Below are 486,200 nucleotides of genomic sequence, written 5' to 3'. Positions count from 1 at the left end.
ATCTCGGGACTTCGCACCGCTCGGCTCGTAAATAATTCATTCGGGCTTCTCTCTTTCCCCCGGTTACGATATTCCGTTTCTTTCCGGCCGGTTTCCACGTCCAATGAATCGGCCGGCGTCGAGCGTAACCGATTCTCCGCGACGCCGTTTTTACCGTATCGCCGCGGACTCGGTTAAAAATAATCGTGTCGAGGCGAACGGAACACGACCCTCCTCTGTCTTCTTTCTTCGTGGAACCGACGATCGGCGCACGAAGTGATCCCAGGTGGGCCTGGCCCCTCGAACTCTTCGCTGTCGCCTGTTTGAGCCATCCGAGATGGCGATCGGAGTGCCTCCTTTCGCGGACAGTGCTCCTCGATCGAGATACTTGCCGATTTCTGACGTCTACAGATAAGTTAGTAAGTGGTCCTTTCTTGTTAATTGCGGAAAAGGAGGGTGGTACCGTTCTTGGAAATCGGCTGGACAACTTCGGAGAACGTAGCGGAGCTTCGGGAAGGTGTCGGATACTCCAAAGGGACACCTGTTTCTCTTCGGTCGTGCTGTTTTGTTATTTTATTGAGCATATTCTCGAAAATCTCTTTTCATTTTCTGGCTTCGATGCAACGTCGAGGCTGTGCAATTTGCTTGGACAGAGAGAATGCTATCGATCACGATTAATTTTTTGAGAATATTTATACACTGACGACGTCTGGATTCTGTCCAAAATTTATTTAAAAAGTTTTAAGCTTGTAGTTTGATGATATAGGTGACAAGAGATCAAGATATACAGTAGAACAATGTGAACATCAGAATGATCTGTTTTTTTTAAATAATCAGCTCAATCAAAGGCGAATCATATATACCAAAAGATTTATCGTATAAATCAATAAAAATAAGATCTGACACTTTAACGAAATAATTGTTCTAATTCTCCGAGAAAAATACTTTGGATAGGGGAGAGCGGGGTAATTGCGAACACCTAGGCAAGAATTCAAATCACACAAAAACTGAATAGAAAACTTTATAATTATGGTTGAACTATTCATTTATGAATTACAATAATTAATATTTATAAAGCATTGAAGTAAAATATACTTTTACTATTCATAATGAAAACCAAAAATTAACTATTATAAAACTGATATAATATCGGTCCTGAAGAACCAAAATAATTGATATAAGCCAGAATCGATACACCTTATAATAGTTATCGTATTTGATATACCTTTCCAATCCCTGCAATATTATTCCGATTTTTTGAAACTTATCATGTATAAATAGGAAATAATTTAAAATTATTACGTAAAATCCATCCCGTATAACAAGAATATTAATAATGATGATGATAACGATAAAAAAAATAAAAAATGCAATCATCAACGCAGCGCACCGCAGCGCTGCATCGATAGAGACGGAACGAAGACGGTGCAGCCTCCGATCAACAAAGAGGCAATGGCGTCTCCGGAGGCTTCTCTCTCGCGATTCCTGAAGCCTCTGCTCGAATGTCGCGGCTCTATTCTTAGAAAATGATCGCTGGAAACACCCGTATTTACAATGTAGGTGTACCAGCGCGTAAAATATCGTCCTTAATATATTGTGAGCGCGGCGCGGCGGTTGGCGTCCCCGCGGTTCAAAGATTGCACTGACAGCGGCGCGGAGGGGCCGGAGGTGGAGGACAGAAAGGTATTTAATACGTTTCGGCGCATAAATTGCCGAGTATATGGGGCATTACGGGGTGGGACGAGACCATCGTTGTCCGTTCGGCTGTCTCTCTCTGGCCGAGGCCCGAGCGAAATCGTCGCTGTCACGGCCACCATGTTGCCCGCCGTAACCTGGGACATCGCTTTCTCCCCCTTCTCCCCTCGGGAACCCCCGGTTTTCTTCATGCCCGAGCTCCCCGTTCCCCAGCACCCGACATTCTTCCACCGGCTGCGCGACCGGATCCGACCGGGGAACATTGAATCGGTGAAATCGGTCTCCTTGATCGTCGAACTCTCTTGCCTAAGCTACCTAGTCGTCTCTCTCTCTCTCTCTCTTCGATGGCGACTACTGATCGTTGCTCGCAGGTTAAGCCGTGTCCTCCGTGAAATCGACGTGCAGCCACAAGGAAACAGAAAATACGAGGAAGGAAACGCGATATTTTCGATCGAAGATTTTCAAGCTTTCTAACTCTTCGACGACGAATGATGATATCTTGACGGCGCCAGGACCTGCGCGTCTTCAACCTGTAAGCAAACTGCGTTCACCCGCCATGTTTATCGAGATGCCTGTGCGCGAGTGTGTGTACAGAAGTGTGTACACCTTGACTGGCAAGCCTATCTTGAAGAAATCCGTTCTAGACGCCAACACTTCATTTTTTAATTCTAAATTAATAGATAACAATAAGTAAGAAGTAATAAATAAATCGTTTTTTCTTGTTAGTAACGAAGCTTTCACAGAGACGCGTCGTGATGGGTGTCTACAACGAGGCAACTCGTGGACAATATCGTAAAAAATCAATGTAACAACAGGCACGCAATTTCCTCTACTAAATATTTATTGAGAGTAAAGAACAAACATATTTGCACGATCTTTCACATAGAATGAAACCATGTGTCGAACAAACTGCTTCTTCACACTTATCGCAGCGTGCACTATGAACATTTCCGTTAAGACGTGGGGGTGGTTTCACCCCTCGAATATGAAATCAAGTCAATATGAAAGAAAACGAGAGTCTCTTAATTTTTAGATCTCTCAATATAAAGTATCTAAAAACTCTTCCTCGCAAGTCGTCGGCCGTGAATTTCAGATCCAACAAATACGTCGACTCTCCTTGAAGAACTGTATCGAAAAAATGCGTGCAGAAAAATCCACGGCAAAGAATTCGTATGAAACTTCTGAAGACGGAACGCAGCAAACTCCGGAGAAGTAAAGGAATTCGAGCGACCGGCAATTCCGGCGACAAGAACAATAGCGAGCAATTAGCGGACCAGTTTCCAAGGATCGCTTGCGATAGCAACGAACGGCTGGGAACAAGGAGGGCATGGATTAATTCGCAGAAGCGGCGATTCCGAAGAGTGTCGTGGGATCCATTGATCGCGGGTTCGGTCTTGATTTCGGTGGCGATTTCGGGGGCAGGGCACAGGAAAGATGTCTCACCGGTTCCGGGAAGAGAGAGCGGGTCGCGGGGCTCTCGTTCAATTTATTTACTCGTCCCTTGAAATCCGGCGCTCCGATTGGCCGGGGCCGGGCCCCGCTGGCATAAACTCGGACGGTCGTTCGGGGCCGAGCTCTCTGCGGCTGCAGGGTTCCTCATATTAGACTTTTTCGTATTCGTTCGGCGCATTTAACCGGCTATTTTATGCTCCTCGCGTAGGATACACGCCGCGCCAGGCTCCCTCTCTCTCTCGTTCCCTCTCTCGTTTTCTCTCTCGTTTGCTCTCCCGTTCGCTCTCTCCCTTGACGGCCCCGTGGCGAGCAGAGCGCGTTGCTCTGGGAAAAGCAACCGGATAATAACGCCGAGGGACGCTGCTCGGTGCCGTCGTTTTCAGATTTTATTATATCGTCGTTTATCCAATCCCTCTCGGAGCATGGCGCTCTCTCCCGGGCTCTCTCGCGCGAGAGATCGCGGCAGCGAGCTCGCGAGAGAGGAGGCCGGTCGTCGACGAGGCCGGTATCCCATCCTTAATTGGAATTAATACGGACACCGATCGCGACATGTGTCGCGCGGCTGTGCGAGAGCACACGCGGCGCTAAACTTCCCTCACGTTTTAATTCGAGACGGGGAAGGTTCGGAGACGTTAACACGATAGCCACCGTCGCGGTGCCTTGAGATCCTGCCTGCCGACGTTCTCGCCTGCACAATGTGTTCATCTTCTTGCTTAGTCGTTAGCCCGATACGCGTTTCGTATTTTATTTTTGAGGGAGATCGGGCTTCGGCTTGAATTTCCATGCCGGTGCGATACTGGATGCACTGGGAGGCTGTAATTGTTCCAGCTACTATGAAACGCCAAGGGAGATTGGGTTATCGGTACTTGTATATTGGCATGATTTTATGGAAGATGACAAAGCGTAAGCCAGCGCAGAGTCGGACGTTATTCGGATTGTCTCGAATAAATATCTGTCTAAAATAGTTGCACGAATGAATATCTTTTAGTCGAACGTTTTATTCACATATTTTATTCGATTGCCTCATTCGAGTATTATATTCGAATATTTTATTGGTTCGTATCAACAAAGCTTTATCGTGACGTTTGGTACAAACACAGAACACATGCTTAATTTTTACAAAGTTTTCGATAGAATCTTCGTTCATTTTCTTAAGAATTAAAAATCAATTATAAAGCCTACGATCTGACAATTTAAATAAATGCAGAAGATGTGCTCCGTTTTCACAAAATTATCAAAATTAAAGAATTGATACTATCAACCGATGGAAGTTTCATTCAGTCTCTTAGATTTCCACAACGGATTTACATTCAAAGAGTTGCTAAAAATAGAAGTATTGTCTGAGCAAATATGCTCAAATTCGTTCGCAAGCAACACGAAATATAAATACAAAATTAAATTCAGTACGTTGGAAGAAGTATCTTAGTTTCGAAGATAAAATAGTTTCGCGTGCAAAGGGTTGACAAATAATTAGATTTCGAACGGACCAGAAGCTTCTAAAAGTTCCAATGACTTTCGTATTAGCAGTGTCTTAAATTGCATAATTTATCCGAGTCTATCGCATTCGTCTTCATGACTTTTTCACTGACAAATACGTAAATCCTACATGTTAAAATTCAACGAATGCATTAACTTAAATTTTTAGAAATTGTGACGTGCGGCGTTTTTCCTTACAGCCACCTAGACCCGGCTTGTTTAAGCTCGCGTCAGCATACCGATTCACGCAGAGATACCACGACAACGTTCGCGGACATCTCGCCAATTTAGTCGGCGATGAAATTGCGAAAAATTTCCGCGAACGGCAGCACGTCCTTCTGCGTTTCCCGTCGAATAAAGTCCGCGGCAGCGCATGACCCACTACGATTCCGGGAAAGAAATTAATGTACCGCGACTGCATAGGCATTGTCTGGTTCGATCGCATCGTTTGGTTTCCCTGAACCACGTAATTCCCGGTAATGCTGCTCTCCCATGGAACAACGGACGAGAGAAACGTTATTTTCCCATTCGGTCCGTTCCTCGTTCTCTCTCTCTCTCTCTCTCTCTCTCTCTCTCTCTCATCGAGGTTCCGCGGCGCGCCCTCCGCTGCGTTGTCCACAGGGTCCCTTCGTCTCTTTACGAACGGCTTATATCGCGACGTAAATTTGTCTTCGGGTTTTCGCCCGATGGAAACGAGACGCCATTTAATGCGATCCGCGAGTACGTTTACTGCTTCGTCGTCGGTCCAATTAAAATCGCGCGCCTCGCCCCGTCCGTCGTTGTATCGGGTAACACTTATTAAAGTCACCGAGGAACGCTTAATCGTCGGAGCTTCGTTACCGAACGCGTCGCCGAGAAATTAAAATTCGCATAACGAACCGACCGTATCCCTTCCCTGCCACCACCGCCACCCCTCTCTCCTCTCCCTTTTCGTTTCTTTCCACCGAGAGAACTCGCACACACGACCGGCATGGAATTCCTGGACGGCATTCGCGGCTGGAGCTCATACACCGCCTGCGGAATCGCCGCAGGAATTCCATCGGGACCAGAACATTTCGGCGCTGATCGCTGCCATTTTGCCTGGCGAACGTTCAACGGGTGCTTGAACCGTCCGCGATCGCAGATTTTTTGATAAGAGGACTGCTAACGATATATTAAACTTGCTACCTCGGCTCGATGATGGCCCCCGTCGTCCCTTACGCACCGCGATCATCTTTTCGGATCGTCTCCGACGCGCTGCACGGCGGCTGAAAGATTCTTCGCAAGTTTAAAAGACACTTTACGAAGCAGACATCTTTTTTTTCCTTTAGGATATAAATGGATTCCGGATACCGTTGATATATTCAGCACAGTCTGTGCAGCTCTGCATTAACCCCTTGCGGTATAACAGGGTCGTTAAGATTTTATACGTAATCTATTAAATATAAATGTTATTCGCGTCTTCCAAATCGAAAGAAAAATTGCCTTAATCTATCAGAGAAATTATTGAGGACGAAGCGGCGCTAATCCACGCGGCCGCGAGAGAAATCGTTTTGCAAGTGCTTAAATGTACGAGAAAAATGACCGCAGGGAATGCTCCTTTTGAATTTCTAGACGCTAAATTCATGGAGCGAAACAGCTTTTAAGTGTATGGAAAATGGGCGGCATAATCGTCGGGATTTTAGCTTCCAAGGCCGCTTCGCTTGTCTTTCTCCCGCGATCGCGCGTTTGTTTTATTCCGTCTACGTTTCGCCGGTGATTTCGATCCAACGGATTCCACACGATTTTTACGAAAACGGCGAAACCGCGTCGGCGATTTTCCAAAGAACGTGAAATCCGGAAAATCCTGTTTACCTGAAAACTGCCGCTCGATTACGGTAGGAATTATTTGGTTATTATTTGGTTATTATATATTTGGAATTATTTGGAATTATTATGGTTATTTCATGGTGTAATGGCGACGCAGTGAACTAATGTAACGAGGAAACGCGCGTGGCATCTACTAGAAAATCAATTTCTTACCGTGCGCGCGAGAGGTAAAAGTCCGATAGACCGGACAATCCAGTTCGGTTAATTATTCAAATAAAATCTGGTGCTCGAGGAACGAAACCGTAAGAAACAACCGAGGCTCTCGGACGACTGGGAACCCCGCGGGTTTCACGCGGAACGATCTACGCAGCCGTCAGATTACACGCTGCGCGAAATCAGATGTCAAACGATTTACGGCGGCTAATCGACGGGCGGCTCTATTGTTCGCCCCGAATGCGAAAAGATGCGTGAAAGAGGGAAACAATGGGAGCGCCAGCCATGCTCGGGATGCGTTGAACTCTATGCTCGTTCTCGCGAACGAGCAGCTATATCTACGTACATAGTAAAATGTGCGCGCACACGCGTTGTGATTGAAAGAGTAATTAGACGGTTAATAGCCGCGGAGCTATCATATTCTGCATAATTAAACGCAGCCCGGGCACGAGGCTTCCCGTTTCATTCCGCTTGGACTGGATCGCTGGATCACCTCCGGAATTAAACGATTTTTTGCCAGGCATTAATTAACTATGCTGCTCGGATTTTTAGGCAATACGGAAATATAATGCTTCATTAAAATTCGTTTACTGTTCCGATACCGAGATTCGTTATTACCGAAGATTTATATCTTTGTCCTTCGCGTTTCATCTGCACGGTCGAACATTAATTAACGCGTTCGTTACGAGGCCCTGCGAAGCAAATCCTGCTACACAGTTCAAATAAGTAATGAGCGGTAATTCTGGCTAGAATATGTGGTAATGCATGCGTTCAAGAAATGACAAATTCCGCAGCTCATCGCGGACTAGGAAAAGTGTAAATGCAGTAGCACTTCGGTCAAAGGCGAATCTTATACAAAACGATCTATTGTACAAATCAATGAAAACAATATCCGGCTATTATCTGAACATTTACGTCACTCCGCTTAGCCCGGATAATCGTGGTTCCACTGCATCTTCATACAAATGGTGTCCTACAATCAGATGTTTTATTTTCAGCTCAACAGCAGAGTCCATTTTCAAAGTTACGATACTTTATAGTGGACTAAAGAAGACTACGAATCGTGAATGCGACGTCGTATATATGCGTCGCTGGTAGCGAACGTGTCAGGGCGTGACTAGACGCGCATTTTTCGCAGGCGTTTTGTACGCCGCGTCTTCCTCGCCGAGAATGTCATTTGTCACACGAGATTATCGATTGCAGCGTACAAAACGCCTTTTAAAATACCTTCTCCCCTCTGGTCACGGCCTTGAACACTGTCCGCACTACAGTGCATTCCCACGTCTCAAAGACAGAGATTTGCAAGAAACAATCCCCGTTTCGTATTGCCATTTCTTTTGCCAGGGTTCCAGCAGAATTTGCACGCGCGTCGAATCAATCTCTTCGACGCCTTCCTTACAGGCCCTCGTGAAAGTCGATTCCTGAAATCGGCTATCGATTCACGGAGCTTTATTCCTGCCCGACGAGTGCGAAACTTATCAGAGCACGGAGATACGGTCCAGTAAACTGCCCAGAAAGCGCGTACTGATTCTATTTCAATTTCTTGTGGGTTGAAACACGATACCGGGCTCAGTCTCCCTCTTTCCCTCTTTCTCTCTCCCTATCTCTCTCGATACTCGATTCTCGTAAAATCTCCCTCGTTACGCTGATGGAAGCTTAGTTAGCAGCTAAATACTAGCGAATCCTTTTAGCCAAGGATTAGGCGAATCTATTTAGGGTTTCACTTAACACCGCGCCGTCTGACACGCAGCCAAGCAGAGATCCCTTAGGCTCTAAATAGAAAAATCATTTCCGTCTAATTGGAACAAAACGCAACGGACTCGGCATCATTAGATCCTCTTTGCGGCTCCCAAAATTCTCACAAATCCACAAAAGTCTTTTCATCCCCAGCATCGATCCTCATCATCGTTCAAATCCAAAGCATCGTCGAAAGTTCGCGGAGACAAGTTCCTGCTGTGTGGACCCTGCTTCTGGCCTTTCAAAAAACCATACTCGAGTAGCATCTGGTTCGGAGCAGATCTCGGAGGGCGCCACCTCACAGTGGCAGGAACAGTCACTTCCTCTTTGTCCTCACCCTGCCAGCCACCACCGTGGAACGTTCTTCGAAGCTGCCTCGTCCTGCTCTCTCCTGGAGCCGGTTCTCCCTCGCTCTTCCTGGATCTCCCTCTCCCCAGCACTCTCCTGCGGAGTGCCGCGCCCATGTCGTCGCGGCGACGACGCTCACGAACACCGGCACCCCCCGGGCAACCCTTCAGTCCATCTCGCGAGAGGAGAGCAGCGCGAGCTAGCCGGGGGCCGGTGTTCTTTTGGGGATGAGGGGCCGGAGGACGCATAATTTCGTGACTCTGGTCTTGATTCGGACGGTCGCGTATCGAACGCCGTAGACAACGGTCGGGAACGGCAGAGAACGGCAGAGACGATGGGAGACGACGGTAGACAATGGGAGACAGCGGTAGACAATGGGAGACAACGCGAGACAGGCGTAACAAGCGGGAGACTGTCCTTGTCCGCGTGTCTGTCGCCGATCTCGCGGCGTTCGCGGCGAGGGGAAGACGCGGGACGGAGAGACAGGGAGAGACAGGGAGAGACGAGAGAGCATCATGATTTTCTCGGGTCCCGTCTCGCTTTTGCCAGTGGGCCTCGCCATCTTCCTCCGGCGCGGCGGCAGAGAGGGGGACTCGGGGGAGGGGATTTCCGAAGGGGGCACAGTCTCTGCCGTCTCTCTCTCTCTCTTTCTCTCTCTGGGATCTGTCGCTCGGCCCCGTCTCGCTCCTGCTCGGGGGCGAGCCGTACATTTGTGATCGGCTCGGGTCGGCGGGGTGAGAGAACCGGGGCGCGGCTCCGCGGAGCGAGAGGAGAGGAAACCGAGGGAGAGAGAAGAGAGAACGAGAGAGAGAGAGAGACAGGACGAGAGGGAGAGAGAGCCGAGCGAGGAGAGTGGCCGCAGCGGCGCGCGCGGGAGGGGCGAGAGGGGAGAACGTTCGCAAAGTGTCCCTAAAACTTTTACAATCGCTCGGCTTGGCTCGCTCGCTCTCGCGTTCTCGCTAGGGCTATGCTTGATGGCGTATCTTCCAATGTGAGTTGCCCATAATACTAAGATGTACGGCTGCGCCGGTAGGGGTCCCGCTTGGTCTCTCGCTCACTTACTACCTTATAGTATAGCAAACCCGAAGGCGTATAGCGCGGCGAGCGTCGAACGTACGGGCTGCTGGCATCGCCGTTTGCCAGTATTTCGCCGGTATTTTCGGTTTGCTAGTCGGATCGGCGAACCCGAGCAAACCCCGGGCCCGTTCAAGGCTGACCCTCCGCTTCGCGCGATCCGCTCGCGGCGACACGGGCTTCCTCTCGCGATCGCCGGCCCTTCCATCGCGCCGCTTTCCGCATCCCCGTGCGGGCATCGTTCCGGGCATCATCCCCGTCGTCTTCGTCGACGTTGACAGTTCGGTCGCCGGCGTGCTTCCTTCTGTGCTTCTGTGCCAGCCAAAGTTTCCAAGTTCCTCTGACACGCGGCCACGTGATTGCCCGGTGTTCGCCAGGACTCGCCGGGTCCGTCGCCAGGCTCTCCTCGTCGTGTCCGCCGCAGGGTCCGTCGCGTGCTGGTTCAGTGCCTGAGCGTCCCGACGACCGTCGACGACGTCGTCGCTGCTGCCACCGGGAGATCTCGCTGCCCTACCTCACGGTAAGCGCCTTCCACACGATACGCTCATACTGCGCCAGCTTCCGACCGCTCTGCCCGCTTTTGCGCGCTCGCCGGGCCCTCCGAACGCACGGCATTTTGATAATCGGTGCGCCAGAGGTACCGTAACGATTGCCTCGACGAGACAGTTTCGGTCCTCGACCGGGTTAGGCGAATGGAATGCCGTAGGACGGATTGCTCGACGAGCTGCGCGTCGATCAGAGGGATTAGAAAGAACCTGACGGTCGTGGTTCTAGCTTTCTCGTTTCAGAACGAACAGTTGCTTTTAGGGTAGGTCAGTGATGCTACCAACGTCTTCGAACGGATTTGTTGTTCGCATGGTCTTCAAAACAGCCGGAGAAAGCTGCTCGAATTTGTTTCCCCGTGCACGTCAACCGTGATTGACAGCTACCTATTGAAACTGAAAACATTCTGTCAGATGCTTCTTTTGAGATTCGTGCTCTCGAAGGTAGGTCTACCAACGTCCTCCAACTCTGTCAAAGAATCCAGACCAATCCGTCACCGATGCAATCCTCCATACTACTGAAAACAAACCTAAGAACCTTCACTCTGCATTCTCCCCTCGTTCTCCACCACTGCGACGACCTACCCTTCGAATTCGAAATCGTTCTACCATCTGCTTCGTTCCAAGAGCGCGACTTAACCCCTGAGACTAAATTAGCAACACTCCCAGCCTCTCGAAACCCCGTTAAAGATCAAGATCAACCATAAGGAAGAGCCTCAATCGTCGCAATGTAACGAACGCAAACGTGGCCCGTGAAAAGCCGTTCCACGTCTGTCCACCGTCGTGTTCGCGCCGTCGGATAAACAAACGCAGCCCCGAAATACTCAATTAGCTGGCTTTTTTCGCGTTCCGATGGGACCCGCGGAAAGAGCATCGCCGCGGATGCGCGAGGGGAAACGCGAATTCTTCGGGCTGCGAACGGTGCACCGATCGGCCGGCGGTGGGGATAGACGGTTATCGATTGGCGGAACGGCCGTCGAACGGTTGGCCACGCCCAGCCGGCTTCAGCGGCCGTACGTGTATCGCGACCATGCGCCATGTGACTTGCGTGTGCACTTTCGCGATGCTATGCAGGAAAATACTCGCGCAGGTCGGGATCACCGCGTTATCGACCTCCGGATGCAAAGTAGTCTCCTCGTAAATGTTTGGCAATGCCTTCATCCCCTCCACCCCCGATCCCTCTCCCCCCGAATGATCGTTTTTCGGTCCTCCGTTCCCCGCCGTCGCTGATCAGATTGGATCCGCTGTTCATACGCTGCCCGGATCGCTTCCAATCGTGTAATAATCGCGGCTTCGGGATCCGAAAAATCCGAGAAAGGTATGTGAACGGTCAAGACGATCCAAGTCTCTGGATCATTACCCCGTGCGGGGACACTGGACGCGAGTTTAGGGCCCCGGGCGCGGGTAAGGCGACCATGTTTTGCCAGTGCCTTGCTCTTTCGTTAGATACATACTCATCAGTCGCTAGACTGCGGATTTTTATGCAAAATAAAAATTGTCTGTTACAGGACATAGGATCCAAGCACTAGTTTTTTTATATAATTGATCATTTTAATCAGTTCGAATCAATGCATCGACGTTCTTAGTTTCCTTTGATCTTCACACTGTCTTAAATTGTATCTACTTATTTTTATCATAAATGCATAAAATCCGCGGTCACGAAATCAACTACAAATCACACTGTCTATTGTCCTCAAACTCTGGAAAAAATTGAACTTTTATACACCGGTCAGTAACCTTGGGAGAACATTCATTAAGGCCAACCGATATTGCTACTCTTTCAACTTCTTTTGTTACTTTTATACATTATTTAAACATTTTGCCATCGATATTCTTCGAAATCATCCTTAAGGTTTTGATCTTGTTGTTGTTATTGTTATTACCACACTTTTTTTCTTATTGCTGAGTCTATTACATTATTATTCCTGTTATTAATACTATTACATTACAGTTTTTATTACTGACACATTGATATTCTTATTACTGATACTATGACATTATTACTGTTATTACTGTTATTATCATTAACGACGCTATTACAACATCCTCTGTAACAACAAATAAACATACTATCAGTATTATTATCATCATCATATCAAGGTACTGCGTGATTTCTGCATCCGCAATATCGAACTCTCTGATTCTTCCGTCTTTGTTTTCTCTTTCTCCGGTGCTTCTATCTAGTTATTATCGCGGAAATTGCGTTGCAAGGTGCAGAGTCCTTCGGAAATATTGTTTCTTTAGTGTACGGTTCTCTTTCCTTCTGGTAAAGTCCAATTTTGCTCCATCCGTCTTATAAATATCGATATTTCGGGAGGATATTACAGTATAAAAACACTAGAGTCGTAATTGCAAATGCTTCCGTTTCTGGTGCGAGGACGCAATCATCTCTTGTAGACATCGGCCATTAGATGTTGCTAGACCAAACCGATTCTTCTCTTCTTGCTCATTTTATCAAATTCGAAGGAGTTTCGTCGTTCATAGTTTCATTGTCGCGCACCTGCGTCTCAGCTTCGAATTTCATGTTGTAATCTTCGATCGCTACTCGTTCAGGAACTCCGAACTCAATTTCCCGTTTCATTAATTACAGATTAACGACTGTGTGTGTTCGAATGTTCGGATAAGTCGTCCATCAACGCGCGACACGAAGTAAAACGAAACGCCGAGCCGGTAGCTAAGCATTGCAAATTTATACGAATGAGAATCGCCGTTTAACGACAGAAATACAGGACGAACCTATTTTAAAAGTGTGTCGAGACACCGAAAACCATTCAACACAACACCTACAACAATGGCCGTTCAGAGTCGCCGCCGCCGCTGCGTTAAATTCGATTGCGTAATTCACCGAGCATTATCGTAACTGTCCAATTTGTATGGAAATCAACGTCTCCGTTTCGTACGCGCCGGCGAAAAGAAATCTAGATAAACCGTGAACGAGCCAGGTGCGCAGCGAAAACAATGGCACATCATTTTCCGTTGAATGCTGCGTAAATCTGAGAGGCGTTAAACGGCGGCGACATTTAGTCGCGTTAAATCGCACGGCGATCACGAAACAAACGGCCGCCGTTTGATCCCACGCTTTCGAGTGCCCCGCGAGGCCTATCCAGATTGTGTTTTTCATCGTGCCGCGATCAACTCCTTTCATGACACAATCTTAACGGCATCTTCGGGCTAAATATCGCAGATTATCTTGGCCGAAAGACGACTGAACCGTCTTGTCCATTACATCGACGCGTCGAGTTCGGCGTCGCTCGCATATGGATGACATTAATTTTTGACTAGTTTCCAAATGCAAGTTTTATGGGGATATGTTCCTACAAATTGAATTTTACTAAGATGTTCGGAATGACACAGAGTTAAACGCTATCCACTATCGTAAATTTTAACTTCCTAGTTTCGGTTTCATTGATTAACCAGTTTGTTGTTTTTGACGAGCATACCTGTCATGAAGAAATGATAATAGCCCCGTCGTGCGTTCAAAGTTGCTGTTTAAATCGCGATTTTAGCGAACATTAAAATAGATTCGTGGATTTTATGATGTTTTGAACATTCGGAGACCAAGACAAAATAAAACCAACAAATGAACAGTCTGTATATTGTGGAACTTTTGCAATATATTTTCAAAGGTAGCAACAGCTAACTGGTCGAATCATCTTGATTTTATGGGAATTTTTGGAGTTGACTTTCGTCACTTAACGCGTCGATGTTATCCAAATATCTGACAAAGATCATCGTGTTGAAGATGGCAGAAAAATTGCGGATATTGTTCAGAGAAAATTGTGAAGTCCTCGAAGCGAATTATTCCATTGAAAACTTGATCTTCCGATCCGACATCCGACATTTCCGTTCGCCTAAACACGCATACAGGCATCGTACGCTTTCTCTTTTGTCTCCCTTGTTTGGTCCGCCGCTCGGGGTAGTTTCTCTTTTCTTTTTCTCTAAACATCAAGTCGGTCGGCCGTCAAGAAGTTCGAGGTGAAAGTAGGTTATGTTTTCAATTTCGACCCGAGTTTTTATACGCGGCACAATCCTTCCCTTCGGCACGAATTCCGTCGCCGACAATGCGTACGGCCCTAAACTTTCCCTTTTCCATTTTCTTTGAATTCTTGCCGAGCCTCCGTTATCCGGAATGTGTCAGCGATTACTGGAGCGAAGATGTTCGAGACGTCCGCAGTCTCATTGAAATATTTGGAATTGCATGTCGCCTCGATTTCTTCATTTTGAGCTCCTTCGTAGCTTGATGAACGCGTTGCACTAATAATAACCAACGTAAGAAGAAATTGTAGTTATTAATAATTGAAATCAATTATAACAATGTCTGCAAGCTTATGTTCATTCGTTCGTTTGATAGAATTCACAGTATTTTCAACCCCTGTAGAAATCAGCGAATAACTCCGCACAAATCTAAAATCATTTAGCCAAAGTCTGCGTGCACTTTCTTCAGTAGCAAATAAACATATGCAGAAGCTTTCGAACGAGTACGCCTTATCGTACCCGCTGTCTTCAAGATAAGCTTAGGGTTATCTTCCACGACAACGAAGTTCAGGGAGTCGCACACTGATTAATACAAGCTCCACGCTCTCCTTTGTTTATTGTTCAACTTTCTTCGTTAATCATAGCGTGTATCATGCGCCTCCATGGCGAATAATAACAACAACGAGATCTCTGTCGTAAACTCAAATAGAAATAATTATTTGGACGTTTTCAACTGTTCCGATCACCTTGAGAATTCAGAAGCCCCGAAGAAAAACGGCAATACTTTGTAAAAACGTATCAAGAATGAAATTTATGCAGCAAACATGGCGGCCGAAGCGGAGAAATTCCCAACAGTGAAATAACTCGAAAATAAACGTAAATAACACAATTATCTCGTCGTTTCGATTACTTTCGAAGTCTAAAGACCCAGGAGGATATAATTCTGGCTAAAGAAGAACAAAACTCGCGCGAGGAAAGATGGCGGTCGTAGAGGACGGCGCGTACGATTCGCCTAAGATCTTCGCATCAGCGTTTCGGAAGGTTCGAGTCGCTTTGAAATCGAGTAAGACGAGCGGAAACGATTCTTTATAGGAGAAGTAAAGCGTGCTTGGTTCGCCGAGCTGATTGCACGGCCTCAGAGCAGAGGCTCTCTTATCGCGATCGGGAGTAGCGTGCTTAAATTGCTAGTTTTTAAGACCGCCGTCTGGTTTTCCGTTCGCTAAAACGTTTCGGCCAGCGTTGCTCGCCGAACAAAGTAACAATGGAGGCGTGTACTATCCACGGCCCCGAAGATATCGACGGTAATAACGTGCAACGATTTGCATCGAAGATCGTGCATGACAACAGGTTTATAACGCGTATGAAGCAATCAGGATTTTATGCTCTTATCGTGTAATTTACATCGTATGCAAATCACTGGTTTTACGAGACGACATTCTCTCTTTCCTCTCCCGGTCCCCGCCCCCTCCGGCCACCTCTTTTTCTCCCTCCCGCGATCCCGCTGGATCGGGGAGCACTTTTTTAGCCGTGGGCCGTTTCGATGCCGAGCAGCAGGAAAACTTTCGAGGATTATCCCCCGAAGTCCATCTCGAACGGCTTACAGTTTGCCCGGGCCTCGGGGAGACGTCCGCCGTTGAACTTCCGGTTGATATCACTCTTCTTCGTCCGACGATGACGTTGCATCTTTCTTGAAGACAGCTATTATGATCCAAAGTCGACGATCAAGGGTTTCGAAAACGGTAATGAGTTTTATTTTGTGGATATCGGCGAAGAGAATATTTACGGTTGCATCGTCGACGATTTAGTATTTCTCTGTGGCGTGTCAAGCGTAATAAAAAAGGAGTGGATAGAATGCAAATCATTGAAGGTATTTACAAATGCTACTGTGTTACGTTCGACTCATCAAAATGATTAGTAGTGGAAATAATTGTCTACAAAAGTGGAATTGTCTACAGTGGAAATCTCTTGCAATTGTCTCAGATAATTTATATTCAACATAAAAATCCGCGGTCTAGGAATAACAGTAACTCTGAAATCGGTGCAAAAGGGATGAGAAGGAAAACAAGATTCATTTTTATGCATTAATATTGCGTACGGAGTGCAGTAAATTCTCCCTAATTTTCCTTCAGCTTGTAAACGAAAATAGACAATTTGGAAAGGGGAGATGCGATTATTCGAGGCTTGTAGGAAATTTTTATAGATGCCGATTGTCAACGATTATAAAAACGAGGTGCAAGACTCGAATAATCGTATCATCTCTTCCCAAATTGTCCACTTTTGCTTCCAAGCTAAAGGAGAATTAGGGAGAATTTACTGTAGTTAGCATCGACATGCAGAAACTTTCGACGACAAAATGTCTGGAGACGCTTCATCGGGAATTGGTTTTTAGTGATTTTTAGTCAATGATCGATCGATGACGAAGGTCAAATTCAGTTTGAGGTCGTGTGCAATGGATTTAGCAACTAATCGAAAAGATCAGCTGCAAAATGTTAAGGCAAACCTTTTTTATGTCACTCCTGGTATTTTCGAATGAAACATATGACTTTGGATCGCGGATTGTTATTTTAGAGCATAGATTGCACTTTTGAAGCGCAGAATACAATTGAGAAAGCATTTTTCTGCTTCAGTGAACCACGAAGCGACAGAACATTGTTGCAAGTGACTATTGAAAAGATGTCGAACCGGTTTGGTCTAAATTATCAACATGCATTGGTCACGAGACGAATGAATCACCTTTCTCTCTCATTTTCACGTTCAAATGCGTTTCCTAACGTGGTTGAAGTATTCCAGTTGTATCTCGTGCCTCACGGGAGCAGTATTCAAATTACCCTGAACCGTTGAACGTGTTCGAGACCCTCTCCGATCCAGAATGCAAATGTGCAGCAAATTTGCAATCTAGAATATCATTTCCATTGGAGATCCATTAGACTATTTCTATATTACACGTGTACGCGTGTATTTCTCTATTACTCGTACAATAAATTATGTAACGTAGAAGTACACGTGTACACATGATTAAGAATTAAACGGGTACCAGTGTACGAACAATTATACGGGGGTACAAATCAAATTAACAATCACACGGGTAACCGTGTATTAAGAGAATTAGACGCATTAAAGTACAGATTCGTCAGCTGTACTTAAACGCACGCGAAATAGGGATCTCTGCTAATAATTTCCATGTCCTTCGTAAACATGTCGGACAGTTTTTATCCGCGATAACGAGACGCACGCATACATTTACAGCCCCGCTCCCGGGAGAACATCGAAATAACTTCACCATTCCGTTCAGCTGTTTTTTGTTCGCGTTCAACGTAACGCATTCGCCTTCGCAAACATTATCCGCTCGCAATAAAGTCTCCCGTCACGGAGACCGAGGAAGAATATCCATTCTTCCAGGATAATCGGGGTTACGCAAACAGGCGGAGTGAAATATTCGTCTCTTAACGAATTTAGATCGCCCGTGGCGAGTCAGGAGCTACGGCGAGCCACGGAATCCCGGGCAAATGGATCAGAAGTTCGGTCCACGGGTCTGAGACCGCTTCGAAATATAGTATGTATTTTTAAGCGAGCGCAAATACGCGGGAACACGTTCCAAATACATTCCTTAAAGTCGAATCATCTTTCCGTTCTTCTGAAAAATCCTGGGGTTTGTTAAAGAATTGTTGTCCGACAAAGGCGTCACAGATCTTTATCGGAGGGTTGATAGAAAATTGTGTTCAACGCTAAACGCACCAAGCCGGACAAAACGACCGGTCTCACATTTTCTATTTCAAAATCCTTGAAATTGCAAAGACTCTTCCATAGGAAATGATTGAATAAATTGTGGCAAGTGTAAATAAATTCAGTCTCATCATTCTTACGTCGCATTTAAGGCAAAACGTTTGTTAATACGTAAAGATTGTAGCGAAACATCGTGAGCGACACTATTTAACCGAGTTGTGACATGTTGCGTTTAATATTGCAAGTAAAAGACCAGAATTTGGATTAAGTACAAGAACGCGACGAATTTCGTATTAAAAACTGGTCCACGCGAACAACTACGTTCTAAAAGCTCTCTCAACCAAACTCCATTCCAATACAACGCCTACTACAACTTATCAAAATCATGCAAACAGAATAAAGCATAAAATACAGGCAATTGGATGATCGAACATCAGCGACTTAACCAATTAGATAGATAACTCACCGACGAGCCTAACTCGATCTAGATTTAACGTAAACGCTTCTGATACCAAGCTTAACAGATTCAGTTTATTAAAGGATTATCCGGAGGAGCCCGAAGACTCCTGAAATCCTTCTTTCCAAGCCGACCTTCCACTTCCAAGGCAAATCTAGAGTGGCTCGACGTGCAAAGCGATAAATCTCTATCAAATGCACAGGTATTCGAATCAGAGATGCGGCACACGTGCTCGGGCCATCGCCGGCTCGCGAATAGCTTAATTTGGCCCGAGTCGACAGCTAAACGGAGCATGACCGTCGGTCGTATAGCTCGGCCTCCGCTTGTCAGCATCTAATTGATTACCGGGCCGGCGGTCCCTTGGAAAATCGAGCATCCGGACGATGCTCGAAACGGTCGGAAAAGAGCGGCGTCACGTGTACGCCCATTCGCCGCCATTGGTTCGTAACCTTTCGTGCTTGTGACCGTCGGGTTCGCGTACGAAGCACCGACCGGCAGGCAGGCAGCAAACGTGACGCGAATGTTCGATACACGAATAAGCTTCACCTTCTTCGGCGACGCTGCTGGCTCTTTCGTTTTTCGTGCAGTGCGCATGGGTATACCTGGAAGGAAGTACGCCGGCAGAGAGCCGGAGAGCAAGTGCGTAAAAGGGGGTGCATCGGGTGCACGGGATGCGCCTCGAGCGCAGTGGAAGGGTCGGGAGAAGAAGAAGTCATCCAGTGGCCGTGTTGTCCGCGGCTTCGATCGCGCGCCATCGCTGCCACGAAAACCACCGCGGCAGTTCCGATCAGTAACCGCGATAAGCCACCCCCGATCGGACAGCGCGAACCCCTAACTCGGGACAAGACAACCAGAGACGAGGAAGACAACCAGTGTCCTCGGTTAATCGGCCTTCGCGTGACCGGGGTCCGGGTTCCGAGGGACGGTTAACCCCTAATTGATCGCAGAAGCGAAGGCACGGTTTCCATTGTTTTCTCTACCGCGAGAAAGACGGGGTTTAAACGTTACTGTTACAGTTGGTTTCATTTTTGTTGAGGTGTTCGAGACCAGAAATATCGTCTCATTACGTCATTGGGATTTTTTTCTTTTTTGAAACGTGAACGCGTGTCGGTGACTGCGAGTGGAGGAATCGTCCGAACCTAATCGAATCGCCATTTGTGTCCGCTCTCGATTGGCCGAACGACCGGCTTGACCCAGTCGAAGCGACTCGTTCAGTGGCATAATAATAAGATTGTCTCGAGGGCCACGGCGACCAGAGGGCTAACTCGAAGAGCATCGCTACCGAGACGTCAGTGTTGCGGCGGCAATTAGAGCTGCCAGTGGTCTAGTGATGCTGACCGGAGGAACACAGTTCGGTGGGTAGGCATTAGGTGCATAGTGTGTACTCCCTATCTCGGAGTACCGCATCGACCATCCCCCTGCGCCCGCCCTTCCCGGAACGCCAGGATGGCGGACACGGTAGCTGCAACAGTTCACTTCACCGCATATCCATCTCTCGCGTTAGCCGGCGCAGGGCACAGGACGTGGACGAGGACGAGGATCGGGACCAGGACGAGAAGGAAAGGGGGGAAGCAGCGACGGAAGAGCTCTCGTGTGACGTTCGCAGGGGTCAGACATAGCGAAGGGGCGCAAGCGCAGTTATGTTCGTGAGGCTCGCGGAGCACATGGTCGCCCCGACCACTATTCCGCGCTCCTCCCGGCTTCCGCCTATCCCTCGGCCGGGGTTGGGACTTGTAAATAATTATGGTGGTCGGACCAGGCCGACTTCCACGGGACCAGTGTTTTTTTTTTTTTCGAAACCACCCTCGAGCGGCCTTCGACGGAATTCCTCGGCGCATCCAGCGATCCCGGTGTCTTTTTATTCCACCAAAGTTAAATTGTTTCCACCGAGATCCAATTATTTCCATCGCGATTCGACTATTTCCACGGAAAATCGAGGAAGCAGGATTTCGTTCGCGACTGGAGAACGGCCGGCGAATCGACGAGCGAGCACGAAGATGAGCTTTCGGGGAAGACGATGACAAGATAAACCGCAAGTGAATGTTCAGTGCATCGACGAGATGTTGTGACGCAAACGTGGATCGCTAATGCAGCGACCCTCCGGCTCGGGAATAATAAACCGAGCCGCTTTGAAGAGACTCGGCCAATCGCGGGGAGACTGCGCGCTGGAAATACGCGAGATAAAAGTGAACCACGCAGCGAAACGAAGATTCGGCGAATAACTCGGTGATCTATTTGTATACAAGCCTGCACGCGAAGTTTCAGCGACGAGAGCACGCTCGTTTCGAGAAAACGCGGAGGATGTATCGAGTCACAGAAGTGAATCATCGATGGTATCGAGACGGTTCGATCGCGCTCCGGGAAAAATGGCAGCTGGCGAACGTCCTTGACCTGACCCGCACAAGTCATCGATGGCGGCCGCCGACGATGATTGCCATTATCGGTTGATGCGAGCCATGCACGGGGGCCCTGTGATGTTGGAGATCGTGGTGCGGGAGTGTTCTATTGTTAGACGATCGCGTGCCGACCGTTATTGAGTGCAGTGTCCACCGAGAGATCGGAGTTCATCGATCGTGCGAGGGGTGAGTACACCGCTTTACATACGCTGACCGTTTAATCGCGTAATGCCACGCGATCACGATATAACTTTTTCAGAGGTGCGCGATCTGCTGTGTCTAGTGTCACTGAAAACGTTGCAACTGCAACTTTCATCTTTGCTATAATGTGTAGAAATTACGTGCTCTTGTTTGCATTCGGTATGTTTGCTTACTTGGAGAACGTTGCATTCGATTCGTGGACGTAAAAATATTTCAAGCGATCGGCGTGTAATTATTTACTGCTTCTTGCGCAATTATCGAGCGATTTCCTTTCGCTATTTGTAAACGATCCACAGCAGTTTAGGCTGACTAATTGGCGCCGTAATTTATTGGTTATTCAAATTTATTTAAATATTCCCGATGGTATTTCAATGGATCGTATACGAAATTAGGCTGTTCGAGATTAATTAACATAGCGTTTAAGATGGAATTAGGCCTGTATTTACGCGGAACGCCCTCCGGCAAATTCGCTATTGTTTTCCTCCCGAGTCAATGAAAATAAGCTACTCGTTGATGGCGTATAAAGTCGCTGGCTCGTTATGCGAGCTGCGAAAATTCCCATCAAGCGAACGAACGTGGATTTCTAACGGAACGATGGGACGAGGGATAATTAAGATTGCAGTAATCAATATCTAACATGCACGTTCAGCAATCACACGATTATATCACGGGCAATAAGGTGCGCGCTTGATCTCTGCTAGAAACCATAGAAATTAATTAATGCAAAACGATGTTAAACGGGCGTTTCATTGGGAGCTACGATAAGATTTCCGCAGTTTTTATTTTCCATTTCAAAGAATATTTGTTCAGGCGTGCATTTTACTGCTGCTACGCGAGCCCGTTAATTGAACTTCCTGTTCTTGCGATTCTGATGTCTGGATAGATTGCTGGTCTGTCTCGCTAAAATCGTTTCTATCGAATTTCAAGCGATCGTTGTGATTATACGTTCAATTTCTTTTGTCGGGAAATAGTTTGTTTCGAGTGTTTTTATTTGTTCGAGACATTTCAGTCTGCCTGAATTCTATTATTGCAATAAACATTCCTAAAAAGAAATAGAAAATGAATCGTAACAATGCTTGTTAGTATTTCGGAAATTGATGATTGAAAAATGTAACAGCTAAACTCCATATATAGTAAATTCTCCCTAATTAATATAATGATTGTACACAAAAATGGACAATTTGGGAAGAGGAGGGACGATTATTCGAGTCTTACAGCTCATTTTTTATAGTCAAACAAGGATAAATATGAGTCGTAAGGCTCGAATAATCGTATCTTTCCTTCCCAGATTGTCCAGTTTTGTGCACAATCTGAGCGTCAATTAGGGAGAATTTACTGTAGTCACTAAACAAGCGAGGCAACGAAGAAGTAAATCGTGCGGAGAATTTTCTCGTTAAAATACCGCCACCGTAGCTCGCATGCTTCCTCTCAAAACACTGTCGTTCTTCCACAGATGCATTCTCGAGACGCTTGAACCACCAACGGTGCCTCGAATAAAACAAGACTGAAAATTATTAGACGTATTTCCTAAGGAGCAAAGTGTCAGGTGAAGTAGAACCTAGCTATCTGCGAGGAATTTTCTAATTAAAATATCGGAATCATAGGCCACGTAGAAACCCATTAACTCCGTCATCGAATTCAGAACGCGGGGCTTTATTTGCCGTAGATTATTTCTAAGCGTATGTGCGTTTGAATTCAAATTAAGATAAAATTAATTCCAATTGTTCACGGACTACAAAATTTTCATATTTAGATTTCGAAGGGCGACGCGTTCATTCAAATTCGTATTAAAATAGAGTAAATTCGAATTGTTCAAGGAGACACGTGCGTTTTAGGCGGGAATAGGGAATTTAGACATTGAAATTCGGAGGGGCGTCGCGTTCGCTTAATATTCAAATAGATATACGAGAAATTTGAATTGTTTTAGGAAATGCGCGCACCTCGGATAGGGGGCGGGACTAGCGAATTAAAAAATTCAAATTCGGAAGGGCGGCGCGTTCGTTGAAATTCAAAGGCCACGCGGTCGAAAACGCGGCGGGAGGGTGGAAAAACAGTGAGAAAATGGAGTTCTGGACGACATGAAGCGCTGCGAGTTCATAGGGCGTAGTCCAGGGGGCATTCTGAGTCGTTGGTGGGTTTCCCGTAGTGAACGCGCGGGCTGCGACAGATCTTTTACGATTTTAGGGGAGCGGGGACAGGGCTCGGAGCGAGAGGGGACCGGCGGCGGGGTCTCGAATGCGAGGTGTAACTGTCAGTCATGCAATAAAACTTTTAACGCCTTCGTGTCCAATAAGCGTATCGTCTGCCGGGTTTTACATTGGGCGGTGTCCCGCGGCCATTACGCAGTAACGGGACAAAGCGGCGCGCTGATTGGCCGCCCGGAGCATCATGGCCGCTCTCTATCCTGGACTTCCCCCTCCACCGGATTTCAAACGAGGTTTTCCGTCCCACCGGATAGTCTTTCCATCCTTGTTTATGGTAAACCTCGCAGGGTACAGTAATGGTAGGTTAGGTTGAGGCCAGGTAACGCTCCACGGATTTCCCCTATGTTAGGGGATCCCTGGTGGGGGTATTTTTTGGCGCAACACGCTTTGCATTCTGGTAAGATGCATTTTGCATCGGCATTTTTTCCAATTGTTCGAATCTGTTGTTAATTTCGAGTAGAACAAACAGCGCAATGTTCACTCGGTTGTTTAAATTTTTGAATATTTGAATTGCCGCCATTTATTTTTGAATTACCCGATTGCCGCCAAATATTGAAACTGCGGAACGTGTACTTTAATCTCGATATACTGGTCTTTTCGATTAGGTGTCCTATTCTGGGTTAGCTTCGGAGCTGTTTCACGCTAATTTGTTAATTGATAATCTTTCTGTGGAACTATACAATCGCCTACAGCGCAGTCTCCGACGGTTCGCTCTACTCGGGTCGATAACTTGTCGCGTTCTACTTTACCGATCGTATAAGCGTCTGCTAGGCACGCTTGTGTAGCTGAAACACACAGTGAAAGAGTTCTCACCGATGAAACGTTGTTGATTCTATCCTTCGAGCATAAATTACTGTATTTAAATAATATAGTCGAATTTTTCAATTTTACTAGAATTTCTCCGGAATTAAGGAACTCTTTCCTTTTTCTTTCCCTCGAATCTAAACTTTCATTTAAGGAAATCGTTTAAATATTCGTCTATACTGCTCCCGCGCGTTTCATTTATACCGTTGCATACTTGACGATAAAAAAAAATATAACCCGCGTGATACTATCCCACCTTAAAAATGCCCGGCTCGGTCATCAAGCCACGGATTAAAATTTTAATCTAAAGAAGTTCCCAGCAAAGGGTAAAAATAAAGTTACCAAGATGTGTAAGGGCCGCGGGGGCGGCCGAGAGGAGGGGGGGTAGTAAGCTTCAATTTCGCCCCGCCTCGCCGCTGGCGTATTGGCAGCGCTGGGTACAAGCCGCAGACGAGCTTACTTTGTGAAGGGAGCGTGGGTGGGGGAACTCAATTTTACTAAAATCCTCCGGCAACGGCATACGCGGCATGAAGATGCAATGTTACCTTTTACCGGACCGTCTCGGTTACACGAGCTCTCCCTGGTGTCATCCACCAGCCACAAAAATGAGGGCTACATTACCCTGCAAAAGTTTCGCGGCGCTGTCTCTAACGGGTGAGTCCTGCAAAACCGTAACCTTACCGTTCCTGCTTCAACTGTACAGGCGAACTTCTGGGACAACCCTATGACCTATCGATCTGAGAACACCTGATCAATTCTTTCTACCTGTAAGCGGGTTAGAACCATAGTGGCGTAAGTACATTTTTCTCATTGCGAGAAGTAAGCAGTATTATTGTTTCACCGACCAAATTTATTGCTAAGATAATTTACAGTTAAATTAATTTATAGTAACTTCACAGTTTATTTCACTTGTCTTCTTAATATTTTCGCATAGGTAAATTACATTTTAAGATATAAGTATACATTTTCAAAAATGTCACTTACGCCACTGTGACGTTACTCTACTCGTTTGTACCGTTAAGAAGCGAAAGCTTTTAGGGCTTAGTTAGAAAGTCTCCTATCTTGATCATATATAGTCGTGCCTCCCCCCCCCCCCTCCTAGTTCTTCGTAAGAACAGATTGGGTTCGAAACAATCGAATAAGAAATTGTGTACATTGTGTGCCAGAAACTTTTGGACAACAGTGTATGCCACAGGCAGCATGGGGAACCCCGACACGGCGCGCCGATAATTCTTGCCGCTGAATCCTTCTGTCAGCCGGTTACAGGCGGCAAGAATCATCCGTCGCGCACGTGGATCCATTTATGGATGAGTACGGGCATGCAGATCGTCGCTCACTCGTACATTCGATACAGAAAGTAATGCCTCCGGGGTTATATAGTCGGGTTTTGTCGTGACGCCATAACTAGAGATACGATGGAGTACATAGGATGCAAACCCATAAACCCCCACCTTACCTGGCAGGGTATTCTCGAGGCTGCTTCGGATGTGCTCCACGTTTACCTAGGACCGAAACGACCGTACCACCTACGGCAGCAACACCTTTGCGGACGGAAGTGACGTATAGGGACGGCGGCACGGCCGTGGACGTCGACGCCAGCGCCAATAAAGAGGGCTCGGCCGGCCGGCCGACTTTCGATTATGTCATAGACTACATATTTCATCGGTGCTACTGTTCCGTTTCCGGCGCGTTTCCTACCCGCGAAATCGCGCGCGCCGATCCCCGATAGTCGTCGTCGCCGTATTCGCCCAGTGCTTTGTTTTTCTGTTTAGAGGACAGACGGGAGTTCGGGATCAGTGCGTCTACCTTTGGGACCCTCGGGAGGCTCTCGGCCGGGCTGTGTAATCGTTTCATTTTAGAAGTAAACCACCCCATCTCGATGCGAGCGGTACGGGCCAAACATATCCATGGACTCACGTGGCTTGTGTATGTACAGAACTTCAGTAACTTAACTTGTTTAATTGTTTTTCACGATTTAATAGTATGATCGAAGAGTACTAAAGAACACGGTTGTCCATTGGATAGTTACTACTGCATAATCATTTTGAGATTAGAGTGTAGCCGTTAGGGGTAGTCTGAATGCGCTTGTTCAAGGTCAGATCTCGATTCTATTCCTTTTCTTCGCCGTCAGAGCTCAAGTCTGTAACGATAATTATCAATTAGACAGTTTTCGATTGTGAACCAAAACTTGGAGATTAGCTATTTGATAATTATGCAGTAGGAAATAATTGTTACAGTTACTCAGATGCTATCTGTCGGCCATATTTGTAACAAACAAGACCGAACTGGACCCCAATAATTCAAGTTACCATGACGTCGTGATATAAGTCTAAGAAAATAATAGACAAAGACGTGAAGATTATTCTTCCTAGACCAGACAGTTATTCTTACTTTCGGTCATGACTAGATTGCGGATTTTTATGCAAAATAAAAATTGTCTTCAATAAATGCAAGGGGTAGAAACTACATAGACATTTATTTCTTTTCTTAATCTTTCTAATGAGTTTACAGTAGTACAATAATATTTTCAAATTGCACAAATGTTTTTGGCAATTTGCGCATGATCTATACACTTTTGCCATAAGCGTATAAAATCCGCGGTCTAGTTACGTTCAATTTGTCTCCGTTATCGTTACCATAGCCCAAGACAGCATTAAAAGTATTTTCAAGAGAACGAATCCCTCGAACAAGAGCAAACAGATTTCCGGTAGCTGCATCTGTAATTTCCAAACGCGATTTGAGAAGCAGCTGACACGTCGCGATTACAACTCCCAAACGAGTCCCAAGCTCTATCGGTCCCAAACGGTTCCGGCTAGTTGCGGGAACGTCCGCATAGAGAGGTAGGGCGCGCGCGCCAAAACTAGACGCGCAATCAAACCGTGATTCGCTTCTTCGCGTTATATCGGGGATCCGCGGCAGTTCTTTGGCATTCCTCGCGTTCATGTATGCGGGGGAACGGAGGAGGAGGAGGAGTAACTCCGCGGGGATTAACTGTGACCAGTTGGAGGCACGACACGCGGCCGGGTCGACCGTCAGTTTCACGAAATTTCACCCGACGGAGCCGCGTGTGCGGGTTCTCGACGTGTGCTCGTCCGTCGCCGGGTAGAGAAAAGAGTTCGTCGCGACCGGGCATCTCTATCTCGTGTGTGTCGCAGTCGCATTCGCGAGTGAACGTGCGCGCGTTTGCGCATGCGTGCCCCTGCGACGCCTTCCCCGGTGATTCCCCTTCGACGAGTGCCAGCACGCGTGTTCCACGACCACGTGACCCGGCCTAATCGGCCCCGGCTTGAATGATGTACGACGCTCTCATCGGAACTTTCTGCAAACTCGTTCGCACAGGTCAGTAACCACCAGTATCCTCTGCTTATCATCGATCCGCTTCGCACCCTGGCCAAACCCTTTGTCGCCGGATATCGACGGGACTCGTTTCCCGATGTCTGGCGCGGTTTAACGTTCCTTCTTTCAGCACTTTAGCTACTGGCGAATGCAGGGTGTTGCAGGACCCTCGATAGTTAATGGGAGAACGTCATCGATAAGGCCTAACTTAATAGTCGGAAGTTTGTTATTATATTTACTAATTCATCTATCAGGACCCAGCTCCATGCATTGTTGATTAAAAAGCAATGATTAAAGGCGCAATATTTGTATTTATGAATCAACAAGTAGGGTAATGAAAATTAGTGCTAACTTAACACCTAGCAACTGTATAACTCGTTTACGATATCTATGAACATTTTTAGTCACGAGAACAGAGAATTTTTGTATATTTTTGGATGAACTGCATTCGCCAGTCGCTGCAGGATCTTTCGCTACGCATTTTATAAGTAGATTAAGTCTCGCACTATGGTGGACGGATGCGTCTCGCCCGATAATTCCTGTAAAATAAGGACTACGATGTCGAGCCGATAAACGGTTAATAGCCATTGGGAAATAGTTTATCTCGAACTGGCCAATTAGGCGGGGAAAGGTAAATGATCGGTAACACGTTTCAGTGGTTTCTTTATCGATACAACAAACTATACAGTGTCTCGCGAGCGTATTTCAAGAAATCGTCGCGTTAGCATGCATAATTAACAATCACGGCTGGCTAACCGGGCAATTCGCGCGTTTTATACGGATCCGAACGCAAAAAGCGACCATTAAGCCCGCGCGCAATTAACGCGCAACTGTGCACATTTTATCTCGGATCAAGAGGAAGTCACCAATTAGAGAAATAAATATCTGTTTTCGCCTGGCGCGACATTAAAACGCGAATTAGCATAAACGTGTCCGCGCGGCGACGGCTCGTGATAACATGAATACATATTATGCGAGATGCGTTCGCGCCGCGACCGGTCACGTGGCACCGTATTTTGAGTCACTCTTTTGTCCGGACGGTGGCCATTTTCGCAACAGTGTTGCGAGTCCGCGCCGCGAATAGCCGAACAGGACGCGATCGTTGTCGTTCGTTGGCCTCGATCAACTATCGAGGAGAGAAGGTCCCATCAGTTGTCAGTCGTTTCGTAAACGCAGCCCGGGGATGAGGCTGTGCGTGCGTGCACGCGTGGCGTCTCGCTTCTCATCTCGCCTCCCGTATCGTCTCCTCTCTTCGTCTCTTCTCTCGTCGCGTGGACGGCCGTAGCTTAAACGACCCGACATTCTCCTGAACAGCTGGGAATCGCGTAAGTAGTTAGGATAAACTCCTGCGGATGGCGCGGCGAGATACCCGATCAAGGCCTCCCTTTACGACCCCGCGTAAATCTTTTGTCCCCCCATTGAAATATCGCCCCGTAACCGCGATTAATTCCCGCGACACCATTGTCGATCAATAACGGACGATCGACCGATCGATCGTTCGATCGATCGATCGATGGGTCAACGCAACGATCAATGATCAGCTCCTCGCCGCGGAGCACCCGCTCCGCCGGAATCGCCGGCGATTTTATCGGCGTCGTAAACTTTGATCTAATAACAATCATTTCGCTCTGCTACTATGTCCGCCGACTTTTTACCATGTTATCGCGCCACGCCGCCGCGCAGGTGCACGGTTCAACGCAATTTATTCTTATCCAGTTAGCCTTATTGCGGCTGCTTTTGTTGTTCGCCTTTCCTCTTTGGCATCGCTGTTTATTGCTGCGACGATTCAATCCGGCTGTAACAAATGTATTTCTCGAGTCGTACGATCGTCGATCTGCAAGAGATAAGATCTGGCGAGAAATTCTTCTCCCAGCAATTTTATATCGATTACTTACTGCGAGTTGGACGATGCTCTCTCAGTTTCGTGGGAAACCAGTTTTGTAGGAATTTTGACGTTTGTCTCGATTATTCCGCCGATCTCTTGACTCGATCGCAGCCATTTGTACTCGTTGTGTTCGAACTAAAAGACAAGCGCAATCATGGAATCGACTGAAAACAGAGAAACAAGGGGCAGAATAGCTGATCGCAGCTGAATAAAGGAAGGCGTCCGCACTTTTACCGTAATATTCATAAGCCGCGTGGCTATTACGTTTTACGATTGCCACGTGTTTAAATCTGATTTATCATTGTCCACGCACGGGTAATTACGGTCCCCCGCTGATCGTTTGATTTATCGCGATAGTACAATTAACCGCGTATCCCCCGAGATTTATGCGCGAGAGTGTCATACGCGGCGCGTACAGCCAACGTTGTAGCAGCTGACATTCAGGACCAGTCGTCGCGTAAAATAAAGTCGGACTCTGTGTTCATCTTCTTCCTCCTCGTCCTCCTCCTCCTGCCCGGTCATCTCGACGTTTTTCGCGCGCTGCTTTTCTTTTTCACGAGGCTCGCACGACCGCGAGGCCAAACGAGCTTTCATTTCGCGAGTCTCCGTTTCTTTTTTTTCCCCTTTTTTTATTCTGACGACGGCCGGATTCCTCTAGGAGGCTGTCTCTCGTTATGGAGCCAGCAATTTGTAGAGGAGCGGAAAAAAGGGAATAGAAGCGCGGCACGATGCTGCCGCGATTTCATTATCCAGCCGCGTGGCGCGGGCCGCGTCTATTTCACAATTAAACCGCGGCCTAATTTATCGGCGGATCTCGGTTCGGCGGGCCGCTTTTACTCGGGCAGGTGCAAAGAATAAACCGGCGAGATATCGGCTTTACGACACTTCGGTGATTGCGACCGTATAATTTACAAACGCCACGGTTCGAGCCGCTACCGGCTTCGCGATGAAGTTATCGGATTCGATTTTTCGAGGAAAGAAACCCCCGTTGGCTGGAGATCGTTATCGAACGGAAGCTCGATCGCGCTTCGCCGACGTGAGGGAAATTGGAGATCGCGTCCTTCCTGCTGTCACTTCCATCGCTTTTTCTTCTCCTTGGGATTCTTGCTGCATTGTGGATGCACCTTCGCCGAGCTAAAAATAAACGTGAATGGCGGCTTCAGGCAACTTCGTTCGAACCCGGGAATTAGGTATTAACGGTCGGAGAGCTTCCGATTGGCCTCCGTCGACTTGCAGAACATGCTTTTTGAATCGTAGGATCCTTAAATTAAATTTTCATTCTACGGAAAAATTGTGAAGTTTGCAAAGAGGTGTGTGCAATATATGGATTTTGGAGCGTCAACGTGAAAATATGAGAGACGAAATTATTATATTCTTGATCCTCATTAACGTTTGGAGATTTTGAAAACAATCTTTGAAGCAGACCATGTATACTCTTTGTTACATTATCTAATAATATAGATTTTTATAAAATCTCAAAAGGAAGGCTTGTTCGCTGATGATTACGAGGGTGCAACAACTCGAATCCCATGTTTCAGTCCACTTTTCTCACATCGCGATTAATATTTTGAGCTATCAACATTATCGAATTCGAACTTCATCTAGCTGTTGCAGTCTCTTTGAAAATATACTGCACATGTTTGATTCTCATCGAACTTCGTTTAAATACAACACTTTCATAAAATATATAATTGAATAAAGAACATCAAAGTACATATATATAAACCAGTTAATTATTTTTCGACGCGATGAACTCGTCAAAAACAGCTAACTGATTAAATTCAAACAAGAATGCATCGGATCTCGATGCAAGACAGTGAAACAGTCACACGAAACAGAACCACCAAGACACCATAAATTTCGAAGTCACCAGGCCGGAAAAAAGGGTCGATTGCTCACCGCACACCAAAAATCAGATAAGCTCGTTCTAATCGTGAACATCGTCTCGCGATAAAACAGCTAGAACGAAAGGAGCAGCGTAGGACTGATGCAGGTCTTCTGCCATCTTGTCGTTGCTCGTTTCACCTAACAATCCAGCGTCACGCGAACCTTTCGTTGTCACCCCTTGAAGACGTAGCAGATAGAGATCTACCCGAGGCGTGTCATCTCTAGCGTATTCGCTGAGCCAGCATATCTCCCGTGGTATGCGAGTTTTGATAGCCAAGACGATTTTAGCCGGTACAATATCCCCGACGCATAATCCAGCTAGAACGTTCTGTACGAAATACTGGCTGTCCCATCAACCGGCGCAACGCATTGCTTGCACAAAAGACGATTCCCTGGGAGTGGCCCTGCAAATGATAGTCTTTAGAATAGGAAAGGAAAATAGAATGGCTTGCATTGCTTTGGAACCGATGTAAAATTCATGCTGCTATACACGTTAGTTCGTCGCGAAGGGTTACAAATAGACGAGTTTGACTTTACTAGGCAAAGGGTTTGATAAAACCCTTCTGCGGCAATTGAGGGGATTAAAATCATAGCGCTGCATGTGAAACATATCTTCGAAAACGTTGACTTCGTACGTGTCTGCAATATTTTATTTATTGAAAGCCTACTAAGAGACTTTTCGATGATTGAACTGTCTCAGAAAAGATCAATAATTTTTTTCTAAATAATTAATCCGAAAGAACTTGTTACATAATACTAATTCGAATAATTTCATAAATTTTAGATGAGATTATTGTAGCTTTTTACCAATTTGTTAAACTCTGGATTGTTGACTCTTTATTATAAAAGAATGATTAGAAAGCTGTCAGTAGATGGTATTAAAATATAATCTGTACCTGCCGAAATGTTAAAAAGACGAGTGGAATAAATTGTAAAGTTAGTATAACTTAAATTAACTCCAAATTGTCTTAACAATAAATTCGATCAATAAAGAATACACATGTTAGTGAGTAATAACACTCCTTGTTTCTCAGGATGAGGAAAATGTTACTATGATTCTAATCTACACAATCGTATCGATGCATTAGAAAGATCCTAGAATCTAGGAGGATGAAATGAAGCTAAAAAGTAAATTCAATCTTCAAGGGTGAATTCTTATCGGCAAAGAGTTTGCAATAAGATTGCAGTTTGCACAACTCTGACGTTTCCATGTGGCAAAAATGCTGCAGAAGCTATAAGGATTAAATCAAAAGTCTTCCTTCTTGAACAAACGGCAAATAAAACTTTCGTCTGCAATGCTTGGAACTCGCAAAAGTCCTGCAACATAGTAGAAGCAACTAAGACCAAATTGTATCGGAGGTTCTTCTTCAGGGTGCTTGACCTCTGCGACCTTTTATCATCCAAGGATCGCTAAAATTTCTGTCCGTAACACTTTCACCTGTAAATATTTTCCAATACTGTCGAAGCTGCTGGGATAAAATGAAGCCGAAGCTGGTCGTTCTTCAGCAAACACTCGGCTCATGAATTCTTATCGCGGCAACTGTCTAAGGTGCCTTATCACCGGCCAAGAGTTGCGCAACACGGAGCCTGTCGAAGCTGACAAAGCCAGCCAGTACACGTCGAGAGCATATTACAAGACCGTAGCATTTGGTCGGGCATGAATAAAGTCGAGGGAGCCGCAGCGTTGCCGCAGTGGCCGTCACTTCAGCTCTCCGTTCCGGCATGGTCGGTTGCGGGCTTCTCATCTGGCGCACTTCTACGTATACATACAGCTATATAGCAGCCGGGTCTTCTCATTCGCCGTGGTCCGAACTCGCTCGTCACGCGTCCACCATTTGATCTTTCGGCTGGCGGCGCGGCGTTGGCTGGCTGGCTGGCAGGCAGTCGAGGTCTCTTTTATTGCGAGACCGAGCTGGCCGGAGCGAGAAATTACATCGGCGTGGATGTAACGCGTCGGCCGCCGATATATTAACGTGGCCGCGATAGCGGGGTTACGCGTCCGCGGAAACTTTATCGCGCCGCTAATTAATCCCGCGGGCGGGCCGCCGCACCGGCGACATTATTTATCGGCGGGGTGCAGCGCCCGGAACGATCGAGCCTGGAATAAATCGGCTTGATTGAAGTCGTCGATTCTGCGCCCCGATTCGCCGCATTCCGGTGCTTATGTCGACCCGATTAGTAGATGCGAGATAATAAACTGAAAATGCAGCCGGGCCCGTTTTCCTTAATTACGGAATCGCCGCCGGGCGGGCTTGCTAATTGGGCCACCGAGTTTCCCGGTCAACGCGATAAATCCCGATTAACAAGCGTCCAGGGTTTATAGAGCACCCACTTCCGGTCGACGGTTAATAACTTACCCGGCAGACTCCGCGGCAGACTGTCCCGTGGATATTGATGGATTGACGAGGTTCCGAAGATTAGTTAGCTCCCTGATCGACGTCGTACTTGGTCCTCGATCGTTTAGATGGCTCGCGAGCACCTCGGTCCACGTTCTCACGGAGGTTCTGCTAACTGCACGTTTGTCCGCCCACGCAGGCATCCTGCTCCCCACTTTTTCTTCTGGGCACAGGATGAGCCCGTTTTTTGCCGGCCCTCCCTTAAGGTCACCTTCCTCCAATTGGAAGTCTCACCTCTGGGATCACTGGGACCACGAATTTTTTTGGTAGTGCCAGCCCGGGCTACCTGCAGAGAGGGGTTGGGGGCGGATTTTACAAGATTTCATCGTTCGATAGAAAAATCGTGGCCTTCGATTATACTTACTGGTTAGTTGTTGGCTCGTTGCTTGCCTTTTGGAAATGTTCTGGTTTGTTTTGGAGATTTTCATGATCTTCTGCCTCGTTGTTCTCTTTTTATCATTTCGTACAATTGCTTTTTACTTTAATCTTGTGTGATCTGTGAACAGATTTGTTATGATTGAAATGGATGAAGATTGAGTGTTGCGTTGAGTGTAGATAAGTGTTTTAATACCAATCGAACCTGAAATGTGAATGAATAACAATTACAGTGGGCTATGCTACGACGAACTACTTTATTAAATTGACACATATGTCTATTGTATAAAATTTAAGTATATTTATAATAATTTAAACTTAAATAGATTTAATTATATTTAAATATAATGAATTAAATTTATGGTATAAATAACCTTGACATGCTCTTTTATTTTTCATTCCATATTAATAATATTTTGTGTGAAATCATTGCATTCATTAATAACTATACCGTATATTTGGTAATAATATTCGGTAAAAATCAATATCAGTCAATGTATAACGAATAGATGCTATAACGAACGAGGTTCTAGAACAAATTAGTTCGTTATAGGTGATCTCACAAACGATTATACTACTCAAGAATTAACTTAAAATCATTCTTTGCTCTGCAAAATTCGAAGCAGCGACCTACATTTAATTATTCCTACATAATTTATTATTCATTTATTATTCCTACATAATTTATTATTATTTAATATTCCATAAATAATTCCTACCTACATTTAAAAAAGAAATTATACGCTGCTGCTGAAAAGACCGAGACAGAAGATTTACTCGTTTTCCATAATGGCGTAACCGCCACTGGGACAAGAAAAGAGCAGGGACCACGATGGAAAGCGTATCGACGCGCATTGAAACTGCTTTTTGTTACGCTCACGGTTCAATGAACGAAGGTTATAAACGGACGCGATGCTTTCTGGAGCATCCCAAGGTTTATTAACTGGAAAAGGACATGGAAATTTCTAATCGGCATACTTAATCTTCCTTCTTGCTACGAGATGGCGTGCAAAAAGGCGCACCGGTGCGAAGATCTAGAACACACCGTGCGCGACAAGAAGTTAATCAAGGATGAATAAGGCCTGCGTTTTATGCTCCGTTTAATAAACTCGTCGATAGGCACGGAACTTCTTTTTGATTTTATTAGAGGGGACACTGAAGCAGAGAATCTACATCTCAACTTGCACGGCGACTGTAAAGGTTACAACTCGGTTTCATAAACGTTCTTCGATAAGCTTGCTCGATTCGCAAGAAAGCATAAATAACTCCTCTGGGCATCATGTTTCACCACCTTCGTACTTCTGTTCGCTGCATTTTTCTCTGTTTCAAGTATCATTATGCAACTTCTCTGCTTGTTATGTATCTATTTCTCGAAACAGCGCACTAATTGCACGAGGAAATAAATCCTGCAAGAAAAATGAAAAAGAAGTGACCGAAAATTATTCTGTCTCTGTAATTTCTTGATGCAAGAATCTCACAATAGAACCAAATCAATTTTATTCAGATTAATCAGTTGGCTGTTGCAATCTCTTCGAGAAATGTATAAGTGACTGTAATTGTATTGTATGTGTTTGAATTTCTTCATATTCTGTTTAAATACGACACTTTTATAAAACATATAATTTAAAAAAGAATATCAAAGTGTACATTCCTCTTAATCAGTCAGTTTTTAACATTAGGTTTACAGAACCCATAAAAATCATGTCTAATTTTTTTTTAACATTTATGAGTTATTTATAATAACGCTATTTATAATATTAATAACGCTCGTTCAAAATCAGAGTAAATGTCTCACTGTTACTTTTATAAACTAAAGTAAAACAGCTGCTTTTACTGCTCCATAAATCTAGTGTCAACGAGCAAATACGCCATGAAAAAATGGTAAAATTTTGTGTCACTTGTCAAAATCAGTTAACTGGTTAAATGCCCAAACGAAGAATTTAGAACTTCCTAAATCGCGATTTCCGTTCACTTTACCGTATCCTGACACAGCATCGTGGCTGCAGTCGACTTCGAAGCTAACTGGCAAGGAATTCCTCCAGGAACGGTAGAAAAATGGCTAACAGTAATCTGGGGTAACTAGGTAAAGGCTTAGCCGACGGTCGGCCAAGGGGATACGCGAAAAAGTTGGCACGAAAAAAAATTCCTTAGGTTCTCGACGATCCTTGTGAGAGAAGATCCCGGTCCGTAGTAGAGGGGAAAACGCAACCCCTTTTTTATACCTTGCCAAACCATTTAACGTCGAAGGGTACCGTTGGTCTTCTCGGACGATACCGCTAGATTGCTTTCCTGTTCGAAACGAGATCACGGTCGTCTTTCGTGAAACTAACCTGCCAGAACGATCGGGTTTCACGTTTCCTCGTAAAACACGGCGAATTATTATGAAAAAATCGTGCGCCGCGCAATCGATCCCCCGCTGATCGCGGAATCACCGATCACCGGGGTAGATCGTGCTCTTATCTCTCGGCCGGGCTGCTCGACCGAGTTTTATGGCGATATCGTTGACAAGGATTAAACTTTCCACCAGTTTTCCAGCTTCGTTTAGTTTTCAGTTTCGAATCAATAATTCGAATGACCCTCGCGTGACCGTAATCTGTCGGCGATCCTTCGAGTCCGCCGATCAAACAATTGATTAGCACTTTTTCGTCCTTAATTTCTCGTTTCTTCCTTGCTGGTGCCCCTTCCATTTGTTCCGATCTTATTTTTTGCGACTTTAATGATCTCATACTGTGTTATTCCTTAGTATTTTCTCCATTTTTCACTCTTTAATTGCATTGATCATTCATTTTATCTTTCACTGTTCTGTTTTTTTTTTGGTGTATCGTTTGTTCGACATATTGTCATATCATTGTAACGCAGGGACGTACTTCCGTTGATCAAATAAATAAATTTTATTATAATCGTTGAGATTATACGCGTTCGTTTACCTCGATTACTCCAATTAGAACGCAACTATCGATGACCAGCGACAGCTTATAATTCGTTGCTGGTTCGTGTAAATTGCTTCGAAATTCCTATTGATTTTCCCTATTAAAAGTGCTCAAACTCTTCTACATTCTTCAATAGATTGACGGTACACAGATATTGCGACAAATGAAGCCAGGAATTATTCGTGGCGCAACGAATAAATCTGTCGCTTGGCTAAACAGATGGTTCTCCGAGATTCGTTGCCAGACATCGCGTTAATATTTCATTCGCTCTGCCAGGAACAGTATTTACTGCAGACTTTATACACTCGATGTGAAAATAAGTATGAATGAATTATGAAACAGCAAAGCCTCGGTGGAACTTATCTGCGAGAATCATACAAAACAATTCATTCGAATTATAAAGAGTAGAAATATGTTTCTATCGGACGTCCTGCACGAATGCTTGTTGTATTAGCGCCTGAACCGCGATTTCAAGGGAGGAAGGAAACAGCGTAATCTCGAGAAACGAGATTGCGACTGTAGCGTTCGCATAACGGGGCGCGCCATCGCGCAAGGATAGTTGGTCTATTAATAAGGGAAGTTAGCCGGAGGCTGGCGTTGCTCTCGCGCGATTTGCATTGTATTTTTAATGATTTTGTGATACAGGGCTCTAAGGTCCGTAATAAAGACGCATTATTATAATAGCCAGCCGGTTTCTGGTTGGAGGGGGCGTATCCGCATCCTTTCCGCAAAAAATCGTTCGGCCGCGCCACCGTATTTTTCTGCATTCGCAAATGGCTCTTCCGTTTCTTCGCGGCCTACATATGCATGAGCGATCATTACTGGTGATTATCTACACCTGCCTGGCGAGCAGTTTGCGCTTCTCTAGAATTATTTCGTACGAAGGATAATTGGTTCGTAGAAGGTTGATTCACCGGGCCTCGAACCCGCTCCGGCTTCTTCTTCTTCTTGGGGCAAGGTCACCACCCGGATGAGCGCCATTTCTCTTCGAGAAAGAGAGAGAGAGAGAGAGAGAGAGAGAGAGAGAGAGAGAACAGCAGCACCTTTGTCGCGTTTCAAACGTCGGTCTCACCAGTTTACTGGTTTCTAACGCCTTAGAAAAATTACGAGAGCCCGTTCAGATCCTGCGGCCGACTTTTATTGTTGTCGTGCGTGGCTAAATAAAGTTATTCCGTTCTTTCCGCGATACGGAACTACGATGGCTATCGGTGGCTCGAACGTGTTTATGGGAGTCGGCGGTCTTGTAGATTGTACAATGTTGCGGCTCCGCGAAAATTTATGCAGTTTCTGCGGGCTTTTGTCAAGTGCAGAACGAGGGAAATTCTTGAAATTACGGTGCAATTTTTGCACGGCTCGCGGTCGCTATTTAATTTTCCCTCGAACGTTCTATCGCGAAGATGCTCTGTCGATCAAAGGTGAATACGCAAATTGAAAACTGTGATTGTTCGGCCGTCGGCGAACGAACGCGTCGAAATCACGTATCGATTGTGCTCTGTAAATTAATTAAACCGAACCTTCGAGTTACTAATCTTTCATTCGCTCGATGCAATCAAACGATATCGCGAAGATCATTTGCCAAAGTTTAATCGTCTTTGTCTAACCAAAAAAGAGATGATCGACGAAACATCGATGTACAATTACGGTCCGACTATCCACGTGAAATCAGAAAGGAAGGCATTCTTCTTTCGCCGGAAGAGGGGAGAAAGAATTGAAATTGATCGACTTCCGAAGACGGCTCGAGGTGTTTACCGAAAATTTTATGTCATATTTGCAAGCTATAATTATAGCCGATCAGTGTTTCGTAGACGTGTTTGTCGATGCAATTTCCACGGAACGTATTGCATCGATTCAACGGGCAGACATTTCGTCTCGGTTACGATCGCGCTACCGTCGGCTATCGATCCGTCCCTATATCGATCCTCCATTTATTTTTTTCGTCTTTTGTGTTCGGAGTTTATGGTCCGCGTACAGCCACGAAAAAAAAAATTGTACGCGTTCGCCGGAACAGCCGTATTTACGATGACGAACAGAATGAGATCAGAATTTATCGATCCCTATCGGTTCTTTCTCTCGTCTAGATAGACACGCTATATATACCACCAAAATAAGTCCGACTATCGACAACAGTCTGTTTGATTCTGTTCCTCTCGCAAAATCAAGCTAAAAATACGAGGCGAACCAACAGATTACGAGAATCTTGGCAATCAACTCTACCTTAACCCCTTGACCTACAATGACGGGCATAGCCCGCGTACGATGATCGGGCCAGAAGTAAATATTACGGGCATAGCCCGCGTACGGCGAAATATCTTTTAATTTCGGTAGAGTCTACAGGTAACCAAGTGTCGTCAATTTTTCGTGTTGTATGTGGATTTTCTCGTATTTGATTTGCATACTGATTCGTTTCGGTCACAATATTGTTCCAAAATATATCATCAAATATTAGATTAAATGTATCAAATTCTCCTCTACTTCCTCCTAATTGACATAAGGCTGCCTCTCTTATGCCAGTAGTCATCGTATAGTCCCAGATTTTTGGACTATTTCTTCTTTCTTTTCAAAGCCAGGACTCTGGTAGTTGATCGTCATCGAATGTATCATCAATAATTATTCGCCTATACTTTCTTCGAAAATTACATATTTCGTCACTACTGTCACTTTCATTAGCAAAATTGATAGCACAATTCTCACTATCTTCATCACAAAATCTTTTCCTAGAGAACATCTTGTGGGGTTGCTTTTCTAGAATTTATGAACGTAAATTTCGACGTGCGAATGCGATCAAGAACAACTAGAAACTGATCACGATACGAAGAGATAATAGAAATACATCACGAGCCTTGTCTGTGCTATCTACAAACCGCGACCACTCTACCACGGGCGATGCTCGTCATGTTTACAATTGCCCGGATTGGCGTGTTACACAAGTCGTGCGAACGTCCCGAACGCTGCGCGAGCTTGTATACAATTTCGGCCCAACATCTTCGAATCTAAATCGTAGGTTAAGGGGTTAATTCCACGATCGGCGAAAAGCAAGGCCGCAAGCTGCGTACGCGAGACACGAAAAAAATCAAATTAAGATAATCCACTCGCCAAGAAGCAAAACGAGCATCGACGATCCCCGGGTTTAATTAAAACAGATTATGCTTCTCAAAGGTTCTACGCGCCTTCGTTTCCGAGGCATCGTTTTCCCAGGAATAGAGCAAAAAATAACGTTGATTCTCAACAGGTTTAATTAATCCTTCGATTCTCCTGAACAAACGAAGTCCAGCGGGCCGAGCTGCTGGCTCGCTGGACATTTCTTCTTTCGATGCCACGTCGAAGTGTAGGGACGTCCGTCGATGGAAGAGTTGGCCATCTGCGATCGCCGGGTTATAGAAACAGAGGGGACCGATTCGAACGTAACAGGCAAAGGAGGAGAAATGTCCCGCGGGCCATCGGTTCAGCATGCCTGTGTACAGCATAAAACCAGTCGATGCTAATTAACATTAAACTTACCGAGACCTGAGAGTAACTAACGTCGTTGCTTTATAACGACGGAAAGACTATATTTATTTAGATCTTTCGTCATTTTTATCGCAATGCGTGCCGGGATTGAGAAATTTATTCGATCATTTTCTATGAAAGAATCATTCTAATTCCAGCAACTCCTCGCTTTTTTCCCGTTCCCACCACGGCACGGTGGTGTTAACCCTTCGCACAATAATTTTCGCTGGCGCCTCGGAGTCGCCGCTCGACTGCAAACGGTTAAAAGCCGAGCCACTCATCCTTCTATCATCCGGTCGCCGAACCGATCTTCCATCCTCAAAAATCTCGCGGTTCGCGTTTGAGCGGATTACGGCTGCGTTTCGGATTCTATCGGATCGCGCGAGACACCGGTGCCGAGAGATCCGGGTAGAGCCATTCGAATTATTTAATACCGATATCTCGGAGTGAACTACGCGGGAATAATAACGCGTGTGCTGCGGACATCGGCGGACCGTGGCTCTCCGCGAGCTCTAACTCCGGGGATTATTTAGTGCAGCTTTTATCGGGGCCTGGCAGCAACACTGTTGGCGAAACGGGGAATGGCGGCGCTCGAACAACCTCTCCTCGTCCGCTTCGTATGCGTGCGTGCTTTCGCGTGCGTGTCCCCGGGCTGGTGTGCGTGAGCAGGGGAATTGAAGTCGTCGTTGAACCGCGAGGGCATCATCTAGGACTCCTCCTCAATTAACCGTCTGGCCGACCGGTCGCATAGCGGCCGGCAAAATGCGCCGACGATATCGTAAACAGGATTCTTTACGCTGATTCGCGGCCGATCGCCGCTCCACGCCGGACCCATTTGCGCCCCGAGGATCCGGCCGATCCCCCCTCTCCGCCGTTTCGATCTCTCTGCTGCCCGGTGATCCCTATTTTCGACCGTATTCCCCTCATTATTTTTAGGAATGTCCAACTTGTTGCAATGTCCGTTGGCGACGGAACAACGAGAGCCGACCGATTCACGACCGGGGGAACGCCGTATCTCAGCTCAATCGGGCTTTTCTTTTCCTTCTTTTTTTCATTGTCAACCCTCCGCCACCACCCACTCTTCTCTCCCCGGATTCGCACGCCGACTGTCCCGGAATCAGCGCGAGCACGGAATTTCGCGCGAGGACTTTACGAGGCCCCCGGATTCGCCGGACCGGGCTTCCACAGAATTGAACTTCGCTTCGCGGCGACGAATTGCGAGGACCACGCCGATACCGTGTTTCGGGATTCTTTTTTAAACGCGGACAAGACCTTCCTCAGGTGAGTCAGTCTCTGCTTGTTTCCCCGTTGGCGAGCGTGCGTGGGAGTTGGCGAGCGTTTGTTGGTGTTGCGGCGTGTGCGTGCACGCGGATTTGAGCATTTTCTTTTATCGTTGGGAGGTTTTGTTTGGTTAACACTTTGCGTACCGGCAGTTCTCTGTCCAATTGTTAGAATCGAAATTCAGCGGTTCCGAATTTTTTAAATAATGAATTGTTTGGATTCGAATAATGTAACAACTTCTGAGAGAAAATTGTCGAGTTTCTTTTACACGCAGCTCAGTGATTGAAAAGTCTATTAATAGGATTCTGGTAAGTAAAGTGTGTTAAGTTAGGGGATGAATGTTTATGTAACGTGGTAGAACAGGAATTCGATGCATATTTTCCGATGTGGAGATTTTATTCTTTGGTGGATTGTGTGGGCAATCCTTTGTGATTGTGCATCGATTTGGACTCGATGTTTAATTGTATTAAAATAATTGTTTGTTGAAGGTGGCGAAGTTGTTCTTGTTCTGTTGTGCATTTTGTTGCATTTTCTTATGTTTGCACTGTGAATTCATGTTGGTCTGAAGTTTACACCCGATTACACTGAATATTTTTATCGTCGGTGAGGCATTTTGTTAAGTTAGAGGCAAGATGAAACATTTACTTCCTCGAATATTGTCGAAAATAGAGGATTCACAAAAAAATTCTTCGGAGCTAGACATTCTTTTTAGACACTATTTTTATCAATATCTGGACATCGTTCGATATTTTTCCTGTAATTTTTCTGTGTAGAAAAACTCATTCAATTTCTTAGTTCTCATTTATTCTGAATTTTGATTAATCGGTTTCGTTTAGAACCAGATAAAACATGATTTAATTATGTAAGACATTCAGTGAACATTTTTAACCAACACTGTTCGCATAGTGCTCGCTATATTACGTTCTTCCACGTTGCAAAAGTAAAAATATGTGGGAAATTCATAATTCTGATAATTCCGTTTGAACCGCCGTAATTGTAAGCTTGTTCTCCGAACACATGAAAAAATATTCTGAATACACAAAGAACATTTGATGCAAGCAAAGTACTGTTTGAACCACTAAAAAATCGTCTTCAAACACCGGAATAAAAATCCTGAACTTACAAAAATCATTCGATACAAACAAAATACTGTTTGACCACCAAAAAATTGTCTTCAAACAAACTGCAGAACTTGCAAGACGATCTTCATCGAAGCAAGAATTAATTCGAAGGTGATCGATGTTTCCAAGATAAAGAAAAATCGCGTTGCAAGGGAGGAGAATGCTCCGAGTCCCAATAATATTTACGACCCGCGTCTGTTCGTCCCCGCTCGCCATTCCATCCGCAGAAACAAGGGAAACCGTATTCCGCTCGAACGGCCGGAAAGGCGAAGGGCCTCTTGTAAGTTTTCTCATCAGGAACGGGTTTCGTTTGCGAAATTTTATTCGCCTCCAACGAGACGTAAAGCGTATTACATTGTTGACGCGAAGATTGGCTACGTAAAACCGGAGAGGAGGACGTAGACGTCGCGGAGATGGAGGACGCCTGGACGAGAAACTCTCTCGGAGGGTTGACGGAAACGCGCGCGAGAGAGAACCGGGGGCGGGGAACGCGGGGGCGGAGATCGGCAAGAATGTCGCCGACGAATTTCCAGAGAGAGAACTGCGGTGTACGGGCACGGATGTGTGCGAAACACTTGTCGACCCTGTGTGCCCGGGTGTTTCTATGTACCGGGTTTATGTACCGGAGGCATGTAACCCTTCGGGTTCCTCCAACGACCACATACCGTTGCACATGCGTACGTGTACAGGGTGGTTCACTGATATTTCGAGATCTGTTCGCAATTTTTGCTTCGAATTTTCCGCACCAGAGTAACGGCATAATTGTCTCGTGAAGCAGTGACTTCAATTTCGACAGGAGCAATTCGATTTTCGTAGGAACAGATCGGTTTCGATGCAGCAGTGAATACAGTACGAACGGTTTCTGCGTGATTCCAATTATAGAGAGCAAATATTTGCGCATATCGGATTTGTTGACCTTGTCCCAGGCTGTATGCAGCTGTTGACACTCTTGATGATGCGGATAGCGGCCGCTAGACGTCTCTTTGGCACATAGCAGAGCAAAATCCAATCTGCGACGTTCGGTAAACATGTTGATGACTTGTCACCGGAGATAGAAAAACAGCTTGCGACAGTTTGGTTTCGCTAGTGGTCTGATAAATGTTCGGAACGGATTGCATATGCAAGAGTTGCATCATCAAGCGCGTTCGCCGTACGCGAAAACATACCTAATCGCAGTCTTCTGTAGTTCCTTACGTCGTTGATCGAGTGTAAGTTATTCGACGAAGTAACCGTTTCGCATTTCGCTGCAATTATTAGCGAAGGAATCCGGTTTCGGAGAATTCATCTCGTAGCTTCGGGCGCTGAAAAGCGGTAAATGATCGAAGCTAGCTCCGAGCCTCGAATATCTTCGGATTAATATTGTAACCATCTCTCGGCGAAATTTCAAATAAAAGTCACCGGCATGGAATGAAGAACGTCTCGAAAATCGGCAGCCGCGGTGCACAGCGAACCACCCAGTATGCACCGGGGCACATCGATGCGCGTCTATCTCGATGGCGACGACGCCGGAGAGAAGTCTCATTAGACTGAAGTCCCGCGGAACGAGCGGAGGAAACTCGAAGCGGCGAGGATATTCGGAGGAAGACATGAAAACTTGAGGAGAGAGATTGCGAAAATGCAAGAATTTCACCGGGGCCGTAGAACGGGGGAACCGTATATAGCCTCGGTCCGCGATAGCGTGAACCGTGAACCGCTCCAGGGGAAGCGGTCGAAGAAGAAGAAGAAGAAAGGAGAGAAGCAGGGGAAAGGGAGGGCCGAGATAAAAGGGAAGAGGGTAGATATCCCCGGGACGCGGCGGCGGAGGAGATCGTTGCCGGTGCAGTCTTACCTTAACTCCGGCTCGGACGGTACTTCATGCTATCTTGGAACGCTCATTACCCCCTTACACTGTTGCGAACACGCGTCCCCGGGGACTTCGATCGAAACGACGCCGGACTCGGCCACGACGATTCAATTATTTCTCGCGGACGGCTAAACCGGAGGAAAGCAACGGGAAACCAACAGGAAACGAAAAAAAAACTAAAATGAAACCATGTGGAAACCAAAAGGAAACTGAGAGAGGAAACCAAGACGAAACCAAAAGGAAAGTAAAATAAAACCGAAACGTTACCAAAAAGAAGCCAAAAGGAAACCAAGATGATGCCAAACTGAATTCAAGAGGTAATCGGTAGATAAGGAAACTAAAATAAAATCAAGATGTAATCAAAAAAGCCAAAAGGATCCTAAATCAATCCAAAAGAGAAAACCAAGATGATACTGAACCCAAGAAAAATAGGTAATCAATAGGTAATCAAAAGGAGACTCTAAAATCAAACGAAAATGTAAGCAAAAGAAACCCAAAGAAAACAAACACCCCTGATTTCTGTGATTTCGTATTTCTTCTATGGATAACTGACTTCGTTTAAAATAATTGCATTATTGTTTGCATTTATGTATAAATTGTGGTGTATTTGATAAAAGTTACAACCAAGGAAAATAGAAAAAGTTCTAGGATCTAAAAGAAGATTTCTTACGGTGATAGGGGAAAAGAAAAATTAATTTCGTTTCTGTAGTTTCCAGTAAATACGTTCTAATGGGTTTCTAATTCTTCCTCTCGTGTTCGCCAATTTTGTATCTCTTGAACGCAGTCTTCAAAATATCCGCTCGATAAATTGTCTCGAATCGTGACACCATATTCGTTAAAATTTCGTACGTCGCTTACATTTCCGTAAAATCTTCTTCGAAGCTCATTTTTGATGACCTCGTGCACGAGGCAGAGGATCTAAAGCCAACTGAACCACCAAAGGCGTGTATACCAGACAAGAAAAACCTGCTCGCTTCTAAAATCACCAAAGTAGTACTTAGCAAAACGGGCTATCTAATCTCTACCCAGAAGACGCCGAAGAACCCTACCTCTCGGAATAACGTCTTTCGTCGCAGCTGCGCTGAAATTTTTCCTGCTTTCGTAGCCTCGACGCAGTTCCTTGACCGGAAACGCGACGTCTAAAATCTCGAGAAGCTATCCCGAAGCAGGAGGACCCGAATCGCCGATGCTAATTTCGAGGATCAAATTCATCGGCGTCGATCGCAGCTTCTAAGGCCGCTACATGCTAAAACTCTGAATCCTTCGGATAAGGGGAATGTTCGAGGACTTGGTTGCCTAGACCGTGATCAACGTAGACACACGGGGCTTGTAAAAGCCCGTGATCCCGTATCGACTCGAGGAGAGTCGATCCTCTCGTTGTTCTTCCTCTCGTCTCTCCATACATATGTATTAGTGCGCAGCGCGGTGCGCAGTGCACAGTCGAGAGAGAAGCGAAGCAACGGCGTAATATATTTAACAATGTCTCACGATATGAGACGTTTTTACGGAAAGTCGTTGGCATAGGAATTGCTCCTTGGATCCCGGCGACTGCGGCCGGGGAGCGGGACGCGACGGGGGGAAGGGAGACGAGCCCAAGGCGGACACATCGGAAACGAGTTTGTTCTCCTCTAGGTACCTAAACTTCGGGGTTAGACTTACGCTTACACGGACGCAGAGGACGTGTATGCTCCTCTGCGGTCGACGTAGCTGCATGAAATTCGAACTTTTATAACCGGTCGCCGGAGAAGCAGAGAAAGAGAGAGAGAGAGAGATAGAGAGAGAGAGAGAGAGAGAGAGAGAGAGGAACTGTGGCCATTTCGCTGGATCCTAGCCGCGACATGGCGTCCTCCGCTTTAATCCCGGTTGCCGGGAACCCGAAAACTCGACCGCATTATCCGGATCCACGGATTTCGGGGGTTCGACGAGCGCTGGAAACTCGAATATACTCTCCCGCGGTCGTTTCACCGTCCCTCGAACTCGGACTCTCCGCCCCGGACGAACGTTGTTTATGATTTAGAAGAACGAAACGCCGGGAAATTAGGGCGGAAACTGGCTGGCGACCTGCGTTTTTCCGCGAGCCTCGCGCCGAGTCGTTTCATCGCGGTCGGTTTCACGATGGTGCCGCTTTGGGTGGCGCTGTTACCATCGACGGAAATTCGAAGAATTATTTTATAGTCATGACTCTGTTTAATAGCGAATTAGATCGGGTTAGGAATAAGCCCGAGCGCGGCGTCTCGATAACGGGCTAGAAGTTGCTCGGTAAATGGACGAGAGGAGAAATTAAAGGGGAATAAAATTACTCTAAATGAACTTCGTTTATATTTGTAGAATCTGGGAGGATATCGTAGGCGGGATAAGTTAAATTATACCGGCGAGCAATGGCCAATAAAATTTTATCGTGCCACTCATTCGATTCTAGCGCCTCGTCTTACATCAAATCACGTCGGCGTTGAAGATCTCATTAAAGTATCGTTTGATTGGCTGCCGGGCAGATGAAATGGGCCAGCACTTTTCGATGATCGATTTTCTTTCAAATTCTCCACGATAAATCTTTGTAGCGGGAGTGTCAATTGACTTGTCGGACGAAGCGAAAGACTAGTATTTATCAAGCAGACATTTCGAAGATTGAATTCGAGAGAAACAGAATTGTTCGGTAACTATCTTTTGAAATGAATGTGAAAGAATAAAATAATAAAAGTGGACGTAGAGAGAAGAAGAATTATAAACGTTCCCAAACTCTCTTGCTTTTGTTCACCAATTGTGAACTTCTTAAACAAACGCTAAAATTATTTTTCCTTCCTCATTACTGTAAGAAATCTTCGAGCTTCTAGAATAATGTTTTCCCTCGATGCAACATTTACTAAACAAATCACAAGTTTCATAACATTTTCCCTCCAACAACGATTTGGCCTCCATACAATTTTTGTTGACTTGTAGTCGAAGTGTTCAAGAATCAAGTGTGTAACTTTAAGTACTCGATTACTTGGGATTATTCGATCAATACTTAACTGAATCAAATACTTTAATTCTATGAATTTGTTGCATTTGATGGTAGTCAAACGATTACGGAATCAAGTGTACCACTTCAACTAACATCATTGCAACGTGAAAGAGACCAACCGAAAATCAGCTCCGAAGAAATCCGTCAAAATAGCCCAAGGGTCTAAGATCCACGAGGCTCCCAGCACTCGGTGCTCAATCAGGGTCTTTTGATGACTCCAACCGCGTCCATAGTGATCGCGGAGCCCCGGCAAAGGAAGCGAGGGTTCGCCGTCTTTCCAGCAGAGGGATCCCCGTCCCTGGCTCGCAAATTTCCTGTTCGGGATCGAAAAAACGTCGAGCCCTTTCTTCCCGGTCGCCGAGAGAAAGGGTTTCCGGCAAAAACGGGGCTGCACGTAGGGCTGCCGGTGCTCCGAACAAACGGATTTCGTTAGACCACTCCCTTTTCGGGTCGGCCAGGAGGTCCCCTCCCGCCATGCTCGGCCATGGCGAGCATTCGTCAAACCGTGGAAAGAAAAGAGGGCGTGCGGCGGCCCGTTCGAGGAAAAAGAAGGAAAAAAGGAAAAGCCATTCCGCGAGGGCAAAGACATCGGGAAGGGTGGGAGGACCCGGCGTATATTCCGGGAAGGTTGGGTTAGGTTGCAGCGACCGTTCGGCGTGGGAGGGGGCCGAGGAGCCCGGGGACGAAGAGAAGACGAGAAAGGTTGGGAATGAGGTTGATTCTCGAGCGAGGTCACGTATTTCGAAGCCAATCTAATACACTCCGAGAAAGATGAGAGCCGGAGGGAGGGAGTCTCTCTCTCTCTCTCTCTCTCTCTCTGCTTTTTCACTTCGTCTCTCTCTGTCTTTCTCTCCCTGTCAGCGTCTGTCTCTCTGGAAGCTGGGACGAATGTGTCTGGAACCGAATTGGACGAAACCAGCTCCCAGGGAAATGCAACCCCGAGGAGACGCGCAATTCCATTCCCTGCGCGCCATTAATTATCGTTGCATTTGCGCCGGAATACTACACCTCGAGACGACTACCAGCTTTGATTAACCCTTTGCGAACGGTCTCCTGGATATAGCTCCTGTCACGGATCCAGCAGTCCTGGAACTAGAATTGCTTCGGAAGATGAATTGGATGGAAAGTGCCTTCGCAAGAATTCCCTGTTTTGGGGTTCTCTGGGCCAAATTTTTTGTCAATGAAAGATACACGGTGGGGTAATAATCACCGGATTGCGGATTTTATGCACCTATGACGAAACTGTGCAGATAAAACATCAAATAAACACTGATGCTGTTACATAGATTTAATAATTTTATTGTATTATTTGAGACGCATTAAAATGATTCAAAACGAAGGTAAATGTTTATGCAGTTGCTAAGCTGAAGAAAATACTGAACGAACGAAGATTAATATTCGGTAAAATAAATCGTTCTAGGTAAGATATCACGATATTAGTTGTACTCGTAAAACGTATTAAGATCATGGGGAAATAAAACAATGATTATTTATCCTTAGGTTTAAGGCTAAATTTGTCTGAGATTGATGTCTCATCGTTGCCTTTCATTTGGCGCTTCGCCGCGAAAATTTGAGCACTCGAAAACGGGCAGAAAGCGCAACCATTTTGCGTATGTTCTTTCGGTACTCGAACGTGGCTTGAATCGGTGATCTTTGAACTATGTGGAGGCGATTTGTCGCGGATTCGAGGGCGTTGATCCGATAGTAAGTTGAACGAGTTATGAAGAATTAAGGGCGTGGGCGTTGAATCATGTCGGATTCGAGCTGTAGAATTATTGAAATATTTGACCGCCGATCTAGAGAGAGCTTTCGTAAGTTACCGTTTCCTCTTGGAAGAATGGTGTGTAGGCACACGTATCGCAGGTTCCGTGATATTTTCTGCGATATGCAGGAAGCTGGTCGAGAGATTTCCATATCGTTTCAAACGAGCGTTACCGATGCTTTAATGCGCACCGTCCCTTGTATTATTAACGTAGCTGTGATTATGAAAAGAATCCTGGTTCAAGGGCTCTGGGAAGAATCGACGATTCAAAGTTAATGGGCTCCGAGCAACAGCCGCCCTTAACGAGACTTTTAATTACGAGATCGATCGGCGCGCAGCAACGTGCAGGATCTCGTTGGCACCGAAAGCCCCGTGGAATTGGAGGATCATGCAATTTCGTGGACCGTTGACCTGTAATGATAACCATCGTGGAACCTAGGAGTCTCGTGTAATAGACGAACGTAAGGAAGCCCATAAAACTGCATGTTCTGATAGGGTTCCGTCGCGGACGACCTTAATTCGCTTTTCTTTCTCGCTATCTCTTGCTCCGCCGTCAGAAATACTTCCAAATCCCCAACAATTTTAAAGAAAAATTCTCGAGCATTTTAGGAAGATCATTTACCGCTGTGTCTTCGATATTGGCTTGCAAAGATGTTCTCAATTTAACAACGATTATTGAAGAATCAAGAACATTACAAAAGCGGAAAAAGCAAACAGTTGAGAATAACAGATTGATCAGCAAGGAAGAATACATTATTTGTATCTTCAGATCGATCATCAAGAAGGAATACATTATTCGTATCTTCAGATTGATCATCGAGAAAGAATACATTAATTTGTATATTCAGATTGAACACCAAGAACTATTTTAAGATCGACAGATATTGTTGAACGGCAAGAATGGAAGAAAAATTGAAATAGTTGAAAAGGTTGCAAGATGTTCAAAATGTATCTAGTTATGTCTAGAATCGTCTTCGGTTTGATTCCAGAGAACAAAAGGCAAGGAAGACGCTTCAGTAGCTACGGTAAAAATAAGCAATTGAATTCTTCGAAAATGCAGTGCATAATTATAGACGCAAAGTAACTTTTACATTATTACCGGTATCCAAACGAAAATTTAATAAAATATCATACTCCTATATTTCTATTGCTTGTTACTTCTGATATAGAAATATACGAATATAATACCACTTCTTATTTCCAAAAAAAACGTTCAAAACACTGATCTTGAGGAGTCGCCGTCGCCTGTCGGAAGCCCGGCAAAAATAACTGAAAATATAGTATATTATTCAGACTTTCGAAACGATCGTCCGCGAAGAAGTCTGGAAGCCCGCGGCCGTAAAACCGGGGCGTAGCATTCGCTCGCGAAATTCATCGTGAAAGGCGTAAGAAGCAAATTGAAGAGAATCAGGAATCATCGGCGGCGTATCAGGAACAAGCTGAAATCCAATAACAGCGTTCGGCCACCGATGGAGTCCAAATTACCGTGAGCTGCTCTCTGTGCGCGCAGGACGGGGATAATACTCGGGGATCCATGATTATTAAAACTCGTCCGCCAGTTTCAGGGATGTAAAACGCGTCCGTAAATTTTGTAAAAGCCCTTCGGACTCGCCCTGCGCTTGTCCGCGGTGCATCCGGGCGGAATGGTCGGTGCATGCGCGTACCGCCGGGAGGAATGCGCAGTGGCTGCTGCATCCGCGGCGTCGGCGTCGACGTCGACGTCGATTCCCGTCGACGACGGGGAGGCGAATTTACTCGGTCCACGGTCGTTACACGGTGGGCCGGTTCATGGGGAATATTCTGGGCGCAGAATCCGGCTCGGTTCTCGCGTTTTCCACGGACGAAAAGTGAAGTTAATCGTCCGCCGTATCAAAAGCGGGAAGGGAAATGCACCGCTCGTGCCCGTGGAAAATAGATTCGCCACGGTGTGACGCAACACGCAATGTCCGGCAAGGCTCTTAGACGGCCGGCGTTTCGCGCGATCTTATCGCGGGGCCCTTCTGTTCGGCCAGAACCGTCAGAAATTTATGGCGGGGGCAACGGGAAAATTAATTTCATTGAGATGTATTGGAAGAAGTGATAAAACCGGCCGCTTAAAAAACGGCAAACCGTCCCGGACAGATAACGAATGCATCGTAAATGTAGATTGGAGGGAATGGTCGCGGAATGGAACGCGACTTGGCGATAGCTCGCCGCGTAAAAATGTATTGCTCGAAATTTATTGAATTTTCTAGCCAGCTAGGAAATGAATTTCGCCGTGGCCCCGGACTTCGGCGAGACCGTCGTTCGATTACCGATCCCGGGCATGGTCAGCGAATTGGAGTAGGTATCGTACCGATGGAACCGGCATTACAGTCTTTTACGATGAATTCTTTTAATTAGAGCGGGAGATTCGGGCTATTGGGTTCTGCGGGTGAAATGAACACCAATCGCGATCCAGCAATTTGGGGGTCGAAGGTCTTTCACCCAACTTTCGTGCTTTTAGATCAGCCAAATTACGACCGTCAATTTCGTTATGAAAAATTTCTCTTGTTCAAAGCACGCAGAATTTCACAAAATTTTCTTTCAAGCTTTTCTTCCTGCGCCGATTGGATCGCCGTGACGCTTCTTTTTCAACACGGATATTTATAGAAGTATGAACAATATCGAACGTTTGTTTATCGTGTTGCAACGAGCACACTCTAAGGTTGATTGTACATAACGAATCGTTGCATTTTTATACTCCGTTTAGGGAAATATTACCGTTGCATTGCAGAAATGCGTGGAATATTGCAGCTCATTTGGAGCGTACGATTTCTGACGAAGTTTGCGGAAATCACGGCGGAAATTAATTACTTTCAGTGTAACTGCAGGCTTTGAAATATGCATCGACATTGGTAAAACAATCATTGTTACAGAAAGCAAGACTTTTCGAAGATATAATCGTAAAAATTCAGAAATTCAGAATTTTCTAGATACTTAAAAAGCGATAGAAATTAATTGTTGTTTTTATTAAAAGTTCAGCCGGTGTAATAATATTATTTCCATGAATCAATTCTTCAAAAAATGCAACGATTTTCGAAGCAGAAGATCTGAAATCTATGTGGTCCAGGTACACAAGTGGTCTTGATATCTGTCTTTGACGAAAAAATCCATCAAATCTGTTCATTTTTCTAATCAGACAATTATGGAGGAAACAAAAATACTCTACGAATAATATTTAACGAGAAACATACCTATTTCCGCAGTAAGCTAGCAAAAACATAAGCAACTCAAGCACAAGCAGCCATCTTGACAGTCCTCCGACTCCAAGATCGCTTTAACGATATTTCACCGGTCGCTAAAAGAAACCAAGAACTATCACAACCCTTTCACGAACCAACGCACACTCGGGAAACCTGATAAATTTCACAAGAAAATGTCCGGAACTGAAATTCGGTCGAATGCTGTCGCCATGACAGTCTCATCCAGGCAGAAGTGTCCGAGAGACCGAGTTCCTCTGCAACCAAATGAGCTGGAAACCGACAGAAGCCGTTAGGAAACCAGTGACAAAAAAAGGTGCGGCGGTTTTCGGTGCAGGGAATGAAAATTGTAGAAGGTTCGGCCAGAATCCGCCGCCATGATCGTCTCGGCATCGGCGCGAGCGTGCAGACGTGCGCGCGTCGCGCGACGGGTCGATAAAATGGACAGCCTTCTCTTGGTGTCTTGCCACGAGTGCACTTCGAGTGCTTTCACCTATACACATCCGTGTACGAACGATCATCGAAGAATGCCAGATACCCCGAAAACGCATTACGACAGACAACGCATGAATTTCCTTGCGATTACTCCGTGCAGTTCGAGGCACGCGCGGAAAATATGTACGCCGCCGGAGCACTGGAACCTCGCTTATTCGCAGACGTTTTTCGACGGGGAAGCTTCCCTCTCATCCGTGAAACTAAATTGTCTCCCGAACAGCGTTCTTTCTCAGTTAACAGCGAAGTTCGACACTTTGTTCTGCTCCAATCAGCAAATTTCTTGAGAAGATGTATAACTTAATTTAGCTCCGTAATGCTGGGAACTTTTGTTCCTAATGCGCGCACTTTTAACGTGCTTTTGTTGTCGTCGATATGAGGGTGTTATCAGTCCATGCAGTAAAATTGTAACTATCTAAGGAACGTGGTTCTGCAGGCTCGAAGAAGTTAACAAGGAATGAATAAATAATCTCCTCGCGGAGAATTGTCGCCTGGGGACAAAGCTCGGAAGATGAAACCCTCGAAGAGTGAAGTTTCAGTACTTCCGAGGAGCTTCTCCGATTAATTCCTGTATGCACGCGTAGAGTTCTCGGTGCAAGTCACCTCTAGGAGATGCATACTTGATCAGAATGTTCAGTGCTCACAAAATTGGACGTGGAAAGCGGAACGAAAATAGAGCTTCGTCGTATTCCTCGCTAGTATTAATTTGTTATCCCAGTTAATTGCGGTCCTGGACACAAACTAAATATTTCTGAGTGAAGTATAAACTTCGAACCAACAGTTAAAAATTGTCCGAACAATCTCCCTTCGATTACACGGTTCAATATTAAGCCGCTTTAAATTCTCTGTCGAATTTCTTCAGATTCTATTCTATAATTCTATTCTAATCAAATTGTTGTCGCGCTGGGAACAACCGAAAGATTAACAGATCTACAAGTGGAATCTGTAAAAATATATTTTCAAAAATTAATAAATAAAGCTGAGATTGCTCAATAGTCTGCGGATTTTTGTGTGATAATTTGCTGCATCGCTTGCAAGATGCAGGATTTCCATAGAACTTTCTTCTGTTCATGATATCGATGCTATGTAATTATTTTCATCCCTCCACTGTTTTAAATTTTACATATTCAATTTTCTTATAAATGCATAAAATCAACAGTCGAGAATGATTAGAATCATCGTCAATTGTATAGCTGTAAAAGTGGTTCGTCGTCCGAGTGTTAAATTTCGATGCAAAGTGAAGCGTTCGTAGTCTGGAAAAATCGTACGCGAAGGAACGTTCTGCTGGAGAAAGTTTCCGCGGAGGGGCGTGGAATTCGCTGAGTAAAAATTTCAAAAGGAAATTTGCTGACAGCGGAGAATTTCGGGAGTCTGGCGCCGGCCGGCAATTCCCTCTGTTTTCCGGCTCATTGGCCCGTCGCTTCGGTTCGCGGCCCGATTAACCCTCTCGCGGCATTTACGAGCGTCCTTTACAACGACTGATATATTTTTAAACGATATCGTCGCGACGCCCCCATCGATCGCTGGATGCAACCGTTTCCCCATTAACCTTTCTCGCCGCGATCAAACTGCTTCGCAAAATAACGAGACCCTTGGGAATATTCTCCGAAGAATCTCCGACACGCTTTCCCTGGATGCAGCCGAGGTTTTATGCTTTTTAAAATGCCGATCAAACTTCCCAAAGTTATCACGTGTCCCTCGTTCGCCAATTATTCAAACTATGAATTAGAAGGATCATTCTGACGTCGTTAGTTGAAATGTCTTATCTGCTAATTTGCCAAAATATTTGGAACATCGCGAGCTATCAGTATTTTTAAGCAAAGCTGGAATATTCTATATATTTCACGGAATTCCAAATGTGATTCCATTTATTTGCTTTCACCTATTTAGAAACGATTTTAGTAATTGAAAGCATCATGTTTTATTTCTCATGGTCGAAAGTGTTAGGACAATTTAACTAAGGAGGATAGCGTAGATCGTCTGCACAAATTTATTTGTAACGCAAAGAATTGTCTTAGATTTTGATTTTCTGCTTGATCCTGTTCCTTTAATACTTTAATTGACAATCCAGTACCTTCAGGAATTCCATCGAATTAATAATTTCTACAACGAAGAAACAATTGAAATCCCATTCGTATTTTGCCAATTTTATGGCACAGAAGTTCAATGAATAATGTATTATCGCAAAAATTAGTTTCTGCGTCTGGATAAATTAGTTCGAGAATTTTTAGTCCGATTTTTCGAAGCCTCTTACATTCTTTGATACCGAACAGCCCCTTTCGCGAAAGTCATTGTCGGCGCGCGTTTGTGTCTTCCTTTCAGTTATTTTTGTTCCAGAGTATTTGACATTCGAAACGAGAAATATTGTTACCCGAGCGAATAAATTATTCGCACAGCAACGGGGGTCGAAAAAATTCGTATTTTCGCGAGCCGAGCGTTGCGTCACAATACCCGCACCACCGATCCGCCAACCAGCCATTCCAGCTTGATTTCGTCAGCGAGTTGCGTTCTGTATACATACAATTTTCGGGCAAAGTCATTGTTCTCTGGTTCCAAATGTATTTCGGGAGGGCGAGCGCGTCGGCGGATCGGAAAGATTAACGACGACGATGACGTGCACGCGCGGTTTTCAATTTTAGCAGTGATACGTGCCTGTCTGTCTTCGCGGATCGACAAGAAAATCCGTTTTCGTTGTATAGTGTTTAGGTTGCTTCAACAAATACAACAATTCTCTATTTCAATACCTCTGGGAAGCGGAAATGTTCTGTGGAACATTCCTGTGGAATTTTGTCCCCTACGAACTGTATAAGAATCATTTCTCACAACCCACGTCTAAAAGAATAGGATTTATTTCAGAGGAAATATGAAATTCGATAGATTTTATAGAAAAATTTTGGATAAAAATTGGCCAACTCAGGCTGACGACAACTCCGCGAAAAATCATTCACAAAATTATCGACGAAAATGCAAGGTTTACTTTAAAGTGCTGCAACATCGCGAAAAAAAATCGCAGGCAAGTTTCTTTTTTTTTAAATTAATGAGGAAGGATTATACTTCATTCAACTGGAAACGGTATGTCCAAGACAAATTTTACAAGGCCCGTGTATTTCATCAAACTTGGCAATTTTCAATATGACCTCATATATTTCAATATGGCCTCACATCTGAAGGTTTACAGTGGTGAAAATGCATCGAACTTAAAATCTAAAAACACTGTCTTAAAGTAGAGGTTCCAAGCTTTAATTTAAGAAAAAAGTGATCATTCTACGATAATTTTTCGCGAAATTATCGTCAGTCAAATTTGGCCAATTTTTACTCAATATTTTAGGGATATCATAATTCAGAGAAAATAATTTTCATAATGGTTGGAATTAAATCTGAACTGTGTGGCACTGTGCAAAGGGCCAAATAATTGTCTTACATAACGAACTTATGCAATGCAACATTCATTTTAGAGGCCACAAATTCTAGCTCCGGGAAATAATGTTTGATAGCGGTCGGCGACTGCACCGGCAGCTAGAAATGGGTCGACCGATCGCGAAGTTTCCAAAATTTCGGACGCCGAATCGTGGCGCCGGTTTCGCTGATTTGTCTTGCAGCTTATTGATCGGTGGAAGGCTTGCAGGAGCAAAGATCGCCTCGCGTAGCGAGCCGGAGAGCTGTTCGTGTTGGTAATTCCGGCGAATCAATCTTATCGGGGCCCGCGATCGCCACGCCCTTGGCGATACGCGGTTTCAGAAAAATATTCTGCTAGAAAGTTGCCGGTAGCATGCTGCCGGGGCATCGCATGGCCGAGGCCATTTCACCGGGTAGCTAAACTTCTCCCGGCGAGTCGTAACAGGTCTTGTGGCGTGGTCTGAAACTTCACAGATCCAGGCCAGCGACAATTTCTCGCTCCACCCTGCACTCGCGCAACGGACGTGCGGCTCGAGGGTGCGCGTTTCGACTAATCGCCCCACCGGAAACGAGAAAAATTGACTCCTTATTAAACCGCGAACAAAGAGAAACCTCTCGGAACGCTCTGATCATAAAAAGTTTGCCGGCAAAATATCCAGCTTCGAATATATACAATGTAGTGTGTGTTGGTAAAATTAATTTCAGACGAATTTCAGCAAGAAATCAATGCAATATCGCGTAACAATGTTAATTGAACATTTCTGTTCTTCTCTGTAATTGATTTATACATTTAATCTATATTCGTCAACATTATCACTATTATCTTCACTTTTCAATTCCGTGTAATTCTCTTTCCTCCTATTTTTTGTAAATCTTCCCTAACTATTTGGTACAAAGTTGTTTTCTCAATCAATAAATATTATTATTATTGCTATTATTAAAATGAAGAAACAGAATCGACGTGGTGAGAATAAAAAAAGAATTTGATTTTGCTGAAGAAAATAGTAAAAATTATTTTGAAAATACGGATGCAAAGTAACAGAAGCCAGCAAGAAAAATTTTAAGAGATGATTGCAGAAATGCAGCGTAAAATGCATACGGAAATATGTCTCAAAATCACTTGGACAATGGTTAACAAAGACTAGAATCGATAACAATGCGGAGAAAGAAATGTCACCGGTTGAAGCAGAATTGAATAAATGAATAAAAGAAGATGTTTCCGCACGAGAACTGAATCCTACGGAATTGCAGCAATGTTATGTAATTCATGAATACCGCCGTGGCAAGACGCCTGCAGATGCTGCAGACGACCGTTTCTGCAGCAAAGTGTGAAACAGTTCGAAAGCAAAAACGCGTGGGAAGGATTCGCAGAAGGAATTCGCAGCGCCGGCGAAACCGCGGCATAAATTAGCAGTTTTGCGTCGATAACAGCGATGATCGGGGTTGTCGTGGCTTAGCCGCGGATTAATAAAAATACGGGGAATGGTCGAGCGGAAACGGCCGATAAGATTCGCCAGCGAAAATCTCTTGCAAAAACGGTTTCGGCAAAAGAAAAGATGCGTCGGCCGGGATCTAAAAGTTGCAAATATCGTCGCGGGGAGGTGGAGTTGGAGTAGGAGGAGGAGGAGGAGGTTGTGGTGACGGTCGAAGTGATCGGGGAGCGAGGAGAAATTGGAGAACCACGCCCAAGAAACCGGAATTTCCAGAACCGCGAGAGCCGGCGAGGATCGGCCGACGGCGGCTCTGAAAGATTCAGTTTAGGAAAAATCGAGGAGTCCACGTGCAGGTTATATCACAGGGGTGATGGCGGTTGGACCGGAATTTCAAGAAACCTCTGGAAAAGTTCGGAGCCGCCGGAAAAATCGAAGGCACCACGCCCAGGTTGCACGCGAGTGCGCGAGACCCGCGCTCCGCACCTGTAAAAAGCTCCGGGGTGCTGGAAGCGGCGGACTAAAATTTTCCGAAACGACTAGAATCTCGTTGCGGATAGCGCGCGTAACTCGACTAATTTTGGCAGCCGGGTTTTTACTGGCTTTTTAGCCGGGGCTCGTAATAAACGCTTGCGGCGGCGGCTGCGCGGAATCGAGCGGGAAAAGGGCGGAAAATTTTTCCACGGCAAGTTGCGCGCGCTCTGCTCCGAAACTTTCGAGATGTGTCGGCGGAGTCGGCGACATTCCGCTTCTTTCCGGGAACTTGTAAAGCTTAAAAGCACTTGGGGATTTATGCTCAAGCGCGCGCGTATCAGACGCGGATGCGGCGGCGGTGGATGTGGCGGGCTGACGGGAAAGGAAGAGAGTGAGAGAGTGAGAGAGAGAGAGAGGAAAAGAGTGAGAGCGAAAAAGAGAGAGAGAGAGAAAGAGAGAGAGAGAGTGAGAAAGCAAGAAGGAAGGAAGGACTGCATCCTTCGGGCCGAGGATATCAACCGAGCCCTGGGAAAAGCCTTTAAATTCGTAAAAGTTTAGAGCACGCCGGGAGTGCAAGGAAGTAAATTTAGAAATGAGAACTTTGGATCCGTCGTTAAGGGAGCGAGACAACGCGAGCGCCCAGGAAAAGGGCTCCGCGTGTTTCTGCTCGACGGGGAATTTCATTCCAACCCTTCCGCATTTCTTTCCGCTGCTCGACCGTTCCGCGATAAATTTTTACGCGGAGGACCGACGGCGTTCCTTTCGAGATGCTGGACGTTCAATGGAGTCAGTTATATAGTTTCTAATAGAATCTGGCAATTTCTTTTCCTAGCACTGTCTACAAAAAGATTCGAATGCTTCTTCAGGCATCGAACAATTATTCAGAAATCCGTCAATAAGTTTCCGACCGAGGGGATGTGAAAATACATTTCTCAATTAATTATGTTAATCATCGACGCTTCCAGGCATTTTTAAAATGCTTTCGGTGATAGGTAAATTTATCCTGGTTATAAAATTGTAGTAATAATAATAATAATAATAGTTCATACATAAAAGATACATAATTATTGCTCAAAAATGAAGAGGGTTTGTTCTATCAAATATAAAACGAGAAAGAAATGTCAGAAATACAGACAGTAATTTTTGCCGAGCATTCTGTATGCGGTGTGTATCCACATTGAGATTTTGCGGATCCCCGGCAAGGATGCTATTTTTGGCGAACGGCGGGTGCGTCAGACGTGATAAAATAACATAAATCGATGGTGTTTGTCATCGCTGTCATGTTATCCAACCAAATTCTCATTACAGAATACCGAATCTGCATTTCATTTCGGTTCTCTTATTTCGATTCAAAAATCCATGGCTCTGCACACACGTTCATGAATTATTGCACAAAAACCATGGTGTTTAACGCACTGATATCTTGTTTCGCTTGTGCAATTATGAAAATGATCAACAACGAACGAAATTATTCTAAAATTCGATACTTCCATGCGCCAAGAACGCATGGAAGAAGCTAACAATGCCAATGCAGAAACAACGTTCGGAATTCTGAGCAAGAAAATCACTCGGACTGGTCGACGGTCTCGGGATCACGGATTTATTCAAATTAGGGCGTAAGCAGAAAGACCGAGGTGTCTCGGCGATACGATTCGGGGCCGATCGAACCGGCAAAAAAAATAACGGAGTCGTTAGAGAGCGAGAGAGGGAGGAGGATGTGAAACCGAAGGGTGCCGATGGAGGACAAGATTTCGAAGACGCATCAGCGACCCGGTTGCTCGCCAAGGAGGATTCCACGCGGCGGCGTAGCGAAGACATAAGTTCCGAACTAATTTCAGCTTTTACTCCCTTTTAGGGGAATAGCTTGTAATAACCGGCAGCGAGAGGTGGATCAAGGTAACCCGGTGTGGAAAAGGGATCCCCTTGGAGCCAGAAACCGGCCGCGAGAAAAGGAAGATGAACATGCCGCTGGTAGGGGAATCAAGAGGGGGGGAAGGAGGGGAGAGGACCTCGTGGGATTCGATTGGACAACGATAGTTGCGGACCGAGATCGGGGATACGGTTCTAACGAGTCTCGAGGCAGAGTCTGAAATCGCGGTGTATCGCGACGAGGTAGCAGAACCAGATCCATTAACGAGGGTACGGGGCGCCGCCCTCTTTATCGTCCACCGTCCCGGCCGACAAATGGGCCACCTGTATCTCTTCTTCCTTGTAATATTCGCGTGTAATTGCCGACAAAGTTACACGGGGCCCCTCGGTCGCCGATACCAACCGATCGGGTACCGGTTCGCCGTGTTATCAGCGTTATCGTAATTATTGAATTAACGCGGCGCGGTTGCGTGCGCGCACACACGCGGCCCCGACTTTGTTTCGTTTTAATCGCGCGTAAATTTCGCCTCGTTCCACCATTACCGGCCCTCGGGGACCGTTCGGAGATATCGGGACCCTGGACCGGTGCAACCAACGCGCCACTCGCCAATTAACAGGCCGAATATCAACGAATTCGGAGACATTGCTGCACAATCTTTCATGCGATCGACTCTCCTGGTTCACGGATTCCGTTTACCGATAGAACGTAGACGTGCAGAGACGTCGATTACGCGAAACAATGGTGTTTAGTGCAGTATAAAAAGTAGCCAGAGTAATTCTAAAATTCCTTTGATCTTCCTACTGTTTTCGATTGCACCAACACATTTTTGAGATAAGCGTTCAAAAAAAATCTTAATTCGTGGAGAAATGAAAATATTAAATTTAGGAGAGTCGTCGCTGGCATTATTTTACTTTTGAAAGTTTTGAATGGCATAATAAGCTTCGCTCGGCTTCTTTCTCGTGGAAATTTCTATGCTTCGTCAAGATTAATAAGGTTTACATTTAAACCTTCGGGTACTCTATAAGTCAGGTTTTCTTTATTTGGATCCTCCACCAAGAATTATTCTATCATAACCACCACACTAATAGTCTCTATTATATACTCTAACGATTTTTGCTGTTTATAAATAAATAAATAAAATACAGAGCTATGAAATGAATTACAAGAGAACGACACGAGCGAAGAATGATCGATTCGTGAGGAATCTCGATTGCAGCCTACTTAACATAGAAATCTTGATGTCCAACTATCGCCAAAAAGTACAATCAAATTCTTCTAGCAAATAACGAAAGAATTTCAACTGCAGACTCAGCAGCCTTCGACTAGAGATTCCAAGCTAGCCACCGACAGATGTTGCCCCATCTAGCACTGTCCTAGTTCCGCAGAAATCAAGAGCAAAAAAGCGACGCCAACTGCGAACAAAGAAAAGGAAAAGAACGTCCATCTCGAACCCTGAATTTCTAACTTTAATTTCTATGATCAGCCGCCCAGAGTTCCTCAAAGGCAAAAATATTAGGATGCTGGGCTGGAATACTAAAATTCGAGGATGCCAGAAGTTAGCATAGGAGGCCGACGCGAGACGCATCCGAACGTAAACGTTTGTGAATCCGATATTCTACGGCGGGCTGTGATTCGTTGGTTTCTAGAGCCCGAGTAGTACGATCCTATCGGCGAGGAATCCCATCAATGCAAATGAAGATATTACCGCCGTCCGACCTCCTCCCCGAACCTGCCAACATCGATCTTCTAGCACTGTTCTTGGCCATCCCCTTTCCGAACATAGTCGACGAGGTTCTGTGCTCCGCCATTCTTGTTTGAAATAAGTTGGTCTGCGGCCGAACGGCCGCCGTTTGTCCTCCTCCTCTAGCTAATGATAGAAGATCCTCTGTTTTCTTCGTTAATGTCCCTCGATTCTCTCGTTCGATTCTTTACGATGATTCCGAACCGTTCGAACGACCACGGTTCTTAATTAACCGCGGTTCTTCGGGGATCCACGGAGAATTTCTCAATCAATTTTTCAGCTAGTCGCGCGATCCCAGCCTCGCGCGAACGGGTTACAGGCTACATTTGGAAGATCGTGTTTTCGCACGCAGCAGGAGGATGCTTAATTGACGTGCTATTGGCAGTAGCTATAGAAACAGAGGTTTCGTTGCGTCAATTCGCGGTGTTTTTCCATGCATCAGTCGCCGGAAAGATAATCTCGTTGCAATAATAGACGAGAGGATAATCGATACGGAGACCGTAAAAACGGAGAGGAACGTATTTTTAATTACGAATAGCGTTTGAGACTCTTCGAACGAGTAATTGGTGTGCGACTACGCTCTGCCTGTTGTGCCAGAGCGTTGTTATAATGCTTCTACATGGCGCAACACAGTGCTGAGACGGGTTTTAATAACCGTAGCAGGAATGATTTATAATGTTCGTGCTGGGAACACGCTCGCCTCTGTCGCGCAAAGATCCGCGTAAAATCTAAGATCTGGTTGTTCCAAGAACGAACCCGACGAAGTTTTAATAGTAATCTCTGACACGATTAAGACCTTGTTAAAAAGTTCGGCTGGAGGCGTTCGTACGAAACATCCTCCGATCGATGTTCAGACTTCGTCGGATCGCAAATCTCGATTGACAAGAACTGGACAGAGTTTCAGTGAAAACGGGATTATGGCGTATTTATTACTCGTTCCGAATTTGTTGGTGGAAGAGATCCTAGCTTCGCGGAATCTCTTTTGAGCCTGTTTCGCCACGATTTCCGTGAATCGGGCATGTCGGTCGCGAGTTCTCACAGCCTCGGAACGCGAGGGGAACCCAGAAATAAACGTTCGGCTCTCTCCGCTTCTTCGCGAGAACATCGACAGAAGTTCTTCCTCTGTTCCGGAGAACACGGTAAACAGCGCGGCTTGGCGAACACGTGTACCGGCCCCGATCGACACCGTCGAAAACACGTTTCGGCCTTCGCCGGGAGAATTTATGTAACCTTATACCGTTCTATCGCAGCGACTGCTCACACGATCGGGAACATCTGCGATCAACGTACCTCGCGAACAGCAACCCTCTTGCTCGAACGACTCTCGCCGACGTGAAAAATGTCTCTACTTATTCTAACAAAATCTCTCCTGCCTTTCGTACTTCTTGAGAAATCGAGATCAATCTTAAATCTTTATGGTTGCTAGATATTAATTGAAAGATAATATTAGAATCGCATTTTAAATTTAAATCAAGTATGATTTATATCAATGTAATTTTCAATATAGTTTAGATGATTTTAAAGTTTAGTTCATTTTTGTATTAAATTGACTAGGTATTAATTTCGTTGAAAGATTTATGAAACAAATTAATTTTACTATTGTTAGGTTATTTAACACTTTTGACTGACGCGACACCGAATTCACTATTACGCTGATCTGTCGTGTTTTCCTAATTTTATTGGGATACGCAAAACATAAGAATGTATACAACTTAATATTTCAATCTTAATTTCATTAAACGATATGCTTTATTTTTATAAAATTTTTGAAATTGTCGACGTGGCAGTTAACGTGTTAAATTATTCAGATGCAGATGATCCACTAGCGATCACTTTAAGTAGAAAATTCATTGAGAACTTGAAATGATGCGTTTTTGGAACAGATTTGTAGTCCCCAAGTTACTAAAAAATTGTTCGTTTACTAAAAAAAAAATGCTTGCAACAACAGGCCAATGTTAAAACGAAAGAATCGAACAAGAAAGACGTCTATACCTGCCGGATAAATCGAAATCAACTCAAAAAATGAAAGACTCTACTAAGGACTTTCTTCGATACCAAATCCGACGAGTTAGCTCGGCAAGATCTCCTCCCCGCGAATAGTTCTCCAGAAAATTAGCTCGCCGATTAACGTCCACCTAAGTAGAACAGAAACGGCGCGAAGTCGGCGATAAACCTCGTGCATGTAAATCGCAAACTCAGATCGTCGCCGACGTAGAAATCGGAATAACCCTGCGGAACCTTGCCGGCGCCATTACGCTCGAAGGGGTTGGCCTGCCGGGAAAATGAAGCTGCGGATCCGGAAGTTTAATCTCTCCGGAAGAGTCTCGCTCTCGGATATTACCGGTGTGCTTCGCGTAGAAGCAGTAAAGTTGGAAAATTTACTGCCCGGGCCAATCGGGTAGATTGAGCCCGAACCGCTTGGCGGCGGCGCGGCGGTTCTCGATGACCGTTTCTCCCGATGCGGATGACACCCATGACTAATTACCGTGTGTCTTCTCTCGTGGGACCGGTCGTCTTTTTGTCCCGGGTCGCGAGATCGGCGAGGTTCGTTGGTTTCATGAAAGACTGCCTTTGTCGAGCAATTTCGATAAGAGGCAGGACCAAGATGGCTGCCACACACTCACGCCCACCGTGTTCCTCGGCCAGCTCACTCACTATCATGGCAGCACTCGCGCACCACGCTAACACCGTTGTCGCCGCGTACTTTCTACGGAGTACTCGCGCTTCTCGAGACAGACAATGGGCTGCACGCGATCCGGCAGCGATTTTCGGATTGACAGTGGGCCAACGCAGCCTTCGGAAGCCCGGACTTGAGTGAGCAACAGTCGGAAGACATTTTGCATTCGGGATAATAACGGGAGCCCTCCGAGAAACCTTAGGGACTACGTACGAGGGAGTCTAACCCTTTTTTTGCACCGCTGCTGGCATCGTAAAGCTCCTCAACGACAGAAGGGGAGACGGGAGCCAACAACGGGCCGCCGAGCCGATCTTCTCGTTCCTGTTGCGAGAATTCATAACGGTGCCGACTCTCGTTTTCCTTTCGCCCTCGTCCGTCCACACTCCGCAGCCTGCAGCCTTCTCTTCCTCAGCTTCCTCCTCGTAAAGCACTGTAAACACCCGCGATGGAATTCGGTTCGGACGCGCCGCCGCGTCTTCTCTGTCGGCTTCCTTGATTTTTTTCTACCGCTTCCTTTCTTCTTTTCTTTTTTTAAGAAAATTCCGTGTAGAAAAAAGGGTTGGTAACGGGTTGCGGCCAGCCGTGGACAATGTGGGAAACAGCAACACGTTGGTCAGTTACCGTTTCTTCGCAGCGTCGGAACTCTGTCCCTTTTTTTGTAGTCCTTCGATTGTAGCTTCTGAGAAAAAATCGGTCGAGTCGCGGCAGTTCTTCGGTATATTTCATGGTTAACTAAGAATCTGTCATTTACGCTAGATCGAAGTTCGTGTTTAACCCTAGCGTGCTTAAGGGATGGTCAAAACATGTTCGTATGATTTTAAATATGTATTTTTGCTCCAACAGTGTCCTAAATGTACTATTTAACAGTGTTTTATAAACAAATGTTTCTCGCTTTTTCTTACACGCGTACAAAATAACCCTCACGTGAGCAAACCTTGAACTTTCAAATACCTTAAGCATCCTGGGGTTAATGCGTTGTTAAAAATCAGTATCGTATTCGTGAAATGAAAATGATCGTAGAAGGCAGAAATATTATAATCGAAGGTGGCGTCATTGTTTTGCAGCTAGAATAGCTCATATTTCCGTTTGCCTGGCAATTCAGAGATGCCCAAAGGAAAGACAGAAATAACAGCAGAGCCGATGCAATCTACGTTTCCATTTTATTTTGCGGACAATAATTATTTTATCTCCGTGCCCTTTGAACTTTCTGCTCGTTTCTCCTTCGGCAATATCATTGTCAATTTATTCATGCCTGGATTTTTAACACTGTCCACCAGTTTTCTTCATATTGTTGAAAAACGTTAATCGATCTTGTTCTTTTTTTTCTCTCCTCTTCTCCTTCTTCTTCCTCTTCCTGAGCCAGGGAGCTTAAGGCTTTATTGGCCAATGAAGTTGCACTACACTCTTTAGTTTATAAAAGTTGCCAGCCATTCACGTGGCACTATGTCTTTCATGAGCTGAAGTTGTGAGCCCTTGCTGCAATATTAAATTTTCTCGTAAGCCAGACCCGGAAGTCCTTGACGCACCACCACGTATTCCCTTGCAAATTTTACGCCGCGCCGGGGGTAAACTGTAAACCAACGAATATTCTTCTTGCAAACATATTCTCCTTATCAACTTTCTCATCTGCTCGATTCTGTTTTCCCCATTTACTCTCGGGCCGAACCGAAGTCCAGGAAATAATTTCTCTTGATTCTTTAATGAAAGATGCATTTTTCATACAGCGTTGCAATTATTTGCAAAATCCGCGCTTGAGCTATCTATTTTGACAATTTTTGGAGGGAATATATTGCTCGCAAAAATTCGAAACGAAATGCAAGCTTAAACATTCTCTTCGCTCTTTTGCGCACAAAACTGCGATCGTTTGCTAATTTCTCCTTATTTATTCAACTTCAATAAAATTTTACAATGCAACACCGATATCAGAAACTCGCAGAACAATTCTGAAATAAATTGCGATCTCAAACAGCTTCAAATAAAAGCAATTCTGTCCCTCTTCCTAAAAAATCTGCATTTCTTGTACAAAATCGCAACCCTTCATCAAATTTTACTGTATTAACCAATCTCATAAATATGACACAGTCCGATCGACAGAGACTCGGGTAGCTTCTAAATCCCCAAATACAATTCGAAAGACGTCACCTCGAAGGTCCAAGAAGAGTTATAGAGCCCAATACGCAAGGAGTCGAGGGATTTCGTGAAGTTAGGGGAAAAAATGCGTGTTTTTGCGGAGGATCAGCTGCGGAATAAAGGAGTAGGTGGTCTGTTTGGGGAAAAAATGATGTGAAAAAGCATTCAGGTAACGGCTCCGGAAACCCCGAACCGTTTGAGATGCGCGGCGACTCTGCAGAAAAACTGCGAGGTCCAGGTCTGCTCGCCGCTTCCGCTCGTATTCTCCGGCGGGATAATAAAAGTCCCCGGGAAGATGGAGAATCGAAGTTCGTTAACGTAAAAGTGACAAAGTCGGCCGGCTCCCGGGGAACACTCCCCCGATATAAGGACGCTGCTGGAATCCGAAGCGGCGACTTAATCTTTTCGATTCCCCTTTTATTCCTGCCTTTCCACCTCCGGGAGATAATCAATTTTGTAACACGGGCAAGTCGAGCAAACGACTCGGGAATATTGTAACGAACGTCGGCTTCTGTTTCGTGATCTCAGGGACAGCTGTAAAAAAGTCGGGGAAGGATACGTCGCACGAGAGAATTATTTGCTCGCGTGCAATCGGACCTCTTTAATAATATTTGGCAAATTATTGGAAATGTTTAAGGAAATATACACTTGTTTGTATGAAATAATATTTCAAGATTTATTTGACGTCGTAGAGACAAGTACTTGTATTGGAAATAGTTGCTTGTGTTGTAGTAAAAAAATGATTAATTGCAGTAGTATTTTCTTAAAATGTACCTACTCTATATAAAGTATTTTATATATACTTATGCGTTTAAATTTCTATTAATTATTTGAAATTTTATTTCCTATATAAATTATATATTTTAACTCTTAATATTATATACATTTGTAATTTCAATTAGTATCTCATTTAATACAAAAATAACTTACTACTTTAAATGATGCATAATATAACACGGTTGAGAGAAATAGTACATATATGAAAATATTTGTATTTCTTATTCGAAATATTTTTAAACGAAAATTCTATACGCTTCGCACTAGCCTCGTATACATTTTATCTCGATTGTAAAGCCGCATAAAACTGCGTGCGACGATAACGAAGCTGCAAGTAATTTATTCTTCGTTCGTGTGCGCTCGTTCTGTATTTATTTCAATTACGATTTTCTTCCGTGCCCGACGCCGCAAGAGGAAAAAGAACGAGTTCGTCGAGAGTTAATTTAACGTTGACTTAACGCCGCGGAAATTTCTGCTGCAGGGTTTTCGAAGCGAATTAGAATAAGGAGTTGCACGTTTCGAATATTTTAAGAAGAGGCGAACAAGCCCGTCGAATTCTTTAGTGCTCGCCGCTTCCTCGTAGCGCCGCGCTTCGAAAGAACCCAGCGCGGTTAATTGCGTTTTAATTAATCTAATGAATTGCTACTCGGATGCACGTCGGCAGAAGAAAAGCATTCACGGACCGGTGAGCTTCGCGATTAATTGACAGGGTTTCCAGGGCAACGCGCGAAGTTAAAAACGATGACTGCATCCGACCGATTCCTTAATAAGCGGCCACATTAGAGCGAAACGAAGTCGGCGAAACCGACTATCGCAACGAAAACGGTACTGTCAGCGCATAAATTCGCGGGAACGACGTACGAACACTTTTTTGCTGTCATTGTGCGCACATTGTGGCGCGTTAACGACCCGCGAGGAATGCGTTAACGATTCCCGATGGGCAGAATCTTCGATTTCAGTCCCATGGCGGCCATCCTGGTGGCCCTAAGCAGCCCCGCGGAACCATTCAATCGTCTCCGAGGCGGTGAGCTCTTATCGAAATTCCTCGGAAGCAATTTTTACCGGGAATGCAATGGCGGTGGAGAGGGAGGAGAGGCCGTGGCGTTCATTACGGGCCGGGAGGGCCCGCGGAATACATAATAATGTTTCCAATAATCGCGCAGCATGCGGTCTTCCGATCGTCTTGTGTGGCCTCCGTTTTTATTATTTTTCATGCCGACTCCTTTTTTCCGTCGCGGCTCGGTACGCCTTCGGCCGGCGACAGAACGACCCGGATTAACGAAACTCAATCTCGGTTTCGACCCGTAACGATGATCATTCACGGATTCCCTCCATCCACGTTGACACCTCATCATTTTTATACCGAGTCGACGGGGAAATTATTCTGCTCCGTTCACGTTTAATTGTTTCACATTTCGATGAATTATTCTGCTTCGTTCGAACATCGTTGAAACGAATTTTTCGCTGGTTTCTTTGGTTAAACTATTTCGCTTTTGTAGAAATTTTTGGGGTCGATTTTCGGCACCTATCGTGATCATTTAATATTTGTCAAGTACTTATGTCAGTGAATATTTTAGTAGTAGTAGAAAATCATTACTCGCGGGATTATTATTCGAAAGAAGATGTCGAAGCTTCCTTCTAATGTGGCGGACATATTCACGCGCTTTTTTTTAGTGACTTTTTTTAAAACTAATTTATTGGAGCACCGGATTTGATCAGCGAGATACACGTGAGTTGAAGATTATAACAAATTTTAATCATTTTCTTGTGAATTAATTCCAGGAAGTCGTAGAGACTCTGATAAATCTCGACAATGTAGCTTACAACGAATCAACCCTTTTTACTGAAAACTATTTTAATCGGAAATCTAGAACATATTTGCATTTTATATAATTTATTGCAACTCATAACAGTTTCTTAAACATAAACAAATATCCTCAAAATTATTTTGAAACGTGCTATAGCAATTTTTAGCGATGCCTCAGAGTCACCACTCAACAGCGAAGGGTTAAATAAATGCTTTCTGTTGTCATGCATTTTTGTGATTGTTACTATTGTATTAACACAATTTAAGTGGATTTCTAAAAATCTTCACTCATCTTTTCCCCAATTTAACCCAATATCTCGACCACCTGGGCACGATTCCGCTAATTAGAATGCAATTATAATTTCTTTGAGGTTCTAAGTGATCGATTTTTACTGAAACCGTCCGTAGGATTCTTCCTCGATGTTTCACAGGGTGCGGCAGGGTGGGTAGGTGGGAGGGTAGGGGCCACTTTCGCGAGCATGATCATTTCGATGTCCATATTCGTCGCGGATTACAGCTCGACGAAATCATTGCAACAAAATCTCGGGCCGATTCTCCATGCCGTGACTTAAAATCGTCGGTTCGTAAAATGGTTTTTACCGAGGCGAGTGAATTCCGATCGGCGTGTCCTCTCGGCGTGTCTTCCCGGCGAATCCTCCCGGCAGAATCGTTGCCCGTGTGGACTTTTCACGGTCCCGTTGTTACGCCGTGAATTATCGAGCATCGTAAAGCGAATCGTATCGGTTGGCATCCGTTCAATTCTATCGGGTTGCATATGAAACGCGGCTCAGTTCCGCCGAGGTGATAACGCGACCACTGAGATGTGCGTATAACCTGTATCAAACGGCCAATGTACCCGGATTTTGCGACCTCCGTTCGCCTCCCCACCCCCCTTCTGGGGGTGTTTTCGTCGACCGCTGACAGAGATTTTTTGCGGATTTGCACGACGGGTGGGAGTAAATTATTATTTATGTGACACCGTTGCCTTTCGATTCGCCGCTCATTCATTTCCACGAATCTCCGGAGGTCCGCCTCGTCTGCTAAAAAATTCCGGAACACTATATATGTAGGCACTTCTGGGTGTTCCGTTTTATTTTTCAATGCAGCACGTGTCGACAAAAATATTGCTGGAAGTGCACCAGATGTACTTGTTAGTTGTTAAGATTTTTATTTGCTGCTGCTTTGATCCGGATTTACGTATTTTTTGCTAGTAAATTAAGGAATTATGAACTAGGAAATCGCTGCCAGAGAACCATTTTTGTTAAATCTAATGTTTGTAGTTTGTTCAAGAAACAGAGGCTCTTGAAAATCATTTTCAATTATAGTATAAAAAAATTGTACAATAAACACAACATATAGAGTAGTGGAGTCGATTATTGTAGGGTGACCAATTGCTGTGCCTTTGATTTATTTTCGTGCATAATTAACATTATGCATTGATCGATATTTATTTAATTTCATATTTAGTTTTTTATTTTGTTTATTCATGAGTACAGAAATTTAGTACGTTTTATTCGATAAAAATAAAGTTAATTATACCCGATAACAAACTAACAGCCATAGAAATCGATCACCCCACAGTAACCGGTTCCACTACCTTACGATAAAATGTCTGTATTCGCCCGTCATCTTGTCAGCCACGCACAATAGTTACAAAAATTATCAAAATCCTTGCAATCGTTTAGCATCGACGAAAATCTGTAGAAAATTTCGACGGAGACGTGGAATTTCTTGAAAGTACTATTGCGGGATGATATCAAAGCCCCCAAATCTTTCGCAGACCATAAGACCCGTGCTTCGAGCCTCCCCATCCAGTAAGTTAGCACGAAATTTCGGTAGAAAATAGCCAGCGCGATTCAAATTCGGGCAATTATCTGAGAAGTTCCGAGGCCGAGATGAAGCGTGGAGATCGGTGTCGGAAGTACAAGAAGAGGAACGCGAATCCAGACGATTCGAATCGGCGGAGTGCGTTCACACCGGTCCGCCCCCGTTTCTATTCTAGCCGGAGCCTAATCGCGGCCGATTTACTCGACTTTTCCGCATTTCACCCTCGCGGGTTTCGTCTCGCGGCGGAATCAGAACGCGTCGCCGACACGCCCCCGCGTTTACAGCCGGCGCGGCGTATTTTCAGCGATCGATGTAAACCTCGTCGTACAAACTCTGCTCTTTATAGCCGGCCGCGATGGTGTCGCGATGATGTTCCGAGTTAGAACATAATCGTTGGCTCATAAAGGGGCGCGATGCGTTTTTAAAAGGTGCTTCCCGCGGGCGATAAACTTTTTACGCACTTGCGTGCCACCTCCGGGGACCGGTGCACCTCGCGGGACGATTGTCTTTTGACTCTTGAACGTTTTTCGCGCTGTGGATCCCGTTTCGGTTGTTTCCATCTGTGGAACGTCGCGCCTTGCCGCGAAGTTCCATCGCGGAGCCAATCCTGCGACTTTTCTGTCTTTTGCTGCCATATTTTCTCTCATCGACTGTCTTCGTAACTTTAATGCTTCATTAAATTATAATCGATTGCACAATTAGTTACCGTACTTCGCTCTTCGACTCTTACATCGAACCATTCGTTTAATTTCATTTATTTAAACAAACATACCGGTCAGGAATCCTTCGTTACAGAGACAAAATATCGCGACAATATCACAATCCATTCTCTGGTTAAAAACGATCGAACGCACTTAAAATGTCCGCAAGCTGTCTATGCGCACAATGTCTCGAACGATCGAATGGGATAATATTCGCCTAAATCGAGCGTTTCCTACGATTCGAGGAAACCGCTACGACACCGTATATTCCCGATTCGTCCCGCGGTCTCCGTCCAGACAACCGCGGAGCATTTCGAGGTTGTTGCTCGCCTCCTTTCTGGTTAATCGACCTCGATCTTCTACGGCGCTTCGTAATTCCCGCGGACGTTTACTGCCTTCGAACTGTTTAATGCACTGATGTTGACCGGCCGCAGTCGTTCGACCGGCCGCGCTCGTCGTCGTCGGCGATTCTGATTAATCAACCGCGGGGACGCGGCTTCTGGCGATCCGAGATCAAGTGGGAATAAATGAGCAACAGGATCCGGCTGATTTATATTTACAGTTCCCGCGCGGCCATTTTTCTCCGCGTTTCAAATATAGAATTGTTGGGTGTCAGGCCGCGCTCATTTGTTCGACGAAATAATTGGCTGCTTTGTTGGTCTTCTCGTTGGTTGCTCGAGGGGCCCGCGTTCTTCTGCACTGGGCTCCAGTTCGCTGTTTTCTGGCTGCCTCCTCTTCGTATTTGTCGAAATGGAATTCAAAGATTTTACACTATTAATTCGGGGCTTTTAATCTCCCTTCGATTAGTGTGATCAGAGTTCTAATAGCGATTGGAACACTTTCGCGATGACTGTCTAAAGCCTGTATTATGTATTCTTTTGCCTGTATTCTGGCTGCCTCCTCTTCGTATTTGTCGAAATGGAATTCAAAGATTTTACACTATTAATTGCAGTTTCTAATCTCCCTTCGATTAGTGTGATCAGAGTTCTAATAGCGATTGGAACACTTTCGCGGTGACTGTCTAAAGCCTATCTTATGTATTATTTTGTTTTCTGTAACAAATTACTGCCCGATTCGCGTTATTTTATGATGAATATGCTGCAACGTGTCCTATTATTTCGAAGCTGCGATTCCTGTGTCAATTAATGTGTCTAAACTCATATCCAACTACAATTAACGTTGACGTATTTTATGTTACAACATTTTCGTTTCCACGATTATTGTGTCATCGGTCTGCAAATTCTGCACGTTCTTCTTCCGTGCTGACAGGAATACATTAGGGAAGGTTCTTAATGGACCATGAAGTTTCATCGTAGCGGTATAACGACACACGTTAAATTATCATTTGGATGTTGCAGCTCGATTGATCCCGCGCGTAAAGAAAGAAATGAATCCAGTGAGTAGAACTGGAAATAACACACTCTGTGTGAATAGTGCGATAAAATTTCCAGGCTCTAATGATCTCCGCAATATCCTTTAACTGTCCAAAATGCGAAACGTACTTACGGATCACTTCTTTCGAGTCTCCATAAACATTCGCGGATGAACACTAGATTCAGGAATCACTGCGAGAGCAGCTGTTTTATATTAGTTTATAAAAGCCATAATATTAATTTATCAAAGTTTCCATTCCGTAAGTAATACATATATTGAATAAATAACTCGTAAATGTGACTTTACAATTTGAGCAATCGTTAATTAAAATGTTAGCGAACCGTCATATCGACGGGGTTCGTAAATCTGTTGTTAATTTATAAAAATCAGCGTTGATTTAGATGGACAGATAGATATCTCTTTATTAATGTGTAAGGATTTACACGAGCCTCACCCTGATGCACCACTGGCATTAATTCACAGTTGGCAGAAAAATGGAGCATTTAAAATTCGCGGTGTAATTACGGTCGACAGCTCCGCGCCGGCGGCCAGGATTGTTTCGCCCGATCTAGATCGATAAATCAAGGGCTCGGAGGGGCGTGGCCAGTTCGAGTTTCCCGCGGTTGCGCGCGCGCGCTCGATAACACTCGCGGGAACCGGCGATCCCCTTAAATTCATATTCGCGAATAAGTGTTCCGTGACTGTTGAGATAAGTGATTGGTCGAGGAGCGCCGGGTGTGGGGGACTGGTGTTCGAGCGGATTGGAGAGCGGTTTGCGTGCTTCGCGCGGCGCTATTTTCGCGTATTTCTATGCGCTCGCAACCCTCGTTTTCGCGAGGGGAGGCCGGAACGGGACGGAAGATCGCGATGCGGTTTTACGAGTTATTCCATATCCGAGAGAGAGACGCGTAATCCGCGCGCGGACTCCCCGGGAACTGTCCAACTTGAACGATTACAGTAAAACGCCGCCGCTTCAGGGAGGAGGAACGCGAATCGTCCGCCGAGCAATCGGGGATTTGCAATGCTAACTGGGACTATCCCCCTCGACTCGAGTTACACGCGTTTATACACGCCGTCGAGCCCAAGTTTCGCTACACTTCCAGCGATTTGCATCGCCGGATTAACGGGGAACAGGGCCCCGAACGATCCTTCCTTCTCTTTCGGCTCCGTGCGGATCTATCGTCGGATTACAAGGCGCAGAGAATATCCTGTCCAGAAATAGAAGGTGCGTTTTTCAATAAAACGACGAAATACCATACGCATCCTATGCACCCAACCAGATCTCGAACGACGGTGTCAATCCCTGACACATAAATAGGCTCGACGTGTTCACCGAAATAATTCGAGCGAACTGAACAAGTAGATGTTTGAAAACAGAAATTCCATTCGATAAGATTGTTGTACGATACTGCCATAATTATGTCTCTGGGCGGCGTTTCAGGTGATCGTATACCGGGGGGTTACGTTTCAAAATGCTCGTGAATGCTTGACTTTTTGGACGAGGCGAGACCGATTCGGAAGATCGCCGGCAGACCGAGCATCTTCGTCCAGATTAGATTCCACATTCCAATAATCCCACTAACAACTCCGCGCCAAATTAATACAGAGACAGTCAACAGTCCTGCGTCAATTTCCGAAAATGATACCTCAGTAAGGAGAACCAATTTCGCAGGGAAACAATCGTATATCGGAGATAATCTTCGGGTCAATAACAACGTCCTGTCGACCGGTGTGTTCCATCCGAGAAAGAGATCTGATTCGCCGTCGACACTATACGATACGGCGATAAACGAGCGTGTAGGTTTGACGAGGGGGGAGCCGATAAAGGGGGTCCGGCACACAATGTTTCTCGGATTCATCCGGTCCTCCATAAGTAGCCCGAAAGGCGGGGAATCACGCTCCAATCGAGAGTGGCGGTCGTGCGAGCCGCAGCTGAAATATTGGGCTACAGAACTGGAATCCTGGTCGCTCGATGGGGGACGCCAACTTTGTTTCGATGGGGCCCCATCGAACCCGGGGACGCGTCCGGCCGACAAAAACCGCCGTTGGGTCAGACGGACTGGAGAGAGAAAAAAAAGAAGCGGGGGAACGCTCTCGGCTCGAAACTTCTCGGGGACCGAGATCTGGAAGGGTGCGGCACGAGGGACGAGGGAAGAGGCGGGAGGAAGGCTCGAAGAGCGTGGAACTGTTGTCAGAAATATGTATGTTTAATGCTGGACCGTACGACCAGCGATTCTCAATCGTTCGCGGCGAATGGCCGCCATTAAACGCCGATGTTGCCGCGGGCCCCCGAATTTTTACATTCGCCGCGGAAAGTTCGGGATTCGCCGATGAAAAAATTATATTGCACCTGCTCGATGGTAAAACCGAATGGCGGAATCCGACGCGCGAGCAGTAACGCGTGCTTTTTACACGTCTGTTATCGCGAGGCGTTCGATTCGTTGCGGCCGCAAAATGGCGGACGTGGTTACCGGTTCCACGGCTGTTGCTGATCGCGATTTCCTGTGATCTAGCCGCTGACAGACTGGGGGGAGGGGGGATTTTGATCCCTTAATTGATCGTGGTTAAACGAATTCGGGCGACTTTGAACAGGCCGGTGTCGCAGCCTTGATGTCTTCATTGTCGTCTTCGACGTTTAAAGGACTGTCCTAATGCTTTGTCAAGCTGTTTAAATTTTCGTCTAATTTTTACGAAAGAAACCTGCGAATGTTTTGCTCGCAAAACGTTGGATTCCACGTTGTTTCGACCTACAGGATCATCCAAACCCATCGTGCAAACTTGAACAGGGTCTCTGACCAGCTTTGAAAGAGTTGCAGAAATTTGGAATTATTTCGTTCAGGGGAAAATCCCTTTAGTACAAGAGAGAAGATAAAAAGCAAAGTAAAAATTGTAGAAAAGAAAATATTTATCGCTTATAAAGATTAGTGAAATGATCAGCGACGATCCACTGAAAGTAATCCCCGATCGCAGAATGATTTATGGAGATCAAGCGCGGAATCTCCTGTATATCAGATGATAATCGACTGGCTTTTAGTGAGGACGTTGTAACGCATTACGTTTTCATTACGGGGCTCAGGAAAATCGGTGCTCCGGAATTGTAACAACGCGAGTAATTCGCGATCGAAACGAGCGTACACCGAGGGAGATAGTCCGACACCGGTTCGCGATTAACGCCCGCGTGTGTCCCGCGTTAACGTCTGCCAGTGTCCCGAGCCAGTCAATCCCGCTGAAACTGATTACGTATTGCGTACTGATCCGTTGATAACCGCGGCCGCCGCTCATATAAGCGTTTATTGCCTTAGACGAAGTCTGTAAAAAAGAGTACATGAATTATTAAAACGCGCTTATTACTGACTCCGGAGAAACAGACTTTCGTTTTATGCTTCACCGTAATATCGAGCCGGCGCGGTGCGGCGCGCCGCGTCGCGGAATTTATTCCGCGGTTAATCTTCGTTCGGCCGCGGCGCGATAAATATTCCCACAAATTCGTACATTGTAATCGGAGCCGCGGGGTTTTACCAGCGGTTTTGCACGCGGCAAGGCGCCCCGTGATCGCACGATGCCGGATTCGTCTGTAAAAAGCGCAGTAAACAACCCGGATCAATGTTTAATTCATTCCGCGGAATAAATGTACGAGAGAATTTTGTTACGTTGTACCGTGGACGATTGCGCTTTTCATAAATCTTTTTATCCCCGGTAACTCACCGGCTCGCTCGTTAATTGCGCTGCGTTGGATCGGCGTAACTCGCGGCGTAATTAATATCGGTATCGTTTCTTTCTTGTCGAGTTGAAGCGAATTTATTGTTCCTACTTCTCGAGCGATCAGATTACAACTAACGTGCGTTAAACGGGCTGCGGATCTTCGCGGAAAAATTGATGCATCCGTTGCAAAGGGCAGGAGCCGAACAGATATTTCATTTCCTCTGTAATAATTTCAATAAGCTGTAACTGATACATTGATACTGTTGAATTCATTAAATCTGTCTACTGGTTTAAACTGCACCTACTTAATTTGGTCATAAATGCATGAAAGTCGTTGTCTGGTGATAATTGTTAGTCTTTTCTTGTTGAATGGACGTCGCTTCATTGTTGCAATTTTTCTATTCTGGCCGGATAGAGTGGTTCTGGTTATATTGGTTCAGTTTCTTAAATTGACATGATTCGTTTAATTTTGATGAATGGAAATCAGTATGTGAATGCCTTGCGATATGTTATTGCATAAAATATTAATTGACAACTTCATGTAATATTCAAGTAATAACGATAAAAAGCGAAAGATGGATTTCAAAGAAATTCAACTTATTTATTTGTACGAATTTAAATTGGTGCATAATAGCGTGACAGCAATGCAAAATATTAATGATGCATTCAGTATATGCACAGTGTAATTGTGCAAAACAGATCATCTATAATGGTGAAATTATATTTATACTATATTGTGTGAAAGTGCGTGTGTCCAAAAATATTACACAAGATATATGAATCTGTGTATTCTATTTGAAAAACGGTTACAAAAATCGGTATTGATTTTGCCATATTGAGTATTAGAAAAGTAAATTATTTCGAATAGTATTTAGTATTTTACTAAAAAGTAAATTATTTTGAATTACAACAATGCAACAATAACGTAAATGTGCAGCAAACTCGCTTACCAATTTTCTCCGTAATTTCATCGACCAGATTTCGTTGTATAGTGTTCAGAAAAATTAAAATCGAGAACTGGGGCAGTGGTTTCTCGCAAGCTTGTGTTTTCAACGACAGAATCCACTTAGAAGGACCACCTGACACCCGGTGCACCCGGTTGCAAGCGAACCCGAGATTCCATGTATCGTTATAGTTCCCCGAAACCGGACTTGAAGCAAAGCGTACGCGTTTCCTGGCGCAAACGAATCCGATAGGGAAAAAAAGGCGCGGAGAGTAAAGAGACCGAAAGGTATTTTTAGGAACACTATGTTGCTGGAGTGTCACGCATCTGGCGCGAAAGGCCGGCAATAAAACACCGGGACCGGCTCAGGGGATTAAGATGTTTGCTCGGAATCGTATACTTTGTTGAAAAAATTGGAAAGTTAGCCGGTTCCCGGCGTCTACCATTTTTCGTGCCGGTTGAGCAAGTTTTAACGAAGAGGCCAACCCTAATCTTCAGCCTGTGCTCCACCCTCTTGACCTTCTGTTAGCTTTTCCACTTACACACGCATCTGTGCACATAATCTTCGTCAATCCTTCCCCAATCGGGCCACGTCGGCGCCTCTCGGCTTTCTTCAACCATAAACATTCGTTACACCTTGTAAACAATTTTGTCGGGCAACTTGTATATTTTTGTAATGGCGGATCGAGTGGATGGAGAACGGGCCGGGCCTTCATTAACTTTTTTATCGGAACGCTTTGTTGGTTTTTACTTCAGCAGGCCGCGCGAGTTTGAAATCGAAATAAACAGATCTTCGTGATCACCTTTTTGGGGTGAAAAAGGGGCCGAGATCGAGATGTTGGGGATCCAGAATTTTGTGGGGTGTTTTGGTCGGGATGGGTCGGCCTGGAAATTCGAAATGTTCATCGAGTCAGAGGAGGACTCGACGTAATTAATGAACTGCGATTTTACGCACTTATAACAAAAATTAGTAGATGAAACACAAAACAGGTGGAGCATTAAAAGGTCATTAAAGTAATTAAGAGAAAAAATTATATTCTGTCGAACCCTTGCTACTTGTGCAATTGATTCAAAACACTGTTATTTCGCATAAGGATCCGCAGTTTAGTAATTAATATTCAGTGATTTTGTTCTGCCCTCGGTTTTTGAAAATCCATTTATTTTTTGGAATAAAAAAAGATGAGATCGAGTAGTTCAAAGTTTAGAATTTTTAGGGGATTGGCTGGGAGCTCGAAGAGATCATCTAGAAGCCGAATGAAATTATTTGAACGTTGAATTAATTTACTTGGACATAGACCAACTCGCCTATATCGTAACAAATTAATTTCAATTGTTCGTAGGGCAAGTTGAAACACGATCGCATAGGTCAACGAAATTTGCAAGCACTCTGACCCGGACCTCGAACTGCAATTTCTACCTCCTCGATCCTCGACGACAGCGATCAGACATTTTTCGTGTTTCGCCTGGCGTCCCTTACAACCTTTTATCTATTTACAACATCCTGTATGCCGCGAGAGAGGCTCTCGGCAGAAGGTACACTCAAAATCCTCGGCCAATCGCGAGTGTGCGACTCCCGCCGTTCACCTGCCATTCCAATGTTGCTAAATGCCCGCGGCCAGTCACTTATTGCAACACTGTGAAACTGAAACTGGCGAGCCCGCGACTTAAACTGATCGTAAGTTAGGAGATACAACCGCTCGACGGTCGTCCATTACGTTCCTGTCTACTTACGGGACTTTTTTTCGCCGGTCGGTTTTTTCCCCCGGTTGGTCTTTTTAATTTAAATTTTCCGGACGCACACGGCCGCACACACGCGCATTCCGCGCGCGCGATTTCATGCTGCGTGCGTTCTCCACATAGCCGGGGCCGTAGGGGTTGACTTTCGACCGGTTGATGTAGGATCTGTTCGCACGCGAGCCGATATTATCTTCGCAGGATGCATAATAACGTCGGGACGCAAGAATTACTGCATCCATTCTTTTTTTAACGCCACGCCCTTTTTGTGCAGACCGGCAAAAAATTGCAGGAGCTACGGCGCTGATTATGCCGCGCAAATTAGCCCGTTTGCCCCCAGAAAAGTTTGATAATTACCGAAGCTTCGAAAAATCATGACTTATGCATTCGTCGTATCTAGATTGCAGATCTTCATGCAAAATACAAATTTTTCTGACCAAGTGCATAATGTGGGAAGTTCAACGTACGCTTCATGCAACAATATTGTCAACATTTTCTTGCAGCTTCAGTACTCTTTTATTTAACCAATTTTAGTTAACCATAAAATAATAAAAGTCTAATCATATCCTAAAGATATTCCACATTCACTGTTCCAAGGATCTTTTTGGGTACTTATATTGTAACGAGTATTATTTTCGAAATCCTGGTAATTAAATTCCGACCTAGAGTTTCTAAGTCAGCATTTGGAAAGGCCTGCTTTGTATAACCTTATAGAATATTCAAGCTGCTTTTTATCACGATCCTTCTCTTGTACGAGCAAGGATTACAAATGAAGCTCATGTTTGAATAATGGAGAACTTTCATTCAGAATTTTTACGCATTAGCGCTGCACCAGTTTCTGAAAAGATTTGTCGCGATTTCATCGAATGGGAATCTAAATCTCTGTAATTACATGTAATTAAGTCACGTGAGATAGACACGATAACGATTAGATAGGAAACTCTTCGTTCCTACGACTGAGCTCACTATCCATATTCATAATCTTTTTCTGCAGTAATAATTTACGAGTCGAGTCACGAGATCGATAGACGCGATATCGTACTAGATATCGAATACACATACACACATACAACAAAGTATGTTTCAGAAAAAGCTACAGAAAAAGTTGTTCTGTGTATGCAAATGGGAGTAAAGGAAGTCGGGGTTAGAAGCAAGTTGAGAATACGAATGTTTATGCATATTTTATACTAGATTTCGAATTCTACTTCCATCTGTTTTAGCAAAAAATTCTAACAACCGCTGGCACCGGTTTTATCCTCTCGGTCTATTGTGTGAAAAGTTGCAATGAAACCGGCGATATAGTTATAGTTGGTCGCGCGTATCAAGGTCAGGTGATAGTCTCTTCGCACGCGATCGCCGCTACAGTAACGCCCACTAATAGACACCATTAATATGCTCGTAAAGTCCATTGATCGCCAACAAAGTTGCGCCGATTACGGCCTGTCATTAGGAGTAATAAAGATATCGTTAATACGTTAGACGTAGACGAGTACGCTGAGTGAAAACTGTAAATTCTCGGCCAAGTTTATTCTGCGCCGCCAGGATATTGAATTACAGCTCGCCGTTTCCTTCGCCCTCATCTGTTAGGGTTCCTTATCGAAGAAAGGGTTGGAACAGGGTGGAGCGTCGCTGGTCAACGAACGTTACTCCACCTGACATGCAGATAACAATGTCATGGAGAAAATTGCCACGTGTTTCCTATCACACTACCGGCATAGACAAACAAAACTAGCTGAGCCTATATAGTACAAAATTTATAGCGAAGAACATCGACCTAGTACAAAATAAAACTACTAAGAATATTAAATATCATTTCTATCAAATATCAGTGTGGATGATAAAATGTAATGAAATGGATATTTATAATTATTGTGTGTTGAAAATGTTTCTAAAACTGGGGATGATAAGTCAAACAAAATTCAACGACGTTAATCACGATTTTGTCGTGAATATTTTTTATTCGATGTCAGTAATTATTGCACAAAATTTTATAAGTGTATCGACTATATAATGAATACAGCAAGAATATGAATGACTGCTGAATACTATTTAATTGATTTTATTAAAAAAAAATATTACGTTTTGTAAGAGTGTTAAAAGAGCACTTTATTCAGTATTTTATAAATAAAAAGCAGGATTTTTAGGAGCATAAGATTTCAAAGCTACCAGGAGGATGTCTGAAAATCATAGAACAAATAAATAACAAGATTGTTCTATAAATAATATTTACTGTAAACATTAAAAAATCGTCTCTCACTTTTTCTTGAAAGAAGGAAATTGCTTTTCGAACGTTGCAATAATTTAATCGATTAAAGTGTCTCATAAATTAATTGGAGAATATTGTGCATAAATTGAAGATCTCATTTTTATGGTATTGACTGTACCAAAAATTGCTAGGGTCTCCTGTTTCCCCAGGAATCATGACCCACCCCAGTTTGCCCTTCCAACAACCATTGGTTTCGTGGCCTACATTGGCCATCCTTTTCGGCCATCTTCACCCCCTTTGGCAGTCATCGACCTCCTTCGACAGTCTGGTTATCTTTGTTCATCAAACCTGACTACTGCGGCCATTTTTCTCTTCAGCTGCCCCCACCTCAAGTTTCTTCGGCCATTTCCCACCCTCTGGGTCACGACTGGCTACCCTTCGAAGGTCCATTGTTCATTGCCACACCTAGTGGACCACCTGAGTCATCCTAACCGCTTGTCAAGGACCAATAATAAGCCGTCGATTCTCCTTGAAGGATTATTATCGTCTGACAACGTTTTTATAAATTGATTGCGTCAATTGCAGTAGCAAGAAAATTATGGTCCTGAATTTTATTATCATTGTACACAAAAGGCATCATTACTTTTTCATTTTACTCCATTTTGTCGTAAAAATTTATTAATCAATTCCATCGAACACTATATTTTAGTCCTATATCTACTCCATTTTGTCGTAAAAATTTATTAATCAATTCCATCGAACACTATATTTTAGTCCTATATTATATATATAGTTGTATATTATATATACAAGGCAGGCTATTAACGAACGCAACAATGCAGTTGCTGCTGGGATTTGCTTTATTGTTGTTTTAATTTCCTCGGTGTTCGTCGGATTCAATCTACAGGGTGTTAACGTTCGGGGTATCGGTGTTATTCGAACAATAAACGAGGGTTGGAAGGACCTCCATGATCCCCGGAGATTATTGAAGTTCCTTGTTGATCCTTGGAGGTCATTAAACTGGCTTGTTAATCTTCGAAGGGTCTAAGTGCCTCGTAGACGCCATTAGCAAACATTTCGTAGCTTTTAACGCAAGTCCAAACATTTTCAAGACCATCGAACAACGGTCTCTGGATTTTTTCGCAAGGTACGCTATCACTATAGTAACTTCTGCAAAATTTCGAATCAATTTCGAAACGTTGATCACGCGAAACAGCATTTCCTCTGATCTCCTCGCGTCTCGTCACGCAAAAAGGACATCAAGGAGCCCAGGAGCGCTGCAAATGAGCGGCAGGATCGATCGCCGCGTCGGTAATAAAGCGCACCCAGTGGATCGCCATAAGAGCCGCAGGATGTTACCGGCGGGGTCAAACATGCTTTTCCGACTCTCCTCGGATTTCCTCGCAGCCGTTCGTGCCGAGCGAAAATCTGCAAACGAAAGCGAACTTATTGATCTGCTCTCTCGAAAAATTCGAAAACCGCGATTATCGTAAACGTAATCCAAACATCCAGCCTCGGGTGCCGCGGTTAAAAAAAAAAGACCCGAGGGAAACGGCTCCGTTTTAATAAGAATTTCGCGCAGCCTTTTAGTTTCGTCGCCGGCAGCGGCGTCATAACGTCGGAATAAAAGGAAAGCATCGCCGGTGGAATGAGGCCCGAATGAAACCAGAAAATCTAGAATTCTATTCACGATGCAATTGGTCCCCTCCGCCCCGCGGTTCCTCCTCTCTTTCTCTTCCTCTTCTTCGATCTATCCCGGAATATTTGCGGCGCGGTGTGCGCACGCGCGACTTCTCTGCTGCACCGTGTGTCTACAGAAGTGCACCACGCCGTGCCCCGCGGGGGCGGGAGGGAAAAAATCGAGCGGAATGCACCCGCCATGACGGCTCCTTTGCAGCATGGAAGCTTAGCCGAGACTCGAACCAGCGAGGCGGTCGTTACCGTTAGCGGAATGGGCCCCGGCAAACCGCCTTATGCTCTCCTCTCTACGACCTATTTCAATGATCGCCATACAGATGCCGCTGCGATAATTGTCGCCTCCGAAGGACGCCGTGAAACCTGCTTGCCAGGATGGCTGCCTCTCGCGATACCTGCCCACAGGCATCCGGATGGCGAATCAACGCCGCAAGCAATCGGCTAACGAGATTTTGCGCTGCGAAATATAGCGGAACCGAGATATTCGATTCGGCTGCTTCTGAAAATTGACCAGTTCCCGCTAATCCTCGAGCAGGATTGACAATCCGGCCAGGATCACCGGGATCCAAAGAAATTCGAATGCTCGCCTTGAATTTGTTCGGGGAATTGAACTGGTTTCGTCTGGAGATTTTTATAACTTTTTTTGAGACTGTAGCAATTTTTTCGGATTTTATGGAGTAGCTGTATTAGCTCAGCAATAATAATTTTGCTTTTTTCAATGGTAACAGCTTCGCCTAATTTTGCAATGACCAGTTGTAACTAATCCTGGTGTCGTCAGTCCTTGGAAATCTGGCGAGGATTCATAATATACTAGGATCCAAAGAAATTTGAATTTTCGGCTTGAATTTTTTCGGAGAATTGGACTGGTTTCGTCTGGAGATTTTTGTAACTTTTTCTGAGACTGTAGCAATTTTTCGGATTTTATGGAGTAGCTGTATTAACTCAGTAATAGTTATTTTGCTTTTTTCAATGGTAATAGCTTCGCCTAATTTTGCAATGACCAGTTTTAACTAATCCTGGTTATGTCAGTCCTTGGAAATCTGGCGAGAATTCATAATATACTAGGATCCAAAGAAATTTGAATTTTCGACTTGAATTTGTTGAGAGAATTGAACTGGTTTTATCTGGAAATTTTTATAACTTTTTTTGAGATTATAACAATTTTTTGGATATTATAGAGTAGCTATATTAACTCAGCAATAATAATTTTGATTTTTTCAATGGTAACAGCTTCACCTAATTTTGCAATGACCAATGGTTTCGTCAGTCCTTGAAAATCTGGCGAGGATCCATGATACACCAGGATCCAGAGAAATTGGAATTTTCAGTTTGAATTTGTTGAGAGAATTGAACTAATTTGGCCTGCGAATTTTGACGATTTCTTTAAGATTTTAGCAATTTTATAGGATTATTTAAAATGATTATATTGGTCTGAGTTCAACCACTTTGTTTTCATCGAAAAATCTTCATTCGACTAAGAACGATTTTTCAATTTCCAAATTTTAGCTAACAATCTGATAGACGATGGATATAATCATCAAACTTTTGCATTGATCTGCAACTATGTTTGAAAATGCCATTGAGATTATATTGTACAATGACTTGTGCGCTCATAATTCATGATACATCGATTTGAAACAACTAAACAAAAGATTTAGAATCAGAAGTGTGCATAATTATCAGACTGCGGATTTTATGCAATTCTGTCAAAATTACGCACCTGCAATTTACAATGGCATGGAGCTGAAATGAAATTAGGAATGCCAGGATGTTCTCTTCGGTTCAATTAAAATGATCAAAGACAGGAATAACTTTCTATTTGATTTCCGCAGTATTCTCTTTTATTTTCTCCGTTTTCACATTATTTAAATATCTTGATCATTTACTTTATCTTCTATTGTATCATCTCTTTTATTGCATCACCTCTTTTCTTTCTTCTGCACTTTCTTTCTCCCGTTGATCAGATAAATATTATTATTATTATTAATTCTAAAGTGACACGAACAAATTTTATTTCCCATAAAGATCCGCCGTCTAATAATTACAGATCGTATCGAGAAAAACCTAATAAATAAAACCTGCTTCAGGCATGCACGTGGGTCCAGAAATATTCAAGCAGGTTTAAGCAGAACGAAATTGTTTGCGAACTGGATTCTCAAAATTACATTCTGCTGGCAGCAACTTCGTGCGCTGCATGGAAGTTTAAGTGGAGGAAGTTCGCCAAAGTTCTGTAGCCTATCCGGAGGCCAAGGATATCGATTGAGCCACTGATCGAGACTTTATACCGTGGGCCAAGATGTCGGATCCTGCGAACTAGGGTAGAAACTAGAGTACCAGCTAATAACGCTTGCTGTATTTGAAGTAATTGCCCGCAGTGTTTAATTATTTAAGTAATAGAGAGCCAGCTGCATTGAGGGTCGCTCGAGTTTAGCAAGAGGAAGTTCGTTGTCGATGGAACGTGGACAGGGTAATTGTTCCTGCAGCTAGTGAGAGGGCTGATTCATTCTTCTTCCGTAGAATCAATACGGACGAGATGATTGAGCCGACTAGCTTACTCGTAAATAAACGATTCGCTGCAGAACTGTATAGCTCTTCAAGTTTCAACGGCTTCTTGACTCGGTTACAACGATCGGACCTTTCTTAACCCAATTTACGCCCTTATCTGTGCCGAAACTTTTATCGCGCCCTCGGTTTACCCATTACCGATCTTCGTCAAAGACTTCTTTCAAGTCTGACTTCAAAGAACTCGGTGTCCTCCGATCTCTTCCTGGAATTTTTCAATAGCTAAGCCGACGACTAAGTTTCGTAAACCGCTGCGCCCTTAAACCGCTGTCGAAATTCCAAATTTAAGCATCGATTAAATTAGAAACTTGAGCGGATCTCGCGCCGATCTATCCGATTATTATTTCTCCGGCGTGGCCGCTTTATCCGCTCGATTATTAATCTCATGCGACCCGATAGATCCGGCATTCTGGAACCTAACCCAGACCAGGTCGCTGAAAGTGAAATGGTCCGAGCTGGTCGACAACCGGAGCCTGTAATTATACTATCGACTCGTTTCTTCTATTCCGAGGTGTATGGTCGTATTAAAGTCCCACGGATTATTTATGACGGGATTGTCGCCGGGGACTGGTGTTGCGAGAATTGTGTAATAAGGTAAACGACCCTTTCACCGGTCGAGGGAATGTCGCTATTTCGGAGTCGGTATTGTTCGACCGCTCTCGACGGTTTCTATTGTTCGCTTCCGTACGGATTCCGAGTGCAAAGAATTTTTACGAGCCTGTCAATCACTCTGCCCACTAGAACAATTTTTTTTTCCAAGACGCTGTCCTGTTCGATGCTCTTTAAACATCTGGAATTCACAGCTGTTTTATAACTTGATCTACATTTACACGGTCTAATCAGTTTTCGCAGGATCGTTGCTTAAATGAGGACTCTTGCAGTCGTTGCTGACACAGCACAGTCATTCAAAATCGCGTTAATACGTTCAATATTGCTGGTCTCATTACACAGCACGCAAATTATTCATACTTTAAAACGATCTACAGTGGAATATATTATAATTGACTAATTCGTTCTAGAATTTCGTTCGTTATAGTATCCATTCGTTATAGGGTACATTGATATTGATATTGTATATATTACCGTACATATTGTATATACAATATATGCAAATATATAATATATTGTATATATTCTATAAATATATAATATATTGTATATATTCTATAAATATATAATATATTGTATATATTCTATAAATATATAATATATTGTATATATTGTATGTACAAACATATACAGCACAGTTATTATCCACATTAAAATCCACACTGTGTATTTATGGTAAAATTGGTTTTAGTTACAATTTAAAATACTGCAAAGGTTGAAAGCAATTTGAGCCGTCAATGTATTATTTCTAATCTATTACGATGATTCAAAGAAGAGTGCACTTGCCTCTATTCCTTGCAAATGATGACAGAGAATTTTTATTTTGCACAAAACTCGGCGATCTAGTTATTACCGAATACAATGATTTCACACGAAATAGAATGAATTTAATATGAAACAAAAAGTAATAAAAGAACATGCAAATACCTTATAAATTAACTGCACCATAAATTTCTGTCTTCCTATCTCGGAAAGAACAATAGGCAGCGAACTTTTATGCAAAATAAGAATTGCATGCATGAGTTGAATTGCGTACAAGAGCTACGCTGACATTTATTTCACTTAATAATTTGAATCGGCTGTACGCGATACAACCGGTGCTTTGAAATTCTTCGAGTGATTACACCGTCCTGCATTTGATCTACTTATTTTTGTCACGAGTGCATAAAATTCGCGGCGCTACTTATCCGTTTCCTGTCAGTTGTGGTCCACGTGCCGCTATCGATCGTTCCCTGTCATTTGCAGGACAACCAGCCCCCGTGACAGTGCCGGGGGATGCTGCCGCGTCTCCAACGGATCCTCCGGGTCCGTAACGAGCCACGGCACGGCCATTTGAAATGTTAAATAGGTCGCGGTCGTAGGCAGCGGGGCACGTTTCAAGGGTAGCAGTTATCTACCTTTATGAGGGAAGGTGGTAAATGGGTTAATGTTTCGCGCCAACAGGTGGCCGCTATTGGACCGCGAGCTTATAGCTTTACGACGACCTAAAGCGGTATATTCTAGCGTTTCCATTGATGTATGTATTCGCGCCCGGCGGAGAAGTAGTTGGAGAGCGTCGTTTCACCGCGATGGGAATCGTCGGCTAACCGAGGGACGGTTCCTGTCACACTTTTGTCGAACGCTCGCTTCGAGTAATCGACAGTGAAATAAACCAAACTGCGACGTTGACTAAGCTGCCACGGCATTATTGGACGACGCTGGGCCACTTGTGTCGGGTTCTTAGCACTGTTCTAAACACTGCGCGGTGGGCGGCCATTTGGGAGCTTGAGAAATTGGTGGCGGGACACTAGAGTTTTAGAACGGCAGTTTAAACTTCCCATCGGAGTCGGGGATGTAACGAGAAAAATATATATATATGGCTGGGAACGTTGGACCCACTACGAGCAGATTTTACATAGATCGAAAAGGAGTCCTTGAACTTGAAGATCTCTTGAAAGATTTGTCTTTCGAGGAATTGGGGTAAGGGTTTGATCGTTTGTGTCGACACTCGAACGGCGAACTTCCTTGATAGAAATATCACTGAGAATAATCTCTATTTGAACATTCTGAGTTAAAAGGGGCCTGAATTCCGCCGTTTGAGGGTTAATATGGATAACATAAGCAAGTTTCGAAGAAGTTCTTGCTGTTACACATGTACACGTCTTAAGTAAACTGTAACAATTTGCAAGATTTAATAAAGGAATCGCTTCGACCATATCTTTTATCTCATATTTGAAATAACAGAAGCATGTTTCGAAGAAGGTGCAAAAATGTCAAGCAGTCTCTAAAAATCTGTAAGAATTGATAAAGCAATCCCTTTTTATTATTTATTTCAGTATAGGCAGCATAACAATATTTTGAACAAAGCACCCCATGTTATATCTACGAAAATGTTTGCAGCTCTTTAATATCGTGTACCCTAGGAAAGAGAAAGGATTAGGCAGAAAGACCATATTCTTCTTATATATACTATAAATATTAACTCTTTGCACTCGAAGCTATTTTAACTGTAAACATAAAATTATTTTTCTGACTTATAATGTTTTTATTTTATATGGCAAAATGCATTTTATGCATATCAAATTGACTCTTGGGAGTCACACAACAATTACACTCTTAACAATTTTTTAAATCTTAAAACTTTGTTGGTATAAAAATTATCTTAAAACGTGATGTAACAAATTTTAGTGGTGCCTCAGAGTCACCACTTGAGTGCAAAGGGTTAATCAAGCAAGTGGTCAGGCGAAATATGCGTAATCGAACATTAACAGAATTACGATAAAAATTCCCTGCGAAAGGAACATATATGACAACTTACGCAACATAGGTAAACATAAGTTCTTCACTCGAGTGTATAGCGACAGCACAGATATATCCGAACGTGCATTAATTTTTCTTCGCAGAGAGACGCCGCGCGCATGACGCTCGCTCGATTCGGTGGATCCACCAAAAACGGATAATTTAAAGTCAAGTCAGAAAACGTGCGCGCCGCGACTGCCTAAAGGCAGAAGCTCCAGTATCCCGAGTTATTTGTTCGGTATCAGGCCCGCGGATTTTATTCCCCGCCCCGGGACATTACTCTAAATCATGTTTGCACCCGTATACCGGTGACAGCGTCGCGTCTGCGGGAAGATCGTGGCTTACGCGGGGAGGAACGGGGCTGAAAAACCGGGGTTCGGGGCGCATACCATCCGGGGCTTCGAGAAAAATGAAGAGAGCTGAAGAGAGAAAGACAGACCGGGTCTGGCTGTTGCCTTTTTATTCCCGCTGGCAAAGAGAGAGCAAGAACGAGAGAGAGAGAGAGAGAGAGAGAGAGACGGCTGAAGAGTTTCTGCGAGATCCTCTTCGGGTCGCTGTCTATCAGGCAGCATCCCCTTGAAACGAGTCGCCGCTAGTCCAGCAGCACCATTCGCGATGACGAGGACGAAGACGACTTCATAGCTAAAATGTATTTCTTGGACGACATCGACTCGGTGGCATCGAACTCCGGTTTTGCCGGTGGTAGAGGAGGTTGGTGGGACGGACAGCTGAAGGAGGAAGGGGATCATGGAGGAGCAAGATGGTAGGGAGCATCGTTTTCAGACCGAGAGTGGATTTTCTGTCGGCCGGCTGTTCATTTATTTTTGTCTGAGACCGTTCCGTGATCTTCCTCCTACTCGATCCTCTTCGTCTCTTATTCCTGCATCCTCTTCATTCTCTGTCCTCATCCGCTGTCTTCCTTCGTCGACCTCCTTCCTTGCTCTCTCGCGTTCTCGTTTCTCTCCCTCTTTCTTCAACGCTCGAATCTCTTTCTCTTTTTCTCCCCTTCTCTCATATTCTCTTCCTCTCTTGTTCGCTTTCTCTCACTCTCTCTCTCTTTCTCTCGTTCGCTTCTTCTCTCCTTCTCTCTCTTCATCCCCCGTCTCCGTCCTTCTCCGTGGTTCGAGGCGTGCGCGGAGAGACCAGGTTCGGGCCAACCTAATTTATTGAGCAGATGGCTCGAGGAGGTTCGCGGAGGTGGGGCGAGGGGGTGGCACCCAGTCAGACACTCGAGCCACGTAGCATATAAAATGTAGATGTTCGCTGCCATCAGAGATATTGCTACATCATTGTATATCTCCGGGGCCAGCCGCGCCGCGCCGCGCCGCGGTGGTTCGTCGCGAGCGTTCTCCGCTCGTACCCCAATTAACGATATCTTCTCGGACTACCCCCGCCGCCTCCTCCTCCGCCGCCGCGATCGAGCACTTGTCACCGAGGGATATTTACGAGTTTGCTACCGTGTAATAAAAACGTGTAACTCGCGGCCAGGAGCCGGACGGAGCAGCTAACGGACCCGGCGTTTGCGATTTCGTGCTCGCGTCGATTATTTTCGAGATGGCCGAGCACAACTGTCCGCTGCAGTTCCTTCGTTCGTTTCGTTCGGAATAATAATTTCTTAACCGATTCCTCTCGAGAATCAGCCGTCGTAAACGTCTATCGGAACTTGCAGGACAAGTGAAGTTTCCTCGTGCGTTAATGCGTTCGGTACGTTTGAAATGTACTTCGCACTGTGAGTACTGGGTGACCACTGAATTACTGAACGATACAAAAGAAGTATAACTTTCACAACCGCATGTTCGTTCGACTTGTTTATGTTGTGGCTAAGAGGTACTTTGACAGTAAAATGTTGTCGATGTTTTCTTCGAGCTTTAATCGTTGATTTTTCATCGGGATAGGGAACGTTGCTGGACATCGTACGTAGCCATTTTAATTTCCAAGCGATGCTCTACAACCTACAAAAAAATCAGAAAATGACAACGATTGGAAATGAACAAGTTATGACTTTCTCAAACCCTTTGGATTTTCAGTGACTAGCGTCTAGAAAAAATTGTACCGTATAAATATTTTATCAATTATTGCAGGTATTTCAGAGTTAAACAACTATTGGGTTGGGTAAAATAAATTATTGGACGCTGATTATTTCGGCAGAATGCGAATTAATGCAAGAGAACCGAATCTTGAGGATCGATTGTTTAACGTGGCTAGACAATGAAAACGCCGCGAGGAATTAAATACTGAATCGACGGGATTTTCGAGGCGTCTCGACAGCACACCGTGTCTATAAAACACTCGCCGCTTAATGGGCCATCCGGTGACCAATTAAGAGCCGAGATAGGCCATCGCCGCCGACATAAAACTTGGATTATGCGTTGTAACAGGTGCCGTACACCGTGTCCGTAAGCGGAAAATGTTACGCGTTCGATAAACGCTCGAGGATCGATGAAAGTCAACGACCCTGTCATTAACGAAAAATATTGCGCGCGACCGCTCGCGTTTCTGCGGACAATTAAGCACTCTCCTTTGACAAAGAACCAAAGTATTTCCAATATGTCGTGCTACGATTGTTCTGTGAAAAATATCACAGCACAATCCTGTGGAGCCGATTACTGTTGGGTGACCAATTGCTGTGTCTTTTGTTTGTTTTCGGGCATAATTGACTTTATATTCATCGAATATTAATATTAAACTTATTAAACTTTATTCTTATTAAACTTTCCTATTCTTTTATTATGTTCATTTTTGAGTTAAAAAATTGAATACGTATTATTCAATAAATATAAATTTAATTATGCCCGAAAATAAAGCAAAGGCACAGTAATTGGTCACCGGTTCTATTACTTTAAATATCACGTTCTGTACTCTAAAAAAAAAATCTCACTGATCATAGAAGAAAAAAGAATGAAACTCGTCGTAAATTCGCAAGAACTGCAGACAATGCAACTCAACGGTCGATTAAGCGGCGCGATGATCGTCACATTGTTTGGCATCGATAAACGAGTAACACGGTCCTCGCGGTCCTCCGTCCCGAGAGGGGTGCCTCCGAAGAAATAGACGAGCGCGAGAGCTGCCTATAAATGTGTTCGCACCTAACAATTAGCGGGTACACATCGGGGAGCACGTAATAAAGCAATGATCGTGGTTTACGAGGCAGTATATACCCCCACCAGGAAACCGTCCAACCGCAGAAGCGGTCTCCTCTTTTCGCCCGCGCCGCCTCTACCTATCCCTAACGACGGGCACAGTCTGCCCGTCCATTGCAGCACTTATCACGGAAGAAACACTTTGTCCTCTGGCCCGTAAAACTAACGCCTTGTAAATTGCCGGAGGGTGGCCATCCCCCTCCGCACGGCACAGTCCCCTTTTATTTCAAAAACTGTCCGAATATCCCCGGGCCGCTTCTGATCCCTTTACTTCCGTTTTCCAGCGGATCACAGTTCTGGATCCTCGGGCAAACTTCGTCGGCTAGCGAAGATAAGATCGATTTTTGGGGACCCTCCGTTCGCCGATTCTGTTTTGGAGTTAATTGTTCTAACTAGAAATTGACGAGGAGATGCACGCGCGAGTGGTAAGGATCCATTTTTGATTCTTAATTTCGTTCGCGATTCTTTTTTATATATTATATCCAACGACTCATCGTGGTTTCCGTTCTCTGGAAACTGATATAATTAAGCCGTGGATCTTTCGTGCGAAATATAAACGTTCCGCGTCTGTTGCGAGAAACAGGAGTTAATCGGGAACTCCTATCTTTCTTTAATGATTTCAATAAGTTGAGAATGGCGTATCGGAATCGTTCGGCTGTTCTTTTAATTCGCCGCTGTTCGAAATTGCAGCTGTTCGATTTTTATCGTGAACGCATAAAATCCGCGGTCTACTTGTGTAATGTACCGGCGAACTCTGTTTACCCACGTTTTGTCGTTAATTGGCCCAGATCCTTGCGCGGCCTCGTGATTGCCGAACGTAACGCAACGAATGGGTCGACGGGTTCCGTGCACCCCTGCTTAGAAGTTAGTTGACAGGGCGCAGGCGGAACGTTTTGGGGCGTTTTTAATTAAGATTACGCTGAATTCTGATCGGTGACTCGGCGGACGTCGTTTTAATTAAGAACTCGCAACTCCATAACGAAACGGACATTCCTATAACTTTCCGCGGCGTGCATTAACATACTGCTCCCTCGTGGCTCGCGTTATGGCTCGTCCTCCGCGGCTTACTTAATTAAGGACCGGGCATTTGGAATAATCGGCCGCTAGACTACCGATCTTTATTAACCCGCGGCTTTACCCCCGCCGCGAAACGCTCGTGCGTTTTCTTCCACGGCGAAGAATGCCATAAACGCGTCCGTCGCGGCGTATACGTTATTCCGGCGGACGATCGCGACGTGATCCTCTCTATCGGCGATCCGTGGACGACATCTTTGCCCGCTGAACTCGTCGCGGAATTCCCGGGAAAGTATTCGTTTCTCGTAACGGACTTGTCCCGCCGGGCAATCGATTTCCGACGGAGCCTAATGGCCGGCATTTTTTAGAATTTCGAGAGGACTGTGCGACGCCGGTGACAACGTTTCCGTGAATTCGACCGACGGTTTTGACTCCGTGCACCCTCGATCTGCATGGGAATCGTCTCCCGGGACAAGTGCAAGGCTGATTTACATTTATATCTACTGTCTCCGATGCTCGTCAATGACTCGACGTTTTCGAACTTCTCGCGGGATCGAGGCATTATTTTTAGTAACGCGAAAACGGTTGTTGAAGCTGCGGGATCCCGAAAACCGACGAACATAAATTCCTCGAATATCAAATGCGACGGCATACAAATTATTCCTTGGCCAGTGTTTCAGCGAGAACGCTGCGTTTCGCAAACTACGAACAGCGTCGCCGCGATTCGCAATTATCTGTTCGCAATCTCTGTTTGCGTAGAATTACGAATTTATCGATGCCTTTATTTTTTTAGATTAAAGCTTGAAACCTCTATATCAAGATAATGTTTCTGCGTTTGCAGTTTGATGCACCCTCACCACTGTAACCCTTTAAATATGAGGCCGTATTGAAATGCGATGAGTGGTCGTATTGAAAATTGCCGACTTTGACGAAATACACGGACTATATAAAATTTTTCTCGCGCATGCCGTATTCTGTCGAATGAAGTTTGATCATTCCTCTTTAATTTAAAAAGAAAGAAACTCGGCTGCGATTTTTTCCCGCAAAGTTACAGCGCTTCAAAGTAACCCTTGCATTTTTGGCGTGAAATCAGAGCTTGCATTAACATGAGATTTACGCACGCACACATACACCTACGAAAATTCTTGTGGGTGAATTTCATCGAAAGGAAGAATCGCGAATTAACGAGTCAATCAGTTCGTGTTCTCGTTCAAAAACAAATCGCGGCCACTGCGTTCGTAATTGGCGAGCCCTGTCCCGTTCGCAGAGATAATTTCGCTGCCGGGACAAGACAACATTGTTTCCTCCCGTGTTGTTTTCGAGGCAACAGTCGCTATCACATGCGATCCAGCGATTCCGCGGATATTTACGGCGCGGTGTTTCGGTGCGTTAAACGCGATCACCGCGATTTTCTTCGTTTCCCATCGTTTTACTCGACGTGGTCTGCCGAAAGGCCGCCATAAATATGTATAAACGGGATGCACCGAACTTTGCTCGGCCGACGTCCACATTCTGGAACATCGTGGCGACGTTTAACACGGAATCGCAATGAGCCGGCCGATATAAATAATAAATCTTCCGCGAAACCCGGCCCCATTGTCTCCAGACCGGCTTTTTCGAGCCGAATGCATAATTCATAACGCGCGGACATGGTGACATACGCCCTCTGCGATGTCAGACGACTGCAGCTCTCGTTTTCGACCCTCGTTAAGAAGATCCTTCGATTGAGTAACGAGTCTGCAATTTACGTAAACTCGTGAAGTGGTACGATGATTTAACGATGCATCGTTAACCTTTTTTTAACGGGCGGTACGTTAATTATGGAGACCTCCTGCGATCTTGAACTTTGTCGAATAGGGAACACGTTGATTGTATTTTTGGAACAGTGATCTGGCGATTTTTGACATCGCTGATTGCTTAGGAAATTTATTTGGTGCCGACGGGTCAAATGCCCTTTCAATTTCTCTACAAAAATTCAACATAATAATTCTACTAAATACTACTAATAATAATGTAGTCTAATATATATAATAATAATGGCCTAACTCCCGTTAATACTAGTAATAATTATAATAATAATCGTTATTATGGTAATGATAATGATAGAATGATTATAAAATGCGAACGATAAATTTGCTTATATTATAAAAAATATGTAAATAAATACGCCAACAAATATACTTTTCTTTGGCTGAGAAATAAACTGCGAGTTTTTATAGTCGACTGGGAAGTTTACTTCAACTTTGAATCAATGAGAAGTTACTAAAAATTCATCGGTCTGACAGGCCGATGCAGAAATATTGATTTCTTCGCACAAACAGAAGGCGTGTGTTGCGCAAATCTGTTACCGATTTGGAATAAAGGAAAGACAGTTATTTTACCGTGGAATTGACAATGGAAAAAAATGTGCACCTCTCGACCTGGTTTTATCGATGTTCCCGAGTACAGTGTTCGAAAGTGAGCGCGTACCTCGAAAGATTCGAAGGAGTAAGTTACAGCGATGCAGACCTCGATCCGTACGAACCATAATCCCATAATTTCTGATCCCAGTCGCGCGATCCAACGGCTAACGAACAAAACGAGACACAGCCGGAGCAAGAAATAGTATTTACTGCTTCACGCTGGACGGGTTCTGTCGCTTAAATAATATTCTATCGCGGTTCTTTCGAGGGCACAATCGGCGTTGACGTCACATTCGAGCCAAATACGAATCAAGTTCAAATCGAGAGAGATTTTCGGGCGGTCGATGAACCGTGGGTCGGCGTCCTGAAAAATCAAGGGAAAGGGGTCGCTATAATTTTCTGAACATTTTTGGTGAAACATTCGATCCGGAAGTTGCAAAATTTGCGTCAGTATTGACCACATTTATTCCACGCATGAAATAATCAAAAGTCGCAAATGGTAGATGAGAAATTGCTTGCTAATTCTTCGTTTCATATGTTTCAGAATTGAACAAAAATCATTCTGAAAAGTAATAATCATTTCTGATTCACTACTTCACAGTTTCCTGGTCAGTGTCATAAAATCGGAACGCTGAAAATTTTATGTTTGTACCAAAGCCGCGATTTAAGCTCAAAATGCATACAAATATTTCAATAGAAGCTATGTCATCTGGCAGAGACAGAAAATTTGCAATTAACCCAGCTAAATAATTCTGAATATTTCGTTTCGATTTCTGAGGTTCCATTTTATCCAAGGAATTATTTTGTTTGCGTTTCTTTGCAGCTTAAAACGAGGAAATTATAAATTCAGAGATTTCCTAAAGATTTCTAAGCTCGCTGTCGAACACATCGACTTTCTTCATGCATAAAATTCCGTTCATCTCTGAAACTCCATAATGGATGTCCTCATCGGCATATGCCAGCCCACGATCCCTCGGTAGCCATAGTGTCCCCAGTTTCGCGATATTCAGCCAGATGGCGGTGTTATCGCGATGGATCGACACACCGGAAGATCCCGATATTCTTATCAGATTATTCGATAACTAGATACGAAACTCATCAGAACGAAGATGCTTCTATTTCCTCATTTTACTGACTTCCAAACTTCGATATTCTCAATTACGCAAACTTTGTTAGTGCCTCTCATTGAAACTTTCAAATCGATCAAAGATTTTTCTTGCATTCGAGTATACTTGTTATAACACAAACTGTTGCCATTTCTTGATAACGAGTATGCTCGTGAAAAACAGCTAAATGATTAAGAGGGATACGCACTTTGATATTCTTTATTAAATTATATATTCTATAAAATTATTGCATTCGTACAAAATATGAAGAAAATCGAACTTATACAGTATAATTACCGTAACTTACACGCTTCTCAAAAAGATTGCAAGAGGCAACTGGTTAAGTAAGCGTAGAAACCCTTAAAGTAAACATTTAAAAAACAACATAGTGCATACATAAATATACATTCAATCATTTTTATTCTACTCGTTCGACGGCTATATAAAATCTCTTTCCTTTTACCTCCTTTTCTGCAACGAGGGAATTGTTTTACCCGCGCACATGAATAAATAAACAAACGATAATTCGCGCCCTACTTGTCACACTTCAGGACACAAGGATCCGTCACAAATCGCCCTGACAAAACCCTCGGGACCACTCCGCGAAGTAAAACGAGCCGAGTTCACGTGTCGAAAGCTCTCAGCGAGGTCAAAGCCGAAGATAATCCACAGCGTCGTGTTTCATTCGAGCTGCATCTCGCGATCGGGTCAGGACACGTTTTCGCGTGGAGTCCCGTTAAGAGACGCAAGAATTTCGGCCGGGAATAACAGTTCGTCTTTGTGTAAATTTTTATCGCGTCTCGATAAACCGGGACGAGGAAGGACACGCGGGTCCCGGCCGAAAGAGACGCCGCGGACAGGCAGCGGCAGCGTGGCGTCCGGGGTACACGTATATGAGCAAAATGTAACTCTCTCGAATTCCGAACATGATACCCGGCCGGAGAGAACATGGACACGCCGCGGTGGCCACAGGTACGACAACGCGATAACACGCGATTCGAGGACTCAATACGCCGTTCAATAATTTCCGAGGGGAACACTCGGTGTTCGGTCTCTGGCTTAATTACACGGCGGGACCGCAAAGTGCCGATGGAATTCGAACGTCGCTTTCGTAACGAGCGAGACGGAGAGCAACGGCCAGGTTAAGAGAGAAAGAGAGAGAGAGAGAGAGAGAAAAAGGGAAAGAGCGAGTGCGTGAGACAGAGCGGCGGGGGAAAGGGGCAAAAATATAAAGAGAAATCACGGTGCGTCCCTCCGCTCCCACCCTCTCGATGTCTGTCGCAACGTTCACCGAAGAATTCGTAGCTTATGGTCACCGCGGCGGCGCAAAGGTTTCCAGGAACCCAGGTTCCTCGTTGCAGTTGTCCTTTAATCAAACGATCGCCCGTTCTTCCCCCACCCGTGCGCCCACCGGCAGAAAAAAGGTTTTAGACCAGAAACGCCTAGCGGACGCGCGGACCTCCCGGTAAAATCCTTTAATTAAACTTAATTAAATCCGTACAGTGTATTCTTTTTTACGTGTTGCACCGTCGCGGAAATATTTCGGGAATGGCGAGCAGCCACCGGGGGCGTGGGGTCGAGGGTGGGGGGCGAGACACGGGGGGCTTTTGATGTTTATCGAAGCCGGTTCCCTCGAATCACGATCGTCCTAGGAACGTTAATTCCCTTGCTCCGCGGTTCGATTAAGATTCGAGGGACTCCATTACGCGGCAGAGAGACTGCTCGAAATCGCGGCTAATGCGGATCGTGATTAGACTGCGGATTTTATGCGCGCGCGCTGCGCCGAGATACCAAATAAATACATTAATGAAGATTGGGCGAGCCGGGCTCTTCTGCGGTCCCAGAAAACATTGCGATCGGAAACGACGGGCTCGCAGGCTCCAGAAAGGGATATATTGTCTTTATAACCGGAGGTTTTATGCGCCCGTGACAGAAATTCCATTATTTTCGAGATGTTACCGAGTGATTGAGAAACAAAATGAATTACCAGTGGCACCTGACCGTTGCGATTCAAGCGATCGATTCTGTTCGATGATCTGCTATTACTCTCTGGTCACCAATTAGTCAGTTCTTCTTTTGTGTTCAATCAGTTTTAATATTTATCTCAATTTATTCATGCGCATATAAGAGTGAGGAACTCTTTTTTACAAACAGAGAACAAATATTGCCGGCAATGGCTGACAATACGAGAAATGCTTATATGTAAATATAATGATACAGAATATGCATATGTAATTAGTAGACCGCGGATTTTTATACAAAATTAAAACTGTTTGTATTAATTACAAGATATAGTCTGCTACGTAGACGCGAATTTCTTTCCTAAATAATTTTAATAGGTTAGTAATAATGCAACAGTATTTCGAAACTCTTCGAGATCGTTTTCACAGTTTTGCATTTGGCTTTCTGATTTTTCTCATAAATAATCAAATTCGCGGTCTAGTAATTATTGAACGTGAAAACAGGACGAAGGAATATTAAGCGCTAAGTGTAACCTTTTGTCGACGGACAGCGTGAACGGAAAGCACATCTCGATCCGGAGGAATAAAATCGAGAGTAATCGAGGGTTCTTCGGAGCCATCCTCCCTGAAAGGGTTCTCGGGTGTCATTGGGATCCTGTTGCAGCGTGGTTGATCAAGCAGCGCGAAACAAAGAGGAAAAAGAACGGTGTACAATATATCCGGTGAAATCGGATCGATCGAGCGAGGATCCGGCGAGTTTATCCTCCCTCTTTGCCGGTTAGGCTCCCCTCTGCGGGGAGGTCGAGCTCTCCTGGAGTAACACGGGCGATGAGGGAGGGACGTTATCAGCGTGGGCAGTCGGATACCAGCACTAACTCGTCATATTTCCTACCTGACATCCGCCCACGAGCTGATATCTGGCTTCGCTCGGTCGGTTTCTTCTCAGGAAAATATCGAACGAGCCGCTCGTATACACTGCGGCCACGTACGAATTTTCGTATTTGGCTGAGATCACGTTTGGATAAAATGGCAGCACGGATCCCCTGCTGACGCCGATATACGTGTATGTGTGTACTGTACAGAGACGGCTGCGAACGTGGTCTAGCCGGGCGGCAGCACGGTTACTTGTTCCGAACGAAACCGGCCGTATTTACACACGGAAACGGATACACCGACACGCACGGCTCACCGACCATAAGCGGGATGGACGCTTACTGTCAGTGCACGCCGAAATGACGCCGGATCGATCTCTACGAATTCATTAAACATCGATGCACGGGGGTATTCAGTTATTTCCCGGTCTACGAATTTACTTCAAGACCGCAGATAATTTTAAATAATTTTAAATAATTTTCTCGACATTTCATCTTGCAAATATTCCTGCATGCATTCCTGGATTTCTCGCAAACCTCATTCGATGTGCATCGGCTGAAATAATTAACAAAAGGTAACGCAGAATTGTAGCATATATTTTTTTCGCGAACATCATTCAATGTGCTGAAATAATTGACAGAAAGTGACAGAATATATTCTGTAATTTTTGACCAATTTTTGACTGTTCTCTTCGTCAGCCTCTATCAATGTGTCCGATTTAAAATAATTACCGAAACGTGGCACAATATTTTCTGCACTTCTGCCTAATTTTTGCTTAGACATTTCGCAAACATTAATAAGCCTTAATACTGAAAATAATTGACAAATAGTAACGGAAGATTTGCAATGCTTCTGCCCATCTTCTGCTCTTCTCGCAAGCCTGTTTCAAAATGTCAGAGCTGAAACAATTGACGAAACGTAACGCAATATTTTCTTCGGATTTGCCTGATTTTTTCTCAGATATTTCGCAAGGATTAGCCGAAATAATTCGCGAAGAATAGCGGAATATTTGCGACACTTTAGCCTATACTCGCTCGCAAGCCTCTCAGAAACTGACACGGCTAAAATAATCGGCAAGGAGTAGTAGAATATCTTCCGAGCTTTTATCAAATTTTTCATTGGGGCGAATTTCTCTGAAGGATTCTCGCGAAATAATTTATTAGAGTGGGATTTCTAGGAGATCGGCAGCGGGCCAATGAAAAAGTCGAGCTGCGTGCACACACGCGCGAACCAGTCGTGGAAGACAATATGCGTCGCGCGCAAAATGGGGGTGGGTTCTGCGGGGGTTTATACGTCCGCGATGGCGATACGCTTTTCTTCATTACCCCAGCCGTCACGTATGACGCCGACACGGATGGGAAAGCGACGGTCCCGGGCACCGTGTCGAATAACAACGTGCCCGGCAACACAGGGGAAATTATCTTTCCGGTTCTTAAATTGAAAATATCCGCGATAGATCGACAGCCGGACGTAGCTGGACGGAGACGATGCTTTTGCGGGAACGTGTGATAGGTTCGACCGAATTCGGCGAAGTTTTTATGGGGCCTCGGACGATGGGGAACGACCTTTGTGTTTAGAGGCGTCGAACGTGGCTGCGAATGAGCGTAGTTTCTGCTCTATGGTGCTTGTAGATCCGTCGGGGTTTCTAATGGACAAGAGGCTATTGATTCTTCATCAACAGTTTTCGGTGACCGTAAAACCCGAGACAATAGGAACATTTTAGTTTGAGCTCGTTTTATTTGAAATGGATTCCTGGAAGCTGGAAATACGATTAGTTATTTGTTTTTAAAGGGGAACAAATTTTCAGTTGTTGTACTTTATAAATATTACTTTCACTTGCTTTTTAATTAATATCTATACTCTCGGTATTAACCCTAGGTATAGGAAGGTAATAGAAGGTTTAAGGGTGGGACATTTTGTATGCACGTATATTATCTTTATTTTATGTTAGTTTTCTGTTCGAGATTACCTATTAATGCAAAAATAAAATATACAAAATTTATAAAAGAACAATATTAGATCGTCGAAAACATTTTTTGACCCTTCCTTAAGCACGCTATTGGTTTCCTTCCTAAGCACGATCAATTGGTTTTCACGTTGTTTCTTCTGTTTCTTCAGTTCAATGCACCAGCCGTTTACTTTTGTGTTAAAATTAATTTACAATTGACCGTGCCTAATTTGATATTTATTTTATGACAGGGCAACGTGGAAGTATTACTGTCCGAACGAAATGAACCGCAATTCGTCAGCTGAAAGTGATCAAATCGGTATCGAGACCAACGATATTTACCAGGGAATTTCTATTTTTCATTCATCCGTTAACAGTGTTCGGACGAAAAAAAAATAACTAGCGCGTCGGTGGAGAAGTAAACCGGAAGCGGGGGTGGCTAAAACACAAGTTTGAAGCTTTATGCTCGGAGAAAAAAATAGTATTTCGCGCGGCCTGTATCCGCGCGGAATTGGCCCGTAAACAAGCTTGCTCGTCAAACTCGTGATGCGGATACGGGCGAGAATGGCCAAAAGTCATATTTTCCCTTCGTCCGTTCGACGGAGAAAGAATCTCTGTTCGCCGCTCAAACTGAAACGGAGAATATTTCGAGTTGGATCACGGATTTTTCCCTTAACGCTCGCCCGTTCCCCAAAAATGGTGAAAAAGACGCCGGCGGAGAAAAGATCTTCTTACTTTATTTCGCCAACCTTCGCACGCTCTTTTTTACGGCCAAATAATTATTGACACCTTCGCAGTTCTCGTTAAGAACTTCGCTCAAAAGTAATTAGCCTAAACGAAAATGGCACTTTTGACATGCGTCACAAGAACAGCCATCTTGCGCGACGATATTTTAATTTTTCTATATTATTCGCAACTGTTCGCGCTGTTCGGCGAACGAATTTCTGTGCAATGCGAGTTCATTCGTTGCCTCCGTTACACAAAAATGAGAGATGACTGAAATCATGGCTCCAGGTATGCTCGAATAATCCATTGCCAACATTAAAGCTTCACCGTATAATTTAACGACGCACGATTACATAAATTTCTCGCTCGTGCACAAATTGTTATAACCAGACTGCGGATTTTTATACAAAATAAAAATCGTCGGAGCTGCGTAAACATTTATTCCGTTTCGTGATCATTTTAGTAACTTGCAAACATTTCAACGGTATTTTTAAGTGTATAAAATGTTTTTACCGTTTTGCATTCGATCGCCTCGTTTTCGTTATAAATCCATAAAATCCGCAGTCCAGTTACAACGTAAAATTATAGAATAATCGTCGAGAGCTGCGAGGAATTAACATTCAGATGTGAAAGTCGCGAAGATGGTCGCGTTCAGCGTTCCACCATCGCGATCCGTCGGACACCGTGTCGCATGGAAATTGGTAATCGCGGCTACTGTCTCCGGTGAATGGAAAGGCCGGTTTCCAGGAGGCGGTGGTCGTATAAATAGATATACTCGCATAGACGTGGACGTTACGGGCCGTGGTAAAAGGAACTTTACACGTTTTACGCAGCTACCGCGTTCGCGACGGCCGACGGTAAAAATGGCCCGCTTATGATCGACGAAACGGAAACTTTAAGCCGTCCGCGGCTACATTAATTCGTCTTTGGTGTTTCCACTGTGTCGACAAACTCTAAATCGTTGGACGCTTGTATTTAAGCTTTGTGGATGGCACGGGGTGTGTAAAATAAATCAGTCTTTAAATTTTTCACCGAAATTATGACGGGAGACGTCGAAGAGATATAATCGTCGTTGGGGACATTCTCGGTGGCGTCCGGCTGCAGAAAAATCGGCGGAGGAAATTATGCAGAGTCCTCTATTTTTAGTCCGAGAACGGTAAGGAGCTTTCGATCAATTTTACAACGCGCAATTATCGTATAACAATCGTAATAATTATCGTAAGTAATTAATTATACGACCGAGGATCTATGTTTCGAAAGAATTGAGCTACTTGACGGTCAAGTGATCATAATTATTAAGGAAGATACGAATTAATTATCTAATCGACAGAATACTGCATCAGATGCTTCTCGATGCAAGCAAATTATGAATTCATTTTCTAGTCTTGAATAAAAATCGACGGAAGACCGTTCTACCGTACCAACAAGCGCCCACGTAAGCAAGCTACGAATTCATTTTCTAGCCTTAAACAAAAATCGATGGAGAACTGCTCCATCGTGCACACCAAGCACCTACACGTTTGCAAGCAAGCCATGAATCAATATTTCAGTTTAGAATAAAAATCGACAGTATAAATGGACACTAAAGTGTAAACAAATCTTAGAACCACCGTCCCAGAAGGCTGCAAGTCATTCGAAAAGGCGTTCTTAACCGTTTCAGGGTTAATTGTTTCAGGATTTTAATTGCGCGTGCGTAAGGGAAAATTCCAAAAAGAACATAAATTACGATATAAAACTGGTGCTTATTAAAAATATTAAGAAAACAAGATATTCTCGAGTGTACCTAGCAACGATATATCGTTGCTCGGCACTAAAATGATCGAGGCGACCCCGTCATTGTACGAAAAATTGGCAACAGCAACGATTGAACGGCAGACTAATTTGCCGATCTTGAGAACGACAGACGGTCGTCACGGAGAGATCGCCGTGGGTCTGCGAATAAAACCGGCGTTCCCGAAAACGTGCGGAACGCCGCCGATAAAATCGAGGCCGGGTATAGCGATCGATGTGGAAGAGAGCCGGCTGGTCGCGTCGGTGCGATGCGAACGCGAACGCGAGGCGCAAAACAAAGACACACGTAACGCAGACGCGAGAGGAATGGGAGAGTTGCGCTGCCCTCGGGATAACGCGCGCGAAACGTCTAAGTACGTCCGGGGGACGGAAATATCTCGTTCCGTCGAAACCGTCGGAGCCGTCGGGCTCATCGCCGCGTCCCTTTTTCGTCGGCGAAGGAGACTGCGGCGTGTTTCGCCGGTTGCCATGATTCGCGAGCAGACGTCGGCTCTCTCTCTCTCTCTCTCTCGCATTTCCCAGAGGATAGCCACGAAGCAGAAAGCCCGGCCAGGGTCAATTCCATATCCGCGAGAACAAAAATGACGGAGCGGCGGTGTTCGCGCGCGCAGCCCATTTTCCTCGGGAAGCCACGAAAAGGGCGGGGACTTGTGCCGTTCGAACCAAAGGGGGAGACGCGGGGAAACGGCCATCGTGCATTCCAATCTCCACAAAGTACAAGATCCGAAGGATCCTCTCGAGCAAACGTGACCTATACGGGGCCGTTTCTCGGGAATTCGACGGCTCCGCCAAGAATTTTCGTCGCCTTCCCTCTGCGTTCTTCTGCCTCCCCCTTGTCGACCGACCGCTGCTCTGCCAAGTGAAAATTCTTCGGGGAACCGTTTTCGCGAGCTTAAGACCGAGCAAACCGGACCGAACCTGGCAAACCCGACGGCTCTGCGGTTCTACTCGGCGATATTGCAAGGCGATTTTTATTTTCCTTCGTTTTGCCAGTGGATTTTTTCGGGGATTGCTTCATTCCTTCTTCTTTCCGGAAACTCACCTTTCTTCCTTTCGTTTTTTATCGTATCATATGCATAGAGAGGCGGGATTTTATTTAACACTAAAACTACCAGTCGAAATCACCGGCTCATGTCTTCCATTTTAAAATGATCGAAACTATGAAGAGCTTTTCACAGAAATTGAATTTCAAGATATGAGCACGAATCATGGTGAAAATGGCACAGCGACACACGTCGATCATTTTTAATGATCGGTAAGTTCAGTGTTAATATCTTCAATATATCGTTCGTCGTTTTCATTGTACCTGCTGCTTCGATTTATCTCGGTGAAATTGATGAGCAATTCTTTCATTTATTTAATTTTATCTTTTACATTGTAACGAAGTCACTAAAACGATTCGCAACTTTGATCTTCTTCGCCTCAATCCTTACGTAATTATTTGAAAATTCAAACCTCCATCGACTCGTCGAGTTTACAATATTTCAACATAAATTTGTTTACTAATTTGGAGATACGCAATATTTGACGCAACAATTAACAGTAATTGACAGTTCGGTGAAGGGTTGAATCTACCACGACTTCTTCGATCTTTCGGTAAAGTAAAAATCGTTCGATCCTTCTGCAACATGAATTAATTTAATCTTGTAGCAGATGTTCTGCGGAATTAATTTCGCCTTGATCATATTTTACATTCTACGAAGGAAAACATTAACATTGTAACTCTAGTTTATCTCACAAAAAATGTACGAATTCATTCGATAGCCGCAATTCAATGGGAGTTCAGAATGCCAAGTTCAGAAACACGGTTTTTACAACAGAAGCAACGATAGGGGACGAAGTGAAAAATCGAAGTACATATCTGTAAATATTGAAATTGATTCGCAGTCGAGAAAACAAACGGCGAGGCGTCGTTTCCTTATCTCAGGGTTAGTGGGTCATCATGATCGTAAACGCGGCGGTTTTTAACGGCGACGACGACGGCCGGAACGGGGGCGACAGACGCGACACAGGCTTGATTGAATTCCGCTCGATAAGGAATTATTTTCGCGCGATGGGGAATTAATCACTCGACGGTGATAAGCCGTTTCGCGGTCGCCAGACGACAACGACGACGACGACGACGACGAACGAATCGCGTGGTTGTTGTTCGGCGTCCTGTTGCATATTTAACGTCGAAGAGTAACGGTTCTGGGAACTGTCTCGTATGTAACGATATCTTGTAATTGCATTCGGCTTTTTTTCAATCGCTGAACAGCACAAGAAGATGCAAGTTCCAATAATATCGGTGACCAATTAACCGTTGCCTCTGCGAGCCAGTGCACAAAGTTTCCCCATTGGGGTGGATTTTTATAGAAACCGTCGGGTTAGACAAGCCGCGAGATGCGTTTGCGATTTACGCGAATTCGCCGCAATTTATAGTGATTTACAGCGCCGTAAATATCGCGTTTTACGCGATTGCGAAGATCGGTAGCTGGAAACGTAAAGATATGACCGGTAATGCGATTAGGCCGAGTTAATCCCCGCAATCAGCCAACAAGTTAATTCTCGCCTACCTCCTTGTACGGGTTTATGCAAATCGCATTTTTATGGGGCAATTCACGCACTCGAGCATTGAACAGAAATTTATACGGTATGTTACAGCAGCCGATCGGTTCGTAAAATAAATCGAAAACCACGCCGATCTCGACACCGCTGGTTAATTCGTTGCTCCAATTAATTTCGGAGCGAGAATGGATGGAATAGGATCGCGATCACGATTAGATTATCGAAGATCGAAAAACTACCTTCCAACGCGTTACTGAGGCGTCACTAAAAATTGTTCTAACACGTTGCAAAATAATTTTTACGTTATCAAATTCACTTATACTTAAAAAAAAACGATTAAAAGAGTAATTTTCGCAGCGTATCGTATATCATATTATATTTCTTGTTTCTTCTTTTTTATTTATTTATTTATTTATTTATATATCTTTTCACCGATTCCAATGAAATTTTCAGTACGCGCATAAGTTACCGATATCTACAAAACACATTTTTTACATTTTCGTTCCGGCTGCAGATTTCTCTTCGTCATTCCAAGTAATAGCAAAATAAAACGAATATATTTTAATCGTACAGTAAATTAGTTGCTTTAACATTTAAAAAAAAATTCAAGCCACTTAGTCCAGTTTTAAAAAACTTATTGCGTTTTAAAAGGTGTTCGAATAGATCTGACAGAGAGTCAGCATTGCAGGTAGAAAAATGATAGAGGACACGTAATTTTGAATTAGAGTTTTTTGGGGATAAATGAGAACCGGGCATAGGCTACCTGGTGCAGAAACCGAGTCCAGGTGCGAGAGAAGGAGTCGCCGACTTTTTCTTAAGCGTTCCCCTCACGTTTGCTGGAAATTCTCGTTTTCCCGGCCGCGTGTCGTGCAAGCTGCTGGAATTTTTCAAGTCCCCGCGAGGAAAAGTGCTCGCGTAACTGTTCGATAAGGCGGCATAAAGGTCTCGGACTGGTCCCGCAATAAAGCTCGCGACCGGGATAGCTACCCGGTAGCCGTAGAAGAACTGCTGTTCAGCATGAAACACTGTCGTCGCGCCGGCTGATTTAGAGGACGACGATATATGCGAAATATTCCAGCCGAGAGACTCGGCGATCGTTCGACTCTCGTCGCTCCGTCGACGATTTATTGCTTTCCGCGTTCCTTCGTTGTTCTAGCGATCTAAATTCATCATCGCCGATCGCCGCAGCTTCTCGTGCGAATTTATTTCTCTCTCTCTCTCGAGGAATTTATTTTAAAGAAATTCGACGGACTACTTTCGACTGCTTTCTTTCGTTTGGCAGAACTATGTAATTTCGACAGCATTGTAATTCTATTTTTGTCGCCAAACCTCTTTCGAATTTAAATTTCAAATGACATAAGCAAGGAATTCATTTGAGAAAAGTCCGACTCTACTTGATTTTCGGAATTGATTATTTGAACTCGGTAATTTTGTAATACTGATGGAATATGATCTTTTTATTCTGAGAAAACGGAGCTGCAGATTATTGGATATCGTGAAAATGAAATTGGATCGTAAATTGGACTCCGTATTACTTTTTCCAAAATTGTATCTATTTCAAGAATAAGATATGAACGTACTTTTCTTTTTACTATATTGTATGTATTGCGAGCTTCAGATATGGACGCAATTTTATTTTTATAAGATTGTATTAAATAACGAACGATTTCGAACGAAGCAGATTGAATTCTTATATGAGAAAGATCAGTTTTTATGTTTATGTACTAAATGTGACGTATTAAACGATACAAAGAAAATGAATTCATAAATTATATTCTGCTTAGAAGATTAATCATAATATATAAAGTACATATTAATATACGATAAAATAAAGTAGAAACTATCATGAATGAAACTTTCCCTTCGTGTTGAGTATAAGATAAAAACAATCAGATAAAAACAATGCCGCCACGACAAATGCTTAAAAATTAACCACCTACACTAACAATTGCATAAAATGTTCTCTTGTCCACGTGGTAAAAAATAATTCCATTGAGTCGTTCGAAAAGTTGTTTCGTTATTCAAGAAAAATTCGTTTCGTAAGGGCGTCGTAAAAGCACTCGGTTCAGTATTTTGCCAATAAAAAAACAGGACTTTTGCGAGCATAAGGTTTGAAAACTACCAGAAAAATGTGCAAAATTATTTTCTTTTTACTCTAACCGTCAAAAAATCGTCTTTCAAAAGCAACTTTCCATACGATCCGGAAGCAATCAGTCTACGCAAGTGTCTTTATCTTAAAAAACTTCGGCGATGATTTAACAAAATTGATCTGACAAATAATTTCCGACTGAAACAGTGCGAAAATATTTGGCCGGAGCGAGAGACGAAACGACCTCTGGGAAGAAAGAATCGTCGGATCGACGGAATTGTTTTAATGGAGACAGAAGCGCCGCCACGTTCTCGCGATTCCTCGTAAAACGTCGGACCCACCCCTTCGGAGCCGGTACAAAGAAATAGATTTAAAAACTCGGAAAGTTTTATCGGCGGAATTGCACTTGGGGGCCCGGAGCACCGCTCCCGAGTGGAAACTTCTCGAAACTAGTTTCCCCCGAGAAGTTTCGTGAGAAATTCTTCCGGTAGCGTTGCTGATGGCGATCCGGAGCAAAAAGGAGAGAAGGAGACGAGCGAAGGGTTGGTGACCTAACGGTATCAAGTGGTTCAATGGCTCTCGAGATACCTGACAGGTATTCCTGCTGCTATCTCTCTCTCTCTCCCTCTCTCTCTCTCTCTCTCTCTCTCTGTTCTTTTTACCGAGAAAGGGAGAAGAATTGCATTTTCTCCAGCGATTTGCCTCGATCGATGCTACCGTCCAGGTATCCCTCGCCTCGAAAGGGTTACAGCGTGCTCCTTTTTTCACCGTTGATTTTCTCTGGTTTCCCGTAGACCGCGGCCGATGGTCAACCCCTTGGTCTCGCCTCGGGTGGCGATTTTTTTTGGTCTGCCGGTGGAGAAAAAATATTTTCACTGTCGGTCCCCGGTCGTAAATCCTTCCGCGTTCCTCGGAAGTCGTCGGCTTCCGGTTCTGAAAGCAGTGCAATCCACGGATTAGAAAGGGTTGAGGCAGCCGGGCTAAAAAAAAAGGGTTACGATCGGGAGAAAGTCTGCACGGCTGACAGATAAGTCGAAACAGCCGTGATTATCGTATTGTCCAGTCGATGGAGGGTAGCTGCAACGTGGCTGCCATTTTTTCGGACGGCCTGGCCAGTGTCCCGCTGTCGAAGTCCAGATTTATGCAGCCGGGGCACGACTTGGAAAATTTTCTAGACCCGGCGAACGATGTTTCTTCCCGATTTCGCTTCTCGTGAATTCGTTCGGTAAATTTATGATGTTGAACGCAAGTTAAAAGTGCGCTCGGCGAATATTCATTGAATTTTATTTGTTCTTCGATGATTTACGTGAACCACCCTCTGCGATCTGATACCTTGACCTATAATATCGTGTCGGACTCGACGTTAACAAGGCTTTGGGACATGATCTATTAAGCGTGGATCGTCTTTACATGAAAATATAAAATACAAGGAACATTATTAAACATAAATGATCTGTCTCAATGTACGAATTTATTAGCGACAAATCGGTGTTAATTAACGTACGAAAGAAATCGTAGTGCAAGAGCCTAAAAGCGAGCCTAAAATCTGTGGAAGAAAAATTGAGTCTCGGAAACATTTCTAACTCTCGACTTCTAGCAACATTTATTAACTTTTCGTTCTTAATCATTTATAAACGCGTCGAACGACTACGTGGTAACGTTCTACAGACAACAAATTTCCATAACGTGCCGAGTCCAAGGCGAAAGCTGGCTCCGTAAAGAAAAATCATGAAACAAGAGAGGATTAAACGCGGCGAAACGGCGACAACGTCAGTCACGAACGAAATACAGCCCGTTGTCGGCGTAAATAAAAATCCATAAATATCGACTGGCATCGAGGCGACCGGCAAATAATCCGACAGATCGTGGATCGCCGGAGCGTTTCAAGTTTCAGCAACGCCATGGATCACCGTCGATGATGCCCATATCTCCGAGATTTCTCGCCGAGGCCTCGTGTTATTTTCGCCTGTTGCTAAAGACCGTTCCCGCGGGCCCCTCCGTATTATAATTCACGTGGCATACCTCGCGCCTTGTCATTATGAGTTTTTATAGAAAGCATACGTTCCATGGTTTTACTAACAATCGTACCTGTTCGAGGAGGCTCGTCTCGTATACAATCCGGCGCGTCCGCGTGCGCCGCGCCGGCCATCGTTGCACCTTTATTCCCGTCGTTTATAGGTGTTCTCCGCACCGGTCGCGACAGTCGTTTCCGTTTTTCGACTTTCTCCAGCCTCGCAAATTGTATCTCAATGTAGGGTTACGGGCGGCCAGCAGGGCTTATTTATTCCGCGTGGTATCAGCGACCATAATATTCGATCCTACGCGAAATGATCCCGGTAGGTATCGCGCGCTCTCCGCCTTTCGCCGACGAGCCGGTGTCCGAGAGCGTTCCGTGGCCAGGGCTATCAACCTATCGGAGACCCGATATCATTCCGTTTTATACATTCCTTTTGATCCCTCCAGTAATATGTTTTTCCCTTTTTACCCCTCCCGCCACGAACCCCGGTATCTCGGAATGCTCGTGTACCCATAGATCGGGTCTAATTCGAGGCTCGTGGATCTCGTGTCGCGATCTGCCTTCGCAACTTTGTCCCTCCGCCGGACATTGCTATCCTGGTCGCATAGCTCGCGTGCTTTCCAGCTGGACTCGATCAGGGGGGATCAACCCTTTGCGATTTGCTCGGACCCGGTCTGCTGCAGTCGATTTTTTAATTAGTACGCCCGAGACCGTAGTGTTCTCGCCTCGTTTCAGCTTTCTGTGTAATTTTTGGAACTCTACTTTGATTATTAAAAAATTGTGTTTCAATTTTTTACTGAGGTAAATAGTTGTATTCGTGCTATTTGATTCAGAATTTTTCTTGTCGATGAATCTTGTCGAAGCTAATTTTACTTATTCTTAATTAAGCGATTTTAATGGTTAGGCGGAAACAAAAAGTATTTTATAATTATTGCGAGTCTCGGTGCGTTCTTGAGGCTGTATATTTTTCTTTAAAAAATGGTATTTTAATTTGGATACTGGGAAAAGGTTATATTTATGCTGGTAGCATGTGACCCTCGTTGGAGCTAATTTTGTAATTATTAGTAAAAAAAGAAATTTCAGACTTGCAGGTCATAATATGTTCTGAAGAGTCTGTATTAATTATACGGAAGGTAGTGTTCACATTCTCTTCAAGGAAAATCAAAATGTGCGCAATCGTACATTATCTCTTCTATCGTCATCGAAACTGGCTTATTAATCAGCATCTGGGAAAACAATCAATTTTATAATTACTGTAAGTTTTTATGCGCTCTGTGTACTATATATTAATTTCAAGAAGATGGTATTTTAGTGTTGGACAGGAATCTATTTTAAATTTTCACCGCCGATTTTATCGCAGCGAATTTTCTAAAATTGCATATGAATTTCGCTTCGGAACGAAAAGATAATTCATATTCGCGTTCGATACGTCTGGTTTAATGAAAAGGACGTTCCCGCGGTTTCCTTGAACTGTCTCCGGGATAATAGCTACGCGAATCTAAATTCAAAAGGAGTCTTAAAGCCGATCGAAGAACGCAGGAGAACGATCCCGGCCGAAGTTCCTCCGCGGACCAGAGAATGAAATTGCAGCGATTCCGTGTAATTAAATTATCGGTCGTGACGACGATTAAATTATCCCCCGCGGCAGGGATTGCGCCTCGAATGCTCGAACAGCTAATTGCCTCTTTCCAATCCGTGGATAAAAGTATACGGTTCAAGGATGACGGACTTTTATGCATTCCTATTAAGGACTCGGCCCGATCCAGTTAATTGTGGAACGAGACTTTTGATACAGTCGAGCAATTATCGGGAGGAAAGTGGATGCGCGATGAAAACCTCGGAAAACTCGGATTTCGGGACCAAACAGCCTCTTGATTTTCCAAAGTGCTTCGACGACACGGTCGATCTTTGTCGAAAATGTTTATCAATCTGTTGGTAAGAAAATTTGAAAATGATTTACATCGTAAATTTAGTTAATTATTTTTTATTATATTTATTATTATTATTATTATATATTATTATTTTATATATTATTATATATATTTATTATTATTATTATTATATATTATTATTTTATATATTATTATATATATTTATTATTATTATTATTTTTATTATTATATTTTTAATTATATTAGAAGTTGTTTAACCTAAAAATTTGCAGCATGATAATGCTTAAGATCTTTATTAAAGAAAATTTTTCTATATATTATTATAAGTTAACAATAAAAATCACCGGTTTTACTCGATTATATTATTAAAATCACTCTCAAATATATTAGTAATTAATTTATTGGAGCAGATATAAAATGAACAGTAGTAAAATTACCACTCTTTTTGCACTACAACGGATTCCTTTTTCTCCGTTTACGCTAGTCTTATTTTCGACACGTTAATGGCAAATCCATCTTTTAATATTAATCTATAAATATAAATATGCAACGTTTCCCTGTTATCATCAACAACGGAGTCCACGTTTAATTAGTTAAACTATAATTATTAGTGATTATACCGAAGTAGTTTCACTGTTAAGTGAAACAATTAAAGTGGCAGTTATAGGGACGGTGGCAGTAATTGAGACGTCTACGCCAGACGAGCAGCCTTGCAGATAAAACGCTAGTATAGTTTAGCTTGGCAGATAAAACACTGTATCCTTCAATATTGAATTCATCCTTCGGAAGCGAGAATCGTTTCCTTCTCTTTATGATTTCGCACCTCGGGCTACGATAAATAAAATGAAACTTGGAATAGCCACGATATCGGGCTCGTTGCAGTTTCGAGCGCATCCAAGGAGACGCTCCGGTAAAAATGGTATTAGAAACCGACGCGGAATCGAACTGCATAAACTTTCTATTCAGAAAGTTGTGTTTTGAGTGCGCCGAAACTGCTAATGCAGGAAACGAAATTCCGCGTTCCCGAAAAAACATGAATCTGCATAAAAATCCCGTGTCCGCTAACAACGGCGTAAAATCCGCCCATACCCGCTCGCCCGCCGAATCCCGTGAGCTCGTTCGTCTTCTTTGTATCCTTGGCCGGGGTGCCGCGCACCCTCTCGCCGCACAAAAAAAAATATGGAAGCGAATTATCAAGTTATACAGTGCCGGGGAACGCTCGCGGATCCAGCCGAGTGTCCGGCCAGGGGCGTGTAACACGTTGTTCAACCGTATCGGGGAAGTCGTAAAATCGGCGGGCGCGCGTTGTTGACGTTCAACAAAACAACGAACAAGAAAGGAATGAAAAAAGAGAAAAATAGCGGGAAGGCTGGTGAAAGAGGAGAAAAGCAGAGAATAATACTAAAATACGAGCGCGAAACGCGAGGATACAACGGGCGGACCGTGTAACGAAGCGACGGGCCAGCAGAGAGGTTCCAGGATGATAAACAGCCGCAACAAAGTAGCAACGCGGGGAACAGAGGCGAGCTGCGCACGGGATCAATATGGCAGCCGGTGGATTCTCTTATCGTGGCGTTCGCGTGCGCCCGTCTGCGTCTCTCTCTCTCTCTCTTTCTCTTTTTCTTGTTTGCTCTCTCGCACACTCTTTCTCTTTCTCTTTCCATTTCTCTTTCTCCCCCGGAGTGTGCCGAGTGTTCAGATACGTGTGCAACAGCAAACGGTGGACACGCACGCCGAGCGAATCGCCGGCGAATTTCGAATTTATAAATTTTCCATGCGCAATATTGCGTGAGATTGCCGCGCGTCCTCCGCCCACCGGTTGATTACACCAATTTACTTGCATGCAGTTGTTGCGGACTCCCAACCCCCTGCACGCCGATAGTACCATTTCGTGTTCCTCCATACATGGTGTCTCCGTTCCCCTCTTCGCTGCTCCCGAATCCCCGCGTCCGCGAGATTCTTGCAACTTTGTTCCCCTAACCTCGGTTTTCTTCTCGGATCGTTCCTCGGGAACAGTTGCCTCCTCCGATGGTAAATACGTCGTCGGTTTTTAGATTCTGTATCGACTTTTCATGTACAATGATTTCTTTCAATCGCGACCGCTGAGGTGCATATTAAGTGCATATTAATGGCTTAACTGGCATAATAATGACTTCACTGGTTTCCTTATTGATTACACGTGGTTCCGTTCCGCTGCATCTTCTTGCTTAAACTGTCTCTATGACTGAACTGTAACTCAATTAGGACTACTATTGAGTGTAGTATTATAAATACAAACAGTTGGATATTTTTATATAATAATTTCAGCATTTCGTGTTTGTAGCGAGACTGTCGTTTTGCTGCATGAAACTGCAACAAGGAACGAGGCAAGATTTTTATAATCTATTTAGCACTTACAAGAAAATTGGACGATAATGGATAAATAATCTTTGCGTTGATCTTTGCAAACGTTTTTGGAACTGTGTTTGGAGACTGGTTTCTTCCCTTGATCTTTTGGTTTCCATTTCTTGATGTGTTTTATAGGAACTACAGAATTTATTGAAATAAACGAAGATGGTTGCATAATATTCTTTGTAAGAGTTAGGTTGCATATCTTGAAATTGACGAAGACACACTGAGTACGTGGCTTGGAGTTCGATTTGACTATTCGTACAGACGCTGCGAAGAGACGGGGGGTGGATCGATGCCGGGTATAGTTTGACCATGCCACTGTCTTTTTAGCTTCGTTCAGATGTCAAATAATCCTAAAATACTCTAAAGAACCATATAACGTTTATTTTGTATAATACAATGATGATAGTTATGAATTCGTAAAAATCCGCGGTTTGACACTATTTCCGCCGATATCTTGTATTATACAATTTACCGAATTAATTCTGTGACGACTATAGCAAAAGTCGCGACGTGATTACATAGAAAACATAGAACATACAAAATAATCTTTATTAAAAATGATTAAAAGATGTCTTGAAACGCGTTAAGTCACCGGTGACCGACGATCCAAATTTTTTAAAATTATATTTTCGTATATAAATAAATTTTGAATGATTCGACGATCATAAAAGAATGTCCCTAAATATTATTAGTCACGAAACAAAATTTTAATGAGTATCATTCAAACATTACTCGCAGGTTTCACAGAATTATAACGCGTTAACTCCTTCATCCCTTAACCGCTTAACGTGTTAACTCCTTCGATAAAAATAGTGTTAAATAGAAACGATTAGGTGTCTTGCGACACCTTCGGCGGAGCCAGCGTTAACTCTACGAACGCGGGGCCAGTTTCCCCAGACTCAACCCCCACCCCGAAGCAAAACATGGCGCATCGACCCCTGTGATTCCGTTGACACCCTGTAGACTAGATTCGGTAGCGGGCAGTCGCAAGCATGCGCCGAGGTGCGGTCGTTTCGCGTCGCACTCTCGCGGAAGTGTGTGCCCGTGGCCGGAATAACGGGCTCGTTCTCACGCGCAGAAAATTCGTCGCAGAAAATGCACGGAATGCACGAAGTGCGCCGAACGACCCCGTCCGCGGTTGTTACTTTGATGGCGCGCGAAAAACACGCGAAGAAAGTACGGCCGGCGCGGCGGACGGGGTCCCGAATTATGAAAGTTCCTCGTTCCAGGCGTAATTGCGCGCCCCCGACAATTTAGCCGTAGCCGCCGCGCCCGCGCCGCACCCCCTAGCACCCTAGGCTTTCGGCCAGATTTATGGCGGTGCCGCGTTGTCACCTGGATGGAAACATTCGGATTATTTTTCTTCCCGTGTACACCGGCTTAATCCTTCGAACTGCGGAGCTGGGCCGAATGTAGCTGTGACAGTGATCAGGGTGGTTCTGTGACAAGGTTCTGCATTTTGCATCGTTCAGGATCGTGTTGTTTATGACCGAAAAGAAATTGTCAACTTATTCGTGGTTGCTCACTCGCGTCGCAAAATATATCAACATCTTTTCAAACGGAGTAACTCTTTTCCAAACTCTTTTCCTTGGATCGACGGGTGTTTCTGAAGAATAAATGTACAGAAATTGTATTAAATTGCAAATTGTTTGAAATGATAATGCGATTAAAAGATCCATGGTTCTGCGACTTTTTACCTGACCGAAGTTTTCTGCAAATGGAAAAAAGCAATTCGCAAGGTTTCACATTTAAATTGTGAAAATATCAGTCTTCCACGTATTACAACCGAAAACAGGTAATTTTCGCATCTTTCAGCGCCTATAGCTCGACTGTGTGTCAATCTATTTTACAGAAAAATTATTGTCATTCGAACCAATTCGAAGAAAGTTATTCCGTTTGGGAAGATGGCCGGCTGGCCGATTGCAATTTCTACGAATAAGAAATCGTGGAAATCTGTATTCGCGCCGGCATCCGCAATCGCAGCTATGAGAAATGAATTCGCGATGGTTCTTTTTTTATCGCGTTGCTGGTACATTACCACGAAGATACCATTAATAATCGCGATTTCTAGGCTGTTAGTCGGCTGGGCGACGGATTAGCGCCGTTCTCCGTTCCCGCTCCGGCCGTATGCCGACAGATTCTTGTTGCAGATCGCATATCGGGCCACTTAGCAGCCTCGGCTTAACGAGCAACATTGTCGGCTTCCTCTCAATTAATCGTTCGATAATGAACTCGGGAGCCGCGCGCCCTTTTTCGAACAGCAGAGAGAAACACGCGGGCCGATCGTAGATCGCCGCTACATTGTTCCCCGCTCCATGAAATAACGTGGAAACGAATGCGCGCGCGATATCTGCACGCAGTCGCCGCGATGTACACGCAATTCGCGAATGTGTAGTACATACATGTGTGTGTATACATAGCTATGGGTGTCGATGCTATCTCGCAGAAAGGAAAAATGAAGGAACGCTGCTGACGCGCGGCGCCCGGATTTCATTAAGATTTTTAATCGGCTGACACGAAAGCGAAAACGCGCAAATTGGCGCGCACGCCCCGAGGAAACGGATCGCTCGGAAGCGCACACTGCGACCCATTAAGTCTGTTCTACCGAGATTACACGTTGATTGTTCAACAAAGACTCGGAATCGTAGCCACAGTGATTCCCGATCTACCTGAACACGCAACGCATACGATTATCAAGTGAATTCCCGTTTACCATTTTATCGGTCTTCGTGACTGTTCCCTTTGTCGATCGTTCTGCACACATACACACACGCGCACTGCCAATTTAGAGATATTCTCTCGACTACATTAGACCGATGATTATTTGTTTTATCTATTTATTTATACGGATCGTATGCATTTATTAGAAAAATTGGCAGACGAAGTGCGGAACAGTGAAAACAATAGAAGAATTACGAGATACAGTTGCACTGTTTTCAATTTGCTCAATTTATTAATAGAGAGAATACATTTTTATTGTTTTTCTGTTTCCTGCAATCGAGGTAGAGAATTTTTATTCTGCATACGGAACCGTTGTCTAGTGATAAATATCGCAAATATAATGTAATTCTAAGCTGCAAATGCGAGGACATGAAACGACTAGGAAAACGATCCCAACAAATAGATTGCACTTTGTAGATACCAATAGCTATCGCGACGCAACGTCGGACATGCTCGAAAATGATCGCGATCCACGCGAATAAAATGCGTCGCGATTTAACTCGCGACGCGCACGTTGTTCCCTCGTTCTTCAATTTCCGCTTTGCATAAACATCCGCTATTCACGGGCGGGGAAGAAAACGATCGCACTGTAAGTAAGAATAATTACTATGCGCGGGAATTGGATCGCGCGGAAGTAATAATCGGTCCGCCACTGGATCGTTATTCCACAACGGCGCGAGGTGAAATCATTTCGGATAACTGCATCGCCTCGTGTCACGCGGAGACAACGCTAGGGAGTTCATTAAGGGGTTAATTGCGCCCCTTAACGGCGCCGGGATTATTATCCTTGCCGCGTGTCCACGTTAAAGAGACACGTAAGCATTTTATGGCTCTTTTAGCAAGTCCTGACGGGAAAAAAAAGCCGGCCCCACTGCCGTTGAAATGATGATGCGGTCTAGCCATAACATTAGGTTTTCCGCAAGTTATTGCTCTCAGAGAAATTCGGAGAAAAATCCGGGAAACTTGGACCTTCTGGTCTCGCGGTGGTATACAAAATGTTTTACTTATCACGTCCGGAGCATTCCGTAAGAATTGATTATCGTCGATTGTGCTGCAAGATGGATTTCACGCATTTATGTAAAAATTGGGTAGATGCAATTTAACATGGTAAGAAAATTGAAAGAATTTAAAACTGCCAATGTATTGTTTCGAATTTATTAAAACGATTAAACGAATAACGAACTTGCTGTTTAGTTTTAACAATTGATGCAGACAATTTTTATTTTGCACATATGTAAATCCGTTGTCTATTTATAATCGTTCCTCAAGAAATACAGCTCGGATCAATTGCACAAGAAAACAATCGGGTGGGTTAGAATCATAGCCGCGTAAATCATATTTATTAACATAATTTAGAGTCAAGTCAATTTCTATACATAGCAACCTTATAATTTATTTCACGCGTCCTTTCAACATTTCGACATGCACGGATCACATTTTGATACGCGAGTCCAAATTTTCAAAAATGTGACTTACTTCACCCCCATTCTAACCCACGCGATTACCATCCGCAGGAGCAACAATAAACGAACAATATTGATTTACCATCCTGCAGAGAGCTCGCGATTTCCCCGAAACTGTTCGCCGAAGACGAGACCCGTCACGCCGGTCGACGATGCAGTACGTATTCGGATCTCCTCCGGCGGAGATCGCGTGGCTCGTAAACAGCGTGCATCGATAAAAAATAAAAGGCGAACGAGGCGGGGGGCTGCGAGATCGAGAGTATCGGAGAGGAGCAACAGCTCGATGGGGAAAAAAAGATGGCGGCGCCTGTTGCAGGGGGGAACGATGGCTGCCGGCTCGATTTTCCATGGTATGTCTCGCTGAGCTCGGCCGACTATGCACTCTGCCCATTGATATCCCTCTCCCCACCTCGACCTGCCGTTGCCGGCGGACCATTTCGCTTCCTGAAACCGGCTTAAGGGCGGGTTGCACGCAGGTGGAGCGCAGGAGTGCGCGCCCGTTGGCCGGGATGCAGGCGAGAGATCCAGGCGAGAGATGCAGCCGGCCCGCAATTCCGGATGATGCATCGTCTCCGGGAGCGTTTCTCGGTCGGAGGTATCCCAGGTACGAGGGTCTTGGGTATCGTGGCCCGGCCTGTAAACACTGGAAACCCATCTTCCCACCCACGGCCCGGGCCTGAACGCCGAAAAACCGAGCACCGAGCCGGCCGGCCGGCCCTCGTAAAACGCGCCGGCGATCAGGCGAGACCGAGACGGAAAATTTGCCCCGCGGTCTCGATCCAATTTTGATACTGCCGCTGCTGTTTATTCGACCGGACCGGATCGGAAGATCGCCATTCGGATTTTATTGGGAAATTTTATGCCCGGGAAATCGTTAATTGAGCGATCCGGCGCGAGCCACGCGCCTCGCCGCGCCGCACCGCGCCGCACCGTGTTCGTATACATAGGTATTTACGCGTGGATGGGTATCTGATGACTCGACTTGATGGCCGCAAATGGCTCGTAAACTGTTTATTGCATGAAAGTGTTTGACGTCGGGGTTACGTGATTTTGAGACGCGTCGGCCGATCGCCGCCGGCCTTTGTTTTGCACCTTCCGCGTAATGGCTTTTTAATCTCGCCTCGTTTTCGCCGACGCTTCTTCCCGTCTGCTCCACTGCTACGTTGTTCTACGAAGCCTCCTTCGTTTTTCTTGAATAAATATCGAAATAGCGTTGCTCGAACCTGCGCGGAATTATTGCACTGCACGAACTGCAGATTCGATGCATTTGTTATGCAGTTCCGGTTGACTTCCTGAAACTGCTTACGTGCATACTTGTTGCACACTGTTACTATCATTAATGACAATGATAATAATAATAATGTTTTCCGGTTGACAGGATGAACCCGTTGCTATACAATACAAAGGTATAATAACGATCGGCCAGAGCGTAAACAAAGGAAATAAAAAGGAACAGACAGCTAATTGGTTAAGAAACAATTGAATCAATTCGTTTAGCCAAGCTGATATTACGATAAGAATGGTGAGAAGTTTAAATAAATTCAGTCTTGCCATTCTTATAAACAAGCACGTGTTAATCGCTATCAAAACTCGATAAATTTAGCGTTAATTTAATGATGCAGATACGATTCGATGGAGACCCTTCAGAGTCTCCACTCGAGTGCGAAGGGTCAATAAATAAAAATCAAATAAACAATCAGTCTCTAAACAAAATTGAAGTCATCTTCGAGTGATTTCCACGAAGAGTAGACGAAGGGCATGTTCACGGCAGCAGCCCAGGATTAGCCGAGCAGTGTTGCAGTGCAACATTTTTAATAAGTCGAAGTTCAGGTCGTTCCGTGGTCGTCGACGCCCGCGGATGAACTTAAACTCGGCTCGGCCGGCGCCGGGCGAGAGAGGACCCCGTTTTCTCACCTTATTAAAATCCCCGGAACCCGAGTCCGCGATATTAAAAACTTAAGCGCACGCAACTTTCCCGGGCACCGCCGCCGCCGCGTGCACGCCCTCGAGAAAGGGACGCGTGGCGCATCGAATCGTAAACAAATTCCGTGGAAAGGATTACCCAGAGTTGGAAGGCGTTGCAGGCACCGCGAAGACGCGGCCAGATTAGGGAGCTTTTTATCCGCGTTTAAATATGCAGCTCGCAGTTCATCCCTTCTGGCCGGCCCAGCGCATTTACATCCCCTGTTTTACATTCAAGGTTTCCTACTTCCAGAGCCGCGATTCCCGCCGCGCACGGAAATTTCCTGTTTAGGTATACTGGGTGAATCTACCGGAGGGTTGCAACTCTGCTTTTCGTGCCGACTTCGCAAAATTGCAACCGGCGAGCTTTGTTCGTCGAGCTCCTTCCGCGAGATGTTCGATCTTTTAGCCGGATGCATCGGTGCAGCTGTAAAGCGCGATTGAACTTTCCTCTTTAGAAACTGGTGCATAATGCCGAAAAATTAGTATGTTTTTTTTAACATTTTCTTATAATATTGTCCACTGTTTTATTTTAATTCCTTCATTTAATTTACCTTATTTATTTACACGGGTAAACACTCATTTTTACGATGACAAAGATAAAGCATAATGATGTTGATTGTCGAAGAATTAATGAATCAGGTGTACAGTTTACAATGACTTGTTTTAAACCTAGTAACATTGGCTGCAAATATGTCAATCATATTACTACCACCACTGTTTTATAATGAATAATCGCTATTGTTTGTAATGTACTAGCAACCGAATTTTCGATTATAGAGTTTAATTCTTTAATGTACAAATGAGACAAATTTGTCCAATAGAACTGTCTGTTTCAAATCCGATTTTGAATATTGTAATATTATTTTAAATATAATAATAAATTCGTTAAACAAATTGCCTACACCAACTAATATTAATTATTGGTGAAATTTCTGTTCAATTCCAGGATTATTTCTTTTAGCATCGTGTCCTACATTTTAGTGTGTTCATAATAATAAAATAAAAATAAATCCCACAAAATTGCTGCACCGAAGGGCTTCCACAAAAATGAAAATCCTCGACGATGCAGCTCGATAAACCCTACGAAATAGTCTCTAATCCTTTGGCCAGTTGTTAGATTCACCCAGTATACAGGTCTCCCGCGTTTTCCGGTGCCTCCCAGCCACATTCTCGAACCACCCCCTTCTGACAGGGTTGGTATCCGTCCGCGCGCCTCCGTCGGCGAACTTCTCGAGCAGTAAAGCGGCTCGTGCACTTTCCTCGGGGTGCATAAAGCGAAACGGGTCGGTAAAAGAATTGCCGATATATGTGTTACTCGTACTATGTTTCGCTACGTCTGCGCAGCTAAATACGCCCCGCTGCGGCCCGCCGTGTGTGTGTGTATGTGCATAGCGCAGCCTGATGCACTAGCTCCAGCTAGCTCACGAGGCTGCCTTTTCCACCCCCATCGCCGGTGGTGTAACCGTGGAACGGGAATAAATTCGGTGCCTCGGCTACGATCCGCACGGAGATCGTCGAAACGCTTTCTCGGGAACGTTTCCTCAACTTGTTTCGTTATTAGCGGGGTGGGTCGGGGGTGAGGATGCGGTCCACACCTGGCAGAAAGTATTTATTATAAATAGACCGCGGATCTTTATGCAAAATAAAAATTGCCTGCCTGAATTGCGACATAAAGAGGTTAAATTTATCTTTATTCTTAATCGTTCTAATAGGCTGAAAATAATTATTTTGTACGTTGCTATTCGGGCAGACAATTTTTATTTCGCATTAAGATCCGCTATCTATTTATAATAGGATTGTTAAATTTTATACGTGCGTAAAATTCGGAGTTTAATTATGAAGTTCGAACACGGATGATTTTTATAATTTGCGAATTCAAAATACTATATGAATATTGTACTTTTTAATTATATTTTAACTGGCTTGGAAAAACGTTTGTGGCAATTTCTATTATACCTTTTTAACGTTGAAACTACTTTGCTGATCAAAATGTCTTTTACCATATTTTTTGTTCTAAGATTGTTGAAACGACAATTTTTCGTAGGGAACGATTGAATAAATTTCTGAATTCAAGCACACGTTATAATTAAAACAGCGAAATGTCCAAATAAATTCAGTCATCTAATTCTTTGAAGCAATGCATGTCGAGCATTTTCACTGCTCGATGGATTTAGCGTCAATAAAAATATTATCGTTCTTTCCGAACCGCTTGCGTAATTTTCTAGAATTTTTGGTTCGCGACGAAAGAATTCATCATTGTATGTTATTCGGTGAAAAACTAAAAACACAGTTAATTTTATTGACTTGCCGGGTCTGAGAGGATAAAAGAATTTGAAACTAGTAAATAATAAATATTTACATTGCTAATATACAACGATTTTATAACTTGCCGGGTCTGAGAGGATAAATGAACTTTAAACCAGTACGCAATAACTATCTGCGTTACAAATAATGTACTTATTTGAAAACAAACGTTCCACATTCCAGTTTATTTCTTGGAAATTGGAACTCGATTTCTAGCGCGCGCAGTTATTTTGTCGGAACTGGTGACATTGCGGATCCAAAGAAATCGTCGCTAATTTCTAAACGATCGACAGGAATATACAGTTCCCCGTTCGGATTTCACTGTAGTTTACTTTTCCTGTAGACCGTGGAACAGAAGCCTCGTTTTGTTTCACGCGAGGCAATAAAAGCGGGGGCTAGTCGTTTCCCTCGACTCCGATCGTTCAATAATTGCGCTTCGAGGAAGTCGTTGCACGTTATTGCACGTTATTGCGCGTTATTGCGCGTTATCGAAGGCTTACGCTCAATATTTTTATTTCCGACGATTACACGGTCGTCGATTAACGTTGCTAACCAGTAACAATTCATTGCACCCGTTGATCGCTTGATTGCGTTTATTAAATGTTCTCTTTGTTGTCGCGGCGCGTCCGAGAATCAATTTAATCGTTCAATTAAGTTCGATTTATTATATTTAAAACCGATGGCTACACTTCGACGTTAATCCTTAACAGCCATTGCACAATGAGGTGTAAAAATTGCGTAGCTCTTATTCAGTAACGTGTCGCAGAGTCATACAATGAACGCGATGCAATCAGCAGTCTGCGAGCGACAATTAAACTGCGCTCGCGTCAGCATTAATAATATTCATTATCGATGGACATTCTTTTCTCTAATCTATTTATAAATCATCTAAGAATTTCTCCGGTGTGTCGACCAATCTAAATTAATGAGCTGCATCCCAGAATGCAGTCGATAGATATTGATAAATTTCTTCATTACGTTGACAAATATATATTGTCGCGAATAATTTTTTTGTGAATTATTACCTTATTCCTATCTTATTCTTGTCCGAATAAATCATTTTCGAACATTTTTTGTATATAGTTATTCGTGAATAATGACCAATAATAGCATCCTTGTTCGTCATTTAAAAATAACGAATAAAAATTGTATTCTTATTCGTCATCCGACAATCGAACGAATTTCGCCCAACCGTTTGCATCGGCCGAGTAGTCCAGCTGCAGAACACAATGCGTTCGATTCGTCACTCGACAGCGTTTAGCAGCGAGGCGACAAACATTTTCCAGCAAGATCGTTCTCTTTTCGCCGACTGGAACGGTGATCGATCGTTTCACCTAGGCCCTGTGCCGATCCCCGACAAATTGAAATTCGCAGCCACAGCTCGAAGGACCGTTTCACGTTCCCGCGCGACAGGTAATGGTTTTAGCGTCCGAAATCGATTCGGGCTCGAACTGTTACGAAGTCGACGTACAGTCGAACGAACGGCTTTATCGTAACGCGGGAACGATCGGAGGGCGATCGAGCGGATCGACCGTTCCGATTAGCCGTGTGTGAAAATTAATGGCGCGAGTCAGACCTCGCTTCGCCTCGCCTCGCCTCGCCTCGCCTCTTATCACCGGCGACCGTTCTCGTTCGTTCGCTTTTGAGACGAAAGGCCCGCCGCCTTATTAAAATGCGCGGTCGCTCTCGAAACCGTGCGAGACGTATTAAAGCTTCGAACCGACTTGTTAACGTGTTCCGCGCCGTCTTTGTTGCCGGACCACCGCCCCAATCGGATTTAATTACGGCGATACGCGTGACATGTCCCGCTTATCGACCCCGGCATTTTACAAAACGGGATTTTTACTCGTCGATTGCGACCCCGGTCGCTGTCGTTCGGTTTCTGTGCGCTCGTTTCATTCGTCGCGGGGACAACCACGGTATACATGTACCGCTCGTCGTGAAACCTCGTTACCGATTACAACGCTTCGGAGCGGACTTTTCTTGAGAATTCTACAAACGAAAGTGAACGCGAGCCACTCACGTCACTGGGGGGTCAAGTAGCCATTCGTATGCAAGGTAATGACGCGGTGAAAACGCCGACACCGGACAAGATTTTTTTCCACTCTTGTGTACAATTTATCCCTAGGAATTGTCCACTGTATATAAATACTTGATACGCTTTCGAAAGCTTCGAGAGAAGTTTCTCTGTTTTATTCTAATTTTATCTTTTCATCGCTTATCCGACAATTTATCTTTAACATCAACTTTTATTTTCTTATTTATTATCTTTTTATTAATTTTAGTTGTTGCATCACGAACCGAATGAACATCGAATTATTTTAAACGAATTCATTAGTTATACAAAGTGGAGTAATTATATTTAATTCCGACTTGATCTTAGGGTTTCAAGTAGCGTATATATAAGATAGGACATTAATTAAGAAATAATATTAAAGTGTTGCAACAAATTGAAGATGTGTGAGATATATTTATATTTTTACCTCGCGTCTAGTGCTTAGGCATGTTAAACCGTAAAACAGCAATTACTTCTTATTTATTGGACGGTTTTATTGCGACGATAACGGGCGTATAAATATATTCAACTTTTAGACATTTGACACTGGTTGCGACAGTAATGACAATATTACCGTGCAGATAATTCGCATTGTAAATTACGGAAGATTCATAAAGTTTTCAAGCCAACCGATTATTATTGCGATTTTGTTTCGAACTGAGACAGTAGCAAGATAACTCGATCAGTGCCCCATATTGTTGCAGACTTATTTATTTATTTATTTATGAAATTACCATTAGTCGTGTTCTGATATTTTGGAAAAATCAAACATTCTGCGCACCATCTCGCTCCCTTAAGGCCACACCACACGAATAAAGTTATTATATACCGTGGATTCGGCCCCCAAAAGAATTTCAGCGTTCCACAACCAGTGATTTTGTCGATTTGCATACACCCTGTAAAGCCGGGACAAATGGCGGGTCCCGTCGAATAATTTCCGAGCACGGCTGTTTACCAATGCCGATTCTTTGCATATTAAACGTCTCGCGGAGCGAATCCGGGCACCGTTTCCGAAAAAACGACGTTCTCGAACGGATCGAAATTCCAAGGTTAACGAAAGAGCATGTCGCCCGGCAGTGCACACGCACTAAATATTCATGCCTCGTTTCTGTAGTTCGAACCGGTGGGTGTGAACGCTTTCGTTCGCGCTTCGCCAATAGAGAAGACACACCGAAAAACTCTCTGTTCAAGTCGCCATGCTGAGACCGAGTGACGAACGCATGCGCGGCTACCTCACCTGCCATATCAAGGTGGATCGTATCCGTTGATCGATCCATTGCATTCTCTTCTGCTCTTCGCTCCGAGATCCAAGAAATTGTCCAAGGGTTGCTCAATCCAATGTTATTCATCGTTCTTCTGGATCGATCTTCAGTCGCTTAATTGGCGAGGATTTTTTGGAGATTTTCTGCAAGAACAGAAAGATAAATCAGAAATGCACAAATTCTTACTATACTAATTTTCCTATATTTTTGCAATGTTAATAGAAAATAGCCGTGCATGGATCTCCATCCTTTTTTGATAAGGCAATTGTTAATCAAGCGAACTGTGAAATAAGATCACTTGAAGTTTTTACTTTGTTCAGATTTTATCCATTTAAGAGGCTTAAGCATCATTAAAGTTTTCGATGGAATAATCTCATATTCTGCCATTTTATTTTACCATTTTATTTGCTTTAAATTAGCATCGGCATTATGGCCGTCACGCTGGGTGAAAATGCATTTTTCTTCGAAAAGGTTAAATTAACAATTAATTCAATATACTTGGAAGTGAGATATCAAGTTCTGGCGAAGGAAACGTTGTTCTACAATGTTCGAATTCTATTCTCAAACTTTTTGGTCTCAATAGCATTGCTAGTTTTTTCGTGACAGTTGTTTGAAAATTGTATAACATATCTGCTTCGCGCAGGAAGTGTGACAGCGGAGGGTTGAATCGTCGTTCATCAACGTTAACAATTTTAAAGATTTATTTAACCTTTTTATTTGATTTGCACGTTTTCAGTCATAACATTATTATATATTTTGCGTCATTGTCACAAGGGTTCACAGCCGTCAATGAATAGATAAACTAAATTAAAATCTCAATCGGTTGAAAATCGATTAAACCTTCGTTCAAGTTTGAGATTTCAATTTGATTTATTTATTAATTAACGGGCGCGAGCCCTTGGCTCAAGAAGAATCTTAAGGCTGAGTGCATGGCAGATGATTCTGAGTTTATTCCTGCTACCTGAAACGAATCCCCGAGATCCGAGCTCCTCAAAAAAATGCTTAGACCAGAGATTAGTAGCTCGAGGGTTCAGCGAGGGGAAAGTTCGAGAGGAAACGTTCCTTAATCTAAGTAATCGCGTCGCAGGATCAATTGGCGCATTCCGGGCGCAAGTGCACGCGTGGTTACATCACGGTACAATGTAATTTGCGTGTCGGTTTTTGATGGGCTCGTTCCGATGTCGTATAAAGCCGGAGCTATTTAAGATACTTGGCGCACGGTGCCAGGCGTTCACGAAAAACAACCTTGTCCCAGTGGTGGCCGAAGAATGTCGCTCGTTCCAGGTAATAGGTACGGTAAGCGAGGTTCACGAACGACGGGAGATCCGTGATCACGATTGCAAATACTTTGTTGGCGGGTGGGGATTTCTGATAGCACAGGGAAGGTCCGAAACCCGCGTCCAGTCAAATCTTCTAGAAAACCCGCACCTTCTTCTCTCTGTCGGACTTTCCGCGCTCTGTTGTACTCGCCACGTTGCCCGGGAACTCGTTTCGTCATCCGCGAAACGCCGATCGGTACTCGTCGGAAGGTCGAGGATCAGGTGCGTTTCATACTCTCTCACACCTGTGTTTTCCGTTATTTAACCATTTCTCTCTTCGGAAATTGCAAATACATATATACGATACGCAGAAACTTTATTACGTTGTGAAAGTTTAATAATAAAGTACAGTCGACGCGGAAAGTATTCGTACACCTTTTAAAACGGAATAACTTTTTTGTAATTGGGTCAAGCAATATAAAATTTTTTGGCATGTTGCAGGGATTAGTTTACTAGGCAATGGTTAAGTTGTTTTAAAAAATTGCAGTTCGTTGGGATGATAGAAAAATTAAAAAATGATGTTTTTTCGACTCTTTTGCTATCAGAGTCTAATACGAATATTTAAAAAATGCATTTTGTAGATGCGTTTAATTTATTTATTTCCGAGATGAAGAGATCATTGTGTTCACTCTGTTGAAAAGGATCTTCGTTGAAAAAGTTACTTAGGTTACATACATTTTTGTATTTATATAATACATTTTGTATTATTTTGTTTCATTTTTGTATTATTAATAATACATATATTTTGTATTATTTCTGTATTTAAAAAAAACATAAACGAGTTCTCGCAAAGAACACCAGCAACGCAATTTCACGTTATTTTGTGGATACTTCAGACGATTACTTACATCGACCAATACCTTCTGTAAATGCCTTTTTTAGGCTACCAGTGTCAGATGTAAATTGATCGACATTGCCGTTGGGGGCATTATAAATAAAAACCACGATCGATTAAAATTGCAGACATTCGAATTCGAAGCTCCTAAATATTTAGCAAAATGTAAATTCGTGTACTAAAATCTTTGATGAAGTTAAAACGAGACGGTGTTTAAATAATCGTCTAATTATTCTTTCAAATTGCATTGTTTCAGATGTGGAAACTACCGTCGTCGCTATGGAGAGAGCGAGGTCGGCGGCTCAGCGTCCGATGGGTGAGTCAATGTTCCTTGAAATTAACATTAATGATTCCGTCAATCTACTTGCACAAATTTTCCTGTTGCACCTTGCACATTTTGGCAAAAAATCGTCTGGAAGAATCGTTTAAAGCTAACGATCCTTTCTAGATTTCGTTCAGGTTCATTTCAGAGTGAAATGTTCTATTATTGCATAAAATTTTCGTGTACTACTTTAATCGAATAATTCAAGTTCCCTCGACTAGGAAATTGCTGAAATTTGCAGATAAGCATTTTTAGGTCTCGAACGAACTTTTCTGTATTTTATAAAAATCTTACCGCGGTAGAAAATTCCTCAGATAGAACAAACATATATATTCCAAGGTATAAAATCGCCGAGTTCTGCACGGTACTCGAAAATTTTCCGCGGGATAATTCAAGGTTCTCCTAGGAACGATTCTCTATTTCGGCGAACCGCGGTCGGCACTTCTCGCTGAAGTTTCTGATATGATTGCCAAAGTAATCCGGCGACTTGTGACCGAACTGCTGTCTGACTGGATAAGCATAAAGCGAGACGGCGGCACGGGCTCGGCGATAGCGCCGGAAACATATAACAAAGAAACATTCAGCCGCGACTAAGAAGCAACCAGAAGTTTGGGGGGGACCAACCAGCGGTTCCCGTTTATTCTAACGAAAGCCTTTCGCCCCGTTGTTTCCCTTTCCCTCGTTGCCACCCTCGGCTGCCAAGCGATTTTTACCGAACGCGACCGTCGGGAACTTTCATCGAGAAATTCCGTTGTTGACACGATCCCCTGGATTCCATCTTGCGAACAGCGCCCGCACGACCTGGCAATCTCCCGAGCTTTTCGTCAATTTCAAAATTACATTCGCCGATCCTGGAATTTCCACAAAGTTCGCGAATGTCCCCGTCGCCCGGGAAGTTCTCTCATTTTTTCGAGCTGCTTGCACGTAGAGCTGTTAGATACAGGAATTTTGGCAGATCTCCATTCGACGAGAAGAGAACTGTCCTTTAGTCTGAGTGAATGCTTTCGGAGATTGGCATCTCTTGAACTGCTCCCTTCGTCGAGCTCATAGACGTGTTTCCATTTTTTCTACTTCTTTTCTTTGTTTTCGAGACGTTTTGTAGTTTTACAAAGATACTTTTCGATATTTGTGCAATTACAACGTTGATCCGAATGTGTTCACTTCATTTCTTAATAAAGAGCTGGATAGAGGTACTGTACTAGAATGCAGTACTTTCTAAAACCGCACCAAATGACTCGATTTTTTTCTAAATGTTAAACGAACCGGTTTACTGTGCATTGACTAAAATACTTTGTTTTTAATTTTGCTATTGCTTCAAATAATAAAAAAGAAGATTTCAATGAAATTTTCTGTAGAACGTATATTTTCGCTTCGGGTTCACAAGAAAGAAAATTGAAGAACCCTCTTTTTTACCTCTTTTATTATTCCAAGTAAAAGTAAAATTAAGAAAAAGTATTTCGGTCATTGTACAGTGAACTAGTCTTTTAAACTATTAAACAAAATTTAATATATCTAGTTCGGTGGTTGTATTAGTTCCCGCGAACAAATCTGAGGGTACATTGTAGCAGGAACATCCGCAGTGCACCAATAATTCATAGGAACTGTAACGCCGCCAGGCGAATACGAAATCTTCTCTGCAAGATTGAAGTCCTATCTAACGCATCGTCGCCAGAGATCCGCGTGTTCTCCAGCGTCAACGTCCGACTACTTCTACGGGGTCGAATTGTGATTACCTAAACATGATCAATTATGTCATAAACGCGGCGGTGAACAGCTGGCAGATTGGACCGCCGCGAGAATCAGTCCGGAGACTGACTGACGCTTCTAGGACGGAGAAGCTCGCCCTTGGAACAGCTTTCGGCAGCTCTATTAAAAAAAAGACGAGGAGAGGAGCGTGTAACATCGCGCCGGAGTTAATAGGAGGACCCATCACCGTGAATGAGAGCCAAGATTCAAGGATCTCGGACGACGCTGCAAGATGGTCCAATTTCCGAAAGCTACGGATGCAAATGAGCCCGAGTTCTCGGAGGATGAAAAAGTTACGCAAGAATACGGCCGACGGGGGTGGCTGGATGGAAAGATGAGGCGTGCCATTGATCCCGGGAATTAATGGGGTTGATTATCAGCCGGCGGCACCGAGCGGCGTTCGGCTCCTTTCAGCGCCCTTGCTTCTCATCCGGGAACAATCGAGAGGAAGGAAGCGGACTATCTCTTGCTGGCAGATAGGTCAAGAAACTTGGAAGTGGGAGACGGCTGGTAAATGGCTGGTTTCTATGTAGATCGCTATGCCGTATCTGGGTAGACTATCGCTGAAAAATTCGCCCTTAAAAAACGTCTTGGGCCGCGGGAATCAGTTTTTTTTTGACTCGGGTTAGTCATTGCTGAGAAATATTAGGGGAATTGTTGTTTCAAGAATAGAAAATAATATGCATCGTTTTCTATATCCTTGCGCCATTTTGTCGAATACATTCTAAAAGGAATGGTACCTTTTTGTATATTTTTAATTAAATGCAGTTGAAGTGAACGAAATCATTTGTCACTAGTTATTTGAATATTCGAACAACGCCACTATTTTCTGGAAATATGGAGTCAAATAAAGCTGGAATAAAATAATGCTGGATGAAAACGGAGTTCGTCAATATTCGAATTGTTTCGATAAATATTTAATTGGGATAATTATACGAATGAATTCTTTTTAGTAGAATATTTTATTCGAACACAGATTATTCATTGTTCGTCATAAATTAGACATACAGAATCCTTCGTAAAGAATTCTTCATAAAGAAAAAATATTTTTCGTAAAGAATTATTCCTATTCGAACAAAATCTTATTCCTGTTCGAATAAAATTTGATTCTTATTCGAATAAAATTTTATTCGGATAAATTTCGATCTGGATAAATTTTTATTCGATTGGATATTCGATAATGCCGAATAAAATTTTATTCGTCTCTCCTTATCCCCTATCCGTCTACCGAATACAATTTTGCTCGTCTCTGGATGAAAAGCATTCGATTACTACAATTCGAGTATACGAAACGCAGTCGAAATTCCGCCACATATTCCTCGAAATATATTACCACGATTGAGATGCGGTTCAGTTGAACGCTAAAACGAAGCTGGTTGATAAGCGCATGATTAGCAGAAGCAATACAAAAAAAGTGGCAATTGATCGCGAACGGGGCCCAGAAACGAACTAGTCCACCGAATAAAAGTAGCGGGAAAAGGGTTCGTCAAGTTCGGGAACCAGGTCGGAAATTTCTGCAGCGAGATTATGGCAGCCGACCTCCATTTGGCAACAGTCTCGAGATCGGCATGGCCTCTGGCCGCTTCCGGGACTCGGTTTAATTAAACTGAAAGCTGAAATGGTTATTCCGTTTTAACCTTCGGCGTTATGGATGCGCTTGTTTTGGCCGAGCGAATTGAATTCGCCCCGGGGGCCGCCTCTCCGATTTTCATGCATTCCGTCGCATGCGTCGAGAGAACCACCCGCGCACCCCCGCGCTGACCCCCGATCGCTCCGGCGAATATCCAATTTCGGTGGATACACAGTTGCCGGGAAAGGTCACGTATACTGAACGACGCCGCCGCGCCACCCCCGGGAACCCCATCGAACCCCCACCCCCTTGCGTATTACCGGGAATAAAGTTTGATAGGGGGCACGGAGGAGGACTGCGGAATTTTTCGAATATGACGAATCGACTGATGCGATTGTCCTCCGTGCACGAGCCCCGCCGGTTTTGCTTCTCGGTTTTTACGGAGAACCAGTTATAGGCTGGACATCCTTAGAGGATGGAACGGTTACACGGGAGTTACGAGCTCGTTGGGATTGTTACTTTTGATGGCAGCCGATGTCTGCCGGACCGGCTCGATAATCAAATGTCTTCTCCCGACGGACGTCTTTGGGAGGCGATACGTAACAGATACGTGGCAGACATTTTGAGTCGCTCGTGGCTCGCTACCGTGCTCCTGGATATGCGCACAGTAATTCGCATTAAGGTGGAGGCTCGAGTAAACCGTTCAAATAAACATGATTTTCGGTTATTTTTTTCGTAACGTAAAACATCCTGGGAACTTTTCGTCACTTTTCATTCATATTCTTTGATATTTCAGGATGCATGAAATTTTTTGTCGTTTCATTTTATCGACGTTTACCCAAATGATAAATATTTTTCTTCCCGGTCGACGATGCAGGTTGGCGTGCAAGTCTGGCTGTTTCTTTCCTTCCATCTAAATATAAAACGGAGCTTTTTTCGTAACACAAATACGCGTCGTGTGAACCAGCTTGGTTTATAATATTAATTATTCAGACCATGTTTATTGTATAATTGAAATACAAATTTTACGAAAAAGTCACTCCTTCGCGTTCAGAGTCGAGTATTTGGGAATTTTTTAAAACATGATTTACGTCGCGAAACTGTGCTATGAAAAAATTCCGTTTTATATTTTGTTCAAGATTGGAGGAAAAAAATGTAAACAGCACATCGATTAAATGTTCGTTACAAGCTCGGATGAAAAAGTTAAAAAACGCGAGTTTTTTTATTCCTTTTTCATTTCAATCACTTGCAATGTTAGAAAGAAATTTTGTAGGCACATCGTCTCTCTCTAACATATAAAAAATACAGGTCATTCCGTCCACTTTTAAAAAAGTTATTCTGCTTCCAAAGATATCCGGATAATAGTGCGAGTCACTGTATAATTTTTGAAAGTGGTTTAACACTTTGACTGACACACCAGAAGCTCACAAAATTTCAAAGCATTAAAGTATTTTATGCAGTCAAATAAAAATTGGAAAGCTGTATGGCAACTATTTGATCAACATCGTTACGTTTCACGGAATCCAATAAAATTCGAAAGATATAATATAATACCTCTGTCTCAGCGTAGAATACAAATAAATAACTAAATAATAAATACTTAGAGAACGAAGGAGCTATATTATGTGTCAAAAAATGTCTTCCGAATATATCATATTCCTGACAATGTGCGCGTATTTAATTATTAGTATGAAAGAATATTTGCCGTCGATTGTTTAAAACAGCATTTTGTGGCTTGGCTCGCTTGCCAGGGAGAACTGTATTCGTACTTCTCACAGCGATCGTAATCTCGCGTGCGGTTTTCTGAAAAAATTAATTAAGATAATTATCCAGGAAGGAGGAAATTTTTAAGCCGCGCTTGAATAATATAGGTATGCACTTCGTGCCGTTGATCTCCTAATTGCGCGGTAGAACGAGATCATTATTTAGTAACACACAGAGCTCTCGAGCAGAGGGTCGTATCAGATTGTACATTCATATTGCGGACAGAGAAGTATGGTTGTCTGGCACAATGATGCTATTCAGACTATCGATGAACTCCTCTTTTTTCCTGTAGTCTCATAACCGTAATGGCTGTCGCCCGAACCTCGTTTGTTCGCGACGTGGGATCGACTCTTCTGTTATCGGTGTTGTCGATATCGGGACGCTCTCCTTCTTGGCTAATGATATCGGCTTCTGCATCGAGGAGCCAACCGAAGTGTGCCGACGTTTCGTTAAAACTTATTCGAATTTGTTAGAAATCTGTACGATATTTTGGACTACCTTGATTCACTACATTGGATCATTATTTAGAATTACATCGAAACGTTTACGTCTCAAATATAAATCAATGTAAACTGAACGAATCGAATAAACCGTCGTTTGCTGGCAAGAACGAACACGATATTTTCGAGGAGAATAAAAAGCAGGTCTTTGAAAATCCATTGGATCCGGCGCCGAGGAACCAAGACTCCCGTGAAAGAAGCAACGAATGAAAAGAACGAAAATGTGCAACGAGTAATGAAGACACGCGACCGTCCGATTTTATCACTGACCCAACACGTTTCCGATGACTACGATCCCAGAGCCGAAGATTACAGAGAACGGGCAGAAGAAAAGAGCGCAACAAGGGGGAAAAGGTCGAGGAACGTGACGGGAGGGCCGGTGGCCGATGCAAAGCGGCATGGCGGAGAAATGCATTTGGAATTGCACGGCTGGCTGGCCGCTTCCGCTGCCCAGGAACCGGAGGTTGGGCTGGGTTTCGCAGCCAGCCGACAAAGCCGCGGGATACACCCTGTGCACGTCGGTACAGAGGAGTTTCGCATTGATCGGCGGCCAGGAGAACAGCGTCGCTCTGATTGGCTACCCTCGCCGGGTTATCCTTGTTCCTCGGGAGCGGAGGGAAAAGGATCGCCGTGCGGGAGCACGGTCTAGCTTGGCTTCCGCTGCTGGTTGAAGAGCAACCACGAGCCCCGGCCAACGATACAATCGACGAGGACGGAGACACTCCTTTTCAGCTAGGAGAGAGAAACGCCGGAGAAAGGCGGCAGCATCGAACGCTGCCCCGGATGAAAGAGGACAGGGGATTCGATCGACGTGCCAGGTGGGGGACACCACGGTAAACAAAATGGAAAATCGGTGGACCTGGCTCTCTGGCGTATAGGTCGCGCGCACCGACGCGGGTCAGAAATGGATTCACCTCTGACTAGGGACAGAACGGTGCTGCTCTTCCAGGGCTTATCTATTAGGGTCGCCGGCTGGGCTGGGTCTCGCGAACGCACACAGCCCAGCCATCCTCGAGCCACTGCCAGGTCCTTTTCTTAATCTATGCCACTTTTCGCCGGTTATCTAGTTAGCTACTTTGGTGGACACACTCGGTGCCCATTGTCCGATAACACGTTAATCCTGTGTGAACTTTTCTGAATCATCTTCTAAAACTGTGATACATTATTCTTGTGGATGAGTGTCCTTTCGACAGTTCCTTTTATCTTTTTTTTTTCTTTTTTGGAAGTGTTTACAGTCTAGAGTCTAGAGTCTACAGGTTGTTAAAATTTTGTGACGGACGGATGTCCTTCTGGTCGTTTATTTGGCAAATGAAATGATTGAAGTTGAGTGTTCTGGATCTAACAAAATTCTAGGATCTCGTGGATAGACAACCATTTAAACATCCATGATGTATCGTGATCGTGGACTGAGATTCTTTTGGATTGTTCAGGTAAATTGCTGACTTTGATTTGTATTGAGACTCTTATGTTATATTGAGACTCTAGATTATCACTGTCTTTTCAAGCTTGTTTTTCGATATTGTTCCAACCACCGGTTCAAAGTCTGATAAATGTACAACGTCTACCGACTTTCTGCAATTTTCCTGTCATTAGGAGCTAGATGTATGTGTCTGCACCTTACAATTTGCTAATACTTGTTCTAAAAATCCTAATTCAGAGAGTCTGCGTCAGAGATAGCGATTTAGAGTACTTTGACTGTTCCTATCCCCAAAATCTAGACTAGCAGTCGGCCACAGTTTCACCTAGAGCCGCCTAACCCAAACCGACAGTTGAAAACAAATCTGTCAGTTGCGAAGAGGATGAAATTGAATGGAAGAACACCTGGGGACCAATGAAATCGTGCTTCGCCCCTGGCTTCCATCACTTATCGTCGCTCAATCTGTTGCAGCCGGTTCTCCGTCACTTGCGGCAACTTTCTCGCAGTTTTCCGTATTCATACTCTCCATGATCGCGTTCGCTATCAAAATTAGTGACGTCCACGACCTCTGCGAACTGGGTCACCGGGGTCGACGTTTGTCGAGCTGATATTTGGTTATTTAGATATTCGGATGTTTGATCGGAGAATCGATTAGATGCAAAAGCGAACCGAATACTATTTTACGCGAAGGCCGTCGGTCGGAGGTGTCGCCTATCAGCGAGATCGTTCGCTATCTTCGCGAGAAGATTCTTTTCTAAATACTTTTCTTCGGGCACTGTCTTCGTACGGCTGAATTCACGGCGATGGCTTTCTCCGGCGGTCGACTGGAATTTATTGGTCGGTTCTCCAGGCTCCTTTTTCCCTCATTAGGAGGCTCCACGGCGACGAAGTTTTGCGCGGACGTCGTCCGTCGACGCAATTACTGGTTCGGCTTTGCTCGGCCACAGTCTGCGCAGCCTGGCCTGGCGAGCATTCGAATGCCCGTGGGACTCGGCGAAACGCATTCGCCGAATTCTCGTGCGAATACAAATCCCTCGATTTAAAAGACAACCCGTGCAATGTCGTATTTTCGATCGGGACGCCGGGCGCTGGATCTTGCTTCCTCTTCTGTAATTTATTCGCGGCTCCATCAGCTTTTTATAATTAAACGATCGTTCGTCGACCCTTCGATACCGGGCTGAATTTCTGGCTCGACTGAACCTAATTCAGAAGCAGAAATATCATCGATGCATGCCGATGTCCTCTCGCGATCTAATCGTAAAAGCTGAGGCTAGCTTCGCGTAAACTCGACGGTCCTATGTCGCCTTCGCGTGACAAACAACGTAGCGTAAGCAGATAGACAAACATTCGAGCGTAATGAAAATCCGACATTTCGCATGATAACGACATTCACATAATAAATGAACTCGATTAAAAAAAATTCGAACGGAGTAGCCTAACGATCCGAATTCTTACGCTGTTCGGAAAATAATGCAGATTTCATTGCTTCGAGTGAATATCGCGGAGAGCAGGTCGCGTCCCGAGGAAATAAGTTTTCGAAAGGGGAGGATATCTCGCGCGAGCGACATGGAAATGGAAATAAACTGACAGCGAGTCAGCTATCTATGTCGAATGAAGATGATTCGGCGTTGCAACCTCCCCGCGATGCGGGTTAATCCGAATTTCCCATCGAGTTTATCCTGTTGGAGTATTTTATAGTATCGCCGAGGGAACCGTGCGGAAAAGATGGAGAAAATCAGCATTTCAGTTGACTCCGGCAACCTTCTGCTATCTCCGACCAATGAAACTCTCGCAACAGCAGAACTCAACCCCTACCTTGTCATCGAGCAGCTCTCTTCCCCAGCCATCTCCTCCCCGCCTCCCCAGCACGACGACCCGTTTGATCCCGGGTTTCTTCGTCTCTTTGGCGAGCACGACGAGCTTACACTCTTTTCTTATTACGCCTATTACCGGAATTATGCGTGCTGGCTGCCGTGAACGGCGATCCTCCGTCAATCGGACACCGACGTTCCCTTTAATCGCGGATAAACAGGGTCCACTTACACGGTCCGTTCCCAGAATCCTCCGGATTATTCATCTTGCATTCTTAATGCGATAAATTATAACTTGGTCCAATCTACGATTTAATTTCTCGACCGCGCTGTTAATAAGGGCTCCGGTGGTCTCTACCCTTTTTCACGTCAGCGGTGAACACCGAATTTATTATTCGGTATGCGTCGATGCATTTCTATGCAAATCGGCAAGCTGCGCTTTCTCAATCAAATTTTTTCATCCCGGAATGATTCCGCTGATCCGCCATTGGTCCGCGGGATTCTAAATGTCATGCTCATTGTGCCCCGGCACAATTTGACGTTTCAATTATTCCGCTGGTTCGTCGAGATTCGCGTTACCTACTTCCCGAGTAATTAGCCTGTCGCTGGCCGTTCGTTTTATTATTTTATATAGCCTCTATGGCTGGGTAGAGGAGCTTCTTCTGTCCTATAAATTGGTCCCCGGCATCAACGGATTTGATGCGGTTGACGTTACATTAATTTGAATGTGATTCGATGCACCGGGAGAGCAAACGCTTCTGACGATTTTATGAAAGGAGGATGCTCGTGCTCATCGCATATCCGTTTCTAAAATTCTGCAGCGTTTTTATTAGTCTTCGTTTAAGTGACTGGCAGGACAACGTTTCACAGATGATTCCTGAATCACGAGGATAAAATTTCTTTTGCTGCTGAAAATCAACAAAACCTGAACACGATTAACCCTTAAGGACTTTCGCGGAACATTTTTCTACCCCGCGCGGTAATATTCGCGTTCATTTTGCTGCTTCGTCGTTCGGATAAATGATTAAAATATATAATCGGGTATATAACAAGTTGACCGCAGATTTTCATGCAGAATAAAAATCGTCCACCTGAAAATTGCAACAAATTCAAAGTAAAATCGAAATTTGTTTTCTTTCTTAACAGGTTCGATAGATTGAAACTAACGCTGCGGCATTCTTGAAGACTTTTTAAATCTTTCCACTGTTTTATGTTCCATCTTTTGTCATAAATGCATAGAATCCGTAATCCAACAATAAATACTATATTAAATTTGAAAGTGTTCGAAGATATGCCAGCCTTTTATTTTCACTTCTGGTATTATTTCGGTACGGTGATAGTAAAATTTATCGATGTTACTGTGACACGCACCACTAAGTCTAGCTACTCTAACAGTAGATTTACGGAGCACTAAAAACCAACTGTTTTATATTACTTTACAAAAGCAACAATAAGACGTTTATTCGGATTTTTTGAACGCGTGTTACTGCAGCAAGTAACGCGTATAACGAATAAATAACTCGCAAACGTATCGTTACAATTCGAACAATTGTAAATTAAAAAATCGGTGTCCCGGCACTTTGACGCGTTCCGTAAATCTATTGTTAAAGTCAGACCGCCGAGCGATCGGCAATCAATCCTGTTCCCTCACAATTAACTCGGATCCTACCTAAACTTCGTGATGCTTCGTGAAACAGTGCCCGCTGGCCTGTTTCCATCAATTTCGCCTCCGTTCAATTAAAATTCCGTGGCCCTCCGAGAAAATGGTAGCCGCGTAAGTGGCTCGATAATATCGAGCAGACGGCAGACAGCCGTACCATAAGTTGCGAAAAAATGAAGACAACAGGTTCTGCAGATCGATACCATATATTCCCGTTCGATGGCCAAAAGAATCGTAATTGAACCGGGTTCACCGGTATCGTGGCAACTGGTCCGAATGGATTAACCGGTTAACCGTCGCGGCGACGGTTCGTTGGGGCGCGGAGGCCGGACAAACGGCGGCGGATCGCCGCAGCCCCCCATTATCCGCCATCTTGAGACCGTCCCCTTGTTCTTCTTGTTCCGTTTCTCAAGTTAACGGAGGGCCCTCGTCGACATAGCTCGCGGCGCCATGCGCAGATCAACGTGCACGTTATATTATAACGTCTTCTCCCCGTGTCCCACCCCGTTGATCGCGAAGCTTTATCGGACGGATCGGTCGTCGAGCGGGTAGTTCATAAAAAGACTTGTTCATAACGCGGCCAAGCAGTTCCGTACCTAACGAACTCTTCACGTCAGCTCCATCGCCGGCTGCCAAGGCTTATAAGTATTTATGCGAGGCTCGCGATTAAGATTTTTCGATGCCGGTGATTTTATTAAAGCGATTTATAAAATCGATCGGGGATAAGGACAGAATTCGCGATCCTCAAAAGTCGCCGTGCGACCGACCAATCTGTACAGAACATTCAGGGGGAAATTAAGGATTTTGTACAACGATTCAGGCTTATTTTATTGTCCATTTCTCGTGGACGGTAATTAACCCTTGACTGTGGCCATCCGAATTTGTGACAGCAGCACGGGCACGGATTCTGTCGGGCTCTCGCTAAAATATGTTGGCTGTAAAATGAGTATGACATGAACTTTTACGTAGAAATTAAATATAGCGTGTATTGCACGTGTCGGGGGTGACGAGGAGAGGGAAAGATACTCGATTGCAAGAAATAGAGACTATATAGCAAGTTTACTCATTCTTTAATCGTCTTAGGAGATAACACGTTGAAATTTTCCAATTCTTTTGATCTTTTTACTGTTTTAAATTGCAACTACACAATTTTACCGTAAATGCAGAAAGTACACAGTTTAGTAATAACTTCTAGATCCACTTATTTTGGTTTGTCCAAACATGCTGCAATAGAAATTAATTTTTTTCATTTTCCATCATCGCGTGAGTGTCATTTTAAATTTTGATTCTTGTATGCTGATTGTTTTTGATACTGACAGATGATCTACCGGAGACCATTTACTATTTTTAAAAGAATTTAGGTTTGTAATTTTATCTATGGCAACAGCAATTTTATTCACCGATCAACAGGTACGTATTTCCTAAGTTTGTGTGCATTTCGAAAAGCTTCTATCGCAGTTGAGGTTTCTGAAAAACATTCGTCCGTTTCGAAATCATTCTAAAACAAATTCGAATTCAAATTACTACCATTCTACTCCAGATTTGTCGAAATTACACAGATGCTTTGCAATCATTCTTTGCGATCGGAAACAACAGAATTGTTTCGAGTGGCAGCGACACTCAGATTGCAGACAGCAATAAAAAATCGGCAAAATTCACTAGAACGCTACACGAACGATCATCTCTGGGTATTGAAAAAATTCTACCGAGGAACGAAAGTTTGCCTGAAAGTCCATTAATCACAGCAGTAACCCAACAGCCCAGTACGAGACACTCTTTGTCCAATCCTATTTTCTCAGGGGCCGACCGAAGTACAGCAAACGATTTCCACTTCTCCGAAGTTGCTCGCCGAAGAAGTTCAACTGTCCCCCGTGTCCACAATCTCGGCGAACGAGCCCGATGTAATCACAGATTGTCTCCGCGTCAACCGAAGCGAATATTTCTCCTAAACCTGCGGTCTAATCCCCGCCACGAAACTCGAAGAGCACGGCGGAGCCAAACGAGAGCCTGATTAAATTGTCAAGCTTAGAGAGAACACCGTCGAGCGAACAAGTTGAAAATTCACCGGGCGCCTTGTCCCCCGAAACAGCGCCCGGTTTCCAAAGCATTGAGCCGCGGACAATTAGAAAAGGGAATTTCGCCGGTCCTAAAAACCACCCTGGTCCTGCGTCTTCGACACCCAACCAACCCTCGGGCCGAAGGGCTGCTTATTGATCAGCCGGCAAGAAATGTTCTCGGCCGGTCGGTGCACGTGGCGCCATCTTTGGACGGACACTCTAGTTAGTTTTCAGGGAAGCTGCCCTGGGTGCCGGAGACGAAGCCGGGGGGATGGCGGGGTTCTGCTCGACGTGGGGGCTGATGGGACCGGGGTGAAGTGGGTTGAGACGCAGCGAGACGGGTCAACCAGTCGAGACCGGTCGGTCGCGCCCCGACAACCCCTGCCCGACCCCTAGGATGGCCCAGCTTCGGGGATGGAGGTGTCGGGGAGGCAGCCAGTATCGATCCCTCGTGTCCATGTTACCCGACGCGGAATCCTCCTCCTGGGACTCGCTCCCAGACACTCGGACCTGCCACACCAGTCGAATCCTCTTTTCCCTCGATTTGCTGGCTGATTTTTCATTCGAAAATTGCAACGATCCAAGTTAACAATTATTTCTCATAGCTCTAATTTTACTCCGATTTTAACTTGTTGAAATAACTTCGCGCAGGTTCCCTTTTGATAAACAGCACTTTTATTCTTTGTATATTAGTTATCATGGCTCAAGAGCGACTCGGATAAAACCAAGCACAGAGTTTTATTTTTATGCATTACGCGAAGTTCGGATGCATGTTGTTGTGCTTATGGTTCTTTGATGGTGTCGTTGACTTTACTAACGACTAAGCTAGTGCAGCCGGTTACTGTGGGGTGATTAATTATGTGCCTTTGGTTTGTTTCCGGGCATAATTCATTTTGTGCTTATCGAATAAAACGTATTAAATTTGTTTTACTAAAAAGTAAACAAATTAGAAGAGTAACAAAATTTTGTATGTCTTATCCGATAAATATAGAGTCAATTATGTCCGAATACAAACCAAAAGCTCGTAATAATTTTAACAAGAGCCACCTGATATTTAACGCAGAGACTTGCCATTTTTAGAGCTCGCCTGCACAACTTTTTACTTGGCTCACAAGACGGACATATTCCTCTGTACACATGAAAAACAAAAACTGGTGAAGCATCCGTCCAGAATCTTTACTTTTTACGTCCGGTGATTCGCGATTCACCGAAGCAACTGTACCAATAAGAATTATAATAACGAGAAAAGCGAACACAATAAAATGAAAATCGTTATGTTCTGTGGATCGTCGAACGTCCGAACGTGGAGTTCGTTGCAAAGTGAATTGAAAGATTTGTCTCGGATGAATCTGGACTAGAATGCATCTAGAATTCTAGAGTCTAGATTCTAGACAGTGGTAGGTAAGGAGGTTGCTGGAGCTCGGGTCTTATGAAAATGACTTGCGTCAAAGGAAGTTTGTCGGTAACGGGGGTATATTTGGACGTCGGATTTTGCAGCAGTTTTTGTTCTTGCCATCCGCTGTTTTGACCAGCTGCCAGGTCCCGAATTTTCAGAGAGATATAGTTCGTACAATATGAAGTAGTACTTGGTCCGAGTCACGTTTACGCAATTCCGCGCGATGTTCCTTTCCCAAGGGAGGACGCAGTTTATACGAACCGGAGACATTGCGTATTGAAATATTCATTGAACCAACTATCCATTGCGCCGCGTGCATAATTTATCCTCTATTAGGCGGTTTACAGCGGCGCGACGAGCGTCGACAATGCGGAGGCTCGTTAGAATGCCAGAATTAAACGTAAGCTTCGTTTCGGGGCAGAAATGCGAGCAACGCGTTTAAACGCAACACGTTTAAATACAAGATTAAACACAACAAGTTTAAAATCCACTAAAACTGAAGGCCCGCAATTTCTTGCCGCAGCTTCTCCCTCTCTCTCTCTCTCTCTCTCTCTCTCTCTTTCTCTTTCTCTCCCTCTCTGCATACTCTCTGCGAGCTCTCTCCAGGCTGACTTCTAATCTTCATTCGAGCCGAATATTATCAGCTTCCGGGCACGTTCATCCGAGAAAGAGGAGAGTCCAATTTCCGGAGGAAAAATTTCGTCGATCTTCGAGGACTCATACCTAGACGCACACCTTCAACATCGCGGAACTCGGAACTACGGAAGTAGTTCTCGCCTGCAACTCCTTTCGGCGAACTCGCTTCTAATCTTCATTCGCCGGTGTATTACCCGCTTCCGGGCACGTCCGTGGAAGAAAAATAGGGACCGTCAATTTCCCCGAAAAATTCCATCGACCCTTCCGTCTCTGTAATCGACGCGTTGCGGATTTTATGCATTTATGGGGAAGATTGTCCGAACCTAAAGTGAAACGTTTGTGAAACGAACGGTGGGTGTACGAACTTTCTACCAACCCCAATTTAAAAGGAAACTCCCTCCCTTAATACTGGATTAAAAAAGACATAAATATTTTTACTAATTACAGGAATTTCAGAGTCCTTATTACAAATTTTAGTTTGCTTGGAGCTTAACGAATTTTTCAACCCCCTGTGATAATAAAAATTTCTCTTAGAATACTCCCTCGTACGAATCGTGCAAAAGAAAATTCTTCCCTGCAAATTAGAACTCAAAGAAAAGATAAATATTTTTATTAATTTCTGAATGTACACGTCTTCAATTTATTCATTTTTAATTTTCTTTTCCACTGCGAACGCGCTCTTCAACCCTCGTACGAATAAAAATTCTTTTACATCCCTCCCGTTAATTTTACGTCGATTTGCATAAAAAACATGTGTACTCACAAACAATGCAAATTTCTCTCGACCTTCTCATAAACTAAAATACGGAATTATAGTTCCAACGAGTCTCTAACACAATGATTCCAAAGCGAGAATTCTGATATCAGAAAATAAAGAAAAATACTCAAAACAGAACTTTCTAATTTTTAAATTTCTAATAAGAATAAATGGAATAACGAAATTGTTTGGAGCTTCCGGGGGTTGCAATTTCATCGTGGAAAATTCGTGCCGGCATAAATATCGTCTGACAATTCCGGGAAAGTTTCCACGATACACCGCGGCGAAAGGGTCGAAGGGACACTTGGTCCGAGGGGGTAGCTAACGCGCGGGGGGTTCCCCGAGGGATGTTTCGATCGATCGGGGGTTGGATTTGCCGTGTGCCGAAGCGCCGCCTCGTGTGACAGAGCCTCGGCTAAGAGGTTGGCCTACTTGCTGCTAGATGGCGGCACAAATCAGTACGGTGTTGGAAGCCGAATGGTCCAGCCGGGTGCCGAATCACGTTTTCTCTAGAGAAGAACCATGGCGTCCGCCATGGCGTCCCTTTCGTTCCACCTCGGCCCGGTTCCAACCGGTCCATAGCACTCTTTCGCAATGCCACCTCCGATTTTTCGTCCCTCTCCCCTCTTTCTCTATCTTTCTCCGCCGAATCTACCGGTATTTATAAGCCGCCCGAAATAGGACCGCTTTCGCCGCGTAACTATGCTCTCTGCTAAGGCACTTGGCTTTGATTCTAGACCAGAGTGCACGGTTTTAACAGCCTCGCACCGTCTATGTTGCTCGCTTTTGCGAGAAACGCTCCGAAATTTGCAAGATTTCCTTCCGAAACGACGAAGAGTTCTGAATATTTAGAGACAATTGGCGCTTCGGAGCTATGAACAATTATTTGCAATTTTATGGTTGAGTTTTATTGATCTAGTAGTTTTCGACCAGTTAGCTGTAGCAAAAGTGTATAATTTACTGTAATTATCCTGCATACGTTTGATCTTTTTTATATCTTGTTTAAATGCAATTTCATAAAGAATGTCAAAGTATACATCCTTCTTAAACAGTTAGCTTTTTCTCGTTATGAAGAAATGGTATTATTTTGTGCCACGACGATTATATTCGCCAAATACAGCTAACTGGTTAAAAATAGATTGAGGATTTTTATGCAAAATAAAGAATGTCTGCATCAATCGCAAAGAATACAAACCAAATAGCAACTTCGTTTTTCCTTTAATCATCTGAACAGATTAAAAATAATGCTGTTAAACCTTTTAAAATACTTTCAACTTTTACATTATTCTAAACGTAACTTTTTCATTATCCTGATCTTGCCATAAATTCATAAAAGATACTCGTCGATTTTGTTAACCCTAAAGTGTTTAAGGATTCGAAAGGCTCATGATAAAATTTCGAACCTCGTGGACACCTTTTGACTTTCCTTCAAGCACCCAGCGATTAGACTTAGGCACGTCGCTTGCCTTATTGCAGCCAATAAAACGATCTTCAACGTCGATCAACTATCAAGAATTACAGTACTGCCACAAAATACTGGGTTTAAAAATTCTGCAGCAACCCCTAGCCATAAAAACAGTACCTTCGTACCATCAAAAAATAGCCCGAGCAACACCTGATAGTAACCTGAAACAACTTGTTCCATCCTCGTATTCGACAGCTTGTAAATGTCTGGAATTTATGAAGAGCCGTGATCCTTCATTTCGCCGCCATTATTCCATACTACGGTTGCATAACGGCGGTCAGAATCGAGATAAAGAAGCATGGAATACTTTCGAAGCGTTTACGAGACGCGTATGTTCGCCGACGGGCGTTTCTCTCCGGATTAAAGTGGCGCGTAAGCTACTTCGTCGAGCAGACGTGATTACGTTTCGAACGTTTTCGGATTTTGAGGAACGAGCTAGCTCGGATCGTTACCCTTCGAGTGCGATTCTTGAAATCCGAGCTGGTCGAGCAGCCGGTGATCTATGGGTGCGTCGAGCGATCGATTTATGGTGCCGAGGGAAACGTGTCGGGGGAAATTCTTGGGACCGGAGTGCTCGTAGCTTATCGGCAGTTGATGCTATTTTCGTTCGATAACGCCGGATTTCTCGAGCCTTTTTAGTTATCTGCGAGCCAGTGAATCAGAGCCGGGGATAAGAACGAAAAACAAGTGCGCTTTGTACATTTTCGATAATTTTCTGATCGAACGAACAGCAGCGCTGTTTGTTCCGGCGGCTGAAACAGTCGGCAGCTGAACATTGTATCGTTGTGTCGCCGGGACAGCGTGTAATAAAAATGGCTCGTTTCCGGAAATTGCAGTCTCCTTTCTTCGGTTCCAATGGGGTAGAAACGTTATTGGAGGACCTCGGGAGGCAAACAAAAAAATTAGCCTCATATTTTGCTCGTAGCCTGGCTCAGTCAAAGGGACGACGCGGGTCGGGGCAATCTCCTGTTAAAAAGAAGCCTTGTGCGACCCACGCGGTGAAAAGAATTCCTTTAGCACGGAATACCCGGCATAGCTCAACCCTAATTCAACCCGTTATTAGTTCCGACCTTCTTTATTGCGGTCTTCAGTGTTCCTCGGCTTCCCTCGATACCTCGGACCTTCGCTGCGATTGCTCTAATACTATCCTTTTCAAAATATAATCCATGAGCCGACGCAATAGAAAATAAAAATTCAAGAGAAATTACTTTTAAAACATTCCACGCACATTGCCTTGTAAAAGTACATCTTAGAGATGTCCTTTGATCACTCGCAATCCTTTCCGGGGCAAATTTCGCTGGAAAAAGAGGAAATCGTCGTTCGAAAGAAATTTTTCCTGGTTACAAAGTGTGTGCTCTATTGTAACTCTCCCTTGTTATCTAAATTAGAGAAAAAAAATAGGAAAGAAGGAGAGTATATTCGTAAGCCTAAATAAAATTCTGTTTAGACTCTAGAGCTCGCTCGATATATTTTTTAATGTTCTCGCACTTAATTAACCGTTTTAGTGCCGATCAAAAGAGCAGGCACTTCTCTTCAGAAAGAAACTGTACAAATTTGGTAACAATCTATAATCAGAAAAGTCAAAACGGAACATAAATTAAGAACAGAGACTGATATTTATTAAAAAATGTTAAAGGAACAACAGTCGAGTCGAGTGTAGTCAATATATTATCGTTGCTCCACGCTACAGGGGTTAAGCTTCCGCAATTTCTCATGCTTTTTACACGAACTGCGCTCGTAGAAAGAGCAATTTATTCAGAGCAAGCATAAACTTGTGTAAGAAACGGCCTGAATTTCCAGATCCAGTTAAGCTCCCGTACTTCACATATATTTTTCGACGCAAACTGCGCGTAAAAATGGCGAAATATAGACTCGGGGAAAAGTGGACACACGTTTCTCCGGTTTCTCATTAGGTTTTCCCGATTTTCCATTTGATAATCGATGAGGCCCGGAGGGAAGGAGCGGGTATCGCGATACCTCGGCGCGAAACTCGCTGCTCGTTCAAAAATCAGATTACCGCGGGTTTAATTGACGCGTAAATTCCCGCCTCCGGCGACCCGCGGTTCAGATTCGCTCGGCGCACGCAAACGGCGAGACCATAAAATCCTAAATGGATTATTCATCAGCGAAAGAGATAGGTATAGCGGCACCGCAGACCGGCGAACACGTGAGGGGAAGCCTTTCATTGTTGCATTCGATCGCAGCCTCCGGCGATCTTTATCGCTGAGAACCAGAAGGATCGCTAATTAACGTTCCCTTATTACTTATATTCTGTCAGCGAGATAGCCTGCCCGGTGGTTTATGGGTGCAATACTCCTGGCAGCGGCTATCCGATCCATAAATAGCAGTTCGAGCAGTCGAGATAACACCCGCGAGTTGTTTAGCCGTGTTAACACGAGTCCGTGGAGAATGTTAAACAGCGCGGATCGTTGTTGGACGCGGAACGCGTTGCTGGTAATTTGTTCCACCGGCGTTCCCTCCATGGATAGTATGCCTCCGTGAGCTGAAATATTCATTCGGGAAACGATCGCATGAGAACCGCGTGCGTGCGCGAAACGCAGAGATCGGTCTTCATCTTGCTGCCGAGCACAAGATGGCTGGCCGCTTAGGGTTGCAACGCGTGCTGCGTTCAACGTAATTGGGAAAATCGAAAGTGCACCGAAAGGGACGGCTATCGAATACGGAATGTTCTCCCATTCGACTCGGCGAGATTTTGACTTCGGAAGCGCTCTGTCGCCCTCGGGGATGATCGATGTTCGTGGTATATGACTTTGTCAGCCTCGAGAAGTAACTACCTATTGTTTGGAGTTTGCACTTGTCATCTTCGAACATCCTTCGAAGAACATCCTTCATTGTTCGCTGGATGCATCGTGTGCCGTTGCATTAGTAAATTAACCTCTTGCACTCGAACGGCGACTCCGAGGCGCCACCGGAAATTGTTACCCAATTCTGTTTGTACACGGTACATACGTTCCAGAGGAGCCGTGTAAAATAGACATCGTGTAGTACGTGCATTAAAAAATGGGGGGATCGATTGCATATCCTTGAAACTTGTAAAAAGTGAGATTCAATAATAAAAGAATTCGTACATAAAGCTTTATTTTTTGTCTGTATAAAAAGCCGGTGCAGTCGAGCAGTTTATTTTATAGAAACAGAAGGTAATTTAATTGTTATAATAATATGTAACATATGTAACTAAAAAATGATCATAAATTTAGGAATTAAGAATTGAAAACAATGATCATGATGAAAACGACAGAACTTTATTCGTTGTCATCAAACTGTTAATCAAATAATTTGTTTAACCGTGCAACAAGGAATGATAATCATGTAATAAGGAGACTGAATTTATTTTTCTAGAAAGTAGATGTTAAATCGAAACCGTGTAAAAGAATACCGTGTAAAAATAGAATAATGTGTAACAAATTTGTTTATATCGAAATCACTGTGAAAAGTGCAATTATTCCACTGCTAATCCATCATATAAAATAGAAATACCGTAGATGGTAAAACATGTTATAGATTTCGAGGTAAAATAGCTTCGACTGCAAAGCGTTAAGTTCGAATGTGTATTATAATTTCTCTCGCCGAGTCATTTATCGTCGGATAGACGAATCGCCGAATAAGTAAATCACTCTTCACGTCAACTTTCGTTGCAAAATTTCGTCGCTTCGAATCGACGAGACTTATTTGCCATCGACTACGAGGTGGTCCGATTTCTCAATTCGGGTCGCAAGGATCGTCTACCAGCTCGTTTATTCGTTGACAAATTAAAGCGAAGTCGTTAGAAGAGTCGACGGTGTTACGAGGCCGCGATGGCGGTTAATGAGCATCTGCTGCTAATGAAACTTTCCTAGAGAAGAGAATTCGAATATCTAGAAATATATCTGAAGATGAATTCGTTAGATATTTTCAACGGAGGACAGAATGATCCACGAGGACGTCCCAAAAACAGCGTCTTCGATTATTGACAAACGAATTTCTTATTCTGTCACGCAACAAACAAGAACTCCGTCGATTGAACGAAGCGGTCACTTTCAATATAATCGTGATCACAATACGACCGCGTTCTTCGTCCGTTAACCTTGAATCTGTTTCGAGTTTCTCAGCTGTTCACTTTTGTGCCATAAACGCGTAAAATCCTTAGCCGGGCCATCACGAGCTACTGGGCTAGATTTTTATTCCTCGCACTTGGCTCCTTAGGGGTATGGTTTATGAACTTCTTTAACGTCCAGCGATTTCAGCCGTTTGTTACTGAATAACAGAACGTTAGGGTCCATAAAAGTTTAAGAGTAACCGGCCGGTTGTCTACCGCGCGATAGAGTCGACCTGTTAACAGGGTAGTTTTTTGGTCATAAACGCTGCAAACTCACGGATAAACACAAACGATCAGATGCATCTTAACGAGCAATTAATGTTGATACAATGTGCCCGATGCTGGCGCGGCGATTACCGCCGCGTGTTAATTGCGGGAATAATTAGTCGGATAAATGAAAAAGATGAATGCCGGCGGTCGGACAGACAGACCGTTTGTCAGGTTTCTGAACAATGACGACGACGATGATGATGATGATGATGATGCTGGTATCAAGGTTTCATGCGAAGTTAATTAATTTCTAATAGAGCCGCTTGTTATCTGGATGTACTCGAAATAACTCGTTACAAACTCGAACAAGTATTACCCGTTCTCTTTAGTACTTCTTTTATGGTTTTGACGATTGTGCCTGTGCGTTGTAGCAGCGTAAATTGTTGCATCAAATTTAACGGCTATAGAAATGTTCGTCTGCTCGAGATGCAGACAGCTGAACATTCAGGGCGCGTTAAAGGCGACAATGGCAAACGACGGAGGAGTTAATCGCGTTTTTAAGACGATCCTGCCGCGTCGTCCATTTTACTGTCGTCGACTGTGTTAACTGGCGAACAGATCAACAGTGTCGATCCCGAAAATTGACGTACACTCGGTACGTGTAATTCAAATTTTGGTTACAAGTTTGAACTAGTTAATTAAACTAATTCATTATTTGGATTAATGTTTCAAAAATGAAGGAACGACACAGATGTAAAAAAGAAAATATTTTAAGCTGTATTTCTTGGTCGATTATGGATATTGAAAATGCTATGGAAAACGCAAATTTCTTGAAGAACGAGTAAGACGCTCCGATTTGATGGTTTGTGGTGCCATCTGTTAGTCGTGGAAAATAACGTTCCTGACAAATTATTTTCCTTCCACAGAATGTTCGGTTTATCGCCAGGGCTGTTAGCGTTATCTTTAACAAGATGCACTAACAATAAACATAATAAGAAAAGAATTGTGTCACCATAAGCGGTGCTCTAACACAGGATAATCGGTAGTATAACATAAAACCGTTTAAGCGAGTAGCATTAAAGTTTCAGTTTTATGTACTCTCCTGGAAATAATGGACTTCTCGGTATCGTGGCTTCAAGTTTATCTAATTTAGCAGCCGTTCGTTCGCTCCAAAACTAGCAAAAAACGTTAAACCAAGAGCGTTGATAAAAATGATGAATATCCTGCTTTTACCGTATCATTAACATCAAATCCAACATTTAACCAGATTGTGAGATAATCTCTTTGAAAAGCGTGCATGTTACAGTAATTGTACACTGTATATGTTCAATCTTCTTTCCAATTTGCTTTAAATACGACACTTTTATGAAATGTATAATTTAAGAAAGAAAATATCAAAATACGTATTCTTTTTAAATATGTTTTCGACGAGTATTTATGAAGAAATGACAACAATTGACGAGTATACTCGTCAAAGATAACTAGCTGATCAAACCTTTAAACTGTTCATTACATCTTAAATGGAGAGAATCTTATATCCTGAAGCAATCAACAAGATGAACCAAAAATTTGTAGAAAATTCGTAGAAAATTCATACAAAATTCGTAGAAAATTCGTAGAAAATTCGTAGCAAATTCGTAGCAACTTCGTAGCAAGTTCGCAGGAACTCCGTGGATCCCAGTAGCAATTGACCCCCCCCCCCCCCCCCTACCCTGAAGATTTCAAATTCTCAGCCCTTGGAACTTCAACTTCCCGGGCCAGAAGCAAGCAACATCTTCAGGACCGTCGATTCGCGTGAATACCAAGGCTCGAAGACCACGACCCCTTTATATCCAGGGACGAAATTGGACGCGGAAAGGTCAAGCCCGTCGCAAGCGAATCGCTTTTAATTAATTCCCCGAGGTGGCCAGGAACGGAAGCGAAACAAGGGTACCGAGAAGAAGAAGAAGAAGAAGAAGCAGAACAAGACAGAGACGAGGGCGTCGACGACAAAGTGAAGAAAGAAGAAGAAGAAGAAGAGCAGTAAGAAGAAGGAGTCTCGAGGTCGATGCGAGATGTCGCAGATGTCAGCCTCTAGGGAGGAGGGGGGTTAGTTACATCTCGATTACGCGGCACGCTCGCGAGGAAAAATTGCTCGCCCCGAGAGGAATATAATCCTCGCAGCTGTGCGCCGCGATCCGCTCCGTTCCTCTCCGTTCCTCTTTATTCCTCTTTACGCCTCTCCGTTCCGCGCGCATCGGCTACGCGCCTCGCATATCCTATATCCGGCTCGGGAACCGGATTTCGGGCTCGAGCTCGAAATACAGGAATTCCTCGACCCCACCTTTGGCTTCTTCGCCGTGAAAAAAAGATGGCGGGCTCGCGAGCCTTACGAGCCCGGGGACCGCGCAATTTGCATTCTTAATCCGGCGATGTTTCGAGCCCCTCGAATGCCCGCGGGCACACACCTGCCCGCGCGATCGGTTACTCGCGGCTAGGAGAACGTTTCCGGCGCGTATGGTAAAAGCTCCCATTATGGCGGAAACATATTAGTGTCACGTTACGCGAAGTCGCGCGGAAACATGTGACATTCGAAGACCGCTTGTTTCTATTCATCGAAATCTATCAGAAACAGGTCATTGGAGCGGCGCTGTTGTAACTGGGACACTTTTATTTGGGACGTGATAACAAAAAGATGAAAAACGTGATACCTAATTCTAGTTTGAAACATTCGAAAGATCGATTCTTTGACTCTGAGAACAAACAGTGTCTCAATGAGTTTCTCCCACGTTTACTTTCTTCGTTTTTAATTTCTTTGAAAAGTGCATTTTTTACGATTCAACAATTGAATGGGACTCATTAATGGAACATTGTAACAACATAAACCTAATCCTGGTATTAATCTTACAAGTACTGCTTTTTCCAAGTCGTTGTAAATACATACGACGTTATATGCAATCTAAAAATTACGTAAATCTTCTTTTACTAAAAAAAAAATCAGTAACTGAACAAAATTAAGGAAAATATCTTAAAGCTTATGATACTTATATACTTATAACTTAATGACGTAATAGGCAAAACAAGTTTTTGGGCACATTTTATGTAGTATGTTTCATTTACCCATTTGCTAAAGCATTAAGAATTTAGCTCCTTCAATTGCCATGACGAAAAAGATCTGGTCGAATGCAATAGATTAAAAAGTCGATAAAAAGATAACGGTACTTTATGCAACGTCGCGATAAAAAAAGAATAAATATTACTTTCAAGCATAAAAAATATTAATTGTCCGACATAGTTACGTATTAGCTGGTAGCGAGTTCAAATTACGTGCGATTAGATATGCATTAATGCAGTTGCAAAACAAGCATAATTTTATTACAGAGAGAGATCCATAATTTTTGATGGTAATGCCCCATTCAATATGTGTCCCATTCATGGTAGTTCTCCCCTACCTATTAAGGAACGCTTTTCAGTTGGTATAAGATTATCATCGATTTTATTACAACTGAGAAGTGTTATTAATGAATATTTATACTACTGTCCGATGCACCGACGTTTCTAGATAACGTAATGAACTTTCAAATATCTATACAGCATGAATACGAATTAAGTACGAGCGTGCACCACATTACGCAACGCAATTTTCGTGCCCGTGTTCCCCGTGTTCCATAAATCGGAACAATAAGAACATTAAAGTGCACGATATATAACAGTACGCTATTCCATAGAAACGCCCGTATTCGAATAAATATTTTTGTTTACAGCCGATTGTTGCATAACGATATTTACGCGAGTGAATTCGTAAGGAACAACGTCCGATGGCATTGGTAAAATTTAAGCATCCACTTTCGCGTGCTCTATCCGCTTTTTATCGCGTTGTTTGCGCTACTGTATCGAGAAGCGGTTACAATTGCGGCGGTGTTTCATAATAGGTGCTACCACCTTATATGGAGCGAGGAACATCCTCGGGCCTGTCCAGAAATTCTGGAAACGACGTCGCTCCAGGCGTTAACGAAGCGAAAGGTTTTAATTATCCGGGATTTCCGAGCGAATTGTCGTTCGTTTGGCTTTGGGTAGCCGAGTCGCGGACGTTTATGGAAATCCGAATCTTTATGAACTGACTCGTAGAGCAGCGGATTAAAGGCAGTTCATTTAATTCCACCTGTCAGCCGCGTTGCGTAAAATGTCCTGTTGATGGACTTCCTTACGGTGGCCGTTGACAGCCGTAGACATGCGGTGGATTCATTAAACGTTAAGGTCTCGAATAATGCCGGCGGAATCGGGGATGATGATTTTTCCTGTTGCCCGGAACGGGAACGATGTAATCCGGAATACGCCGTGAGGAATGAAAAATCGGAGCGAGCGAAGGAAATGGGGATGAACATATTTCTATGTTGTAAATAGTAGCTAAACATTTTATACGCTACTCCCGGCTGAATTTTATCGAGATATTTTGAAGTTGATCGTATCGGTCGGTTAATGCAAAGAAAATTGATAGACCCCGGCGCAATCTATTTTTCTCCTTATTTTGTATACTAATCGTTATAAGTAGCTAGAAAATCTGTAAAGTGTTCGTTTCTGACTGCCGAGCCTCTCTTTCCGTCGGACAACGAAGCAACGGGCGCAGAAATGAAAAATCCGCGACGCTTCACAAATCGCCTGCATAAAAGTCTACAATGCAGTTTATTTCGCAACTGCTTGGATTAGCATTTTACGTTCATGGAAACTATTATATTTATTGTAATCGCTGGATCCGATGAAAATTGTCCGATGCTACTGCTGCTGCAATTTTATGCGAGATTAAAATTAAATGAAGTTAATAGAAATTGACTTGTTCAACTAGTATTAACAAGTCACAGTATGCTTAAATTCTCATCGAGCGTTTCGCAATTCCCGCATTAATTGTCGTTGCGGAAGCGTGACTTTCATAGTTCAATATTTCTTTAAAAATTAACACCTTAATCATTTCGAATTAGATGCATCCAAATAATTTGCTCGATTATGGATGACGATATTGTACGTTTTGAACACATTTTTTGGAAAAAATGTTGATTCTAGATTTCAAACAGATTATTAGAATACTGTCGGTAGATAAAATATCAAGATTTAACTTTTCATCGCGAGACTGCAGATTTTTATGCAGATCTTTTTATTTATTAAGTTCTCATATTTCCATGTCATCTTAGAAAAAAACTAGAATCACAGAAAATTTTCTATCGTCAATTAAAAGATTACTTGCTGTAATAAAAAGAATATAAATGCTGCGATAACTTATTAATATTAACGCATCCTTGCATTTGAAGAATCTGCGCGCGCCATAAATGCACGAATATTCGTCAGCCTATCCATCACGATCGTCGCTAGAAGGATTAAATTTAGCAAAAACCCATCGGGAAAACTATCTGCAACGCGCTCGTAAATCCGAGCGTGCTCGGTAGCGCGGTATCACGCCAAATGACCATTCAAAATATCGTTCAATCAAGCCTGCGCAGTCGAATCCGTGGAAATTGGAGTCTCCGGGGCTCCATTCAAAATTCTGAATACGTTTCTTCCCTCTTGCATAAAAAAAAGCGTATGAAAGTAAACGAAGAAACTCGGATCCTCCCTTTATCCGCTAACAAGCTCGCGTTCGCCGGCGTTCTCTATCCTGATTCGCTCTCGCTCCCACCTCCTCTATCTCTCGAAAATAGTTTCAGGCTAAGGTGATCCATTTTCGGAAAAACCTCGCGTTCCACGGCGTATGGAATTTCCTCGGGAGGAGCGCCGCCGGAAAATGGCGCGGCGTCACGAGCCGAAAATCCGAGGACCGTGGAATTCCGTGAGCAGAGAGGCGAGGAGATAACGCGTTGTTTTCCGTCTAAAACGGATAACTGGGGAAAAGCGCCCGGGCGGAGAGCGCGAGAGCAGCTGTCAAATTATTTTCCGAGGCGTTCCCCGTAGGTCGATGGGATATCTCGTAGACGACGACGCCGCCGCGTTTCTACATCGCGTTCCTCGCGATCTCTCTGTACACGCGCCCCCGTCGCACCCCCTTCTTTATGGCCGCGAATGCTAGAGAAATATTGTTCCAGCCGCGCGCACGCAAATAACACCGGCTCCCGACGGATTTAAACGCCCCCGACCCCCGATCACCGCCGTCGCCTTCGCTTAAGTAGCCGACTTTCCCGCCGTTTAGATATTACGCGGACTCTGCCGATCCGGAAACTTTTCCTTTTCGGTAGAACATTACCAACAGGAGTCCACGACCTCTCAAAATTATGTTAACCGCTTGCTGTACTTTCACGAGTCTAACCAACCATGATTTCTATTCCATTATTTTATGTTCGAAGAAGGTCCTGTTCTATTGTCGTCAATATTTTAGCATTCGAGTCAATGTAAGCACGCTACGAATATAAATGTTCGTCTTCTCATTAAAAAAGCTATTATTAGACTACGGATCTTCATGCAATTTCTGATTTTCACAGTTTACTTTCTTAAGATATTCGTTAGTATAATTCGTTGTAACAAATCTAAGTTAAAGATGCTATTCGCTTTTGATGAAATAAATGATTTACAATGTCACATAAATTTGAAAAAAAATCTCACATAAGTGAATTAATAAAACTGAAACTAGACAGTCGAAGTGTGTGTGTGTGTGTGTGTGTGTGTGTGTGTGTGTGTGTGTGTGTGTGTGTGTGTGTATCACAGTTGATAGTATTTTTAACATCTCCTGCTCAGATTCAAGAATTCATTTTACTATCTAAGAATGTTGAAAAACTAATTCAGGTAGTGCAACTTAAATTTTTAATTTTCGTTTGATTAAATAAGATATCTCAATTTCATGAAATTTTTAGAATTCTCAGGGTGGATTAACTTTTCGTCTTCTTAAAGGCACAGTAGCTCGCTCAATAGCTGTTTTGTACATTTTGCTAAATAATTTGCGTTCTTTAAGTATTGAAGAAATTATGAGAAATATCGTACTTATGAAAAAATTCCATATAAAAGACATCAACATAATAATTAAAACGTTTCAACAAGTGCGACACGGATTAAAGAAACTATATAATTTACCAAAAACTTGGAACGTCACTGTAATGGGCACAGTAATTGAAACACTCATCCCACGCAAGTGAAACGAAATTTTGCGACGACGGTTTAAATATTTCTATGAATCTCGAGCCGGCTCGACCGACCGTCATTTCTCCGTAGGAGCGCAGCCTGTTTCCGGTGACAGAAACGGATTACAAAGGCGAGCGCCGGATCCAGAGACGGGGAATGCAATCACGGAAAAGATTTTCCTCCGCCCGTTCCTCGGGATTGAACTTTTGTTGTCTCACCCCATCGGGGAGCTCGGGGGTCGCGCCCGGAAACCAGTTCACCTTTAGTTTCTTTTTCCCGAGGAACCCCCCCTGTAGCCACCCCCTTATCTTATATCAACTCTCCGGCCTCGTCTTCCGAACGTTCTCTAATGCTCTTTCGTTTTTCGACCCCGTTCCGCCCTGTCGCACGTGCCGCCGAATCACCGTCTTTCACCGAGCACACCCTCTCGCCTCTTCGTTACTCCGGATCCGGGATTCCTCGACGGGGAAATTTCGCGCGACTTATGAAAAGTTTGCGGATTAAGGGGAACCGCGTCACTGGAAAACTACACTTGGAAAACTTCGTCGTTATTCCCTTGATGGGAGACTCGTGTTCACCGTTTCCAAAATCCCGGGCTGCAATCGTTGCCGCGACTACGAACTTCTCGACCACAAGATATTTGTTTGGACGATAAACACTCGGGGAATTCACTTTCGTCGTTGAAGACGTTCGAACTCGGAGGATATGTTGATATATTTGTTTTTTTTCGGGGACGCGTTGGGTAGTTCGCGGCACGATTTATGCGCTTCTAAACTGACAAGAGGGGCCGTAGCATGCTTTCCGGACTGGGATAATATTCGTGGTTCAATCAATCCTCGAGACTGGAATTTTTCGACAAGTTTTCAAAGTAAATATTTTCTTGGTCACGTGCTGTAATTACATTTTCGAATCGCAAGTATTTTTCTTCGTGTTCGTACACCGCACACAGGTACACACAGGATTTATAAATATCCTTTACTGTTGCAATCCCTTTGAAAGCTAAGTTACTGTAATTATATTAATTATTTAATAAATTACTGTATAGGTTTGATTTTCTTTATATTTTGTTTAAATATAATTCAGCGAAGAATATCAAATTATATGTTTTTCCCAGGTTAACTGCCGCGACACTGTCTCCAAAAAATACACGAAATCAGAACAACTTGATTAACAATATAATAGTAGAATAGACAATATTTTTTACAGCAATTTCTTTCGTAATTCTGTCGCATCTCATAGATCCTAACAAAATTCAGCGCTTAATAGATTGCAATAGAAATTAAATTTCAATTTCGATAAAAAAGTTCTATTTATTTCTTTTCATTTCTATTTATTTATTTCTCTTTTCTATTTCTTAACCAGTTAACTGTATTTGACAAGTGTGAACAAATGGCGACGTTTCGTGTAATAACGAGCGTGCTCGTTAGAAACAGCTAACTGGTTAAAATAGCCTCGAGTGATCAAATAAATGAACTAAGGGAGCGTCGAAGTTTCTATTTATCTCGACATCGATGATCAGAGGAGTCGTGCTCGGAGAGTTCGATACATGCAGAAATATTTGTCGGATCAAGTTCTAAATTGCAGACGTCTCGTGGTATTATTCGCGGCAGATGGAGGAGAGAAAAACAAGGAGACACAGGGGGCATCGAGCATCCCCGGTCGCGGCCGCAGAAACAATGTAAAATGGGCGGCCGACAGACGGTGCAGAACTTATTGGCCGTCGAACGCCGTAACAAACGAAATTTACAAATTCCCTCCCCCGGGGTTCGCGGCTCCGGGGCCGCCCACGCGTGAAATTGCGATTTACGAGGATCTCCCGCGTGCAACGGCGCAGCTCCGTTATATCCGCCGGCGATAACAAGTTTCGCTAGCCCTGCGCCGGAGGAGATAGGCTGCCGCGGTACGAGTTTCTCGGCGAACGTTATAATAAACTCTGCATTATATTCCAGAGCGGTACAACCCCGTGTGCACCGGCAGCCACTCGCTGCAATTCCGGCGGGTCGCGTTTGAATTCGTCGACCGGCGTCCCGGGGATGCTAATGCCGGTCAGATAACCGGCCAACGATGACTGTATTTTCTAAACTACGGCCCCCGCTCCAATGCCTCCTCCTCCGTACCCTGCACTACGAAAATTAGAATTTTTCTTCTCGCGATTGCATACACGGACAAGCTAGTCGCTGGATGTGGATGAACATTTTAATTCGTTAACCGGCGACAGAATTTTATTTTTCTGGCAATCCGGGCGCATATAATTGGTCATGGATGGACGATGATTTTAAATATTGAACCAACAACAGCGTTTCTCCATTTTAATTCTACGCGTGGATAAATTGGTCGAGGGTGTTTGTAATCTTTAATCGGCGACAGTATTTTTTCCTTCGATGATTGTATATGTGTCTGGACGAATTGTTTTAATATGGTCTAAAATTTAAAAGCTTTGGCCAACGACAGAATTTCTTTTTTCAAGCATTTGTAGACGTGGTTAAATCAGTCGAGGATGAAAAAATTGTCTAGTAATTTTTGACGACTAATTTTGACGACTAATGAACTAATTTTCACGATTTGTATGTTGTACATTTTATGTCTGGTTTTGGTAAAACTAAATCGACGGTGTCATCTGTCGAAACAATTTTTTAAACAATCTTTAAAAACAGACGAACCTAAATACGAACGTCTAACAATCTATCACAATTGAGTCTACATTTTTCCTAGCATTTTTAGACGATGGTCAAAAATTCGTAGAAAGCGTTTTCAAATGAATTTCATGGAACACCAAGGAAGGACATTATTTCGCTGACAAAGTTTAGATCGCGGCGATCGATGAACGATTAAAAAACCACCCCGTGCGCACGGGTGATCATTAACGAGTGAAATAGCGGCGTCGAGACGGGACTTACCGGAGCCGGCACAAACAAAGGGGTGAGCACGTAACCTCGAGGATAATTTTTCACCTTGGGAGCGCCGGAAACCGAAACGATTCGCGTAGTCGCGTCGCAAGACCTTGAAACGAGACTGCCTCGGAACGCTTCACCTGCTAGTCCCGTGGTTTACTCGTCTCCGCCATGATTCGTCAAGCAGATAACAGTAAAACGGTCATTTCTCACCCCTTTCGATGACCGAAACGGCACGTTTCCAATCCTTTTTTTTTCGTGAAACGTCCTTCCTGGTCCGCAGCCTTCGTGTTTTGACCCGACTTAAATCTGTTTATTACCGCTCGCGGGCCGCACAGCCTCGAACCCTTTCGCCTTTTCGTTTTATTGTCAAGGTAAGCACCAGGTAAATGGCCCTAGTTGCGTCGCTTGTCGCCAGCGGCGGAAGGGTTATAAAAGAATGCGCCTCTACCCCTTTTCACGGGACCTTCGAAGCCTTTTTCTTCTTTTTTTCTCCCCCCGTCCCCTTTTTCGAGTCTTTCCTCCTCCACCCACGTTGGAATCGCTCCAGGTCTGTTCGGCCACGTCGGCGTCGCTTGTTTTATACACGGTTTTTTTAACCCTTTGCACTCGGGACACGTGTCGAAGCTCGTTTCTGCCGGAAAAAAGTCGGGAAAGAAGAGCACGGGGGTGGAAACGACCGGCGACATTAATATTTCGGACAGCCGGGAGCCGTTCCAGACGAGATTCCTTCGCTTATGAACCGAGAGATCCGCATAAAAATGGAGGCCGCAATAAACGAACAAGCCCCGCGGAATACCAATACCGCGAGGTGGCCACCCCATCTCGCGAGGATGAGAAACGAGATCCATACACCAGGCCCCTACTCTTAATGTCGATCGATACGCCAGCCTCTGGCCGCACGGCTCGGTCATTAGCTACCTGAATTTTCCGTCACCCTGTGTGCAGTCACCCTTTTTCATCCTCTCAGCCGGCGTCGAGAAGTATCCGTTGAAAAGGACGCAGAATTTGCTTCGGAGTTATTAACAATTTTTGGAGCTTGCTCGAACGATTTATATATTGAACAATAATGTTCGAATTGTTTTCGTGTCAATGATAACGCAATAAGTATATGAGGCCGCTAATAGTAGTTAATTAACTTAAAATTACAGTATAGCAAATTTGATTGGAGCCGCAGAATCGTTATTCGGATGCAAAGAGTTAATATATTTTGCTTCCGTTTAGCAATATGTGATACGGAATTTACATGTGAAGCGCGTGACTTCTTTCTCGGCCGAAACGAGAAAAGTGTCAAAGGTCAGAGATTATTGAAGCAAAACAGGTTGCCGTTTTTATTCAAAACAAACAGTGATTTCGGCAATCGATAGTAGGTCTGAACGACGGAGGTCAGGCAATTTCGAAGACGAACATTCAGCCAGAGAGCACAGTCATTAAGATATTCCCTTGATATTTCCTGCTTCCTAGTCTAATCTTTCCGCGAAGTATAAAAATACACGGTACATCTGACTAAAAACAAACTTCTCAGGAAAACACTCTTATAGTCTCGAAAAGAATAATTAAGATAAAAGTATCCATTATGAAACACCGACTCAGATTGGAACCTCTTCAAGAAACAGTAGCACAAACGATGCAATAAAAAATTAATTACAACGAAAATTCTACTCATATTTTGCAACATCGTACTTTATAAATTCTCTCACATAAATGTTGTTACATAACGGTCGGCTGTAGAAAAATGTTTATTCGAAAACAGGCGTTTTTGATGCGAAAACTGTGTTCCTTAATAGGTACACGATTCGTGCATCGCTATTCTATTCGCATTAATTTTTTCTCATATTTGATAAATATTTCAAACTTCATTACAATTATCTCGAAACATCGATCTACCAAACAAGTATATAAATATTCAACAATAACACTTTTAAGTCGTAGCAAAACCCATGATAATTTTGCACCCCCTAAAAATCGTTCCATAATAGCAACTTTTCTTGCTAACAAAAATTCTCTGGAAGCCCAGCAGAACAAACTACGAAATTAGCAACCCCCGAATGAACTCATCGACGGTCGCAGCCCCAATCGATCGGGACGATTCGAAATAGGAAAAAAAGCTTCCCGGAGTTATCAATTCCACCCCCCCCCTCCCTCCCGGCGCTCTCTTCGGCCCAAGCCGAATGACCTTGACGTAGAATCGAATCTACGAATCGAGAGAACCCGGGGAACGGGGAAGAGAAGGTTGTCTGGCAATGGTGGGCCGTCATCTTGGGGGTTGAAAGGAGGGTTGCGCGCGCAGCGGCTCAATACCAGCTCCTCTGAGCGACCCAGCCTCTTCCTGGTCTATGCTCGACCACGTGTGCACCTTGGGATCCCCTCGAGCCACCGGTCGGCCCACGAAAAATGCATCTCGTCTGTTCTTTTCAGCTGTTGATCCCCTCTCGCCCCGTCGCCCCTCGGACCATCCAGCCTGGGCCCTTCGAAGTTTCCTCACGATCTGCCCCGGGGTAGCGGAACCTGCTGTCGCATTCGCCCCGAAATGGATCGTCCCTCCCTCGGCCCCGGAATAATACGTCCCAACCCCCCCGTGCAACCCCCGGCACCGCTGCACGGAATTTCGAACCGAGTTTCATCGGGAAGAAACTCAACCGCGGACTCCCGGCGGCTCTATCGTCAGGTGTTTCTATCCCGGCTCGCCGAACGAGGCCCGTTCACGGGCAACGAGCTGCACGACCCACCCCCGCGCCGCTGTGCACCCCCGCGGACCCGCGTTTTTCCATGGGACGTTCGACCGACGCGGCGGTTTTGCATCAATCTGAATTTAGATTAGAGAATAAATATTTGAACCGCGGCGAGGGAGCATGGAGTAAGAGGGGCGGGAGGGTGCTCGTGTGCAACCATGAGAGGCCCCCGAGCTGGTAATTACTCTCGGGAGGAGTCCTTGAAGCTGCGTCGCCCTAAATGCCGGTGTCTTTCTTCGGGTTCGCGAGGGAGACCACGTTTTTCGAGATTAAGGAAAGATGAGAAAAGTTTTAATGCCTCCGTGATAGGGTCGCCGTGGGCTGCGGTGGTCTAGGCTCGTGGGGGTACCGGCTCTACACGTGGCACGACATCGAAGCATGGAAGAGTCGGGGAGATTTTTCTGTTTGGGGAAGTATGTCGATTTCTTCGCAATTTTCGGTTGAAGGTGTAGCTTGAAATTTTGTGGCTCGAAACTGGTATTTGCTACACTTCGAGTGAACTGTGTACATTTGTGTAACAAGAAATACAGCTGTTACATGTGACAGACTTGTGAATTACATTTGTATTTACATTGTAAATGAAGGCATTGAGTTTCTATTTATTAACGGTAAATGAGGACATTAGGTTTATATTTATTAATGGTAAATCGAGACATTAGGTTTCTATTTAATTGTGAACAAAGACGTTAGGTTTGTATTTCATTGTAAATAAAGACATTAGATTTGTATTTAATTGCAAATAAATAATTCAATTAGAAGTTAATATACTAATGATCCCCTTGGGGTACCATTTTCTTCACAATTACAAAGTTTAGAACCTGCTCGATAGTAATAACTTTTTGGAAGAAAATAGAAAATTGATGTTTCAACAGGAATTAAATTTAATCTTTAGATTTATCATTATTTTCATTATCATTCATTTATTCACCGGAAAACCCCTCTAGTACAAAAGAAGGTAACACATAGAGAAAAACACAAGACAAATTTATACAAAAACTGATCATTCTACAATATGACAATAATTAATGAACTTCATCTTTTTACCTTAGGAATTTTATTTAACAATATATTATTGCGGTATAACCTAGACACGGCAAGAGGTTAACAAACGAATGTGTTCGTCACGGAAAATCGTAGCAACATTTTGTTCGAACCGTTCGTGTGAACGCGTTCGACATGGCAAAAATCGAGCAAAAAAAAGTCCTCGCCTTTTTTGTTCTGTTCAACAAGCTTCGATGAAAGCGAACGCGTTCGCCTGCGATTCTACGCACACAATCGCCAGCCTCCGGAAAGGTAAAGGGATCGTTTCCAAAGAAGGAGAACGCGTAACGAAGGCGTGGCGATATTTATTTCCGTTGCACCGGAGGAACAAGAGGGTCGGTGCAGTGCAGGTGAGCGGTGTGCAACTGCGCTCGCAGATAAGTCGGTCGTTCTACACACTGATCACACCCGGAGCATCTCGTTACACGAGATAAGGGAGTTCTGCCGGCGCTCGCGGCCACTTAAATACATTAAAGCACTCTTTACGGCACCTCGGGACCGTAAATCTCACCCTTTCCGTCACGTTCCATATTTTCAGGCGACGCGCCACGAATACTGGTCCGACGGGGGCGTGGAGGAGGGAAACGGATCGAACTGGGTGGGACGAAGGGGGTGGGGCGGAGGGGGGCATTGTGATATTCGTCAGCTATTCTTGCCGTCGGCTGCGACGTGACACGGGTCGATACGATCCGAACCGTCGATTTGCCACGGGAAATGATTGGCGACCGATAATCGTGGCGAGAATATATTTAACTCCCAGATCTGCCGAGTCTTCTCGTACTTCATCCCCTCGACCCACCTACCTTGATCAGACGCTGCTGCTACAAATGCCAACCACTCGGTCGTTGTAAAAGCAATTTCAGTTTTTTATTTTTTGTAAGCTATCCGTTTGGAAAGCCGAAAATCCCAAGAGCGACATGCAAGTTTGAAAAATATGGTATTTATATAAAAAATATAAAAATATTAAAATAAGTAAATAGTAAATAGTAAATAATAGTAAATAATAAATAGTAAATATTAAAATATTTACCTGGTATTTTTCGTTGATTACGTTATTCTGATATAAAATAACTGGATTCAAGTAGTAATTTCTTTATTTATAGAAATAACAAAATGATTCGCAAGTACATTTAAGGATCGGAATTAATCGATGAATGTGAAGAGAATCGACGATAATTATAACGGAGTAAAAAGTGAAAAGGATGATAACAAGGGTGCAACCGGTGGTAATAAAGAACCGTGGCCGACCGATATCGTCGACACCTGCTCCAAAACTGGCAGCGCGTCTCCGAACCAACGAGGAAATTTAAAAATAAAATGTGTCTGTCGCATCGACCACGGCTATAAATCGATCATGCGAGTAATCCAGAGGCTGACCACGGCCCGGACGTTCCGGTATCTCGGGCCGTTTTCGTTTCCCGCTATCCTCCCCCGACTGCCATAAATTCGAACGATGGGGATCAGGGCCCGAACTTAACCATTGTAAGTCACCGGCCGGATTACGAGGCCGGTGCGTTATAACTCATACGAGCGAATCCATTAAAAAAACACCGTTTGTTTTATATTGCAGCGTGATCGAACTATTCCTATCGATGATCGTCTCGTGCACGCGGACAGTTTTCCAGCGTTTTGTTCATTTGGTACGAGGGAAGTGATAGATCGCGGCGCGATTTTCGCCTAAGCGTTGGCGGGATTCCCTGGCACTCGGTCAGAAACGAAATTTCATAATCTGACTTCCGGTCTCGGGTCGGTTCCACGGAGATTTTCTATGTCACAATTTCTGGACGCAATCGAAAGTTCTTCTGCGACCAATCTCGTACGAAATCCATTGCGATATTCGGTACAATATTTGAGACGTTGAAGTTGTCAAGAAAGTCGATTTGTGGATAACGAAGGATAATTTAAAAGTTCCGCAAAATGCAACAACGTACAAAATCGTGACAACTTTTTTGCGTGAACCACTTTCAAGCTTTGACTCAAAATTATACGAAGATGTTAGATAAAATGTTAAACTAAATAGAATATTAGATTAAATTAAATCTTAAATTAAATATGATTTAATAATATTAAATCAAGCTAGACTCACGTCACTTTGCTTTGACTGGCTCATTTGGTAGCAAGTTTAGTCGAAGTTTCCTGTGACGAATACAGTGCGGAATTCAGTGTAGAATTTTATACAATATTCGGAACAATATACAGCATATATTTTTATAAAACTTTAATTTGCGATCATTCCATTTGAGACTTTTGTTAAGCATCGTAGTTAAAGAATTTATGTAGATACAGTATAGGATAAGGAAGCAGAATTTATTCGTGTATTATTTCTCGTTTACAAAAACCATAAAAACAATTGACAATAATATAGATTACATTATAATAAAAGTAGGTGAGAAATCTTGAATTTTGCAAACGCTTATTGAATTACGATTTTCTGTAAAGTTTATTATTACAATACTAATTAATATACAGCAGGTTTCCATGCAGAATAAAAATCATCCACATGATCCGTATAAAACAAGGGTTAAATAAAAATCTACTAAATCTTACAACAGTTCTAATAAATCCAAGATAATGAAACGATGTTGGTAAATTCTTTTTACGTAGTCGCTGTTCCGCATTTCTCTTACTCGCTCGCGCCATAAACGCATAAGATCCGCAGTCGACTAATTAGCAATAACAAGTGGGTCAGGAATGGCACGTGACCGTCGGAGGATCGAAATTCCGCAGGCTTTTCGCGCATAAAATCGGAGCAACGGTTAGAACAAAGACGAGCAAAATCCGGAGATCAATCTCGGCGGCGGAATTAAGCGACGCCGCGTCGCCTCGCGTCGCGTCGTGGCCTCGGCTGTCATGAATAAAATTATCGTCCGGTCTTCTCGGCGGTATCGGGCATCGGCCAATAAAACGATCAGCCGCGGTAGGAAAGAAACGCCCCGTGGCCCGGTCAACGGTGAAATATCTCACGAAATAATCCCCCGGGAGCATCCCGGGCCGGGGATGGGGTCCCGCGTTTCCAGCGGCGCGGCGCGCCGTGGAGCGGACAAAGCCGTCGAATTTACGTACAACGGCCGCGGGGAAATTATACAAATTAACCATCGGCCAAATTGCCGACTAAATTATACAATTACACGCGGGCCCGACGGTGTACCGTCGGCGGTTTCTTCGTGATGGGAGGTCACAGCCGAACGAGAACAGGCGGGGAGGGTCGCCATAGCTGCTGCATCCATGGGGAGAAGCACAGCACGCCATGGACCAAGGTGGAACGAGGAAAAATTGGTTCCTTTCGTGGACCAGTGCACACGGTGCCGCGAAACGCCTATTTTCTTGGACATCTCCGGCCAAAATTTATTGCCGAAATCCTGTACTATAGCTTCATTATATTTTTAGCATGTGATCGCAGCCTTAGGAAACACAAAGAAATGAAGTTCGCGTTCACCAAATATATGTGAGTCGGACTGCTATAAGATTCCGGTCGCTTTGTTTTTCCAGTTCCTCCACTTTAAATAATCGTTGTTTTAAGTTCTCGATGTTTTATTTGTTACCGGGTATCTTATTAACAATGACTTTCTGTAAAGAAAACATTCTGATTTAATCGACGATTAATGTAATAAATCTAATATTTATGTGTATATTTGGCTTATAGTATTGTACATATTTTAGATTTGTTTTACTGAGATCGCAGCTAATTTTTCCACTTCTCAATACCTTACCACCAAAGGTGTGAATTTAGGTATTTTAGAGCTTGAGCAGTTATGAGCAAAACTTTAAATCACTGTTTGAATTACGATAGTATCCAGTGCAATCGATTTTTATTGAATAAAGTTGTTAAACGATGGAATTTAAATTAACGTTACAAAATAGCATATACATTATCAAATTTGTTAATATTTAGAAAACTGTTGAAACTGTGGTATAAGTCGCAAGATTAAATTTCATACGTATAAAATGCAGTAAGTCGTATAAAATGGAAATACCGTAAATCGAAAAAACTATTTCGAACTTCGAGTTAAAATGGTTTCGAGCGCAAAACGCGAAGTCGGAATGTTTCGAAAATCGTGTGACACGTTATAACAAATATTTAAACAATTGTTAACGTATAAACCAATAGATTTTTACGCAATAATTATATAAAGCGAGGCCACCAGAAAACAAAAAGACTGGCACGTTCGTAACAGTCAGATTCGCATGCATTTCGATTAAAACTAATGCGAACGTAAAATCCATTTCTTTGTGTTTTCTTCTGCCACGATCACTTATTAAAGATTTCATGAAGCTATAGCACAAAACCTCGGCAATAAATTTTGGCAGACGATTCGCAAGAAAATAGATGTTTCGTTCCACTGTGCGGCGCGGCCTTTCGTTCCCGGACAGAAACGAGGACCGGGGGTGAGCGGCAATCAAGCCTTAATTAGCCGGCGCAGCGGTTCCCGTGGTAACTGGTCTAACCTCTTACAGCCTGTCTTTCGAGTATGCGAGTCCATCGCACGTACGGTTAGCCGGGTGTACGATCCGACGAGACGAAAGTGACGAGCTGGGAAAACGGTCGTTCCGCCCGTGTTTCGCACCAGAAATGCTCCACCGTTTCTGTCCCTGTGGAAGATCGAGCCGTCTGATGGTTTCTGGAAGGTGATGATGCGCCGAGTTTGATCGTTGGATTCGGTGGGCTTGGTATTGTAATTGCCGATGGCGGAAACAGCGTGAAGAAACGTTAACGGCATGCAGATGTTTCTGCGCTCATGAAAGTAAAAGAGAAATTTCCATGGAATTCCATAGAGAAAGATTTAGACGCGAATTTATTTCGGACACGGTGGAATCGACGCTATCGATCTATTTTCCAGAAATCATTGTCTCTTTTATTGGAGACACAGATGGACTGATTCCATATTGTTCAATATAGAATAATCGAATTTTGTAGGAACCGATTTCAACCTAATGATTTCGCACACAATTTATGAAGCCTCTTACAAGAATCAGTTTATTTATTTCTTCGTTCATTAAACGGGAAGAAACCTATGAATACGCAACATACGAGGGCATCTGTTCAGTTCCGATAGAAAATCAAATTTACAGAAAAAGAAAGGAATGGAAATTCATCTATTTATTCATTATACGGGCAGAAACCTATTAGGGTACAATGCAGAAGGACATCTGTTCAGTTTCGATGGAAATGAAATTAACACAGAAAGAAATAGACGTAAATTAATATTTTTTTATTCGTTATACGGGCAAAAATAACATATCGACGGACATCTGTACAGTTTCGATAAATAACAAAGTTTACAGAAAAGACATGAAATGTGATAGAACTAACGCGTCGTACAAGATGAAATGGATACTAAAATACAAAATAATGACGATGCTCCAAAACGAACGATTAAATGAATGCAAAATTCTGACGGCATGTATTGCAACAGAGATTGAAGAGTGATAATTCTAATAAATTTTAACGCATGAATTTATTGGGAAATCGCTTTGCGGTCAAAATGTGGCCATAGATCCATCACGAAACGCTTACCCAGAATGTATCCGTCGTTTGTCTGCGGCCAGCGCACGGATCGATACGAGAAAACAAGTCCATTATCATCGATACTGACTACACAGCATCTTCCCCCGGCGTCCTCCTCTATTTTCTTTCCGGAACGATCTCGTCCGGTGATTTTATTGATCGCTTGATGGCGTTCAAGTATCCCCAACCCTCGACCGAAATCGCTGGCACCATCGACGGCCAATCACCGTCGGCCCGGAATTCTGAAAACAATTCTGGAACGGCATAAAAAATACCTCGATCGGAGGAGAAGTCATAATCGAATCGAATGCACGGTTTTTGAACGGCTGTCGAATTTACTGGCGATCAGAGAAGAATCATGAACGCAAACATTCTTTGAGACCGTTTGTTTGCGGGGAATAAAAGAAGAGAAAAATCTCGGGCGAGCAGGCAGAATCTTGCGAAATAAAATTTGCGCAAACAATCCGGTGTTCCAGGAAAGATCGAATACAGGTAGGAAACATAAAGAAAGATGTTCCAATAGATTCCCATTTATTTTCCTTCGGCGTGCGTCAAACGTCTGGAAAAAGACCTGCAAAACATGAAATCGATTAAGGTTAAAGTACCTAAAATGGAACCCTTTTCAGCGGGTATAAAATTTATCATCGACTTTACTACGACTTGAAAGTGTCGTGGAATATTTATAATACTGTTCGATAGATTGATAGATAACGCAACGAACTTTGAAATATTTATTCAATGTGAATAAAAAATAGTACTGTTTTCGTATCATGTCCCTGTGTTCCATACATCGGGACAATGAGAAAATTGAAGTGCACAGCTGATTGTTACATAATAGTATTTGTGTAAGTGAATTTATAAAGGACAACGTCCAAAAATATGGACAGAATTTTTACATTCACTTTCATGTGCTTCATCTATCTTTTTATTGCGTTATTTGTGCTACTGCTTCAAGAAATGGCTACAAATTGAGTAGGCTAGAATCATGGTGGCGTAAGTTACATTTTCCTCACTGTGAGAAGAAAGGAGTATTATTGTTAACTAACCCGTTTATTGACCAAATTTATTGCTAAGATAATTTACAGTAACTTTATAATTCAGTACGTATATTATATTTTAATATATTACTACTCATAAGTCATAAAATAATAATCAATAATATAATAAAAATATATAATAATAAATAATCAATAATATTAATACTCATAAGTCATAATTTTCGAAAACGTCACTTACGCCACTATGATTCTAACACGCGCAATTGACGCGCGCGACGTTTAATAATGGGTGCTTTTATCTCAAGCCCGATCTGCGTAAAATTTTTCAAGCTGTTGCCGTCGTCGATTGTTCGTCGTCGGTCGACGTGTCTGGGGACCAAGAAAACAATTTGAAGCAAACTCGAAGCGAACGGAATTCCTCCGTTTTCCGAAACTCCTCGGCTTCAAACTTCGCCCGGCGGAAGAAAACTCGCCGGAAAGATTCGTCGATCGGGGATCGCATTTCGCCGGCTCGAACTGGCGAGTGCTCCAACCGAAAACACGGTTTCCCACGGAGGGCGGGGAGAATCGACTTAGCAAATATGTACATTGTATCGCCGGGGGGGAAAAACGGAAACAGGGCAGAAGCGGTCGGAGTCAACATTCCTTTCGAGGACACCATTTTGTCTGGCCGGGTTTCCCCTCGCGTCCCGTCCGCCGCGGCCACGTGTATAATTCATTTCCCATAACTCCCATGGGATTGCGTCACGGGTCGTGCTTTCCACGAGGGTCCGCCGCGGCCATGCTGTTTCGTGTGCTGCTGGAAAAAGAAGGCTGGGCTAGGGGAACGGGCGAAGAGGGCAGGAGAAAAAGGAAGAAAAATATTCGGAGCGAGCCGGAGCTCTCGTCGACGACCGTGGTGTTTATAAATTTTCCATTTTCGAGCGACTCCGGGGTCTGTTCTTGACCGGGACGCACTCGCGTTATGGCCGGGGACGGGCGAGGGATGATGAACGCGAACAAGGTCGCGCAAGGGTTGCGAACGGCGACGGGATCATGGTCGATGGACTGCTCACGAATTCACGCCGCCGCCTCGGAATTCTCGCCACCCGGCGAGCAAACCTTTATTTAGATGCAGGGATCCTCGGAGGAAGCCGGCGGGAAACTTTCTTTACTCCCGAGGATTTTCTCGAATGGCATCCCCTCCGCGATTAAATATGAATTGGCTGATTAATCTGCGCCTGAATATTGCAACCGGCAATCATAACCCGTCTCTTTCCCTGCGAAAAAGAGTACTTTCCAGGAAATTGCAGAAACTCCTCTTCGGCTACGCCAACTTGTATCACCCGCGATTAGAATTAATTCTTTAAACATTATCTGCAAAAGTCAACTGCGAGGAGGGCAATTCTCCGATTCTTCTGTATGCGTTATCTTTTATAGAAATAGAAATACGGTAGACTCCCGACCATGCGGCACCACTTTAACCGGCCATATTTTTGTTGACGTGAAAACTGTCGTTCGCAGGAAAAATGATTGACATATTAATCGATATTGTTAACAAGTGGCCATTACGATCTCTTCAATATTTCTCTGCCGTCTCCTGGGGCTTTATGTATGTTTGCACGGTGCATGTCTGTCTACACTATACTATAAAAAGGCTGATATCAATAATAATAATTCTCCGTAATTATTCGCTTACTTGTGTAATTCTTGTCGCGTATATTATAGCCATCGTTTGAATAATCATCCTCTTGCTAATGTTCGATTACACAATCGGAATCGGTGGAAGATAAAGAATCGAATAATTTAGGAACATCGTCAGCAATTTGAAAATTCAGCAAGAAAATTCATCGGCGATCGATAGATTATTTTTGAGAAAGTGACATCGCGTTAATTTGCGAAACGAACTAAAATGAGCAGAGAAAGATCACCGGCTTCTTTGTGAAAAATGACATTCGATAAGCATTACGTACATATTATATGCCAAGGTTATTACTACTCAGAGGTTACAAGGTCAGGTTTGTACGAGAGGTTATTACACTCGGATGACGTGATTGCGTATATGTATCGTATGTGCATGCGTATGTATAAATAATAAACATTATAAATATACTTAACGCCAATTATTTTTGGTACACACATAACAGCTTAGAAAACACGCTGTCGGAATAACCGACCATTCGTTTATCCGGCCGAGGTAGTCTAATCGTGGCTCTACTGCATTTTGTTTCTTTAATCAATTGTTTCGTTTCGATGGTTGCGGACGATATGAAAAATCTGTTTTCCACGGAGATGCCATCTCGGCTCTAGCAACCATAAAATGAAATTTTTCCACCATTTTTGTCCGCAGTACATAAAATTCGCTGCGCAGGAATCGCTCGCCGAGACCCGCGCCCTAAACAATTACGATTCAAAGTCCGTGTTTCTTTTTAATGAGGACGTTAATTATCTCGAGCCGTCGATCGAAGGATTTTCCCCGTCTCCCTGGTACGCGTTCCTACTGCTACATAAATATACACGCAATTTTCTCGTAAAGTGTTTTTTTTCACTCACCGTTTCGTCTTCAGGAATACCCTCTATTCATGACGTTTATCTATTCGGGATGCGTTTAACATCGTAGCCGAGCACCGTCGACCTTCCAGCCTTCGTTCCCGACTTTATTTATATTTTGCTGCCACGTTATCCGGCTGCCACTTTGTTCCGCCCAGTGGAAAAGGAACAACGTAATTGTTTCCTTTACACTGTCGAGCCACGCAGCCGTCATTCGATCGGGTCCTTGTTTAAGAGAGTGTCGCCGATCGTTCTCGGCGTCGCCATTCCGTAAAAATAGCCGCGGCGATTATGAAAGTAGCGTGTTTGAATACTTCAGCCTCGGTTGCAACCTGCTACACTATATACAGGACCGTAGGAATCTTCGTCGCATCAATGTTTAACTCGCGAACAGTCCGCAAAATCCACGTGAAATATTCCGAAGGTGCGAAATAGGAATAAAAATTGCCAAGGCAGCTCAAGCTTCGCGGAATGACAGACAATGGCTGATCGTTGTTTGGAAGAAAAAGTCGTGCACTAAGTAGTGCATTTTTTATCGTAATCTAGCTCGCAGAGCTATGATTGACGCTGACAGATTGTCCCAAGAATGATCAAAGAAAACGTTGATTGATTGGAGGAACAGGTAAGTGATTATAATATACTGCGGGTTTTATTAATTTATTATTTATTATTTATAGTATTTATAGTATTTTTATTTATAGCAGTTTCATAGTATTTATTTATTATTTAGTATTTATATTAATTAATGGCAAGACTGTGTGACCGCAATTTGAAGTAACAGGAAGAGTTAAAAGAATTCAAAACTTTTTAATCTACGAAAATTCTTTAAAACAGAAGAAACTTGCTATTTACTTTTTATCTCTTGCAATTGATGGAGACGATCTTATTTTTACCGTAACAAAATCCGCGGTCTAGGAATTGATGCTAGGGTCTGGGAGATCGCGATGCGCCCCTGCCCGTCGGGCATGGTGGCTCGTTATAGCAATGTTTTGCGTACAAACGATGGCATGCTTTGGTATTCACGAAAGCGAGTCACCGTCCCCCGGGAACGTGACGGGCTCGACAAAAATCGGACAGACGGAAATTATCGACCGCCATGATGCTCTTTCCAGTTGGACGTTCGAATTAAAATCCTCGGCGACGGACCGGAGATCACGCGACACATAATTTTCCGCCTGCATTGAAATTTATTGGACGCTAATTTTCCGGTATCGGTTTGCCGAGTACCCGCGTTTTCCATAAATCCCAGACCGGATTAACAATTCCTACATATTCATGGGCTATGTTATCGGTGTGCCGATATCCGCCGCGGAGAGGCATCGGTTCGCAACCAGCGCGTCCCATTTTCGCGCGATTTTTCGATTCGCGGACGTGGGAGTCCGGCGACGATAATGTCCGAGGCTGAACAAATTGTCGAGACAGAAATAATCTTGGTTTTGCCATAAGGGTGGCGGAAAGTGAAAATTGTTAGCCCCAGTTTTATTCTGCGTTGATATTTAGTTTAATTTATTTTAGTTGAATTGAATTGAATTGAATTGAATTTATTTATACACTGCTCATACAAATCACGCAAGGGTTACTTCAAGGTGCTATAACTTCACGAAAAGAAATCGCAGTCAAGATTCTTTTATCTTAAATTGAAGGGGAAGAAGCAAGCTTCATTCAGCTGGAAACGACATCTCCGACAAAAATTGTACAGAATCCGTGCATTTCGTCGAACTCGGCAGTTTTCAATATGACCTCGCATTTCAGCATGACCTCGCATTTAATGGGTCACGGTGGCAAGGGTGCAACGAACATAAAATCCAGAAACATTGTCTTAAAGTAGAGGTTTCAAGCTTCAATTTAAAAAAAGAATCATCATACTAGCATGATTTTTCGCGGAGTTATCGCCAGTCAAAGTTGGCCAATTTCTATCCAAATTTTTCTGTACTCTTTTTATAATCTATACATTTTTCTAGCATATCTTATTTCGAATGAATCAGTAAATTATTTGGTTATTGCAACAGTGATCTCGGTTTTTTCCGTAGGCTATCTATTTAGGAAACCGTAATTACTTTTGCAACAACCCGATAGATAATCAGGTTATAAAGTCTTTTTGAAATTATGCATCGTTGGCCACAAATACGTCTATCTTATCGCTGTTGTTGTTGTTGTTGTCAACGAATTGAAATAAAAAGACGCCGGTTCGCGAGACGAAATATCTGCGTGGTTGAAATTTCTTCCTGTTCGAAATTATTCTAGGTTCTCATGAATTGCTATCAACCGGCAGCAACACCCCAATATCTATATTTCTCCCACTTCGATATTTAATTACACCGATCGGGCGTTCCGATACGACTCTCTTAAACAGTATTCGCGAAACCCGTTTCTCGAATTCAAATCTAGAACGCGCACTGAAAGCCATACGTAGCCGGTTTCCGATGAAATTTTCACACGTTCATTTCCTGAATTTCCTACCACCGGCACGTTATCGAAAAAAATCAACTTTAGTTTCGAATAAGTAACATCCACCGTCCCCATAACGTCCACCATGCCCGACAGTCCCCGGTTCCCCATCATAGAAGTTTGCCGGCTGTGAGAGAGCCAACCTCTGTTTCCAGCAATCCGCGGAGTGGTAACCCAAACTTTCTGTCGCCGCGGTGCATTATGCAACTTTGTCCGGCGAAATTCCTATTCCCGACGGATATTCCCGAGGCGGACGAAAGAACGAGTTCCACCGAGCAGCATCATCTTTCTCGGGTTCCGGGGCGAGCGTGTTTTCGGTGCGGTGCGGTGCGATGCGGCGGCGGCGAGCCCGAGTCGTTAGCATGGAGAGGGTTTTCTGAAGCGCGGCGGATGTAAAATCGCGTTGCGGAGGCTGCATTCGCTAAGTGGAGAATCTCGTTACCGCGACGGCCCCGTGTAATCGAAATTCCCATGTTAACAGGACTGCTGACCCCGTGTAATTTTTCTTCCGGGTTAACTCGCCGATCCGACCCGGCGCGCCGCGGCGCCGCGCCGTTCAATTACTCCGCTCATACATTTCATCAGCGGAGCGGAGCCGAGACTCTCTCTGCCTCTCCCTCTCTCTCTCTCTCTCTCTCTCTCTCTCTCTCTCTCTCTCTCTCTCTCTCTGGCCCAAGGAGTCGCGCGAAAAAGGAAAGAGAATAAATCGATCGTCATCGGGTTATCGCGACGCGATCGATGCGATTGTGGAACCTGTTCTCCTGAAGCCGAACGGTGAAAACGCGATTTTTGGAACGAAAGTGGGTCGAACGATCCTCCTCGGGTTTCTTGATTTACGATTGATGAACTTTCGTGCCTCGTCGGGAAAGTGCTACGTAAATTCATAACGAAAGTCTTGTCAATTTTACGAGGGACTGAAATTTGTTTCGCTGATGATTTTACGCGGTTATGGGCAATGCGAAACAGTAGTAACGTCGTAACAGAACAAGAATATAGGCACGTTACTTTTTTTTTTAGGAAAATTACGCCGGTGGACACGATTTTCGTTGCACGGAATATTTACATTCGTGCTTGCGCATTTTTTTTTCTCGCTGAATCCGAACCCGGAATCCGTTTTCACCTATCACGTATAGTTTTTATGTAACGCCGCTTTGAATCATCGATACTCGTTGTTTCGTGCGAAACAGCGACGTTTCAAATGTCTGTTTTTAACATTTGTTTGCAAATGGAGTGTTATTGTGCTAATTACTGTTGCACTCTCAAATGGAACGTTCCGTTAAAATGAAAATAAAATGTTCCAGAGAATTAAGAATCTTTTACAGCTTGTAAATAAATATGATCGTAACAATTATTGAATATTAAACCGCGTGTTACTCGAAAATCTGGCGTGATTGAAGAAAAGAGGATCGGATTGCATATTTAAATTCTACGTAAAAATACTATTAAGATCGCACGTTAAAGCTTCCTTAACGAAAAATTAGTCGATACATTTGCAGACCGGTGTTATTACAAGGAGAATTGTAATTTTGTCGAAAATTGTAATCCTTCTCCTTCGGTAATTACTCTTGTGAACGTCGAACGAGATGCAACAGCTCTCAATGTATTTTATGATCGATCGATCGAGAGAGAGAGAGAGAGAGAGAGAGAGAGAAGGTTTCCTTGCTCTATATCGAGATTATCGCGTGCACAGCGGATGCAAAAGAATGAGCCACGGTAGATCGGAGACTTTAACGAAGTACGAGGCGTAATGTACTTTCCGCTCGAACCGCTTGAGATCGTTAGCGCAGACAGCAAGGTTGCAACCAGTTCCTGCTTCGACAAGCGTATTTATGAAACAATAAATTCGAAGTGAGTGCGCGAGGCGCGGGGAAGTTACTCTTACGCAGCCCGAAGTTTCATAAATGTTGATCCGAGAGCATTTCAGCGAAGCAACTGAAACGAAACCGCGACATTTACACGCTCGGTACAAGTGCATATCCGTGTATATATAATTCATATCCCCTCCCCTTCCCTGAGCTCGCGTTCGCGTCAAACGAACGCGATAAATCTTCATTGAACTTCCTGTCTTTTTTTTTAAGGGGACGCGAGTACACGGTAGGCAAAGAGAGCATCCTATTAAAACTAATTGTAAAATTAGTTATAAAAATAAATGTAAAATTAAGTATAAAATTAATTGCAAAATTAAATTAAGATTAAACGTAAAATTGAATGTAAAAGTCGATTATGCTGCAGTGGATCGACGATGGTAATCGAACGACTTTATTCTAACCGCGTTAATCTTTGTATCGAAGTTAGCCGTCGTTAATAATGCATGCGTCACGATCGGAATCAAGCTGCTGCGAATATTCCTCCCATTTCCTCCGCGTGTCATACTTTCGTGCTTTTTATAAGCAACGATTCCCTTAATACTCTAATTTATAGAAACTTCCCCCATCGGGACTTTAATTAGCTTCTCAAGTGGGCGCGATGTGTAGTAAATTTCATAGAGTTTTTGCTCTGTTTTCTTGCCGTACGTTCATGCAGTTAATTGAGATGCAAACTGCACAATCACGACGTTTCTGCGGCGCAGTTACACGAATTAACGTCTATTACACGCGGATCCTTTATTGAAAGAAAAATCAGATTACAAGATACGCGACTGAATAGAGCATGCATTTTATTTCTAACAGACTATTGTGCGCAGACTATTTAATCCTTCAAAATTATTACATCCCTACTGTCGGGACGTTCGGAGATTGTTTCGTTTCTTTTTTTCCGCGGGTAAACGAAAGACGATTTTTAAATGTCCACAGAAGAAAGAACTTATTACATTTTTCCCGACAGTTTCGAAATCTCATGCACGTAGAAGTCTCGTTTCGTATTTTTTGGCATTTTTAACACCCTGGCAAACCGAAATTTTTCCGAACAACGAAACAACTTTCCGAGCGAAACGAAACGAAGATGCGAATTTAATCGAATTTAACAATAAAATATTCAATTGCAATCACGATCAGCTTAGAATCATCCGGGCAGCCTATTGTTATCACAGTCATGTTCAAAGGCAGACTGTTCGAGCCGAGAGAGCTGCTCAGAGCAGACCAAAAGCGGCGTTAAAACCCGAAACCATAAAAATCCGTCTAACGAGTCCGAGATTAGCTCACAATAGCGAAAGGGATGAGAGAAGACTCATTGGGAACGGGCGCCCGCCAGGTATTTACTCCCACGTGCAGCAGGTGAGTAAATACCTGGCTGCCTAGTGGGAATGCAGTAATTAAAGTGCCATTAATTTTTTGTACGAAAGGAACGGTATGATCCGGAATACCTTAGCTGCATTCTCCGCTGGCGTCGACGTCATCTCGCCGAAGGTTGTCTATAATTAGATCACGGCTCGGCCCGCCATCTTGCGCGGCGTTGTAGCCGTGACGCCATCATCCGGTCCTATTTCCAGGAGAGGGCCGGGTGTCGTCGATCCAATCGAGAGATCCCCGCGGCCTCGATCTATCGGCGCAGCGGCGGGATGTTTCCTCGTCGGCTCCGCCGATAAACATCGTCGTCCTCCTCGGCCCTCGGATAAAGTTACACTCTCGGAACCGAAAAGAACCCGGGAACGAACGATGCAAGAGAAAAATGAAAGATATGATTCGCTCCACTTCCGAACTTCCGCGTCCGTGGCTCGGAAAAACGTGGAAGTTTGCCCGGTCTTCGAAACGACCGGCTCCCTCCCTCCCCCTGCCCCGTCACCCTTTTTCCGCGGAAGAAGCCGTGGAAACTGTACGGCACTGGTATATATCTAGGTTTATATATATATATACATATATACACATGGAACCGTGTACTACATAGAACGATGGAAACGGCCGGATTCGGAAAACGGAGGCCCTCGTTTCGCGATTCTATCGGGGCCTGTGACTGCTTGCTCCTCTATCGAAGTTGCCGGACAACTGACAGAATTTCCTCCACCGTCGAACGATCCACGACTGTAGGCAACATCCTTGAACGGGTTGCAGCAGTTTCAAAAGCAGCCTAGCTGCTCGGAATTAGCGGGGGCGAGACCCATTCTCAACCCTTCCGCCGGCCGGCTACTTTTATAGTTTTATAGCTTTTTCGAACGACCGGCCCCGGGTCTCCGGACTCCAACTCTTTAGCTACCGCAACTCGAAGGACACTCGCCCCTCAATGTCCTAGCCCGCGGAAACCCTTTCTCCCTTATTGGATGACACGCCGGGATTTCGACCCGGCGGAGTGCTCTCGGCAGTTTGCCGCTTTTTCGATGGATATTTTGCTTCGAGACTTCACGCCAGTGCTAATTGCCGATGCGTTTTAGCCGCTGTGTCGAGCCAGCGATACCGTCGTTTGCGCGGAGTTATTGCGTGCAGTGTAATAATCGTTTCGGTCGGTTCTTTGGATTATTTGTGTGTTTATTGTGTGTGATTATTGTGTGTTCATTTTGAAGTGATAGCGTGTCACGTCTGTACAATTTTTAGACTGTAGAATGATAATTGTCCGCGTTAATCGTCGGAGAGTTGTATAAACAACTACTTTCTGTTCTAATGATTCTAAGTTCTTTGAATGCTTTTATTGTTTCGCATTCGATCTACTCGTTTTGACATAAACACGTAACACCCGTAGTCTACTTTTGTCATAAATATGCAGCATGCTCTATTTACCCCTTTTGCATTACGATTTCTTATACGGCTGCGTTAATTGGCACATCTTCGTCCTCGACAATTTCATTTGCGCATAAAACGGGACAATTTTTGTGTGTCTCTTCAATTACTATCATCCCTGGATTTTGATGACGGGAGATTTCGAATAAACGAGTCAAATTCGTGTTTAATAGATTACGCATGAAATCTTCGTCACGAGTCAGACTCGTTGTAATAGTGCAAGGAGTTAGGTTGATTAAGAAATCTTCGTTCTCGATGATTTCTCTAATTGAACGAGACGATTTTTGGTTCTTTTATATCTCTAGATTTTGATAACAAGAGAATCAAATTAATAAGATCAGATTAATAAGACTCGGCTAATAATAAATATGTAATTAATAAATATGTAGAAATTCTATCTTGCAAAACTAATAGCGATAAGATCCGTCGTAATTATTATTTGCTCCGAATAAGCAACGTTTGCGGAGAATTCTCAGACAGTAGGGGGGAGGGGTGAATCGAGGATCTTCGTCGTATTTTTGTTAATATTAAAATGAAACAGGGAACGCGGTAGATCGAGTTTCCGTTCGTTGGTGGCCAGGGTGCGATTCTAAATCCCAAGTGCGCTGTACAGGCCGCAGATAACAACTTGGTCGGATTCCGTGCGATGATGGGGACGGTTTAACATAAGTCCGTCAAAGTTTCAAAGTTTGATGAACACTCGTAGCTTAGCCTGTTGTTGGCTGTTTAGATGATCCGTCGCGGCAAGTTTCTCGAAAATGGCCGCGCATCTTTCGCGGGGAAACTTTCCGCCCCGTGTTGGAAGTTGAAACGTTCTATTTACCCCCTGGCCGTGTATTTACAACGAACATTGTATCTCGTTTCGGTAAAACCGAAATATTAACAAAATTCTGCGGTGAAATCGATCGATGGATTTGTCGGAATATTGCTTCCATCCACAGTATCAACAGTTCTTATAATAAATATTGAAGTTAAATATATTCCGCTGTTTATTTAAGAAGATCGTTTCGGATCACATTTTCATACCCCATGAAAATTAATCGAACTAAATACAGTTTAGCTACTTAATTCGTTTCTCGCAATTAAAAATTGATAGATAAATCCCTCCGACGACTTCTGAGGCTTCCATCCACAGTGTCAACAATTTTCGTAATAGACACTGAAGCTAAATTGGTTGGCTAGATGGTTTCGAACACGTTTCGTCAAAACGGCGTGAAAAGAAGCCGCCGATGCCATTCTCAGCCGACCAACCCCGTGTCCCAAAGGATCATCTGGTAGCAGAAGTTTGTCGAAACCGTATCAGGTAGACACGGAAGCAGCGTGTCACGTGTTTAAGGGCCCGGTGTCCCGCGGCTGAGCGAAACAATGTGTGGTATACACACAAGAACGGGCTGGTTTTGCGGGCCGCTCGTAGCGCGAACCATAAAGCCGCGTTTTACGGCTCGTAAAGTCAATGAAGCTGGTCACGTTTGCTCTCACAGCGTCTTCGAGAATGTTAGGCGGCAGTCGACGCGGTACCACCTAAATAGGTAGCCCGCAGAATTATGCTCCGAATCTTCATGAATATTTATTCGCGGATCCAGGGGCCGTCGTTTGATTTCGAGAGAGAAAGAGAGAAAGATAGATATAGATAGATAGATAGATAGATTGATATATAGATAGATAGATAGATAGATAGATAGAGAGAGAGAGAGAGAGAGAGAGATAGGTACATAGATAGATAGATAGATAGAGAGAGAGAGAGAGAGAGAGAGAGAGAGAGATAGGTACATAGATAGATAGATAGATAGATAGATAGAGAGAGAGAGAGAGAGAGAGACTGATAACCGCCGTAGCTGCATCAATGACACCATTTTCTCTATCACGCGCACGCAGGCACCCTTTCTCGTTCTTAGCAATTCTGATCTCTCGAATCTTGAATCTCTCACCTGGAAAACAAATAACTACTCGGAGACAGCGGATCTGGGTCCCGGATGTTAGAGTACACGATCGTCGCTTTCTAATTTGGAATTTTTGTCGAAGACTGTTATTGGGAAACAGCCACTGTTCACGATGAAGAGGCTGTCTGAATAACTTGACCAGGGCGCAATTAAGCGGCTCGTACTTTGGATATACGAATGTTTGTGAGACTTGCGACAGTTCGATATTATTATCTGATCGAAGATCCTGCTACATTCTAATTAAGATGTTTCGAATGCGTAAGCTTGCCGGTCGCTAGAAGCTGCCCGTCAGATTTATTCCAGTCCTCATGTTTTATACATCATCGAGGAGCGTAAACCATGGACATATTGACATATTGACACTGAACGTAACGAGCATTAAAACCGACTAATAAGAATGACAGAACTGAATTTATGTAGGCTCTGTTGCCGTTTTCATAATAATGTATGCCTGAATGAGCATGTGGATTGAATCATTCCTACGGAAAAAGTCTCGATAACTTCGACAATTTAAGAATCATCGACGCGGTAAGTTCAGGGTCGATTTACGCTCGAGATAAGAGGATTCTTGGTCCTGGATCTTAAATGTCAGAACACGTCGCCTTAATTTCGCGACAGACATTCCATAATTCAAGAAATCGAGCATTCCGCGATGACTAAACTGTTCAAATCCAAAACGCTCGCCAATTACACGGGAACAAATGTCGGGTTTCTTTGGTAATCTCTGCAAGCACCTCCATCCACTCTGAAAAATTACGATCGCCGAGCTGCCTGGGAAGGTAAGCCAGGTCCTCGAGGACAAGCTCCAGTGGGAAGTCCTCGCATCACGGGGCGCGTCAACCTCATAATTAAACTTTCCCGTACTATTTACGCGATTCCATTGCGCGAACCCCGTGACGAGCGGATCCCGCAGTCTATTAATTAAGCGGCCCCGGCAGCGCGCGGGATTATTAAAAGATGGCAGAATTGGAAATGCGGTCAGAAGCCTCGAATCGGACGTCTCCGGGACAGTTAATACCCGGGGGCCGGTCTCTCTCCGGCAGATGTCTGTGGCTGCGATAAGGCGATCGAGGGAAAAGGGTCGCGCCCTGGGACTCATGCGGTTTAATTACAGGCGCCGCGGCGACCGATCGGCTTAATTAAATCTTTCCATTCCTCTCATATTTTCTGAACAGAACGGAACGGAATCGGTGCGTTGCTGCTCGGAGCGGCTCGTAACCAGAGAGCTGCCACCTTATCGTAATGGAAAATCCGTAGTGTCACGATTTGTCATACGGCGAGTTTTTTGTCAAAACTGTACGTTGCAATAGCAAAAAAGCAGAACGCGAACGGGAGATGGAGTCGTGTTAATGAAATTTCACTCGTAGAAACAAACGATCGGTGGAGAACAGATTATTTCGTACAGAAAATTTTTCATTACGAAGGGAAACATCGATGAACGGAGTTCTGATGAAAAAAGAACTTACCGTTTTAATTATGATACGCAAGAAGGCGTTGCCATTTTTATTGTAAGCTAATGAAAATTTAACAAGCTTTTCTTTTTATTAGAAACCGACAAATGCTTGACGTTTATCATAAAGTAATCTTTTCTAGAAGGTATGTCTTGTACTCTACGAATCATTAACGTCGATTTATTCGATAATGTAACTCCGTACAAAAAATGTCATTCCACATTTTCGACTTACTTTCTTATGTCGATTCACTTCCTCTTTGTATCGCCAGTTCGGTAACACTCACTCAATACATTAATTCTCTAAGTAATATTGCTAACGTTCTGCCTCTCCGATGCGATTTTACTATAATAAAATGTATAATGGAGTAAAATTTCACGTAAAGAGCATCAAATTAATTTTCTAAATATGAATATTTAAAATTGCGACGCAGCATCATATTTAATGAATTCATAGCTTCTCTTTCACGACATTTTTATCATATTTTATAAGAGGATACGATAATATAAACTAAATATAACTATGTATTCTATCGAACGTATCAAGGAAAGCCTAAGGAAATAATTAAAAATTAATATCTATACGATGTCTTTTAACCTCTTCGATAAAAATATTGTTTTATTGTAAGATTTGTTTTAAAAACCGGCATCTCCGGATTAAAACCGGAGAGATGGCAACCCCGGTCGTAACGAGAGTGCTAGGCTTGTCAGCTGGATACGCGGTCCCGGGGCTAATTAGTAGACAGAGGGAACCTTTCGAATTGCCCGGGCTTCGATTCCCCCGCCCCCGCATCGGGGAGCACCTTTTTTTTCCGCGCATAGAAGAGATCGAACCCGGTCCGCCATTTCAATATCGATCCACCCAATCTCGCCCATCCCCGCCGGTTCAGGAAATTATTTTCACCCCCTCTGGTTCCTCGGCGCGTCGTTCAATCCCGGAACAGTTTTCCCTCGCTCTCGACGTGTTCCAATTCTGCTAAAAGACTTCTCCCCCGGCCGCTTCGCAGCGTTCCCGAAGACGTTCACGGAGCAGAACGGCCACGTCCTCGAAGTGCAACCCTTTTAATCCTGCCGTGACCAGTCGCATAAACGAGCCGAGGCCTTTTGTCCTTGCTCGGTTATTACCTCAGAGAGTGGTTACCTCCTTCGGTCAGCCAGAGAATTTCTTCTCTCTTCCTCCCTCTTGTTCTTCCCTTTTTCATTCGCTCCTCGTTTTTTCCTTTGTTCGCGTTCCTCTTCCACCGGGCGCGGCGTGGCTTCTCTCGCTTCGTCTTTTTACGCTCGCTTCCGAGCCGAGAAAAAAATCAACCCTTTCGAGCCGCGAGCAAGCGGTTTCTTTATGGGGCTTACTCCGAGGGAATATTTATGAGCGTTCACGGACCGGGTCCGCGCGAACCCGAGATCCCTATGGGAGCCCAAACCGAACCCCCCTTTGCTCTCCTCCCGGTGAACATGGATCCCGACGAAATTGTTGGGTGCGCGGATCGATCGATTTTCGAATTAGTGCTTGCTCGCAGGTTTTCGAAATTGTTGGACCCGCTGAATGTTTTAGGTATTATCGCGGTATTATCTTACGAGAAAGACTCGCCTGAACATTGCTTTGTACTCTGTGGCGAAGATTTCCGATCGAACAATTTGCGACAATAGAATTTGAAGGGAAACTCGATTTTAAAAGCTATTATTTTCTATCGAATGAAAGAAGAAGATCCAATGTGTATAAATTTCTTCCTCTGTATCATTTAAACGCTCTTATTGCAGCATGAAAATTGTCGTAGACGCATCAATGATATTATTACATTACTTCTTTTCATTTTTCTTTCTTTTGCTCTCATCTGTTTCTTTTGTATACTTTTTTAAATCCTATTTTTAACTATGCACTATGCAACAAAGTATTTTTCCCGTTGAGGTAAGCAAGCTATCGCTATTACGATTGCCTATCGTAACGCAAAATCATCCCACAATATCGAGATTCATCTCGTGCAAACAGTGAGAGATCGGAGATTCTGGTAGACATTAAAATCATTCTATAATTAACGGGAATCCTGTTCGTTAATTAAAATGTCGTAAGCCTTGGGGGGAAATGTTACGAAACATTCGGAATTCAGTCTCATTAGAGATTGAACAGTTCATTTAATTCTTTACGCATTGCTACAATACTTACATTAGTCGGCGCAAGTTTCTTTATCAGAACAACGTCGGCACCCGTTGAGCGCGGCCGATGGAATCCGCAGGCGCATGATCTCTTTGAAGATGTGCGCGTTGATTGGCCACGGAACGGGCCGCTGATGGCACCGGATCATTCGTAACCCGAATCTGCAACCGATTCTGACGTGGAAGAATTTTTATGCTCCCGTCCCGATCGCGGGAGTCGCGTCGTCCAGACCCGAGTGCGTAAATTCGATGCAAATTTCGCAGGCGTTTAATTATTTTTCATGGTCGAAGCTGTTCTAAGAGTGTATTCGTCACGGTCGCGGTACCACCACTGTCTATACCAGAGAACCGCGTAATCTTTTATGGATTTTTAGTCGAATCAACGGATTCATTGAATTTATAGAAATACGGCTGTAAGCGAAAAAAACGCTTAATAGAATTCAACTGTTTTTCAAGGTTTACTTCAACTACGTAAAATGAACGATCATCGATGATGAGTATACTACGGATTTTACGCATTGACGACAAAAACGATTGGGTCAAATGCGAACCTGTAAAAACATTCGAGGAATACAAATGCGTTATTTTCAACCGATCGAAACGATTAAGAAACGATATAAATGTTTACGTGGCTCGTGTTTCTTGCAATTCGCGCAGACAATTTTTATTTTGCATACAAGTCCGCAGTCCATGAACGAGTAATGAAGATTCTTCAGTAACCGCAAATTATGTTTCAGCGGAACGTTAAATTTTCCTTGTCATTGTCACAGGATCCCCTTTAAATTCTGACAGTTTTATAGACTTTCTTTGTAAATAGCAGACAGAAATGTTGACGAACGACGTATTTACATTGAGCAGATAAGGAATGGCTAAGACACACGATCCGTGGTTAGAGGGTTAAGCTTAAGCCGAGTCGAGTCATAGACACCGTGGCGCACTGTGGCCGCGTGTACGTAAATACCTGCCGCCCCTATACGTACGTAAATACCTTTCCATTTCACTGGTCTGATAAGAGCGACTAGATTTACCGGTCGTGCGTTCAACCTGGCTATTAGTATACGGTGTTACGCGAATAAGCGTGGGAGACTAGCATTCGACGCTATGCTAGAGCAATACGGAAAAGTGAGTTGCACGGTGTCTGGTTACATTGATACAGACGAGGTGTCAGAGTTTCCACAACCAGATACATGGAATAAATTGTCTGTTCGTTCAGAAAAAACGTTTGGAGAATTGTGTGCGGAGCGGTATCACGATTTGCTGTCTGTGGATCGCGTATTTTGTAGACTATTGCGGTAATAATTGCTTAAAATACGTGGGCCAACGATTTAAACAACTCAAAATCCTCAATTAATTGTTCAGTTTATAACGACTAGTTTGAATAAATTTGATTAAAAGCTATAGAAAGGCTCTTACGTCTAGAAGAAAGACGTTTGAAAAAAGAATTACTAGAAGATCAACGATAATTCCCCTAAGCATCGTTAACTGTACAATTATCAAAAACGTCTCAACGTGCAAGCGCTAAAGAGTTTCCGAAACAGCGTGAACGCGGTCTACAATTATCGAGAACAAAGAAGGTACGTGCACAGAATCCCAGGATCATCCGAAAGCTTCGTTGTCACGTAGATCGCGGATGCGTCGATCGGATTTAGTCGGACGTGATCGCTTGCCGTCGATTGCCACCCCCGTCGATTTCGCCATCGAAAGTGGAAGTCTCTCTAAATCGAGTGGCCGTCGCGTCCCTCCCGGAGTTTCTTTATTTAAAACAACGGCCCTCGGGAAGGAGCTCAGGAATTCCTTGGATCGATTTCTTTATTCGCGCCACCCTCGATCGCGGTGATCGCGGCGTAACGAAAAATCACGGTTGTTTAGAAATTCCGAGACGGATCGGGCTGGCTCGGGTTTTATTCGCCTCTTGCTCTAAAACGGGCAGAGAGCCTCGAGAGGCTCGAAGGCCAGTCGCGTGGACGCTTTTAACTTCCATCGCGACGGAAACGCTCTTCTCGTAGCGCAGCTACGTGGAACGTGGCGAGCATTCGAGCATTCGAGCACTCGACGGGGCAAATCCTCGCGTAAAATTGTTATTCAAGGTCCGGCGTCCTGGCGTCTCGATTCCTGAGGATATCGAGGACTCTGGCCAGCCGATAAACGCGAGATCCGATTCCCAGATTAACTTCTCAGGGGGTTGGAATGCTGACCTGTTCGTTGTCTCCCGGCCACACGATTTTCACCTTGTTCGGTGCAATATGCAGCCACGGTCCTCCGTCGCGGGCCCTCCGTGTGTTAGGAGTTACTGAAAATCATGGCCAATAAGCCGGAACCATAACCGGCCGCGTCTGGTTTGTGTACTGTTGCGTATTTCAAATTTATCTGTCCCAGTTCCAGTCGAACACTGCAACTGAATCGCTTTATTATATGTGATGTACACCTCGGTAACCTCATATTTGGGAGTAGTCGCTAATAATCTGTGATGTTGATGTGACTTTGAACGTACGCACGCAGACGTACACACATCGAAAAGAGAATTCACGAAGTCGAGTCATGAAGTCGCGTCAAACAATTAAATTCGTTAGAATTCTTAGCCAGTGTTCTGCAAAATATTGTTCTATTCTATTAGGATCAGAAGACGTTTCTCTATTGTGATGAAATCATACAGTTCTCAGCTGTGTTAACATTGTAGAACTGTTGTATTAAAGTCTTTCTTCATTGTTTTCATTATCTCATTATCTTTAGAAAAATGTGTGGTAATTTCTTTTTATAGAGTGGCTAAGTTAGATTGTCTAACATTTCTGCTACACAATGAAGGACGATTTTTACGAATTTAAAGAACTCTTGTCATTCTAAGCAGTCAGAGTGCTAGGTTGGCAGTCAGTTTAAAAACTAACAATGTATATAAGTGAAAATTGAGGCAAACGTTGTGCCAAAGAATCTTAACAACAGCCCACAATTTTCTAAGAATACCCTTTGCATTCGATCAATTTGTACTTCTTTGATTTTCTTGCTTTTCTATCTTGAAGTACATCTATTCACAATCTGTGCACACAGTTGTCATAGTCTCGATAAATTGCACTGCCTAGCCTCAGCGTCATTAATTAAATTGCTGTAAAGAAATTTAGGGATCGATTTTCAGCACTCAACGTTTTGAACGGAGTTAACTCGGAGTTAACTCGTAGAGAAAGAACTATCACAGATCTCTCCAGCCGCCGTCGAGTTTAGGCGAATCGCCCTCGTTCCCAAGTTTTGGTTCCAGCACAAACGAAGTTTTTGTTCCCGTGGACCCCACCCGACCCATCCGGGGTCGTTTCAACACATAATATCTTGAAAACCGAGCTAGCAACCCGACACTTTGCGGAAAGTAAGTTCCGAAAGGATAAAAACTGTTCGAAGTTATGGGATAGGGAATGTGTGTCTCCGCGGCAGAGCCACGTCTTTCGTCCCCACCGCTCGTTCACCGCCATCTTTAGACCACACCCTCGACAGTCCTTTCATTCTGTCAGCCTCCGCAGTTTTAACTGATAGAAAGTATCAAGCCTCGGGGAACCCCATCGACGCATGTTTCTCGAGTTTCGACGCGATGGCGGCCCCTCGAAAACACTTCCCCTTTATGCTCCGTTTATCAGGGCAAGGGTCGCGGTCATGGGAAACGTCCGCGTCGTCTGAGACACGTCGCAGACACGCCGATCATCTTTCGGCGTTCGATAAACCGTGGCTTCGACACAAGTATCCCCCGTTCGCAGGACACTCGAAAAACCATGGAATCTCCGTTCAGGACCGTCGGAATTATCATAACAGTCCTGCGACTGGCTGTTGCTAGAACGAGGATCGTGTCGACGACGTTTTAATGGATTTTATTGGCCGCTGATGGTCCGAGGAGTTTTGTCAAATTCAAGCGATGGAAAAACACTAATAGGATCGTGATTTTATCGGTAAATGTTGTCCAAGCAAATTTTCTCTCGATTCGGATTTTTATAAAGCAGCCTGCGACTGACGGAATTTGCATAGAGATCAGCGATCTATTCGTTGAGGACGAAAATCGTATTTATTTATTTGTTTGTCCTTTTACATCGGGTAAATAAGGAATTTTATGTAAAAATGAGAGTGACGTAAAAATTAATTATAAGATTGATTTTACGGACGAAGTCGTTTTACGTCGAATAAATAAGGAATCTTGTATAAAAAGTGATTATAAGATAAATAAAATTTTAATGATTACGTCCAGGTTAGCCTAGTAAAAATTTAAAAGAGCGATTTGTCAGCGATCCATGGAAGAAATTAATGCTTTCGCAGTAAGCATTTCAGGTTGATCGTAATCTATTTCTTCAGTTTCTATCATTTATCAGGGACAGTGGAAAAGAGATTCTTCGCGTTCAGGTGATTCGTGTTAGAATTAAATGCAAAATCGCAGCACACGGAATAAGAATATCGACAACTTTCAATACAAAATCGCAAAAGCCGGTAGGATCGAAGACGTTATTCTCGTGCAAACAATCGGGGGTTTTCTAAGATCGTGACCTCGCCGCGCAACGTTTAAATAATTAATTTCACGAATAAGATAAAGGTATGTTATTTTAACAAACTTAAATAGGGCCGGGGATCGTGCGGAACACGATGCGGGAACACGAATCGACAGAAAGGTCCCGATTAAAAATGAAGCAGCCTCGGCGAACACGGAATTCCCAAGCCGGAGTAAATATCTCGGCCGTGGAATGGCCGCCATTTTTTCCCCGGGGCACGAGGAGATTTCGAAAGTCTCGGAGCCGACGACGTTCCGAAAAAAATAAGACACCCGCATAATCGACGGCGCCGCGCAATCGCAAAAAGTCCGGCGGAACGAAGCCAGCGAGGAGCAAAAGAAGCGCGGCCGTATGCAAATCCGGCGCGCAAACGTTCGGCCCTCGTTGCGAAGGGAGACGAGGCTCGCGAGAGAGCAAAAAGGAGAGAGAGAGAGAGAGAGAGAGAAAGTGAAAGAGAGAAAGAGAGAGGGAAAAAGCGGTTCGATCGGGTATCCCGAACCCGAGGGACATAGTTAAATAAGATTACTATGAGTAGCGCGGCAGCCGCGGTTCAGCCGCGGCGGCGTCGTAAAATGTTCTTTTTACGCTTCCGTTCGATTTTTAGCGTAATCCACGGACCGGTCGACCGGCTGTCCGGTTTGCGGGGACGTCTCGAGTACACGGCGATAAGGCGATATCGATAACGACCGGCGTTAGTCGCGATGTCGCTGAATTTACGAGCCCTGTCCACCGGAGCGAGAGAGACGGCGGCGACGGGGGTGACGGGGGTGAGACGGGGACAGAGGAGATTGGCGAGACAGAAAGTTGGGAGAGGAGTCGGGTGAGACAAGCATGGACAAGATGGCGACCGAGGGGCGGAGGGTGAAGAGAGAGGATGAGGCGGACGAGAGAGCAAAGATTCTCGAAGCGCCTACGTAATTGCGTTGTGTACGGTTCATTAGTCTACTCGAGCCGGGACAGAGAGGCAAAGAGGAAGGCGACTGAAGGAGGAACGGAGAGAGAAAAGGAGAGAAAGATAGGACGAGAAAGAGAGAGAGAGAGAGAGGGAGAGAGAACGAGGGAGAGGCGAGCGTTTATTCGCAGAACCGGTACGCTCGTTATCCGTTCGGTGCCTCGTAATATTTTGCGATTCCCCGGCCCCCCTGATCCCCTATCGCCGCCTCGAGCACCCTTAATTAGAAACTTTACTTTGCGCGTTTAAATGCATTACTCGCCGTAATGTTGCACAATTTATGCCCACGGGGGCTGTAACCGTACAACCTCCGACGGACCATCCCCCGGTGGAAAGGAACGCCGCAGACAAGCGACTCCGCCTCGTTAATCCGACGTTAATCGCCACGGCTTTCGGAGACTCGCGGGACCCAGACCCGCGGATTCAGGCCCACCGGATTCGCGAGACTCCGGTGCGCTTAAGATGGAGCTCTCGTGCCGTCCGGCAGAACGCTTTTAACAATTCGATCGCGTGTTTGGCCGCGATTTTGGCAGAACTTTTTGTCGCATTCGGTTTCGCATGTTTCATTCGATCGGTCCATTGACAGAATTATTTATACAGATAAAATTGGACCGAGGATTTTTTAGGTGATCTACAAGAATCGAGCTTGAATGGCGATTTATTTTAGGCTTCGTTGTTTTATTTTATTAAGGTTATTTTATAAAATTCGCAAGAAGCTTGTGGAAAATACAGTAAGTGCCAGAAATTCGTAGTGCGCGCGGTAAAAATCAGACTAAATATTTGTACGCGCATGGATGCATTTTATAAATTGATTTAAAGAAACTGGGATATATATATAGAAGAATCTGTATATTTAGCGAAAGTTACAGTCATTGGCAAGAGTACAAAATTTTGTGATCCGAACATTGTGAATGAAGAAAAATCAATTGCATACATTGTAAGCTTACAAGTGATAAAGAAACTGTTTGAGAATTCAATGAACTCGTTCGCCGTGTTACGGAACGATAAAATCGTTCGCATTAGCTTAGTAAATTCTATGTATAAACGCGTAAAAGCAGGAATTTGCAAAACAGAAATTACTCGGCCGAATTTTCGAACGTTTAACGAGTGGAGATTGGAAGAGGAATCCGACCATGAGGAACGAAGATTTCGTGTCCCAGAAATCTCATAACTTCCAGAAGCCGACAGACGAGACAACCCTCGCCCCCGGAATTCCAGGCGAGCCTCAAAATCTGATTTTCCCCTAAATCAGCGCGACTTTGTGAACTCATAGTTTCTCTCCAACTAACGACAGTCCCCCGGGCCGCGACAGATCCCGCAAATATTCTGTCGCTGATGTCGGCGTCCGGCGGTCCAGCCTTTGATCTCCGAATCAAGGGCCAATTGGTCGCATGCGCGTGCATAAATAGCGGATCATTCGGATCCCATGGCGACGAGATAAATATCCCGCGTCGGCGACTTTCCCAATCTCTGATTTCTCGTCGACGGGAGAACGCGCCGGGGAAATTGAACGTAACAAAGTGTAACAACGTTTCATCGGGGACGAAGTCTCGGTCGATCAAACCCGTCTTTGATCGGGCACGGTTCTCCGATATTGTACGCCGCTTCGTGGAACGTAAATATTTCAGATTTTGATAAAACTTGACGGAGCAAGGGAAAAATGAAGAGACCGTGGCAACATTTTTAACATGGAAAGCTTGCGTTAAACGTGAAATATTCTAATCACATGTTATACATCATTTCCTGTAGATTTTGAAAGGCTGGTTTCACATCAGCTCGCAAGATTGATCTACCACTTCAGGATTTTGAAAAATAAATCGGCAAGTTATAAAATCATTCCGTCGAAAAAAATCACGATTTCGTTAGTTCTTTCGCCTGACTCGATTTTTTTTCCAAAATCCTGAAATGGTACATAAATTCTGCGGCCGGATTTGAAATCGGCGTGTCAAAATCTACGTGATACGATGCATAGCATGTCACGAAAAAAATCCAACTCTGCATAGTATTGGTTCAATCACAACTTTGCCGAAATATTTCAAGTTTAACATAAATTTTCAACATTAAAAAAAAAAGGTTCGCGCTACGTTCTCTCTATTTTTCGCTCGTGCTGCAGCATTTCGGTTTCAACGTAAAAAACGAGATCATCGGGGTTTACCTCATTTCAATCAAACGTTCCCGGGGTTCGTCTCGTTTAGAAGAATGGCTGGCTGGCGGCCAACCAGCCGTCCCGAACCCTTTTACGTACTCCGCGACATCCAGTCTGCGGATCCGGCACAAGGCTTCGTCCTTCGATCGAGGCTCTTGGTATCTCGATCGAGAATACGGCGTGCATGTCTTTTCCCCCGGGGCCGCCTCTCGACCTAATCGAAGCCTATCTGCAGCCTCTCGCGCCGTGCCATTTATTTTATCAGCGCTCGAACTCGCGGCGCAATGCCTCGTCGATTGTGGCCCCGGCTCGCGAGCAACGAGCCTCGGTTATTTTCGCCATTGCGCTCGCCGTTCGTTCGTTCGTTTCGACAACGATCGGATAAATAGACACCGGCACGACGCGTCGCACCGTCTCCGGTTTTGTCGGGCTCCACCATTTCACACGCTGCGATCGAATCCTTTCGGAATCCGAACCTACCATCCGCTCCAACGCGAATGTCTTTGGTGCAGAGACTATGGCAGAGACTATGCCCAACAGGATCCTGTGAATTCTTCAAAGGTCTACGAATATTCTGACCTTTGTTAATTTTCTGGGATTTGTTCACAGTTGTTTAATTTTCTGTTCGATTTTCCAGAAGACTCTTCAACTTCATTCTTGTTTGTGTTCATTTTATATGCAAAAGGTAAAAATTTATTGCAAACAGAAGGACGTGTTTGTTGATAGACTGACTGTGAAGTATAATTATTTTCTTCTTTATCGAGATAATAGCTTTTTAGAGATTTCGGTTATTGCAGTCTGTCAAATAGAGGGTTAATAAGCTGCTACGAGCATTAGAGAATCAAGGCGAAAGGAATTCATAATGTGAAGAGAATCGAAGACGTATAAAAATAGTACGAAGCAATTTGCTTCACTTGCCTGGAATTATTACAATATCAGTTTAGTGCAGGTAGGGATGAAAACAGTGGGAAAGTATTTATGTAACTCGTTGAGTCACGACCGTCAAACCTAGAAGTAACAAATAGGTACAGCTTATTATCGCGCTCGAGGTACAATTACCGATTAGATAGGGTAATTATTACACTTTCTAATCGCTCATAATTACATTTAATTACATGCGTTTACCTGAAATTAAGTTGTAGAGTGTAAAAGTATATGTACTACAGCAAGCAGCGTTTAAGCACGTCCTTCTGCGTGGAAACGACCGGCTGTCGCAGTAACTCCACTCTTATCTGTCTCTTCTGTGCCAATTTAACATATTTTTTTTGCCGGCTCTGAAAGAATAGTGCCGCATCTTTCTCGTCTCGATCTTGCCCCATCTGTACACAGTTCTTCGGTGTTGAGGAACAAATTCGCGAAATCTAATTGCCCATTTTTATCAGAAATCCAACATCGAGTGTGTTATTTTGTTAAAATGACGAAACCGAATGTATTTCGACTTTTTGCTGTCATTATCATTAATGCGTGCTTGCATTAATCCTTAACCGGACTGTCAATTACCGCCAGTTCTCGATTCGTTAAAAATTGCAAAATTATTATATAATATAATATAATATAATATAATATAATATAATATAATATAATATAATATAATATAATATAATATAATATAATATAATATAATATAATATAATATAATATAATATAATATAATATAATATAATATAATATAATATAATATAATATAATATAATATAATATAATATAATATAATATAATATAATATAATATAATATAATATAATATAATATAATATAATATAATATAATATAATATAATATAATATAATATAATATAATATAATATAATATAATATAATATAATATAATATAATATAATATAATATAATATAATATAATATAATATAATACAATATATATAATATAATATAATATTATAATATATATAATACAATATACATAATATAATATAATATTATAATATATATAATACAATATAATATAATAACGCATATTTCTTGTCCGAAGTTGCGTTTGGCCGCTATAATGCGATTGAGGGTCGACATATTGATCCAATCATTCTCTATAAAATAGCTTCTGAAAAAAGAAAATTTGAAAACGACTAGATTTATTATTAAAGCAAAGGGTTAAGATTTTCAAAGAGATATCAATACCGCGCCAAGGGACAATTAAATGTGGGCGATCGAAGAATAAACGTGCGCCAATGTTCACAAAGAAATATTCATTGGCGTCGGATGCGGATGGAAATCGATATATGAAGGAATGCGGGCGTCGGTTCGAGGGGCAAGTGGAAAATTGAACGTGAGAATTTGATGGGTCGTTGATGACAGGCGACGCGGGTCGCTTGATCGGTGACAGCGAGTCAAGGGTGTCTCATGATCGGGGTCATCGCGTTAGCCCGCGGCACGAGGCTCATCGACGTTCCTGTCTGGCACTCGTCTCGCGGACCCCGGAAAGATACCCATTGCTCGTAAAGCTGGCAGCTTCCGTAATCGCTCGTTTCCTCGGTCGCTCGACTGGCTGCCGTTTCTACAATGTTCTAACGTGCACGTATACTCGCCTTCATTCATGTCCCGGCTGCCATCCGACAGACAATTCCGCTGCGTTCTCTTCTGCGTCGCCCTACTCTTGATGCTCGCCTTCTTTCATGCTCGTCCAACGTTCCCCGTTTAATCGTCTTAGGCTAGTCTTCGCATTGTCAGGTCGTCTGAAATTTATTTTCGTGCTCTCGTCTCGTTGCTAACACTTTTACTTAGAACATTTTTAATTCGATCTTGATGCAGTGCTTTTTTCGCTGGGAAATATCGTCCTTGACAAACTCTAAGCCGTGATACCCAGTGACACAACGAAACGATTTTTATTACGATTACTTTATTAACATTTAGACTGCCGTGGCGACAATTTCAAAAATTCTACAATATTAAAGTATGTTATTTAATTAAATTTAAACTGATAAGATGGGCTGAATGACGTCAATTATTTTTTTAACGTACGTTTTGTTGATCTTAATCAAATTAAATAGAACCTAATAACAATAATAACAATACTAGCTTAGAAATTAATTGTCAAACCTGAGAAAATAATGCAGTCGATCACATACAAGTGAGGTGGCATTTAACACTAAATATCCTTGATATAACACAGTTTGTCTTGCACCATGAGGCGAACAAGTAGAAATGTTTCTCCCCATTTGCACAAATTAGGTTCAACAATCTCCAATCCATGATGCAAGATACGCTGCAAGCTTCAAGAAGGATCTTCCAAATGAAACTGTAAAATACGAACCATCAGGTTCTTCCTTCGAACATCTTCGCTGAGGAAGCACCGAAAGGACCCTTCACCTTTCCGCACCCTTTCACCGGACCCTCCCGGGAGCCGTGTAGCCCAAAAACGTCCATAGAAGAAATTCTAGGGGCCGGAGTTCTCATTTGCCGGGAACTTCGGGCTCGGACCAAAACAAACGGTTACGTGACCGGCGGTTTTTACGAGCAATAACATTTAGACATAGACGCTGGCCAGACGCTGGCCCAGTTAACGACAGCGGAAGGGGGCGGCGAAGCAGAAAAGGATGTGATTCATCGGTGAGATCACCGACGAAATCGGCCGCTACTTGTTCCATCCCGTGGTACCCGGATGAATTCTGAATGGAAATCGCGACAAGAGGGGCCTGATCGGCCGGGATCGGTCATTACTGTCGCCGCGTGACGGCTTTAGAACGCATCGGGACGATTTACCGGCCGATCTTCCGTTTTACGAGGCTCGTAGATCATCCGCAGCCGGCCCGGCAATAATTCACGCCGGTCACTCGATTGCACGGACGGGTCCGTGGGCAAATGGTGTAGGCCTCGGGCTCGATCGGCGCGGGCCTCGAATCGCGACTCGTGCTGCCGAGCGCTTCTGGGAGCGTGCTCTGCCAGCAGTGCCGATATTAGTCGATTATTTACTGATTAAACGCGCCGGTCCGACGTTATGGACTGCTCGGCACGCGTTGCGGGTATGGTACCTCTTGGCTCCGGGGTCCGGTAGTTGGCAGTCGACTTTGCCTTATGGCTTCCTGCGCGACTGGCAGACAGCATGTTAAAAATTGGCGAACGTTGGCCGACCGTGGGCAGTCGATAGGTCATCCGATCGCGACTTTTCCGAAGGCTGTAAACTGCTGATAATTGGCAAAATGGCAGCCGTCTGTAGGAAGTCGAGGGGGACCGTATTGAAGCGATCGGTGCTGAGTCTCTCGATGGTGGTCAGCGTGGGGGGTGGTTCAACGCGAGGAATAGTCGAACGAAGATTGGTGTTGCGCAAAAGGAAATAACGAAAGACACGAAGACAAATGGTGCAATTAGGATATTGTGACGCTCCGTAGGAAAACGCAAATCTTCTCGCAGACAGATACGGCTGTTTTATTGTACATACGTCCGTATTGTTTAAACACGCAATTTCAATGGTGATTTGTAGCTCGGCGAACGGTGCGCGCGGCAGTTACGCCGGGCAGCAATCGATTTATTGAATATCTGTCGGCGGATCCAACGAAATTGTTGACTCTCGAATCGACTGCTAATGGGGCTAACGCCGTGACAAATATTCTTGGACGAACGGTACGCCCGTTTCTCGAATGGCCCGAACGATTTTGCTGAATATCTGGTGCTGTTCCGCGAGACACTCACGCCTCTTCTCGTGTCACATTTCTCAGTGCCGTTTGCACGGTGTACGACCAATAACTGCAGCGAGAAGCAAACATTGTCGCTCGGGACTGGGGCCAGAGGTGGTCAAGCGATTCAGCGAACTGCGGATCTCCGAACGGGGTGATTCCGCGGCGGATCCAACGACGCAACATTGTGGCAAACGATCGATAAACGCAGCAGTATAGATAGCTACTCTGAAATTAAAAAAAAAAACAAAGAGGAAAAGGAAGGACTGGTCTTCGAAGTGGACATCGGCGCCGCTTTACTTCGAAATAAGCGATCCCACGATGGCTGCGAAGATCGCCGTCGACTTCAAACTTCCCTGACAGGCTCCCCGCAAGTTTATTCCATCATCCAGGCGAGAAAGAACTATCAACGAGCCCGAATGGGTCGTATCGCTGCTGTCCCGGCGGTGAATTCAGGCGATTCCTCCGATCCGGGTGAATGGCGGGACCAGTATCCGGTGGCACAGTAAAAACGTGTTACCGGCGCGGCGTGGCCCCTTACAACGAATCGTCGTCCCCCCCTCCTTCTCGGCACCGGGGACCAAATAAAGCTAAACGTTCCCGTTTACGGCCGCCTATAAACTTTTAAGCGTTCGTAAAACGAGCGGTCGCGGGTTCCGCGACGCGAAACACCTGACGGCGAGTCGCGTGAATCACGCGGCCCCGAGAGCTTCGTCTCACCTATGGTTCTGGATCGATGTCAAGGTCGTCGACGGACATGCCGAGCCGGAAACGTTGCGCAACGAATCGTAAAAGACGCTCCCTCGCGTGGCTGCTGCCGTCTTCTCCTCTTCCCGACTTCGAGGGACCTTCGGGGATGTTCTGGCTCGGGTCAATTATGGTCATGTTCGAAATGTACGGAGCGTCTCGGAATTTGGGACTTGCGATACGAAGGAGATTCTCGCGACGTCGTTGATGCAGTTGGATGGATTCCATCGTCCTTGGAACATCCGGGAATCCTAACATCATCTGTCTAGCATATTTTAGATTTTAGACGATGCAGATACTTTAGGGTGCTCTGTGGAATATCGATCGAGATCGTTGATTGCCTAGGATGTTAGAGGTTCGCGATTGCTAATATAGAGCAAGGTAATATTCCTGTGAAAGAGCACCTAGGGTCCTCTATACAATTCTTAAGATCATAATCATTGTCGAGTCTTATTTATGAGACTCTATTGAGCAGGTCTTAAGACGCTATCTAGATTCATAGTCGGTAATTGACTATGGCCATGTTTAAGAGAGTCTTATAAACAAGACTCGACAGTGATTATGGTCGTTACCATCGAATTATTTCCCAACGTTTCGCAAGCACCGCAGCTAGCTTCATCAGGGGGTCGAGAGACACTGATAACGGTGTCTACTTAATAGTCTTCCACTTAATATGATAGCAGATCAATCAAAAGGTCTTGCGACTGGTAAGCAATGAATCAGAATACAAACGGACTCCAGTATACTAAGTGGAACACCACTAGTCTCTGTCATTATCAATACGTCTTCGACCCTTGACGAAGCCAGCAGCAACGCTTGCGAAACGCTACCCGATACCCGAAACAATTCCCCGGAGAATTCGCAGTACAAAAACCCCTCGATCGCCGACAGACATTTTATACAAAAAAACAAGGGCCCGTGGACAAAGGTCGCAAACGAACCGTGCAACCAGAAATTGTAGAAACGCGGGCAAGTCCGGGCGCCAGTGATTCCCGCAGGTGATGCCAGCGAGGACCTTCCGGTGTCGATGAGGATCGTCGCGGTGGCGCGTCGTTCGCCAGGTTTACGATCGGCGCGGCGCGTTTCTTTCATTGAGCGTTGGCAGCGAAAGGTCAAGGTCGGTTGTCGGAAGCTGAACGCGTCGGAAGGGTGGTTGATGTCGCGGGTGAGCGTCGCGCCGTCGGAGGAAAGGGGGTCGGCAGCGGCATGAGCTCTCGAGGCTGTTGGCCGCGTTTATCGCCTGTAAAACGGTTGACGAGGCCCCCTCGCTCTCCTCTGCCTAATACGGGATCGTATAACCGCTCGCGCGGAGAGTCGGCGTGTACAACGCGGCGTGTCTCACGTCTGTCTTAACGTGACGTCACACGGTACACACCGTGGAACGAGGAACGGCCCCGTGACCTATCCCAATCCGGACGGGTGTAAAGGCAGGCCAATATAAACGAACGTTTACAGGCTCGTTACATTTTTATGGGCTCGACGCCACAACTACGCCACTACGGCCATCAACGGAATGTCGTAAACCATCAACCAGCTCCCGTCTCTCTCGATCTCTCTCTCTCTCTCTCTTCCAGTCTCTCCCGCTCTCTCTCTCTCTCTTGCTCCCTGCAGGTCGTTCTCTAACCCCCCTCTCGCGGTCTCAGTCCCTCTCGCGCGGCTCTTCCACCGGCTTGTTCTTCTCTCCACGGTCACCCTTAACGTCTCCCCCCCTGAGAACCCCCTTCCCGTGGAAGCGCGACCTCCACCCACCCCGGTGTCTGCCCCTTCCTCCTGGGGAACCCGGGGGCGCGTGGCATTTACGCGCTCCACTTCCGGTCCCTGACGTCACGCCGCTCGTAGAACACTCCGGTTACGTCACTTTATTGACTGCGATCATAAAAGTTTTTACACGCGCCCTCTTTATCGTCCTCTCTCTTTCTCCAAAGAATGCAACACCCTCCTCCGGCCTCCTCCGGCCTCTTCTGCTGGCCGCCTCGGCCTGTTTCACGCCTGGTCCCGAGGTCGAGCAACATTTACGAGCCGACTCTTCGCGCCATTACGACTCCCTCGTGTCTTTAAACCGCGGTAAGTATTTGTTTTTATATAATCGCGTCGTTTCAGAGCCGAACGAGGCGCGCCGTCGCCTCTGATTCCGTATCGAACCTTTCCGAGCGAGAAACTTCTGTTCCCCGAAGACCGGCGGATATTTTCCAAGGGAATATCTGTCCACGATCCATCCCCCCCAGGGGCGAAAGCAATTTCTTTCCGCGCAGGGAAGTTCTGTGCTCGCCGTACGGCTGGCGAAGTTCGTCAGTTTTCATCGCGCCACGGCCATTTTCCCGTTTTCCCATCATATTTCCCCGAGAGTCTTCGGGTAAACGGTCCTCGGCCGGGGCCGCGTTGCGCGCCGCTGCGCCGCCATTTTTCGGCTAGCCCCACCTCCAGCGGGGATTGGTCGGCCGCGACGGCCATGATGATTCTCATTATGTAATTTATGCCTGGAATTCGTAATGGCCGGCCGGCCGGCAGCCAATCGCAACCCTCCGGCCGGCGGCCATCATGAAAAGGGACGAACCTGCGCTCTGGCGGGCGTACTCGCAACTTTCAGCTTCGTTTTCCCACCGGTAGATGGCTCGACCGCTTTCAACCGAGGGGTTAAACTTCCCCTCGGGGGATAAATCATTTTTTTTCGAAGCGGTTTTACGAGCGTTTGTTAATGCGCCGCTTAATGGGCCCGCGCAAGGAATTCATTACCGCGACGATGAATGAAGTCGCACCGTTGATATTTCTTCGATTATACGGCCCCGTCGCGCCGGCTCCGACGATCCGACGAATCGCATCTTTAAATGAAATTGTTATTTATGCTTTATAAATTACTACCGGCCGTATTTCCTCGCTATTTATCTCGGACCTGCCTCGCGCGGACGTTAATGGACGAAATAGGACGTTACCCGGCGCGCTCCGGGCTCTTTTATGCACTCGCCGGAGAGACGCGATTGAGTAACTGCAATCGCGTCCAAGCGATCGAGACCGTCTCACGCTCACTTTGTTTCCATTTTTCTTTCTTTCGTTCGTTTTTTTATTTTCTTCGTTTTTTTCCTTTTTTTTGTGAAAGCGCTCATCCAGCATCGCGATTAAACCGACCGCGGGAATCACGCGTTTGCGAAACTTTCCGTCCCGTTTCGCGCGAAATTCCCTCGTCGAAAGTGCGAGAGCATTTAGCATTACGAAATCGCCGAGGCTTTATTTATGCACTGCGACGCGGCGGGGCAGATCATAATTCATCTGTCCGATGAAGCACGAATTTCTCTCCGGTTGTGTCGTGACATAAAACTATAAATTCGTGCGAGTCCACGGCTCGTATCGATTTCTGCTCGCACGGTTCATCATTTCTTTTCGCTTTCGAGTTATTATCATTGGGCTACGGATTTTGAGCGTACGTGGCGGAAACGTGTGAGCCAAATTTCAAACTGTAAAACGATTAATTGAGTTTAAGAATGTCGAGGTACCATTTTTATATCGGTTATGATCGTTGAAGGAAGAATTGAAACTTATTTTCGTCGTCTGTTTCGCACAATTCGGACAGACAACTTTTATTTTGCATAAAGATCCATGGTCATTGTGTATTCATAAGCGTATCTTCAAATTTATGCAATTCGTACGTCTACAGATATTACTCGAATTTCACTGGTCGCATACTTTATCACGTCTCAATTTCAGTTGTTTATTCGGAAATCTAGAAATTCTATAATTTATACAAACGGTCGTGATACATTGATTTAAACTGTCCGCTCGAGTTGTCGCGTTTATTTCACGGCGATGATTTTCGGTCGCAGATTATTCCGCGCACCGTGAACTCGTGTTTCCTCGATCTCCGTTGGGCCAGCTGTGAAAACGCGTTTAACCTTAGCTCATCTGACTCGTAAATCTCCGCCGTAAAAGAAAAAGAATAGAATCGGCCGGATTCTCATCCACGGGCTCGCGTTAAGTATCATTAAGAACGATTTACGGCACGCGTAGAATCGTTCGACCGCGGTCTGACGTCGTGCCGAAGAAAAATGTCTCGCTTCCTGTCATCGTGTAATGTTCATCTTCACGCCTCTGAATTCGTTATTGCCTATGCAAGACACATCGTGGCCGCGTATTAATGCAACAACGTTAACGAGTCCCCGTTTCGGATTCAGATTGGAAATTTAATTGCCGGCGTAACTCATCGATAACATCTTAATGAACGAGAGCCAGGCTCGGGGATCGATCTTTTTACAAGTATACGTATACAACCGATTAGCATTCATTCAGCGATGATCGTCTGGTTTCGAATTACCCGTGAAGATTGTAGTCGGTATCGAGACTGAGAGTGAAATACCTGTGCACACACAGGAGGAAATAATGCTCGTGCAACTTTGATGTAAACAGGATGCTCGCTTAAATATGATATTTTTTTACGTTTTCTTATTGAATAATCTGATATGAATCGTGTGCTTAATTTGACGCGATTGATGTTGCCAGGAGGATTGTAGCAATTGAAATAAAATATTCAACGATGTAAACACTTCTGCTGAATGCGCATATCGCTTTGTGCTCGAGAATTTCAGACAAAGGAGTTCTAAGAATATCATCTTTTTTTTTAAAATATACAGTGTAACGCTAGAAAACGATGTCAGCATTGACACAGCATTAATGCAGCATTAACTGTTTTAAACAACTGCATTTTTCAATCAAAGTACAATTGGCAATGATTACAGCAAAGCCCTAAAAAAAGAAGGAAACATCGATCACACCGAAAAGAACGCGCTCTCGCGAAGCATTTTGGAGTTACGAAGGCCTCGGGAGCGAGCCTGTAATTGTAAGGTCATCGATATCGGTCAAGGACAGCAGATTATAGACGTGACGCCATCTAATAGATTCGGCTATCTATTAGATATTACAATAATAGTCGACCTTCGGACATATTTGAACTAAGGACACAGACCAGGGGTAATAAATACCGATTTCATTGACCCAGAGAAAAGGGGGCCCAAAACCAAGTAGGACCCCAACAACAAGAAAACATTTTCGTGCAACGTATTTGATCATTTCTTAACAAGCTACACGCTGAAACGACTCCCATATCGATAGCAATAACAATTTCAATCGCGGACGAACGAGAATATCGGGCGATTTTTAATTTTCACTGCGAAAAAAGCAGAATCGAGCCAAGAAAGCCGACGTAAACGAGCCGCGGTGCCGAAACAACGTCAGATGGCGTCACCAGCATCCTCCGGTTAAAAAGCAGACCCGGTTCCCGGCCGGATGGACTGCCATAGCAACCGAACCGACTCGGTCAACCGAGCATGATCGCCGCTACCGTGGCCAGAACGCGCAATCCTCGACGAAACCTGCGACTTGATCAAACAAAGTAAACAAGAAGCGCAATCGCGTGGCTCGCCCGAAAACTGCCGAAACCACTTCCAATTAAAATAAGCGAGCAAATGCAAACGAGAACGTCTGGATAAAGCCGGAGATCCGAGGTCCGAGATCCGTCGGGACCATTTTTCAGCAGCGTGGCGATTCGAAAGACGTCGCTCGCCTCACACGTTGGCCCAGCTGCGCACGCTGCAACATTGTGCGTGCTTCTTTCAGCGGGAAATAATGAGCAAAACCCGCGATACGTCTCGATAATGAGATTCCGTGGGTCGGACGAGCTCTGTAGAAAGGTGCGAGGGAGGGGTCAGAACGTCCACCAGAGTTTCGCAACGGGGCCCGAGGACCGGCGACAGTTTCGTGGGTCGGGGCGCGAGGGGAGGGGGGAGCGGTGGCCTTATCCGCTCAGGGCCCGGATAATTATGTCGGTGTGTTTATTACAGCCGGTTGGTTATCCGCCTCTGTTCCTGATCAAACCAAAACGAGCAAACCGCCAGAAGGAGGCTGTCGCGCGTGGAATTCTGATGGCCGGCCGGCCTGCCCCCCTCGTTTCGACTCTCGCACGGGGCCCCGTACCTGGAGGAGCCGCAAAATCGAGCAAACCGACCGCCAATCGATTCCTTATTATAATTTCTCCCGGCGCGGCGGCCGCCGGACTTCTCTCCTCTTTTCTCCTTGCCATCGTCATCGTCTTCTTCTTCTTCTTCTGCTCCTTCTTCTGCTTCTTCTTCCACCGACTCTACCTTTTCTTCTTCTTCTTCTTCTTCTTCTTCTTCTTCTTCCACCGACTTTACTTCTTCCTCTGCTTCTAATTCTTCGTCTACTTATTCCTCTGCTTTTACTTCCTCCACCTTTGCATCATTCTCTTCTCCTTCGTCTTTCTCAACCCTTCGTCCAGGCCACCGCGATGCAAATTCGACGGTCTTTGCTGCAATACAAGAGCCGAGCCCGGAATGCCGGCGCGGCGGCTCCTCTCTCGGCCAGCCGCGGCCCACATTGTCGATCGATCGCCGGGGTGCTCTCTCCGCTCTTCCGTCTCGTTTTTTAACCCCTCGGAGCGCGCGCCGGGGTGTGGCTCGCCACTTCTCCGACGGCTGCGCCCGATCTACCGTATAAAGAAGCGATTTTTCCGAGACCCTCGAGATCAACGGGGTCGGACCCGCTTTCTGAGGTGAGCGCACTCGCCGGCGATGCTTCCCGGCTGAGAGGGTTGCCGATCTTGCCTGGGCTTCGAGGGCTGCCACGTCTTCCGGCGATCCGTCTTACCTTCCGCCGGAATTACGGTGCACGGTTAGTCAGGATTTTAAGGAAAAGTAGTTGGCTGGGAATTGCGTTCAGTTGGGAATCGTTCTTTGAGAGCTTGTTTCGAAATTGCTGGTAGCGAGGAGATCCTGAATGAGATCGGGAATGAGTCTGGAAGTGGTCTTCGCTGTGACTACTTGAATGATCTAATTTTGGAACGGTAGTTTAATTACTGATCGTACGCGATAGTCGCAACAATCTTGTTGGAGCTTGTTTAATCGCTAAGCTGAGGATTTTATGCGTTTCTAAAAAAAATGAAAATGCAAAACTGTAAAAACTGTCGGAAGAATCAAAACATTCTGTTATAATACTTTCAGTTCAACAAAATAATCAAGATGAAAAGTAAATGTTTGTTTAACTCCTAGATATTAGTAATATTCAGAATATATTACATTAGAAATAACATATAATAACTATCACTAACATAAATAACTATAATACTCAATAATTAGAAATGTGATAAGACATTTTTATTTTGCTTAAAAAGTCTAATAATCATAGTCAGCGATATTCTTGGGCTACTAAAATTATTCACAAGACTGACAGCTCGTTCTCTTACTGCTTAACTAGTTAATTCAACGAATATTCATTATAATTAATTACAATAAACTAGTTTTTAAGATGATAGTTAACGGAGGCAAGAATAAAAATTGTGGCAGGACCGTGTACGAATGCTTTGGACAGCATTACCTGAAAATGGTAATTAACAGAGCCAAGAATAAAAATAGCCACAGCATCGTGTAAGAATGTTTTGGCCAGCGTCGCCATTCGGAGACAAAGCGACAACAAGTGGACGAAACGTTCTTTCGTGGGAGTGGAAAAAGAGGGTTCCTGTGCGCAGGCGTTCCCCGAGCTGTCTACGACCTTAACCCAGACCTAAGTCAAAGTTAATTCGGTCTTAATCCGGCTTCGACGTCAATGCACCACGCAACAGATCGAAATAAAGCAGGTTTCTTGCCTACGAACTCTTGGCGCGGGCTTTATGGCCTCGGTGTAGGGTCGTTCGAGATCGCGTTGACACTTGTTTCGCTCGGTCTACCAACGAACGACATTACGCGAGCATTCCAGCTCCGCTGAAAATCCATTCTGACGGTTCCAATAATCAAAAATCGACTCGATGGGGTCCGAAAATATTTGGAATACCGTATTTCGTGAAACGGCAATTGCAACCGCTCCGATTTTGCGGATATCGCGACGGAATCATTCGTCAACGTAAGTAAATTTGGACGCATCAAACTCGTGAGAATTAGAAGACAGAGTTGTGAAAATGATGCCAGAAGGAAAGATCCGGGAACCCAATTTAGTTGAAAGCTAAAACAATTGAATGAACCGCGAAGGTTTGTCAACATTGTCCGAAAGTTTCGTCGGAAGAAAAGGCTGCGTAAATCGATTTTAATTCCGCGTTTATGGTCGCTCGGGGGTCTATAAAATTCGTCGTGCCGTGTCCAAATTTCATACACGTCAGTCAGTCAGTCGTTCGTATTAAGTATCTCGCAACTATAAACGGAGAGGTTTTATCATAAATTTTCGGCTCCGAATGGATTATTCAATAAATTCGACACTTGCCGGATATGTATTCGAAAATTCCTACAGCCGACCGTATGATTTCTCTCGCGCCGATATTTTATCTTTTAAAAAGTGAAAGAGAAGTGTCCCTACGTCGCACCCCGTCGAGAGTAGTGACAGGTTGGAATTTATGGCTCGGAAACCGTTCTGGCACCGGGTAAACCTACCCCGGCCGTTTTTCGTCTTCATCCATCGCCTTGAGACAATGACATTTCGTTCCTCGCGTCTCCTGCGTGAATGTCCTTATTCCCGGGATCCTTTTGGGAAAATGTCAGCTGCGTCCACAATCACGCGAATCCACGATCCCCGACGCCAAAATTCCACGTAGCAAGTATATACACCTGTTCATCGAATTCCCACCTTTATGCGATCATTCAATTCTTCCAAAATCGATTTCGCTCTCTCTATTAGGAATATAATATAATATATATAATATAATATATAATATATAATTTAAAATAAATAATATAATATTAATAATATATAAATAATATAATATATAATAATATATATAATATAATATAATATATTAGGAATATTTATATGTTTTTCTTTTCGGTGACAACCGTTCTTAATTTTCGCTCTCCCCTTTCAATCTCGAATTTGATCCCTTGCTAATCCTACATGGAATAACAAAAGATCAAAATAAAAATTGATTGCATCGATTGCGAAAAATTTTTTGTTTCTTCGGTTAATACTTCTAAGAATATGTAATTGCGACCAGCGAATCGTCCTCCTAAATGCACGAAACTGGTAGTTTAACGACGGCGATAAAGTGGCAAATAAGACGCTGGAAAATGTTGGGTAGCTATCTCGCTGCCGCCATTGCAGCAAGGTATTCCGGTCAGGCGCAGGCCACGCGTTCCCCGAGCGTTCGATAGGAACATTGTTTCGGCTCGCCGTGTTTGTCTTTGGAATTTATTCGCGTAAACGTATAAATTAGCGACGTGTCGCGGAGCTGAAAATTTACGGGGCAACCCTCGTCTCGAAGGAGGGAGGGTGGCGCGTTCGATTCGTCGAAGCGTGGGACGTCCCCTTTGACGGAATTGGTAATTTAGGGAGACCCTTATTCTCCCGCAAGGATTGCATGTAAAACGCTTCTCGCGATATAAAGCGCGCCTTCCAAGTGGAAACGGTCGTGTAAGGTCCTTCATTTAACCCTTTACGAGCCGCGTCTATTCGAAATAATCCACCCTCCCCTCGCCGTTCCGCAGACAATTGCTATACTCCTCAGTTTTATCCTCGCGAACTCTCGCCAACTACCGTACGGTCTGTTAAAGCGGCAAAAATTAAGCAACTCGCATCCGAGCAGCAGATAATCGTCTTTGCAACAAACTGCGGCGGATGCCGGTGGCAAATTATTATAATTAGATCACGCTTCTTATCCCCGTTAACTTCTTGGCGCCGAAGACAGTGTAACGAGATAATTAAATGATGATCATGGGTGCCATTTTTTTCATCGCGCATTTGCATACTGCATGAGCGTGCAATAAAATCCGCGATGCAGTCAAACCGATCTCTATGCTTTAATGAAGCGTGAAATTGATCCAGGTATTTAAATTTACGATCGTATAAAAAGCGATCTCTGCTATCCAGAAGTAAAAAATGCGCGACTCGGTGCTACTTCATTCGCCAAAATAAACGCACCACGCGTTACCACGCTATTAGGTATTTTTTATACATTATTTCTCCACAACGAAGAACACGTTTCGCTGTATTTTAATCGTTTCGTATAAGAAGATTCGATCACTTTCAAACGCGCGAAACAGTAGAATTTAATTTATTTATTCTTTCGTGTACGGAATTTAAAACGAAATTCAGCCAGCTGCATGGGGCAAGCAATTAGGCTACATTAAAAAATACACCCTCTCGCCGAGAAACGCGCTGGAAAAATCGGGAGTCCTTTCTCAGAGGAGGATTTACGTGCTCACGCAATCCGACCGAGAATATCCGAGAGAAGGAAAGAAAGAAGGGATTGAGGCGGGGTTGGGTCAGTTGACACGTAACTCAATACGAGCGCGTCTTGTTTACGAGGTTATAAAATTACGGAGCCGATGCTCGAACGTGGAGCGGAACGATCGGGCGAGCAGGCGCGTGCACACGCTCGGAAATTTCGAATTGTCCGTCCGGTCCACGAATATTTAACGCGAGCCTCGGATTTCAGTGTCGAGGGTGGCCGAGAAATCTCGGGGACACGTTCGAACCCTTGTCGTTTGCGGACCGTGTACAGTCGAAGACCTCCGACTCGAATGTATGTTCTCTCGAAATTTATTTAACCCTCGGAAGAACGCAAGAAACCCTTCACCGAATTTTATCATCATTTATTGAAACGTCTGCCCCGCTTTTATTCGACGAAGTGGCTCCAGTTTCAGGTACAATAAAAATTTCGATCATTGTTCAATTTTTTATTATATTCTAGATAAACGTGTGGACGTGTTTCCCATGTACACAGAAAATTATTTATTATTTCTACGATTGAATCACACACCGGAAAATTGCGAAATATACGATAGAATCCTTGTAACATAATCAACCTTAGAACCTAACCCTCGGGGGATCGCCGGTGACCTCGCGAAATTCTTAATTTGTCTGCGAACGTTTAAATAAAATATATTAAATAATATATTTATTATATACATATAATAAATACTAAAACGTTGAGGTTATGTATTATATAACCTCATTTATAACCTAATTCAATATGTATAATATATAACCATTTATAATATATAATTATAATATAATATAATCATTTATAATATATATTTATAATATAATATAATCATTTATAACCTAATTTAATACGTATAATATATAATATACGCAACCGAACAATATTACTTAAACTTAAAAAATAGAAGGGGGTCATTCTAAGATTAAAAGTATACTCTATGGCTTGAAAACTACTCTGAATAACTAAATAAGGCAACGTCCAAAGTACTCATTTTCGCTGCGAAAGCCAACGGAAAAATCTGACATTCTATCAATAGTGCGACTACCTTGCATAAAGGAAGGTTATGAGTTGGAAAGATTGAGAGGCTGATCCACGGGATTGTGTTTCCAAGGATAAAGATTTTTCCTCCGTAGAGAGCTGTCGGCTACCGAGACGAGCGTAAAGTTGTCTGGACGGGAACCTGTCGGTCGATCGAAAAAATGATCGAGCCTCGATCGTTCAACCCGATCCGATTCAAGAATCGCTCGCACGTGCCTGGTATCGGACGGTTTATTGGCAAGCGGCCGGCTGCTCATCCAACATGGCGCATCTACCTGCCAGCTAATTGCCCAGTTTCCAAAGAACGTGTGCCAGCTTTTATTTGCGCCTGCACGGTTCGTGATGGGAATCGGGATGGCCTGGGATCAAAATATATTTAACTATTTTATTCATTCGTTGGCTCGCCTATTAAATAGCTGGTCCCTATCGTTCATACCTGCCAGGTGTAGCGCGGGGTAGCAACGGAACGAGAAAATGATTAAATTGCTCGAGACAGGTGTCACCTGTGAATTAAGCGGCTCGTCGAGTCCTGCAATTTTATTCTGAGTCCTTCTATAAATAATCATTTAAGTCTTTTAAAAAGAATGCTTCTCATGCTGTTGCAATATTGACCCTAGCATGCTTAAGGGTGGGTCAGAAAGTGTCCACAGAATTTTGGACATATATATTTTATTATTGCAGAAGATATTACTTATATATATATTCTATATATATTCTCACTTCTCTCTCTTTCTCTCTCTCTCTCTCTCTCTCTCTCTCTCTCTCTCAATATATATATATATATATATATATATATAGTAAGTAATATCTTCTAATAAAATATATATATCCAAAATTCTGTGGATACTTATTAATACTGTTAAAAGATATTGAAGATATTGAATATATTACTTCAATATCTTTTAACAGTATTATATTGAAATAATATATTACTTCAATATCTTTTAACAGTATTAATAATAATAATAATAATAATAAATATATCTAGAGAAAGAGTAATATAGCAGTTTCTCTTCCATGAATGCAAAACGACCCACCCTTGAGCATACCTTGAACCTTCTGATGCCTTAAGCGTCCCAGGGTTAACACAAACGATTCAATAAAAATTCTATGCTAATTCCAAACAGAATCTATCGCTTTCGGTCCAGAGAGAGAGAGAGCTACAGCTCTGCACATAAAAGTTTCGTTCTCCTCGTCTGGAAAATTCTGTCCTGCTCGTCTAGGAAATTCTATGGAAGCAATTCGAGATTCGCGGCGTTCGATTATGGCGGGGTCTCGGTTCCGATCGCGGGCCGTTTAAAATAATTCAAGGATCGAAATGGGATCGTTATCGGAGGTCCACACGACCGGAGACCACCGTGTTCCCTGTTCTCGTAGCGTCGCGGCGGAATTCCACGGCGAATTCCCTTCATTCGATAGGATAACGTATCACAGCGTCCTGTTGCGAGGACAAGCAAACATAGGCATAACTTCGGCTGTCTTATGGAGACAGGAAATATCGGTCCCCAGGGCGTGAGCAGACAGGTACGTGTCCCCTCGTGCTTCTACGACCTAGACACTCCTCGGGTTCCTTGGGAACGCCGGGGAATGAACTCGATCCTCTAACGTTGCGCCGGAAAGGGTAAATGCCGGGACTGCGAACTTGCTACCCTGAAACAGAGAATCGCCAGCTGAACGTGTTTCGTCAGAGTTACAAAATTTCCCTCGACTTGAACGGCCTTCCTATTCTTGAACTACGCGCTAGAATAAATTATCAATCTAGAAGGCGAGCTACGCTTAATCAGTTAGCTAATCAGCTTAATCAGTTGCTAATCTCAATCAGTTAGCCGTTACAATCGTGATGAAAAATATGCAATTTATTGCAATTAGACTGCACACGTTTGACTTTCCTGATATTTTGTTCAATCCTATTGCACTATTGCCGGTCTGCAAGAGCGCGACTTATTCATCTGAGGTGATAATATAATTACAAAAGAAATTATTAGAAGAGAACGTTTTTAGCACCCCCTCGCTTCTATTCGATCGAGCTTGGACCCCTTCGTTATTGATGCCCAAAAGTAAGAATAACTGATTTTGCTTTTTAATTCAACACTTTTATGTCAACAATAACGCGATAAACGTAAGTTACGTAAGCTCTAATGGGTATAGTGGTTGAGGGTTAAGTACAACACATTTGTAAAATATATAATTTAATGAAGAATATCGATCGACCACTCAGCCGTTTTTGAGAAGTATACCCGTCATAAAGAAATTACAATATTTTGTGCTATGACGAATATACTCGTCAAGAACGGCTAACTAGTAAAAAAAGGTATGTTGTCATTCTTAGCGGAGCTGAATTAATAAGTATTTTGTTCTGGTATTATTTCGTCGGAAAGCATAAATAGGCAGTTCTTGGTAAGTTTATTTTTCATTAGGGAACCTTATGGGTGTCTCTCTTAAAATTGATTTTTTTTTGGTGGAATCTTCGCATCGTTGATTCATTTTCTTCGACGTGATCTATGGCATGGCTTCGTGATCTGCTAAACAGCTGTATTGTAGATCTCCGATGCAACGAGTTGCCACGAAACCCGTGAATTTCATTCTGAAAAATGCAGAAGCTGGAATCGTGGCCGAAGAAGGGTGGCTGCAAGATGACGGAGCCGGGTTCAACGCACCTGTGCAGGCGGTCGGCGATGATTTGGTCGATCGACGACCCAATTTCCTGCCCGGAACGGAAGGACCCGCAAAAAGCCCGTTTTACGATTATTACGTGTTCCATCGTCGTGTATAAATAGAGGCGCTGGCAAACCGGCGCTCCACATACTCGAGGACGCTGTCCTAAATCATGCTCTTCCGCGTCACGCGGCCAAACTTACTCCGGTCTCTCGTTATCGTGATTTAACCGCGGGCCCGAACGAGCCTCGGGTTCCATCCGTCGAGTGTTTACGAATGTCGTGGAGCACTCTGCCCACACCGCCGCGTGCCTCCTTTGTCGGCGGATCGAGGAAATTGTTGATCCATACTGATGGGGCAGATCGGATCCGCGGAAGAAGACATCGCCGCGTCGGTTCCGCTCGATTCGGGTCGCGGAGCTCGCTCCGGAAATCGATTTCGATACCTCGCCTGGAAATTGAACCCCTTCCCACACACACTCTCTCTCTCTCTCTCTCTCTCTCTCTCTCTCTCTCTCTCTCTCTCTCTCTCTCTATCTCTCGCTCGCTCTTTCGCTCTATATTTCTCTCCGAGGAAAGATGAAATTTCGAAGGGAGGACGTGCACCGTGTAAAGAACGAGTCCGTAGGATCAACGAACCATCTCGATCGTGTATGGAAATCCCGATCGCATTTCTGCTCGCTAATTAACCGAATGAAATATATAATACATTCTTTCGTCGATTTTTACGCAATTACGTACGATCGCGGTTTAATTGCTGCCCGAAAGGCTGTCAAGTTCGTTCTGTCGGCGTGCTTGCGAACGGGATTCGAGATTTTCTGAGGAAATGAAGAAATATTTACCGACTAATATTTATAGGCTACCATTAAAATTGCGATATCGTTGGTATGTCCGGGGAATGCGGATGTTTTCGTAGGTGCGTGGCATCGGACGGAGCAGTCGCATAAAATTTGTAAAAGAATGTTGCGTTTGCGGATTCTCTGGGCCAGCGGGCTTGCATTTCCGGTAAGGATTTTCAGAAAAATGAACATCTGAAAGTCGTTGACTGCCGCGTGGAAAGAGTTAACGTATGATCTAAGTCATCGTGTTCGTAGAACATTATTCAATTGGATCGAATCGAACAGATGCAGAAGCTTACAGAAACCGAACGAGATATTTACGTTCTTAAATATCAATTGATAAGCTTGTTATACAATATTGCAGCAATCGCATAAAACAAGTCTCTCAGACATAATTGCATAACTACACTCATAGCTACCTGCTAGTCAGGTGTCTGTAAAAACGAGTCAGACTCGCGATGATTCCGCGATAAGAAAAATTACGCTTTAAAAATTGCAATTGAAACATAAAGAAATTAAATAATATGAAATTATATGAATTTGTCAGCACTCAGCGTTAGGCCACCGATAAAAGGCTTGAGAAAACATTGTTCCTCAATTGTTTTATCATTGGAATCGAGTGCAATCTCCGCAGAATTCTTCTTGCTCGTTATCCGGCAAATTAAGGAAAACATCTCGACGAATTCAAAATCTGCGTCCACCGCGCAACTTCTGCTATCATCGCCGCTCCGCGAGCAGTCCAAGGTTGAATCAAGATAGCGGTAACATACGAGATGGCCCGCTATCAATCCAGATCAGAATTCCCACAATCCGAGCGCATTATCCCGCGGAATCTATCGGCTGGGTTACCCGCGGCTATCTCGAAACGGCCGGAAACGGACGCCCGAGGCGATCTCGGCCTCCGGTTGCCTTCGAGGCGAGCCCGAGCGAGAGGGATGCAAGCTCCGTTTGTCATATCGCGTGGCGCATTAAAACGGCGGAGGTATCGCATCGATAAAACAAGTAGAGAGTGGCGGACGGAGAAAAAGGGCCCGCGTAATACTGGCGCGGCCTAACGCGGGTCCGCGGAGAGGACTCAGGAGGAGTCGCGCGGAGGACCCGCGGCGGGGCGCACCGGTATGTATATGGGACAAGTGGAAACGGCCAAGTATCAATAAAGAGTCGAGAGGGTTCTAAAGTTATCAGGCTCGCGGAGAGTCGAACTTTTCATTCCCCCGTTCTCCCAGTCCTCCTTTTCCCACCGGTCCACCTGGTCGTTTTCTTCGTTTTCCCGTAAGTTTCGCCAACGCTCGGACCCGGTCCCCATAAGGAACCGCGTCGATTCGGTGTTTTTCTCTCGCCTCTTTTTCGGTCGTTTCTCTCTCCTTCGCCTCTCTCTCACTCTCTCTTTTCTCTATCGCTCTCTCCCTCTCTCTCCCTCTTTCTCTATCTATCTCGCGGCCTTTCGGTCTCTCCGTGGCCAGCAGCCGTTCGATAATCCTCCGACTCGCCTCCCTCTCTTTCCAGCCGCCGCGAAGCCACCCCATTGGACGGACAGGTACGCATAACGCGTCGCACGTTTTTATACGCCGCGTGTCCCCTACCCAGCGGCCACGGCCGCTGGGGCCAGGCTTATCGGATTCCTGGCCAATGCCGTCGGATAAAATTCGTTATTTACTTAAAATCATTTATTTACTCCCCCGTGAACGTGATCGCCGCCCACGTACGCCGCGCGCGACCCCCGTTACCGTAACCGTGCGTCGTTTCTGTCTCCGCGAGCGGAAATTGTGGGACCCCGGGCCTCCAGGCCCCGACGCTTTCCTCTTCTGCTCGCCGCTCGGCGAGTCCCGCGGGTCTCATCCGACAGATCTACGCGCCGCATTCCCACCGCTGAATAATCGGCGATTTCTTTTGTTCTTTCGGTTTCTCGGATGCTGGAAGCTTGCCGGGGACCCGGCAGATGCGTTCTGTCCGGTCGAGAATTTTCTTATTCAACCAGTTTGCTGTTTAGAGCACTTTGGAAAGCGTGTACCTAAAATGTGTCGCAAAGGACAGAACGACTGTTTGTTCAGAGTACGATCAGAGTATCGTCGTGATAATTATTTATATCTTTTTATTTGCTCGTTTCGTTCCTTGCTTTATTTCTTGGCAAAAATTTGCGAGTTCGTTTCAGTTGTCGCGGAAATTGCAATTTAAGCAGCGGATTTTTAGCAGTTCTTTGTGACGAGTATACTCGTCAAAAATAGAATTCAGTCGAGCGTCGCAAAGGTCGTAAAAATCTATTTAATTGGATCTTTAATTCGAGTGATCTGGTCGTCGTTGATTTCCTAATCTATCGATCCTGTCGATCATAGAACAATTTGAGGAAGGGAACTACGAGATCCGTCAAATTCTAAACTCTAAAATCTATATGATTCCTGTCTTCTAGTATTCTGCGTGTCATCTATGTCTCTTCTAAAACACGTTGTACTTCGAAAAAAAATCAATAGTCGTGCAATCGGATAAAACGGTTAGCCTCGAAGCATACCCGGAGACGCTGCTCAATTGAAATTACTTTTTACGAGCGGAATACGTGTCAGTGAGTCGCGCTCACGAGACGTTCCAGCCGAAGAATGCAAAGGTATCTTGGTTTTTTTATCATTATCAAATTCACACTCGGAGGTGTGCCGACCTGGACCCCGAATAGCCATCCTATAGAGCATCCCGAGCCGTTCCGAGTATTCGATTAATATCGCGGCAGTGTTCCCCGCGTAATCACCATGAATATGCATAAATGAAAAGCCGGCGGGCCGGCGGGGCCCGCGAAAACGCAATTAAAAACGCCGTTTAATAGCGGATTCCGGGGCTCCCTTCGTTTCAATCCGGCACGATCGGCTCTTCGCCCGTGCAATTTGTCTGCATAAATTCCGTAGCCGGCTTCATTATAAATTCCTGGCCAATTTATTCCCACGTATTCCGCCTAATTTCATTGCGAATATATCGTCGTAAAACCCGTCCAATTCCCGGACAAATTGCCACTCGGCTCGGCCATAAATCCCGCGCCGCTTTGCGCCGATCTGCAATTCTTTCCGCGGCTCCGCCGATTTTATAGCTCGAAAAGTCCCGTCGAACTTCGCCTCTCCCTCCGAATTCCATCCGAATCCGACCGTTCTGTTTCGATCGATCACTTCCGCTTTCGGCGAACGTCGCGAGCACGCGACGCTCCCGCCGCTCGGAATTGTCCCCGGGAACAATAATCTTAATTAGTCTGCGAACTTTTATGATTCGAGCTCGAGAAACGCGGCTCACCGCGTCAACGATTCCCGGGTTGATATTGCGGATTTTGCGCGATCACGACACGGTTCTGCAGCTGGAACGTGCAATTGCGAACAGTCGCTATTGTTACTTCGTTATTGTTAACGTTAAACCCCGTTTCGATCTCAGTTTCGCGCGTGTTACAACATCCATAACAATTTATCGAATTAACACAACAGCGATTATACTTTTTAATTTCGGCCATTTATTTCTGTATTCTGTCGTTCACGTTTTCTTAGCTATAGTTGTCAGTAGACTGTGGATTTTATGCATTAATAATCGAAACGAACGTATGAAACACTAAAATGTAAGAAATTGTTAGAACAATTTCTTCTTCCCAATTCGTTAAAAGGATGAATAACATTTCTTAGATCAAAGATACGCTGTAGCAAAGACGTCGAGAAGTTTAAATAAATTCGGTCTCACCATTCTTACGAAGCAACGCTCTCTTGAGTCATTAAATCGATGCCTACTTTATTTTTATCCCATCCATTTTATGTTCTACACTTTGCAATTGTAACTGGCCTCGACAGAAACGCAATTGCACAAAAATGAACAAACAAGGACTTTCGGAGACATTTTAACTCGAAATTCGAAATAGTTCCTTCGACCTATAGTATTTCCATTTTATATATCTTAATTCACTTTATGCACATGAAATTGCATTTTGTGACTCGTGCAACAGTTACAATTTTAGTAGATTTCATATATAAACCGATTTGATAATGTTAATATTATTTTGTAACGCGATACAATAGTTTTTAATGGCTTCGCAGAGTCTCCACTCGAGTGCAAAGGATTAATAGTACATATTTTCTTAGCTTTTTCTATCGAACGCGAAACGTACACAACTAGATTATGCGCTAAAATCTATCGAAAAAATTCGATTATTACTTCGACTATTATTACTATTATTACATCGACTATTACTCAAAAAATGACGAAACCGAATAGAACTATAGCGGACAACATAGTACGTGGAAGATCGCGTCTCGGCCCGAGATGTACCGTAATCACGCCGGCCAACATTAACAACAATTTGAACAGGAGCTGGCCGAAGCCGACGAAATTCCGCTTAGCATAATTTTCAATAATCGTGCTGTTTAGCATAATCGGTGCCGGCTCGCCACGAGCTGGCGGGACCAGGCGGCATGGCGTAAGGCGGGGGTGTGACAGAAGCGAGATAAATTTTCGCGGGCTGCGTTTGATTCGGCCTCGCGAAAATTTACCACCCTGTTATTATCATTATCGCGGCGAGCGAGACCGTGGGGACGGTCCGCAGCCATTAGCGATCGCTGGCTCGTTAAGACCGAAGATTTCGGCCTGATCATGGCCGCTAATCTACGCCCGGATTAAACCGGCCGATTTCGAGCGATCCTTTTTCTCGGTTCTTTTTTTCGCCGGAGCTCGGTCCTCGCGGTCGTTTTCTGCACGGCCGGTCGTCAGAGTCAATTACACAGGTGCCGTTTGGTTTTCGTGGTGCCTGCCTGATCCACGGGAGAGATCTATGCATATCCAAATCCAGTTATACGGTGCACAGCCGTCGACCGACCGAAATAAGCATCTTTCTTTATTTACTTGCTCGAATCCTGCGAGCTGCGAAGCACGTTCGCCGGGCCGAGGCTCGATAAACGTTAATCGATACCGGCGGGAATCGATTCTGAATTCACTCCGGAGTAAGTCCCCGGCCTCCGGCACAATTTCATTATTGCACCACGGCCGGTTAATTGAATGTTGTCGCGTGGTAAATCAGTTCTGGCCGTTTATGATCAAATTATGCGGCCGAACGAGCCTCCAGACTTGAACCGAGAGTCGTTGCCACGGTTCTTAAACGGCGATCGACTGCCTTCGAAATTTCCTACCTTGCGCAATCGATCCCGGATGTCCACAATTTCTTCGCGTAATATTTAAATGATCGCCTCTAACGCGCGCTCGTTAGGCCGCGATTAAACGGCAAATGCGGCTCTCGCTCGCTTTTCATTCTTGTTTGCCTCGCTCCCGTATGTCAGAGTTACGCAACTGGGCTCCGGTAAATTAATTGGCGCGATGGGGAAATAATGGTCGCAACCTTGTTTCATGGTTGCGATGCTCGGATTGTCCGCGTTCCGCGGCCGAGTGGAAGGGGAAGTTGCTTTTATTTTCTAGAATCTTTTGTTCATCGAAGACACGTCGATGGCAGGAACATCGTTGAACGAAACCAAAGTCATGCTGTTCTTGAAATTGAAACCAGTAGTGGAGAATCAACAATGTTTTACTGGTTCCGGTGACAATTAACTTATTCGATTCTTCATTTTAAAGCGAAAGCGTAGCCAACTTTTTGTGCTAAGGTTGATTTAATATGATTAAAACATATTTAATTTAATATTTTACTCGATTCCTTTTTATTATCCAAGTTTAAGCTTGATAACGGCTTGCATGAAAGAGTTGTAACCATTTTTTATTTCATTGCATTTTACAGAACTTCGAATACACAATAAAATACAGAAATTCACTTTTTTTACTTACACCATTTCTGCTTTCAACGGCTCTTATATCGTAGTGCTATCATTAAAAAACCGATAAATTAACTACTAATATTTCTACTTGAATTTCGATGTATCAGATTACATCAAATCTGCTGGTTGGCCTAAAAAAAAGTCAATTGTAGATGTATTATTAAATTAAAATTTTGAAAAATGCATTATCCAACGAAGACCTTCAAAATCTGAGAATAATTAATCTGTTATTGTAGGAATGACAAACGTAGAAATTATATAGAAAAGTAGATCATTTTCTTTCTGGACGCGAGTGAAACTAATTTTTCGCCCGCGTATCGCTGGGCAGTATTTCCCGAGCACGGGCTTTTGAAGAATAAATTGAATTCGTCTGTCCAGTTTTCTCGCGTCGTTTCAATCTTGAAGCCGAGTCCTCCTCAGGGCATTCTAGCCATTTCTCGGCGAGCACTGAAAACCATCAAACGATCGGGGATGGAAGACGCATTCGACGAAACGATCCGGCGCAAAGCCGACGGGACTGACGAGCCACTCGGTCCCGTGATAAGAAAGCTACGTGCGAAAAATACAAACCGGCCTATATAACTGAAAGTATAATCGCGCACGATTTCTGGGTAACGTATGCAACGAGCCGCGAAAATTAGGCTCGTAAAACACGGCTAATACCCGAGTCGTTTGCAACAAACTTCCACTGCGGATAGGTCCATTTGAATTTTCAGCGGCCCCCGGCCGCATTCGAATTCAGTGCAAAAGGCAACGTTTCCAGATGCCGATCTTCCTTTGCAACCAATGAAATTGTCGCTCTCGCGACATCGGACTTAACCCCGGTTGCGGTCGGTGTAAAAGTTTGCAATTTAAATCTACCTTTCCGCGTATTTTTCGCCGGAACATTTCCTGTTTGAATTTCCTGCGTTCACGATGCGTATACATCGCCGTTAATTGCTTTTAAAATTTACTGCTTGCGTAAAGTTTGTAGATTCAACACTGCACCTTCTTGCGTTTGATAAGAAAACACCCACGAAGTAGACTCCTTTTTGACGTTTGAATAGGAATTACAGTTTCCGGCATTTCCGCTACGTTGCTCCTTCGGAGCGACGCAGATTTGTAAATAAATAAAATTTCTAGAAATTATACAGTATACAAAATGATATGCATTCTTGACTAGCTTGACTTTCTCTTTATGGAAAGACAAATGACATTATGCAGAATAAAAATTGTCTGCTTCAATTACAAGACTCATTTTTCTCTCTTAAATAATTCTAATAATTTGTAAATAATATATCAACATTTTTGGTTTCTCTTCATTTCGTCATCATTCTATATTTCACGTATATGTTTCTTCCATAAGTGCATAAAATCTAATAATTACTAAATAACTTCTTCGGTCTTCCAGTGAAATATTTGCTTAGAAGTACGAAAACCCAAGAATGCAGTTATTATGCGCGAAGACCCGGGAAAATAAAATCCCTTTTCCAGGCTACTCATTCTCCTTGGCGCGCGAGAATGGCTCGGTCCGGATTCGTCGCGCATTTTTCCGAAATTACGTCCCGGAATCGCGGAATTTCTGTCGGAATAAGTACGAAATCCTTCCATGTGGCAAGCAATTAGTAATAAAGAACGGGTGCACGGTGTGCATCATCGCGGGAACTGCCGGGAGAGTAAAGCCAGCCGCGCGTTTTTCGCCCGGTTTCCATTTCCGGGGAACGATCCCGTGCTCGTTCCGGGAGATTTTTGGCGGAGCGCACGGCGGGGACCATGTAATTTGCTTTGCTCCGTGAAAATCGCGGAACAGAGAGACCATTCGGGGCTAATATCCTCCATTAGCGTGTCTCGCCGCCGTAATGAACGGGCTCGCGGAGCGGCCACTAGCGATTCTTTCGTTCTGGACAAGCGACGATCCTTTAAGTTCCAGGCGAGTCTTCTGGCGCGAGCTCCCCGATTCGAATCTGCAATTTAAATGCCGCCGGTGGGTGGAGAACGACGGTCGTTCCCCGTGAAAATGATCGCCGCGATAGAGAGTTTTCGAACAGCTGGAGCCCCTCGATGCGGTTGGAAAAGTGAAAATTACGGCGGCGATCGCGAGATTAAGAAACGCCGAGTTGCCCCGCCGATTCGCGTAATAAGACGGTCCCGCATTTCGATATAGATCGCGACCGACCGGCTCGCAATCGGAAACTTTGTCTCGTATATTCTCGCTGCTCCCCTACTTTTTAGTCGCTGGTGACGATAACCGGCCTTTATTCGTTTAGCTGAACGAGTACGATGCGATCGCCTCGACCGATTTCGTTCGTCAACGCTTATGCCTGTTAAGTATACTATTTGCGGCAAACGAAGGCGGTTTATTATAATCGGAGTTTCATGCTTCGATTATCGTCTTTGGAGTATCATTGCATGATTGACAATGAACCTATCGAGCACCGGATACACTAGCTAATAATACATTGTTGTTCTACAGACAATTTTGGTGCAATTTCGCGATCGACGTTACAATGTATTTTTCACCGCGCTTTAATATTCACAAATCGGAGATATTCAATTTTGCGTTCATTTGAAAACACATACTGGTCGAAATGCACGAAATTCAGTGACTACTGGAGAGAATGAAAATTCACGTAATAATCATTCTTGTCACTCAGTACGTGTTCTCACATACGAACTATAAGATCGAATTTATTTGAATTTCTCACAATTTTTCAAACAGCGTGTGCCCGAGGAAGGAAATATATTCAACAATTTCCAATGGGAGCAGCTTTGTGATTTCGATAATTACGACATGAAAAACTGTGAAACCGTTTAAAGAAACAACGAGGAATATCGGCGAACGTTAGAAGCAAAAGGGTTACGCGAAGCATTCCCAAGCATTAAACGGATAGAAACGTCAGGTGTCCCTTCGGAAGACATTTACCGCCGTGAACCGCGTCAACTGTCGGCGATACTCTATCGCTAATATGAATTATTACGGAAAGCTTTTAGCGGAGTTGTCAAACGGCTAATGTAACGATCGGACGCGTTATGTCGCGCCGCCGCGATTCCGTTGTGTAAACAAAATGCCTTGGCGTGTACGTTTGTTATTTCGCGACGAGTCGTCGAAGTTTCTTCGGCCTCGCCTAGAGGGCTGGCACTGGCTTCCAAAGAGATTATCCGGGAATTTAGCGAAACTTTTCCCCCTGCCCATCGGCGGCTACCCCCTGTCTGTGAAGTTTGTTCATGTCCTTTTAATGGCACCGCGCTAGGACGAATTTTAAAGACCCCCACCTATTGGGACAGTCGTTCGTGTCCCGGAAACGGATGTGGCTCCTTAGGAGGGGACTGGGTAAACTTGAATAGGGGAATTCGACATGAAAGTTAATTCCGTGGCGGAATTGTTAATCGGACCGTTATGCCTGGGGAGGGAATTTTTTGAAAGTCTGTGAACACCATTTTGTGACGAGGTCCTTCGACTTAGAATAATATAGAAGGCGAATTTATCGTAATATTCAGATGAAATTAAATGTGAAGGAATTTGGACTGAGGAATTGGACTGTGATTCATTTATTGTCTAATAATTATGTTCTTATGTATGTGTCTTTGTATGTATGCCCTTGAGGAGGATTAAGTGAAGGTAAATAATTGTACTGTGATTAATTCATTCTCTAATAATTAGGTATTCGGGTACATTTATTAGTCGATGTCTTTAACAAAGATTAATCGAGATTAATTGATCGAACTGCGCGAAATAGCGAGAACGATTGCAATGATATCGACGCGAGCTTTGTGGAACGAAAACGTTTGCAAGAAAGTTTCGAACGGACAGTTTAACAGCAGCTTTATTTCGCTCGGTATTATGCCGTTAGTAGATTTTAACGCGCGCAATCTTTACGAAGCAAAATTACCAGGGAATGCTATGGGTATTACGCACAGGACACCGAGGACGCCAAACTGTGATTTTAACTGGGCAAACGCAGTAAACTGTTGTACCTCGGGTGGAAATAAAATTTATTGAATGTTTAAAAGTCAGCTGTAACTTCGAGGCGACTGTGAACAAGGCGGATCTACATGTATGGGACTCTTCTTTTCTTTTCTTTTCTTTTCATTTTTATTTTCATTCCTTGCTGAATCTGCCTTTGTGGTCGTTCCTGTATTTTATGAAACGTCGCCTGCGTTTGCGTCCGCTTTATGGACGGTGAAGGATGGAACACAGACGCTTTAATCCTCTACACGATCCTCGAATCAACATCCGAGTCTTGTAAAAAAAATTGTCGGTGTAATCTAGAAATTCATTAGTTTCGTTCCATAATTCTAGTTAAAACAAGACAAGCGAACGGAACACTAAATACTCGCGAAATTTCTATTTTCGTTAAACAGTTAATTAAACTGTTAATTGAAGAGAAATCGTTCAAACTATTCGAACGCGATTAAATCAGACTACTTAATTCCTCATTTTCATTTTAAACGACCGATCAGGATGGACAAGCGAGCACAGCGCCAAATATTCGAACAACTTTTAGCTTTACTTCGAAATCGTTAGGCAGCAGTTCAAACGATTCGGATGCAATTAAATCAGATTACGAATTGCTTATTTTCATACTGATTAAGATAGGCGAGCAACGGAATTGTAGACGCTCGAATAACTTTTATTTCTATTTCGATAATCGTTGGCGGTGCAAATGAATTCGAATACGATGAAATTCGTTTGGAATGACCAGAAGAAGCTCAGAAATTACGTGGACAGTTAACTCGAAATAATTTGCAAGTCGCGCAGGATCGAAGCGTAGGAGTAATTGACTAATCCCGGACAAAATCTCGGGCAACTTTTTTCTCCGGGAAAAACTGGAGAGACACGGTTCGCCAGAAACCGGAAACGATCGAAGGAACAGCCGCCAGGGTGGAGGTCCTCGTCTGCTCGATCGCTCATCGCGCTCGGGCGTGTCGTAAAAACGAGAGCGTATCTCGGTAAGCTGCTCACTGAGCTTAACGAAGGCATTTTCGTGGCTACGGTGTACAGATAAGCTCGCGTCGGTTGTCAGCGTGTTCTGAATGGATCACGGTTATCTGCGTTTTCGGCGCTGTGGAATCCTCCGTGGCCCATCGACAGGACATTTTGCTCGGGCAACGGCCGTTCAACAGAAACAGTCATCGATCTGTAACATTACCATAAAACACGAATTAAATCGTCGTCTGCGTTCAAACGGCCTCGCGATCATTCTCAACTAAATAAACGTCCGCGTCGTAAAATGTATCCTCGTTAGATCATTGTAAAGCTATTAAATATTTTTATGGGGCTGTAACTATTTCTTTCGGGGAACTGTACCGTGCTTCTTTGCATAACTGCTGTCTAGACGTGTAATCGTTAGACCGTGGATCTCCGCGGAGATTTCTGTTTCATAAAAATTACGTAAAAATGTGTTCGGTGTAAGCGAAATACTATTTCCGCGACAATGAAACGGAAGAGCTGATAATTGTTGTTACAGAGATCTCTTGTCGTAAACGCGTAAAGAACCGCGATCGTTCAACGTATCGCGTTGTTTTAATGACCACTTTCGGAACATTGTATATATATCTTTACGCAAAAATATATACAAAACGTATAATTCTGCAGTAATATCGTGCAAGCAACGAAATCGTGAACGCGATAGCGAAGCGTAATTATTTTAGCGGCCGCGGCCGGTTTAGTCAATGAACGGGTTGTGGCAAATCCCTTTTCGGCGAACAGTATACAACTCACCTGACCGAATCTCGGTTAATGTACTGCCCGTCCGGCCGTTCTTGAAGATAATGTCCGGGATAAACGCGATTCATTATTCGCGATGAAACCGCGGAAAGAGATACAATGATACCGCGGCCGTCATTGGCATAATTAAATTAGCGTAATTAGCAATTAAGTCGGCGGGCGAAGCAACGACGCGCTCCACGGATAAGTTACGAGCGACACGCGTTTCCTTCTGCGCTCGCCGAGGATACGAGAGTAGGCTTGAATTTCTCGAATCGAGTTTCAGGGAATTCGATTTGAACCTCGGGACGAATGAACCGCTTTCGGACCCGTCCCAATGTCCGGGTGACTCTTTTTTTTTTATTTGCTCCGATGCCGGGGATTCGTGCGATCGGGGAAAGATGGGCGAGAAAGGGAGACAGATCAGAAGGTGGCTTGGGTGGAGAAAACTGGATGAAACAGAATTTTTGCATGATGGTTCTGTCTCAGAAATTCATTGTAATAGATTGAACGAGTCGAATGTTGCCGGGATTTTTAGAACGCGGAAGGGTTAAACTAATATGTTTCCTACGGTAAATCTTCGCTTTATAATTTCGGTTTCCTTAATTAAATTAATTTGATATATCTGTTTTCGTAATAATTATTTGTGTATCTGTATTCGTTCGTTTTACTTCGATCTGGCTTCTAAATATTCAAAATATATAAAAATTAACGAATATATTTCGGTGCTCATTAAAACTACAATCTAAACAGCAAATTACAATTTTAACGAATACTGAAATATATTTGTAAATTTTAAGACGTTGCGAATACACGGAGGCCGAGGCGAAATAACAACGGACAAATAAAGATATATAAATAATAGTTTTTTCGAGGAGATCGGGACAAGGAAACTAATAAATTCGAAAGTACGAGATTATTGTCTGGTATTCTCTGCAAAATCTACGAATTATATCAGATTTAGACCGTCTAGATAGGTCGCGAAAGTGTATGGTTATCGCTGAGCATTACGATTCAGCATTGCTTGCCACGGGAACCAAAAGCACCGAATAAAATAGGATACAAAGTTAGGCAAATCCCTTCTAAGCCCAACATTGAAAGTTCTCAGCCCACGCGCGGGGTTCTCAGCAGCGCCAGACGATATTGCGCGAAATCTTCGCGAAACAGCGTAAGCCTGTCACGAAGTTTTTCGACCAAAATCCACTCCCGTCCAATAAATAACGATTCCACAGAGGAATATATATATATATACATATATATAATCCTACGAAAGGCAAACGAGGAAGAAACGTTCCCGGCGAACGGCGACTAGAAGAACTGCCGCGAAAAATTTCCGGTAATTTTCTAGCGCAGCAGCTGGCCCCTTCGTCTATCCATCGATCCTCCCGATGGGAAAGCTGTACAATTGCACACGGCTCCTTCCAAGTATCCGCCATTTCGCAGAGAAGCCTAATGGAGTGCCCCCTCCCCCCTCGCCCCCCACTCTACATTCTCCTCCTAGATATTTGAATTTAAATCGAAGTCAGCGATCTTAAAATAAAATTAAAATTCGCTTCGATCTCCGGGTTAAATCCGATTTCCAGGCGGGACAGCCATCTTGCTTTCGCATCACTCGATATTCCGCAGCCGGTGTTATTTCGCTTTCCGGTCTCTTGTTTTGCCGCTGCTGCGATTTTCCCGGTGTCGATATTAGACTCCGCGCCACGTTTTTCTTACGTCTCGCGTGTTCTTCGCTCGAAAGAATTTTTTTCTTAAGCTCAAGTTGTCGTTATGTCAACGGTCTTAATCATTTGGGGACGAGTGAGGATGACACAGCGATGACATCAGGACCGTACGTCTCGTTCCAGAAGCCGCGAACGTATAAATTGTTCTGATCGTTGCCCCCGCTATTTAAACCTTTGATAGTTGATCCAGTTTTACCGGAGGAAATATTTCCGATGCTTTAGGAAATGCTCGTCCGCGAAGAATGCAGTCCGAGATCTTTCTCGTAAAACAGCCTGGCATCGGAGAATAAATTCAGGCTGTCGCATGATCACGTATTTATGAACTGGAACGATCAGAAATCTAGAAAAAGACTTCCGCAGCCTTACCAAGAAGACTAATATTGTTTCATCTCTCGAAGAAACGAGAGAACAAAATAATTGAAATATGCGATACACAGTTAGGTACGTAGAACCGACACGTACCACCGTCCCGAATGAAATCTCGTACATTTTCCAGCAGCACGGACCTCCCCGCAAACGGGCGTCGCAGCGCAATGTTCAGCTTCTGCAGAGACACCGGCGAATTCCCAAATTACACAGTGACAAACTAATCAACGAAACCAAAGAACTATTTCCCGGGTATATTCAGCAGCAGCGCGCGGAAGCTTCCAGGCGTTGACGTCCGGAGACCGGGACGCGCAAACATCCCCAATCAACTAGAAAGACATCGGCATCCTCGTTATTCCCACCCCGAGAATATCAGACCGCAAGGAAGTTACATTTCCCTGGATGCAGCGACCCAATAATTCCTGCTGCCGGTCCGCGAGTCGTTGCTCGGAACGGGAAAAGGCGCACGATTGCTGGAATCGTGCGACGAATCCATGACGGGCTGGCTGGTGAGCAAGAGAGAAAGAGGCGGAAAGTGGGAGAGATAGCGATAGATAGTGGCGGAGAGGACAAGAGAGAGAGAAAGAGAGAGAGAGATGGAGGAGGAGAGAGAGAGAGAGAGAGAGAGAGAGAGAGAGAGCGGCCTCACCGGGGCGAGTCTGGAATAGGTGAACCCTGGAGCGGCGTATCGATCTGTGCGTGATGCTGAGCCCGGCCGACAGGGGTAGGGGGTTGGAAACGGCGCACAGCCACCGTCTCCACGGAGATGTGGCGTCACGGACGCGGGGTGCGAGAGTGTGGTGGTCGCAGACGTTGAAAAGCGAGGGCTGCTGAGCTGGATACAGCGCCGAGCCCCGACACAGCATCCGGAACACACCGACACAGTCGAGAGCTCGGTAGTCACACGGACGAGAAGGGAACGGGGATTGTCGGGGCGGGTGCGCGGGGGTGTGCGAGGCTGGCGAGAGATCCCCCACCACAGGGAGTCCCGTTCGAATCGACCCTGGCTAGGTAGCCGAAGCCGAGCTCCGAGAACCTACCCCTGGCCGAGCGACCATCAACGTCTCGAGGGTGGAAAGCTGAGGAGGATGGGGAGGACTGCGGCTGGGGTTGGGGCGAGGGGGCGTGTCATTGCAGTTTCCACACAGCTGCGTCTGCAGCGTCCCGAGGAAAGGCCTAAAAAGCTTTCTCTCGCTCCCGGTCCTCGCTCTCCTCTTCCTGATCCTCGCCCCTCGGACCATCCGCACACCCTCGCGTTTGCCCTCCGACACGTACCGGGCTGGGAACTTTACCATTTCGCCGTCTGGGAAGATAATCTACCCGGCTCCACCTACACCTTCGAATCGAGTGGAATCGGGCATCTCCCTTCGCCTCCTACACCCCACGTCGGCCACCCTTCGTCTGCCACCCCCCGAGGAGTCAAGCGTCGCTGACTCCCACCGTCGCCGATGCCGCGCACACCTTCGACGAACGTTCTCCCGGCGACGATTTCTTCTTTTCGCTGTTATATACGCTAGCTCCGTTCCTTTTTTCCTGGAGAGCTCGTCGCGTCCTCTTCGTTTCCCGCACGCCGGTGGTTCCCGCGCGGCAAGGGTGCAGGTGCGACCGAACGCCGCGCCGGCTCGCTCTCTCTCTCTCTGGAAATAAGGTGGAACCGGAGGGAAAATTAAACTCCCCCGGGGGAAGGGGGAGCACGAGGGAAGTTCGCCTTTTCCAGACTTTTCTCGGTACGCTTCGTCGATAACGTCTTCCATCGTTCCCTGGCGCAAATTGAGACCTTGCATTTCCGCCGACAGCGGGCGAAAGCAGCCTCGAACAGGAATTAATCATCTGCGAGGCTGCGTGACTAGCGCCCCGTCTCCGGCTGCTCCTCTTCGGATTCAACGAGACTTGGAATTCAATTTCAAACTTTCTCGGCGTACATTTTTTTCGGTAGCGTCCTGCACTTCCGAAGCCGTCGCTCTTTCCTTCCACCCTTTGCCGTACCTTGACGAGTCTTTCTTAAGTCGAAACGATATCCCGGCGACTTGCCATCAATATTTAAGCATTCCAGCGAATGTAAGCACGTGGTAAATATAAAATCTTCGCTCCCTTCGAAGATATTATTACAGGAAAGTTCGAATCATTCTCGCCGTGAAGAAAATTGAACGGCGAAAAGTTGTATCAACTTTGCACCATGATGATCTCCGTCACAGCTACGTCGATTAGCACAGCTTCGTGTTTAATAATTTAACGAAATAATTCGAACGAAAATTCAAACGAAACCGTCAGATGGCCCACTCTATGATAAGCAACGCTTCAAAGAAGATATGGAATGACAGATCGTTCGAAATAATTCCTCTGTTCAAAAAGATAAGAAGACTGTATTGATACAAATTTTGTGAAACAAAAATCGTTCATTCTTAAAATACCATCCCCTAAAAGAGAACATCCGAATGCGAAGGGTCGACGAGCAAACTTTGTCGTCCAAGTAGACGATCTACCAAGAATCCAGCTAAAGTCTTCGTATTTCTACGAAGCAACCGTTTATTGTTCAGCGCGGTGAACGCTTCGGTTGAATTTATAACAATAAGTCAATTGATTCGGAGCATCGGAGGACCTAGGCTCGCGCAGCCATTCTTTCCAAGCGTCCAGGACCCACCGGCAGATTTATAGGGGTTGGGGTGACTCTCGACCGACTTTCTCCGAGCGTAATCAAAGCGCCGGTGGAGAACCTAAGGCCGACGGATCTCCTGGAACGTGGAGGCGCCCAGCTCTTATTAGATTCACCGAGCTATTTTCGGGCGTTGCGTGCCCGCCCGGCCAGATGTTTAACGTTCCCGTGGATCGTCACGGGCCTCGAGAGCCTTCGACGGTGCCGTCGGACCTCGTTCTCTGTGAGAACAGCTCGGTTACTTCAGCGATAAACCGCGATCTTCGGCTGGTTCAGGGGTGAGAAGTTCTCCCGGCGTTGATTTATGGGCCCGTGGGCGGTATTGTTAGGTAACCATAACTGCCGGCGTTCGATTCCTGCGTCACACGTGTCTGCGGTTCGCGCGAGGAAAGTCTAATTTTGCGTGCTTTGTTATTTGCAGTCGTAAATCTTGCGAGCGTTCTTGCATAAATAGGAGACGCAGGGAAATATTGTAACCGCGTCGAGAAACAAAAGAATCTTTCCGGCGCGTTGTTTCTGGAATTCGCATCTGTCTCTCGACTGTGTCCGCCGATTCGCTTGATAACGCATCGCGTACGATCGATGCGGCATCGTCGGCTCATTTCGCGTAACATTAATCCTCGTTTAGAGGGAAGGTAAAACGACTCGGAGCGCGCGCACCAGAAAGTTCCGAGAAAATCAGAATCAGCCGGCGCGCGGGTCAACTTCCCTCGCCGGAGAAAAACCGGTGGTCAAGGGGTTAACTGAGTCCATCAGAGTCGTCTAGGCGAGCGATTTACGAGTCTCACGTACTGGAAACGCACGTTGGGTGAGCAGACGTGAAGCAAGACGGCCTTAATGCGCTCGATTCGTAGTCCTTGTCGCTGGCAGAAGCTCCGGCCTGCGGCGGGTGCGGTTAATTCGCGTCGGAGACCGTCAACGGCCCCGTTCATTCTAATTTCCGTGGAACGTGTCTCATTGGAGGCCAACGCCGGCTAATATCGCTGGCGGCGTGGCTGATACGCGAGCCGCGGACGCCTTCACGCCCACGCGTTTCTGAACATCGAAATTATTTTTGTTTTCTTCGAACTTTTAATTTCTGAAGGTAATTACCGTCGAACAGACGAGTCGGTGCAGAATTGGGCGAAAAATATAACTCGTTAGTTATTATAAATTATTATGGATTATAGTTATAAGTCGTTGGTTATTATAAATTTATAAATATATAAATTTATAAATTATTATATATAACTGACGAGTTACAATTGTTACTCATTAATCCGATTACTTTTTTCCCAACTTTGAGTAAGAGTAAGATGACAAAATCATTGTTATTATTTTACGTTGATGAATATAAAAAATATAAAAAGAAGTAGGTAAATTAAATATAAAAAAAGAATGATAGAAGAAATTAACAAAATCACGAAAACGATTAGCCATCAAGAATAATTGCTTGTTAGTGTTACGTATTATTAATAGTGTCGGGTTTAACCTCAAATTATGTTTATAGGGTACGAAAAAGTAGAACCTGTGCCTTGATTTGCATTTTGTTCTCAATTCGTCTTATCTGACATCATTTCTTAGAGATCTGAGAAATTTTAGACCTAAGAAGAGGGAAGCGAGAATTTCTAAAATGTTACTGAAGACTTCACAAAAAATATGGCGAAGTTTTAGAAACAAGGTAAATCTTGAAGAAGCTAGGTAGAATCGTCCAGGGCCTAGGAAGATCACGATGCAGCCCTGGTTACGCCGTCTCGACGTTCGATGAACGAGCAGCAGCCACAGTTCGATGATTATTCGCGGATTCTTATGTCAGTCTGAATAATAAAGCCGTTCCAGTGAGTGCAAATATGCTGTTGCTATTTATGCAGACGTCGGCTGCGCTGTTGCCGTAATACGTTCACGAGAATTTGGAATTTAGCATTCATAAAGCATCGGGCTGCTCTGCGCCGGACTTTTGCGGATAATAAATAGATGCGGCTATGTTTGTCCCCCGACAATTGATATTAAAATATCAAATAATAAATAAGTACACGGTTCGAACCCACGAAAATGTTAAACTAAATTGCTCGAAAGGGTCGGGAAATATTAAGACACACAAGGACGTTGAAAATATTGTAGCTAAACAGTAATTAGAAGATTGCAGATTTAATGCATTTATCATAAAAATGAGTCAATCGAATGCAAAACAGTGAAAACATTAAAAGAATTTAAAAATAGTCCTACATTATTTTTAACTCATTAAAATGATTAAAGAACGAAATCATTGTCACATATGATAGCTCCCGTATCTTGTAATTTTTGCGAACACTTATTATTTTGCACAAAATTTCTCAGTCTAGTAATTAGTAATACCTAAACAGTACTTGCAAATTCAGCACGGTGTAGGAAATCACGATACAGCCATTTTCGAAGCGATCAATGCGTCCGCAATGGCGCCCAAACTGCGCACCCTCTGCAATACCGGAAGACCATTTCAACCCCTCGATCGAAACACGGATTAATGAATGAGGACAGATCCAACAGACCCTTTGTGGCCAAACAAAGAAAGTAACTTCTGTCAAATTGGAAGAAAGAGGGTCGATTTCAGAATATTGCTCGAGGTGGCGACCATTAAGCCTTAACAAAATACGAGGTCTTCGATGCGTTATTATCTATCTCGTTCAGTGCCGCGCCGGCCACGTGTGGGTGACACTAATTTTTTACTTGGTTTTGAAACTCATTTTTATTGTGATAAGATAGTGGAGCCGGTTATGTGGGTGACCAATTCCTACGCCTTTGGTTTGTTATATTTTTCGAAGAAGAAATATTAAATCTTTTTCTCAAAAAATAAATAAACAAGATAAAGTTAATTCATCCTATAGCAATAGTTACTATAAATATAAAATATAATATAAATATAATATAATATAATATAATATAATATAATATAATATAATATAATATAATATAATATAATATAATATAATATAATATAATATAATATAATATAATATAATATAATATAATATAATATAATATAATATAATATAATATAATATAATATAATATAATATAATATAAAAATAGTTACTATATAAATATTAACTCTCTAGTTTCGATGTCATTAACTGAATGACTTTGGCTTCGTCAGAATTTTCGGGGTTGATATTCAACCCTTAAGATGTTAATCACCGTTGGGCCACTTTATCGTCGATCCAACAAGTAGGAAAACTTCAAAATCATCATTCCACATACATTCCTTAGACTGTCTACAGTAATCGCCCAAGTTTCAATCTGCTCAATAGTCTAGGGTTAATTCCAATTCGTTTTTTTAATTAAAGCTCGGTTCGACTAAATCGAGCAGAGTGCTGGCTATCTCGGTCAATCGAGGTAATAGTCTCCGGAGGAATATGAAAATATGGAGGAAGAAAGGGAAAGAAATTGGAGCACGATCAGATTGGCCGGTCCGCTCGCTGCCTCCGTCCCCATTGTCCCCGATGGAACAAACATTTGCGAGTCCCCGGGCGAGCCACATAACCGCCGATGGTCCCTGCTCTAATATCCATGGTAGACAACGTTACCTTGTAAACAACCGACAAAACGCAATTCATCGTGCCGTTCTCCCTGGCCGGTCGTCACGTATCGTGGGTTTACTTTCTAGGAACGCGATGTACCGGTCACGCCTCGGAAACACCTAAATTGCATGTCGGATCTCGCCTAAAGAGATCATCCTCGCAGATTAATCCCCACCATTCGCGCGACCACTCGGCCCGCTCGCGTTTCCGCAGGCTGCGCACCCTCGATTCTCTTATCGGGTTCGATAGCGACATTTCGAAACTGCGGGTACACCGCGCGCCGAAAGCGATTGCTTGCCGTAGTAACAGACCTGCGGAACGAAACGTATGCATTCCTTTCTTTCCTCGTCTTTTATTATCTTATCGCTGAACGGCTTTTTCCTTTCCTCGGAAATATTCCCCTTTCGATATTGCTGCGGGTTCGACCATCGAGATCTGTTTTGACACTAGGTAGAAGTACGAAACCTCTTAGAATGACTGAACTCGAATTCTTTATTTTGGGATTATGGTAAAAATATTTCTGCGAGCTGTTAGTGGATGCTTCGATAAAAAAGAATTATCGTAGCGTTGCAATAAGCGTGCATCACAACTAATATTTATTAGAATCTATAGAGTCAGCAAAATATGCTTAGAATTGCAAGATTTCCAACAACCTTTCTATTAAATCTTGTCTTTTTACTCACGTTTTTTCTACTGTTAAACAAATTGTTCTTATTTCCTATGCCTTGGGATTGTTTTCGGTCATAATTGGCTTCATATTCGTCGATTAAAACGTATTAAATTTTTGTACTATTTCATTTTGTTTATTTTTGAAATAATTCCGGAATATCGACGGCTAGAAGTGCACCCTAAGCAACAATTAACCGCACCCCCATTTCTCCCTGACACCGAATACACCGATTTCACGATGTCCTACGAACAATATTAAATTTGAGTAGCGACAGGAGAATTTTCAAGCCAGCTGACAGGTGCACCAGGTGTCCCGCCAGCCGACTCAAAGGCTCCTAGAGCGATCTTCGATGCTCCCTAGCTCACGTAGCATCGGAACACCGCCAGGAAATCCCCGGTCCCATAAAGTCGCCGCGGTGATCCCCGCGCGCTGAAAAACAGCCGGTTTAAAGCGGCATGACGCGGGTGTCCCCGTGTGGGCAGTAAAGTCGCGCGACAAAAGCTGCCCGGTAAAAATCCGAACAGTGTGGACGCGGCTTTAGGTGCACGCGTCATAGCGATTCCGCTCACGGGGCTCCGCCGCCCGTGATTTCCTACTCGAGATCGTCGCCAGCGATCGCGGGGGCGGAATCGCGGCGGATTACGCTCGTCGCGGCTGAACTCGCGTGCACGCGCGCGATATTATGCGAGCGTTATCGCGCCGGCTCCGCTGTCGAGTTAATTTACCTCTCCCGGAGGTGTAACGAGGCTTCCGTGGAGGGTGGCGCGACCTTTAACGCCTCCGCGCTGCAACGTCCCGTGTATCCTGCACCGACGCCATTTTATACTTATGCCGGCACCATGGAGCAACATCATGGGAACCCCCGTGGACTTGACCTCACCCTGCGACGCGATTTTTCCGCCGGAAGTGGCCGATAATCGCCGAGATTCGGCGACGATTCCGAGACGATGGAGGACGTAAAATATTAGAATGGTTCGAAGGTTTTAATTAGGAGGTTATGTCGCGACACAACATGTTAACGGACAGTTGAGCATGATGCTTGATCCTTGTGTCAATGGTCTGGGTATTTACTTCCGATTCGTTTGATACGGGGGTGAAGCTGATATTAATTTCTCTAATGAGGTAGAATCGTGATCGGTGTCCTTAGGTGAACGTGTTCTGGGAGAAAGGCTGTAGCTATGGGGTTTGTTAAGATTTTCGACGGAAAATATTACTGTAAATTGCGCATTGTATGCATTATTGAACGAGCTAGTCATTTATTTAAAAGGACTAATAATTATCCCCTAAAAAATTCCTGGATATCAAATTCTCTCTGACAGTTGCTTCAGAAAATCAGTTTTTAGGAGATGAGCTGTAGCTCGGCGATGTGTTAAAATCCAGCAGTGAAAAAATTACTACAAGTTCTTCAATGTATGTCCTTTTGAACAAGCTAACCAGTTACGAAGAAGGTTCACTAATTATTCCAGAAAAAATTTCCGAAGACCACATTCTCTCAGACAGCAGTTCCTTCAGAAAATTCCTCCTTCTGGAAGATAAGCTGCACCTCAGCCAGCAATTAAAATATATCAATGAAAAAATTACTACAAGTTCCTCAATATATGTTCTCTCGAACAAGCTAGCTAGTTACGAAAAACGTCCAATAATTTTTCCAGAAAAAATTCCGAACTATCGCAGTCTTTTAAATATGCTAGCGCAAAGCCAACTTTGTCGAGCAGTTGGGACACTTCGGCAAGGTGTTCCATCGCGTTACCTTCGCCGTGTCGCAGGCTCCGACCTCTCCCCGTTCAGTTTCCACGTTCCGCCAACAATCCAATTTATACACGAGATTATTCCGAGCGGCAAGGGCGGCTTCGCGCGCCCCAACTCCTGTCAACCCTCCCTTCTCCGGTGGAGCTCGAATCGAGGCTGCGCCTCTGGCCAAACATGGCCGATTCCCTGGGAAGCCCGACCGAAATTTCCAACCCGGAAACCAGCCGGGCCACGTTCCACCACGGCTCTTCGAAAAAAGCATCCGGGTAAATGAGATCGTTCGCCGAAGATCGGCTCGCATCGCCCCGAAACACGCAGGCGCGTCTTTCGATAGAAGCTCGACCGGTTAAAAAGGGTTCGGAGCTTCGGGGTGAATTGTTCGGCTCTCTGGAAATTGCTCTCGTGGTTCTCGAGCGGGTTTAAGCATTTTTCGTGGGAAAAGAATTTCGCTGCGAGAATCGCGGGTCCTTCGAAACGATGCGAGTTTAAACTTCGTCTTTACATTGTCTAGACAGCTTTCATTCGGAATTCTTAACCCTTTTAAATTTCTTCTAAATACAACCTTATTAAATTTCGTTCATTGCAGCTGATTATGCATAATCGATATACATCCTATAACGCAACACATGTTCACAAATATAATCAATATGTACAGTGATACATGTTCTTACAAATTGTTATATAATGTTGCAAAATAATTTGTACATTATCCTTTATATTTATTTTAACCTTGATATTGTTCTCTAAGTCGCAAGACTTAATTTCATAAAATACAATAACTCGTATAAAATAAAAATACCGTAGGTAAGAGAAATTATTTTGGATTTCGAGTTAAAATGGTTTCAAGCTACTACCAGCCCCGATTACTTTTGCTCGAATAGTTATTAATTTTGCTGCTTTATGGTACGCCTGGTATCCAAGAACAATTATTGTATTTCTGGCTGTTCCAAAACGAAGTTAAAAACAGTAGCGATTGAATTGTAGCACGTTACGGGAATTTCTAAAATAAAAGTGGAACACTTTGGATTGCGAAGGGTTGAAAGATGGATCGCGGCGCAAGAAAGAATCGCATCGTGGACGATACGTTTCGGAAATCGTGCGAGTTTGCGGATCGCCCAAGTTCCTCTGCGAAGTTCGTCGATTCTGTGAAACGAAGCAGAGGGTTTCGCGACGATAAATCGGCGGCGTCTTCGTGCTCGGATCGATAGGATCACGGTGCATAGAGGCTGGGGGGAGAGGGAGGGTAGCCGAGCAGTTTCTAAAACTATCCCGCAGAAAATCCGCAAGTAGTCGGCGGGACTGGTTCTCAATCCCGTTCCGGGGAACAGCGTCGTTCCATGATATTTGCGCGATTTTGTTTAGATATTTATACTGGGCCGGACTCGGCGAATACATTATTTATCGGTAATAGTGCGGAGCACGGGCTTATCGGGCCGTAATCCTATAAAACGCGAATGTTTATGGACTGACCATAAGACTGCTCGGCTCGCATTATGACATATTGTGGAGGCGTACGCGTTCGGCCGACGAGCGGCTCGATTTTCGCAAGGGATGTCGGCCGCGATCCCAATAACCCGCTCACTTTATCGTCTTCCTATCGGAACTTCGAACAACGTTCGAGTGTCGGCGAACCGTCCGAGCCGCTTCCGTTCCCATTCTATCGATAAGTCGATCCATCGATTTGTGTTTTTTACGCGAGCCTCCGTAGCAGACCGTTCCGCGCCGTTTTCGCCGGATAAAAGTATTCATTAAGCGAACAGCAGCGAAACGCGTCGATTAAATCGGCGGCGGACAGTTGTCTGGCTAATTGATACGCTTTATGCTCCGTTAACTATAGTTACGTATGCTCCAACGTGCCGGCGTTCCGTAAGAATCACTCTGCGAGCTGTTAGCGCTTGTTCTTCTAAAGTCCTCCCCGAGATATTCAGCTAATCCAATTAGATTTCCGCCAGCGGTCGTTCGCTGAATTGTACGCGCGATTCAAATCTCTGTGTTCTTAAGTTTCTAACGGGATCGTAAATTTCAAAGTCGTCCGAGTGGCACGGCGTTCTTTTTAAAAAAAAACACTGCTTGTACCTTTTACGTTTAACGCGTTACGTTGCTGTTTGCGCAAACGTTGCCTCGTTAACACGGTTGAAACGTTCGAATAGATTGGTCACGGGTATACGCGCGGCTGTTAATCGGATCTCTGTCAATTTCAATCGCTGTTGTTCCTCAACGTCGAATATTCCTCCGGGCATTCGTCGTAACGAAGCACTGCTCGACGTGTCTACTAAATCGGAGTTCATTCTTGCATATCCACGCGCAAGATATTATAACGAACTGCGAGATACAAGAGTGCCGAGACAAAATATAACAAAATTTAGCGGCGCTGCGAGTCGCTGGAAAGCTCGTAGACGCGGGTAAATAACATTTTTTGGAAAATAAGATATGTCTGCATCGATTGCAATTGAACCACGGTCGAGTAAAAATGTACACTCTCTGCTAATAAATTTCGTAAGAATGTAACAACGTTTTAAAATTCTTCCACCGTTTTTTATTGTTCGATGTTTCACCCGCTGCTCGCGGCGGCGTAAGTGACATTTACGAAATTTTATTTCTTAAATGCACTTCGCACGTAGCAAAACATTGTATAAAAACAAGTGAAATAAATCATGATTTTACTACGAATCAACTAACTATGAATTGTCCGAGGAAATTTGGTCAGTGAACGATACACGCGCGAGTAAACCAGCAGCACGCGTCTTCCGTTTCTCGGAACGAGGAAAATGTGTCTCACGTCACGATTTAGACATCGGAGCCGAGGAGAAGCGACGCGATAGATCCCGTTGATCCGAAATGCGTCGGAACGACCGGTTTAATTGCGGAGTCGATACCGGTCGTAGCCGAGCTGATGGAAGCGTTAAAGCTCGCGCAGAGCAGCCGGTCCTAGCTCGAGCACGGCAGCGAGGAAACAAGAGGCAAGATGAAAAGTCATATTTACAAGAGTGGAACGTCTCTCGTTACACGGGAGGAGCCTCGTAAAATTCCCGCGTCCGGAGGCGAGTGGAATCGCGAATAAAATCCCGGGCGTCGCGCGTGCACCGTCTGCCCGTCCGCTGGAGAAGGAGCCGTGGCTGCGGCCAGACGGAGAGAGGAGGACCGGAGTTGCAACCTTGCGCTTGTTAATCGAGAATCGATGCGTATCCTCGGCCATGCTCCGCGACTAAATTCCTCGCAAACGGGCCCCTTCTCGCTCGTCCCCAGGATTTCAGCTTCGTGAGCGGCTTATTTATACAACGTCGGCGCAGCGTATCGCGAAGGAATCGCCGGTGCAAGCTGCGCGAGTCCTGATTGGAGGATCCCCGCGCGACTGCCTCCATATCGGAACAAGCTGCACAGCTCGCCGCGAAAAAGGAAACAATCGGCTGCAGCAGACTCCGGGGGAGTTGCAGCCGGAATTTGCATAGAGGATACGTTTCGATTACGGATCAAGGTCCGCCTGGATCCCGAACGGTTCCGAGAGGGTTGCCTGTCTCGGACCTTGCGATCCAAAAGATGATCTCTCGGCCATATTGTGCGGGATGTTAGCCTCGCGGTCAGCCGGGTTGCATTTTAACGGAATTCTTATTTAAATGCCGGCCCGATTATGTTGCATGGTTTATCGTGTTGCAAGGCCTGCGCAAGGATTATGTTGATCCCGGACAATTGTTGCGAACGGCTGCAGGCGTTGCTCATTGAGAAACGGGGCGAGGGATTTGGCAGATTGTTGCTTCGAATTATCATCGGAATTGTTGCGCGGCAAAACGCCCGCGATATTTTTCTTTGGCCGTCAATTTGGCCGCGTATGCGCTTCGCTCGATCTTATTTGACTTCATTCTGTCTCATCGCTTTCGTGAAATACTACGGCTGTTTATTGGTCTGTCGGAGAACCAATTAATTGGCTTCCTAAATTGCACCGTTTACCTTATATACCTTCGTAAAGGTAGCAAGCATGTTCAGATTTTCAAACGCGTGCCATCAGAGTGGCGCAAGTCATATTTTCCACATTGCGAGAAACATTTTGTGTTATTATTTGCCAAACGTGTGTTTAGATAATTTGGAGTGAAGTTAATTTTTAATAATTTCGTAATTTATTCATTAAATGAATAGATTACATTTTAAGGCACAATCGAACATGTAACTTGATCCACGACGCTTCTAACAGGCTCATAAATTCAATGAAACCATTTTAATGAATAAATTCCACACAGATTTATTGTTATAATTCCAATAATTGCAGATAAAAATATTTCTATCGCGTGATTTTTACGCTTTTCGTAAAACTAGTGTTAAAAGACGTAAAGTTTCAGACAGTAAATTATTGTTATCATTATTACTGTTATTGTTATTATTTACTCACGGACTACTAGACCCTTTTAAATGGTCAAATGAATGAATGATACAATCGACAAAATTTTACAACGGATAGAGTGGAATCAATAAAATGGCTCGACGCGTTTTCAAAAAATTAATAAAACTCCGACGATCTCCTTCTTCAAGAAAAATTACAGTCACGATTCTCATCTCGAATTTCGTTGGTCCACGGGAAACGAATTGGAGGAACGATATCCCCGTGAAGGTTTACGTTCCCGCAAGGGATGAATTCGCCGGAGGACAAAGGGGAAGCTTCCAGTGGCAAGTTTTTGTACGAAAGTGAGCGCTATCCTGTGAAAGGAGGATAGCGGAGCATGGAATCCGTGGGCGCAGACGGGGCACTTTGGAACGGGAATTTACGTGGCTCGTCTGCGACGTAAACAATGGCTGAGACGCGACGATAAATCCGCGGGGGTGTCCCGTTCCGTGTTATCTAGGTCTAGGCGATGCTCGTTCGGCAGCGCCCCGACGTTACATCCCGGAGATTTACCACCTAAACAGTCGGAAAATATTCTCGTTCCACCGGTGGAAGTGCCGCTCAATGCCACCCGTAAAATTCGGAACGCTCCCTTTCGGGGTTGCGACGGTGACCTCGATTCTTCGCGCATCGAACTTCGTTCAACACCCCCGAACTATCAATTCGGGCGAATTCATCGTCGCTGAAGGATTTTAATCGCCGGAGAAAGATCTGCCGGCCTTGGAGAGAACGTTGGAGGTGGCTCTGAATTTTCTCTCTCTCTCTCTCTCTCTCTCTCTCATTTTGTTTAAACTGTAAATAGATCCGTGCTCGGGAGCCTGTGCGATGCATTATTTTTATACTTCCCATGCAATTTAATTTAATCGCTGTGTAGGAGCCGGTTACTGTGCGGTGAACAATTGCTGTGCCTTCGGTTTGATTTACTAAATATCTATCGAATAAGACACCTTAAAAAATAATCCGAATAAAAGAATACAAAAATGTAATACGTCTTATAATATCTATAATATTTATCCTATAAAATCCTGCAATATATTATGTCTTCGATATCTAACACGCCTAAATTTTCTAATTTAAAAATAAATAAAAGAACAAATACATTTAACATATTTCAGCTGCTCCACTAATCTATGTGTTGCAAAATGTTGCAAAACGCGTTGCAAAACGTGTAGCATTTAGAACGAATGCAATACTGGCAGCCTTGGAATAATTATTTGATACGAAGACATTGTATAGAAATTTCCAACGAGATCGAACATTCAAGAATTTGCGTGCTAATTGCCGCGTCGTCCATGTTCACACGAGTGTACGCATTTATGGGATGTTCTACAGAGTATATCTCCCCTTCGAAAAATCAGAAATAATTACTCTGGTCGGGTTTACACGGTCCAAAACGGAGCCTGAACACCGGCTCTCGGTAAACACGTGGATTTTACGCGGTCTCTCCGTATCGTCGAGCCTGTCTTCATCGTTCCCCCGCAATTACAGGTCGAATACGCGAAACCTCGGGCAGAGGTTCGCAAGTTTCTTGCCGGAACGAGCCTGGTTGCCCATTCGCAGGAATTAAATACGCTTCGGCAACAGTGCGGCGCGCGGCTCGCCCGTAGAATAATTCGCCAATGCGATTTCTCAGTCTGGCTGGTTCGCAAACGGCGTTATAAATTCCGTCGAATTGTAACGTACAGGCTCTTAAAGCGCACGAGATAAGGAGCCGTGTCGCGGGCTAACGAGAGAACGAACTTTCGAGTCCCGTCGGCGAGGTCTCGGGAGCTGAAAAATCCACGGGGAAATCGGCGACGGGGTTGCGCGGTCGTACGGTGATCGCGAGGAATTCCGTGGCTTCGCGGGGACCGCAACGATTATCGACACCGTTGACAAAAAGCCGCCCGTAAACCGAGCGGGAAGAGAACGCGTTGGATAACGCGACGCGGAATTACGGCGACGTCACTTACCGGCGACGTTTACGGCCGCGCTAATTATCGCGTTTTATTGGAAAAGTAACGGCGAGCGGGCAGCTCCGGCCGCGGACATTTTTATTCCGCGCGGAGCGATGCCAGATAAACCGGCGGGCCCGTTCAATAAACGCTTGTTCGAGTTCATTAGCCGTACCGTTAAGACCGTGGCCACTTATAAACGCCGGATGATTTATCGGCCCTGATACGGGAGTTAATTAATTCACCGAGTCGATAGTCACCGCGGAACCGCCGGACAGCTTTATCTTTCTTCGGCGGCGACGATTTCGAGGTCCTCGGCGGCAACCTCAGATGTTGATCCTCGATCCAACGGGAAATCGGCAGGCGGACGGGAGGAAATTTAAATCTCGATTTTTTAATCGGCCGGAAATAGTTGGAGCAATTAAACGGGTTACAGTCAGGGCGGCGTAAGAGTCGGATTTCAGAATATTTTGACCGGTGTGCTAAGATTGTAATCTATGCCAAAATGTTCTAAAGGCGAGTGAAATAAATTATAATGTTATTATAAATTAAGTCAAGCTTTATAAATTAACTTGAGCCTATATAGTTAAGAGAAAAAATTAATTTGAAATGAGATTTTACACAAGAAATTAAATGAAAGGCACTCGAATTAATAACTTCTGGATCCACTTGCGGTCGAAACAATAAGCAATTATTTTAAGTAGAGTCTGGCAGTTAAGGATTACGTTAATTTATAACAACTTTATAACTTATAATAAACAATGCACATGTTGGCGAGCAGCGCTCCTTGTTCGTCGCGACGAGGAAAACGTGACTCGCCGCAATAATTCCAACCCACTCAATTATTTCTGGCACTCGAGAGAATCTTAATTACGCTATTCAAGGTCAAATTTCGTTTTCAAGAAGCGATCGCGACGGAGGAGCAGCTCCGCTTATTCCGATGGGGAAAAATACGCGCTACGGAAGAATCGAATTTAATTAACTGGGGCGTTTTATAATAAAACTGCCAAAGGCAAGCGAGGCCGTAACGAACGGAAGCACGATTTTCACAATTATAATCGAATACTCGTTTCTCCGAATGTGCCTCTTGATTGGAAAAAAAAAGAAAGAAGGAGGGGACTCTCTCTCGAAAACGAATAAGAAGGTTTCTCGCACTTCCGCGCAATAATATTCCGCGTCTCTTCCTTTCCCGCCGTTCGCAAATTCTTTTCCCGCGGGCCACTCTTCCTTTTGCGGCACTTTTAATCCAATTTACACAGGATCCCGGGATAATCGGGAGATAAAGAATTCTTAGCATCGCGTTCGAAAACTTTGTCCCCGGAGCACGCGATCCGAGCGCCACAGGGGCCCCCGGTCCCGCGTTTCGAGATCGGCGTTGCTCCTTTTTCCGCGGCGGGCAAGCGGATCTGGCCCGCAATTAAATTAAATCGGATTTCATTGGACATCCGAGGCTCGGCATCGCCGGGTCCGCGATTTTACGACCGGCGTGCTATCGTTCCGGTTCCCGTAATGCCGCCGCGCAATTATCCGTGGCGAAACAATAACCGGCTTCCACGCGGGAAAATCGCGGTCACGTTCCTGGAAAAGCCGGCGATCGCCGGTCTCGGTGTTCGAGGACGATTATCGATCGACAGGGACTTTCGAAACTGGTCGACGCAGCCCGGCTCTGTCCCCCTGTCGGGGCTTCTACGTGCGACGAAAGAGAAGCGCTCGTCCGAGTTCTGCTCGGAACGATTCCGAAGCTCCGCCGACGTCGCGGACGCATAAATAATACATGAGACGTCCCCACGCTACGAATCCTGCGCTCGGATGGCCACCGGAGAACACATATGACCGAGATCCGGGCTGCCCAGATCATTGTCTCAACTTGGTCGATTATCTATGCCCGGTTCAACGACAATTGGCAAAACGTACGATCGGTTGCACGCGAGCGACCTGATTAGATCAGGGCCGAAACGTAATTCAATGTTGACGTGATATAATGTGATACAATGGGAATTAAATGTTACGAATATTGCTATACGATAATGTAAACAAGGAAGCAAATGGACGTGCAAATTAATGTATGGAAAACTGTACTTCCATATTTTTTCCTGACTGGCCTTTTTTAGGCGTATTTCTTCTTGAGAATCGTCAATATTGAGATTGTATTTACCTAGCAGCTTGATTCTGATTGGCCTCGATTCACCGGTTACAATTTCATTTATCTATTTGTCGCAATATATACATTATTGATACATCAACTGAATCGTTTAGAATTCATTGAAACTCTGACAGTTCAAACACAGAATCGGAATCAATTTTTCCATATTGTCTTCATGTTTTAAGGACAAAATGCACCATTTCTTTGGCCCATCTCTCAGTGCGATCTGTCTACAAATTTCTTCCAGTGTTTACTTTCAAATATGTACCTCGTGCAATGTTCAATCCCTCAGCAAAGCGTTCTAATTTATTCTAATAATAAAATAACTGTATTATAGTGCTGCAATATTGTACAATTGTATGTAATTTTTGGAACCACAACCAACGAATGTACGAATCTTCTGCTCCATAAACAAATTTAACAATCCTCGAAGCACGCAAAAAGAAATATTTCTGCGCGATAAGAAGAGTCAAAGACTCGACTACAAATCATCTGGCGTGAATCTGCAGTCGGTAGACACCGACTTTGTATATTGTAGTTGGAAACTGTTTATAAGGTACTCAAAGCGACCCTAACTAGCAAGATTTCGGGACCCAAGACGATTAGACACTGCCTACCGCGTCGGCTAAGCAGCGTAGGCTCGTAAACTGGTCGACCCTTTTTTTTTATCAGCCTGTAACAACTGGCAATTGTGAGAGCGAGGAAGTCAAAGGCTGCTGGCGCCTGGCAGCGCTTCCATCGCTGAGGACTGAGCGGCCGTTTTGTTTACGTCGGGTCGGAGGCCATCTTGGATGGTTCCGGGCTCGAGTTTGACGATCGTCGAATGCGTTCGGTAGCTCGTCACTGGGCCCTGAATGCTCGCAATAAAGATACTTTATTGGATGCCGTGTGGATATTGAATGGAACACTTAGGCATACTCCGGCGCACCGGTCGCTATCATAATAAAGCTCGGCTGGTCGCATTGTGCCGCCGAATTTCCGGTGGCACGCGCGTTAACTTGTTACACAATGCTACACGGTGCATAGCCGCGGAAATTCGTCGGACACGAGTATTTGTTGCACACAGGAATTCGGTGCACAAAGAAATTCTTTCGGCAAAGAAATACAACTATAAATTGGCAGACCTGAATTCAAACGTATCGACGACATTGTCGCAGGCATCCTCGCATATTTATGCGCGAATGAGTGTTGCGTTGCGCGTGTTCTTTATAGTCTCTGAAAAGATCTCGAACTGTAAACACGCGCGTCCGAGATCGCAATAAAACGACGAAGCAAATCTTAGTGGAAGTATAAAAGCCCGAATCCTAAGTGAAACTTTTAACAAATTCGTTGCACGCAGAAATCGCATCGGTTTCTGCGATTCCGAGCTCGGCACGGTCGCGTGCGTTCCGCAATTAGTCCCGCGGCCGCTAAAAGCGTTTATTATGCTCGTAACAGGCCCGCTGATTTCTGCAATAAATTTATATTTCTGTGCCGTGAACGTTTCGGAAACGTTAAAAATTAGCGAACAATTACCGGCCCATAAACGGACACCATCGGAGCGATGATATCCGAACGATTGCTTCATCGGGACCAAGTCCAGCTCCGACAGCAATTATCGCGTTCTAAAAACTCTCGTAAATTCACGCCGTTTGTCCGTTGTCTCTCGAGCGAGACGATGACGCGCGTTCTGGAGAGAGAAGCTGCCGTTCCGAAATCAATGATTGTATTCTTGGGATTTCCATAAGATCGCACTAAAAATTCCTCCGGGGTCCGCCGTTTTTAGCAGCGCGGATCGGCCTGGCGGATCGCCGATTCCACTTTTCACGCGACAAGGTTGCAGCTCGAAGCGCAACTTCTTCGCGACTGCGATCCGAATTTATGTATTCCGCTTTCGCGCATCGATATTCCTGTTCTGTGCTACCAAAACGATTGCCCCGGCCGATCGCGCGAGACCGAGGATTAAGGCTGCGTTTGCTGCCTTGTTATCGTCCTCGAGAACATGATTTCGTGACTGCTTAAGGAAGCTGATGTCGCTTCCTTTCGTGGACACGACACGTCTGCATTATTGTAAGCGTTGCTTCCGCGCAAATTAACGCGGGCACTCGCATCGAACGCACTCGCGCCCGACCGCTTTCCCCGGAATCGTAATTACTCGGGACTTGTTAACAGCGATCGAAGCAGTAACATTGATGCGAAGTTGCGCGCGAATAGCTTTTATTAACTGAAATGCGAAGAAGAAAATTTCTCGTCGTCGAGAAATTATATTAATATGCCGGGACACGATATTGAATTTACCAGGCACTTTGGCGCGCCGTTCCGCAATTTTGTGAACCGCGAGTTCATAAAATCTGCGGTCGAAAGAAATTCGCCCGATAATTTCGCGCGTAACACGATTTCGTAGACGCGAACTCCGACATCGATAGGCTGCATCGTAAGGCGGAATGGGTGCCGAGGCCGGTAACGAGTTCGACGACTAATTACCGGCACGGTAACGGCCTCGTTCTCGTGCAATTAAGAATCCGTTACGACATTATTTAACCGCCGTCGCGACGATGAACGGCGGCCGTCGCCGGCGAGAGGACACGCGGTCAGTGTGCCTTCTCCGCGGATATAATAGGAAACAGCTTAAATAAATTATAACGGGGGTAACGATAAAACGACTTTAATTTATTTTAACGGCGCCGTATAAACGCGACCGTATAAATTCCGCCGCGGAGGCCCGCCGCTTCCTGTTTCGCAACCCCTAAACTTCTGAACCCCTCCGCGCCGCTGTCACGGCGACGACCGCTTCTCGCCAATTTATTCCCCGTTAATTGCCAGGTAACGAAAGTTTACTCGATCGCTGTGCACCAACGTCCAGATTGATCTCAATTTATTCTCGGCCCCGATGCGACAGCTTCCTGGTCTCAAAAGCGTGCTCCGTCGGCCGTCGTTGCGCCGTTATTTGGAACAACTCCCAATCATTGCTGCGCTTTCGAGCATCCAGCATCTGGTTATGCTGTCTATTTAATCCATTATCGATCGTTTACAAGGATTAGTTTATAATAGACGAGCAACTCCACGAAGGTTACGTCGAACGATGGCCGACGAAGCGTGCGAGTTGACGGTACTGAAAGGACTATAAATTGACGGTTTCGGAGATTCTTTGGAACGATTCCCGCTCGTTAATATTTTGCTTTCGACCATTCAGTTTCTAATTACGATGTCTATTTACCCTATTATCGAGCATTATTACACCATAGCGGATCAAAAGGTGATCTGATTGATAATTAACGATTATAACTTGTTAGTTATCATATATAATTATAGATTAGTTATAGTAACTAACGAGCTATGATCGCTAATCATTAGTCAGATAGTTATTAAATATTATCACGGATTAGTTGTAATAACCAATGCGTTGTAATTGTTGATCATTAATCAGATTCGTTTCTGCCCGATTATTATAGATTAGTTGTAATAATTAAACGAGTTACGATCGTTGATCATTAATCAGATTCGTTTCTGCCCAGTTATTATAAATTAGTTGTAATAACTAAGCGAGTTTTTGGTCGTTTATCATCAATTAGATTAGTACTCTTTGCCCAACTCCTATTTACGATGATTATTTCGGTGGTTCTGTCGAAAGATGACCGACGGAGCCTGTTACGGTGACGAAACTGAAGGGAGGATAAATTTTTCGGCTCTGGGAATTCCTTTGAGACGGAGATTAGAGCATCAATTATGGACGATCACGTTTAGTTGGCACAAGAATCCGCCGTTTCAAACGAATCAAGGATTCATATTTACGACAATTCTCTGTTCCAGCGAGATGACGGTGTTATGGACTCTGTTAATTTCCGCGATTTATGCCCGTAGAAATTTTGCAGCCGAATGTGCTTGCAGATAGTTTCTCTAATTAAAGGTTACGCGCTTTCCACTCGACTATACCTGCGTATATTATATACTGCAGCGGCGGTGTGTTAGAAAAATTGATTCACTCGTCAATAGCAATGCGGAGTTGTTTAAGTGGCTTCATCGACCGATAAACCCGTAACACCTTCGATTTTCCCATTTTCTCTAATCTGTGAACTTGCTTCGCAAGAAACCGGATACTCTTTCATACTAAACCTATCCAGCCGGTCGAAACGACGGGTTTCGCGTGTGTTTCTTTCAAAATTGTAAAGACCCTCGCTCAAGGAAATGAGCGAATGAATTTCTTAAATCAGGCATGCATGCTGATCAAAATATAATACAAAAATTAACGAAATAAATAAAAATAAACAAATCGATATGAATTCGTACTTGTCGACAGGCGTTAGTCACTTTTAGCGCTCGGTTCAGCGTTAATAACACGGCAATTATGTACAATACACTACACTGACACAGCTTCGAGCACTCCACAAGCACAGTAAATCCACGTTAGGCTCGCAGCGAATTAAGACGAAACGATGACGCAACGACCAAGGTAAAATCTTTCAAAAACTGATACTCCTCCGACACTGTCCTCTCGATCTCGTCATCGCGGAAAAACTAAGCTCGCTTCGAAAGAACGACCGTGATCTTCACGCAATAGTGAATTCCGTCGCCCGAGTTTTCTCTGCTGAGGAGAAAGCGGCGATCGAACTATCCCGCTGATCTTCTAGGGATGACCGAACGTGGGCCTGAAGGGGTAACGTCCAGCGTAAAGGATTCGTCGGGAAAAAAGGAACCCTTTATCGCGGCGTTTTTACAGCCCAGTAAATAAGGAACTTTCTCCTAACCCTTTTTAGCGGACGGATTGCGTCGTGCTTTCACTTCTGTCGTGCCGTTTCTGCGTTTCCCTTTTTACCTAACTCCGCTGTGGCTATCAAAAACGCTGGCCCGCCGTTACACCCTTTTGGCAGCGAGAAGAGAGAGAAACAGAAGAAAAGAGAGAGAGAGAGAGAAAGCTACGCGATGAAACACGAAACAGAAATCTTGAAATGTTTCCAGAGGCTCCAACGATTTTACGAGACAGTCTAACAAGAGAATTTGTTGTTCCGCGTGATTCACTGAAGGCGGCCCGCTACCGTTAACAAACCGTCCTCGACCCTAAAATTAAACTTTCCCGCGATATAATCGCCGGTGTCCGGGCCACTTAAATTTAGAAGGACCTCGAGTTCCGCCGTTTTTAATGTCGGCCACCCTTTCGCTGTTACAGATTACTGGTGCGGAGCTGGGCCGACGGATCTCGTCGTCGCACTGGTGAGTACACAGATCTATCGATCGGTTCTTTATCGCGGTCGCGATCTTTTTTGCGCGAGATGAACGCGCACAATACAGCTGCAGTCGTCGCGACAGGTCGTTGACTGTGGTTTTATCGGGCAGAGACGATGATGGCAGGGGCTGCCAGCGGAATTTCATTTCGGCAACTCGGTCGCATTTGTTTTGTAAATGACAGAATCGAGCGGTTCATAATCTAGCCGGACGGACAAGTAAGAGGACGTGCGATCTATTTGCGGACGATTCCTAGTTGACAAGTAGTACCTGAAAACGGTGATCAGAGGACTACGGTAAATGCTTGATTTGCGGGCGCAGCTGACGAACATAGATACGAGCAAAGGCCGACCGAACACGCTAGTAAAATAATTTAGATGTCGCAAGAATGATTGCAGCGAGCTCATCGCTAGCATTTGTCGTGTTTCCTTTCGATAACACAGGTGAAGATTGAGTATAATAAATGTCCGTCATCGTATTTGTCTTTCGGATTCACCGTCGAATTAAGGCTTGCGAATTATTTGGCAATTCTTCGTTAGAATTGGGAAAACTGTGACAAATTTCTCGAAAATATAGGGTGCGGTGAAAATTCCGTGCCTAAATGAGTGTATTTATAGTCGGCTGATTTCGAAATTAGGATTTTCCGATTTAATATTATACGTATTTTGCCAGTTTAACAAACATGTTAATCGCAGAACCGAACAGTAAAATTTGCATTAAGTGCTCAAAATTTGCTCGTTCTGCTTCGATATATTTTAGAACCGTTTTTTGGGAAGTATCAATGTGCGAATAATTTTTTTAAAGATAGTTTCAACTGATTCGTCGATTTGAGTGTTCGATGCGAGATCTTCTACCTTCGATAATTGCAACTCGGTCTTTATTGAACATTAATATGCAGAAAAAAAAATGGAAGCGTTTCTCATAAAAAGCCAGAACTGTTTTTCGCACCCTGTATTTTCTGCTAAAGGAACGTCGAAATTCACCTTCAACCGCGATATCGTCAAAAATGCACGTCTCTCTGAGGAACTATTTAAATATGCACGAGTTTTTGCCATTGTCCCGCCAATTTTAGAGAAGTTGAGAAAAGTATGGGGGAATTATGCATAGCGGATGACGAGGCAACGTTCGCGCGCGTGCGTTTGTTAAACAAAATCGCTGGTTCGCCCCGAGCCGGCCGAAATATTCACGAAAATTTCATGGGAAGATGGAAAGCCCGGGGTCGAAAAATTCGCGGGAAACAAACCGAACCAGCGATACGGGAAATATTCATGGGACCGACGGGTACGTCCGGGAAAATCGTGCTCTATCGACATTGGCCACGCACAGGGCACGAATTATTCCGATGCACCGGCACCGAGGGGGCTCCGAATGGCCGATGCATTCGGAGCACATGCGATTCGACGATTCGACGATTCCATGGCGTTTCGTCGGGAAAACATCTGCCCCCTCCGAAATTGTATCTCCGTGTTCGGAATGGCTGCCCGTTGCTGCGCGAGAAGACTCCGGGAAATGGCACCCTTCTGTGCTCGATTCACCGAAATTTTTCGGATTAAAACGTGAAATGCAAATATCTGTCGTTCAGCTTCGACGTTCAAAAACTTTGAATTATTCTCCGTAGTCGATGGATCTTCGATTTCGTGCTTCCAATGGAAATTCCACGTCGATTTTGGCTTCTAGTTTAAAATATCGAGCTTCTTTTAATATAAAACGGGCCAGATGGCCTTTGAATTTTTCTACAAAAATTCAACATTATATATTAATAATAGCGATGATAATAATGATAATAAAAATGGAAATTAAAATAAAATAAGAGATCCGAATTGCAACATTCTACTGGCGAATAAATATCGATCGTTGATTCTAAGCTGTCGGGAATACCGGGACGAGAACGATGCATCTCGATAAGAAAGGCACGCATAAAATGGCCGCCGCAGAAGGGATCCGCGTGCGAGGAGGGGAGTCCGAAGTCGAGTGCAACATTGCGGCTCCGTGAAAATATGGCAGCGGGTGCTCAGTTTTTGTAGTTCGATCGAAGCGTGGCCCAGAAAAAGCGTCGGGCCGCCGGTAACGAGCTTCTTAGTAGCCGGGTGTCTTAATTCTTAAAATACTCCGGGGCCGTTGTTTGCCATACGAAAGCCCGTGAAACACGTAATATACAACTTCCTTAAAAGGCAGTTCGTAATAGGTATTCCGCGAAGTACAACGTCATTATAAATTCACGTTTACCGAGGCTGAGAGCCGGCCTCTCGCCCGCGGAGAGTTCGGGAACACGCATCGGGAACGCGCCGCTTCGCTCCGCTCCGGCACTTTGCACTTCGCGACACTCCCTGCGCCGTTAATTCGTTACTTTACTTTACCCTTTACGGCGGGTAGTCACGATTTCCCTCCGGTAATTTATAATAACCGATATCGCGAACGACCATTCGTATTCGAAAACGAGCGAACGCGCCTCTTATCTTCCCTCTCCCGTCTATATTTTTCGCGTCGCTCGCAAACCAAATTTTTCCGTCGACTTTTGCACGCACCGATACACCGGCGACGCCGCGCGTCGGACGCACCAACACGCACAGATTATTCGGAGGTTGCTACGATTGGCTTTTCCCTGTCAGAGAAAGTCGAGCTTCTCGAACCCCGTTGCGTTGCTTGCGATCACGGTGAGTCTCTCTCTCTCTCTAATTCTTGGACATTTGGCAGAGTGCTCGCTTTTCGAGGCAAAGTACGTATATCGGAGAATAGAAAAAAACTGAGTTTGAAGATTAACGTTTCACCATAGAATTGGAAATCGTCGCTGTCAGCGTGCGATCCCCCATTTCGTAACACAGTGCAGTGCGTTTTCTTGTCTTGTTCAAACACAACGTTTTTCAATCTACTATATAGAATATCATTTGCACGAAAAGTTCTACCTCGATGCTCAAAGTACATTTTCGTGAGCAGAACATAGAATCCCTTCGCCGGCATAATTTGGCGATTCTGCGCAAGAATTTTATGGAAATTTTCACTTCAGAAGTCCGACATTTTCCGCAAACTTCTCGAAATATCCACAATATCTAAGCGTATCCCCGTGCTACCCTCCTCTTCGCACATTCGACTCTGTGAAACAGCGAGAGTTTCTTCGGAGCAACATCGTGCTATGTTAAAGATACGTGACAGTTCATTTACGATTTTCAGAAACCGAAAAAACAATCGACTCTCCGCCGAGACGCGCGTTCTCGACGTTTCCCGAGGAAATTCGACCGACGCGTCGGGCCGGTACCGTCGAAACAACGGCGCAAATGTCACCATAACCAGTCGCAAGAGAATCCGAAGAAGTTTTACGCTGTTTACAGTGCTCGAGCATCGGAACCCCTTTTATTTCTGACCGCGCCGTTCGCAAAGTTAAAGTAATAAATACGTTCGAAACGGGGAAAACGCGCACCGATTCCGAACATCCAACAACGCGGGAATCGCAACGGCGGCATCCCGTTTTTATTTTGGTCCCCGGCGCAGACGAAACACCGAACATAGTTGCTAGAAGTGGCCCCGATAAATATTTGCGGTGCACTAAATCCGATGCACTCGAACAAGAAGCATTTTATCTATGCCCCCGTGTACCGCTCGTGTACGCCAGTTTCGGAGGATAAACAATGCTCGGAGAGGTTTACGGTGTTATGCGCGCTATCGTCGCCGCCTTCGATCCTCTATTATTTCCACAGTCACCGGTCCGGGGCTTCCGCAGCATTCTTCAAACGCTTGGAAGCCATTTTACGGCGCGATAATGCTTTCGCTGCTAATGAAATTTCGTTCTTCTGCCACGGACTGCGGGCGCGCACTATTTTCATCGCCGCGCTGCGGCCGGTCTTCTCCTTTGTCTATCTCTGCTCCCGTAGGAAACTTCAACGATTAACAATAATAAATTCCGAGATACCGTCACGAGCTTATTAACAGGACATTTTCGGTTTCTAATTTGGTGCGAGGTCTTGGCCTCTTGCGCACGACAAATTATCTAGCCATATTTCGAACGCAGTTTATCGTGCCAACCGGAATCTGGAGTTCCTTTTGCGTTTTTGGATGCACTCCAATGATCTCCGTGTCTCCGTTGGACAACCGGAGGATCACAGCAGATATACTTCCTCTGTTTGAAATTATTATTAACTGCATCGACTGTCCAGCGTTGCTTAATTTAGTTAACTTTAATACCCCGTTGCGTACTGCACGCTCACCTCCATTATTCGCTATAGCTATATTTAACCACGACATTAGGTTCTGTTGCCCCATGATCTGTATTTATGCTAATGCGGTCACCGATAAAATCGCTTTTGTCCGCGGCCTATGCCTACTATTGTCGAACGACATTAAACAACACGCCGAGGGCCGCCTTGTAACCTCGTTTACACGAGGTACGCGCGGCGTACGTGCTACGTTGAACTTCTTTCTTTATCCCGTTACTACGATAAATACAAAGAAAACGGAGAAAATATTGCTTTCGTTTCTCAGAAGATCCCGAGGTATGCGATCGATGCCAATAAAATTCTCTCGACAGAGTGTCGCGCCCCGATCGGAGCGATTTTACATGGTTTGCCGGAGACGCGAGAGACAAAGGCGTGCGAACAACGAAACGAAGAAGCAGCCTCGCGTGCAGCATGATCGAAGCGATTGTTATCCCGAAGGGTAGACGTTCCGCCGGCGGAAATTTAAGAAGCCGTCCCCGCCGTAAACTTCGTCTTCCACCTTGACGCGCAGAAAACCCCGAGAGAGAGAGAGAGAGAGAGAGAGAGAGAGACCGTCACCGAGCTCTTCCGGCGTTAACGAAGCAATCGCGAGTTCTATTTTACAAAATGTAAATATTTCTTCTTCTACTTTCGCGGTGCGCGACCGAATTTACGGCCGTACTTCGCGGGCATCGTCGGAACGTCTGAAACTTCGAGACCTTTTTGACGCCGATTTACGCTCGCGCGATCCAGCACGGGCACTCTCGCGAACGAGGCAGGTGGATGCTAACAAGGACCCGCGGCCACCGTTAATTCCCGAATCAATTTCGCCCGGGACGATGCTCGGCCGTTCCGCAACGCGATCGACGGCGATCCACCGGGCGTTTCTTGTCGCAACGTTTGCCCATTGCGACGCGCGTAACCCGACACTGGCACCGTATCGGTGCCCGAAGTGCACTCGAGGTGTTTCGTCGAGGACACCGGAGATCAATACTCCGCGGTAGACGAGGAATTCGCCGGCGGTTAGGTGTTAAACGCGACGGCCTGGCCGCGGTGACACGGTCTCGCGGCGCGTCGGCCTGTAAATTGTCTGAATGAAAACTAGATTTACGCCGCTGCCACGAGGTCCGCGCAATCAAAATAGTTCCTCCACGTTTTATAGTTTCCAGCCTCGGAAGCCGGCTTTCCGAAGAATTATGCTGCGTTCGCCCGCCGCGGCTGTTCCGTCGCGATATTGTTACCGCGTTGGATTCTCTAATTAGCGGCGCTTGGGCTCCGAATGCTCGCTCCTAGAATATCCGCGTATTACGACACTTTTCTCCGGCTATTTCTTGATCATCTACAACACAGGATAAACTAAAGAACGAGACCAGATTGATTGTTCTGTTGGAATAAGCTGGAGTCCTGAGACTTTTTAGATTTAGTCAAATTTGACGCTGGAATTCAGTATCGCGTTCGGTTGCTCGTTGAAGTAGTACGAAATTAATGATTTATCAATGCTTGTTACGACAGAGAAGTGTGGAAATAGATACTGTACTTTTGTTCGTGGAAGTGTGCTAGCCGCAAGAGTTACTAATTAATAGTAATGTCTTGGTTTCCTAGTGTAGTGTCATTGTTTGTGAGACTGTGAAGATTATGAGTGAAGATGGAACGTGTTCCGATGGATTATTTCCCGTTCGATTCATCCCTGATTGATTCTCCGATATCGTGCGAACCGTGATAAAATTCTCTTAGCTATCTCTTCGACATCATCGTTGAAGCAGCTCGTTAGAAAAGTTATTTGCAATCCTGGGTGAAAATGGCCGCGAGATGGACCATCCAAGAGACAAATCAATACTTAGGTATCGTAAAGTGTCTCTAAACATCGACGATCCTGTGATAAATCCTTAACGCCCCTTCCTCGTCGAAAGCAGATCGACCGTGTATACCGGGACTGTTTACGACTGAAAAATTACTCAAACAAATTGCGAAACCGCAAGAACAGGTACAACGCCATCTTCTATGGCATACTATCCTTCCATACTCAACAGCTGCAAAATGCTACACCTTCGTGATTTGGAGCACGCATCGAGCACAACACCTACATACGCTCTGAACAAAAACAAAATAGCACCCACCTCGACGAACACTACTCGTCGAAATAAGAGGCGACCTGGTCGTTCCTCGGCAGCATCGCGGGGTTACATGATAGCGAGACGAGGCGCGGAGATGATAGAAACGATCGCGAGACGATAACCGATGGCGAAGAGGCGTCGGCGGAGCGATCGGATCGCAGCCGGAGGGGGTGAGTTTTCGAGCGTAATCGAGCGGCCGCGTCTTGTTTCGGCGCGGTGCGTGTCCGGGGGATGCAATTAGCCGCGACACGCGGCCCGCATGTAAACGCGGAGCCGTACGTTTCCATTATTCGCCGCACGGAGAGCGGCTCGAGGGTTCGAGAGAGGTCCAGGCAGCAGCCGCAGCAGCAGCAGCCAGTATCCAGCAGCACATAGCATCATGGCCGACGAGGACGGGGCCACCCCACCCCGAGAGCCGGCAATTCTGGACCAGCGATCCCTCCCCGTGCCTCGACCGGGTCCAGAAGGATCAGTCTGGCCTAGCCTAACCCTTGCTTAAGCTCCCTTTCGCGCGCGGCGGCCATATTGGCCCGAGGGTTGGGCCACCAAAAGAGCCGGCGACTCATTGGCCGGGAAAACGGGATCTCCCCACGGTTTAGCTCGCACCTACTCCTCCGTGAACGTCTCTCGCAGTCTCTCCCAAGACCGTAGCTCCTCTCCTTGTCTCTCCTATCTCGGTCTCTGGAACGTCTTCCTCGGTCTCGATCGGAATTCCACGACGACCTCTCCGTTCCTCTCCGATGGGAGACCGGTCTCGCTCGCTCCGGGGGCTCGTTGAACTTTGCCGACTCGCTTTTCCAGCTCCCTTCCCGAAATTTCAGGGCTGCCGCGAGCTGCGGTTACCTTCTTCGCCCGGGGAAAACTTTTTTCAACCCTTCTGCAGTTTTCTTTTTTTTCGCCGGCTCTCGTCCCTCGAGCCACCCCCGCTGGCCGTTCCGGTGGTTCGTTCCCCTGAGCATTCGCCAGCTTCCAAACTCGTTTCTACTGCCCCCCCCTCTCTCTCTCTCTCTCTCTCACTCGGTTCTTCCCGGTTTTATCGTCCCTCCCTTGGACTCTCGTCATCGACGTTCTCCCGAGGACGGGTGAATTTTTCAAACTTTCCCTCCGAACTTCAACCACCTCGCCGGGCTAAACTACCTTCGTGAGGAAAAGCGGAAGGTGTAGGTTCGTTTTCTCGCACGGGAGAAAAAGATCGGGCTTTTGGGAATGCGTTAGTCGAGGCCGTGTCACCGTGCAGACGGATCGAGAGAGTTCAATGATCCGAGCGTGCATCGTCGTCCATGACGCAAGGTCTGCATACGCGATGACGAACGCAAGACGTAACCGTGTTTACCCGGCTTCCTTATCGCGGCCAGACGACACCGTCGGGAACTATCAGACGCCTCTCCTCGGGGCACAATGACTGCGCTCTGCCTGATTCCTCGGGCTAGTTTGCCGCCATGTTCTGCGGCTACCGCGAAAACTCGCGTTTTAGGGATTCGTGCCGCATTTACATTGAAACTTGCACCGCATTGTCCCCTCTGCGCCAGGATTTCGTACGTTTTGATAAGACCTTCGTGTGCTCGTTCTGATTTGAGGTCAACAGATTTTTGGTGGGGGGAGGGGGCACATTTTTCGTTGATCGTGGCAGAGAAGTTGTTTTATGCTATGATCGTTTAGGAACGTAGTTGTGATGTTAAATGATTTTATAAACAATTACTGAGCCTTAGAAATAACTGAGCCTTTAGAAATTTTCGTTAGAGGAGACGAGAGATTTTCGTTAAAAAATCGTCAACCCTTCTTAATTAAGTGGTTCGTATCCAATGAGTGATGGAAATTAAATTCGAAGTGGAAATATCGTTTAACCTTTAAAGGACCGGGAAGACAATGCATTGGCTACAGCCATGGCAATAAGTTTGTGAAATCAGTAGCTCACATATACATATAATAATCTTTAGAATGAATTTTCAGGAATACTGACTCATATATAAAAATTCGTCGGATTAGGGAATAATTTTTTAATAGCGAAAGAATTCAGAAACGCGAACATTGAAAATGCCTTCGTGTTTTTTCTCTGGAATTTTTTTGTCGCGTCTAGTGATTAACTCTGGACAGCCGACCCCAAATAAAAATCTTCCGACTCTCAATAAAGAAGTACACGAAAGAATAGAATCTCAGGTATACACCTCCCCGAAATAAAGCAATAACGGTGCGCAGTAAAATCGCAACCCCTTCGAAAACAATCGTAAAAATCCATCCCGAGTGGATGGATGCACTTGACCATCTACAGCTTGTTGACGCCAAAAGGATGAAAAAGTCGTAGCTCGGTACATCCGAACAGAGGTACGGTTTATAATCCTCGACTTCCGGCACGATAATTACCAGCAATACTACTTACAAAACCTGACAGCAGGTAAACACTCCGGGTACACGAGGCTCCGATGGAATCCCTTTATGGGACGCCGTAAAATGATTAACTTCCCCGTCAACTTCCTGCACACTGCCGAACGATCCCTCTGCCTCCCGCGGAAGGTGAGAAAAAAAATCGATGGTGACAAGGCAGTTCTCACCGGATCGCGAGTCGAACCAAAACTGACAAGAGCACCGTCCGGCTCGTCTTCCGGAAACGAAAGTGAAATCCTTTCGTCCCTGCTATTATCCCGGCAGCAACCCTTTCCTCGCTTTCGAATTTTTTAGCATTTTTATTGCCGAGAAGGAGCCCGCTTTCACCAACCCTTTAACTCGGCCACGGTAGTCCTTCTGGCAACCCTTTTTACGACTGCCCTAAAAGAGAAAGTTCGGGCTTCCATCGACTCGCCGTGTGGAAAGAGTTGAGCGAGCTCGGCAGGGTGGGGTGCGGTGGGGGGGTTGACTTAGGCCTTGTTTGTCTCGGTCGAGGTTTATTGGCAAACTTGGTACGCGCCGCTCGTAAACGATTTTATTTCGTGTTTCGCATACGACTGCCGACCCGTTTCGCGCGGACCTCTCGACGCGCTCCGAATCTTTCGATTCAGCGGGATCATTGGCCCTCGACCGACTTCTATTCCCTTTGACACCGTCCGCGGCCATTCGCGCCAAATGCCCAAGCCGTCGAGACGAATCACGGCTACTTCTACCGCCGCGATGGGTGTCGAGGTGATGCCGGTTTCTAGGTTAGATCCTGACGAAAGTGACACGTTCGTTCGCTTGGTAGCTTAGTTTCGATTGGGATCGTGGTTACAGGTTGACGATTAGGGATGCTACCCCCGGAAGATGATCGTTCTACCGACAATTATAATTCAGAATGAAAATTTACTCTTTACTACTACTAGTCATGCTATTATGTTATTTATCTGTAACTCTGACAATTTAGAATTAGGGTCTTTTGTATTTTTCACGAAGTGTGGTCTTTAATGACAGTGATTTGAGTCGATAATGTCTTTGAGATTGGTAGGACTATCTGATTTCTGACGGAAGGAGTTATTGATTCGCATGAGACTGTTTGTAGATTGTGCATTTATTTGTAACACGATTGTAATTTATGTACGGTCGCATTGCTTTATCCTGGTAACAATCGACGAACTCGAATTAACAATCAGCCTTGATTCTTCTATGAAATTAGAATCAAGTTTAATAACTGTTACAGTATTTTGATCGCATTGTCTAAGATACAAATGATTTGTTGCTATAAATTCCAGTGGTGTAAGTTCGAAGGTTTGTAAATCCTAAGATGTTTCTACCTGGTACGATAACGCAAAATAAGTTAAAGGCTCGGGGGATCAATGAATACAATAGCAGGTGTCGTTCGAAGACTCGACGAAAATACATTGCACGCTTTAAAAGTTAAATTCGAGCTTCTTTAATTAAAAGGATTGACCTCCGCGATCGTTAAAAATCGAAAAAGTATTTAAAGAATCCTACAGAACTCGCGAGGGGTTGAATCTTAATTGATTGTATCGTTGTAAGTAGATCGAATGACAGTGACAGTGATACGAACGTGTAGAGCTCGTTGCGATTATCGTTTATTTCTGCGTCTAGTTACATGAATCGAGGTACACGATCACTTAATAAACTAAGAATTATCAGGAAAGCTCCGCATGTCGTTAAAAATAACAAACGCTCGGTTTATAGAAACAATTTACGGAAACAATCGCATTTTTGTTATTTGCAGCGAGTCTGATTTGAAAAATGCGAACCTAAATCCAAGAAATTGTTAAAGTTTGCTTTATATTACATCGTTAATGTATAATCTGTGATAAGCCTTGATTGTAATAGCATCGATATCTTCTACAATGACGCGTCTGGTATTTAATTTCAAATTCCAGTTCTAATTTCCAATAACAATTATCAGAAGACCAAGCAGAGAGTTAGATTAACGTTTAATCTTCCAATCATAGATCTACTTTAATCGCTGCCAGTAGCGTGGAATAAATTGAAATAAAATCTACAAACAATTATACAAATGTATGAAATCCATTTTAATTGTTTCCAATTTTCAAATCTCCGACGATTTTTAGTTCAAATATCTGGACGATCTGAATTTCAATACTCAAAACGGTATATAGCAAAGAAATCAAACGAGATCGAAGCAGAAAATTCTTAAAAACTATAGATATACCCCCATAATCGTTGCCTACTTCGTTTAAATAAATATCACGTCTAATAAAAAGGCATCTACCATTTACGAGCGTCACGTCGACTCCCAAAACAAAATTGTAATCGCGCAATCAACGTGTGGCAACCTACCGAAAGACAATCACTATAACTTGGCATTGCATGTTAATCCGTTTATTGACAACAAACACAGTCCAATCGAATGGAATCCGCGCAACAATCTCCAAGTACACACATCGGGTTACAAATCAATCGCCGCACAATTCTATTTCTACTCGCTTCTCTCATCCAAGGATCCTAAACAAGCGACTAGATAGACTCGCTTCGATTCTACGAACAAGTATCAACAATTCCAAAACATCGATCGATCTCATGTTTAACATTATCTCGAAACTCCGCACACTTGTACCATTTGTTCTCGACCCTTAATCTACCTTAAACCCTAATTATCATTCTCCATCGCTTCGACCACACGACATCAACACGTTCCGCGGATACAGCACGCATCAACCGTCTACAATGAACAATCTCATAACGTCGAACAAGTTCCTGAACTGTCTCCGAACACTTGGCTCAAGGCCGTCGAACAATGTGTCGGCGAAACGCGGTCGTAGCTAACGAACGGCGATCCTCTTAATCTAAATCTAGGATTATCGAAGTGAACCGGAAGAGCGTCGGCGATGGCAGCCAGCGTAGATCGGTGCAGCCTCCTGTTACGTATACTGAAGGTATACCGGACAGGAATACACTCAGGATACATTCAGTATACGTACAGGGGGTTTCACATTCCTCGTCGAGACGCAGCATCATCTTGGACGTCAAGGACATCCGGGAAAACGTCGGAACTTCGCACATCCCGGCGTAATCCTTGCAGCTGTCAGCAAGTTCGGATACGTTTATCGAAGAGGAGCAACAAGGTCGCAGTCTTCGGGATCCCTGTTCGTCAACCCCGAAGAAATCGCCTGGACCTGGAACTACGAGAAGCAGAGTCAGAAGATGCCGAGGACACTTGACAACAAAATATTTGTTCGAAAATGTAGAAGAGAGCGTTTCGAAGGCCTTTCGATAATGTACCAGGTGCAGCGACGAAGACAAAAGCTCCGGTCGAAGATCCCGCAGCACTTGAAGGCCCGACGTGTCGGCGCGTCGGTCCGGTTGCCTACTGCTTGGGCACCGGATGGAGACGTCCCAGCGCAGTTTCACGTGTCCTGTCGGTCGATAGTCCTCCCAGGATCCATGTCGTCCTGTACAGTGCAACACAGAGCAGTGAAACCCGGCAAACTCAGCCTGGAGAACGAGATACTGACCTGGAACGAGTGGCCCGACCGCTGGCACGACGGCATCCTGAGGAATCCCGGCGAATCCCAGCGGTGTATGGTCCAAGGTTGGGTCACTGGTAGTATCACACTGTCATTGCGACTGTCACGGCGGCGAGGGTGTCACAATCCTGGTATCAGGAGCCACAATGGTGGTATCTCGGCAGGATGACAGCTCGGCTCGGTCTACGTGCTGCGAGTGACGTTCGAGAGCGTAGACGCAGCCGACTGCAGTCGGCTCGTGGCCGATGCGGAAGAGAGAGAGAGAGAGAGAGAGAGAGAGAGAGAGAGAGAGAAAGAGAGAGAGCGAGCGAGTAAGAGAGATGGCGCACAGGCGGAGCGAGAGAGAGAGAGAGAAAGAGAAAGAGAGGGACACACGCAGAGTGTCGAGAAGAATGCAGAAACAGAGAGGTGTCCGCTCGGTTCCGCTAGGGGTCTAGCCAGGGAAAAGCGGGCCGACGCGGGCCGGAGCGAGTCGAGGCGAGGTGGCAGCGAGTGGCAACGAGTGTCAGCCAGTGGCAGCGAGCGGAGGCGAGTCGGAGTCAATGGCGATGATAGGAGGAACAGGCGGAAGACCGTGGTGTACGCGGATCCTTCGGAGGACGAGCGCGGAGTGCCGGCGGAAAGCTCGTCGTCGGAGAAACCGGTCAGTTTGGAGACAACCGTGGCGCGTCTGACGGACGACTGTCGGGCGTCTGGCGGCGTCGCGACGCTCCGAGGGGAGCGCGTCACTCGCGTCAAGCGCGATAACGAAAGTTCTCTCCCTTGCTCGGCTCGGCTCGGCTCGGCTGGCTCCTGAGCTTGCTCCCCTTTTTCCCACCTCCCCGCTCCTCTCCTCCCTCTCACTCCTCCCTCTCTCCTCCGGGCGTCCTCTCCTCGGTGGCGAAGAGAGAGCTCTTCCTCCGGCGGTTACTCGCGGACACCGCCAAACAAGAACAAGAAGAAGAGGGATCCTTCCGGTGGTGTGTCGCTCACGAAGAGAATGCCGCGACAGAGAAAACCGAGGCTTCGGACCGGACGACCTCGCGACGCCGACGCCATGCGGCGTCGCTCTGCGCCCGGCTGCGCCTAGGGACGCTGCCTCCGCTTCTGCCTCTGTGTACGCCTGCGTCTATGTGCATGGGTCTTCTACCACCGACGCGTGCACCTACTACTCGCCGGGTGCACGAGGGGTATATAAAGTCGGGGTGGATGTAGTGGATGTAGTGGATGTAGTGAATATAGTGGATGTAGGGACCGGGAGGGGCGGCTCCTGATAACGCGCAGGGTCGACCAACCCCTCTCCTCGTCCCTCTCACTCGCTCTCTTTCTCGCTCACTCTCTTCTCTCGCTCCCGGCGTCTCTTCCCCTCTCGAATTTCTCTTTGTCTTTCTTTGCGCTTTTTCTCCTCTTCCTGCCTATCAGGGACAACCAATCTCCTTCTCCGTCTCTCTCTCTCTTTCTCTCTCCCTCTATTCTCTCTTCGCTGTTCCCCCTCTTCCCTCCTGCTCAGGGTCGACCAACCCCTCTCTCCGTGCATCTTCCTCCCACACCCGACCAGTCTCGCTCGCTTATCGCGTCCTCCTCCCTCTCGGCGGACTCGCTTTGTCTTCCCGAACGGAATCGAATAACACCTATCCGCCCGTCCCCCGCGCCGCTTGGCCCTCGCTTGACCCGGCAGGGTCAACCAACCCCTCTCCATTGTTCGTCCTCCTCTACGCACCGCTGTCTTCTCTCTTTCTCCCTTTCTCTCGCCCTCCCTCGCGCCTCTCCGTCCCGCCGCCGCTCGCCTCCTCCGTTTTTCGCTTCCATTCTATTCCGTCTCGCTCGCTCCGGCGTCGATTTGATTTCACCGCGTCCCTGTGTGCGAGATATCGCCTCGATATCTCCCCACCAAGCCGCGGCCGCAGTATAGACCGAGCTTTATGCCACCCCTGGGCAGAGCGTAACGTAGCCTGGCGCCACCAGCCGGCGTCCATAGAGAAACACCTCGGTGTCCCGGATCGTCCGCGATTTTATTGGGCCGAGTCTCACGAAAAACATCCCCGCGAACCACCCTTCTTCCGCTTCCGCCGGCTCGTTCGTCACCGACCCTCTCTCGGCACACGCTCGCTTCCGCCTGCTCGTCCGGCTGTCCTCTGACCGATGCGACACGCGATGTCCGCACCATGCCAATGGCCGCCGCGGCTTTGATCCTCGGTCTTTTCATCTGTGAACAGAAAGAGTTTGTCGATTAGCTGGCAATTGGTGGGCTCGTTGACGCATCTGCGGGACCGTCACGAAAACTGATTGGAATTTGTTCTCGGTTCCGTGGATGCCCTCGGATGTCGACTCTTTGAACAAGGGATTCGAATGGCTTGCCACAGGTGGTGTGCTTTAAGGTTGTTTGGGATTCGAAACTGTCTAGCGATTGATTCTGATCGTTCTTTTATGCAGCTGCGCTTTGGCCCGTTAGATTTGATGGGATTTCAGATCGTTGCGAGTTGGAATGCTGGTAATGGTGCTTTTGGATGGAGTTTGGAAGCTAGTTTTTGATTGATAGAATACTTTAATGTTTCCGAGCATTCTAAACTATTATTGTCGGTTCATTCAGCTGTGGCGATGACACAATTGCAAGAAAAATTACGAAGAAGGAACAGATTTAATACGCCTGCTTTTATCCGATTCATTGATTTCGATTTTTTATTCACTGCTTGCACGTCAATAATAACGATAATAGTTGTTATGTGAGATTTAACAGTTGTAATAATAAAGGGTTTACACTGGAAACTATTGTTAGAGCTGTTTAGGATTGATTCACTCTACACTAAATTGCTTTAGTTTCTTTATTAAATGCTTTACAAATATATGTCAGTCCCTGGAATTTTGAACAACGAATTCACTCTGTACGTAATCTAGTTCATCGATCCATCGATCTTTCTTCCCGAATTTTCAACAATTTACTGGACAAAACTGTTACACTTTTCTCGATCGAATGCTCTGAAACTCTGAAGAATCAGCGCACGCAAGAGTTGATCCTCGCTGATTCATCCATTTCGAAATGGACGAAACGATCGCCTTGGCACCTACTGCGTAACGCGTAACCCAAGAAATTACGCAAACCATGTATGCATTTATCTGCACGATGATGACGACTCGCAGACCATGAATGAACTCTTGGAGCACGCGTTGCTGCATTCCAGGGAGGCTGCTCGAGCCCAGATCCGTCTTGTTTCGAATTCCCGGCGCACCGCAGCGAATCGTAATCGGCTCTGCACGGTTCGAAACAGCCGAAAGTTTGCTAACCGAACAGAATAGCCTAGAATTGGTATCAAAGTCGCCTCGGAGAGCTGTCGGGCATGGAACGTTCCGAACGAAAGCGAATCCGCCGGTTGCGAGAGCCGTCGGTATCCAAACAATTCGCAGCCGCGGCGAAATGGCAGGTATTAAAGCACTCGCCAGGTATATGGCCGGCATCTAGGCAGAGCGAGGGGAAATAATTCGGTGGGTTTTTGAAGAAGAAACGGCGGCCGCCGTCTGGATAGCGTTAGAAATTTATTGGTTACGGTGGAATTTAGATGAAAAAGGGATTCGGCTCGGTGCTGGGAGCCGCGCTGACAAACGAGGGGCCGTTACACCGCGGATAAAATTCCACGAGATTAGAGTGCCTGTTAGCCGCGCGAGTTATCCGGAACATCTCCCGTAATTATAGCAGGCATCCCGTGTTCGAATCGGAAAAGGCCTTCGCCGCGGTAATTCCGTGCTTTCATCCCCGGTTCCGAAGCTGCGAAACAACGCCGCGCATCGGAAGCCGACTGCCGAACTTACGGCAAGCAAATCCGACGGATCCGGCGAGCTTCTAGACAACCCAGAGGAGCGCCGGTTCGATCCTTTGCGGGGGAGGGGGCGGGTGCGGATAGGGAAAGGGAGAGAGGAGAGAGACCATCGCGCCCTATCTACCCCATTAAACTCCGAATTTGTTCGAGTTGGATTATCGAACTTGGTCCAGGTTTCCTTGTTAGCTGCTGCCATCTGTGGCGTGTGCACCACACCATTCGTTCGCCTACTCGCGAGCCTTTCGCGAGTTGCATGTATATTTAGCGACCTGCGGCACCGGAGAAGGCAATCTCGCCGCAAAATCGCGTCCGCGCGCGCTCGCGATCCGCTGTCGAAATGTTCGACGAAAACGCGAACGGGATGCTCCGCGGAACAACCGAATCGTTTCCGGTCCGTGTTCGACCGGTTCGAAAAATTTGGCGACCCTCGGCGTGCTTTATGGGGGGGGGGGGAGGCTAAAAAAGGACGATGCAGCGTCCGCCGGCAATTATTCGCAGGTACGGGGTACCTGGGACGAGCCGCGGGACAAGGGAAAGACGGCAGCCTTGGGTGCTGTTGTCTCGAAAAACCATCCTTTCGTTGGATCACGGCCAGGTAGTTGCGCGGGAAGAATGCTCGTACACGGCGCAAGTTGATTTTCCGAGGGCCGCAAGGTGCTCCTCCGCGACGGGGACACCGTTTTATTGCCGGTTTACTAGCTGCGTCGGAAAACGGCGAATTCCGGAAACGGCTGACTGCGTGTTTCGAAACAGATACACCGCCGGGGACATTCGAATAAATTGGATGGCTCGAAATTTTATCTTGATCTCCGCCCGTTTCGGACCCGTTAGTGTCTAAGGAGCCCGGGACCCGCGCGCGCAAGCCCGTCGTCTACGCTCGGATTAGGGTAATTTCTGTCGCCGTAACTAGACTGCCGATCTTTCCGCGATTTTCCCGGGACGCGGATTAGTACTTTCGCTATCAGCGCGGAAGTCCCCAATTGTTCTCTGCGAAAATCAGGTAAACTGATTCCCGCTGATGCGCATTTTTCTAGACGTTGCTCCGAAATTTATTATGAAGCATTCGTTGTAGCTAGTTCAACGATGCTTCGTGCTTCTTGCAAGCACCGCCTAAGTTCACTCTTTTCGGACGTTACCGCATCGATTTGTATTTTTGCAATATGCACAGAAAAATCCGTAGCCCTTACGCTCTCGAAGCTAGTTTAACTATAAAATCAAGACATTTATTCTATACTACAATATTATGCCGATTTCCTACGATTATTCTCATTTTATACGTATGTGAGAAAATAATTTTATTGCATATATGTTTCAGCAACGTAAAAATTCTTTTGGAAAATGGTGTAATAATTTTTAATGGTGTCTGAAAGTCGCCATTCGTGTACGAAGCGTTAAACTCTACGATCTCGAGGGTTCAAAAATTATTTACACGCTTCAACTACTTGCGCAAGATTTACTTGTACCTTTTTGTGCAGTAAAAGCTTCTTCATTTTATTTTCTACGTAAACAATAACTCCGATCCATAAGTTGGATAAAGCTTTTATCCAAGAAAATATAAAAACTCTGTAAAACTTGGTTTTTGCACTTTTGTTCGTACATTTGCTTCTATGTTGAACGGACAGAACAAATGCAGAAAAATCAGCAGCCATCAATTGGCAAAGAAACAGTGGATGTCTTCAGGTGGCCACGATTCTCTAGAGCAGCAGAAAAATCGTCTAGCATCTTGGATAGCCTGGAATTATTCTAAGCCCATCGAGCCTATTAATTCAGCCAGCAAATCTCCAAGTTACCTTGACTCCCCGGATAGACGAAGGCGCATAAATCTCCATAAAAATTCTGCGAGCGACGTGATGGGAGTGCAGACGAGGTCGAAGCCTCGCGAGTTCGTCCACCCACACCCCAGAGGTCCCGGGCCGCGAATCCATCATCGAATTTACTGTCAGCCGAATAAATCTTCTCGGAAGGAAAGTATCGGACGCGAGTGGTATCCCGTAACGACGGGGAGAGTCGGTGGTTGTCCGTGGGGATAATAAGGGAACGTGTATGCTTTGCGAAGGCAACCGATGCTTCCCAGGGATCGTTGCTCCTCGCACAGCGGTCATTATTATAATTACCGAAAGCCGTTCGGTGCATATCTCGCGTACAAGCCATCGGCCATTACTCGAACGCGGCGTTTAGCCGTGGCGCGGCCGTTTTGCTCCGTTTTCCTTGTTTTTTTTTTATTCCGGTGCTCTCTCTCTCTCTTTCGCTCTCTCTCGCTCGCTCTATCTCTTTGTCTCTCTTTTTCTTTCGTGGGGGTGCGGCCTACTCTCCACTTTTCTTTCCCTTCTCGAGTTTTACGACGGTTTACCGAGCGATGCGTGGCAAGTTATTGCCACCGATTTTAACGTAGCCGGGTCGCTTATGACTACATCGGGTCCCAAGGGGATAGGCAGGCTTCTCTAGCCCGATGGTGCCCCATGGGACCTACATGGGCCAAATGGGGCAGCCACAGGGCTAGCCGAAAGAGCAAGGTGCAGGAACGATTGCAGCCTTTGGCGCCTGATTCGAGATAAACTGATCCAATATGTCGCGTGTTTCGCCATCTTAATTCGTACGGAATACTATCGATTTTTATAGATGCATATTATTTTGACCAAAAAGATACTAATATTTTGGACATGATGCGTGAAATAATTCTGGTTGGCTCCGACATCTTGAAATGCAAGAAAAAGGGACGATATTTTGCATTCTAGGGCGAAGTTGGGCAATAAGTGATCCGATTAATGATCAACGATTATAACTCGATAGTTATTATAAATTATTATAAATTATTTATAGTAACCAACCAGTTACAATCGTTAATTATTAATCAGATCAGTTTTTGCCCAACTATGCCGTAGGGTAACCCCAATTTCAATGGCTTTGGTTTGTTTTCAGGCATAGTTATTTTTATATTTACCGAATAAGACGTATTACATTCTTTTTTATTCTTTTATTTTGTTTAGCTTCGAATCAACAAATTCTCCGCTAACCCAGATACACGATAAACGTACGGCTAGCGTACCACAAAGCACGGTGGTTCACGAATCAGTCGGGCGTTCTACAATAGTCCACAATTTAGATAGCATGTAAACTATGTTGTTTTGATTCGCGATACACGTATTCAATTTTGCCCAAGTTTTATTAGGACACCTCGGGCTGTTTTCCCGAAATTGCCTTGCGTTTTCACGCACTGGCTCGTAAAACCGGAGCCGATCGAATAAATTACCCAGCCTATGTGGATTTCCAGTCAGAGAATCACAGCCGAGGTGTCGCCGTAAAGTCGCCTAATTACGCGACGACGATAAACGTCGTGCCCATCCGATGTCCCATGGATACGTTTTCTATGAATAGTCCTGACTCCGTGTACGGGGGAATCGCGCCGCGTGTTGCACCCGGTGCAATGGGTGCACGTTTTTCCCAGGCTACCCTCGACGGACCCAGAAAATTGTCTCTTGACCCGACAAACCTGATTCGCGGAAAATAATGTCAAAAAACCGCGGAGCCCTCGTAAAAACGAGAGGAAACGGTCCACGCGAAATTTCGCGGAACTCTTCCCGTGAGAACAAGTTTTAATTCGCTGTAGGCTGCCGATGGGTTTATCTCCGACTCGCTGCTCTTTATCTTTATCGCGCTCGGATAATTAACCGGACAAGTGTATCCAGGAAACAGGTGCGCGAGAAAAGCGGCGGATCGGAAATGATTTAGGTCGTCGCGCGGAACGCAGAAGCGCGTCGATTTATTATTTAGCAACCGGGGCGACCGAGAAAATGATTCTTCGGAGTCGGCCGCGGATCGACGCGAGCCGACGTTTTCACGGAGCACGGACGGCTTTTCCGCGCGCGTTATCGATAAATTTATCACGAATATTCGGCGAGCGCGCGCGAGAAAATCGCGGTGAAAAACGGCGGGAACTGGTTTCGCTTACGAGTCACCGGCTGAATTACCGGCGCATCCGGGTGACGCCGGATTTTTACGGTATTACGTTTCCCGCGCTAACTCTTTATGTAAATTAGTTTATAACGAGCCATCGCGGCGATAAGCGTCCACCGAGTCGATTCCCGTGAAACAATAAGGGGAACGCGTGCTACCCCGTGGTCCGCGCTCTTCGCGGATTTATTAACGCCCGTTTATCATTCATTGCGCGATTAGCATTCATAGTGACCGAGTTACGTCGAACGTAAATTCCCCAATCCGTTCCGCGTCGGAGACTAATAGACGTGAAATTCTTCTTCCGGTTGCCGTTCATAGTGATTCGCTCGGCGATTTTTCCCCCGCCTCATTTCTTGCTCTTCCGTGAAACTGTAATCGAGGATTTACGTGTTCGCAGGTTGTGAAAACGTGACTTCAGTCGCCTGGTCAGATCAGCCCCGGAGAATTTAAAACTGTTGTTGTTAATAACGTTGCTATAAAGAATTGAAAAATGTTATTAATAAGTTTGTTATTCTTAGAATACCAACGTAGGTCTGTCATTAAGATAGAAACGATGAAACACCTGTAGATAAATAATGTTCAAGATATATTTCTGCGGCTGCAAGGAAACACCCTACAAGTCAACCCTAAAAATTCTCCAGACATTAAATTAACTATTTTGTATGCTAAAAAATCCTGGTATCATTCAATTCGTCCATTACGATGAAAATGACTTTTCAAAACCAAGTTTAACCCTTTGGTTCGTTGACTATTCCGTTGCGTCGAGAAATAAACACTGTCGAAGTTCTTGTTCATGCAGCCATCGTTCAAACACCTTCGCAGTACATTTCTTTAACGGTACAGGTTTCGAGAATTTTTACTCGAACCCGGCACGTTTTCAACGCTGTCTATTTGCATATAGAAAATTGTACGAATGGCTCGTGTTTTACGTTTCCTAAATGAAGGAAGAAAGCAATCGATGATTGTACTCGCCGAGCGTATGCTGAAGCCAGCCGTATATTCGAATGCGACTGTCAACGGCGTTTATAAAAGTAAATGAAAGTGAATGATCGAGAATGTTGTGCAAAGCGAGCACGGAATAATTTCGAAAGGAAAATGGAGGAGGGTTGATAGAATTTCGGCAGCCCGAAAACACCGTCCCCGACCTTCGGCAACGGCGTCGCTCGGACCGAAACCGCTGTCGCTCCGATTCGGTTTCCGTCGGAATCGATACTCCCTCGCACAATACGTTCGCACTCGTTCCACGAAAACTCGGGGACTCTCTCGATTCCCTCTCGTTTCCCTCGAACAATCTCATCGATTAAGTTTCCACGACTATTCAATTAGACGGAGCGAGCCAGTAAATTTCGAATCGATGGTGAACTCGAGTAGTCCGCCTTTCTCTTTCTATCTCTCCGTTTCTCTCTCTCTCATTCTCTCTCTCTCACTCACTCTGCCTCTCTCTTTATCTCTCTCTCTCTCACTCACTCACTCTGCCTCTCTCTTTATCTCTCTCTCTCTCACTCTGCCTCTCTCTTTATCTCTCTCTTTCTCTCTCTCTCTCTCACTCACTCTGCCTCTCTCTTTATCTCTCTCTCTCTCTCTCACTCTGCCTCTCTCTTTCTCTCTCTCTTTCTCTCTCTCTCTCACTCACTCTGCCTCTCTCTTTATCTCTCTCTCTCTCTCTCTCACTCACTCTGCCTCTCTCTTTATCTCTCTTTCTCTCTCTCTCTCTCATCTCCATGTCTCGCTCTCCCCCTCTCGGCCCCCCTTTCTTGCCCGGTCGACGAGCTTTATTGCGCAATTACCGGCGCAATTTTGGCCGCGATTTGCGCGGCTATGCATCTGTCCACTTTTATGCCCGCCGATTGGCCGGCGACCATTATCGAATGGCGGCGGTCCCGGCTTCAACCCGTTGTTACCGGCAGCCATTGTCTCTCGAACGATACCGGAGCTTTAAGACACCTTTCACGTCCCTGAAGGATGCGGACGTGTTTGTTTTTCTGCTGTTCCGATTATGGGAACGCGCGACGATGTTCCAGCGCGGCTGCTCGCGGCTTATGGGCCTTTTAAATCGAAGACGTCGCTGCGTCTACGGCGAAAGTGGGTTAAATATTAACGCACTGCGGTTAGAAAGTGGACAACGGTCACGGACAATGTTCACTTCCAATGAAGCCTTGAATCGAAGATACATATAGGGACAAGTGGAAAAGTCTGTGCGTCAGTCAGGTTAGGCAGAAACTTGTCTGGAAATAGGGCATTCGTTCAGAGTTGTCGAATTCGATGTTTCTAAAATTCATTTTTATTCCGATATATTCGAAAGGACTGGGACGTTTGCACGAATTCGTTCGGCTGATTTTTCGCACTTGTGTTAAAGAACGCTAGATAACCGGTTCTAGTTCTGCTTACTTAGTTGAGTCGGTTGCAATCATGGTGACGTAAGTCGCATTTTCCTCACCGTGGTAAACAAAGAGCGTTGTCGTGTACTGACACGTGTATTGTTCAAAAGATCCAATTAGATCAATCGATTGATCGTTAAGATAATTTCGAGTTGACTTAATTTATATAAACTTTACAATTTGTAGATTACATTTTACGAAGTACCTAAGTGAAAATTTTCGATAATGACGCCCACGCCATTAGGATTCTAAAGCAGTGAATTAGTTCGAGAAACGATTTCCGACGAAGTCGATTTTATATTTTAATCAAGCGTTTCTCGCCTAGGCTAACGAGCTTTATCTACCCTAAAGGGATTGAATTCTTGTTTCCAGCTGTACGAACGCTTTACTGCCATTCCCTTAGTCTCCTCCCTTTAGAGCTCTCCCTTTAGAGTCCTCGAACGTCGCGTGTTCTTGACCAATTGCGAGGACGGTCCCACCAGAAAGGCTATTCGTGAAGTTCATATCGGGTTACCTCGTTGGTCTACTCCCTTTCACATTGTCCCTGTTCCGCCACTATCTCGTTGATCACTATATTGTCCGATGGTTTTTCCCCTTTCCCCGAGAATCTATTTCCCTCTCTTTCTCCCTCTCTCTCATCCCTCTCTCTCTCTCTTTCTTTCTCTCTCTCCAGCTTCTTGATAGACCGAAACGTCGATCCAACCGCGCCAGGATTTTCTCTGTTTTATCTTTTCGTAGTTCGAACGGAGACTCGTGGGATTCGTGTCAGGTTTCAATCTATCCCCGTGAAAAGTGTCACATTGCGTCACCAGAATACGTGACTCCGCGATCTCGCTGCATGGTCGAGGGAAACTTTAAAAGTAACCTAGAAATACCTACGGATATTATTTCCGGACCAAAAGCTCTCGCTCATCCATTCCCGAAACGACTATTTTATTCTTCAATGAGGGTTTTCGATTTTTCTAACGTTATTTTCCCATTTATTGAGACTCCGTTCTGCGTAGTATGAATTAGAGTGTTTTGGGAATGCGTTAAATCGTTCGGAGAATTTTAGCGGCATCGATCGTTCTACTTTGTCGCAATTGTTATGTTAATGTGAAATTGATATCAGCAGTTACAACCACTACCGACCAGGCTATGAGCTCTATCAAGCTTTTTTGTACTCTATTAATTTATTTTCATTGCGTTAATTTATTATTTCTATGCGCTGTTACTCCATTAACCAAAGCATGTTATCCGACCTGCAAATATTTCCATTTTACAAAATTCATTGAAACTTTTATATATAAAATTGAATCTGTTGGCAGGTATAATATTTACTCTTTTAACAATTTTTTAAAAATACAAACAAGCTTGAATACTGTCAAAATTATTTTGAAACATGGTACAGCAATTTTTAGTGGCACTTCAAATACCAGAAATAGAAACAAACATCGCACGTTCACCGCCAATGCAATAAAATTCTGACGCCTCAGAAGAAGAATTCAAAGAGCAAATCAGACCTGCAGGAGGGCGAATATGATCTACGAAAAGGCAAATTCAGAAAAACAGGGCAAACCCCTAAATTCCAATTTCGAAATCTAAACAAACCGATACCAATTCAAAACTCCACATTTACTACATTTTCTTCAAAGTCCCTAACACGATGCTCTCGCACAATTTCCCCACACGATCCAAAAATTGTCTTTCCAAAAGTGATCCAACCGCCGCCTAATAATCATCCAAGAGTCGGACCAAAGAACTACAGGGAGAAGGGTAGGCTGAGTAGCAATGATCGAAGAAGGATAGAGTATCCATGGGGTTGGCCATGGCCAGTCAGGCAGCAGCATCTAGCAGCAACAGAGCAGAGCAAAGCAAAGCAAAGCAAAGCAGAGCAGAGCAGCAGCAGCAGCAGCAGCAACAGCCGGGTTTCCGTCTGCTCGAAGGGGGCGAGCCTGTCTGAGGCAGGCCAGGCAGACAGGTTTGCACAGATGCGCGGCGGCCATCATGAATGCCTGTAAAATATGTATTCTCGTGCGGCCCGGTTGGTAAGAGTGGCTATGGTAGGGGGCCAGCAGGAGCAGCAAAGCAGCAGCAGCAGCACCAGCAGCGGCAGCACCAGCAGCAGATGAGAAAGAGCTGGCTAGCGAGGAGTGAGGGGTCCCGGCCGTGTCGGAGGGGGAGAAAAACCATAGGAAAAGAGAGCCGGGGGTGGGACGACGAGCGCATCCACCGTCGGATAGGGGCTAGGGACGTGGAGGGAACCGGTGAGTCGCTTTCGTTGGACAAGGACGAGGTTCCAGAGGCGGGTGATCGAGAGAGATAGAGGATGAAAGAGAGAGAGAGAGAGAGAGAGAACAGGGACGAGAAGTGGCCAGCGTGCATTGCAGTTTCATTTCACGGGGAAATAGAGGCAAAAAAGGCGACAGGAGATATCGAGGGTACGCTATGCTGAATAGAGATGACCGGCCACGTTATAACGTTCCCCTATGTGTCGCCACACACGCGACCCCCATACACTGTGTGCAAGAGAGTATGCTTGAGTATGCTCGAGTATAGTCGAGTATGGTTTAGTATGGTTTTCAGCGCGGAACGCTCCGTCGATTCGACACGGTCCGCTAACTGGACGCCGCGGAAAACGGGGTTTTCCACGCGCCGTTTCCTGTACGCCGACGAATAGTCGTGGATTTTCAAGACGAGCATGCAATGCTCGCGTGAAAATTTGATCTGACTGATTCCTTCGGACGACTGCGGAACTGACCCTCGCCTTTTGGTGGCGCCATCTGGGACCCAACTCGCCGCACGAGGCCCCCGTGCTTTGGTTCTCTAGGCCTCGATAATTTTGTTAACGCATCACATACTCCAGTTATTGTTATTAATATTATTTGATTATTATTATTATGATTTGATTATTGTCATTATTTGATTATTTCGTTTAGCATTTACGGGTCAAAACCTTTAGTCAAAAAGATAAAGAAAATACAATAAGTTCGTAGTTGACGGTCAACCCTCTGCTGTCGCATTCCAAATGATCAACATTTTTTTGGAGAAAGTGAAATAAACAATTCGTTGAATACATTTGGTAATGAGATATTGAGTTCTAATACAGCAAACTGTGTTTTAGAACGTTCAAATTATATTCTCAAATTTTTGGGTGTCGATAGTATCGCCAGTGTTTTAGTGACAATTGTTCGAAAAGTGTATAACATCACATTGGAAGTGTGACAATAACAAAAGAGAAGATAGAAGCGGTTGCAACTTATGCGAATGCATAAGCGAGTTACAAAAGAGATCCAAAGAATCACAGTAACGATTAACATTTTCACATATACGCTTTAAACTATTTCATTCGCCAAATACAGCTCCACGGGTCGGAAGAACGAAAACAGAACGGTCAACATGGTTCTACGAATTCGCGTCAAAGTTCAAACTCCACGTCGACCGAACATTTTCGATTCAATCGATCCATACTGCGATCTCTTCAGCATCTCGTCGCATCTTGCTCCGCCGGCGACGTGTTTTCCTCGGGTCTTAGCCTGGATCTAAGTTCGCTCTGACGTTCGCGAAGATGTTAAACTGGTAACTGAACGCAGACTTCTCGGATCGGGGTGTCGGTCCTCTTCAGGGTTTCGCCAAAGTTTGCCGCGACATTTGGAGCAGCGTTAAACCGAACATAGAAGTCCTGGCCCCGATGCCGTGTCGACAGCAAGCACATGTTGTTCTCTTTCAGGACTTCGCCTCGCGCTTTCGGAGACGAGCAAGAGATTTCGTCGCGTCAATTTCCTGGGCAGACGGGTCGGGGGCCGAGAGAAACGATCGTCTCATTGCTCATAATGGCCCCGGGGAACGTATGTAGCCGGAATGGCGAGCTTACGGTCATCGGAACTAGGCGGCGGCGTGGTCGCCATCATCCGATGAACCATAAGGGAACGACACCGGCGACGAGGAGGAGGAGGAGGCGGCTGGGACGGACCGCGGGGCCGGTCGTCTCCGAATCGAAGCGAGACGGCCGCAACTCGGCCCGACAATTTTAACCTTGACTAGCCGCGCGCGAAGGGGGATTATTGAGGTCATAAGAGTGGATCTTCGTCTGGTACAAATTGTTCCACTTCCACAGCCGGCAGACGCCGAGGGTCTTCTCGATACGGCCGAGCGTTGTCAGGCTGAATGGAGCCGGGCGGTGTCTCCTACGCGATGGAATTGCGCCTGTTACGCCGCGCCACGCAGCCCGAGCGGGATTATGCGTTTTCGCCCTGATGTATGTATTTGCATCGAACACGGGAACATCTCGTCGACGGTCTGCTTCGCGGAAGTTCACGCGAACCTTTACGCGTTTGCCAAAATTCGCATGCTCTTGGAAGTCGTTGCAGGATGCCAGTTAGCACGCGACGTCTTAGAGACGTCCACTTTACGTCCATTTCAGTCCTGGACGTTTTAAGATTTAAACTGGATGTATTATTTCAAACTGATTATAAGATCAAGGTGCAGATTAATATTTAACGCTTCGACTGCCGCGCTGATCACCTCAAAAATGTCATAAAACAAAAGCACTTTATTAAATGATATAGAAATTGAAAAGTTATGTTCTGTGACGTAGATTTCGTGTTCGACATTCTTACTTTTCGCAGAGCTTAATCAAATTAGGAAGATCAAGCATGTTGGAGTAAAAATGAATTTTCAAATCTGAGCAAATAATTCCGTCATCTACGTCTAGCTGACGCGGCGGTTAATATACTAAGAATATTCGGATGAAAATGAATTAACTAGAGCAAAGCGGAGTAATTACAATAATAATGAAGCGGTTACAAAGCCTTCTCGCGACGGTCACGACGAAGTTAGAGGAGGAAATACCGAAGAATGCCGAAGGTGAATGAAGTCGAAAAAAGCCGGGCAACGAAATAAAAGAGAAAGGCTAGACCAACGAAGAATAAAATAAATGAAGCCCCGCATCATCCTTTACGGGAGGACGTCCGCAGCGGAATCGCTGACGAACGGCACCCAAGCGCCATTAGGGTGGTAGAGAACTGCTCCGAATCGTTGCTGCCGGAATTGTTGGCAAGGGCACACGGCTGCCTACCCTACGAGAGGAAGATCAGCGCCGGTTCTCGGACTCGAGCCGAAGAAAATATAGTTTCAATTATGCTCGTAAAAGTTTATTATCGGCCATTACCATTTACGGCGTATTAAATCGTGTCGGCGGCGGTGTCCGCTTATGGTGTTGCGGGTCGGTAACAAAACGGGAAGCGATGAGCACATACGGGCCGCGATACATTTTTATTTCCGGACACGCGCTCGCTGGGGAAAGAACGAGAGAGAGAGAGAGAGAGAGAGAGAGAGAGAAACGGGGAGAAGGAGAGAGAGACGGCCCGAGCGCGTAATCGCGCGTTTCCTGATTTACCTCGATCGTAATGGCATTTAGTTGAGCCGATCGAGTCCCGGCGACCCTTTTATTTACGTTCTCCGCGCCACGTTTCCTCGGAATTTACATTTACGAGTCGACCGACGTCCATTGCGCTCAATTGTCTGCCGCGTGCGGCCTGATCTAGCAAAATAGCCCGCCGGGCTTAGGGGAACCTAGCCATCTCCCCCGCCGGCATTTTCTGCTTTTTGCAAATGGGACGCAGGGATAAGCGGTTATGATGGCCCGCAGATAAAAAGGTTCGACGGGTCTCGGCGCTAGATACGCCGTGCTCTACCATTTTGACACTGGAAATAAAAACGGAAATTATTAGCGCCATTGACCTTCCGATGGACTCCATTTTGAGCATGGTTCTCTGCCGAGGTCTAATTTTCTAGTACACGGTCCGAGCTATTCGTAAGGAGATTCATCTTGATCTTTGAGAACATTTAAATATATGTGAGAGGAAATATGCATTCCAATGGACTTTGATGGTGGAAATGAAAACGGAAGTTACAGGGAACATTTTTACCATTTCCAAAAATTTCGAGGTCTAACTTCTTAGCAGACAGTTTGAAATATTCATAGGAGAATTCATCTTGAACTGTATGGATAGTTAAAAATGTGTAGGAGAACATTGATACATATTTCAAGGGATTTGTACGGCGGAAATAAGAACAGAAATTACAGACGGGGCATTCTGATCATCGCGAAGCTTGTAAACTCTAATTTTCTAGCAACCGGTTTGTACTATTGATAAGAGGATTAATCTTGATCTTTAATTACATTGAAAAATATGCAGGAGAAAATTGATACGTGTGCTCCAACATTGGAAATGGAAATAAAAATTATAGGTGACATTTCGATCATCGGAAATCTCGCAAACTCTAATTTTCTAGCGGCCAAACTATCGGCTGTTAATATTCAGTAAGATAAGGGCATTTCTTCTGGCCTAATATCGTCATCCCGCGTCGTCTTTTTCACTTCGTTTGCATGAAATTAAGCGCGTTTACTCGTTTCGCGTTTCATTCTTATTCATTTTTTGCAATTTATTAAATACAGGATTATGGAGTGCGCGGGACTAACTTCCAAGAAATACATTCAAAAATATATAAGAGAAAATTGCAACACGATGATGGTACGAGCGGATTTGTTGACGTCTGCCAAGAATCCATCGAACGCGTCCGAGGGGTTCGAGGAACTAATAATCGCAGCTTTTCCTGGGATTGGAATTGTTATTGCAGTGTAAACAAGCGGCTCAGAAGAAATTAAAGAACGAGTTGTCGTAGCTTTTCCCGAGATTACCGGCTGTCCTCCGCGGGTAACAGCATAAATAAGACGTAATTCCTGTTCAGTTGTAATTATCGTAGCTTTTCCTGAAATTACAGTTGTTACGTATCGCGGTTTAAATAACCAGCAATCGGCTCGCGGGGGCAAACAAAAAATCTAATAAAAGAACTAATTATATCCCCCCCCGGGTCCGGTTTCCGTTGAGGTAGCAATAGCTACTCGCGCCGGTATAAACGAGGCCCCGGTTATCGTTTAACGATCGGAATTGTTAACGCGAAGATTCTCGTTACTCTTACTATTCAATTTGATCCCCGGTATAAAGTGTTGTTAAACTGTGCGCGTTTCGTATCGGCGGAATAAATTTCGTGCTCCCGAGAGCCTGAGAATGCGCCTGGCTTAAGTCTCAAATCAGGTAGCTTAATCTCCCGCAGCATCGTCCAATCTAGCCAATCAAGGATGCTTCTTCTTCGCCCGGGAAGGGTGGAGCGGCCGAGCCCGCCACAATGTAACCGTTTCCACGGATCTAAATAACCATTCACGTCCGAACATTTCTTAATTTTTCTGGCCGATCGAACCGCGACAAAACGAAAACCGCGACCGCACGCCAGCAGCCTAATGACGCGATCAAAAGACACACACTGGACTCGCCCCACACCTTGACGAAGCCGGACCACCCATCGACGCTGCTTAATTCCCTTAATTAATGCATTATTGTCGTCTTCAAAGGGTTCCAACGAAAAATCTCATCGGAACTACAGCTTCGTTCTTTTTTTATCATTTCTCGACGTACCTTCGGCGAAAATATCGGTCGGTCGCACTTCGGAGAGACTGGTTCACCGCTATTTCTCGTTTAAACAAGAATGTTATAATTTCTCCGAGATACCCGAAGCAGTCGACGAGCTGCAACTTCTACGGTTGACACCGGCTGATGATAAAATCACGAATGTTTCAAATTTGTACAATTTTCAAGTGCACGAGACGCTCTGTGGTGTTTGAGAATCAATCCGCGAGGCTGCGAAAATAAAGTCAATGTTTCGAATGTCGCAATTCGATCGACCCGTTGCGTTTAAATGGCGCGGACGAGGCGCGCGCGCGCGCTCGAGAGAGAGAGAGATCGTTAAGGAAAGGTCTCTCGTTGTCAGCAGGCCGGCTCTGCCAAAAAGAGGGTAAGCGGAGCATGAGATGTCGGTGGAGGTGGTAGGATCGCGGCGACATTTAGCGCGGCAACGATAACGGTTATTTCGGTGCATCGATAACGTGGAATACGATATGTAGCAATGTCCCGGCCGTGTCAGCCGAGCGTACAAGCAGTTCCCTTTAATTAGCCGTCGTGCGAGCGCCGCTGGCCGGGGCAGACGATATATTTATGCGCTGCCTTAGACATCGACTAACGGAAAAAGGGGGAAAAAGAAGCTGCAGCCGAGCACGAGGAGAGACAGGCCTCCGTGCCAACGAGAAGAGGACAGAGCAGCTTGCATCCGAGGCGAAGGAGGATGGAAGTAGCCAGCTGAAAGGAGGATAGAACGTGTCCAGAGCCTGCGTCCGCAGAGAAGGAGGAGGAAGGCCGAGACCGAGCGGAGAAGAAGACGAAGAAGAAAATGGAGAAACTTTGGTGCGAGGGGAGAAGAGGATAAAAAGGCTGCGCCCGAAGAAGAGGAAGACGCGCAGAAGCCTCGCTGCGAAAGAGAAGAGGAAGGTCTCTGTTCGCGGGTGAACAAGATAAAGAAACCTGAGGAAGAGGACGCGGAGGCCTCGTTCGGAGACAGAAGAGGATGAAAAAATCTCTGCCCGGAGAAGAACAAGATAAAGAGACCCCGACTGAAAGAGAGAAGATGCAGACGCCTTGACGCGACCGAGAAGAGGATGAAAAAAATCTCAGCCCGGAGAAGAACAAGATAAAGTAGTCTCTGGCTGGAGGGGGGCGAGAAGGGGATGGAGGAACGTTCGAGTGGAAAGAACGAAGCGGGAGGACTCCGTGCAAAGATGAAGAGGATAATGAAGCCTCCAAGCGAAGATAAGAGAAAGCAGTTAACACGGACCAGGTGGAGAAGATCCCGCATAAAGAAGCTCGCGGGTGAAGAAGTAGAGAAAGTATCGATCGAAGAGGCTCCATAATGTATAAGCAATGAAAGAGGCTGTATCTCTCTCTCTCTCTCTCTCTCTCTCTCTCTCTCTCTCTCTCTCTCTGTGTGTGTGTGTGTGTGTGTGTGTGTGTGTGTGTGTGTGACAGAAGGAAGGAGCTAGAGAATCCTTCGCGCGAAGAAGAAGGAAGGGAAGAAGACAGCGCAGGAGACTTCGACCGAGAAAGAAAAGGATGTAGAAACCACCGAGTGAAAAGAGACAGGGTGGAGGTGCTGCCAAGTGTAAAGATAACGATAGGAGAAATCTCTACGAAAAAGAGAAGTGGCTAGAGGAGATCCAAATAAAGAAGAAGAAGAAGAAGAAGAGCAGTTTCCGAAGAAGAGGATAGCTTTTCCGAACGGAGAAAAAAAAGAGGATAAAGAAGCCTCCCTGTGTAGAAGAGGAGGCTGGCTTCACCGAGCGAAGAAGAAGAAGCGGACGAAGATGCCAGTTTCTGCAGAAGAGGAGGAAGGATCGGAGAAACCTCCCGAACAGAAGAAGGGGGCGAAGAAGCGTGCATGTAGAGGAAAAGAGGGGGGCGAAGGGAGCCTCCGCGCAGCGAAGAAGTGGACGAAGAAGGGCGCGGGGAGGGAAGCAAGCAGTCCTGGTAGGAGGGAGCCGAGCAAAAGGAAAGGAGCGTCAGGCAAGCGAGCGGGCGGGTCGAGCGGGTAAGTTCTCGAAGCGGAGTCGGGCCGGGAGAGGCCGAGCGGGCGCACACCACCGACTACTCCCGGCGTGTAACACGTTCCACGAGTTTACAGCTTCTACAGGGTAATGCTGGCGTCACCGCAATAATATTTATGGCCGGCCGCGAGATTATAATATCTTATTTCGCGTGACGCTCCGGACGTATCCGGTTCTACGGGGAGCGCATGCGTGGGCCACGGGCCGAGACGCGCGCGAAATATTCGCGAAATTTACTCTACATTTTATATCCCTCGGCGAACAGCCCCGCCGCTCTCGCGGCCCTGCACGTATTCACACGCGGCGACACGGGGACACACGGACACAGGCGAGCAGCCGAGAGTCGAACGCTCGGACGCTATCTTCCTTATTGCTCGCGATATCGCGGATTCGTCCCTGAAAATCGTAGACTCGCCGAGCAGGACGAGACCGAGAGACCCTCGCTCGCAAGAGGATTTCTGCGCGTACCCGCGCATACCGGCGCAAAGACGCGCGCGTTATTTACGACCGGCGTGAATCACGGCTGCGTTTAGATAAGCGCTAATGCACCACTCTCGCCGGGGATTGTTTTTCCTGTCGATCCTCCTTTTTCCAAGCCGATCTTCCTTTTTCTCGGACGGCTCCTCGCGGCCGGTAGTTCCGGTTCTCCGCTTCGTACCCTCGGGATTCCATTTTTTAACTGTCCCAGACGACTGGTCGAGGCTTTTCGAAGATCGCCGCGCGATAATCGATCCTTCATTTTTTAGAACATCCAGGGTACTACAATCGCGAAGATTGAGACTAACCTTGTACACAGGAGGGTCACACTATTGTTCTATCAGACAGCTATGATGGGATTCAGTTAGTCGATGTCATTGTTAACACCTACACTGTTGTAAACGCTTTGGAAATCGATCCTTCATTTTTTAGAATATCTAGAATATTACAATCGCGAAGATTGAGACTAATCTTGCATACAGCTGGGTCACACTATTGTTCTATCAGACAGTTATGATGGGATTCAGTTCGTCGATGTCATTGTTAACACCGTTGCGAAACGCTTTGGAAATTTATTTCTGACGCATTTAAGTAAATTTTCGATGGCTTTGATCAGAAATTATAATTAACGAACGTACTACCTCGTCCGTAAATCGCTGGACATTCGCTTATTTTGGAGAAAATGATTATTAGAGCACAGCTGCAGCTACATTAATTTTATTGCTGAATTTTGTTGCAAATGATCTATCTGCAGAATTATTTATCTGAAAAGTTATTGTTCTAGATGCGAAATTCGAGAAACAATTTGAAAAAGGATTGTACATACTTTTATGTCACGTGTCGAGCTGGATAGAATAAAGTTCTACCTTTCCTCTTTGGTTCTGCGAATTTAGTATTACCTAAGAAGTAGTATTGCAACGTGTCGATGTTCATTTACAAACGGACGATATGCGATTAATTAAATGTACATTGCTGTACATTTCTTAGATTCTTGCGAAATAATAATTTTAAACACAGATACAACTGTATAAAATAAAATGTATACACGTACGTATCAAAATTAAGCAATAAAATTGCAATGGTTCTAATAATCATTTTTCTCAAAACAAATATGCGTCCGATGACTTATGTGCGGGAGTGTATGTAGTACGGTTCAATGTAATTGCAATGTAAACATAAAAAAAAAACACTCGCGCATCGTTCGCGGTTGCACCATTGCACGCGGTGCGCACGGTATGTGCTGTCGTCTAGCCAAAGGGTGAAAATGTAAAATCCTACAAGAGGATCGTGAAAAGAGGATTGCTGAAAGGTCGACTGGAGCCTCCAAGGACGAGTACTTTAATCTAAACGCGCCGCCTCGGAGAGCCGATGCATATTACAAAGGCGAGCCATAAAGCAGCTTATCGGGGAAAGCACCCTATCAATTAATTATCAAGCCGTCCACCTTCGGCTTGTACACCTTCCGAAGCAATAACGGCGCAAGGTCCGCGCAACCACTTTGCTAATCACTACCTAATTGAGAATCGCACTCCGGCGGCACTCACCGCGGCTCGATAATTTAAACATTCGGCGGATCTCGTAATAAATATTTCCGGTAGCGTGTCTCCTTGCGCCCCATAAAATAAGGTGGCTCGGATCTCCGCCGGCTCCATTTCCCGGATCCCCCAAGAGTCATAACGTTCCAGTCTCTCCGCGGAACGGAATCGCGTTAGAACGGGAAGGATTTACGGCGTAAACGACCGGGGAATTACGCGGTATAACGCATGGCATGCACGTCGCATTATCGCCGGGTCTCCTCACGTTGGTGGGAGTGTGTCGAACGATCCTGTGCTCCATCCGAAGCAACCGGAGAGGTCCTTGCTAGATGTCCTTGACACAACCGAAACCCAGGAGGACCGGAAAATAACAGTTACAGAATCGATATAACGTCGGTGCTGAATTATGAGCGACCCGCGGAATTTTTGCAGCCGTTGCAAAAATGTGTAAGTAGAATGCGAAACAATAACAACTTCGGAAGAACTTGAAAAGCTTTCTTTGCATCGTTTTCACTGTATTCACAGTTCCAACGATATTTAAATAAAATATATGAGAACGTTCTTCTCGACCGTCGTCATGGTGGATTCGCTGTTGAATAAACTATTCGAGCTGTTTGGATTTTTTAAATAACTCTGATTTTTTATCTCGAACAATTCGTCCATCTCGTGTCGAAAAATTCGAACGGTCGGTTGGAAAGATCGCCGGGTACCTGATTCAGAATTCGTGTACTCGAACGAATCGAGTAGCCTAGTCCTGGCGCGGCGACGAAGAGCGTCGCAGAGCGTCGCCCAGCGAGCTTTTCGTTATTTTTATGCGAACGGTCGAGGACATCCTTTAATGCTCGAGCCTATTCCCGCCGTCTATCCTCCGTGTTATTTCCCCCATCGTTGATCCTGAGCGCCGTGGGCTGAAAGGGCACTGCTTCCCTTCGCACGCTCTTCACCGTTTTCGTCCCTCTCGCTCTCCCTTTCTCCCCCTTCCCCCCTTTCTGCCTTCTTTCTCTACGCTCCTCTTTGTCCCGCTCCGTCTCCCTCTCTCTCCGGTGGTTCTACGTTTAACTCGGCCCTTCTCCATCACGGTCCAGTCGCCGCGCGTCTCTCTCCCTCCGCTGCTACGTGGACGGGCTCCTCTCTGTCCAGAGGCCAGCTCTTCCCTCTGGCCATCTCCAATAAAACTTGGCCGTGGTAGGGGATGTCTACTATACCCTGGACTGCACTCGGTTTCATAGGATGGTCACGGGGAATGGTCCATCCCCCGACACCTATACCCTCGTCTTTATTTCCACCGGGTCTCTATGACTTCCACCACCGGCGAATCACCGACCCTACGCGTATAGATAGTAATGTATGTCCGAGGATCCGATCGGGATTATCGCGGGGACATCGAGCTGCCCCCCCCCCCCACCCCGGTCCCCGAAGTCTGCTAATTAGAACTGCCCGGGGCGCCTCTTGCGACGCAGCTTCTTCAACTTCTCGCCGTCTTTTTCTGCGATCTTGACACTTCTTCTGCCTCGAAAATTCCGCATAATCGAAGCTGTTTACGTAATCAAGGGGAGGAGGTGTTCCCCGTTTACATCTAGATCTTTTAAGCAAATCGACCTTTTCGTTCTCGTTTCCGACTTTTCACGGAGGAAGACGCGAAGAACCGCGAACCCACGTTTCAAGAACGTAGAGATAAAAGGGAGTTTCGAAATTCCAAAAGTTAACAGAGATGTTAGGCCTTTAAGTGACAGAACAGCCCTCGAAGATTATCGCCCCATAGTTCCTGGAGCGCCATCTTCGAGGCATCTGGTATAATTCCAAATATTGTGGAAGTTTACGGCAGCGTTACCAAGGCATTCTGATCGTTTTCCTCGATGGTTATTGTTGGAATACATTTGTACCTAGCCTGCCATCTAGCGGTGCTAGGTTATGTTCGAGGAGGAGGGTGCATCCAGTACGATTGAAAGTGTATCCGTTCAATTTAGGCGAGTTTCGTTAGTAAGTCACGCGTAGAAGAGTTATGGCAGTAGTTACACGTTAATTGAAGCATATATTCATACGGAGTGGAATAAATGTTGTTATTCGCACGGCCTTATCGCCAACAGCTATTAATAACTTTGAAAAAGCGAAGAAGTCGTTTAGAATTTCGATGGACCTTGAAACGTTGTTTGACGGCCGGCCAAAATGTCGCCGTCCCGGGACGACTCCGCAGACCCGATGTTATTCAAATTTATTGTAATCAGCGTTCTTAATTTCAGCCAACGAATTCCACGCGGCGTTCCATGCGTTATTCATCGAACAAAGAATATTAATTGCAGAACAGGATAATATTTCCTGCGGGATAATTGATAGCCGATGCGGGGCCGGGGGGATCGTCGCGGCCGAAATAAATGAAGAGATTTTTGCGGGAGCGGAGCCGCGTAATTGGCTGGGCGCAATTTTTCAAGGATAAAGTAATTGTTTGTAACTTTATTAATTTCATGGTGGCAGCCGCGTTACGCGGTCCGCGTAAATTCTGTTTAATGAACCCGAGCGAGATACGCCGGCCTTAGATTTACGGCCGATTAGCGGCGCGACGATTAAAGAAGGGGAAGTTACGGCTACCTGAATTACGGCTAGCAGCGATGCTATTTAATTAACACGTATGATTTGCGCGCAGATTAACTCGGTTGTTCGTTAATTGCCGGCGGTTTTTCCTCCGGTCCGCGGGACACCTCGACGCCGGCTCGATCGTCATCGTCATCATGGCCCAAGCCGGCGCGAACCGGAGCAGGGAAAGAGCCCGGGACTCGTTACCACAGATATTTACGTTTCTCGGCGAAAATTACTGCCGGCAAGGACTCGCGCGTCTCTCGCCACGAGCAATCTCGCGTTTTTCCAGATCACGGCTACCCTCCGGGACTTTATGGACGGGCAAATCGCTTGTTAACTACCATCTGGAGATTCGACAGCAATTAAACAGCCGCCGTTCGGCAGTTTATTTTAATTGATGAAGAACCAGAGCCGTCCGAAACTCGTCGTTCGGAACGCGATTTCCGGATGTTCTTCGTAACGATCCGAATTTTCCTTCCGAAATGAAGGAGTCGGTGACGCAATCCGCAATCCTTGGGTGCATTGTTGTTTGCGTTGCACGTTGCTGAGATTTTTTGAACCGACGAAACTCGCTGATTTGAGAGTCATAGATTATTAAATGCGAACGAGCTTGGATTTATTTCATTTCAGACATTTTTCCTAAGACAAAGAATTCACTTTATGAGATAGTTAGTATCTTCTGTGACAATTAGACGCATCATAGTCACAGGACAATTGCTTGGATTTTTTCCGGAACGTCGGAACTAATTGATTTTTAGAAAGTTGATATACGATCCAAAGAATCTTCGTTTTTAAGAAACTCGATTCTTGACAATTTCTGAAACGCTAAAGAATGCATTGCGCGTTTCACGGAAAGCCGATGGGGTCATTTTAAAGGATCGAAGCAGCCTGATTTTGAAGCCTGATTTAAGAGATGTAATGATTACGGAGCAACTGTTTTTGCAGCGCCAGGGGTGTGTCGCCGAGCAATAAAGGAAGTCGCCGCTATACGCAGTGCGTTTTGCCAAAACGACCAACGAAAAAACGTCCGAGTTAATCGGATAAAGCAGTAGTTAAATAGAATTATTTCATCGCGAACGATGTTCGACGTTGTCCCGATAAAATGAACTGCCTTCATGCCTTTTCAGGCCGTCGATGCAGGAAGAAAACTCGAAAGCCACGATAATTATGCCTAATTAAGCCATGTACGATTGCAAGAAGTTGCGCTATTAGCGAAAATAAGACGTGTTACCGGGTAATTCAGTTCCTCGGAAAATATAAATTCACTCCGGATCGCCGAGCATTTTTGTGACACGGTGCCTCGAGTCGATTACTTAGGATTAAAATATTAATTCTCCCGGGTGCTGATTCACATCTCGAAGGGTTAAACAGTTGCTTGATAACCGTACGTAGAAAAAAAACCGTAAGTGGCTCACCGAAAATCATTAATTTAATATTTTTCAATTTTAATTTCTATTTACATAGGTGCACGGTTAAGGAACCATTTGTTACAAACAGAGAGAGAAAAAAGCGTTGCAACAGTGGTTGACACAGGCGAGCAATACTAATATGTACTTATAAGGGTAATATTGTACTTATGTATATATATAATTAGTTGAAAGTGAAAATAAGACGAAAGAATATTGAGCATTAAAGTATAACCTTATTAGCGGATATTGTGAACGGAAGAAGCGAATTGCAGAAACATCGAGGGGAATCACAATAACGATTTGCAATAGAGCAGAATCGGTTTATACAATTATATTAGCATAAGCGGCTTCTATGTAAGTGTAGAGAATCGTTTACATATTCAGTGTTAAAAATATAATTGATATTCAGTGTTTAAAATATAACTAATATTCGGCGTTAAAAATATATTTAATATTCAGCGTTAGAAATATAATTGATATTCAATGTTAAAAATATAATTACTATTCGACGTTAAAAATATAATTAATATTTAATGTTAAAAATATAACTAATATTCAGTGTTAAAAATATAATCAATATTCAGCGTTAAAAATATAATCAATATTCGCTGTTAAAAATATAACTGATATTCGACGTTAAAAATATAGTGAATATTTCACGTTAAGAATATAATTAATAAATAATAATAATAGTAATAATATAATTAACGAAATGAAAATACGTTGACACAAAATTGCGGAGGTTCGTTGACGCTGTTCGGCCATCTTCGTGCGAAATAATTCGGCACTCGGAGCGCAACGAATGTTCCATTACACACCCCATGAGCGTAGCGTCCCCATTTTTCTCGACAGAGCGCGTGAACTTCATTTTCCATTAGTCGAATGACGATTAATGGCTATCTTATCGTCGCGGACCCTCGCTCGCTGGAGCAACAGACCGCAGCGACAACAGGAGTCATCGGACCTGCCCCATCGGCACTTATCGCAGTGTAAACGTACCTTAAGGCCACCCTTAGGGCTGCCATCTGAGGACAGTTTTATCCCGATAATCCACGGTCTTCCAGAGGACCGGCAATATCGCATAATGCTGGTCTGAGCAACGATTACAGGTCGTGAGCGACAGATTAAGAAGTCAAGACGTTTCTCTTATTATCAGTTGACAGGAGACCTTACCGCAAACATCCTCCGCCAGGAATTATTTGATGAACATCGGAGTAAACGAGCGATCAAAAAAATCTGTCACCATATCTAAAGTAGAGTTCCGATTATCCGGAATGATTTTATGTATTTCATTTTCTATTAATAAATTGCATTGCTACATCGCCCATGGTTGTCTTTAAACGACGCATTCCTCGTTTTGATCATCTCATATTATCTAGACGACGTCGAATTATCCGGCACGTTTGATTTTCCAACTGCCCCAGACCCGAGTTTCCCAGTTAATCGGAATTTTACCGTGCAAAACGAACATGAGAAGAAGGATTTCGAGAAGCCAATTAAAAGCTCGTTTCAATGTTCTTCGATTCTTTTAACCTCTCCTCCGCCCGTATCTCACTGATCCATTTATTTTCCATTAGAATCATCGACGAACATCTAGAAAATAGGAACGCCACGATTTCCCAGCGATCTGGCCACGCCCGACTCGTTTCTTTCCGTGTTCCTCGGTGTCCAGGATGCCGGTAATTAAGTCACGGTACAAAAATAGGTATTAACGCCGCTGATACCGGTTCCGATGGTTCCCAATACTTTACGGAGTTTATCATAGCAACAGCAACCCTCCCACGGTTTCCCCCGTTCGTCCACGGGTTCGAGCGAGCTTTTCCTTCTGGCCACATTTTATCACGATTTTATCTGGAATAACCGGCGGGTCCTTCGCGACCGAGATTACGAACGCGGCCGACCGGCCCGCTCGCGGTTTCTCCTCGCAGAGATTGCGATTCCATTAATTGGACCGACGGAATCTCACCTTAATTGGCGATTCGATTGGTGCCTCAGTCGTCACGGTTGTCACCCGAGGACCCTCCGTGGGAATCGACGATTTCGTGCGATCACGAAACACGCGGTTCTTTTTTTCGACCGGGCAAAATCGAGAACGATTTTCTTAGGGGCTCGGCTTCAACCCCTTGCCATGCGTTAAGTACGGATGTCATTCGGTTCTTTCAAATCGGAAATCAAATTCTGTTCTCTTGTCACCGTTATCGAATGCGATATTACACGATACAGGGTGTCCGGGAAATCGTGACACCGGCGAATATCGAAAATATAAAATGAAATGCTTTCATACGGGACTTCATTTTCGACAAAATCGAGTTTGAAAATTCGTCGTTGCGTTTAGTATTTTTAAATTCTTGAAATATTTCCATCGTTTCGTATTCGATCTACTTATTTTCATCATAAATACATAAAATCCGCAGACTAGTAAAATGAACAATATCAGTTAAAAATTATCGATTGCCGAGGCGTTCGTCGCGTTTCAAAAAACAATTGAGATCTTGCCGAGAATGCCGGAAAGTATTGTGAAGCTTGTAAAGCCGTTCATCGTGCCGTTAATAATTTCAAGAAAATTGGAGATTGACTATCGACGATTCTGAAAGTGATAAAAAAAGAAGATAAATCTTCTGACGTTTTAAAGTCGCGAACAAAATAAGTTGACAAAGCGACCGAGGAAAAAAGAAGAGGTAGTTGACTCGTATTAGGATTCCGCATCGGCGGAATTATGGCAAAGCCGGCAGAGAGCGTCGCGGAACTTCCGACACGAGCCAAAAATTCATTTTCACAGTAGGACGCGGCGAAACGATTCCGATTAGGACGCTCCGCGATGTAACGAATAGCCGATTCAACGTAGCGAATTTCTATGGAAATCCGCGTGGCAATTGTGCACGAAGGTTTACAGACGCTGCAACATTGTACATCTCCGGCGATGTTTATACTGCGAACGTGCCAATAAGCATCCTCGTTTCCCTTTATTAACAGAAGTGAACGCTGCACGCTTCGTCGTGCGTGTTCAGTAAAACCTCCGGTAATCGCGCGCAACTTCTCTATAGTTTGAGAAATAGATAATGGACGTGTGCCGTTCTGCGCCGAGTAACCAATTCCGCGCGATGTCTTGCCTCCGATGCGAACATCCCCGACACATAGAAACACGTGTTTATATTCTTTCTAAACGCGGTGTCGCTGCGCGGCCGCTCGTTACGCCGCGTTCACACTTGAGACGCTTGTTAAAATATTTCGAATATAAAATTCGACGGAGACCAGGTTCTCTATGCACCGCATAAATTTTCATACGACCCGTAACTCCGATATTAATGGAGAAAATAAGCTCTTGAAATTGGCTATACGGACATCGTGAAATCCAGAAACGCGATATCGACGACAAGAAACGCGTCTTCGAGTTTGCGCATGGCACGTAATTCTGTCGATAAGAATATAAATCAATAAAATATAAGAACATCATTTTATGGCTCGGTTATACAGTTTCGCGTAATCGTAAACTCTACAGCAAAGGGGATGATTGAAACAAGTTTTAAAAGTGGTGAAGCGGCTTTATGTTCCCATCGTCGGTGAAATTGTTCATTAATAGATTCATTGAACCGATTTGAATGACAGTCGAAAATAATGTGTTATTAATTATTCGATTATATACTCTATAATTACATTTGAATGTAATAAAACTATATCTCTAAAGTGGCGTGCATCTAGGACAATCAAAAATGGCGTCCGCAGATACAGGGGCGCCATCATTCATGCACAGAGACATTTCCAGATAATTCCTCCACAGAAGTATATTGTATAAATTCAATCAGTCCGCAGCGATTTCTTCAGAGAATAATCAGGGAGACCGTCGAGCGTCGATAACCTCTTTGAACCCGTGGTCCAAAACAAAGATGACGGCCAGTCCCGGGCCGTCAGATAAGGATCGGCGTTGGGCGCGTTCGCCGGTTAGGAAAAGCGTTAGCGGGCTTATCGATCGGGCCCGTGGATCGGGACATAAGGTGTCGTGTTTGCGGACGGGTCGTGCACTAAATTCGCGCGGCTCGGCCTAGAAGCGTGACAAGCGGCCATGGTAAACAAGAGCAGAGAGGGTGGTGGTGCAGGGCGGCGCGGTCCCGCGAGCGGGGACACGCGGATAAAGCGGATTCCGCGCGGCGGAAAACGGTCGCGCGCCGCTCGTCGCTCTTCGCGACGGTGGGACGCGGCGAGTCCGATTTTAATTAAAGCAGGAAGGAGAGAACGAGTGGAACTGGGACGTCGGACTCCCTTTCTGGTTGAATCGGGCACCGATTACAGCCACTCGAGCCTTCTTCCCGCGTCCTTTTTGCTCTTTCCTCTCCTCCCAACGGATCGGCTCTCTCTTTCTCTGCCTTTCCCTCGGTTTCTCGGCTTCTCCTTCTCTCTCTTCGCCTCTCTCTCTCTCTCTCTCTCTCTCTCTCTCTCTCACTCGGGCCACCGGGCCTCCGTCTTCCTTTCCCCGGCGGTTCTCTCCGTCGGCCACTCGCTTAAGTTACCTACGCGGACAGAAATATTCGCGGAGAGCCCCGCCTTGTTCCGCCATCATGCCCGCAGCCGATACGCGATTATTAGGTACCGTAACGCGTATTTTCTTCGCCGAGTTCTTTCTTCCTTTTCCTCTTCGCTTTCTTTCCCGGCCGTCCCTTTGCTCGCCGAGCTTTCTCGTCGCTTCTCTTCGCGAAATTTCGCTCCGGGTTCCAGGTCGGTGCTCAGCCGAGAATTCCGGAACCGGCGGACGCCTTATCTTCATGAACGCGCGCAGTTTGTTCCGCGGACCGACCGCCTTTTGCTCGCTCGAGCGGCGATCTCTTTGTTCGGGTTAATCGGCTGAATAGACGGCCCCGGGGAGCTCGATTCAAGAAAGCGAATTACGCTTTGCTTGCTAGCTCTATTCGGCTGCGGTTCCTGCGGCCTCGCCTCGCTCGGATTCGGAGTGAAATCAATTTCGAGTACTCTCCGGCAATTTTCGTTTGATTTCGCTGTCCCTTAAGCCAAGTTGCTGTCGTTTTTTTTCGTGGGAAGAGGTTCGATTTTAACACAGAATTTCCGAAGCACCGAAAGCTGCTGTTTCATATTAGTTTGTAAAAGTAGCAATGAGACATTTATTCTGATTTTTAACGATTGTTATTGCAGTACACGTCGCAAGTAACATATGCATTGACTAAATAACTCACAGATTTGCAGTCTGAAGAATAGTAAATTAAAAAGATTAGCGACTCGTCGTTTCGACTCGATTGAAAAAGTGCAAGCACTAAAGGAAAGACAGTAGATATCGTATGGGCATTAAATAACATCGTGCTGGTCGTTCAGACGGGCGCTGGATAACAGCTAAATCACTCGAGAAATCACTAGAATCTGAGACTTATGACAATTACAATATTTGATGGAGGGTAACTGGAAAAAACGACATTTTATGAAACCAGTTGATTTTACTTGAGATTCAAGGTGCGAAGCTGTTTGCTTTATAACAAGGACTATAACTCCCGAGGTGAGATTTCATCCGTGCGTTGACGAGCCATAAGTTACGCGCGAATCAACATGGCGTTTGTGGGTCGAAAGTTCAACACCGTCTAAATGCGACGATCTCCGCGGGAACGTTTAAAAGCAGGATTTAAAAGCGGACCTTTTATCGCGTGTTTCGCATGTTCTCGTTCTGCATTTCGCGTCGCCCAGGATTCGCGAGAACCCGCAAGAACTACTTTGGCCCCGCGGTATCGCATGCATAATTACCGATTGCTTCGTATCTAGCCGTTAACGGGTGTAGAACCATCAAAGACCTCCGGTGTAATGGAGAGCTAGACTTAATTGTTGAGTACGCCATCCGCGGTTCTAAAGATAAACCAGTTATCAAAATTGAGTGTACATTTTAATGCATCTGCTCAGTTATAGCTGCTTCGCTGTTAATCTCGATGTTCTTTCGTCTTCTTTGAATTATTGTAAATGTGTACAATCGTATCCGTGGATTTAAAAAAAAACTGCAACACATTTAGGACCTACAATTCTAGCCTGTAAACTCCAAATGATCGAAATATTGCATTCACGATGAAACAGTCGAAATTAATAAACAAATTCGAATGGGCTCGTTATTTAAATATGCAGCTGCCATTTACTGGAACTTTGAGGTCTTAAAGTTTTATAAAAAGTTACGATTCCAATTGTGGAATGACTTTGAACGAGAGTTCGAAGTGCCATGATTTTCAGCTGATGGTAGATCGAAGAATCGCAGTATCAAAAATTACGAAAAATGTGTATCCAGGTGTAGCAAGATTAATTGGAAAGGTGTGCCAATAAACTGGAAGTTCTTCAAGTGGAGTCTCGGCTTAAGGCCGACTTCCGCGCCTAGCTGGCCGCTATCGAAAGCAAATAAACACTTGTTTCTACGTCGGTCCTACGTGTTTTCCTGTTGGAATAATGCTGAAAAGAATCTTCCTCCGCAGCGAGCGGCGCAACCGCATTTCCCAGCAGTTGCATTATTTACAATATAAGTCTACCGGGGCGTACGATGGCCGCCATTATCAGTATCCGTAAATCCTTAAACGCGGATGCACACATTTTAGCGAAATCATTGCACGACCAGAATCTACTGTCCGAACTTACAGACCCGTTCGCGCGGAGGATCGATGTAGGCGGCTAAAAAATTGCTGCTTCGAAATACATTGCCGATAAAATATTCACTATGTTTCCTTTTCGTAGAAATTAACAAATTCTGAACGTCCGAGATCGTTCGAAAGCAACATTGATATTGGAAATTGTTTGGATGCAATTAATTAAATAAATGCAAAATAAATGCAATTAATTTCTGGAGGTATTTAAGGATACTGTTGCATCATTGTTGACTTGCGAAAATTATTAAAAGAAAGCATGAATTTTTACTTGTTCTCACACGGAACATTTTTATTTTGTACAAAGATCCGCAGTCTAAAGATTAATTCTACCGGGTCGGTCAAAATTACTGGTTCTACATCTTTTCCTTTCAAAACTGTTGAAAGTATAAGCAGTTTGTACAAGCATAATCGAATCAATTTCTTAATTGAAACACGCATTATGATAAAAAATAGCAAGACGTCTAAATGAACACGAATTTCAAATTTTTATAAAGCAGCAGACGTCTAACATTTTTTTGCTCGATAGGTTTAGCGTTAAAACGATTTGTTAGTGTTAAAACGAATTTATTACTGTTAAAATCTGTTACGCGATTTTTATACATTAAAAGAGCGCACCAACGGATGTCTGTCTCGATGACTCGATGATTAAAAAATTTGTCTAATCTGCTTTCGACGCAGAAAAGAGAATGCATTATAAAGTGTTGCATCGGAAAGGGTGGTCGAGAGCTCAAAGGCCTCCTCACTCGTCCGGAGACAATGTAAACAGTGTGAGTCACTGTCGGCCATCGAGCGCGATCCTCACCCTTTTAAACTGGCAATGTTGCAATTTTCATGCGCAGCGTGAATTCGCCGAAGCTCGCGACAGGCCGGCGAATAAAAGAAACGAGGGGCGAGTTCATACCGAAACCGGTGTAATAAAGGAACTGGAGCTTCGGCTTTAGCCTGGTTGACGGCGTTTGCGCCATGCCTTGGGGGTCTTTGAACGCGGCGTGGATCCTTGTCCGCGAACGGCCGCGAAATTTCTCATTTTCCTCGAGTTTTCTCGGTCGATATTGATCAGCGCCGATGGGAACACCGTTACGCACGTGTGCCGTGCATTCATGCGAGACGGGATCCTCTCTCGTCTCTCTCTCTCTTTCTCTCTCTTTCTCTCTTTCTCTTTCTCTTTGCCTCCGTTTCTTTCTCTCTATCCAGCGGATTCTGGTCTCCGTCGCTCTAGGTCCCTCCAGGTCCTTTTTGTTCTTTCATTTCGGCCGCCCACAATCTACCATGGGCGAGGATTATGCTCCCCTACCACCACCAGCCGACCGAATCGCCCATTCTCCTCGAGGATTCCTCCGAGCAACTCGCTCTCTCTCTTTCTCTCTTTGTCTCTCTCTCTCTTTCTCCCTCTCTCACTCTCTTACTCTGCCTCTCTCTAGCTGCTCTACGGCTCTCCGCGGCAATTTGCATATTTGGGTAGGTTAAATCTAAAAACGGCGCGGAATGCACGAGCAGCGAGATTGGATAGCGGCTAAATTAGTTCATGGCAATCTGATGGCAAAGAGATCCACAGTTCTACGCGGAGAACGCCCGATGATTCCACCCCATAGGGGTGCGCTCCGACTAGCCTGATTTGATTTTATTTTATTCTTGCTGCCGGATTGTTTGATCTACTTAACACTTTTACCGCCGCCTCACCGACATATGGGTGACGAAATTGTGGGGCTCGGAAGAAACCGGGCACATGCCACATGTGTATCAATTTTGTTTTTTTTGTCGCTTTATTAGTTTGTTTGTGTAGCCGTTAATTCATTACACATCGCCTGTTATTGTCAAATCATTCGCTTGTCATTGGATGGCATTAGGTGCGTCCATAAAAACTCGATGACGTTTGCAAGATTTGACATTCGATAATAAATGTAGTAATAAAAGGAATTTTGCGGGAAACGTTCAATTGCAATCGTCGTATTTTCTATTAATATTTCTCCATATATCCATATTATTTTCATTTAAAATAAATACTGTTCGTGCCGCATTATCTATGAAAATTACAATCTTGTTAATCTGTGGAATCAGATATCGATGCCTAAAATAATTCATACATAATACGATTAGGTATTATTACATACTTCATTGTGATATCCAAATGAAACATATATATATATATTGATTTCTCAAAAATTCTCTATTTAATGATTATTTCACGATAAAATAGCAAATTCTTTGAAATTGTCCAGTCTATTATTTCCGCGCACTGTGTCCACGTCGCGCCCGCCGTGGGCTTAACTTTCTAATTTTAATTTGATTAATCAAAGTACTTCAGTTTCACGGAATTTATGACGATGTTAGCGCGGCAGTCGAAGTGTTAACGTCTGGACAAAATTGGCCCTCGACCCGAAATAGGTGCACCAACACTCCTATGGGCACGCTCTATGATTAGACTGGCCAAGCTTTGCTCCAATCCGACGAAAAGGATTTTCTAATTTGTGGCTTCCAGTATCTAGTTACATTAAGAGGTTTCTTTGTGTAGTAGGAAGCTATCGGAATGGGAAGAAACGCCGCTTGCTATTCGCAGTCTGGTTGGAAACTATAAATTCGTTCAAAGATTCACAGGTTACGGACGATTGTAGACATTCGACAACAATGTAGACTCGCGTTTCTCATCTTGTCTCTGCCGGGCACAATTCATTTTTATTGACAACGAAATATTCAAGTGATGCTTTGAGGAAATCGATAAAATATGATCGGTGGTACGCGGATGTTTATGTTCCCGCATTAAACACAAGCACGCGAAACGTCGTAAATCATGCGCACAGTTAAATTCAATAGTATTTGCGCTCTGGACTGGTAGCGTGCCAAAATCAGGGACAGGAGCAACAAACTCTAAGAAAATTCAATGTTGTAGCATTTTGGTGAAACGACGATCCTGTTTCGCGCAAAGACTTGCTTTGCCGGTCTAATCGTCTGACGGAAGCCAGAGGGTGTCGTAGGAAATTTCGCCGGCTGTGGTCGTACCGAACAATAAATGTCGAAGGATATAATCGCTTGTTGGCAGTCGTGGGAGGAAATAAAATAAAGCGAGAATTTAGTGAACCATTACTTTACCGAACTATAATTTTATGACACGGGGGACACTTCTAAGCGGTTCAATGGTGACAGGGAAAAAAAAAATAACGGTTCATCAAATTCGCGCTTTATTCTATTTCATTCCGCAACAGCCGACTACAGGTTATTGGTCGAGGAAATTAAACAGATTAAGAAGCGAGATATTTTTCTACAAAAATTCAGAACAACTGACCACTTGTTGGGACAAAGAAATGGCAGCAAGTCTCTACATAATTCCTACAAACGATATTTTTTACTGCAACTTCTACAGAATAGCCGCTTCTAAACCTCCTTCGGTCACTTTTAGTTCCCTCGTTAATCAAAATTCTTTGTCGCAGAGAACTATTGCATTTTTAAGGCTGCGGGCCACAAAAGCGCAAGGAAAAGGGACTCTATTTCTAGGTCACAGCAAACCCAGCAGCGGCCACGGTAGGATCGATGAAGTAAGGTCGACGAAAGTGGAGGATGAGGTGATTTGGTTTGCTAATTACCAGCCACCGTTCGGTAGATGGAAGTCAACAGCCTTGTTCAGGAATTCGTGTCGCGCGTAGACCTTCCGCGGCCATTGGTAGCACGTTTGATCGGTCCGTGTCTTCGCGAAGATCGATGACGCGTCGTTCGACCCATCGCAATCGAGAAATCTCTCTTTTTCTTCTTTTCCCTCTTCCTTCCTCTCCGCGACAGTTCCCTCTCTCTCTCTCTCTCTCTCTCTCTCTCTCTCTCTCTCTCTCTCTCTCACTTTCTCTCGGGTTCGCCGTTTCAGCGACGATTCCTTCAGATTTTCCACGATGTCGGGGAGAGTTTTGCGGATTTTTACGAATTCAATCCTCCGGAGGGAGATCGATTCACCGGCGGATACAGCCCTCCATTATCTTCGGAGTGCGATAGGAATTTTTACGGGCACTTTGTATCATCTTCCTCGCGTCGTTCTCTTCTTCCTCGGTACGATTTGCATCAGGACTCGCAGCGCGTGGGACTGATGGAAAACCCGGGATCCCGTGAGAGAAACCATACGTGAATGGGTTCCGATATCGGCGTGCTGCGACGACGGGGATCGCGTTGTAGGCTGCTGTACGCTCGTGACATTCGAAAAGAAACGCTGCCTGCCGGCCAGCTCGGTTCCTCGAAGCGGATTTTACGCGTTTCGAAATTGAATCGATCCGATACCATTCGTTAAACCGCCCCTGCGCATTTCGATGTTCGTTCGCGCGCTACGGCAGCATCTAGATTCTAGATTCTGGATCCTAAATCCTCGATTCTGGATCCTTGATACTGGATCCTCGATTCTGGATCCTTGATACTGGATCCTCGATTCTGGATCCTCGATCCTCCCCGAAAATGGCGGATCGACGCTCCGTGCCTCCATCTGTTGTCTAATGCAGATTTCCTCGGATCGACGATCTTTATTTTAAGACACAGTTTCATTTTGTTTATTGAAATTGAATTATTAGGTTGTGATTGGACTAGATTTAGTCGCAGAATCAATGAAAAATCCAGTATTAATGTTCCGCGATTATTGCAATCGTTGTTGCTGCTCTCAATTTGTGTCCATACTTCAATAATTATTTGATACGTTGCAACAGCTTGTACAAGTGTAAAAACCACATAAAGCATATCCTACTTAGAACAGGTAGACGATATCTTATCCTTAAACGAGGCATTCTATTAATATTCAGTTGTAGCTCAACGAAACCAGTTTCGTTTTTTACTTCGCATCGTTGGGAGAACTTTATTTTAATTTTTTGCCTTTTTATTTTAATAAGGAATTACAAATTAAATTAATATTTCCTTTGCAAACAATAATTCAATTTCTTACCGTTGTTCCCCTATCAAGGGAATCGTTTAAATAATTCCGCGAATAATTTATTCATTATTTCTTATTTCCAAATAATGTAATACTTTTTATTCGGATTTTAGGGAAAGAGGAATGTGCCGAATAAATAATAAATAAGGATCATGTGATTAAAAACGATCGTAATTGTATTTATAAGTACGAAATAAATTGTATTACTAATAATAATTAATAAGTAATTTAATTTTGTCTTTTATTTAAACTTCCACATAACAAGTCATTTTTAATCTGAGTAATTATTTAAATGCATATTTATTTCAGAGGCGCCCAACTCTGCTTCACAGCTTGCACCGAGAGAAAAAAAAACGGTTCTCTGAACGAGGTTCGAACATGCCGATTCAATAATCCCGCGGAAAAGCGCGTTTGGCCGGCGGCCAGTAAATTTTAATCGTATCGGAAGATCGCGATGAGGGCCACGCGGGTGGGAGTTGTAAATTCTCGCGACAATTACAGGCCGTCAAAACTAAATCACGGATCGCGTACGCGCGGCCGTTCGTCAATTTAACGATCGGCCGTGATCCCTCGGCCTCCCCTGGCCTAGCAAGAATTTCCAGCGCGAGAGAGGTGTCCGTCTATAAATGTCATAGACCGATTTACGAGCGGGCTTCCTGACTTTTGACGATCGTTAGCCTCTCCGCTTTCGACGTTCCCGCGTCGTGTATTCCATTTGCTTATCATTAGCGCGATTATATTTTTACGATGACTTTTACTGACCGGAATTCGACGCACCGCGCGCAAACCAGCGCCGCGGTATACGCATTAACCCCGCGCGCCGTTGATTTATTGCCGGCTACCTACTTCTCGTTTACGAAATGCCTCCCCCTTTCCGCGCTGTCCTTTCTCGCGGCGACTATTTTTACGAATTTTCTAATTCCAATTCATGAACCACGGGAAGCCGATCCGTGTTCCTCCGCCGTGGCTTTCGTCAAGGTCGGATTTAGAGGAGCTCGAGATACCAAAATGCTAATAGCGGTTTTCATAAATTAATTCGCCGGGGATTAGGGTCGGGGAAAAATGCCTGTAACACTTCGACTGTCACGCCGGCCATATAACTTTCATAAAATTCGAGTATTTTGTTTGACAAATTAAAGTTGAAAAGTGAATTTATACGTCGATTATTTTTTCCGATTTCTTTGTTACGTTTTGCGGATCTTAATCAAATTAGGAAGATTTAATAGATCAGTGTAACAATCAATTTTCTAATCTGGGCAAATAATTCCGTTTTATTACATTTATTTGCTTTTAGACGTTGTTTATTATTATATTTTCCATCCAAACATTTCATTGCAGAAAATTGTACAGTTCTACCGGAAATCCGTACACGGAAAATTTGAGTATGTTCTTTCATTAGCTTGAATCTCATTTAATAGATTCTTCAAAGACTCGTGACTCGCGTCTAAAAGAAGTTCGACAGCTTCATTCTAAATTAACATCCTCTGCGAAATTTCTAGCTCGCTACGTCGACGAAAAAGTTCAGTAATTTTCTCTTAAATAAAAAACATATTTACTAGCCGCTTTCCTTAGGTAAAGTGTTCCTAAAGCACGCTAAAGAATGCTCGGGCCGTCTCGCAATTCAGAAGCAGCCGAAAGAGGCTAACAGTCCTCGGTCTATTAGACTCGCCGTTTTCCGGCATTCTGCAATCATTTTCCGTAGCGGAACGATCGGCGGAAAGTTATTTATGGAACGGGCCGATAGTTTTCCTCCAGTTTCGCCGGAGTTCGCCGTTCGACGGGCCACTAAAATTTCGGCGTCGCGTCGTTTTTCAGACGGAATTTCCGGGCGAGACGTTCATATAAAATGAACTTTCTCGTCGTAGGTCGTGCTTTTATGCGGAATTAAAGTCGCGCCGGATCGACGCGACGCTGGGGAGGGGTTCGAGGTCTCGTCCGGTGGTGGAAAATTCATTTCGGAAAAAGAGGAGAACGAAGCAGGGCGGAGCCGGGCCGAGCCGAGCCGAGCCGAGCCGGTTAGAAGTTAAGAACATTCCGCCGCAGCTGCGAACAAAAGTTTCCCGTACTGCCGCTGATGTTTCGCCGGCTGTGCGACCGCGCGACACGTGCTTTTCTCCTTTTTTTTCTGTCCATGGTGTTCCCCCCACCGAAAGGACACACGCCATCGCTGCTCTTCGAAGCTCGACTACTCCATACGTGACCTTATTCCCCCCGTCGTAATAACGACCCTCTCAATTAACCGACTCACGCCACTTTTATTCCGCTCTTTCGCCATTCGCTGTTTACCCGACGGGAAAATTTTAGGCCCGCCGGGTTCGGCCTCGGAAAAACACCCTTCTCCCATGCTCTTCGAATACGTTGTTTAATTACAGCTTGACTGCGCTTGTACACCGGACGAAAATTAATTTACGTTCAATAGGAAGACAGTTCTCTTGTCGGATAGCGAAACGAAAATCCATCGATGTGGTCAAATTTTTTAAAAATCTTCCCTCCGATGCTTTTAAAAGATGGACGTACAAAAATTGCCTAACATTATGACATTATAGTGAAACAGTTGCTAAATGGTTCTTATAAAAATTATGTAGCATTTGGCACCCGTTCCATTTTTTTTAAAACCACCCCTCCGATCCTTCTGAAGGGTGAACCTACAAAAATTGTCTGATTTAGTAGCAAAGTAGAGAATAGAAAAATTTCTCAAAAATCCTGCAGCATGTAAATAATGATGCACAGTACAGAAAATTACGGAAATACTTCAATTTCTCACGAAGCACCACGATCAAGCCTTCGAAGCTGCAAATTCGCATAAATTGCCCGAGGATTAATCGAGTCGAGACTAGAAAGTTAAAATTATTAATTAGTGGATGATATTTGGCCTTCCAAATGTCTCAGTAAAATTCAGTTTGCGCAAAAATATTGCAGTAAAAACGAATTTTGCAAACTGGTCAAAGATCGGTATCAACGTGTTAATGAACTTATTAAGAGCGATCGCGACGCGTGGTTGGCGCAGCGGTACGACTTCCGGTGTGTTTCGCCCGTTGGACATTTAATTCCCGAAATCCATGAAACGCGCATCGATGATCGGGCCGGGAATGCGTTCACGGTCGATCCCGTTTGGTGCGCGGGATCTCGTTCGCTGGTAACGGGCCGGCGCGGGATGAAAAGTAGATAGAGAAAACAGTAAACGCGGGCGGAAAGAGCGGGCGGGAGGCTCTCGAGAAACTTTCAAAGTAAATGAGTTCAGCCCCGGCGCGGATGCACACGTAGAACCCGGGCCTGTACACATTCTGTACACACACGCACCCCGCCCCGCCAGGATTCTCCATTTTCCATTCTCGGCTAGGCGATAGCAAAAGTTGAAAATCGTCGGCCATTGCGAGCACCCTGCGCGCTTTTAACCAAGCCTCGACCTTCTCCCTTTCTCTGCGCGGCTCCGCTCCTCTGCCCTCCCTGTCCCCCATGGTCCCGCATAACCCCCCGTTCGCCGTCATCCTGCCCACCTAGCGCGGCTCTTCGCTCCTCGCCCCCTTTCGCGTGCATGTATACTACGGTGTACAGTATACAGGGTGTCCCGGTAACTGTCTTCTTTATTACCGAAGATACGTCGACGACGACGAGATGCTCCGGCGATGAATCGTTTCGTTTCACGCGACGCGTTACTCATTTTCTTCTCAAGGTCATGTTTCTCTAGATCTCGAGGTCATCGGTGTTTTTTTCAACAAAGCTGCGTTTTCATTGCCGTCGCGTGATAGCCCATGTCGTGGCGAGTTCAACGACCCAGAACGTCGCGACCTTTGCCACCAAAAGCTGAAGACGCGTTTCATCCCGAAAGATAGAATTCGAGACGTCTAAAATAGTTTTGGAAAATTTCTGTCGCGACTCGAGCGAACACGGATTTGAAGATTGAAGCTTCCTCTTTACAACGATATCCTAAAATTTGAGGTACGATCTTTTTTAGCTGTTTTATCGAACTTTTAATAAGAAGTGTACCGCCAACTTTATGGCACTGCACCGTAAGATCCTTACACGACCGTACTTGTTTTACATCTACGTGCTATATAAAACGCTTTCAAAAATTCGTGCATCAATTTTTGAGGGTTCGTTGGAAAGAGGAAGCTTCATTCTTTACAACCACGTAAGTTTCAGATACGAAGAAAAATTTGCATAGCTCCCACGAACGTTTCGAATTTCAATTATCGAGAGGAAGCAAGTCCTTAATTTTACGCTCGCTGTATCACGAGAGATGATTTCAGAATCAAATAACGAATGCTATGCAAAAATAGAGAGTTCTAGCTTCGGAACGAGCACAAAAAAATTATCGTACGATGTTTTTCCACGAGACTGCAAATGCCCGAACATTTGGAACGATCGAGAAATCGAAAATACGGTGTGCAGATATTTTTCGAAGGCGGTGTAGTTTCGCAACGGAGTTACTGGGTCACCCAGTATACGCGTGGGCATACGTATACGCGTTCCGCAGCGTATATTCGCGTTTGCACGGCCGCTTGCACGTGGATCCTATGTAAACGAAATGTACAACGAGTAAAAAGGCGAGGCAAACTCCGCTGGAGAGGCGCACCGACACATGCTCCCTTACCTACCGAGCAACGTAACCCGCTTCATTTCGTGTCCACTTTATATGCAGACCATCTCACCCGCTCCTCTCCTCTCTCTCTCTCTCTCTCTCTCTCTCTCTCTCTTTCCCTCTCTCCGTTTCTCTCTCCACCCGTTGGTCTTCGTATTCTCCTATTCCTCTCGGTCCACCGGTTGTCTCCGTTCGCGCGAGAGCGGCTCCTTCGCTCGCCCCGATACGTAAATTCTGCCCCGCTGGATGCTAAAGTGGCCGCGCGAGGTGAGGCCACGGCTTTTCCCTTTCTTTAATCGAACGTCCGATAAGCCCCGGCCGAGCGGATAACGCCGCGCGGACACACACGCTCCGAGCGTTCTCGCCGATTTCGATTTCAGATCGCCGAGACTCAACCTCTCCCGCCGTCTCTCCCCGCGCCCCGCCGCTTCGCCCGCGACAAACACTCGCGCGGCTCTTTCTGCCCCGGGAAAATAGTTGATTTTCGATAAAGGAACGCCGGCGCGGAATAGTTTCCGGCGAGCGTGTGCTGCTATCGGCGACGATGGCGTCACCGTTGCCGCTGCAGATAACGAAAATCGCGTAGAATTTTTCTTCGCCGAGCTTTCTCGCTCGCTCGCTCGCTCGATTGAAAATGGCGAGCGCAGAATGGAGACGCGGCTGCGCCAGGTGAGAGTTTCTGTACCGCCAGAAATGCGCTCTAAATACGAAAGATACAATTATTCGAGTCTTGCCGCTCGCTTTTATAGTCGTTGACTATCGGTGACTATAAAAACGAATCGCAAGGCTCGAATAATCGTATCTCCTGTTTCGAAATTCTCCATTTTTATTTACTAGTTGATAGAAAATTAGGGAGAATTTACTGTACTTGGCAGACAGAAATGTTTTATGCATTCGCGAAACTTGATAAACGTAGGCAGCAACTGCGCTGAGAAGATGCGGAGCAATAATCGTAATAATTCGAGTCGAAATAACCATGTTTAAAGTAACCATTCGTTTATAATTTCTTAACACTTGGCACTCGAAATCATCGCAACTAAATCCAAAATCGTTTGTTTAATCTCCAGTTAAACTTTGTACTCTGTGTCGCCATCTATAGCAACGGGGAAGAGTGAATCTAAGCTCTAAAGGTTCTTTTTATTATACGGACTTCGTTACTGATTTTCTGTTTTATAGTAAATATATTTACATATATTAATCAGTGTACTTGTTTTTTGTCCGATTATTTATATCGACAAGTATTCCCATCTAGTGCAGCTTAGTTCATTTTATACATACAATTTTATTTCATACAACAGTATTTTAATCCTAGATTTATGGGGTCCGTTAAAATGGCGGATCCCAAGTATTTCAAATTACAAATCATTGAGATTGTAACACACATGGAGAATCAATTCAATAAATTAGTTTTTTTAGGCATATATAATCTATCTACATATATCTTTTACATTTTCATCAAATAATATGAAATACAATAGAGCTTTTCTTTTCCAAATATTTATTCTTGTAATATCCCTACACAATCCCTACTTTCACTACTCTGAAAACCCACGCAAAAATGATTTCCTAAGGTGACGTAACAATTTTCAGCGGTGCCTCGGAGTCACCACTCGAGTGCAAAGGGTTGCTACGCTCGGATCTCGGAGGATCGCTCCTCGTTCAATTTGTAACTCGCAGCGAGCGCTACCGCGAAAGTTTCGGAAACCTTTCGCTGAAAGCGTGGACGTTCAGATACAAAAAGTTCGTAATCGAACAATTACGCAATTAAGAAACTTGGAAGCGCCGCGTCCGGACTAACAGCGTTTTAAGAAACGTTTACGCGGATCGCGCCTCGCCGCGATTCCGGCGAGGTAATTGAAAGTAGTAGCGGCGCCGAACGGATTACGAAATCGTAGCGAAATATGATTAAAACTTCGAACCAGCTTATTTCTTATTCAAATTGGCGTCCCCGCCCACCGATCCCTGGGCGACGTGCGTTCGTTATCGCGCTCTGCTCGCAGTGCGTCGTCTAACTCGAATTTGACTGGCAGTTCCCGACGAGGGAAGGAGCGCCGTTTTCGTTCCAGCCAGTTTCTATTCCACCTTCTTCAGCGCCCACTTTTCTCCCCTGTTCTCCCCCCACAGCCTTGTTGGATCCCTTCTTCCGTTTAATTTTGCATCTGGCCCTTCGCGAGCTTCTCGTCATTCTTTCCACTACCCTCTCCCCCTTTAGAATGCACCCCACTGCCAGAAATCTGGGTGCCGAGATGTTTCCTATGGAGGACGGGAAATATTCGATGGTAAATGGCTGCTAACCAGATAGCAATCCCTGTCGAACGTAATTGCATCGATCTGGCGAAAGCTGATTACTGGTGTAAGGGTGTTTGATGTCCAGGAGATGCTAAGTTGATCGTCACGGATTCTGTTTTTACGTGTTGTAATACTGCACAGAACATGGGTCTAAATTTCGAGCCTATTGGATCCGATCTGTTAGGATAAACGAGGTTCTATCGTGCTTTGTGCATAGCATTCAATTTCTTTAATCTTTGCACTTTTTCCAATGGCAGGTGCTCAATTTTGTTACAAGTCCATTAATTATTAGTCTATAGATTGTAATGAATTTATAGGGAACCTAGATTTCTATACTCAATTTTGATACCCGTAATCTTGATGCTCAAAGTTCAATGACTCCTTAATGCCTTTATATCGTAATAATTTCTTCGGAAAAAAAGAAAATATTTCTTCCATGCCTTTATTTACTTCAATGATTATAGATACCCGTAATCTTGATGCTCAAAGTTCAATGACTCATTAATGCCTTTATATCGTAATAATTTCTTCGGAAAAAAAGAAAATATTTCTTCCATGCCTTCATTTACTTGAATGATTAACCCTTAGCGATCGAAAGATTATTCTGATATACCTTAACTCTTCGAAAATTTTTCAAAAATCGCGATGCTGCTACTTTGACATAACCTACTACTACTACCTTGACATAACCTTGACATAGTCGAATCGAAATGATAATCACGACACCGCTGCGAAATTTTACAAGCGTCAATAAATAACAGATCTTGTGTTTTGATTCGTGCATTTTACACGATCGCCTTACGGCACGAAAAAGAGGAGAATAATTAAAACGAAATGCCACCTTGACACGAATACGCAGTGTCGTCGTATCGGCGACGTCCGAGTGCAAAGGGTTAAACATTGATGAGACGAGAACAGGATTTTATTTCGGCCATAAAAAGAACGGAATAACATGCATACTTGGCGAGTCATTACTGGAAATCTCCATCGGAATCACATTCGTCAAGAGGAACAGGCGGGAGAGACAGAAGAGGACAGGCCAGTCGAACAAAGGCTCGCCAAAAGTTCGCTCCGTTACAAATCCAGACAGATCTGCACGGACATAGGTGAAACATCGACGATCCAAGGTAAACGAAGTCCTCGATTCTGAAGCGAGACCTGCCGGAACGCCTATCTGCATCAGCCACCGGAATTTTCGCTGGAAATCCAGGATTCGGCAGAGGTCCTCGAGAATCTCGAGGAGCATAAGGTCGAAGGTGGATCGTCTCGGGAATCAATCGAGACGGTTGTGGGTTCCCGGGACCACGGAGATCCGCGGAGCTGTTTGGACCGTCGTTTCCCGGCACCTCTCGCCATTACCGCAGTTACTCGCAGCGAGGGAGCATTAGCAGAAAGAGGAGGTTGGAAAAAGGAATAGGGGGCGAGCGGAGGCGCAGAATCACGGAGTTGCTAGCCGGCCAATAGGTACGCACACCGGCATCAGCTAGTTGCAAAGGCAGAGGCAAAGGCACCAGCAAAGGCAAAGGCAAAGGCAGCGAGTACCATCGCGACGTCGGCTACGCTCGAGTTTCTTAATGTAATTTTCCTTTTTTGCCTCCATTCGCTTTACGATCGAAAGTTTCGCCCCCTTCTCGCTGTTCCTTAGCCGTGTCTTCGGCATCCTCCGGCACCCGCGTCTCTTTCTCGCCCGAGGCCGCTTCTTTGTCCGCTTGTTCCTCTTCGGCCGTCCTCCCACCTCTTCGCGGTCCACCTTCGCGAGTCCCTTTCGCTCCCTCGCCACCATTTCGTAAGGCCGAACGGCCGTTCGAGCACGAGTTTGCGAACTTTTCTGATTCTACGCGCGGTGCCCCGTCGATCCCGGCCACCCTCCGGCCACCTCTGCCGCTCCGAGCGCAATTATGCGTCGGACTCGCAAGCTCGATTAAACGATATTTCAAGCGGGGAGGAATGCCTTTATCGAGGCGTTTTCTCGGCTTTTTAGCGAACCTTGCAACCATCCCGGCGCAACTCTTTCCACGTTTTTATCCGAATAATCCTGGGAAGATCGTAGATCCCTGCGAGATCGGCCCTCGTACGGATCAGATCCATAGCGATTCAGAAGAAAGTCGTCGAATCTTAGCGGACCCAGGGGTTCAACAGGCGTCAAGGAACGTCCGAACTGGTTTCCGTATTTATGGAATCGATCCGGGGATTTTACGAGCCGGGAACTGTTATAAATACTGCATTAATACGCGGTTCATTAAGTGACGTCACTTAACGGCGCCCGCCGGCTGTTTTAACGAGCTGTAAACGCGGCCGCGCTTCTTCCAGGCCGCCACGCTTTTCTGGCGATCGATGACTCCGATACCGATTGCGTCACGTTTCTACTAGATTCCGAAATTTTTACTTTGCTTTTTAAAACGACGTTTTTTCGGAGCACTTTTCGGACCATTTTCCCGATCAGATTCTTCAACGATTTTTTAATAAAATCGAGTTGTTCCATAGAGTCATTTACAGATGTCTACCTGGGATCTCCTCAAGGGTCAAGGATAATATCGACATCGCATTGTCTCGAAAAACCAAGAGAATATCAAGAGAAGAAATTAAAAGTATTTTCAATGCGTGATAATTACACTGGATATCTTGTAGGAATTCTGATCTTGTTTTCATCAGAATTTGCAATCTGATTAAAACACTGTTAAATACCGTACGTATCTCAATGAATTTAAATAATTTGCAGATTTTGAAAATGATTACTTACTTCAAGAGTATAGTTTCATTTTATAAAAATAAGAATGCGAAAATCGTCGACGACGAGACAATTTTTCCAATGCGAAAAATTAAACGAGAGCAAGAGGAGCTTATAAATTGCCGATTATTTTTCAAGGACGAGAAAATATTTCAGCGAATATCGTTTTACATCGTGGAAGCCCAACCGCGTAAACGCTTCCCGAAAATCGTCTCGCTTCATAAACGGAGCGAACAATCGCGAGCAATAAATACCGCGTGCCGGGACCGTTAACGCACAAACACAAAATCGCGTGCATAAACTAACATTTCTATCAGCCGCGTCTTATCAGAAACAAGTCCGCCACGTTCCACGCTTTACGCGGCCCATGAAACGGTTTTCTTTACCACCTCCTGCCGAATCGACGATACGAAAAACTCAGGGACGCGCGTTCGCCAAACGTAAATCTCGGCGCGATCGGAGCTCTCGCTCTGAGGAAGAGGGATTCGGAGGAGCGGTCGCGCAGGCCCATCGAGCGGATCATCAGAAATTCTTAGTGGTTCGTAAAACCGCTAATGATATCTCGGTTATTAATCCGCAACACGGCCGTAACGCGGGTCCCCTCCGGCGCTGGCAATCTCGAGGACGGTCCCTCGAGTTCCGCCGGCCGACAGTGGCGCAGTGGCAGGGTGCAAGAGGGTTGAAGGAACGCTGCGCACGCTATCGGGGGGTGGGGGCTAACGTACGAGTACATTACACGCACGCTCAATTTTAAGTCAATAAACTCACTTACGGTAACTGCGCCACGATAATAATAACATGGAACATAAATGGGAACTATTCTGCCGGGGCCGGTTCCCGGAGCGCGTGGTCGAGGCCGCGGAGGAGCGGGAGGAGGGGGGAGGAGGAACAGTCCCATGGGCCCCGGTGTTTGCATTGGCCGTGGATCCGGGGTGGTGGACTCTCTCTCGCAGTATCCTTTGATAAAGATTGGAAACCGGCGTGCGTATATTCCCGTTAATACTCCTCGAGGATCCTTCGCTTCGGGTTTTATCCGTCGCCCCCTCACGGGCACCTCCGCGGTCCCAGGATCCTTCGCGCCGTTCCTTATGCGGCGAACGATACCCTGCGACACCCGGCCGGCCGTCCTCTTCCACGGTTTTGTTAGCCGACCACTTTGTTTTCAGGACACGTTCATTTCTTTCTCAGCCTCTCGGGCTCTGCCTACTCCCCGACCGGATTGTTCGAGTCGTTACGGATTATTTGTCGCGTTAGGACGGACAGGTGGAAGGAATGTGATTGGGAATTACAAGGTAATCGCTTGATTCAGGATCAGGTCGGCGGGGGGAAAGGCCCGTTCCGAGGATGCCGAGCGGCTTCGAGAGCTATTGGAGCTCTTTCGGCGTTCGCAGGATGGCTACCGGAACGGCTGCGGATCGCGTTAACGAGCGGTGAAATCGGTCATTGGTCATCCGGAGGCTGCGGTGGTCTTCGGTTGGGGAGCCCGCTGACCGAGGGTGCTCTCGAGATGATCGGGAGAAATGAGAGCGGGCGATGTTGGGGATTTGTGGAGAGCGAAAATGATTTACGTCGGCGGTACGGAAAGGGGTGAGATTCACTCGTGGCGGGGGTAGTCGGAGTTATTGTTAGAAAGGGGTAGATAGAGGTAGCTGAAAGACTAGGGAACTGAGAAAAGTAGCGTCAAAATGGTCCAAGATGAACTATTTTAACAAACGGTGGCAATCGATGATAGAATCGTTCAGGGATGACTAAACGCGACCAAAGGATTTAACACTAAGTTTATGGAACTCGTCGAAATGACAGGTCACTAAATTTTTCACTTATGATTACTCGGATTTCAGAGATATATTTGTTAGTTATTTATTTGATGTGTGTGTTACTTGGGGCAAATATTACAATAATACTCTAATATTTATATTAGTTTATTAAAGTAGCAATAAGAGATTTATTCTGATCCTTAACGAGTGTTATTGTAGTATTATATAAACATTAGTGTATTAAAGTAACAACAAGACACTTATTCTGATTTTTAACGAGTATTATTGTAATATTTGCTAACAGCTGCTTTCAGTACTCCGTAAATCTAATTTTAAAGAAAGCTCGCCTAATATGGCCAGCGGATTTCAGAATAATTGATCGAAGGTGGCTCAAAGATTTACGATTAGGAAGCTAAAAATGACCGAAGATGTCGTATAAGGAGGATTTCTAGGGGCGAAGAACGTCGAAGAAGGGTAGCCAGAAACACACGAGATTTAAAAAGCTGATCAATGATGCTTATATCCCCTATAAGGTCAACAAAAACATGACCAGAGACTAGCAAAGACGAAAGCTTTGTAGAAAGCTAGCTGAAGATAGGTGTGATCCTTTCTCAGAATAAACAACCAGTCGCGTCCTTTAAATTCGATTAGCCAATTAAAAACAAAATGGACAATCCTCGTCGTAAAGGCCAACGTCGAATAAAGAGTGCAAGCACCGTTAAATCAAGTAAATCAATTGTCCCTATCGAGATGACACAAATCTACCGGCCGGGATGATAAAACGATCAATTGCGCGTCCCGTCCGAGCGACCATGCGCCGGGAAAAATGATTCGCATGGAAATTTTATTGTCCTCTCCGAGGCGGCGTCACTCGCTCCACGACGTTGTTACGTCATTTAAAAGTCACCGGAATGACGTTATAGCGGTTGATTCGCGGCGACGAGGCCGCACGAACCGAGAGAACCGATCATTTCCCACGGCGATCGAGATAAATCGAATCGGAACCGTGAATATCGCTCGATTTCGTTCAGTATCGTCTAGGAAGGTGCCCCGTTGATTAGCGGCTCGGCCCGTTTCCAGGGGCCTTGCCGTCACGGACTTTCACGTCCCCGTGCCTTTACGACGGCTAATTGACTTAACGGCCGGCAAATTAATTTTACCGGCCACTAAAGAAAAGAGTGAGTCGCTCTCGGCCCGCGCGGCTAGAGACTAGAGACATAGAATGAAACATTAACCAAATTATTGACAGGAATTCCCGACGTTTAAATGACAACCGGTGACTGGACGAGCGGCGAGTCGACGGCTGATCGGTTCGTAGGAACACCTCTTTAACCTTTGCCCGGCCCGACTTATGTACCTGGAAACGTGTTTGCGGAGCCAATTTTTCTTCCCCGCTCGAATATGCCGAAGTTTCCGCATTCATCTTCCTCGAGTAACTTCGCGGAGAAACTTTATGGACGTCGTCGGACGCTGTTAGCCGACTACGTAAAACACTTCTCACGTTTTCTTAACGCAATGTCGGCGCAAGTTTCTACTCGAAGTATTTTTTTACGCGATCCGAAATATCGGCGATCTAATCACCGCTACTGTCGGCCAAGTTTTCGAGCTTCCACGAGCTGCCAAAGATTTTCCGGAACCGAAGGGACGGTGGTAACGCTGGTCTACAAAATTCGATTAATTTTCTTTTGTTATACATGGTTTAATGTGCGATACATCAGCGTATTAACGCTCCATTTGCAAACAAATATTTTATTCGGAATTGCATGAAAACACTAGGCGATAGAAAAAAAGCGATTTCCGTATTCTGATTCAGCGAGAAAAAATACAGTAAATTCTGCGCAATTCTCCTTCAGTTTGTAAACAAAAATGGACAATTTGGGAAGACGAGATACGATTATTCGAGCCTTGCGGCCCATTTTTATAGTTCCTAATTGTCAAGAATTATAAAAACGAGGTGCAAGGCTCAAATGATCGCATCTCCTCTTCCCAAATAGTCCACCTTTTTCTACAAAAGCTAAAGAAAAATTAGGAAGAATTTACTGTACATCGGGCCCAATGTAAAAGATCTCTATAACAAAAATCGCGTTTGCCAGTGTGATCAGACGAAAGCGGCTGGTATCGCGGACAGATCGATGATCGCGGCGGCGGACGCTGCGAGAGGGGGTTGTAGCTCGAAGTGGACGAAGATGGGCAAGAAAGTTTCGCGGAGGGCGCAGCGCGAAGCGGGGTTTAATCCTTCTTATTACGGGAATCGGATATTCCGGCCACGATCCGAGGGGCGCAGAACCACTCCTCGCCGCTCGGGCTAGACGCCCCTTGTCGCGTGTGCTAATTGTTCGAGCGTTATTTACGGTGGCGGACGGCGTGGCACTCGGCTGACTCACACGTTTCACGAATGGGAATGCGGTTAACCGATAGACCGACGCCGAACACGGTTTTACGAGGTTTCCGCTTCGAATTGCCGCCGCGCAACCCTACCTTGCGCGCGGTCTCGATTCGCGGAATCGTACGCTCGCGCCATCGGGGACACGGTAAATCATCCGTGGAATTGCCATTCGCGTTTACAATACCGCTCAATCCACTCCTGCCCTGTGCACTGACACGCGGGAATGCTGCTCCGCGTTCAACATGGCCGCCGCGTTTAATGAACGATCGGCTTCTAATAATAAACCCCCGCGGCGCGATTTACGCCCGTTCGAGCGGTTCGCGTAGGTCCCTTTGATCTGCCAGCTGGTTAGGGGATGAAAGTGTCAAGTTATTCGTCGGACATGTATTCTTCGCGGACGAGGAAACTGGAAACTTTTTGGCTATTTCGTTAAACTGTAGAACTTGCGCCATTTTTCTAACAGTTAAGCCGTGATGCGAGTCCTTTAATTCAACGCTTTATCAGCCAGCGGTTTTTTAATAGTTCTTTTAAAATCGAAGATTTATAGTTAAGAAATTCTTAAGAAATTGTTCGGAACTAAAATGATCTGACAGATAATCCATCAAATTATGAAAATTAACAGAAGGTAACGAGTACTTTAAAAATTATAGATCTTCCTTTTTCATGTTAAATTTGCAAAATAAAACGAAAATAATTCGTACACCCGTATACTTGGATATTTTTAAATTAGAGTAAACATTTACTGCACTAAAGGAAGGACCTAAAATGCAGAAGCAAAGAGAAACGAATGAGCTACCTCAGAACGAGGGTCAAAAGCGGGCCTGGCAAGTGGCCGGGTATCACAATATTCAAAGCACCTATTGCACCTTTTCTGCCTGCAATCTTCAGGCCCAAATAATTAAGGTCGAACATTATATTATCCTCAATGGGAGCTCCGGCCACTATTGTGAACCATATTCGGTTTATATTGTCGTTGGCAATCCGAACAAGTGGCGGACAAAGGCCAGTCGTCGCATTTCCTTAACAATGGCGGCCGAAAGAGCGACTGCGGACCAACAACCGAGCAAATGATCGCTCGTTACGACCCGTTTATTGGTCCCCTAACGACTCTAATTAGGGCTCGAAATTGAACCAGCCAGCCCAGGTAGGCGAGTTTAAGCTCGCGATCGACGTTTACCCGACATTGTCCCGATCGGTCGATCGAGAAACTACGTCTGCGTTCCACGGTCCGAGTTCAGGCCGATCGCGGCCGTGTTCGTTACCTTCAACTCGGTCGTAATTAATTAACAAGCTGTTTAATGACCGGCCGCGACCGCGTTATTTATTCGGCGCGCCTCGATCCCGAGGTTCGTGGCTAATCAAGCGAACGGTGGTCACACGACGCTCTAAATTCTTATTTATCGCCGCACGGGGCTCCCTTTTCTTTTTCTGTTTCGAGCGGGACAGATTTACGGGCGAGCTGATTGAGCAAACCGCGCCCAATCGCGCTGCCCACTCGCGTGGCCCGGATGCTCGCAGATTATTTTCATCTCCTCGGTGCGACCATTGCCAATTGCCGCAAATTGCGACACGTCTCCGATTCAGCATCGCGCCAGAACATCGCGAAAATTAGACATACTTCGCGAATCGGCGCTGTCCACGAAAGTTTGATCAGCGAACGATCTGCGAGCTTGCAACGGTATTCATCCTCGGTGTTAACGATTTTTATAGAACTATCTTTATTTTTATTTATAACAGTAGCGAGGTCTACGTGCGCATTTTATTACAAGAAGCATTAAAAAGCAATACAAATCGTCGGCAAGGCGAATGATTGCTGTCATAAAAAATAAAGGCGGCTCTACGAAGTATCGAATATTAATCAAAACTGTTAAAATCATGTTGCAAATTCCATGTTATTCGCACTTGTCTTATCACCTTGTCCCGCTAATTGTATTCAATTTTGACAATTTTCCCGATAAAATCGTATCAAATGTTGGCGTTTTAGTTTACCCGACTGAAACTTCCAAACGAAAATAATGCAAAGAAAAGTACATATAATAAACCTCATTGCCGTTATATATTAACTGAATATCGTCAAATTAATAGCGTATCTTATCTTTCCCGTCCCTGACTGTAGACGAAATCGTGTTTACTATCTAAGTACACATTTCTCAGCACGCCGAGAAATTCGTTTCGAATAACGTTTATATTTATTAGACGCAGCTTCGTGGATCGTTGACTCTAGCTGTATCAGAATTCACGAACTGTCGAGGACGTTCGAGCCAGTCGTCATAAGTCCATCCCGGCGGCGTCGTCCTCTTGGCATCACTCATTCGAAAGCTGGCAAAATTTGCATAAGTGGTCGCACCGCCACTAAAAGTCGCATCGCGATGAATAACGTTACATTTCCACGACGAACACGTGAATCGCGCGTAAACAACGCTCGCAAACTCGTGCAAGATTTACGCAGAAAATGACGCGCGCTTCTCCCGAATTAAGGAGGGGTCAATTAATTACGAGCTAGTCCCCTTGGAAACGTAGTTTCTCGTGCTCGTGTGGTGAACAACTTTAGAATAAACTGAAATAATAAATACAAACGCGCTGGAAAAACGAAGACGCCGACCGTTTCGAAGCGCCCGAGCGTTCAGGAACGGAGGAAAATCGGCGTTCCAGCGAAAGTCGATATTCCTCTCCCCTTTCTTCGGCGGCGGGGGGAGGGCAGCTGGTATTCAAAGTATCCGGGCACGATTTACAGCGGTTTGCACATCGAGTTATAACCATTTAAGGGGCCGGCGGCGCGGCGCGATCGGCCATTAAATTACAGGCTATTCGAAAGATGGATACTTAAAGGCAGCGTGCCGCGGCGCGGCGCGGTTTGCAACGCTTTACAGCCGCGGAAAGTGTGATCAAGATCGCCGATTCCATTACCGCGGGACCGATGGGACCGTTCCCGGTTCCCCAGGGCCCCGATACCGAAACGTCACTCGAATGCGAGCATCAATGGCAACAACGTCGGCCGTCGAAAACCGTACCCCGTTCAACGGCTTCATTTCGGCGGGCCGGGGACCATTTTTACGAGTGATCCAGCGGACGTTCTACGATCCTGCCCCTCGAACCGTGTAACAAGCCGAAAACACAACGCCACCCGAAACAGACCTCGCCGAGCTTATTTATCGACACGACGTTTTAGTCGACCGTTCCCGCTAATACGGGACATTGTAGCAAAAGTTGTACCCTCCATAAAAATGCGTCGACTCGAGTTTATAAAGGAAATTTGCGGCCTCGATCGCGCCGCGCGTTTGTCAGCCTTTTTATCATCCGATCCGCAGTTGCGAAGTCGCTTTCGCGGGCTCGAACTCTTCGGCCCCGGGGACGCGTTAACATCGTCGACTTCGTTCGCCACGGCAATTTGACGTAACGTTCGTGGATAGACCATTCTTTTCGGACGTTCGACTTTGTTAACATTTCGAACGACTTCCGGCCCGATTTCTTGCTTTTCATTCATTTCGCTCGTCGATGAGACTTCTCGCACGTTTTACTACCGGCACCTGTACACCCACCCTTGCTGCTCCTCAAATTCGGCATGGAAAAAGGTTCAAAAACGTTCAGCGATCTGTTGTTATTTTTTTTTCGTTTTTATATTATCGAAGTGAATTTGTTACTGAATTTTTTTACTGATTTTCAGAGTTAAATAAGTTTCTCGTTTTTCACTTTACTTTGCCCTGCTATACCACGTTAGACTCGTTATGAGGAGTTAAAACATAACCTACCAAATGCGAATGCTATTCGCGTCTTTTAAATCGAAATCAAATGCAATGCTCTTCTGTTATAAAAATTGTCTGCATTAATTGCAAGATGCAGGAGCTGCATTGACATCTATCTCGTTTCGTAATCATTTTAATGAATTTAAAATAGTGTCTTTAAATTCTTCTGACGTCGCTATAGTTTTGTGTTCGGCCAAGATCATTTTTATCACAAGCACAAATGATCCGCATTAATTTTTACATACCAAAAAAATTTATATTTATTGTATGTCTCCTTTTCTTATCTTGGTAAGCTTGAATACGTAAACGTTGGTAAATAGCCGATCCGATTAAATCTGACCGAGTCAATCTATTTTCTTAAACATGCGCGGTCTATTGATTACAGACAAAGAACTCGTAGTTGTTGATATATAAACGAACCGAGGTCTCCGCGCACTTTGAATATGAAATTGCGTTCCAGAGAAAAGTCGTAGAAACATTATTTATGGAGGATGAACGGTGGGAAAGCGTGTTGGGGCGGCAATCAGCGCGTCCGGCGCGAAAGTCGCCGGATATTTGTGTAAATTAGGCGGCGATACGGCTCGTCGCGTGTGTTCAACAGTTTATTAGTTCATAACAGTTTGCCGGTTAAGCAACCGCTGAATTCCGCGTGCAGTTTACATTTAATAAACCGGCCCGGAGCACGCCACCGGCCCGTTTCTCTCCATTGTTACGCCGGCCGGCTCGGTTTCGCGGAAAAACGCTCCCCCTGCTGCCCCGTATTTTCCGCTCGCTCGACACCGCGAGCTTTTCGGCCGATTTATCGCGACGGTATCCGCGGCAGAATCGGGTCCCGCGTACCGGGGCCCGATACACGACGAAAGTAAATTAGCCCTAGATTCCTAATCTCACGTTATCCGCGCGTCATGTGCGCGACCAACGCCCGGAAAAATCGCGCGAAGGCCGCGGAACGCGGCGCCGGACGGCGACCGGACGCGATAAAAACGGTGACACTGTCAGCGTTTGCTTTATACGCCGTGATCGCGGACGTTATCGTAACGCGACGGCAATTAGGCGAAATGAATGGGCCATCGCGGCGCTGCTTAATGACAACAAGATCCGCGGATTATTTGTTCAAACAGAGTGAACGACCCGTCCCGATAGCGGCGCATGCCATCTCCCGGTTCATAAAGATTTTTCCAAGCTTGCCGCGTTACATTTGCTCGATCGTTGCTCACGGGCACGACGATGACGGTCGGGCTTTCTCCTCGCTTGAGTTTCATGCAATTGATACGTTGGCTCCTCCGAATTTATCGCGCGGACCTTTCGGAAAGGCTTCAGGGACGTTTTGTCGCCTGTTACTTTGTTGGCAACGAAGGTACTTTTGTCCCTGATTTGCGTACACGTGTTGGGCACTTATGCCGCGCACTCTTCTTCGCGCATTCTTGCCGAATACGCTCGATAACGCCTGATTACCGTTCATCTTCGAGACCGCGATCTTAATCAGTTAACGTATGCTCCGGGATTAATACGTTGTTCGGCGTAAAATCAGAAATTCACGCGCCCGACAAAATACTAAATTAAATTTCGTTTTGCGTATATAATTGCAGTGCGAAGGATACCAAATTAAGCTGTTTTTGTTGGATTTGGAAAGGTGCTCTCTCTCTCTCTCTCTCTCTCTCTGTTCATTCGCAGTGCTCGGGTACGTTTTAGCGCTAATGCGGAACGCGCAGAAGCTTCGGGGAACAATCTGCGCGAATGTTTGCTTTCTCGTGTAACGTCAATGTTTCTCGCTGTGTTCGCTAAATAAACGGTCTTTGGAAGAACAGTTCGCCGTTTTACGGGCGGCGCGCGTTAGCGACTCGAAACGAAAACTCCCGCGAAAACGGTCACGGACAGTCCGGGGTCCCGGCAAACATTTTTCGCAATTGGTTTTTAGTGCCGGCCGGTCTGCGCGCGAGCATTCTTTGTAAACACATCGGCGCTGTAAAGTTAATTAAAATACGAAAGAATCTCCGGCGACTCTTATCGGACGCTCGGCCGCCGCGGTAATGTATAAAAACGCGAATCAAATGGAAGCTTACGCTCGCCATTACTGATTGTACAGCGCAAAGCAGATGATAAAAGTTGCATTAAATTCTATTGCAGCTTTCATTTTAGTCCGCTCCTCCTAGAGTGCATAAAAGCCTCGTTAACTTTTCTTGCAAATGGAGCCATTAAACTCGCCGCGTATGATCGTCATCGTGTATTATTTTCCCACAGTTGCAACCCGAACGGAGAAAAAAACAAACACCGCAACCGCGGCAACAATTTATTAAAACCGGCAGTTCTTGTAATTTCTTCGGGATCAGCACATCGTAACTTTCGCCAGCGTATTACTCGTATCCGTATTAGAAAAAGCTTAGGTAAATTGCCTCAGATTATTAAATTATGCACCGAATGCTCCAATGGCAGATCGTGCACGCTTCGAACGGCGAAGTAGCACAGCAATTATCGCGTCTGTCTACTAATAGCAATTCGAAACGCGAACGTTTCTTGTCGAATATCCAGCTCTAATATGCAATCGGAGAAACAACGGTAGTTTTTACAAGCTTTCAATTCTATACAGTAGTTACATAAAATAAAAGCATGCTCGATTAATTCTGTGAAAGATCATAGAAGCAATTAATTCGATAACAGGATTATTAAGTCGCAACTATTAACTTACAAGTATATCGCGGATTTTATGCATTTACGGGAAAATCACAAAACCATTTCGAGCAACAAAGAGATTAAAAATATTTATGGTCACCGACGTATTAATTTTCCGGTGTATTAAAATGGTGAAAGAATTTCTATATTCTTCTTACAATTAAAGCAAAATGGTCCGCTCGTGACAGTAATCCGAGAAACGAGGACTAAAATCGTTATCGATCCGGAATAACCAGCGAGATGGGTTCGGGACCTTTATAATCGACTTGGACAATTTTTATAGGACACTATTTAGGACATATTTTATTAGACTTTTATTAGACGTATTTAGGACACCCGCATAAGTGAAAGCTAGCTATGTCAATGCTTTCACATCCCAAATTAAAGGTAAAAATCATTTTCAGTTCGAAACGAACAGAGTCGCGAGGAGAGGAGGCCGAAGCGTCCGCAACAAAAGGACTTTGTACACTTTGTAGCAGCGAGATTTGCGACTGCTCCAAATCACTTTGGCCGCGTCGAACCGAAAAAATAAAAGATCCGTGGCGCGACAGAGGGTACGGGGAAGATCGGTTTCAGTGGGACTGGGTCGCCACCGGCTCGGATCGTTCCCCTCGAATTGGATTCGGCTGGAGAATGGCCGCCTCTCTCTCTCTTTCTTTCTCTCTCTCTCTCTCTCTCTTTCTCTCTCTCTCCCTTTCTCTCCCTTTCTCTCTCTCTCTCTCGCTCACTCGCTCGTTCTCTTTTTCTCTTTCTCTGTTCCTCTCGGGCTAACCGTTACCCACGAAAGCTACGAGGCTGGAGATTGCGCGGCCGATGGAGCGGAGCAGTGCGTGCGAGGCCATGGTAAAATGGCTGCACCATGCTCGCTCACTTTTCTTCGTGTGTGCGTTCGTGAACACGCAGGCTACAAAGGCGGCCGTGACTCGTCCTTAGGGCCACGCCGACTCCGCCATGGCGTCCAACAAGTGACTGTGGGACACCATAGCTTAGTCCCACCGAGATACTCTGTGAAACACTTTGTTCAAATATTCACGGTTCGTCTGGCCGCACGATTGTCTTTCAGAAAGCAATTTACAGCTCATCTTTTCATAATCAACCCTGTTTCTGAGTCAATTTTTCGTTAGCGGTTTTAATATCAATCTAGACGATTGTGTCTTCTGCAAAATGGCTAAATAGAACAATCTTTTGCAATTGTTGGATGGCAATAGGTTTACGCATTCCTGGGAACATTGAACTGATGAAAGACAAAGGAGAATTTACAATAAAATTGATGTAACAATATTTTTGTCTGATTACTTATCTATTTAGCTTCTGTTTCTCATAATCCCAATTGAGGAGGATCTTGTTTCGAGCTATCCAAAAGTACTATAGAGTATGACAATTTCTTGTGTAGTATGAAATTAACTTCTCTCTTTTATCATTTTTTAATTATACTATATTATTAAATTATACTACATATACTACTATATATACTATATGATTTTTAATTATACTATATAATTATATTAGGATTTATGTCGCATCAACTGCACGGTTATTAGTAGACTGCGGATTTGAAGCGACTGCGAAACAAATGAACGAATCAAGTACGAAGCTGCAAAACATTTGAACAACGTTAAAACACTGTCACATTATTCTCAACTCATTAAAATGATTCAGGAACGAAATAAATATCTTACGCAGCTCCCGTATCTTGCAATTAGTGCAGACATTTTTTCTGCAATTCGTTTCTTCGATAAATTCGAGTAGGTCTTTTATCCTTGTCGAGATCATGTTTCAGTGTGTTGTTCTTATTCCATGTTACAATTTTAAATAATTCACAAAATTAACTCGATGTCCTTTACGTGAAAAATATACAATCGCGGACGTCACGGATGCATGACGCTGGTAGCGAACGCGTTGAATAAACCGTCGCTTCGGACATCGCGAAAGCTATTAAATAATTTTAACCGTTTCGTGAATGCGTTCCAATGCAACCCCGCTGAAATTCGCAGCGCAAGATCGCTCGGTTAGGGAATAGCGTACTTAACGAGAGTAGCAAGAAATTTGCTGGGGCAAAGACAGCGGAGCGGAGCGGAGCCGAGGTCCGAGCCGAGGCCCGAGAAACGTCAATTAAAAATTAAGAAATCGTGCGGTCGCGGCGAAGAGGCCGCACAGTTCGGACGAATCCGTCGACTCCGGTTCAACTCTAAAATCCAGTTTTTACAGTGTTGCATTCCGGCGCGGCCGGCGCGGCGAGCCTTTTTGCATCACCGATCGCCGGCCGATATACACGGCTATGCTCTCCGCCGCGAGAGAAATGGGCATTGCCCTTTTCTGGACGAGCCGCCATTATTCGGCCGATCCGGAGGGACCGAGAAATCACCGTCGAGTACATATTTTACGGTTTAATACAATGTACGCGCGGCAGTTAAGTTAACGTTAATTTATAGCCGGACGGCGGACGGGAAACGAAGCCGGCTACGGGCGGGAAAAAGAGAAAAAGTAAAGGGGGGAGGGGGGAGAAAGAATGGAAGCGAGACGCGAAAGACGCGAAAGAGGGAAAGGAGGAGAGAAAAACGAACGCGAGCCCAGACGATATTAAACGAAAGTGATGGAACGATGCCGCGCGCGCATTACCGATAACCATTACCGGCTAATTACCCGGCGAATCGTTATTTTCCAAAGGGAAAGTTTGATGGCCGGGGGACGCTCGTAAAATCAGCTCGCGACGGTTAGCAAGGCCTCTGAGGTATTGCAAAATTAATTAAGAGCGTCGCGATGCTCGCCGAGAGCTCGATGCGAATCGGCCAGATAATGGCGATAACGGGCAATAAGGTGACGCAAGCTTTATCGTTCGCTTTCGTAACGCCAGCCGGGGACAGGATGAACGGAGAGGAGAGAACAGAGAGACGGGAAAGAGAGCGCGTGTCCCGATCCCGATACCAGCTCGCGTCAACACGTAGTCGATAAAACGTACCGGGAAGTTTGACGTCTCCGACTGCAGCCGGATAGCGCCGACTCTAGCCGTGGATTTTTACTGCCACGGACGAGGATGTCGCGCGACGATGGAAACAGGAATTCGGTACGATCGACGGACTCCAGTCGACGGAAAAACGAACCGACCAAACCAACCGGAAACCCCTCTTCCTCTACTGCGGAGACTTTAACGCGCGTTCTCCTCTTACAACTCAGAAACAATCGATTTTATTCGATTCTATCTCTCCGGCGATTTAACCGCGGATTTAAGAAGCACCGAATACAAACTGTTTCCTGTCAGTTTATAAAGGTAACAATAAGACATTTACGACACGTGTTATTTCGAATAATTTTGCTACGGATCATTTTGCTATTTACCGTCTGGATTGGTTTTTAACATAGTAATTTAAGGAATTGCGGTTATCGTACTACTTTTTACATTAACTTTGTATCTCCGTATTTCTTTAATTTTTTTTTATAACTAATGGGTAACATTCAGTAGAAATTCGATAGATAAATGAATAAATAAAATGTTAATAAAACAGCTATTTGCGCCCTTGCGATGTAACAATGAGTCTAACTCATGATGAAGATTTCGTACGTGATTTAAAAAATAAAAGTGAAACTTATTTTCTTTAGATATCAATTTTATCCGCGTATCTAATGAATGATAATTGCTACAAGAATAGATTATACGGTGAACAAAATCTTTTGCAATGAAAACAGTTTCACAAAAATAAAACACGATACGATCGGTATATTAAAAAATTCTTATGATGCAATCTATGGCGCGCCTATTTGAAAGTCGCTGTATCTTAGCGCATAATCTACTAACTTTGAATATTATTTATTTCTTCTGAAGCGGAACTTCTAAACGAAGATATAAGATAAACGAAAATTGTCTATTATGGGAATTATTAAGGACGAACAGATGCTAATCGACACAACGATAAAAGAAATCGTGGCGCGATAACACATGGCGTAACATCGTATTGGCACAGATTTTCTGAAACACGAGTTCTAAATCTTGAAATAGTGGGGCCAGCTGAGGGCAAAGGGTTAAACGCGTAAGTGGCACGACAGCTTACGCGATAAAGTACACAGCTCCAAAAGGATCTCTACTCCGATCCGCAGAAATATCGTAGTCACAAATGTTTGTAACCAGCATATACATCTCCAAACAATTATTCGGCCATGCCGTTTTCATTATTTTCACACGAAAGGAATATATTCTACTGATTTCTCAAGAGACGTAAAAATAGCACCCCCAATGTATCCGAGTATGTTATTATTGGTGCTGACAACGATATCAATTGCACGCGTGTGCCCACCGACTGCACTTAACGACAACGTTGGTCTTAATCGAATTCAATGCTCGCAGACACGTTTATGGTTGCAGCGTATATGGTCTTGCAGCGGAAAAATGGGGAATGCGTGTGTAAATCGCCGGTCAAAGTTTTCACTCTGCGCAATTATGCGAGTCGAGGACATCCGAGTATCTAGGACTAATGAACGAGATTTTGAAGAATTGATTTCAAATAGAGAATAGATAGAATTGATTTCTGAAACATAGTTGCCTATGGAGCGTCGGATGGAGATCGTAAGAAATAGAAGTTGCAAATGAATTCGTTGATTAGTTCAGCATTAGCTAAATGGTATTTATGAAGGTATTACGTGTCGGTAATTGCACCACGTATGGGTGCGATACGAATATCGAAAGGCTTGGACACAGATTTCTTTTCTCGGTTCGTAATTCTTAACAGAGACTCGTTGTACATAGAATGCCGGGGTCTCGAGGTTAAATGTCAGCCCGTATCAGACCGTTCCCGTGTCTCTCAAGAAAAAACTGCTATCCGACGGTGCACGTTTCAACGCTAGACACCTCAGCAAAATCGTGTTTACTTGATTGCAAAATACCTGCGGGATCTTTCAGGTGATCCCGGTAGCGCGAGGATAATTTCTGCAGCAAGATTTCGAGCTAATTAACGAGGACAAGGTTCGAACAATTTGCTCCAACGAGAAAGGCCAATGTTCCCGGAAGAACAAGATGGCTGCTCCGGCCGAAACGCGAAAGGAGCCATTCCTCCCATCGCGTCCAATTTGAAAATATTTTGGAACTCTATTTGCAACTCCGTCATTTTCCTACGAAATCTTCGATGATTTCTCCGTATCCCAATAGAAGCATTGCTTCGATCGATTCAATATTTTGCCGCGACCATTGTAATCGCTTTTCGCGGGGCAGCGGACGAATTCAGATACTTCTTCATTCGTTTACAATTCGATTAGCGTAAAAAAAGAACGGATCTTTTAAGAGCAGCTCGACCGAGCTTTTCTGCAACTTCCGAAGATGGAAACCACTTACCAAACTGCGTGTCGACGAAGACGAGTTACGGTGCGGGGCGAACGTAGAACAGGTCACAACACTTGAATATCCCCGGTGCTCGAGTCGAGAGACGATATCCTCGAGGCTCGAAGACAAGAGCGAAGGCGGCCATGTTCGGAAGACAAACTTCGGTAGCGGAATGACGGAAGAGCAGGGAACGGAGGCGGTCGCGCGAGCTAGTAGCGTGTTGCACAAGCCGGCGGAGAAGCTGTTCGCACATACACACAGCCTCGGCGAAGAACGAATAAACTAGATAGCAGCGAGAGAGGAGAGCTGCGACCTCGTGTAGCGTGACCCCTCGTCTCTCCGAATGCTACCGAGGCAACGGTGTCACGCGTGTGTTGGACGTGGGACTAGAAATAATTGCGACCCACAGCTGGCTCCCGCGGCTTCTTCATGCCGGCTGCTTTAATTTCCCCGTCCGCTGTGCGGTATTTCATTCGTCGGGTTCCGGCCCCGGCAACCATCGTACGATCATCGTAGCTCGCTCTGGATCCCGAAAATTGGATGCTTGGATCGTCAGAGAAATTTTGACTTCTTAGAAGGACAGCGATCCGATTCTTTCGCTGTTATTTTGAGTCAGCGGAATCTGTTGTACGGTGATCGTCGATCTATTTACAAGCTCGCGACCATAAAGTAGAACCGTAAATCACGCCAATTTGTAGAGGAACGTGTTAGTAAGCGTGCGGAATTCGGTTTGGAACTGTATACGACCTAGCGAGGACGAGGCAAACGTTCAGCGAACGCTCGTCTAGCAGATACTGCAATTTCTCCCGAATTCGCGCTCGAATTGCGCTCAAAAATGGACAATTTGGGAAGAGCAGATACGATTTTTACAGTCACCGATTGTCAACGACTATAAAAACGAGGCGCGAGGCTCGAATAATCGTATCGCCTCCTCCCAAATTGTCCATTCTTGGGCGCGATCTGCGCGCGAATTCGGGAGAAATTACTGTAATCGATATCCTTGGAATTGTTAATAAACAGAACAAAATAAAGTGCCGCTGTCTAAAATTATAATTAACGAAAACTAATCGAATCGCACGTTTTCGAATTCAGTGAGCGTGATGGAAGTTGCCTGCGGATATTACGACACGAGGTAATATTTTAAACTGATCAAGCTACGTAGAAGAGAAACTTGAGACAAATAATAAACATCAATCGACCGTGAAGAATGTTATGGGCCCGGATTATCGGCCGAATTAATTGACTAAATACCGTGAACTTGTTTACGCGATTCTTGAAGAAGCGTTCGACGCAACTGTTCACGTGGTCGCGAGGCGGCGGCCATCTTTGGAAGACAAGGTTCGACTTTAGGAAGACAGTGGTGGCAATAGTTTATATTCACGGTTGACAAATATGTGACGCTTCGAGAGACGGGGCCGGAGGATTTCTAAAAGTTGAATCATTCTCTCGAGAGGATCTACAATTTGCCATGATCGCGTGGCTGGTTCGGGAATAACAGCCGCGTCTGAAAGATCGCAAAAAAACTGGAAACTTACAGATCGAACATTTCACCCGAATCCTTCGAAAATCCATCGCCGTTTTTTTCAAAGAACATTGAATCTTCGCAGGATGAACGTTGAAAGGATGATCTCTTGCAGGATGTCCAAGCGAAATGACACTTACTACACGGTTCACCGGGAAGGTTCTCCCACCTGCGTGCTCCAGAATATCAGCCGATTGCTCGAACACGTGTCACTCACTCACAGCCACGCGGGTCACGTTCACCGACAGCGGGACGAGAGTGTGTTTGCACCGGAAGTACAGGGCACGATGCGATCGAATAACCAGCACAAAATAACGAAGAAACACGACGGCACTCGTTCTAGCCACTGAATTACGTGGTTCGGCAAATGTAGATCGGCGACGAAGAGCGCGACACGGCCGGAGGACGAAGATCTCGGTGAATCGGCGGCGAAATAGATCCGTCGGCGGGCGAATTCGCTGGCAGCCGATGACGTTCCGTGTTTCGTAGACAAACCTCGACGACAGAGTGACAGAAGCGCGGCGTGACGGCACACATAGCGGCCTAAACCCTGTGACAGGGACGCCGGCAGACAGACAGACAAGCGCGGACTAGAGAACGAGCCGAGCTGGAGAAGCTCCGCGGCCAAGGTCCGGCCCGAGGAGGGCTGATTACCCCTTTACGAGTATCCAAGGCCTCGGCTAACTGTCCGGTAGTTACTCAGACCGCGTCACCTTGCGCCCTCGCCTCAAAAAACGCCTAATAACGCGCCCCCCCCCTTCTCCGGCACCGCGATCGCCTACCTGACAAGGGTAAAAAAGCGTAGGATCGTATAATCCTGAATGCCTAGGCCCGGCTGTTAACCCTACGCGGGGCCCGAAGGACACCGGGGTGGCTGCTCGACCGATTCGTTTGCGGAAGCAAGGGTTGTCGTTCGCAACGGTGGTTACTCGAGCGACCTTCCCGCGGCCCGAAGCCGTAAAACGCACAAAACAACCCTTTTTAACCGAATGCGATGGACGCTCCGGGACCGCGACCTTGGACGCTCTACGACGGGATCCCGTCTTTTCTTTCCTTTATTTTCGACTTTTTTGCCGGCCGTACGCCGTTCGAGGTAGGGTTGTTAAAAAATTTAGAGGAACGAGGGACGCTGCGTGACCTTCCGGAAATTGTGCGGCGGCCGTCGTCGATCCTAATCTTGCGGAACGCCGATCGGGCCTGACTTGGAATTTTATCGGTCTCCGATGGTGCGACGCTTCTGATATTCGTGATTAGTCGACTGCGGATATTTTATGCGCTTATGATAAACAAATGATCGGATGAAATTCCAAGCAACAAAGATATTGATATATATTCTCCTTCGTTTATTGAAATCATCGAAAGAAGAAATGGATTTTTATTCGACTCCGGTTTTGTACAATCGACTCAGACAATTTTTATTGTGCATAAAAATTCGCGGTCTAATTATTCGTAGACTGCGAGTCTTATCTGCAGAACGGAAACTGTATAAAACAGGAATGAAATGAAAAATGTATTTTTTAACAGTTTTACTAAACTGAAAATAATGCAATAATATTTGCAAACTCTTCTAACGTGCACTGTTCTGTATCTCTTTCTCGCACTCATTTTTGCCATAAATGCGCGTAGTAATTGTTATTGTTATTAACAACAATAAGATCAGCATTTTTAACTTTGTTTGAACGAAAGATTTCGAATATAGTGATTAGTAAGTGATACGGCGATTACGAGAATGTCACTTAGTATTTGTCGCGTATCGATGTTTCTACGTTTATTTAAAATCGTGTACAAGCAATCGGCGGAATAGGCCGCGATTGTGGGTGCCGAACGGATCGGGGCGATTTAAACCGAGATTTACGCGAGCGCCATTTTCCGATCCCGTCGCCGGCACTTAGAGAGGCGGATCTTAATCCGCGGCGCGATACTTAAATCACGTATCGTATATTATGGATTACAGTTAACGGTACAAGGGTGCGTTGTAGGAGCTTGTTGAAAGCCTGTTAATTGATGCAACTGTTGCCAAGAACGACTGATTTACCGGTTAAACAATCCTCGGGGGGAAACGTTGAAACCGTTCGAACTAATTCTGGGGCGAACCTTGAAGTCGCGGGCACAATAAGTTTTCCCGGAAAACGTAAACGGCCGCGAGGCAGCTTCGGCCAAAATAAACGTGGCCTTTCGCTCGGTACTAAGTCGGAACTTCGGTGAAGTTTGACGTCGCCGCGCGGCTTACCGAACCTTTTTTGAAGATGCATTCGTGGTTACGGAACGGGAGTAAATTTTAACAAGGTGCCCGTAAAAAAGGAGCAGCTGACAAAGTGGCACCTTCGCAGCGGAATTTCTCTGCTTTATTTTTCAACCGGCTAACACCGATCTTTTACCGACTTATCCCGCTGAAAACGTAACGAGCGACGATTAGGCGTTATAAAATTTTGTGTTTATACAATTCGCGGCAAGGAACTGGATGATACATCGATTATTTTATTCCCGATAATCACACCCCCTCGTGCAATTTATTTCACCGACCGCATGCACCGGTATAATAAACACTGGTTATTACTATTACCAATACCACGCTCTGCGGTATCATAATTACTTTATTATCGTTGCACTGCGCGTGCAAGCATAAGATCGCGGCGCGACACGTCCACGGAAACATTGTCCAAGGCAGAAACAATTTTTCAACTACCGAGCAAAAACGCCGAAGACATCGCGGGACTGGAAAATGACTTCATTTGCTGCTTTGCAAAATCCCTGCTGTGCTCTCTTCCTTTCTCTCTCTCTCTCTCTCTCAGTTTGCTTTTTTTTCTTCGAGGATCTACTCAAAACTTATTCGTTCCAATTTGCATGAGCACGGAGGACGATCGTAATTTACCCTTGTTAGCGAGCATCCTCGACGCTACCTCGACTGTATCGCGTAGAAGGGGTAGCAACGCGACAAGGTCACGCAGGGTCTTAGAATTCTTTCCCGAAAAATGCCTTTTTTTTACCTGGCGCACCGAGGGAACGAGTTAGGGTCGTAGAGCGGCGACAAAAAATTCCGCCAGTCGAAAAAACCGAACCCCAGCGAACAGTCGCGACTTCTCTCAGTGGAATACTAAAATCAGGAAAGTGCGCGATAAAATCGGTGAAAGTTTGCTTCTCGATCTGTGATCTTCCAGTTCTGCTACCCCCTTATATTTCAATTCGTCTGTTTTAATTATTTCTCTTTCGATTCGCCCGAGGGATTGCTTTCCATTTGTTAAAATTCATTCAAATATTATTTTCGTGCCGATATTCTTTGTATTTACAGTCTCGTGGCTTTTGCTGTACGTTCTCCCGATTTATAAAATCAAATTCTTCGTGCTAGGGGTTGCCACCCCCACGCATCAATTCTGCCAAGCTAGCGGACACGTTCTAAGAGAGTGCAATGCAAACGACATCTCCAAAAATTGCCAAACAAGGATCTAAACGGACCCGGACTTGGCAAACTGCTCGGAACCACCCTCCAGGTGAAAATGCGTGCCGGACGATGTGACACGGACCCCGCGATCATGCGCGTTCCCTTGGCATGCGTGACGCGTCGATTGGCCGATAAACGGACACTCTGCTTGCAGCTTCATCTGCATAACGACGGGAGTAATTAGTTCGCAAGTAGGGCTGGTACGTCGGGGAACAACGAAACGCGTGCCGGATCGTAAAAAGATGATCGAAGAAGGTGTCTCTTCTCTTCCTTTCTCTTTCGCCGCCTCTCCCCGCGACGGTACAATATTCAATGCAGGGTTTATTCGCACTTCGACCCGTTTCGCTTGCAACTTATTCGCGGCGGTTCGGCTTAGCTGCCTTCTAGGCCTCCGCGAGGACTTTTAACGACTTCGTTAACCGGTAATTGACGAGTGGAAGTCTCTTAGCGAGCGGTCGTACCGGCATCGGCAGTTTTTAGTAAATCACCGCGCGAACTGTGGGCCCCGATGAGTTGTTGCGAAAACGGCCGGTTAGATAGCTACTTGTTAGCAAGATAAACAGGGCGAGAGACCGGGGGGACTTCGACTGATAGGCAAACTTCCGGTGTAACTCGTCGGTCGTCGTCGGCGATTATTTGCGCGCTCCTAACATCGTTTGCTTCATTGTCTGCAGTGTTAATCGACGCCGCAGGTTTACGAGCCGAATAAACGCCTCGGGCACGCTCTCGGGGTCTCTTTCTTCCGCGGAGGGCGGTGTTACCGGCTGTTTATGCGTTTATGCGAACGCTGGAGCGGGCATTTCAACGCGATTTATATTTCCACGGGGAATATTTATTTTTTTATTTATTTCTGTATTTTAAAGCTAGATTTACGGAATCCGTCAAAATGACGGGTCGCTAATTTTTTAATCTACGATTATTCATATTGTAAAGATACATTTATGGGTTATTTATTCAATTTATACGTTAAAAACGTCGTCAATTTACACTGGTTAGAAACGAGAATAAACGTGTTATCGTTGCTTTTATAAACTAATATAAAACAGCTGTTTTTCGAGGTCCGAAAATCTAATATTAACGGAGCGAACCCTTTGTGTTATAAAATAAGAATAGAAAATGATAACTGGGCCGCGCGGATTTTATACATTTACGAGGAAAATTAGTTTGTGTAATTTGAAAACAGTAGGAAGATAAAAAGCATTGAATAACGTCGATGTGCCACATTCGACCTACTGAGATTGTTTAACAAATAATACACTTTCCAAGCTATTCGTATCATTCGTAACAGATGCGAGAAGTTTTTATGTTGCGCAAAGATCCGCAATCTGGCGATAACTGTCGAACAGACAAAACGGGAACGGTGAACAAATGATTACAAATGGAACTCGTTAAAACGGAGAACGATAGAATGCAGAAATAAGTGTCAGGAAAATATAATTGCTGTCATCTTAATTAGATAAAACGTTGTAGGTGACGAAATGCGCGTAAAACTGAGATTTGAAATATGCAAGGGGAGGGGCACAAGAAATCAACAATGTCGCTGAAAAGATTAGGCGTTGCCGATGGTTGTTTAATGGAACTATTCGAGCCGTAGAGCGTCCACAGAAAAATATCCGCGAAATGAAATTCAGTTCTATCAATTGACTATTTTATCGCCCCAGAAATCAGTGTTTCCGCGGGAAATGGAACTGCGTCGCGCGTTTCATCATTGTGTGAAAGGGAAGTTCGGATATCGCCGCTAAAGATACCTCCACTTTGTGCGATACGTTGATGCTGATATAGGAATCATTATGTTATTCGATAAAGTAACCCCGGCTGGTGTTATGCAAATATATTCGGAATTCTCTGCCGGCCGTGAATAAATTCAACATTATCTTTCAATTTCCACATTCTAGCATCTTAATCTCGCGGTTCGCGCGGACGCAGGTTCTACAGTGTAGCGGAAAAATTCTTCAAAAGCCGGGCCATTTCGTTGACGACCCAGAATCGCCGGTGCACGCGACGCGGGAATGAAATATACTTAGCCGGCTCGGAATGACGCAATTACATCGGGTCACGTAAATAAAGTCTCTAACGACGGCCATGTTGGACACTTGCTGGAAAAGATCCTCGCCCGTTGCAACGAAAATTCGCCGGAACGGGTTTACGCGAAGCTTCAAAAATCTTTGCATATTCCTCGGGCGAAATTACTCGCCGAGGCTTTCCACAAATTCGATCACTCGAAGAGCCGAAGTTCCGAGTCGACGGAAGCTCGACAAAATTTTGCCCGACAGTCTCCGACTCTACCGAAACCGTCGCAACAATTTTCTGACCTCGATTAAAGTTCCCAACCGACCGCGAACATTTCCGACGACTATAAAATCATTTTGTTCGGACTCGGCGCTGGTGCTCCAGCTGCTGCGAGAGGATTTTTCGTCGCGAGGACGGCGTTCCGCGCGTTCGGAATTCCTCGGGCGAGAGTTCCGTCGCTCGATAGCTCCGCGAAGTCGAAGTTCGGGCCGAAGAACGCGGCGGTGAAGCGGCCGCGAGAGAGGAAGTTCAGGGCCGTCGGCGGCCAGAAAACCCGGGAAACGATGTTCTGGAATCGCGAATCGAGGCGACTCCCGAACGCGGCTTGATTTACAGCCGGTTGATAGTTTGTGTGTGCAGTCGCCGGGGTTTTACGCGACCGTTTTAAATGGCAGATAAACATAAAGAGGCCTTTTACGGCGCCATCAAATAAACAACTTGACTCCTCCTTCTGGTGCGCCTTCCCCTTTTGCCCGCGGACTACCGGTCCCGACGTTGACCGGCGATTTTCGAACGCGTCGACGATCGTCCTGTCAGCCACCTGGAAATCCGGCCGATCTCGAATGCTTTCCGAGGGCCCCCGGGCCCTTCCGGTTTTCTGTGGCACTCGCGAGCCGACGGGGCAGCTTCGCAGAAGCTCGGCGAGGACTTCGGTTTTATTGGAAAGTCGTCGTCTTGTTAAGTTTGCCAGCGGGACGGCAAGTCGAAGATAGCGATATCGACTGGAAACCAAACGCCGCGCAGTTCCGCGTTGTTTGGCGGGGGTTTCAGAAACGTGTTTTCTTGGGGAAAATGAATTGAAGACGATAACGAAGTGTCGGGAAGTTATCGCGAAAAAGCCGGAGTAAAGTATCCTTTAGCAGACAGCTTCGCTTCTCGGTGGATGTTGTTTCGAATGTTTTTTCAAGATGTTGTATAATTTTTATCGCGTTACCAAGCGGCGATAGGTTAATTACTTTCTGCAAAGGTTATCTGCTCGAAGAAAATAGTTTCTTCACGCAATAGCTATGGGAAATAGCCGTTCCCGGCGTACCTGGCGAATAATATTAGTTGTTCCGCGCGCGAATGTTTCGGTAAGCTCGTTGGGATGCGAACGGCGTTTAATTATTTTCGAGGGCAATTTAATACGGGGAGGAGGTTCCGTCCGCGGGCAACTTCGGGGATTCCAGGGAAATGTTCCGAGATGTTATTCGCGAGTACGGTGTTCTGAATATTTTGATAAAGATTTCCGACGTAGGAGGGTGTTTAAAGGAACGAGGTCGATCGAAGGGCCTGATATCAGACGCGGTATTAAAACTAGCTCCGAAGCGAACGCTGGCACTCTCTCATTCATATTCATAACATCATTTTGCTCCCCTCCCCGGCCGTGGTGTCGTATCTCTTTCGGCGTTGAATAAGGCCGGCCAGATTAAAAACCATGTTAATTTGCTGCCCTCTGGAAACATCCCCGGGTAAATGAAGACGAAGGGACAATGAAACTTCTGTTGCTTATGAAACAATGAATAATTCGTCCCCGTTCGCGGAACTTTCGCGTTTCAGAACCTGATTACAGCGAAACAATTTGCTACGGCGTTCTCTGAATAACTTACAACGTTTTTCGAACTTTCCAAAGGGGCGAATTGTCTTTCTCGAATAGAGCCGTTTCGCAAAGGGATGTTTCAGATTGAATAAATGAATTCGCGATATGTTCAGAAAACGGCGTCCGTTAAATGTTCCCGAGATTTTCCGGCGATTAAGCTCGCATCAATAATTCGTCCCCTTTAACCCGAGAAAGATAACCTACGTCGCAGAGGCGCCTGCGAAGACTGTTGATTTTTGTCAATTTTTCATAGAGGTCTAGTGATTTAAGTTTAAAATTACTTAAAATATAAAAAAATATAATATAAATGCATTTTATTTTTACAATAATGCCAAACCTTTAAAATGACTAGATTAACTTAAATAAATATCCATTGTTAGTATAAAATTGACGCCTTAGAAAAGCATGCGCCTCTGAAGCGTATGGTTATCTTTTACGTACGTTGTCATATGGTTATCTTTCTAGGGTTAAAGACGAGAACAAGACCGTCGCCATGTTTGAATCGCGTCGCACCTGGAGGCCGCCGCAGCCGCTTGTTCGGCCATTCGCCGATTAACCAATTATCGAAAACAACGCCGGAGGTCATCGCAATAACGGCGAGAATGTAAATACCGAACGGTATATCATCTACATCGAGTTAACAAGATAATTACCGCAAGAAACACGCCCTTTACCTTCTATTTGCCGTCCGAGAAACATGATCGCCCGTCTCGATGTTTAAACACCGGCCTGTTTGCATTAATATTTATCCTTCCGTTCGAGTCAGAGCGCAGTCCGTGCACGAACAGCGAATCCCGAAGCGTACGCATTATTCGCGGCGCTCCTTGCGCGCCGCCACGAAAATGCAAAATTGAAGGTAACGAGGAGCGAAATAAGAGCGCGCCGGTTAGTTCATTAGGGTATTAAACGAGCGGATTTTGATTTAAATTGAACACGTGGGAACGATGCTCTCCGAGTTTATTTATGATATCTCAACCGCGAAATTGGCCCATTGTTTTTACGAGAGTCGCACAATTAAGATAAAGTTAACCGAACTTTCGACGAAAGAAAGAAAAGGGAACTGCAGATTGCGATGATAATTAAATTCGCAATTATCATGACAAATTATTCGTCTATCCTCCTTTCTGCAGGATTAATCTGGGAATTTACGTCGCCAGGCTGTAAGTCGCAGTTGTTGTAAAAATGAATCGGAGGGACTTAAGACCGAGAAATTAGCGCAATTGATGCAATCCGCAGCTTACGGTACAGGCTTCGATATCAACAAGCGTAAACCCGAGCTAACAATGTGCTCGTTTCTCATTCTTCGCGCGTAAATGCCTCGATGTGTCAATAAATTCAAACATTACTCTACTACATGGAAGCGAATAGGTTTCTGCCAGATTAACTCGAAATTTACGTCGGTAGACTTGCACGGTCGTTATAAAAACGAATTGGCAGGTTTAAGACCGAGAGATTAGTGCAATCGATGCAATCCGCAGTCCGCGTGCCAGACTTTAATATCTACAAGCATAAACTTCAGCTGACAATGTATAGCCAAAATAACCTTTTATACTTCGCATGTAAATAACACGACGTACCAATAAATTCGACTCTCGCACAGCGGACGTCGGGTCCGGCTTGACCCGCGAGCTCAAAACCGTGATTCAATTACTCGATCTTCGACAAGCAACGAAATCGAACGTCTAGGAAGCGTAGGGTGTCGGTTACTGTAGGGTGACCAATTATGCCTTTGATTTGTTTCCAGGAATAATTAACAATTCAGAAATAAACCAAATAAAAGAACGAAAAACATTGAATGTATCTTATTCCATAAATATAAAGTTAATTGTGACCGGAAACAAACCGAAGGCACAAAAATAGGTCGCCCCGCAGTAATCGGGTCCACTACCGAGGCTTGCAAAGTTCCGTCGAAAAACTGACCAGCCGAACCCATAAATGTATCCGATTATCGTGAAGAGCATGAAAGAGGACTGAGACCACCGAACGACCCGCAGGGTTCGCGGCCGATCCTAAAAACCGGAGAGCCCGACGACGCTGGCGCGTCCTGGCTCGCGCGGAAAAGCGGAAAAGCGTCGCGAGGTTCGTCGAGCGGATCAGTGTGACGGGATCCCGTGATCCCGTGCAGGTCGTTGCGGAGGAAACGCAACCGGAACGCGGCCGTATTCTCGGCTGTACGGTTAAAGACAGTCTGACTCACCTGCAGGTGGTTGGCCGATCGGTCTGCCGGTCGTCTTGCTCGGTGGTTTCGGGTTTCGCCGGGCAGCGAGACGCGGGTGCGTGGGTACTAAGGGCGGCCATGACGAGAACGCGCGGGATTCCAGCGTCGCGACGCTAGTCGGGCACGCGGCCCCAAAGTATCGACCGGCGTGCTGGCACAGCTCCGCTCACTCCGGAGCCGGAGACGCGAGAGAGAGAGGGAGGGAGAGAGGAAGAGAGAGAAAGAGATAGTCAAAGAGAGAGTCAGAGAGAGAGAGAGAGAGAGAGAGAGAGAAAGAGAGGAGGGTGGGGACGGAAGCACGAGGAGCAGCGGAGGAAGGCCAGCAGGGCGGAGGGTGCGCTAGCCACCACGCCCAACCCCCAGCGAGCGATCCCAACCCCTATCTCCTCTCCGCAACCCCCGACCGGAGAGCCACCCCTGCCACATTACCATATATTTCCTTTTATATCCTTTTCCGAACTGTTCTACCCCTCGTGCCACAGCCTCCTCCATCCGGCTCACCCCTCGGCTCGCCCTCCGGCCACCCCTCCGTCTATTTCGTTTCAACTCGCTTTCCCTGCTCGTTCGCCGTGCGACGGGGCCACGGTTTCCAGTTTTTCTTCGCCGCGCTTCTTCCCTCCACGAAGGAATCCACCACCACCACCACCACCACCCCCGCTTTCTCTTTTTATCGGCTGCCGGAGATTAGGCCGATCGGTTCCTCGAGTTCTCGCGCGATCCTCCTTCGTTTCCGATCCCCGGCGGCCAAGGCCGGTTTCCCTGTCGCGTCCGGGTCCGGATCCGCGCAGGAATTGGGGATGATTCTTGATGGAGCCGTTCCGGGGGATTTAGGGTGGACCCGGCTGATATTCGGACTACAGGAATTTCTGGGGACGCGGCCGGCCTTCCCGAGTCTCCGATATTGGAGCGTTTCGAGCGTTCTTTCTCTAATGTGCGTGCTCGGTGTCGTTAGGCATCGTCAGCGTGGTCGAACGGCGAGATTATCGTTTCGTTTTGACCCGAGCTTACGCTTGTTCGGCCTGCTAGGTTGCCGAAACGATTATTCTGGATTCTCGCAGGCGAAACGAACGCTTCTGCGAGCTTCCACCTGTCCTTGGCCGAGCGCGTTTTCACTTATCGAAGACTGTAACATCAGCTGGACATGTCAGTTCGCGGTTGGTTCTTGCGCCATCTTGGCACAGACTTCAATTTTGAATCGATGCGATAATACGGGTGAACCAGGATGCAGCAATTGTGCAACGCCGGATGCATAGCACTTAACATTCTCGCTGACTTGAATCAGCTTTTCCAGTTGTTTAGAAACAAAAGAACATCGTTTAACGTGACGTGCAGAAACGTTGCAGGTAATTTATTAACTCGCTGGTGTTTACGCGAGGAATTCTTTCTTTGATCGATGTCTTGTGAATCATGATCCTCATTTGCTTCTCTAATTGCCCACTCTAATCATCCGTGCTATTACACTCGATCATCGTAAACAACTTCGATCGAATTAAATGGCACAGCGATCGTTAAATTCCAGATCTTTGCGCATAAATCCTGTGCCATCGTATCTCGAGGATCCTGCTATTCTCCTTGCTTGTGCCTCGCGTTCGGATCATAGTGATCCGACGAACGGAAGTTGACATATAAATTCGCATTTCTAGATCTGCTTGATTAACATTATATTCTATACGTAAAAAATATTATATTTACTCACTGTTTATACCAAGTTTTGTGTATATAAATATTATATATAATATAAATATTAAATATAAATATTATAACATTGGCATAACTTTGACATATTATTCGCATTTCTAACTCTGTTTAACATTATATTCTATACGTGAAGAATATTATATTTATTCACTGCATATACCAATTTTTGTGTGTATATAAATATCATATAATATAAATATTTTAAATATATTATATAATAAATATTTTATATAAATATTATAACTTTGACATATATCATTCACATTTCTAGATCTGTTTGTTCAATATTATATCCTGTACGTACAAAATATATTTATTCACTGTGTATACCAATTTTTGAGTATATCAAAATTATATAGAATATACAAATTGACGAAATATATAGAAACATGGTATCTTTAAAAGCGTAAATTTAATATCAGATCATATAGGCCCAAGGAGAACAGCAAAGTTAAATCGTATTCGGGATAACGAACGAGCTGATTCGCAAGATCAGGTTATCGTCGATCTCTGCCATCCTCGAGCATGGTAATCGCGTATCGTTCGATACAGTTTGTTACCAACGACCGACCTAATTTAACGAAGAATAGGATAAACATCGTCGTGCGAAAGCTACCGAGAAGTACTTTAAGGGCCAGTGACTCGGCTGCAATGTACAGCGAAGGTTCAGCTTCGATTCTTTCCGGACACGAGATCCAGATCGCGCGACGGCGCAGAACTCGCAAGGAAACTCTCAGAGTGCGGCACGAGCCGGTACGAAAGACACAGTTGTCCGGATATTTTTATCCCCGGTTTATTGGTACGCGATTCGAGGACTACCGACGAAGAACGACAACGACGTCGTCGACGACGACGACCACGACGACGACGACGACTGCACGACGCGGTGTGGTCAATGAACGCGCTGTTCAAAGCATCGAGCTCGCATTCTTCGGTGACGAACGCCGCGGAAACCGTAAAGCAACGCCGTCGTTTTCATAACGCCGCATTACGTCATGTTTACGCGTTATTATTCCCGTCTGACGATCCGGGACCTCGCGTAATATGACGTAACGTCGCCGCGACGTAAATACATCCGACGTCGCAGATGTCCGCGCGACGATGTCGATTTACGACCAGACGATTCGGATTTCCCGCGCGAAACTACGCGACACGCTGCCTTTCATAGTTAGCGCGTGTCACAAGTGTCTTTAAATTGTGCACAATTATTCGGGAAATTCGATTCGATTCGAATTAGGTTCTTATTCGAGGAACGTGTGCTCTTATTTTCTGGCAGAAGATCTCGTCTTTCAAAGTACGTTTGCATCGCGGTTTCTATTTTACAAGTAGAACATTTATTTGTTCATTTCGATAATCATGGTCAAGGCACTGGAAGATTTAATAAAAATATTTGAGCAAGCTCAATCGCTATTGTAATGCCATAGTGCTAAATAAAACTGTTGTCGTACTATCCACTTCTTCATTTCAAACTTATTCGAAAATTGTTTTAACAATCACGATTTTTGTTATTCTGCCATCAAATTAAACATACTTATAGCTAGACCTTTTTTTACCAATTTTAATTAATTTTTTTTGAATTCAGACTCAGAGAATACTTCCACAATTATCTCAAATAATTGCTCCAAATAATTATTTCAAATAATCCTAAAATAATTATTTCAAATAATTCTAAAATAATTATTCCAAATAATTCTAAAATGAAACAACGTGTCATTTAAAATAATACTTCAACTACTGTCATTTCAAGAGTGATCACAGGCATGAAAATAATTCTGAAATAAAATAACATGTTCGAAATAATGTCACTTAAAATGCGCCGAGGTCCATTTGTAGCGAACGTAAAGTACTCGTTTCGATCCAGAAACGTGTTTTTTTCTTCCCGCGATTAGTGATCGCGGGCGCACGCGAATTAAAGGTGGTGTTCCGATGCAGCGATCGCGGGCCAAAATTTTTAATAACAGAAGGGTTCGCGGCAGGGCGGCGAGTCAACGGCGTAGAAAATTGAATGGCTCGGCCGTTTTTCATTTACAGTGCACGCTGGTTTTTATTCCGCCGCGTTCCCACCCGCAGAATCGGTAATTGGAAAGCGGCGGGGGTGAGATAAGGAATCCACCCCGCGATTATCATTCGAATGCCGTGACGCCGTCGACCGGTCGATTTTCGTTTTCACGATATTACGCTGGCCTCGTATATCGGGCAACCCGTTTAACCGAGACACAAACCGTCATCCCGCGAAGAACTCGCGCTCGACGTTGCGCCGCGCAAAGCCGCACTTCAACGTGTGCAATAATTAAACAAAGTGGCACAAACGAACGGCCAATCGGAATCGAAACGATCGAATCATGAAGATCAAATGGTCATCGATGGCCGGGCACGGGGGTCTTTATGCAAATTAAACGGTTCCGGAGTCTCTCTCTCAGCGAATCAAATTAATTAGTGACGTATATATTTTATATCGGACTCTCTGTCCGGGCCACGAACACGGCCGAACTTTTATCGGGCCTTAAAGAACCTTCGCAGTTTATTGTATTAGGACGGCCGAGAGTCGGTCTCCTCGTTCTCGCTGCTTGCTCGACGATAATGCACGCCGAGATGGCGGCGAGATTCGAACGAAACGAACGCGCGGTACGCGCGGTCCGCAGAAATCGTGTGAAACTTTATAAATTCATGAAATTCGTAATCCAGCAACGGCCGTTCTGTTAAACAAAAAATCAGCGATTCACAATTCACTTAACGAAGAAACTTCTATTATTTCTTAGAGTTACTATCGGTAAAAAATCATTTGGATTTCTATCGAAAGGCGAAAATGGGTTTCGACTGCGACCGAATCGTGCTGTTCTGCATCGAACATCGATACTTGTTCCGCAAGATCGAGCACACGTGGGGACACCCCGGCTTAGCGTAATCGGGGCTGAATTTTTCGTAGCAATCTCCGGCCCGCGGTCGGCCAGGGTCGGTGATTACCGATAAGCATTCAATTTTGCTAACAACGCCCTGCACGATCCTGCGGCCGCGTCTCTTCCTTCCTCCAGAAAAGGATCGCATGATCGCATGATCTCTTTGCCGGAGACGCGTAAATTCTGTCCGGTAATGGCATCGTTAATTTGTCGAGGTGTTTTTTACAGTCGACAGTGCCGCATCCGATAATAAAATATGTCCGGGGGATAAGACGATTTTTATTCCCGGTTACAAGCTCGCCGACGATAACTGAAATTTCGCGAGCGATTCGGGAGCGGAGAGCCTCGGGGAACCCTGGTTTCCGGGTACGTTGATTACGGCCACGCGGTTTCGAGCAATTAGCGAACGACTCCGTCGGACGGAGAAAGTATCGGCGTAAAATTAACCAGTCGTAATTTTCCTAAAGCTTTTCGAGATCGGGCCCTTCGGTTACGCGCCTCCGCTTTCACGCGGGAAAACAAAAAGCCCGGCGAACTGCTCGAAGATAGTGTCGGCTGCCGGGTAATTTATGCGAACGTAAACTCCTATAGATCCGTTCGCCGAAGTTCGAGCGCAAAGTGGACGCCTTTATTGACTCGACGATCGGTATCGCAATAATATAAGAGCCTCGTTACGATTACTCTGTTCGAAACATCGCGCTGCACCGTGCTGCCCGCGATTTTTCCACCTATGCCCGCCGACTGTAATTCGCAGACTTTGCATCTAGATGAATAGCGGAGATTACGGATAAGTAGGTTACAAGTGACACTAACTTTTTGCGAATCACCGAGCCCCGAGTGCAACTCGTTTGCCCTGGCTTGTCTCTTGCTACGGGTCCCTTCATTTTCACTTCATCTCCATGCACCTGTATTTCTTCGATTAAAACGCAAAAGTTACCACGCTAATGAACCACGCTATAATTTCCTCGCGGAGAATAAAAAACGATACCACAAAAGCGCCACGAGGCAACGAAAAGGTGCAACATTTGGAAAATAGGTGTTTGCTCGTTCTCTCTTCTCTTTGTTCTCCGGGTACCTGACTCTCTTTCATTGCCAAGCGAAAGATCATTAAACCCTGAAGCTAATCTTCCTCCTGCGACAGGGTAGAATGAAGTGCAAACCGACAAAACCAGCGCAAGAGAACAAAAGGATCAAATGTTTAAGAAACAGTCCCTTCCTGTCTTCTTTTTGCTCTTCTTTATTTGTACTCTCTTCTTCGAGTAACATTTTAAGAAATGCAACGAGATGAACTGGAAGATGTAACACTAACTCCTCGCACTATAATAAAGACTTCACCCATAATCTATTGGATACGAATGTCGTTCATTTTGTCAAAATCGATACAAAAAATTGATAGAAATAGAAACAGATAAAGACACAGAAGAAACAAAAAATTGTCACGTTGAGTTCGGGAAATTATTAAGGGCCAAGGGTGCTAATCGCGAGAGTATATAGCTGCGAGATGTTCTTCGCATCGTTCCTTATGAATCCCGAAAGCGACCGTCTCGCAGCAACCGGATCGAAGACGAAAGGTGTTAAACATTCGGGAAAGTAGTTCCGCATTAGGACACGTGATCGAGATCGTAGAAAACGATCGCGTGCAGTGGAAACCAGTTGACAATGGCCGAATGTAAGGTGGGAGGGTATGTCAGCAGGGCCTCGGACCATAAATCGGTCGGATTTCCAAGGAGTCGTTATCGCTCGTGCAGGTCCCATATGTCGTGTCAGCGGCGTGCTCGCCGGCACATGCGTGCCCGCGCGTATGTAGAGTGTAGAGCCGCGTGATCGCCGGTTTACGACACAAGGCCGTGCAATCGCGAGCGATCATCCTCCGGCCGACATCGTAAATCCGACCGGGGGTTCTTAACCTTATCGATCGGCCGTAACTCCGCCGCGATAACGGCCGCCGAATGCACGCTTCGGGCCTGGTAACGTCCGCTCCTCGCATTCTTCGTCCGTCAAGGCCCGCGTTCCGCCGTTTTACCGCGCTGATCCGCGCCGACCCGCTCCGAGACCGCGGCCGGCGATTTTCCCGAGCCCCGCTCGTTGGGAATCGGCGCGCGTTCTCATGGCTTTATAATTGGTATGCGCGGAATGAAGACAGTTCGCCTTGATATCGATCGCGCTTGAACTCCGCAACGCGGGTCCTACGCCGCCGGTCGAAATAAACACCGATCCGATTACACGCGATCCAATGCACTCTATCCATTCGATAGCAAGAGACTTAAATTCGTCGTCTCGATTCGGCTCTAGATTGGGTCACGGTCATTGGGACAAGATTCGCCATGGTTTTCCCAGGTTTTGGGATGCGGCGATGATCGGAGGGTTCGGTTAGCGGCTAAACAGCGGTGTCTTAAAGGTCTCCAGATTTTTCCAGGAGCGGCCGCGTGTGGTTGAAACGGTCGAAAAAACCTCTGGCCCGCGTGCACAATGAGCATAACGCAGCCAGGATTCGTGCATTCCTCGAAGGACCCAGCGGCAGCCGCTCTACGCGCGGTCAAGAACAGTGCAAACGACCCTTCAAGGCCAACCACGCAACCCTTGCATGGTTCGAACGGCTGCCTTCCATTCAGCGTCAGCCCCCGAAACGCGGTAAAAATTCTTCCCCGATTCTTCCGAATTCCTCGTTCTGTCGTATAAGCACGATTAACATTAACAAGCTCTTTAGCCCATTATGCATTCGCTTGAACGACTGTAAATCACGGATAACGAACGTGGACAACGAGAGCTCGTAAACTAAAGCAATAAAGCCGCGTAAAAAGGTGGCGCGGTGAACGCGAGAGAAAAATCTGAAGAAAGTAAGATTCGAAAAAATTAATCCAGCTTTTATACGGCCGGGTCCACCTGGCGGAATGTTTGCTGCCGCGGGCTCGTAACCGGGGCCCTTTGTTTCGGGTGCGCGAAAGAGGACCGGCGAAAGTGGCGCGCGCGGATTTTGAACGGCGCCGCCTCGATGCCGCATGAAAGATGGCCAGAGAGCAGCCTCTCGTCGGCGACTCCTCGCGTGAGACAGTGGCTCGTAACATTTTTATTAAGCAGTTAAAATTTTATGAACACTTTGCCCGGAGCCGGGGCTACCGTGCGCGTCCGCCTGCATTGTTGAGCGAGCCGGGCTCCGCTTGGTTCCGGCGTGATTCCCCGTAGATGCGAGAGATGTCACGAGGTACGCGCTCTCTCCTCTCCCCGGATCGTCGACCCCGATATGGCCGCCAGCCGTGTCTCTTCGTGTCGTCCACCTCGAGACTTCGAATAAATTGTACGCGAGACACGCACCTTTCCAGACCTCGGCTCTTGGGCGTGGAACCTTTTCACGGAGAAGCTTCTCGATGTATGCGGCCATACATCGACCTCTTCTACAAGGAATCGAACAATAGCCACCGACGAGCTCCGCGACGGCCCCCTCCCCCTCCCACAGCCTATTTTTAGCCTATTCTTTCTTCAAATTGGGGGAGACGTACTCCGTTGAGGTGGAAGTAATATTTGTACATATATTACGGAGAGAAATCTTTAATACCCTCGTCGTTACCATAATTACATGTTAAAAGGTTACAAAGATAAATAAAGTAAATTATCCCTAATTGACGCTCAGATTGTGCGCAAAAATGGACAATTTGGGAATAGAGGACACGATTCTTCGAGCCTTGTAACTCGTTTTTATAGCGACCGATTGTCAACAATTATAAAAACGAGCCGCGAGACTCGAATAATTGTCCCTTCTTTTCCCAAATTGTTCATTTTTGTGTACAATCTAAGTGACAATTAAGGAGAATTTACTGTAGTTAAAGAGTTGAAGTTACTTTAGCCCCGCAGTTCCCTCGATTTAATAATAAATCCCAAATAGTGACAAATAGATCGCATTGTTTCCGACAAAATTTGCGAAGACCGAATTAGTGAAAAATTTAAAATAGTTCTTCCGACCCACGGTGTTTCCATTTTATATGACCTAGTGCATCTTATGCATATGAAATCGAATATTATGATCCATGCAACAGCTTAAGCTTTCGACAGCTCTTTAAACATAAACAAATTTAGATTACTAAAATTATTTTGAGACGTGACATAACAATTTTTAATGCCGCCTCGGTGTCGAAAGGGTTAAGAGTATACGTTATTACGCTGAAACAATATTTTCAAACAGTACACCTAATTAATCAAATCAATCTACGAACGTCTAAGAACGCTGGAAGCCGCGCCTTCGAAATTCTCTAGAAATCCTTATTTTCTCACGATCTCGTGCAGCGATTCAGGATTCAGCTGATGACCGCGGAAAGGAATTAGATTCCAGTCAGACCAATCCTCTGACACGATGTTCTGGTTGCAGAGCATCGCGTGCAATGATCGTGTCCCCGACCGCTCTGGCGTGAGTTCGAGGAACTATGTATCCCTGACGGTATCCGGGAAACTTCGTGGAAATCCACGGGGAATGGGGGTAAGGGAGGGTTCGCCAATCGGTTTCTGTCTGATCGGTCGGTTCTGCAGAGGGGTTGGCGATGCGCCCGAAACTGGGGAGAGGCCTGTGTTCGGCCACCCCTCGTCAGATGACGCCACTGTATCGCACGAGGCTATTAGATTTTCGCGAGCCGGAGCCACCCTTTGCCTCGGCACACCCTCTTCGTTGCCTCCAGCTCCGCGCTTTCGAGTATTATACACGACCGAACACTATACGCTGCGTACCTCTTTCATCGAAAATGTTCTTTTTCTTAGACGATATTTTCTTTCGAGAGGGTTGAAAATATCACGAGGTGTCAGAGACCGGCGAAACATCGAATCATTTACGTTATTTGCATTGTACAAGAAATACATTATTTAAGCCGATCTGGTTTATTATTTTATGATTATTTTACTTCTTACGCTTCGTTCTAATTAGATGTTGCAGAAAATCGTTGTTGTCGAACCTACCGACGAAAACGACAAGAAATAAGCGAAACGTTTTTCATGCTCGCGTCCAAATTGACAACCATAAATTATCCCGTGTTCTTTTTTTGTCGTGTTGATAGGTCGGTCGATTTATCGCGACTCGACGTGCGATTAGAATGCAGTCTTATATGATCTCTTCTTTCGAAGGTGTTGAAGAGGATCCTGAAGTGTCAGAAACCGGTGAAGCATTGAAACATTTACGTTGTTCACATCGTACGACGGTGGCATGATAAAAGACGATCTGGTTTCATTAACACTAGATTTACGGAGCACAAAAAACAGCTGTTTTGTATTAGTTTATAAAAGTAACAATAAAACGTTTACTCTGATTTTTAACAAGTGTGATTGCAATAACTCGTAAATGTATCTTTACGATATGAATAATCGTAAATTAAAAAATTAGCGACCCGTCATTCCGACGGGTTCCGTAAACCTAATTAATGATATCTAATTTATGATAATTCTTCTCCTTATACGATGTTCTTTCTCGGAAGGTTCGAAGAGGATCGTGACGTGTCAGAGACCGGCGTAGCATCGAATCGTTTACGTTATTCGCGCCGTACGATCCGCGCAGGATCGATAATGGACGATCAGGTTTGCGCATTATGTTGCGATAATTGCAGGAATCGCTGGGTTCGAATGAAGCGCGAATCGGTAAGAATCATTTCAATGGGAGATTCAAATATTCCGCAGCGGAATAAAGTTGCAAAACCCGGGGCCTAATGGGTGGACTCCAAGGGCGTCTTCATTCTTGGCATAACAGGGCTGGAAGTTTGCTGGGGCTGCAGGACCCGGCGAATCCGGGCGCTGAAAAATTCCCGAGCGTTCTCGAGCAGAAGACTCTTTTGACAAAAAAAAAGAAAAAGGAAGAGGAGCCAACACGTAACGTCAATAACCATTCGCGGCGGCGGCGACATCGTGCGTTATCAGGAACGAAGCCGGGGAACACGGGGCGTGGAGACCGCGGCGAGCGTGACCGAGCCGGGAAGGAAAAAAGAGGAGCTCCCGAGGGCGATCGCGCGATTAATGAAATTTGCGACGCGCGCCGGTTCAATTTACGGGCCGCTCGTCCTTGTATGTTTCCCAATGAAGAGCGTTTTCGTTTCCAAACGTCGGGCCGATGCCCGGGCCCAGCGCGGTCCCCTATCGCCACGAAACGCGGGACCGTCCCGGGGCCCCGGAATGCGCCCGCCTTTCTCTTTTTCTCCGCCAGACAAAACGCCGTAATGGCGCGGGACATGCCCGGCCAGCACCGGCGATCGCCATTTTCTGAGATAATATTTCCTCCGACTACTTAGTATCACGGATTCCACCACCAACGGGGTCCCCAGGATTCCGGCGACTTCAGGGAAGTCTCAATTCGAGCGTGGATTCCTTTCGTTCACTCTGGACTGCGTTAGAAGGCGCGCAAGACGGCCTTGGATTAGCGTAGACACGTTCACTGCTGCTTCGCCGGTTCAGAATGTGGATGAACTTGATGGGTTTTAGAATGAAAGTGGAGCACCTTTGGTTACACTGACAGATACACAGTGATTCCTCGCTAATTCGCGCGCAGATTGCGCAGAAAAATGGACAATTTCGGGAGAGGAGATACGATTATTCGAGCCACAAAACGAATACCACTCGGACCACAAAACGAATCGATTTCGTACTGTGAGAGTAGCTACAGTAATGTCTCTCTAATTGACGCCCAGATTGACCACAAAAATGGACAATTTGGAAAGAGGGGATACGATTATTCGAGCCTTGCGGTTTCTTTTTATAGTTATAAATTGTCCACAATTATAAAAACGAGCCGTAAGGCTCGAATAATCGTATCTCCTCTTCCCAAATTAGCCATTTTAGTGGACAATCTGAGCGTCAGTAAGAGAGACATTACTGTACTTGGCAGTGGCCCTAGAGAGACTCTAGCCACGAGACTCCACAGCACAGCTAGGCAAGGCGCAGGCAGAGGTAAAGGGGCAGGGGTTAAATTTCCGCATATATTAAACTATAGAGCAACTGTCAACACTTTTACTCTCAGATGAACACCAGCCTTTAGCCCAATATTTCGAGGTATTAGCAAGTTAGTCCCTATCAAAGCACACCGTGTCGAACCTCGGGAGTCCTCGAAGCAGACTTAGCAGGTGGCTAATATTCAACAAGCTATCGGGCCGCGTTCTGGACCGGTGTCCTATCGAACGAAATCACGTAAACTCGATAGCCATCGATAAAACGATGGAAGGTCCGTTCGAGGAGGCTGAAAGTGTGCTCAGCAGGTGTCAAAGCTTCGGCGAGCCACTCCCCGTCAAAACATCGAGTAGCAAAGAGCAGATAAAGTCGGAAGGGTACTGCGGCCGGATAATAAGGGAGATGAAACTGCCGGCGGCTGGTAGGAGGGTTGCGTGTAGGCAGGCCGTGGCCAAGAAAAAAGGAGATCGGGAGAGCCGAACCGGAACGTTCTCCGGAGCAAGAAATCGGGAAACGTTGGCCGGTTTAACCGGCAGTCGACGGTAAAAGCAAAGTGGGGGTGTACCCACGCGTGTGCGCGCTCCCCGGCCGGGCACATTTTATGTTTTGATGGCGCAATAAACCGTCGTAAAGCAGCAGTAAAACGCATCGAGTCGCAAGTCCGCTCGGTCTGTCTCTACCCCGACCGTTTAGCCCCCCTTTCCGTCTTTCTTTCTCCACGGTCGGCCGATGTCGTCAAGTGGCCCGCCCCGTTCGCGGGACCCCGTCACTGTCTCGCGCACACTTGTTCCGGACCTTCCGCTACCTCCGTTGCGTCACGCGAGTCCGTCAAACTGTCACGTGCCCGGCCAACCCGATCGTGTTTACCGGCGCGTCCCCTTCCACGACCACGAAAGTTTAAAATTCCCGCCTACTTGGCGCTTCTCCTGCGCGCACGCGTCCCTCCGACGGAATTAGCGTCTAATCTCAGCCATCTCCGTTGCGTCACGCGTGCCACGATTCAAAATTGCCGACGATCCGCGCGCGCGCGCGCGCACGTCCTCGCCCCAGCGGATGTCCTATCAGCGTTTAGTCTCAGCGCGGGAATTTTCGAATAAACGATCGCCAGCGAGGCAACGGCACGGCTTTCTTTGGCACGAATCGCAAGAGAAGAAGAATCGCGAGGTATTTTCTAGAGCACTGTCTACTTTTTCAGGGGAAATTTACGAGCTGTTTTCTTTCGAGCGTGTTTGTTTCTAGTCTCCGAGAGTTCCGACGTCTCGGTGGCCTGTTTTTCGTGTCAAGCCGCTCTCTGTTTGTGGACAGACAATTCGCTATGTTGACCGCGTCACGTACTTGGAATTCCCCTGTTTGTAACCTTGGTTAAACCGAGTTCATAACTTTTTTATTTGTTATTACTGCCGAGACGCCGCGAGCATTCGAGTGAATCACGGCTAACTCGGGCTTAAATTGTTCGTCGCGTTAGCTCGTACTTCAGAATAGGTTTACGCGTGCCCACGGGGCGGTTAGCCGGTGCGCCCCGCGCATAAACAACCGCGTAGGAATGCGCGCAATTAGTTTCCGATATTCCCGTTGAACGGTCGAGATCCTTCCCGGCCAAGTGCCGATGAGATACGGATGCGTCGGAGCCATCATTTAGACCGGACTCCTGCGGAATCTTCCCGGGCTACGAAAAACAAAAAAAAAGATGGCGGCGCAGCGGTTGCCGTCGCGGACTTCATTAGCCGGAACAACGATCAGCACGCGGCCGCGGTGTTTGAAGCCGCGGAGGAGTGTTCCGTCGTTTACTTCGCTTCGGGAAAAGAACTGTAGTTTGTAGCAACGTTAACAACGACTTAATAACCCGCTGCGATTCCGGTGGGTCTTCCTCGTAGATAGTCTACGATCGGCTGACAGAATCGCGCAATTTCCTCGTACGTTTCCGCCGGGGGAATTGTGTCAGCCGGGCCACACCAATTAGGATTTTCATGCGTTCGCCGGTCGTCAAGGAAATTGCTAACAGATATAATCGCAGCAACAGAATTTATTGCTCGGTGTACTTCGCTGATCTTAGAATCGAGTGAGTTTCATTTTAGAAATTGTTTCTTCGCCTTGTGGTACCGGGTAATATCACTTCGAATGGACACTTTATTGGATATGGATAATACAGACTTATAGAGAGCTTTGAGCAGTTTTCCGTGTTCGCAGATCATTCCGTGCAAGTTTAAGCGAGATAACATTCTCTTTCGCCCACTGAGAAGATTCATGCGGTAGCATTATTTCTACGCAACCTTCGTGATAACGTACAAGTTCATTAACATATTCGTTATTAGTGTCCCTAGCGTGCATAGTTACATTTATTGTATTTATCGTGTTAAATACATCGTATTCTCTTGTAAAATATTCTCTAAATATCATGCTGTATTCGCGAAATTAGTTCGACGTTCTCCGCGTGAAATACAAAACCGTAGTCGTCGCAATCGTGCGACGCTGTTAACGCCACGAATGCTACCGTATGCCAACACCGAAATAAAAATTGTAATATACGAGAGATTCGCGATTCCTGGAACGTCCGAGGAGCAGCTTATCTTTTTAATCGTTGGCGACGAAACCGCGGTAAGATTTTGGCGACAGATCGCAGCTTCCCGGTGCAGCATGGAAGAAAGGTTCGGGGCCTCGGCCGGGCCCCGCAAGAATTAAACGGGCCGGGTGAAAGTTTCTCTCGTTTTTCTCGACGGTATCTCGCGGTTATTATTCACCGTGCGCCGCCGTTTTTTACATGGCCCAGGAAACCGGCGGGCCCGGCTTGATATTCTTCGATAGAACGTGGAAAATTATTATTACCATCCGGGGCTCTGTTGCCGCGTTCCAAGAATCGACCGACCAATCGCCGAAGTGCACCGTAATCACCGTATTCGTGCATCACGGTTTCACCGTGCTTTCTCGGAACCGCTAATAAAATTGTCCGTAATGACAGGCCATGCATCTCCGGGCTCGGCCTTCGAGCGCGGTCTTCCTGCGGCTTTTACAGCGCGAGGTTTGTTTAACAAATTACGTTACATTTTTCTACGGTCCACGGCCGCTGTATGGAAACGTTTCGCGGAGAGAAAAATACGAGTTCCGGCACGGGTAACGAGCGATTATGGCTACGCGTCGCTTTCTCGGACGGCGATTATTAGACTGCGGATTTTACGCGTTTATGGGAAAAATCGGTGAGCGAGGTATGGTAAAGTCACCGGGAGAACTTAAGAATATTTTTGCGTTATTTTCATATTTATATTTGTTATTTATTTCCGCAGTCTAGCGGTTTTTATTCGCGTTCACTCGAAATGCAACTTCGCTCCGTCGCGACAGTTCCGAAAAAATCGTTGGATCTCAAGTGATCATTTTCAAAGTATCTAGGTATTTACTTAGATCTATTTAGATCGGGAAATTGTTAGACTGTTGCGGATTGTTTCACGGTACAGCCGAGTGCAATTTTAAGTTTCAGAAGCTCGTGGCTGGCTAAAATGTTTGGTCACTCTCTAAACAACTTGGACAAGTTACAAAAAAGTTGAAAAATCTTCACAAAGATGGTCAGAAAACATCGCCGAAGATATTTCCATGTTAAAATTAAACATATCGCGTCGATCAAAATGACCGGTCTCCCACATCGCATTTTCAAATTGTTGAGATTACGAAAGCTCCGTCTCAAGAAACGATTGAATAAATTCCTTTGTTCCGGCTACCATTGCAACAAAAATAGCGAAAAGTCTAAATAAATTCAGTCTTGTCGGATCGATGTTTTGCATACTAAAAGATGCATCAATTCCAGAATTAGAAAACAGGAACTTACTTCCCGTAGACGCGGTTACGCGAAACGATGGACAGGTAAAAAAAAGACAGGGTTGAAATTTCAGAAAGTGATACAAAAATTCTTAGCATTGTGATTCTTCCAAAGCAAGAAAGTTAGTCGCTTTTCGAGCCGGATAAGTTCGGTGTTAGAACGAGAAGATCTGGCTGCTACTCACGGTAGTTGCGTACGGTTGAACCAGCGAGATCCACTTCCGTTCTGGTCGGACGTCGAACGGGAACTTTGCACCTTGACCGAAGCTGGACTCGAGGGAATCGGTAATCTAGGAGAGATACCGTGCGGGAGAAACGTCGCGGGATCGCCTCTTATCTGTGCCTCGTCGGCGTTTTAGGGCCAATCTTTCTCCGGCGGCGTGTCCTTGCGCTTTCTTCGGCCTTCGATCGCGGAGCGCGCGCCACGCTTTATCGTCGAAAAAACGAGAGATTCCTGGCAACAGACGAATTCCGCTCGCGCATCTGCGACCGAGTAAATCGCCCTCGTAAAACGTGTCAACATTGTGCACGCCCCTTCCCTGTTAATTCTTTTTAAGGACGCTCACGCCCGACCGTAACAAGGAAACCATTAATACATTCTCGAAGTAACCGGACGATTGTAAAACGAAAGCGGCGCTGTAAATTGTCGGGGTCGCAAAAGAGGCCGCGTGGCGCGATCCCACAATTAAATAGAACACGTTTTAGTCGGTGAACCTCGCCGGCCGTTGTTTATACTCCACAAATGTCTGCGGGGAAAATTTCGCGCCGGATTTTTATCGGACGGCGGATTTTGCAATCCATGCGAGGCTGCGGAGAAATGTAAATCAGTTTAGTAAGCTGGAGCTTGTTTGTGGACGTTTGTAAATTTGAAAATGGAAACGTCGATGCGGGTAGGTCTGTGTGTCGGTATCGCGATAGCAAAAGTCATTTTACGGCGGATACGAATGACCCGGTCATACTTTATTGTCTTTTTTATCATTTGATTATTCGTTTAGTATTTACGGGTCGAAATTCTTTGTCGACGAGAAATAAAGAAAATACATTAAGTTCGTAATTAAAGATAAAACAATAACTTCAAGAGTAAGATGAGATAAAAGCAGATGCTACAAGATTACAGAGAAGGTATATCGTATACAGAGGACTTAAAATCGAGAATTAAGTTACAAAAGAAATCGAAAGAACCATAATAACAGTTAGCATTATTACATGTACGATTTAGGCAATTATATTTAGCAAATGTAGTTCTATGGCTCGGGAGAGTAAAACGAGAATGATTTCTAATGCGATGCGAAGGAGTATAAATTAACAATCGTAGAACTGTAAAAGTCGTGATCAGCTGATTAATGATTTTATATATAAACAAATGGTTTACTGCTGTTCTACGTTGCTCGAGGATCATTAATCCGAGGTCTGCCAATATTTGGGCGAAGTCCTGGCAGTAAACAGACATTGGCGTATCAGTCCGATAAAAGATACAAATTTCCGGCAATATTATCTTATTTCCCGAACATTCGCCGATTCGCCTCGAATTTCGTACATTTCCAAAAATGGTCCGAAAAAGCCGTTGTAGGTAAAATACCCACCGCGAATTCCCTCGCTAGGTAAACGGGATTCGCATCCGCTAGACAAAGCTGGTCGGTAAGGCAGATCCGGGGAAAACGGACCGTGACCTTGATCCGTAATCAGTCGTTACGCGCATTGCTTTTTAATTGTCTGTATAATTAGCGGTACGTATATACACGACACTTAAACGGCGTGTAAACTGTATATTACGATTAGATATGCCCGGCAAAAAGTGACACGTACCGACTATTTGCATAATGAATACGCGAAGGAAAAAAAAAGGGATCACCGCGTGGACATTATCGTTTAATGGTTTACATTAATGTGCATCGGTTTCGTGCCGCCCCGCTTTCATCCTCGGACAATTTCACCGCGTTTCGTACGGATTGCGTTCGCGATATTCAATCGCGGGTACACATCTGATATAGACAGCTTAATTACCGGTACTTTTGCGTTCGCTGTTAATCAAAGCCTCCGACTCTACGGACGCGCTCCACGTGCTATCTCTGGTTCCTTATCAGCGGACAGGAGTTGTAAACGGTGTAATGGGGATTAGGTGATAACGGGATCGGCGTCGCTGGGATCCGATAATGTTGAAGTGGGTGCTGACTCTGGGAGGTCTCCGATTGGGTGACCGCAGACTGTAAAATTAGTTTCCATTGCTACTAGTTTTTAGTAGATCGAAGTTTGATTAAATGTGCAAGATTACGGTTGCTGAAACAGCTGCTGCAATAAGCCTTGTCTTTTTTAATCTTGTATTAGATTTTAGGGGAGTCGTATGGATACCGATGAGGGTAGTTGTGTTAACCCCTTGCGTTCGAAGCAATTTTAACAGTTCTTGAACATAAACAAATGTAATAAATCATTAAATTAAATATTTAATATTGTACGTAACACTGTATTAATAATATAAATATTTAATGATGTAAATATTATTAATAATGTTAAAATTATTTTGCCACCACTCGAGTGCAGGGGCTCAATTCTCTAAAATAATGATCCCAGATTGTAAAAAGGTATAACGGAGAGAGTTTGTTTAAGGTGTATGTACATTGCAGAGCTAGAAATGCAACTTGTTCCCCGCAGTTTTTGGCCGAGGAAAAATCGAGCACCGGAAGCATTGTTTAAACGAACGTCGCATAAATTTCCTCGGATACCCAATCCACGCTATCGGAACCGCGGCCCTGCGCCGAAATTTCGTTGACCGGGCGTAGAGGATGCCGGTACAGAGCGAGCGACACCGAATTCTCGGGATCATCTCGAAGATGGCGCGCCAGGTGCCTCTGGCCCGATCGTGGCAGGGCGTCACCCCGACTCACCCCTTGGCCGGGGTGATCCTCGCAGGACCACCGCCCAATTTCTCGGTTCCCCCGTGCCGGTCGGCGTCGGATGAGAAAATTTCTCCGTGCGAACGAGGGAACCTTGACTCCCGAGAATTCCAACGACACGTTTTGAGGGCTCCAGAAGAACCAGACCACCTCTTTATCCTCCGCGCATCTCTTCCCGCAGCCAAACGCATACCAACGCGGGCCTCGCCTCCTCTGTCTTTATCCGTCTGGGCCGCGGCCGTCCGTGCCACGGTCGCAATTTACACCCCGTGGTGCTCAAAGAAGACAGGTACACCGGGGACACCTATCTCTGCGCGAGGACACACAAGCACGCGAACGCTCGCGATCGGCTCGCCGACGTCGCCCGTCCGGTTCGTCTTCGCGATCGTTCGTTTAATTGGACCGGTCATGTTGACGAAACTCTTTGTCCGGTCCACCGCTTACGTAATTGTGGGATCGGCGCGGATCGGTGACCGTACATCACCGCGATCCCCCGGTTTATTGGATCCTGGGCCACGGATCAACGTTAAGATAGCATCTGATAGGGGGCGTAGGTGGGTCCAGCTTTCCTAATCGGTGATACCGTACGTCTAAGCTGCCAGTCGTAAAGATGAGGCATTAGGTGCACGAAAAGAATGGGAACAATATTGTATCGTAGGAAAGAACATTGCTCGCGACATTGTTAATTAACCGGTTAGCTGTTTTTTTTTTAGAGTATATTCGTCATTTGGAAATGGCTATGTTTTGTGTCGCGAGGAGTATACTTGTCAAAAATGGCTAACTGATTATGTTAAATAGATATATTAACTCTTTGCAATCGAATGGTGACTCTCGAGAGTCACTAAAAATTGTTACATTATATTTTTAAATAATTGTAACAGTATCAGATTCATTTTTTAACAGTTTTTTAAGTATAAATGAATCTGATGCTGTTACAATTATTTTAAAAAATAGTGTAACAATTTTTAGTGGCGCCCGAGAATCGCCATTCGATTGCAAAGGGTTAATTGCAATTATTATATTTGCCAGACACGATTCCGTATGCGCGAATCGCAACGAATCGTATAAAACGGAAATACCCTCGATCGAGAAACATGTTTCGGATTTCGAATTAAAATAGCTTCGATGGCAAAGGGTTAATGTTAGGAATAAAATTAAAAATAAAACAGTCATTTTGTTACAGATTAATTTTATATTGTAATAGTCACGGATACACATTTCAAAGAGATTGCAACAACTAATTGGTTAATTAGCTGGGCGTTTCACTCGGTTATGTACCTTGCGGAGGAAGCATATTTGCAATGCTAATAGAAGTACAAACTGATCATGCATCCGACCAAGGCGTTGGTTCACGAGCCAGGTTGTACCGGGTACTCGAATAAATCCTTTGAACTACTTACAATGGATCGAAATGGATCCAATGGATCCTGCGTCCACCTCCAAAAGAATCTTCTAGCATTCCTCTAATAAAATTGAACTCCGCGATCTTGATCCCATTCGTTAAGGTTATATTATACGCTGAAATATCAGTGCTTTTTAAGAACATTTTCCTGGACAGCTGTGAGTTAATATAAAAGCTGTAACTTTCTCGAAACTTTATGTAAAAAAGAAACAAAAAATGCTCAGTCCGTAAACCAGATCCCAACCCCAAATTGTCTTGCTAATTGCAGCCAAAAAAAAAGGACGAATCCGACCGCGATATTCGAGACGTTAGAGAGCGTACAGCGACTTTCTTTCTCGTTTCGCGGGATAATAAAGGGGTTCGTGTCCCGTCACAACATCATACACACTTCTCAGCCGCTTATCTTGCCGGTGCGAGCGGATCGGTCTGGCCGTAGATGAAACCTGCTCGCATCCCCCGCGTCTAAAAAAAAAAGAAAAAAAAACGGGTACAACGGTTCGTTGTTGTTTCGGTCGTTTTCTATATCGTTCCATCTATCGAGCCGGGTCCCGGGGCCCGGCAACAAAGGCGGGAGAGGCATTTCTTCGTCTTTTGTGCGCTCGAGTCACTCTGCCATGTTTGGGGATCGTCCGATGAACGGGCGGTGTCTCAGAGAGGATCGAATCGGTCCCGGAGCGTGCCCTTTCTCTCTGGAGTACACAGCCAGGGGTGGGACATTCATCTCCATAGATTAGCTCGCCTAGGCAGTGCATAACGTCGGCGTGCCGACGCGCAGCCCATTTCGAGATACCTGGCCACGCCTGGCATCGGTCCCCCCTTCGGTTTCCTTCCCCAATTTATCCGGCATTCGTTCGGGACAAGGAATTATAGGATCTCGAGGTGATCGTTCCTAATTGTCACGGTAAATCATCCGATCGAATCTACCCGTGCCGCCGTATCCTGTTTCTTCCCCGGGACACGAAATTATCTCTTAATTTATCACCCGGGAGAAAGTTCAATCGATTGGAAGGTGTCCGGCGATGGTTTATGGGCCAGGGAGAAGTAAAATTTCGGTGCACGCGAGAGTGATAGCATCTGCGAGTATGCATATAGGTCGAGTGCAAGCTGCTGCGTTCACTTATTTACGTGCATTGCGATCGCCAAAGTTGAGAGAGCCCGGTTTCATTTCGAAGATGTTAGCGCGAGACTTTTCTGAACGGTACAGAGGGTCGAACCCGACGAGCGAGGTGTCGGTGGATTAACCCTCGCACGACCCTCATTTCTCCAACTTATTCTCCCCCCCTGCTGTCAGGCAGAGATCAATTAAAAGACCGAAGTAACGCCGGATAAATTTCGCGCAAGATTATTTGGAATCGTTCGTAAAACATTAATGCGAGACACTGTGTTGAGTCGGAATTAGTGGTGAACTCGGTAAATCGATACGAAAGTCATCCGAGGGTTAATTACCCCATTGTGTACACGTTTACGGGAGCCCATAAATCACCGTATGAATTTTATTTCTGTTCCAGGTGGAGAGAGAAGCGTCCGAGGTGAGTACGTGACCACGATCCTAACGGAGAGTCGGCTATATACATGTATATATATATATATGTATCCTCGATTTAATTACCTGCACTTGCCGGGGCGCAGACGTATAAATCAGGAAATTAATCAGGCCGAGTCCTCGATTTCCGGTCGTTAAAGGCGCTCGTTGAAATTCGCGGGACGGACAAGCCTAACTTCGACCCGTCGTTTACCCTGGCCGTTAGAACTGGCCACGTTACATCCGATCCCCCAAGCTGTAACCGTGAAGTCACATACCAGTTCCACCAGTTTCGTGACCAATTCCAACAAAAAAAAACAACAAAAAAACACATTTGAAAACTCAAACCATTGTGCCGGGATTGGAAGTTGGGCATTGTCCATTGTTTGCTGTTCTTTATGTTTGGAAATTGTAATTTCGACGGTGCCTGTGCTGTCAAATTGTATCAGTGGCGGGTCAGTGACTCTATCAATCGAAAACAAGTTCCTCTGGTCAGCCATCTCCTCGACTCCGCACAGTGCACGGTTGGATAGAAAGCTGATAATCAATTTAGGAGACGGAGGGGTAGTAAAACCAGCATAGCGGATCATGCTGGCTAAATTGCAGTTATCATTTCAGCTACCGAAAGCCTATCGGTAGCGTTCATGCTACCGAACGTGCCAAAGAGTGCCAAGCACCGACACAAATGTTTCTACGAAGACATCAACTGGCAATTTCTATCAACGATAGATACATCGGTCTTGATACAGCATCCAGACCGATCGGACCGAGTAAATACTCTGTCAATATCGCAGGAAGCACCGAACAGTACCAAGTCTGACACAGATGTTTCCATCGAGCCTTTGAACGGCGTTTTCTATCGGTAATCACAATCTCGATAAACATCCAGACTGATCAAACCGAGCATTCTATCCGTCTATTGGCTAAAAACGGCTCGGAACGTTGCGAAATCGTGAATCGAGGAATCAAAGGCAAGCTAGATATGGACACCCGTGACAGACCTATCATGGAAATGCTGGAGATAGTTCGATTTTAAAGATCCAAAGAGTGACTGGAGGCAGATAAAGCGTTAAGGGTGGTGGGAACCACTTGGAAATCAGCTAGCCGGACAGGAGATAGTCGAGAGCGGGCTGTGCATCGCGCGTAATCCCGCTGGCGAGACTTTTTCCCGCCCCTGCACATTTCCACCCTCGTGCTCGAGCATAGGATGCACCATGCCCCCCCTCGGCCTCGGCGTGGATCCCCGGCTGATCCGTCCCCTTCCCCTGAGCCCGGTGTACCCGCTCGCTTCTTGCCCCATCGCGCGGTGCCACCACTCTGAGAACGCAGGAATGCCGGCGCTATCCGAACCGGGACCGGGTTCAGTGGTATCCAAGAGTCGAGCAGACGACGCTCCTTCGAAACGCTCGCGATTTTCCCGCGAACGAGCAACCACCCAGGCGTCATCGGAGACGAGCCCTTTTCGGTGGTCGCGTCTCGCGTCTACGGAGAAAGGGTTGGCGAGCGTCCTCCGGATCGGGATCGACCGGAAGCGAGTGGGGATAGGTCACGGGGGGCGGCGGTGGTTCCCTGGTTAATTGATTCGATCGGCGGGTCCGAGCCGGTCCCGTGGAACGGTGGCAAGAGGAGAGGCCGGTTTCGGGCGAGGATGCAGTTCTCGAGGGGAACGGGATCGAAGGGCGGAGTTAGATAAAAGAAGCGTTCGGCGCGGAACAAAAGCGTCGAGACAATAAAAGGAGAGGAGATAAGAGAGGAAAACGTAGACGGGTCCGGGGAGGGAGAGAAGCGGAGGGGGCAACGAGGAGAGAACTCGCGAGAGAAACGGAGCGCGCGCGAGGACGAGGTAGAAAGAGAGAGAGAAAGAGCGAGAGGGGGAGGGAGGGAGAGAGAGAGAGGGAGGACGAGAGAGAGGACGCGGCAAAAATTTCGTGGCGAAGCTGACTGGATAGAGGTGAGACCGGAGGCCGTCGCGTCGGGCGGGCGCAATCCCGTCGAGCGGGTAAATCGGAAGTTACGGTGCGATTAGAAAGATCGATACGAAATTGCGAACTGGGGAAATTGCGGGCGGCGCGTTTACGAGCTGGCCGAGGGTGGTCGAGAGAGAGAGAGAGAGAGAGAGAGAGAGAGAGAGAGAGACAAAGGAGGAGAACGCAGAACGGTCGAAGGGAAAAAAAGCGGGCGGAACGCGTGCGATGCGTCGTGGAAAAACCGGCGGCGAAGCGGACCCGAGGAAGACCTAGAGAGGGCCCGCGACGTTCAGGCAGAAGAGAGCGGAAAACTGTAGACACGCACGGTGACGAAGGGAACGGAGACGAGCGCGGAGAGGTATCGTGGTGCGAGAGGCTCGAAGTCTCGAAGGCTCGAAGGCTGAAGAGAGCAGTGTGTGCAGGGAATAAGGCAACGTGGCGAGCAGGACTGCACCGGGCAAGAGAGAACGCGGAGAGTGGATCCGATCGGAGCAGAAGCGAAGAGAGCAACGCGCGTGGTACCGACGGAGAACGCGCGAGAACGGGGGAGAGAGAGAGAGAGAGAGACCGAGAGTGAGGCGCCTGCCAGAGAGGAACGGAGAGAAACGGAGAGAAGAGAGAGCGAGAGGCAGAGTCGGTCTCGGTTGTGGGGACAGAAACGGAGGAAGAGCGAGAGAAAGAGACGGGGAGAGAGACAGAGAGCCATTCATCTTGGCGCGCCTCGGCGGCGCGCGATTGGTCCGACCGGGATAAGGGAGCGACGGGATTGGTCGGCTCTGTTTACCAGCTGGTACCCCGGCGCGGTCGAGGATCGTGGAAGGAGAGGGGGGAACAGAACGGAGAGACAAGCGGCGCCATTATTGTAAGGGGTTACATTTAGCTGGCCGTGGGTTGTAGTACGCGGCGTTCGGGATAGGGGGCTATAGTACCTTCATGCATGGCCCATAAAGGATTCGTCGACTATCCGAGAAGTACGCAAGAAACGGCTTCTAACACCTGACAGGGGCCACGCTCTTCTCTTCTCTTCTCTCTCCGCGTGCCGTCGCGTCGCCTCGCCTCGACTTGCCTCGACTCGTCGTGTCGCAGCCCAATTTTCCGACGCTGGGACTGGGACCGCTGCGGCCGCAGATCAGCTGGGTGGGCCCCAAGACGCACCGAACCGCCGCACCAAATACCCGCTGCTTTATCACCTTTCCCGTGGCCCGGCGCGTCCAAGGAGCATCGTAATTACCATAAAGGAATCGTAACCGACCTCGGAGAACAGGACCATCGGTTGGACCATCCGTTGGCCCGTAGGACCTTGGACCGTCCGCGACCATCGGGGACCAAGGATGATCGGAGCCCAGCGCCGATAGAAACATACCCCGCGACCGTTGGTCCATCAACGGAGGAGGAAGAAGAAGAAGAAGAAGAAACAGAAGAAGGAGATCCGTTTCGCCGGTGTGCCGTCGCGAGTTCGCCGTGGACCCGCGCGACCACGCTCGTGCCAGCTATCGGTTCCCTGTGATAATGTGTACAAGTTGCGTAAGTGGCAATCAAAGTGGGGGTTGAAGCTAAATGACACAGAAGGGACAGTCGAGAGTCAGCTGGAGATCGGAGCGCAACAGCAGCGGCGAGTGAGCGACGGCCGACGTTAGGGAGCCAGGCCGACGGGTTCGTGTGCGCGCGGGATAATAAGTAGGAATAGGTAGAGATCGTCGTCGGGCAGGTGTAACAATCGGGGAAAAAATAGGCCGGGAACGGTTGGCCGAGGAGAGTTAGTGACAGTGGAAGAGATGAGGCAGCAGCCGGCAGGCTCGCCAGCGGCGCGTTGGTGTCGGTGTTGAGACACTGGACCCGGCACCCGTGTCCGGGCGTGTCTTCGGCATCTACGCGGCTCCGCAAGTACCGGCCAGCAGTACAGGTGCAGCCGCTATGAGTTCGAAATTCATAATCGATAGTATGCTACCGAAGTACCATCAGCAGTTCCATCATCAACAGTTGTTCTCGAGCGCGAACCCAAGCACGATCCAGGCGTGCACGAGCAGCCCGGCCACCGCCAGTCTAGAGTCCAGTTTATCCGCGGCTGCGGTTGCGGCCGCGGCGGTAAATTACGCGCAACAGCACAACTCGCCGAGCCCGACCGGCTCGAGTCCCCAGCACTCCGGAAGCTCCGCGTCAACGTCACCGGCGGCACGCACCACCTCGAGCATGTACCCGTACGTATCGGCGGCGGCGGCGCATCATCATCATCAGCAGCAGCAGGCGGTCGCGGCGGCGGCCTTCGGCGCCACGTCCAGCATGGTGCCGGGCTTCGGTTCCACCGCGGCATCGAGCGCCGCGTTGGCCGCGGCCGCGGCCGTCGACGCGGCCACCGCCGGCGACAAGTCCTGCCGCTACACCGCCAGCCTCGCCGGAAATGTAGCGCCCACGTCCGCCGACCCCATGGTCAACTACACCCTCGGACACCACCATCAGAACGGTGCCACACCGGGCAGCCTCGTGTCCTCCGCTTCCGCGTCCTCCGCGGTCTCCGCGGCTTCCGCCTCGATGGCCGCCGCAGCGCAGTTCTACCACCAAGCTGCCGCCGCATCAGCCGTCGTCGATCCGCTGACCTCCTGCCAACAACCCACCACCGGACAGCCCGGCATCTCGGACATACCCCGGTACCCGTGGATGTCGATCACCGGTAAGTCCGCTTTCGTCTATCTATCTACTTTGAAATCTTCCGTCGGAGCTGCGGTAGAATCTGCGCGGCCGTTGCTCTGCTTCGCTCCGTTCCGATGTAAACATCGCCGTTTTAGAACCCCGCCGGCCTATCGCAGCTCCAACGCGAACGTACTCTGCTTGCTTCGCTCCAAAACCAATCTCTCGCACCTTTCTTTCGTTATCGAACAATCGATCGTCCGTCGCAATATCCCCCACTTGCTTCGCTCCGAAATCGCTCTTCCCCTTCGTCGTCCAAGCACCGGTTTGTCCAGAAAGTTCGTTCCACTGAAATTTCACTTTCTTTCGTCCTCGCGACACACCGAGGTTACCTCCAGCAACGTCACAAAGCACGGAGCTAACTTTCTAGACGAATCGCCCGTGTGTCGTCCTATTGCGAGATTGAGAAGAAGAATCGGAGCAGAAGGGGTAAACAAATGCGCGCACGCGGTAGCCATTCAAGTGGGACACAGTTGGAGCCCCGTTTCAGCAGGTAGTTGACAAAAGCGGCGCATACGGTCCACCCGGTATCCTCGCCGTTAACTGCCGTTCGAGGCTGCCGCGAGCAACTCGCGAAGATCCAAGTTCTTTGGAGCAGCTCGCGCGCACAGTCTTCGATCTAGCAATCACGAGTACGCATTATCTCCCGGCTTGTATCTACTCCGATTATCGCACGGTACGATCATCGGAGCATCGCAACGTTGATTCGACAATGGTTGCGCGTTCGTTCGCTTCGATCGGACGTTTGTTTATCGTAACAACCTCATCGCCGCGTATCCCTCGACATGCAAAGGTGAACACCCTTCCTCCGCTCTGCGTTCCGTGCAGAGATTCTTGAACCGGGATACAGAATGATAAAGCTTTATGAAAGCAACGCGGCGTTGATGTAACAACGGTTCTTCGAACTGGAACAGATACATATGCCAGAACCCTCTTCGATGTACGCGGAGTTGTTGCAACATCGTTTCCACGCCCATTATGGAGCATTCGTGTAACGATGCTTAACAGCTGCACACCGTTTAATCGCCGATACTTTCCGGCGGAGGCGGTCGTTTCGGAGCAGAATCGATACTCGCAGTTCAATCAAAATGTTGAACCTAGGCAATTAAAATCAGAATCTTGATCTAGCCGAACGAATCTGCTGGTTGAAAGTCCGGTAAAAACAGCTTGCTCCAAAACCGAGCAACGTTCACTTTAGAAGCTGGCTCTTGTCGTTCCAGATCTCTCGATCCCGTCGGTTTCGGTTTCGGCCTCGCGCCGAAGCTTCTCGCCGATCAAGCGGAGTGGAACTCCGAAGGCGTTAAATCCACCGCGAGTGTCGTTTCGCAGCTAGAGCTCTCCCGCGGTGCGCCGGGGTCAGTCATTAAACCGGCGTGTACTGCGATTACAATGGTTGTTAAACGGTCCGCCAGCGGTTTCCGTTTTCCGCGCGGAAGATGCGGCGCCGCCGATAAGCTCGGCGATGAATCGCGGCGCATTCGAACGCCGGATCCAGCCGGTTCGACGTGCATCAATAACGGAATTAGCGTTATCACGATCCGATGATACCAGCGTAGCGTCGACTTCGTCCCCGTCGACGTCCGTCGGACGGCTGTTCTTAACGGCTTCGGAGTCCGAGCGTTGCTTGGAAGCCGGAGTCGGACGATCGTCGAATAACAATTCGACCGAACAGCGAGAGGAGCTTCGATTTCGACTAACTAATCGATAAGCCGATAAATCACGGTTCGATCGGAGCGCGAATTTATGATTCGCCGGTGTGTTAGAGGCGTTTCGGAGCAGTTTTTTTCCGCGCTCCGATCCTTGTTCCCGCGCAGATTCCTTTCGCGGCATCCTCTTCCGGCAGCAAGTTAATCGCGATTTCATTAATTCACTCATCGTCGGCCGAGAAAAACCTGGAAATATGCTGCTCCAAACAGCTGGGAACGTTTGGGTGGCCTCGGCGGATCGGAACTGACCTACGGCACACGTGTTTATGGTTATTCTTTCGGCCGGGGCCGGCGGGGAGGGAGCAGCACCGCGATCCGAAACTTTTGCGAATACATATCTGCGAAGTCGATTCACCGGGACGCGATTTCTCGCGCGCCGATACATACGCGAACGGTCCGGCCGAGTTAATTATAGCGGCGCGTTAACAATACGTTACCCTTCTCGCGGATGAATCGGCTCGCTCGCCGGATTCATAAAGAATTCCGCCGAGCCCCGTCCAGTCATGTTATCGCAGCGATTTCTAGCCGGCCGTTTAATCGTATCGGTTTAATTAATATCGGCGTGCCGTTGGTCACGGCGCGGAGTCGCGGCCGGAACGGTCCGCGGCCGATAATCCGCTTCAAAGTTAATAAGTCCGGCATTAATTCCGGCCGACGGCGGTCTCGATAGATAACGCGCGTTACTCGTCCATCGGCGATCCGTTCCCGGGACCCGTTTGTTTGCAACGATTCGTTGTAAACATCCGTCGCGCGCGCGCCCGCCATTCGAAAATAAACGCTTCGCGTGGCACAGACGGCACAGTCGCTCGTAAAGCAACCGGCCATCTTAGGCTGCCCGGGGACTCCATCGCTCCGATTGGTATTCGAAGCGGATCGTCAACGGTCGCTCGGGGTTTCCGCGCCGATTTCGCGGCCTTTAATTACGGATACTCCGTGGAATAAGCGAATTCGAATGGAGAACAGAAGAACAGTCCTCAGCGTCGTGTCAGACTTTCGATTTTTTCGCGGTTCGCGAATAAATGTATCGGTGTTCAGATGGATTTGATACTCCGTTTTACTCGGCTCAATTTGTAAACGTTTCGCAGCAGAAAAACTGAACTCGTGCTCGACGTCCATTCGCGAAATTTTTATCTCGTATCAAAATCTGCGGTCTAATCGTATTTTATTAAACGGCACGTTGCTGCGGTGCCCGTCGATCGTCGGCCAAGCCAGCCTGAAAGATCGCATGAAATCAAATCAAATCAATTCACCGAATGGAATGAAATAGTTCCATGACACTCCATCGGTCTTCTTGCATCTAGACAAATTAGTCCGATTGTTGCTGGCGCATGACGACGATGCTAATGAATGAGGGATTTCGGAGCGGCGGAAAATGGTGTTCGAAGACGACGGTGTTAACGTGGCGAGCACAACGGAATCTATTATTAAATGCGTCCAGAAAGCGTGGGAGAGGCATGCGCCGTGTGCGTAAGCTTAAGCGATTCCACGTAGCATGCAAGTTTTTGCGGAACTGAAAAAGAAAAAAAAAGCACTGTTAATAAATGTAATTATTCCGAACGTGCTGATCGACGGAAGATGCTATCGGAGACAGGGCAAGCTGCTAAATATTCATTTGATACCGGCTCCGTATTAACGTTTACTTTCCCGGAATAGAATTCCCCGCGAAATCTGCATAACATTTAAGATGGCCGAATATTTTCATGACTAATTGGACGGGGCGTACTGCGAATCGTGTTGATGCATTCTTGCGGTAAACAATTGCGATAATATAGTTAGGCGTCGACAGACATTTTCTGGATGCACGGTTCGATTGTATCTTTTCATAGCGCAACTTGTTAATTATAGTCAACGGTGTATCTCGACGAGTTGATTAGGACGGTCACAATCCCTTCGTATTTCATCGCGTCGTACGCTGTGGAACTGTGCACACCCGTCCAGCTCCATTATAAAAACGCATTAGAATCACCGTAATCTGCGGTCCGAATATATCACGGATTTTCTCAAATCTTTCACCTAAACGAGCCTCTTTATCGAGAAAATGTCTGCTCAATTTTCATCTTTACGATGTGCTCGATCTAATGCCCAGTTTACATAAACATTCGCTATCTAGTTCTTAGCGATTAAGTCGCCCATAAATTCTCCCACGCCAACAACCTTATTCTCGTTTTCGCTGATCGAGAGCCCAAACACGCGGTCCAGCTGGCTCGATCTGTATCGCGAAAAATAATTGAACGCCCTATTACGAGCGTCCGTTTACAAATTATATCCTCGCCGGCCGATTCGAATTTTTCTCGTCGGTACCATCCGGAACTCCCTCGCTTTGTATCCACGCCCCCCCCCCCAAAAAATTCCAGAGCTCTCAATCTACCCGCGACAAATGCAGCGCTTACAAGCTCCGTTCCCGAAAAATATATTCGAATCCGGATTCCTCGTACAAGTTTATCCGGCCGAAGATCTCGAGGCGAACACTAATTAATCGAAAAGCGGAGGCGCTCTCGAACCGAGGCGAAGAAAGCAATCAAAGGGTTCGGGAAGAACAAGCTACCTCGCAAGACATTGATCCGGCAGAGAGCGTTCCGCTTATCGAGGGATCTGAAAGTGTTCCCGTCAGCGACGACGATAAATTTCCGGCAAGTTGGACTTCCTAGGCCGCCGGGAGGAAGTTGGCCAGCGGTGTTCTTGGACGTTGATCCGGCAGCCGGCGTGTTAATTCGCGCGAGCGTCTGCTCGACAAGCTCTCTTACACAGCCGGGCGATTGGAATGCCAGCCGGCCCTCCATTTTGGATTTACGGGAACAATAGGCGCGTTCGGGAGCGTGCTCGCGGCGCGATAGGCGGCCTGGAAACGTCTCGTCGCCGCGTTTCGCTCGACCAGAGCTATTTCTCCGTGTTCCGCATAATGCATTCCGCGTGCGGGGCCCCGGCTTTGTCCGCGGGCGTATTAGCTCGGACAAAGTGCCGGCGGCGTTCTAACGCGTGTATTTGCGGACCGAGGGAAACCCTCTTTCTTTCCCGGCGAGGCGAGCTGTATTTTTAAAAGCCACGTCTCGGCCGCCATTGTTTCCGCGCGACTCGCGATAAATTCCGCGGCGGACCTTCGTCTCCCGCGCGCACAGAATTTAATGAAAAGCGGCGCGTCCGAGGCGGCTCCGCGCGCGGGCGACGCTCGCGCGAAAATAAACTCTACGAAAATAATTGGCGACAACCGATCGGGGGCACACGAGGGGACGGGTATTTTTATTGCAGCCCCGTGGAATTCCGAGGGTCCCGAAAAACTGGGGACCTCCGCCGGATCTCCCTCCGTAGCGGCTCGTCGACCGTCTTGGTCCTCGTCTAGTTGTCTCGGACGATCTTCTTTCAGTCTAGAATTTTTATCAATTTTTTAATGGACGCGTGGGCGGTGTCGTGGATTCGGAGCAACCGAGGGACAGTTTCCGCGCGATTCTTCCTCCGTAGCGTCTCACAGACGACCAGTTCTCTCGAACGATCTTCCTTCGATCTTCAATTTTTTAATGGATGCGTGGGTGGTGACACGGATTTGGAGTAGCTGAGGGATAGCGTTTTCACGCGATTGTTCCTCTGTTTCGCTTCGATCGACATTGAGCTTTGTTGCGAATTTTAGTGAACTTTTCGATCGTACCGCCGATTTTGCCGATTCGTAACGGAAAGGAATAGTTCCCGAGCGATGCCTTCTCCGCGGCGTCTCGAAATTTTGAAGCGTCGTGTCCGATTCAATGGCGAGTAACTCTCGTTAGCAATTTTCGAAACGTGATTTGGTGCGTGCGAATTTCCCCCCTAACGGGCCATTACGGAATCGTGCAACAGTATTCGGAATCGAGATAAAAGCGACCCAAGAGATAAATCGACGATGATTCACGGTCTCGGCGAGCCGAATGTGGCCGCGAATGCAAATGTCGCGCGCGTTAGATGCTAATTTACAACGCGGTGAACCGTAAACACGTTCTTCCACGTGCCAGACGCTTCCTCGGCTAAAAGGATAATGGAAAATCGGTGATCCACGATCGCGGTGTTCCCGTACGAAAATCGTGGCAGAGTTTTCCCAGTGAACTCGAGCCGGTTAACCGTGAATTTACTTCCGGAGATCGTGGAAATCCGTGGAAGTTTTCCTCGGCCGGGAATCAAGTAGAATGGACGCGCGTCCCGAAAAGAAGAAGAAGAAGAAAAAAAGGAAAATCAGTCGGAAGTGTAAGATGTGGTGGTTGGCCCGTTGCTTAGCTTCCTTCCACGGAGGAAAATGGAACTGGAGGAGAGAATGCGCGCGTTCTACGCGCACACTTGACCGTATCTTAACGCATTTCTTTTCATTTGGCTCGCCGGTGGGCTTTCGCGAATACGGGCACACCGGCGCAACGCGATTTCTATCGGGCCCGGCTATCTTAATTAACTTACAGTCGGTATCGTGTTGTTGCGATATCGCGATAGATTTCTTAATCGTCGCAGTTTTCGATACCGTGAATTACGCGACCGATTATGCGTGCCTCGCGTCGGGTCTCGTGGAGCCCCCCGCGGGCATCATCGATGCTTTCCAACGTGGAAAGTCGATTGACGACACATACACACACACAGAGAGAGAAATTAACCGTTCGAGTCCCAAGTACATAGCTTGATCGTGCTGTTCAGATTTTCTGTCGAATAATCCCAGGATATTTGATCGCCACGGACAACTGACGGCGCACACACAGAACTGTCGAGTCTGCTCAACTTAACTGACGCGCGTACATCGAATAGCTGCTTTTTTTTCGTTTTAATGTAAATAATACAACTAACACATTTTGTGTGTACTTCGTCGCTTATCTTATCTATAATTCTTATTGAACGAAACTTGAAGTACAAGCACGCACATTAAAACAAACGCTATCGCGATATTCGGCAATTTTTCGACCGTGTTTCTCCAATGACCCATGGGACTCGAGCGGCTAAAAATTACATTTTACTTATCGCGCGTTTGCTATTTAGTTCGTAACTGTCGCCGAATGGCGTAATTTGGAGCTAACCTTTCTCGTTCGCGGGCGAATGTTTGTTTCCGTTCGCGCCGGGTTCGCCGGCTTTAGCCGGGACAGTTTATATAACTATCGGCGCGACAATTTCTGCCGTTTTAATCAGCCAATTCCTACACGTACCGAATGCGCTCCGAAATCGTCCGTCGAAGGCAAGGTCGGCGCGCACGGTACATGCCAGGATGCTTCGAGGGTCTCTCGAGAAGCGGAGTTTAGGCTACCTGCAAGTTTTCGGGAGTCGAGCGCGGCACATCCGGTGCAGCGGGCTCCCATTGACTGAAACGTCGGGTCGCAAACAGCCCCGAAGCTGGTGGCAATAAGGCGGCGAAGGTTTCCTGGGACAATGGGAAGAGTCGAGTGGACAGTAACGATAATGGCGCGGCCATGATTTCTCGCGTCCGCCAATAACTCGCTCGAACTATAACGATCTCATCGGCCGGCCGGCTGTAACGAGACCGCCTCGAAATATATATGTACCGTGTATATAGCACACGCGTCGCGAACACTGAAATTTTCGCTCGAATTAACGTCCCCGGATTTCAACCGATTCGAAATCACGCGAGAGAGGATCCCCGTCTTGCGGCGAGCGAGCGAGCTCTCCGCGCCGATCGGATATATTGCGATGAAGCTGTAATCGTCCGGTATGCAAATTATTTTCCGAAGACCATTCCGCTATCAACACCTCGCCGTAATGTACCCGACAATGTATTTATTCTCCGCGCTTTCGCAATCGCCTTTTTTCCTTCTCTCTCTTTCTTTTTTCCCCCCGCGAAGAGCTGCGGAGCTAGAGGATGCGTTCTAGCGATCTAACACTGCCGTAAATCACGAACCAACCGGCTCGTCGTCCGGCGTCTCGATCTCCAGCTTGCGTTTTCATCTTCTGGAAAACGCCTCGGGCTAAAACGGTGAGAGAGAGAGAGAGAGAGAGAGAGAGGACAGAATTTCTTGCGCGTCGTTCCAGAACTTTTTCGCGAACCAGTCCTCAGAGGGGGCTGTTGTTCCGCCGAGTCGTTGATTTATTTTCGCAGCTCGGCCCAAGTTCTGCCAGTCGTTGTTCCACTGTATAGACTAAATAAGCATCTCGTGAACGTAAGATCAGGGACACGAGTCTCGGTATGTGATACAATATCAATACACTGGGTAATAAACTACCAGTTATCAGGTAAAAGGTTCTTTCAGCTTTTAACAGTTTTAGTAACTTGAAAATGATGTAATAACGCCCTTTAATTCTCTTAATCGGTCTACTGCTTTAAAATCGATCTACTCATTTTTGTCATAAAGGCATAAAATCCGCAGTCTGGTAATAACACAAAGTGTTGCCATTTCTTCACGACAGCTAACTAGCTCAGAAGTATATACACTTTTATATTCTTTATTCGATGTCACAAGTATTTAAACAAAATATGAAGAAGCTCAAGCGTGTTTAATTACAAGCTCCAACCAGTAAATTCCGTCCAGTAGCACGTTCTTCGCACAGTGCGTACCTCTCGAACAATTTTACTAAAACAATAATATCGTTATTGATTCTTCTTATCTCTGCGCCGTTCACGTGGCGCTTACCGTCTCCCGGCGCAACCGCGAAAGCTCCTCCGTCTAGTTATGATAAGTAGACGCGTCCCCCGATACGCGGCTGAGATATCGCAGCGTTTGTATAATAGAAAATTGAAACGGCGGTCGCCGTACTCGGGCCGCGATATAATTCGCGGCTAATAGGATTCTTTAATTATCTCCATAAATAGCCGGCGAACGCGTGCTCCCCGGGGTAATTTACTCCCGGAGTCGATGCCGGCGCTGCTCCTTTTTTCCTCCCCGGCGCAACGCGCCGTCTTATCGGGCAACGTTCGCGAGAAGTGTCTATTCGCGATTCAATAAAGTCCTTATCTGGTTTACGAGTGCGTAAGAATAACTTTACGAGCCGCGAACCAAGGGTAGAGAGAGCCGGAGAGCTCTCTCTACGCGTCGCGGTAGTCGCGACACACTGTGTGTTGTAACCGCGGCACGATTTATTCGGATAAACGCCGCGTTCTATAGTCGGATAACGTCCGCGATCGGCCAATATAGTCGGATAACGTCGTTAATTGGAACGGGCCCGGGTGGGAGGAATAAAGAGGCACACAGTGGAACGGCCTTACATATTTACTCGCGGAAGACTTCTCGCAGAACGATCGCCTTGCTGTCGATACATTTCGCTTCAATTTTTCGTTCATATTGTTCGACGTTTTTTTTTAGTTCGTTTCGGAGCTATTGTTGTCAACGTTCACCTCGGAGTGATTAGGGATACATATGTACTTGCCGACACGGTTTCATTCGAGTCTGGCAACGATCACCTTGCAGACATTCGAACAGACATTATTATTGGCAGGGAATGAACTTGGACTCTACTGTATAAACTATACCTTTTAACGGCGATTACATGCTGTTTCGAATGATTTTATTCATTATTGTAACAGTAATATTGTAACTCCAACCGCTTGCCATTTCGATTAGCGTGCGTTTCATTAAACGGCGACGTCGCCGCCGGCTCGCTTTTCCCCGAGCTTCTACCGTCAAAGTACTAAAACAGCGCTCGCAACGCGCCAAAGAACACGCACAAATCAGAGAAATGCAGGGAAGCGAAGATTTGTACGAACATAGCAGCAGAAGCTCGTTACCAGCAAAAAGACCTGGTAGATGCAATCGCGGCAACGTCTTGCCGGCACTTCCGAGCCGAGTTCTGCGTCATGGAAGCAGAACTTGTAAGTGCCGTGGTTCGTCGAGAGGATCGAAAGACGGGGCGAAATACGTTTCTAACCCCCGCGGAGAACTTATGTCGCTCGTGATACAATGTACCGCATTGTTAACGGTTTTGGGTGGACGATTTCTGAACGGGCGCGTGTTCCCTTTGATCGGACAACGTTTGCAGACCGGCCGGTTGGCTGTCCCCGCGGTCCGTGGCCCAGAAAGATCGTCGCCAGGCCGGTCTAATCCAGCGACGTTTCTGTTTAATCGAGGGAAGACGACGTCGCGGGAAGGGATTAAGCCCGTTACGCTCGAACGTTCACGATCCGTTCGTCTAATCCCCGTTTCTAACGGCTGCGGAGAGAAGTTACAGCGGGAGAGCTTTGCGTGTCGAGCTGCCGCGAATTTCCTACTTTCTAATTGCGTACCCGTTGGAATAAGTTTCGCGTTGCACACGCCCGCCTCTGTCTCCCTGTTCCGCGCTTCTCTTTCTCTCCTCTCTCTTTCTTCGCGCTCTAGCCCTCTCCTCTCTTTCTTCCTTCTCTCTCTCCCTCTCATCTCTTTCTTCCTTCTCTCTCTCCCTCTCCTCTCTTTCTTCCTTCTCTCTCTCTCTCTCTCTTTCTTCGCGCTCTCTCCCTCTCCTCTCTTTCTTCTCTCTCTCTTTCTTCGCGCTCTCTCCCTCTCCTCTCTTTCTTCTCTCTCTCTCTCTCTCTCTCTCTCTCTCTCTCTCTCTCTCTCTCCGATCCTGTCTCCGTCATCTATTTTTCTTTCCACCCGCTCGGCCGCCATTGTCCGCGTCCTCGGCGCCCGTTTATCCCGGTGCATGCGTTTCACGGGCGGGGTTAAAGAGCTCGATAATATTCGCATCGGATCGATTCGACGCCGAGACACTCTCTCTAATTACGATTCTTTCTATTTTTGCTTGCAGATTGGATGAGCCCGTTCGACAGAGTCGTGTGCGGTGAGTATTACCTTATTGTTACCTAGAACACCGTTCATCGTTTATCGAGACCCGCGTTTTCGAAGCTTGCTGATGGTTTGCTTTTTTATTAATCGTGTTGCACCGATGTTGGAGACGAGCGAATTTTCAGCGGACAATTGCTGGACAAGTGATTTCACTCGAGCAGAGTCTCGAGTTTTCGGAGTATATTTGACCTCGTGCATCTTGAGGCATCGATAAGATTCAGCGGACTATGATATCGAACAAGTTTTATATTTAATATAATTCAATTCGTTTGTATATTTGTGTAGAAAACCATTCTTCCAGTAACGAAAACAAAGCGTAACTTAACGTCGAATTGCGACTACATAATCGGCGAATTAGACGAACAGTTTATAGAGACTTGTTTTTCTTTTGTCGTATTACTGTTCGCATTCAACAAATTGCTGAAAAATTGCGCGAGTATACGTGGTCGATTCTACGTGCGAAAACAGAACGAAAGGAACGTTCCAGATAAAATAAGATAATTCCAGATAAAAGTTATCGAGTGAAATGCGTCCGGGCATACAAATGATTAGGGTCTATTATGCCGCGCGAGTTAATGGAAAAATAAAGATTTGACGTATTATTCTAAAAGGCCGGCCGCGTTTAAGCCGTATTTTGCGGGAAAACCGGTGGGGAGGCGAATAGATAGCGAGCGGATCGGCTAATCGCCGATAATTGTAGCACTCGGCTGAGAAAGCCATTTGCACAATCAATAACCGGCGCGACGCAATTTAAATGTAAACGAGAGCCGTTGGACCAGCGTCGTATTTCACCGAGCAGTATTTAAATCGGCGAAAGAACAGACACGGCGTCCCGGCGGTCGCAAAATCGGAGAAAGACCCGGAATCGACAGGACAATAGCACGTGGCTTAGACCGGGATTCGATTTACAATTCTAATCCAGTTCCATAATTTATCCGACCGTTCTCGGGCCGAGTCGGCGGGACCGTGGCAGGAGGGGGAGGTTAGCATGCCGAGTGTCCTTGAAAGCGTGAAAAACTCCTCTTATCCGCGACGCATAGCCGGGCTCGCGCGTAAATCTCGGCGGAGGATCGTCGGCTGGAAGTGGTCAGAGAGGTAAAACGAGTCTCGGATGCGCGCGGGGACGAATCTGTTCCCAAGCGTGCTGCCGCCACATATGGCAGCCATATTTCCGAGCGTAAGAGTCGCTTTCATTCACGAGGCGTTATCATGCGAGCCGGTTGCCACTTTTTCCCGGCTCCCATTACAACCGTCGCTCAAATTTCCGCCAGGCAGCAGCGGGACCAACACGAAAACTGGACGGAGGACACGCCGGTTGCCCGCCGGTTCGCCGAATAAAGGACCCGGGCTGCCAAGATGGCGGACCATTGGTCACGGTTCCGACCGAGAACCGGTAGTCCCCGTTCTTTAACCCTTCCGAGGCTTTCGAGAACTTCCTGCCGAAATTTCCTACTGTGCTATTTCGGGATCGGCTACTTTTTCAGATCGATCTTTCCGTTGGCCTTGATTCGAGCGGCCGTCGTTGTATCCCGTTAAAGAGTATTTTATTCGTAAAATACGACGGAACTTAACCGTTGAAAACGCGTTGACAAATACGCTGTACGTTCTATTAAAGTAATTAAAGGCGAGATGATGGGCGTATAGAAGATCTTCAGATGCTTGGATTAGGTGAAGAACAGGAAGCTATCTGTGTATGATGAAACAGCGTGGGTATACAACGCTGTTGATTGAAACTGGTTTTCGAAGTTGCAAGTGAAACGGTAGGCTTACAAGTCTGAGTCCCAGCCAGGCTGGCCCGAAGTCCTGCTATTCCAGAAATATGTGGAGACAGTTTGAATCGTTCTTTTCAATTCACGTTTCATTACATTGATTTATATTTCGCCCGAGCTACCAGACGTAATCCATGAAGTATCTAATTGCCGAGGTAGTACAGTAAAATCTTAGAAAGCTGTAGATCGTTGTAGATCTTTCCGATGATATTTATTCATCGTGTATCATGTAAGTTACCGAGATCTACAAAACGTATTTCTTAAATTTTCGTTATAGGCTCAGACAACAAAGTAGAAAACGACGACTTTAATCTTCTTGTTATTCCAAGTAATAGCAAAATTTAAAAAGAAGTATTACAGCCATTGTCTAATAAGCTAGTCCTTCAGTCATCTAAAAAAGATTTAAACTTATTTAGTCCAGTGTTTGAGAAGTTGTACCTTTTTTTTAAGAGGTTTTAAGTATATGGCCGCCATTTTATACATCCTGTTAGTTGCTGCACAGTTTTCTCTAGCATAACCTGACACCCCGACCACATTAAATATAAAAAGAACGTTAACGTGGTGTTTAGAACTAAACTATACAAATTCGAAGTGTTGCCATACGGTCACGCTATGTTCCAGTGGGTAAGAACGGAGCGTAAATCGTAACCTCGACATATTACACATCTACAAAATGAGGAAGATAATCGTCACGCCCATTGGAGCTGTCTTCGTGGCGTGACGGAATATTTCGGTTAACAGGTTAATACAGTTTCTCTCCGTAGCGTCGCGCGACTCGAGAGACCGAGCAAGTCATCGTCCTCATTGTTTCACCGTCTATGCTCGCTCCCAAACGACGCACTGCGATCGTCCTCGGCAAACGCGACGCCAAGGGGGTAACAACACGGGGAACAGTTCCAGCAATCAGGGTCGCCATTGTATCATTGGACAGGGTCGGAAAAGGAGTTCCAAAGGCACTGTCTGCCCGTAAAACTTGGCGCGAGGAGTTCGACGATAAAAGCATCGCGCTGGCGCATCGTTAAACTCTCCTTAGCGTCGCGTCGGACGGCGTGGCCCGCGAAATAAGTCGCTTTAAGGCTAATTCGTGCGTCAATTCGTGGAGCCGGGCCGCCGATGATCTCGGCCCGGCCTGGCCCGGCCCGGCTCGGGCGTCGGCTCTCGCTTTTATAAGATGGCGTCGTTCGCGGGTTCATTGCGGCGTAAAAAAGATGTCCTTGCGCGGACGTAAGCCCCGGAGACCCGCTTCTGTCGCCGAACTGTGTCAAGAAAAGTCAAGGGCACCGGTCGTTCACTCGATTCCTCGCAGCACGTGCCCGCCGGCGTGTGTTGTATATGCCCCCCTGTTCATTTATGTCAGTTGCGCATGCAAGAGGGACCTGAGCAGTGCACGGGCCGCGGGACCGCACACCTGTCGTCGCCGTGATAGCGTTCGCTGCCCGCAAAACTACGTCCGCGACTATCTTTTATACGGCCTATTAACCGGAGGGGGGGAGGCGAGCGCCGCTGTAAACAGCCGATTAGGCGAAATTAAAACCGCGGGCCCCGGTCACGGGAAGGGGCTTATCGCGATGGTTTGTTTACACCGGAGCGGATCATAATTTTAAATAGAAGCGCCGCCCGATTACGCCGCAGGAAGTCGACGCCGTACGAACGGAACAGTTATGTTGCTCGGTTAGGCCAAACCGTTCCGAACGGACAATCGACCGTTCGCGACGATCGCTACGATCGTTCTCTGGCTGGACAACTTGTTCGGCAAGATGGTTGTTGAATTAATTCAACGGTCTGCGGCTCGCGCGATCCTGGATTCGGATGATTCAGACATTTTAAAACGCCCGGCGTTCGGCTGCGAGATGCTCGGTCCGTTCGATGGCTGATGGCTGAGAGGTTTTCTTCGGTAAGCGCCTTCCAGCTTCGTTGTAACGTTCTGTGGGAAATGACGAATCTTTTGAAATACGTTGAGCATTTATGCGCGCGTTGCCCAGTTCATTTTTGCGATGCAGCGGTTCGAATTCGCCGCTGAAAATTCAGTTCGATTTGGCAAAAGTGAACTTAGATTTTCTGTTGCACAGTGACTCGCATTAATATTCGGACACCTTTTAAAACAGTGTTATATTTTTCACGTTGAACGAAACGATTTGAATTTTTTTTGGAGATGGGCGGACTAGTTTACTGTACATTGACTAAAATACCTCTTTTTAATTTTGCTGTTAGCTGGAATGACGAGAGAAATAAGGAACTCGTGCTCTTTAACTTTTTTATCCGAGTTGAGAACGAAAATTTGAACGATATTATAAGCTATAGTTGTTAAAATCGTCGATGTCAAAATCTCTGGATTTTTCACAGATTTTTTGTCGAAGATCGCGGAAGACCGCGATTTTCGCTGTCTTTAATTGTTCGTAATAATATAACGACGTCAGCCAATTTCGATAAGATTTTCAGTACGTATATAACTCACCGATATCTGCGACATGAATTTTTCAAATACTCGTTATCGACACGGAAAAAGAGTTTAAAAATGCGATATTTTTTCATTCCAACCGATTGCAATTTAACAGAAAAATTTGCAGACACGAAATAAAAATGTCTACGAACAAGGTTTACGAAAAGATATAAATTAAAAATTGAATGTGAGTTGTTTCGGCCACTTTTAAAAAAGTTATTCAGTTTTAAAATGTGTTCGAATACGAGTTACTGTACATTACGAGACTACTCAAATGACGGAACAGGTGTAGAGCGACCTTCTATTATGAAATCGTGGCATCTGTGCAGAAATAAAAACGCAAATATGCGAATTATTGGACTAATTATGAAACAAGTACAATTATAGAACTTTAGGAAGTTACGAAAAATCGAGGCGTCTTCGCTGCAACATCGTTATCCTGATCTAACAAACGACCGCCAATGATCGTCTATCGCGCGTTTAAACATTTTACAATTACCGCATACGCTTTAAGCATACGTAAAGCGTTTTATTTATCGCCGCGATAACTGGAGTGCGCAACGTAGGATTTCGCCGGTTGTTTCGGCAGAGCGTTGTCCGTGTCCTCCGGTCGGTAGCGGGAGCCAGAGCCCCGACCGTTCACAAATTTGAGCAAGTTCTGCAATTCGGGGCAACAAGCCATCCCCAGTTAGCCTTTAATCTCGCCAGCCGAGTCTCTACCGGAACAACCGCTTCAAATTCGAGCCGAGCGGATATCGCGGAGACAAATCCGGATGCTGTTTTCGAAATGGCGCTGGCAGATTCGTGTTGCTTGTATCGAATAGTAGCCCTTCGGTCGTATATACGTATATACATATATATATACGTACATATATACATACACATGTACATATATGTTGTAGAGATCGAGATGCAATTCGGAGTGCGTCAGCCGAAATACCTGTGGGAACGTGTCGCGCGAAGACCTCCAGGATGTTCGACTAATTGTAATTGAAGTTATGTTCGCGAATCGACGCTTAGACCCCGGCCACGCACGATGCATTATGCATCGGTCGTCACGCGGCCGTACTTCTTTTTCCTCGATCGGTTTTGCATCGATAATCCCGGCTAGAGGAGTCGCCACTTTGTCAACAACTATCTGCACATCTTCGACAGCTGGTACACTCTGGCCTGCGTCATTAACATTATCTTATTTCGTTCTTAATCCGTTTAATGGTCAGATCAATTAATTTGTCGGAATTAATCGGAATCGCGATACGTCAAATAAAATCGATTACCGCTTAGATTATAAAGGATTCTCGTCCTCAATCTCGAACCAACAATTTAATAGTTTGTAAACGGAAATAGCGCAGCAAAATATTAGTAACAAATTCTAAGTATTAATCCTTGATGGAAATTTTCATTGCATTTTTCATTGCATTGAATTTAAAGAAATACAAAATTATAAACGAATGAAATGCTTGACCAAGAAGAATTTTCTGATAAATTTTGCAAAAATTCTGCGATATCTTATAGGAATTATCAAATAAAATATGTAAATATAAAAAGTAAAAAATAACAAAATATAAATAACATATGATAGTAATCAAATAATAAAATATATAAATATCAAATAAAATAAAATATATTACCTTATCTTGCAGTACAAAAAAGAAATAATAATTAAACCGAAATTCCACTTTGACACGAATACAACTATAGCGTCGTCGCATCGATGACATCCGAGTGAAAAAAATTAAACATGATCGAGTATAGATTTTCAAGGGTTGGCGATGAAACGAGATGGCAGAATTCCGTTGAATCGTCGAGTGAACGTAGAAATAAAGTAGATATCGAGTATCAGAATGAAAGTTTAAACGTTGAATCGATCGATTTGAATTTAAGGGGGTAGTTTCCTATTTTAATTCCGACGGGGCTCGGGGTGAAACGGAGTGGCATAACGTCGGATGATTCGTTCTATCGGGGGAAGAACCGTCCGGTTGAAATTCCGCGGCACTCCGTCGCGTTCTCTATAAAGTAATGCAAGAATAACACTTTGAATTCAACTCAAGCGCGTCATTCTTTCTCTTCCACTCGCTGCAATATCCGTCGCCGTGTCTATGGCCGTAATCTATCGCCGCTACGTGAACGTACTACACCGTTGAGGTTGGGATCGGGATTGGCGACTGGGTGGCTTTCGGAGACCAACACCGATCCGACGAACCAGCGTATCCCGTATCGCCGTCGGATTCAACACCGAAACAAAATTATATACGCTGCTCCGCGCGAAGATCGCCGTTGCAACCTTAGACGGAAGACTCCTCGTCCTTAGTTATTTAAAAAAGAAAAAACAGAACTTTCGAGCAATGAGCGAAGAAGAGTCGATTGCCTCTCGACGAATATTCATGAGAATTTTAATTACCGACGACGGTAACGAGTCGTTTGGAATGAACAGATACACAATGCTGGCAATTACGCCGGTGCCTGTACAACTGACTAATGTCCATTGTTTCGCGTCCGTGGCAATTTTCCTGAATTTTAAAAACGTTTTACGAAACAACATGCCGCGAATTTTGTTCGCTTCTATCTCTGTTTCCGCGAGCATTCGAACGTACGCGGTTCAAAACGTGTGCATACACGTTGCCTCGCAAAAGTATTCGCCTTTTAATATGCATCGACTTCTTTAAAACTAGACTGAACGACTTGAATTCTTTTTCGGGCGATAGAAGAACCAGTGACTGGAATTTTTAACGCGCATACGAGTTCACCGAGATCTACGAAGCATATTCTTTAAATTTTCGTTGTAGGATAAAAATGTTGAAAACGCGAGTGTTTTTATTTTTTTTATGCTAATCCAAGTAATAGCGAAATTAAAAATAAAAATGGATTTTAGTCATTGTCTCGTAGACTAGTCTTTCTATCACCTAAAAAGAAAAACATTGGAGTCATTTCGTCCAGTTTCAAAGAAGTTATTGCATTTTAAGAGCGTAGATGTTATCACTGTTGGTGCAAAAGTAATCATTGGATCGCAGAAGAATTTTTGCTGTTCCCATTATAAATCTCCGTCGCTTGGAACATCGAGAATGAATCTTTACATGACAATCGTGATAGAAAATTAACGAGATTTTCAGCGTGAAAATAATGCTATATCGAATATAAGTCGCCAGGCGCGCAATGAAAGAGAAACTGGACGCGAAAAAGTGGTTCGCGACCGAAATCCAGCCGGGAATTTCGGGCCACCCCTTGGGTACAAATAAGCGAATAAAAAGGCCACGGGGATGAATTTATATGACGAGTTAACTTGTTCTTCTCGGTCGATATGACGCCGGAATAAACGTCGGGCTGGAGGCGTTACTCGCCGTTTCTATTCGTCAACGGGCACTGCAGCGGAATATACGACGCGACGCCGGTGCGCCCGGCGTAAAATTGGGAAAGAAACGCATCCATTTTATAACACAGAATTAAACCGGGGAGATACGTGTATCTAATCTGTCGCAGTTGGTATGCGAACGTGGCGCATTTTGAGGTCAGGGATCGGCGGCCTGCTGATGGCTCCGTGGATATTACTCCGCGAGAACCGTTTCTCTGCGGTCGGTTGCGTCGCGACTCCGTTTGGACTGCGACCAAATTTCGCAGCAACCGAACTTATATTTTGTATTAAACGCGGGAGGGCGCGCCCTGGCAATTAGGTTACTCCATTAGTCGCCCGACGGCGCCGTTTTCTTTCCCGCGGAACGGCCCCCAGCCAGCGCCCAGCGATTCCCGCCAGGCTCCGATAATTAAAACCTCCTTTCCGCTATTTTGCGGAATTTCGTGAAACGTTTCTCTCGAGAAACTCTATCGAGGACGAAGTCGATCGTTGCGGATTCGTCGAAAGATATGTCAAGGGTGGTAGCACTTTCTAGCTGCGCGTTCGAGCAGCTGTTTGTCTTTGTTTTACGACCGGCGCATTGTTGCTTTTCAATGAACGAACGCCCGGCAATAAACGTATAAATTATTACAACTTAATTCGACATTAGCCGACAACAATGGGCGGTAATTCATTGTAAATTATCGCTCTCACAATTTCACTTGATGAATTGATATTGCGATGCTGACACAATTGCCACGCCTAGTAGCGACGCCGCTCGTTTAGCCCACCGGCCATTCGATCCTCTCCGATTCGAACAACGACGAGTAACATTTCTATAAATTGCCGAGAACGTTCTGCTTCGACTATTTTTATAAATCTGTGATGCGCGTCGCTCGGAAATAACGAGCGTGAATTACGACATTGTCGGATGGGAAACTCGAGACACGCCACCTTCGATAAACGACGAATTGAAATGTCTCTAGAGACGACAGACAATTTTTGTTCCGACCGAGTCCATCACAGGTGGAAAGATCGAAGTTTCTACTTTGCAACGATCTCTTAAAACTCGACGTAACATTTTTTTCCGATCGTTTTATTCGACCTTGAACGAAGAGCTGCTTTTAAACCATAATTGTATCTCCTCTTTCTAAATTGTTCATTTTTGTGTACAAGCTGAGGAACAATTTGGGAGAATTTACCGTACTTTGATATTAAAATGTCCAGCTTTCGGAGTCATAGTGAATTTTGCACCGGGTTCCCGCGAATGGTGGAAAAATCGGTATGCAACGGGTTACATAATTCACTCGTGATTTCGGTGCCACCCTCGGTGCCACGCCGTCGACACCGAATGTTCCCCAGTTTCACGACGAGAGAAAAAGGGAGAAAGAGAGAGAGAGAGACAAAGAGACAGTTCAGTGGCCAGCAATCGTCTAGTCGGGTTTTGTGTGCGCTCGGCTATCACGGAGATAATGTATAATTTATAAACAGTTCGATCTGACGTCGACAGTGCGCCAGCAGAGCGAGCATTCTTGTTGGCTTACTCAGGGACTGTTCCCGGAGCGTGTTCCGTGCTCCTCCACCCTTTGATTAACCCCCGCCGGCGTGCTGTGTCGTTCCTGGAAACGTTTACCTTCTGTGACTGCGCGGAAAGAAACGGTAATGGTCGAATCTTCCAAATTGCAGCCTGAAATTCGTTCTTTTTACCTTATCGTTGAGGCATTGGCCAAGTGCAAACGGCGGAACTTCGCAGTCCTCGGCCACGATCGCGAAAGAAACCAAGGGAGACGGAGAGAAGGAGATTGGTGAAATCGCTGAAACGTGGATTGCGGTTGCGGCCCGCGCAATTATATTTATTTTACGCGACGACTGTTTACCGTTTCGCTGCACAATGGCGTACGAAATGGTGGACGGTCTGGATAGCCACGAATACGTCACCGGTAATTCAACGAAAAGACGGCGCGAGACATTTTGCAAAAGTACGATGTCTACGTAATAATCCTCTTTTCTTGGGTATTGGTCGATCCTTTTTGATTCATTGATTTTGGATAGAAAATATCTGCTGGAGCCGTTTCTGAGATTCGACTTTTTCTGCGTCATTTTGCTGAACGTGTTCTATTTTAACACTTAATTCGCCGAATTAGGTTTTTCAATGACGGAATTGTGTCTAACAGAAGCTCGGTAATTTTTTTTCTAAATAATTAATTATTTAATTAATTCATTTTCTCAAAAGAACCTGCTAAATTATATTAATCTGTACAATTTGATGAATTACGGACGAGATTTCTGCAGCTTTCGTACAATTTTTTTGAGAAATTTTCAACTGTTCGATTTTAAAGAAACTACCTATTATTAAAATGTTAATACTTTGATCTACCGTGCCGATCAAAATAACTGGCATCGCGTTCTTTAGTTTAAAATGATTAAATCTACAAAGATTCTCGTCAAAGACTCTTGAATAAACTTCCGAATTCAAGCGCACACTATCATCAGAATTGAGAAAGATCGCAATAAATTCATTCTTGTCATTCTTTTACAAAATCAGTCATTCGTAGAGCTCGGTTTAGGTATAAAAATCCTGTAATTTAATCGCTCAATTGTCGGCTGTAAAATTAATTTTGTCGCGGTTGCATCGAGACCACCGAAATACCAGTCCGTACAAATAGCTTCGAAGGTATCTTTCAAACAAATCTGCAACTAAATCAGTGAAGGATCGCGTGCAATTACAGGACTGCACGTAAGCGCGCACCGTTCGAGGGTCGACGACACAGCGAAGCTCCACGTGTCCTTCCGCAACAGGATGTCGCCGCGATAAATCCCGCGAAGTTCGTGATCCACGAGCGATCAGCGACACCGACAAACGTCCAATTACAATTCCGGCGGTAAAAAGCTGTCGGCCTGAGCTAGCCGATGCAATAAAATAAAGCATCGAACGCGATCGGGGGTTGTGACTATGGAACGCGATCCTCGCCACCCCGGCCGAGATAATGCCCGGGCCGGGGCCTGTTTAATCTATCTCGTGGGCCGTAAACGTTCTGCATTTTGATGTCGGGGCTGAGTAGCCTGCGGATGTCTAGTTGGATTTCGGTGTGTACACGGGGGCTAGCACGAGATAATGTATAATTTATAATCAGACCGTTCCTCTGGCAACAGTGCGCCGCTGCACGGACTGAATCTTCCGCCCCAAAAGCCCGCCAACCCCTCATTAGCATTCGATGATGGCTGCCGCGTCCTGCAGCGTCCGTATTATCCCATTTCATCGTTCCAGCCTCCCCCACCTGAGCTTCAGCTCGTTTCCACCCGACCGTTCTCCCCCGGCGTCCCTCCAGCCAACCCCTATTTTACACCTATTCCGTCTCCCTACCACGCCGCCGTTCCACGCCGCCAGGTATCCGAGACATCATCTCGGAAAAGAGTGCGACGTCGTTCGATATTTCGACCGGCTAACTGAATTTCCTTTTCCCGATGAGACTGCCTCCTATCCGGCGACTATCTGCCGGAATTTCGCAAGGTCGCGTCTAGATACCCGGAAACTACCTGTCCATGCTACCCTTTCAGACATCTTTCCACGAGTCAGCCCTTTCGGAGGCGATCCTTGATCGCGGAACAGCGCCGCTCCAACGAATTGCTCTAGTTCTAGTTGCTCCGAACTGCCCCCGAGGGCTGCTGTTCGGGGGTGAATGGCGTTAGAGTCGTCGGAGGGGCGGGGCGCTCTAGATCTTTCGAGTTCGACGCCGTTCGCGGGGAGGTTTCTGCTCTTCGACCGGGAAGATTGCTGATTGAGTCATGGCTCATGTGCTCCTACGGCTTTAACACGTTCAACGAATCTTATAAAATCATACTCTCTCGATTCTCTCGGTTCAAGGAAAATCTGTTCCGAATATTTTCTCCCGTTTCCAATGTGCTCGTAAAGTAGCACGGTAGAACTCCATATTATATGAACTCGGTGGCAGATAACCAGATCGCATAACCGGGTAAGCTGATTGTCCCGACTATTTATAAGCTTTCGTTCAAACAACCGGAGTTCGCGTTCAGACAAATGGATTCAACAAAATTAATTCAACCAACTTAATTCACGTCTCAGATGATAACAACAGGCGTTCACAGAATCGGAGTAACGCTCGACGTTAAGATAATAGTTATAGATAATAGTTCAGCAGAAGTTCGCTGCATCTGGCGTTATCTAAAATTTCGTTGCAATAGGGTTCGGTTAAGCGGAGTTTTATTGTACGTGAAAAATGAGAGCTCGAATAAAGAACGACCAGCGTCGAGTAAGATGTTGTAGGGGTTGGAAGACGTTTAGCTACCCACAGACAGCCTGTGACGTTTCCCGACTCTAACACGGTTTCCCTCATCCCTTCGCTTCGGCCAGGGAAAAGTTGATCGAAGGGTCACAGGGAATCGTCGTAGGGGTAGGAGCGAAAGGTGGCGGCGACCTTGGGAAACCACGGACAGAAGAGGCGGCCGGGTAGCAGGCAGGTCAGACCCGGTGTTGTCACCGAGATTATTGAAACTGCAGTTTTATGGGCCTTAAAAGCAGTTTAATTGCTGTTATATAAGTGTGTTTATGCGCTGCCAGGTTTGGCCTCCGCCTGCGCCACCCCGAACGTTTATTTTATGGTCATACGACGAGCGTGGCGCGGCTTGTACCCCGTTCTGTCGCGTGCCGAACCCATCATACCAGTCAAATCCGTCCGGGTCGATTCTAAATGTCGCCGTACGTTCACGCAACCGCCTACTCCGGCCGAAGAAAAAACCAAGAGGACAAAAAAGCGAGGAGCAGAAGAGACGACAGTGTCTCTCTGGCCGAACCCCGGGTGATACAGTCATCGGGCGGCCGCTCCGCAGGAATGTTATTTTCGGTCGGCTCCAAGCGGACGCCCACGCATTCGCGCGGTTTTCCGTTTTCGTCGGCGCTCCAATTAGACCTCGTTAACGACGATACCGCGGCCCCCCCCCCTCCGTCAGCCGTCCGGCGGTTTTATAAATTTCCTAACCGATAACGGAACCGGTATCGCCGACAAGCCCGCGCTATCGACCGGCTTCCAGACTCGAAGCTCGTTGGAAAAGCAGTTTGCGACCGCGACGTGCCTTCGGCGACCGTTTCCCTCCATCGTGTTCGCTTCTCGAACAGAAACGACATGTTTACTCCGGCCGATTTCCTCGAACCGAACCGAATCGAACCGACGACGGATCGGTCACGCCACCGCTCGCCGACACGCTCCGTCGACCGCGGGATGATGATGATGATATGCAAACGGGCCTGTCGCGTGTTGCGTTACACGCCGTTACTGATTTCAGAAACAGCCATCTCTTCTTTTACTCGGCGATTCGGTTTGGGGATCGATTTCGCGGCGATTCGACTCGAAACCGCGAACCCGGACCGCGGATTTACGATTTTCTTAGCGACGCGGTAGGTCGTTTGCGAAGTTCGACGGTCTTTTTGTAAATGCGTTAATCAGAGTCGTGTTCGGAAATGAAATGTGGACAATTTTTTAAGCGGCTGGCATCTTTGCAGAATTTTTGGAACCAATTGGGAAAACATTTTACAGCTAGATGCGTGTTAATAATTTAATCTATGCATAATCTATATATAATTTAATCTATATATTAAAATCTAAACACGCAGACTGTCTCAATTAAGATCAAACATGTATAAAATATTTTCTCGTACACAGGTTTGGCCACTACGATCATTTCTTGGCAGACAAACATTTTTCTGATAAAAGTGAAGAATGAAATGTTTTGATCAATAATAATTCATCTTGCTTAATCTGTTTTAAGACCGTTTCGACACTAGTATAAAGTAAGAACAATGGCATTACGAGAAGATATTAATGTCCGCTTTCGCTTGTTTTAACAATTATTTTTAATATACCGTTCACAATGTGTAATTCGGTTGCGAATGGCGCGAGACCGGCGTAAAAAAGGACGGGCATTATGCTCGGGCCGACTCGGTGCTCAGTTTTATAATTTTATTGGCGGCAGTAAAGTATCGCCGATTCTGTTTCCAATAGTTTCAGTAATTGCCGGCATCAAATTAAACGCGTTATAATTCGCGTGTCCTTTTTCCTTTATGTTTGCTCAACGGGTCTCTGTTTCGCAGACCGCTCGGCCGCCGATATGGGAACGCGCATTTGCATATGGAAATACACTACGGAAATAGACTCGAATATCGCTTTTTTGTGAATGGTAAATAATCCATTAGAGAATTTGCATTTTAGGTGCAAAGAAATTTCACGGCGATCGCCGCGCGAGATTCTTCATGCATTATTTAGACGTTTGCGACGAAAATTCGATTATCGACAATTAGAAAATATATTTTGTAAACCGTCTAACCGGTATATACCTTCCGCCAACGTTTCCTCTCGACGGTGCATATCCTTTTCTTTCCCCCACCGGCCATTTAGTTGCGAGACCGCGGGATAAATAATTAATTTACCGCGCCTCTGCTATTACTATAAAAAGAAGCCACTAAGTAACTAAGTTGAATCAATCGCCTCTCTAAATTGCGACAAAAAGCCTCGTATTTCTTGCACGAATACCGAGCTACGAATTAATGAATTTAATCCATTAACTTTTATGGGCTGATCGGCTAATGGCTACACTAATGCTTCATCAATCAAGCTGGCTGAAACAATCGTTTGAAAGAAAAAGAAGCTCGGTCGCTGCCACCGTGAATTACCTTATTTTTCCAACATCAAACTTCATTTGTTTATTCATAAGCGGATTAATCCTTGCGGTATAGTAAAATACAGGTGAAAGATTTAATACAGGGCTGTCGTAGGAGGGAACACTTTAGATCAGCAAAAACCGCGAATAATGAAAGTTAAATGCCGTTAATGAAAAGGATAAAAAGTGTAATGTTCCAAGATGAGAACCTTGAGAGGAATTCCTGACGTTACACTAATGGCATAAGAAAAAGAGCTATTAAATCGTATACAATCTCTTATATCCCTATTACTAAATTCAGTTTCGTAGTTTCGCAACGTAGAAGCTGGTTTCTTCCGAAAACAAGACAGCTCGAGTCGGTTCGACGTTCCTTTCAGCCGGGCTAAAAATTCCGTTTCGTCTTCCTAACGACTTGCATTTCGCTTATTAGGGGCGCGCAGAATTTCACCGGATCGCACAAGGTCGCACGCTTTCCTTCAGCCCTTTCTACTGTCCCGTCTGTCTCCTGGGCTCGGTTTTTTTCTGCCCGGCGAGCCCGACGCAACTTTCACCGCACCCTTTTGTAGCCGGCTTGTATTTTTTAGCCGGCGCAGCGTCCCTCAAGAAGCAATAAAGTTTCACCCCGTCCGTGGAAAGCCAGCCAAAAAGTCGATGACTCTCTGTCTCTGTCTCTCTCTCTCTCTCTCATTGTCCCCGAGGTTCGTAAATCATCGCGTTTACTCCGGCAGGTGAAAGCGAAGCCGTTGACGTCCGTATCTGTCCTGGGAATCGATCACGTCACCGAATCGTCTGGCTTCTACCTGGAGACCGTCGTAATTCGGATTAGATGAACGTTAATCGGGACTCGCGACGGCTTGCGACCTTGCTAGCTGGAGACTGGATTAGAATACAACATGGTTCATCGATAGGCGCGACATCGAGTCGTTCTTTCGATTCGATTTCCTATTGTTCCGAGAAATTGAAACAGTCGAGTTATTCTCCGATTAACAACGATTTATTCTCTAATAAACTATTTCAACGTTGACTGGGTCGATTTCCCTTGAAATCATTATTCATCGGTTCGAGGTCTGATTCTAATGAGAAGCTCCAATTACTCATCTGATACTCGAAACCATCTGATGTCATTCCTGTTCTTCCGACTATGTACTCCGACGAGGAGATACCTCGAACACTATACGAATGACTGGCCGAAGTCTGAAACAGTCCAAAGATTGAATCGTTTTAATGAAAACTCCACCGTTGATTGCCATCGGCAAGAAATTTGATCTTCGGATTGCTCTTTGCAGTTGCTCCGTGAACCCGATGAATTTTCAAGCCTAATTAATCGAACTACTATCGACTGCTATTGCACAGAAGCAATTTATCCCGTGATCGAAACGTTGCTCCGTTATCCAGTGAATTTTGAAGCTTGATCAACCTTTCGCTAATCGTGCACGATTAAATTGACCCGAGCGGTTTCAAAACAACAGCATTTTGTTACAAAATACGCGCGAACGTGACCCGAGCTTTTGTTATTGGTAATAAATCGTTTATTTCTCGAACATTACTGTTTGTTTCATCGAGGTCTCTTCTTGTTACAAAAAACGACGAAACATTATTCGACGGTGTATCGTTACTGCGATCGTACGTATATTTGTAGATGGATAATGTTCACGGTATAACGAACCTCGCCTGGTTCGCGGAAGGTTAATCGAACGTCGATTACACGCGCCGCTGCATCAGATGCGGGCACCCAGGGCCCAGAAATCCACTGGAATCACGAGAGCGGGGGCCGGTCCATTACCCAACCAAGCGATCGAATAATTCGCAGCGTGCATTATTAAATAATCTGATTCGAGGATCTGGCTAAATGGAGGAGCGGAAAGTTATCGGCAGGCATAATCGTCCGTAGGAACGGCGATTTAACAAGTCCCCTCGGTGTTCCGCTTAAATACGTCCGAGCCCGGTGAATGAAACCAAATAAGGCCGAGGGAATAAATTCTGCTAATCACTGAAACAAAAATCATCCGTTGCCGGTGAAACAAGAGTGCATTATCCGATGGCTCTTGGGCTAGCGTCCCGTGAAAAAAAAATAGTGAAAGAGAGAGAGAGAGAGAGAGAGAGAGAGAGAACAAGGAGGTCTTTGCGCGCAATAGATTGCGTCCCACGGACGAGTAACGCGCGAGGAGGCTCGCGCACGAGCGTTCTAATTTATAAACTTGTTCACCGAACAGATTACCAAGGGGAGTCGGCAGTGCCGCTTGTGTCGCGGCTGATCGTATATTCCGCCGGTGCCATTTGCGCAACCCGAGGGAGGCTCGCCGAATGGAAAAAAGGGCGGGGGAGAGACAGCGGGAGCGAGGAAGAGCGAGAGCGGGAGAAGGCAGAGAGCAAAAGTGACGGAAGGAGTAAAAGTGACGGGAAGAGTAAGAGACAGAAAGAGTAAGTGAGGGAGAGAGAGAGAGAGAGAGGACAGAAAGAGTAAAAGAGAAAATGCGAGAGAGAAAGGACAGAAAAGGGAGAGACCGAGAGAGCGACTCGGAGAGAAGAAAAAAGAAAATCGCGAACTGTAAGTGAGACAAAGAGCAAAAGAAAGAGAGAGAGAGAAAGAGAGGCAGAGAAAGAGCGAACGAGGGAGGCTAGAGAGCAAAAGAGAGAGAACGAGTAAAAGATAAAAGGAAGCAGAGAGAGAGAGAGAGAGAGAGAGGGAGAAAGAGAGAGGAGAGAGCGATCCCGAGAGGAGAAAAAAGAAAATCGCGAACCGTAGGCGAGAGCGCCACGAGGAGAGAAACACGGACTCGGCGGATCCCGTTCCACCGGCACCGATAATTATCGGCGGTGTGGGCAAACGGGGAGGTAGAGAGCCACGATTTATCGTAATTACAACGGTGGCGCTATCTCTGCTCCTCGATAGCCGGTGGCGGCCACCATTTTTCCGACCGGGCCTCCTAGCGCGACCGACAAGCTCGTATTCAACGACAATTTCTATATTCAAGGGCCATCTTTACTATCGGTCGGTTCCAACTGTTGGCCATCACTGGCTACGCTTCAATCTTTGTCCGGGATGTTTCTTAAACTTGTTCTCCTGGATGCCTTCATCCTCTCGTTGCATCCGAACAGTTCAACCCTTTCGCGTCGAGACTTCAATCATGCGATTTTTCTTGTTGCTGACTGCCCTGTTTCCTGTTCAATGATGCGATGTTCATCGTTATTTTAATGGTGAAATCAAGCTGTGATAGGGTCTCTTAACACTAGATTTACGAAGCACAAAAAACAGCTGTTTTATATTAATTTACAAAAGTAACAATGAGACATTTATTCTGATTCTTAGCAAGCGTTATTGTAACATTTATCGTAAGTAACATATAAATTGAATAAATAACTCATAAATGTGTCTTTACGATACGAATAACCGTGAATTAAAAAATCAGTGACCCGTCGTTTTGACGGTTTCCGTAAATTTAGTCTTAAATGAAGGGTGTTCATTTTTTAGGGTTGCTTTTAATTTTCGTGTCATTTAAATTTTTTCTGCTAGATTGTCATTGTATATTATTTGACATTTGACAAGCAGAAGCGTTGCAGTGAACGAAAATGGAGAGATGTTCGATTCAATAACACCTATCTATTATTAAAAATGGTTACAAATTTGGTAAAAGTTATATGTATAGAATTTGGAAGAAAAATTCGTGCAAAATATGTAAGAGAAAATTGCCAATCAAACATGCAAGTCAAAAGAATAATTAAAAAATTCGATGGAAGTATTTCACTTGCAGATAAAGTTAGTAAACAACGTCATCGTAGTGTTTTCTTTAGAACGACCACATAATTAAACAACTTTGGCTCATGCTGAGCACAGAGTATCGATATATATCCTCGAAGTTTTAAGAACAGGCTCCGAACCTCTATGAATGATTTTATGCAATATGCAGCGACCAACATAAGCGGATAGATGTTATGGGGTTTTCTCGCATCCATCTGGTGGCAGGCTCTGGGAATGGTCCACGCGATGCTTGCGAGGAATGCGACGTCAGGAATGAAATTCCTAGAGCACATGCGAAGAAGTCGATTCCAAGGAAAACAAAATCACAGAGACGAAAGAAGGGATGACGAAAAAGAATAATTAGGTCGGACTCCCTGAAATTTGATTAACGTAGAGATTTCCGAACGTCCTATTCGCGCATGCTGGAATAGTCTAATACGCGAAACGGATAAAATGGCGACAGAGTTCTCGCCTCGGGTCCGTATTCCGCGCTGCGATTTCGGCCACGAAAGAGGACCGTTTTCCCCCGGCTGAATTATTCCGTGGGATTCTGCTCTAGCCGCTCGATACAGCGGCCGGGAACGGGCTCGAGTAAATATCCCTGGAGTTGGGAAGCGTTCACGCGCCAGCGAGATTGCAAAAGGCTGAGCCATTGTACAATGGGAGCGCAGTTCGGGTAAAATAGTGCGCTCCATGCGCCCGTTCGGCCGGCTCTCTCCCGGCTGCTAACAGGATTTCGTTGAAATACGATTATGCCCCGGGGCGAACGAGGATTGAGATAGCGGGAACGAGCGTTCTAATGAAAACTTAGGTTTAGAGGTTGGATCCTCGCGGCGACTTGCATACCAATGCCCGCTGGAAATTCACGGGGGCCACGCCGCTCGAATTACCAGAAAAATAATCGGGCCCCGCTGGTTTTAGTTGTTCAACCCCTACCCCCTACCCCTCTCATTCTCCCCGGGTAATTGTGGCTGTTTCGCGTTTCGAGAAAGCTGCAATTAAAAGCCGAACGAACGGTGGCTCGACGAGAGCTCCCAATTTTTCCCGCCCCAACGATCGCCGGATTTATTCGCGAGTAACTTCCGGTGCACCCAGCTTCTGTGCACCGTGTCTCATTGTGGCAACGATCGTGATTACGCTTGTCGACTGGTACGTTGAAAACGTTGAAAATAGTCAATCGTCCAAAGTGAGACTTTTTTTCTCTTCGTTTGAAGTATCAAATTATGAATAGTTTTGTACGTTTTTCTTTAGTTGTTTGCAGCTATTATTTACAAAATATTAGCAAATGACTATAAAAATATTATACAAAGTATATATTATATAAGAATTTTCCAAAACGATTGAAGAAAACAGAAATTAAATAAAAATAAATTGTTTCTTCGAATAATCTTGATAAATTCGAAATACTGTAACAGTATTATTAGATTCTTTGTATGCCTTCATAACTTTATATCTCAGCTATTCATTCTTGCCATAAATGCATAAAATCCGCAGTCTACTTGTAATAATCACGTACATGGTATTATACCTAAAATTAATTTAATAAATGTTGACTGAGAGTGAAAAATTAAATTCAGTCAAAAGAGAGTGTTCGCATTTAGTCTTCTCACTGTATCATTAACGAGTTCAATTAAACTGGAAATTCTGCTGCACTCGAGGAGAGTTTTACACTTACCTTGCGTCATCTGTTACCCTAAAACGGAAAAAAGTGCGCATCGATGAATAGATGGACAGAATCGCGGGTGTCCCAAAAATTTCATCAGGCCCAACGCTTCCTCTTACGATCACAATAATCTCTTAGCCGACAATGCTTCTAATCATCATTTCGAAAGCAACGATCAAAACCGGCGTTCCCGTGCGACGTTGTCGAATGAACGAACGCAGCAGGTAATTCCTCGGGCAAGCCGGTCGCTAATTCGCGAAAACTTGTCTCCATCGAGGCGGATCCATGTACAAAGGGAAATTCTCGCCTCTTCGAGTGTTCGCCCAGAGTCTTATTCCAGTCGTCCTCCGCCCCACCTCGCCCTCGGCGCTTCGCGATTAGCTAAAAGTTCCTCTCTAACAAACATCTCGTTCAGAGTTTTCGAGTCGGATATCCTATTCTTCCGAGTCGCTGCTAGTCGAGTTCGCTGCTAGTCGAACTTGTCTTCATCTCTATGCCGAAAGTTTCAACTTTAGCGCGGTGTTTAAGAGAAAAATTGCTTCTCCCCGGACCGAAACTTGGTAACGTCCCGGCCGTTCTCCGCTCGCGCTCGATGGGAACCGCGCGAGCTCGCGCGCGGCAGGACAAAGTTTCTTGATTCGAAATGTAGACGGACTGAAGGGAGAGAGAGAGAAGGGGGACCTTTTACATTTTATTCCGACCATGGTCGGGAGAGACGAGGGATGACGAGAAGTCCGCTGTTTTTCTCCAGAGTGCTCGAAATCGACGGAACTTCTCGTTTTCGGCGGCGTAATCGTTTCCTCGCGTCCCGCCGCTGTTAGAACAATCGTTTTGGCGAGCCGTAAAAATTTCTGCATAACTTTTTACGTGTCCCGTCGTCGTCGCCGCCGTCGCCGCCGTGGTTTCCTCGTCGACGGTGACGCTCGCTTAGGCGAACTTCGCAAAAATCAAGTCGGGGAAAGAAGGGTTCCGGTCGACAGATATGGAGGCGCGTGACGGTCGTTAAAACTTGGAGAATGTCACTTGACAGATATAACACCCGACAGAGTGTTATTTTCACGGTCGATAAAGTTTTACGAGAAGGATAGAACGATCCGGTGAAATATGTGACGAATAAGGATGCGTGGGGATCGTTAAGTGTGTCCGTGGAATTCCGTGCGTGGAACAGGCGATCATCGGAACCGATCGCGGTCGACGTCGATTCGAATTAAGTGGTTCTTAATTAGACATGGCCGAGCAAACCACCGATCTTTTTCCCCCCACGGACTTTTTAGACCGGACGCTCGCGCTGCCCCCGTCGATATTATTTATGCTTAATCTGTTCGGTGAAAGATTGAAGTCGTAAACGCGTATTGGCCCATAACATGTTGGTATATTAAATAAGATATCGGTTCCCGCGTTATTACCAACCAATTCTAATTAGTGGGAGACATTCCGTATGAATTACCTTTCAAGCGCTGCTCTGCAGTTTCGAATCGTCACGATCAAAACGTATCGATTAGCCGTGAATTTTACGGATTTACGGCAGCTTTCGCCGCCTGAGATTGCCGATGCCGGAAACAATTCAACGAGTAATCAACCCTTTCAGTGCCCTACACTAATATGTCATTGTTCGCTGTACCAGAGAAAACGTCATTATTAATTATTATTATTACTATTATTTTTAATAAACAACAGTTTCATGTCCTATCTCTTCTACCTTTTTGAATCTTCTAATTATCAGGTTTTGCAAAATTGTCATAATTTTTATCATTTCTTTCCGGAACTTCGTCGAACTACAAAAAACTGATTTTCTATATTTCGCTCAGGTACACAAGACTCTTTAGGTCGGCACTAAAGAGGATCAAGTAACAAATTTTACGAAAACGGTAGAAACATTGAACGAACGTGACAAAGATGTCTGTCACACGTCGGAGGTGCCATCCGCAGAGAATCCATCGCGAACATTTCCCATCGCGACCTAGCACAAATAATTGAAGCAATCCGCTTTCCCGCTACGAACCGGCTTCGTTCATTACACAGCAACACCGGGTGCGAACTAATCAGGCTGGAGGCCATCACCAGCCGAGTCCTTTCACCCCGAATTTTCGCGTCGCTCTGCAGAATCATGCGGAAACCCGATCCCCAATTGTCTGGAGGAGCGAAGCAATTAAACATCTCGCCGCACGCGCGTCTCCGCAGCGTATAAACAATCCGTTCAAAGGTTAACGAAGGCTTGCTCGATGAGAGAGCGAGCGAGCGAGCGAGAGAGAGAGAGAGAGAACGGGCTGGTCCTCGGGATGGCAACGTTTGCTGGAAGGAACTCGAGCGAAGGGGAACGCGGCTCTGACACTTGGAACGACGTTGTCCAGGCGAGAAGACGTGCTGGCCGGGCGAGGATCGGGGATCTAGGTGGATCCCGAGGATCTGGATGGCTCTGTTACTCCCGGGCTGTGCGCCACGCCATGCCATGCCACGCCACGCCATGCCACGCTACGCCACGCCGGTGGAGAACGACCCCCCGGCGGGCACTATCGTAACAAATGCGCCCGTTTGCATAACACGACGACGAGCAATTCGGGTAGGTTTGACGGTGCGCGATATAGACCTTTAGCCGTCGAGGAAAGCGAGGAGTGGAGAGCGACAGAGCGAGAGAGAGAGAGAGAGAGAGAGAGAGAGAGAGAGAGAGAGAAAGGGAGACGGTTCTGAAACGACAGAAGGGTGGATCGGGGGAGGGAGAGAGACGCACGAGGGTTGGAAGCTGGAGGAAACCCTCTCCTCCCTATCCCCGGGGACTCTCCTGTATAATCTATGCCTCCGGATGGCCAATACCGAACCGAGAGAAGCCGGCTACGCTCCTCCCCGAGCCCAGGTAGATTTACTACCGATCAGAATTACGATGTTTACGTCCGCGTAACGATCCAGGCTTGATTTACGCTGTGACCGATTCCGATGGCCCTCTAATTGTCGTTAGACGATTACCGACCCCGAGGGTCAAGCGACTATGTACAATACTATAACCGGGAACGATCTTTTTGGGTTCGCGTGCTGGACTCACTTGCCGATTCGGTAGAAAGTAGACAAACTTCTGTGAGCAACCTTCTGATCAGTGATCCTTTCGTTCTAGGGAACCTACGAACCTTCGATTAAATGCAAAATTAAAGGCAAAATAACCTTAGGGTGGGTTCGCTGGAAAATTGTAAACGTGTGGCGATTAGTAATCGGCTTAGGGGATGCTTTGATTATTAATTGTGTAATGTCGAAAGATAATTTCGCTCACACGAGTGCGAAGATCGTGAAGAAATGGTTTCTAAATTGGTACAATAAATTCTCCCTAATTGGCGCTCAGATTGTGCATGAAAATGGACAATTTGGGAAGAGGAGGGGCGATTATTCGAGCCTTGTGGCTCATTTTTATAATTGTCGACAATCGGTAACTATAATCGTACCTCTTCTTCCCAGACTGTCCATTTTTGTGCACAATCTGAGCACAATTGAGGAGAATTTACTGTAATTTTTGCGAGATGCTTGTTCGATGGCCAAGTTTGCTAGAAAATTTCTGATCACGTAGCGACGCGATAGTAATCAACTTAGGGGTCGCTTCGATTTAACATTCATAATTAAACTGCTGAACTAAAAATCGGTGGAATAAAAATTGTCTACATTCGTCGCAAAAATCAGGACCAACTAAGAAGTTTCGTTCTTTCTTTAATAACTTTCATAGGTCGAAAATAGTGCATAAACATCATTAATCTTTCTACACTTCCAAACTACAGATAATCATATTCACGATAAATGCACAAAATCCGCAATTCATTGATAATAATTGCATAACGTCGAAGGGTAATTTCGCTGACGAAAATCTCGCAAGTGTAAAATAGTTTTTAAGTCGATAATTACTGCATGACTCTTCGAGCAAGAGCAATTTGTTGCAATAGTTTCAGAAACCGAGGGGAGAAAAAGCGAACTTGATTCCATTCTAATGGCAGCTCAGCGATTATTGGCTTCTCGATTCGAACAGTAATTTCTGGCGACTCCCGAGTCCAGTTCTACAGCGGGGGAGAGAAAAAGGGAGCATGAAAATGCGAGATTCGTGTCCCCGGGGACACGGTGTAATCTTACGAGACGATTGCCTCGGAATGGGAAGTTGTCGTGCTGTTACGCGACCCTCCTGCTATGGTGTAGTATCCACCCTCCGGTCCATCCCTCCCAGTGTAAACTGACTTCGCGACGTTGATGGGAGAGGACAGCGAACGAAGAGTAATTTTTAATGGCTCGGAGAGAGATTTAGTGGGTAATTAACATCTGTAACAACAGGCTGCTCGCTTTGTCAGGAGCTGTAACGCGGGGGAACGATGTCGGTAGATCGTTGGGAAGGCGGTTTCGAACGAGCAATAGTTGTCCGGATACCGGCTACCGTAACCGTAGACGACTGGTATCTGGGAACTGGATACTGGATGATCACTGTGCACTGTGATGCTGGATTATTTCATCGGTCCGACTTCTTACTGACTTAAACAAATCTCAGTTCTATAACTACAGTAATGTCTCTCTAATTGACGCTCAGATTGTCCACAAAAATAGACAATTTTGAAAGAGGAGATACGATTTTTCGAGCCTTGTGGCTCGTTTTTTATGCTTATCGATTGTCAACAACTATAAAAACGAGTCGCAAGGCTCGAATAATCGTATCTCCTCTTCCAAAATTGTCCATTTTTGTGCAGAATCTGAGCGTCAATTAGGGAGACTGCGACTGTGCATTACTGTATACAGTAATTTCTCCCTAGTTTGCGCACAAATCGCGCACAAAAATTATTATTCGAGCCTTGCGTCTCGTTTTTAGAGCTGTTGACAATCGGTAATTATAAAAACAAGCCGCAAGGCTTGTGTAATCGTATCTTCTCTTCTTAAATTGTCCATTTTAGCGCGCAATCTGAGCGCGAATTAGGGAGAAATTACTGTAGTCCGTCGAACGAGACGAGAAAGAAGAAATGAAGAAATTGTTCGCGCGATTAAGCTGTCGCTGTTCAGGGGCGGATTTGTAGTGGTCCTTTACCGATGACCCTCGCATGCGAGCCGAGGCAGAATTTTAACCGTCGCGATACTTAGCCAGCAATGAACGTACGCTTGGATTCGTTTGGTAATAATTTCAAGCTGAGATGTCCGTTTTTGTCTCCAAGCTGAGGGACAATGTGAGAGAAATTACTGTACTTATTTCCTTATATTTTGGGGTGCCTAAAAGAGAATGCCGGTCTTGTTGCCTTATCCACTCTATCTCTCTCTCTCTCTCTCTATCTCTCTCTCTCTCTCTCTCTCTCTCTCTCTCTCTCGTGTCACTGGACGAGCTCACTGTCAAATCGAGCTTCCAGAAAGCCGTAGCAATTTAGTGAACGAAGCCGAAAATCGAAGGCCAGAATTTAACACGGATTACCGTGCAATCTGTTTCGATAACGGTGCACGATATAAGAAGAACGGTATATACGGTACGCGAATTAATAAAAGGTTGATGGGGAACCGATAATGTTAACCGGAAAGCGAAAAGGTTATTTCCGCGCCGAACTAACATCGGCCATAAAACGACCCGCCGCTATTTCGGAGCGGAACAACCGAGGAAAGAGACATCTCCACGGCTCGGCGGTAAATTAAGACGGATCGGCGACGATCCGTTTGGTAGCCCGTTCCCGTTCCCGTTTCGGTTTCGGGCAATTCGTCGGCGAGGGTGCGTCTCACGTCGGGATCGAGAGGAGCGAACGTCGCGGAACGTCCTCGGGGCAATAAGCCCCGAAATTTCGGGGCGCACGTTCTCGCGCACACACGTACCGGCGCCGATATCCGGACCGGATATCGCGCGAGTACGTCGCCGTGCTCTTTCACGGAACACCCCTGATACAGCTTATCACGACTTTTATCCCTCGATAAAAACTAAAGGCTCCATTCCCAGCTTTTGTACCGTCCCGCGGCTCCGCTGGAGGATATTACGCCTCTTCTCTTTATACTTACGTACGTGAACAACCGGGGATCGGTAGTCGTGCGCGCCGCCGTGTGAGTAGCATACTCGCGTTGATGTCTCTGTGTGTATAGATACCAGAGAAAAAGAGAGAGAGAGAGTGTGTGTGTGAGAGAGAGAGAGAAAGAGAGCTCGATGCACGTAGGTACTGCGCGCATCGTTGTCGTGCGCTTCGCAGACATATTTGGTGCCCCCTGTCGGTCGTGGAAACTGCTTTCGAGCTGCTGGCAGTCGATAGTGATGGGTTCGAGTTCCGAGCAAAACGAGCAATCCGACTGTTACCGTGGCTCGGAATCCCGCGGCCCGGTTAATTGGGACATAATTAAAGGCCGCGGTATCGCTTAACGGACCCTAAAAGTGACAATTCTTTGCTTCCGGCGATTAAACGCGGTACGAACCGACCCGAAATTTACGCGGTACCCCCCTCGTGCCACCCTCTCGACAAGCCATCTCGTCGGTACCGCAGGACCGCAGCTTATTACCTTAATTCCCCCGGTACGTGGGCTTAACGAGTTCTTGATCGAGGGAACGATAGCTTTCGCGCAATTCGATTATATTTAATCCAATTCGGGCCACAGTTTGTGTAATAATGATGGCCACCGAATGGGATCTAATGGCCGATACCGATATATTAGCGTCGCGTTTATTTAATTGCCGGCGATCACGTCCAGAAGTGTCCGCTTGCTACTCCGTCAGCCTCGCTCCGTGCTCTCCCATTGTTCGCGAACATTTTGCTATTCATTTCGGTCGAGGAATCTGGGAAATTTTGCAGTCGCGAATCTGGCTCCGACGAAAGACGAAAGAAACGTATTACTTTTAGGATCGTGCAGCTTTCTCACATGAATTCTCGATTGAAAATTTCATTCCGGTTCGCGACGGTCAAAGACCGCGTTGTCCTACGTTTTTTCCGCGTTCGCCATTTTACAACCTTTTTTCTGCGCTTCGTTTTATTCCGCCCTGCGAACGTTTGACCTTGTAAACTTACTTCCCGTGCCACTACTCGCAAAGGATGTTCTTCCGCTAATTTCGAGTCGCGGAAAGAAAAAACCGTGAACACTAAACCTACCGGGCACTAAAGATGTCCGACATGCGTTGCTTTGTAAGAATCGTTGAGACTGAATGTATTTGCAGGTCTTGCTAGCTTGATTATGTACTCGAATTACGAAATTTATTGAATCATTTCCTTGGGAAGGACTCTTCGTAATTTCAACAATTTTTACACCTTGCGATCTGTACACGAGTCAGATTCGAGATGAAGATTTCGAATATAATCTTATTAAATATGAATGTTCTTCATTTCTTTTGGAATCGAAACAAAATTTGATTCATCTGCTATTAAAATTTAGTGATGAAGATAATGTTAGATATAGTAGAAACAAATACAGTGGTGTGAATAATTATAGACTCAAAATAACTTTTACACATTTAGTGATATCTAGATGAAAACATAACGATATGTATATTACATTTATATAGTTCTATTTGCTATTGTTTCTAATAATGTAAAAATGTAAAAGTTACTTTAGGTTTATAATTATTTACAGCACTCTGCAGGTGGTCTCTTTTAAGTAAGTCATCCTATATATTTAAAAAAAACTTAACGAGACATCATATTTTTATATTTCTGTATTAGAAATAATAGAAAACATAAATGTACAAATACAATAATTTCTTCAGATTTCGGTTCGATATCAGTAACAATGTAAAAGCTATTTCGAGTCTGTAATTACGCACACCACTCTATTATCTTGTCCTATTAGGGAAATTATTTAGAACTGCTGATCAGTATGTAGCTATGAAAGAAATCATAACTCAAGGGATTAAAATAGAAAATGTGTCACCAAGACTCCCATAAGAAAATCGATAAAAAATAAAGAACCAAAATATTCACCTTAAGAGGACGCGTCGGCGGACAATTCGTATCCCCTAAACAACACCCTCGCCCGCAGCTAATTCGGCGGCGTGTTGCGTTTCCCGGTGGTGGGAAACGCATCGTATCGACCAGCGATGCAGCTCGCTCGATTTCTCGAAAAGAGACATATCTCTCTTCGGAAATCCTTCAATCCACGTCGCGTCGATTTCATGGAATCCGAAAAATACGCGATCGGCCGTATCGTCGCGGGGGCGGGCCCGCCTCGGATAGCCGCATGATAATGTAATATCATTCAGTCCATTGTTGCGCGTTTCTTCCGGTCGTCAGCCGTGCCATCGAGCGTGCACTTTCCACCCCCGTGGTGCTCGAGTCTCGAAATCGAAAATCGGTTCGTAGCCATCGTACGTACGAACACAGCGCCAGCCTTCCACCAACACCTTCGAGCTTCCGCTTCGGCAGTACGGTCGTGTGTACCACCTTTCCCGACCCCGTGTACGCGCCGAGAACGTTCCCGTAGCTCGTGTCAGGCTGATGGTGGTCGTCGAACGAGGGGCGAGGGGACACCTGGCGGCATGGGGGCGCATGGGGGCGGCGAGCCGGGGAGGGAAGACGAGTTATAACACGAGGGAGGGTGGAATCGTTACCAGGAGCTCCAAGGAACCGCGCATGCGTTCGCGATTCCCCTTTGTCCGCGTGCACCGACCGAACCCGGAGGGAGAAAGATGGCCGAGAGCACGGGGGGAGAGAGCGCGGTGGGGTCGCGGGGACGGCTACGGCTCCCGGCGGAATTCGCCTATCTTGCGACTTTTATTATACGTATGTTTGCCCGGCTAGGTCTTCTTCGAGCAGTCAGCCAGCCGCGGCGGCACCCCGCGTGCAGATTTCGCAGGCGTTTCGCTCTATCGGCGAATTAGGGATGGCCCGACGACGACGCTTTCTGCGGCCGTTCCGTTGCGCCGAAAATTGCACGGATCCGGCCCGAGATGAATATCTTACGCTCTAGAGCTGCGGGTCAGTCGACAAGTCATTTAATCCGATGATTAGTTATGTCTTTTCGCCGGTACCGTGCGTGGACCTGCAGCCACCCCTCTTCGATGTACCGCATAAGTGTCCTCGGACATGTATGGTAACGTGGAATCGATTTGTAAACTGCATCTGCAAAGAGTTTGGGAACAGTTTCTTGACACCGTTTTAACGCTTTGTCTACCGGTAGTTTTCTAAAAGTTCTTTTGAAATCTCATTCCTTTTACCTCTTTACCGTCACCGTAAGGATCTCGTTTTACGTAATATTTATAATTTATTTGTGCCGGAAACATTCTATTTCCAGTTTATTTAATTAAATAAATTAATTAAAATTAAAATCGTTCGTAAAATAAAAATTGTTCGCGATTTATATAATGTAACAAGTTCTTTTGAAATTATTATGTAGAAGGAAATTGTCGATCTTCGCTTAGTCACGGTTTAGTCATTGAGAAACCTACGGTTTCTGGCGAATAAACTTTTAACGTATTGTAAACTTTCCTCACGACCATTTTCAAGTGCCTAGTTCTTCGTGAATTACCCTCCAACATTAATTCTTAGACTCGACACCTTCCTTTTTCGAGCTCATCGAATACACCGGTAAAAATCGTACATCAAGTTTTAGGAGATCGATGGAAAAGGGAGGTTTCGGTCTTCAAATTCCTGGTAGATTCAGGCAGGACCAAATTTTCCAGTGCCTCCGGAGATTTCAGCAGTTCGGAGGAAGAACGTGTCTCCGGTTTCCCACACGTATCGCAAAGCTTTTCTTCGTTTTCCATCCTCAAGAACGTAGCAGCGTACATTTTCTGGGTCCACCGTAGCGTCCACATTTCCTTTTTTAATGATCATCCGAACAGTTCTACGATCGGCTGCGACGGAACGATCGAATACGTTCCGCCAAGGATGGCACAGTGTGCGAAGTAGGAGGGCCAATTTATCAATCAGCCGGCGAGAAGCGGAGGAAACGTCGGTCGATGTTTAGTCTGTGGCCTAGTTCAGCGGTCGAGAACCTGCCTCCGTTCTATCTGCATATATTTAACCGGCAATTTAAGGTCAACCAAGTTCATTCCGCCTCGTAACCGTCGTTATTGAGTTCAAGGCGAACGGCCGCCATCTTCGGGGCCCGCTAAACGGATAATACCCGGCGGCCTAGGTGTGCTAGAGAAACGATCGACGAAAACTCGCTCGTAAATCCGCTACAAATAATTCCGAGGGTGCGGTTTTATCGCGACCATTTATCTATCCGCTCGTAGCTGCATCGCCAACCGGAATAAGCAGACGAGAGAGAAAGAGGGGGGCAGCTGGGAGAAAGAGAGAAAGATCTCTCTTTTCCTCTCTTTTCTATTTTTCGTTTTACTCTCTCTCTCTCTTTTTCTCTCTTCTATTTTTCGTTTTATTCTCTCTCTCTCTCTCTCGCTCTCTTTCTCTCTTTCTCTCGGACACAACGTTTCCCGAACGACGACGACGACGACGACGACGCCGCTTCGCAACCCGCCTACGCTCGCTTGTATTTTCCGTGTCGGTCGATAATAGAGACTGACAAAATTCCCCGGCGCCCGTAGAGGACGACACTCTGTCTCTCTTCCTCTCTCTCTCTCTCTCCCTGCCTCCCTCCTCTTCTCCTCGGGGTGTCTAAACAATTCTGTTAACATTCCCCTCGGGCGTGAACGACCCGTCTAGCTGCTTTAGAGAAACCGTTTAGACGTCGATTACCGGCGATATACTTCGGGCTCGAATTAGGTGGAAGGTCAACGAGAATTGTTCCCGTATTGGCGCCATCAGAATTATTACATCACCCGTTTACGACTTTCGATTACGCCTAGGGTCGTTCGTCTAGCTAATGTCTCCTAAGGCTGCGGCCTAATTAGACCTCGCGTGGCAACGAGATGTCTCTGTCGAAGCGAAGTCGGAGCTGTTATTCCCTGCTGAAAATAATCACGGGAAAGAGAAAACCTCTTGCAATTTTACTGAGAGCTACACGAACAGCAGGATTACGTCCTTCCGCTGGGCATAGTTCAATAACTGGTACCTCAGTGGACACGAATTCCTGCTTTTCGAAGGATTTCTCGCGATGAGAAAAATCTCTTTCATCGAGAGCTACACGATCGTGAGGATTATCATGCTGCTTCCGTGGACGTAAAAGTGTTCGTACACCTTTCGAAACCGAATAACGGATTATTTTAAGGCTAAAAAATGTCATGGGCACGAGTATCTGCTCTTCGAAGAATCTGTCGCGAAGAGAAAAAAATCCCAGTATCGACCACAGCGAAGCCGTCGAGCGGTCGAACGCACTCAGAGGTGCTTCCCCTAACTCCAGTCAGTCCCAGGACTTTCCGAAGCGTCTGGATAGCCAGCGAAGTTGGCTCGAGGACTTTAGTAAAACCCTGGCGGGGGATCGGACGCTGCGTTTCGGAGCTTAGCGGGGTTCCAGAGAAAAAGCTGGGAACGCAGAAAAATTCTGGGAATCGACCCCTTTCTTGGACCAGCCTTATCATTCGCCCTTATCGTTAACGAAAATATCTTCCGTAGTTTTAACCACGGTGCTAGAAAGGTCGACCTCGTCCCTACTCCCGCGAACTTAAACGTTTATTTCCGATATAGTACAGTGTTGTCAGTTCTATGGACTTTTCACCTTGTCTACGGATCCACGGATCTGAAACCAAAATCTACGGACTTTCGGCGGGAACGCTGCCGTATGATTTAAATGCATGTTTCAAAAATGTTGACTTTTGTCTTCAAATGTAAACTATACAATACAAAATAGTAAAAAGACGAGTGAAATAAATTTAAAATAAAAATGAGATAAAAGTGAAATGAAGTTATTATAAATTATATTATGAATTATCTCTGAATTGCTTTAAGAATAAATTTACTCATGTTAATGTTACTACGTGTTAGTAAACAATAAAACTCCTTGTTTCTCGCTATGAGGCAGATGTGACATACTCGGTTACGATTCTAACCCAATCATACACGGTCCAAGTGCATCCACTTCTGCTTCTTACGGCGTGGTTCTACCGCCTCGAATTTCGCCAGGGGCGCAGCATCGCGAAATCTCGCCCGTCGCCTCCGGAGGCAGAAAAAGGAGGGCACGAGGCGTAGTTTACATCGGGGGCAGGGCAGTTATCTCGGACAAGTATATCCCCGGCCGCGCCATAACGTTTTCCTACGGTGCTCAGACGTTACGATCGACCCACGATCGGCCCGATTCGATGGAGCGATAATGTCCCGGCCAATATGTACATCCTCGCTTGTCGATTCGCAGGGCACGGCCCCCGGCAAACACATATCCGAAGGTTAAACAGCTCGCGGCTGTAAATTCCGAAATATCCGAAGGATTCCGGAAGCGGCAGCCTCTCGGGAGGAAGTAGACCCGGTGGGAAGGGCTGGGGCGGGGGGCGGCGCGGCGGGGTGCCGCGTAACAGGGACTAATGTCGTAAAGCCGCAACGTGCTCTGATTAAACATTATGTGGGTCCTAACGTTTCTCACCGCGGTGATGGCCACTTCTGCTTTCACCGTTGCCCGACCGCCGCCGCCACGATCTTATCCCTTCAATTGCTTCTTTCAATAAGGGACGCCTTCTTCCGTCCCCCTCCCCCCGGCCGACTAGGCCCCGCTGCTTCTAATTAGTATGGATTAGGCGTCGTACGATGGGTGTTCGTCGGCTGGCGCCACGCACCGCGGGGATCTACGGGACTCGGACCCACGTATCGCGCGATCCGACAGTTGCTGGCCGTGAATGCGAACCAAGAGCGATCTTATGCTAAACACTGTCGCTTGGCAGCAGATCATGGCTAGACCGAGCAGGCAGACCGACAGCAGACTAGACGCTGACTGTACTACAACGTGTCCTCTTCTGTTTCACTTTTCTTCGAGTCAGGGGAATGGTAAACGTGGGGAATGGTGAACAGAGTTCGCCAGAAAGGTGTCTCATTAACATTGGATTTACGGAGCACAAAAAACAGCTGTTTTATATTTGCTTATGAAAGTAACGGTAAGACATTTATTCTGATTTTTAACATGTGTTATTGTAACATTTGTCGTAAGTAACATATAAATTGAATAAATAACTTGTAAATTTATCTTTACGATATAAATAATAATAATCTAGTGTTAATGATTAACGATATCGGCTAACGTGTAATCATGTTCACGATTCATGATTACGATTATGACGATAATAATATAAATATAATTAATCATGATTAATGATTAACTTAAGTAATCGTGATTAATGAATAACTTAAATAATCATGTGATTAATGGATAACTCAAGTAATCAAAGAAAATGTAATCGTTGGCCGTGACAAACACAGTAATCCTTAATGATAATGATTTAATCCTTTTTGATTATGACATTATGGTAGCTAATAATAATATTGAATAGCTTTTAGAAAATCTGCACGTAATCTGCATAATTAAATACTAAAATGAATTCTTTTTTTATTTAATTATAATAAACGTGCTTTACATTATTACTGGCATTGTTACTTTTTTAACAGCCAATTTGCGAACTCCTTATTTACCTCATTTTTGAATCTTTAAGGCTTCGGAGCCGTCTATTCAACGTGGAATATTCTTATTCTGCTTAGAGATTCTCGGTTTAGTGATTGGATAAACTAGAGTCTAGGGAATTAAAATTCTCGAGGCATAATCTGAACGCGATTCACTAGTTTTTGATAGCTCTAATGTGTTCCGCGATCCTGCATTTCTCCGCTAAAAAAAACAAAGCATGCAACAAGTCTTCTAACAATGAACCTGCATCATTCCTCACGCTTAATTAATCAAGCTTTCTTTAGCCATCGCGAGTAAGATAACGATCATCGATCGGATCATCCGCAGACGAATCTCCCTAATCGTCGGTCCGCGAGAAACAGTGTCGTTGTCGTTTAAATTCCCAGTAAAAAAGTTTACGGTGGCCAGCAGCTCCAGTTCCCGTGTACTTCCGAGCGTTTTAAATAACAATTGTACCCAGTGGCAGTCAGCGGCTAGCATAAAGCTCTCGCGCTGGCTCCGTTGACGAGCCATAATTTCGTCGGCGCGTCGGAGTGCCTCCTCGGACCTCGTCTCTCTCTCTCTCTCTCTCTCTCTCTCTCTCTCTCTCTCTCCCACTCTCTCCTTCTAGAGTATCTTTTTCGGAAGCGGCGGCGGCTCTACGTCGGATGTTCTAAATTGCTTGGCCACGACTTTTATTAGCGGAAAGAGACAACCGGCGGCATTTGCATGTAATGGTGCGCGGCGAGAGGGAGGCCAGCCCGGGGAAGAATGTCGGAAAATATGAGAAGGGGCGCGGAAAGACGGTCGGCAGGGAATGTAAGGGCGTAATTAGAGTTTTAGGGGCTCCACGGGGTGGTGGCTGCGCCCCCCCCCCCGTCCGCCTCGATGGGGCTGGGTGTTAGTCGGGACCTGGAAGAGGGTAGCACGCCTCCCTTACGACCGCTCGCGACTCTTGCGAGGGGCGCACGCTCGCCAACGGCGTTCTAATACGTCATTCTTTATTGCAAAATTAAAATTTAATCCAGGGCCACCCTCTATCGAGGCCCCACCACCTCCTCTCTCGCGCATCACGTGCACCCTCGGATTGGCGTGTTGCCGACCGGTTTATTTTCGCGAGGCAGCCGCTCCTCCTCGATCCGAGGCCCGAGAATTATGCGAGCACCGTGACACGTAATTAGCGGGCGCACTCCTCCCGCGGTAAAAAACGGCCGGCCGACCGGATAAATACACCGATAGTATTTTCGGGGCGTTATTTGGAACGTCGATCCGGGAGGGCTCGAGTGCTCGCGACTCTTCTCGCGCTCCGCTGCCTTCGATCCGCGTCGTTACGCCGAAATTATGCCTCCGCCCGAATATTTCGGACACCCTTCGTTTTTCCGATTAATGAGCACCGAGCCCGCCGTGTTTGTCGCCGGGCATTCTCTTCGTCTAGAGATCCTCCGGATCCGGCAACTTCGGCCCTCTTTAACCGCGAACCTCGACTACGTTAAAACTTTGACTTTTAATATCACGGAAGCAGCTTCGCGGCGCCAGCTTCGGCGCCGTTATGGAACCGCAAAATATAAATACGTCAGGAACTTCGCCGGCACGGGCCCTTGCTTCGAATAAAAATCCGGATTTGCGGGGGAAATGCTGGAATGGAAACGTGTACCAAGGTCCACTTGGCTTCTTTAATTTTGAGAAGTGAGAGACAAGGGAGAATTGGAACGGTGGCTTCCGAAATAACATGCTCTTTGGAAAATATCTCTTCGCGTGTATGCTTTAAAATGAACTTCCCTCGAGTGCCGTAAACAAATTGCCGGTCTTGAAGCGTTATAAAAATTGCCCGCGTAAGCTACCAAAATTAGAAGCCTGAAGGAAAGCTATTTTTCCTTTGTTACTGATTTTAATCGGTCAAAGCCGTCACATCGATATAAAATTCCATCTGTCCATTTCGAATGAACAACAACAGCAGATCAGTTATAAATGAATAGCGGACAGATTTGTGCAGGATTCCGCACGTCCGCTTTGAAATTAAACTATATTTGAATGCATAAATTGACAACGATACGTCGGCGTTTAAATTCCGCTTATTTATATTCATCGCGTGCACACAAAATCCGCGGTCCAGCGATAAATAAATTCGTACAGGTTTGCCGTGGCCGCTCGAAAATTCGACTCGATTTGAACGAAAACGAATGGACTGCGAATTTTCACAAATTAACGATACATCGATGTTAAACTGCTCTCACTGATTTTCGTCGCAGATGAACCAAATCCGCCGGCCAATAATAAATCGCAGCCGGGTTTCTGCTTGGCAATCCAACACTTTGGATTCGGCACGATAATTCGCCGCGACGATTCTCGTGACAGGTCGGATTTGATTTATTTCACCGAAGAAATATCTCCGTTTAACATTACCGTTTCGTGTTTCCGTTTAATGATCCTCGGAATATTTCTGGATCAACGTACTCGATTCGACCGTACGTCTCACTCGGCCCGAAAGCGGCGCGGGACCGTGATTAAAAATAATCGTTGGGCAACAGCTCAGGTTAATTACAAATTCGTGTAGCGACAGGTCGTGCAGCGGGGCTCGCGCGCACGAGCGATTCCCAGTGACGCAGCAGAGTAACAGCAGCGTTTCGTATTCGGCGAAGATTTATTGGAATGGCTGCGGGACATCGACGATTTGTCGGCTTTATGCTGTTTCCAGCAACGCTCGCAGCTCGGTCGTTACAGTGATGCAATTTACGCGCGCCGCTATTGCATTCGCATTATCGCGCACTGTTTCACCGCGTTTAACGCCTCGCCTCGTCGAGAGGGAGAGAGAGAACGAGAGAGAGAGAGGGAGAGAAAGAGAGAGAGAGAGAACGAGAGAGAAGAATGCCACGAGACATTCTTTCTCACGTACCGTGCGTATGCACGTTACTGCAAAATTCCTGTTGAAAAATGCTAGTCAAATCCTATTCTATTTATTCGATCGATCGCAATCCATCGATTCATCTGGTTTTATGGAGACACAAATTTTCCAAGCGTAACGGTATTGGAGACACGGAGAGGAAAGATACCGGACAGCGTAGTCTTTTTATTCGATGGATCCCAATCTACATCTACTCATCCGGTTTTGTGGAGACGGACATTTTTCTAGCAGAATGGCAATCGAAATGCAAAGAGGAAGGGATACCGGACAGTGCAGTAAAATCATTTTCGGTCGTTTAATATCTTTCTCCAATGTAATGGATAAAATAGCAGAAAGGACGGAAAATTGTATACTCACCCGAGCCAATGCTCGACACCTCAGTTTCGCAATGATTGAGAAATTATTTAATGACGCGGCCGATGGAACTGGAATCGGGAAGATGGAGTTACGATGCCACGCGTGAAAGATTGAAACGAAGGAACGGTAAATCTAGTTCGCGTGCTACACCGAACTTAACCGTCGAGATAATTACTTTGGATGACGCTGGAGCGTGTAAGCTGAAATCGAAGCATCCCTTAAACCAGCCGGAGATGTATTTAAACCCGAACCCGTTCCCGAGAAGGGCTAATTACCAGCCATCGTACATCGTTCGAAAAAAAAAAGAAGAAAAGGAGCGGTTGTTATATAAACAGCGAGTAGCCAGGCCACTTCCCCGAAATGGGCCATTACTCGGGAGTAAATCCGGCCAAGTGGCTGCCAATACAGAAGATTAACTTCTGCTACCACGGCGCGCATCAGCGTATTCGGGCGTCCATAAAATCTGAAGAGTCGGCGGCGCGCGGGAGTGGCATTACCCCTCGATCATTTACATATCGCTTCCCGTTTTGCCGGGCCGAGACTCAATCCAATCTCCCTGGCCTTGAGAGGAAAGAAAAAGATGCAGAGAGAGAGAGAGAGAGAGAGAGAGAGAGAGAGAGAGAGAAAGAGAAAAGGAGAGGAACAATGGAGCTCATCTTTCGTCGTCGTAAACAGCGATAATTTCTGGCTCGTCCAAAACAAAGAATCCTTTTTTCGGGAATCGGTATCGGAGTCGCTCGTGCCCCGGGTCCCCTCTTATAAATTCCGTCGGCCAAGGTGACTCTACAATTTCGTGGGAGATTAGAGCCGCTATTGGCCGGCGGGGGCGGGGGAATAGCTGCAGAGTCGGCCGCCATGTAGATACGATTCCACACACCGTGAAAGGCACCGCCATGTCGCGCGCATCTGGGCAGACCCGATCTCTCCCCCACACACCCACCATTCCTCCGTTATGCGCTCTCTCTTCTATACGTGAGCCTCTCCTATACGCGTGCCTCTTCTATGTATATGTCCTCCACATGTGCGCCGCGTTCCTATCGGACGGAGGATGGTGTGCGTCGGGCAGATACATGCCAGATAATGGGAGGCACCCCTTATGGATGACGTTTCGGCTCCACCGGGAACAATGGAGCGAACTTCCCCCCTCTCACCATCCATCCTTGTCGGAATCCTTTATTACCACCCGGTATATATACGAACGTTGTACCCTCATATATATTTCCACCCTCCCTTCGCCGCGATCCTCGTCCTCCCCGTGTCGCCGTGTGCACAGGGCTCGCTCGTCCGTGTGCACCTCTACGCTCGCGCGCAGCCAACACCAACCCGCGGCGAGCTGTCCAACCAATCGGGATTTAAGCCTATTGGTTAGCCGTGATGGAAGCTATGCGTGCCCACGCACACTCGCGCGTGACGTAGGAGCGCGTGAGCACCTGTGCGCCCGTTTCCACCGACCTGGCCCTTGTTTTTCTCTGCTTTTTACTCGGAGGGGATTAAAGACACCCACGTCGAGAGCCTGCGCCGTCACGGTGCCCCTCGGGAATGTCTTACTGAGGATGGGGCACCGTGCCCCTCCGTGAATCACTGTGTTATCCGCACGATTCTCGATCGTAGATTGCATTCTTCCCGATCGGGTGCGAGCTCTACTTATTTTTAACGCGCTGCTAATTGCGTATTGTTTTATGTAAGATGTTTTGTACGGTTCACACGCTGTACGGTGTTCTTGAGAAATTTGGAGAGCAAACAAGGGATGAAATTATGCGACAGATTCGTTCGATTTGAAAAATTAATTGTCACGCCGATTCGTTGCATCTTCTTAATTCGATTAGGCTTCGCGGTGCTTAAGAAGGGGTAATTCGTGTTGTATAACTTAATTTCCAGTTTTTGGTTGATTGAACAGGATATTGGAATTTTTTGAAATTTTTGAGACTGTTCTCGTGGCGATAAAAGCGTGACATCGGTGAATTAGAAACGAAGTAACGCGCAATAATTCGCAATAACGTTGAAATTATTGAGATAGAGAACGTTTCCATTGTCCAAGGAACATAAACAAGCTGTTCGCATGTGTTTCAAATGATCAATGAAATACTTCATCGCAAAGCTGTCTCACAGAAAAAGAAAGGTTCTGTTCATGACCACTAGTTGCTTTTAAATTCCTCGCGTTTATATCTAAGAAGAATTGTAGCGAATCCATTTGACGCTGTAATTACATCGCCGACTAAATATAAATTACAATGGCTTACCAGGTGGTCCAGATTTAGTGCCACGAGCCAGCCATACTTGTCTCAATATAAATCCTCGATAACTCGTTCAACTACTTTCTCGCGAATGCATAAGGTTGAAAACCCGGTCTCGGCAAAAATCGGAGCCAGTTTGCAGACTTCTGGCAGACTCTTCCGCCAATAAAGGGTGCTTGATAACAACCTACCGAGACAATAATCTTGGAGAGTGACGCCAGTACCTAAATCTGAGCTAGTAAATTATTGTAGAATTTTAGAAAAATTCCAGCTCGATGCTCTCCAGCCAGAAAGATTTATGGGAGATCCAGCGCAATTCGTACCCTAATTCCAGCAACAGCGTAATTCATGTAAAATTCTGGCGCATCGCGGACAAGAGGAACGTTCGGACGAGAGCGTAGCGCCGAGTCAGCGTTTAGGCGAGAGGCAGACGGATGGGTCTACTTTCAGGAGATTGCATTCGCTTCTATCTTTTGTCCCGTTCCCTCCCATAAATAGCTCGGCGAACGGCTGTGCCCAGGACTCCGCGACATTGGAGCAGAGATCTCGCCGGTGTCGATGACGCGAACACTCCTCTGCGACAACCGGGACTCGAAGAAATATCCTTTATCGCTGCCCACGCGCTTTCAAGCGGCTCGCGCTCTCAGATATGTACTACATATATCGCGCCATTATTCATGCTGTCATTCCGGCCCCGTGAACGTAACATGGCCGTACGTCTAGGATCCGGAACAGGAACGACGGGTTCCATGCATAGATAAGGTGATTACGCGACGCCGGTGACGCTGATCCTTGCTACCCGCCACCGGAATTTTTCAGCAATGCTCCGAGCTGCAACGAAATCTTTGCGTTCGTGCAACGCTATCGAGTGACGCACGCCGGTTTTGACGGAGCTTTGCACGAAGTAATTAATGGATTTACTATTTAATAATTGACCCTCGCTACGCGGTGGCTACGTCAATTTTGACAAATTTGTTTACACGATTTTCGGCGATTAAGTTAAATAAATTGCTGCCACATTAGGAACAACGGAAAGGCTAATAAGTCTGCAAGAGATATCTTCAAAAATGTTTTGAAAAATTGCTGAATGAAGTTCAGAATCGTTCCGACCGAGGGTTAATAGATCTACGCAAGAATTTAGATTCGATCGTGCCCGTTTTTCGCTTTAATATAGAACTCAGACCAGTTATCCTGAATCCTCTAAAGGTTCGGAAATTGCAAACGAGAGAGAGAGAGAGAGAGAGAGAGAGAGACAAAAGCTATTCGGAAATAGATCGAATAAAGTTTGTATCATATTTTTGGCCGCATTAATTTCTGTGAAATTTTTTTGAGAGTCACGTTTTCCTCGTTTTCGTGGAAAAATGATTTTCAACAAAATTCGCATAGTTATAAATTGTAATCGTCTAGTTTATTTGCATTGTTTAATGGAAGGATCAACGAGCTCTTAACAGAAGGCTCAGCGAAGCACAAATGGCTTCGTGAAGTAATTCAGTACTCGAATCTGAAAACTTCATTTATTTTTTCCAAAATTGTTAGGGTATGATACAGCGATCGGAAAAGTGAGATTGTTTCCAACAATCCAATTCATACGAAGGAAAAAGCAATCGGTAGCCAATGTTCGACTCGAAATCATCGTTTCGAAGACACGAGCTAGGAACGCTTCCCCCGATTTGGGAACGCACGGAGAGGTCGCTCGAAACGAGACACGAACTACGGACCGGAAACGTTAATAGAGGGCACGGCGAGTGCTTTGAACCGGATGTCCGAAAACTGCGACGTTTCGGCTGACATTGAACCTGAATCAGACGGAGTTAAAAGGTTCAAGGTTGCGCGCCCAAGACGAGTCACCGTATGAAATTGGTTTCATCCAGTCCGCAACGCTCGGAACGAGAACCGTGCTATTTAGCACGGTTTAGCCGTTTCTTGGAAAACCCTTGCTTGGATAACGAAAATTCGATCGTGGAATAATAAAGAAGCTTTTTGGAAATTGTACAAATAGGACAATGTTGAAGGAAGTTTTGACAAAGCTAATTATCCAAACATCCTCAAAGATCGTGTGACTCATGGCAGCTGCTATGTGCTATTCCCACACCTCGAGTAATACAAAGACTAGTTATTTGAACAATTCTTCCTGGAACCATCGAATTAGCTCCATAGCTTGCATCGAAAATAAACGTACCTAGACCTAGATGTATATAAAGCTAGACGAACCTGGATTTAGATTTAAGTGCATAAAGCTAGACGTACCTAGGCCGTACCTAGTCCGTACTTAGGCTGTATCTACGCGTATTTTTAGTCGAGTCTTATTTACGAGACCTTCCTAAGTATGGTCTAAAGACACCATCTAGATGTATCATACTCAAATGAGATCGTCTTCATGGAGGCAGAACTTCAGACTGTTCCCAAGAAAAACTTCAAGAATCGACTGTGAATCTAGGTGGCGTCTTTTAAGACCATGCTGAAGACGGTCTTATAAATGAGACTCGACTATGAATACGGTCCTATAGATGTACCTAGACTTAAAGGTATCTAGATTCGTATCTAGTACTTAGACCTAGGTGTTCTTACTTAGACTCAGACGTACTTAGACCTAGGTGTTCTTACCTAGACTCAGACTTACCTAGGCTCAGACGTACCTAAACTTAGACGTAAATAGACTTAGACGTATCTAGACTTGTACGTACCTAGACTTAGACATACCTAGACTTAGACATACCTAGACTTAGACGTACCTAGACTTAGAGGTACCTAGACATAGAGGTACCTAGACTTAGAGGTACCTAGACTTAGAGGTACCTAGACATAGAGGTACCTAGACTTAGAGGTACCTAGACTTATACGTACCTAGACTTATACGTACCTAGACTTAGACGTACCTAGACTTAGTCGTACCTAGACTTAGTCGTACCTAGGCTCAGACGTACCTAGACTTAGACGTACCTAGACTCAGATGTACCTAATCTTATACGTACCTAGACTTAGATGTACCTAGAATCACACATATATAGATCCAAACGTACCTAGACTTAGACATAACTAGACTTAAACATACCTAGACTTATACGTACCTAAACCTGGAAGTACCTAGACTAGGGCGTACTTAAAGCTCGCGTAGTTAGGCATTGTAAAACAGCCATGCTTATCACAGAAGGGGGCCAAGTCCGAGGCACCCCGAAGCCTCGAACAGTTAATCACGTCCCGAGCTTCTAAAAAAAGCCGTCGGTCATGCGATGGCTAATGTATTCGGCTACGTGACATCATATAGCAGATATGCCAGGCTGTCGGGCGTCGTTCGAGGAATTCCATAGACAATGCCAAGGTGAAGGAGGGAAAGAGAGAGAGAGAGAGAGATTGAGAAAGAGCAAGCGAAACGAAGCAGCAGACCGAGCCAGAGGAACGTCCGACCGGCATGAACGAAAAATCGCCGTGTCTAGTTGTGGTGGACGCTCGCAAATCGCGCGGCGCGATGCGTTCTCGAAGACGCTGGGCGTCCCTCTTTGTTCGGCCGGCGGGTACCCGCCGGATCCATTCATAAATATCTCAAAACGGCTTAATTTCGTGGCGCTGCGGGCGAATAAAATCTCCGGCCGGTGAAAAATGTGGACAGCTCCTCCGCGAGCCGGGGGGACGTCCGATGCCGGGGCCGAGGGGGCCGGACGGGAGAAGATACGGCCCAGCCACGACCCACGAATCGCTTGATCGCCGTCTCGGGTCACTGCCGACGCCGAGAGGGACTCCGGGGCTAGGAACGCGAGAGAACGGCTCCGAACGAGAGTCGCCGGCGAGAGAACGAGACACAGAACACCGGGAAAAATGTTCACGATAACTCCGCCGCCCGCCTTTCTCTCTCTCTCTCTCTCTCTCTCTCTCTCTCTCTCTCTTTCTCTCTTTCGACCCCCTGCTCTCTATCTCCTTATTTTCGGCCAGATCCAGGGGCCACGTCGCGATTTATCCGGCTAATCCCTCGCACTTTTCGTGGCCGACTTGCTGCCTTTCGTTCGGACAGGTAGTCTAGCGGTGGGACTCGGCGCGATTGGACGGACCCGGGCCCCCAAAGGGGCCCGGGATTCTGCGGCCGCCATGGTGGATGTCCGCGTGAGCTATGGAGAGAATGATCGAGGTGTGCTGGACTTACGGAATGATGTTTTCCAGTTTTCAACAGTTGGAATTCTCGGGATTGAGGGTCCCGTTCTGTTGAATGCTTTCTCATCGTTTAAAGCGATGTCAAACTTATCTGTAGTTATATCGTATTTATATTGCGGCGATGACTAGGAAATGCTGCTCTCATCGCCGCAATATAAATACGATGTAACTACAGGTAAGTTTGACATCGCTTTAAAAGATGAGAAAGCATTCGACAAAACGGAATCCTCAATCGTGTGAGTGTACCTGCTGCTGAAAACTGAAAAACAACTTTACGAAAGGTCAGGACACCTCGATCATTCTGTCTCTCTCTTTCTCTCTCTCTCTCTCTCTTTCTTTGTATATAATATTTATACATATATAACATAATATAGAATAATATTCGACGACGTTGAAATTAAGAATGAAGTATAAATGGACGGTCGAGCAGTCAATCAGTGTAAGTCGACTTTTCTTTAAAAATGAGTTACACAGTGCAAACGCATCTTACTAAAAAAAATTAAATAAAATAATGAAACATTAATGTTAAAAGATGACTCTCTCTCTCTCTCTCTCTCTCTCTATTTATTCTGTTCTTCCATAATGGATTAAATCAAATCTATAATCTTCAATAAATACATACATAAATTTTTTTTCTTTTTAATTTCGTTTTTTTTTTAATTATAATCAAAATTATGCTGAACATTACGAATGACGTAGTTATTTCTTTTACAGTTAATTTGCAAAATCCTTATTTAGCTCAATTTGAAGGTTAATGGACTTGGCTTCTGAACCGTTCAAATTGCAATTAACATAACTGAGAAGTGGCATACATGGCTCAGGGCTTTCTAATCGACGATCCCATAAAAATGTTTCATTGCACTGTCATTGTCTCGGGATCAGCACTGAATCGCGAACTCCGCCTCCCAGATATTTTATATTACCGCAAAAACGGCGTTTATCTATCAAGTCCACAAGAATAATTCCCACGAGCGTTATTTGTGCAACTCCCTCAACCATAACGTTTGAAATACGATTTCCCATTAAACGAACCGAAAGATCCGGCATTTTCCGGTCGCAGCACACAACTGGAAAACCGTTAGTCCATCCATACGAACGCAGCGTGGATCATAATTTCCGATCACTGAAATTGCAGGGCGGCGCTTCCGTTGGCAAACAGAGAGGAGTGAGTGAGTGAGTGAGAGAGTGAGTGAGTGAGAGAGAGAGAGAGAGAGAGAGAGAAAGAGAGAGAAAGAGAGAGAGAGAGGAGGAGCACCTGGCAGCCCATAGCGGGAACGAGATTCATTTATGTTAATTTCATGCGGAGCGTTGATCGCTGCCGATAATTGTAATCGGTACACGAAAGGGTTCGCGATTATATCTGCCAGTTAATTTGAGCGTGACAGTGCAGCCCGTGTAACAACAATGAGAGTGCCCGGATCGAGATGCGTCTACGATCGCCGACGATTTATGATCGTGGGCAGTTCGATGCGGTTCTATAGCACCCATTCATATTTCGACACGAAATGGAATCATGAGTAGAGTAACTTGCTCGAAATTGATGCGAAGGATTTGAGATTTTTTAAGTAGTTAATTCACTTTACGATCAGCACAGCAAATGTTGAAAAAGTGCAGTTGATTGGAGTCATTTAAAGTTCTTTTTAATTGTAGTATAATTAGACTGCGGATCTTTACGCGAAAGAAAAATTGTCTGCATTAATTCTAGGAAACAGGGGTTGAATAAAACCATATTTCTTCTATAAATAGTTTTAATGCATTAACAATAACGAAACAATATTTTTAAATTCTCCTAATGTCTTCACAATTTTTCATTTCGTGTAACCGCTTCTGCCATAAATGCGTAAACTTCCGCAGTCTAATTACGTTAGACTGGACTAATATATGCAACGATTCTGACTCTTTACGATGCCTGTTTCCGACTTGGAAAATCTCGAGAACGCGCACAATTCGCACAAATCTGAGAAACCAATTTTTGAATAAAAAAAGATGACAGCAAAACGTCGTCTGGTTTCGCACAATTTAAAGAAGAAAATCGTGAGACCTGCTTCGGATCCAGATATCGGAACTGATCCCGTTCTTCGAACGCGGAACTCCGCGACTAACATGATCGTTTATAGCAATGCCGAAGATTCCTTGGAGGCCCTAATGGCTGGCCGATCTCATTAGTGTGGAGCCTAGACCAGCCGATCGGCGAATTACGCGGGTTTCGCGAGTCACGCGCGTATTTATCCTACGAACACGCGGTTGCTTTTAGCGGCTAGTCGGAAGAGAGATAGAGGAGCTGAGGAAAAAGGGAGCAGAAGAAGAGAGGGATATATGAGAGCGAAGTGGTGCGTCGCGGTCAATGAGACGGCGTTACCGGCCGCGAACACGGGCCGGCCGTGTTTTCGGTGAAATAATAACTCAGGGACGCGTAAATAATGCCGAATAAAACCGACAAGGTAAGTGGCGAGCGTACGACGAATAAAACTCGGCCCTGCGAATTTACCGGGCGATCGAAGCCGTTCCGGCTGTCAGTGGCCGTATCCCGTTTCCATTTGAAACCGTGCGCGCCTCGCCACCGCCGCGCCGTGGCTCCTTTCATCGTGCGTCCGTGGCGTCGTTCTATTTCCAGCCGGTCGACTAAAGTGGACATAAAGTGTACACTATGTATCCCCGTTTATATATTAATCGATTTACGTCACGCCTCTATGGTCCTCGTATAAACACGTCAGAATTGCACTCTGGAAATTGGAAAATCCGCTGATTACCGCCCCTACCCCGGACAGCTACGCGGCCGAACGGATTTTTTAACTCCCTCTGTGCTGCAGGCTCTTGTAACGGTTGAAAATCAAATCCCCCGGACTCTCCATTTGTTTAAGTTAATTCGGAAAATCTCCGTGAAAGTCGATTAACCCTGGAACAACCCCCTGGGGTTGACGGCGACCCCACAAGTTTTTTATCTGCTCGTAAACGTGTAGATACTTATCTACACTAAAACATTAATAAAAAAGTATATGTACATATATTATATGATCCATGATATATAACATGTAGTAATATATTTTATAATATAATAGTAATATATACTAATACTACTAATAATACTAATATATAGTAATATATGTTATATATACTATATAAAATATAGTATATCTTCAACATATTAAGTAATATTTTAATTATTAAGAAATTTTAATTGCACTGAAAGATAGAAGAGGGGTCATTTTAGGGTTAAAACTGTTTAACGATGTTTAAATGTTTCCAACGTCATGAAAAAATATGCTCTTGCATTTGGCAGAATGTGCAGAGCCGTTCTACGTAGGAATCGTGCACACAGGTCTCAGAGCTTCGACAGGAAATATTCTCAAAATTGCAAAGATTCTTCCTTTCGCTGTGCTGGAAGAAAGCATTTCAAATAACGTTCGTCTGTTCCGAATAAACGCCGTTTGAAATCTTCGATGAGCAGCTCGATTCGAGAGCAAGAGGTTAGAGTGAAAATTTCAACCTCGACTCTCATTGGCACGATTTCCGTGGCAGCGTTTTTGCTAGCAGGAAAAAATGGATTTAGTAAGGAGTTTGTCATGCACTGTCCCGCGGGCTGTGTTTGCTGTCATCGTTTTGAAATTATTGTTCTGAATCGGGAGCACGGGATTAACGTGAATATACGAGACGCTGATTTTGCGGCGGAATAAATGTATTATTATTTTTAGGAAATATTCGAGCACCGTGTTAGAACGCGGTGCTTCTCTGCAAGTGTCGCGTGGCTTTGTGACGCCGGTGAACAGGCTTTTAACGAGACTGAAAAATAAATATTTTGGGTTTCCGTGTGAAATAGTGGAGCGTTTTCTCTTTTTTCAACGTTGCTCGCCGAAAAAATTATGATATTTATTTTTGCAATCTTCAAACGACGCTGGAAGAATTACCGATAGATAACGATGCATATATATTTCCGTTAAGTCGAGTTAAACCGAGTATCAAATCATTTCTCCTTGGCGCCGTTTGTGAAATCTGGTATTCTCGAGTGCATTTTACGCGATGAATGCAGTGACAACTCAATTTCGACTCAATCAAGTCGTAGACAACAGTACTCGACAGTCGTCGCAGAAATATATACGTCATAATCTGTTTCCAAAATTGTCAAATATTTCTAGAAAATAATTGCAAGAAATATTCTAGCATAACTTTTCTTAGAACGTGCATTTTCGATAAGAAGTTTGAGCCTCATTTAGCATCTCGAAGGAAATAAAACAATTTTAGAATACGACGTTAAAATTGTCAAAACGACCCCTCGCTTGTTTCAACCCTTGTCGGTATATCGCTTTTCACGTGACATTACAATTTAGATACATTTCTTCAACTTATATTTAAACAAATTCGATCCTCCTGTCGTCGAAGTTTAGTAATGAAAGTTTTTATACCATCAAATGTGTTGCTGCTGAGCAACGTAATTTCTTAATTGAACGAAAAACGAAGGAACGGAACAAATAAAACGGCGTGAAAAATATTTCATTAACCACGATTAAATTTTCGATAAATTCGACCGGCTAATCACTTAAAGGGGCGAATAACGGAATCGACCCTTGTCAGAGCAGGGGCAAGGGGAGGGACGCGTGTAAAGATCGAAAGCTTGTCCAGTGGACAGTGAAAAAGCGTTGACCGATAGCCGGGAATCGCGGTGGCCACGATAACGGGCCGGGTCGAACGGATCGACTTAAAATGGCCGTTAAAATCGCGGTTATTGTTTTCGGGCCGCGTTTGGTGGCTCGTTCGGAGGAACGAAAATCGCGCGGAGGCTCGCACGGGCGCGCGGTTGACGTTTAATCGCTCGCCTAGATTTACGACAAGCTGCCCTATTGCCGTTGCCATTGTGCCGGCAACAGCACCCTGTGTCCCTCTTTCTCCCTTTCCCTCCCTCGTTCTCGCACGGTTTCGTTCCGAAGCGAACGACTGTCCGGTCCACTTGAACCGAACGCCACTTCCGTTCCCCCTCCATTTCGCCGACCCCTCATTTTCCGATTGTAAATCGTAATCGAGTTTACGTTCGCCGTCGACACTGTTGTTTTGACAACTTCCATTCCCGCCGCGTCCCTCCGAACCGTGTAACATTATGATTTTTTTATGACTCCTAACGACCGAACCCTCTCTCCGTCTCTCTCAATCTCTCTCCGTTTCTCTCTCTCTCGCTCTCTCTCTCCTTCTCTTTGCCCGTAGGTACACGTAGTGACGTAGTGAATCGTGCGCCCGCTTATGGTCTGCGGCAGGAATCATTCGAGCCAACGGGTATAGAGGGGAAATGGGGGCCGGTCGTTTGCGGTGCGAAGGGCGTAGTAAAGGGACTTTATATTTTGCGACACGTGGATCGAAACTCTTTGTCGGTGACCACCGTTGCCCTATAATGCTCATTCCCGAACGGCCAGTACATCAATTGCTGGATTATGGTTGCGTAGCTTTAACTCCCGCGATTGAGTCCCTATGATTAACCGCTGGCCGTCGTAAAATGAACGATACGTCTTTTTACGCGCGCATTCGGCACCAGGGAAACGCTGATCTCCGACGTTAAACGGTCCGGTAATTTTTAGGGTCGTTTGCTTAGCCACTGTTAATTATTTTAGATCCGAAGCTGTCGTACTGAAAATTTTATTATGTAGGGGTTTGAATATAAACCGACGGCAATCCAAAAATTGATGTAACTAGAGTTTACACGGTTCGAATAATTTCGAGGTTCATAAAATAATTTCATGCCGGAGCTCGTTGAATGAAACGGAAAAACGCGATCACGAAGCGTTCGAAATGATCGAGATATTGATTTTCATTCTAATATATTCGAGCGAAGCGAATTTTATTGGAATGTGTTTACAATGCGAAAAAGTACAAATATCGCCCGCTATAATTTTTAACTTCCCAGTTTCAATTGCATTAATCAACGCTAAAGTCATTTTCACACGTTCCAAAGTTTTTAATTCGTCACTCAATAATGTTTCTGTAAACATAATATTACAATCAGAATCGCTAAAAATATTTGCTTGTTATTTTAATGAAGCAATATAGAATAGCTGTGTTCAATGCTAAATCTAGCGTTGAATCACTTTGATTAGCGCGAATTTTAATTCGTCACTCAATAATGTTTCTTTGGACATAATATTACAATCAAAATCGCTAAAAATATGTGCTTGTTATTTTAATGGAGCAATATGGAATAGCTGTGTTCAATGCTAAATCTAGCGCTGAATCACTCTGATTAGCGCGAATTTTAATTCGTCACTCAATAATGTTTCTTTGGACATAATATTACAATCAAAATCGCTAAAAATATTTTCTTGTTATTTTAATGGAGCAATATGGAATAGCTGTGTTCAATGCTAAATCTAGCGTTGAATCACTTTGATTAGCGCGAAATTTAATTCGTCACTCAATAATGTTTCTTTGGACATAATATTACAATCGAAATCGCTAAAAATATTTGCTTGTTATTTTAATGGAGCAATATGGAATAGCTGTGTTCAATGCTAAATCTAGCGTTGAATCACTTTGATTAGCGCGAATTTTAATTCGTCACTCAATAATGTTTCTTTGGACATAATATTACAATCAAAATCGCTAAAAATATTTGCTTGTTATTTTAATGGAGCAATATGGAATAGCTGTGTTCAATGCTAAATCTAGCGTTGAATCACTTTGATTAGCGCGAAATTTAATTCGTCACTCAATAATGTTTCTTTGGACATAATATTATAATCAAAATCGCTAAAAATATTTGCTTGTTATTTTAATGGAGCAATGTGGAATAGCTGTGTTCAATGCTAAATCTAGCGTTGAATCACTTTGATTAGCGCGAATTTTAGGGTTCGATATTCAGCGCGAAAATCATCTGACGGTGTTAAATGGCGAACGTATCAGAATCGAACCGAGTTTCCGATCGTTGCACCGCAACATGGCGGCCGCCAGCAGCGTCCGAGTGACACAGAAGCTAACGAACTCCGATGATTTTTATTTGCTCGCCGGCACGCACCTTTCCCTGTGCGATTGCGAATTCCAGGTGCGCGCGGTTCGCGGCGATTTCCATGCGTTTTTCACGGGATTGCGCAATCCCGTTTCTTGCGCAAATCGCCGACAAAAAGCCCGCTAGATATTCCCGCGGGTATTTAGCCGGGTTTCGCCATCGCCATGCGGCGGCGGTGGCGGCGGCAGCGTTCGTTCGTTCGTTCTCTGTGATCGCAGCGAATAAAAATATAAGGATTGACAAGTGCCGCGGGGAGAACGCGCGATTGCGGATCGTTTTCCCTGATTCCGATATCGGAGCGCCGCGCCGCCGCGATATAGGCTTTGATGGCCCTGATGGTCAACCTGATGCTGACATTAACCGACCTGGAAGCGATTTATTGCTACTCCGGTTATCGCCTGGGGCATGGAAAGAAACCGAAGATCATTGGATACGGTGGCTGGCGTGTCGTCTGGACAGGGTGTGTCCGAAAGGAAACAGGAAAATCCTCGGGGAGAGCTTCTCGCCACGCTTTCCCCACCCTTAACCAGCGATTTCCCAGCTGCCGTAATTTTATTCTTTATTATCGCCGCTTTATTAACCCAGAACGAGTATAATACCGTGTGGAAACTTTTATCCGAAACAGAGAGAGAGAGAAAGAGAGAGAGAGAGAGAGAGAGAGAGAGAGATAATATTACCCAAAAATCGAGACGTAAAACTGATTTAATCGACAATCGGTCCCGAGCAATTGAGAGATCATTTTATGGCCGAAAGTTTTGCTCGACGAGAAATAATTCGTGGCGTTCGAGTGGTAAATGGGATTGGCATATAAATGGCATTTGTTGAATCGTTTACAATTTATTTCCGAATCTATATGGAGAAATCGGACTTAATTGGTTGTTGGTCGCGGCGCCGAAAGATTCTGCCGTGATTGAGATCTTCTCTGGGAGGCTGAATGAGAAATGGTCGGCCAGTTCCTTATCTTCGATTCGTTGCCCGAGGCCTCTTATCTAGATAAAGAATCCGCCAATGGTTTCGGAACACTGAATAAATGATAACGAACCGTTCATGCTCCGTCGAATGAAATTGGATAAAATGATAAGCGGCTGGCAGATAGATAAGGGAATATTGTAGCAAAAACGGAGCACGGCTAAATGCCGTTGTAACGCGGCCATTAAATGTTTTTAATTGCCGTTTATCCGTATCTACCAATTATAAATAATTGACGATCGTACACGGACAATTGTTATTTATGCTGGCTCGATTAAATTCTTCGGCCGTGTCTATCATTCGGGAGAGGCGGGCAGTAAAAGTTCCTGCGGAGTCATCCATTGGAAAGTTTTATGTGGAAGATTGTCGTTACCGATGTCCCGTGCTGGCAAACACGAGCGCAATCTTTATAAATTAAATAGGGGAATTTCATTCCGATTAATTGCATTTATTGCTCTTTCAGTGCCTCGTCGACTCGCATTCACTTTCCGAGCTGTTAGGGGAATCTTCTCGCGATTACATTCATATTCCATACTGCTGAAACTTAAACGCGCATCCAAAATTATAATTCAAACACCAAATACTTTTTTACGCAATTTTCTTGTAAAGGGATGGTTTTAAGGATTTTTAAGTCTTTGGTTTTTTTCGTATAAAATCGCTAGGGTCATTCCATTGGATTAAAAAGAATATAGAAAGAGAAACAAAGAAAAATACCAAAATTTTTAATTTACAATTTTCTAAATTTAGTTTCTGTTTCCTGAATTTTACAAAATATTTAGAACGCGAATTCTACGTCGCCCTCGGTTGGATGGATGGCTAAACCTTCGTTAAATCATGTTTCCATGGAAATACCCACGCACTGCCATCAATTTCTTCTCGATTCATGAAACTGTCCTCGCAAATATAATACTCGTAAATCTGCAAATTTAATTTTAGAAGTAAACACCGTTGCGTGTCCGTTTAAGACACGGCACCATCTTTGACAAAACGAAGGCTCGACAGGATTAAAAAAAGAACTGAAAACAGCATTAGAGAAATAAAAATGAAAGTGGCTGGGAGTAGCATGAAAAACGCGAAGCGTAATTTTCGATGCAGGCTTTCCTCGGAGATCCCGTTTATTATACCGTGACTCATAAATATTAAAAAAAGGGTGCAAGTCTTTGCGATTCAACGACTGCCGAGATTTCGAATAAATTGTCGAGGGTGCGAGAAGGCGGCGAAGGGATCGGCGCCGCCATTGATAGAATCGTGGGGAGGGGGGGGGGGCGAGTGGAAGAGGGCTAGGACGAGGGCGAGGGTGAGAGGGCTGAGGGAGAGAGCAAACTTCCGCAATATCCTCGTCTGCGGGAGGAACGGCGAAGCGCGGTGTGCGGCGGCCGAAAGCAGATATTAAACTTAATATATAGCCGCAATTAGGCGCAGGCCTTGGCCCTTCTCGTTTACAGGCTGCCGTGTTCCGCCACCGTGTCACTCTGCCGCCCTCTGCCAAATGGACCGCCGGGTGTCAACTATAAGCTCCTTTGTCCCTAAATCACTCGCAGCCTACCGCTAATTAGCGGGAATTCTTAGAACGGATCCGGCCCAATCACTGTCAACGTCCCCGCTCGATTCAAGGGTTGCTCGGCCTGCTTCGAACTGAATCGTCGTTTCCGTCTCGGAACACCGGCCAATTACCGCGAAGTCGGCGCACTCTTTTTCGGAATATTTAATCACGGTCTCGCGATATTGTCAATTAACGCTATTAATTTCGTCGGAGCGTTAACGAGCCCGCGCACGTTTGATTGCGGCTGTTCGATTAGATAGTTGACCCTTCGAGGCCAGATGTAAATTGAAAGAGCCGATGAAAATTTATCTATCGCGAGCCAAGGACAACGGTAATTTTATCGTTCCGGCCCAAGGGGCTGCTCGATGGTCGCGGAAAAAATTTCTTTACGTCCTCTAATTAGCGGGAACGGTTGTCAACGCGGACGTGCTCGCCGGAGACGCCGAGACCCCTAGAGCTACGCGTATACTGTTTTTGCAGAGTCCTCGCGCATTCGCATGGCCATAGCGTCTTTGATTCGCGGGTAGTTAATTAATCCCGGCAAAAATACCAGCGAGCAACCTAATTTACGCGGACATATATTTTAATCATACAACTCGCGGTCAGAAGAACCGTTTGATCGAGCCGGCGAAAACCCGGCTGAACGTCCAGCGGGGGAAAGCTTCCGCAATTAAGCGGACCATCCGGCCCGCGAAGACAATTTCAACGTCCCTTCTACCGACGACATATCAATTACCGATCGTAAAACGCGAATTCAATTTATCGCGTTATTTGCAAACGTCGCGGGACGCGCAATAAATCGAGTCTAACGAACGGCGACGCCGTGCCCGGCCGTTTTCGCTACCGAGCATAGGGGTTATCTAGCGATAGACCTCGTAGGCGCATATTACACGCTTCTGTCGCTGGTTTTTTCGAAATCGTGAGCCGACGGGGTTATCGGCGATCACCGATCGGGGGTTATCGAGCGTAGAGCGGTGCGTGAAAATAACCGGGCGACTTACTCACCGCGAGAGACCGATTTCCTTTCGCAGCGGTGCTCCTTTCTCTCCTGCATTCTTCGGCCTTGCGCCGCGCAGCCGTTTCCCGGCGTTCCTCGCGCGCGCGTCATCCGCGCCGCGAAATTGTTTCCACATCTTTGACAGCGAAACGGCGAATTCCGCGATATTCCCGCGAGAAGAGAAAACCGCGGAGATCGGGCGAGAAGGCATCCGCGAGCTGAGACCCGTCGAAATCGCGGCTGGGAACCCGCGCGGCGAGGAGGGCAGGGGGTCGGCCGCTGAGTTATGTCCAGATGTTTGCTGGATCCGATGGAGGAATGAAGAGTATTCGAGTCGAAAGAAGTTCCTCCGACGGGAGAGGAACACTTTGGGAACCGACGCTTTCGAGGATTGCGCGAGCGGCGACGCTCGGGCACGGTTAGGCAAAAGGTTGAAATTGTTGAAAGAAGTCGTCGGTCAAGGGCCGCCGGGACGCGGAGAAGAGGATCGTCGATAGATGCTGCATTAGTTGCGAGGACGTCGGTAAAACGTCTGCCAAATGAATCGAGAAACTCGAGGAACACTCGATGAAGATGCGGGGACTTCACACTTCAAGAAGCTAACAGGCATCGCGCACGGGAGATCCTCGCCGAAAAAACTCTGCCGGGAAGGGCCGTGAAGAGGATGGGTGCATAAAAGAAGATTATTTGTAACCTCTGCACAAAGAGCAGCAAGCTCGGACGAGAAAGAGGAAGAGCTTCGTAAGTTGAACGCTTTAGAAAGTCGACGGACTTGACTGCGAGCTCATAGAAATCTTGCAGAGCGAAGCCAGGATCGAATCGTGTTAAACCATTAGGCAGATCCGATGAAGAACGAAGATTACCGGCGGATAAGAACAAGATCCACAAATTGTACTCTTCGCGAGGCGAGTTCGGTTCGCTCTTTGACCTCGATTTCATCGGAAATGCAGTGAAAACAGAGCCGGGAGGAAGAAGCACATACGACGGAAAGAAAGGGGAGTCCGTGGTGGATTCTGCATGTGCATTAGCTGGATCCGGTGGAATCGTTTCTACTGTAATCTAGACCCGATGTGGAACAACGATTGCTCGAAGATGAGGCCAAGATCTACAAATTGTACGGCTTGGAGAAGCAAACAGATTTAATTCGCAGATCTCGGGGTTCACTAAAAATTAGATAAAGCAAAGTCGGGAGAAAGGACGCGGAATGGAGGAAGAGAGAAGTTCGTGGTAAATTCTGAATGTTCATTACGTAGGTGGATCCGTTGATGCTGTTATCTAGATTCAATGTGGAGGAGCGATGGGTGGAAGACGGCGCCGGTGCCCCGCAAATAGAACGATTCGAGAAGCGAGTTCCCGAGTTCATCAAAACGCAGCGAGAGAACGGAGTCGACGGGAAGAACGGGGGAAGAAAAAGGAAGTCCACGGTGAATTCTGTATGGACATTAGCCGGATCCGGCAGAATAGTTGATAATGCTCGCGCCAGCACTTGGTCGATGGTCTCGCGGATATTTATGGCGGTTGAAGTGCGGGGACAATCAGGTTGGTCGGGTGCTCGAGGAGCAGCGAACTCGGTGAAGAACGGCTGTGGGGTTGCTTGGTGGCGAAGGAGAGAGACGACGAATGAGAGACCGAGGATGAGAGAGTGAGAGAGAGCGAGAGAGACAGAGAGAGAGAGAGAGAGAGAGCGAAAGAGACAGAGAGAGAGGGAGAGATGAGGATGAGGATGAGGATGCAGGAGGGTTCTCTGACTGCTTGACTCGCCCCTGGCGTGATGTGCCGGCAGCAGGATGGAATGGTTTTCCCTCCGGTTGCCAGGGTAACCTATGGCCCACCCTTCGGGGTTCAGCAACCACCCTGTGGCTGTGGCTGCACCGGGCCGGCGTACGTGAGAGCCGAACTCACGCACACAGCCCCGAAAAACCGCGCTCACGGTCTCTCCCTCGCGCACAGATCCCGCACAGACATTCTCCGGGGACGTGTTCATGTGCCGCGAACACATCCTCGCCGAGACCTCACCCAGAGATTCGTGAACAGGCGGCGCGCACACGCACACAGCGCCAACGGACACGCACACCCGTTCAATCCTGGACCGCACTGCTGCGAACGGCCATGCTGAATTCAATATCAGCATTCCCGGCATTCCCTCCCGGCTTCTCGGTTTCCTTTTTTTTTCTTTCTTGTTCCCGGACCGCTCTCGGCTCTCGTCTTTCTCGGTTTTGAATGATGAGCACCGGATGGCCCCGTCGCTCGCTATTGAAACGTCCGGACGCTCGCGAAACGGCCGTTCGCGGGAAACTCGGGGAAAACCTCGCCGAGAATTCGCCGGATGATTCAGGGATTTCAACCGAAGAATCCTGACTGATCCCCGACTTTGTTCCGCCATGAACCTTGGAAAGATTTTCGAGACGCTGGAGAGCAAGAGAACATTGCTTAATATTTCAGAAGTTGCGGCTGGTTGTTGCCGGGAACGTTATCGATAACTGGCTCTTGGAATGCTTAGTTGAATTTTCTTTAGTCGCTCGCGTAAGTTGGTCCGCGGAGTTTCAACCCTTTTAGTGTCGAACAGCGATACATTCGTCGTTGACTACGCTTGAGAACCGTTGTGTTCTTGATATTTTCAATAGATCATTTTATTTCTTCTTCCCTTTCGAATTTTCAGGTTTTACAAAATTGTCATAATTCCTTTCCGGAACTTTATCAAACTACGTCAGACGGGTTTGATATGTTTCGCTTAAGTACACACGACTCGTTTGATCGGCACTGAGAGGGTTAAACGATTTTGGAGCAGGTTGGGACGTTTTATGAACTGTCGGTCAAGCTTCAATGACTGACCTCGGCTGTTTAATGAATCGGGAAACTCCGACATTCTGCACAGATCGGCAACGAAGTGTAGAAATATTGGCGAAAGAGATGAACGCGAGCGAAGTGCCGTTAAGATGGAAGTCAGTCGGAGGAACAAAGGCACCGGTGTTAAGATGGCTGGCCATTTCCGAGGCTGTCCGACGTCACAACGTCCCAATGACGCGTGTGCTCGGTGCGTGAGCCTTCGACCGCGGCGTACCACAAAATCTGGCTATCTTTTATTGGTCGGTAGCGCGTATTTGCTTCATCACGAGGCAATAATATGGCCACTCAGCGTCTTCGTGAGAATGATGGTATTATGGCTGTCCCCTCATTGCACCGGTGAAACCGGTTCCTTCGACGACGAACCGAAAATACGAGTCCCCTTCCCTCTCTCTCTCTTTCACTCGCTCTCTCTCTCTTTCTCCGTCTCCCTCTCGACCCCCCCCCCCAACCCTTTCTCCGCGTCGATGGTCAAAAGCGAAATTACGCTCGGACCAATTGCGAAAATTGCTCGTGAGAAATTTATCAAGGCTTCTTCTGTTGCCCCGTTACGAGCCGCAGACGCCCTGTTTCGTTGCTCGGCGGCTCGTGAATGGCCGAGGTGCCATTTTAAATCGTTCCTGAACCGCGGACCGGAGCGCAGCGCCGGGAACGGTGACTTTTGTCGACGCGGTTATTTAATTTTATTACTGTTTGCGTCTGGGAGATTGCGAGCACAATTGGTAATGGCGTCGTAATGGCCCTGGGGGGGTTCACACCCTTTTTCGCCAGTCGATGCGCGAGCCTTGTCGCTAGGAGTCGCGTAGGTAGTCCTCGCGAGACGTTTCAATTCGCAATACACATTCTTCGTTGGGTTCGCTTCGGCTGAAAATTATTTTTATTTCCGAAAGATATAATCGTTCGCCTCAACGAATTGTTTTGCTAGAGAAAATTGGCACGTTCGAACCACCGACAGATACTCGATGCAGACAAAGAACGCAAAAGTGTTTATGCCGCGAGTGGAGGCGTAAAGGAGGTCCGAAGGTGACCGTGGAATTGTCTTTTTAATTCGATCCCGCAAAAACTAGTCGGGTTCGGGAAGGTTGCATTCTGAACTTACTTCTCTAAGTTCTCAGTCGTTTTCCCAACAGCATTTATTTCTTATCACTGGGCCACGGAATACTCGAGATTACCAAAAAATGGTCATTTCTTCCCGGTCACCGTTGAGTTCAATCTCTGAACAGTCCGGCTGTTCGGAAGATGCGTCTCGCAATTCCGAAATCGAGGAATGAATATGAGCTGAACAGTTCAGCGAATGGAGCCTCGGATTTGTCGGCGGGGAAATCGAGCCGGCGACAGATTCCTCGAGAAATCGTGGCCGTTTCTCGCGGCGATCGATTCGTCGAACAAACCGGCATTATTCGGTAATGGCTTCGACGTGTCGCGGAATTCCGTCTCGGGCAAGCTTTACGACAGGTCCGAAAGCTGGTGCGCCAGGTACAAGGCCAGATGACAAGCAGAACTTTTTACCTGGTTAGCGCTCGGCTCGGCGCGGCACGGCGCTGCTCGATAGTTACCTAAACACCATAAAAAATGCAGCGTGTACCCCGTTTTACGACTTTGACTCTTGCCGGAGAAAGTTGGCCGGGGGGAAAAGGCATTTCAAGAAAGGGTTCACTTTCCGTACAATAGGCCACGAGACATTTCGGGGAAACTTTCTTTTTTTTTCACCCTCCGCCCCTCTGCCTCTGACTCCGTCGTTTTACTCTTTCCCCGGGGTCGCCTCAACCACTGCAATAAACTGACCCATCTGTGTACACGGTTTCTTCTCGTTTTTTTCTTCTGTTCTTCTTTTTCGGTTGACCTAGCCCGGAAAAAGAGAAAGTGAGGAGAGAGTTGAGATTTGTGACCGGCGTGTCGGACGACACGCAGGTCGCTCGCCGGGAAACACGGAAAAACTGTACGGTTATGTAACGAAGAGCGACAACCATGATCGGGTACCCTTCTTTTTCTCCGCCGGAAACGGTCACGAACGGGTCCCGCGCGTTCGTGTTTTGCGAAGCCACCTGAAATACGTGACAGCTCCGCCGCTGCGACCGGCACTCGTTCGCTTCTTACCGATACTGACGGCGGCCATAAATTATTTCACGAATTTCCAAAGGGTTTTCGGCGTTTTTTACCGGCCTGCCGCAGCCCGCCTCTACTCGGCCGCGAATAATTCAACGGCTTCGTGACGGCCGCAATTTATCAGCGCGTGAAACTTTAATTCGCCGGCTAATCGGCCCGCCGCTTCGATCGAAACTCGAGATAATGTCGATTTCGATTTTATTGCATTAGTACGTCTAATTTATATATCGTACGACGGAAATGAGGGATGCGGGATTCATTGATTATAAGCGTGACAAATATGATCGGAAGATGTTTTAAGAAAGTATGCAATATTTGAATTGCATTGAAATGTTGTCAGTGGATTGCGAACTTTATCGATTTTTGACAAAAATTACTAAGCCGAAAACAACACTGTAAAGACTTAGAGGAGAATATTGAGCATATTTGTATATTATATAGAACTGATTGAAACGATTAAAACAGGAAAGACATTTTCATCTGGCTTATGTTTCTTTTCATTATCACGGACAATTTTGATTTCGCATGAAAATCCGCAGTCTAACTATCAAAGCAAACAATGTACAGTGATTCGCGCTCCATCGTTACGCTCTTCGCGTTCCTCGGTAAAGGCACGTAATCGAAAACACATTCCTCATTTTGAAATTGTTGAAATTCCAAGCGGTCTTTCGTAGGGAATGATTTAATAAATTTCTTAATTCAAGCACACAATACAATAAAAATAGCAAGACGTCAAACATAGTTTTATAATTCTTAAAAAGCAACCAACGTCAGATATTTTTAGCGCTCGATTTAGCGTTAAAATATCCTAACTTTCCTCGAATCCATAAATAAGAACGCGACAGCGTTAAGCAAGGTTAAAATCCTTCGGCGCAACCCGCCGAAGCAATTTTAAACAATGCATCGCGATCGCGTTCGGTTAACAGATCGTTCGCACGAATAATCGAGGCCTAAATAGTTGATCGTCACGGCTCCGCCGTGATCCCGTTTAATCAGCTTAGGCCTCACTCGAAGTTAGGCTCTCTCCAGGATGATTGAATATTCGTGATATAGAGAGAGCATCAATAGTTACACCGCTTCCGAGAAGCCGTTCCGAAAGTGCCAGAGATAGAGAGAAGATATGATCTGGCATCGGTTGGCTCGTCTTCAACATCGCGACCGGTTCTCATTGGTTTCGTGCACGCGCTAATTAGCATCCGGTCAAGCAACCTTTTGCACTCCTTGCACGCTTACTCGGTAAGTAAACAGTCAAGTTCTCCCACAATGTTCTCGTCAGCGACTGTGCGCCGTCTGTCTGTCCATTTGCCAGCGTTACGAGAATATACTCCGTAACAATTCGAAAAAAAAAACAAAAAGGAAAAAGAAGTATCACGATCGTACTGTTTCTCCGCGAATTTCACTAAAGTCGATTGATCGAGTCGGCCCTGAATTGACTGTGGTAGTGCAAAGGGTTGAACGTGATGTCCGGTCCAGCATGAAAAAACTAACCTAGGCAAATCTGCGTTTCTGACGTTTCCAGGGCCGAACGGGTGTCCGAGGCGTCGGGGCCGGCAGACCTACACCCGGTTCCAGACCCTGGAGCTGGAGAAGGAGTTCCATTTCAACCACTACCTGACGCGACGGCGGCGAATAGAGATCGCGCACGCCCTGTGCCTCACCGAACGGCAGATCAAGATCTGGTTCCAGAACCGGCGGATGAAGCTGAAGAAGGAGCTCAGGGCGGTGAAGGAGATCAACGAGCAGGCGAGGCGGGAGCGGGAGGAGCAGGACATGATGAAGAAGCAGCAGGCGGAGAAGCAGGCGAAGATGCAGCAGGAGCAGCAGAACGCGGCGCTGCAGCACCAGCAACCGCACCACGTCAGCGGGCTGGACAAGACGCAGAGCGATCTGCTGAAGGCGGTCAGTAAGGTGCCCACATAGGATACTTTGCTGGGCCGGTTGTCTTTCTTTTAAAGAAGAAACAAGAGACTGGACGCAGCGGTTTCGACGCGCAGACATCGACAGCCAGCCGGGAGGACGAGGACGGGAACGGGGACGAGGACGAGGACTTCTCTCCTCTTCTCTTCTGTTTCGGGATCGGAGCGCGCGAGGACGATGCGGTCTCGGAACGAGGAACGGTGTTCGCGTGGGAGGCCTTGCCCGTGTGATCTTCTCTGTTCTCCGTTTCTTTTTTATACCGGGAGGGGCCGCGGGAGGAGAGGGAGGAAAGACTCGGTGGACTGCTCCTCCGGTTCGGTGAATCCGAGAACGGGAGCGAACACGGGGGCGAAGCTGGAAGGAAGAGTGGGCGCTCGCGCGCGCGCGAGAGCGCGCGACGATGCTCGATATCGGTCGTCTGTGTCTCTTTTGCTTTTTCGAACGAAGAAAGGAACGAACGGATCGCGACCAACACCTACGACACACGCACACGAACACGCCACGTACACACTCACGCACACACTCGCGCCATACACTCGAGGAGACACGCGAAGCACACACGCTCTTCTGCCGGGCGCGCGAGGGCAGAGAGAGAGAGAGAGAGAGAGAGAGAGAGAGAGAACGACGAGGATGATACACGAAAATCGTAGACGGTTTAGAGAGGAGGAGGCGGACGCGCGGAGGAACGCGAGGCGTAGAGAGAAGATGCGAAGCACACCCTCGAAAACTACGTACGTACTTATTTTGGCTGGGCCAAAGGAGGACCTAGCCTGCGACTGATTCCTAGAAACGTATAAAAATGTATAGTGTTAATCGGGCGGTGCGCTCGAGCGATCGCCGCGGGAGGAGAGAACGGGAACGAGCGTGCATTCGGTCGCCGCGGACGATAAACTGCCACAACACACGAGAGGACAACACGAGCACGATTCAGAGGAGAGAAGCCGACGATCGCGACCCGGACGCGACCTAGAAATTAGTTTTAGGAAACAGCCGACGAGCCGACGAGCAGGAACGCGCCGCCCTGTCGTCGCCAGTTTGCGGCGATCAGTTCGTACCGACGCGGACGGAGGAAAGGACGAGCGCCGAGGGCCGAGGGAACAGGGAGACGATTCGTCTAATTGCAATCGAATCATCCGGGGGGGACCGAGTTCCGAACCATCCCTCAATATCCTTCAGTCGTGATCCTGCTGACGAAAGCCTCTGAAACATCCCTAATCCTTGAAACGTAATCCAATCTCATTAAATACCCTGAAACAAGTGATCGATAACAGTCTCTACACTTTAATCGATCAAACGTGTTTCGATCTTGTCGAACTCCTTGAAACTCGCTGATAAAACGATCTCCATGTTTGATCCATTATTTGGAAAAGATTCTGCGAGTTCAAACAATCTCCAGGTTTGATCCCGCTTCATCCAACAATTAGTTCGATTGCTATTTGTAAACGATCGTTGCGAGTTTGAAGGTGCGCTTCTCTGTCAAACTTGACACTTCTGAACCGTCCCAAGTCCATCGAACATGGTTAAATCTTGTCAAATACCCTAAAACATCCGGCTGATAATAGACTCCACAGCATCCCCGATCCATCGAACAACCTCCAATCTTGTCGATCTTCCTGAAACTCGCGGATCGAACGATCTCCAGGCGTGTTCCTCGGAGAACCTCAAGCAAAAATCAGATTCGAGGGAGTTTAAAATTCTCGGTGAAGAAGCCTGGGAACGAGGCGCATACCTTGCCGGGCAGTCGGTTATCGCGGGGAACACGCTTGAGCTCCGATCGGCGGCCGAGTTGTTTCGCGCGCGAGGAATTTCGTGGTACAAATCGATGCCATTCGCCGAGCTCCCCTTTTACAGAGTTAATTAGCCGTGGTTTACGCTCGGCGGTTACCTCTCCGTGACTCCGCGTTGCAATTAGGCGAATGAACGTCGCTCCCGGGGAATATCCGCGGCGTTCTGACGCGCGCGTCGGAGAACGCGCTGACGCAAGGATCGTTTTGCGCGTTCCGACCCTGCGCGAGATCGGGGCTTACAGTTCTCTCTCGTTCGGTTTCCCTGGTTTCCCTTCGGCTCGTTCAAATCCGGATCGAGCCGGCGATCGAGGATCGATAGGAACGCTGGCCCCGTTCGCAGCTTTGGTCTCGGTCTTCACCGTAGTTTGGGACTCACGGTCGGAGATGGGCAGAATTTGATCGGAACCGGTTGGTGATTCGTTGGTTATCGTATCGGAAGATCGTTCTCGTGGCACGAGGATTCTTTTAGATAGACTTTTAATCGTCGGAACGTTGTGTTGTATCGTGTTTTTAGCGTTAGATTGTTATCCGTGGTCTCGCGGCCGGGTGAAATTCGTGCCCATCTCCGGCCCGATCCAGTAGATCAGGGGTTCAAATAGAGAAATTTATTTTTTTATAAGGCGGAACGAAAAATTCGCAGGGTCTGGGGGCCGGCGACGTCGATTCGCGAGCGCTGCTCGGGACCGGGGCACGGTATTCCCTCGCTGGAAGATCCATCGGGCGTCTATGAACGACAGTTTCTTTAAACATCCGCCACGACGGAGTTGAGATAAAAATGTATTTAGTTGTTGAGCGTGCCAAGAAGTAATCGTTTATGTTATCGAGTTGTAAGTGTCCTTTAAGTTTCAAAGATTTGTCTGCCCTTTCGTTTCACGAAATTGTTACGTCGCGAGCATTGTTAACATTTGAGTCGGCTGCCAATCGCTGCAGCACCAATCAGCGAGGGAATACTGTCCCCCCCAACTCGTTCGCGCGAGAACGATTCTCTCGGATCGCGAGGAAATCAAGAAAACAAAGACCAGTGACCTGCTCGACACGACGAGCTCAGGAATCGTCGATCATTGACAGACGGCACAGTCGGTTCGGGTAGGCTGCATTCGTTTGTCGCTTCAGTTCGATCTCAGAAGATATCGCGCCAGGTATCGCCAAAAGGCTTTCACCGATACAAGGCCACTTGTATAGGGAGCAGCACGTTTTCCATATTGTCTAAGATAATTTATCGAGACGTCGTCGGGTGGAACCGCGCCCTCCGCCGCGATCCAGGGATCGTCGCCGAGGTGCTCGGCACCCGAGGTTCTCCAGAGAAACTTCGTTTCCTCGCGCAGTTTTGTTTCCTCTTTCCCCCCTCCCTCCTTTTTTTGTTCCGAACGTTGCTCGATTGATTCGCGGTGGGGTTCGTTTCATTGTTTCCTCTGTTAATTTCGTTTATTATCGCGTTCGTTCGCTGCTCGACTGGAAGTCGAGCCCAGATCGGCGGACGTTGAAACCGTCGACACGGATTTTTACGTTTGCTTTCAGAGTTTACCGGAAGAAGCAAAAAAGAAGTACGTATTCATTTCGAACGACACAAAAACATTCATTGACGAAGTTCGCGACATTCATTCAGAAATTAATTGATGTCGCAAGGGTGCCGCGGATTGTTTTCGTTTTTTTGTTGAATTTTCCGCGGAGATGATTTATAATTGCAATTCGTAGTAATATTTTTGAACGTTGAATATCGTGGTTATAATTCGGGAAACGTCGTTAGAACTGTCGTCGTTATGCGAGCTGACGGAAAAAACGTACAGAGAGGCGGTAACTTTTCGAGCCAGACTTAATCGTCGAAGACAATTGAAGTACCGGTACTTGTTACCTCAATTACACGAAATGTATCGTCTTCGGATGAAAATTATCGTGGCAAACGCATTCACGACAGTCTTCTGAAGGTGTTCACAAGTTGAAATTGTTGTCGGTCAAGCCCACCCCAGTGTCGGTGGTTTCAACTCCGAGTTAAGCCAACCTCTAACTTCCAATCGAATTTTTTCGTTTCTCCTACTCTTTGGTATCTTGTTCCATTGTTTCGTGCCAGCTGGACGATGGTAAAGGACGTATCCGAGAAGAGGGAAGAAATCGGGGGTCTGGACAGTGCTTGAGAGAAAGTGAGATAGAGAGAGAGAGAGAGAGAGAGAGAAGGAAGAGGAAAAGCGCACGCAGGCTCTCGCACACGGACGACGACACATCACCGGACGAGTATCTCACTCTTAGTACATTAAATACGTAATTTGGTGTCAGGGTAGACCTTTTTCCATAGATATAGAGGCCGTTGTTGCTAATACTTACGGTAGAACTCGATTTAGACGCGGATAAAGGGAGACGAAGCCAGCCGCGCGAGAACGAGACGAGAGAAAGAGAGCGAAAGAGAGGAAGAAAGAAGAAGGAAACGCATATTCGGGATTTATAGAGATCGATGCCTAATTATTTTTGGGTCTCCTGTCCGTCGATGCGATTCGTACAAGGCATTCCGACCCGTTTCTCGGCGATTCTCGAGACATTCTCGACACATCGTTCGACGATCGAGTATCACGAGAGGAATTCGCTCGGTTCCGCGGAAATCGATCGATTCCCGAAAGCTTCTACGCCCGGGGATCGCCTCGATGATTTAATGTTCCTGTCTCGAGCGATCCGCTGCTTGCTAAAATCGCGCCCGCGCCCGCGCGTTTTCCCCTGCGTACGTTCTTATTTCCTTTCGTTCCGGCAACTCCATTTTAGTTTTAACAATCCTTCGAACGCGAGTCGTTAAGTTTTATCGGCGAGGATCGCGAGGAATTACTATCCTTTTTCGAGCGAGGGGCCGATGGGTGGAGGGGTGACGAATCAACGAAACATTTGCAGAAACATATACGTAACTCGAACCAAGAGACATAGTCATAGAGGAAGAGAGAGAAAGAAATAGAGAAAGAAAAAGAAACAAAAAGAGAGAGAGCGAGAGAAAAAAATAGTTGGGGAGTCGTTTAGTTTTCCACGAAGGCGGGGAATCCGTTGTACGAATCGTCCAGTGACTATATATTTACCAGATTGTAAAATCATAGTGTACACAATACAGCACGATATATAGAAGTAAACGACTATATTATATATGAGAATAAAAGAAAAACAAATAAATAAATAAATATATATATATATATACATGAACATAGAATATATATATATATGAACAAAAAACGAGGAAAAAATGAATCTGTTGTACCGCGCGCTCTAAGGACAAAGAAACAAAAAACGATTTTGATAGTAGCCTGCTAAGAATTTAGGATACGCGCGACCTCGTACGTAAGGGTTCTCTTCGGTGAGAACGAACGATCGCTGGAGGCCCTAGAGAGAGGAAGGTGTCGAGACAAATTAATAAACGCATAGATAAGACTTTGTTACCTTGCGACGAAACATAGGGGATGTTTTTAGCTCGATTATCGCGCGACTGTACCAGATACGGGGGAGGACGACGAAAGGAAAAAAGGAAAGAAAAAGATAAAGAGAATCGGAACCACGTGGAAATAGACACGTCCGTAATCCAAGCGCGAGATAGCGTCGTTTTAAGGGGAATTCTACGGGGGTCGAGAGACAAAAATGGGGCGGAGGAGCGTAGTCAGACGAAAAAAAAAAAGAAGAAAGAAAAAGAACCGATAGGATTCATATTACATACTGTACCGCTAATTACCTAAACTAAAAAGTACTGTTAGCGATAAATATTCCCGTGTACGTAAAGTAACGATTAAGCTCCGAGCACGCGTGTCCACAGACGAGCTGTACGTTCACATTTCCCTCCCTCCGAGACCACCCTCGACCCACCGCCCGCGTAACGATTCACTTGCGCGCCGTAATTGCAAACGATGTCTCGACGACGCAATGGCAAAGTAGATCGAAGCGAGGAAATAAGAGCGGGTGAAAATAGCGTAGCGTGCAGGGTTGCACGCGTGTGTGCGACGCTCGAGAATCGCTGTAGACGGGGGGCGGGTCCTCGCAGTGAACTCTGGACAGCGGGCTCGTATTTTCGACAGTTGGTCTCCCGCGAACGCGAACAGGGCACGGTTTTCGAAAACGGAAAAACGGAAGGCACCTGGGAAAAGCGTGTACAGCTGCCGCCGGGTCCGAGAATTGTTAATTTGTTCTTTTTTTCTTTTTACCTAGAATTCTATGTTGACGAGCTCCAAGTTCGTTTCGTTATTGCGGTGTTCATGTTTCGGTTTTGTTTTCAGAGTTTTTTCTTTTGAAAAAAAGATCTCCCGGGACCCGGTTTGTCGCTGCGACGGGGGGCGGGGGGTGCGAATGTGGCGCATCGGTATTAATTAAATCTCGCGAGCCAACGATCTATCGATACCGTGCGTCGACTGTTTGCTTGTATATACGTACATTGATTTTCGAAGCATTTTTCGTGTTCTTTATTCGCGGAAGAGAAACCCAGAAAAAGATAATCGCTTTTCATGTTGCGGGGATAATTTTGTTACGTTCATGGCTGACGATCTGGAAAATGTCAGCGTTCTTTTGCGTATTATGTAATTATTTTGTTGACTCGTAATAGGCTTATCTTTGTTTCGATTTGTAATCCTGGATTTACTTTCGGTAGCGTAGCCGTCGGACCCAATTGTGATCTTTACGTTCAGTCGCGAACCAAAAAGTGATTAGGGTTGTTGAGATTGAAGCGCGACTTTGACATTTTTCGATTAAAGAAGAAAAAAATTCGATTAAAATCCAAGTGCGATGTTTGCACGACGACCCAGCAGATCCGCGGAAAATCGATTGGCAGCGTTCGCGACGAAACCCGGGCGCGGAAAAACCGTAGGGAACCTCGGCTGGCATGATCGTTCGCATGCGTCCGAGGGGATCAAAACGGAATCGCGTGCGAGACGCGCACCGACGGCTTTCTCATTTCTTCGAAAGCATCGCGCAATGTTCGTTTCGCCTCGCGTGAACATGTCACGCTCGCGTGCTTCTTTCTTCGTCTTCGGGGCCCGAGGGCCAGTATCGTTGCGGCTTCCGGTGACGCAAGCAGCTATATCTTCTTCGAGCTGACCGGAGGGGTAGAAAATCCGCGGCGTATAATCGGACACGAACCGGGGAGGACGAAAGAAAGCGCGGCAAGCAGGGACAGGACGGAAAATCGCGAAGATGGTCGCGTCCGCTCCGAGCGATCTCAGTCATCGAATTTCCAGGGGATGATGAACGCGACGCGATCCGATTATTTCTGGTGCTCCGATCACTTCCACAAATTTATCCCCGTCGATGTCCGAACGACAGGAACGCGTTCGGGAAAGAAAAGCTATCGGGACCCTTGAAAATGGCCCGAGAAACGTCATAAACCTGCGTAGACGAGCGTCTTGTAACAGTAAATAGACTGTGGACCATTTATGCTAAATAAAGGTTTCTTTATGAATTGCAAGAATAAACATTTCTTTAATTATCAATCTCTCGGCTGGAAACAATCCACCGACGCTCTTCAATGTTCTCATTGCTCCATATTTTGTCTGTAATTAAAATACGAAATCCGCAGGTTGATATTAAAATAGCACCGTTTCTTCCGTTATAGTTAAAGCGCGACGCGAACGAAAGGGACTAAATCTGAAATTCTGAACGATAGATCGTTCGTTCCGCGACGAAAATCCTCCGGATCTCGGTTGCGAAGTCGCGCTGGGTGCGAGAAAGATAGTCGAAGGTCGATTGGCGAATTCTCATTGGCGGACAGAGGCCGTGGAACGGGCGGCACCGATGCGTCCGACAAATTAGGGATATACGTAACGAAGACTACCGATTAATTATCGAGGATTAAGGATTTAGAGGGTGGTTTGTACAGTTGCTCGCGAGCGGCGAGACTCGTAGCGGCCGTGTTATATACGTACGTATCCATTAAGGTGTTTAACGGTTAGTGACCACGTTTCGAGTCGAGTCGAATCGAGTCGAATCGAGCGAGGAGAAAGGAGCGTAGACGATGAAAAGAAGCGGAAGGAGAGGGTCGGAAGTGGCCGAGCGTGGACCTTTTCTTCGGGGAAGATTGTCGGGTGCCCGACGATTCGGAGACCGGGGCGCCCCTCCTGTCTCTCGTTCTCGTTGCTTTTCCTAGTTGCAATCTCCATCGTCCCCTGTTAAGTTTCTCGTGGGGAGCGCTGGCTCCTCGTTCTCGAATCCGAAGCGATCGAGGAGGGGCCCGCGGTGTCCCCGGATCGGTCGGGCGCCGGTCGGAGAGGATCGACGGACGTTTTTTTAGAGTAAAAGGAAACTGTGCGGGCGCCGTCCACATACGAAGCTTTCTCTCGGCTTACCTTTTAAGCTACCTATGGCATCTACATTGTTATAGATTATTATTCCAAATAACCGCGGCGTAATTCATATCATGTATCGTTCATAAACGCTTCCTCGTACTCCACCACTCACCCCCATTCACCGATTCTCATCCCCACCCCTCCCCTCCCATTATTCCTGAAACCGTGGAACCCCTTCATCGAGACCCCCCCCTTATCCCCTCCTGTCCATCCAAAACGATTTACTCGCTCTATTCTTACCATTATTATAGATGTATTATATTGAATTTAATAATATCGACTAGGTCTACACGTATACATATATACATACATAGGTTATATATATATATATAGATATTATATATATAATTTGAGAAGGCAAAAAAAACACACACACTAACACACACACGTGAGAAGCGAAGACGACGAGACACAACGTCGACGATATTGCGTTCTAAGTAGTACAACTTTGCCCGACTTGCCAAACTCGCGTAATTAAAACCACGAGCGTTTTACACTCCCCTCGAGTCGATCGACGGTGAATAGAAACGAATATACGGGAAAACGGCGCGCGGCGTCGCGACGCCCCATGCGACGCCGGGACTTCTCTTATCCGAATTAAGGAAATTATTCGCGGGAATCGGAAACACTGTAGAGTGTGGCTCAAGCGTTGGTCGAAACGATGTCACGACGTTCTTTCTTTGTCGAGTGCCAGACTGATCGCAAAAATGTCTGAGAGCGAGAGAGAATGTGTATGAAAGAGAGAGAGAGAGAGAGAGAAGCTATATCGAAATCGTGCGAGTGAGAAAACCACGTTCGAAAACGAGAGAATGAAGCATGAATCGCGCCGTACTACATACATACACAACATTTACACATGCGTAAGGTGGCAAATCGATCGGAGATGTGAAAAAGTGAATTTCTATTCTTGGATAGCTGCGTGCCCCGATTAGGTGTCGCCGGGAAGACAGGAGAAAAGCGTTATTTAAATAGGCGTGTTAGATCAACCGAATCCGTCTCACGGAGTCTGCGAAAAGGAAAAAAAAAACGATGGAATTTGTTATATGTTCTTTTTTTACCTGTAAATCTGATTGTTTATTTATGAACTGTTTATTTTTCATATTTTTTCGTATATTTGTTTTTTGTTAAATGCGAAGAGAGGAGAGGGAGGGTAGCGACGAGCGTTTGTCTTCTCAGTTGCGGTGCTGGTTGCGCGTTCGATCGAAGAAAGCATCGATCTTCTCTTTATTTTCGCCGGTATCTGTCGCGCGTCATCTCTCGTATTATCCTACATTATTGTCTTTCGCATTATCTTTCATATCGTATATGAAACGTCTGATCCGCCGCCCTTGATCGGGTCACGCGACCCGAGGGCGCGATCCAGAAATTCGTTAGAACAGAGAAATTCTTTCTTCGATCGAGCGGTGCACATGTACAGATATTTAAGCGTTACGAGCACGGGGAACGGCGCGATTCACCCTCGTACCACGGTCCGACCATTTTTCTACTCGTCAACGATCGACCAGCAGACCCTCCGTGTCCATCGTGCCATAAAACCGAGACCGTGGTACGCGGACACCGATCGCCGCTCGTGATTCGAAGGGCGAGATAGAGAATCGGCGCGTCTGCTTGTAATATATTATTCCTATCGTGCGTTCTTTCTATTCTGCGTGCTAGAGAACCCTGGGATCGGTCCGCATGTGTTGCACTCGGGAACACGGGATCGGCCACGAGCGATCGGTTATCGAGGATGTCGTTTCGGCCATATTCCTCGGATCGACTCCGTTCCCTATTATTATAGGGAAGTCTACGAAAGCTTTGTTCAAAAATAATTCGGACTGTTAACGAATCTATAAAATACTCGGTTATTGCTTTTAAATTGAAACCTGTTAACGATTTTTAAGCATTAAGTGTACACAACAAATTTAAAGTTTCACTTTTTGCATGAGACTATTGGATGTGCGAATAAATTGCGGATTTGGAACATGGTGTACTCTTCAATTAGTGAATCTCGCGTTCAATACAAAGTTCCTTTTAACTTCTTTCTCTTTTGTACCTTTTAGTTGCAATTACAATTTGTACGAATGAAATTATTTCGACAGACGCTTCGTTGCCAGTGAAAACAGTACACCATTTCAAGGCTAAAATTTATAGAATTTAGATCAGGTCTTTTAGAACAAAGATATTTTAAATTCAATTAAATCAGATTGAATCAAATTAAATTAATCGTTCAATCGAACCGTTGCTTTCTCTACGAATTAATTTAAAATCGATGTTGTACCTCCAAGATCAACAGACAAGTTAAACAATAAAAACAATTTCAAATACCAACGGTACCATTTCAAATGGTACGTTGCATAGCACGATACAAATTCGAAATGTCTGATTTTCTCTGGCCGTTCCAAAACGCAATTTATCTCGGAACAAACCCACTATTATAAACAAAGAAGCTAAAAACATGTTAACCATTGAAATAAATCGCGGGACAAGGTGCTCAAAATGAAAAAACATGACCCAATCGGTTCTATATAGATAAAAATTTGAATAAAAAGAAAAAGATCTAAATAAAAATTCGAGGCTCCTTGTCCGATGATTTCGCTAGAATGTTTCGCAGTTTCCGACTCGCTCCGAACCGGTCCCGGTTTTCGGCGAAGCTTTTGGTCGTCCACACTCCGAGGCGTTGTATCTTTCATTGGCAGCTGTCCCACTTTCGCGAACGTACTGTGCGACCATTCGTATCCTGCCGGCTAGTTTCTCAGCGGGTCGATGACGCCTCGAGGGTGCTGCGCTCGTTGCGGGGGTGGCGTTTTCGCCCCTGTCTGCCCAGAGAGAGGACCGCGGGATCCTCGAGGCCCTCTGTTAAAACCTGCGTTTATTGTTCGGCGGGAACTATTTGTTTGTCGTTTCGACGACCGAGTGAGTCGCGTTTCTTTTTTTTTTTTTATCAATTAGATTGTAAGTCGAGCCGAGTAACGATAATTGAAGTAAAGAGAGAGAGAGAGAGAGAGAGAGAGAAAGAAAGGAAGCGAAAAGTGGAGAAAATCGAGTGGAATGCCACACGTAGAGCCGGGTTTGTGCACATGTCGTTTTTAATCGTTTCGTTCGCCTCGAGGTCCTCGAGGACGATTCCCTGATGAGAGAGGGGTGCGTCCGTTTTTCGAGTGGCCCGGACGCTTCGACGTACTGTGATCGTTTATTGTTGTTTCCCTGGGCCGGCCTCGCGCGAATTTCACAAAAAGGGATGTCGGCGGATGCTCGTTTCGCACCCGTTTCCCTCGGCCGATCGTTGACTAATCGCGCCAGCGACACAGTTTCCGGAGGCGGCGCGCTTGTTTGTCCGTTTGTTTGCTTGTTTGTTCGTTTGTTTCTCTTCCGTTTCATCTTTGTCTCGGTTCCCTCTCGTCTTCTCGTCCGCTCGTTTCGTTTCCTTTGGTTCGAGTCGAGCTCCTCGTGAACCACATTCGTCGGTCGTGAACGCGAACGCGTGCTCGCGCGTCGCTGTTATCGCTCGCGCGCGCGCGCGCGCGCTGCGCGGAAATACGTAACTAAACGAGTAAATAACGAAAAGGGGAAAAAAGAACGTTGGTAAGCATACATAAGTACATGCATAGAGAATACATAGACAGAAGTTAAGGGGACGTGCGAGTGGGGAGTAAATAGATATGAATAAATCAATGGAAAGCGAACGAATAAAACGAACCGGAATATCGATTGAGAGCCCGTGGATCTAGGTCTTAATTATCGTCTTTTGCTGTACCTACATTAAAATGAATGGAAAAGCCGTGTATTACTTCAAGAGTTTTTTCTTCGATGTAAATAATTAACACTACGTAAACGTTAACGTTTGCTCAGTGAAGCGGGGAGCCGCGGCCTGTCGTTGATCGATCAGAGTGAGAGAGAGAGAAAGAGAGGGAGAATGAGAGTGAGAAAGAGAGAGCGAGCGAGAGAGAAAGGGAGATGGAGGAGATAAAAGCTAGAAGATCGATCGATCGATCGGTGGCGAAAAAAAAAACGATCGCCAAGAAAAATCGCGGACGCCGCGGCTCACCGAGTGCCGCTGGATGATACCTAATTAATGTAATAACTATAACTGATAAGAGAGCGTAGCTGTCCTTCAATACCTACCTACCACGTTAAGTAATAAAAAAAAAAAAAGTAACGAAATAATGGAGTCTCTCATGTCTAACCGACTATTTCAAGATTTAGTATTATACAACCGTACGACGAGAAATGAGAACGTATGCCGGTATGCGATTAAGATGAAGAAAAAAATAATAATAATATTAATAATAATATTAATAATATTAATAATAATAATAATAATAATGAACGACACACGAGGGTGGCGAATCGACGAAGACGACGACGACACGACGTTTACCGACCGTACATTGGCGAAAAGGTAATCCATTGACAATGAATGTAAATGTATCCATTTTCGAAACTTGATGTAGAATTATACTCATAAGCTATATCTATGATATACAAACGAAATAAAAGCGTATAGTAAATTATCGGCGACTTGTGTTTCAACCCGTTCTTCCATCCTTCCGATCGTCGCGACTTTTTCTTAAGCCGATCTCCGTTCTTTCTTAAGCTATTTCTGTTATTTGTTTATATTGTCAATATTTGCAATTCTAATCGACAGGGAACGAGAACGATGTAAGGTATTTTGAAAAATTGTACGTTTCTTATCGCTGCAAATTTTGCAATGCCTCTTACAAGGCAATAGATACAGAAACGAAGACAATCGGTAATTAAGCATTTTAACAAAATCCCCTTCTGAAAATATATTTATTTAACATATTTACTTACATCTAGATTTTCGATGATCGACTCGTTTTGCTATTTTATTAATAAGTAAAACGAAGCTTATAATGATTTCAAGAATTTCAGAATTTGTCCTAAGTGCGCTATCTTGTAGAAAATTATTAGAAAACATTGACAAGCACTTGCATTCATTTATTGTTTCATTCGGCGTCGTAAAATTAAAGGAACGATTGACTCGCATCTTAAAATACTTTCACACGATATCCAGATCCTTCACCCCCTCCGCGTTTTACAAAAACGATCGAAGCGTCGCGAAAACGCGCAGCGTACTCTCAATCGACGAAATACAATCGCTTCTCCCACCAGGCTGAGAAAAAAACGCGCCCGGGGAGACAGTTTTGCGCGGCTTCGGTTTAGAAACGGAAGAGATTGTCGCGTGGACAGTCCGCAAGCATTTCTCCGCATTCGAATCGAACGAAATTTCGAATCGTCCGCGATTCCGGCCGCCTCTGCGGAGCTAATTCCGGCAGTATAGAAGTTTACGTCTCGATAGCTCGTTCCCAGCCACTGGGGTATTACACGGCGGGGTCTCGCAGCCCTCCGGCAGAAACTCGCCCCATCCAGACGCATTTTCGCCACTTTTACGCTTGGAGGGGCGGAACATTGAAATGGAAGCATCGAGTGGTCGCGTATGGCTGCTGATATTCCGAAATAACCGTATCGGTTTATGCGCCATGGTTCCCCAGGTCCTCTTCCGATGCGCCAGTCACCCATTTGCCTTACAATCCCTGTGTCCATTCGCCGGTCCTAACTTGTATTGTTCGCCGCTTGACCCCCACGCCCGCCTCCGCAACCCTTCGGGAACTATGCTCGACTTCGATCCGACGTCGCCTTCCGATAGAACCGCCACCCACGCTACACAATCCAACGCTAACCTCTTCATTCTTCACCTGGTCACCTGCTGTAACTTCGTACCACACCTGGCGTGAAAAGGATACGTGTCTATAAATTCATTTCGTATTCGCGACTTGAAACCCTCTGCTTCGAGCGCAGGTGTATCGGCATGTTGGAGATCATTTTTTAAAGCACTGCAATTTCTTGGGAATCACTTTTGCTGCATCGAATACGATTTTGATTTTGTATACTTTTGAGGACGTTCATAGGGGATGATTCTTTTAAGTATTTCATAGTTTGTTCCTTTTTGTTTGGCTGGAGGAGTTTATGATACTTTGCAATCATTTTTGACCTTCTATTCGATGGAACATTATCATTTCTTGTTTTGTAATTGTAGGACATCGTGTGCACAGAGGTGCTTTTATATTTACGCACATTTCTACATTCTTGAAATTTGACCTTTATTCGACGCAATTTTTATGTGTAATTTACACGTGCTCGGTGTTTCGTGGAATTAAAAAATATTTGTCGGAATGTGAAGGACCAGAGGTGACTTAGAAATATTATAGGGGTTAGAGCATAATTTTCATGAAAAAATTGGTAAACGTGATTCATCCCTTTACGATCTTACGCGTACACAATTGATCGAATGCAATATTTCGTGCATATTTAAGATCCTTGACAAAAAGCGAACGAACAGGGCGATATACAAGTATCGCATGGCTCGAAGCGTATAATTTTCTGGCCACAAAAAAATTGACAAAAGCAATAAGTAGAATACCTTATCGACACTTCACGCGCGTATTTACGTTTCCTTACCCGCGAACAAAGAGTCAGTCAAGCCAGCATACCCCGCAGCTGACACACTTATCCGCTGATTATGTTAAAACGTTTTTAAAATACTGGCGCAACGGCGGGCCGCACAAAGAAGCCGGCAATACGTTGAGATACGTAGCAGACGCGGAGAAATTCCGTTTTCTCCGCTTCCCCCGGAAACGATTCGAACGTCGAAGAGAGGATACTTTGAAGCAGCCATCAGGCGAGCGTCGAGGTTTTCCTTTTTCCGCCTCGAGGCGTGCGTCTCGAAATCGACCGGCGTCTCGAGATGCACTCGAAAGATTCTTCTGCAGCTCGTTTCGAGACGGTCGGCGAAGAAAGGAGGAGAAAAAAAAAGAAGAATGAAAGTACGAACGTGAACCGCACGAAAACAGCAGTAAAATTACCGTGCAACTTGAGCCGGTCGTTCGAGGAATTTATCGCTGTCGTGCACCGTGCACGCCGCATAATTGCGCGTGTTCGAACGGTTCAAAATAAACGACGATTACGCGAATATTCCGCGTTATCCCCCTCCTCCCCTCCCCCCATCCGGCGAATAATGCGGCGATCCATCGCGGTGGAATTTCGTACGAGAATCTCTTTGTCGCCATTCGCTTCGTAAAATGGCGATGGTATTAATTACCGGCGATGACGCCTCCGCTCGTAAAACGGTACCGGACATTGGAAAGATTTTGCAAGTGTTGTTTCAACTCATTGATCGCACGATCGCTTTTAGCCGCACGCCAGTGTTAACCCAAATAGCAAATTTATTCATCTTCGGGATGGGTGGGGGGGATATAAAATCGGAAATAAATCAGGCTGTTTATCGGCACCGCTGGGAAAACTATTTCTCGTAAGGCTAATTACGAGATTTGCATTAAGAGGAATCTAAGTACGCACTGAAAGCACCGAACACGCAACAATATTAAATCTGCTCGGAAGTTATCAGTGCATTTACATCTTTATCGGCCGCACTACGCAGGTTATAAATAATACAGCAGTAACAAGCAGACAGATACGAGCGTAAACGGTTAGCCGCAACATGGTAGCTAAGTTGAACCGTAACTGTATTGTGCCGTGCATATTAATTAGACCCGTTGAATCCCTATCAATTCGAAGCTTTACCGTATCAATTTACAACCAGCTCGCGCGATACTTTCGAATCAGAATCCTCGCGGCCGTAAAACTATCAGTACAGCAGAAACGCGCCCATGCAGAGCGCGTCCCTTCCCCGATCAACGAAAACCGAAACCGCGTGCACTAAAGTCGATAAAGGATCATCACGCATACCTTCCGAACGGCGATCAAAAGATCGTCCGCGGTTAAACCAAGATTCCTCGAGCTAACGAACGAATTCGCTCCCGTAATGCCAGAAATTAAACCGTCGTCGGAAAATTTGCGTTTCGAGTTTTCGCGATTCGATTTTTTCTCATTGTCAAGAGAAATGCCGGACTTGGACGTTACGCGATCGTTTGAAAATAATTGTTCAAGGAAATCATTTCGCATTCAATTATTCCCGCTAGTTGGCTGTCGCGAATGAAATTATTTTTTACTTTGAATTTAAATAAATTCTCTGATCGAGGATCTCCTTGCATTCGACGCCGCGCTGTCATTATCTGCTGCTGCTGCAACGAAGTTGATTGCATTTAATGGATGTCCTTCGAATGAAATTTTTGAAGCAAGAATAATTGCGAAATATCGATAAGGTAAATGTATCTATACAGTATCTGTTGTACAAATGAAATGTCGGAAAACTTTTTTTCATTCGTTCTTGTTCCTTCATTTTTTATCCACGAAAGAATTATTCTATTTCGTTGTGCAAATATTGTTGTTAGAGTTCCCGGTTTTCACCGTACGCGATAGTGTTCTTGTCCGGTTTATGAGAAAAACGAAACTTCGTCAGTGAATATTATCAATAATATATCGTATCCTGGTACGATTATTAAAACTGAAAAAAAAGAATGGAACATTGTAGTATCACTGTCTTGATTGAACGATCACAATTATAGATCATAAAACTCAGGATTTACGTGTCCGTGTATTAGATGTAAGTACGTGTCCAAGTCATCGAGGTAAGTACTTCCTGCGGCGAAGTAAGTGAAACGGATAATCTCTTTCCAATGAATAATTCAATGAACTCGAAGGAGGAATTGTTCGTATAATTTGCCGTCGATTAGAGGATGCCTGAGAAAATATTCTTCGCGGCGAGTTATTATTCGATTTCGAATGAAACGAGGCCACGCCCGCGTAGTATCGCGCGATTCGTCGAATTGTAATTGCGGTCCCGATTAAACCGGGGATGGTGAACGCTAACGAGCGCGCTGAGTCACGGGGAAAATGAAAATCGCTTCTAATTGTATCGAATTATAATTTTCCGCGAACAGGTTCCGCGGAATGCCCGAGCCGCGCGCGCTCATTATCCTTGTCGGCGAGCGGCTCGGCGTATCGGCCGGCGTAATTTCCCATTTCCAATTATCTGTATCTCGTCAACGGTATCCTAAGCTCGCTGTCGCTCGCTGAAAGCGTTGTCACCAGCCCTTATCGCGCGGATGGTCACGGGAATCCCCGTAGCAGCAGGATTTACGGAGGTGGCCGGGTCGAATCGAGGGAAAAACGCGTTAATAGGTAGGCCGATTAAGGGTGTCGCGATGGACAATCAGCTCGTGATCATAAACTCCGCGGTTTAGAGCCGATCCGCGGGGAATCTAGTCGCCCGTCTTCGCCGTGACAGCGTCCAGAAGAGGGTAACACGGTGGATACAGGTAGCTCCGTCGGGTGAACCAGAAAAATCCGTGCGAACACGCACCGAACCGGAAGCGATGACGAGAGATGCGGCTTTAACGTTGCTCACTGGCTCGTGTTTCTGGCCTACGGTAAAATGGAAAATATAATTATGCTATAATTACGCTTCGTTGCTGTTTCCGCATAACCTGGCGTCGTTATTGGCTCTTTTATGGACACTTTCTGCGATACTTTTGATATTTATGCCCCGGCTGCCGGAGTTATGATTTCGGCGAGCTCTGTAACCTGTTATCGATGTCGTTCGCGCTGCGGAGCATGAGTTTCAAGTGTTTTAATTGCGCATTCGGGGATCTCGTGCTCCGCGAGATCGACTCGCCCCGAGCCGGCTGAATAATTATTTCGGTAACCGTTAGTTCGAGAAAATTGCAAATTAATAACGTTACCGGTATCTCTTCACCGTGAGGAATATTCTAGCCGGCGAATCGAACCTGTTTCGCTTCCATTTCTCGTCGAAAGTATTCGCCGCGTGCATACATGTATTTCAGCAACGTTCTTTAGTTCTGTTTAACGCTGCGTTTTGTACAGGAAATGTCTCGCGGTTAATTATTTTTGCCGGACAGAGATCCAATCGTACGGACGACGGCGTGAGTTAGGAAGTTTAGCTTCCATTTCACTGGATCTAAATGTTGTCGATTCGAATCTTCGTCGGTCACAGGAACGGCGTCGACGAATTCTTGACGGTGAAACATGGCTGGGCTATTTTAATGTGTCCCGTCCAACATTTAGTCGAATACTCGCCGAAGATATTATATCTGAGAAGAATACAAAAGAGAAAACTGTTACCTACTATTACAGAAATCGGTAATTTCTCACAATGAATTTACGGAAATTTGTGATTTTTCGTTGCGATTTCTTTCAAGTTTGATGAAACGAATAATCCTTGCTCGATTAACTTCAAATTTCGAAGGTACATTAATGATATATAACGCGTGTCAATTCATTGATAATATAACGAAGGTATATTAAAAGATATATTAATTACATATAACACGTGTCACACAATTCATTGATAATGTAACGAATGTATATTAAAAGGTATATATATTAAAGGGTACAATAATTGCACATAACACATGCCAATTCATTGGTAATATAACGATATAAATACTACAAATTTTTGACACTAATAATTCGTGCCATTTATATTAATAGCAAAGCTTCCACTTGCCAACTGTCAAACAAATATATTTTCATTAATTCAATATTGCATTTACAACGATCGTCAATTAGCAATTAACAATCGCAAAGCTCCATTGGTCCCGTTCTCTCGAGCCTTCCGATTTGCACTTGATTATTGCCGAGCGAAGCAGCTAGATGACAGCGAATCGTTCGACAGATGACAAAGCAGCGGGCTATTCAAAATGAAACCTGCAGTTGTGAGACCCTGTGCCACCAATGAAAGCAGAAGAATAGAAACGTGCCAATGTGGACGACGAGCCGTCCGAAAGAATGAGATAACGTTGACGTGCGCGTGTACGTCGAACCGGCTCGGGGGGTTAAAGGGTCGTCTAACGAGGAGCCTTGGCGAGCAGATACCGGCGAGCCGCGTCCATCGTCGCCGCGTCCACAGTAGGACACCTCGGGGAGGAGAGGCCAGCGTAAATTCGCGGAGTATCCATCAATAGGACGCGGTTCTGCTTGTTGTCCGGGGAGTAAAAGGTAATTCGGGGCCGGTCCGAGGCAGGCTAGGAGGCTGTCGTTCGCCTGCTCTCTCTCCCATCCATTTATACGTTTCGGTTAAAGTCCCTGAGGGAGCTCGCGCCTTTCACCGTTCCGGCGTTTCCTCCTCCCCAGCGAGTCGGTTCGAGAGAAGAGATGAGAAAAGAGAGAAGAGAGAGAGAGAGAGAGAAGAAGTTAGGTCCTGGGTCGGGTATCCTGGACCGTGGCCGTCTCCTCTCGCTTCCCCGGCATCCGGCCCCGACGACGAAACCAATAACTAAGGGAAGGAAAAACTGGATAGAAGGCTGGCACGCCGGCAGCATATATATTTCCGCGGCGACGTGGATATATGGCTAGGCGTCGGGACGCGGCTTCGAGGATGTGTGCGCCTGGCTGAGACCGCCTGAGACCGGCTGAGGCTGAGAAGAGACTGGCCCTCTCTGCCTTCCCTCCTCCTCGCCGGCTGGTAACCCTAACCCCGAGAATTAATATTCCATCCGCGTGGCTTACACCAGTCTCGCAGATTGCCAATGCCGTTTCGTCGCGCGGGAACCGCCTGGACCCTCCGGAAACACCGGGACGCGGACAAAGGAGAGAGACAACAGCCGACCAGGACTCCGTTTCATTCGTCAACCGGAACAATGCCCACCGGCCCTCGGACCTGGCCCCCGACCCCTCTCTCTCTCTCTTTCTCTCTGTCTGTCTCTCTCTCTCTCTCTCTCTCTCTCTCTCTCTGTCTCTCTCGCTCGCTCTTCCTCTCTTTTTCCTCTTGCGTCGCGCACCGTGGCAAACGAGATTCCGCAGAGGTGGTACAATCTCGCGAGCTGATCCGATGAGTTACCGCTCCGGGAGCCGCGACCCCGCGACATTCTTTTTCGGGGATTTCGCCCGGGGACGATAGGGGACGATAGGGGACCTCGGGGAGCACCGCGAGAACGCGGATCAGGGACCTGTAGGCTACTGTTATTGCCACATTTTTGCTTGTTATATATCGCGACGATGACACGGGAATTTCTCGGATTTTCCTCCAACGGCTTCGCCGTTTGCCAGAATGCCGAGGTTTCTTCTTGGTTTCTCTAGTCTGTGGACTTCGCACGGTTATGGCAGTTTTGGTCTCCTTACACGCGGCGTAAAAGAATTATTCGAGGGAGCGTTTCTTTTTTTTTATTTTAATTCAATGATACATGTACGAGTGCCCTCGTTTCAGCAGATTTTATTTAATTTGATGCGAAGGAACATTCAGCGACGTTACGTTAGTATAGTAAATTCTTCCTAATTTTTCATCAGCTTGTAAAAAATGTGGACCATTTGGGAAGAGGGGATACGATTGTTCTTGCACCTCGTTTTTATAATTGTTGACCATCGGCAACTATAAAAATCAAGGCTCTAAAAAGCTAATCGAGGATGCAAAAATCGTAAAGCTCGAATAATGGTGTCTTCTCTTCCCAAATTGTTCATCTTTGTTTACAGGCTGAAGGAAAATTGGGGAGAATTTACTGTAATGCATATATAATGATTGACAATTAGCAATCGACAATTAAAGAGGCTAATGATTTCGTTCTTTTAAGTCTTCAGATTTCTTTTTCACTATTGATGAGAGAAGTAATTAGCTCGGTGGGGTAAGTTGGGAGAATTTAACACTATCATTATTTTTTTGGAAGATGATAAAACCTCTTACAGGATTTAAAGAAATCTTGTTCAATATTTCGCGAATTAGGTTCTTTATCGAATTGCACGTTCATAGGAAATTATCCTTTTTTTTGTAAGGATAGTTTAAAGACCCTTCAGTCAGCTTTGCACAAAGTAGAAAATGTTACACTGTATCAACATCTTTTCCTCTTACTATGATTTTACCTCACAAACTTCGATTTATACTCTGCGTTCATTTGAGCAGACATTCTACATATTTTCATTTCACAATCTGTACCAAAGGCATTGTATATTTAGCTGTGCACACCTTTAAAAACAGATACACTTTCCGTTCAAAGGTGTAATAAAGCGACTTAAAAAGAATCGTAGATCAAAGCGTATCATCTCCCACTTCGATCTTTTTCACAGCGAAATTGACTTCGTCCTTCATAATTACCCTAATAGAACGAGGCAATTTTTGTTTTTATTTTTTTCGGATGATTTCTTCTCAATACTCTCTTTTATTGAGTCTTCAAAAATATGCTGATATTTGTTGCAACATTTCATTCAATTTGATCGAAATTTGAAGACTCGACGAATGTTCGGATCAATGTCTATAATCGCACTTTGCAATTTTCGTTGCAATTTAAAGAGCTTTACGAAGATTTACTGGCCACGTAAATTCAGACCGCAAAATTGATATCGCGTATAAAAAAAGAACCGCATAAAAAAGATAGCGATATAATTTATCGCGTGAAAAAAAGTGCCGCGTAATTCGAGGTGTTGTAATTTGTTGTATTTTTGAGTGCGCGGTATCGACGATTTGTCGAAAAATCGGGAATTTGAGGCAGAGAGGAGCCGCGGTACGTGTTTCGAAGCGTGTTCGTGATGGATCCCAGGTACCGACCGCTTCGTCCTCGGGCTCCGGTTTTCGGAGCGGGTTTCTCGCGACGGCGTGCTCGCAGGGCGTGGCTCAATTACCGTAAACGGCGCTGTTGCGCGGATTATTAAAGAAATCGGCGACCCGCCGCCGCTCCCCGCTTATTACGCAAAGTAACGAACGCCGGCGCTGCTTTAAGGGATAAAATAAAAGGCACCCGCGCCTCGCGAGCTGCTCGTATTTCGTTCCAGAAGCCGACAACGGTAGTCGGCCGAACGCGAAATGCCAGATTACAGATCGCGGCACACCGTACACGGTTGTTGCTTATCAAACGCCAACCCGCGACCGCGACTCCTGTCGTTATTCGATCGCGTAATCGACTGCCCTCGCCGATAATCGACAACGAAAGTCGTTGCCGCAAAATTATTGGCTGCGCCGTGTTCCTCGAAACTCGGTTACGAGCGATTTTTCTCGGTCGTACAACTCGTAAAGTCGCAATCTCGATGCTACTTATGGGTTCGTAACCCGCAATTTTCTTAATAAGCTTTATCGCGCTCGCGAGCGAAACTGAAAAATGCTCGACAATGTTCCTCGATTTATCGCGACAGGATTACGAAGGGAGCTTGAATATTTCACGTTGGATCAGTGTCAGGACGCTTGACCGTTCGATTGTTTTATTTTTTTTCGTATTGTTCTCAGTCGCTGTATCTCGCAATATATATTTCTGGATATTGATAGAAATCGATAATACGCGGTGACTTCTATTTACATCGATGCTCTAAGTTCTAAAAATACAACGATGTCAGAGATATCGCAATTGTCACCGAGATATCGCTGATTACGGCAACGTTGCATTCGTGATATTCCCAAAAATTGAAAAGTTTCTAGAAATCTAACAAGATCTTGATCCGCTTTAAAGTACAATAGAACGCCTGGCAGAGAAGAGATCCGACTATACAGGGTGCCCCAAAATGATCGCACAAGCGAGAAATGAGGGGTTCCTGATCTCGCCTCTCATTGGTCACCGTTTTTCGTTAATAACTCGCAAACTTTGCTCAGGAAAAAGTTACTTCAAATGACCCTAGAAACTCCTCATTTCCCGCTTATATAATAATTTTGGGACACCCTGTGTTCGTCAATCTATCGATAACGTTGTAAATGGACCTCGCAGTCGGTCCATTCAACTAAGATAATCGGCTGTCAGCTATAAGAACGTTAAACTCCGTCGTGAAATATGAGTACAGATCCGTAAAAATCGAACGCCAACGCGCGAAGACATAATTAAAGCAGATCTCATGGTTGTGAGACGAACGTTCATCCCCGTAGTCCTGATCTGTATGACAAGTGGGATCCGTGAAGTCGTCGTCGGATGTCTTCCGGGGTCAGAGTAAGGGAGACTTGAAATTTCGCAGCCGCTCTGCTTGAGATGCATCGCCGTAGATCTTGAAATTCGAGGTCTCCGGGCAGCTGAGAGAGTCGAGAGGTCCTTGGTACCAGGCCGCGAGGCACACAGGATTCGCAGAAGCGTGTGTACGACCTCGAGAGTGGGTTCGCTCGCATCCCAGAAGAAAGCAGCGAACCGGGGTCACCGAGAACCCAGCACGGACCACGTTCGCAGCGACGAGGACCGTGAAAGCGATAACGAGAGCCACAAATGGCGGAGATAAGAGGTCGCGCAGGAGAGAGAGCGATGGAGAGAGAGAGAAAGAGAAAGAGAGAAGGAAAAAGGGGAAGAGAGAAAAGAGAGAGAGAGGGAATCGTAACGATAAATCTGCCGCCGCACAAACCCACGGCAACCCCGTCCCCGATCCTGGAATTAATGGTGGGCTGTAAACGGATTCGATCGCTAGGTCCTTGGCAACGGCGGGGTTTTTTTACCGTGTCGGTTTATTAGCTCGATGCACGGCGAACGGTATTTGTTCGATGCAAATTTATGCGGACACTGTTTGCTAAAAGGTGGCGCGGTCCATGGAGTGGCTGGAATTGATGGGCGCTCGCTATTCACTCGAATCTACTTGCTAGAACGTTGCCAGGCGAAAGTTCGCTTCCTGTCACGGTCGAGAAAGGTCCCACCGAAGGATTGCGAAGTTGCCAGCGGACGTGGAAAAGGTTGCACGAGACGCGAGTTGCTTCGTACATCGTGAAAATTGCCAGTGATTTATTCGCTTGCCGGACCAAGTTGAAATTAATTGAGACAAACCTCGTGGACAGACTGTCCTTATCGTCAATTTCATTAATTATTTCATAACCATCCGAACAATCTTCTGATAGACGTCATTTTTCTTCACATATTTCTGCACTTAATACGATAGACACTTCAAGAAAATGTACGACTTACAATAAACGCTTAAAAGAACACGCGGCGTTCTCGCGAGGAAACGACGAATGAAATTGTCAAATTGAAATTTTGAATCTTAAATCGAAGAATTTAAATTAAAGACGATGTCGTTCGAGCAGCTTAAAAAGCGATAGCCCCGTTTTTAAAGGTAACCAATTAATGAGAATCGAATATAAAGCTTCAAGATGCAGGCCCGAACGGCCCGAAAATGGCCCCGAAATCGCAGTGGACCCATTAAAAACCTTTTCTTCCGCGGGGATCAGTCATTCGCCTAAAAGCCAATCGTTGATGTCGCGGAGAATAAAGACACGGGAGAGCGAATTTTTCGCGGAATTGCTCAAGGTGTATGCACGATGAGCATAATTCAGGAGTCGTACACCGTAAGTGGAACGCTGCGGTCGGGTCCTTATCGGGGCCGTTCGCCGCGGTCCCCGAGTTTTCGGGGACTAATTGAGATCGTATCTCGTTGCTCTTTACGGTGCATCTTTATGGTGGTTGTCGGTGGCTGGCGCAATGCAAATCGCCGGGCGTTTAGGGGGGCCGCCGGGGCACCGGAAACGGGCCCACCGTGCTCCATTTGTTCGATCGTCCGGGGCCAGATGATCCAGCGAGCGCGAGAGGACGACGGCGAAGGAGCTTCTGCCACTGGCCGCTGGCTCTTAAACGGTTTCCCATTCGCGGCGCAAACAGCTGCGTTAACGCGACGGCTTAATGTCTATAATAGTCACCTAAATACGGATTCCAATTTGCCCATAATACCCGCGAACGATCATCGATACATATTACCCCGCGTAAACGGAATTTATGCGCCTCTTCGTTATTTACTTAACTCCGTTTTGTTCGCCGCCGCTTTCCGCGAGGCAGTAAAATCGCCAACGGCGGCGTTCCGAGCTCGCGAAAATTCTGTATCTTGCAATTCGATTGGGTGGACACCGGTCTACAGCGTCGACCGTCTTTGTTTTTTGACCTTGTCCACGTTTTCGTCATTCTATTGTTAATTAATTGCTCTTGGAATTTTTGAAATTGACGAGACGGAAATCTGCTTCGAAGAAAAATGTAGGATTAATTAAAGATAGAAAAGGAATAAGATATGTGCAGACCTTTTTATATTGTACGGTAAAATGTAAATTATTATATCGTATTATTTAGTATTTATATTTTATATAGTATTTATATGTATATTAACACGGCCGCACCGAAGACATCTAAAAATTTCATAGAATCAAAGTATTTTAATCGATTAAATTAAACGTGCAAAGCAAAGTTATACGAGATAAATCGCTATTTCAATATTCTTACGACCTGAGAATCTTAATAAAATTAAGAAATTTTCATGGATTAGCATAGAAATCAAATTTTAAGTCAAAGTGTTCATATTATATGTAGGTATTTTAGTGAAATAAATTGAATTATTCGACTCGATTTTAGCAGATTGCTTTGTGTTCTGAGAACAGATATATTGTGCGAATTTTCCGCATTGTTTCTTTTGTATTGCATTCTCCATCGAATTTTTTATCGCATTTTTATATGAGAAAATCTTAAAGAAATAAGGGATGAACAATGGGATTCCAATTATAACTGATAAAAATCCTAAGGAATTACAATGGCAGATTCTCCTGGAAATAGAACGTTCGTTTAAAAAAACTGCTTTTCTTTTGGTTTAGTTAGCAGCATCGAGGTATGCAAGGTAATGTATAAAGACGTGATTTCATCTACGAGGAGTGTTTATTACGCGGCTAAAAATATTCGAAAAAGGCGACGCAAGGGAGAGCAGAATTCCAGCGAGGCGAGGCGAGGCGAGGCGCGGCGCGGCAGGAAGCGTGCGAACTACCCTTTGAAACAATTTGAATCGTTCCCCACGGCGGACGGTCTCGAGAAAGTTACTGTGACGGGACTCCGTCGACCGCGGTGCGAAAGTGCGGCCATAAAAATTTCACGTTTTTAAAAAGACAGGGTTGAAGAAAGGCCCTTTGATCTCCGCCGGAGAGACTTTCCTTTTTCCGTGTCCCTGGTCGGCGGCAAGGGTCTGCGAGAGTTTTACTGCGGGGAATATTTTTTGGCCAATGACGGAAGCCTTTCCCTTTTTCCGGCACCGGGATATCTGATCGTGAAAAGTTTCTCTTGTCAGTCAGTCCCGGGTTAATCGCGTCGACGAGCTCCTCCGGCTCTGCGAGGACACGCGTAAAGTCTCTCCGCGAGTCCTCCGCGAGAATCTGTTCGCGTCCCTGTGTCCGGTGATTTGTGCGAATTTTGTGCGGATTTTGTGCAGTTCGCGAGAGTGAGCATGCGGCTATCGCGTGAATAAAAATTAGCGAAGAAGCGACGTCCTGTGTCGCGGGGACAGATCAGCGAAAGCGCCCCGATACACGCGATCCGCCGCGATTAAGAGACGACCCGCGGCCGGGAACAGATTTATGGCGACCGTACGCCGCTCGAAATTATTAGTGGATCGCCGATTTAGATAACTTTATGGCACGATGAAACGTGTAATCGTATGAAAGTTCCGTGTTGCGGTTGTTCGAGCTGCTGCTGCCCGGCATTTTGGAACGACCCGTAATCGCTGGACGCTCCTATCCCGCGTTGCTCCGCTTGATTTACTCGGATCGGACAACGATAACAGCTCCTGATTATTTTGTTTCTTTTTCGGAGGACGGACTGGAACTTTGGAACGACCTGTAGATGAGAAACGCGGCATTCAGCGTCGACGTTTTATTTGCCGAGATATCCGGGTGGGCTTTGAATTCGAGATGTTATTTACTTTTTGATGAGACTTTTCCAGAATTGGGGATGTATAATTTGGGAGATTGCGATCGCGAAGAGATATCGCGGGGAGGTATCCGGTGCTTGGTGTTTTAAGCGTGGAACATCGAGATATTGATTTCACCCCCGTTATGGCGGCCGTCGCTCGCTAACAACGGAGGAAGCTTCCCTCCTCCTCTAATCCTCCTGTTTTTTACGCAAGCATAAATCAAGCACAAATTATACTATTCTGCTTCGAATATTCTGCCGGATGGGGTTGGAAATAATCCACTTTGAATCCGACTGTCTCCTCCAACCTTTTACTGCTCCGATCCCACCCACTTCGCTTTTATTAATCTTTCGGTATACCAGGTCGAGCTCGAATCGCTAAAAAGTAGCTCACAAAATACCCCTTTTCACGCGATCTTTTCTCCGTAGAATCTCAATGCGAGCGGTTATTATTCAAATGTACACGTTCAACGTAATTGTACACACTTTACGAAAAAGTTCTAGAAACATTCTAGTATATTCGTTGAAATTTTCTCTGGCACGCATCGTCAATCGTCGATCAAATATTTTTGCCAAATATCTAATGTACAAATATTTAACCCTTTGCACTCGAGTGGCGACTCTGAGACGCCACTAAGAATTGTTATACTATTTTGCAAAATTATTGTAAGGGCATCAGACTCGTTTATATTTAAAAAAAGGAACTGTTAAAATTGCATTGTACTTGCCAGTAGGCTCAACTTCATGCGCATAAATCGCAATAAATTATATAAAATAGAAATATCGTAGATCAGAAATCATGTTTTGGATTTCGGATTCAAATAGCTTCGACTGCAAAGGATTAAAGCACAAATATCTAAAACACAAATACTTAAAGTATATATTTCAAATATTTCAAGTACGTATTTAAAGCAACTTTGTTTCGATCGCAGGAATTTTCTACCCTTTCAGAAAAGAATCTCCTCTGCTGAATTTTTCGGAGCAGCTTGTAAGCTTGCGGAAACTTGCGCAATCAGTTACGATTTCAAGCTCGTACCTCGTAAAGCCCGGTCATTCAAATATCGCATCGTATTCTCCATTCTGCGGCCATCGGGAACGCATCTTCGCAGCCTACCCCTCTCAAGGGGAGGCCGGTCCGACGACTTCCCCGAACGTCACGATGGCTGCGAGCTTTTCCAGAGACCAGCCCACCGGCTCGTAATTTATTGGCCGAATCCATCCCGGCCCGACATTGTCTGCGTAATGTTCGTGCTCTCGAAACACTGCGCCGTTGTAAATCACGAACCGCAGAAGTGCAGCGCGCGTTCACTCGGTTTACAGCGAGCCAAGACTGCCTCGAGACGATCCAGAATCCTCGGGAGGAACGCAGAGAGGCCATCTTCTCTCTCGCGTCGGAGAAATTTTCTAGCCGCGACAATGGCTTCCCTTCGGCGTTCCCTTTGACGTTTCGCAGGCTCGGCTCGGCGCGAACGTCGAAAAGGGGTGCGGGAGTATCGAGCGAGCCGGCGGCCCTCCACCCCCGACCCTCTTCGTTCCCGACAATTTACACGAACGCGTGGCTCCTCGTTACATCCACCTCACTCCCACGCTATCTGCTGCCGGCGATTGATTTGTTTTCTGCAATTACCCGCCGCCGAGGCTGCGAACCGTATCCTTCCCTAGCAATTTGCAGCGGAGCATGTAGATCCTTTGGAAAATCGTTCCTTTTGTAAACGTGCTAGCAGAATTAATTCTGGAATTTTGGGGCAGCCCGTGGAAGCCAAGGTCGGAAATGTAGCCGATGTTCGATTTAGTAGCATAAATTGGGGGTCGAAATCATGCTTTAGCTGGTTGCGTTTATTTTTCTTGGTGTTCTTGGAAGTTGACGAGATTGAGAAATCGTTCTGTAATTATAGAATACATTGTAGAATGTTAGGCACTTTTCTGAGTCCATAAAGGGGTGCAGTTGATCCAATGAAGATCCTTTTATAAATGTTCTACTGTGTTCCGAAGCAGTGTCTACAAAAAGTCAAATATTTCCTTCTATTAAAATGAATTTTTCTCCGCGAGCTTTCGATCATCGAATTGACGATTACACCCCATTATCACAGCCGTCTGTTATCAACCCTTCGCAGTCGAAGCTGTTTTAACTGTAAATCTAAAATAATTTTTCCGATTTACATTCTTCTTTTACTCTCATTTTATATGACAAAGCGCATTTTATGCATGCGAAATCTCTAATCTTGCGACTTGTACGACGGTTACGCTTTTAACAATTTTGTAAATCTAGACTTCGTTAATGTAAAAATTATCTTAGAACGTGATATAAGAAATTTCAGTGGTGCCTCGGCGTCACCGCTCGAGTGTAAAGGGTTAAGAAGCTTCTTCCAACAAGCGTAACTCATCGGTAGACTGCAGATCAAATCTATGCTAAATAAAAATTGTCCAAGTTAATCGCGAGAAACAAATATATATAATAATATAACGTAACTAAATATAATAGAATAACGTAACAGTATACCCTAAAATTCTTCTAACCCCTTCACGATTGTGTATTTCACCCATTCGTTTCCCTGCTACACGCGTAAAATCCGCAGTCTACTCGTCAGTAATCGCAGGCCCCCGGCAAAACAGCGATACCGGCTCGATCGAGTTTATTACGAGCACTTCAAGCTTAATTATTTTATTCGATACTTCGGCGGACCTCTATCATCCCGCGCATCTTCGCAACACGCGGGTCGCGTTCAATTCGACCAATACGAAAGCTCGAACGCCACTCGTTAACGGCCGCTCGCGGCCCGAAATTCTCCACAAACAACCGGGCCCGAATTACACGCGAACGCATTCCAATTAATTCTCCGCAGAACCGAACGACCACCGGCGTAACGATTTCAGCAGCCAACAAAGTCGCGCTCGCAATGCCCGGCTGTCGAATATCTGTCCAATTCCCGTAGCTCTAAGCCGTCGCGTGAGATACGCCCGGCCGCGATAAACATTCCTAAGCGGCGATCTCTCGTCGATCTTCCGATCGTACGAGACCAAGGATCGCCAGCGGTATCGAGCGTCGACAGTCGGGCTGGTCCGCCCCCGTCATAGTTAACAATTTACGCGGACACGTGGCTGCTCGTTACACGGCGCTCTTCCTCCTCCGCGCTTTCTGGCCGCGTGTTCCGCGCTCTCTCCACCTTTTTGCTCGGCGCATGTGAACGCGTAATTTTCTTGTCTCCGGCGACTCGGACCCGACCCGATACCGGTCAGATAGAACGGTCAGATTGTCTTTAACGAGGCCGTTCGGCGAGCACACGCGAACTACAGAGTTGCCAACGCGACCGTCTCTCTCTTTCTCTCTCTCTCTCTTTCTCTCGCTCTCGCGCGCCGCGCGACCGCTCGCAAATTCTTCCTCGTTCGCCGTATAATTGGCCCCGGCTGCCCGGGTAAATTGCACGCGGCCAGATTACGGGGGACGACGCGTTCCGAACGGCCCCCCTGGTCCCCCCCGGCCCCACGGTCCCTTCAAATAAATATTTTCCGGAGCCGTTTCTTTGTTGTTTTTCGGCTGATATAACAGGCCGTCGCGACACTCTCTCGGCTGCCGAACGGCCCCCGGCAACATCGCGGCCGCCGAGTAATAATAACTGTCGGTAGCGGAAGCTTGATCACTACTACACACCCTCCCCCGCACGCACACACCTCTCCTCCCCGTCCGGCTCCGGTACCGTCGAGCTTTCGGTTATCTGAACGATGTCATCTTCTGCAAGAAAATAAACATGGCGTACGTGCCGCGAGTCCACGGAGTAAATTGGACGAGCCGGGCTTTATGGTGTTTTCTCTTCGCGACGAATGGATCCTCCGGGCCTGCTTCGAGGATTATGTTACACCCTGTATGCCGGATAGCGCGCCGCCGGGAGGATGAGCCAGCCCGTTGGCTCGCTCGCGTTTCGACTCCGACGGTTTTATTTATTTCACGGCGATTAACCACGACGAGCTGTGCGCAAACGGATTTGAAGAAATTATCTTCGGATTTGGGGCCTCGTATCTTCGATCTGATCACGAGCTGGTCGCTCCTGCCGGTCGAAGGATCGTCGGCATAAAAGCGCGATTAACCAGATAGCTGTGGCGCATACTTTTCAGGGAGCGCACCTGTATGTGTCGCGAGAATCGAGGCCCGATGACGAATATACTCGTTGAACACAGAGAAAGTGTCGTTGTTGAGATATTGGACCGCTTTAGACGGATTTAAACGGTTTTATTTGATAAAATTAACCATTTTATTACCAGTATTTGCTTGTTCACTCAACGTTAACGCATACCGCATGCATAATAAACGAGAAACGCAGGAAAAATCAAACGCTTATAAGAGTTAAAAAATGCAAATTGTCGCTGCAAAGTGGTATTCGGCAAAGCAACGAACGATACATAATGGCACTTTGCAGGTTGAACACCAATATCATGAATTATTCATGTAATTATCCATATATTTTATTTGTTAGTTTTATTCTCTGGTCTGGCCTCAAAATATTCTAAACATCTTGAAATTTGAGGATACGTTTTTGTCTCCATTAAAATTACAATTTAAATAGCCAATGGTCGCTACTTCTTGCGCTCGACGATTATACTCGTCGTGGCACAAGCTACTGCCACTTCTCCGTGACGAGTATGCTCGACGAACACAGCCAACTGGTTAATTTATGATAATACAAACGCTTTCACACGTTCGACAAATGTGCGCGCGATATAAAGGCCTAACGGCCGATATTCCGCTAATAAAAAGCTAATAGATTATTCATCGATATTTGTACCTGCCGCAAATTATCGGCACGAAAGCCTCTCACGGAAGGTGCAACAAAGAGAACAGAGGAATGCAAGGCGCTGACGTAACAGCGTACGCGCGTGGTGTTGCGATCAGGTTACACGCGACCGAATTTCGAATCCGCCGGGAATTTCAGGAACTCAAATTTTTCCGATCTCCGTTCGCGGTGAGCGGCCTCGATTCGCCGGTTCCGCAGCTATAATTTTCCTGGGCATTATTCAACCGTGAACCGTTGCCGAGCGGCAAAAGTAGAAACTCGCTGTGCCGGGCCGAAAGATCGCGCGGGTTTTCTCGATTCTAATTAACCGAGTCGCCGATCGTTCGGCTAATTAACGAAACGACCGATAGAATTGCGGAATCGGAACAGAGAAACCTGCGAGGCCCGGCGATCTGCGTTGCGTTTTCACGGAAGCGGAACGCATCCGCCATCGTACCGCCGCGAGGCGATCGAAAAACCCGTGCGAAAGTTCTCGCGAAAATTCCGCGGCTCCGGTGCTGTCCGTTTCGTCGTTGGAAGATGTTTCTGCAGATTTTTGCTTGCAATTTTTCTGCAATTTTGGCTCGAAGCTAAAGAAGTTGTCCTGCAAAAGCACAGAACCGGTGAGCTATTTATTTTTTCTGCTACATTTTTAGCTTGGACTAGAATCATTTTAGTTCAATTTTAGAATTTATTGCGATAGTCTTCTCGATAGCAATCAAATTTCCTTTGGAAGCGAGTTTAAAGCTTTTTTCTGATGCAGCGCGGCGCTTTAGAAATTAATTAGTACGTTCCCAGACGGTAGATCGTTAATTTTCAATTACTAGGTATAATAATTATAATATTTATAATAAGACCATTAATAATATTAATAATAATAGTAGTAATAATAATAATATTTACTTGATCAACCGGAGGAAGTCCCCATGTTAAAAAAGTGTGTCAAACTGTCGCACAAGTAGCATATAAAAAAGAAGTAAAAAAAGAAGAAAGTATCTGATGCAATAAAAGAAAACATAGAGAATAAAATAAGCGATCAAAATATCTAAATAATGTGAAAACGGAGAAAATAAAAAAAAATAATACAGTATGAAATCGTTAGAAAAAAAAACAAAAAATATACAAATACAGCAATATGCAAATCAGTCAAATGACCACGAGCCGCGCCGAACAGGCAACTCAACCGACACAATAGCAATCTCTCGGCGTGACGCGGATCACGACAGATCGACCAGCGTCCTTTCACGGAACGGAAAAATTTTCCCGGCGACGAACGATCGATCCGAGATCCATAAACAACCGTGAAACGAACGCCGCGGCGACGCAATTAATTCGCCGCACCGGGATTTGGAAATACCGAGACGAAAGATGACAGAATTCTGCTACCATTGCGACACTTTTCGCCGCAGCGATGGCAGCGCGAGTCATCCTTCGAGCGATACGCAAGGATGACTCGTCCTGAGCTCGCAGCGAAAACCGAAGAAGCTGCTTCATCATCTGCCGCCAATGTTGACCGTTTCTTATGCGGGCCGCAGACTCAATTTATCCGTTTGACGTGAATTATCGCGCGACGCGACTTCTTCATTAGCCTCGCGAGGAAGCGGGACAGGAGGGGGGGGGGGGAGTAATTGGCTGACGCGCTAATGGGAACGAAGATTGAAGTATTCAACGTCTTATTTATGAAGTTCGCCGGGAGTGGGATGAAGACGCCTTCCGTTTCGACTTTCCTTCGGTCGCCTCCGCGACGCTTAATTTTATTGCGCGTTCGATATTGATATCTCCGCGACGATTTGACCGGTCCGACGTCGTTATTTCATACGAAATCGGTGTTTCATCAATTTATTCAATTAGATATTGTGCGGCCGCGATCGAGAGTAATCGCTCGGCTAATCTTTAATTACGAGATCGTAAAGAACAAATCGATGCCGGTGAATCGCTTTAAAAAATTTCAATTGCCGCGTCGACGACCGCTCGTACATAAAATCAATAATACCATTAACACGTTCCGTGCCACGTGTACCATCGATGGTACACGCTTGCATGTTTACTTAGTGAACTGAACAAATTGTTTACAAGAAATTTAGAACCGAAGAATCAATTTCCACCGCAAGAATGGGCGTTGATAAGTTTTTGTTACGTTGTTATGTGTACGAGAATTAATAATTGCACGTAATACATCAAGTTTTAGTAAAATATCAAAGTGTGAAGATTCGAGTAAAAAAAGCTCGGCACGGAACGTGTTAAACGATACGCCGAGCTGATTTGGCAGGAATCATCGTCGCGCATGATCTCACCTTTGCTCCAAGAGGATCGAAACGCCGGAGAAATTTCACGTGAGATAAAGTCAATACGATAAAAGTCCTATCTTTCGTTAAAGCGTTCGCGCGTATGCTCTGCAAATATACGAATGGCGTTGCATGCGGAGAACTGCATCTGGAAGCGTAATGCAATTATTATTGCTCGCACAGATATTATTTATGCGAGTGATTCGAACGTAACAGTACCGGCAGCTGGTCTCGGAACCTCTCGGAAAAACAAATTTGAAATGCAAATACAAATTAATAAAGATAGCCCCATTAGTTGCTGTAGGTAGCGCAATCAGAGACGTGAGAATCCTGAGGAAACGCGGCTACTACGGATCTTAACTCTGCTCACCGCTGGTGTTAATTGCACCCGCGGAGCATTATCGCGCCCTTCCGCTTCCCCGTATCGCTCTCTCTAACAACAGATCGCTGTCGATACAATGTAGCGACGACACTGTTCAAACGTTTGTTAATACGGCTACGATAGGCGCACCGCATTCCTCGCTGCTCTCACAGCGTATCTCAGCGAGCATACGCCCTCGCTACCAACAAAATCATTCTTTCACACGAACATACGAGTTTGAAGTGTTCTGGGTTCATTAAGAAATTCCCCTCGGAACATTGCGACTGCGAATTGCCGCCAGATAAGAATACGTTCTCGCGCGCACCGCGAGATTTTTAATTCCGCGCAATCGAAATCCTCTGCGGCGACGACGTTCGAGATTCGTTCGCTCGAAATTCGGGAATCGAAAGATCCGGGAAAAGCGACAGTGAAGCGCATGTAAATGCAGCAGACAATTTGTCATTTATTTTCTACGTTAATCCTTTGTGCTCGAGAATCGAAGTAATCGTTGTTAACGTAGAATTTTAGAGAGAAATTCGGTGTTTGAAATACAGAGGCGTTGAAAGATAAGATCGTAAATATATCTCTGGGATAGCTAGAAATATTGAACGCGCATCGCTCTCGCGCGAAACGAATTACCCAGTCGTAAATCGATTTTAATTATTGTAGCGTGTCGAACGAACCGCGACACCGCGATTGCGGTCGGAACGCGCGCGTGCGTTTTTTAAAATTGCGTGATCCGTAATTTCGTGAGATCTCGAGGCGGCGTTAACGTTCGCGTCGACGACTGGCAAAAGAACGTCGCGAGCGCGGAGAGGTCCGTTAAAAGGCCGACGCGACGATAAATCCGCTGGAAGCATGGGATTCAAATACAATGGGCTCTGTTTGCGTCGTCGGGCGCGATAAAAACCGTCTTCGAGGATCGAGGAACTTCGTTTATCATGCGATTCCCCGCGCGATTGTGATTTCCATCGCGTAATCGCGACGCATCGGTGTGTTCCGCGTTCCTGTCTCTTTCTCTCTCTCTCTGTCCGTTTGTCTGTCTGTCTCTCTCCGTCTCTCTCTCTCTCCGGTTCTCTCTCTTCTCCACGCGATCCCATCATTTTTATTCGAATTATAAAACAAACGGCCGGCGATAATCGCGCGAAGACACGCGCGGTATCTTAATACCGCCGCAAATAATACGTAATACGGTTTATGCCTATAATCAACGTTTCATAATGGCACTTAAGCATCCACTTGTTGATACCATTTATGGCCATTGTGCGCCGTTTACATGTGTAAAACGGTCACATCGACGCGGCCGCGGCTACGGCACGCACCCCGGTTAACTATGTCAACGTTAATACCGCATACACACGCACGCCGATTTGCAAACTGCCGACACGCTCCCGAACTAAGGAAACCTATCGGTGCCCCGAAAATGGCGGACCGAAGTCTCGGCTTCCGGTGGTCCTCGACCTTGCCAGCTCCGTTCTATCCAGCTCCCCGTGCTCTCCGGTCGCGACGATTCTGATTTTCGAGCGAGCTCTCCGAAGTTGCTATTTGCACGCCCTATCTTTTATTTACTATTTGCCAGTGTTTTCAACGGGGGCAGATTTATATTTACCCTTTAGATTTAGATCTTTATTTTGTTGGCAGCCTAAACAGACTGCACAGATTTTTACCACGTAGACTCTTTGCTGCCGGCTTTTCTAAAGCTAATATTTATTCAATGACAAAATTAACAACGGAACTATCGAGCCCTAAACGCGACAAACGCACATTGTTTTATAACAACGACAACATTTGATTCATGTAAACTTCGTACGATTTCTACTATAATATTTGCCGATCTAAAGAAGTTTATCTAATACTTTCTGACAGAAACATTTTCGTAACATCCGAAAGTGTAAACGAAAATATTAGAAACCACTCGTTTCGACTGGATTGGTAATTCTAGCGTCGATGAATTGCGTGCTGGAGGATCGGACGAGAGGCTCCCTCGGAGAATTTAAAATGTTGTTAAACGCTCAATTGCTCGAGAAGCTTTCCAAATTAGACGGATCCCCGGCGATCACGTCGCGCGCTCGTCAAAAGAGTGCGCCGGCTTCGCCTCGAACGTAAATAGCTTGTCTGCTTATCGAGACACAAATTCTTTCGGGAATGATTTTCGAGCGATGGCCAGGCGCAGGAGGATATCCGAAGCGGTGGATGACATTCACCCACTTCGGGCAATCTTGCTACCTTGACATCGTTCAATCGACGGCTCCGCGGATTCTGGGCGTCCGCTCGTAAACCGCGGTAATTAAATCGGGCGTCGGGTGTAATCGAACCGCGACAAACAAGGGTCGAAGGGTCGGAGGCTGGATGGAAAAGATAATTTACATAGATCTCGAGCCGGGGCCAGATCTCTATCCGGGGAAGCGTAATAACGCGGGGGCCAAGTTCCGTCATAGCTGCGGCGATAAGGGTGGGAGTTAAGAAAAGAGCATTACTTTCGTAGTAAACACACAAATATTTCTGGAACAATGGAAAAGCGCCGTCGCGGGTATCCGATCGTTCGGGATCCTTCGGCGAACCCGGCCGCGCCCGGGGGATAGAAATGTTTTGCAGCTTTCGAACTTATCTCTTTGTTTTCTCCCATCCCGTCCACCCCCGCTCCACGCCCTCGCCCCCACCCGCCGTCGAAACGTCGAGCTCTCGGTCCGAGATTTTGGCACTAGTTGCAACCGACCGCAATTTCTCAAGAAATCTGCTTATCGGTGGCCTCGAACGAGGAATCGCGAGCATCCGAAATTTTACTCCGCCCCCCTCCCCCTCTCCTCCTCCATCTCAGTTTTACGTCCGCCGCGCACCGGAGCTCTTCCGTCAGAGTTTGCCAAACGCTAAAACGTCACGCGCACTTAGCGTTCTCTAAACAAGAGCTCTACATCTTCATCATAACTCTTTTACTGTCTGGCATCGGCTTGATTTTCGAGTTACTGAATTGGCGATCCTCGATCGTGAATTACAGTACTAAGAGACTTCAACCCCTTGCTCCGCGATGTGCCATGTTGGCTGTCCTGTGGCGCACGGTCTGACATGCTATCAATTCGAAAGCGCAAACGAGTATAGTAACGTTCTAAATTGGGAACCGTTTGTTCAACTCTCGGATAATAAATTGTCCCAGACAGGAATGTTCTTATTATAGTACCGTCTCTACTGTACGAGGGGTTCAATAGTTGAGATTAGCTAATTAGTGCTGACCGAAATAGTCGCGTGTGAAATATAGCAAACTTATTTGATGTAAATCAAATTAAAAGAACTAAAAATCATGACAATTATATTGAAATTAGAAAATTAAAATTAGAACTTTAATTCTAGCTCTAATTTATTAGAGTAAAATTGCTATTGAAATCAGAAAACTCCAAAAGAAGAAGGAAATAGAACTGTCACTTATATAAAAATATTAACAACATTTTAATACATAAATATATAAATCTTAATAAATATCAAGAAAATATTTCCTCAAGCGTAGCCAACAACGATGCATCGTGGTTCGGCACTGAAAGGATTAAATACGAAATTTCGCGATCGTTTCGAGATAAATTGAAGGACGAAAGAAGAAAGAACAGCGGTGAACGAGACGCGACCGGCGCAGAAAAATCTGGCCGCACGATTTCGGGCCGTGAAATCGTTTCGAAAGAGTCGAGAACGCGATTGGATCGAAAAACGCCGGGAACCGGTGGCACCGTGAGCGGCAGTTCTGCAAAACCGAGGGGATAAGGTGTTAAAACTAACGGCGTCTGTTCTATTCGCTATTAAGTAACGCGGAGGGAAGTTCGGCCATTAGGAAAGGGCGTACGACCATTCGGTTTTCCAAAATGGTGGTTCACGTATCAGGACCGAAACGGGTGAAACAATATTCGAGTTCGGCGGTGGTTCGTTCCACGGAAAGAGGGACGGAGAGAAGCGGGAGCGAGGGAGAGAAGAGCTCCTCGGTGCGCTCGCGGCATCTAGATTCCGATGAACAGGCGAGCTGCGATGGCGTATTGATCTTTTTAGTGGCGTACCGTCTCCACAGACGCAATCCAACTGCTGCTGCAGACTAAAGGTCTACATTTCCCCAGAGACGGATACTAGTTTCGCTATTCCTATAACACACAATTTGGCCAGGGAATATTGCGCCCGCGACTACAACCACGCGAGCACACACCCCCACAACCACTCCGGAGCGTGTGCACCGATAAAACACGCAGCGCGCCCGTTCGTCCTGTTGTCATCGGATGCAGGAGGGCGCTCGGGATCCATTTAGTATACGTACACACACCGATAACAAGCACACGGACGGGCGGAAACGGAAAGCACGAGCTCGAGTTCGAAGGTTCGAAAACGCTCCCGCAAGGATTTCTATGCACTCTTTCGAAATTCACTAAATATAGCCGCCGTGGAAACCCAGCCCGAAAGAAGGTGCGCTTCGCAGCGAAGTAATGCTACCGCGAACCTGACTACCCCCAAATATAACCCTAAGGTCTTCTTTGCGGTCTGTGAAATTAGGTGAGACGGGGGAAACGATTTTAGGATACACATGGTGAGAACGTTCCACTTGCCAAGATTTTGGAGTTTCATAAAATCGCTGGTGAAGAACACGACGGAAATCAGGAAGAAATTAGGCGGCCGAAGAAAGGGAGCCAAGAGAATTTTGAAGAACAGCTTCGACGGAGCGCGACGTGAAGACCGGACGTAAGAAGGCGACCGTCGGACGTCGCCGGGCTGCGAGCTAGCGCCACTCCGTCTAGCCCGACGTCTACGCTCTGTCAACTGTTTTATATTTAATCCGGGCCGCTTTAGCGAGCAGTAAACAAACACTGTATCGCATAAGCGCCGCTCGAATTAGCCTCAATACCATTTGAAACGGCCGACTCGCATTTATGAAGATGACCGGGGATACGGTGGCCCACCCGAGACAGAGTTCTGCACCCGTGGAAAGACGGTAGATCCAGCTCCACGCGGGTGGGGGGTTCGAAAGCGACTCCCGTCGAGGGTGGGGGAATCGTGCTGGTGGAAGGAGAGGAAAGGAGATAGGGCTGGGACGGTGGTGGGGGGCAGAAACCTAGCCTAAACTTAGCCGGCGCGTGGTGGGGAAGTCCGCTGACGTCACGGAAAACCGTGGCACCGCCCACCGGAGTCCGATGGGCGGGAATCCCCGGAGGATTTACGACTTTCGACCAGTACGGCATCTACTGGCGGTGTCGGCAACTTCTCCTGGCAAAACGGTGGCCATTACGCTGTCACGATTGGCTGAATACGCGGGACAACGCGAATCAGACGACGGTTTAAATATGGATTTTTTTTCCGGCCACGAGATCGCGGCTACCCCGACGCATAAATCAGCTTTGATTTTCGAAGGGCAGCCACTGCCGGACAGGGCCAGGCATTCCTCGGCCATCTTTCAGCCGCGCATTTGTTTCCGGTGGTAAATCTATATTCGGCTAATCGAACTGACGCGAACCCTGCGCCGTTTCCGCCGCTTTTTCGGCTGCCACAGGAGGGATGCGCCTGTTTCCCCTTTTCAGCGCACCCTGTTACTGCCCTCGGCTACTTCTCGGCATTTTTGATGCATCGACTTTTGTCCGAGACTCGCCCGAGTTCGCCACCAATTTTCATCCCCACGCTCCCGCTCGCAGCGATGATTTCGAAATTTTTTATTTACAGTAGAATCGCGCCGTTCGGCAACGTTTTAAGAAACGTCATCTCTCGTTCTTATCTCGTTCCGTTTTCGGCTGACGATCAAAATAGGATTTTTGTTTTATTACGATCGTGTCACGGCAGCTCGTTTGCACGTTTCCACCCTCGGACCGGACCCGATGCCAATGAACTGCGGAGAGCGCATGCCGTAAACGTTTGAAAATTATCGCGACGCGTGTATTCGGATTATTACATTAAATATGTGCATATAGATCGGTTATGCGATTTTTTACACGGATAGGGAAAACGAGCAGGGGTAGTTTAGATTAACCAACCACGAGGATTGAATCGTTACGGAATCGGTAGCTAAGCCGCTCTTACGGTCGACGCTTAAACTAGACGGCCGTGAACCACTTAAACGGTAAAACGCGCTGAACTTTCCTGTAATGTCCGCCGAGTTGATCGTATGATAAAATCACGGCCGTGGGACACGAGAATAGACTTGACATTCAATGTGTTTCCGCGGTCCAACTTTACGGCGCGCTAACGACACTTTATCATCGCCCTGTCACCCGCAGCTTTATCAACCGAGTAAAGATTTATAGATCGTGAGGCCCGCGCGTTCCGGATCCTGATGGATCGTCCAGAGACCAATCAAATAATATCGGCCAGAGTGCTTTTTTATGCTTGATATAAAATTCAAGAATTCATAAAAATATTTCATCTCGGCTTCGTTCCAATAACTAGACTCCGCCACATTTCAAATGTCCAAAACTTATTCACGCTGTTATTTCGCTGCGATCACCGTAACAGACGTTCCATCGAATAATCCACCCTAACGATCCAATAATCACGAGATACGTTGCTCGGTCGATCCTGTGATCAATCTCGATTACTTATTCTCGTTGTTATTTCGCTGCGATCACCGTAACAGACGTTCCATCGAATAATCCACTCTAACGATTCAATAATCACGAGATACGTTGCTCGGTCGATCCTGTGATCTATTTCGATTACGAATTAGCCACCGTAGCTAGTTTATAGTGGGATTCGAGCGTGAGAAATTAACTAAAACCGTCGGATCGATTCTCGCATCTTAACGTATGCTCGCTGCTCCATCGTATCGGGATCAACGAACGTCGGATTTAAGGGCGGCGTGAATCGGGACCGAGGAAAAGTCGGCCATTAAACACGCAGATTGTCTTCTCTGTTGCCGTTAACAATGCCGGAAGTGCTTATCGGTGGCAGAGACGACCGTAAAACGGGGATCTAGTGTCCCATTTTCACGCCACAAAAAGCTATATTGCATGTTAAGTCTATTTTATACGTCGTTCGAGATCGTACTCGTCAGATAAAACGAGCTGCGCGAATTTTATTAACTAATCTTAAGCAGCCGCGGCGTCGGCGGCGGCGGCTTAAATCAACTCGTAAACGAACGTGTAACACCGTCCGTTTCTCCGCGGACGAAACTCATCGCGATAAACGTCCCTACAATGTTTCCCGAATCGGCGTGTCGAATTGTCGTCGCCCGTTCTTAAATTAGCTCGCATTGTTACAACAAGAGATCGCGACCACGTTTCCGGTTTAAGAGGGAAACGTCGGCCGGCTGCTCGCTCGCCCCTGGTGCAAAGTTCGCAATTATGAAGGAAACGGCGAGATGCCGGGGGCACAGACAATAGCGGCGAACGGGGCGTTTTAAAAGGAAAATTCCTGACGGGGACATAAGAATCGCGAGACGTCGGTTGTCGTGGGACAAGCCACACCGCGGGCGGTTACGTCGGTTTACGGCTGTTTTAACGAGCGCTGTTGCACGCGACTCAGCACTAAACCAGCCTTACAAAACGCAGCCACACTAGTTTAACGTTTTACGGTCGAATTTATTATCTGTTACCTCCTTATATGACGGTACAATAACAATAATTGTCAGTTTTAATTCGATCGTAAATCAACGCCGGAAAGAATTCGCGCCGTTGCCATCGGGTTACCGCACGAAGAAGGATATCGGGCCATCTGTCGTCACGTTACTGAAATACTTTCTCCCTAGAAGAAAACGTTCTCGCCGGTGTCCGACCGCGCCAGTCCCTTTGTTCGGTGTTAACGTCGGGCGATCGTAGATGGTGCTAGCGGCGCTCGAACCCTGTTCACCGGTATTACCCGCTCGTTTTACGATTTCGATTATATACCTCTGTTACCGGATTTTATGTTATTCCTTGCACATTTGCCTTTCGAATGCTTGCTCGGCCGTGCATTACGGATAGTTCGGCCTCAAATGGGAAATCGATTCGAACGAACGCGGTTTCAACCCTTGAACTTGCTCGGGCTTCGGGATCCCGAGAAAATCGCACTTGCTCGCTTTCATGGCTACTTTTAACGAAAGGGTGAAAGGATTATCGCAGATGCAAACGTCCATGGTCGATTGCTATAGGTAGTAAAACGTTATGTGCAGAAATTCATCAGATCGACACGTCGTGAAAGATTGATTCAATTTGAAGGGGTTACTTCGGATCGATTTATAAGCGGGTTCCTGTAAACATTTTTTGACTTCTCCGGGGTTGTATTGAAGCTGGAGAAATGTACTTTATTCTAGGTCTATTTTGGTTCAAAAGCAAACGCAATATTCGGATGCAAGATTGAGAAATCGAGACCAGAAAGTCAGGGAAAATGTGATTTTGGAGGAAAATTTCAAGACAACTTTTTGTTGCATTCTCGTGGGAATTTTTAAACGTTAGTAGGCTCAAATTGAAGCTCTAAATGTCCGCTTTAAAACAGAATATACAATAGATTAAAAATTGATCATTAATCGTTTCGAAAAATTGAGAAATCCCAACAGCCAGCTCAGAAGAAAATAACTCGATTTCAAAGGGAAACTTTATATCGATTTTATGTTGTATTACCATGGAACATTTTTCATTTTATTTAGCTTAAATTAATGCTGGAAATGTCTGCTTTAAAACAGGCTAAGTTGCCTTAAAAAAGAATCACGAAATCATTTCGAAAAATAGAAATATTAATTTCTTTTACTACCAAAACGTTTGAAGCGTGAGATAATAGAAATGAAGTATAAGAAATAGTCGATTCTCACTAAGAAACTTGCGAAATATCGGTAACGACGAGTTCGACACAGAAACGGGTTGATTTGCTCTCATATCTCATCTCTAACTTAAATCGCCTGATGCATATTTTTATACTATTATTTTATGCAGATTTTAGCCGACTATTTCATTCGAGTAAAGTTCGCTGGAGCATTTCTCGCAACATCGATATTTCAGAAAATTAGACACCTTGCAAGTGTCTCAAGTTGCTTGGGACTCCTTTTGCGAGATGGCGCCACGGAACACTTCACATAGTGACTTTTAATTCTTGCTGTTTAGGATTTTGGCAACCCTACCCTATAATCGATTTTCATACGAATCACAAGCTTGCGAAACCCAAGATTTTATTTACACTCTGAAAAACTGCCCCCCAAAATAAAAGATGCACAATCTTCGCATCCGATAATTTCATTTTTTTACAAATTTCTATACCCCTAAACCGTTGCTTAAAAAATATATGTTCGTATTTTTTAAACGTTATTCAACCGATCTCCAAATTTTTATACCAACGGCACAAATCGATTGCAAGAAGTTATTTGCACGTTAAAAACTATTCCCAAAACCAGCAGCAAACGATTGCAATTTCAATCACCGTGACGGGAATGAATTTCCCATCGGCACCTTCTACCCCCTCCATAAAAAGCAAAAGCAGAGATTGAAAATTAAAAAGTCGTGGACGTGGGAAATGAAAACGGGAAACGCGACGGTCGTCGAAGGCGCGAAAAGTTAATCTAGTTCAATGGACCCTTCGATTTTTACGAGCAGTAATAGTAAGTGGGGTCTCGTGCCGTTCTCATCAGCGCCGGATCCACGGTGTTTCTATGGGTGGCGGCGTTGAAAAGACGAGACGAGTCAAACGTATCTGGCAATGTCATCAGTTACATTTATGAGGCCGTCAAGGATAAAGTGAGCACCTTGAGGTTGCATCATCGTCACTTTAAATCCCGTTTACCCGCTCGTAAAAGTCTTTGACGACTTCGCCGGAGAGCTGCCGGTACAGCACGGCCAACTTGCCTGCCATAAAGTCGAGAATGGAGCACCCCCTGCCTCGTCCCCCCGGCCTTTTCGTCCCGTAACCCTCCACGTGGTTTGACGGAAACCGAAACGGAAGAAGAGCTCGACGTTTACTTATCCAGCTCTCAATAATCGTCGCTCGTTATGTCGAGCCGAGTCACAATACCGAGGAATCGTCCATTGATTGCTCGATTATAGCCCTCGTAATCTTTCGTGCCTTTACACACCGCGACCGTGGTTGCCATAACTGCACCTCGCCCGAATAATTGGTCTTTGATAGCCGCCGCGGAAGGGTGACTTTTATTGCGGACCTAATGACTTCATTTGTATCTCGAAGCAGATTTATTACCAGCAGCTTTGGCACCCTACTGCGAAAGCCTTTATTTACACACGCTTTCTCACTCGAACGGGTACGTTTTGACCCAGTGTTTTGAAGCAAAAATTTGCATGGTTAAACGTTTATTTCCATACATTTAGACGTATTGTAATTTTGAGATGAACGCTAAATTTACCGAGCACTAAAAGTCGCTACAATAGATTCTCCCGAATTGACGATCGGATTGTACACAAAGATGGAGAATTTGGGAAGAGGAGATACGAGTATTTCTTTATTTCTTTATCTATTTATTGTTTTTATAGTTAACGATCGTCAACAACTGTAAAAATGAGCCACAAGGCTCGAATAATCGTATCTCCTCTTCCCAAATTGTCCATTTTTGTATTTATTATTTATTTAGGTCTTCCATCATTTTTATTATAATCTATGCATTGTCGAAGAAATTAATTCAATCATTTTCTACGAGAAAGTCTCAATCTCAGCAACTCCAAAAATAAAAAATGTGAAAATGTTGAAAGGTAAAGTAACTTCATGACAATTTAACGCTTTAAAGTAGAATAACTTTGTAACATTTAACATTTTAAGGTAAAGTAACTTCATAATATTTAACATTTTAAGGTAAAGTAACTTTGTAACATAAAATGGAAGAGGGAGAAGGGTTAATAGCGAGTCGAAGTTATCGGTGCAATTCAAAGGTGTTTTATTTCAACTTGAACATAATTGTCGGTAAAGTCGCGGCACGAATTCGTTAAACAATATATTTTGTACTATCGGAGTGTTATTTCCTGGAAGTAAGAATTTTATCAATAAATGCTCGACGGAGCACTTCCCTAGCATCGACGTGGCTCGGCAACCCACGGCAAACTCTGTATTCGTTACTGGCTCGGGGAGCTCGTTCATGAATTGGAAATGCCCTACAGTGGCAGCGAAAGAAGTCATAAAACGAATAAAACCACCGTGTATCGGAATATCATGGTATCGGCGCTACGGCGACACGTATGCCAGCTAAAACACTGTATAAGTCAACAGGGCCATTCCCCGTGTTCGCGTTCGAGCGGTTTGCATGTTCGTTAAATTCTTTCCCCGTTTCCTACGCCGTTCGATACTAATCACGACGCTTTAAAGAACCTTAAGAAAACTTCTCGAGAGCAACGTGGCACAGTTTCCATTCGCCCGCGATTCCCACCATTCGCGGATCTACGCTTTCGTCGAGAGATGATAGCCGAGCCTTTCGTCGAATCCGGAGGAACAAAAATGCCGCTTCTTTGCCGCGCTTGACGAACCAGAATATTCAGCGGGCGAGTTATTAAGTCCTGGGTAATTTACAGAGGCCGGCAGATTAATAATCAGAGTGGAATTAATTCATGCGCGGCTAATTACAACGGCAATCCCCGGAGGGCCGGGAGCCGGGCCGCGAAAGCGGGTCTCGCGGGGGGCCATTGAAATTCGGTATGGCGGCGTTCGTCGTGTGTCGGTGCCGAGCAAAACGTGCCCGTGTCCGTTGCTCGACGTGTGAGGCACACGATTCCTTTTTACGATCGAAAGTCCAAGGGGCGTCCTGATTGTCGCGGTCGCTTGTCTTCGCCGGTACGTGCTGAATTCGCCCGAGCGGGCCCGGGGGCCGGCCGCCCAAATAGACTGCTCTCCTCCCTGTAAGAGCACAATGAAGTGGCGCAATAATATCTCGAGGACCCCGTCGGCTCGGCGACCTGGCCGACAATCGTGACTGTCCACATTTTTATTCGCCGCATTCGCCGCACGGTAGCTACAAGCTGTTTATTAGACACTCGAGATTGCTCGAACTTTCCCACAGCAGATAGTTCGCTGGAAAGTTCTGACCTGCCGCCCCTCCGGCCACCCTTCTCTGTTGCTCCCTTTCCGCGATCGGCCATCCCACGTGTAAATCTCGAATCTGATGTCTGCTAGATGGCACGCTCGATTCCCTTGCACCGTCGAGAGAGAGAGAGAGAGAGAGAGAGAGAGAGAGAGAGAGAGAGAGAGAGAGAGAGAGAGAGAGCGGAGAATGGAACAGCGTTGCGTGGCGCGTTATTAAGGTCAGCCACCTGCCGCTCGATGGAGCTCACTTCAGGGATGAACACTATTATACCCCTCTGCGCTATAGCTATACATAACAGGGCGGCGGAAAAAAAAGAAGAGAGTCGAGTGAAAGAGGCGCGGGAAGAAAGGAAAGGGGGAGAGAAAGGAGAAGAGGCAGCGACGGCGGCGGCAGCAGAAGAAGAAGAAGAAGTAGGAGAAGAGGAAGAGGGATGCAGGGGGTTCGGTCTGGCTGAACAAAGAAAATAAGAGATGCGAAACGACCACGCGGCCGGAGACGGTGCAGGAGAAAGAGCCGGAGAGAAAGAGAGAGAGAGAGAGAGAGAGAGAGAGAGAGAGAGAGGAGAGACTCCGGCTGGCCGGGAATCGGACGAAGAGAGGATAGCTCCCGGGACTCCTGGAGCCAGAGAAGAGAATAAAGGAAAAGCGAGAAAAATGTGTCTAACGTGGCAGAGGCAATTCTTCAGCCGGAGTTGCCGCCTTAATGCTCGCCGGAGAAAGGCGATTGGTTCTCGAGAAGAGCCCGTGGGAAAGATGGCCGCCATTTCCCTCCAACCACCCGTGCAAGTGTCCCCCCTACCTTCTCCACCTACTCATCCCGTCTCTGTCGGTCTTTCCAGGACCTCGCACCGTAAACGGGCGACCCACGAAAGAAACCCCGTTCGAGGAATAAAGGGGGAGAAACACGCTCTCGGAGACTCTTATTCTTATTAACTGTTTAATCTTTCCGCGTGACGTACGGGACCCATTAAGCGCCGCGGATCTTGTTTATATTTCGCCGGAGAGCACGGCGCGGCGCGAGGCAACGCGCCGCATCTTCGTTACGCTGAATTCAAGGGGCACCGTGGCCCCTTGACTTTTTGCCCGCGACCCCTTACCGTGCCGCCGCAACTTACCCCGTCGAGAAAAATATCCCTGATCTCCGCCGTGCACCGGGATTAGGCGAAACGGCAGCCCCCGTTTTAATCCTCGCGGCGAAATTGCGTGTGTACAACGCGCTTGACAAGTGCCGACGAATTATTCGTTTCCCGCGGCTGGACAATTAGGTTCCCGAGAGCCCACGGTCATTCGAATCCACGAAAAATTGCTAGCTTTTTTAATCCGTCCCACTCGGCCGGCGAGACTGCGGCGCCGTTAAAAATTGTTACATCATTTTTACGTTATCGTTATTTCTAAGAAAATAAAATGTAACCATTGTACGAATCACAATTTCATATGCACGACATTCGGTAAGACGTATAAAATGGAAATACTGTAAATAAAAAAAAAACTATTTTATATTCAAAATTAAAATTGTTTCCAGCGTGGAGGGTTAAATCTTTTCGAAGGCGCTCCAGGAATTTGATCAATGCCGCCAACCTCTAATCTTGTTTCTTCAGCATCAAAAATATGGTTACCAAATTCTGTGAATAAAAATCGCACTAAAATCGACCGAATTTTTTCTTCGATATAAAAAATTCAGTAAAAAAATAAGGTTCACGTAATGAAATCAAAAATAATTTTAACGGAGAGGACGTCGCTCTAGCGTTTAATCTAGCCAAGAAGGAGGAGATTGGGGCTGTCGAAGGCGAAGGGTTCGAAGGTGAAGGGTTATCTCCGAGGTCCGCGCGAAAGAGGGTGGATCGATCCATTTCGGAGGGTGTTCTGCGGGAGGAAAGAGTGACAAGAGTGTGGGGCAACGGTGCGAGGGTGCAGCGCAGATAGCGCTGAGTTACATCTCTCAATTATTTGATAATGCCGCCGACACCGAGCCGAGGGGAGCTCGTTAGAACTTAAAATGAGCTCTGCCCGTAATCTTCTCAATGTTTATACTTGCTCCGTAAATCTCCGCGAATCTCGGCGCGGGCATCGTCGTAGCAACGTCGGGAGGAACAATAGATGATACAAACTTCCCGAAGAGTGGCTCTCCTGGACCTCGTTTAAAATTTTTATGCCGGAGGCGCCGGCGGTGGCGCAAACCGCCGCGCCGGCACGACACGTTGCCTTTTTTCCCTACCTCTCTCTCTCTCTCTCCCACTCTCTCTCTCTCTCTTTCCCTCTGGAAAAACTATCCCAGGACCACCGGTGCGCGTTACGTTGCTCTAACTGCATCTTAATTATCATCCTTTCCGCCTTTTTTTGCCCGGCCCCCTTTTAGGATAAACGAAAATGGCGCGCAGACGTAGGCGTGCATTGTTGGTTAAAAGCATGCAACCGGGTCCTTTGTAATTACTGCTCGCAGAGAATGCTTCAGAATGATTTAACTGGGTTGATCAAGGAGAAAGGCCACCGTGATTGTTACTGGGAAAAAGGCCGCGGATTTTTCGAGCTACACTAAATTCTTTCAAATTATCCTGCAGCTTGTAAACAAAAATGGACAATTTGGGCAAAAACCCTTCCCTAATTATCCATTTTTGTGTATAATCTGATCTTAATGAATTAACGAGAATTTACTGTAATTCGGGAGAGACTCGAAGAATCCACCCCTTTAATCCTTAACTGCGGACGTTCGAATTTGTGACAACTGCTCAATAAAATATATTGTTTATAAAATTAATATGGCATTAATTTTTACCCTGAAATTGAATGTAACATGTATTGAACACGTTGGGGATGACAAGGAGATGGAAAGGTGCTCGAAATAATAACTTCAAGATTCACTTAATGAAAGAATGATAAAGATACTAAAGATTTTTGCAGTACAATGCAGTACAATTTTATTGAAAGCACCTTGCATATTTGACAGAGGGTGCATATTCTTTTTCTCCATGCGCACGTATTCATCGATGTAATAAGTTCGCGTTACGTCCCAGAAAACGCTGATTTATAAAAATCTGAATTCGTGCACACCCCCGCAGTTCAATAATTACTCGTTACGGAGGCCCGCGCTCGTGGTATAGATATGATAAAACATATTTAAAATTTGCTTTAACAAGATAGTTCAATAACTACCCTCGTCGGACCTGGCTTATTGCGAACTTGATGCTCTAAAATTCTATGCATCTAGTTACTCCGTCCACTTCGTTTAATACTGTCTGTTCGTTCACTCGTTAATTCATTTATGTGAACTTTTAAACAAAATAAGTGCTTGACATAACCTTGACAATATTTTATGAAGACAGGTGGTTTAATAGGATGTAGATACGCATTACCGAGGACAATTAACTCGTGTTCTCGATGTAATTCGTCGTTAACCGGACTCTCGAAGCAAGGGGACATCGTGTCAAATCTGACCGGAACAGCGGCGAAAGCGTTAATTACCCGATCCGTATCTGGCAGGTCGGTATTCCTCGATCTAACGAGTCCGGAACCCCTTTTCCTCGCGCAGCCATCCGTGCCGGTGCCATTACGAGCCACCGTGTATTCGTATTTACCGCTCTATTAGAGGCCGCCGCGCCGGCGGGGATCACGATAAATCCAGTTTGACGCAGATTGCCTCGTAACAGGCAGCCGTAACTTGTGCCTTTATACTTTTCTCGCGTGTCGCCGGCTATCGGCTCGTAAAGCCGAATCGTGGCCGCTGAATCTGCGCCGGAACGCGATCGCTTTTGTAGTTTCTCCATCTTCTCGCGGCCAGCTACCAGCCCGCTACCGATTCTCTCCAGTCAATAATCCGAGTTGGCCCAGCGTTTACTTCGACAACAGTATTCAACGATTTCATTGACAAATAAAGCTGCAAAAACAGTAATTTCTCCCTAATTCGCGCTCAGATTGCGCACAAAAATTGTCGAACTTTTGCAGAGAAGACACGATTGTTCGAGCCCTGCGTCCCGTTCTTATCGCCGTCGACAATCTATAAATTCTCTCAAATTTTCTTTGAGCTTGAAAACAAAACTGAACAATTTTTGGCTCTATTATTCGAGCCTTACTCGAATAGCCTTGCTTTTCGTAGCTGTTGGCAATCGGTAACTGTAAAAACGAGCCGCGAGGCTCGAACAATCGTACCTCCTCTCCCCAAATTGTCCATTTCTGTGCGCAATCCGAGCGCGAATTAGGGAGAAATTACTGTATCAAGCGCCGACGTAGCGTTTCGACGCGGCTCGAGTCAAGCTAGCGCCGACAACGTCCGCGCGAGTATCGCGAGCAAAAGTGTCCGACGTGCGAGGAACGGCTCCCCGAAATCAGGATTTACGATCGGAGGGTGTGACTGACTTAGAGGGCACGGTACATCCGCGAATAAACGTAAATCTCGCGCGAGCGAGCCAACTATCCGCGTTACACACAATGGCCGAAATTGAACCAGCCCGGTGGACCGGTCGGGGTTGCTAGTCGAACTCGGAACGACTCTATTAACGATAGTCAGCGAGATTACCAGCGTACTTCCCAGCGATCCTTGTCCTGTCGGCTATAAATAGCGTGCGGTGGCATTCTCGGTCGGGGATGAGGGCCAGGGGAAAAAAAGGATTCAAACGGCGAAACAACGACCGTGTCGTACAAACCTGTCGGGTCCTCTCTCGAAGGAGGACGCAGAGAAAAGGGATGGTCGAGCAGAGCCGGCAGAAAGATACGATGGCGGGAGAGGGGGAAAGGGGGAAGCCTGGGCGACGGCGGAGGGGTGGTTTAGGTAAGAGATAGGATTAGTTGTTAGCCGGGCGAGCCACGGAGGTCAGAGGCTGGGTATATCTAGATTAAGATGCGCCAGGGAAAGAAGACGGGGGGTAGACAAAAGGGGGAGAAGATGGACAAAGAAGCAGAAAGGGAGCCAGTCGGTCCCCTTCCGAGCCGAGCTGACGGACGACGTCGCGGGGACCTTGAATGTCTTTGGTAGTCCATGGGCCTCGATGATCTTGCCCGGCATTTCGTGGCGAGAGGGCCGCAAGGGGGTACAAGAGGTGGCCAGAGGGGGGCCAGAGGGGGCAGGAGGTGAGCCAACAGGACGAGGACCGTGCCGCGTGACGTACGAGCGCAGGGACCACCCCTGGTGATCAAATCCCGCATCTTCCAGACGGTTTCACACAAAAATCATATTTATCGCGTTGCCTACCTGCGGCCAACGGCGTGTCACCCTGCTCCACCTTTATGGTGGCTCGGCAACCTCCACTTTCTTTCTCTCTCTCTCTCTCTCTCTCTCTCTCTCTCTTTCTCTCTCTATCTCGCTCGCTCGCTCGCACGTCTTCTCTCTTCTCCTTCTTGCTCTTTTAATCTTAGACTATCGCCCGCTTATGGCCGCGCCGGAGTAATTGCCTCGCAAGCCCGAATTTATTGCTAAGTAGAAACCCGCTCCCTGCTTAACCTCCTGAAGGGGGTATGAATGTATAATGATCTGAACTGATACCGAATTGCCCGCAGCGACGGCGGACGTGGGAATCCGCGACCCCTTTTTACCGATGTCTTCTGCCTTCGACTTTGTATCCGCGATTCCGCTTTATCGCGGTCTTATCTGCGCTGTTCCCGAGTGTCGGGAGGCACTCAGTTTTAGAATTGTTTGGTCTGGTTGGCGCGCGGCTGCCTCAAGCCCCCCGGTGCCATTTTGTTAGCCGGCAGGATCCTGTTCGCTAACGAAGAAAAGATTCCACATTGCTAATTTAATTCTTACTTGTAACGTACAACAAGCAGAAGCGCCCATTTATAATGATGCTTAATGGCAGAAGTTCTCTGTAATGAAAGACTCTTTTGTAACATTATTCATTTTGAAGAAATTTGGAAAAATTCCGTCTCTTTTGTAACATTATTCATTTTGAAGAAACTTGGAAAAATTCCGTCTCTTTTGTAACATTATTCATTTTGAAGAAACTTGGAAAATATCCGCCCCTTGCATTCTCATATCGATGTATGCATGTATGTATAAGGGTTGAATATCTAGAATAAATTCTAAGTCGTTAATCGAACTGTTTTCTTTTCGAATTTTAGCTCCCTAATTTTCGTGCCAGCGAAAAATTTAAGCTAGATTGTGTAAACATTTCTAACGATGTTTCCTATTCTTCGATTTCGATTGTCCACAGCCTGTAAAACAATTAAAAGCACAAACACGCCCCTCAGTACACACTCAAATCATTCCATCCCTCGGAGATCAACAAATTAAACAGAATGTTTCTCCACTTTTTTCGCAGCCGAATGGTGTATAGCAGCGACAGTGTCGAAAATACAATGGCCAGAGTCCCGGAAAGCGGCGGATCGAACGAATCGAAGTTTCCAAAGCCAGTCTAGACCGAGCCATAGGAAAAAGCCACCGGGAAGGTAATTCCAGCGGCGGGAGAAAAATAAAGACATCGAGCCTATTACGAGGAACTCCTGAAACAATAATCGATTGTTATTGACGCCGCGCTCCTTCACCCCCTGCCACCCTATCGGATCGATCGGTAAGGGGGGAGGCCGGCTGGTGGCCCGCAAACCGCGAAACGATGGTTACGTCATCGTTACTCCTTTTTATTTACAAGTTTCCCTAACCCCGCGACACGGTAATGGCGATAGATGTGTTGCGAGCGGAAGAGGGTCGGGAATAGACACGGAGGGGGTTGCTCCGCTAGAGCAGAAACGCGAGGGACGAACGCAGCCGCCATTCCCATAACTCAAATCCGACTCAATTTTCTCCCGGGAAGAAAGTTCGCCGAGGCCAGGAACGGTGCCGCCACCAGTCGTCGATCGGTTTATTAACCCACATCTTTATCACCGATTATTGCGATACCCTAACGATCGTTCCCCGTCCGAGGCTCCGTATAACCGAGAAAAATTCCTCCGCGCGACAGTCGATTGTTACTTGTACGTATCGGCGCGCGTTTTCGAGCGGTTCCGGTAATTCGGGGCTGTTGGAAAGATCGCAGGGTTGAACTTTTCGATGCAGGATTGCCCGGCGTCCATTGCGGCTTTATTCCCAGATAGTTATCGGCGATTTTTCAACGTTCCAGTTCGCGAGATACTTTCTTGCTGCGGTTTTATTTAAGAATTTTTTTATCGCATTTACGATTTTGTTATTGTACTTCGATTTTGCGCACTTTTAGTTGCACTTGATTTGTGATTACTTGGTCGTACTTTAAGTTAAAGATATTTGTTTGTAGTCGATTGTTACGGTTTTCTGGTTGTACTTTAATTTAAGAAATTTTCGTTGTACTTTATTTGCGTTTTTCTAGTCGTACTTTAATTTAAGGATATTTGTTTGTACTTGATTGTTACGGTTTTCTGGTTGTACTTTAATTTAAGAAATTTCCATCGTATTTAATTTATGTTTTTTTAGTCGTACTTTAATCTAAGGATATTTGTTTGTACTTGATTTTTATGGTTTTCTGGTTGCACTTTAATATAAGAAATTTTCGTTGTACTTATTTTACGCTTTTCTAGTTGTACTTTAAGTTATGAATATTTTTTTGTGCTTTATTTTTACGGTTTTCTAGTCTAAGAATTTCTCTCTGTACTCTGATGTAAGAATTTTTAGTTGTACATGAAGTTAAAAATTTAATTTAAGTTAAAACTTTAATTTAAGAATGTTCCGTTATATTTTAATTAACGAACGCGCAGTTGCAATATAATTCGAGAATCTTTTACTTATAATTTAAATATTTTTAGTTGTACTTTAATTTAAGAATGTTTATTGTTTTCTATTTTAACCGATGCTTGTTCAGTTGTACCATAATTCGAGAACCTCTTGGTCGTACTGCATTTAAAATTGTCTAGTCGTATTCAATTTAGATGCTACTGCTTTTATTTAATTTAAGAAGTCTTTTAGAGCCTGTTCGCGATGAACAGAAGTCCCGAAATGTCCCTGCACCCTTTGCAGAATGAATTTTTCGCGACAAATACCGAAGCCGCTTATACGATCATGTAAAAAAAAATGGGATCAGAAATAAAGTTCTACTCTCGAAGAAACTCCGAGAATTCCGCATTCTAAAAAGTTCTGTGACTAAAGGGCTACCATCGAGTCGCATAGTTCCAACTATGAGCTCGCAGACCAGACTATGTATATCCACAGTAGAAATTACCATCTAGGAGCAGAGTAGCAGACCGTCGGCAGCCATCTGCGGGGAAAAAGATCAAATCATAAGGAATTCAAGAAATCGCGGCGTCGAACACCGGGGTATCGCGTCTCTCGCGGGGGTGAGATGAGAAATGCCAGCAATGCCGGGGGCCGCATTAAGAGGGCTATAGGGAACGGCGTCGTAATGAATTAAGGGAAATCAGAAATTGCTTTAAATAGCACCGTAAAAATAAAGTTTATTTAAAGAAGGGTGAAAGGGGAAGACGTAGGGGCGGTCGAATCGAGCGAGAGACGAGAAAGGGATGGAAAAACCGTGAGTGGGCGAGGAGGGACGAGGGTAGCCGACTCAGAAGGGGTGCTAAGTCGACGGCGGAGCGTGTAGCACGGAAATTGCCGAGAAACGCGTATTAAAATTGCTGGATTTAGTAGGGAGATAAGCCGCGGCGGGGGCTACGAGCCGAACGAAAAGAAAAACTCTCTTTTACTTGCGCAAAGGCGTTACCGTCGCCTCTCCGTTCCCGTTACCCAAAGCTTAAA

General features: G+C 45.6%; 2 protein-coding genes and 1 long non-coding RNA gene across 12 annotated transcripts; 2 read left to right on the top strand and 1 right to left on the bottom strand.

Annotated features, from left to right (window-relative positions):
• Window positions 1–10,141: 10,141 nt before the first annotated feature.
• Window positions 10,142–485,554, top strand: LOC143259440 (uncharacterized). 9 transcript variants are annotated; one of them, XM_076521695.1, is made up of 6 exons: window positions 10,142–10,282; window positions 92,938–93,078; window positions 129,595–129,654; window positions 249,616–249,659; window positions 356,575–356,595; window positions 483,805–485,554. In XM_076521695.1, exons 2-6 carry the CDS (start codon window positions 93,064–93,066, stop codon window positions 483,899–483,901), a joined length of 237 nt encoding a protein of 78 aa, XP_076377810.1. In that variant the 5' UTR covers window positions 10,142–10,282; window positions 92,938–93,063; the 3' UTR covers window positions 483,902–485,554. The 9 variants fall into 9 exon arrangements, with proteins under 9 accessions (XP_076377810.1, XP_076377812.1, XP_076377811.1 ...); XM_076521697.1 differs by lacking the exon at window positions 483,805–485,554 and adding an exon at window positions 435,483–444,194; XM_076521694.1 differs by lacking the exon at window positions 92,938–93,078 and adding an exon at window positions 25,837–25,990 and having other exon boundaries at window positions 10,143–10,282.
• LOC117223930 (uncharacterized) lies at window positions 259,430–264,214 on the bottom strand. Its single transcript, XR_013033340.1, has 2 exons — window positions 261,619–264,214; window positions 259,430–261,518 (listed from the first exon to the last, which is right to left on the bottom strand). It is a non-coding gene; the product is annotated as an uncharacterized LOC117223930 (long non-coding RNA).
• LOC117223929 (homeobox protein abdominal-A homolog) lies at window positions 356,673–435,484 on the top strand. 2 transcript variants are annotated; one of them, XM_033476524.2, is made up of 3 exons: window positions 356,673–361,223; window positions 371,611–371,643; window positions 431,203–435,484. In XM_033476524.2, the coding sequence occupies exons 1-3, from the start codon at window positions 360,470–360,472 to the stop codon at window positions 431,628–431,630; spliced, it is 1,215 nt and encodes a 404-aa protein (XP_033332415.1). In that variant the 5' UTR covers window positions 356,673–360,469; the 3' UTR covers window positions 431,631–435,484. The 2 variants fall into 2 exon arrangements, with proteins under 2 accessions (XP_033332415.1, XP_033332416.1); XM_033476525.2 differs by having other exon boundaries at window positions 357,461–361,223; window positions 431,230–435,484.
• Window positions 485,555–486,200: the final 646 nt, after the last annotated feature.

The sequence above is a fragment of the Megalopta genalis genome, chromosome 5 (assembly GCF_051020955.1).
Source record: "Megalopta genalis isolate 19385.01 chromosome 5, iyMegGena1_principal, whole genome shotgun sequence".
NCBI lineage: Eukaryota > Metazoa > Arthropoda > Insecta > Hymenoptera > Halictidae > Megalopta > Megalopta genalis.
The sequence above is the reverse complement of the archived record's forward strand: the minus strand, read 5'-3'. Positions and strand labels throughout refer to the sequence as shown.

Coding starts and splice junctions, on each gene's coding strand:
- LOC143259440 (XM_076521691.1), top strand. CDS start 27,355: ATGATGTACGACGCTCTCATCGGAACTTTCTGCAAACTCGTTCGCACA. Junction 129,655..249,615: donor GGCGGCTCAGCGTCCGATGG/GTGAGTCAATGT, acceptor TCGCTGTTACAG/ATTACTGGTGCGGAGCTGGG. Junction 249,660..356,574: donor CGGATCTCGTCGTCGCACTG/GTGAGTACACAG, acceptor TTTCTGTTCCAG/GTGGAGAGAGAAGCGTCCGA.
- LOC117223929 (XM_033476524.2), top strand. CDS start 360,470: ATGAGTTCGAAATTCATAATCGATAGTATGCTACCGAAGTACCATCAG. Junction 361,224..371,610: donor CCCGTGGATGTCGATCACCG/GTAAGTCCGCTT, acceptor TTTTGCTTGCAG/ATTGGATGAGCCCGTTCGAC. Junction 371,644..431,202: donor GTTCGACAGAGTCGTGTGCG/GTGAGTATTACC, acceptor AAACTAACCTAG/GCAAATCTGCGTTTCTGACG.